This window comes from Mastigoproctus giganteus, chromosome 1, assembly GCF_048544385.1.
Source record: "Mastigoproctus giganteus isolate SK-2022 chromosome 1, ASM4854438v1, whole genome shotgun sequence".
Taxonomy (NCBI): Eukaryota; Metazoa; Arthropoda; class Arachnida; order Uropygi; family Thelyphonidae; genus Mastigoproctus; species Mastigoproctus giganteus.
This window is the reverse complement of record NC_143575.1, coordinates 10,454,140-10,977,672: the sequence shown is the minus strand read 5'-3', so window position 1 is coordinate 10,977,672 and position 523,533 is coordinate 10,454,140. Positions and strand designations below refer to the sequence as shown.

General features: G+C 38.8%; 2 protein-coding genes across 3 annotated transcripts; both read left to right on the top strand.

The window, feature by feature from the left end:
• Positions 1-14,692: 14,692 nt before the first annotated feature.
• On the top strand, positions 14,693-59,775 carry LOC150090549 (putative ATP-dependent RNA helicase DDX49). The gene is made up of 7 exons (XM_090379620.1): positions 14,693-14,816; positions 24,257-24,495; positions 34,617-34,811; positions 42,441-42,712; positions 46,943-47,097; positions 47,657-47,857; positions 59,531-59,775. The coding sequence occupies exons 1-7, from the start codon at positions 14,759-14,761 to the stop codon at positions 59,773-59,775; spliced, it is 1,365 nt and encodes a 454-aa protein (XP_090235746.1). The 5' UTR covers positions 14,693-14,758.
• Positions 59,776-73,307: 13,532 nt separating this feature from the next.
• LOC150090548 (uncharacterized) lies at positions 73,308-522,729 on the top strand. Of its 2 annotated transcripts, XM_090371399.1 has the most exons (11): positions 73,308-73,616; positions 109,077-109,225; positions 262,454-263,137; positions 352,825-355,309; positions 389,545-389,615; positions 454,837-455,325; positions 485,857-486,575; positions 503,085-503,235; positions 511,048-511,168; positions 514,074-514,346; positions 521,648-522,729. In XM_090371399.1, the coding sequence occupies exons 1-11, from the start codon at positions 73,509-73,511 to the stop codon at positions 521,963-521,965; spliced, it is 5,568 nt and encodes a 1,855-aa protein (XP_090227525.1). In that variant the 5' UTR covers positions 73,308-73,508; the 3' UTR covers positions 521,966-522,729. The 2 variants fall into 2 exon arrangements, with proteins under 2 accessions (XP_090227525.1, XP_090227533.1); XM_090371407.1 differs by lacking the exons at positions 73,308-73,616; positions 109,077-109,225 and adding an exon at positions 164,587-164,698.
• The last annotated feature ends 804 nt before the right edge of the window (positions 522,730-523,533 follow it).

Sequence of the window (523,533 nt, the reverse complement as noted above, 5' to 3'; positions counted from 1 at the left end):
ATAAGTAAATCTGAGTGGGGCCGTAAAAAAAAGGTTTTAACATTGTATTATAAAGCAGTTTTTTGCCTATAATAGCATATAGTGCAAATGTGTGGTATAATAGAGTAGTCAATGTTAAATTTAAGCAAAAGCTTTTGTCTGTACAGAGGAAGATGACCTTGGCCTTATTTAAATTCTGTAGAACAGTTTCAACAATTGCTATACAGGTTTTGGCTGGCGTGATACCCTGGACTTGTATATTGCCTACAGAGCTTTTTCTTATTATTTGAGGAAAGGCAGAACCTTAAAATTCATGGATATTACTAGTGATACATCTATAGGTGTACCACAGGCCAAAAAGATTTTTATGAACCTTTTAATTGAAAGGTGGCAGGATAGGAGGAACTCAAGTGACAGTGGAGCTGTAACGAGATTGTTTGTCCCTGAAGTGAGGTATGTGTGGAATCATAAAGTTACTAAGTGGTTTTTTCATGAAATGGGGACCTAGTTTCGGATTAGTAGCCAACCCATCGTGTTTTTGTAGTTGTTTGGAATCCTGGAATCACATTCTTTATGACTGTCCCTTATATGAAAACTATAGTGGGGAATTAAAAAAGGAGATATCTGACTTTATATGGGTAATGAATCTGAATATCTTGTGGATGTTAATACATTGGTGTGCATTTCTAAAAGTCTTTACTGATGAGAGTAGATTCAGTCTCAGCAGCGATTCTGGACGTCAGCTAATCTGGCGAGAGGTTGCACACGGTATTACCCCGCAAACATCACTGAAAGGGATCGATATGGCGGTCGAGGTGTTCTCGTCTAGGGAGACGTTATCCTGGATGGATGTACACAACTCCAGATACTGGAAGGCGGTACTGTAACCGGTGCACGCTACTCAGTGTTCAGTGTGTTGGGTGAAACGGTAAGTGATTGGAGTGATTGGAGAAACACCAGCGAATGATTGGTTTCTCCAACCACAGCGAGTTTACATTGTCGTGTGATACAGTACACTGTAAATGCCAGAGATTTAAAATAGTATGGATATTGTCTGGTGTAGTGTTCTGTACCGTTGTTCATCTGATCATTTAGCCGCTGAGCCCCTAATGGGACCCAAAGTTACCTACACTTTGCCCTGTGAAGGCAGATCAGGTACATCAGCTCATAATTTGAACTCTGGCAGGCCCTGCCACCTAATTTCCTGGGATGTCAATGGCAAGGGCCTAAAAAAAAAAAAAAATGACGACTCTGTAGGGGTTATACGCAGAAAGGTGTATAAGGCCGAAAAATTGGGAGAACAAAACAAAAGTGCTTTTAAGTTTCGACTGCGTGGGGGATACGCTGTGTGAAGTAGACAGGGTGAGGAGAGGAGACTAAAGACTGGGGGGTAGAAGTTGGAAGTAATGGGTCGATACAGAGATTGACCCCTGCATTTGACAGTGGGACAGGCCCATTTCCTACCAGAAGGATGAGTGGGGAGGCAAGGAGTGGAGGGACGGGAACCGTCCCCTCGCCTCCTCCCTGGGAAGTGGTAAAGAAAGCACCGTGCAAGAGAGCATTGGTATAGGTTGCCAAAAGGCCTTTGGTGTTGTCAGTCCAGTTGGTAAAGTCCAAATTAGTGGTTTTCGATTTCAGCAGGTTTGTCTGGATGGGATCAAGAATTGTCCTTCTTACAGTTCTGTTTTACTAATGGGCATCTTGGTTTGGTGGATATATATTTCGCCATTGTGGATCATCTTGTTCAAGTCTGCCTTTGTTGTGTCAGGAGGGTTCTTCGTCTTGTGAAGAGATCCTTTGCAAAGCAAGAGAAGGCACTGTATTCATCCTGGGTGTCTAAGAGGTGAGACGCTTGATCCTTTGGAATATATCTGATCTTGGTAATGAAGATACAGTGAAGGTCCTCATATAGCTGGCAGTCGTAGACAAGGTGATGCCAGCTCTCAAGCCCCCCCCCGCAGGTACATGTTGGGTCCTCTGATGCCGGGATTGGTGATTTTATCATTTATAGAACCGTGACCAGTAATTAAAAACGCTGTGTATAGGCCTGGCTACTGTACTGAGGTAATCATTCACCATGTGCGTCTGTTCCGAGGTGCCATTGGCCTTGAGTTCGCGTTTATGGATGATAACGCCACACCCCATCGCACTGTAGCTTTTGATATGCTTTTGGAAAGTGAGGTCATTGTTCGTATGGATTGGCCTGCCCGTTCTTTCGATCTAAATCCCATCGAACACATATGAGACGCTCTGGGAAGACGCCTAGCGGCACATCCACCAGAAAATGTTCACCAGCTGAAGATGGCACTGACAGGAATGGACGATGTTACCGCAAGAACTTATCAACAACATTGTTCTAAGTATGGACAGGGGTGCAAAGCCTGCATTGACAGTAGGGGTAGCAATATCTCCTACTGAGGACCACCTCTTCCCTTTGTTCCATCTTTGGCAGTGATGCATCTGTATCATGGCAGACAGTGCTATGTTGCCATTTTTTAATAAAGTCCCTCTTTACCGTTTTGTTTCCGTTGTTGTGTCGGTGTTGTTTCCTTCATTGTTTCTGTACCTCACAACGTTCCTTTGGTATGATTTTCATATATGCAGGCCACTCCTATGAGAAGCTACAGGTGAAAACCTGACGTTCTTAAATTTTGCACACTAGTGTATTAGATAGGTGGTCATAATGTTTTGGTTCATCGGTGTATATACCTCAATCAATATACCTTAGATATTAAACTTGATGTGGCATCATCAATATTGTTCATAAATTTAGAAAGCATTAAGGAGCCCAGCTCTGAGCTGAGAACTGAGCCCTGAGGGACTCCACTAATGAAATCAGTCCAAAAATAGCAGTGTCCATTAATAACTACTCTCTATCTTCTGCCACTCAACCATTCTTTACTGATGGCTACTGTACTGGGGGATAAGTTATTGATGTGGTGCCCACATCAATAACTTATCCCCCAGTGCCATACTGCTACAATTCGTACAGCAGCGTTTTATGAGGAACCATGTCAAAAGCTTTATTGAAAGCTATGGGCATGATGTCAAAATTATATTAGACAATTTAAAAAAATCGTTGACAAGGTGCATAATATTTAACTATTTCTTAGCATTTTTCAAAAAACTGACTTCATCGCAAGTTTGCTACCCTCCAACTCAGGACCATGCCAAGCCATTTTAGAACCTGAAGCAAGAATGAAAAATTGTCCCCTCCCCAAAAATATATAAAAAAATTAATTGAAAAAATATGACTTATTTAAAATATATTTCTGGTACGTGTTTTAATAAAAATAAAAGGATGACAAAAAAATATATAATAAAAACTGTTTAAAGTGATTTTTTTCTTCATAAACAGTATTTATTATAAATATATAACAGATTTATTTATACCTCATTCTTGTATAAGCTAAAATGGAGCAGTCTTCATGTTTACGAGTAATGCAGAAAGTAATATGAAAGAACATTTTTTGGAACTAATTAATCCAATCCTTGTATCCATCCTTCAATTGGACTCAAAACAAAAAATAAATAAACAAATAAAAATAACTCGATCACGACTAACAGGAGAATGATTAATTCTCCTGAGTTCTGATTCGTACTGTATACAGTAAATTAATTTCATATTCACCTCTAGAAGACTTCATTATATGTGAATGTTATTCTCTCAATGGTGAATATCTCTGTAATGCATACAGGAATTTGTACTCCACACTGTGAGCTCGCGTTTAGCACAGTTAGTAGAGACCTGATTGGGAGTCCCGTCGATGACGTCAGGAATTTTTATGGGCCTTTTTGACAACGTGGCTGAGTTAGTCGGTCTCAGCGAAGGTAGCATGGCTTTGTCTCCCGAAAACATGGGGATTTTCGTCTAGAAAAGAGAAAATCGACCACAGAACACGCGCAATTTATAGACAATAAATGCACTGAGCAATATGGCCTTAGTCGCTGATGCTCGTAAAAAAAAAAAAAAAAATCCCTACCTTATTCCACGCTATAAAGCGTGGAATAAGGTAGGGATTTAGGAATTCAACCCCAGGGGCTCACATCTGGTGAATATGGGCTTGGCACATCCAGCGTTCTGATGTGGATATCACAATTCTTCTCTTTCGTGGTGATTCCTTCTACTTCTCTCTCTCTCTCTCTCTCTCTCTCTCTCTCTCTCTCTCTCTCTCTCTCTCTCTCTCAGGGTAACTCAGGATTTTTTTTTTTTTTTTTTTTTTGACTGGTGCAGCATAAGCCTCAGGCTTCCTTGCACCATATAGCTAATAATAATAATAATAATAATAATAATATGGAAGTAAAGCCTAAGTAACATTTACCATGAGAGCGCACGTGGTTTTCAATTTTATTATTTTAAACGAAGACTCACAGAGTAGTAGCGAAGACTGTATTAGTGTGTGAAACGGTTATTGTTCAGCGATATCAAACACCAGATACTGTACTGTATTTTTTTTTTTTTTGTTAGATATATGTTTTTTGATATTGCTTATTGTGTTTGAAATTATCTTAGTTAAAGTTCTACTATAGTTTTTAAAAAGGCATACGCAAAATCGGAGTAGAACACGAATAATGACATTTATCGATACACATACACCTCGAAGAAGGAAGTATTTCGTAATGAATGTAGATATAACCAGGAAGTGTTCTGAAGGGAGCTCTGGGAGTTTCGCGCGGATCCCTTGTTAAAAAAAAAATTACTTTGATAAAATTTAATAGACTAGTTTGACCGAGGATGATCCTTTAGCTGAAATTTTCGAAAAAGCCCCTTGTTAACAATTGGTAGCATACTTCCGGACATAGCCTGAGTTCAGATATCATGGAAAAAAAAATCGAATTGACCAATTGGAGCTTCGTGGTGGTCACACAACGTCAATGTTATTTACGCCTACAAAGGCTTTTTGTAGTAATGATTATTAAACAGGTACTATTGTTCCTGGCAGGGGCGAGACGTCCCGAGTTTGAAGGGTGCACAGCACCTGGGCGTCATCATTCAAGGGGCGCCTGAAAATCTGAAACTTACATACATATATGAAGAAAATTTTAAAGGGGGCGCCAGATTTCATATGGCACCCGGGCCACATACCCTAGGAAGTCCCCCTGGTTCCTGGTATGCATAAATTATGCTTGTTAATAAGAATTATTTCATAATCTAATTTGTTTCAAGCAGTGAAATCCATTTTTAAAGCGTATAATCCTATGCATTAGTGTGTAATAAAAGAGTTTCTCTTACAAATTCGTTACTTTATTCATATGGAATTAAGAAGAAAAGGTTTTAATTTACAAAGACTTGGGGGAATCAAAGCTTGATTTATACAACATAGCGGTCAAAGTTGTTAAGAAGACAGGGTAAGAATAGTAATAGTAATAACTATTTGCCATATAGTGCAAGGAAGCCACAGGCTTTGACTGACTGAATTTGCAAAAAGAAAAACAAAAAAAAAAAAAAAAACGAGTAGATAATAAAATTCAAATTATAATTCCACAACTTCTTTTCATGTGGAATAAGTAATTCCACATGAAAAGTAGCTTCCTTCCGAAAAGAAGGAAGGAAATGCTCTCTTTATTCATTTAAATTACTGTAAAATGATATTACTCCTCATAAATTACTTTGATTCCTCTTTTTCTCCCCTCCCCCCATAAATATTTATCTCAAAGTTGGTCTTTCGCTTTGTAATAGAAGCTTAAGTCAGACATAGAGAGATAGCACAAAGTAATTCCACGTGTTCTCGGGGACGAAGATAACCTTTGCAATGTTATCTAAGTCTGTCTACCATAACAATTGTGAAATTCTACTTTATCTATTTTCTAAATCATTCATTAGAACAATGAAATAAATACATCAGTTTCACTTGAAAATTTGTCAAATTCCCGATAATTTTAATTCTGTGTTTCATGCTACTCATTAATAAATTTCTTCTCTGAATTATGTTTTAATGATAATAATTGTAGTGATATGTATGTTTATTATTATTTTGAAATCTTATAAGTGAATTGAAATTTAACAATCAATGTGTGTTAACTTCAATATTAAAATAGAGTTTGAAACTACACGTAATTCTATTTTGGGTTGCAATATTCTATCACACATAAAGCGTACAAGCCACAATTATACAGAGAGGATGCTGGATGCCCATTGCGTGGATGAACGAAATAACTCAGAACGGAAACAGATAATTGCCTCGTTGGGTCCACAAATAGAGCCAGCGCGGACCATTTAACACATCTGTAAGGCAATGCTATTTGTAAATGTGCCTGGTAATTAACATTCAAAACTATATTTGTTTCAAATTTCAAAGTTTCATTTTAGAAAAAGTGATGCAATCTGACATATATGCAATAATCTTGAAACAAAATATTTTTAAAATTTAAATTAAATTTTTAATTAAAATACAATTTCCGTCTGTTTGGTGAACAATAAAAATTTAAAGTTTCTTATACTTACTCCACCTCAAGGAATTTTTAGCCTATTTTTAAATACAGTCGATTTAATAACTGGAAACTGGAGGAAAAAACATTTCGAGTTATCAAAGATTTGACTTATAGGATTTTACTTAAAATAAGTTACCCTATTAGCAAAACTGCAAAAATATAATAGGCGCTACCACTCAAATTTTAGCCTGTGACCTGGACCAATACAAATTTGCAGATGTCTAAAGTCTAACGTTGTAACACACTCATATATGAACACAGTTATATACGTATATAATGTGAACAGTGCAAAAATTGTAATATATATATATATACACAAACAAACTCTCCTACCATTAATATCCAAACACCCTTCCGTTGATAGACGTCACGTCCTGCTCAAATAGCAGGTGTCACACATATCTATAAATCTACTCGTAGGCCTTCCAAAAGACAGTAGTACGATTTTAAATGTATGATGTCGCGATCGATGAAGTTAACGGACTTCCAGAGTGGCATGATAATAGGGTATCACATAACCAATCGGTCTGTATGCAACATTTCAACGGAAATGGAGATCCCACGTCGGTGATTGGTGATATGATCTGAAAATGGAAGCGGACCGTTGTTGAAACAGTCACGAAATGGAAACAGTCACGAAATTTCGTCAGCTCTGGAGGTAAACCTCCAGAGCTGACGAAATGGGACAGGAGGCTTCTGAAAACAATCAAACAATCCTCGGCTTGGAATACAGGTCTACGTTGTAGCCGGACACACACCCTCAATGAGACGATTGCGGCAAATGTCGACACCAGTACAGCGAGTAGGACGCTGTATGATATGGATTACCACGGCTGTCAAGTTTTCCACTAGTTTTCCACCAAGCTGTATCCTTCTAGCTTGGTGTAAAGCCCGCCGTTCTTAAACTATACACCAATGGTCGTCCTTGGGTATGGTAGATGCATGAAGAAAGCGATCTGCTGGACTTTCATCCTGATAATTGTATCAGCTGGATAATGACCCATGTTATATTGCTCGAGTAGGGGCCGACTGGATTAAGGATATGAGTGTCGAAAAACTAGACTGGCCGGCCCAAAACTTTAACCTCAATCCCGGGGGCTCACATCTGGTGAGTATGGGCTTGACACACCCAGGGTCCTGAGCTGGATATCATCATTCTTCTCTTTTTTGGTGATTCCCTTCTACTTTTGACTCTCTCTCTCTCTCTCTCTCTCTCTCTCTCTCTCTCTCTCTCTCTCTCTCTCTCTCTCTCTCTCAGGATAACTTAGGGAATTTTTTTTTTGGCTGGTGCAGCATAAGCCTCAGGCTTCCTTGCACCATATAGCTAATAATAATAATAATAATAATAATAATAATAATAATAATCCTCTAGTGCGTGTGAGAAGAGATTACACAGAAATATAGAGCTAAAGTGGTAGCTGCTTTGAAGGCAGAATGTCGAAAAATAGCCCACGATATTTCCAAAATATTGGTGGAGAGTGTTCCACAGAGATTACAGACGGCTCTCAAAAAGTGATTGTTTCCAGTTCCAAAAATATTATTGTTTCCGGTTATTTGTAGATATATAGATGTCCGGATATCAATCGTACGGCAGTATACACATACGTACATGTATGTACGCTTAGCAACAGCGTGTCACCTTGCGATAAAAAGCAGTTTAAATAGGACCACTGTCTTCCTCACTACAGGTGGAAATAGCCTGAGTTCTAAACCTGTGAATAACGCAGGGAATTTTTATGTAGGTTTTATTTCCCAATGTGGCTAAGTTAATCGATCTCAAGCAAGGGTTACATGGTTTTTCCTCAAAAACACTGGAGTTTCTCTTCCAGCCAGGCAAATAGACCATAGAATACAGGCAGTTTACATACGAAATGTACTGACGCCGCCTAACCTCAGTTGCTTTGGTTCTTACCACATACTTAATAGAGTACACATACAATTTCAAAGCTTAAAACATTCACTGCAGTAATTGTGTTTAGCCAAACAGTGTGATGATCCTGGACAGTTTTTCATGGTTTGGCTTAGGATCATTGTTTATTTTCGACCTATGATAGATATAAGCTGGTCTGTAACCAAGTCACAAAGGAGGATAGGCAGGCAAAGGCAGATTACGAAAAACTTTTGGATGCAAAGAGCTCTTTACTTATATAAACTCTAGAAGGAATGGGATGAATCAGATTAGTCCACTTGATATCGATGGTTCCATTGTTCATGATCCTGCTCAGGTAGCTAACAAACTAAATGAGCATTTTGCCTCTACAATCACACATGAGGAGTTTTTCAGGAAGGGGAATGCCAAAGATGTATTAAACTCTGGTAGTGAGCTAGATGATTTTGTAATAACTGAGAGCAAAGTGGAGGCGAAATTATTGAAGATAAACATAAGAAAGGCATCTGGGGAAGATGGGATCTATCCAGTTATATTAAAGGAGGCAGCAAAGGAAGTAAGAAAACACTTAGCCATAATTATGAGAGCTTCCTTGGACTCAGGGGGAGGCACCCATGAATTGGATATGCGCAAATATCACCCCGATTCACAAAGGAGGATCAAGGGCTGACACAAGTAATTACAGACCTGTTAGTTTAACTTCTGTTCCGGAGAAATTAATGGAGGAACTGGTTAAAGAAGCACTGAAGGATCATCTAGAGAACACTACGGTTATAGTTCAGACACAGCATGGGTTTGTTAAGGGGAAGTCTTGTCTAACCAATTTGATTGGATACTATGATGTGGACACAAAGGAACTGGATGCAAAGAATAATCTTGAAATTATATATTTGGATCTTAGAAAGGCTTTGGTACTGTTGCACACGAAAGACTGCTGCACAAATTGGAGCAGTGTGGCATTGGAGGCAAATTGCTGCAATGGATAAAGGAATGGTTGAGTGTGAGAAGACAGAGAGTGGAAATCAATGGACACTGCTCTTCGTGGAGTAACGTTATTATTGGAGTCCCCCAGGGTTCAATGTTGGGTCCACTGTTGTTCTCTGCATTTATTAATGATATTGATGAGGGTATATCAGGCTTAAGGTCTAAGTTTGCAGACGATTCGAAGGTTGGCAGGGTTGTTGATGACACTAATGACAGTACGCTACTGCAACAGGATCTAGAAAAGTTAAGCAGATAGGCTGAGAGGTGGCAACTAAAGTTTAACATTGACAAATGTAAAGTACTGCATACGGGAAGCAGTAACAGACTAACGTATCAACTGTGTGGCACTACGCTGACAGTGGTAAAGAACGAAAAGGACATGGGGGTAATTGTGAACTCAGATATGAAGTTTTCTGAGCAGTGCAGAGGGTTTACAAGACTAGCTCATGGTGTCTTGTCAAGGATATACTGGAATGTTTCTAGCAGGGATAAGTAGCTAATTATCCCCTGTATATGGCAATGGTCTGGCCACACCTAGAGTACTGTATACAGTTCTGGAGGCCTCATTTTAAGGAGGATGTAAAGCTGCTGGAACAAGTAGAGAGAAGGGCAACAAAATTAGTGAATGGAATAAAGGGCTACTCTTACGAAGAAAGGCTTAAATTTTGGAAATTTCAGTGGCTGGAGACTGGACATCTGCGAGGTGATCTGATTGAGGTGTATAAGGATTTGAATGGTTTGAGCATGCACAATGCTGATCGGATACTTCGTCTTGCTCAGAATAATCGCCTGAGATTGCATAAATTCAAATTTAGGAAAGAGAGTTGTACGACAGATGTACGGATGTTTGCCTTTAGTCAGCTGATTTTGGTTGATTGCTGGAACAAACTTCCATCCGTCGTTGCAGAAATTGATAGCTTAAATAGATTCAAGGCAGACCTAGATAAACATTTGGAACGAGTGGATTTGTAAAATGGGAAGGGTTTTTTTTTTGGCTGTTGCTGTATAAGCTTGCTTTCTTGCATCATATGGCTTTACTAATGCTAATGCTAATAACAGAAATACCTTCCATATTGAAGAGAGAACACAATCAAAGTTGGTGTGTGTCAATGGCTGCCTTTGTTTTTTTACTTTTTACTCTAATTTCGTTGCATTCTTTAGGATATTACAGGTCTTATATTTCTTACTTTTTTTTAATAACATCAAGTTTATATCGGCAGCTAAAATTGCTGCACAGCATCATTACTCAGTACGTTCAACTAATGCACAAAATTTCAAATGCGGCTGAAACAGGACCACTTGATCAATTTTTTGGTAAGATCTGTGTGCTGCAGGAAAAATCCGAATATTTAAACGAAAAAACATGAAACCCTCGCCCAATTGATTTAAATACGATGTGTAAAAAAAAAGCGCAAAAAATTTCTCTCCTCTTATCAGTGTTAATATTTACCACGGAACTAGAAAGTAAAAATAAATAAATAATATTAAATGAATTTAAAAATAAATTTTTTCACCGTGGTTTCTATGTAAACCACGAATATTCCATGGTCTGGTTTCCTGTTTGTTGGGCATAATCTGATGGCATATTTTTTAATCCCACTGAATAAGGCAATTGTAAGACTACATGTGAACTACAGGGTTCAAGTAGACTGCCGTCGTGGTAGCACGGTTGGTATTATCACCGTCCTCCCCACGCCGGGTGGAGAAGTCTTGAGATCGAATTTCGTCAATGAAGCGAGCAATTTTTATGAGCCTTTTTCGGTCAACGTGGCTGAGTTTGTCGATCTCAGGCGCGGGCAGCATGGTTTTTTTCCCTTCAAGCTCAAGTTTTTCATCCAGCAAACAGAAAATCGACATCAGAACATATGCAATTTACAGACAATATTCATGGAATAACAATTCCTTAGTCTCTGATGCTCCTAAAATCCTACTACAACAACAATAACGCTCAATGCGCTTAAAATCCTAAAACAACTGATGAGCGATTAACTTATCCAAATTTTAACAAATTATGATATTAGAGTCCCCCTATAAATGATAATATCTACCCATATATTTATTTTGTCTGTAAATTGCGTGTGTTCTCTGGTCGATTTGCCTGTTTTGCTGGGCGAAAAACCCTAGTTTCTGGGGGAAAACCTTGCTATCTACGCCTGAGACCGACTAACTTAGCCGCGGAGTGAAAAAAGCCCACTAAAGTTCTCCGCGTCATTAACGGAATCTCGCCGTTCCACCCGGTGTGGGGAGGAACGTGACGATAGCACTGTGCTACCCGCGCAGACATGACCAACTCAGCCGCGTTATTCTGAATTATCTGAATACATTGTCATCATGATGGGTGTACTTTGTTGGCGACGATAAAAACAGAGGCGTTCCAATAAAACCGTGATTTTTACCGACCTTTTGACAGAGATAGTCGCTCTCAGGAAAGGGTAGCATGGTTTTTTTCCAGGAAACTCGGGTGTTTCGCCCAACAAACAGAAAATCGACCACAGAACACACTCAATTTACAGACAATATACACCGGTCTTAGTCGCTGATTCGTCTAAAACTCTACTTCAACAACACCAAAAACCACAGATGAGTGGCAATTAATTTATTAGAAAATCAATAACTGTGTCTAATAATTGGCTGTCTTGTGACAACTCAGATTCATAAATACAAATAAAGTGACCAAGAGAAATAGTTTGAAATCAATAAGAGCAATAAAACTTTAACTACGTAGCGAAGAAAGTCTTTTGCCCTAGGATCTATCCTGATCAAGAGTAACTAGGCGAACACCGCCCCTTGTTGTTGTTGTTGTTGTAATAGTAGGGTTTTAGGAGCATCAGGGACTAAGACTATATTGCTCCATATGGTCTTCAAATGTATACTGTCTGTTAAATGCGTGTGTTCTGTGGTCGATTTCCTGTTTTCGGGAAGAAAAACTTGAGTTTTTGGGAGAAAAATTCTGCTACACTCGCCTGATGCAACTCAGCCAAGTTGCATAAAAGGCTCATAAAAATTCCTTTCGGCATTAACGGGCCTTGAACTCAAGTCTTTTCTAGTCGGTGTGAGATCAACGCTCTCAGAGGGATGTAGACACGTAGACATGTATAGTATGTTCTGTACAGCGGCTCCAGGAACATAAGTTCATCTCTGCCATGTTACTCTGTGATGTTACAAAACTCTGTAGAGCAGCCAGAAACGTATAGTTTTATGTTTGTGTGTATTATGTGTCGTTTAGTTGTTTCTGACCTCTTTGCCACCGGGCAGGCGATCTCCTGAAAAGCGTGCCCGGTGCCCGTCTACACCATGAGGAGGTGGACCACAACTAGATATGTCCTTAGCCAAGTGGAGATAGATCATTACAATCTTTGTCTGCCCTGAAGAGGGCAAAGTCCCGCACCCACCGAAGATAATGCTGTACCAGTGGGTGCCAGAAAATCCCACAGCTACTCAAACTTAGGGTACCGGCATAGAGAAAAAAAAATAATAATAAAATTATAATTTAAAAATATATAAAACAAATAAATAAGTTAGTAAAAAAAAAGAAAAAAAAGTAAAAGAAAATAAACTAAGATAAAAATTTATAGATAAGAGTAGAAAAAATTTAAAAAATAAAATAAAACAGTATTAAAAAAAGAAGTAAAAGAAAAAAAAATATATATCTGATAATTAAAATAAATATGATATTTAAAATAAAAACATCAGCCAGTAGTACGGCAATAATGCAGAGCGAAACGAAACGCAAAAAAATAAACAAACAGGGAAAGGAAAGTAGAGATAATAGGACAAAAAGGTAGTCGATAATCCCCTGTATAATTTAGTCAATTAAGTCATTAAACCCAATTAATAAAAACGATATAAATTTAAAATAATGCCAATTATAAATAATTTAGCGGTACCCCCCTCGAAGGTACCAGTTCCAAAAGACGTGAAATATCACCAAAAAGGGTTAAAGAAACTACCAAAAAACTAAAATATCAAAATGATAGACTGACCATCATGCCCCATATCGACAGAGGACCACGAGCCCAATAATGGTCATGGAATCGCTGCATTTCAATTGTCATACAAATCATCGCAAAGGCAGAAATATCGAAGAACCAAACCACCCCTCCATTCTCCGATAGATAAACCAATGCAGAGGATTTGCATGACGGTGGTCCTTATGCAGCGAAAAAAAATAATCTATAGAACAGACAGCACTCTTGATCAGAGCCACACCACTGACATAATGCAAGCTTAACCAGCTTATATAATAAAAAGGAAAAGAATAGATGGCGGCACAGGCGCTGCTTATTTAGCATATCAACCCACTACTACCACAAATTTATATTATGTGAGGTAAAAGTTAGGCAAAAGTAATAAAAATAAATAAATATAGATATGGCTATGTAGCTATCATTAGAGGCAGCAAATGCACATCCTCCACATGAAGCCTAATTATATCTGATAATTAAAATAAATATGATATTTAAAATAAAAATTAAAATGCAGCGATTCCATGACCATTATTGGCCTCGTGGTCCTCTGTCGATATGGGGCATGATGGTCAGTCTATCATTTTGATATTTTAGTTTTTTGGTAGTTTCTTTAACCCTTTTTGGTGATATTTCACGTCTTTTGGAACTGGTACCTTCGAGGGGGGTACCGCTAAATTATTTATAATTGGCATTATTTTAAATTTATATCGTTTTTATTAATTGGGTTTAATGACTTAATTGACTAAATTATACAGGGGATTATCGACTACCTTTTTGTCCTATTATCTCTACTTTCCTTTCCCTGTTTGTTTATTAATTTTTTTTTTTTTGCGTTTCGTTTCGCTCTGCATTATTGCCGTACTACTGGCTGATGTTTTTATTTTAAATATCATATTTATTTTAATTATCAGATATAATTAGGCTTCATGTGGAGGATGTGCATTTGCTGCCTCTAATGATAGCTACATAGCCATATCTATATTTTTTATTTTTATTACTTTTGCCTAACTTTTACCTCACATTATATATATATATATATATATATATATATATATATACAAAGGAAAAAAAGAAATTACTAATATAATAAATAAATAAATAAAATGAAGGTGAAGTAAAATTATATTAAATAAAAAAATAAATAAAATAATAAAAACAATTATAAATAATTTTTATATGGCCTGATTCTCCTAAAACATTTTACTACAACAACAGCAATGGGATTCTAATTTTTTGACCAGTGGGTGTATTTCTCAACTGTGATCACTTGAAAATCGGTTCGGATTTTTCACTACCGTGTGAGAGAATATGATCTGTATTCACCGAGTTACCTGAGAGGGAGGTGCGAATTTTGGGCTATAATTAATTAAAAGAGCACTTGAGGGCACTGTCGTATGAGAATTCTGCCGCTGCTTAGCAGACGCGTGTGGTACGTGTTTACGATTTTCAGCGTAATAGTTATCTTTCGCACATAAAACACAAACTGGATTAAATGGTTTAAGGCGCTATGTCTTTTAAAGATCTAAATTTAGACGACTGGCTTCTTCAACAATGTACTGCAATGGGTGAGTTATCTGTATATATTATGTTCATATGCAGTGCATGGAATGTACTTTCATGATTAGAACAACTGATCCACATGCCTGTTTGCTGCAGTCTGTACAAAATGTAATCATCGCTCCCCCCGCCATCCTTCCCGATCAATTTGGTAATGACTTTTGGTGCTGTCATTTCTTAGGTTTATTTGTCTTCTAGCCAGAAGGTTACAAAAACCGGTCTGTAGTATTAGTAGTGACAAGTGATGTAAAGAAGGAAGTTTATATCTCATGAGCCAAAAAAAACTACCCACCTTATCTGTGGGTAGTTTTTTTTGGCTCATGTATAAAAAAAAAAAAAAAATTCCCGAGTTACTCTGAGAGAGAGAGTCAAAAGTAGAACAGAATCATCAAGAAAGAGAAGTGTGATGATATCCAGCCCAGGACCCTGGGTGTGCCAAGCCCATACTCACCAGATGTCAGCCCCTGAGGTTATAATATTAGTAGTGGCAAATTATGCAAGAAAGCAAACTTATACAGCATCAGCAAAAAAAAAAAAAAAAACTTCCCATTTCACCTATCCATTCCTTCCAATAGTTTGTCTAGTTCTTGAATTTTTTTTTAAACAATCCATGTCCACAGCAACAGATGGAAGCTTGTTCCAGCAATCAACCTGCCTCTGGGCAAAGGCAATCTTCTGCACATTCATTCTGTAGCCATCCATCCAAAGTTTCAGTTTATGTCCCCTAATGTGTGTAGTCTGAGCAAGAGAATGAATCCCATCAGCATTGAGCTTGTTCAATCCATTCAAAGCCTTAAATGCCGCAAGCATTAGCATTAGTAGGGGCACACGATGCAAGAAAGCAAGCTTATGCAGCATTAGCCAAAAAAAATAGCTCGGATTTCACACCTCCATGCATTCCAAATACCTGTCCAGCTCAGCCTTAAATTTATTTAGGCTATCAACTTCCACAACAAAAGATGGAAGTCTGTTCCACCAATCAACCACCCACTGGCTAAAGGCAAACTTCCGCACATCTATTCTACAACTGTCTTTCCTCAATTTGAATTTATGCCCTCTCAGGTGATTACTCTGAGCAAGAGGAAGAATCCCATCAGCATTGAGCGTGCTGAAACCATTCAAGGCTTTATACACCTCAATCAGATCACCTCGCAGGTGCCTAGTCTCCAGACACTATAATTTGCAAAATTTAAGCCTTTCTTTGTAAGAGCAACCCTTTGTTCCATTCACTAATCTTGTTGCCCTTCTCTGTACTTGTTCCAACAGCTCTACATCCTTCTTAAAATGAGGCCTCCAGACCTGTATACAGTACTCAAGGTATGGCCTTATACAAGGGGATAATCACCTCCTTATCCCTGCTAGAAAAATTCCTGTATATCATTGACAAGACACAATGAGCTACTCTTCCACACCATCTGCACTGCTCAGAAAACTTCATATCTGCCTGCAAAATTACCCCAGGTCCTTTTCATTCTCTACCACTGTCAGTGTTGATATGTTATATTTCATTCTCTACCACACAGTTGATATGTTACTTTGGGGTTACTGCTTCCTATATGCAGTACTTTTACATTTGTCAATGTTAAACTTCATTTGTCAAATCTCAGCTCATATGCTCAACTTTTCTAGATCCTGTTGCAGCAGCATACTGTCATTAGTGTCATTAACAACTCTGCCAACCTTTGTATTGTGTGTAAACTTGGACATTAAGCCTGATATACCATCATCAATATCATTTATAAACACAGAAAACAACAATGGACCCAACACTGAACTCCGAGGGACTCCACCAATAACATTAGTCAAGAAGAGCAGTGTCCATCGATTACCTCTCTCTGTCTTCTCCCACTCATTCATCCTTTTATTCATAGCAGCAATTTGCCTCCAATCAGATCACCTCGCAGGTGCATAGGCTCCAGATGATATAATTCGCAGAACTTAAGCCTTTCTTGTTAAAAGTACCCTTTTGTTTCCCCATCACCAATATTGTTGCCCTTCTCTGTACCTGTTCCCACAGCTCTGTCTTTTCTAATTGGAGCCTTCAGACCTGTATGTAGTCTTATACAATAGAATAATCACCTCCTTATCCCTGCTAGCGAAATTTTGTATATCATTGACAAAACCAATGAGCTGTCCTTGCATCATGTCTGCACTGCTCAGAGAACTTTGTATCTGACTGCATAATTATGCCCAGGTCTTTTTCATTTTCCACTACCCTGAGTGTGGTACCACACAATTGGTACTACTATGTTACCCTGGAGTTACAGCTATCCAAATGCAGTACTCTGCATTTGTTAGTGTTAAACTTCAATTGTTATTTCTCACCTCATCTACCTAATTTTTTCTAAATCTTGATGCAGTAGCATACCTTCATTACTGTCGATAACCACCCAGCTAACCTTTGTATGATCTGCAAACTTATATTAATCCTGATATGCCTTCATCAATATCATTAAACAACAATGAGTCCAGTGCTGAACCTTGGAGGACTCCACATTAGGCCATGAAGAGCAGTGCCCATTGATAACCACTCTCTGCCTTCTACCACTCAACCATTATTTTATCGATAGCAGTAACTTGCCCTTAATGAAGCACTGCTCCAATTTGTATAGCAGCCTTTTATGTGCAACAGTATCAAAGGCTTTCCTAAAATCCAAGTATATGATATAATTATTTTTTACCTCCAGTTTCATTGTTACTGCATCATAGAATCCAATCTGATTAGTCAGACAAGACTTCACCCTTCACAAATCCATGTTGTGTGAAGTGACTCCATTATTTTCCCTGGAACAGTAGTTAGCTAACAGGGCTGTAGTTGTCATATTGGGCGCCTCCATAGCCAGGTGGGAAGGAGGAGCAGTGCGTAGCACATGCTTCTTGATTACACCGGGGTTCGAGCCGTCACCACCAAATATGGAGGATGCGGAAAGGTCAGGGACTGACCACCGCATATCTCTGAGCAATATGGCCTTAGTTGCTAATGCTCCTAAAAACCAAATAACAAAACAAACAAACAGTTGTCATATCATCCTTTGTTCCCCCTATGTGAATTGGGGGAACAAAGGATTTTCCCCCCATCTCCAGTCTGTGGGGGACTTCTGAGTCCAGAGATGCTCTCATAATTATGGCTAATTGTTTTCTTACCTCCTCAGCAACCTACCTTAATATAAGTGGTAGATCTCATCCACCTCACTGCCTTTTTTATGTTTTGCTCCAGTGGTTTCTCTTCCACTTTACCATCAGTTATCAAAAAATCTTTTAGCTCCCTGTTATTGTTTGATAAACTTTTGGCATCAATTCTGTTAAAGAGTTCCTCATGTGTGAATATAGATGCATTAGCATTTACATTCACACATGAGGAACGCTTTAGCTCTCTCTACATGCACACAAAATGCTCATTCAGTTTGTCAGCAAACTGAGCAGGATCATCAACTGTGAACCATTGATATTAAGTGGATTTTATATGATTCATTCCCTTCCTTCTAGTGTTCAGATAAGCAAAGAAGTCTTTGCTGTTTTTCTTTATATCTTTTGCCAAAGATTTCTCATATATTATGCCTTAGCTTGCCTAACCTCCTTTGTGACTTGATTACAGGCTACTTTATATCTACCAGAGGCTTCTGTGTCGCCTGTTAATTTATATGCATTCCATACATTTTGATTCCCTAATACAAGTCTTTCCCTGTGCTTATGTCACCAACTGACTCAACTTGCACTTACCACCCATGTTGACTGGATGCACTGCCTGTGTTGTCTGGAAAAAAAGAGTAGGGGTTCAATCAACATTTAGTTTAATCAATCCCTTTAAAGCCTTAAATTATTAATAAGAAAATCATGCCATGCTTTGCTGAAAAAAAAATTTTTTTTTTATGTTAATTGAATAGCAAATCCTTCATTTGCTCTCTATATATGTGTGTATATTTAAAGTACTAATAAGAAATTAATAAAGAAATAAGAAAGGGAGAATAAAAATAAGAGTATCAATAGTTTATAGGTAGCAGAGAGAGAAAAAAATACAAAAAAATAGATATACAAAATTAGAAAAATTAAGAAATAATATTGCTGTGTAGCTCTGAATCGTAGTGTGTGTCAGCCATCAGGATTGCAAGTAGAAATAGCAGTGACGTGTCTATTTATGATGTAAAATATATGCCAATATGCCAAAGATGTGGCATAAGTAGAAAATGAATGTTAAAATTTTTTACCTAAAAATTTAATTTAATTAAAATTTTTGGTTAAAAATAAAGAAAAATTAGTTTTTTTAGCTATATATTCCTTTCACATTATTCTTTCTCCCTTACTCTTTTTCACCACTTTTTGCTCATGTCTTTTCACTTTCTCACTTTTTTTTTATTTTGTTTATTTATTTGCTCATTTCATACATTTTTTCATTCTTTTTTTTTTTTTTCCCCCACTATACCTCATATTCAGATTTACTTCTAAATTTCCTGTATACTCTTTTTTTGTCCAGTTATATTTCAACTTTGGCATAGACTTTCTGCTAATTTTATTTCTCACTTCTCATTGACTAGGTTTGTATATTCAGTGAATAGTGTGCATTGGATAGTGTATGGCTGCATATTATTATGTGTAATGTTTTCTATACAACGTATGCACTATTTTTTGTTTTTTTATCTTTAGTGTTAAATTATTTTCATATTATTTTGTACTTAGCTGTAAGTATCATGAATTTGATCTGACCTTTTCTTATGTTTTTGTTAGATGTCACTAGTTTAAGCTATATATTTCAGTTTCTAGGTTTGTTATCTTTTGTGCCTTTTGTTTGTTTTTTTTTTTTCCCCTTGGTCTCATTTTCCTTGCCCTCATGGTGGTTGTTGTTGTTATTTGGTTTTTAGGAGCATTAGCAACTAAGGCCATATTGCTCCGGGGATATGCGGTGGTCATTCCCTGACCTTTCCGCATCCTCTGTATTTGGTGGTTGTGGGCTCAAACCCCGGTCTAATCAAGAAGCGTGTGCTACACGCTGCTGCTCCTGCCCACCTGGCTACGGAGACGCCTGCCCTCGTGGGTAGCACAGTTGGTAGAATTGCCATCCTCCACACACCAGGTGGAAAAGACCCAAGTTCGAGTCCCGTCGATACAAGAGGAATTTTTATAGGACTTTTTCACAATGTGGCTGAGTTAGTCAGTCTCAGGTGAGCGCAGTATGTTTTTTCCTCCCAGAAACTCGGGTTTTTCATCCAACAAACAGAAAATTGACTACAGAACACAATTTACAGACAGCACAAATTGCTATTGCTTTTAAAACCCAATAACAACAACATTGCCTTTGCTTTCTGCCTTTGTCACATTTGATTCATCATTTAATATCAAACTGTTGTTGCACATGCTCCTCATTTCGTGCAGCAAGTGCTCCTGTTACTGATAGGCTGGCATCTAATTGCAGCATTTGTTGAACACAAGGTTTTTAAATTTGCCTTTTTTCTCACTGAGAGGTCTAAAGGGTGTTTTAATATTAAAAATTAATTAAAAATATACGATCTTTAATATAAAACATGAATTTTTCACTGCTGTATTCAGAAAAGATTGAAAATAAAGTTGGCATCAAAAAAAATTGAGCAATTTGAGTTATTTTTTGCTGATTTTTCAAATTTCGGCCCACACAGAGGAATTTAAAATTTTCACATCTGATTACGGATCAGTAAACTTTTATTTCATTAAAACTTAATGAGTATTTTTAGTGGAAAAACAACACAATAAAATTTTCGACTATTATTTAAAAATGTAAAAGTGAAATTGATAAGCATTTCACTGTATTGGTAAAAGGTCAACCATTAATACACTAGAAGCACAATTAAAAAACTTTATTCAAATATTAAAGTTAAAATCTGGGTCTATTGGGGGTATGGGATGTCACTCTTGTTATAAAAGAGGGTGGTACTACTGTTGGGTTAACCACTACTTCATATTTATTGTATTCCCGTGTACAAGCATGTATATGTGCACCTGTAATGTTAGAGCCGTTTATACTCTTTTAACCATGCTGAGGTAAGTAACATTTGCCTAGTTTATTCAAAAATCAGTTAGCATAGTGCATTTCTGGTCCATATATTCCAGTCTATTAGAGTTAAGTAAACTGCCTATAATACACTTTGTACTTGCATATTGAGTCTGCTTAAAGAAATTTTTGTCATATCCCTTGGTCATTTGGCTTGAGTAGTAAAGTCATTAACCCATTAATGACCAGAATTTCCCCCAGAAGTTACTTTCAGAATTTTTATAGCAAGGTTATTAAGATTGCTTTAGTAAAAATATTAAGGACTAGTTGAGGTGGGTAGCATTTTTACATTTGTTTGTTATTTCGGGTGAAGGAAAACAAGGAAAAATGGTATGGCTTAGCAGCTGTAATAGAGAGAAAACAATAGTTGTCCCGGAGTCACTCACTAGGCTTTCTCTTATGTAGCATTAATATGTATTAATGCTACATTAAGAATTGGGAAGCCAAATGAGTGACCTTCAGCCACTTGTTGATTTCCTCCTCTGCTTTAGTAGTACAGTTGGTACTACTACTTAATTTTAATATATATTGTGCTATTATCTCTGATTTAATTAGGAATTGGAGTAGTGTTGGATTGGATTAGTATTCATTTTGTTAATTAACTCAACGTCAGTGGCTGGAGAAATTATTCTTACTTGTAAATAAAATTTAACTTTACAGCTTTAATAATATTGGAATTGATTCATCAGGAATGGCTGATTAAACCCAAGATACCTTCATCAGTTTCAATTACCCTTGAAATATTGAACTTTCGTAGTAATAATTTATTATTAAAGCCTTGCTTCTTCAAGAATGCACATTGCTGCAATATGCGTATAGTTTAAAGTTTACAGTGAATATTTGGTGTTGAATTTATGATGGAATCTTGCTTGACTAGTTTGATAAAAGTTTCCTGTTCACTTCTGATTATTTTATATTTGAAAGTGTATAAGTTTAGAATGTGTTTTTGAGCCTAATAATTGAGTATTGTTACTGAATGTACAATACATGCTGCTACTAAGGTGTTTGGTTCTTCTGATTGGCCTGTGTGGGCCAATTTTCTATGATGAATTGTTCTGTTTTAGGAAGATGACATAATGAACCATTTTTGATCCATAATTTCAAGATTTTAGGAGTGTATCCCACAAAGTTTTGTGGGATTGTATTTATTATTCTCTTATTGGACTTGATAGTGATTACAACTTTTTAATGGTACTATTACACTTCTAATATTTTACAAAAAAAAAAAAAAGAAGTTTTGCTGGCTTTTAATTTATTCCAAATACTATAAGCTCTGTATGGAAAAATTGTGAAAAAATAAATATAAAACTACTCCCCAACATATTTATTTTTACATATCCATCCACTTCTGATAACAAAAATTACCAAACAAATAATGTAAGTTGATTACAAACATAAATCAGAAAGTAGTCTCCAATCTTTATTTTTAAAGGGTTGATGAGATACAGAAAAGAAATTTTGTTGCTACAAAGAAATGTAGTTTCATTTTCAGAATAATCACCACAAATATTCAAATATCTATCCCAACATGGGGAGAATTTTTTAAAACCTTGTTACAGGACTGTTTCTTGACACTTTAACACCATTGTTGCACTGCTGATGTAGTCTAATTACTGTTAAAGAAATTTTTCCTTAAAGTTATCATTTAAGGTGGAAAAGCACGTGGAATTTCATGTTAAATCAGGCCATATGGGAGACCGAATAGAGTGTTCCATTCAGTTTGTTTCAACCAATATGTTGTCAGTTGCACAATATGTGGTTATGCATTGATACAAGATGTTGAATCTATCAAGAAGTTGATTATTTTCTTATGACCCTTCTCAGTGCCTATAGAGTTAGACAATTTTTCATTAATAGTATAGCCATGTTCTGGAGTGGTTGTCCAAGAATTTTCTGAAGTGTGGGTCTTTTAATGCATATAGGGACTGTAGCCCCAGTCTGGGACCACCACTGAAGTTCTGCAAAATTGACTGGAAGAATTTTTTTTTTTCCTGTTTCAGAAGATTATGTACATATCACTTCCTTAAACAGTTGACACTACTTACAAATAAGGGTGGATGAGGGAGAGAGGAATTAGCATTAGTAGAGGAATATGATGCAAGGAAGCAAGCTTATACAGCATCAGCCAAAAAAAAAAAAAAAAACCAACTTCCCATTTCACCCATCCATTCGCTCCAAAAGTTTGTCCACTTCCTTGAATTTATTAAGCTATCAACTTCCACAACACAGATGGAAGTTTGTTCCAGCTATCAACTACCCACCAGCTAAAAGCAAATTTCCACACATCTATTCAACAATTGTCGTTCCTCAATTTCAGTTTATGCCCCCTCAGTTTTGTAATCTGAGCAAATTGGAGGAAAGACTGAGTATGTGGTTGCAGAGCTTGGAAACTAGGCACCTTAGAGGAGATGAGGTATAACACTCTGAGAGGTGAAAGTAAAATGAATGGGGGGGCAACAAAACTTTCACTGTTATGAATGGTTCCAGAATTAGAATTCAAATTATAGGGCAGAGATTTAGATTGCATTGCAGGTAGGTTTTTTTTTTTTTTTTTTTTTTTTTTTAGCCAGTGAAAACTGAGGCTGGGGAAGTTTAAAAGTAAGCTGGATAGACTCCTGTGTAAGGTGGAGTCAAATAGGTAGTTGTTTTTTTTTTTTTTTATTATTTATTATCATTTTAATTAATTATTTTATTTATTATTATTATTATTTTATTTGTTTATTATTTTATTTTTTTATCTGGTGCAGCAAAAGCCTAAGATTTCCTTGTTGCACCATATGGTCATACTAACAATTCACACCTCTTATGTGTCTATGTGATTGGCCATTTATAATACATCATTGCAGAATCACATCTGAAAGAAAGTCAAATCATCTTCTAACATAGCATTTGATAAGTGTTCAGAATTACATTTCTGCACCACATCTAGTTTTTAAGTTGGAGAGTTTGCTTTTTAACTTGCAAACTGTTAAAAAAAAAAATAATAAAAATTGGTTAAGTACATTTTGTTTTTCTCCTTTCTAAATTGATAGGATGGAGGATTCAAGAAAAAAAATTTAAGTGAATACTCAAATTATAGTGACATAGAGATCCTTATGTCACTATAATTTGAGCCTCTTCTTTCTTTTTTGTTCCATGGTTCTAATTGCTAAGTGATTGTGATGAATAGGAGTGAGTGAGAGTCCTGTTTTGAATACTACAGCGTTGGTGCAGTTAATAAATTGTTGGTTGTGTATTTTAGTTTTTTTTTTTGTCAATTCTTTATTTGTGAATGTCAATAAGCTGTCCCTCAAATTTAAATCACTTTTCATAATTTCATGACCTCTGCATTAATCATATAATATGCTTAAGCCACACCTAATAATACTGTATACTACATTAACTTGTATTTACTTGACTAATAAATGTAACTTCTTTTTCATTATATAGGTCTTCAACATCCTACACCTGTACAGCATAACTGTATTCCACCAATTTTGAGAGGAAGTGACTGTATTGGATGTGCCCAAACTGGTAGTGGTAAAACATTAGCATTTGCACTCCCAATCTTACAGAAACTTGGTGAAGATCCATATGGAATATTTGCACTGGTTCTAACACCAACCAGAGAGCTAGCCTTTCAGATTGCTGAACAGTTCCAAGTTTTAGGGAAACCTATTGGGCTACAGGTAAGTTTATTTTTTTAAGGACTTGTAAAGTAACAGGAGAAATCTTATTTAACTCTAATACAAAATTTCCAAATTTGAAATGCACTTATTATTTTCAGAATACATGGTGCTACCTGAGTAGTCACCATGTATTCTGAAATTTGTAAATTATTTGTAAATAAAATAGATTTTCTGATAAGCTTTAGTGTTAATCATTTATAATGAATAAATGTGATTAGTGTTATAATGAAACACAAGTGCGTGCGGGTTCAAACAAGCATGAAAAATTCTGTACCTGCACATTGGCTGTTAAACCAGTTTGTTTTCAAAAATTTTTTTCATAGTTTTTAGTTTAGTATCCCCAGTTTTTAATTTACACAGGATGATTATAATTAAACCACATTGCTTTGAAGGTCTGTAGATGAAAAATAGCTAATTACACACAGTTGAAATTTAGAATAAATAGTATATTACAGAAAAGTTTGCAGATGTTACAAAGGATGGCAGGGTGGTTAATGATGGGCTGGTCTGACAAATGGCAGAAAAAATTTAACATTGCAAAATGCAAGGTAATACATATGGGTAGCAGTAATCCCAGATAAATGTACCAACTCTGTGGCACTACACTTAGGTTAGTGGAAAATGAAAATGATGTGGGAGGTGCTGAATAGTTGTGCAGTCAGCATTAGCATTAGCAGAGGCATTTGATGCAAGAAAGCAAGCTTATGCAGCATCAGCCAAAAAAAAAAAAAAAAAACAATCCACTTCCACTTCACCCCTCTGTTCGTTCAAAATATCTGTCCAGCTGAGCCTTAAACTTATTTAGGCTATCAACCTCCACCACAAGGGATGGAAGTCTGTTCCACCAACCAACCAACCACCCGCTGGCTAAAGGCAAATTTCCGCACGTCTATCCTACATCTGTCTTTCCTCAATTTGAATTTATGCCCTCTCAGGTGATTTTTCTGAGCTAGAGGAAGAATCCCATCAGCATTGAGCATGCTTAAACCATTCAAGGCTTTATACACCTCTATCAGATCACCTCGCTGGTGCCTAGTCTCCAGACACTGTAATTTGCAAAACTTAAGCCTTTCTTCGTAAGAGCACCCCTTTGTTCCATTCACTAATCTTGTTGCCCTTCTCTGTACTCGTTCCAGCAGCTCTACATCCTTCTTGAAATGAGGCCTCCAGACCTGTATACAGTACTCTAGGTGTGGCCTGACCATTGCCTTATACAATGGAATAATCACCTCCTTATCCCTGCTGGAAAAATTCCTGTATATCATTGACAATACTCCATGAGCTACTCTTGCAGCCCGTCTGCACTGCTCAGAGAACTTCATATCTGCCTGCACAACCACCCCCAAGTCCCTTTCATTCTCTACCACTGTCAGTGTAGTACCACACAGTTGATACGTTGCTCTGGGGTTGCTGTTTCCCATGTGTAGTACTTTACATTTGTTAATGTTAAACTTCATTTTCCACCTCTCAGCCCATCTGCTCAACCTTTCCAGATCCTGTTGCAGAAGCATAGTGTCAGTAGTGTCCTTGACAACCCTGCCAACCTTTGTATCGTCTGCAAACTTGGACATTAAGCTTGATATACCATCATCAATATCATTTATAAATACAGAAAACAATAATGGACCCAACACTGAGCCCTGAGGGACTTCACTAATAACATTAGTCCATGATGAGCAGTGTCCATTGATTACCACTCTCTGTCTTCTCCCCCTCAACCACCCCTTTATCCATAGAAGCAATTTGCCTCCAATGTCACACTGCTCCAATTTGTGTAGCAGTCTTCCATGTGCAACAGTATCAAAAGCCTTTCTAAGATCCAAGTATATAATATCAAAGTTATTCCCTGCATCCAGTTCTTTGGTGACTGCATCATAGTATCCAATCAAGTTGGTCAGGCAAGACTTCCCCTTAACAAAACCATGCTGTGTCTGAGCTATAACTGAAGTCTTGTCTAAATGATCTTGCAGTGCTTCTTTAACCAGTGCCTCCATTAATTTTCCTGGAACAGAAGTTAAGCTCACAGGTCTATAATTACTTGTGTCAGCCTTTGATCCTCCTTTGTGAATTGAGGTCACATTTGCACATTTCCAGTCTATGGGTACCTCCCCTGAGTCCAAGGAAGCTCTCATAATTATGGCTAAGGGTTTGCTTACTTCCTTTGCTGCCTCCTTTAATATAACTGGATAGATCCCATCCACCCTAGGTGCCTTTCTTGTGTTTATCTTCAACAGTTTCTCCTCCACTTTACTCCCAGTTATTTCAAGATTCTGTAGCTTACTGCTAGAGTTGAATACACCTCTGGCATTCCCCTTGCTGAATAACTCCTTATGTGTGAATGTCGATGCAAAATATTCATTTAGTTTGTTAGCTACCTGAGCAGGATCATCAACAGTTGACCCATCAATATCAAGTGGACCAATCTGATTCACCCCCTTCCTTCTAGAGTTTACATAAGTAAAGAACTCTTTGCTGTTTTTCTTTGCATCCCTTGCCAAGGATTTCTCGTAATCTGCCTTCGCCTGCCTAACCTCCTTTGTAACTTGGTTGCATATCAACTTGTATCTATCATAGGCTTCTGTGTCATGTGTGAATTTGTAAGTATCCCATGCATTTTTCTTCTCTGCCATATGCCTCATTAGTTCATCTGACATCCATTTTGGCCTAAACCTTGAACAATATTTCTTAGTTGGTATGTAAAGCCTAGTAGCTTCCAAGATAAGTTCTTTGAATGCTTCCCATTTTGAATTTGCTGTTGGTAACAACATCAGTTGGTCCCACTGTATAGAATTTAAATACTGTCTCAGTCCATCGTAGTCGCCTTTACGGAAGCAATAACCCTTCCCTTTACCCCTAATGGTAGTTACCTCTTTGAGTAAATCCCACTTGAGCACACTGTGATCACTGCCACCTAGTGGTTCATTTATCTGCAGATTCTTAATGCATGAAGAATCACTGCTGATAATCAAATCAAGAGTATTACTCCCTCTAGTTGCCTCCCGAACATGCTGATGTAGAAAACAATCATCCAATAAATCCACAAAAGCCCTGCTAATGCGTGAGTAACCAGCCCCCAAATTCCAGTCAATATCTGGGAAATTAAAATCTCCCATTATAAGACTCTCTGATTTACTGGCCCACTCTATTTCCCTGTACAGTTCCTTATTATACTCATCAGTGTCATTAGGCCTATAGCACACTGCTACTCTCAGTTTTGATCTCCCAATGCTTATGTCACACCAAACTGACTCAACACTGCACTGTCCAGCGATGTCGACTGGCTTCACTTCCTTGGTTTTGATGTGTTTCTTAACTAATAGCATAACCCCTCCCCCCTTCCTATCCTGTCTATCCTTTCTGTAGACGTTGTACTCCCCAAATTGCAGTTCTGCATCCCTTATATCTGTGTGACACCACGTCTCTGATATGAAGTTCTCTGAGCAGTCCATACAGATGCTAGTACAGTTAATGGGGTTTAGTCAATGATATAGGAACTGTGATAGCAGGGATAAGGAGGTAATTATCCCAATTGTACAATGCACTGGTTAGGGTGCATCTTGAGTACTGCATACAGGTCTGGAGGCATCATTTTAGGAAGGATGTAGGTATACTGAAATGGGTGCAGAAAAGGGCAGTGAGATTGATGAGGGGAACAAAAGGGTGGTCTTACCAACAAAGGCTTCAGTTCTGCAAACAGTCTGGAGGCTAAGGAACCTGCGAGGTGATCTGATTAAGGTGTTTCAGGCTTTGAATGAATTGAGCAAGCTCAGTGCTGATGGCATTCTTCCTTTTGCTGAGATTACACACAAGGGGGCATAAATTCAAATTGAGGAAGGATGGTTGCATTCAGCTAGTGGGTGGTTGATTGTTGGAACAAACTTCTATATGTTGTAGAAGTGGGAGTTTGAATAAATTCAAGAAAGACCTAAACAAACTATTGGAGAGGATGAGCACATGATTTAAAAAATTATTTTTTATTTTTGGGCGATGCTTTATAAATTTGTTTTCTTGCATTATTCGCTGTATAAATGTAGTGGATTCCAGTTATTTGGGACTAATGCACTTTGGCCTGATTAAGCAGCTGCCCCAGTTATACAACGTTTCATATAAATAGTTAAAAATACGGTGGACTTCTGCTTTATGATTGGTTCACTGTACAATCAAATTACGCTACAGTAGACTCTCCATAATAAAATACCGTTCACTATACAATATCTAGTAAGTGCCAGTCATTGTGATCACATTTGTAAATTGAATTTTAATCCTATTAAATGGTGATTCTATTAAGCAAAAATAGGAGGAATATTATCTACAGGCTATAAAAGTAAAGATATATTAAGCACAATCTTAGACTTTATTACCTTACCAATTAAAAAATTAAATGATACATGAAAATTGGAAGATTTTCCACAAGTTAGCAAAATAAAAATAAATTTATGCTTACATACATAGCTTAATTAATACTATAATATGTTCATACTAACTAATTAATATTTCTGTTCACTGACATTTTTTATTTTGGGTTGTAAAATTTTGCACAATAAAAAATATAAGCAGTCAATAACAAAGAGCATGGCACGCACAAACTGCAATTAACGATATGTGCAAGCGAGATAGGGAGTAACAAGTTTACAAAGCTTAAAAAATAGGAATGAAGAGAAGATTCTGAAAATTTATTTATATTTTTATATGAATTGAAGATTTCAGTGAAGGAGAAACACATTTTACCATAACGTAAAAACCCACAGAATTCCAGCTACCATTATTATCACAAATGCAATAAGATCGAGTTTACTACCCATTTATAGTAGATTCCACTAACAGAAAAGCTCAGTAAACAGGAAACTGCAAATTTTTTTTTTATTGTTTTATGGTTGTGACCTGCAGAAATCGGACTGGACCACATGGTATGGTTGGAGACAATTGTAGGGTAATCTCAAGTGCTGCAGTCTCCTGTTCCGATTAAACGACATGTTGTCCCAATTAAGTGAAAAAAACTCTGGATATTTTCTCAATTAGGTTCTGTTCTTTAAGATTTGTCCCAATTAACTGGTCGCCCAAATAACCAGAATCCACTGTATTAATTCTAAAAGGAGTAATACAAAAAAAAAGTTCTGTAAATTACTACCAGGGATAGCACTATACATTCACCATGCTGTTTAGTCTCTACAGAGTAGGCAATGGATCAATCTACTTTTTTTTTATAGTACCTATACAATTGATGATATCAGTACTTTTAAAGTTGGGTGTATGGTATTTGGAGTTTTCTACCAGGAATTTCACCAAGTTCTTACTGTTAACTGTGCAGAATCCTCTAGACATTCCTTGAAATGCCCTTTTATATCCTATAGAATTGCCAGGAATGTAATCCGTACCAGCTGCCAGTTTGTCTTATCCAAGGGAGTAGGATATGAGTTATAAATCAGTATTTGCATGCCATTAGTTAAAAACAAATCCCAGTGGTTTAAAGGTTTTCTGGAAAGTCACATTTCTAGAGGGCTACTCTGACTACTTGTATCTTTCTGTTTTTGATTGATGTTGTTTACCATACATTGTCCATTAATGTGTGAATAATGCTATTACAGTGTGAGGGAGCATGGAATGATCTGCAATTTGTATATGGGTCTGTGAAAAAGGATTTACGATACACTCAAGTTTTTTTTTTTTCAAGTATGAGCCTATTTTCTCCCTTCACCATTACATCAAAAAAGTAGGGCTTGTGCATGGTTGTTCCTGATCTCTATAGTAATCTCAACACATCTCAATGGCTATTCCAATTTCAGGAAATTGGAATAGCCATTGAGATGTGTTACCACCCCCCAAAGAATGGTGAATATATACTCTTCCACAGAGTGATAGGAACTTATGGGTGTGGATCAATATACCAATTACAGATAAAGCCATACTCCCTCACATGGCACTTCCGTAGCCAGGTGGGCAGGAGCAGCAGTGCATAGCACACACTACTTGATTAGACCGGAGTTCGAGCCCCTGACCACCAAATACGGAGGACGTGGAAAGGTCAGGGAATGACCACCACATATCCCCGGAGCAATATGGCCTTAGTTGCTAATGCTCCTAAAAACCAAACAACAACTCCCTCACACTGTTGTACTATTACTTGCATACTAATGAGCAAGATATGGTCATGCTGAAAGATATAGGTAATTAGTCAGAGCAGCCCACTGGGAGTTGTTTTTAGCTAGGAAGCACATGGATATTGATTTATTGCTGCTACCCCAATCCCTTGGATTGGACTCTAGCTGAGCTTGTGGTACAGCTCTCATTCCTTTCTAACTGGGGAGTATTCTAAGGAATTGCTAGGATTTTACACAGTTATGATATTAATATGGTGCATTTTCCTGATAGAAAATTATAAACACTGCCAAAAAAAAAAAAAAAAAAAAAAAAAGTACCATTAATGCAGAAACGTGGGGGTGATTTATTGCATACCATGTAGAGACTGTGATGTAAGCTATATTAGCAAGGCCATCCATCATCTGAAGGCCACTTAAAACACCATATTACTTCCATTGTTGAATGCAGATTTCACCCAGTCAGTGATAGTTGTGCATTATTGGCAAAATCTCTTGCCAAAATATTATCAAATTATAGTTGGTGCATGTTTCAAGACCCATTGTTTATTGGATTCGTCAGCATACACTAGTTTACCATATGACTATTCTGAACAAATTCGTAAATGAATGAATGATACCCCAAACGTGGGTGGGGTATCACCCACATTTGGGGTATCATTCATTCAGAGAGAGCGGGTGGGGGAGTGTTATTTGACCAAACCTGTTGTTCTTATTTTTTGGGTGAAGAAAGTTTGGTAACTTCCACTGTAATGACTGGAATTTTGTTTCAGGGTCACTCATTCACTTGATTTTCATACAATACAGTTGATGAAATTAGGTCCATTTCCATCCTTATTTTTAGCTCCTCACACAGTTCTGGAGGTGATGCTTTTGCTCATCACTGAACAATCTTGCCACAAATTTAGCAACATTTATGCATGCAAGGTTTTTCGGCCAAAATCACCTGACTTGATCCAAAGGAGTTTGGATTTTTTAACAGCAGTTTCTCAGATGGTTAATTGCCAATCAAAATAATTACGGTAGGATCTCAATTATCCAAGCTTCTAAAGGATCTCAATTCTCCAAGGTTTCCGTTAACTGAGCAAACTGACCAATACAAAAAAAGTAAATTATAATGAAGAATGTTAGTAGTTAAAGATTGTGCGACTAATCCGGATGTGAAAAGCTTTTGCATCTATCAGTAGTGATGGTGTCGCAACAACAAGATTAATACGACTTTTCTTAAAATTTGGACACACCCATCGTGTCCAGTGAAGAAAAACCCTTGAGTTGCAGATCATCGCAAAAAATTATGGCCAGTATTTTGGGGCAGAGAAAGCCTAATTTCTGTTGATTTTTTAGAGAAAGGTCAGACTATAAATAAGGAAAGATATTGCCAAACACTTGATAAGCTGAATGGGGCTATAAAACAAAAAAATGAAGGTTCTCATAGGACACCAAATCACATTACACTATGATAATGCCAGGCCACACACTGCCCATATGACTCAGGTGAAAACTGCAGACCTAAGGTGGAGAGTTTTGCCTTAACTTGCGTATAGCCCAGACTTGGCACCATCCATTACTTTCTCTCTTTGGACATACGAAGAGATATCTTTGTGGAAAGCACTTTGAGTGATGAGGTGCTTAAAAAAGAGCAGTGACAGGCTGGCTTCAACAACAGGGTCCATCCTTTTAGTATAGTGCATATATGAGTTTGAAAGAGCAGTGGCAATAACATATTGATAAACAAGGTGGGTACATAGAGTAAATTCGACATGCTTCTCATTGTTTGTTTAATAAAAATATAAATTTTAACTTTGCATCTATTGTTGTAGTAGTAGTGGTGGTGGCAAATGATGCAAGCATATATAGCATCAGCCAAAAAAAAAACAAAACCACACACTTCACCTATCCATACCCTCCAAGAATTTGTCAATCTTTTCCTAGAATTCATTCAGACCATCTACTTCCACAACAACAGATGGAAGGCTGTTCCAATGATCAACCATAACATGAGACTACACTCAAGGGGGGCTTTAATTCAAGTTCAGAACGGATAGCTGAAGACAATCTTCTGCACATATATCCTGCAACCATCCATTCTCAACTTGAATTTATTTCCCCTTCATAAGTCTCAGCAAAAGAAAGAATGCCATATATTTTTAATCCCTTTTTATACCATAAAAGTAGAATATCTTAAATTTTTATGGCCAAAGAGGCATTACTTGTGGACTGATCCCATATATGTTGGCTATTATATACAGGCAACCCCCGTATAACACAGTACTTCTACAACACGGTTTCACCTCTAACACAATTGATAAATTGCGGAAATCCTCGCACAACATGGTATTCTACGACATGGTTTCGCTCTAACACGATTGATAAATTGCGGCAATCCTTGCACAACACGGTGTGCAAGGATTTCGGTAAACCTTGCATCACAGGGTATTTTTCAGCTTTTGTGCGGGGGAAACCCTGCTCTTATGTTGGATGTAATTCAACGTTTCCACTCTTTTTGAATTCCCGCTGTTGGCTCACTAGCAAAAAAAAAAAAATTATTGAGAAATCCCTGTATTTTATTTTGTTGGGAAATTCCCATGTTATGTTCTGTGCTATTGAATTTGTAAAAAAATCTAGATTTCAAAGTTTTATTACTATTGGATAGCACACCAGACCATCCAAAAGATTTAAGTCATCCAAAATTTGAAGTTATGTTTCTACCGCCACAGTTGTACTGGGTTAATACAACTTCTTTCATTCAGCCATAGATCAAGGCACTATGTCCACCTTTAAAACTCATTCCATCAGAAATTTTTTACAGTGGATTTTGGAAAAAATTGATTCTGATTCTATTGAAGTAATGGAGGCAGGGAAACATTTCTCAGTTGTGGACTGTATCAGAATCATAGCTTTATCGTTCAAAATAAAACCATCAACATTAATGAGTGTTGGAAAAGTGTATGACCAGAGTCAGTTCATTCAGGAAATATGGTCGAGCCGACAGAAAACGGAATCAGTGTAATAGTAGAACTTGCTACGTCGGTAGGAGGGGAAGGTTTTGATGACTACTGAAACCCTCGTGGGTAGCACAGTTGATATAATCGCCCTCCTCCCACACACACTGGGTAGAAAAGACCTGAATTCAAATTCCATCAATGATGGGAGGAATGAATTTTTATGGGTCTTTTTTCACAATGTGGCTGAGTGAGTTGGGCTCAGGCGAGGGTAGCATGGTTTTTTCTCCCGGAAACTCTGGTTTTTTATCTAGCAAAACAGAAAATCGATCTCGGGACACACACAATTTATAGACAATATACACAGAGTAACATGGCCTTAGTCACTGATGCTCCTAAAAAAATTAAAAAAAGATATGATTACTGAAGACGTTAAAGAATTACTGGTAGAAAAAGAAGCTGGCATAGCAGATTTGGTGCAAATGGCATCTGAGGTAAAATCAGTTCAATTCAGATGATGATATCACAGATGACAATTCTAAACTTCCAAATTTTACACTAAAAAGCATAGGGGAAGGCATAAAGTTAGCCAAGCAATTAGAATCTTATTTTTTGAATGCAGATTCTTGAATGAAAGGAGCCCAAAGTTCAAAAGGGAGCTTCAAAAATGCGTAGTTCCATATTATAAAATTCACAAAGATTTATCAAGCAAAAGCAAACAAACCTAGATTACTGATTTTTTTAAAGAGAGAGAGAGCGGAAGATACATGAAATCTAGAATGGTGTATTTTTGTTAGCTTTTGGAACATAGCCCCATTTTTTGTACTTTTTTGTACCATATAATACGGTTTCGCACAAACTATATTTTACAAGAACCTAATAACTGTGTTATACGAGGGTTACCTGTATATTTTGTTATATAGCACTGTATATTTTTTTTGAATCAGTTAAAATGTTAACTGTTTATAAGATTCCAGGATGTTATATCATTGACATTTATTTTTTTAATTTAATTTATAATACATTATTGTCTATATATATATATATATATATATATATATATATATGCAATTTGTAATTTTAGGATTGCATCATTGTTGGTGGAATGGATATGATGATTCAAGGCAAAGCACTTGCATCCAGTCCACATATAGTTATTTCTACTCCTGGTAGGCTTGCTGATCACCTAGAAAGCTGTGATACGTTTACACTAAAGAAAATTAGGTTTCTTGTTCTTGATGAGGCTGATAGATTATTAGAAGGTCATTTTGATGAGCAGGTAACAGCTTTACTTGTTTTAAAATGTTACAGTAAAAACAATGATAAATATATACTCTTTATAGTGACCCTCTTTTTAAATCCCAACATGTTATAATGTCCTATGTGGTTGGTCCCAGCCAATTTCTCATTAATCTAATGCTATTAATCTAATGCTTTTATTTTCAATGCCATACATTCAGTATGGCATTGAAAATAAAAGCATTTCTCTATAATGACCATAAATTTCTACCCCTTAATCTAAATTTTTACTTTTTTATTACAATATTCACATTAAAAAATGACAGAATGCTTGAAATATATTAGAGTAATTGACAAGCTTGCAGCTTGACTGTGAAAATCATTTGTTAAGATTTCCCATGCTCTTTCCTTGCAGTGCAATAATGAAATGAACATTGGCTAGAAGTTAATTTTGTTAGTTAGTGTATAATTATTGGTATGGCTCTAAGAAAGCAAATAGCTTTGCCAATTGCAGATAAAATTAGGATTTTACAAACTATAGATAATGGTGTGCATTCTAAGACTGACATCTCAAAACAGTTCTGCATTCCTAAGAGTACTCTGTTTACTATTCTGAAAAATCAGAAAAAGATTGAAAGTTTAGAGAAATCTGCTGCACCGAGTAGGATTCAAGCACGAAAGGCAAAGTATCTGGATCTTGAAAAGGTACTTTTGGAATGGCTAATAATGATGCATGCAGAAAACATTCCCATTGATGGTAATCTTTAAAAGCTAAGGCTGAATCATTTGTGCATCAAATGGATACTGAAGAATTTAAAAGTTCAGGTGGATCATTCCAGAAATTTAGGAATTGTCATGGTCTGCCTTTCAAAAAAGTGTGTGGTGAAAGTGCAACTGTGGACATTGGCGCTACAAAGGAATGGAAGGAAAATGTTTTGCTAACATATGACCACAATGACGTCTTCAATGCTGATGAAACTGGACTCTTTTTTTTTTTTTAATTGCTACCGGATAAAACACATTTAAAGACAAGAAATTGTAGTGGCAGAAAAAAGGCCAAACAACAAATTACCGTTTTCCTAGCAGCAAACATGTTTGGCACAGAAAAGCTTGCTCTTTTAATCATTGGGAAAGCCCAGAAGCCTCAATGCTTTAAAGGCATTACTGACTATGTATCTTGCAAATCAAAAGGCATGGATGAGATCACAAATCCACGAAGAATGGATCAGAGACTTAGATCGCAGGATGAATGAGAACAGAAAAATTTTGCTGTTTGTTAATAACTGCAGCCCTCATTGTCAAGTAAAAGACTTACGTGCAATCACTGTCGAGTACTTACCCCCAAATACAATGTCATTTCTTCAGCCACTTGATCAAGGTGTAATCCAGTGTTTTAAGAAAAACTACTGAAGCATACTATTAAACAAAATTGTCCTTCTTGAAAGCAAAATTCAATGCAAAATTGACATCCTGCAGGCAGTATTTCATGTGTTTCAGCGTGGGATGAAGTTGATGAAAAAGTGATCACCAATTGCTTCAAACATGTTGGATTTACCACATTGAATGGTGCAACGTGGGAAGTTTTACATGCTTCTTTCTCTTAATTGTGAAGGAGAGTCCGATAATAAGGAAGAAATATTTGAGCATGTGCATCATCACCTAAACTTACAGGAAAACTTAAGTTTCAAAGATTACACGGAAGTGGATGCAGACATTGAATGTTTCAGGATGTGTATGGATGAAGAGGAATTCGTTGCAAACAATGGAATCTTCTGAAATTTGTAGTGATGAAGATGAGGAACCTACTATGGTTGAACAAGAAGTTTCAGTGAAAGATGCTCATCAGAACTTTTTTTAAAGCACAGCCTAACTGCAAAAATGAAATAACTGCTATTGCGCACCTTCGTAATTCTCTTTTAAAACATGCTCTACCATTGAAACAGTTTTGACATTATTTCAAAGTATGAAACAATTCTCTTGTTAAGTATGTAGCCTATATAGTGAAATTTACATTTTTTTTTTTTTTTTAATGAAAACCCCAAACACGAGAGGTATTAGAACCTATAGTACTTGGTACTGTGCTTGAGAAGACGAAAGAAGGTATTTGTTGACATTAGACTTAAACTTCTGTAGACTGTAATTTTCAGGAAAGACACATGAAGGAAGGTTCCAGAAAATGGCAGTTGAATGAAAAGTTGGTTCTGTGAGTTTGAAGTTGGACAGTAAATAGATGTTGGCTGGTGGCGGCACATGTTCGGACTGTTTTGAAAGAGAGAGCGGAAAAAATAGAAGCTAATTCACAAGAACAGTGCCCATGGGAATATCTGTAGAAGAGGCATGCAGCAGAAACAGTATGTCTATGAGACAGCGAGCGAAGAGACTTTGTTAGAGAGGAGTCATTAATTAACCTAATTGCCCTCTTCTGGATGGAATTTAGAAACCTGAGAGGTTTGGGGGCTCCTGCCCTAGATGTGGGAACAATGTTCCGTGGTAGGGCAGATTTGCGATTTGTACAGAGTGAACAGCTGTTTGGAAGAAAAGTAACGCTGAGAGCGAAAGAGAAAACCCAAGTTTTTTAGATACAGAGGAGGCAATATTTGTAATGTGCTTGTGCCAAGAGAGAGATTAGAAGTCAGGATAATCCCCAAAAGAGATATATCAACTTGCCTAGAAATCGGAGTGTCACCAAAGATAAGCATAGGAGCAGAAGAATCCTTTTTGCGAGATATAAGACAAGACTGAGTTTTAGAAGGATTGAACTCAACTAAGTTGTCTTTGCCCCACTGGAGAAATACCTGGAGATCGACATTTAAGGAATTTGTAGCAGATATTCAAAATGTTGAAGCTGATTGAGGCAAGGTTTCTTAAAATGGAAAGTGGAATGCAATGTGCTATCATAGGCAAAACTATGGATAGCATTTCCTGTCAATGTAAGAAGGTCATTAATATACAAGAGGAAAAGAGTCGGGGAAAGAACAGAACCTTGGGGCACACCAGCATTAGTGGAGAAGTTAGAAGACAGAGAGCAATCTACCATCACTCTCAGTGAGCGAGGCACCTCTGTAGCCAGGTGGGCAGGAGCAGCAGTGTGTAGCACACACTTCTTGATTAGACCGGGGTTCGAGCCCGTGACCACCAAATACGGAGGATGCGGAAAGCCCAGGGAATGACCACCACATATCCCCGCAGCAATGTGGCCTTAGTTGTTAATGCTCATAAAAACCAAAAACAACAACTCAGTGAGTGATCAGAGAGAAAACTGGATAACCAATTACAAAACACAGTTGGCAAACCATACGATGGAAGCTTGTTTAGAAGACCTTTATGCCAAACACAATCGAAAGCCTTTGAGATGTCAAGAGCAACTACTTGTGTTTCACCGAACCTTTCCATTGAATTAGCCCATAAATGGGTAACATAAGCCAGAATATCACCAGTGGATCAACACTGACGATCATTAATCAGACAGAAGATTTCTAGGTAGTTTAAGAGTTGGTGGTTAATTGATTTCTCCATTACTTTAGAAAGAGTAGAAGTAATTGCAATGGGACGATAATTGGATGGGAGGGATTTGTCTCCCTTTTTTAGGAACTGGCTGGATGTGAGCAAATTTCCAAGCAGAAGGAAAAACACCTTTGGAATAAGAAAGTGAAAAAGGAGTAAGTTCAGGAGCACAGGTTTTGAGAAGAAGTGGAGAAATACCATTGGAACCTGGAGCTTTCTTAGCATCAGGATTAGTCAAAATCCTTCTGACATCCTTTTGATGGAAGACCACAGGAGACATTGAATGGAACGTGTTGGGAATGGTGGGAGGTGTTTTACCAAGATCATTAATACATGAGTTGGAAGAAAATTGGGATGCTAGCAGGTCAGCTTTATCCTTGGCTGAAGTGACAACAGAACCATCTGGTATTGACAGCAGTGGGAGCACAGATGGGCTAAAGTTGCAGCCAATAGCTTTGGCAAGAGACCAGAATGGTCGACTGCCGTTAGGGCAAGAAGCAAGTTTTCTACTCTTAGTCTGTTCAAAATCTAGTTTGGACTGATTAATAACTGCTTTACAATTGTTGCGAGCTTTGGTGTAGGCAGAAAATGAAACTGAAGAATTGGAAATAAGCCAATTATGGTATGCAACATTCTTCTCTTGAACAGCCTTAGAATATTTATTGGAAAACCAAGGTTTAGATAAAGGACGAGATTTTAAAGTGGAGTATGGAATAAAGGATTCCATTCCTACAAAAATAATTTCACTGACGCGATCTGAGCAAACGTTGACATCAAAAGTTCTGAAACAGTAATCCAACCTAAGAAAAGAAATCTCGCAGGTCATCCCATTTTGCATTCTTGTAATCCAAACAACACGAGGTTGGAAAATCTATGAGATAAAGGTTCCATTGGAGAAGAGACTATCACCAAGTTGTGATCTGAAGTGCCTAAAGGACCTCTCACTTAGACCATGTACTTAGAAGGGTTGTTTGTGAGAAAAAGCTCAAGCGTATTGGCTGTATGATTAGGATTGTCCGGTATTCTTGTAGGTAAATGAACAATCTGTGCAAGGTCATTAGTAATTGCAAAAGCCTCAGCATCTCGACCAGCTGGGTCGGTGTGACTAGAAAACGGAAGCCAGCTGGAGTTGTGAACATTAAAATCACCAAAGAAAATTAGCTCACTGTTAGGAAAGCTTGACTGGAGAAAGTCAGGTTGCAAAGAGAGGAAGTCAAAGAGCTCCAAGTGATTACTGCAATTGGGAGAACGGTAGAGACAACAGATGAATTTGATACAATGAGGTAGCGAGATTTTAAGCCAGAGAAGATCAAAGAGAGGAGATTCCAAATTGCCAAGTCTCTGGCAGGGAATATCAGAACGGACATATGCACAAGTACCACCTTTGAGGCGAAAGGAATCATGCAGCGAATAATTTGGGCATCTGAGATGAGCAGTAGTTGAATCAACCGATAACTGAGATTCTGTCAGAAAAAAGTACATGGGGTTTGGCAGACTGCAGGTGGAAATGCACATCGTTGAGATTAGAATTGAGACCACGCGTATATTTGTGAAATGAATTAGGAAGTGCTTGTATTGAGCTCTTCCTAATTCAATGTATTGAGCATTGCAGCTCTGATTCATACTATCTAACTCTACCTTACTATAATTACAAAGGGTACTAGGAAAGTTTTGCAATATGACGCAACAATGAATCACAGGAAGCTGCTTGTTGCTGCATGTTGAGACATGTTCATACGTGCATAGTAGCCGCCGCGCCAAGTCGATGGGCTCAGTTATTCATTAGTAGTGAGAGTGTAAAGTGCTTGCGATGGCATTCGTGATCACGAAATGAGATAAGGACAGTTTTGTGGTATAATTTCGTGCGTGGTTTAACCATAGACCAGTGCTTAGAAGAAATGACTCTTGCACTAGATGATGATTGTCCACATCGTACAACGATATTCAGGTGGTATAGAGAATTCCAAAGGGGAAATTTCACTCTGGAGGGTTCTGAGAGGCCGGGAAGGCCACGAACGTCAGTTACGGAGGAAAACGTTACTGCTGTGAGGAAAATGCTTGACGAAAACAGGCGAGTGACCTACCAACAGATAGAGGATACTTTGGGCCTAAATGCACCAGCAATTCGTTCGATTCTGCAAGATCATTTGCACGTGAAGAAACTTTGTTCTCTCTGGGTGCCGCATCAACTGACTGAAGAGCAGATGACACGACGTGTGACTTGGTGCCAGGAGATGTTAAAAAAGTTTGATAAGGGACAATCTTGGTATGTGAACAACATCGTGACAGGTGACGAGACTTGGCTGTACTATTACGATCTGCCGACCAAGGCTCAAAACAAAGTTTGGGTCTTTGATGATGACGACACACCCGTAATTGTCAGAAAATCCCGATCTGTAAAGAAGAAAATGATAGCTGTATTTTTCAAGTCAAGTGGAATTGTGGAACGTGTCGTTTTGGACACGCAGAAGACAGTCACAGCTAAGTGGTATACTGAACAATGCCTGCCTAAGGTCATTGGATCTATGAAGAACCTGCGGCCAAAGTCAAGAATGGACACCTGGTACCTCCATCACGAAAATGCTCCAGCTCACCGCGCCAAAGCCTGCACCGAATATTTGACCACGACAGGACTGAAACTTCTCGAGCACCCTCCCTACAGTCCAGACCTTGCTCCCTGCGACTTTGCACTGTTCCCGCATGTGAAAATGAAGCTAAAAGGGAGGCGGTTTTCCAGTGATGAGGACCTTCTACGGGCTTGGGACAACGAGTGTGCTTTACTCCCTAGTGAAACTTGGCAGAACTGGTTTAAAGATTGGTTTCGGAGGATGGAGAGGTGTATTGAATGTAGAGGAAATTACTTTGAAAAAATTAAATAAACAAAGCTGTATTGCAAAACTTTCCTAGTACCCTTTGTACTTATAGTAATTATAGTAAGGTAGAGTATAGTATATTGTAAATAGGAGTATGCATTTGAATAAATATTGATTTGAATAGATGGCACTTCACTATTGAAAAGTGGCATTTATTCAAAGTAGCATAATACTGAGATAACTCATCATAATTGTCTAAATGGATATGAGAAAGTGCTAATAGCGAAAGACTGTTTTTTAAGTCTGGTATATTAAAAGGCCATGTCTATTATGAATGTATTTTTACTTTTCGTAGATATAATAGTTTCATTTACATGTGTTCAGTATGCACTGTAGCATGTCTTGATGATGCATGGAACACTAGGGACAAGAGGAGGAAGTATAAATCTAATCCTCCATAAATCTCCAGATAGGGGGAAAAACCTAAAAATGTCAGGTTTGGGAAATACAGGGATGGTTGCACATGTCCAATCCTTTTACTGGGAACATTGCATTGATATAATTGTTTGCATTAATATTGACAAAATGATTCAAAGAAGCAAAGCTTATATAGTATCAGCTGGTGGGTGGGGAATTTTGTTTATACTCTGTATGACCACCTAGGGCAGAGAAGTTTACAATTATTTTTTTTGACAAGAATCATTAATCACATTTAGCAGTCGCGTAGATTTGAACTACTGTGTTAGTTGTCTGATGGCACTGGGGTTTCCCCCATCTCCGCACTACTGTAAATTTGTATCTATTTTACAAGGGAACAAACTTAAACTGAAAAAAAGGATGCTGGATAAATTGGTGAAAATTTGCTTTCAGCCAGAGAATAATTGATTGTTGGAATAAATTTGGTGTTGTGGAAGTGGGTAGTTTGAATAAATTTAAGGAAGAATTGTACTTATTATTAGAGGATGGGGTGGGGGGGGGGTGTTTTGCTGATGTATAAGCTTGCCTCCTTGCATCATTTGCTGTCACCACTACTATTAATGATAATAATGACAACAACAACAGTTAAACCAAATCACAGGATGAGCTTTCTGGAACAGCCATCTTGGAATGGAAGAGCAGGCATAGAGTATTTTACATCTCACAAATTCAAGCAAAACCTTTTCCCCTGAAAGTTGTATTGTCCTCATACCCTGTAAATGATTTGATGCCTTTGTGCTACCTGTATTTTCTCATGCTCCAATTAAAATTGTTGGTTAGATTTTAGTTTAGCCTGTGTGTTCAGAAATTCGTGCTGAAAACTTTAAGTTATATTTGCTGCATTTTGTGTTTATTTATTTTATTTTATTTTCAAGTTGCAAACAATTTTTGCTGCTCTTCCTCAAAAGAGACAGACTCTCCTCTTCAGTGCAACAATTACACAAAATCTTGAGGAATTACAGAATCTAGCAATGACTAAACCCTATTTCTGGTGTGATGCAGGTGACACAGCAACTGTGGAGCAGTTGGATCAACGCTATGTCTTAACTCCAGCACAAGTAAGAGATGCATATTTGGTTCATATTATACACACGTTTCAAGACAAAAATCCAGATGCATCTGTTATTGTTTTTACAAGCACTTGCAAGTAAGTTTTTTACTTATGCATTACTGCTTAAATTTTTAAAATCAAAAATCTTATATGCTTTAAAATTTATATATGCATTAATATTAAAAGTACTTTAAGGACATCTAGAAACAGCATTAGTGTGAAGGAAACGTTCTAGACAAATAATCCCACCTATCATACATTAGTGAAAGTGAACTTTACTACCTAGCCAGAATCCCTCTTAGTTGTAAAATGCTGAAGATCTCAGTATTAATACTTGGCACTTCTCCAATTGCTGCTTTACTTAAATGAATGGCCAACTTGGCTTACATTTGGAGAGCCTGCTTGCCCTCTGTAGAATGGTGAGGACTGCAAACATCTACAATGGTAGTGGGACAATCTTATAAGGAAAAGTAAAGGCTTCTTTGTTTAGAAACAAGTATCTTCATAATTGGAAATATCTTGCATCTCTGAGATATATTTCCAGTATAACACAGTACATTCTGAATAAGTTGAAAGGGGACAAAAAATATGCATTGAGTTGAAAGGGGACAAAAATATGCATTAATGAACCATTATAATGTTGGTTGACCAAACCCTATCATACGTCACATCATAAAAAATAAAGGGAAGCCATTAGATTTAATATCGACATCGTATTGGACATGCAAGTAGTACATGGTATGTTTTTTAGTTTTTTATCTATCGGCATATATTTTACGTAGGTTGCTGAACATTTTTCGATACAGTTAGTCCCACACTTAAGCCTTTTCGGACTTATGTAAATTTTTTTTCACTAATTTTTTTTTTTTTTTTTTTATTATTGTAAAATTTAAAACAAAAAAAAAAAAAAAAAAGTAATCAATAACGACGATCACGGCACACACAAATTGCACAAGTGGGATACTGAGTAACAAGCAAAAAAATAGGAAAGAAGAGAAGATTCTTACAATTTATTCATGGTTTTTTTTTTTTTATGACTGAAGATTTCAGTGAGGGGGGACACACTTCACCATAATAACATAAAAACCAACAGAATTCCATCTATCGGTATCATCGCAAATGCAATAAGATCGAGTTTACTACCCGTTTATAACAGACTGCGCTAACAGAAAAGCCCAATGAAACGGAAAGTGTAAATTGTTTTTGTTGACCTCCAGAAATGTGCTTTAGTAAAATGTGTGTTCGCGCGTGGTGATAATAGTGAGTTTTTGCCTTAACCCTGTGAAGTTGTCCTGGAACGTATCTCTTATGCATGTCGGGGACTTCTGTATTTTTGGTTGTATTTTTGTTTACAAATTCCAGATAATTGATTTCAAATACAGTAGAATACAGATCTCAATTACAAAAAAATCGAGAGTCTACTGCATTTAAAAAAAAAAACACAAGTAAAGTATTTTTTTAAAAAACAAAAGTAAGGTCATATTTTTATAATTTTAATAAAATCTAAAAATTAAATCACTGAAATAGATTCTTACACATAAAAGTGTTGGTAATTTGCATTTTTTATATATAGCCTGAAAATAAAAAAACAGACACGAAAATAGAAACTTCCTTTTACGTGTAACAAGATATGGAAAATATAAACACACTAATTTTTCTCGAATCAGTGAGTGCGGCCCACGAAACAAATTTAACTTTCAATATGGCCCTTGTACGGGAAAATGTTGGACCCCACTGCTCTAGATAATCAATTTAAAAAAAACTTTTACAACATTTTTGATGGCAACACACAGTGTGCATGCCAAAATTAATTTGATAGAATTTTGTAATTATTTGATATTCCCATCCATTTTGTTCCTTTTATATACGTTGATGATAAATGCAATGGTATGCAACTTCTCTTGTTTTGAGCCAAAGAAATATCGATAATAGTAAGAGAGAGAAAAGATGTGCTATGCTAAGCTTAACCAAGGCCATCTGAAATGAACTCTGTCATTTATTAGCTGTTACTGTTGTTTGGTTTTTAGGAGCATTAGCAACTAAGGTCATATTGCTCCGGGATATGCGGTGGTCATTCCCTGACCTTTCCGCATCCTCCGTATTTGGTGGTGACGGGCTTGAACCCCGGTCTAATCAAGAAGCGTGTGCTACACACTGCTGCTCCTTCCCACCTGGCTACGGAGGTGCCGTCAGTTATTAGCTTTCAAAGAGAACATATCAATAGCCAGCCAGCTGCAGAATATGAAGCACATGAAGAAATAGATTAAATTTTAATATATTATTTATTAAAATTGTATTTCACTCAATCAGTTCCATCTCTATATGTAGTGAAAGGAAATCTGAGTGAAAAGAACAATGATACAATGCCAGAATCTGGCAGGGCCCTTTGAGACATGGCATTACTCACTTTGAAAAGCTCTGACCTTCAAGATAACAGTTTTGTAGTGATTTAAATGTTAGCAGCTTTGTAGTGATTTAAATGTTAATATCTTTTAACAAATTGGGCTAATTTGAGAGTTGCCCAACTTGTGTACACTTGAAGGGCAAAAGATAAGTTTGAAGAATTAGTTTTGAGTGCTGCAGCCAAAATACTATAATAATATACTTTATTTTACGGCATTCTAACAAGATGTTCATAAAGTAACTTAATGTAAAATTATTTAAATATTTTTATATAACTATATTAATTTACATGGAAGGAAACACAATAAAAAAGTTTTATTGTAGGAATTTGCAGGAAAAGGAAAAAAAGCAAATAAGGAACAGAAGTGGTGTGTGTTTTTTTTTTCTTCACATTATCTTGTTTTTGTAGTGGTGGTTAATATTAGTAGTGGCAAATAATGCAGCAAAGCAAACTTATACAGCATTAAAAAAGAGGAGTCCTTCCTTTCTAATAAAGGTAAACTCCTTTTTGGTAAGTTGTCTTTATTCAAATTCCCCACTTTCACAACACCAGATGGAAGTTTATTCCAACAATCAGTTACTTTCTGGCCAAAAGCAAGTTACCACACATCTATCCCACGACGTTCCTTTTCAATTTAAATTTGTACCTTTGTATGTGAATAAATTGTGTTGTCCCAGATAGTAAGGCTGCCATCAACATTTAGCTCATTTAAAGCCTTAAACACCCTCAATCATATCTCCTTGCAGGTGCCAAATTCCCAGATGCTGCAATCTGCAGAATCAAAGTCCCTTGTGGCAAGAGTACCCCTTTGTGTCCTTGACCAGTCTTGTTGCTCTTTTCACCCATTCCAACAGATCCTCATCCTTCCTTAAATAAGGTTTCCCGATATATATGCAGTATTCATGATGCAACCTAACCATTGCCTTATACAACAGGATGATCTCATTTTCCCTGCTGTAAAAATTCCTTTAAATCATTGATGGAACCCCATGAGCTGTCATAGCAGCTCTTCTGCATTACTCTGGGAGAACTTCGCATTGGCATTAACAATTATCCTTAGGCTTTTTCATTCTCCTGAGTGTGGTATTACCCAGTTGGTATGTTATTTTGGAATTACTGTTATCCAAATGAAGCACCTTCTGTTTATCAATATTAAGCTCAATTGTTGCTTTTCAGCCCATGTGCCTAATTTATCCAGGTATTGGCAGAGGTATACCCCGATTACTGTTGTTAATCACCCCCTGCTAACTTTTATATCATTAGCAAATATAGACATTAAATTTGATTTATCATACTTACTTTTCTTAAAGTTGTTAAAGGAGCAGATTACTCCAAAGGCCACTTTATATTCTTTTGTATATTTTATCACTTTTAATGTTTGTATTATTCTTGTGTGTGTATATAGATTTTTTTTTTTTTTTTTTTTGCTTTTTATTCTACAAGTCTTGTTTTTATTTATTAGTAAATATTTTAATAGAGCTTTTACAATTTCTGTTGTGACAAGATTTATTTTATGATATGCTTATTTTCAACTCAAGGCCCTCTTGTAATATGACCATATAGGTTCAGTAGGTAGTGGAGGATTTAATCTTATGCAGTAAGACAAGGAATCATATAGTAATCCAATAATACCATATATTTTTGCAGTCACTTATCAGGTTAAATATACAATAAATTTAATAAATTACTGCAACTGCTCCTTCTGAAGCCACAGTGGTTACTTGTCCCATATACTAGAATGACAATACCTTTATTAAGATAAGGGGATCAAACAAGTTAGCAGAGTTCAGTAGCACAAATTATATCAAACTTTACATATTTTTTTTTTTTTTTTTTTTTTTTTTTTACATGTTCAGTAGTAAACTGTATTTGTTGATTAGTTTAATTAGTAGCACTGAAATGTTATTTTTGATCACTTTCAGAAGTTGCCAGATTTTGTCAATGGCCCTCAGTTCATTGGGATTTACTAACGTTGCTCTTCATTCTATGCTGTATCAGAGAGAGAGGCTAGCGTCTTTGGCCAAGTTCAAATCAAACACAGTTAAAATTCTTGTTGCTACAGATGTGGCTAGCAGAGGTAAAAATATTTTGATATTAGTATAATATGCTTACTAATTATCTGTTTCAGTTTAAGCATGCAGTTATGATAAATGGAACTTCACCTTTTTAATTTTTTAATATATATTTTATATTGATATTGAGACAAAGTTGAAAAAAATTTGATTTATTTTATTTCTGTAACTTTATAAAACTTAATTCCCAAAATCTTTGATATGTTAGTTCTAAAATGGTTGATAGTAAGTGGTAGCATCTCATCTAATTAGGAGATGTAGAGTGAGCAGGTATACTAGGGCCACAAGCAGAGATTCCCCCAATAAAAGGAAAATGTATTATGGGTATATTGTATATAGTTAAATTTTATATTTTAAATGTATTAACACTTAACACAGTGTCTATTTTTAAGATTTAAGTGTTATGTACATTTTCTAAAACTCCTTTTCTAAGAAGAAATCCTTGGGCCCTTAATAATGAGCCTCATAGGCCTGATCTAATGATGAAATGTCACTAATATTAGGTAAAATTGTATTTATTTTTAAACTTTGAAATATAATTTTTATTTTTAAAAATATTTCCAGGTTTGGATATTCCCACAGTTGAAATGGTTCTAAATTACAATGTCTCTTCAGAACCTAAAGATTATGTTCATCGTGTAGGTAGAACGGCACGTGCAGGAAGAGGTGGTGTCTCAGTCACATTAGTCTCCCAGTATGATATTAAACTAATTCATGCTATTGAGGAGCTCATCAGTGTCAAACTTTCACTCTACAAAACACAAGGTAAATATGAAATATATGATATTGGGCAGTGTTCTGGTACTATGTTCAATAAGGCAGGCAGCAACATTAAGAATTTCATTGTGCATGTGTTTTATCTGATTCCTGTTTAATACATGTAACCATCTTTCTGCCTATGTGAAAGACTTTATTCTTACATAGATGCACACATGTGATGCATAAGAAGAATTCTGTATACATAAATTTTCTATGTGGTCATCAAATGTTTAAGCATGAAATTGTCACATGTCTTAGACCAGAAAACAACTTGTAAAATGCTGTCAGTTGTAAATTGCTTGTCAGTTGGGTGCAATCACGTAGTGCAATTATGAGCTTGCACTATGTGCTTGTCAGTTAGGTGCAATCACGTAGTGCAAGCTCATAATTGTATGTAAGTGGTCCTGAATCTTCCAGCTGTGGTGCTTTAATAAGTTGGTAGTGTGTGGCCTTGCATAGCATTAGCAAAGGTGTTTCATCAATCCCAAACCTGTTTTCATAATTTCAACGTTCAGTCCCTGCACATTCACTGGTTGGCAGTGACCGCCGGTGTGGTGGCCTCAACTGTGTAGAAATCAGATCGTGCTCCACACCTTTGATCATATTTCCATACCCATGCCTACTTTCAACTGATGATGGAGTGACATAATGTGTGTATGATGGAATTTTGTGATCATGTGAGGAAACAGATGATATATGCATACTCTCTACCTGGTAAAAATGTAGACCACAAAATGTGCTTTAATGAAATGCCCTCATAATAGTTTTGTTGTGCTGGATTAGGTTAAAAATATTTACACAAGCATTAATAGTCAAAATTTTGAAATGGAAATCTCACGATGGAAAAATGCATGTTTTTTACTGTTGGCTGTCTGACAAAAGCATGCTATTTGCACATTGTCCATTTACGTAAATCTATGCTTGGATTTTGTTCAACATTGAAATGAAAAGGATAATTCTGTAACTCACCACTTCAATACCACATACACTATACCCAAAAGTATTTGGGCACTAATACCATTTGTAAAAAAATCGTTGTTTACCAGTTAAGTAATACGTACAGTCATTATTTTTACTCTAATGACAGTCATGATCCTTCTGACAATACCATCAACCAGTTTATGGTAATAAGCAACTGATATATTTTTCTCCATTTCTTCAAATCAGTCATTAATTACCCAGTTAAAGAGAAGTACTAGGATATACCGTGGGATTCAGGTTAGGAAGCTATACTAGTGAAGCAAATTATGCGTTTTGTTTTCCTTGAATCAGCAGCCTACAAGCATTGTTTTATGGCTAAGAGCGTTGTCATGCTCACAAAGAGCATGCTGTTCCATAGGACAGAATAATTATGAAAGTTTCCTTGGGGTTTATTTATAATATTGTTTTTTGCTTCACTTGTGAATCTGAACACAAATAGCACATATGTATCAATGGATATAGAAACTTTATTATACACACTCAGTTGAAATCACACATACCAGTGTGATTATGTGTTTGACTTGAAACATACACTAATTGGCCACTTTATTAGGTACACATCCCTTTTGTGAAATGAGGCACTCCTTCAGTAACAGCATCATATATTTGTACTATGCAATATAAAGCAGTTGGGCAAATATGCATGATGCTATATATGTCCTATTTCAGGGCAAGAGTGGATAGGATGAATGATTTTGTATGTGGCACAGTAGTTGGGTCCAAATGTAATGGTATGAGTATTTAAGAAACTGTTGGGGATTTCACATATGACTGTGTCTTTGGTGTATCAAGATTGTTCCAACAACCAAAACAGAAAGTTACAGTTAAGGGTGACAGAAAGGCTGTAGTCAGTCAACAGCTGAATCAGGTGCCACTACTGGCAGCAAAAAACAAAAGAAGGTACAATTACGGTGGGCTTAGAATACCAGTGCTGGACATTAGAGGATTGGAAAATACTGCCTGGTCTGACGAATCCCAGTTGCTGCTGTTTCACACTGCTGGGAGGAACAGAACATGGCTAAAATAGCATGAATCCGTGGGCCTATCTTTTTAGGTGTATATTCAGCCTGTAATTGATTTTATGCCATGTTCCTTGCAGCATCTATTGTTGCAGAGATATTTGTGATACAGGTTTTTGGATCACTAAATTCCAGTAACTGTAGTGTGATAAATCATATTCTTAACATTTATCCCTTTGATTTCTTCATGTGGGAATATGTCTCAAGTAGATGAGTGGCCAACAGATTGGCCCAGCTCTGACAATACGTCTTCTCAGAAAGTCACTGTTAGGATCCACTCAGTGTTATCTAACTGTTCCCTAGAGAACAGTTATATCCCAGTGAGAATGAGCACCAATCTTGTTGCAAAATGATGTGTAGCTGCAGCTGCTGCATAAGGTTAGATTTTATATCACGTAGAATTTCCAGAAAGATGTATTGGCAGAAATGGGCTGGTTTGTAGTCAGTCAGCTGGTGGGTTGTGGACTCCCTTTGGTGTTGAGTGCCATAGGTTTCTGATTGCTTCGTGGCCCATGCTGTCTTCTTGATACCTTGATCCACTGTATGGGCTTCATGGCCATTTTAATCACTTGGATCATTGTGAATAACACACTACCCAGCCTTTAAGAACTAATACAAAATGTACAAAAGAATACTTAACTAATGCAAATAATATTTTCCACATTGCCAGTTTTCCTCTGCCATGAGTTTTCTGTATGTGTTTAGAGAGTGACCAGAAGGTTATTATGCCATTCTCTATTTTTTCATATATTTGGTGTGTATAATTTAAAAACACCAGTGTGAACGTTTCACATACCTACTCAATATCATCAGTATATTTCACATACCTACTCATCAGTATAATACTATATGAATAAAGACCTCTAGGCTGTTTATGCACTGAATATATGCTTTATAGTGGGGGTCCATGGCTGTGTTATTAAGTATGGATTGCCATTGTGAAGTATATTTTTTGCTGCTGGAAACCTTTCACACTGCTATGGAAAGGTTATTGTAAATAAATAGACTAAATAAATAAATATTCTGTTTATACTCTGTGATGGTTGGTGCCTCCGTAGCCAGGTGGGAAGTAGCAGCAGTGCGTAGCACACGCTTCTTGATTAGACCGGGGTTCGAGCCCGTCACCACAAAATACGAAGGATATGGAAAGGTCAGGGAATGACCACCACATATCCCGGCGCAATATGGCCTTAGTTGCTAATGCTCCTAAAAAATCAAATAACAAACAACAACTCTGTGATGGCACATAGGTAAAGAAGAGTTTGCAAGATAGAAAGTACAGGAAAATTACCATATTTTGTAGTGTGCGTGGATGGATTTAAATGCATGGATATGTGCCAGTGTATATCATGAGTAACCATGCTGGAATGCTGACCACTCAGTGACACACATGTTGTATACGGTGATGGGTGTTAATAACAATAATAGTATTTGCCATGTAATGCAGGGAAGCCAAAGGCTTTTGCTACAATGACAAAAAAAATAAATAAGAAAATACAAATTATATGCTCCCCTCTTCACACAGGTAATTATCCAGTTCACCTTTGAATATCTTCAAACTGTAAGCCTCAGATACCTGTGAAGGCAACCTGGCTAAAAGAAAACTTGCTAAAATCTAGTCTAAATCTTAACCCCTGTAATTTGAATTTATGACCTCTAGTTCTGGAATTCTTTATAACAGTGAAAATTCCTCCTTCGTTAATTTTACTAACTCCCCTCTCAGAGCCTTATAGAACCTCAATTGTGTTACCTCCGAAGTGCCTGGTTGCCATGCTCTGTAGCCCGTGTAATCAGTCTTTCCTCATACAGTCCTCCAATTGCCAATCTCACCATGCAAGTTGGCCATCTTTGGACCCTTTCAAGACGCTCAATGTCTTTTTGTCGGATGAGGTCTCCATACTTGGACACAGTATTCCTAATGTGATCTTACAATTGCTTTATACATTTTTTAATTTTTTTTATTTATTGAGTAAAGCAGCCTCTAGCCAAAAAAAAAACTGGCAAATCCGTCATACATATAGAAATAGTATAGCACGGTATGCAATTATTAACAATACAAATTTCTGCTGTAGGCTACAGCAGAAACCGAAGAAGAGACACTGTCCACAGATGAGCACAAGCATCACATCCTAGAGACTGATCATCACAACGAGCTGGACAAGTAGGCTACAACAGAAACCGATGAAGAGACATTTTCACAGTCAGTGAGCACAAGCATCACATCCTAGAGATTGATCATCGCCGGTATTCTCCAAAAGACAAAGTTCAACAAACAGCCAGCAGCCAGAGAGCCCAACAGAAGTTACTCATATTAACCAGCAAAACCAAGCTGGAAGAAAGTGTTATTCCAGGATCAAATCCAAGAAAAACAACTAAGGATTCTTGCCAATGCAGTTGGCAAGATCAGAAGTGTACACCCGTCCATTAAGAAAACAGAGTACCAACATCCTGTCCACCTCTGCAAAGAATTTTCTCTGTTCCTATATAAAAAATAACACCCTCTTCCATGTAAAGAAGAGGGTACAGTCCACCAATTCATCCATTATTCAACCTTAACTCTTCCAATTGCAAAAGTATATTCCTTCTCGCGAAAACTGAATTTGGAAAATTTTGAAAGCCAATAAAGTTTTCCCTTGTTTAATAAGTAATGGCTCAATCCCATCCACCAGACGAGTTACACTATCAACATTGTTCAGTAAATCCAAACACAAATCAGCATATTCCAAGACTATTCAGTTTAGCAAAAAATGATCCGTGACCTGTTAGTTAGAATGTACAATGTAGATTTGATACTAACCAGATTGGTTTAATATAATTCACACCATTAACATAAGGGAAAAATTTGAATGTTATTCTACCTTTTTCCGAACAATTCCATCTGTTTTGTCATTTTTGTAAAAGGAGCTCCCAAATCCTCTTCTTTTCGTTTCCAAGTCATTTAAAGTGTTAATTTCGATGTCCAGCAACTCAGATTTTATACCTCTTCTCAAATAAAAGGATAGACTTCTAAACACTAACTGCAAAGCTTCTGTGGAAACTGTTCTGCAGGCCATAACCATTTTGAGTAACATAACTCGATGTATAGAATAGAGTTTTCTGCTGTTGCTTACTTTGATTGCATGGCCAACCCAGATTGATGCACCATACGTAACAATTGGCAGAAAAATGCAATCATAAGTCAAATGAAGTGCTTTCCCCTTTAACCCCCATTCCACCCACATTATTCTTGAGATCATTGCAATAAATTTCTTCACTTTCTCTGATATATAATTAATATGCGGGTTCAAGCCACTAGCAATAAATATTCCCAAGTATTTAATCATTAATACCTGCTGTAAGGAAATACCATTCAACCTTATGAGCAGAGGTCTACTAAGAGCCAATTTACCCTTCAACATCATGATTTTAGTTTTCGATGTAGAGATTGTCAACTTATGTAAATTACACCATTTACATAATTCTGATTGCATATTGAAAGAATTATGCAATCAGACCTCATTTCAAGCTCCTTTCTGGTGTTTCCATGCACAAGTATTACCATATCATCTGCATAGGCTGTTTTGTGTGAGTGATCAAATTCTGAGCCAATCTCGAGTCACATGACACATAATTGATCCAAAATTTGATTTAACTGTTACTGTGCAATCCCTAAAGTAATCCTTAATTATAGAGAAAATATTAAAAGAACACTTAGCTGTGTGCAACATCATCAGTACACTGTCCCAACTAATGGAATCAAAGGCACCTGCAAAGTCTACAAAAATTCCCAAGGTATATTTCTAACTTGATTCCTGAACATTGTGAACTAAAGAGTGAAGTGCACCCTCAGTACCTACACCAGGAGTGAAACCATATTGTTTGTTAGAAACGCTAATATTACTGCTTTGGTAGATAGCAATCTGCATGGCTAAAAGCTTCTCATAAACTTTACCAAGACCAGGAAGCAATGCAATAGGTTTATATGAAGCAGGTGAACTGATTGGCTTGGTTGGATATTTTAAGATAATCTTGAGCAGTGCATCCTTCCAAGGAGACAGAAATACACCATCTCTTAGACAGTTATTAAAAACTTGTAACAATTCGTTCGAATAAAGATTATAGAACTTTTTGATTACCTCTCCCGCCAGTAGATCCATACCTGGACATTTCTTATTTTTGATGGACTTAACAACGGTGAGCAGTTCATCATGGGTAAAAGGTAATTTTCAATGTCGTTACCATACGACTCATTCAACGCCTGCATATGACTATGTTCTAGATTAACACATAGGTTATCAGCCATTTTATCATTGCCTATAAGGTGATCTAAGATTGCACTCGTGGAATCTTCTCAACTACACGTCTCAGTGGTGCCCTTGCCAATAGAATATATAACATCAGCAGCTGCTCTGAATTTGCCAGTACAAATTTTATAAACCAACCTCCAAGGGTCATTATTTCCTGCTGTTTTTGCCAACATTTTACAGCAGTCATATTTCTGTTACCTTCCATATCCTGACCTCTCTCAATGAGTTTCTCATTTCCTTATCCACAGCAATTCGAACATCTTCACTACTTTTAAGTACAGAGTTGTCATTAGCTTGAATTAATAAAACATGCTCATCATCATATGATCTAGCCGCTTCATCGTCTGAGGAACTCACTTTCAAGCCCACATCCTTTGAAACAAAGTTACGTCACTCTTAACTACGTCATTATAAAGTTTCAAATTTTGTCAGTTATCTGTATCTTGCCTATAATTCTGAGCGGATTCATGCATATATTGTATCCGTTCCTTAAATTTCTCATTCTGTATTCCAAGTTCCAAAACCATGGTTTCAAGAAGATCCCATCTAGACATTATCCCTCTGATTGAACTCCAATTGATACCATTCTCCTTGGCAAAAAGGAAATCTTCCAAATCTTTGTGTAATTTAAATGGTATTTCTGTAAAGCTATTAGTATTATCTCTCCGAAATCACCGTCTGTGCGAGGCAGTTTCTCTCCCTAGGAGTAGTCATGTTTTTGGAAAACAGGATTAAAATTCATGTTTTCATTCCTAATTTCTTTTGAACACGATGACAAGTTATTCGCTTCAGTGTCATTCCCTATCTCAATTTTAGCTGAAGAATTTTCATTTTTCTCAGTCAAATCCATATCACTGTGAACATTTTTCTTAACTTTACGTAATTCCTTATCCCAATCATTTTTAGGCGCGTTGATCTTGACTTTCCTCTATTTTTTTTCGTCTTAAAACAGTAGATCTACTGCATGATGAACACAGTGATCCAACTGAACTTTCTTCCCCACCGTAGCATAACCACCTTTGACGATGTGTTTTAATGGAATATTCAGATCTACGTGGTGTCAAAAATGCAATGTCCTTATCATTCCTATTATTCTCACCTACACCTTCAGAGATAGAGACCTCAGAAGATTCTTTGCTTTGACTCAGTGACAGTTTACCTTGATATAAACTTGGATCCTGAAATTCTAGCTTATGCAAAGAATTCCATTTCTTCCTTAATCTACATTTTAAATTTGCAGACTTAGTGGTCTCTGTAGCAACAGTGAGATCAGACTCCGTAGCACCACTTTCAAGATTCTTAGAACCTGCAACTTCTTTCAATTCAATGCCACAAATTTTTTCACACGTGAGATCAACCCTGTGTGTATCTGACTCCATTTGATTTTTTTTTATTATTATTATGAGAGACTAATAACTGTATAGGGGACACTACCAGCCTTCTTCCTTCGTTAACAATGGCTGTATAGGCCTTTACTGTTTAAATCTGAAATTCTTTAAAATTATATATCTTTTCCGCTAAGAAGATATTTTGTTCCAAACTTAGATGAAACTAATCAGCCAGATATACCCTTCCACCTATTTGAAGTCCCCTTCATCCATACCTTGTAGATTTTAAAAAGTAGCTCTTCAAATTTTGAAGTACCAATGCTATGCTAAAGCATAGGCAGTTGGAACTGACAGTTAGAACAGAGAATGCTCTAACTGCCAAAACAGACTTATCGTAAATCTAGCTTGAATATTACCTTTCCTTGATTAGAAATTGTCAAACCTGGTAGACCTTATCAGAATATATCCGTGTATCACAAGAGCATTTAAAGTAAGCACTTTAAAACCATATTTCTAAACACTTAACAAGAGCACATGTAATAGCAACTATCACAGCTAACCATCATTGTATAGTCAATTGCTTTATACAATGTGATAATCACCTCCTTTTCTCTAAAGGATAGATTTCTGCAGGTTCGATAAATCATTGATAGATCAATGAGGTTGATATACAGCAGTAAGTAACTTTAGTATAGGGATCAATGTCACATTGATCCCTATACTAAAGGAATCAATGTGATTACAGACCAATAATCCCCGAGTAATTACAGACCAGTTAGTTTAACTTCTGTTCCGGGTAAAATAATGGAGTCGCTGGTTAAAGATGCATTGCAGGATCATCTAGACAAGACTGCAGCAATAATTCAGACACAGCATGGGTTTGTTAAGGGAAAGTCTTGTCTGACAAATTTGATAGGATATTATGATGTGGTTACAAAGGAACTGGATGCAAAAAATAATTTTGATATCATATATTTGGATTTCAGGAAAGCTTTTGACACTGTTGCGCATGGAAGACTATTCTATTGTACAAATTGGAGCAGAATGGTATTAAGGGTAAGTTGCTACAATGGATAAAAGGATGGTTAAGTGGGAGAATACAGAGGGTGGTAATCAATGGGTGCTGCTCTTCTTGGACTAATGTTATTAGTGGAGTCCCACAGGGTTCGGTGTTAGGTCCACTGTTGTTTTGTATATTTATCAATGATATTGATGAAGGTATATCAGGTTTAATGTCGAAGTTTGCAGATGATACAAAGGTTGGCAGGGTTGTTAATGACAGTAATGGCAGTGTGCTACTGCAACAGGATCTAGATAATTTGGGCAGATGGGCTAAGAAGTGGCAACTGAAGTTTAACCTTGACAAATGCAAAGTACTGCATATGGGTAGAAGTAACCCCAGAGAAACGTACCAACTGTGTGGTACTACACTTAAGGTGGTAGAAAATGAAAAAGACCTGGGAGTAATTGTGCAGGCAGATATGAAGTTTTCTGAGCAATGCAGACAGGCTGCCAGGGCAGGTCATGGGGTTTTGCCAATGATATATAGGAATTTTGCTAGCAGGGAAAAGGAGGTGATTATCCCTCTGTATAAGGCAATGGGCAGGCCACGCCTTGAGTACTGCGTACAGTCAGTCCTCGTATAACACGTGTTTACATTACACAAATTCGATCATACACGATTTATAAATAGGGGAACGTCATCTTATATAACACGAACCGAATTCGCTTATGCACGATTCGCCTTTGTGTTTACAAGAAATGGCAGTCGAACGCGGAATCACCCCAACCGAACGCAACACGATAGGAATGAAGAAGATTCTGAAAATGTATTTATGTTTTATATCAGTGAAGGGGAAACACATTTCACCATAATAACGTAAAAACCAACACAATTCCAGCTATCGATATGATCGCAAATGCAATTAGATGGAGTTTACAACAGATTCCACTAGCAGAAACGAAACTGGAAATTGTTTTTATTGTTTTATGGTAGTAACCCCTAGAAATGTGCTTTAGTAAAATGTGAGGTGTTAATAGTGTATCTCAGCTTTACGGTGTTGTTTATTCAGTTGCTATTCGCTCGCAGCTTTGTTTATGTGTATTAAGCGTGCCTCCTCGTTTTGTAATTGCGCTTTATTCCCTAAAAATTAGTGAAATACTGTACTTAAAAGGTGTGAAAAGGAAGCGTCCTGGCGAAGACACTGCAGATTCAGAGAGAGAAAAAAAAAGCAATACCGATAAACAGAGGCGGACTGGGCCAAAAATTCTTACCTGGGAATATTTATGGTGGCCTCATACTACGGTTTATGGCCAAAATCACACCGGCCTCTGGCCCACTGGGATTTCCTGGGTAGAGCTTATGGCCAGTCCGCCTATGTCGATAGAGAAAAAAATATGAAATTGTGAAACGCTTTGAGCGAAATGAAAGACCATGTGATATTGCACGTGCTACAGACCTAAATGAGGCAACGCCGAGAATTACAAAGAATGCGGAGAAAATAAAAACAACTTTCATAGCGGGAACAACTCAAAGTATAATTAAAATCCATTAGATTAAGACAAGAATTGGAAGAGATGGAACAGCTGTCATCTGTTTGGATAGAAAATCAAACAAAAAACAAGTTTGCTTACGATAAAAGCAAAAGCAATATTTTATTACGTAATAGTCGTAATAAAATACGTAAGTATTTTATCACGACTATTTTATTTAATATAACAAATTTTTTACGAATAAAATACTTTTTAGTATTAAAAAATACTTTATTATAATATAATAAATAATATAATATTATAATATAATAAATAATAATAAATATTTATTTTTTTATTATTTATTATATTATAATGAAAAATATATTTTTATTACGTATTTTAATCGTTATAAATACGTAAGTATTTTATAACGATTAAAATTACCCGATTATTTATTGTGTTTGGTAATGTTTTGGTTCCAAATGTGTGTTCAATCTTGGGTGGTCGGCAGCTAACCCCACTTTTCCCATAGGGCCTGTTTATATTGCACGATTCTGCATTGCACGAGGGTTTCTAGGAACACAACTATCGTGCTATACGAGGACAGACTGTACAGGTCTGGAGGCCTCATTTTAGGAAGGATGTAGATTTACTTGAGCATGTACAGAGAAGGGCAACAAGATTGGTGAGGGGAATGAAGGAATCCTCTTACCAAGAGAGAGGCTTAAGTTCTGCAAATTGCAGTGGCTGGAGACTAGGCACCTGACGGTGATTGATTGAGGTATATAAGGCCTTGAATGGGTTGAGCACGCTGAATTCTGATGGGATCCTTCCACTTGTTCAGATTACGAACCTAAGGGGGCATAAATTAAGAAAAGACAGGTGTAGAATAGATGTGCGGAAATTTGCCTTTAGCCAGCGGGTGGTTAATTGCTGGAACAAACTTCCATCTGTCGTTGTGGAAGTTGGTAGGTTAAATAAATTTAAGGAGGAACTGGACAGGCATTTGGAGGGAATGGTGTGATTTTTTTTTTTTTTTTTTTTTTTTTTTTGGCTGATGCTGCATAAGCTCATACATTTGCTTTCTTGCATCACATGCCACTACTATTACTACTACTACATTTCTTAATTTTTCTTAAGTATACAGCACCCATCACAGTATCGCCACCAGTCATTTATTAGGACATTTCTTCAATAAATCTGTCAACACATTTGAGTGCATACTGACAAATGAAGAACTGGTTTTCTCAGCTTCCCCACCTCTGTATTTCTAATTGGAATATAAAGACTGCGTAGCCAAGTGGTCAGGAGCGTGAGTGCAGTAGCACACGTTCCTTGAGTGGACCAGGGTTCAAGCCTGTGACTGCTAAATGCGGTTAACATTTGTATCAATGATTTATTGTACTCCACTGACCTGGTAGTCATGCCGGAGTATAAACAAGAACATTTTTCCTTTTTTTTTTTTTAACTTCTTATTTAAAAAATTACTCTGATTATAAAATATGAAACTAGGCGTATTTTACTTTTAATCTAATATATTATTATTGATAATTTATCAAAGACTTTTTTTTTTTTTCTTTTTTTCAAAAGAAAAGGAAGTACTTAAAATTTTAACCCAAGTAAACGTTGCAATGCGGGAAGCTGAGGTACGACTTGAAGAAATGGATTTTGGAGAAAAGAGGTCAATAAACAAAAGAAAAAAGTTGATTCTTCAAGGTAAAGATCCAGATGAAGAAGAAAGAAAAGAAATGAAGAGGAAAAAATTGAGAGCAAAACAGAAGAAGCTGAAACAAAAAGCGAAGTTCGGGGAAGCCTCACGAATAGATCAAGGATAAGAATAAATAGCTCTGTACAGAAATAGTTGTATATTTGTATATAAACAGAAAAATTAAAATTACATTACATATGTAGTATGTTTAAGTTTATACTTCATATTTTAATTACAGTACGATTAAATTTTTGTTTATTTATTATTATATATATATATTTTTTATTATTTATTTATTTTTTTTTTTGCCTTGGGCTTCCTTGCACCACATGGCTTATACTAATACTCAATTTATAAAGTGAATGCCTTTATATTTCCAGATAGTTTTTCATTCACATCAAGAAATTTTCTATATGAGTAAACATTTTATTCTTTTATATTTATAACACTGATTTTGTTATTACAATAAACATCTATTGTACTACATGATTTTTTTCTTACTGTATGTTCTTCAATATTGTCATCAGCATCATTTTTTTTGCTTTACTATTAATTGTATTATGCAACTCTTAAACCAGCTATCTGCCATCTTCTAAATAGAATAGAACAAATAGATAATGAATTCCTGGATTTCTGCCAGGTAGGTTCCGTTATTAGATTATGAAAACAGTATTTCAACATAATTTATTTCTGATTTGTTTAAAAAAAAAACCCACTTTCTAGTGAAATGCTTTCTCATGCTTTCAAAATTTTTCGATATTTTTGTTTGTTCCAAAGGAGAATACAAAAAGAGAAAATGTATATAAAAATTGACATTCATAGTTGTAAATAAGACAGCTGTTGCAATTTTTCGGTGAGTTTTTTTTTTTTTTTTTTTTTTTTTCAGGTTTTAGTTAAATTTGCTACCTTTTATTTATTGCTGTGCAGTTCAAAAATCATTGTTGGCTGGTTTATCACATGTTTTTCATGGCGAATATCAGTTGTGTTCTTCCACTGTGGTTTTTTCATTTTTCAGTGTTCAAACTCTAAGGAACAAACACAAAATTGCAAATAAATAAAAGACCTTTTATGTTATAACAAAACAGTGGTTATACGTGCGTCTTAATAATGCATAAAGACGACAAATTTTAATGTGGAATTGTAGAGTTGGGAAAATTAGTTGTCAATCACCAAAAACGGTGCATCTACGGAAGCATTCCCTTAAAAGGTGAGATCTCTGTGGGTAGCAATATAAGTAACAAACTTTTCATGCCAAGAATGAAATTTAATTACTGCTGAAGTTATCAATTCCCATTCTTCCCAAATGGCCGAAGCAGGCTAAGTAGGGCTTTCTGGAGAGTACATGTGACTTAAACTTGCCTTCAGCATCCCATGCATGCACTAATAAATTAAGGTCTGTGGATCTTTGTGGCCACTCCATACAGGCCATACTCTTCCTCTGAAAGTATTATTAGCTAACTAGGAGAGCCCTATTAGGACATGCATTATCATCCACTGGAAGTAACCATGAACTAAAAATTCCAGCAGAAGGGTGAATATAAGGATCAACATTCTCATCTCAATAGCTTATAGCTATATTACGTTCTTAGCGTTTTTTCACCAACCTTTCATGGAGTAAAATTAAAATAAAATAAAACAAAACAAATCTTGATAACTATATTTACAATAACCTGTATTTACAAAATTACTATACGTATTACAATATTAAAAGTATTAAAACACAAGATTAAAATGCATTAAAATATACTAAGTTAAAAGCGATAAAATCCCGTAGCTTTCAAAGGCTCCAGCCTTCTTCTTCAGCAGTACTCTCTATTATTCAGTACACCTTTAAATATCAGCAGGGTAATGGTAGGCATCACATGTTTCCATTCTCACGTGTTCCGCTCTCTTGCATTGTGGAACCGGAAGTGGCTCGAACGGAAGTCGTACGGAACCGTTCATCCTTTTTTAGGATAATAGTCTCTAAAAGGGGGTGAATCCGTACACCCCTATCCCTATGTTTTATTTTATTTTAATTTTATTTTACTCCATGAAAGGTTGGTGAAAAAACGCTAAGAACGTAATATGAATATACCCAACCTCAGAGGCCTATTTGAGTAGCTTATAGCTGTTGGAGGTCTTCACAGTAACTGAGAAATCTGTTCAGCTTAGACAATGCTTCCACTTGCACCATTAAACCATCACACCTGAAACTATCTCTCTCTGTGATGTTGGCGAGGTGAAATCTGGTCTCCTCTCCCCTCCAAATGAAAGTATGTCAAAAAAATTGAATGAATACTATATCTTGATTTATCTCAATGAAGATCACCACGGCCCATTACTCCTGGGTTCCTGTGACCTACTGTCACTGTCAATTCATATGAGGGCTGTGTGTATGAGGGAACAAGGGGATACAGTAGATTATGAAAGTTCTAAAGAAATTTGCAGTGAAATGGCTGTGATGACTCAGGACCAGGTAGCAGCCATCATGAATGAAGGTGACATGAGGATGGCCTTGGACAGGTCTTTTAGAAATAGTTTGCATGTCTTTAAAATAGTTCCATGTCCTGCTTATGAGGTTGCAAGTCAGTGTCACCTGGCCACTTCAGCTTGGCTTTATTTTGCTTCCTATTGCTTTCCATCTCAAAGAATCTTCAAACAGTGTCTTTCTCACATTTTCACATGCAGGCTATCTTGAAACTAGTAATGAAAACAATACATAAAATAGAGGTTCTGGAAATGAAAGTTTTTTTTTTTTAATCTGGTTACACAATTTGCATGTTATAACAGGTTGTGCACAATTTTGCTTCGGAGGTTCCAGAGATTCATTTATTTCATAAATGATGAATGTGTTTTTTTATTTATTTGTATTTAAAAATGTATTCCATGCTGGTGTTTTAGTTCTGTAACTTTAGAGCACTAGTGTAAGTGTAATAATTCATTGAACTAGTTTTTGGGAAATTCGTCATCGTAACTGGCAATTTTCTATAGAAAAAACTGCTATTCAGCTTAATCTTTACCCTTAATATCATTTTGCTCCAATTTGTACAACAGTCTTCCATGAGCAACGGTGTCAAAAGATTGCCAGAAATCCAAGTATATGATGTCAAAATTATTTTTTGCATCCAGTTCCTTTGTAACCACATCATAGTATCCAATCAAATTTGTCAGACAAGACTTTCCCTTAACAAACCCATGCTGTGTCTGAATTATTGCTGCAGTCTTGTCTAGATGATCCTGCAATGCTTTAAACAGTGACTCCATTATTTTACCCAGAACAGAAGTTATAACTAGTCTGTAATTGCTCGTGTCACCCTTCCATCCCCCTTTGCGAATTGGGGATACATTTGAACATCTCCAGTCTGTGGGGACTTCCCCTGAGTCCAAGGATGCTCTTATCATTATGGCTAAGGGTTTTCTTAGTTCCTTTGCCTCCTCCTTTAATATAACTGGATAGATTCCATCCACCCCGGGTGCTTTTGTTATGTTTAACTTCAACAATTTCTCCTCCACTTTGCTCTCAATTATTACAAAATCATTAAGCACCCTGTTACAATTTGATAAATTTCTGGCATTTTCCTTCCTTAACTCCTCATGTGTGAATGTACATGCAAAATATTTATTCAGTTTGTTTGCTATCTGAGCAGGATCATCAACAGTTGAACCATCAATATCAAGTGACCCAACCTGATTTATCCCCTTCCTTTTAGAGTTTATATAAGTAAAGAAATCCTTGCTGTTTTTCTTAGCATCCTTTGCCAAAGATTTCTTGTAATTTGCCTTCGCTTGCGTAATCTCCTTTGTGACTTGATTACAGACTAGCTTATATCTACCATAGGCTTCTGTGTCACCTGATATTTTATGTATTCTTCTCTACCACGAGTCTCATTAGTTCATTTGACAACCATTTAGGCCTAACCATCGAACAATGTTTCTTAATATGTATGAAAAGTCTAGTAGCTTCCACGATTAATTCCTTGAATGGTTCCCACTTAGAATTTGCTGTTGATAACATCGTCAGTTGGTCCCAATGTACAGAATTTAAAAACTCTTTGAGACCACTGTAGTCACCTTTACAGAAGCAAAAACCCTTTCCTTTACCCCAGATGGTAATTATATCTTTAAGTAAATCCCACATCAGTATACTGTGTTCACTGCCACCTAGTGGTTCCTATATCTGCAAATTCTTAATGCACTAATGATCACTGTTGATAACCAGATAAAGAGTATTATCCTCTCGAACATGCTGCTGCAGAAAACAATCATCCAATAAATCCACAAAAGTCTTGCTAGTGTGCGAGTAAGAAGTTAAAATCCCCCATTATAAGAGATTCTGATTTGCTAGCCCACTCTATTTCTCTGTACAATTGTTCATTGTACTCATTTGAGTCAATATGCCAAAAAACACTCCTACTCTTATTTTTGCTTTCCCAGTTCTTATGTAACACCAAACTGACTCATTGCATTGCACTGTCCACCCGTGTCAACTGAATGCACTTCCTCTGATTTTATGTTTTTTTTTTTTTCTTAACATTTCCCTTCCTACCGTGTCAATCCTTTCCGTACACATTGTACTCCCAAAAATTCCAATTCTGCACTGCTTATATCGGTGTGACACCACGTCTCAGATATTCCAACAATATCCGCCTTTGATGACCAGCACTTCAAATTCATCAATTTATTAACTATACTCCTATTATTGGTGTACATGCACCTGTTCTTACTCTTCATTACTCTAACATAGCCCATGTATTTATTTGTTTCGTGATGACTGCCATCAGTCCCTGAAACCCCCAGCACTCCTCGCTCCAGGCCGCTGCTCATTCTAATAGAAGTTGTGTCTATAACACTTTGAGAAGAGACAGTAAAATGAATATAGGATAAATTTTCACTGTTATTAAAGATTCAAGAACTAGGGAACATGCATTCAAATTATGGTAGAAGTGGTTTATACAAAATTGTACGAAGTTTTCTTTCCACCAGTGAATTGTATATTTCTAGAAGTTTCCTCCAGAGGTTTATGAGGCTGACAGTTTGGGAAAATTGAAAGGTCGGCTGGACAAATGCATGTGCAAGGGGGGAGTCAAAGAGGTAGTAATTTTATTTTGTTCATTTATTTTTTTTATTTAAAGTGCATTACCCTTTAAAATTGTAATTGTCGTCCGAATAACATAAGTATACGGCAATATTTCTTAGTGTTTGTATCCGATAAGATTGACATGGCCATGTGTAGGTGATGATGTAATTGCATCCACTGTTACTTTCAGCTATATAAGCATATTGTGTTGGGATGGTGAGTTACATGCAGTTGATGCCACAAAGAAAGAGTGCTATTGTTGCTTTACGTGTTGCTGGTGGGAAGAAGGATGTTCTTCCCGTCATATTGCTTATAGAGTGTCTTGTAAAAAGTTGACAGTGAGTAGATGTCTTTCCAAATTCAAGATACTGGTTTTGCTGATGGGAAAAAAGGAACCGGATGCAAACGATCCCTACGCCAAAACAGGATCGCGTTTTAGGGAGCTTATGCCATAAAAACCATAAAGCTTCCTCTGAACTGAAAAGAGAATGGGAAGAACATACAAGAATGGTAGCAAGTGCAGTAACAGTCAGAAGATGCCTCTTAAAAAATGGAATTGTAGCCCATTGTCCTAAGATGAAAAAGGCCCAATTAATTTGGTGTAAGGAACGTGTCAAATGGACCCCGAGCAGTGGAAGGCAGTTATTTTCTCGGATGAGTAGAAATTCAACCTACAGGGTTCTGATGAGAGATAAACAATTCGCTGTAGACATGAATGCCATCCAGACTGTATGGTGTCTACAGTGAAATTCACCACCAGCCAAATGATATGGGGTGCATTTCGTATCTCGTCCGGAACAGGGCACCTGCAGTTTATAAAAGGTTATGTTGGAAAGCAAATTGCTGCCAACCATTTCAACCTGCCAAGTAACTGCTTCTTTCAGGACGACTGCTCATAGTCATTGGGCGAAAAGTGTAAGTAGGCATTTCTGTAGCTGCTTTAGCTTCATTTCTGCATTACAGGTTTGACAGTAATGTGTTTACATTTGCTACAGGTGAAAAAATGGTTGGAAGATCGGTCCATTACAACTCTTAGCTGGCCAGGAAACAGCTCTGATTTGAATCCTATAGAGGACTGTTGGTATCATGTGGAATCTGTATTTGCCAGAAAGAAACCAGAGATCCTTCGTGAGCTTCAGGAAGCCATAATTCGTGTTTGGAACAAAACTAACAGTTGATTATCTTCAGAAATTGATCTTGTCAGTGTCCTGATGGTGTGCTGCTGTCATCAGGGACAGAGGCGGTTCAACTAAATATTAGTTTACACCTGGTGAACTTTTCATTTTGTTTTCCATTTAAAATGATAAATTGAAGCAAACTGAGGGCTTCTGATAACATTTCAGCCATAATTTTCGTGTTTACCAAAACTATTGTATAAAGGTTGCAAATGCTCATTTTGAAAGATTTTGAGAGCACCTGTCAAATATTACTTAGCTTTGCCTTAACTATTAATAAATCTTTTGTTTATATTTCTATTTGTGATGCTAATCATTGTCACATACCATCGCGAAAAACGGTTAAAAATGTGAAATTCCTAGGTGATGCGCTTTCTTTGAATACCAGTGTATATATATATTTTTTTCAATTTGGAATTACCAATTAAAATCTCCAGCAGCTGCTATTAAGTGCACAAAATGTATCTGTTCAATTAGCTATTTTTAATTGTCATTTTGATATTAGTTGTTTCGAAGGCGTAGAACCGGGAATAACAGGTCTCGGCCTTGGGTTCAATGAATGGGAACGAATATTGAGATAGAATGCGTTCTAATAGACGGAAAACTGTTAGCTGTGGAAAAATTCTCTGTTGATTTAACAGATGCAAAAGCCAAAGAGCTCTTGTTTATTTCCGAAAATTATTTTAAAAATAATTAACATACCAAGCTGTGTACATTAACTGTTTAAAAATGAATATCGTTATCAAAAAAACAAATATGGAAAATTACTGTTTTCAATAATGGTGATAGTAGGGGGCTGGTTAGAGTAGTAATTGCCAAACGTACGTCATAAATTTTTGAAACTCACAATACATGCATTGGAGTGCCCCAGGAGTGTTTGAAATTTATGGGACAGGAGGGTTCAGTATGTCATCGATAACAGTAGTGTAATGCAGAATCTAACCTTTGTTAACTAGCTAAGTTGCATCAAGTTCAAGGACTTCATTAGCACTGCTGACATACTGAACCCTGTGTGTGTGTATACACTAAGTGATCACAGAATGACTGCCTACCTAATATGGTGTTGGGCCACTGCACTGATAACAGCCGATATTCGCCTAAGCATTGACTCCACCGGATATCTGAAGACGTCGGTAGGGATCTACAGTCAATCTGACTACAGTATCGGAACAGAACGGTTGCGTGTCCATGTGACTCATTTTCCATTTCAAAACATCCCATAGGCGTTCAGTTGGATTGAGGTCAGGCGAATTTTGAGGCAAAATAAGATGGATGGTATTTTGACTGCATTTCTCAAACAACTCATGCAAAGTGTGGGCCAAATGACACTGCACATTATCGTCTTAGAGATTCTGTTTCCAGGGGAAAAAAATGCAACATGACAGGGTGTACATTGTCTCCTAAGAACTACCGGTAGACAATTCTAATCCTACCCCAGAAGGCGTTAGTGTGATATCATAAAAATCCTTACGGAGAGCTTGTCTTCAGTACATGCTATTCAGAAGAGACGAGCCCGAGTTTGCATTTTGCCAAGGTTTGCACTTAAATCCCACCTGGATGAGGAGGAAATATCCAGATTAGCAAGGAGAATGGGAATACCTCAAGCGATGACATAGAGAAGCAGGCTGGAACATTATACATACATGACTGGGAGCTCGTTGTTTGATGGTTTATAGAGGATTGATACCAGTATAAGGCGTCTTCGCCTTATCCTGGCATCAGCTCCTGAAGAGAAGTAGCAAATGTGGAAAAAGCTGTGAAAGCATGTTTAGAATTGATTAGTGCACTGGAGATGTGCAAATGTGACCCCAATTCGCAAAGGAGGATCAAAGGGCAACACAAGTAATTATAGACCTATTAGTTTAACTTCTGTTCCAGGAAAATTAATGGAGGCACTGGGAAAAGAAGCACTGCAGGATTATCTAGGCATGGTTTTGTTAAGGGAAAGTCTTGCTGACCAATTTGATTGGATACTATGATGTGGTCACAAAGGAACGATGCAGGGAATAACTTTGATATCATATATTTGGATCTTAGAAAGACTTTTGATACTGTGGCACATGGAAGACTGCTGAAAAATTGGAGCAGTGCATTGGAGGCAAATTGCTGCTATGGATAAAGGGATGGTTGAGTGGGAGAAGACAGTAGTAATCAATGGTCACTGCTCATCGTGGACTAATGCTATTAGTGAAGTCCCTCAGGGTTAAGTGATGGGTCCATTGTTGTTTTCTGTGTTTATAAATGATATTGATGATGATATATCAAGCTTAATGTCCAATTTTGCAGACGATATGAAGATTGGCAGGGTTAAGGACACTAATGATAGACGCTCCTGCAACAGGATCTAGAAAAGTTGCGCAGATGGGCTGAGAGGTGGCAAATGAAGATTAACATTGACAAATGTAAAGTACTACATATGGGAAACAGTAACGTATCAACTCTGTGGTACTACACTGACAGTAGTATAGAGAAACGAAAAGGACCTGGGGCAATTGTGCAGGCAGATATGAAGTTTTCTGTGCAGTGCAGTGCAGTGCAGACGGTCTGCAAGAGTAGCTCATGGTGTCTTGTCAATGATATACAGGAATTTTTCTAGCAGGGATAAGGAGGTGATTATTCCCTTGTATAAGGCAATGGTCAGGCCACACATTGAGTACTGTATACAGGTCTGGAGGCCTCATTTTAAGAAGGATGTAGAGCTGTTGGAGCGAGTACAGAGAAGGGCAATAAGATTAGTGAATAGGAACAAAGGGTTGCTCTTAAGAAGAAAGGCTTAAGTTTTACAAATTACAGTGTCTGGAGACTAGGCACCTGCGAGGTGATCTGATTGATGTGTATAAAGGCTTGAATAGTTTGAGCATGCTCAATGCTGATGGGATTCTTTCTCTTGCTCAGAATAATCACCTGAGAGGGAATAAATTCAGATCGAGGAAAAACGGTTGTAGGATAGATGTGTGGAAGTTTGCCTTTAGCCTGCGGGTAGTTGGTTGGTGGAAAAGACTTCCATCCTTTGTTGTGCAAGTTGATAGCCTAAATAAATTTAAGGCTGGGCTGGACAGGTATTTGAAACGAACGGAGGGGTGAAATGTGAGAGGTTTTTTTTTTTTTTTTTTTGGCTGATGCTGCATAAGCTTGCTTTCTTGCATCATGTGCCTCTTCTAATGCTAATGCTAACAGGTTGCATGGTAGTCAGGTTAAGATCTATGAGTAGCCTTCTGCGGAGGTCAGGATAGATGGTGCAAGAAGAGATTAAATGTTCCCAGCCTTCTGTTATCCACAGAAACATTGATTATCTTCAGAAAGGCCCAGATCAAGTACCAGGTATTTGCACTCATCCGACCAACACACTCATTTCCAGTTCTCCAGTGTCTAACAAGCATGTTGTTGACACCACAGCATTCGCCGTCGACAATGATCGGCGGTGAAGAGAGAATGAGTGTGTGCAGCGCATTGTCATTTGGGATCTCGAATCTCGTCGATAACGAGAGTAACTTTAATGGGCTTTTTTCACTCCGTGGATGAGTTAGTCGGTCTCAGTCGTAGATAGCAAGGTTTTCCCCTCAGAAACTGGGGTTTTTCGTCCCGCAAAACAGACAAATCGCCCATAGAACACACGCAATTGACAGACATAAGATACACGGCACGGCAGATGAATTTCATTATTCGGGTGGCCTTAAAATAAAAAGTATTTTCATTTGGGATATTGCTCTTTCATTCCCCATATTGTACTGCAATGTCAACTGTCGCACAATGACCTGCCGTTGAGCCTGTGCAATGCTCTGCACCCATCACTCACCTTATATACACTCAATGATCACTGAGTACATGTATAGAGTATATTAAAATACACATTATATTACAAACTTGATTGTTATAATATAAACATATAACAATCAAGTTTATTATAACTAGTTTATATTATTACTATAAACTAGTTATAATATAAACATATGGATTAAATCGGTAATATCCTCGATTTCTTAAGATTTTCTTTGGAAATTAGCTAGAGAACGTGAGAACACACACTATCCAATCAAAACATTATGATTGCCTAACTAATATTGGTTATGTCCTCCTCTTGCCACTAGCACCCCCGCCACATGGCAGGGCATGGCCTTAAGGCCTCTTAATGTTGAATGAGGTATGTTGTACCACTGCCAGCATTGGTTCCTCTAGATCCGCGATAGTCTGGAGGGGGATCCAAACGCCAGATCTGTCGATCCACGTTATCCCAGAGATGTTCTATGAGCAGCAGCTGGGAGTCACTTTCTTGGTCAGTGAACTAGTCTCGAACAATAACGACAACCTGGCAGGGAGCATCATCCTAGTAGAATACACCCATGAAGACGGTTACCATTAAGGAGTGTATCTGGTCAGCCACAGTGGATAGGTAGTTTTTACCATTCAGAGTATGCCGCACTATGGCCATAGACGCCCATGCGCCTGAAAACTTCTCAAACAAACAAACCATCCAGAGTATGGTCTAGGGATGTGAGGACCAGTGGCTGCTTGTGACTCTGATGTAAGGGGAAGGGGGGTGCTGCTTTTTAAAATTACATTAAATTGCCTTGGTTATAAGACATGTAGACATAGATGGTAATAGAATAAGAAAGTTAAAAATACTACAAAACATTAGCTGGACACTTACCATTAACAGACTTGGGTAATCTCGAAATTTTATTTAAAAACAAAATCCATTCGGCTTTCATTTGTTGAAAATAGATTAATAACTTTTTCATTCAAGTTTAGTGCACTGTTCAAATCGGCACTGCTCACTTTGCAGTTCCTTTGACTCGTTTTATCACCTCTAAAAAATGTGTATTGGCAACCTGCCAACTAGGCATTGACTCAACCACTCGGCGCCTCTGTAGCCAGGTGGGAAGGAGCAGCAGTGCGTAGCACACGCTTCTTGATTAGACCGGGGTTCGATCCCGTCACCACCAAATACGGAGGATGCGGAAAGGTCAGGGAATGATCACCGCATATCCCGGAGCAATATGGCCTTAGTTGCTAATGCTCCTAAAAACCAAATAACTAACTGACTCAACCACTGGGACAAAAATGTGGAATTGTGTAGTGCACAGTTCCACCTATGGTTAAAATTCAAAGTTTAAAACGACTTCTGTTTTAATTCGTTTATTATTGAAATGATTATTGGAAATAGAGGATGAGTATACTATATGCGGGGCCTGTTAATAAAAATATTCATTGCATTGCATTGTTCTCCACAAAATTTCATATAACTCCGTTGACTATATTTAGATTTAAAAGCTGGAGGTGCTGCAGTTCCTCAGGGCCTACCAACGAGCCGCCCCTGATGAGGACTCCAAAAGATTCCCATCAAAACATCCCACATACCAAAACACTGCCCTCGCCTATCTGTTTCTATTAGACCAGGAGATCGTAGTGATTCCTGTCTGAGTTTGTCGCCGTACCCTGCCTCTACCAGCATATCAGAAACGTGATTCAACGGGAAAGGAAATTTTCTTTTCCAGTTGCCAATAGTCCAATGAGGCCGTTCAGATGCAAACTTTATGCGTCGTTGGCAATGGGTGGCCATAAATATGGGTACCTTGACCGGGCGCCTACTCTGAAGGCCCATACGGAGCAGGCTTCGTTTGTTTGTGGTCTTAAAAACACCGCTGGTTGTCCCCTGGTTGAAATCCATGGTCAGCGGTTCCAGCGTTTTTTGTCTATCGACGCGCACAAGGTGGATCAGCCTACGTTCATCACGACCGATGAAGCGTGTGCATCTGCCACTGGATGGCGACTGCTGTCCACTGTTCATCCACTCTTGGAACGCCTTAACTACAGCACTCTGCGAACAGCCCACAAGATTTGCAGTTACCATAATACTACCACCCTTCAACTGGTACCTGACAATCATCCCATTTTTGAAGTCTGTCAGGTGACGTCCCGTGCTCATGTTGATCAAATACTTCGCATAGCCCGCATGCCACTAATCTACACTTTCACATTTACCAGTTCTCATCGTGACATGTCTGTCATCATGCAGGGAGAAACAGCCGATTGCTATAAAACGTGAGTGATCATAACGTTTTGACTGGATATAGTGTTACATGACACGCGGAAATGGGGGAGGGGGGTAATCGAATTCAGGGATACACTTCCAAAATACTCACTAAAATTTAATTAGCGGCAATTTTTTAACTAGTGTGGAGGGGAGATTGCCTGACTACTGCTTAAATTAGAACAATTACTGTGTTTTATGATATTAAGAGGTTATTCTTTTGTATGTATATTATACAAAAGCTTGTTAAAAATTCGAGCGTAATTTTCAATTTCTGTCATAACCACCATTGATAGTCCCCTGTCCTCTTTTTTGGGGAGAAGAAGAAGGGTCACCCACGTCGCGTCCCTTTGGAAATGTACTGGTTCGAATCCCAAAAGAAACAAACAATCCTTAGAAAAAAGCAACATGAAGACGAGGTGACCAAACATAAAATTTAAGAGCAGACTCATCATAACTTCCGTTGGCTTGGCACTAATCCAAAACAACTCAACCCACTCATGAAATTCGGATAAAATGTAACATGAAGAGGGAGGTACAAAAATTCATAAAAACTGCGGATGACCTCATATAAGTTAAGGTTACCCGTGGCAGTGTTCATTCTTAAAGAATTCGTTTATTAACTCCGTAACCAATAATAAAAGCAAATATTGATTCTACTGTGGTTTGTGCCCCTCCCAAACGGTACTGTTATGAAACAAAAAAGAAAGAAAGAAAAAGGAGCTTCAAGTGGAGGGAGGGTTGAAGCAAACTTTTTTTCCCTTTCCCGGCAAGCAAATCAGATGCAGCACATTTGATCCTTATAGCCTACAGTACTTGAAGAGGCGCACGTATTCCTGGCAGGCACAAATACCATTCGCATAATTTCGGCTATCGTTGCAGTAAGGCTAATGGTATGCAAGTTTGTAACCAATACCAGATGACTTCCATATAGCGTTAGAACATTTGAGAAATTCAGGTTTTTTCTATCGCGTCTAAAACTTTATCTCGTCTCTGACCATTTATTTCTTTAATTTTGTTTGTACTTTCAAATTCGATAGCTAAAATGATTCCGAAGACCGGTTTCTTTCACTCACATAACAGGAAGTACACGTTTGAGTTCATTTATTAAATTATTGCGTACAGTCGTTTGTGAGATCCTTTGAAATACGCAAACACAGTGAAAATGGAAAACACTGTCGTTTCACAACTCTTACACTTTACGCACAATTGCTATTTAAAAAAAAAAAGAAAAGAAAGAAAGAAATTCAAATAAATAAATGAAGTCATCCATTTCATAGCTATACTTAACAAGGTTTTCTTTGCGCCTACCAGGTGGCGGTAGCGTGAAGACAGCACGCGCTCGACCAGTCATGGCAAGTTGCAGACGACAGTACCAAGTGTACTAAGAAGTTGAAAGAGGCAGCAAGTGAGGAAGGAATGCGACAGGTGGGCACGAGTCAGGTTTTTGCGTTCAGTGCCAAGTACATCGATAACCCGAGTGGAGGCTGTTTGAGGTGTTGCTGATGCCTATCATGTTTGTTCACTCTCCGTGGATAGCGGCTGACCCCTGGATCGTGTGTGTCCGTTTATCCTAACATTGCCGTTCGAAAAATATGGCAATGAAATTGGGGAGCGCTGAGATCGTTATTAAAGGAGGTCGACCCTGGGGATTCACCTTGCAAGGAGGATTAGAGACGGGAACCGCTTTGACAGTTGCTTCGGTGAGTCCCTCCATTTCTTTTTATTTAATTAGAAATTTCCTTTCGAGGGTGGCTGCACGTTATGTTTTCGTTTGCTAGACAAGAGCGGTGGAGTGAAACCAAACTGACGATTACTGTTTGCACATGTTCGAATCGGTATACTTTCCACCGGAAGTTGCGTCATACTTGGTATCCGTTAGGTGGACTGTAGTCGAAGCGGCTTTCTGTGATCTGCAACAAGGCTCAAACTTTCTCAACTTGAATATCACTATAGAAAAGTATAATTCTTAAAAAAATAAAATATTTTTTGTAATAGGGTAAGTGTTATATGTCTAAAACCAACAAAAACAACAGCATTAAAAAAAACTGACAACAAAGAGCGCAAATACCATCTGATAGGGAAAAAAATAGAAAAAAATTCGGTATTAGTACTTCTAATATAAAAAAGCACTCATTACAAACATTTTTTAAAATATATCCATGTACTTCTAGTATTTTTCACTTGACACAAAAATCCAAAAGCCTCCCCTAGGTTCCTTTTGGGCATTACCCTACCGCAGTGCAGGGGTTTATGGTATGATAGTTACACAAATGCCTATACATCTTATCACTTCTTTGCCTCTAAGAATGGAGCCCAAAAAACTTTCAAAATTTGTGTATCGTAAATAACAAATCAGCCGTTTTTAATTTTTAAGTTACACTGATTTATTAACTACTAATTGTTCTTATCTGTGATCGTTCAGCATATACTTAATTGGAAAATAAACATAGGCGATATCATTTGTTTCTAATTTTTATCTGTTCAGTTCAATTAACGTATGTTTTAGACTATAAGACACCTGTTTTCTTTTGTAAACAAAAGGCCTAATATTATCCCCATTCTTATAGCGCCAAAGGTTTCTCTGTATGCTGAACTGACTGCAAAGAAGATAATCGTTCCGTTAGTAATTGATACTTCTCAATTGCCAGTCACAGTAAACACTGAAAAGCATTTTTGTTTTCTGATAATCATATTATCAGGGCGAACGCTGTAACGATGGTGATATATGAATGATACTAATTGAATTACTATCAATTCATAAGCTTTACCAAAAAGAACATTGTAGTAGCCAGCCAAGAAGATAAGAAAACGGTGGCCCTATTCCACAGGCTAGAATCTGCACTTTAAATTAAATTTTAGAATTTTGTACAGTGGTTCACTGTGTTGGTAAAATTATGCAAGAAACAAGTATCAACCATTAAATAGAAAAAAATGTTATACTGTTATCGGAATGAAATTGGCACCCATTTGAAAAGGTCTGAAATCGAGTCTTACCAGAGGGATTTTTAACAGAGTTTTCACTCGGGTCTGATCGGTGCGAGGTTTATCTCGTGAATTATTGTGGATTTTGTTTTCATTTCCATTAACCAGCCTTAAAATGTATGCAGCTACACTTCTACACACCAGCATAGAGGGCACTGGAAACCACCATATTAGTCTGTATAATTCTCCAGGATTTAAAGAACTGCCTTCAGAAGAACATTCATAATAAGGACTGAAACTTAGTAACCAAATATGAAAAAGAGCATGGAAACAGGATAGCCGAGCAGTATTACAGCTAGCTTCTGTAAAAGTATGTCAGACTGCCTCCTTAAGTTTTATTTGTTTTTTTTGTTATACAAATATCAGAAAAATCGAATATAGTGTTTGTAATTACAATGTTCCTCCCTCCCTCAGTTCCATCTTCAAAATCATATTGTGCGTCTTATGGTCCGAGAAATACGGTAGCTATATCGATCAACCAGTATTGCTACTATAAGTTGAGAATATATGTGACTTTCTTAGTTACGTTACCAACTTTAGAAACTGCCATTTTGAAGTTCATAAAATGTTGCGTACGAGGGAGGGCAGGGCGTAATATATGGGTATCCGCTGGGTAGCAACTTTATTAGGTACACTATCTAATGGCGAATGGGTCTCCTTTAGTTCTTAGAACACTCATGGAATGGACTCAACGAGGTGCTGCATGCGTGCCACAGGGATGCTGGTCCACGATGACCCAACTTGTTCCCACTGTTATCGCAAATTGGATGGCTACAAATCTCTACTCCGAAGAGCTCGGGTTACTGGGAAGATTATCACAGTAGGCAGAATTCACACCCATGTTCCTAGAACAAGCTCTGTACAATTCCGGCCTTGTAACATGGCGCATTCTCCTGTTGAAATACCCAATTCACAGATGGGCACACTGCAGCCATGAAACATGCAGGGATACGCCTTGGAAAAAAAATTTCAAATGACCAGTGGTATCCAAATGTTGCTTCACCGGTATCAAAGGACACAATGCGTACCATGAAAACTCCCCACTCCAAAAGTACATCGCCACTATCAGCCTGCAATGTTGACACTTGGAAGGATATATCCATGGACCCATGCTGTTTTTGTCATATTAGGTACCTCCCATCAGCGTGAAACAGTAGAATTTGATATTCACCAGATTAGGACAAAGATTTTCCAATCTTCCACTGTCCAGTGTTGATGTTCCCGAGTCCAATACAAACCTGAGGGGACATGACATAAACTGAAATTAAGGAAAGACAGTTGTCGAATAGAAATGCGGAAATTTGCCTTTAGCCAATAGTGGTTGATTGCTAGAACAAACATCCATCTCTCGTTGTAGAAATTGACAGTTTAAATAAATTCAAGGCAGAACCAAACAAACATTTGGAATGAATGGATGGGTGAAATGAGAAGGTGTTTTTTTTTTTTTTTTGGATGATGCTGTATAAGCTTGCTTTCTTGCATCGTATGCCTAAGCTAATGCTAATCGTACCTTTTTGTTTTTTTGCTGACAGGCCCTCGTGGGCAGCACAGTTGGTAGGATCGCTGTCCTCCCCACACTGGGTGGAAAAGACCTGAATTCGGGTCCTGTCGGTGACACGAGGAATTTTTATGGGCCTTTTTCACGTGGCTGAGTTAGTCAGCCTCAGGCGAGGGTAGCATGGTGTTTTCTCCCGGAAACTTGGATTTTTCGTGCAGCAAATAGAAAATTGACCCCAGAACACACACACACACACACACACACACACACACACACACACACACACACACACACACACACACACAATTTACAATAAATAAACACGGGGAAATATGACCTTAGTCGCTGATGCTCCTAAAACCCCACAACAACAACAACATTTGCTGACAGGAGTGGAACTTCGTTCGGCCTTCGGTTGCGATACTATATTCGTGACAAGGTACGACGAGTTGTGCGCTCTGAAATGCCTCTTTGGTGACCACTGTTGTAATGGGTTGTTATTTGATTGAATACCCTTCCTTTTACCCCGAACAAGCCTTATGAGTCTCCATGGGCCTCTCACATCAATGAGCTGTTTCGTATTATAGGATCGCCGTTGGCTGAATGCTATTTGGTTATTGGACTCTTCTTGATACATCTGAGATGCAGTCGTACATAAACTCCAGCAGGGTCGCAGTTTCCGAGATGCTCATGGTTGGTTATTGTAGGGTTTTAGGAGCATCAGCAACTTAGACCATATTGGGCTGTATGTATATTATGTCTGTAAATTGCGTATTCTCTGGTCGATTTTCCGTTTGCTGGACAAGAAACCAGAGTTCTCCAGGAGATAAAACTTTGCAACTCCCGCCTGAGACCGACTAACTAAGCCACGTTGTGAAAAAAACAACTATAAAAAAGTTATTGACGGGATTCAACCCAGGTCTTTTCCACCTGGTGTGAGGAGGACGATGATTATACCAACTGTGCTATAGACACGAGGGCCCAAGATTCTCATACCGACACACCTGACGTCGACCATTATGCCACGTTCAAAGTAACTTAAATCTTTCGTGTTGCCCATTCTCACACTGAATTCCACATGTGAAATGCCCCTATGTACTGCCCGCCCACATTTATCACATGGTATGAGCACGTGATGCTATTAATAAATAGAACGCCTGAAGAAGCGTTCCATTTAAAGGAAAGATAGGTGTATCTAACAGATTGGCCACTCTTGTGTGTATATATATATAAATTTGGAACATGATTTGCTTCTGCTTCTGTGACTTTATTTCTATGATGCACAGTTGATACGGTTTAAACTTCGATTACGTAATCGCACTCAAAGTTTAAACTGTATTACCCGTGCGTGTTGCTTAAGATCACACGACACTCTTGGATCGCGTGCAACCTACGTGCTGATTGTCATAGTATCTTATACTGTCCTCAAATTCAATTCTTCCAAACATTTTTTAAAATTTGTCCAGATGATGGAGTAAAATTCCGTTCAGTAGGGCAGTGAGTAATATCCTTACACTTATTTACTTTTATTATGTGATATTATATCATAACACATTAATTATGATACTTTTAAAATATTTAAATACTAAGATATAAATACAGTTGCAAGAAACTAAGAATATGTTTATACAATTTTTTAGAATATATAAATGCATATAAAAATAAATGGATTCATATTTTGAATATAACTTAAATGAAAATTTAAAAAAATATAATAATAGCAAAATAATAAGGCCCTATGAATTCCAGACTGAAAGTTTCTGAACCTCAGAAACTTTCAGTCTGGAATATCCAATCACGTAACTGTAATGTATTAATCCTTTATTTTCTACCATTATTTATGTGTGCTATTGTGCATAATAGTATTACGAAAAGTTTGCATCTCTCTCTCTCTCTCTCTGTACGAGGTGAAGACGATCGTGTAAAGGGGGTGAGGGTGCACTGGATGCGAAGCATCGGGGCCCCTACTCATAAGGGGGATACCAAAACATTTAACTTTGTTATAACAAAATCACAGCACATAAAGTCAATCATCCCAGGCCCCCAAGAAGTCCATGTATGGTTCTAGAAGTTTGGTTTATGAGGTCCAAAAAAGGTCGTCTGCTTCAACTTCAAATTCAGGATCGTTGTGACCCTCAGGAATGGTTCAGCAATTCCAGATAGTTGGCGATCATACTAGTGTGTTGTGCTGTGTGTGTGTATGTAAAAGAAGATGTCCGATTAGTATACAAAATGCGTAGCACAACTTTATTTATGAATGGGTACGTGACTTCAATTCGTCAAGTCCAAGTAATGGGAGTTGTTGAGAGAGAGAGAGGAAATGATTTGCAAGAAGTGTAACAGCGAAAATAGTTAAGAGAAATTTCCGAAAATACAGCCAAGATTTGTGAAAAATACAGTTGATTTCTTTTTCTACTTTTATGTGTTATTAACTACAACGATTAAAAAAAAAAAAAAAAAAAAATATATATATATATATATATATATATTGTAATAAACATGACAGATAAAAAACAAGACAGCAGTGCAAATTGCCATATCCAGTTTATTTTTTATCTTTACGCCATTTCTCCTGGTTTTAACTCTTTGGTATTATATATACACTGGTGTGCAAAACTTAAGGACCAACACTATTTTTAAAGGTTACATCTACAAAATCAAACGAAACAGCCTGTGGCGATTTGCATAACTGTGGCTGTTCAGTAGAAAGCTGGTGCACATGCAAAAATTGGAATCGTGATGAGAGGGCTATATTCGTGACAAGCTGTACAGTACATAAACAGATAAAAGCAGCAGTTATGTGCAATTACCGAATGGTGGGCACGATTGTTACAGAGTTCGATTGGTTTCATACAGTGCTATAGACAACGAAATGGCCAGTAGACAACATCTGGATGACTTTACCCGGGGTCGAATAATTGGGAAGCTCGAGGAAGATCGAAGTGCGAGGATTGTTGCTGTAGAGTTCGGTATCGCCCATGGCATTGTCTCACGTGTGTGGTCGGCCTTCATAACGACAGGTACGGCTGTTCGAAGGACCAGTGGTGGCCGTCTACGAAAAACAACGCCCAATGATGACCGCTATATGCACCTACAGGCCAAGAGGGACCGACACCAGACAGCGGGATCCATTGCAAACCTGCTGCACAAGACGAATAATATCGCAGTTTACTGTGGCCAGGCGACTCCACAAAGGTGGACTGTTTGCCCGACGGCTAGTACGCTGTGTCCCTTTAACACCTGCCCATCGGAGACACCTTTTACAGTGCTGCATCGAACACAAGGACTGGACAGCAGCGCAATGGGGTAAGGTACTCTTTATTGACGAGGGTAGATTTCTGTACCTTGGGTCTCAGCAACGATTCTGGACGCCAGCTAATCTGGCGAGAGGTTGGCACACGGTATCACCCCGCAAACATCACTGAAAGGGATCGATATGGCGGTCGAGGTGTTCTCGTCTGGGGAGCCGTTATCTTGGATGGACGTACACAACGCCAGATACTGTAAGGCGGTACTGTAACCGGTGCACGCTACTGTACTGAGGTAATCCTTCCCCCGTGTGCATCTGTTCCGAGGTACCATTGGCCCCAAGTTCGTGTTTATGGATGATACCACCACATCTCATCGCACTACAGCTATTGATATGCTTTTGGAAAGTGAGGACATTGTTCGTATGGATTTGCTTTCCCGTTCCACCAATCTAAATCCCATCGAACACATATGGGACGATCTGCGGAGACGCCTAGCGGCACGTCCACACCCACCAGAAAATGTGCACCACTGAAGATGGCGCTGACAGAGGAATGGACGATGTTACCGCAAGAACTTATATCAACAACATTGTTCTAAGTATGGACAGGCGGTGCAAAGCCTGCATCGAAATTAGGGGTGGCCATATCTGTACTGGGGACCACCTGTTCCCTTTGTTCCATCTTTGGCAGTGATGCATCTGTATCATGGCAGCCAGTGCTATGTTGCCATTTTTGAATAAAGTCCCGCTGTACCGTTTTGTTTCTGTTGTTGTGTCGGTGTTGTTTCCTTCATCATTTCTGTACCTCACGAGGTTCCTTTGGTATGCTTTTCCCATATCCAGACAACTCCTATGAGAAGATACAGGTGAAAACCTGACTGGTCCTTAAGTTTTGCACACTAGTATATATATTTTTTTTTCTTATTTTTTTACTCTAAATTACACAGATCCTTGCGGATTTTTGCACCCAAGGACCACTGATGCATTTTCTGCTGCTTAGTGATCTGATTTGCCTTGGCACCAGAGCTTGGAATGGTACTGATCGCACCGGAATGCCATTCTGGTTCGTCACACGTAAAATTTTCCATTTCGACCCCTGCTCACTCAAAGTGACTCCAGTCCTAACTGTTCATAATTATCTTGATTTTTCAGTTGCAGGGTCAATACAATTCCTTTATATTTTGATAAAAAAAAACAAGCAACAAGAATTATGTGTTAGCGAGCAGTTAAAAAGTATACTGAAATAGAACGCCTAATAGGAATCACTATAAACCGGATAATCCACGCACTGATAACCAATAGTCAAGTGTAGATAAACAGTCTAATATGATTTATAAATAACATCAGGTAGGGAATTATCAACTAGTAAAACAATTAGTTGACGTGTCCGAGCTCAGTAACTCTGATGAAAAAGACTTGCAATACACCTTGAAACGTCAGTATAATTAAAATTGTTTTTCTTTGATTCTATACATTGCAAGGTTCTTTTAATTATAAGCATATTTTTAAATTAATATTTAACGTACAGAGAATGAAGCAAATAGTGATCTCATTTGTTTAAGATGTACATTATTGTCATGTACGCACAAGAATGCACATCTTAAACAAATGGCACAAGTGTACCGAGCTGTTGTGGGTTGAGCATTTCAATCGAAGCTTTAAATATGTGATAACGAATTGCTGAGCTCGAATTGTTTATAAAAGAGAAAGAAAAAAGAACACAAATGACAGTATAAGTATTTTAATCTCTTCTATAGATATTCAAGATAAAATATTTGATAGCGAATCTATATGGAAACTACGTAATCTAAAACAGACAACGGACGAAGTGAGGTTGTAGCCCTTGGGCGTACTTTTCCTGCTAATCTAGAGACTCACGATGGTCTGGGAACACCATCTGCATGTTATTTGCCATTCATTTCTTTCCTGTTCGTATTATGTATTTATTTACTAACTGGAGTACTCGTGCCAGGGGGCACAAGTACTGAAGTTTGAATTCAATACAAATTCAAAATGTTCTGATAAATTAATAATCCTATCCTTATGAAATGAAAGCACACAAGACGCTTTTCCACTAGCAACCATGTTTAATGCATTCTGGAATCTACAGGATACGAATAATATGGAAAAAAGAATATTTTATTAATATCGTAAATTAAACTTTTGGAGTTCCTGTACTGCATGTTAAATTATTGTGCTTTCACCACAACAAACTTTCAAAGTTATCCTCATTTGTAGTAACCATTATAGATAATTTTAATAAATGAGCGTGCTTTAAACTGTTCTAAAGTGGTATACAGCGAACACTTAATTAATATGGCGAATATTTGTTAGTGTATCCGAAAAATTCCGGAGCTTTGTTCGCGGCGAGTTCTTTGGGATTTGAACTTTGACATTCAGTAAGTTCCGTGCATCCTAATTAGATAACCAGTTCTTTAATTGCTATTAAAAATAATGAAACTGTCATCGATTTCCTTTGTTACCAACGAGGGGAAATGCCAAGAATAAATTAATATTTTTAAGAAAGATGGCAGTTTAGTCCAAACTCAGTGCTGGACTGGGTAAATGAGAAAGGGGGCAGTAAAATCAGGCCTTGAAGACTTTCCCCGGCCACCAGAGTTGTGTTTTTGATTAAGAGAAGGGACTTCTGATTGTTTCATGCTGCATTAGCATCTGCCTGATAACATACGCTGCATCCCTCGATGGGTAACCATAGCAACAGAATGCACATTGGATGGAGAAACAGCGGTGAAATCCATCAAACAGATTTGTTCACATCCAACATGGGCCACTGGGATTTAATGTACATTCAGTAATGTACATCTTATACAGTAAAACATTTAAAGGGAAAACCAGGAGTTCCTCCACCCTGATGCTCCTAAAATACTAAACTCTGCTGTTCTTTCTCTACATCGCTACACATCGCACATCCTGTTCTCTTTATCAGTATAAAGATGTTAAAAAGACAGCACGATTCTTGCAGAGAAAACGGGATTCTCCTATGCTGTTCGCATGAAAGACTTTAATTTGGTGTTTTCGCTAAAGGCTAGTCCTGTCAAAGAATTAACAGCCTGGCGCCACCTCCTAGAGATGTGCGCAGTTGAGATTCGGAGTGTCTTGCTTGTTACAGTACATTGTTTGTTTGCGAAACTTCCTGTTTCAGATAAAGGATACGCTGTTGGTCTCCCCAAGGTTGATGGAAAATGTCGGTCAGTTCTAACCTTGAAAAGCAAGTTAAGTATGCCATTTAACTTTTAGTCACTGCTCCCTCCCCTCCTCCACCTTATATAACTTTATCATACACGTAAATCTTTAAAAAAAAAAGTGGTCAAATTGCTATATTCCATTAAAGAACTGTGCAATATAAGAATACTGTGATAATTGGCGTGTTTAACATCTCTTGGATAATTGTTAATTACTAGTGTATACACGCCCAAAAAAAAGTTTTGAAGACACAAAAAATAATAGAAAACATGGTTAAGTTACAGTTAACCATGTTTCTCCACAAGTTTCTAGAAAATACTTTGAAATTATATGTCATCTTAACTGTCTTTTGCTTATGTTGCTGCCAATTAATTAGGAGCTAACCAGATATCTGGAGCACTCTGTACAAATTGTTTAAACTTGTACATGGTAATTAACCACTGAAGCTTTAAGATTTTTCTCTGCTTAAAGTGACACTTAGTTTGTGCTGACATTTTTTTTTTTTTTAAGACAAGGATAATTAATCAGTTATGGAGGAGGAGCTAATGGCTCTTGGCTATCTTTTTAAACATTTAGAATACTTCCACACTATTACCGTAACTTTCTTAAAGGATGTAGAGTTTCTTATTCTTTTAGCCTCGGCCCAGGCATGACAAATGGATGTCTATATAGGTCATGTATTCGATAGAATCCGACGATATTAGAGCGAATTCCGGCATGATGATAACAACACATAAGACCTACTTTCTTAAGATATATGAATTACTGAGATCTTCTCTACTGATCGTTTCAAAGCAAAAATGGAACGTAACCATTAAAAAAATGCAGGATAGCGATAATTCACTCGAGTTAGGCCCACCTGTCTACGGCGAGGAAAATTGAAAGTTAGCAGGGCATACAAATCTGAAGTTATCAGGACTGGAAGAAAGAGAAGGAGAATTTAAGCTACTCTCTTTAAGAAAGTTCTTTATCCGCCTTTCTCTTCTTGGGATACTTTTTTTGTAATTACAAAACCATGACCTGTAAACTGGATGATTAGTTTAATCGAAAAAAAAAAAAAAAGCTCAATTTAATCGAAATTGATCTTTTTAGGCGCGTTATCTCGTATATGAGTAAAGCGCCTCTTCACGATGTCCGTCCGTCCGCATGTAATAACTCAAATCCCACTGACTGAATTTTCTTAAAATTACATATTTGGCTCTTTTAAAAAGATTGTTCGAGCCATCTCAAATTACATTAACATCGGACCAAGAGAAATCCGGAAATTATCATTTCTTTTCCCATTACAAATCACATAGGCTGTGATTTGTATAAAATCACAGCCTAAGTGTGCCACCCAGGGGGAGGGCGCAGCACACCTTGAGAACCTCTGCTCTAGAATCATTCGATGCACTACGAGAAGCAATATTATATTAGACGTATCGCCTGACAAACAATTCGTAAGAAAGTGGAATTAATCTAATGCTGATTATGTGGGTGGGGATGCAGAAAGCGAATTCGCCGTTGGAGAATATCCCTACAAGGTCAGAGCTTGGAAGTGGTAGTTGAGAAAAGACTGCTGTTTGCCTAAATCTTGCCAACACTAACAGATTGTTTTTGTCAATTCCAGATATTATTGTAAATGGTTTACTTGCTTGGATAACACGATTGAAAGCAATACGGAACTGGTACTCTTGACTAAGAGGAATTACAAGTATATTTAATTTCTTTCTATAATGGAATACTAACTGCATCAAGTATATGTCACTGTTTATTAGAAGAGTTTGCAATAATAAATTTTAACTTTTCGATTTTTTTTTAAATCCCGAAATATGGTATACCTCGTGGATTTTGATGAGCCGAATCCATATTTGAAATCAGATACTGCCTAACAAGCGATTCCTCTCTGAATCGCAGGTTCAGAGAGGAACGCATGTTAGCTTATTGAAAATTTTAAAGAAATTTTAACAAGTACTATGATAAACAAAGTAAAATTATGGTCAATCATTATTATTATTTTGTTTTTTTGCTTTTTCTTTTATAATGATGACGGCCTCTCTGATGTCCACCAACAAGTTGCTCTTCACTTCTACTTTCCTTGGTACATCTTAATATAAACGTTCCCCATGTTCATCCCTAACTTGTCCAAGGGGGAAAAAGTCTAAATGGAAATGGAGGAAGCGCATTTTAAGACATATTGCAACCAAGATTCTCGTAGGTTTGATATAAATTCTCAATAAGATTTTATAGTTATGTGCCCTGTTGTTGTTCATAAACTTTCTTGAAGGAGTTCCAAGCTACACATTTAATGCCACATATACAGGGACCCCACTTGTCTTGATCACCTAATTTGTTTTTGCTTGATCATCTAATTCCATATGTATCAACGTTAGCTCGCACACTTATAAATCCGACTGACTGATCTGGATGGAGGTTTGCTTTACATATACTCAGTGATCACTAAATTGTGACCACCCCATCTGTAATGGATTATGCCGCATAGCTCGCAGTATAAAAAGCCGTGCAAGTCAGAGTGATAAAGTAGCAGTTATGGGACATAATGAAGATGTCACATATCACAGTTTCAAAAGAGCTGATTGTGGGAGCTCGTGCGTCGGCTGCTTCCATATCGTAAACGGCACGTCTTGTTGGTTGCTCACAGCCCACTGTGGTTAAGGTGTACAAAGAATGGTGTCGAACGGGGAATGCATAATCTTAAGGTGAGGGAAGGGTGCAGCGCGTATTCAGGCTCAACTGCAGGTCACTGTGCAACAGTTGACATCTCAATACAATATGGGGAATGCAAGAACAACACCCCAAATGTCGATGCTCCCCACACGCAGATGTATGGAGTTCTACAGCAGACGCCCCAAGAGACACCCTCTCCTCACCACTGATCGTCGACAGCGAGTGCTGTGGTGTTAACAACACGCTGGCTGGACACTGACGGACTTGGAAACGAGTATGCTGGCTGGCCAAATGAGTCCAAATACCTGGTGCAATACGCGGACAGCGCTTTCGTATGTGGCACAAGCAACACGAGTCTGTGGACCAGTCGTGCATGGTGCCCACCATTCAGGCAGGTGACGGTGGTTGTTTAATATGGGGAATGTTTTGCTGGCAAGAACTAGAATCCCTGGTACGTGTGGACCAACATTTCACTGGTGAGGTCTACCGGCAGCTCTTAGGACACCCTGCCATGTTGCATCTTTTCCAGACAGCAATGAGAGCTTCCAAGACGATAATGCCCCTTGCCATCGGGCCCACATAGTGCACGTGTGGTTCGAGGAACACAGTGAAGATATCACCGTGTTGATTGGCCTGACCTCAATCCAATTGAACATCTGTGTCCATACGCCTCACTTCCCTTTCCCTTTCGGAAAGGGAAGTGAGGAGTATGGAGACACCGTACAGATCTGGGGTCAATGGAGTTGACTCCAGATGTCTGATGTCAAGGACAGTGGAGCCAATGTCTAGGCGAACAGCGACTGTTATCCGTGCGAACGGTGGCCCAACACAATATTAGGTAGATGGTCGTAATTCAGCGAGTATACGTGTGACATGCAGGGTAGCGGTAGAAGAGTGCGGACACTGCCGGAAACTGACCACTGTAGTAGGTTCTAGAAAACTGCTGACTACAAAACATCTCAATCAGCACTCAACTAATATGAACAGATATACCAAAATCTAAGTATGTGAAAAGTATAATAATTTGGAATCAATCGTACTAACCATCCTGACTGGGAGTGGAAACATTTGCCTTCTACTGCTGACTTTCTGTTGGCAGTACAGGGAAATCATAGACTGACTGCATTACTTCCTTGAGGCAGTGGACGTTTCGCAATGTCTCATAACGAGAAACTGCTGCGTTGGAAGACTGCTTTTTACTGTCGTTTGCTTTTGGTATGGTTTTCCGTGGCCATCTTCAAATTAATAACACTGTGGACTTTGAAATGGGCTGACAATTATTGATAACCTTTAGTTTAGACTATCTATCTTTAGTTTATCTATTTTTGTCTTCCACACAAAGTGGAAAAAGCCTGGGTTCGAATTCCGTCAATGACGTTAGGAATTTTTATGGGTCTCTTTCACAACGTGGCTGAGTTAGTCAGTCTCAAGAGAAGGCAGCTGTTTGCAAAAGACTTGACATCGTTCATCTGTTACAAAAGTATACATTTTGCATAGCGCTCTCTAAGGGAATTGTTTCTGACTTCATTGCGCATTTTCAAATTTTTGTCAAGTGCTGCCCATAACCACGCATAGTAGCGTCTGCGCATTACAATCAAGCACCTTAGGAGTCAAAACAATACCAGTAGGGGAAGAAAATTGGTCACCACTGACAGACTGATGGTAAGATTGACGTGATTGACCTTCCTCTCTTAATCTTAAGTAAATATGGATTTACTTTCTCTCCCCATCCTGTATTACCTTTAATATAAATTAGCAGAGTGGAAAAGTGTTACTGTGCACGAACCTATTTTTTATTATTATTATTATTTATATATTTTTTAATTAAAATTTTTTTTTGGTTGGTGCAGCATAAGCCATAGGCTTCCTTGCACCATGTGGCCATTGCTAATATTAATACTAACTCTATAAATATTTAGAAAAATATTTCGATAGAGAGACCTACATAAACGATAAAAATCCCAATGTCCCAATATTAAGCTATTCCCTTTGTTCAAAAATTTTGAATGTTTAAAAACATTCAAAATTTTTGAACAAAGGGAATAGCTTAATATTGAAATAATAATAATATTATTATTATTATTATTATTATTATTATGATTATTGCTGCTAGCAGCCTAGCAGCAATAGGTCTCCCAGAGAACACCTACAAGGAACTCCAGAAAGTCGCAATCCTGAACACCTGTAGGATAGTCAGAGAGTTCCTCGACCGACAGTAACACCAGACATTACAACCACCCTGTGTACTTGGTAGCAGTACCCGTCACGGAGTGGAATCCCCCAATCAGGGAAAAATAATATAAGAGCAACAACAATAATAACAATAACTAGGGGGCCTGCCCCCTGCTCGCTTCTTTTGATAAAATAAAATAAAATACAGAAGCTTTTGACACTGTGTGTGTCTCTTCTTCAGCTATGAATACATAAATTATAATAAATAAATACATAAATATGGAAATCAAGAATGGTACCGCGTGGTCATACTAGATAAACAAAGCGCGTGCACGAGGTTTATCTAGCATGACCACGCTAAAACAGAAGCTTGTTTTACCACAGTAAAACAAGCTTCTGTTACGTATTTTAGTATTTGTTACGTATTACCACGTAACCTGCATCCCTCTTTCCCATTGGCTGAATAAATATCACTAGGAGGAAACTTATTTTAATGTATAGAAAAAAAAAAAAACGGCATGAAATGAAATTTAGCCTACCAACTGACTTTAGTTCGCTAGAGGGATGCGCGCATGCGCAACTAATGACTTGCAACTCGTGTTTCTATTGTCATTAGCTGACTTCTGGTTAATTTTTCACGATTGTGAAAATATTTTCACCTCTATTCAAAGCATTTAAAATGAATTTACTATAAGCTGAAAATATATTTGAAAATGGAAATAGTTTCTGTCAACGTTTTCTTATGTGTTATTAGAATTTTTTCAAGGATTTGCTTGACTTCTTAGCATTTCTAAAATTCCAGGATTTTAGTTGCATAGCTAATTGAGATTTTTTTTAGAGGGGGTATAATACCGTAGTTACGGGTGCACTGTTGCCGCTGTACGCGTTATATAGAATATTATGGTTTGGAAAGGCAGTTTTGCGTTTTGAAGCCATCGAATGATTTCGTGACGAAGGATCAGCCACAGGACATGCGCGGCAAGCATTCTTACACTTGTGTGACCTACAGCCTATCCACGAATTGTATTTCTCAGGTGACAGTACCCGGGCACAGATAGCAACACGGGCCACTGGAGGCTTCCGTACCTTTTATTGCAGGAAGGAAAGTGCAGGCTTTGGAATGTTAGCGGCTGTGTAAGTGCTTCTGGGTGTTCAGCTCGTCCTTGCACTCGACTGGAAGGAAGGGAGGGGGGAATAAAGGTTGGAGGGCGGGGAGACTTCATTTATCACATCGTCGGTAGTTACCACGCTAGTAACCCGAGTGGTGAACGATCTGCGGACGCACTACAAATGGAACTCTTTTGTTCGCTATTTGACTCGTTTGAAGGCAAAATGATCGGCTGCAGCTAAACTGGCGTCCGCTTCTTTCTGCTGCTTCATTAAGTCGAAGAAAGAGGCGACGTTCGGCGAAATAAATATATGCTTGTGGCCGAACAGAGGAAATGTGCTCGTTGATACAACTCCCTATAGACAGGAGTCCAAGCGGATAGTAATAGAAAGAGAGAGAGACAGAGAGAAGGAAAGGAAGAAAAGAAATAGAGAGAGAGGCTGAACTCCAGTATCTGGTTACCCCTTCCGGTTGCTCGTTGCGAGTAGCAGTGATTAACATGTCTATTCTACTATGGTTTAGTCTTAGGGTGTTTTATCCCCCACTGACCGCTGTTTTTATATCGGAAAACGAATTACCGAATTTAAAACAGCGACAAGGGGTGGGGGATAAACACCCTAACTAATACTAACTAAAGCAGGCTAGGCATATCAATCTTTCAGTCGAAGTACGGAGGGGTAACCTGATTCTGTAGTTTTACCGAAAGAGAAAAAAGAAAGGAGAGATAGAGAAAAGAAAGAGAAAGGAGGAAAGAGAGAGAGGGGGGAGAGAGAAGAAAACAGGGAGAAAATGAGAGAAAATAAGAAGGAAAGAAAGGAGGGAAACGGAAGACAGAGAGAGAGAGATTAAGAAAGGAAGATAAGAAAGAGAGGATAAGACAGAGACAGGATGATGGTAAGAAAGAAGAGAGAGAGAGAGAAGGAAGTAAATTAGGGTAGTACAAAATTAAAAATTATGCTGAAGTAAATTTCAGAAAGACAGTTGCAATTCTGTGGAGAAAGCAATATCAGTGTCTGGTTTTATAGATGGAAAGCTGATCTTCTGCTCTTTATTTAGAATCCATGACGATCATTTGAACTTGGCACCCCTCATCCTGTATATTAATAGCCTTGGCAAAAATATGAAATTCAGCTAAGGAGAAGAGTAATCCCCGCGTATACATGTACGAAGTGTCAAATTAAAGGCAATTTTTATAGATATGTGCAAAAATAGCGAGTCACGAGCGAATTTAAAGTTCCCAAGCTTAAAAAAGTGCACTCCAAATGAGAACATGTGAGACAGATGAAATGAGGAAATTCCTCGGCAGCTGTTTCAATGATATTGCTGTCTGATCGTAGAGTGGGTAGATATTAAATATTCAAGTTTACAAGTAAATAAATAAATAAATTTTCTGTTTATACTCCGGGACGACCAAACGGTCAGAGGAAGTACGAGTAATGATTTTAACAATAAATACAAACGTTAACCGTATTTAATAGTCACGCGAGCATGAACCCTGTTAATCCATTGAAATTTGTAAATTTTAGAGAAGTCGATAAAATTATTTAATCACCACGCGGTGAATCATTTAATGTTATTTTCGCTATAAATCCTTGGACTAATTACCCAGTGGTAATGAAAATTCATACAATCGGAAATGGATATTTATTTCGTGGAATGTTGTAATAGGATGGCACTTGCACAGATTAACAACGTATGCCTGTATTTTTATTTTATTTATTTATATATATATTTTTTGCGTATTTCTGTTACACCATTAGTAATGTCATTAGTTGTGTAAGAACCTAGTCCTATAGTTTGAACCTATAGAGGGGTCATCCATATATGACGTAACGCTTATGGAGGTGGGAAACGAGGCTGAAATTCTGACTTGAAGGCGCATATTTGTTGGTTGGGGATCCCTTGGCTCTGTGCAGTCGTAAAAAAAAGAGAGAGGGAAAAAAAACCCGTATACCTCAATACAACATCCTTCCCCCACTTCCATTTTCATGTGGAAGCGTGTCCATTCTCCCGCTTCGCTTTAGAAATGCCGTCCATCCCAACTTTCCCTCGACCTTGAGGCACATGTGACCTTCGTAGGTGTCACTCACGTGGGTTTCCTCCTGTGCCCTGATGAGAGAAGGAAATATCGTGCAGGCCGATAGGAAAACATCTTGCGTCTTCCATCTCACGTTCATTCTACTGCCTATGTAAGTGCTTCGAGAGAAGTTCTGCGTGGGAGTTTTGGAGCCTACGAACAGAGGCTTTTCATTTGGGTCTCTCCTCCCTCCCTCCCCCAGTAAACCACGTAATTGCTATGGAAACCTGTCTGTGTAGGTAAGATGAGGTTCACACCCGACAGATTGCCTGAACTAGAAAATTTTAACAACTCATTCACGTCGAAGAGGCTATTGTAACTTTGCCCACGCCAAGTTGGGTCTTCACACAGCCCAGATGTGTAGGTGGCCCCATTCTACCGTGAGAGACTAATTAGCATGCCACAGTCTGCATCGAAATAGTTGACTCTGTTAACTGAAATAAGTCATAATAAGCAATTCTCCAAAAGACATTACTGGATTGCCAATTTCGAAAATCCTGTTAAGATTAAGCATAACCTTTGTATGGCAAAACTCCATCAGCTACGATTTGTAGGCTACGGATGTCACGTGACATGCTAGTTGCACGGAAGGATTTTGTATCCTGACAGTAAAATTCGCTTCATATCTACTGGGCGGTTCGAGATGTCTTGGTCGACTGTGGGGCGTTGTCCATTACAGAGGCCTTGAGCCGCGTTACCAATCCGTTCTGGGCGGGGTTGTAGATATCGAGCGGTAAGTTGGTGTTTACTGGTTCCTGTGTCTCGTGACCAAGTGACCTTCGAAGGCAAGGGAGACATTGCACCGCGATCGAATTAATTACGTGAGTTGAGTATTTGTGTCCAACGAGCGAGAGATAACCTGTTGGGCGAGGTTAGTAGAGGTCATAAGGCTGTGAAGAAACTTTAAAGGCGGTACGGAAAAATACGTGCGTTGCGACAGTTTGGAATAAGATTTATAACCTGAGTTGGCTACTCAGCTTTGTGTGAAAATACAAATCAATAGACCATACTGTAAAAAAAGAAGAAAGAAAAACAGTTTCCTTTGCTTGATTTCAGCTTATTCTACCAGGTGGCGTAATCTGTCTTTAGTTAAAACAAAAGGATAACGCCACCGATTTTATCTAGCAGTCCAATCGAGCGTGCACATAACTTTCGAAGAGGGCGCTGCGGTTCTATTATTTTTGCATTGTGTACATTACGCAAGGCGTGCGATTGTAATGACATAAATGTCTCATTTTCCACGCCCCTGTCAGTGCAGTATGGCTCCTTTGCTACTCCTTAATCTTTACCAATCTGCTGGCTGTCAAGACAGCTGTCACAGTTGTTAAGAAAAAGCCAGTACACAGATGTACATTAAGAAACACAATGAATAGGGAGTTGTGGGGGAGGGGGGAGACGAAACTTATGTTAACGCAATGTTTTATCACCCGAATACCCTGACCTACATCTCCTTCGTGTGATAACGTAATTGCTAAACATACAGGGAGGTTGCCTTTTTAACTAATAAAGCTGCAATGTTCGCTTCGTGTAATTGGGTAATGAAGTATTGTTTTTCTGGGGGGTAATTTCTGTGAAATAGCCGTCACTGACCTCGTGGTTTCTTTTCATCTCTTGTACACGAAAGGCTAACCTTGTAGGAAGTCTCAGTTCTGGTGTATTGTAACAAGACGACTCGGATAAGAAAGGTTAATCTCTAAAAGATTATTTCCAGGTATTATTTGTAAACAGCGTTACTATGACAATACCATTTGTCATGTTGCCATGACTACATCATGTCACCTGTCAAAATACTAACGTCGCAATGGTCACTTATATTTTTTGTCATCCTCATAAATAATTACTAAATCGTATTTTACTCTAATGGGCCGAACTAAGCCGCATATTTTTCAGATAAAACAATAAGACCTTTCAAAATAAGTCACCAAAAAACAGAGATTACAAGAAACGGCACCGTATTTAGCAGTCACGGGCTTGAACCAAGTTCACTCAAAGTCTTAAAGATACCTGTTGCATTTTCCGAATTCAACAGTTACGCTATTTACCAACTATCCTTCCGTCCCCCCCCCCCCACAAACAAAGAAGTCTAACCATAGTGTAATTCATTAGGGAAGTCCCATCACTATATACCTTCCTTTTTCTTCCTCTTGAATTCTTTATACAGGCACAAGGCCTGTTCAAATCTAATCAAAAAATATTTATGAGGGCCTTATTTTAATGTAAAGTTTTTGAAAAAAATTATAAAAAAGGCTAATCTGTTTTTTAAAAAATAAAAGTCAATAAAATATTAAAAAGCAGATAAACATTTCTAGGGAAAAAAGCCAACCTAAGCTATATAGTATGTCATTAGGGGAAAATTACAGCAACGGATAAAGGGATAGTTCAGTGGTAGAAGACAGTGGATGGTTATAAATGGGCACTTTTTGGATTAATAGGGTCCCTCAGGGTTCAATGCTGAGCCCCCTTATTAATAAAATCCCATGGGATTTTATTAATGACGTGCAGGAATTGCCGGAAGGACCATGGACGACGTTATCCCAATGTATAAGGCAATTATCTCAATGTTAGGTCAAATCTTCAGTACTGCATACACGTCTGGAAGCCTCATTTTAAGAAAGACGTGGATATCTTGAAATGGGTGTAGCGAAGAGCAACCAGATTAGTCAGGCACACAAAAGTGTACTCTTACCACAAATAACTTCGGTTCTGTAAATTGGAGCGCTTGGAAAGGGCCCTTCAATCAGGTCTACCAGGAGACTTCATTAAAATGTTTAAGGATTTAAATAGATTGAATAAACTTAACGATGATGGTATTCTAACTCTTTGTAAGACAACGCATAAAAGGGAAAAAAGGTTGGCTGCAGGATAGATGTGCGAAAATTAGCTTTCAGCCAGAGAATAATTAATTACTGGAACAAACTATCATCTGGTGTTGTGGAAGTGAGTAATTTGAATAGATTTAAGGAAGAACTGGATGTATTATTAGAGTGGACAGATGAGGTGGGTTTTTTTTTTTTTTTTTTGGCTGATGCGGTATAAGTTTGCTTCCTTGCATTATTTCCAACCACTACCAACAACAATAATAATATATGCTGTAAATACCAAATATACAATAATTTCTTAATAAAATCTTCCTTTTTGTTATCAAAAGGAACTTATCACAAATTCTCTCAATATGCGATGATTCGATACAAGCAACACACAAATAATTATAAAAAATGAAAAACCTAACACTTCAGAGTAAAAAAACAACACAAAATACATACTTAAAATACTTATTTTTTTGTTGTTGTTAAAGCTGAACTCTTTTTGTTTATGTCCATGATTGTTCATGGGTTTCCTTAATTATGGGCCCTCGTTCACTTAGACGTAAGGTCGACTTTTATCAAGCTTGTTGGGATATTTCGACTTTAACGATGCGTAAGCTCAAATCGTTTTCAATAAGATTGAGATCAGGTGAATGTGGGGGCCAGAGAAGATGATGGAAATCAGTGTCATGTTCTCCGAACCCTTCTTGCATTATTCTGGCACATTGCGCTGTTGCATTGCATTTCCATAAAGTGGCCATCACCTTCGGGATAAAAGTGTAACGTTGCAGGGTACAGTAGATCTGATACAAAATTCGGGTACTGCCTGGATAACATTTGACCTTCCACCGGTATCAACGGACTCGCTTTCTCCCATCACTCTCTGTCTACCATCAGTGCGATACAAAGTGTATCGTGATTCGTCTGACCACATGACTTTCTTCCACTGTTCAATCATGAAGTTCTCGGCACCACTGCAAGCGGATTTTTCTGTTTTTCTCTGAAACAAGTGGCTTTCGAATACCCGATTTCTTCAATTCCCTGCGCATGAGTTGAAATTGGGCAGTTCTAGGCTTGGTTGAACTCAGATGTTATTTGCTGCACACTGGATATTCTGTTCTATTGTTTTTCTTCCACATTTATGCCTTTGAGATGTGGATGAACTGCTTGCTTTCCATTCAGATGGATGCTTTTAAGGGATGGTTCCGTTGTAGCCGTAACTAAATGTAAGAAGTAATTTCGATATTGTTTATTTGTAATTTAACAAAACATTTAACTTTGTCACTCATGGATAGGTTAATAAAAATTATGGATAGGTTAATATTCTATAAGATGGAACCTATTGGGATTACCAGTAAGATTATAAGATGTATCGCAGGGCGGCTGCAGTTTGCTAAGAACAACTTCATCCACCCAGGTCCATAAATTGCGTCTCTCATCCACCGGTTTGACTGTTTCGCTGGAAGGAAAACTCAAGATTAGCGGGAGAAAAATTCCTCACGTCATTGAAGGGATTCGAACCCTGGCCTTTTCCACCGGGTGTGGAAGGGACGTATTCAGGGGATGGCAGAGGGGGCATACTCCTCCCTTAACCATGCGTATAAGTGTTCCTAAGTCTGTCTAAAAAAAACACTAAAAACTGGTCGTCATGCCCCCCCCCCCCCTTACGGTGATACCTGGATACGACAGTGCGGTGTGGGGGAGGATGAAGATTATAACTACTTTCTGCCCGCGAGGCACAGCGGCCGTAGGTCAGGAGGTAGAAAGTTGTGATTAATGGTACTCTTCAGACTGAGGCTATCGTTAGAACTTCACTCATTTGGAGAGGTCTGGGTTCGAATTCCGTCGATGATTGGAGGAATTTCTAAAGGTCTTTTCAATTGGGATGTAATTAGCCGATCTCAGGTGGGAGTAGGATTTTCCCCGTGAGTTATTCCGGCTTTTTTAGCTCACACAACACGCAAATCGGAATGTGAATACACACTTGTACAGACAATATACAACGGAGCAATATGATCCAAGTCGCCGATGCTCCTAAAAATCAATGGCAAAGGTCGTGTTATTTTCTTGCAATGAAGATTTATTAAGCAATAACAACTGTTATCGCTGTTATTCCCAATTTTCTTAAGTACTAACAACAAAGGATTGGAAGGCGTGATGTCAAAATTTGGAATAAGGATAGGTGGACAAGAACCAGGGTACGTCTGATGGGAGAAACCATTGTGATATTGCCAACAGTTCATCAGATTTTAAGGGTAAAGAGAAGATTATTCATAATGGGACACACGAATGACACACGAACTGACGATTTTTTGGTTAAATATAGGGCCATGCTATGCAATTCTGCTCAGACGCGACAGAAGGAACTTATGAAGCCTTGTGAACTAACCCGAAACATAGAGAATCTGCAAGACTTGTGGGGAAAAAATTATTAGCGTGCCTAGACAGAAGAAATCTGTCTTCTATCTGGGCACGTTGAAACATGTAGTAGTAGTAGTAGTAGTGGCATGTGATGCAAGAAAGCAAGTGTATGACCTTATGGAGCATCAGCCAAAAAAAAAATCGCACCATTCCCTTCAAATGCCTGTCCAGATCCTCCTTAAATTTATTCAACCTATCAACTTCCACAACAACAGATGGAAGTTTGTTCCAGCAATTAACCACCCGCTGGCTAAAGGCAAATTTCCACACATCTATCTTCATCTGTCTTTTCTTCATTTGAATTTATGCCCCCTTAGGTTCGTAATCTGAACAAGTGTAAGGATCCCATCAGAATTCAGCGTGCTCAATCCATTCAAGGCCTTATATACCTCAATCAGATCACCGCGCAGGTGCCTAGTTTCCAGCCACTGCAATTTACAGAACTTAAGCCTCTCTTGGTAAGAGGATCCCTTCATTCCCTTCACCAATCTTGTTGCCCTTCTCTGTACACGCTCAAGCAAATCTACATCCTTCCTAAAATGAGGCCTCCAGACCTGAACGCAGTACTCAAGGCGTGGCCTGACCATTGCCTTATACAGAGGGACGATCACCTCCTTTTCCCTGCTAGCAAAATTCCTATTTATCATTGACAAAACCCCATGACCTGCCCTGGCAGCCTGTCTGCATTGCTCAGAAAATTTCATCTCTGACTGCACAATTACTCCCAGGTCTGTGATCTCCCAGATGTTGAGATCACAGGTAAAGCTAAGCACCTAAGACGACCGCAGGGTGGATACAGGGTAGAAGATCGAATTAGGCTAACGTTAGAAATAGAGTTCCCCAAGAATCGGATCTAGGATTTTGCTCTTGCTCATAATTTTTTACTTGAGTTTTTAACATTTTTTTTATTTCACTGAATTATTTAAATAACGTAACTTTTAATAAAGTTATTAAATGTACTCCCTCGTGGGTAGCACCACACTTGGTATAATAAACCGCCTCCTCACACCAGGTGTAAAAGATCTGAATTGTAATCCCCCAGTGATGCGAGGAATTTTTTATGGGCCTTTTTTACACACTTTTTTTTCTCCCGGAAACTCGGGTTTTTCTTCCAGCAAACCGACCACAATACACAACCAATTTACAGACATATTATGCATTTTTGATTCAATATTGCCTAAGTTGTTGATGCGCCTAAAAATAACCCTACAACTACTGTACTACTCAGTGCTGAAATTAAACCTGTACAGAGTACAGGTAAGACATATTGACACCACGGTATGGCGTACCAATAAAAACTTATCCGATTTTGTTTCCAGTTAAAAGTTCAGCTTAACATACAACTTTTAAAATATGCATCGATGGCTAACTTCTAACGTCTTGCCCTCCTGGGTAGCACAGTTGGTAGAATCGCCGTCCTCCTCACACCGGGTGGAAAAGACCTCAGTTCGAGTCCCGTCGATGACGTGAGGAATTTTCATGAGTCTTTTTCACAACGTGGCTGAGTTTGTCGGTCTCAGGCGATGATAGAATGGTTTTTTTTCTCCTGGAAACTCAGGTTTTTCGTCCAGCAAACAGAAAAATCGACCACAGAACGCAAGCAATTTACAGACAGTGTAAAAGGAGCAATAAGGCCTTAGTTGCTAATGCTCCTAAAATCCTCCTACGACAACATAATCAGTCTTGCATGCGTCATTGTCCAATTCATGTTATTTCAACGGTTGTGCTATTGTTATTTATGATTGCATTACTTAGACTGTAAACCTTTGGCTTTCCTTAGCTATGAAAGGATTTGTGTATGATCATGTACTGCAATGAAGATTACATTTATTCATTTATTGTTATAATTAATATATTATTTTACATTACCATAGAAAAAATTAATAGCATTCCTGATATTGCAACAATATTGTGAGACTTATGGGAAAAAAAACTGGTAACGCTGTGCGTAAGAATAAAAGAAAATAATAAAATCCTCGAGTTTCTCATGTATCACCAGAGAAAAAAAGTACATCTTCCTCTAAAGTAATACTGGGAGGAATCTAAGTCACGCGTTACCTCTGAGCAGATGTATGCTAAGAAAGTTGGCGAAAGCTATAGTACCTTCTTTAATAGCAGAAACAAAATTCTGGTGACTTAATGATCTCTTTTCGTGCAATTAGAGTTACTAAAAGCCTCACATTGGTGGTTAAGGCGGTTTCAGTTTCAATTTTGCGGATCAGAAAGTTAGTACCAGGTTTATATCCAAAAATGACATGCTATAAAGAGAAATGGGAGTTCTTTCTTTCTTTCGTTTTCTCTTCATATCAATCACTGTTATGAGGCACAAGTAGCCTGAGGTGAAATTACGAGTTGATGAAAATTATCTTAGAAGATGGAGAAGTGGTCATAGAAGGGAAACAGCTGATCAAGTTTTGGAGGTTGGTGAACCCAGCAGTCCTCTACGCGCTTCTTAATGGTATGAAAAGACGAAAATGGAGGGACGGGGAGAAATAACTCCTTAGGGCAAAACGGAAATGGCATTGACATCATTATCATTAAAAAAACTTCAGGTTCTTAGGTAATTAACGGAGTTAAGTAATCAGCTGGTAGGACACGAACGAATTTCGGAAGGAAGTGGTAAAAGTTCATAAAATCTTCAGCTATCAACCCTTCGCATAGTATATCCCTTACTTGTATCTAAGTTTTGACTTAGATTGATTTTAATTGCTGAATTGTGGTCTGCTTCAGGTAGGATCTTCGTCTGTATGAACTATTTCTGAAACTGTGTATGGACTGAAGGCTAAGAAGACAGAGTCAAGCCTATCCACTTTGGACGAATTTCTGTAGATCGTAATTTTCAGGAAATATATGTGAAGGGAGGTTGTTCCAAGAAACAGAAGTAGAAGGGATAAATGAGCGCGAAAAGAAAAGTTAGTTCTGTGAATGTGGAGTAGGACGTGTAATGGTATTCTGGAGCCCGGGTGTTAGGTTAGTTTTGGGGCCTTTTCTTTTGTTATGGCTATATAATAAGCATATAAGTAACCTTTTGGGACCAGAGAGTCTCTGTTCGGAAAGGGGTGCGTCGCATCCTGTGCACTTTTCAGGAGCCCGGGTTGCAGCTGGACAGTGAATGGATGCTGACTGTTTGCGGCACGTGTTTGGACCGGCTTAGAATAGAGCGGGGGAATTACAGATGCTAATTCAGAAGAACAGTGCATGGAAGTATTTGTAGAAGAGGCATGGAGTAAAACTGAACATCGATCAGACAGTGTGGGGAGACATTGTAAGAGACGGGTCATTAACAGCTTCCCTTGACTGGAAGCTGTTCGAATATTTTAAAGAAAGTGCTTGAACTTAGAAGCAAACTTAAGCTACGTGAAAATTCTGGAACACCAGAGGACTTATTTTTTCTGTACTCTTTCCAGAACTTCTTTTTCCTGCTGGCAGATCAGTTTTTCCAACTCTTATAATTTATAACTTGTAATTTTCCCTGCTCTTATTATCGGGGATGGGGGCTGAGAACCAACACTGACCCTAGTTCTCAGTGCTCATATGGGGGGGGGGGGGCTACACTCCAATTTCAGCACTCTCCACAATGTCCGAACCCAGGACAATTGATTTCCCCTCCTGCCAGAGAAGCTCTGTTTATGATTAGAAATGTCTGTTCTGTGGGAGCGTCATACTTATCTTTTTCCAACTCTCTAGTCAGCAGATATTAGCTGCACGAGAATTTTGTCATATATTATTGCGACACAAGAATTCTCTTCCAAAATGCATGGATTTTTAGTAACAGAGTGTATCCAGCCATGAAGAAAATTAGGGTTAAAAGCCTGTTTTCGAAACCTGATGTTTAAATAACTTCTTATGTGCATTACAACACATACCTCTCACTAATCTTATTCACTACAACTGCTGATGGTTAGTCATGCTTGGTAAGCACAGAGATAAATCCAAATGAGCAGTAGGTAAATAGGAGAAGTGGCTCGTTTCATGCTTATTAGCGCGTGCATACACACAAACCATGCAACTATCCTTGGAACATGGAATAAAAAATATATAAGAAATAAATTGTGTGAATTCATCCTAAACGACCATATTGTTCGAGGCTGTTGTCTATAAATACATGTACCCCAAGTCCTGTACAGCTTTCATAGACAACAGTCGCGAATCAAATAAGTTCCATGCTTTGCTGAGACGTTCTAATTCATAATTTTTAGCTAATGGCACGAAAATCTTAAATCCAGCCCTGCTTCCACCCAGATATAGAAATGACGTCGTATATGACTGCAGGAGAAATTGTCCCTACTTGGCGGGTTCCTCTTGAAGGCGACCTTCAAAAAATACAGCCGAAGGGAGAGGGAAAAAAAAGGAAAGGTTTTTTTGTCATAAAAAGAGTGCCACTGGCAATACCCAACTCGCTTTCGACCTTGAAAGAAATCACGCTACCTCAAGGTTATGACCTTGCACTTGGATTTTCCGACGCTCATCCAGTGACCCTGCAAATTGGTCTGTAACGTATATTTTACCTAATATGTCGTCTGCCATGTCGTCTAATTGACTGAATTCTTCTGCAGGACAGCCATTTATAGATATCTGAAACGGCAGTTTAAAATACCGCGCACTATCTCAAAACACAGCAAAACAGAAACTTGTTTTTACACTATAGAAAACGTTCTTCATAGCTTTATTAGGGTCAGGTCATTGCAGAATCACACCAATCCTTTTTAATTCAACGCACGTCTGTTGTCTTCAAAATTGTTCATATCTTCAAAAGCGGAAATAATCCTCAGTGTCGACAACCGGAACTTTCATACAGTCGAAGTGCATATAACGGACCCTTCATTGTTATATTTTACTATTAGAATAAACGCTCATGTGCATCCGGGACTTTCCAAATAGTGACTGAACAATATAGCCTAGTACCTGCTCTGACTACTGAATAGCCTACCAGGTCATTCCTTCCGCGCTCACTGAACACTTAGTCTATTCGAATTCTACCATATTCAGAAATAAGTATTTATTTAGTTAATCAGTTTTAACTCCTGTACATTGTTTGCTGTTTAGTGGGAGGGGGTGGAGAGAAGCCGAAAAAATTTTCAAATGATGCTTGAAACATTTGAGACAATTATTTTATGATGTAGACTAGCTTGTATTCAGGAGCGTGCGCTGGATAAGATGCACCCGGACTCCATCACAGAAGATAACTCCCCAAAGCGGTTGTGGTGCAACAAAAGAAAGGGTACTCCCAAAATCACCCGTGCACCCTGGCCCCAGATGCTGTTGCACGCTCTTGCTTGTACTATTTTCTAAACTTGCAATATCACAAAAAGGTTTGTTTTCGGTAATAACATATTGTGATATATAAACAGAAAGATTTCTAACCAACTTGCACAATTTGCCCTTCCACCGTTTCAAAATGGAAAGGAAAATTAAAAAAAAAAGCACAGATTTAAAAAATAAAATAAAAAATCTGTCTAGCTGTACGCAGTTCGCTCGATGCATAATCGTTTGCGTAATAAATAAAATTTTTATAGTCATGGACGACCACAAAATCTCAGAGGAGTTCGTGATGGAGAATACAAGAACATTACCGTATTTAATAGTCACATGAGCTTGAAAACCATAGTCACTCGAACGCACGTGTTTCTGTATCATCGCATTTAACTACTCGGCTACTTGGCTTCTAGCAATATGAGCGAGTAAAAAGTTTCAAAAACTCGCTTATCGGAATTAGAGCTGCGTCGGGTGAGCCTGTATCTTCCCATAGACTGGTCCACTGGTCCCCTCAGGTTTGCGAACCACAGTTTGTGTGCCATTGATCTAAAGCGACAGGCTATACTTGCCTAATTTCAAAAGATGAGCTAATTAATCAAGCAAAACCTGGGTCGCAAGTTGTCACAATTGCCTTATTTGTCTAGGTGTTAATTCGGTCCTGTATGTGTCTATGCAAATGTGTGTTAAAAATTTTCAAGTTGTATGGGCCGAAGCCTTGAAGTAACTTACAGAGGAAAAGGGAGTTATTCTCTACTTCCACTAACTACAGCTTCGAATGAAGAGGCCTCTTAGAATTCCTTCGTCCTCCAACTTGATTTTAACCTAAACCTCTTCAAAAAAACAAACCTGCAAACAATTAGCCATAATTATGAGAGCATCCTTGGACTCAGGGGAGGTCCCCACGGACTGGAGATGTGCAAATGTATCCCCAATTCACAAAGGGGGATTGAAGGATGACACGAGTAATTACAGACCTGTTTGTTTAACATCTGTTCCGGGTAAAATAATGGAGTCATTGGTTAAAGATGCATTGCAGGATCATCTAGACAAGACCGCAGCAATAATTGAGACACAGCATGGGTTTGTTAAGGGAAAGTCTTGTCTGACAAATTTGATAGGATATTATGATGTGGTTACAAAGGAACTGGATGCAAAAAATAATTTTGATGTTATATACTTGGATTTCAGGAAAGCTTTTGACACTGTCGCGTATGGAGGTAAAAAAAAAAAAAAAAAAAGGTAAAGTGCAGCTATTATCAACCCACTGCAGGATGGAAGCCTCCTCAACAATTCATGCTGAGGGAAATGGACCATAATCTGCCATGCTGGTCCAGTGCGGGTTAGCAGATCGACCGTATTCAGCAGTCAAGGGCTTGAACCCCGGTCTACTCACAGAGCGTGTGCTACTGCACTCGCGCTCCTGACCACTCGGCTACGGAGGCGTATGGAGGACTCTTGTACAAATTGGAGCAAAATGGTATTAAGGGTAACTTGCTACAATGGATAAAAGGATGGTTCAGTGCGAGAAGACAGAGGGTGGTAATTAATGGGTGCTGCTCTTCGTGGACTAATGTTATTAGTGGAGTCCCACAGGGTTCGGTGTTGGGCCACTGTTGTTTTGTATATTTATCAATAATATTGATGAAGGTATATCACACTTAATGTCGAAGTTTGCAGATGATACAAAGGTTGGCAGGGTTGTTAATGACAGTAATGGCAGTGTGCTGCTGCAACAGGATCTAGAAAATTTGGGCAGATAAGCTAAGAAGTGGCAACTGAAGTTTAACCTTGACAAATGCAAAGTACTGCATATAGGTAGAAGTAACCCCAGAGAAACGTACCAACTGTATGGTACTACATTTAAGGTGGTAGAAAATGAAAAAGACCCGGGAGTAATTGTGCAGTCAGATATGAAGGTTTCTGAGCGATGCAGACAGGCTGCCAGGGCAGGTCTTGGGGTTTTGTCAATGATATATAGGAATTTTGCTAGCAGGGAAAAGGAGGCGATTGTCTCTCTGTACTTATGCAATGGTCAGGCCACGCCTCGAGTACTACGTACAGGTCTGGAGGCCTCATTTTAGGAAGGATGTAGATTTTCTTGAGCGTGTACAGAGAAGGGCAACAAGATTGGTGAGGGGAATGAAGGGATCCTCTTACCAAGAGAGGCTTAAGTTCTGCAAATTGCAGTGGCTGGAGACTAGGCACCTGCGTGGTGATCTGATTGAGGTGTATAAGGCCTTGAATGGGTTGAGCACGCTGAATTCTGATGGGATCCTTCCACTTGTTCAGATTACGAACCTAAGGGGGCATAAATTCAAATTAAGAAAAGACAGATGTAGAACAGATGTGCGGAAATTTGCCTTTAGCCAGCGGGTGGTTAATTGCTGGAACAAATTTCCATCTGTTGTTGTGGAAGTTTATGGGTTAAATAAATTTAAGGAGGAACTGGACAGGCATTTGGAGGGAATGGTGTGATTTTTTTTTTTTTTTTTTTGGCTGATGCTGCATAAGCTCGAACACTTGTTTTCTTGCATCACATGCCACTACTACTGCGGCGCCTCCGTAGCCAGGTGGGAAGGAGCAGCAATTCGTAGCACACGCTTCTTGATTAGACCGGGGTCGAGGCCGTCACCACCAAATACGGAGGATGCGGAAAGGTCAGGGAATGACCACCGCATATTCCCGGAGCAATATGGCCTTAGTTGCTAATGTTCCTAAAAACCAAATAACAACAACAACAACTACAAGGACGAAATGGTCACCAAATTGGTTTAACTCGACCAATTCGCCGACCCAGTTCACTCCTAATAAGTGCGCATTTTCTTGGAAGTGAGAAGCTCCCCATCTTACTGGAACACGAAGATTTAGTTGGGCTGTTTTGAATTTGCGCTGAGTCAACTGAGGCCATGACACATCAGTATATTGTGTGTGCATAAATCGCGTGCATTCTGTTGTCGATTTAACTGTTTTTGGGACATTAAGAAAGCAGAAAGTTCTCTGAAAGGGATGTGTAGTTTATCGTCATGAAAGATTACACTGCTGAAAAGCACTCATACCAGATGTGATGAATTAAGATAGTTCTCTATCTTGCGGTTTTTCACATAGTTAAATTTATTCAGGGGTGAGCGCCTTCCCGCGTTACCTTCGTGAGCCTTGTTAAATCCGCTCCTGGAGTAGAATATGATCATATGTTAGAGGTTCCCAAATTACTATGGCTTGCGCCCCTTTAAAACATTTCCTACATTTCACGCGCCTCTCCCCCATCTTCCAAAAAAAGAAAAGTGCAGATATACAGATTTGACATAAGACATAAACTTCAGCTATGATTATACATACGTTTATAAATTAATACATTTAATCTCAAAGATTGAAATAAAACATGTTTCGTACCTGGATTAGTGGGATGGTTTATCCATATTTCGTTAAAAAAAAACTGCTTTGTTTTAACAGACGACACCCAAGATAACCAAGTGCGGGGGGGACACTCCACACTTTGGGAACCCTGCCTTATACGAAGGATGCATAAAGAGGCACTGCAGTTTCTTTTGATGAATTTAAGTCGTATTTCTCTGTTTTCTTATTTAGAGTGTGCTGCTTTGCTGTCTTGTGTAGTATTGCTTCAAAAAAAAAATAATAATAATAAATAAATAAATAAACAATTAAAAAGGTTTCATAGAGGGATCGCCAGAACAGTTGTTTTTATTTCTATAACACAGCAATAAAGGAATTTTTGTTTATTGAACTCTGTTTCGCAATTATTTAAGTATAACCAAAACAGCAAAAAATTAAGGTTGTTGCTATGGAAAAGAAAGAAATAATTATTATTCCTAAGGCTGTAACTGTCCAACCGTTACTGCCTACCATTGCATATTCAGAACACACACCAGTTGGTCGTTGTACTAGTTTTTACTTAGAAATTCTGTTAGGCGAGGTTAAGAAAGGGTGCCTTCATTTTTATAGGATTCTTCGAATGTATCCACCCATAGACATCTTGGGGCCATGAGCTGGTGTCTACGCGTGTCAAGGTCGCACGCCCTTCTTTTTTATTATTATTTCTTTGCCATTCAGGAAACCTTTTTCCTACCTTCGTATGTACCAGCCCCGAAGACAGAAATCTTAATTTCCATTACCCGTCAGTCATTGCGACCTACCGTGTGAATCATCGATGTATCCGTAGGTGTATGTCATCTGTGCGTGTTGACAGCTGAGATTACCACCTTTGGAAGTGCAATGTCTGCTGGAATCCAATGAGATTTTCACTTCCTGTTTGATTCAGATCGATCTGAAATCTTTTGTTTTTTGCAATCTGGTAGAAAAATGTATGGGAATGGATTTATTCACTTCATAAGTTCCAGTTCTCACATATAGAGAATTAACATGGGAATATTCATGTCAAAGTAACCTCCACGCATCGGAAGTTTATGCTACAAGAATTTTTCTTGAGAATTTTCGAAACTGCGAAAAAATACTGATTATTTCCCAAAATAGATAATCGCATTAAGAACTTTGAGCACTCATTCGAGTCAAAGAAATTCTTTATTGATAAGAAGTCAGAAAACAAAATTCTAAGTCACAAACAAAGATGGAAAAAAATTTAACATTAAAGATATGGCTGAATATTATTGACCAATTAAAGAATATGAAGAGTTCATTTACAAATATGTATTACATGGTAGATTCAAGTCTCCATCAAGGAGTGTCTTAACCGAAATACAGTCTATCAAGAGGTTTTGATAGACTGTATTTCACCCTAGGAAAAAAGATGTTAATAACCAAACTAAAGTGGTATTCAACAATTATACATAACGGTATTGCTAATTCTTATTTTTTACTATCTGTTTGTATTATGATTCTTTTATAAGCAGCTGAGCTTTCCTAAGCAGCTGAGCCTTCCGTTTATTTGTATGCTTCGTCAGTTCGCGCTGTATATATTTCGGTTGACATGCCGCAGAGTTCGGGCTCAATGATTTGCTGATGCCTTCGCGCTATATGAGCCACACTATTTATTCACTTAGTGACATTGCTGTTTCGCCGCAAACCTTAACAATCTGACGATGAATTTCTATCGCTGGAACATGCTTCTCCCACAAAACCTAAATAATTCCACGAAGTCCTTCTCGAGACCGACTTTCCAGTATGGCGCCATTTTAGCTGTGGATAACATGCGCCCCTTATATGGGTAACACACTTTGAGGTTATGTCAGAGTGACAGGCATAAATATATACAGTACATGTATATAGTGTAGGAAGACTAGAGCAAGTGGATGCAGTTAACCTACCAAAGAATCCATTCATGGCTTCAACTAAAACTATGTAGCATCATAGCAGGCATGCGGAAATATGAATTACACTTTGCCATTCATGTTTAGTCACGTATGTGAATGCTTAAAAGATTTCACTAACATCACTTGTAGTCGGTGAATGGCTTTCGTGTCAATGTCCCTCAGATAGATTCCTCAAAAGTTGCAGTGGCATTCAGAGACCATGCTAAAATGACTCACGATTCTTTTCGTGTTACGAAACTACTTAGTTCACGTGTGTTTCATTATCATGCACCTCATTGCGACATCGGCATACAAGGAGAGGCAATTGAATGTTTATTTTATTGAACCATTAAAGTAACATATACACTTCAACAGATTCAATAGAAAGGTTTGGAGAAATTCAAAGGTGCCTTTGAAATTTTTAAGGTTTGTGATTGCGTTTAACAAAAGGGTCTTCTAAAAACAACTTCCACATTATGGTCTGCCTTCTAACTTCTGAGCTAATGCTGATATTCTTCGATGTTCAGTTCTTTCTCCCACTGTTTTCCTCTTGTATATTAATGACCTTCTTGAACTGACTAGAATCCTGTTCAGTTTCACCCAAGATAGCACACTATATTCGACATCCAGTACCAATTCCTTAAATGCCGATTTCCAGGTAATTCTCCAATGTGGCAAAGAATTCCATACTGCTAAAATTCAGTTCTACCTTATAACTCGCAAAATGGATTCTTCTGCTCTTATGCTAATTTTGATTACACTCAGATTTCTATACAAGATCATATATCTCTATTAGGGATTACCTTGACTTCTAATCTCTTTTGACATAAGCACATTACAAATATTGCTTCCCATGTATCTAAAAAAAAATGAGTTTTGTTTTTTGGTCTCTCCTTACGTTTCTTCCAAACAGCTACTCACTCTGCACAAATTTGAAATCCGCCCTTACAATGGAATATTATTCCCACATCTAGGGCGGTGTCCCCATAATCTCGATCGGGCTTTTAGACTCCATTTAAAAGAGGGCAGGTAGATTAATTAATGACCCATCTCTAATGAAGTTTCTCCACTTTGTCTCATAGATTCCGTTTGGCTTCTATAATTGCCCCTCTCTTTTCCAAACCAGTCTGAACACGTGCCGCAACCAGTCATCATCCTTTTACTGTGCAACTTGCAAACTCACAGAACCAACCTTTCTTCTTCTTCATTTATTCCTTCAACTTCCGTTTTTCTGGAACAACCTTCCTTCATACGTATTTCCCGAAAATTATGATCTACAGAAATTCAAGTCTAATGTCAACAAGTATCTTCTTTCATCTTCTCAAACTTCAACCCACGCACGGTACTAAGTACTATAAGTTATAATACCTTCTGTTTGGGGTTTTCATATAAAAATTCAGATTGAGTGAAGGGAGTGACAATGAATCGCGCTACGGCATTATGACCGCTAGCTGCAGAAAGCAAAGTCAAGCTACAGAGCAACGAAAAGGATCTTGGCTTTAATGTCACCCACAGCTGTTCAAATCGTGGTTCTGTGTTTACAGTGTGTGTCACGTAATCACTGGAAATTAACTGTCACGTGATCTCAATAACGTATCTAAAGAGACCGTGAATAGTCTCACTCGTCCTCTCCAGTGACATGCGAAGCGGCAGCGTTGGATGTGATCTTTGACCCAAGTTTTATGGTGGCGCTTTAAGTCAAGGCCCATCGGCTGAAGTTGCAGAGGGAGTGAATACATAATCATGTGATGCTCCTGGTTAAGCCATCTCATTCTGTTGTCCTCGGTAATTTTCCTAGTTTGGTCCGAGATAACTTCTCGTCCCATAAAAGCCAACCCATTGAATTATGTCGTTTCGTTCTACAGTATATATTTTATTATTTATTTTAGACAAGATTAGTTACATGGGGAGGCTAATTTATCTATCATGCTTGAAAAATATAAGGAATACTGATTGAAAAAAACATTCTGGAATTAAACTTCATAAGGAATATAATAGTGAAAAATTTAGCCACATCCATTTAAAAATGATAAATTATTTCTACACAATAAAGACGTTTCTTTTATTCAGGCATCCTGTATATTTTAATAACTACAGGTAATTTTTAGTTATTTTTTCCCAATGAGTCTCGAGAGATTTTTTGTAATTTTCGTGTTCGTATTATTGAAAAGGTCGAGAATCACTGAATTAACGCATCCATGCTCAATTTTTTAATAAATTATTTAAAAAATATGTTGTCATTTAATTTCGGTGTTTATCATGATAGTTTGTGGCATTAATTTGTCTTTCTGTGTACATCTGTAAAGGGCATCTACATTTAAGGGGGAAAAAAAAAGAAGTTAACAACACACTTTAGTGTATTTTAATCTTTTCACTATTGTTGGTATTAGGGAAATGCTTCCCCCACTATCGCTCCCTCGAAGAGTGATCTTTTTTATTTCTTTACTCTCAAAACAGATCGATCCCGGGGGCAAAGCGAAGACGCACGGAGGCCTACATGTTGGAGACCGCGTGCTGAAGATCAACGATGTACAGTGTCTCTCCCTGACGGATGCTCTGCAACTGATTGATAGCGCTTTCCGGACCTTGACCGTCTTGATCTGGAGGTAAGAAAACTAAACCTGATTTTCAGTCTCACGGGACTACTTTTTATTTGTGGTGGCTTTGACAGGAAAGGGATGGACCGGTTCCAATTGCTAATGATCTGTGGAAGAGGGGAAAAAATAAAATAAAAATATTGCTTGCAACAGCTCCAGTGTCTGCTTTACATGATAATGAAGAAGGGAGGTATTGAAACATCCAATGCGATTGTTTACTTGCTTGTGAAGTATTCGTTTCTGATACAACTCATCCAGTTGATGGCGCAATCACTCGCAGAGTAGTTATTTTCAGCTGGCCAGATGCATTCTTGTTACAGTATTAAGTTGCATTCCATGTTTCATTGAACACTCAACTTCAGCCTGCAGCTCAATAGCTTAATGTATAGGTCCATAGGCCATTGTTAAGTTCGTAAGTGTTATTGAAGGCGTGGTCCAATTATTAAGTCTATAGGTGAAGAAATACATAGTTCAATAGTCAGTACATAATTCGATCCATCCAGGAAGTATATATTCTGGGAGAGAAATGGAACACGAGTCCGGTGTGTAGAAATATCCTTTCAGTAGAGAGAGTGTACATGAGGGTGCTTAAACAGTTTTCAGGGACCACTTGGGAAAAGCCTATTGTTTTGATCCCTTGGATTCCTAACATCAGAGCCCGTATATGTAAAATATTCTGCCAGCCTCTTCCTTGAAACTGTGGTACATATGCTACGATACCTAAGCAGATTTCTTCACATTACATCTTACGATCTTGAGCGCAACTCTACGTTTTAAATAATAAAATAATAATAAAGTCTTATTTTATACGCCAGTACAGATGCTCAATGGCAAGTACAGTTTATAACATAGTAGCCAATTAACAATTTGCAGTTAACTATTTATGGCAGCCAACATAACAATTTCCATTTAACAACAGGGCAAGAATTTTAAAAAATGTAGTTGTTTAATTTATTTTAGTGGTGGTGTCCGGATTTGCAGAAAAAAGAAACCAATTGATTTAGTGTTAGTTTTAATGTAGCTAAATGATGTATCTAAGGGCGCTTTTTCTAGTCCGGAAAGCGCTATCTGCCAAAAAATAAAAATAAAATAAAATAAAATAAATAAAAAACATTGATACCTTCCATCCAACAAAATAGTGGCTATCCAATTCTGCTTTGCATTTTACCAAACTATTAAGCTCGACCACTGTGGCAGGCAATTCATTCCAATGATTTACAACACGCTGCCTGAAAGTAAAATTTGTGAGATCCACCCAGCCTTTTGTTACTCCCCAAAATTTTGTATTCGCGCCCCGTGTTCTTCTCTCTTCTACCACTAAAAATATATATCTTTCTCGTTCATTTTACTGATTCTCTTCAGGGCCTTATATACCTCTGTCAGATATCCCCCAAGGTGTTTATTTGCAAAGTTTTGCAGTCCACGTTCTAAGCCGTTCTTCGTATCGACATCGATTAGCACATTCGCCAATTCGGCTGCCCTTTCTAGAAGCTCTACGCCTTCAAGTGTGGCCTTCAGATCTGAACACAATATTCTAAATGAAGTCTCACCGTAGTCTTACATGAAGGGACAATGACATCCTTTTCCCTACTTGCGAAAGTCCTATATATCATAGACAAGATACCTTCTTCGAAGCCTGTTTAGAATGCATGAAAAATTTCATGTCTGACTGAATAGAAACTCCGAAGTCTCTTTTGTTCTGAGCCACTTTTAGCTCCACACCCCATAGCTTGTAAGTAACTCCTGTATATCTGTTGTCCTACGTGCAAAAACGTACATTTAGAAGCATTAAACTTCAGTTCTCATTTTTCAGAAATTTGTGTAACCGATACCATTATCCTCCGCACACTGGGTGGAAAATATCTAAGTTCAAATCCTGTTAATGACACAAAGAATTTTTATGAGCCTTTTTTTAGCACGTGGCTAAGTTAGTTGGTCTCAGGCGAGGGTGGCATAGTTTTTCTGATCGGCTAATTACAGTTTCAACTGAAGAGGACTTTAGAAATTCCTCCAGTTATTGACGAAAATTAAACCCAGACAAAAGAATGGTAGACAGCAGTGTACCATGCCAGCTAAGCTGCCGCGATGAGCTAGACAAATGAACAAATTATTATTTGACTGCATCGCGAAGTCTATCGCTCATATTCGTGTGTACATTTGTCTGTAGAAGTGTATATTCCAGGGCCGATTTTCATATTGTGCTTGCCGAAAAACCAGGCTCACAAGGGAAAATCATTCTCATTCTGCCTGAGATCGGATAATTACATTGGCATTCAACGACGGTACGCTTTTTTGTGGGGGAGAGGGGGAGTTAAGCTGGCATACGAAATCGGTTTTATTGAAAAACATTATCTATAAATTTTTGATATCTATCTCATGGTAAATTTATTTGTGTTAACCATGTGTTCCGGTTAATTCGTCAATCATCATTAGTATTAAAACAGGTAATCTCGAATATTCATTTATGGGATAAATTTTGTTGGGAAAAAAAAAAAAAAAAAGATATATAATACAAACAAAAAAAGATAAAAAAGGGGTAGCTGCAATAAAATTACTTCGATAAAATTGCAATGAATTCGCCAACAGAATAAATAAAAAGAAGAGGAAAGTTGAGGCAACCAATCGCTTTGCAGTCAAATTTATCAGATCATACGGTAAGTGTGGAGAGTGGCTGGTGGGGGGGGGCTGTCGTAGTTCAGACTTGGACTGTTGGTTTCAGCGTGAAAAACATTAATGCCAAGTCGCACACCGACATCTGAAAGTGCATCCAAGCTGTGCTTTGAAAGAATTCTATGGAAATGGACCCTAGATGTTACAGCACGACAATGCTCAATCTATACAGTGAGAAGAGCAAAAAAAACCTGGTTTCAGGAAAACTGCAAGGACTTTGTCGAAAGTACTCCATGGATCGGCACTGTCCCTAGAAATAGAGGTAGACCTCCATCACCTTATGTGTTCATTAAAACTCGTGTTTTATCAGACACAATGATGTCTGGATACTTTTTAGCAGCGTTAGTGTAGATGAATAATATATTAAATGATAAGCTAAGAGCAAACTTAATAACAGGTGTACATCCAACTTGTGCCACTGTCGGATTTTGCTTTCAATATCTCATGGAAAGCCCCGAAATTAATTTGGCTTGATAAGCAATTAATTGGAATTAATTAAATCCAAGCCTCAACTTTTCGCTTGAAATTAAATCCATGCCTCAACTTTTCCTTTATATTATAACTCGTTTAAAATTGACACAAACCGAAGTATTTAAATAGGTGAACAAACATTAACTTTTATTGATTATTCAAATTTGTCAGTTCGAAACATTTTTTACCCTGCTTCTTTTGCTTACCATATAGTGGCGCCATCTGGTATACAGTAAAATCATAACCCTGTCTTAATGCTTGTAAATAAATACCTTTTTTTTTTTTTTTTTTTCCTGCTCCGGTACAGCCACACAAAAAGGGACAAAACGTTTACAAGATATTGCTGCATTTTATGATATTCACGGATTGGAACACGCAGTGTATGTATAAGTTGGCCATTCAGGTACGATCGTGCTTCGTCTGATCGACATTGGCCCTCATGTACACAAACTATAATAATACACATTGTATTTTTAAAAAGAATAATTTATGTTCTAAATAAAGTTTGCCTCCAGCGCCATCTACGAGAAAAAAAAAGAGTCCATGCAAGAATGGAAAATGTATTTTAATTGTATTAATTATGGGCGTCGTTTGGTCTCAGGAACATGTCAACTTTTTTTGCTGATGTTTTTTTTTTTCCTTTTAATTAAATTTTCTTTTAGACCTTTTAGTTACGACATTCGCTCCTCCTCTTCTATCTTTTCGTCTGCTGGCCTGCTTTTAATATCTACTAGCTATTTCTAATCCTGATTTACTTTTATGTCGTAACGCTGACACTCTCAATGTCTATTCGCTGTCCTTCTCCCTCCACTGCTAATTATCGGTTTCCATCGAAAGTGAAAATGCTTCCCCCCAATTTGCGAGCACCACTGTGATTAAAACACAAAGACACCAGATACCTGTTCGCCCTGCCGTTATTATCTTTTGTTGTACGTGCTCGATGTCATTTTTTATTAAGCATAAAGACATGCGCTCATTACGAGAGGTAACGTGAACTTGTTTCTTTAACACGCAGTATATTACACTGCACTTATGCCACGTAAGTTATCTATTCAGTCTCAACAAATTTCTTTTTGCAGTCTACGTAGATCACTTGACGTCGCAATAAATGATGTCTGTCACGTTTTCTCGTGGCTCGCATTTCTTCTTAAATCAGATTCATTGTTATCGTGAATGAGATAAGCTGATGGGTTCAATTCATTGAAATCTCTAATTTTCTACGAACTGTAGATAATATCCAAAAACGTATCAGAACATTACCATACGCGTTACGTACGAGAAATAATATTTTAATGGTACGTTCCAAGGATGATTACACACTTCTTCCTCAGAGTGAGCATTGCAATTTAATAATTTTAAGCAGTTGATACTTTCTACGTGTCATTTAAAAATCGAATTATTTTAAATTAAAAGGGAATATTATAAACACCTAAGACCTTTATTCAGTAGAGTTTAGTTAAAAATCTGTATATAATAATAGGGAAAAATGCAAAAAAGAAAAAAAAAATGTTCTGAGAAACCTAAACAAGATTCAGGCGTGTGATTTCGGTGGGGGTAGGAAGAAATTAAAAAATAGGGATGAGAACAGTTGCTCAATGATGTTGTCGGGTTTTAGGAGCATAAGCGACTAAGGCCATATTGCTCCAAGTATACTGTCTCTAAATTGCGTGTGTGTTCTGTGGTCGATTTTCTGTTTGCTATTCGAAAAACCCGAGTTTCCGGGAGAAAAAAAACATGCTACCAGCGTCTAATAATTCACCATATTGTGAAAAATGGCCCATAAAAATTCCTGCCGTCATAGACGGATTCGAACTCAGGTCTTTTCACCCGGTATGGGGAGGACGGCGAGCCTACCAACAGTGCTACCCACGGGGGCGTTGCTCAATGAACAACCATGTCAATAATGTGCATGATCAATGCTTATGAAGCTGTTTTCAATTGCCAAGGTGAATAGGCGCAACGTGAGGATTGGAAATTGGGAAAGTCCCACATTGTTAAGTGTAGCCTTATTCAACTATGGCTCAACTAGTTGACTGGCAGCCTGGAATCCAGACAAGCAGGCCTTAAAATGAGAATAAGAAAAATAAAAATTATTACTGTGTCGCATTGAGAAATTTTTTTTATTTTTTATTTTCAGACTTATGAGTTAAATTAAATTACTAAGGGTTAGAATTTTTGAAAAAACTATATTTATCTTATTATCATTATCATGACATTTCATTATGGGGACCCAATGATAAAAGTTTACCAGCGGTCACCATATACAAGTTACTGTCAGGTGTCCCTGTTTTATAACCGAGTAAATGGTCTATTTTCTTTGACAGATTCCATCAGCAATTATTTGGATGTGCTGGTGAAGTTATTGTAGCTACAACATTAAGTATTACAGTCCAATGTATTTTTTTTTTTTTTACCAAGATAGAGCACCACCTGGAGAGTGCAAAGCAACCCCTAGTTGGGGGTATGAATATAATGATCTTAATGCTTGGCCACTATGTTCGCTGGACATCACACCATTAAGATCAGTCTATGGGGTATACATTAAGGATACGGCTTACCAAAATCCTGTAAGAAATATCGACTTCAAGACAAGATTTATCACAGAAGTTGAGACTGCTGATGTTGAGATTTTAACATCAATCGACTCTGAAATCAATCGAATCAGGTGCACTGAGTGTTGTTTTTCTCTTTACCACGGCAACTAGCTCTATAAGGTATAAGTGTATATATAAATTTCGTCTTCTGCGGTCAGATTGCTTGTTTTGGTGGATGAAGAATCCAAATCCAAGTTTTGTTTGGTGAGGAATCATGCATTCCTTGCCTCAGCCCGACTAACTTGACCAATGAGTGAAAAAAAAAAACCATAAAAATTCCATCTATTTTGTCAGGATTCGAGCTATAGCGTTTTCCACACCGTGTGGAAGGACAGTCATCAGAGAGCGTATTTGCGTCTTCTAGCGCGCCTGCTAGTTGTCACTAGCAGGCGCGCTAGAAGACTGTTAGCTGTATGCTGATGACTTACGAAAAGGAGAATTTCTTCCTAGTGTTACAGATCGGTGGTGGTATTTGATAACATGTTGCAACAGTGGCAGATAAGCTGAACCCAGTTACGTGGATCCATCCTCCGACACAATCGCCACAAAACTGTAAACCTTTCGAAATTCGACTTTCTCACCCGCCTAACGCTGCTGTGCAGCCAAGATAAGGAAGTTCCGGTTTATGTTTGGTAACAACCCCTTTCTTGCCAGTAAGGGAATGAGATGTAAGTCCAGATTAGGCGGGACGTAGCGAAGAAAAGCTACCGATGCGAGAAGATTGTCTGATATCAGATACAATAATATGCATGAATTCTTTGGGTCCATCTTTACTGCACAATATCACGCAAAATAGCAATTTGCGCAGCGCGTGGAATATGGGAACACCGGCGAAGGAAGATGGAGGCGGATGAAGACGCTCTGACCTTCGTAAACTACTGAGGCAAGTGGGTGTTCCTGTCTGAGCGTGTCCCTCGACGCCCCTCGGACAATAAGTCAACAAACCGGACAGGGGGTCCCCCGAGAATTTATTGGATTATTGGGCTTTTCGGAGAGTATCGCTGTAACTATGGCAACTGATAGCGTGCGGATATTCGAGTTCAGCAACGATCGAGCACCTCACGATTTCGTTCCGTGGTCACGGGTGTATTCCGATAATTGATGCATGCTTTGAGTGATAACGGACATCGCTGCAGACTTCCGCATTTTATTCTTCGCAATTTCCAAAAATCAAGCGGTTGATAATGATGGCAAGATGAGTTACCAATGCGTTTTCCCATCTAAGACTCGTTTTTCTCTCTCTTTCTTTCTTTCAATTAATTTACTGATTACACTTGACAGCTTCTAAATCATGAATGCAGAAATTTATTTGACATTTACAAATAATGTAAATTATTTGTAATTTAGTGAACATGTTGTTTAACATCACAGTAACTTTCTGTCAGGAGCAAAGGAGACAATTTTATTCTTAACGTTCAACATTCAATTCTTTGTTTGTTTTTGAAGAAAGTCAAAGACGAGAAACTAGTTTTACACGTACATGTCGCGACTTTCCGCATTCATGAATTTGCACGATAATTAATAGGATCATGCGATTATTTGTATATTTTCTAAGGACTTTCCCCCACAACACCCCAAGGACCAGTACCGGGTTGCGGATAGCACTTGGGAAAACACTCATTTATACCATTTGGCTGAGGGGCATATCTCTCGTTTTAGATGGTCAAAAAATGAAACAATATTTTCAACAATTTGGAATTAATTAAGGGAAAGGACAGCTTCACTGTCCTTTCCCTTAATTTCATTTACAATTCGTAAAATATGGCTAATACCGACACTGAGAAACTGGGGTCACCTGCTGGAACATAATTATATACTCGATTACAGTTGCTACTATGACGCAAAACTTGTTTTTGACCTTTTTTAATCAAATATCTCTCTTCTGCTGAACGTTCACGATAATTGGCTCGCTCCAGCCACTTCACTGGAATTTCTACACTTGCAGCCAACTGTTAAAACACAGGGGTTGCAAAGTAATCGGTTGGGCAGTGCCCTGTTTCGAGTTTCTCTGGGCTCAGGTAGTCGACTGAAGACAAATCGCTGGAAATAAAAGTCTTCAGTGTTTATCCATCTTCGAGGACCATGTTTTGCACGTTTAATATTTACTGCAGTTAATTAACCATTTTAGCTGGAAACTCTGTGTTTTCGATCGGCAAAAACAGATATACCAAACTGACTACAGAAAACACGCCACTTACAGACATTATATACTGACTTATTGTGGCTTTGGCGTTAATTCTAAATATAGAGTTACCAGACGCCTCCAGATTTGACTATATGTCCCCGGAAAATCTGGATACAGAAAGTCCCCGATTTTTAGAATGAGTCCTCAGAAAGGTGACTGATAAGAAAATCATCACGTACTAAAAACTACTTTTTCTGGGTTTAATAATTGTGCACATCACATGAGGAACTCTTTGAAGTTGGTCAATGTGATATTCGCTTACTACTATTATGGCTGCATTAGTGTGGACGTGAGTCGCATGAGTGCGGTATGACAAATGTGGCCTCGAACCGGAGACAAACATTGCTCTCACAACGAGTCGCCCTGGTATTGCACTGCTTTCGCCGACAGGGCTAGCCGGGTGGGTAAAGTGCCTGCCTGGAAATCCAAAGGTCGCGGGTTCGTATCCCGCCTCGGGCTTGGATCAGAGTAGTTAGTTAGCTAACAAAAAAAAAAAAAAAAAAGCACTATTTTCGAAACTATGGCTATATTAGTAGAGACGTTACAACGTCTCTACTATTATAGCCATAGTTCCAGCTTTTAAATAAATGACACATTAACCTTTTTGTGATGTCATTTGTTTAAAAGTGGCGCAACACTACTGCAACTAGTTGAGAATTCATTGTATTGTCAACATTAAGACCCCTTCATTAAAGTTGTCTAAATCCTACTGGCCGAAAAAAAGCAGGAACGGACAGGATAATCCTTCCCACTCTAATAATTATATAATTTTTATAACTTAATTATTATTAAAATTAATTTCTTAATTAAAATTCACTAATATTATAACGTAACTATAATTTCATTTGTTTATTTTTCTATTATTTAATTCCCGAAAATACAGAATTGTATATGTTTATTTTCCATATCCTTTATATTGAAGCCAATTTGCCCTCGACTTTTAAGGGGAAGAAAGGGTAACCCTATCTAAACAGCACTCTAAGATTAAAATTTCACTCCCTCTTCTGAAGAACTCCACAAACTGATATTCCTCATTAGAAGATAAATTAAGAGCGTTTCAGACATCGACACTCTGCTATCCTTCTTTCAGATGATATGAAACGCTTGAGTGACAGATATTCCGGAAAATGCCAGGTCCTTCAAAACATGACTGCAAACATGTTCTAAATCAAAAGGAAAGAGGAAAACAGAGAAGATTTGATGATTCATCCGCCGCTATAAGTCACCTGCAGTGGCCTCCTTACCTAAAGAGAGGGCTAAAGCCCGACCTGAACATCAAGGGCATTGCGAAGTTAACACCTGTTTCAGTCAGGCGCCTGGACATAGACGCAGGTATTGATTACAAGTAGAACGTCGACAAGGAGCCTATTAAATATTCCTCGTGGTCGCACAGCACGCTGGCTGTGAGGACCGTGCCACCTGCGGAGAGGGTTCTGTGGCCTAGGAATGCCACAAATCTTCTCTCTAAGACTGACAACCAGCTGGCGTTCTGTAATCACCCCAGATATATGGCTACCGCTACTTTGGGACGTTACCTAAGTTTCGCTTAATTTTTGGCGACCTTCAACCTCACGGCAACAGAGACAAGAGCGATAACACACCGCGGCTTACCTGGAATGTCTCTGCTAGGGTTTGTTTCTACCATCTGCCTGTTTTCGCTAACGGTCGATGTTTAACCCGCACCGGCAGGAGGAAATGAACCTTCCTATTGTTTTGTTTGTCTTGTTTCTTAATGGAAAGCTCGGTTATCGTAGTCACGTTCCCAGGATCAGGTTCATTCGCCAGCAACTGAAGCTGGAAAAGTGTACACTACGCAGTCATTTTATTAGTGCACACTGTCTGATGTGCAGGGTTTCATCCTAACTGCATCTCCACTTTCTCGCATTATTTGCATATTTTTTTATCTATTTTTGTTTACTACGTCACGAATCCCTTACCGAACTTGCCACGAAGCATTAATTCGTCAAGATTATTTATAAATTAGATTTTCTAAATTTTTTTTCTAAATAAAATTGAACAAATATAATAATTGAACAATAATGTGGTTGAGTTAAAATGAAATGGGCTTTGGTGTTTCTATTGGTTATGTTGTTAACCAGTATGTCCAATCTCCCATATGCAGCCTCCAAACATGGTATGTAACGTTACAAAAGTTTAAGCTCATCAGTTGTCTTAGGAGAGGGTAGCATAGTTTTTCCTCCCAGGTTTTTCATCCAGCAAACAGAAAATCGACTCAAGAATACACGCAATTTACAGACAGTATAGACGAAGCAATATGGCTTTAGTCACTAATGCTCCTAATAAAAAATAAATAATAAATAAAACTACTCTATTTACATTAGGGTTCGGGTTCGAGTTCGGGACACCCCTGCATTTACTTGTGGTCAGATATTTAATCGATCTAAGTGTGATCACAGCGAAGCACATCGGGGACCATTATTAACTGTTTAAAGTAAATATTAAACATCTCAAACCTGGATTTAGCCGATGGACAAACACATTAAAGTCTTGAAGTGGTCAATAATTTTCACTAACGAGTCGTGTTTCCAGCAATTTGCCTCCACAAGTTTACCTAACTTGGCGTACTGCCTTTAAGAATTAAAGCATTACATATGGATGTTTCTTTTTAAAGAATACTAAACATATAACAAATCGTACTAAATCCTGAAATTTAAAAAAAATCATGCTCAAATATCTTTCATTAAAGTCCAATTTTCAAAGTTATTTTCTTACCAAATAAAATAAAATGTAATTATCGATACTAAAAGATGAATAATTATTGTTAATCAAAAAAGAAAACAAGCAGTTATTCATTATCGTAAAGTCGATTCCTAGTTCAGACTTTTCGGATGATATATGGTTTTTCTTTGTGGATGTAAAATTCAAGGCCAATAATCATGTACAAACATATATTCAAGAACGGTTTTAATAATGTATAATAAATTTAGTGGGTATGAGCCTGGAGCAAGTGCCCTCGTGGGTAGCTCCAGTTGGTATAATCACTATCCGCCCCATACCGGGTGGAAAACACCTGAGTTCGAATCCCGTCAGTGATGCGATGAATTTTCATGGGCCTCTTTCATAACGTGGCTGAGTTAGTCGGTCTCAGGCGAGGGTAGCGTGGTTTTTCTGCCGAAAACTCGGATTTTTCGTCCAGCAAACAGCAAATCGAACATGGAACACACGCAATTGACAGACATAATATATATGACGCAATATGTTCTAAGTTGCAGATGCACCTAAAACTCTACAACAACCAACCATCTGGAGTAAGTAAAAAAAGGTGCAGTACTGTACCTGCCTACTTGCACTAAGCAGTCAAACCTGGATGAGAATTTTCTGTGCGTGAGAGAGCTAATCAGAAGTGCATTTCTACTCTAGCTGATTGTACCATAAGAGCTTTCACCATTAAATTCTTTACCCGTTGCATCCCTTTGAGCCTCGCACCCAAAGTAGGTGTTCAAAAGAGTCGTCTAAATAAGGTTCCCCCCCACCCGAATTAACAGTTTAAAGTATAGCGTATCAAAAGAAAACCCGTTTCATGATTACTGGTGTTCATATTATTCCTAGAAGGCGATGAACGTATTTTGTACTCGTATATAGAGATTTTCAGAGTGACACTTATGTCCAGCAGTGCAATTTCCCTGCAGCAAGCAATGCTAATTTTTTCATTGACCTTGACTTCGTACATTCTTGAATTACATGTCATGTGTTTGCTCTGAAAACGCAATCAGTTAATTGCTGTGCAGTCCGACATCTTCCTTACACTTCGGATTGAGTGGGTCGTGATGTTGGAATGCATTTAGTGGGTTTTGTTTTCAGAGAGAGAGTATCAAATGCTGATGAATTTCAGCTGTTGAATCATGTAAATAAAAAAATAAAAAAATGATATGATGGTTTTTTTTTTTTTATGTAAACCCCAAACACGAGAGGTACTGGAACCTATAGTACTTAGTACCGTGCTTGGGTTGGAGGTTGAGAAGACGAAAGAAGATATTTGTTGACATTAGACTTCAACTTCTGTAGACTGTAATTTTCAGGAACTACGTATGAAGGAAGGTTGTTCCAGAAAACGGCAGTTGAATGAATAAATGATGAAGATGAAGAGTTGGTTCTGTGGGTTTGAAGTTGGACAGTAAATGGATGTTGGCTGGTGGCGGCACGTGTTTGGACTGTTTTGAAAGAGAGAGCGGGAATTATAGAAGCCAATTCAGAAGAACGGTGCCCATGGAAGTATCTGTAGAAGAGGCATGCAGCAGAAACAGTACGTCTATGAGACAGCGAGTGGAGAGACTCTTAGAGAGGAGTCATTAATTAACCTAACTGCCCTCTTCTGAACGGAATCAAGAAGCCTGAGTGAGGTTTTGGGGGCACCACACCAGATGTGGGAACAATATTCCATGGTAGGGCAGATTTGCGATTTGTACAGAGTGAACAGCTGTTTGGAAGAAAAGTAACGCTGAGAGCGAAAGAGAAAACCAAGTTTTTTAAATGCAGAGGAAGCAATATTTGTAATGTGCTTGTGCCAAGAGAGATTAGAATACAGGGTAATCCCCAAAAGAGATATATCAACTTGCCTAGAAATCGGAGTGTCACCAAAGATAAGCATAGGAGCAGAAGAATCCTTTTTCCGAAATATAAGACAAGACTGAATTTTAGAAGAATTGAAATCAACTAAGTTGTCTTTGCCCCACTGGAGAATTACCTGAAGATCGGCATTTAAGGAATTGCTAGCAGATTTTCCAGAAGTTGAAGCTGATTGAGCAGAACAAGGTTTCTTAAAATGAAAAGTGGAATGCAATGTGCTATCATTGGTAAAACTATGGATAGGATTTCCAGTCAATGGAAGAAGGTCATTAATATACAAGAGGAAAATAGTGGGGGAAAGAACTGAACCTTGGGGGACACCGGCATTAGTGAAGGTTAGAAGACAGAGAGCCGTCTTCCATCACTTTCAGTGAGCGATCAGAGAGAAAACTGGATAACCAATTACAAAAAACAGTTGGCAAACCATAAGATGGAAGCTTGTTTAGAAGACCTTTATGCCAAACACGATCGAAAGCCTTTCAGATGTCAAGAGCAACTGCTTGTGTTTCACTGAACTTTTCCATAATTAGTCCATAAATGGATAACATAAGCCAGAATATCACCAGTGGATAGACACTGACGGAATCCATACTGGCGATCGTTGATCAGACGAAAGGTTTCTAGGTAGTTTATGAGTTGGCGGTTAATTGATTTCCCCATTACTTTAGAAAGAGTAGAAGTAATTGCAATGGGACGATAATTGGATGGGAGGGATTTGTCACCCTTTTTAGGAACTGGCTGGATATGAACAAATTTCCAAGCAGAAGGAAAAACACCTTTGGAATAAAAAAGTGAAAAAAGGTGGCAAAGAACAGGAGTAAGTTCAGGAGCACAGGTTTTGAGAACAATTGGAGAAATACCATCAGGACCTGGAGCTTTCCTAGCATCAAGATTCGTCAAAATCCTTCTGACATCCTTTTGACGGAAGACCACAGGAGGCATTAAATGGAGCGTGTTGGGAATGGTGAGAGGTGTTTTACCAAGATCATTAAAACATGATTTGGAAGTAAAATGGGTTGCTAGTAGGTTAGCTTTATCCTTGACTGAAATGACAACAGAACCATCTGGTTTTGACAGGGGTGGGAGCAGGGATGGGCAAAAGTTGCGGCCAATAGCTTTGGCAAGAGAACAGAATGCTCGGCTACCATTAGGGCAAGAAGCAAGTTTTCTACTCTTGGCCTGTTCAAACTGTAGTTTGGACTGATTAATAACTGCTTTACAATTGTTGCGAGCTTTGCTATAGGCAGAAAATGAAACTGAAGAATTAGAAACAAGCCAATTACGGTATGCAACGTTCTTCTCTTGAACAGCCTTAGCACATTTATTGGAAAACCAAGGTTTAGATAAAGGACGAGATTTTAAAGTGGAGTGTGGGATAAAGGATTCCATTCCTGCAAGAATAATTTCACTGACACGATCTGAGCAAACGTTGACATCAGAAGTTTTGAAACAGTAATCCGATCAAGGAAAAGAAGAAAAGAAATCTCGCAGATCATCCCATTTTGCATTCTTGTATACCAAACAATACGAGGTTGGGAATAGCCATGAGATAAAGGCTCCACTGGAGAAGACACAATCACCAAGTTGTGATCTGAGGTGCCTAAAGGACCTCTCACTTCGACCGTGTACTTAGAAGGGTTGTTTGTGAGAAAAAGATCAAGCGTGTTGGCTGTATGGTGAAGATTGTCCGGTATTCTTGTAGGTAAATGAACAATCTGTGCAAGGCCATTAGTAATTGCAAAAGCCTCGGTATCTCGACCAGCTGGGTCGGTGTGACTAGAAAACGGAAGCCAGCTGGAGTTGTGAACATTAAAATTACCAAGGAAAATTACCTTACTGTTAGGAAAGTTGGACTGGAGAAAGTCAAGTTGCAAAGAGAGGAAGTCAAAGAGCTCCAAGTGATTAGTGGAGTTGGGAAAACGGTAGAGACAACAGATGAATTTGACACAATGAGGTAGAGAGATTTTAAGCCAGAGAAGATCGAAAAGAGGAGATTCCAAATTACCAAGTATCTGACAGGGAATATCGGAACGGACATAAATAAATAAACTTTCTGTTTATACTCCGGGACGACCAAACGGTCAATTGAGGCGAAAGGAATCATACAGTGAATAATTTGGGCAACTGAGATGAGCAGTAGTTGAATCAACTGATAACTGAGATTCTGTCAGAAAAAGTACATGAGGTTTAGCAGACTGCAAGTGGAAATGGACATCGTTGAGATTAGAATTGAGACCACGAATATTTGTGAACTGAATTAGGAAGTGTTTGGGAGGTTTAGATCTTTTCGCAGATAAGCTTACTGTATTAGTTTGACAATTCATGGTGTATTCAATGGTAAGAAAAGTAGGTGGGACATGCTGTATAAAGTAATGAAATTTTTGGATATGGTGTACACATGGTAAGAATATACCCAGATCCTTGATATAACGTGGTCTAGACAATGCCCCCCGCATACACACTACTCGGACTCCCTCCAGTCACTATCTCGCAGTGTAGAGTAGAGGTGGCAAGATTATACACCAGCTGATCCGGAAGCCTACTAGAGAGTTACCAATAGGTTCGGTCCGGTGTACTAACTAGCGGCCGGCCTGCGAACACCGTTTTAGAGCTGTACCCTCGAAATGAAGAAGATTGGATCTTGCCATGATGTTCATCATAACCTCACAAGTCTTCAATCATACTGCATGATGGAAGAGATGGGGAAGGGTTGACCGGAACTTAGCTCTGGAGACTAAACATGGGTTCCACCACTTCAAGCCTCCAGTAAGCAAAGTGGTGGTATTGCACCGGTTGATGAGAGTCATCTGTATCTAGTACTGCCTGGTAACACAGAGGGGCGGCATTCCTCCATGTGGTGTTGGCGCCACACCTCGACCCCTGCTTACGTTGGTTCACACCTGGGTGGTCATTCACCATGTGTTTGTGCATGGAGGTTATACCCAGGATTACTAACAGTCCCACCATCGTGAAGGTATAAGCAGAGGATTTGGCTGCCACAGACCGTCCGGACTTCGCCGAAATTGGGTCCACTTGACTTGAGTGTCACCCGAATATCAGTTCTATCAGCGTTTTAGACTCGCAGGTAGCAAGTACAGCTTGTCTGGCAGAATGTCTGTGAAAACTTGAAAGACCAGATGTATTCTGAAATAAAAATAACTGAGCACTGGCTGGAAAAGCCGATATTAAACTAATAGCCTAACATTAATTGCAAAATTTTAAGAGAGAAAATAATAAAGAATGAAAAAAAAAATCCCGGTAATTTAGACTAAAAGTTTCTAATCGGAAGGTGTAATGGCTGCTTCCATAAAACTTCCACCATAGCAGGATGTGAAGTATTCATGGTTCTATGCACTGTGACCTGGGACTCATGTTCAGATTACATGAACCCAATTCATACCACGAGAAACACCACCTCCTCACAAATTTACAATTGGCATAACACATTCCACAGTAAGAATTTTCTAGGTATCATCTTTCTTACCCAAAAACGCCCGTAAGACATATTTCATATTTACCATTAGAAAGACACAATATGACCCTAGCAGCCTATGTGTCGTTAAACAGAACAACAACAACAACAGCCCGTAAGACTAGAGGAACGTGTACCGTGACTCATCGCTCTAGAGGGCTGATTTCCATTGATCCACAGTCCATGTTTGATGTGCATTTGTTTTTGGTTATTAAAGATGGTGTGCAGCCTTCCTTGAAAATTAGTGGTATGCGGCTCTCTGCATGTTGTGGAAAGGGTCAGAGGTTTGCCCTGTTACAGCGCACAGCTCCAAATTCAAATTCTCTAGGAGAGATGAGATAATCAACCGCCTCAAGGTGAGCTGGCTTCTATCATTTAACATATGTCCGATTGTTACTTGGGTTCATATCACTTTTAGGCTTCCATTTCTTCATTATATTGCTAATTGTCGACTTGAGAATGTTTATTCTTGAGTAACAGCGCGCACAAACATTTCTCCACGTGACATCCAACTACCATCTGACACTATTAGCTCTTTCCGTTTTCTCCTCCTTTGACGCACAAGTTTGAAATGAATTCTAGGCTGACTGCTGATTTCCTTTATGGGCCAAACGGCATCGTAGTCATAAAATTTTCCTGGGTCCCATGACATTGGTAGGAGACTAAATTTGTCAATTGTCAATACCTGTTGAAATCAGGCAGTTAAAGAAACAATTAATAACAAATTATAGAAAAATATTTTATGTACTGTTTTCCCAGTCTATACAGCGAGGACTGTACCTGAACTAAAACGTTATATGAAAATACTTAGACTGCGTGCGCTCGACCTTAGGCACAATTCTCTAAGGCAACCACATTTTCTTCGTGCACGGGACATTTGTATATGGTATGTCTGATGGAAGCGTTGTTTTGATTCCCAAATGGCTGCCATGCCGTTGCTAGGAGATGGTTACCCGGGTATTATTTGCTTCGCAAAGTTCAGGGCTGACATTCACACCTGCAAATAATTTATTCAGAGAACTCCGCTTGCAGTGGAGTGCCGATTAACTCGCTCGTGCTCAGGGATGTCAGTGACGTCCTCTGAACTGCGTGTGTGGAGATCAAGGCAAATTCTGAAACAAACACCGCACACACGTGGAACGGAGTGGGAGGTTTTTCTCCTCAGCATCTCTCCACCCGAAGTTTCGTAACAAGAAACCCCGTAAATGGGTTGTTGAAACTGTAATCCGAGTAGGTGCGGTATCCAGTCTCTCAGAGCAGGATTTCGATCTGCTTTAGATGTCTTTTTGAAACTTGCCAGTTAAAACTCTGTACTTACATGTCGTTTTAGTGGAATAGGTTTGTTAGTTTCCCTCGCATCAGACAGCGTTGTTCCATCTTTTTTTAATATCTATTTATATCCATCTATATACAAGGTAAGACAGAATCATGCGAAAACAATTTAATTATCATATTTTTCAGAAAAAATGACCAGTTTGAATAAAAAGTTATTCATTTTAAAACCAAAATAAAGATTTAGGTTTTAAATAAGTTTACCTTAAGTTCAGGGCTCGAGATTAAAAATTTTATGAAACGGAAAGCTAGCTAGGTTAATACGTGCAGAAGGCAGTTAAAAGAGTATATTTTACGTTACAGATGCGTACCCGGAACGTTGTTCCGGTTCTTCATACACATTGGTAATGGAGTGGAAGACCCACTGAGTATTGAGAAAAATCAATTAACATTTCAAGAAAGGAAGTGCATTCTGAAATGGTAGTGGAAGCATAAAAATGTTAGTGGTTCAGTGTGTAAGGAGGTGTTTACTGGGCCAGCGACAACCTTCGACGCGCTCTATGGAAAGATGTTAACCTGCCAGGGATTAGTGTATGGATGGGGTTCTCCTCTTGTGGAATAATCGGATCTTACTGTTTCAATGATACTGTTACTGGACAGAGTTATCTTAAATTGTCAACAATTGATGCACTATTCCGGCAATAAGAAACAGTTTCCGGATACACTGGTTTGCTTTCAGCAGCATGATTCACTTCCACATTTTACTCTGATGTCTCTTTCCCGAACGATGGATAGGCCGAGCGGGAATGATTTTGAATACTTCCCACGGTCTCCGGAATTCGCCCTAATTGGTTTTTTATGGGTTAATTGAAAGTTTTTGTTATTGGGACTTTAGGAGCATAAGCGACTAAGGCCATGTTGCTCAGTGTATATTGTCTGTAATTTGCGTGTCTTCTAAGGTCTATTTTCTGTTTGTTGGACGAAAAACCCGAGTTGCCGGGAGAAAAAATCATGCTACCCTCGCTTGAGACCGGCTAACTCAGCCACGTTGTGAGAAACACCCATAAAAATTCCTCCCGTCATCGACGGGATTCGAACTCAGGTCTTTTCCACCCGGTGTGGAGAGGACGGCGATCCTACCAACTGTGCTACAGACGAAGGCGTAATTGAAAGAAAACGTACATTCATAAAAAGTACAAACATTGCAGGATTTGTGGGCAATGATACAAGAGGAATAAGGCAACAAATTATACCGCTGTATGTCGGCCTTCTTCTGTAATGCATCCTATTTCTATATACACTGCCCTACCATTAATATCCAGACGGCTGCGTATCTACTTTCGCTGAAACTTTTAATGTTTATGACAGCCTCTATTGTCTGTGGAACACTCTCCACCAGTTTTTTGTCTTCCGATATTTTCAGGCATTCGGCCTTAAAAGCGGTGACCAGTTCAGCTCTGGTTTTGTACAACTTCCTCACACGCATCCAATAATCTAATTCATTCCAGTGGTCTCTACAGAACTGAGGTCAGGGCTCTGGGATGGCCAATACAACTTTTCCAGCTCACGTTCTCAAACCAGTTCTTCACAACGTGAGCAGTATGCCTAGGGCGTTGTCCTGCTAATACAAGTATAGGCCTTCTCCGGTATGCTACCACAACATACAATGTCTACATGGACCTCAGCATTTATGGTTTGTTCAAAACAACCAATGGCCCCCTAACCAAACCATGAAAAACAGTGAGGTTTGGCTGCCTCAGGCAAACCTCACTGTCGGGACGATACTCCAGCAGGTAGCTTTCTCCAGGCGTTCGAAACACACAGGAACGACCATCAAAATAAGAGACCATGTACCGTGACTCGTCACTCTAAAGCACAGCTTTCCATTAGTCTATGATGCTGATGCAGGAACAGCGGGCTTTACACCCAATTAGACACATCTAGCATTAGTCGAGGTAATTAGCGGCTGTGGATGGCTACACGACCGTGATAACCAATATCATGCAGCATCCTGCACACTGTACTAGTGCTGACATGTGTCCTAATCATTTCACTAGGACCTGTGTCTTCCAACATTTTTCTGGATCCCAGGCCATTTTTAGTATTCAGGGAAATGAAACTGCTGATCGTGCCGCTAAACATCCTCTACCCACTCCCACGCCGGATGCTCAGGTTCCTTACATCGACTATAAGCCTTTCATTCGCAAAGCCTGTTACGACAACTGGTCACAGATCTGGAAAAGTAATACCAACAATAAACTTTACCAGATAAAGCAAGATCCAAAGCTGTGGCTCTCTAGCTTCCGACAAAACAGACGAGAGGAAGTGGTAGTGGCAAGACTGAGCACACCCATCATACACATATCTTCCTATTATTGGCAGAAACCTATCCACAGTGCTCATCTTGTCAGAATCAACTTACGGTTCGTCATTTACTGGTTGATTGTCCCTTATGTTTAACCATCCGCTCAAACACTTTTCAGCCACTCCCCAGGTTACATAGGATTTATCTTATTTCTTTGGAAATTATTTTCAAATTTACACTATTTAAAACATATTGGCCTGTACGGAAGAATATAATTTAACATCTATAACGATAAGCTGTTGGAAATAATCACTGAACAGACAGAATTTGGCTTCAGTTGCCTTTGTGTCGTTAAACCCAATAACAGAAACAACAACGGTAGCCTGTATGTGCTGCGACAATGTCGACCTGCGTTCCAAGTGAACGAATCTTTGCAGGGTTCTCCTGTCGTGTTCCGTCAGCTTCGGAGGTTTCCCGAGGAGAGTTCGTTTCGTTTCGTGACGATTTTATATCAGTCCGCTTCCATTTGCAAATCACACCACCAATCGTCGTCCTAGGGACCTTCAGTGCCGAGTGCCGTTTAAGTGTCACATAAAGACCGACTGCTTATGTGGCACCCTATTATTCCACACTGGAAGTCTCTTTTAACTTCGTTGATTGACATGCATTCACGATAGCAATATTATTTCCTCGAAAGGCTAAGAGCATATTTTTAGTTGCCAGTTGGTCACGTTCTACCCAAGTAATGCTTGGGTAGGATTTGATCAACTATCAACAGAGAGGAGGGTGTCCAGATATTAATGGTAGGATCACGTATCCATTGTAACCGAAGCCCTTTTAAAACATTCATTTTCAACAAAAAAAAAAAAAAACTGCTCTCTCGGGTACCAAAGTGGTTACATGATCACTTCGTCTCACACTTTGTTGAAAATGCCTGGGTTATGGAATTCGGTCAATAACGCAAGGAATTTTTATGGGCTTTTTTTTAAACGACATGGCCGAGTTAGTTTTACTGAGGCAAACACTGTTTGGTTCCCCCTCCCAGAAACCCCAGTTTATCGTCTAGAAAACAACAAACAGACCAAAGAATACATGCAAATAAAAACATAATATACTGGCGACTCACAGCTTTAGTTGCTTTGATACTTAACACCACGCCTGGAAAAAAAAAAAAAAAATGTTGTGAGCTTAAAAATGTCAGAAAGCGTATTAAAACTATGGTTATATTTTCGTGAAAAAAAAAAAACCCGAACTAAGCAAGCGCTTTGGTTTTTCCAGCATCTGCTGGCTGTACCCTTTTTCATGGTACAACACAATAATAAAAGGCTACTTTCCCTTTCTTATACGTATGCTGTAACGGGAAGAACGATCGTGATCTGTGCTAGCTGTACTTTTCTTTTACTACTGGTAATAATATCATGCCTCTCGGGGTACTCCTACAGTACATCATTAATCACAGATTCTATAATTTTTGATTCCACAGAAATAATATTTTACAGGTCTATAGTTTCCCATATCACCATTAGCATCTCCTCTGTCTTTGAGAGAGGTATTAACACATTTCCAGTCTTTTGATTCGCCCAAGTCTTAAGTCCACATTGCAGACAGAAGTTTAGTGACCACTTTAACTGCTTCTTTCAGTATAAACAGATACGTACCATCAGTTCCTGGTACTTTCTTCACTTTTAAACCTGATAACTGTTAGCTGAAGTAACAGGCTTCTCTCTTCGAAAAATAGATTCCTATTGAATACACATGTAGAGAACTTATTCAGCTTATCATCCACCTGCTCACCTCCTTTAACAAAACGAAAACCTTTCCTTTACCCTTATCTGCAATTTCGTTGAATACTTTCAAAACCAAAACATTATATCAGAAGAAATGAAGCAATATCTTTTTGAGGTTTCGACTAACAGCGGACCGATGACGTAAAGAATTTCACATCAGTCTATGTGAAGCAATTTTTTCTGCTATGATGGAAGGAATCAGAAGCAAAAAAATTAAGAAATCGTATGTCTCCAGAATATGTGACCCTCACAATTAAGCCCAGGTTTGAAAAATTATTTCATTCAAACAACCTTAAATTTCGCATTAAAGTAATTATAATTTTTCTTGAACTTTTTCTGATCACTGTTCCTTGCATGTATGTACAAAAATATACTAATGAATAAAAAATGGACTTATTTTATGTCCATCTATTTTTTTTTTTTTTTTTTTTTTTGTTCATCCTATTTATCCAATCGTAAGGCAGGTTTTTCTAACTAATCGCAATTAAATTGTTTAAAGAAAGAAAAACCTTGGTACAATGATAGAACAACAAAAAAAGGCAGGTATTCACCCTCTGCCTACGAAAAAGTTCTGGATCCCGACTTCTGCCTCCCAGGCATACTTATCAGACCTTTCTCTGAAGAAAAAAAAAGGCCATTCCCCCCAGAAATCCCTACTAACTCGTCCTCTACAATAGCAATCACCTATTCCAAAAAACCTCCATCCGCGCCCCACATTCAGGGGCTTCTCGCAAAATGTGCGCAGTATTGTCAACAAATTGGCCCCTCTGCAATTTCTTCTCTTGCTCGACGAATATGATTTCATCTGTATCCAGGAAACTTGGCTTAACCATGGAAGACAACTTACCCACATCGCCACTCCCCACCGATACGGAAATATCTGTAACGGCAGACACCACAGACGTGGAAGTGGCGTCTCCATCATATACAAAGACATCCACCACCTTGTGTGTGCACAACTCAGCGACTCCCCTGCATTTGAAGCCATTTATGCAATTTTTAGAGTCAAAGAAGTGAGGATTCAAGTTGTAGCTTTATTTACCTCCTGACCATAATCCCGACACAAGGGATGAGCTAACTACCTGGATTATAACCCACTTCAAGTCTGACAAGCTCACCTTTGTTTTAGGAGATTTCAACATGCCCTCCCCAAGACATGAAGTTGCTATGAAGGACGTCGTACGCTCCTTCTGATCTGTTGGCCTTAGACTAACCCATACGCAACCTACAAGACGACATCAAAACCTCGACTTCTTATTCCATAACCTCGACCATCTCACTCTCACAACGCCGATTTTTAAGTTTGCATCAGATCACCTTCCAATTGCCTTTGATTGTGAAAGCCTATGCTCTTCCCGACAACTTAAACAATATGACCATAAAGAATCCCAACTCAAGATCTTCTCATTAAAATATATGCAACCTCAAATCATCCTACAAAGACTACATGTCCCTGCTCTCACCCATCACATGTTCCAGTCTGTAGCTCTTAGCTACAGACTGGAAAAAAATTGCTGCTAGCCATCCTGATCAAATGCTTACCAATTTAGCTAACTTTTTAAAAGACATCGTCCGTGAAGGAGCTTCCAAATCCGTCCGCCTGTCTTCCAGGACCAAGAACTGGTTTACCAGCGAAGCGAAACTCGCCTTCATCATGAAAGAGAAACTATACAGGAAATGGCAAAGGACACGGGATCTAGCCGACTACCAGCTCTACAAAAAACATCGGGCACGCTTTCTACGCATTCGGAGGATGGCACAGAACGACTGGGTTGCATATAGAATGAAACTTGGGAAACGAATCTACACCAACAGTCCCCCATGACCACTGACATCTTCCTCGCGTGGGCTAACTCGCTCGAAACTAAGCCCCTGCCTGCCCCAAACCCCTTTATTCGGGTTAATCCACCAGCTAACCAAACATCACTGGATAAAATAGCCATCACAAAGGAACGCCTTACTGAGGTCATCAACAGTCTTCCCAACAAGTCTACCGCTAGCCCGGATGGATTCTCTGTTTTCATTATTAAACTATGCAGTGTATATATCATAGACCTCCTGCATTCAACTCCATCCTCTAAACAGGAATTTACCCTACCATCTGGAACACATATTATGTTTCTCCCATTCCAAAAAAAAGTCTAACCCAAAATCGCTTAACGCCTACAGACCAATTTCCGTAGGATGCACCTTCCTCAAAATCTAGGAAAAAGCCATACTCCCTGCTCTCACCCATCACATGTTCGGCCACAAACCTCCATAGTGTACTACCTGGACGATCCATGATCACCAACCTCATGGACACACTGTTCAGAATTGAAGGTACCTTAAGCAACAAAGAGCAACTGGATATTGTGTTCCTCGACATTAAGGCGGCCTCTGACAATCTGTCCCCCCCATGCGTACCTTAAGCAACAAAGAGCAACTGGATATTGTGTTACTCGACATTAAGGCGGCCTTTGACAATCTGTCCACCCATGCATTATGTGCCATACTGTGCAACTACTTCAAAATCTCTGGCCACATTCTAGTTCTCCTTAGGAAACTCCTTCAGTCCAGGACCCTATGCATCAGAAATCAGAACCATAATCACCGCATTCCCTGTTCCAGAGGGCTTCCCCCCCAAGGGGACGTTCTCTCCGCCGCCCTCTTCGCCGCATCTTTAGAACCCTTCCTAGAAAATCATGCTAATTTTACCACTTACGCAGATGATATTAAGTTCTTCATCATCACAAAATGCCTCCAGTCTATTACTGTGAACTCCAACTGACAGCTACATGAACTGGAAAATTACCTTCATGCGATTGGTCTCTTCATTAACAAAGAGAAAACTTCACAACTCTCTATCACCAAGAAGAAAAATACCAACGATGTGAACATAATTATAGCGAACTCCCCAGTTATAAAAGTCACCCAACATAAGGATTTGGGTGTCACCTGGGTCAAAGACCTCACCTTCTTGCCTCACTTTAATGCCACTCGCATGAAAACATAATCGGCTTTATGCGCAGTAAAACAGGAGGTATCCAACTTCCATAACCCGCACCTTATCATCAAATACATTCTTCGATGCATAATCCCAATTCCTTTATATGCTTCAACTATATGGTCCTCAGCACCCTCATCATACCAAGCCACGTTCCTTTCCCTGGAATACTGAATTTTGAAATGGCTAAATAGGGTTGCCGGGCTAACACCTACAACCTCAAAATCTGTTCTGGTCACCAATCTTAATACGCTTCCTTGGAGGTATCACATCATCTCTAGGAACCTTCTTACCCTCTCTCAGCTTCTATCCGGAAAACTGAGCTCACCTGATATATGGGATATCATCGCCAGACTGTCAGACAGGAAAAGATGCCAAACCAACATATCCCCATACAGATCGAAGCTGCGTAGCATGTCCTCCCTGGACAACATGTTTCCACATAACTCCTTCCAAATATTGAATAGATTAGCCATAGATGTTGAGAAGCTCTGCAAGGACAGAACCTACAGATCTTCCATTCTTGGAGACATGTATGCGCTCGTCATGCTCTAGGTGGACTCTCCGAGATGCCGCGCTATCCACGCTCTGTTGTATCTGTATGTACTTTTATATGTTGTATCTTTATGTTGATGTATCTTCACCAGAGGCTGTTTAAGACCGTTGTATCTGGGCTCTGTACACAATGCATTTGTCTGTCATTTATATTTAATCTCTGTTTGTAACTCGTGTCCTCTAGCCGCATAGCTGTAAAGGGACATTTCTTCGAAATAAATTGATATTAATAATAATAATAATAAATACTATCTAGAATCAACTGCAACTAGATAAAAGAGTCCTCTCCACAAGTGCAGTCTATGTCCGGATAGTCAGTCTTCTTCAAAGTCAGATATTCTGATTTGCTTGCTTGTGCAGCTAATAATGGAAAGAAAAATTTGTAGAGAGCAAGGTACTGGGTGTTAAACATGATTTGTGCTTCTTTCATCATCTTTTGTTCATCTTGCTTCTCTCTCTTAACTATCAGAAATGCGTACTATCTGCTGTCATGACGTCACAATTAAAAAGACTATGTGACGTGCTGGTAATCAAATACGTTGTGCGGTTGGATAATCCTCAAGCTGCTGTCCAGTTGGCAGATTAATCACACGATGGTTATTCAGAGAGGTTACTGAACCCCCAGGGCTTGAACTTGCGTTCGCAGCCCTCCAGTTCCTCCCGAAGAGAAGCACTATTATTCATTCGCCTGTCATGTTTAGTTTACGTAATAATGGCCAACTGTCAGCTGTTCATACAAGCTAATAGTGACGAAATGCCCATATTCGAAAGGAAAATGAGACCGATAAATAGCGTTAGGCGGATTTCTCTTGTTTAATGCCTTTTTGCGACATTCCAATAGAAATTCCATCCTTCACTTGAGATGGTGGGACCCGGGACGCAGTAGTTTTCTCATAAACCGTGCATTCAGTGGGGTCTTCTCTTCCACCACAGTAGACTGCTAGACTGCTTAATTTCGTCTACTAGAACGTTTTTTTTTTTTTTTATTTATGTTAGTTGTGTTTAATGTTTCCAGGTCCCACCCCAAGGTCATGTAGTGGGAGGAAGGGGTATGTCTGGCGGAAGGTGGAGCTCATCTTCGGGTATCAAGATACGGCACTTCAAACACACACGAAAGAGAGACTCCTGTGGGTGGATGTACATACTCTTTCTGTGACCTTGATGAACGTTAGGACGTCTATCAGTCTCAGAAAATTAATCCTTTACACCCACTAAAAGCAACATTGCCATAATATGCCTCACCCTTTTGTGCCGTGCATACTGGCAGTTTTTGTCCAAGAAGTAAAGGGTTTGTTGGTGAGTTTTTGTTGCTGAAGTAGACTCTTAATGTACCAAAAATTATGCATTTTATCATTTCGAAATGTGTTTTTAATCCTTTTTTAATACAGTGGGACAAACTTATGTAAATAGGCTGATGCTCCTTTAACGAAAAAAACCGCACTGACAGCATTAGGGTACTTAATCTCATTTTGAGACAAGGTTTCAAAAACAGGGCGTATGAGAATTATCTTTACAACTCTGATCTTAAATAAAATTTTAATTGGCAGGCGCAGAACAATATTGAAGGTATCATCTTATAGAAAAACTTTCGAAGTTTCACTGAGTACATTAGAGACAGCCCTAAAGTTAATTTGTGGTGTGGCCTGTTTAATGATCGTGTGATTGGACTTTTTTTTCTTCGCGAATCAACGGTCAACTCTAACATCTACCTAGACACGCTAGAATATTTTGCTTATCCACAGCTAAAAGAACTGCAATTTGGTTTCTTCTTCCAGCAAGATGGTGCCCCGCCACACTGGGGCTTGATTGTGCACGAGTCTCTCAATGAGAAATTCCCGAACCGGTGGATTGGGCATAGTGGTCCCATACCTTGGCCACCTAGATCACCAGATATCACGCCCTGTGATTTCTTTCTATAGGGGTATGTTAAAGACCGTGTGTACAAAACTCCGGTGGCTGATATTAACAATTTGAAAGAAAGAATTGCAGTTGAAATTAAAAACGTTGACGCAACCATGCTGTAGCGTACATGGCAGGAATATCGTTCGGATATTTTGCGCCTGACTAACGGTGCCCACGTTGAGTGTTTGTGACTTTCAGAAAAAAAACTTTGAAATTTCTCTCTTAGATGTTGCCTGAATGGTAATTCTAAGTCTTTCAATAAAGTTGTTATTTAAAAGTCAAATTGTGAAGATAATTCTCATACACCGTGTATTTAGAATTATATTAAATTTTTTCGCACATTTCTTCATAATTATATAGTGCAAAAAAAATTTACTATTGGAAAAATTGACAACTTTGAATATATACAGTGCAATTTTCACCCTTTGTAATTGAAAAAGATTTTTTTAAAGTTAGTAAATTTGAGTTTCAACCGACTTGGTGACAATTGTTTCGATTATTCGGGTTTTCGGTGTCGGCAAATCAGAAAATTAAGTTCTTCACGTAATCCAGGAAAACAGCATTAGGTCTCTCACATAAGGTGTGACTCCAAAGAGGCTGGTCCCCATCATGTTGAAATACGACATTTGAATGGCATTCCTTCAGCTGTGGAAAAGCTATCAAAATATCAAAATAATTGGTACCATTTGGAAATTGCTTTCTTCTCCCTATAAAAAGACAAAGAACCAATAACTTCGAAGTCCACACAACACATTAGCTTTCTCTGGTATAGTCTCTAATATCGGTTATTCATCTTTATGCATTGATCTCTAATTATTGTGCCGATCCTTGAGCCAACTTATGCTTCATTATCTTGGCAATAATGCAAATATGCAACCTAATTAATTGATATCAGATTACTGGAGTAAGTAATCTCATCACGGATGCTAATCTTAACAAAGGCTTCAAACCATTACACTTAAGCGCATTCGTATATTATAAAATCCTAGCCAGAGCATCTACTAACTTCGCTTGTAGTTATTGATAGATTGCTCCAAACACGCTTATGCAGGGTAATCACTCTAAACAAGCACTCTGCTAACCCACTCTATTAATAGTTTACCAACGTAGTGTGTATCTAACTGTAGGCACAATATTTCCAAATGGGTGGTACTTATAACTTGATGGCCACCATCCTTAAACAAGATGACGGATTGGCACGAAACATCCTATCAGGGCACCGTAACTAATTATCAGTTTTACTGCACGGGAATTGCAGATGCATCTTATATACCCTGGACTACAAGTATGCCAGAAGAACTTACAAGATAAAAATTAACAAACTTGATTACAGCAGGAAAATTAGGTAACTAATATCCATTAGAGCCTTTAAGTAAGTAATTGAGAAAGAGGAAAAGAGAGAGGCACTGATTTCTCATTACAGATCATTTCATTTTTGTCGCAAGAGATGGACCAAATATTAATATCATCAGCATTAAAATTGACACCTTGTAGAAAACCAGTAGAAGTTAATCTCAAAAGGACCTGGTTTCCGAAAGACAGTACAAGTGTGGGGTTTAAGACAGGGGATAGAATAAAACTGAAACTGAATAAATTATCCTTAACTACTTTTAAGGAGTCAAGTGGAGAGGCAAAGATAAATAGGCTAACTGAATCAAAGGCTGAAGTCAGGTCAGAAAGATTAGATCGAGCTCAGCTCGCCCATTAAAGTTTCAAACTGGATCCAGAAAGGTTAGTTAAGTTTTTGTTTATTTTTGCATTAACCCTGCTCCTGCGTGGTCGCTAATCTTGGAGAAAAAAGAAGCTACCCTTCTAGGGCTGAAATAAGTAAAATGGATTCCACAAATCAACTAGTCGAAAACATGATGACAACAGCTCATGGTAAAAAAAAAAAAAAAAAAAAAGAAAGAAAGAAAATTAATGCGTATCCAAATCCAGCACCATTGTTTATGGTATTTTACTTGATTAGGCCATTGGCAAACTGTCTCCACTCTAAATTCAGAAATTTTAGATCCGGAGACTTCTCAGTGGAAATAACCACTGCCGATCTGAAAACCTGCTTAAAATCGCTTCTAGCGCAAATTAATGCGTTGGAAGATGAAATTACAAGAATAGCGAATAAGCTAAGCAAAATAAATAATGGTCACACAAGTTGGCACATTTACCAACAAGAAATATGATCCCTACCTTCAACATTCCTAAAACGCTAAAATATCTATTAAAGCACGATATCCCAATTATCCTATTAGGACTTGTAACCTCTATACAGATTTGGAATCCCATACGGTATTATAAGTGCCAGATGTGTCATTAGCGTCAAATTGTTCAAACTGTCCAGGTGATCAGTCTTCTTACTCCAGAGTGTAAGCAATGAAAATGGAAAAAAGATCCAACGATACAGTCCAGACTGTGATATCACATATCAGGAAGCGAAGAGACCATTTAAGTAAGCTTATCAGTACCAGAAAACATACCTATGCTCAAACCATCCAGCGACAGAGATCGATAAGCTCCCACACAAATGTAACAATTATACCAAAACAACCCATATCAAATCGGGCTCGTTCATTGCTTACTGTCACACAGCAACAGCCGAAACAACTAAACCGAGAGCAGGTGGTAAATATGCGTTTCAATACCGTCCGACACAACCATCCAAGGACACCACATTAAAAGCACAAACTCAAAACCAAGGCATTTTGACCACAAACAGCATCTGCGGGGGTAGCACAGTGGTATCGTCCTCCGCACAGCGGGTCGAAAAGCCCGTTTTCCAATCCCGTCGATGACTGGAGGAACTTTTATGGGCTTTTTGCAATCCGTGGCTGAGTTAGTCAGCCTCAGGCGAAGATAGCAGGGCTTATTCCCCGGAACCCGAGGGTTTTCGTTCAGAAAAGCAGGCAAATCGACCAGAGAACACACGCAATTTGCAGACACAATATACATGGGTAGTTTCCAGGTGACCCTAATAAATAATAAAAAAATTGCCCCAACCATCCTGCGCGAATAGCACAATGATTATAAACGCCGTCCCCATACCGGATGGAAAAGGCAAGGTTTTTTTTTTTTTTTTTTTTTTATTTATAACTCCGTTGCTGAGTTAGTCGGTCTCAAGCCTACTGTATATACCAAGGTTCCCCTCTCCCGGGAAACTTAGATTTTTCGTCCAACAAAACAAGCAATACATGCGATTCACAGATATAATAATCATGAGCAGATCTTAATCTTCATATAATAATATGATCTTAATATAATATAATATAATCTTAATATAATAATATAATATAATCTTAATATAATAATATAATATGATCTTAATATAATATAATATAATCTTAATATAATAATATAATATAATCTTAATATAATAATATAATATGATCTTAATATAATAATATGATCAAAAACAAATCAGATGACCAAGTACTTGAAATATTTACTGAAGATGATATGGAAATTGGGAAATCACACTTCTCCAAGAAAAGAAAAGCAGAAAAGGGTAGACGCAGATCATCATTAGTGAAATCGATAAAGTGGTCGCTCCAGGTCTTCGGGCTAATTTTGGTAGCACATGAGACCTATTAGTACACTGGTGTGCAAAACTTAAGGACCGAGTTCAACACTTTCTAAAGATTACAACCACAAAATCTTTACTTAAGGTACTCTTTACTGATGAGAGTAGATTCAGTCTCAGCCGCGATATTGGACGTCAGCTAATCTGGCGAGAGGGTGGCACACGGTATCACCCCGCAAACATTACTGAAAGGGATCGATATGGCGGTCGAGGTGTACTCGTCTGGGGGAGCCGTTATCTTGGATGGTCTGCGCGGGTAGCACAGTGATATCGTTACTGTCCTCCCCCACACCGGGTGGAAAAGGCCCGGGTTCGAATCCCGTCGATGACGCGAGGAACTTTAATGAGCTTTTTTCACTCCGTGGCTGAGTTAGTCGGTCTCAGGCGTAGATAGCAAGGTTTTTTCCCCAGAAACTGGGGTTTTTCGTCCAGCACACAGACAAATCGACCATAGAACACACGCAATTAACAGACATAAGACACAGTACGGCAGATGAATTTAATTATTCGGGTGGCCTAAATATAATAGTTATCATGGATGGACGTACACAACTCCAGATACTGGAAGGCGGTACTATAATCGGTACACGTACTGTGCTGAGGTAATCCTTCCCATGTGCGTCTGTTCCGAGGTACCATTGGCGCCGAGTTCGTGTTTATGGATGATAACGCCACACCCCATCGCACTGTAGCTGTCGATATGCTTTTGGAAAGTGAGAACATTGTTCGTATAGATTGGCCTGCCCGTTCCACCGATCCAAATCCCATCGAACACATATGGGACACTCTGGGGAGACGCCTAGCAGCACGTCCACACCCACCAGAAAATGTTCACCAGTTGAAGATGGCGCTGACAGAGGAATGGACGATGTTACCGCAAGAACTTATCAACAACATTGTTCTAAGTATGGACAGGCGGTGCAAAGCCTGCATCGACAATAGGGGTGGCCATATCTCCTAGTGAGGACCACCTCTTCCCTTTGTTCCATTTTTGGCAGTGATGCATCTGTATCATGGCAGCCAGTGCTATGTTGCCATTTTTGAATAAAGTCCCTTTGTACCGTTTTGTTTCCGTTGTAGTGTCGGTGTTGTTTCCTTCATCATTTCTGTACTTCATGAGGTTCCTTTGGCATGTTTTTCCTATATGCAGGCCACTCCTATGAGAAGGTACAGATGAAAACCTGACTGGTCCTTAAATTTTGCAAACCAGTGTACAATATGAACCAATCTACCTCTGCAAGAAACTTATCTTATAGCGAAAATATAGTTACAGACAAACGGCACATGGTGGAGTGGCATTAGCATTAGCATTAGTAGAGGCATTTGATGCAAGAAAGCAAGCTTATTCAGCATCAGCCAAAAAAAAAAAAAAAAAACCCACTTCCACTTCACCCCTCTGTTCGTTCAAAATACCTGTCCAGCTGAGCCTTAAACTTATTTAGGCTATCACCCTCCACTACAAGGGATGGAAGTCTGTTCCACCAACCAACCACCCTCTGGCTAAAGGCAAATTTATGCCCTCTCAGGTGATTATTCTGAGCTAGAGGAAGAATCCCATCAGCATTGAGCATGCTCAAACCATTCAAGGCTTTATACACCTCTATCAGATCACCTCGCTGGTGCCTAGTCTCCAGACACTGTAATTTGCAAAACTTAAGCCTTTCTTCGTAAGAGCACCCCTTTGTTCCATTCACTAATCTTGTTGCCCTTCTTTGTACTCGTTCCAGCAGCTCTACATCCTTCTTGAAATGTGGCCTCCAGACCTGTATACAGTACTCTAGGTGTGGCCTGACCATTGCCTTATACAAGGGAATAATCACCTCCTTATCCCTGCTGGAAAAATTCCTGTATATCATTGACAATACTCCATAAGCTACTCTTGCAGCTCGTCTGCACTGCTCAGAGAACTTCATATCTGCCTGCACAATTACCCCCAGGTCCTTTTCATTCTCTACCACTGTCAGCGTAGTACCACAGAGTTGATACGTTGCTCTGGGGTTACTGTTTCCCATATGTAGTACTTTACATTTGTCAATGTTAAACTTCATTTGCCACCTCTCAGCCCATCTGCTCAACCTTTCCAGATCCTGTTGCAGCAGCATAGTGTCAGTAGTGCCCTTGACAACCCTGCCAACCTTTGTATCGTCTGCAAACTTGGACATTAAGTGGCAATCTTTGTAAACACCCATATACCTGCAAAACTGATTCTCCTGAAAACTAACCTCGAAGCAGTAGCCATTTGTAATTTTATTGGCTTCACTTTAACAATAGCCTCTATATATTTGTCTACGAACGAATAGCTCCCTCAACCCTACTGCCTGATGGGAGACTTCAATAGCCATCATCCCTTATGGGGAGAACCCCAATTTAGACAATAGAAGGGCTTATCGAGAAACTATTTGATATATGCAATTTAACAATTTTAATTGATGGAATGCACACAAGTTTCAATACATACTAGTTCAAGTACAGTTATTTGCCTATATGTTCACCAGAAACATGTCCTCTCCTAAACTTGAAGGTACATAACCCCGCTAAGTAGTAATCATGAATAATAATAAACCTGCTCTTGAGGTATCTTGAGGAGGCAGCGAGGGAAGTAAGCAAACCTTAGCCATAATTATGAGAACATCCTTAGATTCAGGGAAGTTCCCCATGGACTGGTGATGTTCAAAAATATCCCCAATTCACAAAGAGGGTTTAAAGGGTGGCGCAAATAATTATAGATCTGTTAGTTTAACTTCTGTTCCAGGGAAAATAATGGAGTCACTGGTTAAAGAAGTGATGCAGGAACTGTAAAGCTTCTGAAAGGTAAGAGAGCTCCGCAGGATGTCGATCATTACTGCTAAATTGTTAAGAAATTCCAAATTTAGAGGTCGATTTAATAATCCGGAATATTGAACTTCTGATTCAAAATGTTTGCACAAAGCAGGAATTCCTCCAACCCACAATTCCCGGCTGCAAGCTAAAAGCTGCTCATCATGGCCCGAACACACGACCAATCTTTATAGTTTCCACATCAAGTTCTTTAGCAATCATCCTTAATTTGCGCTAGTTTTTTGGAGATTGGTGATATAGTTTTTTTTTTTTTTTTTTAAATTATTTCTTGTATGCCATTATATTTTAGAACATTTTCTACACAATGAAAGACTCGACAAAGTTTCAAAATCTGCCAACATTTCATCTTCTTAAAGTTTATATATCTTAGTCAGGTGGTAGATGACTTTCATCAACCGGTGAAATACCACCACTTTGCTTATTGGAGGCTTGAAGTGGTGAAAGCCATGTTTAGCTCTAGAGCAAAGTTTCCAGCATCCCCCCCCCCCCCCATACTTCTCCTTCAACCCATGCACGGTACTAAGTACTATAGGTTTTGATACCTTTCGTGTTTGGGGTTTTCATTAAAAAAAAAAAAAAAAACCTAGACAAGACTGCAGTAATAGTTCAAACACTGCGTGGGTTTGTTAAGAGGAAGACTTTTTCTGACCAATTTGATTGGATACTACGATGTGGTCACAAAGGAACTGGATGCAAAAAATAATTTTGATATCATATACTTGGATTTCAGGAAAGCTTTTGATACTGTTGCACCTGGAAGATTGCTGTACAAACTGGAACGGTTTGGCATTAATGACAAGTTGCTGTAATGGATAAAGGGATGGTTGAGTGGGAAACGGCAGATAGTGGTAATAAATGGACGCTGCTCTACATGGACTAATGTTACTAGTGGAGTGTCCCAGGGTTGGCTGCTGGGCCCATTGTTGTTTTGTGTATTTATCAATGATATCGATGAATGTATATCAGGCTTAATGTCCAAGTTTGCTTGTTGTTGTTTGTTTGTTATTTGGTTTTTAGGAGCATTAGCAACTAAGGCCATATTGCTCCGGGATATGCGGTGGTCATTCCCTGACCTTTCCGCATCCTCCGTATTTGGTGGTGACGGGCTCGAACCCCGGTCTAATCAAGAAGCGTGTGCTACGCACTGCTCCTTCCCACCTGGCTACGGAGGCGCCTCCAAGTTTGCAGGTGATACAAAGGTTGGCAGGGTTGTTAATGATAGTAAAGACAGTATGCTATTGCAACAGGATCTAGAAAAGTTAAATAGATGGACCCAGAAGTGGAAACTGAAGTTTAATATTGACAAATGCAAAGTACAGAATATGGGTAGCAGTAACCCAAGAGAAACGTACCAACTCTGTGGTACTATACTCAGGGAGGTGGAGAATGAAAAAGACCTGGGGATAATTGTGCAGTCGGATACAAAGTTCTCTGACAGTGCAGACGGGCTGCCAGAACAGGTAATAGAGTTTTGTCAATGATATACAGGAATTTTGCTAGCAGTGAAAAAGAGGTGATTATCCTTTTGTATAAGGCAATGGTCAGGCCACGCCTTGATTACTGCGTACAGGTCTGGAGGCCTCATTTTAGGAAGGATGTAGTGTTGCTAGAACGAGAACAGAGAAGGGCAACAAGGTTGGTGAGAGGAACAAAGGGGTTCTCTTACTAGGAGAGGCTTACATTCCGTCAGTTGCAGCATCTGGAGACTAGGCACCTGCGAGGTGATCTGATTGAGGTGTACAAGGCCTTGAATGGTTTGAGCAGGCTTAATGCTGATGGGATACTTCCACTTGCTGAGATTAAGAACCTGACGGGGCATAGATTCAAATTGAGGAAAGGCAGTTGTAGAGTAGATGTGCGGAAGTTTGCCTTTAGCCAGCAGGTAGTTGATTGGTGGAACAGACTTTCATCTTTTGTTGTGTAAGTTGATACCCTAAATAAATTTAAAGCTGAACTAGCCAAACATTTGGAGCGACCGGATGAGTGAAATGGGAAGATTGTTTTTATTTTTTTTTATTTTTTGGATGGAGCTCCGTAAGGTTGCTTTCTTGCATCATATGCCTCAACTAATGCTAATGCTAATCTAGTCCTCTAGAAGAAATGCTAAGGAATTCGAACTACTTAGAATTTATCAAAAAAATCGCTCAAAGAAAAACTCCAGATTTCTTATTAAGTGGTGACAGAGCGGTCATACCCTCTCAGAAAAACTCCAGATTTCTTAAGTGGTGACAGAGCGGTCATACCCTCTCAGCTAAATCGACCGAACCAGGCTACACCAGTTACAAGCTCCACAAGGAGAACTGACGCATCAGAACATGAAAAGATCATGTTCTGATGCGTTAGAACATGAAAAGATCAACTAAAGCGGCTGTCAGACGTTCTGAACTGAGCCATAAAAAATCCAAACACCCCAAATCAAGCAATTTGCAGAAAAACGCAGTTGCAGTGAACATACAGCATTACTTTCAACCAACAATGAACAGTAATGCAACATATAGATCGGATGGTCACCTTTTGCAGATTGAAAGGATTTCCAAGGAGAGAGCTGAACCAAGAGCATGGGTGGTAAAATCAGCACCTATCATCAGCAGTAATGCGCCTCTCAAGCAACGCAAGTCCAGTCTTAGAAAAGAGACATTCTTCCCAGAAGCAGATCAGAATCGTGATGCAGTTATTGGCTCTAACCCTAACACACTAGGTATTAAAATCATGCAGCGTAGAGGAGGGAGGTCAAGGCCCTCCAGCATTTTTATATCGACTTTGCCCGGAAACAACGGTGGAACAAATTGAAACTCTTCTGAAGCAGCTCGACATACCCGGTACCTCAATCAAGGTCCACAAACTAAACTATTATATTTAGGCCGCCCGAATAATTAAATTCATCTGCCGTGCTGTGTCTTATGTCTGTTAATTACGTGTGTTCTATAGTCGATTTGTCTGTTTGCTGATCGAAAAACCCCAGTTTCTGGGGGGGGAAACCTTGCTATCTACGCCTGAGACCGACTAACTCAGCCACAAAGAAAAAAGCCCATTAAAGTTCCTCGCATCATTGATGGGATTCGAACGCGGGCCTTTTCCACCCGGTGTGGGGAGGACGGTGACGATACCACTGTGCTACCCACGCAGACAATCAAGGTCCACACCAGTCATCCATCCCAGGCCTCTTTCTGGATTCAGATCAAAGGTCCCAATATAGAAAGGTATCTGAACACAGCTATTTGGCCCGCAGGTCTCCTAGTGATGCCACCGTTCGGCGACCACAATGAGCAAACCAGCGGTGCATGCGATTTCGAGACCAGAGGTGGGCAGTGTGCCTCTCTCTGCATAGCTAGGCAGCGAACCAGACTGTCCTTCAACCTGATGAAAGAAGAGCGTCTGCGCGTGTAGCACAGTGGTATCGTCACTGTCCTCACCACACCTGGTGGGAAAGGCCCGGGTTCGAATCCCGTCGATGATGAGGAACTTTAATGGGCTTTTTTCACTCCGTGGCTGAGTTAGTCGGTCTCAAGCGTAGATAGCAAGGTTTTTTCCCCAGAAAATGGGGTATTTCGTCCAGGAAAACAGCCAAATCGACCAGAGAACACGCGCAATTTACAGTCACAAAACACATGGGTAGATGTAATCACTCCTGACAAACCAGAAATGGATCTAGAGAGTCTGCGTTTTGGCTTAAGAGATGGTCGTCTTTCATTGCTCGAGTGGCCATGTCAAGGGTATGCGTCATCTGCCCACACTCGTAGCCATGGTGCTCCAGCATTCTAACTTACCAATTTAAGGAAAAGCAACGACTACATGCTCAATTCAAGAGATTACCCTCAGAAAGATCATACTCAGCATACTCAACAACCAGAAGCAACTTCCATAAATCCAAGAAGCAGGCTATCAACTCGTTCAAGGAGAAGAGGTTAGCTTGTGGTCAGCGATCCTGGTCGGCCAATCACATCCGGCCAACAGAATCGTTAGACCTGGCCAAATGGTGCGAGCATGTAACCCGGTTCTTCAAAACAGACAGTGGAGCTGTGGACTTCCCCTGGAACAGTGCCCACTACGACATAACTAATCTCACTAAAGTTACGCTTGGCGAAGAGGAGCTATTCAAGACCATCAACGCTCTATCCGACAAGAAAACGATGGGAAATGACTCTATTCTCACCTTTTGCTTTAAGGTCGCCACCTACTTCATCAGTGATGAGATGACGAAGTTGTATAACAGAATTTACAACAGGGAGTCGTCCCAACCGCTTGGCTGAATTATAGTCATCCCTGTTCCAAAGGTGCAAAATCCGACCTCAACCCCAGGGGCTCACATCTGGTGAGTATGAGCTTGGCACACCCAGGGTCCTGAGCTGGATATCATCAATCTTCTCTTTCTTGGTGATTCCTTTCTACCCCGCTCTCTCTCTCTCGGGGTAACTCGGGAATTTTTTTGGCTGGTGCAGCATAAGCCTCAGGCTTCCTTGCACCATATGGCTAACTGCCCAATATAGGCCTATTTCAATCTCCTCCCCTTTTCTCAAATGCCTAGAGCAGTGCATGTTCAAAGTGGTTGCCAATCAGACCCTTTCCCAGATACCTCAACATACATATTATGCACTCTCACAAAGATCCTCCAATAACATGCATACAGACTCTGAATTTGAATAACCATTCAAGCCTGGGAGCAAGGCTATGTTCTTCATGCTGTTTTTCTAGGTCTGAAAGTGGCCTCCTGGAGAACTACTACGGTTTCACAAATAATGTCTCAAAGCTCCTCAGAAATCTACTGAACAAAACGTTTCTTACCTTCCAGCAAGGGAATAACTGCATCACAAAACAGGTGAAAGTCGGTATACCCCAGGGCGGATCGTTGTCGGCACTGCTATTTTCAGCGATATTTATTCCGTTAATGAATGCGTTACCTGCATTTATGGCCTACGCCGATGATATTGTATGTTACCTTTCAAGCCCTGCTAACATCTCACCAGACCAAGCAAAGGAATTATAGAATCCTGTTATCCTGAACAGATATCTGTCCTCTTTCTGTGAATACGCTGCCTATTTTGGGCTTAAACTAAACCCTGAAAATCCCAAATACATCATCTTCTTACCTAGAGCACGAGCAGACCTCAATCCAGCAACCTCACTGCAGCCCGCCGTTGCGGGGCATGTTCTCGCCGCCACTCATTCCGTAAAATTCTTAGGGGTGGTAATGGACGAAAACCTAAGGTATAAGGAACAAATCCAGCAACTGCGTTCTAGAGCATTACGGACTTTGTGGAGTATGAAACTTGATCTCTGTACAGCGCACGACAAGGAAACAGTCAGGAAATTTCTCGTCTACTACTTCAGTTCTATCATCAATTATGGTATTGAAGTGTGGTCCGCTGGTCCTATGTCCAGTCTGAAGATGCTCTGGGGTCTAGAAATCTGGATCCTAAAGTGGGCTCACCTACACAATATCAAAATCACAACTCTGCATAAATCTCAGATACACCCCAGCCCAGCACTTAGCATATCCGAGGAAACTCACAATGACACTTAATCTGTGCTCGGCTGTTCTGAACTTCATCAACATCTGGGAAGTCGTAGGCTGGAAAATCCCTGGTACAGCCCTCAGAAACCGTCCAGTGGTGCTCTGTTCTAACCTGCGGAAGCTCTCGACCGTCAAGCGGCACTTTCCGAACAGCATCATCAGATCTTATCAAAGTTGGCGGACATTGATAAGATCTGTGGTCCAGAGATTCGGCCTACAGAGGAGAAAAGCGCAAATCCATATTCACGTGCCGTCAACATTCCTGCAATTGTGAGCGGAACTAGTCGTAACTCACAGTGAAAGATTTCAGGATTGTCTCAATGTTTTGTATCATGTTATATAATAACATGATACAAACTCATGATGCAAGGCCTCTATACACATCCTCAATATTCCCACTGCACTGTAGTTCTCGATGATGACGATAGAGGGCAGAGAGCATTTGAAACTGTAAAATCGTTTGCAAACGTTTCGGTATAGAACAGCTAATGCTGTAGGCATTGTCTGATTATAGATTTCTTTTTCGCAAAAAGTGCAATTTGGGAGGGGAATCTTTCTAATATTACTGCATATTAATATTATTGTATATAGATATATAAATATTGCTAACGGATGTTACTTTACCTGTTTGTTTTTATTGGTTTTTATAACTCGAGGAAGTGGGATGAGTCTCATTTGCATTACGAAGCGCTCACTTCCGATTTTCCACCCTCACACTCCCATTGCAGAAACCTGCAATTTTCCGTGATATACTGCCCGCTGTTGGCGGTTCCATACCTGAATGCTCTATGTTACCTATCATTTAATGCAATTATATGCTCATTTGACTTGAGTAAGTGGCCTGCGTTGACGGACGCCTGCAGACAATTTCTGTATTAAACACTTCGAGGATTTCCCCTATTCATAAAATTACTACGAAATACGTCCCGCCCATCGTAATGAAAATACCGAGAAAACAAACAAGAGGTGAAGGGGTGGTAGGAGGGAATATCTGATCTGTTGCCCTTTGTTTTCCCCGTGTGACAGGATTTCGATGGCGAACCAGTTAATGATATGCAGATTAGGGTGGCATGGGAACCTAGCATCAAAAAGGAACCCTTTGAAGGCAAATGTCATGACCACATCGTTAAGGGCATTATTGTTATTGCTGGGCTCTTCCACGGAAGTAAACATGTGCATACTAATGGCCAGCTACTTTCCCACCCTATATCTTAAGTTTTCCGTTTCCAAAGAGGATAGATTAGTTAGTTTGCAAAATGCAGGGTTTTCCTTTCGTTTCACCAGCAGCTGTTTCGCAGCTATTTCCCGTCATCAATTAGTCTGATAGTTAGGTACACATTTTTTAAGTCGGAAAACATCCTATGTTTTCAGACTTAAGAAATTTCTCCATTCCTTATCACAAGACGTTCAGTTTCTTCTGCATTTTTGTAGATATTTCAACAGGCACTGTTATTATTTCCAGTAAAAGAAAATCTGTACCAATTATTCCTTCAAAAGGACGTACATAAGAATCAAGACCTCATCTCGATGGCTTACAACCTTTCGATGGAATGATCTCAAGACAAGAATCCTAAGGATATTTTCACTTCTTAGTAATGAAACAACAATATAGTGCAGGTTTCTGGTAAAAATACATGGAGATTGGTACGGCCACTGAAACATTCCTTATATCATTGAACTGAACAACACATCCAAACATGAGATTTGTTAGCCGCATGGAATCTAGTTCCCTATTCTCTCTAGATGAGAGTGTATCTCGAGTTGTCAGTGAAGAGCGCTATGGCCCATTCCTCCTAGGTCCAATCAATATTCTATGGTCACCAATTCAAACGGGCTCTTTTGTGTATATGATAAAAGGAACATGGACAGCTGGTCGTGCAGCATAATAATCCTCCTCATTTAGTCTTCTACAGACCCTATCCTCCAGTTCGGGCTAGACAACGGTCATCTTATGTGGAGCTGAAACAAATTCAGTCTTCGACAACTCTTCAAGAGACATCTTGAGTGTTTCCTAACTGGTTCCATATATGGAATACTTTTAAAGTTGCGGGTTACATTCAGCCGCCTGACCACATCGGCATAATTTTTCCTGCCTCCATTCTCCCTACTGCTCTACACCTCAAAAAATCATCCAAATGATGCCCTTGTGACATTTTCGCAGTGTTGGTCACCTTGAAATTGTTTGAGTGATAAACACGAAATACGAGGTTCTGAAAAAGCTGTTTATATATGGTCCTGATTTTCATGTTTTAACAAATTTTGAGCGAATATGAGATTAGTTTGGTGCATAAATGAGGAGTATGGGTTTGTTTCATAAATGTAAAATGTATTAGCATTTTTTTGTTCGTTCCTTAACTTTTGAGTGCCAGTGTGGTTATTTATTACGAGATTTGCAGTATTTACTATAAATATATTTTTAATTTACAAATTAATAACATTTCTGTCTTCTCGGTTAGTGGTTTCGCCATTTGTATGGGTTCTAATCCTATCAAAGATTGTAGGAATTATTAAAGACCTCTTCAGTGGGGACCTCTTCTTCGGCATACTAGACTGATGTTGAGAGACTCGCTCAAGAAGTTCAGCAGCAAAAGGCACATTAACTGATGTGAAGCGGAGGGAATGGGATGTTTTCTCTTCGATTATTTCGAGTTTTTCAGCCCGCACAACAAGCAAACTGGCCCGTGAGCACGCACTTATAGAGAGAGAGAGAGAGAGAAAAAACTGAATGCAGTAGAGCAGGGGTCGGCAACCTGCGGCTCTTTAACTTTTAGCCCACATGAAGCAAAATTTGAAATGGAGTTAAGAGGACTTAAAGATCAAGGACATGTGGCGTGCAAGACTAAAATGCCTTATAACTGAAATTGAGGATTTGGAGAGGCAAAAGTATAGAAATTTGAAAATATTTGGACTTCTCTCAGTTTTTGGTTCGACGAATTTCTGCGAGCAAATATTTTCGAGCATGAACTATATTAAAAATAAATCAAGAAACCGTCTGAACAATGCGAGTCTCTCAGCATGCTTAAAGATGAAAATTACGGCATACTAGACTGATGTTGAGAGACTCGCTCAAGAAGTTCAGCAGCAAAAGGCACATTAATTATAATATTTCAAAAAAATATTTTTTAATAGAACACCTTCCCACCACCCTGTTCCATTTCTTAAACTCCCCCAGCTTGAACTAAAGTGTGTCTCTTCGGATTCTCTCTTGTTTTTAATTACATCAAAAATGGCTCTTCACTCAAAAAGGTTGCCGATCCCTGCAGTAGAATATCATAAGAACTGAAGCACGTTGGCCAAAGTAGCCAGTGGACCAAATATTCCCAAGGACAATAAAACATCGAGTTCTGACGTTATGCGGCCGCACTGAATGTTGCTAATATTGTAAATAAATAAATAAATAAATTTTCTGTTTATACTCCGGCACGACAACCAAGTCAGTAGAGTTTACAATAAATCGTCAATACAAATATTTATCGTATTTAGTAGTCACGGGCTTGAACCCCGGTCCACTCAAGGAACGCGTGCTATGCACTGTCGCTCCTGACCACTGGGCTACGTCAGACTATAGGGTGTAAAAGAAATGTGCATCAGTTAGGTCTATAATACTAAAAATTACTATTTTAAGTATTCGCAAGTTTCTTCTAAATTCTCAAACTCTTAACATCCACTCCTAAGTACTGTGTTGTGTTGCTAAGTTTCGCCAACATTTTGTATTATTCAATTCTTCCTTCAAAACAGATGTCCTGGACATCACCTCATCTACATTTCGCAACTGCAAGTTTGCTTTTGTCTCGCCTTAGTACACTTCATCCCTCATGGTGGAAGTATTCCATACTTTGATGCTTTCTCATCAGTGTCCTATTACATTTCTGACGCACGAGGTGCTAAAAATAAAGACTGTTATTTGGGCCGTGTTACTATGCATTATTATGCACGTGGCGTTGGTTTAATAGTACTTTGGATATTTGATACCTTGTGGCATTTGTGCCAGTTGAAATTTAAAACCGGATGGACAATTATAGAGCTAACCCTAATAACACACACCATTTATTTCTCTCTCTCCTCTTCCTTTTTTAATGCCGGCCCAAAGTGAGTTTATAATCGGAAGTAATGTTTCCAAAGCTACTTGCATAATCATTTATGTAAATTGATAATCTTATATGGAGAGAGTTAATCAGCGACGCTAAATTACAGACAGTATGAAATTAAGATTACTAAAACAGTGGATACACAGAACATGGATAATCTAAAACGATGTTTCTCAAATGCTGGGCTTTGAAGAAATTTGCGGTAAAAGCTGTAGACTATTACAAATTAAATGTGTGGTTATTAATGATGAAACGAATAAGTTTTCCTACAACAGTTATCATAAAATACGAATCAAAGTTATTTTCTATTGTGTCTTAAACTTTTGGGAGCATAGTATATACTTTTTTTTACACTCGATATTATACATTGAGGCATTTTCTATTAAATGCGCTGTCACTTTGTCAAGGGGAGTGTCGTATTTTATTGGAAATAGTCCAGAAAGCGCTTTTCCCCATGTTCGGCAGTTCTTTGTTTCAAAATGTGAAAATAATCTATTGACCAGCGTCTTATATTCATGACCCGCCTGAAAGACACCAAAGGCTTCTTAACCCCTTTTGTTTTCCTTATTACAAGTTCTAAAATGAATAAGGAGGGCCTTAAATGAGTCAGACCGAGTGATATATGGTGTAAGTCAAACAATAGGTACTAGGAGACCGAGACCAATAAAGAATGAACACCCCTTTTTGTTTTGTCGTGAGCTCAGCAAGAATCGAATATTACGAGCTTTTCACCAAAACTATCACTCCATTGTGGTTAATTTGGGTCACAGCTGGTTAAACTGTTACTCCATAAAAGCGGTGTTTATTCGTCATCCCGAATATGTGTCACTGGTTGACCAAAAAACAACGTCTCAGACTGGTTGGCCAAATCAGATAACCGACTTACTTTTTCATTGTCAAATTTGAAAAGTCTGATGAGCATACATAATGCTCTGAGGCAGCTAATGACCAAATTATATATCACTTTAGCGTATTAAAATATATTTTTTTAACTTTGCAACATTATTATTATTATATATACATTTTTGCTTCTGTTTATAGAGAATATAAGCACCAGATTTCCAATGATCGCTAACGATATTAGTCAAGAAATTAACTTCAGATTTGATCTGCAAAACCACATTATTTCCTTTCAAGAAGAATGCAAAGATAAAGATTTCAAATATAGACCGTAGTAGATAAAAGGTGGGGTGTGGGTTCTGAATAGTCTTGCAGGACAGTTTAAAGAAATCGTGATGAATAAGTCAGACGAATCAATCATGCCCATGATTATTTTAAGGATTGTAAAGTATCTTCTTGCATAACACATTTGTACGAGGAGTTTTGTATAATGGAGTTTGGTTTGCAGCAGAGATATTTAAAGATTTCTGAAACTTCGAGAGGCTTGGCGTGGTCAAAAGAACGCTGCTTGTGATCCGTCCAAACAAGATCATAAAGACATATGACGCATTTGTTTCCCCTCCCTCCTCCACCACAAGTATGTTCGGACTTCTGTATAAATTCTACAATAATAGCGCTTTAAATTTAAAGTTTTTTTTTTGTTTTTTTTTTCAGATATGTAATAACTAGACAATCCTTTTAGCCATTAAAATTACACTGAACTATGCATGGTTTGTAGGGGGCGAATTCTAATATCAGGGATAAGTAATCAGCAGTAAAACAATCATATTGATCTAAATATATTTCTTGACTAAATGTCTAAGAGTATGAAAAAGGCTGTTTATGCATGGGTAATGCATAAACAACCTTTTGTCAAGAAATATTTTTAGATTAAACCATGCACACCATCAAGCATCTCTCATATTGTGGAGTTATACTTCATAACCAGGTTCTCACTATTGCAATAATAGGGTACCTGCCCACCCACCGTTAAGTAAGCCAACAAGCTTCGAAACGGTGCTGTCTGGGTGGTGGTATCCGTCGAGGATAAGTAACATTAGTCTTCTCCACTGGTGAATTACTTATTCAAAGCAGTGTAAAAACGATGAATGCATACTACCTGGATAGTAGAAATGATGGAGATGCATTACCCATGCTTAAACAGCCTTTTTCAATCATATTGATGCTTGTTATAGCCTATTAACACACCCTAACTCTGAGTAGCGATTCCATCCGAGGAGTTATGAACGCTTTCGTTTGGGGGAGGGAGGGAGGGAGGGGGGCGATTTCGCTATGGTTAGCCAAAATTAGGCATAATGAATTTTTGTAACAAATAAAGTTTCTTCATTCTGGCAGTAGGGGTGGTAGAAATAGGAGGATTTTAAAGCATGAGGAAGGAACGAGGGTGAAGAACAATAACCGGGTTTTGTGTTTTTGTTGTTAGTGGATCCTTCTCCCACAATTTTGGCTGCGCGGAATTTTCAAACTTTTTATCATATCCACATTTTTTTAACCCAGCTTATCATTTAGAAACGGATGTCATAAATGGGCCTTTTAATCAAGGTCAATTACACTAGTCGGCATCCTGTCGCGCGTGCCCTTGACGCAAGTAACTGTAAGAAGTGATACGTCGGGGTCCCTCCTCCTTATTACCCTACAGCTCGGAAAGAAGATAATTAAGTCAGAAATGCAACATCATTATACTGTTTTAAAAGTCTAAACGTCTTGGTTGCACAATCGCCTCATTGTTGCCATGACGATAACTTGCGTATATTTTCCTTAATTTGCATCTCGTGCATCGCCATTTAACACGCCATTGCTCGACGTATCTGAACAGATCATACGCCTTCTGCTTTATTTAATTTCCCCGGTTTCAGGAGTGGTGTGTGGTCCTGGTGTGGTATATTACAGGGAGGGGCTCGCCAATCCCCTTATCAGACATGAAATATTAACTTTTTTACGACCTGCAACGAAGTTTTCTGCTTCATCAATTGGGTCCCGCCATCTTTTTTATTTTAAATTAGCAGAACACTTTTCAATGATTCCCGTGGTCTAATATTTATGCGACCCCAAGGCAGCCTCTATGAACTCCATTTTGGCTCGCGACCCCAGTACACCACGGATCTAAAGAAGTTCTTCTCAACCATTTCTCAAACTCAAGATATTAAAAAAAAGGCAACAGTATATTAAATCTCAAAAATATTTGCCGAACCCCTAAGTTCCCTTTGGGAAACTTTAAGGTTCCTTAGGACATGCTTTGAAAATCAGTAGTGTGCAGAAATATACTAGCTTACTCTTAGTCAGTGAAGTGTACAAATTTTAAGCGATAAAAATTGGCCTTTTACTGATATTCCAAATTTGGGAAATGAGCAAAACAAATTGCAGGAGCTTATTCAATTACAGTATATAAAGTTAATATCTTTCATTCTATACTCTCACTATGGAGGGAATGACCTTGAACCGCCTACTGTTTTTCTCCTCTCTATATTAGAATTTTTTTAAGTGTTTATTATATGTTCACTCTTATTTTAATCCTGGCGCACTCCAGTACATGTGAATGAAAAAAGCTCTCACTAGTAGCAGCGAATTACTAAATGAGGACACATCAACTCCATGATGTGTGTATGCTCAGGATTGAAATAAGAATGAACAGACTATTACAAAATGTATATATTTCAATTACCAGCTATTTCTTTACTATGGAAAGCGACGGCAAGTTTGCAGACCACTCCATCCTCGAAACCTTCATGCAATCAGCAGTAACCTACCATAAAAAAAATAATTAAAAAAAAGCGTTGTATTTATTTCTTGTTACACAATAAAGTGTTAAACAACAATTATTATTTAATTTATTGCCACAAGCAGCAATTTAAAATATTTTCAAATGCCCCAGACTAGCGATAGCGAAACTTTTCCACTCTGCGTACCAAAAATAAGCTGAAACAAAAACATAACACTTTCATAAATATAACTATTTCGCGTGTGTTTATAGTAAAACATATATATATAAAAGTTGTATTATTATATTGAATTATTTTCAGTATGTGTGTGACGAATTCCATTACAGACCTTAGCTCATTCAGCGCAGACCAGTGCAGACCTTAGCTCATCAAGCGAAAGAGGAGTTGGCTGTCAGCGTACATTGTTAAGCCTACTGGCCTCCCACAAATGCTTGATCGGATTTAAGTCTGGGGATCGTGCTGGCCACGGCTGTAAAGTGTAAAGTGTTCATTGTCTAACGGCCCCAGGGGTTTTCCCCATCTCCGTGTTGTGAAACACAGAACACTGAAGGCCAGAGATTTTAAAAAGTGAAGGTACATGTTTATGTTGTGTAGTGTCATGTTGTGTTTTTCCTCTGACCTTTTAGCCGTTGGGCCCCCAGTGGGACCCCCCGTTGGCCACAGCAGTAGTTGGATATCTTCAGTTTCAAGATATTCCTCTACCATTATGGTCCAGCGGCGTTGTCGTGTGCATGAAAAGAAAATCTGTGCCAACCATACCTCTAAAACGTCTCATAGCGTTCGAGGATATGTTCTCAGTACCTCCGTACTCGAGTGGTCAGGAGCGGGAGCGCAGTAGCACACGCTCTTTGAGTAGACCGGGGTTCAAGCCCCTGACTGCTGAATACGGTCGATCTGCCAACCCGCACTGGACCAGTGTGGCAGATTATGGTCCATTTCCCTCAGCATGAATTGTTGAGGAGGCTTCCATCCTGCAGTGGGTTGATAATGGCTGCACTTTACCTTTTTTTACCTCTGCGCAGTTATGGTACACCTATCAAAACCATGAAGAGGGGGTGCGGCCGTCGATTATTATTCCACCTCACACTAGAACACTGCTTCCATTATTAGTGTCCCTTTCTTTGGTGTTGGAGAGATGGTACCGCATTTCGCGTTGTCTCCAGATGAAATAACGTCTAGAATCTGTTTGTAGGCTAAAATGGGACTCATCAGAGAACAAAACTGTACCCCATTTGTCAGGGATCCAAGTCACTAGTTTCTAAGAGCTTTGCGCGTTTGGGGTTAATTGGATACAAACCACTGACTTCCTTGCATCGAGTCTACTTGAATTGAGCCTTGCTAACACACTCCGGTTGGAAATGTTTTCACCTGTGGCCTCAGCAACCTCAAGAGAAAGTTCTTGACAGGATGACATTGTAGGGTTCCATCTTGCTGTTAGAGCCATATAACGGTCTGTTGACGTAGCCCTTGGGTGACCTTGGCCAGCTCTTCCTGTAATGGTTTGATACTAGTTTCCTGAAACTGCTTCCATAGTTTCGAGACGACACTGCATGACGCACTAAGCCAAGTTGCCCGGCTTCAAGTCGTCCAACGGCCCCCTATATAAAAGAATCATGTAAACGACAATGACTTGCTATCCTGAGTACCTTAGATGTGGCTATCCCACTGAGCAAGCCAAAATCTGGGAATGACGTGATGTGGTCACAACCCTGTTTTTATAGGCATGAATAATTTGCATAATGTGCTGCTCTGTAAGGTGGTAGCTCGATTTCTATTGGATAACCGTAATTTGCACGCCAGGATGACTATCATATCAACTATTCATCTTAGGCGACGCTGTTCACAATAAAATATTCATCAAAACTATTTTGTTCTGTTAATTTTGTCAAGCAATATATACTGTATACTGTAATATTTATTATTCTTCTCCCATATACTTTTTTTCAGTCTGTATCTTTCCACAAGAAACCCCACCACGGTCACGAGTCTGGCATAAAAATTCACGCGAAGTGAGCACGGACTGTATAAAGCTAACAGTACTACATTAAAATTTAATTAAACTAATTAATTTTTAACTTTAACTTTGTTTATCTTTAATTAAACTACATGTAATCTGTGAATTTGTTTTTTACATACAAATGGTAAGAAAAAAAGAAATAATAATTGTTGGATTTCTATTTGACCGATTTTAATGAAATTTTTATTGGCTCAAGAAATATTTATAAAAATTAAAAAAACGTAAAATTTCATGAAAATCCGCCCGCCAGGAGTCGAGTAAATGCGGACGGACAGATAGACAGACAGATGTATAGATGGATATGGTGAAGACAACAGAAGCACATATGTGGAAACGAGCCTAACAAGGTAACAATGTCTGAAAGTTTCAAATGAGAACTTCAATGATATCCCACCAACGTCTTGCACTGGATATGATGGGGTTCCACAATTCATTCTTAAGAGCGTTAGAGTTGATGCCCTCCTAGGTATCTTTAATGGAATAGGGCTGAGATGGCAATTGTTTATTTGGATATCCAGTCTGCATTCGACAGCATACAGATCCAGCCCCTCCTGCAACTTTGTGAGGACAGATACCAGATAAAAGGCAATATACTGGAATTCTTGAAGTCGCTACTTACGATCAGGGTCCTTTACTTCACTGTGAATAAAAAATCTTTCACAAGGAAAGTTTGTGTACGCGTTCCCCAGGGCGGAGTTCTTTCAGGACTCCTCTTTACGACTGCAGTCCACCCATTCCTGTGCCAGCAAACAGAATTTGTCAGTTATGCAGACGACTTGAAGCTCCTCTATCGGATACACGGGACCGCCCGACCTGATTCTGTTTCTGAAACCATTATCAACAGCCTTAAGAATCTGATTACATACTTGGAACAGCTTTCTCTTAAGATAAATCCAAACAAATCTGCACAAATGATGTTTTCACTCAAATCAAACCCAGCGCAACTAAACTTGGAAATCCACGGAAACCCCATCACCCCAGTCACCAAGCACAGAGATCTCGGCGTTATATTCGCCCCTAAACTCAGTTTCAAACACCATGTTTCAGACATTCACAACAAGGTCTGCAGATCAAGATGGCTCATCAAACAATACCTCCTTCATGTCACAGAGCCTGAGTACACGCTCCAATACATATACCAGTTTCTGCAGCCAGTCATCACCTACGGTTCAGAAATCTGGGCGTCGGCAACGAAAACGACGCTAAAAAACATTGCATCCGATGAGTACTGGTTTCTTCGGTGGGTCCTCTTCAAGCATAAACTGCCACCACTCACACATACTTCAGATATCACGCAACTTCAAAATTACAGAAAAGTCTCCAAACGGATATTCGCCCTCCGCTTGATTGTGTCAATTAAAATGATAGCGGGTGAAGTCAATACGCCAAATTTTTGGCAAATGTGCAATTGGAGGATCCCCCCCGAAACCCTTAAGAGCCCTCCCCTCTCTGCAGTCTGTGGTGTGGAGACTCAGGATAGGGGATAGATTCCTGCCCATGGAGATGCTCCACAACGTCCAGGAGACGGATGTGGACTACAAAAAGTTAAATTTTCTGTTTATACTCCGGCACGACAACCAAGTCAGTAGAGTTTACAATAAATCGTCAATACAAATATTTATCGTATTTAGTAGTCACGGGCTTGAACCCCGCTCCACACAAGGAGCGCGTACTACGCACTCTTGCTCCTGACCACTGGGCTACGTCAGGCCTGATCATAAAGGACAAATCGTACAGAAGACGCATCATCAGGGAACAGTTTTCGTCTTCAGCCGAGTGACTGCCATCTTCTTTTCATGTTCTTTCATTTCCTATGTTAATATCAATTTTATATGTAAAATATGTAATTATACGTTTTCCTGTATTAGTTATTTCATGTTAAACCCCTAACATTGTCGCTGTTATGGGTATTATTGCATCAGGCAATCAGGTAACCATTCACTGCCTGCAATAAAGATATTAATAATATTAATAACTCTGTTGTTGCATTATTCTGCTCACAGGTACCACTTATGGGTTTCACCACAAAATGTGATTGATAGCCCTTATAACAAATTTGTCTGCAAATTGAAAAAAAAAAAAAAAAAAAAAAACCAACCCTTTTTCTTATAATATAGACTATTTATGGGTGGCCACATGGCCGTATATTTTCCTCTGTGTAAAGCTTGTCAGGCATAGGAAAATATACGAGCCTGGCTGGCCATCCCAGCTATAGAGCTTCTGCCCATGACCGTATCCACATGAATTCTCTGCTTAAAAAAAAACCAGGAGGTGGGAGGGAGGAACTTAGTTTCTCAAGTTCATCTATTGCACACGCGCGCACCAGCGCCTCGTAGCCAGGTGGGCAGGAGCGGCAGTGCGTAGCCCATGCCTCTTGATTAGACCGGGGTTCGAGCCCGTGACCACCAAATACGGAGGATGCGGAAAGGTCAGGGAATGACCACCGCATATCCCCGGAGTATTATGGCCTTAGTTGCTAATGCTCCTAAAAACCAAATAACTAACAAACAAACAACAAAGAGATTAGAATAAATAAATAAAATAAATAAATAAATAAATCTTTATTGTGAAGTAGATTTACAGCACAATATCCCATCACGGCGACGAGCGCCAGGGGTTCACATATAGATAACATAAGTACAGATTCAAATGGCTACAAAATATAGCGAACACATACAAAAGGCTACAAAATACAGATTACAAATGCAAAAAGAAATACAAATACATCATAAAAACAAGGAGCTGAACACAAATAAAGAAAAACAAATACAAGTTGGCAGTGATTCAGGTTTCAAGAGCTTTGATAAACTTGTGTCTGTCCTTCTTTTTACTTATTATGGTGTCGATGTCGGCGTCCACACGGTTGAGGGCAGCGAGCATCTGCTTGGGCAGAAATCTTTCGGTGAGTACAAGCCTGTTGTGGTGAGCCACAAGTGCTGGTACCGACCTTAGGCTTGGCTGTGGAATCCTCCAAGAGCAAGCATTCCAAATATTTGGAGATGATATTTGGCCTGAGATGAGTTTGGCTGTGAAGACCAGCCTCTTTTCAACGATCAGGAACTTCAACCTCGGGATGTCGAGTGCTTGTGCCATCATGGTAGTTGTGGTAGCGGGAGGTAGCCGAAGCTTGTTATTCGCCCATTTCAGTAGCCAGTATTCAGCAGTGTACACCCGCTTAAGGTTTGTATGTGCAGCAGAGGCCCATATTTCTGCACCATAGAGAATGGCAGGGTAGACGGTGGAGGTGATGAACCTTTTAACAGTGGCAGGATGTCGGACGTGTAGCAGCTGGAACTAGGAACCTGGATTACTACCAATCTCCAATCCAACGTCCCTACTGTTCTCGTAGGGGATTTCAACATGCCCCTGCCAAGGTACTCAACGGCTCGGTCTTCTCTGGAAAACATGTTACATATGCTCGACCTTCATCCTCTTCAAACTCCCCTAACTCGCGGAAATCAGCAGCTCGACCTCATTTTTCACAACATACCTCATGCAGAACTTATCAAACCAACCTTCTTCTTCAAATCAGATCATAAACAGTTAGATTGTAAATTTTATATCCACTCCGACCTCTCTAATACCTCGGTTGAAGGATGTGGCCCGCTGCATACGAGAAGAGTCTTTTCAAACAAGTTCATAAAGCAAGAAATAATCCTCCATCGCCTCACTACGTATAAATGGAACTGTCTGTTAGAAAAGTCAGGGCCTGAAGCCGCTTCCATCCTGGCTGATAGCTTGTGTTGGTGCGTCTAAGGAGATTCGGATCTCACATCGGTCTAACTGGTGGTTTAACAACAATATCAAGGTAGTGTTTGTAAGAAAACAAAAGGCTTGCAGAAAACCAGAACCCCTGAAGATTAATTACATCGCTTACAAAAAAGAACGGGCCTGTTTCTTAAGGCATAAACGCCAAGAGTACAACTTTGCTATTTCTAAAAGCTTAAACAGTCTGAAAGAATCAATAACAACAAGAATACCAACTTCACCATGGATGAAACCTTATTTAGGGAATGGGCAAACAGCACCTTCGGAATCTCTCCAGATCCTAATTTAAAGTATAACTCTGCCGCACCAGGTAATACCAGTTGGCTGTTAAATTACATGAATAACATGACTCCATCCGGATCCAATCTTGATATCAGACCTGTACTAACAGAAATCACCATAACCCAAAGAAAATGTAATTCAGGCATTAAATAGTCTCCCAAATAAATCCACTTCTGGCCCCGTTATGTTCCCCCTCTTCATCATGAAAGTAAGCAGTCCATTCATCATCGAGGTCTTGCTACACATATTTAGAGAAACCCTACACACTGGAGTTATCCCTGAAATATGGAAACATTACACTGCAAAACCCGTGCCTAAAGTCAAACATCCGAAAGACAAGAAGGATTTTTGTCCCATCTCTAAGCTGCAATTTATTAAAATTGTTCGAGAAGACTCTGCTGCCAATTCTTGTTATGTATTTTTTCCAGAAAAGACCACCATATTTACCCACCGTGATTCCAAAGAGATCAACTGTGACGAATTTAATGGACACCCTATTTCGGATCCAAACGACTCTGAACCCCAAAGAACAGATTGATATAGTATTTTAGACATTAAAGCTGCTTTCGATAATGTCTCAATCAATTCCTTGATGACAATACTTGAAAGGCATTTCAGAATACAGGGAGGCCTATTAAAAGTCATCCTTTCCATTCTCAAACAAAGGCATTTGAGAGTGGAACATAGAACCTTCCAATCGAACCACGTCATCTACAGAGGAGTCCCAGGTGGCGTCCTTTCTGCACTATTTTTGCTGCCGCTTTGGGCCCCTTCCTCTCTACGCATCCTAACTGCAGACCTTGAGCAGATGATATAAAACTCTTAATTTCTCGAAACACGGTGACAAATCTGACGCAATCAACGCCCATGCCACTGCCCTAATAGAAGAATTTGACCATTATCTTGAGAATATTGGCCTATTCATAAATCCGACCAAGTCAGCACAAATGTCTTTCACCAACCTGAAGAAGAAGATGAACATAGACATTTACATCAATGGTATTAGGGTCCAAAAGGTCTCTCATGACACTGACCTAGGGCTCACTGCGATGAAGGCCTGACCTTCCAACAGCATTTCGCCAACACTAAAGTAAAAACTCTGTCAGCAATGTGGGCGATAAGACAGGAACTTACTGGAGTAAACAACCAAAAACTTGCCACTCATTACATACAATCATGTCTTGTTCCGATTCCCAGGTATGCCTCGACGATCTGGTCCTCAGCTTTCCTCACTAACATCAAAAAATTCATGGGTATCGAGTACTAGATTTTAAGGTGGTTGAACCGTGTTAATGGCCACCCTTTCACCATCTCGAGATCAATCATGTATGCTAACCTTGGTTGCACTCAGTTGCTCATTGCAGGAAATCTGCGTAATCTCTGTCAACTCCTCACCGATCGCTTTGACGCTCCAAATGTCCATAATCTTGTTGTAGGCCCTAGGCTTTCCCGCGTCCTCTGCAATAGTGCATGCATTCCCCTAGAAAGCTCTAACATCCTCCAAACGTACACCACCCTGAACATTGATCCCCACAAGTTCTGTGATGAAAAAGCATACAGATCTGAGAAGATACAGGACATGTACCACCACATACAACTGTAGAAGTTTCCTGATTATCTCCTTTAGGATGGAATCTCCCATGAACTGTACTTTGCTGAAGAATTAATTTGTTTTAAATTATTATTTGTTTGTATGTATATGTATTAGTTGTATATGCATATATTAGGATGCATATGTGTTTATATGTCTCTACCTTTTGCTGTGCCACTGTATATTTGTATGTGCTTTATTTGCTCACATTAGATGTTATTTGTTGTATTATTTTATAGAAAGTAATGTTTATGTATGCGTAATTTATGTACGACTTCTACGTTTGCTGTCTACATCATAATGTACAAATGTATATAGGCACCCCCCTAACTGAAGGCTGTTCAGGGGTGAAGCAATAAATTGAATAATAAATAAATAAACACGGGCGCACTGAATCCTGAATATGCCACTGGTTCAACTCCCTATATAAACTTTGTTTTCCACCACCACTTGTGATGGCAGGTTGACGTGCCCTCAGTTGGTAATCTTCTTCTCTTTCACAACAGATATGGACCTGTTGTAAATGTACACAGCACTTTCAACTAACAAATTGTGGCATCTTGTGCATGTAATTTCTGAACTAATAACTGCTTGGTACAGTTACCAGTTCACAAATATTTCACAGTACTGATATGTAATGAATGCTACCATCGGTTGCCCAACTCGCCTTTTATTTCCTTGGAATGATTCATCTTCGCTGCTGGGATGGGGGGGTATCACATTTCAATGGCCAGTGAGTGTGCCTTTCGTTTTCTCGCAGAGAAGTAGAGCAGTAAGTGTAAGATTTGCTATAGCTATTCGCTCTGCATACACTGACCATTGTCCATCTATGGAATAATATTCGATTATCCGAATGACGACGTCACTGACCATCCAAATAAGTCTTTTTCTTATCTTCCTGCATCCACTTACTGGCGTGGAGCGCAGCATGGCTTTGTAATTAGCTAATCCCTCGCAGCTGTGGGGGAGGTTTGTAGCCTGTCGGTTCCTTTAAAGAACCTGTTTGCGAATGTGTGCGCTCTTTAACCCGTTGTAGCCGAAGCTGTTTTTCTTCCTACCTGTCTGCTGGGCTAAAGAAACAAATCCGGCTCTTCCCAGACTATTGGCGGGAACAGCAAAATTCCTCTAGCACAGACGTGTTTATTTAAGAAAGACCACGTGAGCTTCACGCACTGAGATGCGGACCATTTAAATTCGATATATATATGTCGAGCGGAACCACGCTTGGAGGGACATACTAAACGCAGGTTCGGAGTGAAGTTCTTGAAAACGACGTGACAGTGTCGACAGGCATGCATTACACCTGTTGTGCGCAGGTGTTCCTCAAGTTCTGGGGCGGTTGATTATTCCCCCTCCACTACCACCATGTTGCTAAATGCTCTAAATAAACTCTTAAAACGTAACAGGTAAGTGAGAATCGAACATTTGACTAGCTGTAGGAGAGCTGTTATATTTACTTTGAGCCTTTGTTAAGCCTAACCATTAGCAGCGTATAATTCTAAACCTACGTCTGTTGGAAACGATTAAATTTAATTGTTGTCCTTGTGGCGCATGCGTACAGACATTTGCTCGGTTTAGCCTTTGTTTGGAAACACAATTGTTGAAGTTATTTGTTGAATAGAGTAATTTAAGTGCATTGTAGCTTCAGAATTAATTTCACAATGACCCGAATTGATTTTCAAATAAATTAAATGCTTTTATTTACATTAAGGTGGTGTTAACAGAACAGCTATGTTCGACCACGTTGTGTGTGAGGGTGGAATATAGGTCGAAGGCATCCTTTGTAGGCCTTTTCACTGCAGGAAAATCGTTACGTAGAGATAGAATTTGAACGTGTTTTTATCTCTGACCCCGTTTATAATTTCCTGCTTGCGGGTGATCCAGTTGTAGCTTATAATTTAGCACATAAAATAATCAACTCATCAGTTTATAATTAATGTCACCCTCAGTCACAGAGACTGATTTGTTTTCAGAATCCTTAGTTTGATTTTAAGAAATTCTGGCAATTGCGTTTCTAAAGGCTGCAGTACCATGTGTCAAGGGCGGTGATTTAATCAAGTGGGACGTACAGTAGTTGAAGGCAGCCAGAGGCTCACATTTTTATTGTCCGTTTCATTATCGCGGGATCCCTGAGGAAAGTTGATCTAAATATAAACAATTATTTGTATTTGCAGATCATAAGTTATAGAAAGAAGCATACAGAAATGCCTCTTTCTAGTTATGTATTTGTTGCCACTGTTTAAAGCAAATACTACATTAAAATGCGGTAATTGCTTTAAAAGAAGCTTGGGAATAAATTTATGAGATCTACTGTATCAACTCAAACGATCCCATTCTTCAGGGATGGATGGGATCGTTTGATCACCCATTGATAAAATCAGTGGGTGAAAAATTTAACACAAAGTTAGCAACAGACAAACACAAACTTTTGCCATCAAGCGTTTCACTGAGTGTTATGAGGCTTAAAAGTTCCACACTTTAATAGCAGAACTCTACATATGTTTCAAGATGTCCAGGATGAAAAAAAAAAAAAAAAGCATTTATTATTTTCTGAACTATTCACCTTGAGCAAGTACGTGTTTGTGGGACAGCATGTAGAGCTGTTGGAGTATTTTTTAAATGCATTTTAACTGACCACCAGCATTTCCTTTGATGGGGGCATGGAGTTATGCTCTTGGTTAAGAAGCTTTAGTTTGCTCTTGATTAAGAAGTAATTAGAATGAGCCGTTTCTGTTGAAGAAACCAAGTAGCAAAAGTCCTCCGGAGTGGATAATCCGCAGGCTCCAAGGATTGGACGCGTTGCAGATGATATGAACTCATTTGGTTTGTTGACAGTATCCTCCATACAGTGGATTGGGAAATACCCAATCGTTGGCCTATCGCTCGAGTACTCGTACTCGGATTGCCTTCTGCAAGACGTAGGACATTCTCCTCATTGTCTGGCGTCCTCGTCGTTCGCTCTCGATTCATGGTACCTCTCGTGAAACAACAAGTCTCACGTAACCTTCTGTGCACACGTGCGAAAATCGTATGATGAGGAGCACACCTGTGCGGGAAACGTTCCTGGTACAAGCGCAGAGCGGCGAGCTCGTTACAGTCCGCAGCTCCATAGGCGAGGTGCATGTCGGCCAGTTCAACGTTTGAATACTCGTCCATCCTACTGCCTCGGGAACCGGTTCGGAAATGCTGACTTCCAGCGGGATCGCTGTTCACGCGACATCCCGTTCAACGTCCTCTACGGCATGACGAAGGCATTTCGGACCCTGCAATGCTATGTGATTCCGATTCGTCTTTGTGCCCCCTACACCTCCTGCAAGTTTGTCGCACTGGTAGTGAATCACCCTGTATAACTACTGTAGAAAGTAAAGGAGGGGATTTTGCTTTGTTTAACAAACAAACAGCAACTTACAGCGAAGTCTTTGGCTAAGAATGCAAAAAAAAAAAAAAAAAAAAAAAAAAAAAAGGTAGGAAAGAAATAATTCTTTGCATATGAAATGAACCGTATTGGACCATCAGATATGAATAGAATAACATTTGATTATCCTGTTCAGGTTGTTTTTCATTTTGCATCTGCATTCACCTGCGAAGACACGTTTTTAGGGACAGGAACACCAGAAGAACACTGGGAACTAAATGATTTTGTAATAACTGAGAAGGAAAGTGGAAGAGAAATTGTTGAAGCTAAGAAGGAATAAGTCACCTGAGGTAACGTATTCCCTCTTAGCTTCTATCTATCCAAATATATTAAGGGAGGCAGCAAACGAGATAAGCAAATCTATAGTCAAAATATGGGAACATCCGTGGATTCGGGGGAGGACTTTACGGACTGGATATGTGCGAATATCTCCTCAATTCCCAAAGAGGAATCAAAGGGTGAAGTGGGCAATTGCAAACCAGTAAGCTTGACTTCTGTTCCAAGAAAATAATGGAGAGACTGGTCAAAGGAGTAATGCTCGACCATCTACACAGAAATTCAGTTATACCGCATTCACAGCATGTATTTGTTAAAGGACAATCTTCTCTGATCGATCTGATTGGATCCTATGATGCAGTAACAAAGGATGCAAAAAATAATTTTGACAACATATACTTAAATTTCAGGAAAGCTTTTGATACTGTTGTACATAAGACTGCTATAAAAATTGGAGAAGTGTGGCATTAAGGTGTGTGGATAAAGGGATGGTTGAATGGTTATCAATGGGCGCTGCTCTTCTTGCACTAATATTTATTAGTGGAGTCTCCCACGGTTTAGTGCTTGACCCATTGTTATTTTCAATATTTATGAATGATAACTTGCGACGGGGATCAGGCTTAATATCTAAATCTGCAGATGATACAAAGGGCGGCAGGGTTGTTAATGACAGTAACCATGGTATGCTACGTAAACGAAATCTAGAAAAATTTGGCAGAAGAGTTGAAAAGTGGCAGTGGAAGTTTAACAATGACAAATTAAAGGTACTGTATTACATATGGGTAGCAGTAACTCCAGAATAACATAAACTATGTGGACAACACTGAACGTAATAGAGAATGAGGGGAAAAAAAAAAAAACCTAGAGGTAATTGTACAGTCAGACATGAAGTTCTCTGAACAGTGCAGACGAGCTACTAGTACAGATCAAAGGGTTTTGTTATTGGCATGCAGGAATTTTGACAGCAGGAATAAGGGGGTGATTATCCCGTATATAAGGCAATGTTTAGGCTGCATTTTGAGTACTGCATGCAGGTCTGGAGCCTCATTTTAGGAAGGATGTGGATCTGTTGGAATGGTTGCGGAGAACAGCAAGAGATCAATGAGGGAAACAAATGGGTGCTCTTATCAAGGCAGCTTCATTTCTGCAAATTGCAGTGTCTGTAGGCACCTGCGAGGTGATCTTGAAGTTTAAGGCTTTGAATGAATTGAGTAAGTTAAATGCCGATGAATTCTTCCTCTTGCTTATGCAACGCATAAAGAGGGGCATAAATTTAAATTGAGGAAGGACGGTTGCAGGAGTGAGGTGCAGAAATTTGTTTTCCCAGAGGGTAATGCCGATGAATTCTTCCTCTTGCTTATGCAACGCATAAAGAGGGGCAAAAATTTAAATTGAGGAAGGACGGTTGTAGGATTGAGGTGCAGAAATTTGTTTTCCCAGAGGGTAGTTGATTGTTAGAACAAATTTCCATCTGATGTAGAGATGGGTAGTTTGAATAAATTTAAAGAGGAATTAAAGAAATTATTAGAGGGTGTGGAAAAATGATGTGGAAGTGTTTTTTATTTTTTTCGTTATTTTTAATTTTTTTAATTATCTATTATTATTATTTTATTTTTATCTTTTTTGGCCGATATTGTATAACTTTCCTTCTTTGCATCATTTGAGAAGGCCAATACTAAAACAACAGGAATCACCTCCCTTTATTTTATTAAAAACTGGGAGCCTTACTTAATAAATTCTTTTAACTAATCACAAAACTTGTGCATAGTCTTGTGGAAGTGTTTGAGGGAATCTGCAAGGCTCTAGGGAAAGAAATTTTTAACAGCGTGGCCCGCATTTGTCGGTAGAAGGAATCTATTTTGTAGATATTGTATGCATTTAAACAAACGTGGTGCAAAATCTTTTGCCAGTATCAGTGAGGATACCTCTGAGGTTCAGGGAAACTGCTAGTTAGGTGGTTAAGGATAATTTAGATCCGCGTTTATCTGATGATATGGGTCAATGTAATGCTTGCATTCACCTCAAGAATTCTTGTTTGCTGGCGCAACGGCCGACGTTGTTAAGACGTTCTGAGGATAGCAACGTTCCAAGTGAGGGGAAATATAAAGCTAGAGAAAAAAACCTAAATACCTTCAAGGGGTGTATCAGGGTAGTAAACTATAGAAGATACTTGGTCTTAACTGTGTCCAGTAATGTTAGGAGTGTTGTTAATAAAATGGGCGAATTCAAACTCCTGGGCTAAAAGAAACAGTACCACCCAGAAAATGGGGATGTTGAGTTCCACTACCGTGTGTATAATGCATTTAGGAAAGATAGAATGGATAGTGGGAATACGCTCCTTATCAAAAGCAGCCTGAGGGTGAAAAGAGTTTTTTCTGAGTCAGAAGTTATGTGGCTGTCAGCATAGAATTTGTGCGGTGTGAGTTAGTTGGAAGCAAAGGTATAATGAGAGTGAGGGTAATCTCACTCTCATTATACAAACCGGAGGATTGTATTGAGTATGACGAGAGTCTCCACAAGCAGATGGAATGAGACGCATCTGTGAATGTCTTATTATGGGTGACTTTATTCTACTCCAGATTGATTGGAATAAGTAGGAGTGAAACTTACTATGGGGAAATTTTTTTTTTTTAAATAAACTAGACGATTATTATTTGTATCAACAAGTTATGGAAGGTACTAGGGATGAGAATATTCTTGACCTCAGCATTTCTAAAATCATATGACATTGCAGAGCTTAAGGTACTGGAACGAAAGTCAGGAAGTGATCGCGCAATCGTCAGGTGTAAGACGAAGAAAAATTTTGCAGTAGTTAAAGATAAAGGCACGGGTTTTAACTTCAGAAGGGGGGACTTCTCTGAAAATATGAAGAAGAAATCTTTATTGTACAGTAAAGATACAGAAGTTGCTCTTACAAAATCTAAGAGTCATTCGAAGATCACACTCAACCACTATGCCAACTATTTTCACCATTTCTTATGTTCGAAAAGTGTTGGAATTCCACAACAATCATCGCCTTTCAGATACATCCCGAAATCTTGCAAACCAGTGAAAGAGACGGGGGCAATACAGAGTATCCTTATCATATGCTTGTTTTACCAGTTCGTAGATTTTTTTGAAATTTTCCCCTAACATGAAACAAAATTTAATGTTCGCTCTTTGTTCCATCATTTAACACAATGACAATACCTTGAACAGTACGAAAACCGTAACACGACTGTGTGCGAATGCTTACAATACAAATGACTTTGTAGAGGAAGCAGTCATGTAGGTCAACTGTCATGTGTGCTCTCGATCCTATGGTCTTACATGAGTGTATAGGTCTAAGTCCTGAAACTCAATGGTCAAATGTTATAAATTAATCAACCGATTTTTTATGTTATTATTTCGGCTGCACTTTGTTTTCATTGTCATGTTTGTACTTAGGGATTATTTCGCAAAAGAGAGCTGAGGTTACGCTGAGAGCACTGTAATTTGTAACAAACGTCAAATATAACTCTAAACGGATAGCGCTTATAATCGATGGCTACCATCTTGTTTTAAGACGACAGAGTAGTATATAGTAGGAACCAAAAGTCAAGACAACTTTAAAAAGACAATAAAGCATATTGTTTGTGTGATGGTTAAACATACGAGTATAATGAACATTAAATCCAAGTGAGTGCTATAGTGGGTCTTGCATGCAGCACTGGAGAAGCGGTTCAACATGCCTATTACAACACTGATTAACTCTATTGACTTTTTGATTCAGTAGCTGGTGATCTCTTAAGTCCGCTTTCCATTTTTGGAAAGTAGGCCTTAAGGCAACAGCAAGGTATGACTTCAATGACCTCTTGGGTATTCTTGGATTTCGTTCTTGCTAAGACTAGCCCTTACTTTCTACTGCAGTTTCGTTTTTAACCCACAAGCCTTTCGCTGCATCATATTGAGTATCTCCCAATGTTATTCTTTCTCAGACAGGCTGTCTTTTTGTTACAAAAGCCCTTTTCATCATCATCATCATCATGTGTAGATGCTTACTCATATAAGTGCAGCATGCATTAATAATGGAGCTGTGAGCGGAAGATTGTCTGCTGTGATGTGGGCAAGGGCGTTGTAGGAATGTTGAAGTATGTAGATACGCCGTTCACGTACTGATTACAAATTTCCTCATTAGCCACTATACAACTATAGTTTCACATAGTGGCACAATGTTGTGAGAGAGAACAGTTTCATACGAGATAACGATGTAATTTCCATAAGGTTAGAGAAGGTCAGCATCTGAGATAAAAGAATTAAATAGAATGAAAGTGCAAGGAAAAAGGCTATCTCATTTCTTCTTTTTTTTTTTTTTTTTTAACTCAAGCCCTTGTCAAGTGAGCTTGGTTTAGGAAGGTTTCACGTAACGAAAACGAAAGTAGAGGGTGCCTCCATTAAAGAATATCACATACAATTATAAGAGACTAATTGACAATTAACTGCTTTAGCAAGTTAATTTATTTTGATTAATATCCCCCAAACAAAGACTACATTAGATTTGTTTATAGTTGCACACAGCAAGTTGTTGTTGTTGTTATTGGATTTTAGCGACTAAGGCCATTTTACTCCGTGTATATTGTCTGTAAATTGCGTGTATTCTGAGGTCGATTTTCTGTTTGCTGGACGAAAAACGCGAGTTTCTGGGAGAAAAAAACCATACTACCCTGCATAAGACCGACTAACTCAGCCACGTTGTGAAAAAGCCCATAAAAATTCCTCACATCATCGAAGGGATTCGAACTCAGGGCTTTTCCACCCGGTGTGGGGAGGGCAGTGATCCTACCAACTGTGCTACCCATGAGGACACACACAGCAGGAGGAATCCCAGCATCAATGTATGAGATATACAACTGTGAAATTTAAAATTCACTGATGAATTTGCAGTTTTCTTTGTAAAATAATTAAAAGGTAGAAACTGATCCAAACCTTGTTCATTTGAGGTTAAGTAATGAAAATATGGAACTGAATTTACCATATGCAATTCAAACTTTCCTTAATTCATCCTAAAAAGCATGGGTTAAAGGCGCAGTGACTAAGTTTAGGCAACCACTGAAGTGTCTGTGTGTAAATAGAGACAAGATGATTTTATTCTCTTGATTCATTAGTTCAAATTATATTTTATTAAATAAGAATTATAGTTAGTTCTATGAAAATATTTTACGCCTTTAGCCTGATTATCGTGTTCTACCGACGTATAAAATAAATCCAACATGCATTGGAATTTGTGACAAATATTGGGAATAAAAATTTTAAATGATTTCTTGAGTTCCTGAAGTATAAATTAGGAATACAAATACTGTCTATTGTATTTCAGGGACTCAATAAACCATTTAAAAGTGCATAAATAATGTGGAGTCAGGTGTTTAAATAATAATAAAAAAAGGTTTCAAGTATTCATTTTACGTAATGCCTTTTACAAAGTATATTCACAAACAGTAAAACAATATCATTTGTAGGGAACAACGACCTAATACCCCTCCCCTCTACCTACTAATTTTGGGACAAGGATCAGGCCATTGATATAAATATCGAAAAGCACTGGGCCCAAAGAGAAGCCCTGAGGAACTCCAGTAGGTAAGCTTACCTCCCGTGATATTGCATCATTGAAAATAAAGATATGAGGATAATTTATAAGAATATGAAATATACCTATCAAATTATCCTCAGTGATGCAACTTTCTTTAGTCTATCGATTGGGGCTGACAACGAAATAATCACCCACAGATAAGGAAGTATTCGAAATCTAGAGACGGTAAACGATTAACACCATAGTTAAACATTTAATATATATAATGTGAAATGAATGTGGAGAAGTGCCATACGTTTCTCAGAATAATTAGTAGTTCAGTTTTCCCTCCAAAGCGGAGTTGAACTAAAGTTTATAAATTTCGTGATTGGCGAGAGGAGTAGATGGGTTTTAGATTGATATCAGATCCCAGGAACCGATTGACAATGACATGACTCCACTATACCCAACATGGTCTAGACTTTTCCAAGACTGTGGAAATAATTTGTAGTGTGGTGATGCCTCTTTCACTTACGAAGTCGTGCTCATTCAGTTTTCCCGGAAGTTCTCAGCACCCAGCAAGATGTGCACTACCAGAGCGGAAAGGTCACATATTATGCAAAATTTTCACGGAACACCATAATTTTATGTTATTTGGCAAGCTGTTTTGTCCTATTTTTTATCTCATTCCTATCTCATAAGTGCAACCTCTGTGATCCCTCTTCGTGTTATGAGAATGAAATATTTGTCTTTCGAGTTCAGCTGGTTTCCCTTGCAGAATCCGGAATTCAAGTCATTTTCATGCAGTAACACCAAAAAACGAGTCTTCGGGATAAATGTAAGCATGATAAATCTACACTTGACCACCATTTCTCTCTTTTTTTATTATTATTTTTAAGGGATTACTTCAGAGTGTCATCTCTCAGTGGTTAAATTCATTTCCTAACTTTTAAATGTATGTCCTCTCCTTCGGGGCTCGTCGGTCTCGATCGCAGGAGCGTCTTTCACCACGAGAGATATTTCACCAATAAAAGTGTTGCATTCACTTCTCCGAAATTAAGTTTTCATGTAAAAAGTTGCAAGGTTGGTTCTATCACCATCCGTCACGTCACTAGCCTTGAATGATAACGAGTATGAAAAACGCCATCTGTTGATATGTGAAGGCAATAAATTTGTCTCTTGAACTTGCTCTTTCCTTCTGACATTTAAATCCTTTCTGGAATGTGGCTGCATTTTCCTCATGACAGTGCTCTCTTCTTTAATATTTTTTATTTCTTTAGTCTTTTCTCTTCTTCTGTCTCTCTTCATCTCTAGTTTCTCTTTTCAGAAAGAGCTGCTGATGCAATCATTATCTGTCCCACTGTTAATACTGTCACTAATCCTCTAAACTTGCTAAACACTCGCATTTAGTGCGTACAAATGTTTACCGTCTCATTAAAGAAACCAAATCTTCTTTTCAACTAGCAATAAACGAAATAACTGCAAAGAAAACTCCAGCAGTCTACGTGTGCTAATCGAAAGGGAGGAGGTTCTTTTATAAACTATATGAAAAGTAATTATGAACTTAAAATGATGTGGTTAAGGATTAAGAAATAACCCCTTCGTCAAGGCCAACCAGCTACCTTTCGTACATGACCTGAGCATTTCTGCAAAAGCCGGATTTCGTTGTCTGCCCTGAAGAAATGGTGTTTGCAATGCTGGACGTGTGTCTAACTTACAGTCGTGGCATATCTAATGCATTTTCCGTGGCAGGGACAACCATAGCGTCTCGCTAGAATTTCTGCTCCACTTAACTTACGGGATTGCTAGCGAAACTTGTTCAGGGGAATTTTTATGTTCGTAAGGAGGAGGATCGGTGTCGTATGGATTCGCCTTTTCTCGCTTACCACCATCGATAATAATGCTTTGATAATTTAATTCTATACGCTCCCAATGTACCCACCCAACTCTTCCTGGATTGCCACAGTGTACATTTGTTGTGCTGATCTCGTTTGTCTCGGAAGAGAAGGTGACGGTGGGATCTGATTAAGAAACAGCATAACTGGCTCGAACACTTCCTTAAAGATGTGAGGCCTATGGCCAGTGGAACATCACAATACTTAAAAGTCGAAGCCCATAATAATTTAGCCACTGAGTATATTCACGACCAAAATCGCCATTTTTCAAACATCGTGTACAAGACTGGGATTAGAAACTTGTCTCGACGAAAGGAGTCGAAGCAATTTAGCCAGTCTCAGAAGAGGGATGCTTAGCTATTATCCCCGGAAACTCAGGATTTTCTTCTCGCAAAAGGGTCAAACTTCTTATAGGATACCCGTAATTTGTAGTTACGGTATACTGACTCCTCATGGCCTTAGGTTGCCTCTGCGCTTATTTTAAACAGCTTAGTCCTGAGTGCGTTTGTTCGTAAATATGCACACGCGTGTGTGTTCCGATATTTCCTACAAAAATCAAGTAATACTCGGCCAATTAGAGGTGTTATCTGGGGTCACCTGTTCTAAAGTGGAATTTTCGTGTGTGTGCACAATGTGGAATCGCCATGGACATTCTTGATCAATTATGACTCATTACCTCACGAAATGGCCGCCAGAACTCTGCTGGCTGAGTAGAGCATACTTCGAAACAGGACTGACAGGGCATAGAACGAGCTGACTGACCCAACACTTAAAATACTTTCAGGTAGGGTCATCGACAGTAGTGACGTCAAACAGGTTTTTCATTTCTAGGGATATCGTGGTGCTCGTTAATTCTCGGATCGACGTGTTCTTTGGGGGTGATGACGGGGAACTAGTAGCGAGCCCAGGGAGTGCAGGAGCGAATAAGAGGCGGGAACGCAGCTTGGTACAATCTCCTTCCCCCTTCCTTCAAGTGAAGAGAGATTAATCTCATTAACTTTTGTCGGTGTTTCTGAAGGCTTAATGGTATCTGGCGATTTCGTAGTTTTCTTCCTTTTACCGGATTCTTTACGAGATGTGGAAATGGTGAAAGGTCCAATTTGGAAGAACGTGGCAGGGGGAAAAAATCATTACCTCGAATTCGACACACGTAGCGGCCATTCATGTGACATAAAAGATTTGGATAACTGCCCGATTTAGCGTAAAAAATAGCTATTTCAGCCACCTGCTGGGCATTTTAATTATGGATTTTGTCCTTTGATTGATTAGACGGCAATTTTAATTAATAACTGATTTAATTATCAGATTAGATTTTGATTAACTCCTTTGATGAAAAAAAAAAACTGACCGTTTTGATTAATTACTTAGTTTCATTAAAAAACGTCCCTTGCTTTATAACCCTTTCTTAAACATCACTTATTTTCATAGGTATAGATGCATTTATTGCATCTTTAATAAGAGTAGTTCAAATATGAATGTGAATCTATTATTCATTATCAAAACCGTTCTTGAATATAAGTTTGTTCTATTGACCTGCAGTTTTGCATCTACAAAGGCAAATTATGTCACTCGAAAAGTCCCAACCAAGAATTGACCTTATAATATCCAGCATTTAAGGAGTTAATATTTAAATATGTGCTGGTTAATGTTACGGGTTAGAACTACAGTTGTAAGTTCATATGGAAGGCTAAGTCAATTTGTTTCTTTATAAAATTGCGTTTTTTTTTTTTTTTTAACATGAATCACCAATAGATTTATTCTCATAGATTTTTCTTCCCTTGTTTACTAGAAGTCCGTTCTAAGTATAGAATATATGGGGCAGTTTTCGCCTGCACAAAACAGAAAAGTGTATTTTTGATAAGACTACTGGAAACCTTATCTCACTAGCCTGATTCTTTGACTGTGTTCTCCGCCCCTCATCTTTCCCACTTTGTTCTACCGCTGGAGCGAAAAATAATTCCCCACGTGCATAATGACAATACAAAGAGGCAGGAGTTATCACAGCGTGTACTGCTGCGACAAAAAATTGAATGCTTCCTGATGTTTTCCAGCTGTCTACCACTGAATAAACCACAACGTGATTTTCTATCGCACTCAGAATGTGCCTACCCCAACTATTTTGATTTCACACCGGCGAGCTTAAAGATCCTTTGCGGTCTTAATAACTGCAACGTAATTGCAGTATTTAGTTCCAAACTCCTTTCCACAAAACGCCTTGAGGTTGAAGTAGTTCAGCAGAGGGAAAAATTGAAATTACTGGCTGTAATGGCTATCATGCTACGTGATTTAGCATCGTTTCCACATTGAAAAAATTTTTCGCATGGCTTTACTTACAGCTAATCTAATTGGGATGTCACATTATAAAAGTGTTTTGGTTTTAAGTAAAGGCGAAAGTTTTGAACCTTTTCCGTACTGTAGTGACCTCTGGTGATGAAATTGCTAACTATTAATTTACATTGTTTGGTTACAGAATACCGGTTGTCAAGTTATGCCCGAGAACGAACTTGTACAATTTTCAAGCTGCAGGCCTCGATCGAATGTCACACATTTTTCTCGCACGCCCTCAAGGCTCTGTCCATGAACCTTTAATGATAAGGAGTCAGCTACTCCCCACCAACCTAATCGTGCATCTGTACCAAAGGGTATTTCGGTTTCTTTTCTTTTTTTTTATTTCTTTTTTTACCCGGTATTTATTTTCTTCCAAAGAAATCGCCTCGGTTATCACAACTGACAGACAAACAGCACCTCGGTTTTCTCTTCATGTATTGACTAGAACCAGTTACACGCGCCTGTAGGTTATTTAGTTCTTAATCGAAAATTCGATTTTGTAACCGCTTAATCATAACCACTTGCTTTCCTCAGTAAAGAGAAACAAAATAGCAAACATGGTACTACTGTACTTCCCAGAGAGTACAGTTGAAGAGAAAGTTAAGAGAATCGTTTTTCCTCACATACAAGATTATTATAACATCCACTTTGGTAAAATAATAAATCCGCGGTAGAGAAGGAAAATAAGTTAGAGGTCGTAGAGATCATATTGTTTCCTTGGACTTGAATTTCAGTAAGTTGCAGTTTACACGAAATATATACAGAGGAAGTTGTTCTAAACTACAGAAATGGAAGGAATAAATGAAGAAAGTGAAACATGAATAGATGCTGGCTAGTTAGATCATGCGTGAGTTAAGAATGGTTTAGAAAAAAGGGATGGAATTAAGGATACTAATTCAGAAACACATCCCTGGAAAGATCTGTCGAAAAATGCAACAAAAACTCTACAGTTGTGTTTCAGGGAGGGCAGTGAGTTTGTAAGAGAGGGATCGTTGATTAACATGGCTGTTCTCTTTTGATAGAATCAAGGAGGTGTGCTGGAAGAACTTTCTGGATGTGAGGGGGATTTTGAGAGCTCCTCCAAAGTATGAAAACACTATTCAATCGTAGTTTTTTGTGATTTGTATACATCCCAAAAGACTACAAGTTGGATTAGCTTTTAGAAGAATGATGTGCATATCGGCATTTAAGGAGCTGATCGTGGATGTTCAAGTGGTTGTAATTTGTGCAGTGCAACGTTTGTGAAAGTGGAATACAGAATGCTATTATCAGCCAAACTATTTTAAGGATTTCCAGTAAAAGGAAATAAGCCCGTGATATATACAAGACAAAAAGGTGAATGAACGGAACTTTGAAGTACCAGCCGCTGTAGCCGAATGATCAAGCGAAAAGGTACAGAAATGCACGTGCTTTGAGAGACCGTGGTTCAAGTTTGCGTGACTACTAAATGTGATAATGTTCTTGTAGTCTATCTTGTGAACTTCTCTGACCTTTTGTGTTCACCCCGGAGTATAAACAGAAAATTTATTTTATTGGTTGACAGATATGAAGACTGAGAACCATTCATCCCCAACTATACAACATTGAGTGGTCAAAAAGGAAATTTGGTACTCAATTGCCGCAGGTAGAATTAATCTCTTCAATCACTGTTTTAGTTTGTTTGCCTTGCTTTTCTGAAATACATAAACTGAATGAAAAATTAAAAACCAAGATACCAAGAGGTCTGAAGAAATTGAGACCTACAAAAAAAAAAAAAAACAACTAATTTTGTATTCTATCATGGTGGACGGAAGACATGCAAACTTGAAGATTTAATGGTTGTCGTAAAACGGAGAGAATTACCTCGTCTCGGGTTTCGAGGACATCACACAACAGGAACACTAAAGGAAGCAATTGTGGTACAGGGCTACTGCTCGGAAGTTAACCACAGTTTCAAATTTAACTCTGTGTGACGTGTGTGTGTGGGGGGGGGGGAATATATATATATATATATATATATATATATATATATAACTTCTTGCAGGTAAAATGCTATCATGGAATACTAAAGGATCTGCGACACACAGTGACCGTTCATTACTGTGGAAAACATATCTTGAATAGAAAACAGTATCGCGATTCTTGACTACGCCTTATCCGGATCCTGTTTATTCATGCAAATTTTATTTCAAAACCTTGAAGCGGCCTTCTGCTTCGGACCGTAATTTGACCTCTGCACCAAATTGCTAAGCACTCGGGAATTCTGGAGTCGTGACACTCTTTTTCTTGCTATTATCCCTGGACTATTTTCTTCATTCCTTCATACAGTTTAAATCGTTAAATTAACAGATCGGATAACTGCCACAAGATGTCGCTAGATACCCATTGGGGGAAGCTACCCTCACGCCCGTTGCGAGCTGGGACATAATAGGTATATCAGCTATTACGATTCACAAATTCTACCATACCACTGGTAAATTGTTTGTTGGGATGAGCGAGAGAAACATTAAAAACCATTTGTTTCTTAATTTATCACTTCTTTGAACTCTTAACCCGATTCAGAGTTGAAGCTAATCGATTGCTGTTTTCCTGCTCCGTATGTCATCCACTTAGACACACTGATGGTATTTAAGAGGTCATTGAACACATCGAGAACTAACTCACAATGAGCTGTGCTAATCACTGAACACTTTCAGCAGCCACGAGGTGTAGGAGAATAGCATTTCCCCCCCTTCAACATCCGGTTTTCTGCCAGTAGATGCTAAGAATGGAAAATAGGAGAAATATATGAATTCAAAAACGATCGCTTCGGAAAAGCAAAATTTGAGACCTCCCAGATAAGAACTGCAATGAAATTTGAAAGTAATTCTTTTGTTGTTGTTGTTGTTGTTATTGTGGCTTTTTAAATAAGCAATTGAGAGGGTAAATTCGTTCCTGTGCTCACTACCTGAAATCAGATATCGTAAACTTTAATTTGTTTAATTTAATTTCCTGAATTGAACAAAAATACCCTAATTATACATAAATAAAACATTAAAACACAATAAAATGTAAATCAACAAAATATCGTAAAATATAAATCATTTAATATATTAAAATATGTATTGTATATTAAAAAAATAACTAGCTGAATCCTGTAAGACTTTCACGGTGAGATTTGCCTTCAATTTTAAATACGAAAAAAAGAGAAGAAAATCCAAACGCCAACACGATAATCAACCCAGATCCCAGTGGATGAAATGCAAAATGCCTTCCATACTACCATGTCTCATAAAAAAAAAAAAAAAAAAAATGCTTATAATAAATATTCTAATATTATGTGCTACTTAAATAACTCTAAATAATATTAATACTGTGTATGTTCAACATAAAATTTGCAGTAATTAAAACAATTTTTTTTTAAACGTGGCTAACTTGAATAGCCACATTTAACAGCCACTTAAAAAGTGGCTAAGCTTTAAAGATGACTTTTTAACCAACAGTTTATCCATTTTGTACTTGAATACAAAATGGATTGAGTTTTGCGATGCCAGAAGAAACTATTAACACTGGACTTCAATTTCTGTAGATTATAATTTTAAGGAAATGCACGTGAAGGAAGGTTGTTTCAAATAAAAGCAAATGGGGCTGAGGAACATGGTTCGGACTGATTTGGTCCAGTTTTTCTGGACTGTCTTGACGTGGAACCATATCAAGACAGTCCAGAAAAACAGTACCACAGCACATAGCAGAAACAACGTCTGTGTGATATATATATACAGAGAGACCATTAATTAACCTGATTGCCCTGTTTCAGACAGAGTCTAGAAGCTTGAGAGGATTTTTGGGAATACCACCCCAGATATGGAAACAGAATACAATGGTAGAGTGGATTCGTGACAAATTTGTTCTTATGATGAACAGCCTTAACACATTTATTGCAAGCCATAATACTGTATATCTGGTACATGGGTAAATATGGTATTCTAGTGATGAAGAGTTTAAGATGGAAAGAGGAACAAAGAATTTCGTCCCTACACGAACAATTTCAGCGAAATTGTTCGTCCCACTTGACACTAACAGTGTCAAGTGGGACGAACCAAATGACAGGAGGCTGCCAACAGGCATGAGAGAGAGAGAGAGAGAGAGAGAGAGAGAGAGAGAGAGAGAGAGAGAGAGAGAGAGAGAGAGAGAGAGAGAGAGAGAGAGAGAGAGAGGAACTCCCATGGGAGAAGAAACCATCATTAAGTTGCTGCCATAGGTATCCAGAAGGCAGCTGATTTTAATTGTGCTCTTTGATAGGCTGTTGGTGAGGTAAAAATTAAAAGTGGGGTTCGGAGTGCTTGGTATTCTAGTAAGTAAAGATATGTGATAGCAAGAGCCTCTGCATCCCTACAGCTGCTTGCTGGAATTTAAAATGCAAGCCAGCAGGAGTTATGAATATTAAAATCGCCAAGGATAATGCCTCCACTGTTGGTAAAGTTAAAATAGAGGAAGTAAAGCTTAAAGGGAAGAAAATTCGGAGTGATTTTTCAAGTTGGAAAAACGATAGAAACAGCAAATGAATTGAAGTAAAGAGAATTTTGAGAAAAAATGAGATCAAAGAGGAAATTCTGGGTCAGGAAGTCTCCGAAAAAGAATGTCAAATCAGCATACGCACATGCACTAACACAGCATTAGTATTGGGACAAATGGGACAGTGGTGGTCGAGGAAACCGTAGTTTGAATTCTGTCGGAAAATAAAAGTGGCGCTTAGGAGATTGGAAATGGACATCACTGAGATTAGAACTGAGACCACATATATCTGCGAAATGAATGGGGAAGTTTTTGGAAGGTTTGGATCTTTTCGCAAGTAAATTTGTTTTTCATGATTTGGTGAAGTAAGAGTTGCATGCTAGGGAGAAGAGAATATGATAGAAACTACTGAAGTTTTCAGATATGCGGCATGCATTGCCTGGGTTCGAATCCCATCGTACACTGAAGAAATTCTTCAATAGGCACTGTAGTTTGCCAATCTCCGGTGGAGGGAGTACGATACCCTCGAAAGTTTAAACTACGAAATTTTATTTTATTTATTTATTATTTGTGCGTGTTTTCCACTTGTTTTATATATCTTATAAAAAATTATCCTGAATTCTCAACTTTTCTGTACGTACGCATGCTGTTCGCTTGAACTAGAAGTTTGAAAATTTTGCCAACACCACTAAGAGATATCAAAACTTTAATTAAAAATTCCAGATTTTACTCTAGACAAAAAAAGTAATCTTTTTTTATTTATTTATTTTTTTTTTTACACTTTTTAAAAGATTACATGGAAGGATGATAAAAATCTTTTATTCCTCCAAAAATCTAGTGTTTATAAACGTATTAAAAAAATACGTGAAATATAAAGTGTTTCGCTTATACATTTCCCTTTAATATTAATTAAAAATTTAATCATTTTTTTATAAATATTCTTCTTGGTTTGGCGAATAATTAAGCAGTTTTGGTGTATACCCCCGTATATTGTTTTATAGGGAACTTCTGTGCGATGGACGTTTGATTTGGCTGACAAAATTGCAAAGCTACCTGCTTTATTAATTAATTGAGATCGTTCTGAGTAGTGATCTTTGGTGTTACCTCACGAAGTCATGTTACCAGAATTACTACAACCGACCTGGAACATTGAGTTTAAATCTAAATTTGAAGCTATAAAACACACCGCAAGTCCGAAAGTAATCGCAATACGTATCTGTACCATTTCCAGCTTTTGCTGTCTCGGTGAGAAGAAATCTGACTTCGTAATCCATCTTATGATTATTAAATGGTCTTTTTAGTTTTCGCTGATCCCAGATGGTAAACTCGTTTTTTAACAGAATCAGTTTGATGCGATGAAACTAAATGAGCACACAGAAAACAAGATTCTGATAGCAGTAAGTGAGTTTCCAGGCATCTTTTCTTTGTGACCTCCAAGTCAGGTGTACCCTTGGAAGCGACCTCTCATTCATGTTACGGACTTCCTATCGACGTGTTACACTCCGTGTGGGTGCCCCGAAGGAGTTCGTGTCTGGCCAATAATAATTTTCTGCCTTGCCCTTAGCCTCGTCTGCTGACTGCGTTCAGAGTCCCCACAGCTACGTGGAACCACGTCAAGACAGTCCAACTATGATATATGGACTGGCGGCAATAACACCAGGAAGAAAGTGTCGCTGCATCCGATTGGAGGCCGACCTGAGCTGAAAAGAGAAAGTCAAAACTTTCGCGATTTTATGCCGGAAGCTCTTTGGTGAGTCAAGTAACCCCCTCTGGTGTTGTACGACTTCCCTGACTTGAGGGCAAATTACTGCTTTTGGTGGTTGTATATTGAAGTTCTTTTACGCGTGAAGTGTATTATTATTTTAAATAAGAGCTTATAAAATGCCGCCTTGTACTGTACTGAAAAGTTTAAAAAATAGTTTTATTTGCCCAATCAAGGAGTTCATTCAATAAAATGGTCGTCAAATTATCCACTGTGCTTATTATTAATAATGAAAATATCGCAGTCAGTCAGAAAGTTTCACAATGAATTCATGCATTTAAAAGCGTGGGAAAGTGCGCATATGTGTTTTATTATTTTTACTTATCTCGTGAAGACCTATTCCATGCCATTTAAAATGAAATTCAAATTAAGGAATGTATTATGTTAGGTTAGCTAGATACGGGAATTTAAAAAAAAAAAAGAAAGAAAGAAAGAAAGAAAGAAAAGGGCACTGACGCTTGACTTTACTAGATGTATATCATGTTTCACGATGCGGACATTATACGCAAATATAATAAACCAGTTCCCCATAACATATGTAATTATCTCGCTTCACTTCTACGGGCTTAATTATGCTAAACTTCTTCCCCCAGACTGTCAACATTATCTGCATTGTGTCGATAACGTTTATGGCTGAAATGTAGGAAGTCGTTAAAATCATTAAAATGGTTAATTTGTAACATCAATGGGTCTATAAGTAAATAACGTCTTCGTTGATCTGTTCAAAGATTACAGGAAGATGGAAGAACATTGACATTATAAGCGGTGAAACATGAATTTTGTATAGAGAATGACTGGCCAGGTCAGTGACCCCCCCCCCCTTATCTTTAAGTAGCTTTCTTTGTTAGATATAGTTTTCCTTTCATATTTTAACTTTATGAAATTTTTATTTGGCGTATGATGAATTATGACTGTGATTAATCCACACCAAGCTGCTTGTGTTTTTCGGCATAATTTAACTACCAACTCATTTGCAATATGTAAGGCTTTTTCAAATTTCATTTTTTGATTTAAATTTCATACAAATCAAAATTGCAACTTTTACGTAATAATCATAAGGCACCTAGAGATAATCCCGAAGTTTCTCACTCAAGGAATCACGTACCTGAAGCCAAAAGACCAAGGTACAAGGAATCCGGAAAAATACAAACCAATCACCTGTCTCCCAACGATGTACAAGATCCTGACTAGCTGCATAGCCAGGAAGATATCAGACCACTTGGAGAGCCAGAACATAATGGCCGAACAGCAGAAAGGATGCACGTATTTGAGCAAAGGATGCAAGGAGCAATTAACCATAATGTCGCAGTTATAGAGCAAGCCTACAAGAAGCGGCGCAACCTGTACACGGCCTACATCGATTACCGCAAGACCTTCGATTCCGTGCTTCATAGCTGGCTAATAGAGGTGCTCAAGGTCTACAAGCCAATCCGACAGTGGCAAACTTCCTAGAAGTAACGATGGCGAAATAGAGTACTATCATTAAGCCCGAAAACATCACAACCAGACCGATCCCCATCAGGAGAGGAATCTTTCAAGGAGATGCCCTGAGCCCATTGTGGTTTTGTCTAGCACTCAATCCGCTATCCACCATGCTCAACAGCAGCAAGTATGGATATAACCTCAAAGTAGGAAGGAAAAACCTGTACACCCTCACCCACCTGATGTACAATGATGACATCAAGCTCTATGAGGCAACCGAGAAGCAACTACTTCGGATCACCGAAGAATTCAGCAATGATATCAGGATGGAACTTCGTCTAGACCAGTGCAAGATCCACGGATTGCATCAGGGGAAATTAGTCGGCCGAAACTACGAACTGCAAACTGGTAAAGAGATCGAAGCCATGACAGAGGGCGAGACTTACAAATACCTGGGAATTATGCAGGCTCAGCAGTTACAGCACAAGAAAATCAAGGCCTGCCTAACCGAAAAATACTACCAGAGACTCAGAAGCCTGCTGAAAACAAAGCTGAACGGAGAGAACACAGTTAAAGCCATAAACACATATGCAGTCCCGTGCTAACATACTCCTTTGGGATCACAGATTTGACAAACACCGAGCTGGAGGATATCATGAGAAAGACAAGGACAATGATGACCAACACCACCCGAAGTCAACCATGGGGAGACTAACAATAGCTCAGAAAGAAGGAGGAAGGGGCGTGATAGATCTCATCGAGAAAAGAAAACAGCGATAGCTAACCTGATAGATTACTTCAAGAAAAATGCAGCATCACTCATCAGGCCATAAGGAAGATAGACAAGCAGCATACTCCACTCAACCTAAGCGAGGAGTTCCCTCCCGCCCAGGCGGCATAAACAAAGCTAGTAAGATAGGCAAAGAAGACACTCCATGACAGACACTGCAATCACTTCCATCAATACCACATAGATAAAACTGCTTCCAATCCAGGGCTCACGAGTGGGACGTTCTTACCCGAGACTGAAGGATTCATGTTCGCCATCCAAGACCAGGTAATCAACACCAGAAACTATAGAAAATGCATCGTCAAGGAGCCCGGAGTGTCAGATGACACATGTCGACGATGCCACCTGGCCTCAGAAACGATCCAACACATCACCGCGGGTTGCAAGGTGATCACCCAGACTGAGTACACTGATAGACACGACCAGGTAGCCAGGATAACACATCAGAAGCTAGCAAGGAAATGTCAGTTTATCAAAGAAAGTGTACCGTATTACAAGTACGAACCCCAGGAAGTACTGGAAACCCCAACCCATAAGCAGTATTGGGAACGCGCCATAATGACAAGACAATCCCGCACAACAGACAGGACATAACTCTTGTCGACAAGAAGAAAAAGGCTACCTATCTGATTGGCATAGCAGTGCCCAACACTGGCAAACTTCAGAAAACCCATGAGGAAAAAATCACGAAGTACACGAACCTAAAGCAGGAGATCAAAGGATGTGGCATATGCAACAAGTAACGACCATCCCGATCACCGTGTCAACCACCGGTATGGTGCCAAAGACCCTGCATAGCAGCCTAGCAGCAATAGGTCACCCAGAGAACGGCAATGGGTCTCCAGAAAGTCGCAAACCTGACACCTGTAAGATAGTCAGAGTTACTTGACCAACAGTAACACCAGACATAACAACCACCCTGTGTACTTGGTAGCAATACCCGTCACGGGGTTCCATTCCTCAGTCAGGGAAAAATAATATAAGAGCAATAATAATAATAATAATAATAATAATCAGGCGTTTCGCGCCCTGCTTGCTAATCCCCGCACATGCTTTTCTACGTAAAATTTAGAGGTATGACGGAGTAAGTCAATCATTTTTATGTAAAAGACACCTGTCGAAATGCACTGATCGGGAAATGACCTAGGTAATTATTTACATTTGTAGTGAAGCAATTACCCCGCCCACTTGTACCGCGTGACCAGCATCCCTCTTCTCCTATTGGCTACCCCACCAGGTAGTATTCTCAAAGTTGAATAAATATCACTGTGTAATTATTTATTTACGTTTTCACAGGTCACTTTGGAAAAGGCCTTTTGCTTCAGGTTCCATAATGCCCGAGGAATATTGTTGCATCCGAAAGAGTAGGACTAAAATATTTACAAACTATAAAAATGTTTAAAATATTTACAAAATACTAAACTATTTACAAATATACGAACTATATCGGTCCCTTTCATCAGCGACATTACAATGGGACATCAAATGATGCTGGGCGTGGTCATGTATTTCACAGTGAAGCACGTGCACGAGGTTGGTGAACGTTATGGAGGCAGATGTCTTCCAATGGACCACAACAATAATCATTTACTTGCACATTTGTAGTGACATAATTGCCTCACCCTCTTCTCCCATTGGTTCGAATAAGTAACGTAATTGCCCTGCTCTCTTCTCCCATTGGCTCGAATAAATATCACTAGGAAGAAAACTTTTTTAATGTATAGAGAGATAATAATAACAACAACAACACAGTGTAACTAAGGCCATAAAAAAGACAGACAAGCGCCACACCCCACTGAATCAAACCAAGGAGACCCCTCTCACTGAGGCACTCCATGGCAGACATTACAATGATCTTTATAAAGTCCACATAGATAAAATGGCTTCCAATGCATAGCTCACGAGAGGGACACTCTTCCCCAAGACTAAAGGATTCATGATCGCCATCCAAGACCAGGTAATCAAAACCGGAACTATTCAGAAAATACACTGCTAAGGAACCCAAAGTGATAGTTGGCACCTGCCAACAATGTCATCTGGCCCCAGAAACATTCCAGCATATCATCGCAGGATACACGGTGATCACCCAGAATTAATACACTCAAAGACATGACCAGGTCGCCAGTATAATACATCAGAAGCCAGAGAGGAAATACCAGTTCATCAAAGAAAGTGAACCATATTACAAGTACGAACCACAGGCTACAGACACCAAATCACAAGTTGTTCCCGGACCGCGCCATAATAAAAGAAAAGACGATCCGCACAACAGATCGGACATAATCCTTGTCCACTAGAAGGCTACCTATCTGATCGACACACTGGGGTCGGGATCAGGAAGTATAAAGACCTAGGACAGGAAGTCAAAGAGATATGGCATAAGGAAAAAATAACGACCATCCTGATCACCGTCTCAACCACTGGCACGTTGCCAAAGGCCCTACACAAGAACGTAGCAGCAATATGCCTGCCAGAGAACTCCTACAAGGAACTACAGAAAGTCGCAATCCTGAACATCTCCAGGATAGTCAGAGTTTCTCTCCCAATAGTAATAACAGCCAGACATAACAATCGCCCTGTGCACTTGGTACGAGTACCCATCACAAAGTGGGACCCTCCCCATCGGAGAGAAATAATAATAATAAAGTGGGGCATGTTGGCCCAGTAGTTACGACACTGGACTATCAGCCTAATGACCCGAGTTCAGGTCCTGCTTTGGCAGAAGCGAACACGTCTCTATCACGCTGGGAAACTGGTATAATAATAGGCCTACCGTCCCCCAAGGTCGAAGTGACGGCTGAGGTAGACAGTGGCGCCATCTGGTGCAACTACCGCTGGACATAAGCTGAAGCAAAACAGGTCCACCGCCATAGATGGATGATGTCGAATAGAAATAATAATCATACTGCATTGCTTGTGGCGCAGGGTAAAGTTACTCGCGTTCAGGACTTAGGCAGAGGGGCAGGTTCGAAAAGTCGGAGACACAGGTCCACCTCTATCAGCATTTTAATACAATGTTGAATAGAAATAATAATCAACTGCATCGAGTGTGGCGCAGGACAAACTCATTTGCATTCAGGCCTTAGGCAGAGGGGTCGGTTCGAAAAGTAAGAGAAAAACTCCCAAGGACGACAATGGAGCAAGTGGCGCAGTCCCCCATATGGCTGCCACAAGGGAAGGGCAAAACCATCCAGCCCAACCCACTGGAAGTCCTTCCTGTGAAACTGCACTACTGACGACCCAGGATGGAAGAAAACACTAACGCATGAAGTGAAACATTGAAATGAATACGTTCATCATGCAAGCATACTACGAAATAACCAAGCTAGAGACTGATATGATAATGTACAGAACGAGGCTACATACCTAGTGGTTGGAACGACTCTCGGAGATTCACTCATCATGTCAAACACCAGTATGGTGCCAAAAGCCAATAACAGCCTAGCAGCAATAGGTCTCCCAGAGAACATCTACAAGGAACTTCAGAAAGTCGCAATGCTTAACACCTGTAGGATAGCCAGAGTGTTCCTCAACCAACAGTAACGCCAGACATAACAACCACACTGATACCAGTACCCGTATCAGTATGGACTTCCCTCCCCAACCCTCAATGAGGCAGAAATAATATGAGAGCATAAACAATAATAATTAGGTATTCTTCGATCCTCTGATGGTTGGTCTCGAGTTTGCTGTGGATGTTATCTATCTTAAGGATGGCCTTCACTTTTCTGATCAGCTTCTTTCTTGTTATCCTGTTGGTATTGAGTCAGTTGGTCTATCTTTACTCTTACCTCTTCTATGTTCTGCTGTTCTTCTATGTTCTTTTCTAGGCAGATGGTACCTTGTCTTTGTGTTTTGTGTTATGTTGTTCTTTGGTTTCTCTTCCGTTTATCCTAGTGGATGCTATAGCGGCACAGTAAATGGCTGTGCAGATGGTGTCTAGTGTTACTTCGTTGTTGTTGAGATAATCCGATATTATTCGCGTATTGAGGTTTGTGACTTGCCAAAGGATTCTGTTGTGTCTCTGCTTCGGTATGATGTGGGTCTTTGTAGGGTCCATTCTCTCGAATTCTGCTAACGCTTTCTTCCACTCTTCTTCTATTCTGGATAACACGATCTTGTCTGTTTGCACTTTGGCTGCTCTGGGTTGTAGTTCTTGCTGTTCGCCTTCCAGTTCTGGTTCAGTTATTCAGTATTCGTTATTGTTTGTAGTTGGTCGCTCACATCCTGCTTGATTTCTTTCAAGATTACAGTAGCTATCAGGTTCTTCTTGACGATGGTTCTTCTGGTCTGCTATTCGGTGACCTGAACAGTGGGGATTCATTCCAACCACTTCGTGTGTAGTATCGTTCGGTACATTGTCATGTCTGTCTCTAGTTTCATTAATTGGTAGTATGCTCGCATGCTTGATAGTATTCCAGAATTTTTTCGCGGTGGGATTCTAACCCGGGTCCATGATATTGGTGGTCCGGCATCGTAACCACTAGGCTAATCGTTCCCCCTTATTAATAAAACCACCTCATGCACTTGGTACCAGATCGTGTCATGGGGCCAAAAAAATCCCATTAAGGAGAAAGGATTTTTTTTATAATAATAATAGACTACACCGATAAGATTGCTTTTAACACATGGCTCACAAGCGGGAAGCTGTTCCCCAAGAGCTAAGGAATCATGCTCCCCATCCAAGACCAAATAAGAACACCAAGAACTACAGGAAACACATCGCCAAGGATCCTAGAGCAACAAAAAACATGTCGACGATGCCACCTGGCCTCAGAAACGATCCAACACATCACTGCAGGATGTAGGGTGATCACCCAGACGGAGTATACTCATAGATACGACCATCAGGAGACAGAGCCACTAGGAGATCAGGTCACTAGGATAATACATCAGAAGCTAGCGAGAAATTACCAGTTCATAAAAGAAAGCGAACCGTATTACAAGTACGAATCACAGTCTGTACTAGAGACCCCAACCCACAAAGTTGTTCTCGGACGGCGCCATAACAAAAGAAAAGATGATCCCGCACAACAGATCGGACATAATCCTTGTCCACAAGAAGGTAAGGGCTACCTATCTGATCGACACACCGGTCCCCAAAACTAGCAAAGCTCTAGAAAACCTACGAGGAAAAAATTTAGGATAAAAAATCAAAGAGATGTTGCATAAGGAACAAGTAACACAACCATCCCGATAACCGTATCACCCACCGGCATGGTGCCAAAGAGCCCCATACAAGAGCCTAGTAGCAATTGGCCTCCCAGAGAACACTTATATGGAACTCCAGAAAACCGCGATCCTGAACACCTGTTGGACAATCAGAGTTCATTGACTAATAATAATAGTAACCGGACACAACTAACCACCCCATGTACTTGGCACCAATGCCCATCACGGGGTGGAAAAAATCTCACAATCCCATAAGGAGGAAAAAATAATAATGCAACTTTTAATTCCGCAAGTCTGATAGAAATGTGGCACCAATTTTTATTTGTTAACCCCCCCCCCCAAAAAAAGGTTAACTTTTTTTGGAAAAAAAAAATTATCAATTGGAATATAAATTGGACAATTTCTATAAATTGGATTTTATATGTTGGATAAAATTATTATAAATTTTAATACAAAATCAAATTTTACCGTGTTCACAAGATTGTCTCAATCATTTCAGAATATTGTGGTATTCGCATATGATATTTTGGGAGTATGAATCAGAGCTATACTACTCAATATGTTCTACGTTGATAATAATATTAGTAAAATAATAAGAGGAGTTTACCTCAATATAGTGCGTAGAACACTTCCGTATGATACCTTCCAGAAATTAAAACGGAAAAAACGAAAAAATCAACAACTTACCGGTACATTAGAGTAAATTATAAATAATCAATTTAACACAATTCAAATCAATATAAAACAATTAAAAATCAAATTAACGCAATTAAAAGAATCTAACGAAAATATTCAAACGAATAACGAAAATTTCGTTTTTTCCTTTTTAATTTCTGGAGGGTATCATACGGAAGTGTTCTACGCACTATATTGAGGTAAACTCCTCTTATTATTTTACTGATATTTTGGGAGTGTATGAGAAGGATATTGAGTTACCTCTCGATTTCGATTTTTAAAAATTTGTGTTACTCTATAAAAGTGCTTGCTCACAACAAAAGATATATCTAAATTCGATTGATCAAAAAAATATTTAGTCGAAATATTCAATAAAGAAGGAAAACAGCGATGTTTGGTGGCTAACCTTCAATACTTTGCGGCTTATTTCGATAGCAATCATGATAAAAAATCCATCTATATATATTTAAGGTTACTCTTCCTTTTGCGACAACTGTGGACTATGTTAATATTCCCAATTTTAGGGCGAGCAATAGGGAAAAAAAAATATCAAAAGATGTCCTCTCCACGCAACAGATGGTGCCGAATACTTTGAAAGCAATGACTTAAAAAATTCAAAATGCACCAAGCTTGCCTACTGCACGCTGCTAATATTTCCCACTCAATTCACGTTATTAATAAGGACATGAACCATTCGTATGATACAGCAATTGAAGGTCAGCAAGGACAATTAGTAATTCCCTATTACTAATTTTTTAAAATACAATTTAATTTTTGTTACCAACATTTATTTTTAAATAATCCATCATGTAATAAATAAAATCCAACGATCACTCCATGTCATTAATAACATATTTATTATATGGTTATAATAATATTCTTAAATACAGAGGAAGATATTTGAAACGTGAAGGAACCAATACAAAAAATCAAATTTTACTGAAAACAGATATTTTAAAAAGTAAATGTGAAACTATAATTTCAGACACACTAGTTTTAAACTTGGGGATGGGAGGAAAAAATACGAACACTTAGGGCTGCTTATATGGTGGCAGCCCTAAGTGTTATGTATTCCTTCCCTCCATTCCGAAATTACGTATACTGCGCAACGAGAAGTAACTGGCCTCTCACGGGTTGTATATACTTAATCTGTTGGATAGTTTTTATACAAGTTTAAATATATAACTTTCATAATGTAGGGTAACGTACAAAAATATTTGAAGGGTTCAGTTTTTGTGGTAGAGTTTTAGGAGCATCACCAACTAAGGCCATATTGCTCCGTGTACGCTGTCTATAAATTGCGTGTGTTCTGTGGTCGATTTTCTGTTTACTGAACGAAAAACCATGCTACCCTCGAGACCGACTAACTCAGCCACGTTATGAAAAAGCACATAAAAATTCCTCACGTCATCGACTGGACTCGAACTGAGATCTGTTTCACCCGGTGTGGGGAGGAAGACGAATCTTCCAAATGTGCTACCCACGAGGGCGAAGGATTCAGAGGTACTTGCTAATAAAAAAAAAATAATAATAATAAAAAACATATCTCCATACGGAATTCAGTTGTTTTATGAAACTCAACTCTATTACCATATATTGAACTCTATCTATTACTATACTGTAGAACCTGCTCTTTAATGTATGATGAGCAAAAAAACGTAATGTGCTCATTAGGGGCTTTATCATATAGGTATAATGTACGTATTGTCTTCACCACGTCATTCCATCCGCATGTAACAATTTGGGCCGACCGGGCTAGCCGGATGGGTAAAATGCCTGCCTGGCAACCCAAAGGGCGCGGGTTCGAATCTCGCTTCGGGCTTGCATCAGAGTAACGCAAAAGCCTTGGGAGGTGCATTATAGCCACAGAAGCCGATGCGCCAACAACAAAAAAAAAAAAATTGGCTCTTAATCTACGGATTTCTATAAAATTTTAAATTTGAACATTTTAATTTAAAAGCATTAGCATTGGTATTAGTAAAGGCACATGATGCAAGAAAGCAAGCTTAATAGCATCAGCCAAAAAAAAAAAAAAAAAAAATCTTTTAATTTCACCAATCCACTCGCTCCAAATGTTTGTCTAGTTCTACCTTCAATCTATTTAAGCTGTCCAATTCTACAACGACACATGGAAGTTCGTTCAGGAATCAACCACACGCTGGCTAAAGGCAGACTTCCGCACATCTATCCTACAGCTGTCTTTCCTCAATTTGAATTTTTGCCCTCTCAGGTGATTATTCTGAGCGAGAGGAATAATCCCATCAGCATTGAACATGCTCAAACCATTCAAGGCCATATACACTTCAATCAAATCACCTTACAGGTGCCTAGTCTCCAGGCACTAATTTACACAACTTAAGCCTTTCTTCGTAAGAGCAACGCTTTGTTCCATTCACTACTCTTGTTACCCATCTCTGTACTCGTTCCAGCAGCTCTACATCCTTCTTAAAATGAAGCCTCCAGACCTGTATACAGTACTCATGGTGTGGCTGACCATTGCCTTATACAAGGGAATAATCACCTCCTTATCCCTGCTAGAAAAATTCCTGTATATCATTGACAAGACACCATGAGCTACTCTTGCACCCCGTCTACACTTCTCAGAAGACTTCATATCTGCCTGCACAATTACCCCCAGGTCCTTTTCATTCTCTACCACTGTCAGTGTAGTACCACACAGTTGATACGTTACTGCTTCCCATATGCAGTAACGTATCAACTGTGTTTACTGGGGTTACTGCTTCCGATATGCAGTACTTTACATTTGTCAATGTTAAACTTCAGTTGCCACGTCTCAGCCCATCTGCTCAACTTTTCTAGATCATGTTGCAGCAGCGTACTGTCATTAACAACCCTGCCAACCTTCCTATCGTCTGCAAACTTGGACATTAACAACCTTCCTTCATACGTATTTCCTGAAAATTACAGTCTACAGAAGTTCAAGTCTAACGTCAACAAATATCTTCTTTCGTCTTCTCAACCTCCAACCCAAGCATGATACTAAGTACTATAGATTCTAATACTTCTCGTGTTTGGGGTTTTCATAAAAAAAAAAAAAAAACGTAACTCGAGTTTTCGATATCAGCAGTGATGGGACTATGTCGAATGTCATTTTGAAACAGTTTTTTTTGTTTTTGTTGTTGTTGTTGTTGTTCTTCTTCTTCTTTCATGGTTTGTGCGTATTTAATGCTACTGTGTGTCATCTGATTATCCCGCTTGGGAACATAATAATTAATCCACTGCGCATTCCTTTGCCTTATCCAACTACTAAACGCTGCTACCTCAACTTCATGCAGGCCAGACCACTGATATTACCGAGTAACCAAATGTTATGATATCGATACATATTAAAACAAAAATAATAATAATGATAAACAGCGACAGCCAAGTTCAAAGCGATAACTGGAAGAGTTAACGGTATTGAACTCATTTAACTCTACGAGAGTATGGCGACTACTATTTAGATAATGCTGAATACTTAAAAGCAGTGGCTTCAAAAATCCCATCAACAAGCATCTACCTCCTCATTCTTCTAACGGAAACATGGACAACACATTCTTATATTGTCTTAGCAACTAATTAAAACTGCTACTTATCGAGTCGGTAGAAGTTATTTGAGATTCCTTAATTAGCAAGAGCTCAGTTCAGCAGCTACCGTTGAGAAATGCTTTGTTCCTCGTCAGCATTATCACTTAGATAACCTTCTCATCTCTCAAGTGTTGTGACCAGAAAGATAAAAGCCGGTATTGTGTGAGTTTATTTCAATAGTCATCTGTTACCTCAATGTATCGGCTGTAAGTACAATGTTGTACGCATTTTTATTCTTTTAATAGACAGATATAAGCAACAAGTCACCAGCCATGAGAGGAGCAGGGAGATAAGTACACTGCTCGACAAAATTAACAGAACACGTAGAAAATGTGGTGTAACTCATGCAACTTGTGGTGAAGCGTGACAATATTTGGTACGGTGGTGCCATAGAATAATAATGAAATGAGGAGACATCTAGAAACTTCGGACAGGTACAAGGGACATTTATAGGGGTTGTGTAAGAATTATCAAGAAGGTCACATTACAGATGTCGATACAGGATGCTCGAAAATATGGTGACATGACATCAGTACGGCGTATATCCCATACAACGGCTAAACAGACCTGATAGCGGTGAACCGTGATCGATATAAAGGTATCTATAAGATTCTGTGGCAACAAATCCCATCCTTCCACCAGTGCAGACCTTAGCTCACCAAGTGACCGAGGAGTTGGCTGTCAGCGTGCAATACGACGCCCAAGGGCGTACCACACATGTTCGATCGGATTTAAGTCTGAAGATCGTGTTGGCCAACGCAGTCGTTGGACATCTTCAGTTTCAAGATATTCCTCCACCACTTGAGCTCTATGTGCAGTGGCGTTGTGCATGAAAAAAAAATCTGGGCAAACCGCACCCCTAAAAAGTCGTACACAGGGTTCGAGGAGCTGTTCTCTGCGCAGTTACGGTACCCATATCAAAAACATGAAGAAGGGTGCTCTCGTTGATCACAATTCCGTCACACACGAGAACACCGCCTTCATCGTAAGTGTCCCTTTTTCTGATGTTGGAGGGATGGTACCGAATTCCTCGTTGTCACCAGATGAAATAACATCTAGAATCTGTTTGTAGGCTGAAACGGAACTCCTATTTTATTGTGAACAGTGTCGCCGAAGACACTGTCACAATGAAATATTCATGAAAAACATTTTTTTTTCTGTTAATTTTGTCGAGCAGCGTATTTTACGAAGTCCAGTGTTAGTATGTCGGTAGTCTAGTAGATGTGACGAACTCTAAAAGGTAATGTCTAAAATCCAGGAGAGGGAAAGGCCACCCCCGTCTTTTATGCCACCCTCAGATGAAACTGGCGGCTATGAAGCACTGAACTACGAAGTCCAGACACAGCTCCTAATCACTGCTGCCTGTTTCAATATTTGAAATTCAATCTTCGTGGAAGAACGTATTCTTGTGAAAGATTGTTTAGAGGGGGCAAAGTTCAAACTTTTTTCTTTCCCTAATGGTCTGATAACCAAAAAGAAAGTGAGACAAATGCATTGGAGTTAATGGACATTACAGTGAAAAAAAAAAAAGTATATTTGTACATAAAGCCTGCGTTCTTATATCGAAGTTGCGAAACTTTTTCAATGTCCCATGTGTGCATATGGCGATTAAAACTGATCGGCCTATTTCAAAAGGAAAAGAAATATAACTTGAGAAAGGTCACAAGTTGGTACATAGACATTACTAAAACTAAATTAAAAACGATATCACGTCTAATGATGAAAATTATAAGTTTATTTGCTACATTCCGTGAGGTTACAAACTAGTAAGGAAAATGATTCTATACAGTCGAGTCATTGCAGAAAACTGACTCGAATCAGTGATTTCAATCATTTCGAAATAAGTCACCATTCAGCAGAGTAGCACTGGCCGTTCAATGAGGAGTTTAACTAAATCATTGATGTAATGTTTGGCCTAAGTGTTAGGTAAATAACAGACAAACTACTGACTTACTTTGCACAGCTAGCAATGAGCACAGTCGAAAGAAAATGATCGAACTACAGTATTTAGTTGTTTCTGAAACAATCGAATGATTAAAGCAGCATTTCTTAGTGTATTTGCCTGTAAGCCTATTGAAAACCATCAGATAATCGTTCCATTACTTGGGTTAGAGCAGAATAATCATTCGTTAACCGTTGCAGTCGATTGCTTCGATCACCACCAGTAACATCCATATACTTTTCTCAGGCAGGTATCGGTGTTATTGGAGCCTTCCACTTGGGCCCTTGAGAATCCATTTAATTATTCCTAAGGGCGCGTTTGTGTTTTTTTTTTTTTTTTTGTAGGTGGGAGGGACAGATAATAGTGTAGGAAAATAAAATATCTTCATAAATACATTTCATATAATATTACAAATGGGAATAGTGCCTAACTTGACATTATCTTTATCCCCTCCCACCATGAATTCGCTCTTACGTATTCAGTGTACTTACTAATTGCTCACTTTATTCGAATACTTTATTTTAGATTCGAATCAAGAAACATGATTTTAGACATTCCGACCCTCACCAACCTGCTAGGCTTTCTCGGTGATCGTGTGCACCTGTTTCAAGAAAATTCTTTCACTTTGAACTGAATTTTCGATTATGCAGAATCTGCTTTGGACATCAATTTAATGTAAGTGTCAGTGTACGTGTTTGCGTGATGGTGGTGGGTGGAAAGAAACGTCAGAATGTGAGTCCTGCACAGTTACTGGAGTCAAATTACGTTTAAGACATTGTTTATGGCTGCCCATATAACATTCAGTTAACACTGATGATACTGAGCTCAAATAGAAAATATAAAAACAAATTCTATTTTTTTTTTAATCGCATTGGATGCTGTACAGGAGCTGCAGCCAAAGGAGCCGAGTCACGTTACTGAATTTCATTGGGAAATTATAAAGAATACTTATGAATTTAGCTTAAACAAGTAACTGTTGCAAAAAAAACACCCTCTTAGAAACAAAGTTGACAAAAAAAATTACAAAACAAGTGATCGTAATTATTCTATTTTAAAATATATCCATTTATCATCAATCATAATCTTTTACGATTACGCACAATGTACTACCTTTCTCACTTAAATTTTTACGATTCATGTTGTACAAACCGGTAATTTCGCACAGTCCCCATTGCTGACGTCAGAGGACTAACAAATTTCTCCCTCTCTCTAATAGAAGTATATTTAATAAAAAAAAAACATGTTTGCTGATCATTTAAATATAAAGATTTGCAAGTTCTGAATTGTCAACATGATCATGGATTTTATTTAAAAGCCTACCTAGTTCTTGCCTCATAGTTAACTATCATGCCTTTAAAGTAATTGCTGTGTGTGTAAAGAAATACTTACGGTAGTCTGCCACAGGAAAAAATTACGATTACCATGACAACGATGTCTGATAAACGATGTGGATAACTCCAAAAATCTCATCACATAAATTACATATATTTTTTGCCTTAAAGAAGGAAGTAATTAAGTAAAATCCAGAAGCCTCCGCAGCACACCCTTTTCTGCAATTCCCATGGTAGTTGGCGATAGAAGTACTGTCAGTCAGTCTACTTAACCTACTTTCGCTGCCCCTATCTACAGAAATTACCCGTACCCTCTATCTTGTGTATGTCCTGCACGCCAGTAATGGTCACTAATTTATCCATCCCGTGACCACTGCACGCACACAGTGCATGTAGGTGTATGTGTGTGAGTACGTCTCCATTACTGCAATTCATCTCTCGTTGAGTCAGTCAGTGATTAGTGTGGACGCAATCAGTTTCCAGCTGGTAGGTTTTTTTTTTTTTTTTTTTTTTTTCCGTTTAAGCGTACAGCTCCCGGTGGCATCAATTTTTCACCACATTGTTGAATTCCAGTCAAATCTCTTTTTACCACAAATCGTACCAAATGGTTTCCAATGCGGATTCTGCTTCCATTGAGCTCGTCAGCAACGATACGATAACTACTGTCCTAACATGGCGGTATCTACCGAGGAGACATTTTTTGTCGAACACTCTAAGAGTGAGCGGTGCATTTATTTCTTGCCAAACTCTAACCCAAATGAAATTATGTTTTATTTATGGGGTGAGGGGCCGCACACATTCATTTATCATTACAGAAGGCGCGGTATCACAAAGTTTGAGAAATCCTGCTCTAAAGCAATAGTTCTCAAACTTTAAGACAGTTAATGGGGTCGAAAGTTACCACAGACAGTTAGGTTCCGAATTCTGCAGGTCTTAACCAAATATTGTTAATACAGTCACGTCCAGAAGAAAATTCAAATCACAACTGAATTAAAAATCAGGGAGCATCAAAAAAGGAGGAATAGTATTCAAAAGGAAATTAGAGAGAACAGGATTTCATCCTCAAGATTTTTTGATTAACGGGCAGGAGAAATGCGACGAATTGGACAAGACTCCAAAACTTAAGACGTTAGCAAAATTTGCAGATAAATTAATTTTAAATTAAGATTAAATTTGTAAATTACGATTCCCATATAATGTAATTATGCATAAATCCAAAATGTATTTTTAAAATATTTCAAGAACATTAATGAAATTTTAAAAATTTAATATTCTGAATGTTTTAAAATAATTCATGACTCATCAAACATCCGGACACAAAGTAATCCGTCCCTTATAATCGCCTGTTAGGCTAGAAAAATTTGTGGTTTTGGTCTATGATTAACCACAGAGAATTAGAAATGTGTGTGGTTTTGAGCAACTACGTATGCAAAGATTTTTTAATATTTATTTAATTTATTTTTTATCTGTACAATTTTTTAATTTTTCTATACACAAAAATGATTAAAATGTTTCCAAACATTTCAAGACAAAATTCAGCGCAATGTTTTGTACCTTAGTAAGTTTCCCACTCGACATTTCTAAGTTATGGTATATATTCATTAGAGGCAGTGCAGTAGTGAAAATGAAAATTGAGACATATGCAGGTGTGGAAACAGCTCTAAATTTGAACTACACACTTCCTCCTGAAAAGGAAGAATATGCTTGTGGAGGGGAGGGATTCATACCACCATTCTAACCAAAATTACCAGGTGGGATGTGTGCTGCAGTGTTAGTGGACTTTAAGATTTCAGGGTCATTATATTTGATTTTGTTTTGAACAGAAAAAAATATTAAAAACGTACGACTTTAAAAAGGGTTAACTACTTTGGAATTAGCCTGAAGATACACTCATATTCAAAAGTTAAGGAAACTAAAATATCATTATTTTTTAGATAAAATATCTATATGGGTAAAACTTGAAACGTATGCCATACATAAATTTTCACATTCTCTTTCAGAAAATGTACATAAAATCTGTACAAATCCCGCGATATGCAAAATTTACACTCCTTCTACAAATAAACTCAAATGGTATTTTTAATTTTAATTTCTGCTAGGTGAAAGAACGTTTATAATACGTTTTCTTTTTGACAACTGTACAACATGATAAGGATATATTATCTGAATGATCATTGACCGCGATGGAGAGCCATTAGAATAATGGAGGTGGGACAGTGCCGAAACCACTACAATGGCAGGTCGGTCCCCACCGCGGGGAGGGAGCCAACGGTTAGTTTTTTATGGTTTTTAAAGTTATGAAACAAGGTTATGAAAAGATGACAGGAAAATGTGAAAGAACTGGAAATGTGCAAGCCGTCCACGGGAAAAACATTGAAAGACGGCCAATATCAGCAGTCAATAGAAAAAGAACTGACCATGGCCTTCGGTCGTGAAAGGATATTACTACTCATAACATGAACTACATTTATTCATGATGTCACATGTATCAGTTATAATATATCAATAAACGAATAAAAACAATAACTATTATTATTTATCCTCGTGGATAGCACAGTTGTGGGGAGGACTCATCGTCCACCCCACATCGTGTGAAAAAGACCCGAGTTCGAATCCCGTCAAGGACGCGAGGAATTTCTATGGATTTCAAAACGTGGCTGAATTAGTCAGTCTAAGGCGAGATCTTAGCCAAATATTGTTAATATTGTTATCCATGCTACCCTGCACTTTCCCTCCAGATGAAAGTGTAGGGTAGCATGGTTTTTTCGTTGGGAAAGTCGTTTTTTCGCCCAGCAAACAGCAAATCGACCAGAGAACACATGCAATTTACAGACAGTATGTATGGCGCAATATGGCCTAAAACTCTACAACAACAATAATTATTATTATTACTACTAACACTTATTGCAACAATTGAGCAATAGTCTCTCTCTCTCTCTCTCTCTCTCTCTCTCTCTCTCTCTCTCTCTCTCTCTCTCTCTCTGAGAAAAATGTCTGCATATCAACTTTAGCGCAGCTCTCATCGGGCACAGGCACAGGTCGTACTGTGTCGAGGTACGAGTGTCTCTCAGGGAACAAAAAGGGAACTCTGTTCCAGGAAACTCGCGATTTGCACTCTTCTAACGCTATCTCTCAACCTAACCCGTTTATCAAAAAATACAGAGCACCATAATTAGGACACTGAACAGTGGAGTCCAGTTCTGTTCTCTGAATCAAAATTCAGCTTTCGAACATATAGGAAAAGGAGAGTTTTGGTGGTAGGGAAACGTTGGTGTGAGAGGACATCACCATTAATGGATGCATACATGGACATAACTTTGACTGTTCAATGATATAAATATGGAATCTTAGATTACGAGAGCTGTGAATGTTGTATAGAAGTGAGGGGGTGATAATGGTCCATATTAATCCTTGTGTAAACCATGATATAAAATTTACATGATATTTAAGAATTTGATGATTATTCATTCAAGACGAACGTTCATTTCGGTTTCTCCAAGTTTTATGAGTTATTCATTATTAAACACAAAGTTTCACTGGAATCTCAACTGGTCGTTATAAACTATTTAAAAAACGTATAATTTTCTTAATCTTTAGGCATGGCGTGGGCGGGTGCGCATACATACGCGTGGTCCACATACATATGCATGGTTAAGGAACAAACGCAAAAAAAAAAAAAAGAAAAAGAAAAAAAAAAGAAGTTAATAAAGCTTACTTTTAGAGGGCATCACCAGTAGAAGCATTCCTCTCCATATCGAACAGGTGAAGAAGCATGCGTCCATTAAAAACCTCTTATTAGATTACAAGACTAAAATTTTATCGTAATCAATTAACGTGCTGTAAGAATGCAATAACCATAAACATTGGACGCAGTAATTTCAATTTGAGTTATGCAAATGATAATTCATATAAGCATAACCTAGTAATCCGCGCGACCTCTGCAATAGCAATACAGGAGTGTCAACGACTCCTTATGCAGAGAACGAGACTTAACTAGTGCCGGACGTATTAATTCCCGTCCATAAGTAAAGGCCGATGCATGCTCAGTGAGATTTCTTGGAGGGAGCCTGCGACTGTGAATGCTCATGCTTAGAGTACTCGGTCGTATCTACTGGAATGAAGTCTGGAAATCTGGCTGGCCATTCCATATTCTTCCTCTGAAGATACTGACTGGGAGATCTCTGTGAGGGCATGCATTACGGTCCTTTCAAATCAAGTGTGGACCAATCGCTCATGTCAAAGGGAACATATAAGGACCAACAATTTCATTTCGATATCTTACAGTCGAAAGGAACTCGTGGAGAGTTGTACAGTCATCACCAGGAATTCAGTCCGCATTAAACAACAACTTCCAAACGATTTTCTTTTTGCGATGTTGTCGTCACAGCACCTGGTTCCCCTTTCCCTCCAGATGAAAGTGCATCGAGTATCCGAATGAAGACTACCTCGGCTCATCGGTAAGAGCACCACGGCCGATTGCTCTTAGATTTGGGTCCAACCAATATGCTTGTAGCATAAATTGAAATGGCCTCTTTTGTGTTTGATTAAAAGGAACATAGTCAGCTGGTTGCCGTGCATGTGGACCTCTTTCATAGACATTATATCTAAAGACAAACCTTTCTGTAGATCCTGAAAACTCTGAAGCAAAATACCGCAATTAGGACCAGATAGGTAATCTCGTGGATAGACAATCTGAATACTTGGAACTGGTTCCAAGGTATCTGCTTTCCACGCTGCGCGTTGCATTCAGCCACTTCGTCCTTCACTCTGTCCTGCCTCTATATGCTCCACTAACAATATATTTTTTGACATTTTCACAATGATGGCTATTTTGAAATCAATAGTGCGAGCGATAAACGCCAAATAAAGAAAATCCGAAAACCATCTATTTTATTTTGTCTAGTTAGTCAGATTGCATGTTTTAACACGTATTATTTACGGGGTCATATATATACATATACACATATTTGCATTTAAAAATGTTTACGCGGTTTTGCGCTTATGCGTTAGCTTTTGATCACCAGTTTGTGTCTGTACAACGCACCATAAATAAAAGGTGTAATCCGTTACGAATCAATGTGTGGGTGGGTGTGTGTGTGTGTGCTCCCCTACATCTGGTATGTGAGTAAGAGAGGAGAAAATAGATTACGGTTCGCTAATTTTCTGATCTTCTCAATCATGAAAACTCTTCCTGTAGGTGCATTATTTAAATTTTCCGTTTTATAATGGCGCACTGTTGAACTCATCTGAACCATATGGTTAAGTTTCGCATTCACTTGGTATTTTTGCTTCAAGTTTGACAAGAGAATTTATTTTCGAATTCTCTTCTACCCCTGACATATATATGAGGTCAGTGTCCTGAGGTTTTCAATTTCTTTTTTCTTAATTCCTCTTCGCTTTCAAAGGTTCGGTGATCGTTGGAAGTTGGTTGAACAAGCAGCTACTGTGACGTACAGTAGGGTGCCTCTCGTAAACAGCTGCTGGTGTCAGCTGAAATAATTAGATACAAAATTTGAAAGGTAATCTTAAGGCTTTTTTTCACGGTTCGTTGCCTTATATTAACTTGCAGGAAAAAGTAAAAGCTGTGATCGTAGCCTTTTGATTTATTTAGGATGGGATTTTTACTTTTTTGTTAGGAGGTCAATATTATGCAATCAGCTAGTATGCTTGACACCAGAACAAAAAAAAAAAAAAAAAAAAAGAGAAAAGAAAAACAAGAGCGGAGAAACTGAAACAGTGGCAGCAGGATGATCCTCGCACTTTGAATCCATCCATTTAAGGAAACGAACCGCAGGGTGTGACTGATAAGGGAAATGTTCCCCTGATGTTCAGCTTCTATTGCGAGTCTCTCCTTACCATACAGCATTTCAAACACCTCTTCCTTGTTAGATGATTATCGTCTCTATCTTTTCGTAGACCCCTATACCTGACAGCGTTTTGGTACCACGCCCATGAGCCTGACACCATGTGATTTGTTGCTGCCCATCAGTTCCATCCCGATTGCCGTTTCCGTAAAAGGATTGATGAAAAGCTCGAGGTCGGCAGTTACTAATGTGGGTCTCTGCATCTCTGTGTCACGTACGGGTGGCTGCCATTCCGATGTGCATTCAAATCCGGATTCTTGTACACTGATGCCTTCTCAAGTTGCTGCAACCAAACTGGGACTGCTTAATCAACAAGTGTATGCACCCCTATTAGGGCGTCGTGGCCTAGAGTCGATATGCTAACGCCATCTCTTTCTCTCTCTCTCAGTGCGAAAATTGATCAACTTCCGCGAACAAAACCTCCACATGGAATGTGCGACTGTTCTTTGTATAGGGTGTAGACCATCCAGTGATGGTTGAAATAATTTACGAAGATTAATTAGCTGTCAGATGTTGCTAAGTTGTTAGCTGAATTATAATCTCTGGAAGTTCACAGTATGACACAGTCGTTGTAGATGACCAGGAACTGTTAACACTTCTACCAATAAGACAATGATCAGGTTAAAGTGAGTTTTTTATTCTACCACGAGACCCTGATGGTGATCACACAAAGCTTTATCACAAGAATCGAATCGGTCATTACTCCTATTCGGATATCCCTTCTGTATTCTGAAGGTTGGTTTGTGTTTTGCGAATTAAAAATCGGAGTTTTCAGTGGTAGAATTCTATTACTTCCTTCCGCAGCTTTATAACTGCATCGGATAAAAGAAAGCCTAGACTCGATCAAATTTGAACCCAGACTTTGCTGCTCGGTCGTTATACCAGTCGTTGCGTCTTAAGAATGGATATTATTCACAATATCCATTCTTATTTTTAAAAATATAAAAAAAGTGCCAGTAACGAATTGAACACCACTCCCACTTCCCAAAGCGAGTTCGTACCCATAAATCCCTCTTTTGCTGAACATCTCATTTTTTTTTTTTATCTAGAAATATCTTCGAAAGGGAATGTAACGTAGGCATGTATTTGATTAACATTAATTATTCTAAATGTTAATTCACACTACCGTAGCTTTGATCCAGAAATTTGGAACAATAACATAAAGAAGACTGGTATGACTGGATTATTATACTGTGGGTCGAACAGGTATTACAATGCGTATTCTTTGCATGATTTCGGGAGTGAACAGTCATTTGTTTGGTTATACAACTTTCTCTATGTCTGCGCTTGTTTTTCCTTTATTCCAGATGCTCATTGTTGGGTGCCGAAGCGTGCACCATCCACTGCTCCATTCACCTTGTAGAAGCACCCGACTGATGTGTGTCACACTTGATCATGCGTGAGTAATTCCGTCTTGAATTTCGCCCGACAGAATGTTCCTATTTAAAAGTAAACAGCCAAAAATAGCGATTTAATTTATGCTCGAGGAAGTGAAAACTTGTGGACTGGTATTGAGGAGGAGGAGGAGGAGGAGGAATTAGGCTTAAGCATTGCGTAGGTGCGTCACTCATCGTATTTGTTCCACGTCACCCTCGCTGGTTTCATTTTCTCTGCTGTCACTGGCGTGTAACTGGGAAAGTATGCCAATAGTGCAGCCACGGATATAAGCTTGGGGGTGGTGGGGACGGGGGACGCAATATATATATTAAAATAAAATATGGTTCGTACATTGATAGAATCGATGCTCAGTCTCACGATCTTGCAGCCGAGACGGTATGAACGCCAGTTTTGCCACCTGATAACTTCCTGTGTCCGGATGCGGGTTCATCAGTCCGATCACGCTTTAATTAACGTATTGGTTCATTAAATTACGCGGAAATCGATATGTCGACGTATCTGAGCTGCAATCGCGCTACTCGGTCTGCTAATTAGAACCGTTAGCCTCCTGTTAGAGCCTTATCGCACCGCCGTTTGTGTATGTACACAAATATCGAAACGAATGATTTGTTTGCAGCCTCCACGTGCAACCTGGCCCCGACCGCAGTGCCCTCTATAACTCACCGGAGCAATAGAACTTCACAGAAGCAACACCTGCGGCTCGTCGCTCTCCTAGCAACCAGTCAGGTGTGTCCGAGTGCCGTCAGCCAATCCGAGTCCGACGTTCAGTTCCACTTTATGAGCTCGCAGGCACGAGCAACAAGAAAGGTGAGGCCGAATTCGTGCAATGGATCTCGTGGCGGATACACTTTGCTTTCCGGTTGTGTGGTGTGTGTGTTGACATGTCGGAGGTCACCTCGCGGATTCGAAGGACCCGTGGCAAAATTGGAGGGTGCGTGACCCTTCACCTTCCACATGACATGGACAGAGAGTGTTCCTAGGCCTTCGCAATGCCCGCCATCAGTACCACGGAAGCTCCCGGTAACCGGAGAACGGTGTACCAGTTTATTAGACCCCGACGCAGCATAAAACATGAGCTGCTAGCCCAGAGACGGTAAGAGGCCCACATGTGGGTGGTCGCCATTTTTTTTCTCAAATGTTTTGTAAGTTAAAGTTATTCTGATTGCATCTTTTCTCAATTTTCCGCTAAGATCTCTTGTTACTTGGCTTTACTTACGGTAACCCAGCTCCAGAAGCTCCCACTGTTGACTTGTGCAAACCACGTGATACGTATGACCTTGTGAGTCCAGAAACGGACACTTCGTTGCTCATTCCGCTAAGAAAGAATAAAAATATCTTTCTGAAAGCTGGTTGTGTTAAAACCACACCACACTTAATATTCATGTCTTTCAACTTTAAAATAAAATACAAAAGTAGTTTATCAGGGTGACTTGGCTGCTGGTCTTTAAGTTTTGACACCTTGACTGTAACTGATCCCCCAACTTTTAACTGCCACAAAAGCAGTTAAAAATGCGTAAATTCATTTGAAATTTCATATAAAAATCGTTTCATATTATTAGTTTTATTTAAGATTTGTTACTAAAAAAAATAATAATAATTCATGTTCTTGTGTATAATGCACAGACAGGCCTATTAAATACTACGTGACGTAAACAAACCGAACAGTGGATTGTGTAGCACGTGTCTCTTTGAGGAATGATTTCTAACGATCGAAAGATTCGAATCATTGCAATTTTATCTACGGCTAAATTCTTTAGATATGATGAATGCTTTGGAAAAAGGCGTGGTTATCTGCCTCTCTGCGTTTTCTTCTTTTCTAGAATCAGGAAAAGCTCTTATATCCGCTGAAACAAAGCGCTGGCCATTGGGAACAGTCCATTGATCAAGAACTCTAGTTGGAAGCCAATTGTTCGACATAACGGGGGCATGGTTGGTTAGTGGGTTAGTCTTACTGTTAGTTCTTATGAAAGTGTCATAATAGTTAGATACCTGTATGTAACCCAGATTAAAATACACACATCATTTGTGTACTAGAAAAGAAAAAAAAAAATCCATGCTGATAATCACCAAGTGCGGAGCTATTGTCACTATATTTCATTAAGAGCAACGTACTTCACTATCTTAAATCTTCCGTATCAGTTTGTAGTACCTAGATTGATATTTGTTTTATTTGCAGTGAATTTTCTTTCTCTTTAAGAATTAATTAATATGTGGACTTTTTATTTTATATATATTTTTTTGCCCTCATGGTACACAAAGCATCATACACGTCGGTGCAGCATTGAAACAATGGCTGATTGACACCTGTATCATGTGGTGTCTTGCGTTGGCTCTTTATTTCAACTACACACTAACTGGTTCTTTCTTTTCTTTTATTTTCTTTTCTGTTGAAGGCTCCATAGAGATATAAAGGAACAACTAACTTATTCTTTCCTATTTGCTTAAAATTTTTATAAGAAAGTTTCTGAAATTTCCCAATACAACAATCGACAAAATGTGGTAACTGGTATATTACGATATTATGGACACAATCATGAGACTCCTATCTTTTAGATTTATTAAATAAATAAATAAAAATTATATACCAGTTAAAATGGTTCTATAAAGTTAAAAATGAATATTAAATTTTTATAATAAATGTTTATTTAATAAAAAATGTATGGTTTTGAAATTTTTAAGGAAAAATTTTATAAATTAGAAATATTTTTATAAACTTGGTTTCCTGTTATGTAATTTAAAACATTGAAAGTTTTATGGTCATTCTGAAGTATAAACTAAGACTAAATCGAAAACAGTAGCAAAATCTCTGGACAAAATGAGGTTAAATCGAAAGTTTTAGCCTTATTCTGAAAGAAAAAGTAAAGGCGCACTTTGCCTATTCAAAATTTCCCACTCTGGTATGCTCACAGTCAATAGGAACTGTTAACCTTTGCCACACCCACACAGATGGCGCTTTATCTACTCGTCGTGAGAACTACAGCCATTCTTCTGCTCTTTTTCTTGTGTAATCCACTCCTAGCCTGCACCGGAATATTAATTATCATTCTTCCTTCAAGAGGCAAAAGGCTGGTGTGCTATTTCGTATTATCTACCATCTGAGAAAGCTCACATTACCACTAAAAATACCAGCATACGTGTCTTTATCGTTATTTCCATGAAACAGTGATATCTGACGGGCAGCATTCTTCACCTGGAACACATATTGCTACTCCAATTTCTGTCCTTTGTAATTCTCCGCACTTACTTGACGGTATTACTCGAGGTTATCTTTGAGAAGGTCGTGGCTTTAAAATGATGGGAAACAGCCCTTCGCTTGTTTTTTTTCTTTCTTTTTTAAAGATGGTTAACAACCTCTCTCTCTCTCTCCATTGCACAATTCATGGCTCTGTAGAAGTGCCTCTAGCGTGAATTAAAATTTCTTTTCTTTTTTGTCCACAAGAATGGTAATGGCTGACTTTTTTTTGGTATTCTTCTGGCCTAGTGCTCGAGTTCAAAGCACGTAGTCTCAGAATATATGCACTTGCAATTAAAGATATTACTGCGCCTTCTTTCCTTTTACATCAGTAGGGTAGATTTCATGCGTTTTTAGGGGGGGGGAGGTTTAGAGGCGATGTAGAAATTATTTGTGATAGCGAACTTTGGAAAATGTTCTCGAACGCGAAATCCTGTTCTCTTTCTTCCTTCCCACCCCCTCGCATATGGGCCCTTGGGGAAATCAGCAGGCGCACCCATACAAACCCCAAAGAATAGCTAAAAAATAAAATACGGCTGCGTTTCGAAATGCCTGTTTGTAATTGACCCTGGCTTGAACACATACATCACAGTGCAAGGTAAGTGTCATCTTCTGACAGTAGCAACCAACTTGACCTAAGATTTTCCATAACTGGATTTTTCTCAAGTGGCATCGCTTGTGTGACTTGTGTGCATGGGGGCGGGAGGGTGAGAACAGGTGAAAAGGAAGTGGAATGAATATTTTTATCCAAAGAAAAATAAAGGCAGCATGAGAGATGAATTGGTGATGTTGACCGTCTTTCTTTTCTCAGCAAGCAACAGTTGCATGCCCATTCAAGAGAACGGATGCAGTGTAAGTTTTCGCCATTTAATGTTTTATTGACTTCTGCCAACTGTTCGCGAAGCATCTTGTCAACCAGGGCTGGGTTGATGCACGCGAAAGGGGAGTTGAGGATGACGACCACCTTGCTAAGCCTAACTTCTCCTTTCCAACCTGTTGTTAGTTGAATGATATGACCGGGACAGAGACACGAACATATGATCGATGTGGCTGCTTATTACTTCCCCAACCCCCGGGCAGTGCATGCATCTACCCAGAAGGTGGTATTTCGGTGTAGACGAAAGGCCACCGACGGCTAAAAAAAAAAAAAAAAAAAAAAAGATTAAAAAGTTAGTGCGGAACATTTGACGTCTTCAAGCATTATTTTGTAGCTTAAGTCCATCTACACCTAATTTGCACGCTTTAGTGAAAGTTTTTTTTAGGTACTTAAGAAACATATACATATATTTATAATTCACGTTGCTCGTAGTTTATTCGGTATATTTGAGGATGGGTTTCCCTCAGCATGAATTGTTGAGGAGGCTTCCATCCTGCAGTGGGTTGATAATGGCTGCACCTTACTTTTTTTTTACTTTCACAGATCCAACAAAGGTTGGCAAAATTAATTTCAATTAGGCATAAAATTAAACAAATTTTACGCCTGTGGAAATTTTCTTGGAACCAATTCGTTTATTCAGTCTTCTTCACACGGATAGCTCTCCTACCTTCGACAAGAAATGCTGGAAAAAGTTTCAATTTAGCCTTGATCTGAAGAACAGAATAAGGCTACATTGGCATTTTAGCCTTATTTCCAAAGGGGAAACTTAGGCTAAAAACATGCATAAGTCGAAAAGGGGCGGGGAAAGCGAGTTTGTTATTGAGCGTAACAAAATACAGGGTGTCCATAGAGGTATCCAAAAGTACACACATATATCTCAGCATCTATAAGGTGGATTAAAATATTTTTTTTGGTATTATAATGAGTAACTCACCAAGTTTTTATGAAAGGTAGTAAAGTTCACTATGGGCACCTTTTGTAGCTCGACAGATGTCAAAACGATACTCGAGCTCTTGCCAAGTGTTTTCCAGCATCTGAGTCGTTATTAGAGCAACTGCTTCAACGATACGCTGTTTAAAATCGTCCAAATCCCGAAATTTTTTCTGCTACACACAGTGTTTAATAAAGCCCCATGCCGATGACGCCATTTCTGTGCACTCCTAACCAGACATTTTGGTGTGTCCCTTTCATTTTCGATCACTTGGTGAGAATTCTCCGTACCACAAATGCGACAAAATGTGACGAAATAAATCTTGGAGAGATTATCTATCGACTGTGCTTTCGTTTGAGAAAATATAATGAGTGGTTCTCGCATTATAAACCGTTATTTTTGGATATCTCTAGCCCGGACACCCTGTAAGTATTATCACTTTTTTTTTTTTATCTTCTCTCTCTCTCTCTCTCTTTTTTTTTTTTTTTTACTTTTTGTGGCCTTCCAAAAATATTGTAACTACCACCGCCATTCTCAGCACAAAACGGAATTGTTCGAACCGCCCAAAGACTAGCGTGTCATTACTGCCTTTTTTCCCAAAAGCTTTTCATCAAAATACAAGTTTAATGGTGATGTGTGTCTAATCAGTACGTCATCGTCGATATAGGCGGACCCCCAGCCAAACAGAAAGGGGTGGCGTCCGGGAAGTGAGCTATTTACATATCTCGATTTGCGGCAACTTTCCTTTCTATCCCGAAACAACCATGACCTATATCGAGCCAACAACCTGCTCGTGGGATGGTCATCATACTCTCCGCACCAGGTCATTCCTCTTAGGTAGAGGAAGATAATGGCTCATCGGACGGCAGGTTAGGCCAAAATTTGTCCAATTTGGCTCCGGGGAATTGAAGATGGAGGCACGGAAGTCGTAATGCACGCGGAGGGTCGAGCTCCCTGCAAAGTGACGGGATCGGTGGTGCGTGGCAGGGAGTGATCAGCTGCTCGAACAAAGTACCCCTTTTCCCTAAGGGGTCTCTCTCTCTCTCTCTCTCTCTCTCTCTCTCTCTCTCTCTCTCTCTCTCTCTCTCTCTCTCTCTCTGTGCCTCTCCGTTTCCTATCTCTCATGTGCCTACATCCTGTTCAGACACGGTTTTTCTGTGTCTCTAGGAAGGTGAGTAGTGGGTGGATTTTGCTGTTTAATGATCGAGGGAAAGAAAAGATAGATTTTCGCTTCCTTATTGGTCGTTTATAATGATTGCTCCACAACATTAATGAAATCCTCGGCGGTTATTTTGGGTGTGATTCCAGTCTTGTGTCGCCGCTAGTGACTTCTGATATAATTAATATTAACAGCCTTTTCAAGCAGAAACGTGCGAAGTATTTATTACGACATTATACTTAAATGTGTTCAACTCCAGCTGAATGAATGCAGCGTCATTTTTTGGTTTATATAATAACCATCGAAGCAAAACAGCATTTAGATATTTCAAAATATATTTCAACATATTAAACAAGATCACTATATAATGATGCATCAAATTTACAGTCCACACATCCCCTCTTCCGTCAATAAACCCAATAAAAAAAATCGGAAAAAATAGAAAGATATGACTGCCGAATGACTGAGGAACCTTCCGGACAGATCCAATTCACCAGTAGCTTTGATCATTTTTTGGAATATTACACTGGCAGAGTGCTGGTGGCACCATCTTTAATAACCGAACCGAACCGACCTAACAGAACCAGAGGTCAAAGAAGAGGACCATTTGAAACATTGACTTATCAAATTCATGCTCTAAAGTAATGATTATTTTGTTCCTCGTTGTCGTAATACGAAAACAGTTTTATTATCTACAACTGTATTTTTTATATGAATTTTGTCTGTCGAAATCTCAACGCATCCTCAGATGTCATCTTTGTGACTATTTACAACGTACATATCGTTAAAACTGTTTTGGAATCCATTAAATAAATAAATAAATTTTCTGTTTATACTCCGGGACGACCAAACGGTCAGAGGAGTTCACAAGATAGACAGAATACAAGAAACAGCACCGTATTCAGCAGTCACGGGCTTGAACCCCGGTCACTCAAGGCACGTGTACTTATGCACCCGCGCGCCTGACCACTAGGCTACAGCGTATTCCATTCTCCTTTTACTGACTTTTTAACCAATTAAATACTCTGAAGTTTATTATACTGTTTTTTGTTATTTGTTAAAGTGGGTATTTCCTTATAGAGATTTATAAGCGATATTACTGCGGACAACATATTGAATTATTTATATAGTAGAAATCCAGATTTCCTGTTCAGTACTTTGTATGTCCTCGCTAAAGAGCTTGCTTCACATGAACGGTAATAGCAAGGAGGAAACAACTAGTCCCTCAAAGCCATAAGCTCCGGTGTCTAGGCCTTCTTCTCTTCCATGAAGTCAGTACGGAGTGGAAAGCCAAACGAATGACTGTAAGCCGCCTGTAGTTTTTTTTCTCTACTCTAACACAACCTAGAATTGCATACGACCAAAGAATTACAGGAAAAAATACAATTCTTCCACCTAGCTGGAAGAATTCATATTATTTTCGGTGGCAATTTTACGTGACCATTCTCAGTAAGTTTCAGACAGTAACTTTGCATTCTGTTTTAATTTTGTTAATTCTCAAACTCGCCAAAGCCCTTTGCCATATCGATGGCTTTAAACTTAAATTACTCCATCCTTGGTCTGGTGAATATTACCTACAAACCTTATGCAGAGTTGTGTCCTCTCCTGTATCCATGATGGTCCTTTCATCAAAAACCATATTAGGAGGGGACTAAAAGTATACCAATGATCTTAGCTACACTCACGGAACGTGGGCTACATTCACGTTAACCCCTCACACAAGTTTTTGTCCCTTATACATATGCCCTCGCGGGCAGCACAGTGAATACGGTCACCGTCCTCCCCAACACCGGGTGGAAAATGGCTAAGTTCGAATACTGGAGAACTTTTATGAAATTTTTTCACGATGTGGCTGAGTTAATCGGTCTCAGAAGAAGGTGACATGGTTTTTCCCCCTCCCGGAAACTTGGATTTTTCATCCGACAAACTGGCAGATTGTTCAAGAAATACACGCAATTTAGAGACAATATATGGACGCTTCATAGCCTAAGTTGATTTGAGACTTAACACTCAAGCGACCCTGATATGTATCCTGAATAATTGTGATATATCCCGATGAATGTACTTCCAGGAGATCAGTACATCAATGTCAGTCAGTAAAGCAATAAACCTTACGTATACATCCTTTCTTTCTTCTCGAAACTTCTCCTTAGATTTACTCGATACGAAATCGGCTTTCTGTGGATGTCAGAAACAAAACCAAACTGACCGTCATATATCTCCATCTCTTGTCTTTTAATCTATCTTATTCTCGTCCACAATTTCGGATTATTGGTTATAAGATTTTGGTTTCTGTAACTAGCACAGTTTTGCCTGTCATTTTTATTCTTATAGATTAGAACTACGCAACTTCTACTCCAGGTAACTGGAACTTTGTCCTCTGTCGCAATATTATTAAAAAACACACTAGCCCTAATTCCTGCCTCTCAGTAGAACTTTCTGTCTCACATGGTATAAATATAAATCAATAAATGCTCTCTTACAAACTTCTCCCTTCTTTGTCCCACAGATATTGTCCCACACCTTCTTTGTCCCACAGCACGTTACTGACCTTGCCCCGTGGAGGCGGATCTGTACTTCTAAAAACACCAACTAAAAAATCTTCAAAGCATTTACTAACTCTCTAATTGTGGTTCCCTGCAGTAAACTCTAAATTCAATATAAATAAAACATTGTACAAATAAAATTTTTCTACATACATCGTAAAACTTTGTCTTAAACAAGCAGGACTTCATGGTCGTGTAGTGTCCGGAAAACGAAAGAAACGATTGGCATGGGCAAGGAGCCATCGACATTGAGCAACCGAATAGTGGAAAAAAGTACTGTGGACGGATGAATCCAATTTTGAAATTTTTGGATCCAAGCGTAGGGTTTATGTGAGACGATCTACTGAAAAAAAAAAAAATGGTGTCACATCGTTTAGTGACTACAATCAAGCACGGTAGTGGTTCCATCAGATCTGCAGTTATTTCTGTTTTTCTGGAGTGGGTGACATCGCCAGAATTGAAGGAATTTTAAGAAAAGAAGGCTATAAAAACATTCTTGAACATAATATATAATAATATCTTTATTGCAATCACCGAAAATAAGTAAATTTTCCATGGATGCCTGATGCAATGCCCATAATGCAATCTCCTCTGGATTTTGACTTTGTGGAAGAAATTTTATATTACAAGACAACGAGACGAAGCACAACTTTTGAGCTGGGACTTTCTAGCAAAACTAAACAAGAGGAGAGGTATTGCAAATTATGGTGTGGCCACACCAGTCGTCTGATTTAAACCCAATAGAGCTTTTTATGGGATCATCTAGATCGTCGTCAAGACACTATTATAAAATTAATCGCCAGGATGGCGTATCTGTGTAAGGCAGTGATAAAATCTCGCGGAGGATATTTTGACGAAAAATCAGCATAGTTGTTAATATTAATCATTTCAATATTTTTTGCTGTAAATTGTTCAATGCTTAATAAAAAATCTTAAAATACTTTGTACTTTGTTTTTTTTATATACATTAAACCTTACATTGTCATAGACATTTTCAATAAATAAATAAAAAGCGAAAATTGTTGTCATACGCTGTGATTCCAAACTTTTAGGCGGAAGTGTATTTCCAAAAAATTGCATGCAGCTTATCCAGAAATTCAAGTTCAGTGTCAACAAGTTTCAGCTACCAACAACTCATCCACAGTAATACAATACTACAGGCTTCAATAACTTTCCGTGTTTGGATCATTAAAAGATATGTTGTGTTTCTCATACCAGGATCGTACTGCACTGAACTTTACTTCCAACCTTGACAGATGCCTTCGAGAAAACCAACTCTACTGAGATGTAAACGAAACAAGTACTATTTTGTTCACAGCCAAAAATGACCTCTATGATTCTTTCCCAGCCAACTTAACAAATGCGCCGCAGCTTGGTTCACTAGAACACGAAGGGGGAGGGAAAAGGGGAAGAGGGGAGTCTTAGATCTCTAGATATCTTCAATAGGTTTTTTCACTACTTTAGTTGCAAACTAACAAGTACAGATCAGTAAAAAATTTAGTGGATTAGCATCTATTAATGAACAGTTAACTTCCAATGCAGGTTAGACAAGTCATTGGAGATATGGTTTACAGGGAAGTTTCGTGAGTGAATGTCCCAAAGACGTTATTAATCACAACTTGTCGTCTGTTCATGTGAACTTACCGAAACTGTCCACTTTAGTCTATTCCTGATTCTACACTCGTTTGCATAAATACTTCTCATTGATCTGAATGGGGCACTGACTCTGTAGCGAAAAATGGGTCGATACGCAACTCCTAATAATAGCACGTGTGCTTTATATCTGATGTGGCATTTTTCACGTAAAACGAGTACGGGATCAAAACACGATAACAAACACAATCACGTGGGAAATGCAACGACTGTATTATTTCTCCACGTCATATGTAAAAACACAAGGCCGCCGTAGCCGAGTGGTCAAGTAAAAGAGTGTATAAGTACACGTGCTTTGAGTGACCGGCGTTCGAGGCCATGACTGCTAAATGCGGTGCTGTTTCTTATATTCTCTCTATCCATGTGGTCGTCCCGGAGTATAAACAGAAAATTTATTTATTTATTTAAATTCGTTTATCCTCATATTCATACAGTGCACTCTAAAGGGTGGCTAATAAGATGAGGCTGTTTAGAGATAATGGAAGGCGTCGATAGGTCTTCGGGAACGTTCTGGGTGTTAAGGGGGAGAATCGTCTTAATTACGGCACAGTGACCCTGCGACAAAAGCGTAAGTGAAGCAGGTGGAACGTACTGTAAGTCGGATGTGCCGTTGCGTCTCTGGTAGAGGGTGGGGAAGAGGGGACAGCCAAACAGGCATTCATGCTTGCGGTTACGACAGGTCAATGAAAGTGACCTTGAGCGGTTGCAGCAATCTGACCAGTTTCATTTTCCTCCTCCTGTCTGATTTCACACTCTTCACTTCCACCGGGTCATTGAGCCCGAAGTATTCTTCGCACGGTTCAGTGGCTGCTTACACTAATTCGTGTATTTATTTTCGATTGGAGTACGGCAGTCTCGGAACTTCTTTTGATTCCTAATAGGGTACTTGAACAGCAGTTTTGTTTGCATATGTAAATGTAATTTTAATTGAAGTCCTTCCTCCTTCCCCTGTTGAAAATTACTACTAGTGGGGTGTGCAACAACTGAATACGTTCACAGACTTCTTAACAATACAACAGTGCCGTTAGACTATAATGCCTGTTATGGAGTTTCAGTAGCAACAGGCAGCCATGGAAACTCATCGCTGATTAAATTTGTTGGTGGGGGGATCTACTGCGTGAAGTTGATTTCTGGCTACTGGCAGTTCTAAGCGCTAGCGGCTGCCAGGATTCAGAGCGGCTGAAATTATATAGTACACGTGTACTGCTACAAATACTACCACAAACAGTAAAAACTAAGATAAAAGAAAGAGGAACAACTGAGGTATCAACACAACGGACAACCGTTGTGTTGATAGATTTTATTTCTCGATATACTGCATTAGCAAACAACAGTTATGTATGATGAGTAAATGATTCACCGTGATGGGAGTTTGCCGTCTTACCAAAAAGATGGTCTTTTACCTAATGTAAATCTCTGGTAATGACAAAGATTTATTTGCAATGAAAATCCAGCAATGTAATTCACAATGACCAACCATAGCCTTCACACAGTCTTTAAATTTATTGGACCGCTTATCTATCACAGTGTCCAATGAAATAATGGTGCTGCTACGACATATAATCACTTCAGTTGTCAACATTCGAACATCTTTTGGGGCATGAATCAGCCACAGCTCTATCCATAATCCAGTCCACTGGTTTCAGGTCTCGCAGAAGACTGAGGAAATCGAGAATACGTCAGGAAAGCTGTGCTAGGAATATTTGAGTCTTCCCAAGTACGCATCATGCAAAAAATATACTCATACATACAATAAATGCATTTCGGATTTCAATTTTGTTTAGCGAGTCCCTCGTTGTTAGCACACTGGTAGAATCTCCATTGTCCCCACACCGGGTAGAAAAGACCTGAGTTCGAGTCCCATCAATGGCGCGAGGAATTTTCATGATTCTTTTTCACAACATTAGTCGGTCTCAGGGAGGGTAGCATGTTTTTTTTTTTTTTTTCCCTCTCCCGTAAACTCGAGATTTTCGCCCAGCAAACAACAGATCGACCACAGAACACACGCAGTTTGCAGACATATTATAAGCCACACAACCAACCATTGGTTCTCCATGAGAGGTTACTGTGTAAATTAGAAGAGGTCGGGATAACATGGAGGAGCCATCGAACGATTAGTGGCTTGTTAAAAACGGAAGACGGTGGGTGTTCGTAAATGGATATTTCTGAGGGCAGACTGGTGTAGCAAGTGAGGTGTCTGAAGAGTCAGTGATCGGACCTCTGTTGATTCTTTTCTTCCTAAAACTACACTGATGAGGAAATACAGGAGAAGCTATCAAAGTTTGCTGGCAATTTAACGTTCTGAGAATGGTTATCCATCAGAAACAGAGACCCAGAAGTAGTTTATAGACTCGGGGAGGAGGGAATTAAAGGAAGTTCAAGATGAGAAAGAACTGGGGGATTTCGATACAGAAAGACAAAGTTAAGCATGCAGTGTAAGTAGGGGCAAGAAGGGTACATGATGTTTTATTTATGATTTAGTGGCAGTTTTCATTGTTCATTAAATGTAGCAGTATACCTGATTTTCCAATTTTCTGGAAGTGTCTGGAGGATTGGCCGGCGATGAATTAGAAGACATTTTATACAGCTTAGAACACGATATTTACATTCCAAATATGATTGCTACAAACAAACAAATTAATTTCTCAAGAAATAATATTGACAGAAAGGAGTCAAGCTCAACTGCACGTGAGAGAACTTCATAACCTTTTTTAAACCGATGCGACTAGCATAGTGGTTAAGATTGCTGTCCTCCACACCATGTGGAATAGGCATAGTTTCCAATCTCATTAAGGAAGCAATTTTTATGGCGTTTTATGCACAAAGTGGCCGAGTTAGTCCGACCTGGACGAGGGCTCATTGTTTATATAAAAGGCGGTTAGAAACCTGAGGCAATTAATGCCTGAGGTTTCTAACTGCTCTGCTCTCCACAAGGATACTTCAACTCAAGCCAGAGGCCTAACTCGCAGTGGACATGAAAAGGTCAGAGTATCACAAGGAGAACGAGTTCTCTCTGGAATAATTATAACTACAATTCTGATTCATTCTTAATAGCAAAAAAGACCTTTTAATAATCTGTGCAAAACGACCTGAAATTCAGCATCCAAATCATAACCATCCAGAGCATAACCGTAGTGCATCACTCCAAGGATCAATCTTTAATCCTTTCAACTGGTAGATTACTTTGCCCAATTTGGACTGCATTTATACCCAACCATGTCCAGCAGTGGTCTACTCCCCTAAGAGAATTCCAATGGAGGTTACTTACTCCATCGCCAAATGAAACTCAGCCTATAGTATGTACACGACCCTGTTTTCACAAGAAAATATACGTGGAGATTCCTCTATCTACTCATCACTTGTACGGTGAAAATCTGGGGATCAACTGCTCCATTGAACATAACGAGTGATTAATGTTACTAATTGCTGGGCCTAAAGTTGGATCACACTGGAACACAGTTATGAACCCGCTAGCAGAACCCCTCTCTCTCTCTCTCTCTCTCTCTCTCTCTCTCTCTCTCTCTCTCTCTCTCTCTCTCTCTCTCTCTCTTATTCTAGAAATCTATAGACTTTTCGAATCATTCATATGAGGCTAACCATCACTGTAAAGATGTTATAAGGATGGATCAGTTGCCCAACATCTAAGATATATATAGTTGGTGTATTCCTTTTATCTGGAAGGCCTCTTCTCCCTGTGCTCTTCAAATACAACACTATAGTTGATTGATAGGCTCATCTTAGCAAAATTGTGACTACAGCACAGTCTTGATACCGATCTGAAAAAATTCATCGAAGTTAGACGTTACAGAAGGCAGATTTCACGTCTGCGTGGATTCTCCGAGGTCTATCCAGCCACTTCTGAGAGTGCAGATCTATTATTCAGAGAATTCATGACAATCTTGCTTTTAGAGTAATGGTCTTTATCTGATAATATTTATACACTATTTCTTTTGAATGTACAGGAAGTTCTCGATTTTACGAGTTAATTCGTTCCTAGCGCGCGCTCGCAAAGCGAAAACTCGTAAAGCGGTTATTCATTTCCCATAAGCATAAGGGTTACGTTCTCAACAATGAAATTAGTTAGCTAATTAGTTTATGTTTGAACAATGATTGATTTATCAAAAGAAATAAAAACGTAGCCTGTAAAATCAAACAAATTATAATAATAGAGAAATTATTTATGACTTACAAATGTTAAAGAATGTTTATTCTTCATCATTATCGACTAAATGCACACTCGTTGATCACTCGTTATTGGCTCGGCACTCGCTGGTTTGTTGCGCAAGGAGTCATCTTCTTCAGAAATGTTTCAAGAGGCGTTTGTTTCCAAGACAATCTTCTCTTTTAATTATTTCACGATTGCATGCATAAGCATTTTTTAACACAAATTGCAATATCACGATTCTCATGGAGTAACAAGTTTACGAAGCTTAAAAAAGAAGGAATGAAGAGAAGATTCTGAAAGTTTATTTGTGTTTTTTATACGATTAAATATTTCAGTAAAGGGAACACACATTTTACCATAATGACGTAAAAAACCACACACAATTCCGATAACACATAGTTTCTGGGGGAAAAACCTTGCGATCTACGCCTCAGACCGACTAACTCAGCCACGGAGTGAAAAATGCCCAATTAAAGTTCCTCGCGTCATCGACGGGATTCGAACCCGGGCCTTTTCCACCCGATGTGGGGGGACGGTGACGATACCACTGTGTTACCCGCGCAGACTATGGGGAATAGAATAATATCCCAAATGATGCGCCGCACACTCAGACATATGGGGTTCCAGAGCAGACGACTCAAGAGATACTCTCTCTCTCTTCACCGCCGGTCATTGTCGACGGTGAATACTTTGGTGTCAACAACATGTTGGTTGGACATTGGAAACAAGTGTACTGGTTGGATGAGTCCAAATACCCGGTGCAGGACACTGATGGACGCCTTCATGTGTGATGCAAGCAACATGAGTCCATGGAACCATCGTGCATGGTGTCCATTATCCAGGCAGGTGGCAGTGGTTGCTTAATATCGGTCATGTTTTGTTGGCAAGAACTAGGATCCCTAGTGCGTATGGACCACCGTTTCACTGGTGAGGTCTACCGGCAGCTCTTATGAGACCTTGTGCATTTTTTTTTTTTTTCTCGGACAAAAATGGGGTCTTCCAAGACGATAATGCCCCGTGTCATCGGGCTCGCACTGTGCACGAGTGGTTCGACGAACAAAGTGCAGATATTATCCATCTTGACTGGCCTTCAAATTCCCCTCACCTAATCCAATTGAACACCTGTGGGATGTTTTGGAACGGTAAGTGAGATATATGGACACGCAACCGTCAGCTTTTCCAACACTGGAAAGCTTTGCAGGCAACATGGCTGCAGATCCCTAAGGTGTCTTCAGACACCTGGCGTCAATGCCTAGGCGATTAGCGGCTGTTATACGCGAGAACCCTGGCCCAACACGGTAGTAGGTAAGTCGTTATAATTCAGTGATCACAGAGTGTACGTACTCCAATGCACCCGTGGCTAAAGGAATTTCCATTTTCATTATAGCTATTTTGTTTGACAGAAAGTTCAATGTAGAAATTCTGTGTTGTGTTGTTGTAATAAAGGTTGTTGTAATAATTACGTCACCTCTCCATTTATTTTAGTCATTCCACTTTCAACTGCACTATAGAATTCAGATTTTAGTTTTTACATGCCAGCAGCGCCATAGAAATCGCGAGCATTCTGCATGATTCCACTTCACTAACTAGAACGAAACGTATAAATTTTTCCGACCAGAGTCGAGTTCATACTATCGAGGGAAGTAAAATATAACTAGAAAATCCTTTAACTTTTACCCCGGAGCATTCTTCAGAACAGAACTAGTTGCAGTAGACTCGAATGACAGCTATTTCATTTTCCTGCTGACAATTAGCCTTCGGACCGGTGCCCGTAGGAATAATGAGATCGGGTCCTGGCTCGCACCGTCTAGACTCTAGAGTTCAGCTGCTTCTTCTCCCTTCTCTTTGCGAAGTAATTCTCTAATCGCAGCTGCACTTCCGATATGCAAATGGGGACCAGTTAAGAGACCCGCGCTGCCTTGCACAGGTGTCTGGGAACGCAATAAATCAATCGCATTAAATCAATCAGTGAAGTATCCATTATTGTTCCTGGTTTTGCAACGTGGTGATTGCATTGCGGGTATCGTTGAGTAATAATCAAATTATGTGACTTAATTTCAAATGTCGGATGGTGTACAGAGGTCGTTATACGGACGCATACTGTCATTTAGTAAGGTCTCGTTACCTGTGATTTAGGTCTAATTGCCGCATCCAGTTAGGCGTTTTAGATTTTTCATCCCGTTCTCCCGGCCAATAGTATAAAGTGCTGCCGACGATTGCCACCTGTGCGCCATAAATTGACCTTTGGTTTCGGTATCCGGTTGAGCTGGTTCTTGAGAGAAGCTGATAGACACAAACGTAAAAGCGAGGTTAATTGGATGGTTTAGTCTGTTTGTATTCGTCTTGGTCGTCCGCAAAAGTGAATTCTTATAATGGTTATGGCCTATTCTTGGCATAGAGACTGTCCTAAAAATGTAATAAGCTGTAGCTAATCACAGAGCACAGGAATTTAGTTTTGGGTCAAGGAATAATGCACTAAAATGATCTTAAAGCTTTGATCTCAGAGGCTTTAGCTCACCAAACAGATTCAGTTAATTATATCATTATGTTATATACTTCCAGGTCTCGGTAACATGTACAACACTTTCAGAACTATGTTTGTAGATTAGTTAAGAGTCATTGTCTCAGCTTGCATCAAGAGAAATTAACTTTGTTTAATTAATCCTAAGCATCTCTCTCTGTCCGCATTTCAATTCTGGAACACGCAATAGTAATTTAATTTGTTTGTCTCAGCTGCCATGACTACTGACGTACATCTTAGTTATCACGCATAACCAAAGCTAGTCCATCCTAACAACTGAAAGTGTTTCTGTCTCTTGTAACCATGGAAGCCACTATAATAAACATTTCCTCTATTATTCGTTGAAGCAACAATATCACGTGTCTTATCGTGGCAAGAAAGGCTGTACTGTACATCGTCCGTTTATTATACACGACGTGGTTTTGTTCTAAGACTACCAATTGCCCATTGGACATGGTATTCATACTTTACAAACTTCAACAGCACAATGGACATCTCACCAGCAATTTATTTCCTTTAGAGATTAATTTAGTGAATCATAGAACTGATATTTCAGGTTTCTAGTCGTAATGGAGTCACTACTTTCATGGAATGTGACTAATAACCAATTAATGAAACCTTCCGAAACTGTAGTTTTCGCACTATGATAATGCCTGGTTGTGGATGTTGACAGGGAAAGAGCAACAAACTTCGTCCAGTAGACCTGCGTTGAGAGAGATGGTGAAAGATAATTGATGCTTCAACCTGCACATCCAGTTCAACTGGTAAGGCCTCTCTCTCTCTCTCTCTCTCTCTCTCTCTCGCTCGCTCGCTTCGATCTTTCGCCAGCGCAGCGGTTGTCTCCAAGGCCGCACTGTCCCTAATTCTGGCTTTGCGTGTTTTTACGAGAGTAAATTAGTGAGAGTGGAGATGTCCACTTGCACATTCTGAGATGTTTATCTACCGGGCCACAGGAAATAAGATTTGGGCATTCCTTAATGGAGCTGCATCTTCCGAATGCTTACTTCCTAAACAGACGTCAATTGTTTCCTCCTTTCATTTCTCAGTCTCCATTCGTCACCAGGAAGCAGGTGGTTATCAAATGTAAAAAGGTTGCTCGGGGAAGAGATTCTGGGTGACGTCATCAACCGACACCGCCTGGGTCAGGCGTGGTGCTCAATACCAACTCTTGTTCACACAATCACCAACTTCTGCATTATTTCATGTAATTTTTCCCTCCTTTTCCCTTGTTTATCTGCAACTGGTCATTAGTGGTACCACTGGCGAAGGTAACCCCCATTGTTATCTTCCTTAATTGCTACGTTTACTTTGTGAACAGCCTAAGGAAACGAGCAGCAACTCTGGTCCCAGCAAAAGGCACATTGTAATAATTAGGACGAGTTGTTATCAATAGTTTGGTATTGTTTATTTTAATAGTGAAACAATTTTATGATCTAAACTTAAAAACCAGACCTAATATTTTAATCTTATAAATTAGACTTAATATCTTAATCTTAAAAACCAAATCCATTATCTCATTCTCCTAAAATCTAGGCCTGATATGCTAACCCAAAAACTAATTTATGTATAAAAAATATATAAATAAATGTTTATCTATTAAAAACTAGTCAAAACCTGAAGCCTAAACATTGGGCTTAAGCCCAATGTTTCTGTGGTAATGGCTTGAGCTTGAAACTAATCCTAGTACCAAGACACATCGGTTTCACATTGACTTACTGCGACTTACTTCAATAGTGTCTTCTTATCCCCCCGTCTCGCTATGACACGTTCCACTCTCCTGGTTAGGTCTGCCACTAACGATAGACTATGGCGGGTGTGGTCCCCATTTCACCTGCAAAATAGTGACCAGCTGAACTATCGATGTGGGACGTGATGTTCTGGCCCTTACCGAAGTTCTATTTCTTCTCATAGGTGTTCCATTGGGTTCAAATCGGCACTCTGCGTCGGCCATTCCAACTTTTGTACATTTATGTCCATGAACATTCTCGAACAGCATCCGCAGTATGAAACAGGGTATTAGCCTATTAGACAAGCATTGGTCTGTACCAAAGAACTGTCACACCATAGGGAACATTGAATTATCTAAAATGTCAAGGTGTGTGTTTATAGTTCCCCACTAACAAAGAACCCAAGCCATATGAGAAACAGCTTTTTTTTTAGGCTTCCAGGTATGGGCAGCCTGGTAGTGAGATTGTTGGCACCCACTGGTATTGCACTACCTCCGGTGGGTGCGGGGTGTTAGTGCAAACAGCACAGACAGTGAAGGAGACCCTTGACCGGGCTTCACGTGCGCAAGAATAGGCACCAGGTAACAGATACTTAGGAGGTGCCTGCTCCCTGGTGGCAGAGAGGGCTGTTTTTTTTTTTTTTTTTCTTAAAACATATTACACACACTTTAACACATATCTTACACTACAGGCCCATTAGTAGAATACTTGAACACAGAATATACTTGTGGAGATGGACGTTAGTCTGGGTGCTACCATAGACAAGTACATATATAATGAAAAAAAATAATGAATGCATGGGTAATCTAAGCAAACAGTGATAGAAAATCAAATGTAATTTTCCTAGCAGAGAAAATTTTCTCGAGATGACATTCAACAGGAAGATAAGTATAACATTAAGATGATTAGATCTGTTTTTCTGGAGATGTCTTGAATTTATCTGTAAGCAAAATTCAATTTCTAAACTATCAATTCTATTTCTAAATTTTCAATTCAGGAATTCAGAATATTAACATTCGCTATGATCATTGTTCTTTCACTTTGTCTGGAAAAGGTATGAGTTCGAATCCCGCACCGACACGAGGCACTTTTCTCTGTGTGTGTGTGTGTGTGTGTGTGTGTGTGTGTGTGTGTGTGTGTGTGTGTGTTTTCACAGTTCAATTAGTGGGGTTCCAGGGAGGACTGCATGCGTTTTTTAACGAACTCGAGTTTTTCGTCCCATAAATCAAGCAATACTGAGCCCACAAAAGTTGTAACTTTGCATATTTCAATTCTGAAAAAAATAAAAATAAATAAATAAAAATATATTCCTAAATTTTTGATCGTAGCAGGGCCCGTATGTACATTTTGAACTGTATTCCAGATTTTTGAAGCCAGCCCTGATTAGATAAGGAATGGTGCACAGTTAATTTGCACAGGTGACTAGGAAAATTTGTCTTCTGGGGTAAAGAGGCACCTCGAGCGTGATGATCTCTATAGAGACTGCTGGATACGGGGGGGAGAGACAGAAACAGAAGGTCCCGATCCCACCCAGACATCTTTCCTTGATGAGTTACTGCCTACAGATCCATTATTTCTACCAAGTTCCCGCAGGCCTAACCGCCATTAATTGTTCGGGCGACTTCCTCAAAGAGCACGCGAAGATTCGAATTGAAGATCATGACCTCTGAAAGTGAAACCGAGAGTGACCTTCCAACAAAAGCCCGACATGGTTGATGAGCGTGAAAGGATGTCTCTCCTTGGCCCCTACTTGCAAGAAACAGAGAAGCAGCGGAAAACAGTGAATGGCCTTTTGTTAGGAGAGTTTGTTGAAGTACAGCGGTCTACAACCTTAATTCAGCCCCCTGGGTAACAAAAGGCTAGACAGGACGTTAAAGCAAATCACGTGTGTACACATGCGTTTATCGGTTTCACGAAAGAGGAGTTTGTAGCTCAGCTGATCTTTGAGAGTGCAAAAATAAAAAAATAAAGGGAGAGAGAGATACAGAGGAAGGGACAGCCTTTGATGGCCACTCTGAACTGGAAGTTAGTGCCGCGTGTTCGCTGTGTAATAAATTTGATTGACTCAAAATACTAACGGACAGTAAAAGTATGTTAGTATCTTCTATGTTATTAATTTATCCATTATTATATATTTTTTTATTTATTTTTTTATTATTATTTTATTATTATTATTTATTTATTATTATTATTTTTTTTTTTTTTTTTTTTTTACGAAGTGGAGATATTTCTTTTAGGGCATTTTCCCAAATTTGAAGACATTAGAAATTTCTGAATAAGAATATATAAGCACATTCACTTTGCTTACACAGTATATTATTTTCATTCCCGATCTATGAGAGAGCACCAGGATCTCACTAATGGACAATCTCTCCAGTGCTCAAATGATCAGTGGATGTCTGAATTATAGCAAAAAGGATAAGTCCCTACCCCATCATCATCATCAGCCCTACTACAAATGATGCAATACCAGACCTACCTGTTCAACTGTCTCACACACAGAAAAAGGGCAGAAATTTCCCACCCTTGTGCCTCTTTATGGAAAGAATCCTTGTTATTGTGTCATATCATAGCTGCTAGCATGGATGCTTTCTACTCTGTGAAATACGTGCATTGGTAAAAATTTGGTAAAAATTCTAGCTTGCTATTACAACATTAAAAGATTTGTTGCAATTCCTGACACTCTTATTACAAATAGATCAATCAGTCTTTCTTATGATGATTGTCTGGATCTACATAAAATAATCGCTAAGGTAAGTTTTTATCTGGACTTCTCTTCGTGGAACTCATTTCACTTTTTATAAGTCGAAACCATTACTATCAGGCCATGTGATTATCTGACATTCAGAATTGTGTCCGATGGATTCATCACATTCGGACTAACCGGAAGCCATCTCATCGACCCATGCGTGTATCGTGTCCATAAATTGCATGTGTTCTCTCTGGTCGAGTTGCCTGTTTTGCTTGACGAAAAATCCGAGTTTCCGGGATAAAAATTCTTGCCGTCCACGTCTGAGACCGACTTACTCAGCCACGGAGTGAAAAAACTCCATAAAAGATCCTCGGGTCATTGGCAAAATTAGAACCCGGGCCTTTTCCACCCGATGTGAAGAGGGCGGTGATTATAACCACTGTGCTACTCGCGCGGACTATCGCTGAATGGATTACTCCTTGAATTAACAGCCTTAATCGGTGTGGTCTTAGAAAAAAATCCAGACAAATATGAGTTTTGGCGTTCTTCTTGAAACATGCCAACCATTATCTGGTCCATGTTATTTGAAGTCCCCTTCTCCATTCTTAGCAAACACATTGACCTGGGGGTAGTGTTCTGTTGTTGTTATTTGGTTTTCAGGAGCATTAGCAACTAAGGCCATATTGCTCCGGGATATGCGGTGATCATTCCCTGACCTTTCCGCATCCTCCGTATTTGGTGGTGACGGGCTCAAACCCCGGTCTAATCAAGAAGCGTGTGCTACGCACTGCTGCTCCTTCCCACCTGGCTACGGAGGCGCCTAGGGTAATGTTCTACCCTGAACTGCGGTTCACCTACCACCAAGATATGCCTGTTACCTACGCCGGTCGCCTTCGGAGGATTACTAAGCCGCACATATTATATACAATGTATTAATAACACAGCTACTACGGCGAAGTGCATAAACACTATTGTTGGTTGAGTTTTGGCTCTTAAAATGGACCGTCTATAAGAGCAAGCTTCTTCAGCAACGGAGAACCACAGATATGGCAAGCTTCCGTTCTATTTAGTGGGTTTCTTTATTCTTTCAGGGTATACGCCTAGTGGTTACGGTCAAATGATTACAGGCAATATCTTGTCACTCTCATTTTGCGAACTGTATTATTAGAGGGTCCCCTAAATAACCCTGAGGACATACTCAAATCATAAAGGCCTATTTGCTCGGGTTTAACAGATAGGCCGAAGCAAGCTACTATCTTCATTTGTGATAAGAGGATAGTAGTGCCCTCATGGATAGTACAATGAATATAATCACCGACAGCCCCACACTGTGTAAAAAGGTCTAAGTCGGATTTCCCCCTCCACAAAGCGACTGAGTTAGTCAGTCAGCGTCAACCGAGGGTAGCGTGCTGTTTTCCTCCTGGAAATTCGAGTTTTTCATCCAGTAAACAGCAAACCGACCACAGTTGTTGTTGTTGTTGTTGTTATTTGGTTTTTAGGAGCATTAGCAACTAAGGCCATATTGCTCCGGTATATGCGGTGGTCATTCCCTGACCTTTCCGCATCCTCCGTATTTGGTGGTGACGGGCTCGAACCCCGGTCTAATCAAAAAGCGTGTGCTGTGCACTGCTGCTCCTTCCCACCTGGCTACGGAGGCGCCTAACCGACCACAGAACACACAATTTGCAGATATATTATAAACGACGCAATATGGCCTAAGTTGCTAATACGCCATATTGGGCAATATTGGGGCCAACTTAGGCCATACTGCGTCGTTTATAATATGTCTGTAAATTGAGTGTGTTCTTTGGTCGATTTGCTGGATGAAAAACTCGAGTTTCCGGAAGGAAAAACCATGCTATCATCGCCTGAGACCGACTAACTCTATCACCTTGTGAAAAAGACCCATGAAAATTTCTCGCGTCATTGATTATACTAACTGCGCTACCCATTATACCAGTAGTGGCCAACTTTTTTTTTTTTTTTCTTGCAGAGTTCCATATATTACGTTGAAATGTGTCAAATGCCACCTGGGGACAGATCAAAACAAATCAAATTTAGGAAGATAAAAAGAAAACGGATCAGTCTACATAATTCGGTTACCATTTTTCGATAAAAAAAAAAAAATCTAAAACATTCTATATAAAACTTTCAGATCAAACTCTTAGAGAGATCAATCACCCCCCCCCCTTCCTTCTCCGCTAATTGTGGCATGAGACCTTGTAATATTTTTGCTGATTGTGTAAAGGAATTTTATGTTAAGTGCCTGAAACCTTCAGAATATAAATTTAAAACAGGTTAATCAAAAAAAAATGTTAGCCTTACAGAATTAATGTTCTGAGGAGCTCACTGTCGCCTCTACCTATCTGCACTAACACGAAAAGGCGATAAATACGAACCTAGGATTCATGTTTATCGCGTACACACACACACACACAGTTTAGAAGGTAGTACGTCATCAACAGTGTCCTTGCGGTACTGGTGATCTCCGGGTTCGAATCCCGTCGATGACGCGAGGAACTTTAATGGGTTTTTTTCACTCCGTGGCTGAGTTAGTCGGTCTCATGCGTAGAAGGCAAGGTTTTTCCCCGAAAAACTGGGGTTTTTCGTCCAGCAAAACAGGCAAATCGACCAGAGAACACACGCAAATTACAGACAAAATAAATAAATGGGTAGATGTAATCATTTACGAGTGACCCTAATATCATAATTTGGTACGTCAACAGAAACACTGTATGTCAAAAATGAGATGCTGAATAAGTTTTAGGGAGGTACAAGGAAAGAATCTATGGAGGGACAAGATTCCATTGGAAAGGAATTTTGTCCTTCCATAATGACGGCTTCTGCTGTACGGGAAGAAATGTGCCAAACAACCTTGTTACAAATAAAAAGGGCCAGCCAAGTATTTGAGAAGAGTTTGTAAACTGCATGTAAAGATTTAATGCGAAGCAACTTCTTGAAAGAGATCGATGTAAGGTTTCTGTCATTGTTGAGCTAGAGATGGAATGTTTTTTGGCCAGTTTCTAGATTAGTCCATGTTAATAGCTGATATTCTGCCGAAAGCAGACTTAATGTGAGTGGGTGACGCAGCTGCATATAAGATAGCAGATATGTTTTCGTATAGCGGAGAATGGTAATTGGGTTGCAGACATAAAGGCGCTGTCTCAATTACTCACGTCTTAAGGAGAATACAGCTTTAAGAAAGTTGATGGGAGAATGAAAGGCAAGTTTAGTATCAAAGTGTGCCCCAAGGTTTTAATAACAAAGAACTGATTTAACCGGTTGATATCCAATAATATGGGCAAGATTAAAAGCAGAGGTTTCCTTGAAGAAAGACATGTGTGTCCACATTTCTTTGTCTAAGAAAGAAATGTGGTCGCACTTATCAGGATTAGTATGAAGGCCAAAAAGGTTAAAATAATAAGTAACCACAGAAAAGAAATAAGCGAATTGTTTTCTGTGTTTCCTGAAGTGTGGTGGGAATAGCCCAAATTTTAATAGCCACATAAGCGATGAGAGGTATTTGCATAAGCTGTAGACATGGGATTAAGGCGGGAAAAGAGAATGTCAGCAAAAGTACCACCCAGCGGAATTCCAGCAGATACTTTTTTTAATTATAAAGGAAACATTAAACTGTAAAAGACGGGTTCTGTGGAGGAAGATTCCTATATTTTAAATTTCTGACAGTAAAAATGGAATTTAAACTATACATGTTTATCTTTATTTCTGATTTGAAATTAGTTGCATAATTTTTTTTACAAATCGGGATGGGAATGTGCCACGAGTGCCGCAGATTGGTCATCCCAGCACAATTCAACGAACTTTGCAGTAGTGTCTTCACTTGGACATTTTTTAGACACCAGCAAAATCAGTAAAGTTACAAGAGCCACAAATACTGAATTGGAAATGCTAAGAGAATGAATGTACAGAGGCAGTCACGGATCCAGTACTCTCACTACTAGACGATACTGAAGCTTACATGGATCCAATGGCCAAAAGCTAGCTCCAGAGACTCGCCTGTCTAGTAACTCCGCTTAAAGAAGGCTTAATCGCCTTCACCTGAAATGCTCGTTTCCTTCCATACCAGATGCGCCCCCCGGCTGTTACTGGACGTAAATCTCTACAATTTCGTGGAGCACAAACCACGCCCATCTTAGATCTAATTTTCTCTCATCCAAATCCGCCATAACTTTGAGCTGTGAGAATACCATACTGTACCTCCTATATTTTACATATAGTAGGGTATACGGTGGGCTGTTTTTTGCAATTCATAATCAGTGTACTCTCACTCACTAACAATTTTTATTTAATTTATTCAATGTATCATATTAGTTCCATAGTGTACGCATATTGTAGAACTATTCCCATCGGAATCAGTCTGTAATTTAACACCCTATTCTTGTTCAAGTTGTTGCGTTATTTATTTATATTTCTTACATTGTATATTTAAAGTATTTGTATTGATTGGCTGTGTTCTGATGTGATCCGTTTGTGAAGAATTCCAAAGATCAACCTTTGATTGATTTGAGACTAATGAACTTCCACGCTGAAAAACAACAGTAGGGGAGGGGAGGGATATTTTCGTCAGGGTAGCAAGCAATAAGAGACGATCTGTGATTTAATGAGACAATTGAATGGTACCACCTGTATACCTTTATTATAACGGTTTCAGGCATAGGTGCCAAAGCATCTTGGTCTGCCGCAACCATTCTTAAATAAGTATCAAGAAATAAAAAGAATACATAAAAAATGCCTTAAAGTAAACTTATAATGAAAAAAGTTTTACGAACATTATGAACTTCCAAGAATGGAAAAAAAATTCTGGCACTATGTATATTTCACTGATATCGCGCCATCTAGCGTCCACTGAGTGTAATCTGATTTACATATGAAAACATACCATAACATCCTCATGCGTTTATTTTATTTATATGTAAACAAATGATCTGTGTGTCTGCATAAGCTCTCCTACTATCATTCCGATTTGAATATAAAAGAGTGGCTTTATCAAAAACCGATACTTTTTAACAGGCCATGCATACACAATATATAACAGCATGTGACTCCCAATGTGCAGTAAAGCCTAAATTTATGGATTTCATCGAATAAGAAAACCAACACTATACTGCGAATTCGTTATTCAATTTACTCTGAATTTAATGAATTGCTTTTTTTGTAAATTAAGTTCATTTACAGTAATTTATTCTCCTACTTATTTAACACTACTTTTGTTGTAGTCAGTCAATAACATGACTATATTTAAAGCAACAGGAGCCACTTAAACCTTTTTATTTCCTGTTTTCTTATTTCCTGCTAGAAGACAAGTTAGTCACTGTACCTTGTGGCTATTTTCCTTGCGCTGTGACGTGCAGGAGCTGTTTAGGGAGGCACAATTCCTTACTTATTTTGCAATAGTCCAACTGACGCTGTTCATGTTTTCTTCCCCCGGTTAGATATCCCCCTACACGCACACACTTTGAACAACCATTTCCTCCCCTCTCGAGAGACACAAAAGAGAGACGAGGTCATGCTTTGTGTAAGTACACAATGAACTGTCCGTCAGGTTCAGAACGGTTTCTGGTGTCTTGTCTGCAAATGACACGGTATGCAGATCATAATAATGATTTCTGGCTCTCGCCTGTTGGACCTAGGATGGTTGTTGCGGGAAAAGTGCGTCAGACACATCCGCAATCCAAAGTACAACAGAACCCCAGTGTGCGCCGTTTTGCATGAGTTTTTCTCGCACGTGACGCGATGACAACTCTGGCGATTTTCGGGTATCATGTCACGAACTCCTATGGAGCGCAGAAATGAAAAAATAACTTTGGATATTCTATTCACAATCTGACGCGCTAAATTTAGAGCACTCTGCAGTCCTCACGTTTATTGTGGACCAAAAACGTAATTTATTAGTCCACAATAAACGAAATCTAAACCACATCTCTTCAAAGATCACGACAATGTTCTGAATGCCGCAAATTAAAGCAGAAGTTCCTCCTGCTTCATTGATTCACTCGATGGTACTTCTCCCTCCCCTCACCGCCCCCACAATTCACCTTAGTCCCGGTATCTATTACTAGAGTTATCTCGGTCTGAATAAGCGGAGACGGCATGTACAGCTTGCGTACAGAAGTCTTGTTGCCCCATCTCAGTACCATCCCCTCAAGATGCTGCAATATCAGCTGTTCTTTATATAGGCAAAGTAGATACGATGCGTCTGCTTCTCGAAAATATTCTCTCAGGGATCCCCTTTATAGGCTAGAAGATCAACATAACGGTGCTGTTTCCTGTATTCGTGAACTATGTTGTGAACTCCTGTGACCGTGTGGTCGTCCCGGGGTACAAACAGAAAATTTATTTACCAGTATTTATAATACGAGGGGTGATCATTTAATTCGCGGACTGGTGCAAGATCTTATCTTAATTGTCATCATCTGAATCTTCTGTGGACTTTTCCTTCTCGAAATACTCTCCCTTGAACTTCACGCACTTTCGCCACCGTCGTACCCTCGCATTAAATGCTTCTTGCAAGCCATTTTTCGAAAGACTGTGAAGTGCTTCCGTTGTGACACTGCGAGCATGGTTGTGTCGGACACATATATTTATAATACGTGTAAGACTTCGTCTATATTTCAAGAATTGCTCGGCTACCACAAAATCGAGCTCATTACAGCACTAATTCTCCTTCCGACAGACTGCCTTTCACCCTAAGTCCATCTACTGAAATTTTTATACCAGCTGCAGCAGGCGTCTCTAATTCCCGGGGTTACACACAGATACTGAAACCTTAACAACAAAAATGGATACCTCACCAATTGAGTCTCCCACATTTCAAACTTCCACTGCTCGGTGTTCTCTATTCCTGGGGTTTGTACTGCTTAGTTTCACCACACGGCGTCCAACATCAATCATGAACGAACCACGGGCAGCCATAGTAGTATTATTGGCACCAGACAACTAGCGACAAGCGAAAATTCGAAATAGACCTAACAGAAAATCCAACCAGCAATTATTTTCTTCAATCCCTTTGAACTTTAAACCACAGTCTAAAAAATATGGAAGAAATTCTGGTTGGGCTCAATGTTTCCGGTAAGCCCACCAAAGTGAAAACCAGACAACATATTCTTCTTCGCTCAGCATCGAAATAGCGGGTAATAATTCAGCAATACCTAAATAAGAATGTGAAACCAGCAGGTATGATTACAATGCCTTACTATATATATATATATATAAACTCTCAAACGACGAAGCATAACTTCAATGAACAATATCCCAGAAGTCAGCATGGCTATATGGAATTCCAACTGGTTACTGTGACTGCTTGTCATAATGAATCGTCAAGTTTCCATTTAGCTTCATTCTCTCAGCAGCCACCCAGCTCAGCTACAGCAGAGACATTCGTAGTTCCCTGGCACTACACCACTATACAAGAGCCTGAAGATACTGACAAGCTGTAACAAGCACCTCCCAAATGAAATACTCCACGTTGCTGACCTCTAAATCTTTGTAATAAAGCGAAGTCAACTTGTTGGGCCCCAGTGGTACAGGTGTTCCTCTTGGATAGGGATTGCTGGCTCAGGACTTGTACTCCTGCCTGCTGATACAAGATTAACACCATTTAGGACAATACGTGTACATAGTTATGGTCTGTCTCCTCGGTGGTGTGGACGGATACTGAACAGCAGCTTTCCTAGTGATCGCTGCTTCCTGTTAGATAAGTGACCAGAAATAACTAGACAACAGAACAAGGCATAAAGTAAAAGTAAAGTGCAACCATTATCAACCCACTGCAGGATGGAAGCCTCCTCAACAATTCATGCTGAGGGAAATGGACCATAATCTGCCACGCTGGTCCAGTGCTGGTTGGCAGATCGACCGTATTCAGCAGTCAGGGGCTTGAACCCCGGTCTACTCAAAGAGCGTGTGCTACTGCACTCCCGCTCCTGCCCACTCGGCTACGGAGGCCGTCATACATTACACAAACTGAGTACTATACTAATTTCTGGCCTTTTTACATAATTCTGTATCATCACAGAGTACTAAAGCAGAGTTTAACTAAGGTTTAGGAGCTGCACTACATAAGACACAAACATGTCCACAACAAATAGCTTCATACCTTAAACACGCTTCAGATCGACCCGTACCACTGGAACTCCAACTCAAACTATAAAGCAGCCGTTCTCAAAACTCTGGAGATAAATCGGCAATAGAAACTTCAAAACAGACTTTCGATCGCCGCACAACACCACTGTGATGATGTGCAGAGTCAAAATGAAAAGGACTGCTAGAAAATGTCACTTCTGAAATTCCTTGTCACATCAATATAATTTATATATCTCTGTTGGCTGGTTGTTGCACGATTACATGCGGATCAGCAAATTAGGCCATATTGCACAGTACATATTATGGATTTTGTGGTCAACTTGCTGTTTTTTCTGGAGTAAAAACCCGATTTTCGAGGAGCTAAAAAAAAAAAAAAAACCATGTTACTCTCGCCTCATACGACTAACTCAGCTACGTTATGAAAAAGACATAAAAATTGCTCATCGTCATTGACAGGATTGAAAATCAGGTCTTTCCATCCGGTGCGGGGAGGACGATGATTATACCAACTTTTGTTGTCGTTATTGTAATAGCGTTTTAGGAGCATCAGCAACTAAGATCACATTGCTCCGTGTATACTATCTATAAATTGCGTGTGTTCTGAGGTCGATTTTCTGTTTTCTGGAGGAAAATCCCCAGTTTCCGGGGAGAGAAAAGCCACGTTACCCTCGCTTGAGACCGACTAACTCAGCCACGTTGTGAAAAAGGACCGTAAAAATTTTTCCCGTCGTCGACGGGGTTTGAACTCGGGTTTTTTCCACCCAGTGTGGGGGGAGGATATATACAAGTACATATCTCCATCTATTCAGTGTTATTACCAAGTAATATACTTGTATTATGTTATTTAAGTTACCTTTTGTAAAATTATTCTGAATCTCTGTGATAGCAATCATTATTTTACTTAATGCAGTTATTAGAGAATTTATAATTATATTTCCTATGCAGAGTTTTTCAAAAACTGCATTGCAAACTGGGCGGTTCGAGGAAGAATTTCTTTATACTTTCAAGACGTAAAACATTTTTTTCATACTTTCAAGGCGTAAAATATTCAGTGGAAATCAGTGAACCACTTACCATTTCTTAATCTGGAATACAAAATCCTGGGGATCCGCGAGGATTCTTCAAGGAACACAGATAGTATTTTTTATATGAGAAAAAAGCATGTCCGCTAAATCTTATTGTCAGTTAACTCGAAAAAATATAGTTGCTAGACTGTTATGAAGAAAAAAAGGGCTGTACTATAAAATAAAATAACAAATTATCCGTTGTAAATGTATTTTATTGCATTTATTTTGTGGAATAGAAGACTTGAAACTTTGCTGTGCCGCATAGTGGCAGTGAAAACACTAAAGTTTATGCAGTCTGAAGAGCTTTCGAATACCATCTCTGGAGGTTCAGATGACTCCCTGCTCATTGTGTGAACACGCTTAGCAGGCTGGTGAAAGGTGATGGTGAGGAAGATAAGATTCTAGCTCGCTAGCACTCTGTTTTATAATGAAAATAGTTTAAATAATGGTAAATACCAACAAACTTAAGTGGTTACTTCACTGTTCAGTGGAGGAAGTCTATTAAATTGAGGTCTGTTAAAACAAGGGTGTACTGTTACAAATATCTTGCCGCTTAAAGAGTTGTACCGGCCATTTGAACACACTCTCATTTGGCTACCGACGAAGTTTGTGAAGTCAATGTGTCGTATCGATGTGTATACTGTGGTCGGTTTGCCTGTTTTTGTAGAAGGAAAACCCAAGTTTCTGGAGGAAGGGTGCAAAAACAGGCAAACCGACCACAGTACACACATCGGAAGGTTTCTTCCGTTTTTACAGGATTTGGACCCAGGACTTTTCCCCATGGTGTTGAAGGACAACAGTAGTAACCTGTCTAAAAACTTTTGACAGTTTTTAGACAGGTTACTACTGTTGTCAAAAAGTTATGGAACTCTGCACCAGCAATGTCATGGTCGAAATTAAATATACTTTAATTTCCGAGTGGGAAAATTTTCTTCGCTGCTTGCTAAAGCCATTGATCACTTTGGGACAGACTTAATTGATTAAGGTCTGTTCAGTGCTGTTTAGTCCTCGTGGGTAGCACAATTGATAGGATCTCCGTGCTGCCCACACCGGTTGGAAAAGACCTGAGTTCGAGTCCCGAATTTTTGTGGGCCTTTTTCACTACGTGGCTGAGATAGTCGGTCTCGGTGGGGGGAAGGAACATGGTTTTTTCGTCCAGCAAACAAAAAATCGACCTCAGAACGTTCCGTTTTTCTGGAAATCCATAAAAACCATTAAAATCAAGATTAGAAAAGGATTGATACTCTACTGTAACATAGTCAGAATGATAAGAGTAAATACACAGTGCTTTCTTTCACGGAGTAGCGACACCGACAACCGTGCGAACTGTAAGAAACAACAGCAGTAACTGTAAATGCTACGTAGCGGAGTTCAGTGGCCATAATGCACCTCCCAAGGATTTTGCAGTACTGTGATCCAAGCCCGAGGCGGGATTCGAACCCGCGACCTTTGGATTGCCAGGCAGGCACTTTACCCACCCGGCTAGCCCGGTCGGCTTGCACATGTGTAAACATGTGCAAGCCGACATGTGATAACAAAACCGAAAAGCAGATAACAATGACTGTCGTTATTGCTATTTATTCGTATACTTCTGATCGGACTCCATAAAAGTGTAAACATTGGTTCCTTTGGAAACAAATAAATTGTTGTTTGTTTACAATCAGCTTTTCTTTCTTTCTTTCTCAAACTGTTCCCCCTCCCCTTTCTTTTTATAAATATAAATTTTTTTACTCTTGGGTGTCGCATGCTTTGTCAATTCCCTAGAGAGACGCTAATCACAGTAAAAAATTGTGATGACAGGAGACAACATCTACTAAGCAGGATCTTGTTGAAGAGGCGATTCGGGCAGCGGGGAAGTTGGACTCACGTCGTTCGGTTCGCTGTTTATAAGGGTTACGTACAGCGGTGGTATTTCAGCGATTTTCCATCTCGCTGCTCGATCCATGGGGTGCGCTTTCTCTCTGACCTGTTTTCATTTTAATTCGACCTGTGGGCACGTTTCATCCGCCCAGTCTGTGGCTTCAATGCATCTCGGATTGTCACGTGACCACTCGCATTTCCGTGTAAAATGGGTCACCGCAGCTTTCTATCCTTGAAACCGCAACGCGACTTTCTCATTAACTCCAAATTTCTTGGTGTGGCAAAAGCTCCTTAAAGGAGGTTTAGTGTATGATCTCCTTCAGTGCTTTTTATTTTCGTGTTATAAATCCCTCCCGCTTTTCGACTTCCCACTCCACCCCTATTGAAATTCCGCTCTTCGCTTTATACGTTCATCGTTCATTTGAACGCTGTCCACAGTCCCTAACGACCCGTCGCGGGGATTTCTGCAACCTGCTTATAAGGAAGTTCAAACAATAGCCGGTGGTTATGAACTCTTTGAATCCTAAATTACTTTTTAGATGAGCTTTAATAAAGACCTGCTTTTATAGGTACCGGCTGTTAGTCGACAATGTAAATCTTAGCGTCCAAGGTATACGATAGACTTTGGGGAGTTCATTCCCCTGCCTCCTGTCGAGGGAGATGCGTTTAGTAATAGGCTCTGAGCTTGATATTTGTGTGGTGGTAGCGTATTGTGCGTCTATATTCTCGTATACATCGCCATTATTAAAAATTTGTCTTTAGAACAGGCAAACAATAGCAGATTAATATGCAAAGTAGTTGTTGGGGGGATTCAGAGATAAAGAAGAAAATTCTTTTGTACTGGGAAGCAGGAACATATTTATAAATTTGCAGACCCTAGACAAACATGAAAAAGTTCGTATTCTAACCAACTTCTAGTGAATATGATTACGCGGTATTTTTTGTGAGCATGTAGTACATCCCTTTGTACGTCACTGTACCAAATATCAGTTTAACAAATACAATCTTTTTTTTTTTTTTTTTTTTTGCAGGTGATTTTGTGAACTAAGGAATATAAAATTTTCGAAATATAGAAAAAGAACGACGAGAGGTAATAAAACACCTGTCTTTGAAAAGAATGTCCCTACAGGAAGTTCACACTGATATGTGAAAGCGTTGCGGGATAACAAATTCCTGCATATTCCACAGTTGTGAAGCGGTACAAAAAATTTTGTTGTGGCAGGGAAACGGTGTGATGATGCAGATCGTTGTGGACGACCCTCCACATCTACCCCTGAGGAAAACATCAACCCCATGCATGACCTACTGATGCAAGACAGACGAATGACTATTAGGTGTATAGTTGAGTCTGCAGCCATTTCGACTGGCAGTGTCGATTCAATCCTAACGAATTTCCTACGAATGTTGAGAGATGATCAAAAGGCATGCCGCAAACGAATGTGCATCACCAACTTGAACACGTTTCGTGAGGATCCACGAAGTTTCTGCTACAAGATTGTTATAATGGATGAAACATGGATTCATCACTTTGACACAGAGACTATAAAAAAGTCTAATGTGCCTCTAAAGGAGTTCCATGTTGCTCTGTCAGCTGGCAAGGTGATGGCATCAGTTTTTTGTAATCATCACGAAGAAGACATCATCATGTTTGAAAACCTGGAAAAGGGCACCATTATCGCTGGTGCATACCACGGGCAACCTCATAAGCAACTTTGTAAAGCCGGCAAAGAAAAGCAGCATGGAAAACTGCGAAAAGTTGTCTTGCTCCTTCACGACAATGCACCCAGTCATAATTCCCAGATTGCGATGGCGGCTATACAGACTGCAGTATTTCAGTTGGTTCGCACCCACCCTATTCTTCAGATCTTACCCCTTGACTCTAGTGACTTTTATTTGTTCCCCAAGCTGAAGGATAACATCCGTGGGAAGAGATATGCCTCCGACTCTGAGGTGGTCGCAGCTGTGGGTGCGTGGTCGGAGGACCAAGATAAAGATTTTTTTCCAATGGGATCAAGGCACTAGAGCATCGTTCAGATAAGTGCATTACAGTGGCCGGGTCTAGGTCGAAAAATAAAAACGGAGTAATAATGGCGCTGCTTTCCAGTATGTGTTAGAATACGAACTTTTCGAACCACTGTCGTATATAAACTGAGTGATCACTGAATTATAACCACCTACCCAATACCGTGCCACCGTTCGCACGGATAACAACCACTATTCGCCTAGGCATTGACTCCACTAGATGATTGAAGCCATGCTGCCTGCAAGGCTTTCCACAATATCGAAACAGATGCCAGCTGCGTGTCCATACGCCTCACTTCCCGTTTCGAAACATCCCACAGGTTTTCAATTTGATTGAGGTAAGACGATTTGGAGGCCAACCAAGACGGTTGATATCATCACTTTTCTTGGTGGATTCCACTGTTGACCTACCACTTTACTGTATTCTTTTCCACCACTTTACAATACACCCAATTAACAGACAAAAGACACACAGCACGGCATATGAATTCGGGTGGCCTAATATAATAGTTTGGTTTTACATTAATATTTTTTTGAGTTCATTTTGAGTGCATCGTTCATTTTGGATATTGTTCTTGTATTCCACATATTGTATTGCAATGTCACGTATCGCACAGTGACTTGCCGTTGAGCCCGTTCACCATCATCAACGTCCACCTTGTGTAATCCTGTAGAGTTCTATCGGCGGAGGTAGTTTGACTTGTTCAACACCATCTTTGTATACCTTAACCACAGTGGGCCGTGAGTAACCGACAAGACATGCCGCTTCCGATATGGAAGCGAGCTCCCACAATCATGCTTCTCTGAAAAAAGTTAACTGCTACTTTTCACTTTGACTTGCACGACCAGATGCAAATTACGACTGCTGTAGCGTACCAAGCTATTCGGCTTTTTCATATTTCGAGCTATGCGGCATAATCATTTACGGATGAGGTGGTCATAATTCAGTGATCATTGAGTATACGTATATAGTGAACGGTCACTTTATTAGGCCCTCCTAAACTTTTCATGAAATGGAGCGCTCCTTTAACAGCATCGCATGTTGCTGTGGGTGCCAGAAGCGTCATTACAAGTATCTCGGAAACCGTAACCTTATAGGGGTTTCGTGTGACTGTCTCGCGTGTATAGAAATTGGTCCAATATACCAAATAACAACCAGCCAACACCGATTTCGTGGTCAGAAACACCTCATGATGCCAGAGGCCAACAGACGCTGGCAAGGCTCGTGCAGGGTAACAGAAAGGCTAGAGTCAGTCAAATGAAATCAGTACAACAGTAGTAACCTAATAGGCGTTCAAGTCCTGCTTCATACTGATGGGAGGATATGAACATGCTGAAAACAGTATAAAGCCATGGACACATCCTGCTAGGTGTCAATAATTCAGACTAGTGGTGGCGCTGTAACGGCGTGGGAAGTGGTGCACTTTTCGGACCTTTGATGCAATGGAGCAATATTTGGATGCCACAAGTTATTTGGAAATTGTTTCCGACCACATACATTCATAATTGCACTGTATTCATCTGAGAATGGGTTCTACCTACAGGATAATGCTCTATGGCACAAGGCCAGAAATGTATAGAACTGGTTTATAGCTCATGACAGTGAATTCAGCCTTGTGCGGTGACCTCCCCAGTCATTGGGCCTCAGTCCAACTGAGAATCTATGGAGTAAGGTTTAACGAGCTCTTCCAGGTAGAAGAGCTCCGCAACAATCCATTTTGCAACGATTGCAGGAAGCAGGGAGTCATCATATACCAGCATCCTTGTGGTATGCATTCGACACATCGATGAGTCCTTGACGATGAATCCAAGCTGTTTTGAGACTTAATGAGGGGAAGAGGGGAATTATTCGCTATTATGTGGGTGTACCTAATAAAGTGGCCAATCAGTGCAGTTAAGAGTATATTATCAATGGCACTGTACATTAAGAATTCCTTTGACGGTCAAGTAGTCCAAAGGGAAATCTTGAAAGACCTAAGAGCTTCTGTTGCAGAAAATAGTAGCATCTATTTCATTCATCGGATTCAGTACCTTGAAATTTCTGCAACATCTTTCTTTCACGAGGGAAAAATCTCATTGAAAAAAAAATAATAATAATAAATATATATATATATATATGTCCAGTTTTAGGAATTTAAAGAGAGGGGGAGGCTCTACTAAAAATATGAACATATGTTTATTATAAAATTAATTTCTTTACTTTTAAGCGTTGTTTTTTAACATATAAATGTAGTGCTTGGGACGACGAAAGTTTTTGCAAATCCACCAGAGAGGAGGTAGTGTTAGTAATACACTGTCTCATTATTCTTGGGAGATTATCAGTTGTATGCCATCGATACAGACAGTAGCGTAGCTACCCTTTTTGGGCCTGGAGGCAAAGTACATGTTCGGGCCCCTACTTAATTAATGAAAACTGCAAAAACAGGAGACAGCCAAAGACGCGGGGCCCCTAAAGGGCCCAGGCCCGGAGGCAATTGCCTCGCCTGCCTACATGGTAGCTACGCCACTGGATACAAAGACTTCTCTGAGTGAAAAGAACGGTAAGAAACTTTCACGTCTGAATTCTATCTTTCTTTATCTTAATTCCCCACTTGTTCGCTAGATGGCGATAGTATGTAAACAGCGCGATAATGCTATCGATAGATAAGCTATCAGTTCCTAGAGGGCAATTATCATCAAATGACAACAGATGTTTCTAATTCAGTTTCATCTCCTATGATAAATGTGATATAGCAACAGTCCACATACACACACACATATCACTTCCGGTTTAACTAGTTGAACAGCATCTGACTTAGTGTAAGTGAAGAACCAGGGAACGAGACAGGAAGTCAACCAGTTATTTAAAGAAATGTATGTAGGTATGTTTTGTATGTATTTGAGGGGATCACCATCAGAGCATTTCAGTAGAAAACTTAGTAATGGGCATAATTGAATGATTAAAACAGATTATTTTAATAATCAGTGTTATTACTAATAATTTCATCGGTGGGGCGGCCAACAGGCTAGAAAGGCACGTATATTTAAATCTCACCTAAACTTTACCTGCACTAGTATTTACGTGTACTTTACCTTACATAAAAAAAAGAAACTCTAGATTATTTGCATTTATTGTATACAGAAAGTTATATGAATAAATAACTGTTTATGTTATTACTATACAGAGTCTAAACCTGAGTTCGAGTCCCATCGATTATGTGAGGAATTTTTATGGGCCTTTTTCACAACGTGGCTGTGTTAGTTGGTCTCAGGCGAGAGTAGCACGAATTTTTCTTCCGGAAACTGGATTTTTCGTCCAGCAAACAAAATGGACCACAGAACACACGCAATTTACAAACCATATACACGGAGCAATATGGCCTTAGTCGCTGATGCTCCTAAAACATTACTCTACAACAACAACTATGTATAGTTTCATGTGATATTATATTGCTAGACTAATTTAAATTTTATGAATATTTGCATCAATTTGAATTAGATAATTCTTTAACCTTATATATAAGAGTATATCGTATAAACCATCTAAATAGTCAAAAGCCTAATAATATTTTATTAATCTCTTCAAGCCATTTTTTAATAGCTTTAAGATTCAATCGTTTGATTAATCTAAAAATAAGAACTGTTATGTGAGCACTCTTAACTTACGAATAAACAAACCAATTATTATTATATATTTTTCCCAATCCTCATATTATTACTACACGGCAGCCATCTTGGGTCGATCACTTAAATCATTACGTAGATGCCATATTGGATTTACCACTCGATGCATGAAGTGGAACTCTCAAAATTCTTTGCACTTCATTCCAAGTAATGTGATAAGTTTCGCTTAGACTTTAGTTTATCCGTACTTTAAAAGAATCTTTGAACGTATCAAACGACCCCTTAAACAGGTCAATCGGGAAGGGAGGCGAATTGTTACTTGATAGATTCGTGATACACCTGTTCCCCCCAATGGTTTTGCAGAAACCAGATGTAGAGCTTGTCCCGATATTTTCTTTTCCTTTTTCTGTTCGTCTCTCTCTCTCTCTCTCTCTCTCTCTCTCAACCAGTCTGTCCTCATCTCCTTCGATCTTTTCCCTTTCTGTTTGTCTTTCTTCCAGTCTTTCTTTCTGGCTAACTGGGATGAAAGGCAGCTACTAATATGCATAATTAGAACGAAAACCCCCCAACATGCACTTGCATTCTGCTAGTTTGACCCCCCGCGAGTGTGTTAAACATTCTCCATTAGAAAACTGGGCACAATTCGTTAGCGAATCAGATAAATGTAGTTTGTCACGACACATTGACTCATGGTGGCACGCACCTCTCACTTAATTACCCACCTGGAAAGCTTCCATTGTCACATGGGTCACCACGAGTTCTGGGACGCTGGTTGCAAGGGCCGAGAGAACGCACGTGGTGTAAACACTTCCCAAGCGACTCTGTACAATCACATATCTACTGTGTTAGTGACACGGGAGAATTCTTAGTGAATGCACTTACATAGGGGGGGGGGAGTACGTATGTGTTATTAGCACACACGCATGCATATTTATCCACCGTATAAGCAGATCATCAAAAGGAAAATACATAAAAAATTACGTTTACTTTCCTTTGTACAGAACACAAAGATGATTTTAAGTCAGTGTTTCCTGACTCCAGTGACGTGATGTTTTTTTTTTTTTTTTTTTTTTTTTTAAGCCGATGATGTTGTAAGACAGCGACCACTTAAAACAAATTCATGGAATAAGTGCTAGAAAATTACTAATCACATTAAAAAAAAAAAAAAAAAACCGCTATAATCCAGAACATGGTGCACCTTCAGCCTGCCCTGGTCTTGGGGTATTTATTCCCCCCTTCCAGCTGTTTTAAAATAGGAAAACGAGTTCCCGATTTTAAAACAGAGGCAAGGGTGGGATAAACACCCTAACTAACGCTAACCATAGCAGGTTAGGCATGTGATTTTCAAAGGGGCACCGTGTTCTGTAGTTTTACCAAAAAAACTTGCAAAGCTGTAGTAGAATCTTAAGATAAAGAAGAATATTTTCTGTTAACTCAAAATACTTAATGTATTTTTATTTATATTTTTTCGGTTCTACAAAATTTTTGCACAACAAACAACTTAAGATTAAATCATTGATACGCCTCTCTTTATATTTTTATTGGTAAAATATGTTCAAGAAAATGAATGGTTTGATAAGAAGAAAGGGGAGGAAATGTTTGAACTGTTGTAATATGAAGCCGATTTGTCGTGCGATCGATTTAGACATTAAGTCCCCGAAAAAAACCAGTTCAGCTTGTTAACAAAGACATCTCAGCAACCCGGTTGCTTTCGGCTATTGATTCGGTACGGAGTGCCCGTCTGTCGGGAGATAAATCTCTACATTCTCACAAGAAATGAAATATTTAGAAAGTAGGGGAACACTTGCTGAGATAAGATTAAATGGACTTAAACATAACAGCGGAAATTGAAGTAGAATTGCTGACAATAGAAAGTGGGGAAATTGCAGCGCAGTGAAAAATGTTTTCATGAGGATCAACTGAAACTGTACATTGAAAAATGATGGAGAGAAGAAAAGATTTTTTATACTCTTTAAGAAAGTTTCTTACCTTCAGAGATGGAGTCTTAAACTTTATATATAAACTGGGTTGTTGTCAGCTTAATCATTTCATATAAATCTCTGAGGTAATACTGATAATCTCATAACAAGCGAAGTGCGTTTTGTCACACTAGGTGGCGCGACATACATGTCAAAGCTCTAGAAAAAGAATCGAACAACTTGAGCTGAATTATGGGTTTTGAAGGAGGAAGGGAGAACTTACTGCTCCCGGATTTTCGACATCATTTGATATACAGGGTTGTTAAAATTAAAGTATCCCTATGTAGAGGGCTCTGGACCGAGTTCCAAGGCTCGTACTGAAGAGAAATTTGGAAAACGGGTACAATAAAGAATGCGCTTGCCATTTATTTGAAGGGGAAAAAAATAGTTATAAAATTTGTCACTGTATGGCGCTGGGGCAATACAAATCACTTGAACAGCGCTACAATTGTTCAATGTGTCCTCCATTTTAGTCAACAACAGTTTCCATTCGAAGAACAGCATTTTCTACAGCAGAACGTAACATGTCAACTGGAATAGCCAGCACATGACGTCTAATGCTGTCCTTCAGATCTGCCAGAGTTTGACATCCTTCCCGATACACCTGGTTCTTCAAAAAAAACCCCACACAACCAGAAGTCTCATGAGGCAAGGTCCGGTGATCGAGGTGGCCAAGCTGTCTGGAAACAACGGCTGATGACCCGTTCGTCTGTAAAGTGTTGCCTTAGCAATCTTTGGGCACAATGGTGGATGTGGAGTGGCGCCCCATCTTGCATAAATATGGTATCCTGACGTTGTTGCAGCTCTGATATTGCGAAATTTGCTAACATTTCATAGTATCGCTGTCCAGTGACGGAGCAGGTGCGGGGCCCCGTCGGTGTTACCTGTTCAAAAAAATATGTCCCAGTCATGAATGTGGCCACAGCACACTGTCACTTTTGGAGAATGCAACTGGACCTCTTCGATAACTCGAGGGTTTTCTGTTGCCCAAATACAACAGTTATGTGTATCCACTTGTCCACTTAAGCAGAAGCGGGCTTCATCACTCCAAAGGATGTTCCATGGCCAAGTGATATCCACTGTCATTTGCGCCAGAAACTGAAGTGCGTATGTGAAACGAATAATGAATATCTGCATCACCATGCTTTAGCTGCTGTAGTATGTGCAACTTGTAAGGATAGTACCACAACACCTGACGCATTACAGCCTTAGAGTGGAATACGGCATGTCCACTTCACGAGAAACACTTGCGCTACCACATGGAGATTGACGATAAATCCACGACAGCCATAGCCACAACTTCAACACAAGAGGAGTCCACTCGTTTTTGACCTCTACCTGGTTGAACACCAAGATGTCCTATCGTTTCAAATTTCGCAATCATTTTGCGGACACCACAAACAGTCATAGGTCCACGTCTTCTGACGCCGGAATTCTCTGATAGCCGCAGCTGCATTGCTGCTGTTCTGTTAGTACAGCTTCACTAATAGCGCTTTTTCTTGTAACGTTGTTGGCATTGCTACTGTATTGCAGAGCAAACATCTACTGTATGATTTTGAAGAGACTGCTTTGCTTTTATACAGTACAGTAGAGCTGAGTAGTGGCGCTGTGGCAATAACTTACGATCATGCAAATAACTTACGTTATTTGCATAAGTTTTCTTTAGGAAAAGGGAAAACCCGTGAATTTTCGTATCCAATACAAACCTGGATTTCGAGAACCTGAAGGTTGTATGGTATAGTTTCCATTTGACATAAATAATAAATTTTCTGAGCACCTATTCTTTCTTGCTTCTCCACAGTTTAGATCTGTTATACGTGGTAATGGTCTTAATTGCATTCAGTGGTGTGTGTTTTATGGTTGGTTTGCTTGACTGTTTTGTGGATGAATAACCGGTGTTTCCGGGAGAAAAAGAATCAGGCAGTTCACATCTGAGGCTGACTAACCCTTCATGGTGTGAGAAAAGCCCGTATAAAAGCTCAACTCTTCAGAGTTCCACCCAGCCCATTAAAAAAAAAAACAGCCCCCATACCCAAAAGGATAATGAAAATTAATTACGCGTATCTGAACGATATGAACAAACTTCACGGGGTAGGATATATTGATCCTTCACCTCTTTCGCCCCCCCCCCCCTGCACTCATGACTGGATTTCGTTCAATCTCGTGCAGATAGTAGCGAATCCTGAACTCAGAAATTACGTTAAATCGCTATCTAATTTATATGATATTAGTGAGACTCTACAGGTGGCCCAATGAAATGTCTGGGAGTCAGACCAACTGATGTAATCTGCTTTGCTATCGGAATGAACGAAGGTTGCCAATTCATTGATATCTTTCCTTTGCATATCTGGCCAGAGGTCACCCGAAATGGAAAACAACGGAAATTATATCACAATCCTGCCACTGAATGCACAAACCATTTTTGGAAATATAGAAAATATACCCTGGTAATTATCAAAAAAAGCACAATATAGAGAAAAGTAATATGATACAGATACAAATATTCAAGTACATCGTTGTGTGGGTATTTCTTAGGAGTTCGTCGTTGTGGTTAGTGCTGCCATCTTGCGTGAACTGCTCGAACCGGAAAGAAGAAAATGTCTGTATAAAACTAGACTATAACATTAAATTCAATTATTTTAATCACTAAATCAACATAGTTATATCCCGAGGGTACAAAAAAAAAGTTGTCTGAAGTGGGGAAGGTGAGGAGGGGAAAGAGAGTCTAATGGTGTAGCAGGACCAGTGATGACGGCGTCCTTAAGAGCGATGACCCCGGATAGGGAAACTATGTTGCAATAGCCGCATAACCTTGTGCTGTGATAAAACTTCGTTTTGCTCGTGAATCTGTAATTGGGTTTTAAAAACTTGGAAATGGCTTTAGTTTATAATTTTATGACATCAAAACTAAATGAGTTTTCGTTTACGAGTTTCTTGGGAAATAATTAAAATACTATAAAAACCAGTGCAATTGTGGCGTAATTTATGAGATGGGAAGAGATAAATTATTTTTCAGTAGCCTTATTTAGGATCTGTTGTCTTTGTCCACGTAAAAAAAAAGAAAAAGGAAAGAAAAGAAAATGAAAAAAATTGATATATATATTTTTTAAATATGTTTCCGAGATTTATGTACTTAGTCATCAAAAGATGGCGCCACATATAATTTTTGAAAAACATGCTCGTCTTTTTAAGGCTAACCATTTCCAAATAAGAAAAGACTACGGCTCTTTATGGTAATTACTGATTCATCAAGAACAATAAAGTCGCATATTCTCAAGTAGAATAATGAGTTCCAAATTATTATTATTAATATAAAATTAATACATTATACTGAATAAAAAAAAAATATATATATATATATTTTTTTTTTAATTATAAACACTGACTTACCAAAATATTAGGTAACTGGACATCCGGCGGATGTACGAATATCACCTGTTGAATGTAAATGATACAGTCCATCACTTATTAATAAATGCTAATTGTCACTTGCTAATTTGACTAACTATCATTATTTTAAAACATTCTTTGTTATTGCTATTTTTAAAGTATTTCATAATAATTTTTTTAAATCCAAGTATTTACATTGGCACTTATGTTTACTTAATTATTCGCTTATCTTTCTTACTGGGTTCGAATTCTGTTGAGGTTATTCCTACCTTGGGTGCAAGATTAAAGGATTGCTTTTTATTTAGATATTTTATTTAAAAATGGTGTAAAGTTTATATTATAACTTTACATTCAATTGAGCGTGTATTTTTTAAATTGTATATTTATTTTATTGAGTTTATTTCTTTTAAAATGTACATGCATCTTTTTTTATTATATTAATTAGTTCTTTATAAATGGTCATCGCGTGTGCGCTGTAATGTGCTTTTTAAAAAATAAACAAAATACAGTACATAAAAATAAAAATCTAATAACCACAAAAATAAAAACATAAAACTCAATTGGTATTTTTCAGCTTATCTGCATAATCTATCCAGATCTAGATGGAATAGCAAACTCTGATCATTGTCATTAACCACCCTACCCATCAGCAGCAAACTTAGACGTTAAGCTTGACATGCCTTCGTCAATACCATTAATAATTATTAAAAAACAATAAAAACCCAATACAGAAGAGCCCTGAAGGATTCCACTCTTAACATTAGTCCCTAAAAGAAAGTGGATATTAATAATCACTTTCTGTTTCCTGCCATCCAACCATCACTTTATCCAAAGCAGTAACTTTCCCTTAATCTCACACTGATCCAATTTGTACAGCAGTCTGGGAGGGGAGGATTTTTTTTATGCAAAAGAAAATTTTTACTTGCCATTCTATTCCTTTCTTTATTAGCATTTGGTATGCCATATGACATTAGGTTCCTAATGGCATGAGGTCACAAGAGATGGGGATCCCAAAGAGGCAATGGGGAAGATGGAAAAAAACAATTGGAAATGCTCGAAAATCCACTCTTTGTTTTGTTTTTATGGCAAAGCAAACTAAGGTTGTGAGGCGTCAGGAATTATCTATAAATTGCGTATATGCTATGGTCGATTTGCCTGTTTCGATGGATGAAAAACCCCACTTTGTATAGATATGAACGCTATACTTAACAAAAAAAAAAAAGAAAAAACCAAAGACAGGAAAGAAAGCTAGAGTGAGTTCAAAAAACGAAAACCAGATTGGCAAAGTACTGTACACCAATTGCTGTTCATTACGAGGAACAGCTCAGAAGAAAGGCGCAGACTGCAGAACTCACCAATAGTTTGGAGAGGGTGGGGGAAGGACTAATTTAGATCTATAAGGCCCTGAACGGCATGAATAACGGAGGTATATTTTCACTGGTAGACAAGCCAAGAACAAGGGGGGCATAAATACAAAGTCTTATGGCGCAAAATAAGGCAGGATCTCCAGAAGTTTGCTTTCAGTATCGTGTTGTACATCACTTGAATAAGTTACCCCTCTCCCCAGGGTTATTCAGGTAACAAGCTTGGTACAGTTAAAGGCAGAACTAGATCGTCATGGGTGATCAGGTTTTTTTTTGTTTTTTTTTTTTTTTTTTTTAGATGCAGAAAATACTAATATTAATTAACTTGACCACGGCGTGAAAATGCCTACAAAGTTCCCTCCCACCCAGATGAGATTCGTCCTCTTGCTTTTTCCCACAAAGTGTGAAGGAACAGCAGGCGTAACCACTGTGCCAGCTTCGAGGTTCATTCGAAATTTCATATTGCTTCAACTGGTTCTCACTGTTTTCCTAGTGAATACCGCTGGTGTTGGTATATCTGCATTATGACAATATAATAGTTCTGATCCACTTCATCTTCCCGCGCAGCAATGCTCTTACACCGTGCGACTTCTGGTTTGTTTCTTTAACTGAATGAGCGAAGCCGTGGACGGAAATTTGAGTCACATATAGAGGTGATCGTGGCTTGGTGGGTGGTACTACAGGACACTAAAAAAATAATAATAATCTACAGGAAGCATTTGAGTAATGGATGAAATGATGGGGGATTCATTATAGTAAGTGAACACGACCAGGATGCGATTGTACATGTGATTACTTTCAATTATTCTGGACAGCTCTCGTAATTTCAGTAAATTTAGATTAGGGTAATGAGAATATAAAACTAATATTATGTTTCTCATTGTATCAGTCTGAGATATACCTTCATAGACTAATGATGGGTTTTGCGATAAATTTGAGCACTAATATGAGCTTAAAAAATCAAACACCTATGTATGTATCGGCGCTACAGAGTGGACAAAGCAAGGTAATATATTTTCACAGTGATATACAGTCTTTTTATTAGTACTACATGTCGTGATCATGTTATGGCATCCAATTGTTGAAACCGTAAATTTTCATCTTAGAAGCTATAATAAGACTCAGGAGGATAAAGAAATATGCTATTACACTGAAACGTGTCCCGAATACTGCTACATTATATTTGCACAGCTGCCGATTTGGAATCTAAGAGCAGGGGAAAAAAAAACAACGTTTTTTTCTTTCTCCCCCCCCCTATTGAATTACAAAAGCGAAACACCAGAGAGAGAGAGAGCAGCGCATGCTAAGATAATTGGCTTCTCACGTTTCGTTATAAAACAACTGCGCCTTTTTCAGTACGATATCAGCTGTTGATATCACGGAGAACAGTGGCTCCCCGTGAGAGCAAATCTTGTTTTACATCCAGCGACTGCACCAACATTGCTCATTAATGGAATCGGGTTTGTCTTTGTTCAGAAAAGCAAGCCATTCTTTTTGGAAATGAAAGAAACTAGCTCCAGTTTTATATGGAATAAATTCAACACTTTTTTTCTATATCGAATAAAGTCAACACTTTTTTTCTATATCGAATAAAGTCAACACTTTTTTCTATATCGACTACACTTTCTGAAAATACGCTGTTATTGTAAAACAATTATCGTGAGAAATTCCACGCGAAACAGAAAGATGGCGCCACAAGTTATCGCAAGTTATTGGGATATTAATATTAGCTAACATTTTAGTGTTAATTATAGTTAATTAGAAAAATTAAATAATTGTATAATGCTGATTTCTCCTCTACTTTTGACCTTTCATATTGTTTAATATAATTTTAGTCTAATTTCCTTCTTTATAATCCCAAAAACGACCGTATCGTGATATTTGGTACAAAGATTATATTTAAATTATGATTGTTATTAAAAGATGATTGTTATTATTATTAATAACGATAAAGCAAAATAAAACATCAATAAAAGAGTTTCATATAAAATAATTGAATAAAAGTACTAAATGAAAGTATTGATTTCAATATCCATCTCCAAGGATAGAGAAAATGTTTTTTTAAATTTCTAATTAAATTTAAATAATTATTGGTTTTCAAGGAAGTTACTACCATAAGTGGGTGAATGGCAATTATAATCAAGTATCATTAAGAATTGGAGAGCATGCATCTACGATATAAAAAAAAACAAACTTACAACAAATTTTCTATATTTAGGAACAACAAAATGGTGTGCATTCTATCGTGGTTATTCCTGTTTAGGGCGCTGAGCACCCTTGATATCTGCCTTAAACGAGTATTTCCATAAGATTATAAGGTAAAAAATGGGGGGAGACGCCTCTGTTCTAATAGGAACTGTGCCATTAATCTCGTACAGCTGTTAAATCCATCGCTTACTGATAACAAGCGTTATAAATGTGGCATCTCTTCCAATGAACCCTGCGAATGAATGATTATATCTCGTTATCTTTGTTTACAGTCTCCACCGTATGATCTTGCTAACCAAACTGTACTGGTTACACTATAACCTGTTATAATGATCTCTCGTGTTCGGGTGTAATGGTCGACTTGATATATTTCTTCCGTCTGATGCGTGATGAGCAATAACCAGATTTTCTCATACAGTAAACCGGACTGCAATCAGCAACAAGGATACACTGAGCAGATTGTCTTCAAGAATAATTAGCGCAGTCTGATTTGTTTCCGCCTTGTGAACCGTGGTTGCTTAATCAGCACACACCTTAATTACATGTTCCCCCTGCGAGGCTGCTGACTCTCTCGCCCACAGATTAAAGGGGGTGGAATATTTTAGTGGCAGTGTTGGTGCTATTTACATTGCCCGCTAACAGGTGGCTCCACTTTAACTGCGACTGCAGCCCTGTTAGATACCTGACAAGGCAACTTCATCACGGCTACATTTTGTCTTTAACTGACTGTGATAAAAGTGGTTAGCGGAACGCTTGAAAAATGCCAACCATTAGTCTTCCCCTAATCACTGTAATTGAATCCGGAAATCACCCAAGTGAAAATCTATGCCATCCAAGAAGAGAATAGCATCGGGGACGGCAAATGAAAAAGGTTTGCTAACGCTGCATGAGTTTGTCTCAATTTATAGCTAACCAGTGTTTTCATCATTTCTGCAAGCAAGATTGTTACAAAGTAGAGGAATTGTTTTCTTCCAGGTACCCCTTTTGGCCCATAAAATGATCAGTCACGAGTCAAACATCTGTTGCTTCTCATGCAACCAGTTTCTTTCCATGTTAATTAAATTTAAAGCATCATTTTACATTAGGCTTTAAACACCAGATGTCGCTGGTTGTAACGCAAAAAAAAAAAAAAAAAAAAATATATATATATATATATATATATATATATATATATATATATATATATATAAATGAATAAATAGCCAGACAGCATCTACTTTTAGTAGCACGCGCACACACATATTTCATCAAGAAACCAAAAAGAAAATGGACGGGGTTATGGTGTTGTTATATTTTATTTAAGAGAAGACAGATGCAGCTGCTGTCATTCTCTGCGTTGAAGTTTATTTTCCCCCGAGTTAAATTAATCATCTGTCGTAAGAAGGAGAGCTGGAGCAGTCTAAAATCATCAATATTTGCTCTGCGAAACACGTAAATTTCTAATAGCAACGTCTGAAATGCTTTTCCTGAGAGACTGTGCTTGGATCAGACATCGACTCATTTCTCTTGCCGACCATCTCGGTGACCATTTATTAGTAAAAACATGCACAGATTGATCTCTTCTCCTTTCTGTCTGCAGTGTCCACTGGGTGTTGAAGAATATATTCACAACGCATTGCCATAGTGACGGGTGGCGCGTGCGGAAACAGAAGCGTCAGTCATCGCTCTCTCTTTGCCTTGGCCGACGCTAAAGTAAACACTCATCCCTGAAATTACCTCCAGCACGTGCGTTCCGAGGACCCTACGAGGTGATATTCGTTTCTACTTGGACGATGGATAAACCGTGTGGATTGCGGCCCATTAAAGCTATCCTGAGTGCTCTTGTGATACTCAGCACTGTGCTGGTGTGCAGAGAGGCTTTGGTTCGCAGGCACCTCGCAGTCTTTATTGAATTCTTGTGCAAAACTCGTATTCTCTTTCTTCCGCGAATGTCTTCTTTTGGCACACAGTATGGGCAGAGAGTCCATTTTAACCCTATCGGCTAGGCCAACTCTTTGAAAATTACAAATAAAATTATAATATCTATTCTTATTATTATAAGATTATTATATTTTATATTTAAGTTGTCCATATTCTACGTATGCCCTTCACTCTTAGTTTACTGGTTCAGTGGCATTCCGTATACTGGAACGCAGAAGAACCCGATCATCAAATGCGTTACGCCAGTTCAACAGAGCAGTTGTTAGTCGCACACGCTTATGCTGGCTGTTTGCCAGGGGTCCTGGCGCGCAGAGGTAATTAGAAGATTCGTACACAGTACGGTATACGCTGGAGTGGAGGAACTGGCTTTACGTAATCGTGTGTCGCTGTTCTCAATAATATGATAACTGACGAAAATTTTCTCTCCTCTCTCTCCACCTCAGGACTCTGCTAGCACATTTTAAAAATTCACGCTCCACCACTGATCAACACACGGGCCCCAACAGTCCCTTATTCCTGTACACATTGATGTACATTACTGTATAAAAGAAATACGATTAATTGGAAATATCACTTATAATTAAATTATTAATAATAATAACAATAGATAAATGGTGGCTCAAATTCCAGGACTGTTGTCCCTCCAAGGACTTCATATGTCGAATCAGTTGCTAAGGCCAAGTTTCTCGAAGTATTTTTCGACATCCCACATATTACAAAGAAGTCCATCTGCTAGGTAAACAAACTATTAGTAGCTGTTGTCTTCTGAGTCTGCAGTGCCCAGTCAGAAAACAATGAATGCCAATTAAATATGTAGAGTTTATTCTTAAATACTTCAATATCATAGAAAGTATCTCAGTGATAGAACAGTGGATCCGCCACTTGTCACTCGTTTGAAGAGGGTCAAATCAAGTGGGCAAGGAATTCTTAAAGGCCTCTTCAATCAAGGTTGCAGTTAATCGATCTCAGGTGGAGGGAGTAAGGTTTTTCACCATGAGTTATTCCCGGTTTCTCAGCTCGCACAACATACAAATCGGTCAGTAACCACACGCTTGTACAGACATAATATGAAATGGAGCAATGATAACAACACATTATGATCTGAGCGACGTCTAAGTCACACAAAACAAATTTGAGTGGTTCTCAAACTTTTTGATGTCCAGTGACACGTGTTGTCATCTTATAGGTTCACAATGTTAAACCTATATGAAAATAATGCTAAAACGTAGTTAGTGGGAAGATGATATATCAAGGGGGAATGCAGTAAAGTAGAAATATTTAATATTCCTGTACTACTGTATTTCTTTCAGTAATTGCGCAATAATACGCGTTGTGTGCATACCAGTTCGCCCGAGCAATTTCAGTTTAATATCCATGATGTAGGTAATCGATGCGCTAAAAATTCCCGAGAAAAACATCCCAACAGTACTTGATAACATTCGTTCCTTTTGTGATGTGAGGTGTTTGGATATGCCAATTAGGCCATCGTGGGTAGCACACTTGGTAGGATCGCCGTCCTCCCCATACCGGGTGGAAAAGACTTAAATTCGAATCCCGTCGATGACGTGAGGAATTTTTACGGGCTTTTCCCACAACGTGGTTGAGTTAGTCGGTCTCAGGCGAGCGTAGCATAGTTTTTTCACCCGGAAGCTCGGGTTTTTCGTCCAGTAAAAAAAAGAAATTAAAATTATCTATGGTTCTCTTGTAATATAAGTGAAATGTCTAGTGCAACTTACATTGAATTAAGACCTCTCATTACAAACAGACTGGAACAATTTGTAATAATTTTTTTCAGCCACATACCCCTTGAAATACAGTACTTTGCATGGAATTAGTGGTATACGTACCACAATTCAGTAAACAGTGCGCAACAGCCATAAGCCCCACTAAGGGGAAGTTGATGGGAACGCGATCCTTCAGCAAAGCGTACCGATCTTTTGACAGTGGGTCATCGGTGTTTAGTCATCTGCTCAGCCCATGCTTTGTGCCGTTACATCAAGATTTGCATATTGATGCAGTCTTTTTTTGTTTTTTTTTTTTGTTTTCGCCCTAATTCCAGCTGAGAGCTAACTGCAGGATTTTGTATGGTTTCTTGACGAACTTTATGTCACCCGTTCCTTCAATTGTTGAGATTGTGGAAAACTATCACGGTTGGTATTTAGCAATATTAACGTTGTATTTTGAAATTCTTGATAATATTCTGCAGTAGCCAACGAACATCTTGAAATCACAGTCAATTTATAGGCCCAAAAATAAGAGGAAATATAGATACTGTACTTCGAAATCCATCTGCTCGTACTGCAGTTCATGTTACAACTGGGGAGGCGCCTCCGTAGCCAGGTGGGGAGGAGCAGCAGTGCGTAGCACACGCTTCTTGATTAGACCGGGGTTCGAGCCCGTGACCACAAAATACGGAGGATGCGGAAAGGTCAACGAATGACCACCGCATATCCCCAGAGCAATATGGTCTTAGTTGCTAATGCTCCTAAAAACCAAATAACAAACAAACAACTGGGGAGTGCTCTCCCCAATAGACGCAAAGTACCTGGACCCCCTGAAACGTTTTAATGGTTATAACATAGTTTTAACAAAAAGTAGAGAATCCAAAACCAAACATGCATCCGGGCACCAGGATATCATTACATGATCCTTTCTTCCAACGAGAGTACTCATTTTGTTATTTAATGCGCACTGAACGAAGCCTCGAGCTGTTGCGCCAGTGCCAGTGAAGAGGTACTGATGCCTGTATGTAAGATGCTGTATTCATCCTACTTATGGATAGGAATCAGTAGTGGTATTGTCTTCGGGAAGACATGCAAGTAGATAATATGCTGAGTTTAGAGTGCCGCATTGTTATTAACAGTGATGTCTGTCGCTATTCAAATATGTGTGTATATTGCTATTACTGGCTATTTACATAATCAGTTTTGCTGATGCACCAACAAATTTAACAACAACAACAACATAATCAGTTAACTGGTACCGGAAAATCTCGCTCCCAGAACAGCCAGAGAAAGAGCTGCTAAGGGTTAGCTTAATGGAAGTCTGCACCCTCGTGTTCAGAAGTAGTCGATTTAGTATCGCTCTACCTTTTTATAAAATTGTTGGACCTTTTAGAATGCACTACTTCATGCAAAAAGGCACCAGGTGGCGCTAGGACGTGAATTGTGTGCCGGGCTGTGTGTGTGTGGCGGTTGCCTTTCAGCTCAAGTCACGGGGGTCGCAACACATTCTACGAAATTTAGCTAACGCAAGTTCGACCGTGTTTCCCCCCATTCTTTTGTCCTCCCCCCAGTCCTTTCAAGACATGATTGATGGCATCCTGTCTCGTCATCCCATTTATTTACGCAGACATTTTAATATGAGGTTAATGCACAATCGTTCTTCCAGCATTTTCTTCGTCTTCATCGAGAGGTTTTCACGTCTGCCAGATGGAGGTGGCGAAGGCAACTTTCTTTTTTCTTTCTTTTTTTTTTTCCAAACCGGTCTCAACACAAATGTCATAATCAGAGCTTAATGGAACCTCCTCTTTTTAAAGTAAGGCTTTATAACTCGTGAATTATTACTGTGTGTGGTGTTTTGGTGCCTCGGACAAAAAATGCAACCGGTGGGTATTCTATTAGCCAAAAAAAAAAAAAAAAAAGAAAATAAAAGAAAGCTGTCCTTCAATACTTTCTACAGCCTTATGGAGTCTGGGCGATTATGGGATGCCATTTGTAGGACTGGCATTTTACAGAATGATAGTTTTGAAATGAGACAGTCGACTACAGTTCAGCCTTTTTATAGTCTTCACTGACCAGTGTGCTATATTATACGACTGTTAATTTAAATTTGCATATAAAATTAGCACATGACAAATTTTTAACTTCTAATTTACGGGCAATTAAAATACTAACAAAAATCTTGCGCTACCGTAACATTTTCCCAATAGTGTAGTTTAAATTAATAATTATGAGGGCAAATTTTTTAGCTTAAAACAAAGTCAGAAACAATATATGGACATTTTGCAAACTCTGTAGTAGCCACTCATAATAAAAGTTTTACCAGAGATGACCTCATCCAATGGCCGTATTTCAATGTAGAGAAAGCAAAAAAAAAAAAAAAAAAAAAAAAAATCATTATTTTAACGGCATCAGAGCTTGTCGGTCACATCAGTATTGTGTATTTGTTTAGAGAGAGTGTGTTCCTACGCCAAATTTTATATTGCATGAGTTGATAAACCCGAACAACTCAAGAGAAAAACCCTATTCCCTGAGATGACCTCATCTGTGTGTGTGTGTGGTGTAAGTTATATCAAAGTGAAATCCTCTAAATTTCTAAGCACTTTGCACATACCTATCCCTCAAAAACAGCAGCAAGTAGTTTCCCTATATACTATGTTACCAAAGGTATTAGAACACTATCGGGAATTAACATTACAGGAATATACTACTGCATATTCAAACACTTAATTAAGGTGGTATTAGAGATAGTGCAAGGATCACTCAGGTGAACTTTGCTATATTTCTAATAGTTGGTAATAATAGGTAATCACCAACTTCTTTCTAATCCAGTTGAATCAGATCAGTCTTTGCAACTTGTATCTCAGATAAGTTGACAGAAACGCATGAACCCATCCAAATGTAGTGAATCCTGTCTCATCATCCCATTTATTTGCGAACAAAAGGTAGAACAGAACAAGTTTAAATGTTCAAGTAATAGCAGAGATGTCGTAAAGCTCATCCTCTGGTGTTTCAGAGACTTAATCGTCGGATACCGTTTTACAAATTTATCAATGCAACATCCACACGTTCGAACATCGCAAGGTCAATTCGTAGCCAATATAGTGAAAACTGGAAGAGCGAGGAGGAATTCGGGTGTGCGAAAACGGTTGGGTAGACTAAAAAAAAAAAAAAAAACTGATGAACAGGAATTGCCGATTACTGAAGAAAGTACTGGTGTAAAGCGAACCGGACGAAGTCCTTGGAAAAAGTTACATTAGAACACTAGGTACCCACAGATGTGTCACAAGTGCGTCCATGATCCGTGTGGAGCTGCACAGTATAGGTTTTAACGGGCCATAGAACCCGTTGAACGACTAATCACATTACACAATTCTTCACATCAGACGATCAAGTGTAAGCATATACTCCCATATTCAAATTCTATATATTCTGCATATTCCTTATATCTGAGTGACACCACGTCTGATATCCCCACAATGTCTGCATTTGCTGACTTTGCTGCATTTGCTGACCATCACTTCAAATTGATGAAATTTATTTACTATACTCCTAGCATTGGTGTACATGAAAAGAGCCCATGTATTTCTTTGTTCCATGATGACCTACAGCAGACGTTCAGATCCCCAGACCTTGCTTTCCGGGCTGCTGCACGTTCCAGTAGAAGTTGTGCAAGAATCACTTTCACCTCTGCTTGCGGCTCTGGTTAATTTATTTGTCTGTGTATCGCCCCCCCCACCAAGTTAACAGTTTTCCAACCTAACTAACACTGCCTCGATAGCATCAGCAAATATTCTTGCACCCTGTTAAAAATTCTACCCCATGAGCCTTACACAATCTTTCCAGGCTGAATTGATTGACAAGGCTCTCATCATGTACTCCCTCCTCCTGGACAAAATTGCAGACACTTTTAAATTTAACCCGAACTCTTGATTTTTCGAAACATTGCCCTTATTAAATAATAAATAAAAAAATAAATATTTTTTATTTATCCTAATTTAATTAAATTTGAGATTAGACAAAGCTTTCTATATACACCAAATGTAAAAATTCATGAAAATCCATCATCCCCTGTGAGTGGATTTGTTACATGTGGACAGACATGGTGAAGATAATAAGCGCTTATGCATATATGACACCGTGCCTAAAAAATAAAAGAAAAACATAAAAATTCCTCTCATCTTTGATGGAATTCAAATCTAGAACTTTTTCTTTCACACAACGTATAAGAACGGTGATCATAACCACTGCGCTACCGCGAAGGCGGGAGTCTGTAGATGATAATAATTACAGTTTATTGGGTACACTGTTACTTTTGATTGTTCAGATTAGTAGTCTACGATAATCACAGAGGCCGCATCTTCAGTTCAGCATACTAAGTTACTAGTTAAGTTTTCCTTGATAAAATAGAGTAGATGTCATCAGTATTGATTCGTGAATTGCTATGCTGGTGATACTCTGTCGTGATATTCTCGTATTTCACAAATACAGTACATATAAGCACGTACTTACAAACCATTCAGCAACTGTTCTAAAGCGTCAGTTTCAGGGTTGAGAAGTACTTGAACTAACTGAAGGGTCTTCGCTGGGAAGTAGACTTTGTGAAACGCTTTCTACCAAATTATAACACTTTGCCAGAAATATAGCTACACTCCTCCAGCAGAACAGTTTTTGATTGTGCTAATGATTTTAGCCTCCATGGACAAGATCTCACATCTAATTCCTTCCTTCCTACTCAGGCTCAGATTGGGTTTGGCCCAACATTATTCTCTCGACTTCAAACCGTTACTCGCCGAGCTATGTAAAGGAGGAAAGGCATTACCCCATGGAAACAAGCAAGGTCTTCTTGGAAGTTTTTTGCGTATTGGCTATTCAAGTCTAGTACGCCAGTTACCATGGTAAATTAGTTCATGTTTTGTTTGTACAAATGTGTATGTATAAACGCCGGAATAACTCATGGCGGGAGATTCTATTCTTAGTCTGAGGTCGTATAACTACAGCCTCAACTGAAAGGGCCTTTAAGAACAGCGTAGGGTCTTGCCCCATAAAATCAAAAGCACGTTAGAGTTTCAAGAACATTATTGAGATACCACAACTGCGCTCCTAGGGTATAAAAAATTATCGAGGATGTCACAATATTGCTTCTTCTGCAAGGTATTAACCATAAAAACCATCGGCCTCACACCATACCATAAAGCAGGCCACAAACAACTACATCTACCGACACGGTGCTTCACAGCTAGGATGTTACAGGCATTTACAAAATGATCTGACTGGCGCCAAATCTCAGTTCTTCCATCCGAATCTAGCGAATAATTTTTCGCATCTCGAGGCCAGTTCTTCTGAGCATGATACCACGATGCATTAAAATTAATGATGAATGGATTAAGGGTGGCAGCTAGTCAGTGGAACCTGTTAATATAAGTAACCCTACGCATACAGTATGAGCGCTGACAACTGCTCATGTAGTTCCCGGAGCTATTAAGTGATTCTTTAGTAACTTTCCGTGCAATTTTCTTTTCTTTGGGACAACATAGCCAACTGGTCGAAGATCTCTTGTCAAAATATGCCCTTTCCGTGGTCAATATTCCAGATGGAGTTCCTTGGAATGTTGAGACACTTCGAAATTCATCTCACAGTAATACTGCCTTATGACATCCTCTACCTTTCTTAGTTGAGATTATCAGAATTCGTTTCCGCATATCATATCCATTGTAAATTATCTCTCTCTTTAACAACTCCATTTTTGCCGTTGAGCTACCACTGTTCTGCAGTTTGCATAAAGAGAAGTATCTTTATTTTGTGGATAGCACAGTTGGTAGAATTGCCCTCTTCCCCACACCGCGTGGAAAAGACCTGAGTTCGAGTACCGTCGATGACGTGAGGAATTTTTATGGGCCCTTTTCACAACGTGGCTGAGTTAATCGGTCTCAGGCGAGGGTAGCATGGTTTTTCCTCCCGAAAACTCGGGTTTTTCGTCCAGCAAACAGAAAATTGACCACGGAACACATGCAATTTACAGACAGTATACACGGAGCAATATGGCCTTAGTCGCTGATGCTCCTAAAACCCTATTACGTTTATTTCCCAATTTTTTTGCTCATGTAGTGAACCCTTGATCTCAGTCATCATTATCTCTAGAGACCCCGTGAGATAGGAGTTGCGAGTCCTACAAATACATGTCTACCCTTGCACGGGGGGCCCTCTATGAGCCTGGAATCCCCAGAAAAGTGCCTTGTACGCCTATGCATAAAGCCAGTCCTGAATCCCACACACGAAACCCAACACCAGAACGAATCTGGCACACTACTGTTGAAAGACTGCTGACCAGCTTTGATCAGCTTTAAGTGATATCTTATCATTAAAGAAAAACTTAACAATACTATTACATAAACGAGTTTAGAGACCTTTATTTCGGTCATTCTAAGGTAAGCCTTTTTTTTATTTTATTTTTATTGATTCTCTCGCATATTTGAATTGTGATAATTTAAAAAAATTTCTCCTGTTTAAAATTTTACCTGTGAGTTGCTGAGTTCGATATTAAACGAGATATTTGTTTATTTCAGAAGCAGCAATGCGAGTGACCACTCCGACACTGTGAAAGCACCCTCCATCCCAGTCCCGCAGAGTTTGTGGCAGCGAGCCTCCTCCATACGTCAATCGCTCAAGTCCAAACACTCTGGAAGGAAGGTCCGCTCTGATGCAAAGGACTTGAGGAAACTCCCTTTCCAGGAACCCTGTCTCGCTAATGACGCCAACAGGTGCAAAGACATGCTGGAGGACTGGAGGCTGTCGCGAGAGCAGGAGCAATACCAGATAGCCCATTCGGGCAGCTACAATCCCGAAATACTCTTAAATCACTCCCGTTCGTTTAGTGAGTACGGAGGCGTCTACATGACCCCGTCGCAGAATGTCCGCCTTCGAAATCTCTCCGGAATTTCTTCTTCTTCTTCAGTAGCTTCCACGCAAGACTTAACCATCACCGATTCTGATCATGTTGTGTTACCCCGGCACCAGAGGTCGCCAAGGAAGCTTACAAAGGATTCTGGATATGAAACTAGTGTTCAAGGAGAACCCGATTATGTGAATGCCGATTGGCTGAATGACGGTGGTGTGACGTACCCAACCCCTGTGCCCGTCTCTCCACCCTACTACACACCTCAAAGAAAACTGAGCTCGGTCACACATGAAAGGACTTCTAGCCTGTCTGGTGAAGGAAATAGAAGTGGTCATCTACATGCTGTGGACACGTAAGTCACTACACAAATCTCACTTTTACATTTTTTTAGGTAAAATTCAGTGTAATATGAAATTTTTAAAGGTGACTGCATCGCGACAAATGATTTGCCGAAATCTCCTACTACAATGCTCCGTTAGTTGGAATTATATCATGGAAAACCTCACTGTGCTCATATTCATGAGGTTATTTCATATCATGCATGTGCATGATCAACTTTAATTATAAATGAATTTCTTTCAGAACACTGAAAAATCTTACGAAGTCTGACAATAATTTTGTTGTGCGAATTTCCCAATCTAACACAATCCTGTTTCACAATCTAACAAATTGTGAAACTGGAGAAACACAATAACCCGTGCATGTTTATGCAAGGGTTATTGTGTGGGTTTGGTCAACCTGCACATGTAAGGAATGATTCAAATGCACGAAAGTTACTGTGATTAGAGAAACTGGTAAATTGATTTTGTCGAACAAAGTGTGTCCCAAGATGGCGCCGAAAACTCTTAGTGACGTGCAGAAACTAAGAAGAAAACAAAATTGTTCAGACTTTCAGAAAGGAATTCGGAAGAACTGACCTTCTGAAAAAAAGAACTGAAAAAAATTGTATTTGTAACTGGCAAGTTGGGTCTTTCAGTACCGTATTATCCAGAAACCAGTGCCCATGCGCTAAAAAAACCGAAACCAAAAAAAAACCCAGAAACCAAAGGTTCAGGGTCTCCCAAACTAAGAAAAAAAAAAAAAAAAAAAAAAAAAGAAGAAGAAGAAGAAAGCGCATATTAGAATCGAAGGATTCTGATGAGCGCTTGGGATGCTATATTCGGTTGAGAGCACAGTTAATCAAGCGTCCTAACTTCAATTCTGAACTGTTTATGGTAGCGCATTTACAAGAACGCATGTTCAAAAATTATCTTATTTTGAATCAGTCACATCAGTGGAGTATTAAAAGGACTTCCAGGAAATTATTTCCAGCAACGTTTCTACGAAAGGAAGAGACATTGGGATATGATGCGTAAGTCAAAAGTAAAAGCGGCCATTTTTTTTTTTTTTTTTTTTCACAAAATTAGTTTGGTTACTTTTTTTTTTTTTTTTTTTAATCAGACCTCGTATTCTTTTCAGTTCTAAGGATACCCTTAAGATTCATTTTTCTGTGTCTTTATTTAGTTTAAACTTACTTCTGTTCAAGCACCTGCTTGTCACACAATCAATGTTTCATCACTTCGCAGCGGCACGCGCGATGAATTCTACCCCCCTTCAGTCCAAATGGCAGCGTCAATTAGCTGTGACACTTTCGAAGTTTGATGACCAATAAAACGGATGTTCACTGTGAAGGTGAGCTTTTTTCTGGCGCCCCCCCCCCCGCCCCATCAACAATCTCCTTTCACTCGAAACACATTTCACTTTCTCCGCAAGAAGTAACTTTATTTGTCGTGAAGAAAGGACGACACGACCACATCGGAGAGCATCTTGAGAGTCTAATGGCATTTCTTTGTTTTCTTTGACACACTTCATGTCACGATGTTCCTGACGGAGAACATAAAGTGCTTTTCCTCTGTGACAAGGGCCCTCTGCCTGTACAACCGACTGCAAAAATGTCTCGGTTTTCTGCGGAAAGGCCAATTTTATACACTGACGATCAAATAACTGCTTCCTTATGACTGCTGCGCCATCTGTAAGATAAAATCCACATAACACGAACTGTCTCAAGGCTGGTTTTATTTTAATCGAATAGTTTAAATAATTAATTACCGTATTTTTCAGACCATAAGATTGTTTGTACTACCATACAGTGCATCACGATCTTGAAAAAATATTAAATTGTAATTATTCGATATGTACAAGTTTTCTGATAGATAAACCGATTCTGATTTGTAGCCATGGTTTCTGGGGAAGATTTATCAACATAAACACTACAACGAACTAATATAGAAAAAAAAATACAAAAAGTGTAAATTAACAGCAACCTGCAACAATTTGAGGAAATTCGAGCTACCTTTTCTGTCTTCTTGAGCGTTTTTTACAGGGCTCCAAATGACAGAATATGAAAAAACCATTGATGAGCCAATGAAGAGAAAGAAAATCTGAAAAAAAATTGTCATTTCTAGTGACATCGTAGATAGTTCTCTTAAAAATTTGTTGCACATTCCGAATAATAAACGAACATTTAAAATATATTGAACAGTAACGTAAAATAATAAATGTAAACAGTCACCATCTTCTGGATATAATGGAATATCGATTAAAAACATTTGTGCAAAACTTACATTAAAAAAAGATGGGGATCTTGTAAATTTCCGATAATAATATCATTAAAAAATAATCTTTTCCAACTCTGCAATCAGCTAACCTCTTATTAATACCAGTTAAAATGTTTAACGGTAAAAACAAATATGAAACAGGTAATAAAAAGGATGCATTTTGCCTTCGTTCAATAATGTCAAGAGGAAAAGACCAAATATACTTCTAATACTGGTCACACGACTGCTTGTGAAGTGCTGTATGTTAAGTCGCGCTCTTAGTTCCTGCTGTGACTTGGTTATGAAGTGCAAAATATTTGTTAATGTTCCGAACTCCGTTTACTGCGCAAATGAGAAAAAATTCAAACCAAAAATTCTTTCCTGCTGCTTCCTTTAATATCACTGGAGGAGTCCCATCACTTCGTCTTGCCTTTTCACATTCAGGAATAACAGCTTCTCCATTTTCGGGGATCGTACAATAGGTTGAAGGGGCATTTTTTCTTTCCTCTCTGAGCCAATAACACTAACAAGCCTAAAAGAATAATGCCCACATCTAAATATTGATTCAAAACATTTATTTAGCTCGTCATCTATCCCTTTCAGCCTATTATAGATAATACCAAAGCTATCCTATCGGTGTCATGGCCTGCTAGTGAAAAAGCGAATTGGCCATGGATGACCTTATACGACCGATATATGAAAAACACGTGCTTAAATACGGAAGACAACTTTTAAAAGCAAACACAACTCAGAGAAAACGATAACGGAAAACAAAAATTCAAACCAGAACCGGCATCCATGACCGACTCACCAGAAAGAGGGGGGAGAGGAGAGAAAGAGAGAGAGAGAGAGAGACCAGATGTCTATGTGTGGAGACTTGATTTCTTCTTTCGCAGGTGGCACAAACTAGAGAGGTTGCACTTAAATTTTGGAAAGATCATTTTAGACTGCAAATAAGAAGATTCTCTTTTAGCCTAATAGTTATTAACTGTTAGAACAAATTATAGGCGCATTATGGCCTTGCTGCCCATGCGTCGTAAACCCCATAAACAAATAAACAGAACAAATTATCACTTAATATTATAGAACTAGAGAGCTATAAATTTAAAGCTGACCGGGCTAGCCGGGTGGGTAAAGTGCCTGCCTGGCAATCCAAAGGTCGCGGGTTCGAATCCCGCCTCGGGCTTGGATCGAAGTACTGCAAAAACCTTGCGAGGTGCATTATGGCCACAGAAGCCGATGCGCCAACAACTACCAAAAAAAAAAATAAATAAATAAATTTAAATAAGGGTTTTGGGCAGTTACCTGGATGGAACCAGGTGACATTTTTTTTTTTTTGACTGATTTCAAATAAGCTTAGCTTCCTTGACTCTTTATTTGCCTTTATTAATACAGAGTGAAGAATGAAAACGGGTAATTTTAAAAAGTCAATAATTAAATAAAGAATTTGTATTTGCCAACTCACAATTATGTCATCTTAAAGAACATAGAATGCCGTTTATTTTTTTTAACATGATATCCACGAGGTGACCTCCGTCTCTGCGCAGGCATTCTTCTTATCTTCCACACGTGTTCTCCATAACGCGGCATAGCATCTCCAAAGGAATTCGAGCAATTTCTTCACGAAACGAATTCTTTCTTTAAGCTCTTCAGTATTATGTGGTTGATGAGAGTAAATGAAGTATTTTCCTAAATTACAATGATACACTAAGTGTATTTGAGATAAATCAAGCCGAACTGTTAAACGCTATACACAATATGAAAAAGGTCCTTTAGTAGTGGCATATGATGCAAAAAAGCAAGCTTCTACAGCATCAGCCAAAAAAAAAAAAAAAAACCTTCTCATTTCACTTATCCATTCGCTCCAAAAATTTGTTCAGTTCTTCCTTAATTTATTTAATCTATCAACTTTCCCAACGACAGATGGAAGTTTGTTCCAGCAAACAATCACTCGCTGGCTAAAGGCAAATTTCTGCACATCTATTCTGCAACCGTTTTTCCTCAATTTGAATATATGCCCTCTCAAGTGCGTAATCTGAGCAAGAAGAAGAATCCCCATCGGCAATAAGCTTGCTCAAACCATTCCGAGCCTTGTACACCCCAATTAGTTCACCTTTGCACATGCCTAGTCTCCAGAAACTGCGATTTGCAGAATTTAAGCCTTTCTTGGTAAGAGCACCCCTTTGTTCCCCTCACCAATCTCGTTGCCCTTCTCTGTAATTGTTCCAGCAGCTCTACATCCTTCCTAAAACTAGACCTGTATGCAGTACTCAAGGTGCGGCCTGGCCATTACCTTATACACTGAGTGGACAGAAATCATGGGATACCTACATAGTAAAGGGTAGGCCCACCTTTCGCCCGGATAATGGCAGTCACACGGCGAGGCATTAAATCCACTAGTTCGCAAAAGCGTTCCACAGGTATTTCCATCCCTTCTTGCTGCACCGCCGTCCATAATTCCACAGCATTCCTGGATGGAGGATTCAAAGCTCGAACGGACCTATCCTCCGGACACAGTATTCATGTCCAATGAACGGGGAGACCGTTCCATTGTGGTAAAATCTGCAGAATACTCTTCGAACCGTGGTCTAGTCACTCTGTAGGAAGGTGCATTTTCCTGCTGGAAAAGTCCGTTGCCCTGTGGGTGCATGATGATCATGAAGGGACGTAAATGGTCTCCAAGGATGGGCTTATAACCTGGACCGTTTAGAGATGAGTCTAGACGTACCAGAGGTTCCAATGTGTGCCAGTTGAACACGCCCCAAACCATTAAGACCGTCCACCTACCTGAAGAGTTCCTTGTTGAAATGACGGGTGCATAGCTTCGTGCGGGTTCGCCAAATACGCGCCCTCCCGTTCCCTCGAAATAACTGTAAACGGATTCACAGAACTAGGAGACCCATCTCCAATCATCTGTCTGGTGCCGATGTTCTTCCGCCCATTTGAGGCGTAGAGTCCTGTGTTGTGGTGTTAGCAATTGGATTCTGGTGAGTTGGCAGCTCCCATAACCTACTGTGGCTAATCATCGCCTGGTGGTCTTGGTGGAGGCGTTTCTGGCACCTCCTTCGTTGAAGTCGGCGGTGATTTGTGCCACTGCTACTCTCCAGTTGGCTGAAACAATGCGAGATAGATGTCGACGTTCATCCACCACCTTTCTCCGCCCACAGCGCTGTCCACAATGAGATGTTATTCGGGAAAGGGCGTATTCCCGATACACTCTTGATAATATCGGACGGGAATAGTGCAATTTCTGTACCACTCTGCGATAGAGTGGCCCATGCGTTGGGCACCCACTATCATCCCTCTTTCAAAGTCCATTTATCTATACTGACCTCAAATGCAAGAGCGACGCATGACACAATCAGCATGACCCCTATTGACGTCATTCTCCACCGTACAGTATTTAACAAAAAAATTCGACGGAAAAAAAAAATCGACGGGAAAAAAAAATTATAATTCAACATGTCGAAGACTAATGTGAGAATTGTAAGGCGTATAGAGCACATGTACGTGCAATGCGACCACCGAAACTACCTCCATTGAGTAAAAAACAGAGATCTAAGCTATTTCAACAGCGGAAGAAATTACAGCGTGCGATGGAGCTGAACAAAGAAGCCTGAGAAGACCCATCCACATCTCTAGAGCCTTACATCTCCCCAGAAATGATAGAAGTGAATTTGGAAGGAGTCATGGAAGTTGATACTGTAAATGAAAACGATGAAGAGTCCTCAAAGCCCAGTCGAAAACGAAAAGCGAAGAAGCCAAAACCGGCTGCCAGAAATACTCTATCAAATCGTTCAACACGTAGCGGGCGTAATACACAGCAGGAGCAGCAACAGGATTTTAAGAAACGCTGAAGCATCCACGTACAGTTTAAACGTGCATTCCTGGATAATGATTTCGGTTCAGTTTGTTCCGTGTGATCAGCCTTGGTTCAAGAACGATATGAAGGTTGTAGCAGCTCGAGATCACGCTCTTCTTCAAACAGCATTTTCAAATGAGGTTGTAAGTCAATTGTCGGCTGTAACAACTGTGGTGGCTCTCTCAAGAACAAAGTGATTCCAGTTCTAACGAAATCAAATGGTTTTAAATATCATCCGATGCCATAGCACTTGCCGACACTAGATTTGGTAACGGAGCATCTCATATCTCCAAGGCTACCATTCATGCAGATTCGTCGCCTGCGGCATTCATATGGTCAATCCAGGACCCTCGGTCAAGTGATAAATGTTCGCCTAAAAAAAGTTTCATTTAACTTACGCTATGTGTGCTCGGCACATACACAATTTTTTTTTTTTTTTTCATATTGTATTGACAATAAGCGTCATTAGAAAAGTTAGTACCTTGAAAAATTTGAGTATTTTTATTAGAGAATCACTTTCTTTCGATCTTCATGTCTCAAACATTGTGAAGGCAGCTAGCAAAAAAATTAGGTTTTCTTAAAAGACTTCGTAGAGATTTTAATCAGTTGGCACTATTTATGTTTATAAAATTTACTTAGGCCAGCCATAGAATGCGCTTCGCAGATTCAGTCTTTCCATGCAGCCTATCAAAAATTAGAAATAGAAAATACCAAAAAAAAAAGGAGCAATACAATATGTTTATTTTAAGAGTGGTGTATAATGGAAAAATCATGCAAAAGTGTAGTGTAATAGTATACTGGTGTGCAAAATTTAAGGACCAGTCAGGTTTTCACCTGTAGCTTCTTAGGAGTGGCCTGGATACGGGAAAAGCATACCAAACGAACCTCGTGAGGTACAGAAATGATGAAGGAAACAACACCGACACAACAACGGAAACAAAACGGTACAGAGGAACTTTATTCAAAAATGGCAACTTAGCACTGGCTGCCAGATGCATCACTGCCAAAGATGGAACAAAGGGAACAGGTGGTCCCCAGTACAGATATGGTCACTCCTAATGTCGATGCAAGGTTTGCACCGCCTGTCCATACTTAGAACAATGTTGTTGATAAGTTCTGGTGGTAACATCGTCCATTCCTCTGTCAGCGCCATCTTCAGCTGGTGAACATTTTTTGGTGCGTGTGGACGTGCCGCTACCGTCTCCCCAGAGCGTCCCATATGTGTTCGATGTGATTTAGATCGGTGGAACGGGCAGGCCAATCCATACGAACAATGTCCTCACTCTCCAAAAGCATATCACAGCTGAAGTGCGATGCACAACAAATATGCGAGAATAGTTCCATAAACACGAACTCTGGGCCAATGGCACCTCTAAACAGACGCACATGGGGAAGGATTACCTCAGTACAGTAGCGTGCACCGGTTACAGTTCCGTCTTCCAGTATCTGGAGTTGTGTACGTCCATCCAAGATAACGTCTCCCCAGACGAGAACACACCGACCGCCATATCGATACCTTTCAGTGATGTTTGCGGGGTGATACCGTGTGCCAACCTCTCGCCCGATTAGCTGACGTCCAGAATCGCTGCTGAGACTGAATCTACTCTCATCAGTAAAGAGTACCTTAAGTAAAGATTTTGTGGTTGTAACCTTTAGAAATAGCGTTGATCTTTAAGTTTTGCACACCAATGTAGTAGGACTATTACAAAGGATGCCGAGAACCCAATTAAGGCATTTGAATTGTGGCTCTTAAGGAGAATCATGAGAATACTTTGGACACAAAGAAAATCAAATGCAGAAATGCTGATTTAAAAAAAAAAATGGAAATAAAAGAGAACTAGTGACCATCATTTAGCAAAGGAAAACAAGGTATCACAGTCACCTTCTGAGACATGACTCTAAACAAAAGAAGCTATTGGAAGGAATGGTAGAAGGAAAGAGGAGTAAAGACCTGGATAACCAACACTGAGGAATGGACTAATCTTTCTTATGAAGATCGTGCAAGGGAAGCACAGATGCGAAGCTGGTAGAGGCTCATGGTGGTCAACCTCCTGGATGGAGACGACACACGAAGTAGTAGTAATAGAGTTTTTAGGAGCATCAGCGACTAAGACCATATTGCTCCTTGTATACTGTCTGTAAATTGAGTTCTGCAATCGATTTTCTGTTTGCTAGGCGAAATACCCGTGTTTCCAGGAAAAAGAAGCCATGCTGTCCCCGCCTGAGACCGACTAATTCGGCCACGTTGTGAAAAAAGCCCCATGAAAATTCCTTAGGACATCCACGTGACTCAAACTCTGGTCATTTCCAGGGGGGGGGCGATTCTGCTAACTGTGCTACCCATGAGAGCGATTTACTATTATTTAATAAGCTGTTAAAGTGTACTATTATTAATAGCTCCAATTTAGTCTCAAAAATAAACTTCAATGCAATGACAAGAGCATTAAGAAATTATCCACTGCTGAAATCATCCTATGAAAGGACAGATTATGGCTATTACAATTACTATAATAGAATTGATCACAAGGCAAATTTGGAGATATTCCATACTCCTGGACACTTCAATTTATTTAAAAAGATTAAAAACGGGAGACAAGCAGTAAAAAACAACGGCATAATTATCAAGTGAATACTTCCCACAGACGTCCGTTGAAACGTTGCTGGGGTCACTACGTGTAAACAGCGCACCCGCACCCACAAATAGCATCTGTAAGTTGTCATGGAATAATCATAAGTTCCTTGGTATCAAATAAATCTGTACGCTTTCCTGGTGCTTCTTAGTCGATCCAGTCATGGGGAAGACCGCCGATCTTTCCAATTTTGATACTCCAAGAACGATTCCTGCGGAATCTAAAGCGAATTATGGGTAAAAGTAGAAGGTACAGCGTGCAACAAATGACTGAAAAATTTAATTCACCTAGTGGAATCCATGCCACGACTTTTACGAGTTGTAATTCGGGCAATAAGTGGCCTTACTAGATAATGAATAAAGGTTTATAATTTTTTGGCCAGTGATTGTATAACTGAGTACTAATAACGTGATGGCATTATGAAATCTTTTGTAAATTAGGTTTTTGATCCTCATTTAAATTACCCCAAGGGCTCATATCTTGTGAGTATGGGCTTGGCACACCCAGGGTCCTAGATGGATATCATCATTCTTCTCTTTCTTGGTGATTCCTTTCTACTTCTGACTCTTGCTCTCTCTCTCTCAGGGTAACTTGGGATTTTTTTTTTTTTTTTTTTGGATGGTGCAGCATAAGCCTGGCTTCTTTGCACCATATGGCTAATAATAACAATAATAACAAAGTAGTGAAAAATGATTTAGAAACCTTAGACATCGTACCGGGTAGTGTTTTGGGTCTAACGGCAACAGGAGTTCCCCTCATCTCCGCTATCGTACCGGATAGCGAACTAAGCTGCCCTCGGGAGGGGCAGATGAGGGAAAAATCGCCTCTCATTCAAATATACAAGTTAGTAGTAAAGTGCCATAGCCGGAAAAAGACAAGAGAAATGGCTCGAGTCAGACGAAAGGGTTGTTCGAGGGGATTTTCTCCCCCCCCCCATGGAACGTAGGGCACACTAGAGGCCATTCTCCCAACCACCATTCGGCGGTTAAGTTTGGAACTGCTGATAATTCTGTCCACCGCAATGCCCGAGAGAATTTGCCGAATGTTGGACTTTACTTCCTGAACCGATTGCAAGTGATGTAGCCACAGCGGAGGCTATTCACCTGGATGTAGTCGGAAGCTTCTCTGCACACATTTGTCACGCACGCCCTCCACTGTTTTCGTAGCCGTCCATTAATCAAAGGGTGGAGCACCTGAATGACCTCACTGAGACCCTGCGAGAGGCAATGCACGAACTCTGGGTAATTCTTAGGGGCGAGAGTGGGATTAGTTATATTTTCTGAGTTCATTACTCACTGCGGAAATCGGTAAAGGATTGCAAGTAATCTGACTTTGCTCTTATACGGAATGCTCATCGAGGGATTATTTGGCATTGCACATCAGATGCAGCTGTAAATGTTTTTCGTGTAATGTCGCAGTCAATATTGCATGCGACATTGCAAGCCTCAAGAGACTAATGTTGCTTGCCGTAGGATGCCTACCATTTCATGTTTACATGGTGTGCAATAAGTCCGTGCAAACTGGAAAATGCTGGAATTTGTGATGCGTTTGTAATAACTGTTAGAAGCCAGAAGAGAAAACAACTTTTTAAAACGATGTAATGACGGAATTCGAAATCAGACCTTTTCCACCCGGTGTGGGAGAATAGCGGTTATAACCACTTCGCTACTGCAAGGACCTACAATGTCAGTAGTTTATTCTAAGCTCTTATTGAATACGACAGGGTCAAAAACAAGCAAACAATCAATACTTTTGTAACTAGACAACTAGACTTGGTAACGTGAAGAATTGATCCACTTTTCGTTGAAAACTTGAGAATGCACCTTGTGAAAATATGTTATCAAACTTTAATTACACTACCCAACATGATTTTTACCTCCAACAAATCAATGGTTGTTTCTGGTCAAGTTTTATGTACAGAATTTAAAATCAATCATAAAAATTTCCAACACGTCTCAGTTTTAAGATATAGATAGATAACTCGATTCTGTACTAAGATATCATTACTGTTTGAAATACAAATTTTAAACTTATCAAATTTGGGTTGGTTTTGTTTATTGGGCTAAAAGTTAAGCAAGTAGTAGTAGTAGTAGTAGTAGTGGCGGCATATGATGCAAGAAAGCATGTGTATGAGCTTATGCAGCATCAGCCAAAAAAAAAAAAAAAAATCACACCATTCCCTCCAAATGCCTGTCCAGTTCCTCCTTAAATTTATTCAACCTATCAACTTCCACAACGACAGATGGGAGTTTGTTCCAGCAATTAACCACCCGCTGGCTAAAGGCAAATTTCCGCACATCTATTCAACATCTGTCTTTTATTAATTTGAATTTATGCCCCCTTAGGTTCGTAATCTGAACAATTGGAAGGATCCCATCAGAATTCAGCGTGCATTCAAGGCCTTATATACCTCAATCAGATCACAGCGCAGGTGCCTAGTCTCCAGCCACTGCAATTTGCAGAACTTAGGCCTCTCTTGGTAAGAAGATCCCTTCATTCCCCTCACCAATCTTGTTGCCATTCTCTGTACACGCTGAAGTAAATCTACATCCTTCCTAAAATGAGGCCTCCAGACCTGTACGCAGTACTCAAGGCGTGGCCTGACCATTGCCTTATACAGAGGGATAATCACCTCATTTTCCCTGTTAGCAAAATTCCTATATATCATTGACAAAACCCCATGACCTGCCCTGGCAACCTGTCTGCATTGCTCAGAAAACTTCATATCTGACTGCACAATTACTCCCAGGTCTTTTTCATTTTCTACCACCTTAAGTGTAGTACCACACAGTTGGTACGTTTCTCTGGGGTGTTACTTATACCCATATGCAGTACTTTGCATTTGTCAAGGTTAAACTTCAGTTGCAGACTTCTTAGCCCATCTGCCCAAATTATCTAGATCCTGTTGCAGTAGCACACTGCCATTACTGTCATTAACAACCCTGCCAACCTTTGTATCATCTGCAAACTTCGACATTAAGCCTGATATACCTTCATCTATATCATTGATAAATATACAAAACAACAGTGGACCCAACACGGAACCCTGTGGGACTCCACTAATAACATTAGTCCATGAAGAGCAGCACCCATTGATTACCACCCTCTGTCTTCTCTCACTTAACCATCCTTTTATCCATTGGAGCAACTTACCCTTAATACCATTCTGCTCCAATTTGTACAATAGTCTTCCATGCGCAACAGTGTCAAAAGCTTTCCTGAAATCCAAATATATGATATCAAAATTATTTTTTGCATCCGGTTCCTTTATAACCCCATCATAATATCCTATCAAATTTGTCAGACAAGAATTTCCCTTAACAAACCCATGCTGTGTCTGAATTATTGCAGCTGTCTTGTCTAGATGATCCTGCAATGCATCTTTAACCAGTGACTCCATTATTTTACACGGAACAGAAGTTAAACTAACTGGTCTGTAATTACTCGGGGGAGAACTGAGGAACTAAGATTCAGATTCAGATTAAGATTCAGAAGTTATCAAATTCAAAAACTTTCTGAGACCACTGTACTCACCTTTACGGAAGCAAAAACCCTTTCCTCTACCCCTGATGGTAATTATATCTTTAAGTAAATCCCACATCAGTACACTGTGATCACTGCCACCTAGTGGTTCCTTTATCTGCAAATTCTTAATACACGAATGATCACTGCTGATAACCAGATCAAGAGTATTACTCTCTCTGGTTGCCTCTCGAACATGCTGCTGCAGAAAACAATCATCCAATAAATCCACAAAAGTCTGACTAGTGTGTGAGTGACCAATCCACAAGTTCCAGTCAATATATGGGAAGTTAAAATCCCCCATTATAAGACATTCTAATTTACTGGCCCACTCTATTTCTCTGTATAATTGTTCATTGTGCTCATTCGGCCTATAACACACTACTACTCTTATTTTTGCTTTCGCAGTGCTTATGTCACACCAAACTGACTCAACAGTGCACTGTTCATCTTTGACTAAGTACATCATTACTGTTCTTGCAATGCAGTATATTTTGATTTTGATGCACTTTTCCAGACAAGTCAGTATTTTTATTAATCATACACTATATTATAGTATATGATAAACAAAGCTACAACAATTCACCTTCTGTTCAAATTTACCAATTGCTTTTACTGTTTTAGGTTAATGCATTGTTAAAATGGAGAAGACAAAGCACAGAACTTGCGTCAATCACCCAGACAACTTCTGCTATGTTTATGAACACTTAACCCCAAAAACTCAGAGGAAGAAAATATACAATGTCACAAAAGTTGCATATTCATTGTACTTCGGCTGCAAGATCGGTGACGAAGAAAAATATTGGGCTCCACATATTGATTGTATTAATTGTACAACGAACTTAAAGCTGTGGTTATACGGCAAGCTGAGAGCATTATCTTTTGCCGTCCCTATGGTGTGGTGCGAGGCCAAGTATAATTTCGACGACTGCTATTTCTGCATGACAAAAATAAAAGGTATTTCCAAAAAGAGCAAGCTCTGCATCAAATATCCAAATATCCCATCAGCAATTAGGCCAGTGCCACACGGTAAGGAACTGCCAGTACCCGTGCCACCAAAATCTTGGAGGTATTGGAAGTATTGATGAAGGACAGAAGAAATCGTTTTACTAGATGTTGCGGAACCATGCGCTTCGCATGATTTGGACTACGGGCCAAAAAAAGAAAAGGCCCCACACTACACTGAACAAGAGAATTAAGCGACTTGATCAGAGACTTGGGCTTACCCAAAGAGAAGGCTGAATTACTCGGATCAAGACTACAACGGTGTAACTTATTCGCCAAAGGTTATTACAATATACCGTAAGCGAAATGAAGAGCTTAAGATATTTTGCAATGGAAAATAATATGTGTGTCTGCAAAGACGTCGTTGGTCTTATGCACGAACTGAACATTGATCACAATACCTCTGAATGGCGTTTGTTCATTGATGAGTCAAAGCTAAGTTTGAAAGCAGTATTGCTTCGTAATGGAAATACTTTACCATCAATTCCTCTTGTTCATGCTGTTGTCCTGAAAAAAACTTACGATAGTATGTCCCATGTTCTTGCTGCTATACTTTACAATGACTATGGTTGGAATATTTGTGGTGATCTCAAAGTGATTGGACTGCTTGTTGGGTTGCAAGGTGGTTTCACTAAATACTGTTGTTTCCTGTGTTTATGGGATAGTCGCGCAACAGCCGAACACTACGTCGTACAACACTGGGATAAGAGAGATGAATATATTCCCGGCAAAAGCAATGTAAAGTATGTTCCATTGGTTGATCCACAAAAGTTTTTCTTCCCCCTTTACACACCAAGCTTGGACTGATTAAGAATTTCACTAAGGCACTGGATAAAGAAAGCAGAGGATTCACATATTTACTAAAAATGTTTCCAAATGTATCTTATGTTGGTTTAGAATAACCAACTTTTGTTCCAGAGGTATGACGAAAAAAAAAAAAATTTGTCGCGTAGTGTTATTATTTTTTAATATAGTTGAATCTCTGGCGTACTTGGCTGCTAGTTGATTTTGTAATTTTTATTACTAAAATCGGAATACTGGCGATAACCTTCAATAAATTTGAAGTTAACTATTAACTCTACTACATTTTAAAAGTTACATTTAATAATAAAAGCGATATAACTAAAGTGATTTATAAACGTAAACTCAGTAGAGTGATAAAAACGAACTCACATACAAAATGGCTAGTTATAGCACAGAAATAAGTAAGGAACTCAGTGTTTCCGTTAAGTTGCAAGATTCCCACCGAGAGTGGGCAACATGCAATTTCTTGCCACTCAACATTTCCTAGAAAAGAGTGGCAACGTGTAAACGCACCTGTAATGTTTCCAATTCGAACTAGACGTTGCAAGTTTCCAATACTGTATCACTCTAGATGCTGTTTCGCAGTTACTTGATGAGCTCCGCCACTGTTTACTGCTGAGGTACAGCAGGCTTTCGTCCTTTGCTGCGGGAAACCAATCTCCACTCTACTACCGCATTAGCAGGAACCATGACATCAGGGCACTCGTGCCATACCAGGCGACCACCTACGATGCCGTCTCGGATAGGATTAATGCATTAAACCACAAGAAATGCTTTCGGTGCACAGCTCGGGTTGCGCGGGGTCATTCATACATCAAAAATAAGTTTCAGGTTAAAGCGATTTCCCAGCGTGTCATTCGGAGGCTAAATGGAAAGGACCGATCTTTATAGTGCCCACCGACAGCTCAATACTTGACCGGTTATGGATTCGAATGTGAACGATGCTATAAAGAAATTTTACATGTTTGAACACAATGTCTGTAAAAGTAAATCACGCAGAATAGTGCACAAACCTGGTCTATGACACTAAAAAAAATATCGAAAAATATTTTATCTCCTTCCCCCCCCCCCAAATATTTATCTAATATTCTTTATATCTACATAAGCTCTGCCTCTACAAGGCTAGGTAGTGACATATATTAGTTCATTAGTCTTTAGACTAAAAGCAAATTTTCTTCTATAGAGTCTACGCCTTAAATTTCTTTAATTTTAGCCTATATCCTCATGTTTACGTCATCCTAAAAGGAGAAACTAAGCCTACATCATTAAATTGGGTCAACCCTTTTAAGGCCTTAAACACTTCAAGTAGATCTCAACAGATACCCAGTTCTTTAATAAAAAAAACTTCCATAATTTTAAGGAAGCAGAACCTGTCGCAGGTTCACTTTTAGATTACTGTTTGTGTATGAGAGATATTTGCAAATTTCCAATCTTGTAGAGGAGTTACCGTCGTGGGTAGCACAGTTGGTAGAAATGCCCCCCCCCCCTCCCCCATAAGGTAGAAAAGACCTGAGTTCGACTCTCGTCAATGACGTGAGAAATTTTTATGGGCCCTTTTCAAAACCTTGCTGAGTTAATCAGTCTCAGACAAGGTTAGCATAGCCTTTTCTCCCGGAAACTTGGGTTTTTCGTCGGGAAAACAGAAATTCGACCACAGAACACATGCAATTTTACGGAAATATTATATATGGAGCAATATGGCCTTAGTCGCTGATGCTCCTAAAACCCTTTTACAACAACAACAACAACATCTAGAGGAGTTAATGGTCACCTTAGCTGATTCTTTCGGTATAGCAGATAGACACTATCAGTTCCTTGTACTTTCTTCATTTTTGAGCCTGACAGTTCCTCTCCAGAGCTTTTTGATTATAATAAATCCATTTAATGGTAAATAACTCTTAAGTGAACAATCTTCTTCCCGGCAGGATACTTAAGAAATGCTGTTACTGATGCGTCTGGAACTGCAAGCAATTCTCAGAACGCGTTTATAGGAGCATATCATGAAGGAGTTGATTTACAAGATGCTGTCATATCCGCGAGACTGATGATGCTTTATTTTATATGGAAACAAGAATACCATGTAACTACTATCATATTTAATTCTTCCCTGACCCCAGCCAGCTAGCTATGTGCAGAGTCACTCCTCTGCTGGTGCATTTCAGAGATATCGTATCCGAAGCCCAAAAAGTGTGAAGTTTCCTTGTGATTACGATGTTTATTGATTTCTACCCTTGCCAGTGCATTAATGTTTTTTCCTTTTCCTTTTCTCGACTCTTCTAAACATGTATTGATAGACTGTGAAGAAAAGAAAAAATGTATTACACTTAAACATTTCCAAAAGTTTCTTCGAAACTAGCAACATGATTTAAGTTTTAAAATCGATCTGTTTTAGCAACGAAAAATGCAAGTTTCGAATGAGAGAGAGAGAGAATGTGTATCGGGAATGTGGCCTTCATTCTTGCCTGAAAGATGGACCCGTTTGAATTGTCTCTTCACATCCAAACCTCCCTGAGTTATGAGGTCAGGTCGAATTCCATGCACTCACCACGTACGCTACCACAACTAAAGAATGTAACTTCGAAGAAAGCGGCTGACGTACTAGATGAGGTGCCAGCTCCCTCAGATCCGTTTTCTTAATGGTGCATCGTCGAAGCCGTTTTTCTTGGAATAAGCAGGCCGACTGTTCCGAGATGTGGTCATAATTTATTGAAGGCTGTTTCTTCTGCATCATGGCCTAAATAAACAAAGAGTTCTCAGTCGCACGGACCAAAGCCCTCGTGAGAATAACTGCTTTGATTTGCAGTACACGAAAACTGCCCTCTTTGCTCATCCACTATTACAACAATAATTTCGTAATAAGCACTTGCTGCGCTGTTTGAACGGTAAAATATTCACGCACTATCGGATCTGATGTGGCGTTCACTTCTCGCTGTCATCTCGGTAATCCAATCGCGAGAAACCTCCCGCACGTTTCTTCATGCTTTTGTGCACGTGTTCAATAAAGCTGCGCTCATTTCATTTTTAGTTGTACATTAAAATGGAGGCAGCAGCAGCATCACACTGTCAAGTCACCCTCTACTTCGAAGATTTCCACTTACGTCACTATTGTTAAAGCGATCAAATGAATTATACTTTTCACTGTCAGCTTTTCTCTATCCCTATACTTTTTTAGACAAAGGCAATTTAAATAAAAACCCCAATCGATGCTTAAGTAAGACATTTGTAAGAGGATTAAATTGCCAGAGATTTAAATTGAAAAGGACTGATGTAGCATTACAACTATAACAGATATCTTTGCCAGGGAATTTAGCATTTATTTTCCTAAAATAACTTCTTAATCGCTACTGGGGTGAAGTAAACGATCGGCTAGCGAACACTTCGAGTAGATTTATAAACTTAAACTAATACTCGTATAACTCAGTTCCCTTGCATCTCGATGTTTCACGTAATTGTAGGAATTAGTAATGATGTGAAGTTCTTTTTATTGTACGCTTTAAATAATAGCATAATTTTATTATAAAAGTGTGTATTTTGCAAACTGCGCTTTTTCTCCTTTTTTAATGTCGAAAGCACTAATCTTTAAAGCGGAATTGAAGGAAACAGCAGCAGAGAAACAAGTTTACGCAAAAAAATAAATAAATAAAATAATAATAATAAATAAATAATAAAACATAAAATCGATTTTATGCGTAGTGAACACTAAAAAAAATAAACTTCGTGTTTCGATTATTTGGATTGGATTCAGAGGCCGAGATTGCATTGAATAAAACTCTGAAAGCGATGGAACTGTTTCAATATTTGCTTTTAATTTGGGAGCAACGATAATTTAAACATTGGTATTTTCAGAACTCTGTACACGTAAGAGGATTGTTGACTAAATATTTGTATTAATCTAAAAAGAGGAACTGCAAAAAAAAAAAAAAAAACTGGTCGCGAAAACCTTTTGGAAACCCACACTTTCCGTAAAAATTTCAATATCCTTAAAAAGAGTAACATCAGTTTATAATTTTTTTTCTACTTGATGACACCAAATAAACTTACCATGTGAATAAAGTAGTATACAAAGTATATGATACTAACATTAAAAAAAAATTAATACTAGAAAAAGTTCAGGAACATCTAGAATTAGCATTAGTAGTGGCCTATGATGCATGAAAGCAAGCTTATACATCATCAGACACAAAAATAAAAACCGTTCCCATTTCACCTATCCATCCGTTTCAAAACTTTGTCCAGTTCTTCCTTGAATTTATTTAAGCTATCCACTTCCACAACGATAGATGGAAATTTGTTCCAGCAGGCAACCACCCACTGGCTAAAGGCAAATTTCCGCACATCTATTCCGCAACTGTCTTTGCTCAATTTGAATTTATGTCCCCTCAAATGCGTAATCTGAGCAAGAGGAAGAATCCCATCAGCATTAAGCTTACTCAAACCATTCAAAGCTTTATACACCTCAATCAGCTCACCTCGCAGGTGCCTAGTCCTTAGACACTGCAATTTGAAGAACTTAAGCCTTTCTTGGTAAAAGCGCTTCCCCCCTTTATTCCCCTCACCAATCTCGTTGCCCTTCCTCTGTACTCGTTCCAGTAGCTCTACATCCTTCTTAAAAGGAGGCCTCAAGACCTGCGTGAGGTGTTCAAGGTGTGGTCTGACCACTGTCTAATGCAAAGGGATAATCACAATCACCTGCTAGCAAAGTTGCTGTATATCATTGACAAGATACCATATGTACAGTACTATCATTTCAGCAATATCTAGATTCTGTAGAATCACATGATTCTGAACATGTAATAAATCAGTTTCCATAGATTTCTTACACGTCAACAAATCAATTGTGAAGTTGGAATAAATACTTACATACCATATGGTAGAATAATATTTCTACGGATTCCATTAGTGTCTATGTGATATAGCGCAGGAACCACATTATGCCTTGCTTATTTCTTTTAAGGCTAAAAAAATGTAATAATTAAACCTGTGGTGGGATAAATTTTTGAACGGAAAAACCTATGCGAAAAATGATATTAGTATTAGTATTAGGATTAGTAATGTCCGCATGGTGCAAGAAAGCCTATGGCTTATGCTGCACCAGCCAAAAAAAAAACGAATAAAACAATGATAAAAATAAATAATAATAATTAATAAAAGAAAAGGAAATTAAACCTATCATCCCATGCGCTTCCCTAACCCGAAGGTACTATTCAGATGACCTTTGAATTTTCCCAAACTGTCAGCCTCTACCACCCATGCAGGCAACTTATTCCAGTAATTTATAACTCGCTGGCTAAAATAAAACTTCCTGCAGTACAATCTAAACATTTCTCCATCGTAACTTGAATTTATGTCCCCTAGTTCTAGCTCCATTTATAATCTTGAAAATTTCGTCCTCATTCATTTTACTGATGCCTCTCAGAGCCTTAAATACCTCAATCAAATCTCCTCTAAGGTGTCTAATATTTCTACTATTTCTAGTATTTCTAATATTTCTAATTTCTAGAAATTTCTAATATTTCTAGTTTCCCAACTCTGCAACCCACATATTCGAAGTCTTTCTTCATAAGGACGCCCTTTTGCCGATCTCACCAGGCGAGTTACCCTTCTTTGCACCCTTTCAAGAAGCTCGATGTCTTTCTTTAGGTGCGGTCTCCATACTTGAACACAGTATTCCAAGTGTGGTCTAACATAAGCCTTATATAATGGGATTATCACTTCCCTATCTCTACTTGCAAAAGTTCGATAGATCATCGATAGGACAGCATGGGCCTTCCTTGCAATCTGTTTACAATGCTCAGAGAATTTCATGTCTGACCGTATGGTAACACCCAAGTCCCTTTCCTCCAGTACTGGGTTTAGTTTAACTCCACCAAGTGAATAAGTTATTTTGGGATTACTGTTTCCCAAGTGTAATACCTTACATTTTGTTGGATTAAAGCATAGCTGCCATTTTTCTGACCATTCCTGAAGTCTATCTAGGTCTCTCTGAAGAAGCTCAGCTTGACAGTGATCATTAACTACTCTACCAATTTTAACATCATCTGCAAATTTAGACATCACGCCCTCTATTACTTCATCGATGTCGTTTATGAAAATTAAAAACAACAGTGGTCCTAATACTGATCCTTGGGGAACCCCACTTCTTACATCAACCCAATCTCAGGAATATCCATTTATCACAACCCTCTGCCTCCTGCCCTGAAGCCATCCTGATATCCATCTAAGGATTTTCCCAGTGATTCCAACCTGTTCCAGCTTATAAAGCAACCGCTCATGTGAGACTGGGTCAAAAGCCTTGCTGAAATCTAAATAAACAATGTCGAAATTATTCCCTAAATCCAGCTCGTGAGTGACCCTTTCAAAATAGCGAACCAGATTTGTTAAACATGATTTTCCCTTTACAAAACCATGCTGAGTATCCTTGAGAATTTCAATTCGATCCAAATGATCCTGAATTCCACCCTTGATCATTGCCTCCATGATTTTCCCTACCACTGAAGTCGGACTGACAGGTCGATAATTTCCCACTTCACTCTTAGAACCACCCTTATGTATGGGAGATACACTGGCAGTTTTCCAATCCAAGGGAATCTGCCCAGAGTCTAGTGATGCTCGCATAATTAGCCTCAATGGTTCAATGCACTCATATGTTATAGAGTTACCCTGAAATGTAACCATATGTTATAGAGTAACCCTGAAATCTGAGAATTATAAAGAAATTCTTAAAGAAATTTATTAATTAAAGAAAAAAAATCGTGAAAATATATTTACAATACTTGGAGATGAAAAAAATATTCTTAAATAAATAGCCACAAAACAAATTTCATGCTGTGGATTTAAATTTTAAACAAAAGGAGCTCATAACGAGAAATGCGACACTGCTTGGCAGTTGTGGATTTTTTATTTATTTTTATTTATTTATTATTATTTTTTTTATACTGGCAAGCTTCCTGTGAAAACGTTGCAGCGAACGTACTTTTGATGAAGTATTTTTAATTAACGAACAACTAGTACTACTTTCCGTAAAATGAAACTGAAATCATTAAAGTAATGAAATTTGTCTTTGTTGTTTAGACATTTTATCAAGGAAATATATTCACCATTTAAATAATATATTTATTATTTAATGTTTCATCTAGTTCATATTAAATGTAATACTTGTTAGTGATTTAACTGGTGATTGATTGAGCCACAGCAAAATGTGGATCTACCAAATTTTTTTTTTTCTTTCTTTCTTTTTTTTTTTTTTAATTCACATCGATGGCCAGATTTTATTTTTTTAAAAAAAGTTTAAGAATAACCATAAGGATAGCAAGTCAAATGAAAACAAGAATTATCTTTTTTTTATCAATAAGTGGAACGATTTTTTCAAAAAATCTTCATCACAAATTAGGCACTTTATCCCATCTGTACACCAGATTTTTACACCCCGCTTATACGTTTTTTGTTTGCTTTGCCACCGGTCTGTTGTGTACACACAACAAACTATTGGCAAAGCAAACAAAATATTCTAGCACCCTGAAAACCATTTGTGCGTCCCATGAGCACGAGTTTGCCACGCACCTCTGGTTTAGGGAAATCATAGTAATCACTTCATCAAGGAAGCATCGATAACGTAGCATGCCTCTACAGACCATTTCTGACATGATCTGATTAATCAGCAAAGCGACCATGGATGTCCCTGTCTGGGGTATAAAAAAGATTAAACTGAAAACTCGTCTTAAGTATGTTTAACCAGGTAACCATGACACAATAACACACTGAAAAGATGAAACGTAAATGCCAATATGCAACATGAAATTTATTAACTAAAATTACAGATCAAAGAAATTAAAATAATAATAAAAACATATAAAATTTAAAAAACCCGATACGAAGAAAAACACAGAAAATTGGAATTAACTTGGTAAACTAAGTTAGAATGGGGTGACTACATCGAAGAACGAAAAGTGTGGAAGGGGAAGAGACAGAAGAACACAATAAAAATGGAAACGAACTCTGTGCTCTCCGTATTACTCAGTTCACTAAAATTGTAAATTCCACGTGATGTAATCAAACGATGATGTACAAAATTTAAGGCACTACCAAGAGATACATCCAGACTGTCATTTTCCAATGCGTCCTCTACAGAGTAGAAATTTGGGGTTCTGCGACCAAAACCACACTAAAGCCACTATATGCAGCCGAGTTTTGGTTACTGAAATGGGCCACATGGAAGTCTAAGTTACCTCCACAGCGATGGCCACGACTCTAGGGCTGGAACGATTGACAGTGAAGATGGAAGAGAGACGCCTAACGTTCAATGTAAAAATGCTCACTCGAAAGATATCCGTCCCCAACATCTGGGATGTGAACCGATGGAAAATTCCCCCTCCTGCACTGAGAGCAATGCCTCAGCTGTGCTCGACCCATGGAAGACTACACATGTCTGAGAGATTTCTGCCTACAGAAATGTTAACAAGGATACAGTCACTTGACGTGGATCTGAACAAGTTCGCTTGTGACAAGCAGTACAGGAGACGGATCCTATTGCAAGCACGTGATCTGCTCCCTGCCCAGTAGTGTACAGTGGAAAACTCTGTCGGTGCCACTCTACCTGTGAACCTCGTATCCTCTTATCGAGATGTAGGGAGAACTGGCTCACGTGGTAGCTGATCATGGATTTTTATTTCATTCATTTATTATTGTTATTTTGTTATTAGCATTATATTTGTGTTACTCATAATCACTATTTTGTAAATTTATACCCATGTGGGACCCGTGGCAGCATGCCGTGATAGATATATTGTATGGTATCTTTACGTACAATAAAGATTAATTATTATTAACATTGTTGTACCACATAAAAGAACTATTGCAAATAAACAATGCTGATGAAGACGCAGTAAATAACGTTGATGAGGCACTAACTGTTACCTGCATACAAGCACAGAAAACAAATTCGGATTACCTTATGAAAATATAATAAATAAAAATAAAACAAAAAATACCAGAATAGTTAGGAAATTCCCACAAGACCAACGTAACCTTCGCGTCGATGTGTGGTTCATCTAAACTGTATTTTATTTTTTATTTACCTTTTATTTAGACTGGAATATTTTATTTTTATTTATTATTTCTTCAGGAATTTTTTTCTTGCCAGACTTTCGGAACGCCCTATTATTTAGAGAATTAGTTTGCTCGTTTACGACGGGCGTTTAAAAAGTTCGTGGCCTGAGTCTGAAAGGGTAGTGACACAATGCTAAAAATTTTGGGGAATGTATAACTATTCGAAGGTCACTTCAAATAGTAACCCACCAAGTTTCATGGAGTTTCAATAATGTCTCTTTTTTTTAATTACAGGTGCTGAAGTCAGCAAAGAAGGGACTAACGTCAAAGGCAACTCATGAGAATATGGTTACATCATTGAGGAGGATGCCCCTTCCTATTCCATGGTTAAGAAGTGGGTAGCAGAATTTAAACGAGGGAGGGAGAGCCTGGAAGATGACCCACGCTGTGGAAGACCTGCAGCGTCTATCATTCCAGAAGTTGACAGGGTGCATGATCTGGTGATGAGTGATCGACGAGTTACAGTTCTATACACTGCCAGCGTCATGGGTGTCGATGTGTGTACCACGTAATAACAGAGGTTCTCGCTATGAAAAAAAGTGTCGCCACGACGGGTCCCAAAGTTGTTGACCGCAGATCAAGCAGATATAGCAGATTTCCTTGCAAGTTTTGTGACCATGTATGAGACGTGAGTCCATCACTTTCAGCCAGAGACAATGGAGTGGTCCAAATTGTGCAAAAACAGTCTTCTCCCTCACCAAAAGAAGCCAAGCCATTCTTCTGCTGGCAAGGTGATGGAATCGGTTTTTAGGATACTGATGAAATGTTGCTAGTGGATTACCTTCGGTAAGGCTAGAGTGTCACAGGGACATATTACGCAGACCTTGTGAGACGTCTGCGTGAAAACATCAAAGACAAACGCCGAAAAAATTCAGCAAAGTCTTGTTCCACCAGGACAACGCGCCTGCTTACAAGTCTGTCATGCCACGGCTGCACTGCATGAGTATGGCTTTGAAATCTTGGGCGATCTCCCATATTCTTTCACCTATTCCCTAATTTGAAAAATACCTGGCTGTCATTCATTTTCCCACCGACAGTGACGTCATTGCTGCAGTGGATGCATTTCTGAAGGCCTAAGAGGAAAAAAAACTTTCTTCACAACTTGGAATCAACGCATTGCAGCATCGGTGACAAACGTGTATTGACTCCAAAGGGACTATGTTGAAAAGTAACACGTTACCAGACTTCTCAAATAAACCCGTCATACTGAGGCTACGAACTTTTCAAACACTCCGCGTACTTTATGGGCAAGACTAAGTATCATCTCATTTCTATCAAGATACTAGGTCTGACAATAAAGGAAACTTTCGTATAATACTTAAACAATTTCGTTGTATTGTAGAAATTTAGCAAAAAACAATTACGAACGCGTGGGTTATTTAAAATTTGCGCCGAGGATGCTAAGGCCGAAAGATCAGTAATCGTATCTCTAAATTGTTAGAGACACGGTATATTTTCTTCAATGCAATAACGCAGTCTGTTTGTAAAAGGGAGGGGGGAGGTACTTATTTTTCTTTATTTTAACATTCGTGGTACATGGATGTCAATTAATCCAAGAAGAATGTCGAATGTGGGTATCAATGGAAAAAGAGTGGACGCTCAGAGCTCATTTATGGGAATGAGCTGATAAGTATGATATGGAAAAAAAAAAAGTGGTTAACAATCCAGGGTAACATTTTCAGCCTTTTTTCTTATGTCTATAGGGAAGAATTTAATCTGTGATTGCATTCTCATGTAGGGTCCCCCCCCCCCGTCCTAAGAGCTTTACATCGCACCAGTCATTAAATTTCCTCTCAGGCACTTAGTGTCTTTCGTTAGTTCTTCTTCCTTAAACCTTAACGTGCAACTTAATTGCCCTGCACTATCTTCGTCTTACGCCACACCGCCTGCCTAAAAGGCTTATTTTTAGTATTACGAATCTCTTTTTGCCTTCTGACTCGGTTTCTTATACAATCTCACTCCTGAAAAAGTTCCTGCCATTCTAAGACGTAAAAACAAACGGGTGCGAAATATAATTAACACGACTGTTGTTTGTCATAAAAATCTGCACACACGAACTCATTCGGATCTCTAGAAGCTTTTTTATCAATAAACCTTTTCAAAAAATCGGGTATTCACAAATGGTGCCGACTGTCTTTCACCATTTCAGTTACGCTCCCCTGTGGTGGAAAGTTGACAAAAGTCTTGTGTAAAGAGACAGACGAAATCTAACTCCACAATAAATCGCTTTATTTGGTATTTCAACGTCTCCTTGTTAAAGAGAGGATATAGAAACCTGAAAATATAACCTCTGACACAGACCTCTCTATACAAGCATACTGGATGTTATCTAATGTCGCTCTATGCAAGAGATATCTGATATGTAAGCGTGCAAATTCAAGCACTTTACGTTTCACTGGACTGCAAAAGTTCATCTTGCATCACAATGCGCTCATTAACACAACTGTAAAGCAAAGGACGAAATCAAAGGTCAGTCACGTGATTTAGTTTTGAACTTGGCCGCCAGGATGCTAGCTTTGTGCTTGTTTCCGGCTTTTCTTTCTTTTCTTACCGTCGCTTTGTTGGCAAACTCTGAGAAAACTAATCTTTCAAGTATGGACCTACATCAATGAAGACAGACTATATGCATATTTATGAAGTGGGCCACACGCACGGCTCGTAAGTTTCACTTCAAAATCGGGCGCTCGCAACTTCGGAAACAGGTTTATCTTATTTTTGGGTATTGCGCTCGCTCTGTCGAAGGAAAGTCCATTAGGGCGAATAAAGTAAAAGCGCCTTTTTGTGAATACATTGGCGCGGAGTCAGCAAGTATTAAGTCATTCTCTTACAACAACAGAACACAGAGGGTCCCCTCTTGTTTGATTAAGTGAACAAAGAGCCAAGAAACACCTGGCGCTGCATTAAACAGTGCCGGTCTCAAAAGAAATAGGTGAACAGGCGCTTGTTAGCGTGTAAATTATTACTTATACACTACATGGCTTAACGATGACTTTCACATATGCTCTGTCAAAGTCATGAAACGTAATATTTATATTTAGAAACTCTCTCTCGTTTGTGCAGTGTCTTGTCTGGGCAAGATGTTTCAGTAGCGTAAGTTCTCGATCATGTGATTTAGCATCCCACTAGCCAATGCTGTACATCATCCAAGGGACCATGACATTTACCTAACTGTATTTTGTTCAGAGGAAGAAGACCTTATTTCCGACTCTCTTCAGAATACTCTAATAATAAATGATATCTGATAAAAGGTCGGGCGGATAAAGATAAAAGGAAACGCGGTTACCACGGCAACCGGAACATCGGAATTGCTCTGTGTGCTACTTTTGGTCAACAGTGCCGACAGAAAATGAGTGTATCCTGGGAGATTTATTAAGAAATTAGCTATTATCCAACGTAAACGAAACCCCCTAGAGTTTCATAAACGCAGATAAGGCTTCACGCGTTTCATTAGCACGAGATATTTGGCAATTTGTTTCATTATTACTTTAATGATAAATTTACTAAACTTTGCTCCAGTGGAGTTCTTGAATTCCCCGAGTGCACTGCATGCGTGGGCAGAAAACAGAATCATGGGAGGGGATGAAAATCGCTTCTTTGCATTATTTATTTGAGACGTGATGAGTCCAGAAGATAAACACCATCGCATATGATAGTTTTCTTGACGGTCGCTATATGCATTTTTACTATAAAGATTGATTTAAACACGGTGTTCTTGGGTATCTTTATGCCCTAAACTCTAAATTCCGGATGTTCATGAAAAGTAGGGAAAAAAAAGTAAACAATGATAACATGGGAGGGGTAGCTGGGAAAACAGCAACGAATGAGGGACACTGGTGATGGTGTTTTAATTAATTGGCAACGCCGGTGACTTAATCCGCAATAAATTAACAGCCCAGGTGCTTCGGAACCAGCTCTGTGCTAACAACCATGATGGGAGGGGTCTCTCCTTTGCTCATCTAGTTATGACAATGTAATCTTCGTTTGCTCATTCTGCTCTGCTCTCGCTAATTCTCGTGTCTCCCAGCATTCCATGATTGCCATCTCTCTATCTCTCTCTCTCTCTCTCTCTCTCTGTGCCTGCCTGCCCGCTTTGTAATCATTTTACTTTTCCAGTTTATTGCTGGTAATTAATTACGAAGATTAGCGTGGAAGTATTTTAATTAAACGATAGTTCCCAGCTGCTCTGTGGCATGTGACCACGGTACGCTGTACACATCCCCCCCCCATTCCAATGACGATAAATAGTATAGTGGGTCTGTTATAAATCAAGTGTTACATTCAGACTGTAAGAAATGACCACTAAACTGGACTGAAGAACCAATCACATAAAAGTATGTATAAATGTTTTATTTTACCAAAGGGCGTAACAGTCAACCTTCTTTTAGAGCAGTGCTTCTAATTATTCTATTCTATGCGACGATAAAAACCTATAACCGGATTACTGCTGTTGTACCTGAGATCTCCTGTTGGCATCATTCTTTTTTCCTCGTCAAGTGAGCAATGCTAAGTCGGTTCCCATGCGATGCCAGGGTGACGGCAGAGAACTCGTGACCTTCCAAGGTCATTTGTCAGGTAGGGAGAAGTTGGCTTCTTCGAATAGCAGTTAGTAGGGTTGTTCCCCTTGTCCAAGTCAGGCTGACTTACATTCGGTAATTTTGCTTCCAACCACACTACGCATTTCCCCAGATTAGCGCCATTCAGATTCAACTGATAAAACTCTGTAGGTCACCTTGCCGCACCACATTTTCCTATTCGTGTGCAAATACATACTGATTTATTAGAATTTTCAGAGGGATCGAGTTTTAAATTCGGAATTTTAATTGTTAATTGCCTTTTTTGTTACGGAGTGCCATCTATTTTTAACTTGGAAAAACAACAAAAAAAGGAGTATTTTTTAAGAAAAACGCATTAAGTAAGAATTTCATTAATATTCATTAAACTGTCAGCCTCCTTTGTCATCAGCTGAGAGTAATTACTGAATATGATCCTAACGAATGCCCCGAATAGACTGTCATTTGATCGTTAGCGTGATTTATAAACATCATCGTGACGTCATTTGCATCTGACCAACTGTCTGGCACGTAACCACCTTCAAGAATTGACGTGGATTGCGGTATCTAATATCATAAAACTGTTCAACCTACTCTTTTAGATAACTACTTGAATATATTGTTTTTCCAACTTAACTTTTCTAGGCCAAAAATTTATGAAAACTGAAAACAAAAAATAGTACTCCCATACACTGGGGTAATATACTATCCATTTTGTGAGTTAAACTTTTTTAAATTTCTTAATTATTACAGGTAAAAGTAATTACAGGTTAAAGAGTATAGCCATATCTGTCGATTGCCTCTTTTTAAAACTTCAAATCTATAACAGATATGTACTATATAAGCCTATCAGTTTGAAATCCTCATAACCAAGCATTAAGGACGAGTTAACCCAAGAGGTCTGAGTGCCAGGGCGCCAGTTAGTGATCTCGGCACAGTCATTTAGATAGCGTATTATAGTACTGTATTTAAAGTTTTAAAGAATCTATTAATAAATTATTCTAATAATTAATTAATACAAATTAAATGTGCTACAGATTCATCTTTGATGAAGCAAACACGTTAGTTGTGAAATTCTTGATTCCAGATAGCGCCAAATAAATTAAAAAATGGCTGCCCTACTAAATAATTTAAACTTACCAAGAAACTGAAAACATGACACAGTAAAAAAAAAATAAAAAAAACAGCCTATTTATAAATAAACAACGGAGAAATATACAGGAATTCAAAAATAAATATCTCACATCAAGAGAAAAAAAAAGTACAGTAAACCCCCGCTATTCGCGGTATCTGTATTCGCGGTTTCGCGTATTCGCGATCGCTGATTTAATATAAAATGAAACTTTAAAAAATGTGAATTTTAAAGCGCCGTGAATATTTTCCGCCATAAAAAAAACATGGGCGTGGCTAAAATTATCTTTCCCGGTCAAAACAGCTTTCAGTGGGTGGGGGGAGAGGGGTGACAAAATCGCGATCGTAGATGTTTCTCACTAATACTTGTTCAGTATGTGTTATGCGCTTGTCATGGAAGGTTTGGTCGTTTGCTTTTAATTTACATGCTTATAAATTGAATAAATTTATCAATTTATAAATTGATATGCTTACAAAAGTGATAAATCTACCGTTTTGCAGTGTAAAACAGACTTTTTCGAGTGTGTACGGAAGAAAGTGTCTTTATTGTGGACAAGTTCTTTTTTACCCATACAAAAATATGGCTACGAATAACAAGGGAAATGTAAAAATATCAAAGGAGGCAATGACATTAGCGAATAAAATTGAGTTATTAGATAAAATTTCTAACGGTGAAAGTGTCTCCTCAGTGGCAAAACATTATAAAATCAATGAGTCAAAAGGTACGATCAATCAAAATATCTGAATAAAAAATCCGCCCTAGTGTCCGTGAAAATGCGCTAATTGCTTCAAAAGTTTGCTCAGTGACTCGTGATGTTAAATTAGGAAAAATGGAAAAAGCTTTAAATCTGTGAATAGAAGACCGAACTCAAAATAAAATTCTGTTAAGTTCACTCATCATTCGCGAAAAGGCAAAACTCCTTTATCAACACTTTAGTGAAACTGGTGATAGCACTGGCGGGATAAGTTTTTTTGCTAGCAAAGGCACTGGTTTGAAAGATTTGTTTGAAATTTCTAATAAATATTACATTTAATATTAAATTGTTTCTTATTTTCATTTCGATGCCATATGCTTGCATTTCACTATGTACTGTCTATGTACATAGTCATATTATGAAGGCACATAATACATACATAGACAAAATTTTAGACTAGTTTTTCTTATATATTTCATACATTGGAACAGAACCCCTTTATCACTATGGGAACCATAACTCAGTATTCGGGTTTTCGGTATTCGCGAAATGTCTCAGGAACGTAACCCCCGCGAATAGCGGGGGTTTACTGTATTTTATTTCAATAGTTACGATATAAGACAACCACTAAAAACAGTTTTTACTGCATTGTATGTAGGGGGTAAGAATAAGTGGATGACAGTGTCTCCGTTCTCAAATAAAAACTGCTTCATTCATCACCAGTGAGCGGTACTAAGTAGATGTAGTTTTGAATGTTGTTTTCACCAGAGCGTAGTGGCAGGAACACCCAGGCTCCCCTAAACATTTTGGTCAAGGTCAGAGATCCTGTCAAACGTATTTACATAAAGAAAGCACAGACTTACTAATGGATCAACAAATACCCTTATCGTATAAGGATAATTTCGTGCGTCGACACCTGAAATTTTAAAACGATAATAATAATAAAAGTATTCGACATATAGTGCCAGGAACCCACAGGCTGTTGCTGCTCTGACAAAAAAAAAAAAAAATATATACCCAACCAAATAGATAAGAAAACACAAATTTGCTTCCCTCATGACACAGGTAAGTATCCACTTGACCTTCTATGCACAGTATATAACTTGTATTATAAAATCATCAGTTAAAAATGTAGGACAATTTGAAAGAAAGAACAACTACACCAGCTTATCATGGTACACCATCGGTAAAGTTGGAATGGCACTTAATACCTTAACTAAAATAAACAAACAAAGAGGGTTACAGTTTGACCGTAAATAAGAATCAAAACATACGGTACGCGGAAATGATACAGTAGTAGGATAGAAAAAAACCATTCTTGTAGGGAGTGAGACAACAGGAGAAAAAAAAAAAAAAAACGTAAATGAAGACAAAAAAATTGTGTGTGCGAGCACGCATAACGGAAGTTAAGTGAAACTACTTTAGGCGAACATTTATCACTTCACCGAGGATCCCGTATTGACTGTATAAATGCTGCAGGCAACGAATCTGCATAAATGGGAGCCTCGGAGATATGAGACATTCCTTTACCAAATCTAATTTCGGCAAGTGCTGTGGCATCGGATGACACTTAAAACCATTTGACTTCGATAGAGCCGAAATCACTTTGTTCATGAGAGAGCTGTTACAGGCCGACATTTGACTTACATCGTCATTTGGTAATGCTGTTTAAAGAAGAGCGTAAACTAAAGCTTCTACACTCTTCACATCGTTCTTGAACCAAAGCCGATCATACACGGAACAGACTGAACTGAAATCATTATACAGGAATGTACGTTTAAACTGCGCGTGGATGCTTCGGTGTTTCTAAAATCCTGTTGTTGCTCCTGCTGTGTATTACGCTCGCCAAGTGTTGAACGATTTGATGGCGTACTTCTGGCAGCCGGTTTTGGCTTCTTCGCTTTTCGCTTACAACTGGGCTTCGAGGACTCTTCATCGGTTTCATTTGCAGTATCAACGTCCATGACTCCTTCTTCTAAATTCACTTCTAACATTTCTGGGGAGATGTAAGGCTCTGATGTGGATGGATCTTCTCCGGCTTCTTTGTTCAACTCCATGGAATATAATTTCTTCCGCTGTCGAAATAGCTTAGATCTCTCCTTTGTACTCAATGGAGGTGGTTACGGTGGCCGGGTTGTATGTATGCGAGCTCTGTACGCCTTAAAACGCTCACTATTAGTCTTCGACATGTTGAATTATAAATTTTTTCGGTCGAAATTTTTTATTAAATGCGGTGGATCAGTAGGGGTTCTGATTGGGTAATGCGTCGCTCGTGCCTGGTACGGAGTGGTACAATGGTGGGGAGAAGGACGAATCATTTCGCGTCGCATTTTCTTGGCGATATTTGTCAATCCACGATGCATTGCCCGTGTACATGCTCTATACTCCTTACAACACTCACTACAGTGGACCCCCGCTGTACGATTGGTTCCCTGTACGATCAAATCACTTTACGATGGACACTCCAAAACAAAATATCGTTTACTATAAGATGTGTAGTAAGCGCTGGTCATTGTGATCACGTTTACGAATTGAATTTTAATTCTATTAACGGCGATTCTAATAAGCGAAAATAGGAGGAATATTATTCACAGGCTATAAAAGTAAAGATATAAAGAAGCACATATTTACACTTTATTAACTTACCAATTAACAAAATTAAATCATAAGCGAAAAACGGGAGGATATTTTCCCCAAGTTAACAAAAGAAAAAAAAAAAAAAAAAGAAAAAGAAAGAAAGGCAAAAAAACAACTACACATGGTATGCCTAGGTGGTCACCCTCCCAATTACCCACCAGGCCTAACGCTGTTTAATTGCGGTGTATGAGAACTGGAATATTGAGCCTATTTCGATAGTTGGAGGTTCTGAGTACCTGTAATGCGTTTACTTATGGCAACGGTAGCATTTTCGTTGCGTTTTTTGTCAATCCACGAACGCAAGTTACTCCCATCTGAAAACTGCCTGGAGCGCGCCTAAGGAAGTTTCACTTCAAAAATGTGGATTCAGGAGACTAGCGGATGACGGTCGAGCACTTGCTTTTTGAACTAAGTGAGTGTTGTAAAATGGGTCGGCATTGTATTGATTTATGAGTCTTAACGTGTCAGAGAAGGAACTGAGGTATAAAAATTTAACCACCAAAAAGGAATAAAATATGTACACCGACGTGTTGGATTGCGTAGTGTCCACTCATGAATGTCATTAAAAGGTCTCTGCAATGCGGCGTTGTCTTGGGAAGTTACAATAGCTGTATAAATCTTAAGGTCACCGGTAAATAGTTGATATTCAAGCTGTAAGTCACTAAACAGTAAGCTGGTGTCGTTCATCTAGCAAAAAGAAATAACACTGAGGGATAGGATAAAATATACCAGAGAAAACGAAACTAACAGAGATGTATTTTCATCTCCAAACAGGAGGGTTTTTTTTTTTTTTTTGGCTTTTGGGTTTTATTGGCGCATTAGCAACAAAGGCTATAATGCGCACCAAACAGGAGGGCTTCTAATCCAACAAATACTGTACATGTATTAGAACTCATGAACCCTTTCAAATTCAGAATCAGTTAATTTATGAAGAACATGCATAAGAATGTACAGTGTACGGTAACATTTAAAAATATAGGTCCTACAATAAATTTTCTGCTTGCATATAAAATGAATACTGATGGAGGGCAAATAAAAATATCTTAATCCATTATGAATTAAAACTTGCTCGCAATTTCCGTAATCAGCGTTTTCGAGAATGCAACCCACCTTTTATAATTTGGCAAAGCTTCTTGGCCAAAGTCAATTAAAAACTGAAAGATGGGATCCACCGCCGGAATTTAAAAAAAAAAAAAAAAAAAATTATGATGTCAAATATTCCAAACGAAGGGTATTTTCATATTACATTAAAAACAAACAAAACAAAAACAAAAAAAAAAAGAGAAAAGCACAGTCACTCTTTACAACTGTTGAGGCCGCCGTAGCCTAGTGGTCAGGCACGCGGGTGCATAAGTACACGTGTCTTGAGTGACCGGGGTTCCGGCCCGTGACTACTGAATACGGTGCTGTTTCTTGTATTCTGTCTATCTTGTGAACTCCTGACCGTTTGGTCGTCCCGGAGTATAAACAGAAAATTTATTTATTTTTAGTATTTAAATGACTATTTGGTTTCAGCGATTCACTGAAAAGAGCTTCCGTACATAAAATGATAAACCCATTTCCGGTTTATCATTGCAAAAAATGCTTGATCTGATGTCAGTAGAAATAAATATTGATATATGATCAGATATTTCATCAGGGGACGACACCTGAGCATGTATCAGGAACTGCGTTTCTATATTTGTCCATAGTAGAAGAAAAAAAGCGAAAGGCCAAAAAGAAATGAAATTTTTGACATTTCACTTTTTTTCTACTACTATGGACAAATATAGAAACGCAATTCCTGATACATGGTCAGGTGAAGTCCCATGATGAAATACCTGATCATGTATCAATATTTATTTCTGCTGACATCAGATCAAGCATTTTTTTGCATTACCTATATTAGACTTTTCACTAAAATTGTTTCTCCCCATATCTGATGACAGCTATACCATTTTCATTGTATTTTATTTTCATTTTTAATTATCATTTTCATTTTTATTTGCATTTTATTAATATTTTGTTGTACTAATTTTACTTTGCAGTTCCACTCCATCATCCCCTTCACTGTTCTTACTTTGCTCACTGTGTTGGTGTACATATTCTCAATTCTCTCTATAAGATGTTCCTCTATCCCCAGGTTTCTTAAAACCTCCCACACTTTCTCTCTTCAAGGCATCAAACGCTTTCATTATGTACAAAAATGCCATCCACAATTCTTTATTGTGTTCATAGCATTTTTCCATCAGTTGCCTGATGCAGAAAATTAGATCTACCAGGCCTAAAGTCATACTGTTCCTGAGCCATCCTACTTTCAATTGTTCCTCTTATCTTCCGCTCTAACACTCTCTCGTACAGCTTACTCACATGTGATGTCAGTGTGATGCCTCTATAATTGGAACAATTCTTCCTGCTCCTCTTCTTGAACAACGGGATGATCAAACCTTCTTTCCAATCCATCAGCACCTGTCTCTCATCCCAGATCTTGCGGAACAGTCTGTATGTCCACGCTATCCCTGCCTCGCCTATAGCCTTCAGCATCTCTCCATTTATCTCATGTACACAGCAGATTTACGTCTTGATGTATTTCCATGCCTATAGTACATCATTCCACGTCATGTCTATCTGGTCTCTCTCCATACTTCTCTTTCATCCTCTCTTTTATGATCACCGTGCCTTTCTCCCCTTTTCTGGATGTCCTGGACGTTCAACAGATTTTCAAAATACTTCTTCCATGTTTCCCTTATCTCTTCATCCTTGGTATTAGGTTCTCATTCTCATCAATCAAGTATTTGCTCTGCTCACCATCTCTTCTCCTATTCCTCACCATACCATACAGCATCTTTTTATTACCGTCGGTATCGTGTCGTAAAGTTTAACTCCATTCTTCTAATCACAGTCTTCTCTCCTCGTTAACTATCCTAATGGCCTCCCTCTTCACGATTTCATATCTCTTTTATTCTCATCATTTCTGTTCTGGAAGTAGGTCCTGAATGCGTTATTCTTATTTTTCACACGTTTCTCGCGTCCTCTCATTCCACCATGGGGTTTCATTCCATCTCCTTCTATTACTTGTCCTTCCGCATACCTGCACTGTCAGTCCTACTATGTAGTCTTTGAAAGCTTTCCATGCTGATTCAACGCTGTTCACCACCTTAGGTACAATCTTCCTGAATCTTCAATGAACCTCGCTCCCTTTGCCTCTTCTTTCAACTTCCACACCCGTAGTTTCCTCCCTCTTGTTATTTTGACCCTCTTCAATTTTGGGAATCTTAAAACCCCAACAAGTAACCTGTGATCGCAACCCAGGGAGACATTAGGAATGACCTTGACATCCACTAGTCTACTGTGTCGCTCCTTATCCACGAGTACATAGTCAAGGAGGGATTCCTGTTGACTGTTCCAACTGTATCTTGTCACTTTGTGACTCTTTCTCTTCTTGAACCAGGTGTTTCCTATGACTAAGCTGTTCCGTAAGCAGAAATCCAACAGCCTGTCACCATCATCATTCCTAGGTTCCCAACCATGCAGACCCATAACGTATTTTAGTCCTTGTCTCTCCACTCCGACTTCTGCATTCAGGTCACCCTTGATGACTATATCTCCACCTGTGATGTTCTCTTCGAGCCTGTCCTCAAACTCCTGCTACTCCATTTCTTCGCAACCAGTTTGCGGTGCGTAACACTGATGACTACACCCTTCCTTGCCAATTCACCCCCAGACCATTATAGGTAATAGCCTCCTCGTAACTCTCTACACCCATTTCCTTTCTATTTTGATTCACTCAATCCAAGTATGTTTATTTTTCTGTCCTTTAATATGTCCACACGCTCCTCAATTTTTCCTGACAATGTCATAATATTGAGTGTGGCTAGTTTAATATACTTAATAATATTAGTTTATTAATATACTTATATTTATTAGTTTATTATTATTATTTATTAAGTATAAAAATATATTTTAACCGCCCTTAGCAAATTTAATGGCGATCCAAGTTTGGGTCGGGACCCACAGGTTGAGAATCCGGCCTGGATCTATCTTCGAATGACCTTAGACGATCGAAGGTCCTTCAATACTAAAATAGATCTCATTCCAATCAATTGAGCTAATCGAGCTTAATACATACAAATCGATAAATGTCTATAGTCTGTTTTACAGGAAATAAGTTCCAAAGACGTGATATCGACACATATAAATGATATGTTGAATTACAATTCTTTTTTTTTCCATCGATTATTTAAAAATGCTTTTAAGCACATTTCAAACTAACCAAAAACCTCATTTTTAAATAACAGCTGATGATTGTATTTGGATAGATAGTGCTCGTATAATTATTTTGAAGGAATATAAAGCGATAGTCTAATTTCATGAAACTGAGTAGTTACTGGTGGACGTTCAGCAGTTGTCCAAATTTTGGCTCGCCTACAGCTTGGAAATCACGCAAACCATTTTTATTCGGCCCAACTACAGTTTTATTAATTTCACTACCAATAGGGGCCCCAACGGCTAAATGGCCAGAAGAACAACGGTACACAACACTACACATATACATAGCCGACTTTTAAACCTCTGGTCTGTCAAGACCAGAGGTTTAAAAGTCGGTCTGGTCTAGGGGCCGCTTTACTCAATAAATGAAAAATGTCTCACACTCGCAATGAAAATTACGCGGAGATGGGGGGAACCCCTGGTGCCGCGAAACCCTAAACACACTTTACACTTTACCAATCTTAAATTTTTTTAGGTTCTGCAGCTGTCTGATAATTGTTTGTACAAACTAAATCGTCAGTGATTTAGTTTCTACAAACTACAAAGTTTTCTGGTGCTACTTTATGTATAAATAGGCTGGCGAAAACCGCGTTTTAAAGGGGAAGGAAGAAATCCAATACAGTATCTATTTCATCCATTGAAGAACTTGAGCTCTCATAACCAAGGTCATGCAGTCTGAGTGGAGTACCGCGCGCGCGTGGTTCCACGAACGACCTTGTTTTTACATTTCAGTTAGGTGAGTCGTTGGCTCACCTGCAAAGGATAGAGTGTGTGTGTCACTCACACAGCTTCTCAAGATACAACGCTATCACCGAACGGTTGCCATAACAACCCATAACGATTACGGCGAGAACCCCTCTCTCTCTGTCTCACTCACACACACACACACACACACACACACACACACACACACACACACACACACACACACACAACAAAATACAGTAGTGTGCACATTGCGTTACATTACTGGCGGGTTAGATTATTAAAAATTTCACTTATATTTATATAGGACTAGAGATATACATATGTAGCTTTGTGTAGTGGAAAAATATGGAATCAGAATTGGGTCTAAACTCCACTTTCCCCCGACCAACGAACAATCACCGAAAATTTTGGTTCCAATTCTCACTTTTCTTTCTCCATTAAAGCCCGAAACACACTTTCATTCATACAGACAAAGGAAGGGTACGCAGTTATTTGGCAACACTACGAAAATTTCGGCAGTTCGGTGTTCTAAAGAGGAAGGAAGAAATCCAATGCAATCCTAAGTGTAATTCACCAAGTGCTGTGAACGTCTAAGTTCCTTGGCGTGCATTTCCATGTATTTGACAGGTAAAAAAGACTTTTTTTACCTGTTCTAGACTTTTTCATTTGAAATGAAAGGAATTACCGTTGTATTATTCTTGTAGTGAACAATGCTGCAGGAGACGCCCTCAAATGATAAAGGTGGAGTCATCTATGACGGTTGATGTGAGAAATTTGGAAAAGTGGCCAATGCGCACCGAATTCAAACGGGCAGTCCTGTCAGTTTGTCACCATCTTTTGAGTCTTCATTTAACCAATATTATTGAATTTCTCAGACTTAATGCTGAATTCGTAATGTGAGTGGTCAACTAAAAATATCTGCCAAAAAATGGACCACCTCGATTACTGACAAATACAAAAGAAGACAGAAAATTGAGCAGAATCCTCCATGTGAATTTTCACGTTATACATAACAAAATCAAGGCACAGCATCACGGTTAATTTTATTAGCTATATAATTCCTTTTTCCATAATAAGTTAACTAGTAATCGAAATTATATACGTGTGTACTCATCTCCGCATGGGGCGTCTAAGAGTAATGAAAAAAATATTAATTTATGTTTCAATTACTTTTTGTTTATACTATTATTGCTGACTTATTTAGTATATGTGACAGTTCTTCTTTCATTCACAACAGTTACCTTTCTTAACAGCTGATTTTGAAAAAAAATATACTTTTCCCTTACCCTATATAGATTTCCGTGGGAGGAACTATGGAATCTGAATGAATAAAGCTTCAGAGGGTGCTAAGAGAACATAAGGAAAAATTTAGTGTCACTCCAACTTTTCCTTTTCGAGTACACCATTATTCGAAGCATACTTCAGTTTATAGAAACTCAATTTTATTAAAAAAGAGAGAGAGAGAGAGAGAGAGAAAAAAAAAAAAAGAGAGAGAAAAAAAAAAAGGCGAATTCTGTTGACCCGATTTTAATGAAATTCGTGACAAAACTTTGACACGAATTTCATTAAAAAATGGGTTCAACAAATCTTTCTATAACATCCTAGTATAAAATTTCATTAATATCTGTCCACTGGGAGTCCAGTTATTACATGTAGAAGTACGGACGGACATGGTGAAAACAATACGAACGTTATACATTTGCGAATGTGTTCAAATAGGGTTTGTCTTTCGCTAAGCGTGTCCAATAGATTATTATACGTGGGTTCACTTTGATTCCTTTGAGCACATTTAGGCCGAGTGAACTTACTTTTCGCACTTCTCCTGGTCCCAGATTAAGTAAAAGTTCGTTGTCCTCCACTGCAGCTACCGGAAAATGGAAAGAGACAATCCAATTTTAATACTCGGTTGTGCTGCTACAAAACAAACTGCAGTTTTCTGTCTGTTTTCACGAGTTCGAATCGATTTTTTATATTTTATTTATGTATTTTTTCCTGGAGGTATTTTGTGCGTGTAAAGAGAGAGAAACAGCCCAGAGAATCCAGTAGTATTATTTTACGTGTAGCTAGTTGCACTGTGAGTTGCATGATATGCTGGCAATTCGTTTTATCCGTTCCTTGATCTTATATTTTTGCAGCCGTTTCTCGGTCGTGTACCTTTTCGTAGAAATGCAAACGGCTTAATGGTTTTTTCTCTTTCTAATACGAATAGTTTATTCCAGTGGATGTTGTTTTATTATAACATGCATCGTAAGTTATTTCGAATGAATACTAAAATCTTATAATGAGAAAAAATACGAGAAAAAAATAATAAGAAAAAATACGAAATCACTAAGGATTTCGTATTTTTTCTCATAGTCATTATCCAACAGAAATATCTTCAAGAGCGTTAATTCTCAAATCACGATCTCTTAGAATCATGCCTCTCTTCGATGTTATTTTAAATTAGTGCACGATACAAGTCGGGTATATGCGGATAGCGAACAGGTATAAAAATGTTCAGGAAACACCAACGACAGAGAGAGGAGTGGCACTGACGGGTACCAAAGAGATATGATTGTCAGTTGCCATGTCAGTAATTTGCCAATGCGAGCTAAGCAGACAGTATGAGCCTCCCGGAATAAACAGTTGCGGATTTGGAATGTCTTAGTAGTGGCGATTGACGCAAGCGTCAGCCAAACAAACAAAAAATATATATATTTTGTATATTCCCTCTATCTAGCAATTTATTTAATCCTCCCTTAAATTTACTCAAACTACCCACTTACTTTATTCAAACAACACCAAGTGGAAGTTTGTTGCAACAATCACTCTCTGGATGAAAGCAAATTTTTGCTTTCTGCAACTATCCTACCTCAATTTGAGTTTATGTCCCCTTGTGTGCGTTTTCCAAGGATGCCATTCAGCATTTAGTTGATTCAATCCATTTAAAGCCTTGAACACTTCAATCAGGGCTCACTGCAGGTGCCTAGTTTCAAAACGCTGCAATTTTCAGAAGTGAAGACTTTCGTGGTAAGAGTACTCTTTTGTGATCTTGAATAACCTTGTTGCTCTTCTCTGTACCAATTCCAAGAGATCCACATCCTTCTTAAAATGAGTAAGGCTTCCAGACTTATACACAATACTCGGGATGCAGTCTAACAATCATCTTATACAACGGGACAATCACCTCTCTTTCTCTCTCTTTCTCTCTCTCTTCCATTTTATAAAGAACTGGAAGAGAATAAGTGATACCAATAGTTAAACCACGATCTGGTAGGACAAGAAAACTGAATTTGGGGAGAATACGTTTGAAGTATATTTAAACATTTTAAATCAATTTTAAGCTTACAGCTCAGAATACGACAGAACGTGTTGCGGAAGGCGCGAAATTAAAGTAGGTGGGCAAGCGTAAACCTAGTTAAAAAAAATGGCGTTTGAGATTTTTTAAACAGTTTTTTCACTAAAAGAGTAAATAACTATAATACTGGTGTACCTGGTCTGCCTCCACGAGAGAGTGTGGACAACGTTGGGTCCCATTAGGGGCCCAGCGGCTAAATGACCAGAGGAACAACGGTACACGACACTACACATGTACAAAATCCATACACTTTTAAACCTCTGGCATTGACAGTGTTCTGTTTCGCACCCACAATGTATAGCACGCGGAGATGGGGGAAACCCCTGGTGCCGTTTGACACTAAACACACTACACTCTACACTCTAACCCAAAAGAGTTGTACTGCCAAGAAAATTGCCAATTTTGACTCTGTTCGAGCAATTCAGTAAGAATATTTTCATCGAATCGTAACTCCTCATAATTTATTTTAGACAAGAGTAGGCCAATTATGTTTACATGGGCCAATCACGTAAAAAATATTCAGGGAATAATTGTTCCGTATTCCATATACTGGATAAAGACACCTTTCTAAGGTTTTCGTATTGGGTAAAGATGCCCCCATCAATTTAAATGAACATTAACAATGTAAAATGTTAGACAAAATTTATTAAAATATTTTACAGTAATATTATGACGATTGAAAATATGTTAAAATATTACAATATATATGTTTCTTGATTTCTTTTGTTTTTTCCCCTTCTGTTTTCTCTCTCTCTCTCTCTCTCTCTCTCTTCTACACTCAATAAAACATTCCCTAAAGACTGCAATTTTCAATGGAGCCCACTTTAGAAAATAGTATCCAGTCACATTTTAAGCATGTTTTTTCGAAACAGTTTATATTTCATTCTTTGCACATACCGATATCATCCGATGTATCTTGTTTGATCTAAATCCTGTGAAGGTATCTAAATGTTTTCTTTTTTTTTTTTTTATGGTTTTCTTTTTCTTAGCATCAATATTCTGTTCCTTTTTCTTTTCATTGCAGTTTGCTGATGTCCAGATACATCCTGTGGAACTTGTTGCTCCCCTTCTTTTCTTGTTTGATGTTAGGTAAAGGTGAAATTTCGTTAAACGTTTGTGGTGCATTTATGATGTTTAGAATTCGTGGGTTATTTTACTGCTAAGGTCAATAGCCCCAGTTATGTTTCTTCTTGAAATTCAGGTGGAATGAATTGATTCTAGATGCATTAATATTTCGTTCAATGGAGTTAATTTCGGTAACGTCTGCCTTCATTTAGGCTTATCGCAAATGCAACAACTTCTGGGATGCAATCTGAATGAAACCTATATGAAATATTCCCCTAGTTTGGAAAGCAGATGTAGCATTACGTATAGCAGCAGCAGCTCTGCCCCGAGTCTCTCCCAATCCTCCGAATTGTAGCTATCAATTTTTCTTCCTTTGTTATCCACAAACCACCTGGCCTGATTCAAGAATTCCCCTCAGAATCCTACAAATGCTTGATCCAGAAGCTATAAGTATTTTGTAGTGCTAAATGGTAGAAAAAGGATTATATCATTTCAAGCCACAGTATAGAGCATCTCCTACTCATTTGTGTGGGATGTATGGTCATCAAGATTTAAAATTAACTTTTCCAAGTATTTTATGGGAAATAAAGCAGCATACACAAATCCAAATTAATTTTAAATAAATTTCAATTTGTCTATGCTGATTTTTATTCAGGTAAATTAGAGCCCACGGAGGAATCCTTTCTTCGAATTCTTATTTTTTGTTGACATCTTTAAAAATGCATACAGTAGGCAAAAAAATCCTCCTGCATTACAGCAAGCAGTAACTGTTTCCCCTCTTTAAAAATTCCGAGGAGAATTCCTTTTTTAAAAATTCTTTTCCTGATGTTACTCAATAAACGTTTTGTCCCTTCAGTCGTAAAGAATTGTCCTATTTTATTAATCACTTGCAAACCAACTCTTACATATTAAAAAAAATTGCTGGTTTATCCAGTAGGTCATTTTCAGTAATTCTTAAAATCAGCACAAAATAGTTCACATTTGATCGATTTTTGCTTTGAGCGCGTTTTGTACTCAGACCCTCGGGTATGCTAATGGTCAATTCAGGATGTCTTAAAAGAAAGGATCTGGACTAGCCACATACAACTTTCTTTTTAATTAAACTAAAATTGCAAACTGAATTAAACTTATGTTTAATTAATAAATATATAATAAATATTAATAAATTAATATACATCTTTATTACATTAAATGTAATATAGATTAATTTTTACATTTTCTGATTATTTTTAATAAGAAAATATTATAAAATTTTAATTAATTCTGTTATTATTGTTATTGCTTGAAGGGATATGAGGTTAGAAATTTTACTGTTAAGATGAATTGTTAAGTCTGTGTGTTTTAGTTGATTTTACAGATATTAGTCTGGTCATATTAGAAATATTTTCAGAGAGGATTAAACTTAAATTCGTTAAGTTTTTGTTATATGTATCAGTAAGTTTCGCTATGTCTAGCCTGGTTTGTGTAATGGCACTACGTAATAATTTTATTCGAGTCATGTTAATGATACAAGCCGAAAAGGTATTCTTAATGGAATATTTTAAATTTAAACTAGCTGTAATGAGTTGTTGTTCGCGGCATGTGACAAGAAATTTGTCTACATTTTAATTTTAACGCCCCTAACAGAAATGCGCCCAGGGCGAGGGCCCCGTTCGACTATGCCTTGACATGGGGGCTCCTTTTGTTGCATACTGCCAGTCTTAATGACTTTTTCAAGGATCACTCACCCAAGACCGAAAATAAAGGCGGGTACTCTGTTTCTGTAACGATATGAAATGCGATACACGTAAAGGTTAGGCAGCTGTTCAAAATGTTCATCACCTGCAGGAACACATTTTTTCTGAATAGCTCGAATGTCCACCATACAATGCCGCACATGTCACCAGCAATTTTACATAACTGTACGCGATTCGTTGTATTTGCAGTGCCAAATCTGTGGGAAAAGGTACAACGAATCGCCTACAGTTGTGAAAAATTACTGTTGACAAGTGCAGCATTGTATTTCGAGCTGTTCAGAAAAGATGTTTGTATGCACCCTATCATTAAGGTATCCCTGCGTGATAAAGTCCAACAGGTATAAGGTATAGAGATCTTGGAAGATATGAGTGGCCCCTTCCCTGACGACATATCCACCATAATTAAATTCAGTATTAATTTTTTCATTTTTATTTAATTCATTTGAAGTTAGGCACTTCGCCTTTTAACAACAGAATGTGCTGGGGAGGAGGATATAGCAAATGCATGATAAATTAGTGCGCCATCTTGTTGTGTTAGGGCACAAACTTTGCCCGCTAAAAGTACCGCCGAAACCGAGACCCAGTTATCTCACCAGAAGAGAGTCTAATTGATGATTAACATTACCATTTTTGTTCGAACGGAGATTCGTCTGACCGTACAATTACATTAAAATAATCGTCTTCACCATCTTCTTCTAAGAGCAGCGCTCACAAAATTGTACACGTTGATCTGACTCATCATCATAATCCCGAATTTTCTGCCACAGCTCCAATTTATATCCTTTAAAATTATAAGAACACTTAACTGACTCAAGCGCAGCTCTCCTGAACACTTCCATCTTAAATTTCAGGTAACTCTTCGTCATCATCTCTGACAAGTTGGACATTTTCAGCATCTTCTTCCTGACGTCCTCTTCCTTCCACATATGTCCTTAGTGAGTTTTTAACAGTTCAGGGCTCTTGAAATTCATTACGTAGACAAGTTATTATCAGATGTGCCAGCACTTTTATATCATATTGATGTTCGTGTACGCTGAACATTCTCATATTTCCAGACCCCCTCTAATGCGCCAATAAAACCCAATATAAATATAACCAACTTCCAGACCCACTTTAAAATGTTTTTCTCTCTATGTTCGATCAGTCACCGGTTTATTTGGAACACACAGGAATGCATACAATTAATCCCAGTATTTAGGATATGGGAATTTAAAGTGTTTAATTTTGCATCATCTTGTATATCACGCAATATAATATATATAGTATAATAATTATATACATTACTATTTCTTATTATTATTACTATTATTTATTACTATTATTAGTATAATAATTATATATAGTATTATTAAAATTTTTAATTCGACCTTCTGTTGTTGTTTTTTTGATTTTTAAAGTTCTCTAATGTCATATTTTGAAAAAGTTGTGTTACTTGTGTCTGAACATCTTAAATTATTCTTTCTCGTACGAGTGTGTTACATCCTAACAACAGAAATCGTAGTTATAAAAAAATAATAATAAATAAAATAAACAGCACACTGCAGTAATTAAATTCTGAACATGAATTTGTAGGCCATTCACTTAACCTTATCCCCCCATTACAGCCAACAACCCTCGCCCCTATTTATTTTTGTACCTTACACAAAACACCAGCTATCTGATGAGAAGCTATTGTTTCTTACTGCAATATCCATCCACACCCTGTACAGACGCAGCTTGGTAACACCAAGCGTACGATACAAGATGGTAAAAGAACGTTAATAGAATACAGCATAGCAAGGTGGTCTGTGCGACACTGCACTTACGGCAGTCTGTCAACGTCTTTTGTAAATGGGGCGTTCACCTTGTAGGCTTAAAGGATGTTCACTCTTAAGCTCTACTGCGGTTTTTTTCTTTTTGTCTCCTTAGAAGAACAGGATAGGTCGAGACAGAGAATAAAGAGTGCAAAAAATCCCAAGGTCGTGGGCAGGGTCGCTCGCTAGTTCAGTAGTATGTTTCTGTTTATGAACATCATTTACAGGGCAGCTGCCGAATGCCCAGAACGTACTGTTATGTGTAGTCGCTTATTGTTTCGTGGAAAGGCAAAGCTGGATATGCTTCGATAGCTAACTCCAATTTCGAAATCCAGATGGCAGTATAAGCGAATTCTTCGGTCACATTTTTAGTTTAAATGTTTAAAACGTTTTGCTGACCTTTTTTTAGTCCCAGAATCACTCCAGGAGCGGAAGATACCGACATCCTTCCCACAAAGATAACTTGCGATTGCAGCACCATCTGACACACCACCTCTGCAGAGAACACGACAATGCCGAACAGCTCTTTACAGTAAAGCACAGTTTAGTTCCTAGCCTTTGACTTGTAATCTTTCCTGTCCGTTCTTTTAATTTTGGAAACAAGTGTGTATTGCTTGTCTATTCTGTCTGCCAACTCTGTCTTTCTTCTAACCTCTGAGTACGTTCAATACTTCAGTACTGAAAAAACAAAATTTTCAACAAATGAGTAACAGGAATTTTTATTTAGGATATTCCACTGAGATTCGACTTTAAAATAAAGTAGGAAGAGAAATAAAAGAGTAGCTCAACTTAGCCTATCTCACGAAAACCGACCTCTCTTCAGGTTGGAAAAACGTAGCGACTAATTAATCCTGGATAAAATCCAACTCCCAACAGTTTGCTGAGACTACTCGCATAATAAAAATTGACTTTGAACATCCAAGCAGCAGTCTCAGGGAATTCTCTTAATAAACGTCTCTTTAATAGAATCACTTATTTTTCTAACTGGTATCTACATGTGCCTGTGAAACAGAATGATGCTATAAAAATATTATCCCATGGGACTTGTGCGTCAAGCCAACTAAAAGAGATTACGGTCCAATTATGCAAATTACTTAATTATAGAAAATTTCTACGCCAAATTTTTTAACATCTCATTGCAACTAGTTTTGGACATCTTCCTGAAAAATATAACGGCTACACAAGTTCTGGAAGATAATAAAAATGGAAAGTAAAGAAGTGCAAATCAAAAGCTTGTGTTAGGCAACAGGTTATCTAATTAAACCCGAGACCCTTCTGGTTTGTAAAGGGTATAACAACGCAATAGCGCGAGACCACAGCGGCCATCTGCTTCATCTGTGCATAAGGGACCTGTGGATTCTATAACCTTACATGGTTCGAACTAACTCGAGGTATACAGCAACAAAATTAGATAGAACTAAATAAGATACAGATGTAGCCCCAAAATTAAGAAATAAAAGATACTTGTTAGATCTCTCGGCAAACTTGCAACAGCGTGTCGAAAAGCTCGCTTACATTTCAGGACTACTCTAGGTAGAGATGTCACGCATGAAGAAAAATAAAAATTACTGGTGTCTGTCGCTGATACTGACAGTTGTCACTCTTCACGAAATATTCTGTTGTTGTTGTTGTGTTGCTCCACATATATACAAATTATGTATATAAACGAATTCAAACTTACACAATACTCCAGGTCTCTACTGGAATACTAAATAAAAAAAAAACATTTGGTTAGAAAAAAAGTTTTTAAATATAGAATATGATGTTACCTCATAGTTGAGGTCATATTCTATATTTAAATATAGAATATGGCCTTTAATAATAATCTTCTCAGAACACTTTCTACAAATTTTTGTATGTGGAGACTGGAATCTTGCCTCACTCATATCAAAAATCTTGGGCTGATTCTCTGCTATAACTAGGACGTCTTACTTTCAATTATTGTCCCAATACATCCCAAAGGTTTTTCACTTAACGAAGAGCTAATGACTTTGTGATAACCGAAAGGAAAGTGGAAAAGAAATTGTTGAAGATGGACATAAAAAAGGCACCTGGGATGGATGGAATCTATTCAGTTATACTAAGGGAGGCAGCAAAGGAGATAAGCAAACCCTTAGCCATAATCATGAGAGCATCCTTGGATTTAGGGGAGGTCTCTATGGACTGGAGACGTGCGAATGTATCCCCAGTTCATGAAGGGGGGTCAAAGGGCGAGGTGAGTAATTACAAGCCTGTTAGCTTAACGTCTGTTCCAGGGAAAATAATGGAATCACTGGTTAAAGAAGTAATGCAGGATCATATAGACAGGGATGCAATTATACTCCAATCACAGCATGGATATGTTAAGGGGCAGTCTTATCTAACCAATCTGATAGGTTACTGTAATGCAGTGACCAAAGAACTGGATGCAAAAAATAATTTTCACATCATATATAGTACTTGGATTTCAGGAAGGCTTTTGATACTGTTGCACATAAAAGACTGCTGTACACGCTGGAGAAATGTGGCATTAGGGACAAGTTACTGCTATGGATAAAGGGATGGTTAAGTGGAAGAAGACAGAGAGTGATAATCAATGGACACTGTTCTTCACGAACTAATGTTATTAGTGGAGTTCCCCAGGGTTCAGTGCTGGACCCATTGTTGTTTTTAATATTTATCAATGATAGTAAAAAAGGCCTACGTGCTCTGGATTCATCACGAAAATTTATTTTGTTTCACAGAGCAAACTGGAATTATAATTAATAAGCTTTCGGCTGGGAGGCAGCCTTCTTCAGATTGAATACATGAATGGCAGTTGGAATAAAGATGTGCACTGCCAGGATGGTGCGTGAGGCGCGTGGTTAATTGTTTGTTGATGTTTGTGGCTGTGACATATGGTGGTGACGTGGCCAGCGTTTGTCTGTGGATAGAATTACTGCCTCTGTGATGGGGTTGACTTGGCAACCACTGTTCCTGTTCAGAGAGGCATCCGAGCATTTTATATTTAACGATTCCAACCAGGTGCGCTTTAGGTAATGGTGGGACCTGTCCACAACCACGACATCGCGGTGTGGGTCGATGTCGTGGCGGGTTGTCCAGACATGCTCGGCGATAGCTGAGTGTTCTACATCTGCCAAACGAATCGCCCTTTTATGTTCTGAGAGACGTTTCTCGAGTCGACGTCCAGTCTCTCCAAAGTAGCAGCTGGTGCAGTCACGGCAAGAGATGCGATAGACCAAACCGCTCTGTAGAAGAGTGGGGACGGGTGTCTTTACGCAGGCAAGAAACTGCGTTTCTTGCCTGGGAGTTGGATGCATTTTATCCCATATGATTTCAGGATTCTACCGATCTGTTGTGACAGGTTGGGGTAGTATGGGATAAATGCCCTCGTGGATGACCCGTCACTGTTGGCGTTGCTGTTGGTCGCGTTGTCGCGTGCCTGTAGATCACACCTGTCAAGGACGTCGATGGGATAGCCACACTTCGTAAGGTCTACTTTGACTCTGGTGATCTCTTTGCGTCTCTCATCTGCGGAGCTGGAGTGTGTCCAGGCGCGAGTTAGCAAGGTTCAGGCAGTGGAGAGGAGGTTGCCCCGCGTGTGTGCTGACCTGGCAGTGCACATCTCTATTCCAACTGCCATTCATGTATTCAATCTGAAGAAGGCTGCCTCCCAGCCGAAAGTTTATTAATTATAATTCCAGTTTGCTCTGTGAAACAAAATAAATTTTCGTAATTTATCAATGATATTGATGAATGTATATTAGACTTGTCTAAGTATGCAGATGATACAAAGGTTGAGTCAACGTTTGGTTTATGGAAGTATCCTATTGACCTAGTCCCAAATGTATTAATGGCACGAAAAACTATTTCTGTGGCGAAGAGTAGACCTTTCAGACCTGTTTGATCGGATTTTTCAAATGGAAATACATTTACGACGGCGTATATAAATTTAATTGTCTGTGTATTAAGCCTATATATATGCTTATAATTATAATTATAATATGCTTATAATTCGACGAACTAGTCGCCACGTGAGGCATGCGCAGAAGCTTGTTACACACCGAACATTTCTATAATTTTGACTCACTGTACATGCAAAACTTTTCGCATGATTTCATATAGATAAGGTTTAACCTGATATCTCTGTTTACTTAATTCATTTATTGAATTTCGTTTTAATAGTCCCTTTAAAATGAGTCCAAAATGCAGCCCTGAGGGAAGTAAAGGCATCAAATGTGAATGGAGCTTGAACAAAATTATGGCTTGACTGTATCCAAAATTACCTTGGATTAGGGAAAAGGGGCAGAATATCCACAGAAACATAATGGAGGGTGTAAAAAAAGAAAATCTGGCTTGGATAATGTTGAGAAGACCAATGCGGTTCATTTACTCGAGTCGCTTAGTGAAGATTTTGACTACTGAAGAATTACTTGAAAGCCAACGAATGCAAAACAAGGTGGAAGAAATGCTAACGACGCAGCCCGGAAATTAAAACTATCAAAGACATGTCAGTAACATTTATCCATTTAGAAGCTGCAGTGGCCATTATGAGAAAGATAAAAACACGCAAAGTAGCAGCAGAACAGGGACATTAAAAAAACAAAAAAAGCATATGGTTGTTACCAATGAGAAAAGTAGGCAGATGTCGATGGACTTATATTTTAAACGATCTTAACAATCTTAAACAGAAGCTTCATTATCTGTGATAGACTAAGATTAAGGATAAAATGTTCGCTTTTTAATGTACAATTTTCCTTTTTTTCTTTTTTCCGTGGTGATAGGCCTAATGAGGATGGTTCTACGTTAAAAAAAAAAAAAACCAACGATTCAGGAAAAGTTTCAGTCCTCTCTTATTATTACGCTATTATACAGCTAAATTGTTGTTATTACGTCGTTTATGCAAAACAGATATGTCTACTTCTTTCGTTGTTAACTGCATTACGCTCTGTGGCAGTCCTAGGATTTAATGAAGTGGAAATCAATAAGCTTTAATAATTATGTAGCAGTAAAAAATCCACATTACTTTGATCTCGGGTGGGGGGATATAGTCCCCTTAACTTCTACCTGAGACTGCCAGTGATTACACTAGGCTTCTATAGGTTAATAAAAATCTATATATAAAAGCAAGTGGCAATTACCCGCAATATGAACCGTTTACGTCAATAAAATGATCCATAATGGGTGTAAATTCTCAGATGTGATACTGCAAATTTGCCTATATCGCTGTTGTCAGACTCTGTTGTAGCTGGACACCCTCATCAAGACCCGGAATCGAGTATTTTAACACTCGACACTAGTCATAACGTAACCCTCTCCAAAATAAATGTTGGCAAACTACATAACAGTTTCCAGTGAAACAAAATATTCTGAAGTGAGAGATAATTTTAAGACTTAAAGCTGAAGAAAAATAATTTTTATGTTTTTACTATAGAAATTTGAAGGCCTAACCCCATATGCTTAAAATGACAAATCGTAACAAACCTTTCGTCTCTCCCAAAAGAGAAAAAATATCAATAATTTTGCTATATTTTATAAAAACTGTATAATATGCATATTGTAAGATGTAAAATCTTACAAATATATTATTTCATAGAAAAGTGAGATTTATTAAAAGTAAAACTTATAATATGGCAATATGGGGGAGCGAACCTTACAAGTCAAGAATATTACTAAGGTCACTCGCAAGGGATTAAATTAGACAACGTCTATACAAGGGGAGCGGTAAGTGAAAAGCTATTAGCAACCTAGGTACACTCGACTCCCAGCTCACACAGCAACCAAACAATAGAAACGAGTAGCAACTGCTATTAGTAGAAGGTGTTAACTCTGGAAAACAATGGCGCGGTGGACCATGTGCTGTCGGGACATTTCTTTAATCGGTGACATCTGGAGAAGAGACAGGTAGAAAATACGGAACAAATGCTGGGAATTAGATTTAAGATTGGCGTCTGGCTGTCGGTGATGGCAAGCTTTATAGATCGTGGGAAATTAGTCTGCTAAAAAATAACTATAAGCGGCTGACTTCAAAGGTGCAGACAGCCTGAGAAATTTTACAAACTTCTTAAAATAAGAAGTTAGATCGAGCAATGAGGAATCAGCTTGAGAAAATAAAACGGGCAAATAAGAAGAGAGTGAAAGTGGATAAAATGAGAAAGATTGGTTAAGACTGAGAACTTCGGCGGACCTGACATATGGAGGCAGTACAGAAATTGAGATGAACAAAAAGAGAGAACCGGAGTGAAAAAGGGTGAGTCTGTGAGGTTTCTTTTTTGAGAAGGTGTTTTTAAAATGGTGGAGAGACAAAAATAAAAGAAAAAGTAAAAGAATGGAGTGATAGAAATCAGCGAAGGCGTAAGTGCTTAGGAAAGGAGGAAGTCCCTTTTGATGAAGGCATCGAGTTCTGATGTCCCAGACAGTAGGAAGCAGATCCTGTATCGAAGCTAACAGGTGGTGAGGGCAAAGTGCTAGCCCGCTTAGACGGAACGAAGCCAAAAAATTAGTAACTCAATGAGAAGGAAGGAAGCAGCGAATGGATGGTAGCCCGAATAAGGTGAAGAAAGAACGCCAGACCCATGCAGCCAAGAGTTCCTGATAATTATCTGTAGCAGATTCAGGTGAAGCAGATGAAGGAGATCCTCAGAGAGCCAAAAATGGAAGGTTGAAACCGCCCCGGAATGCAAAGGCACCTGGAAAAGGATAGAAGTAGGTGAGATAGATGTTAAGTACTGTAAGTTAACAAGAACTGCTAGCGAAACAGTATAGAGTTTAATTAATAAAAAAAAGGGGGTAGCACTAGAAGTAAATTGATAGATAAATTATCTCTGAAGTAAATTATATATATACTAACAGAGTTATTATGTAAAAAAAGTTATTGTAAAATGCAAGAAAAACGAAGGATGAGTAATAGATTAAATTGTTGTTCAAATGATTATAATGTGTTAGAAGGGTAGTAAGGTTTATATGAGAAGTTTTGATTATGTTTTAAGGACAGATAATTGAATTATATAAGAAACTTTGAATGTTTAAGGATAGATAATTGAATATAGTGTTTGTATTAATGAAAAATTGTTGGTTCATCTGAAAGACTAATAACAAATAGAGACTTTAGGAAAGTTTTGATTGGTCTTCAGTGTATTGTAACAGAATGGTGAGAACACAGAGTATAATGATAAAAGTAGAATATTGATTGTTAATATAAGAATAATTTACGCAAGGTATCCTTGATTTAACCTTGTATGCATATTACATGGGTTTTTAATTCAATTGTATATTATGTTGTATATATATATGTAAATAAACTTTGTTGTTTATTAATTTGTGAGTTTGTTATTCCTGAACACTCAGCCTTTCCGAAGGGAATTATACATAATAGAGAAGTTCCCTTGAATCTGGAATTCTCCTGTGAGACAAAGTCAGATGTGTACGTGGGGGAGTAAGTAATAGAGGTCTATAGTTATAAGGGAACAGAACAAATAAGGAATATTTAATAAAGCATAATTATTATTATACATATTCAAAATAAAATTTAAAGAATAGTAAAGACATATGTATATAAACTAAGGACCTTCACTCCACCCCTCACAATATGCCTCAGGCTGCAAGAGAATTAGACTACGTACAAGTTAGTGCAACTGCATCATATTAGTGCACAGCTAAACTCTGAATTAGCAAATTTATGCAAAGGCGGCATCATTTAAGTTGTATTTCATATTGTCAATACCTTCACAACGAGTTGCCATGATATTGCACTACTTCGAATAAGTAACGTTTCACCAAAAGGAGAAGACTGTTGTTACTTATTTTCAGCGGATACCACCACCCAGACAGCACCGTTTCAGGGCTATTTGGCCCTTCTTCGGTTAATGGCTAGGTACCCTAGGTGCCGTCTGGGTGGTGGTATCCGCTGAAAATAAGTAACAACAGTCTTCTCCTTTTGGTGAAACATTACTTATTCGAAGTAGTGCAATATCATGGCAACTCGTTGTGAAGGTATTCGCAATATGAGATACAACTTAAATGATGCCGCCTTGCATAAATTTGCAAATACTGTATATTATTTATTTTCGACGTACTCGCATATTGTATATAATCAGTGACAAAATTAACGAATATTTAAGCAAAAACAGAGAAATAACAAAAAGAAATTCTTATAATACTGTAATTTACTTAATGCCTGTTTAATTTATTGCTTATTATAAGTGTATTTGTCCTGCAATTTGACTTTTGAAGGTTTTTTTTCCCTATCAGGTGTTTCGGGATATATTCCGAATTACGTACAAGTAAAAACAAAATTGTATTTTCAAATTAATTACACTTTAAATAAACTAAGTATTTGCAGTTAACCTATTTCTTTCACTTCACCAGGCGTTATTCATCAAACTAGATTCTCTCAGTCATTGCATTATAATGTGGAGAATAATAGGATGAATTCTGATAATAAAATGCACCGATGATGTATCAATCAATAAAAGGTTAAAAGCTGGATTTTCGCTGTCCTGCTTAAAATAACGATGGATACAAGATTTCATATATAAATTGGAACTTTCTTTCTCAAATTGGTATAGTGCCACCCTATCCTACACTAAAATGGTATTATATCAGTACCGAATATAAACTAGTCTCCAACAGAGGTTACCGAGAGAACTTTTTTCTCATCCTCCTTCTCAGATCTAGAAATGATCCCCTCCGAGTCTTTCAAATTCCGAATGATTAGCACCGCCCAGCCTTGAGTGTGTTTACTTGTCCTCCCCACCCTGCAGTCAGTGAGTCATATGTCGTTCTGTAGCCAAAGTAAATTGCTTTGACGGCAATTGGCCTCTTTACAGAACTGTATTTTGGTCCGTAGAGCTGTAAACTGCGGGGAGAACCCCTTCATATGAGGGGTAGTTCCGGATCTTCCAGTGATGTACGCATCAAAGAAGCATTTGAACGTTAACTGTTAACTCAGTGGTTTTCAACCTTTTTTTAATAACGGCACCCCTAAGTAATTTATTTTATTTTGCGGCACCCCTACTCAATTTTATAATTACATTTCATAATACAAATTATATATACTAATATAATCATTTTATTCTTTATATAGGGGTACTAATAAACATCAATTATAGATGACCACAAAATTAAAAAGATACTGTACACCTTTTTATAATGAAATAAACATATAAATTAAAAAATAATGATAAGTTTAAGTAAATTAAACCCAAATTACGTGGCACCCCGGTTGAAAACCACTGTTTAACTGTTCTATCGAAAGTAGTATCGTGGACGCAAAGAAGAAAATACGTACGTACCGGTGAATAGAAGTGGAAACACTGGTTATAGTTTCTCATAAAAATGTCAAAAATACTTTTAAAAAAGTTGAAACTTGGAAAAATCGCGTGAAATCCGCTTGCTACAAGGTCAGGATTATAATAAAGAATATTCAGGAAAAACTTAGAACAAAGTTCACAAGATATACAGTTCAAATCAACTCATAATAACGTTCAAAGGGCAAATAATGCTAATTATGCCATAATTAAGTTCAGAGGGTAAACAATTTGGATCACAATGTCGCTGTGCTACTTAAAATGAAACAACTGGACTCGGAAACAACTTATGATCCGTGCAGCAGCCAACAAAAGAGCATGCCCCTCTTACTCGATTCTATTATAAAACTTAGTCTTTGCATTCGTGATGGAATAGCAAGCAGTGGAACAACGTCACCCCTCCGGTCACAATTTTATTACACAATGTGCCATTCGGGTAGAATATCGTATGGGTTTCGCTTCATTGCGCTCCTTTCCCCATCGGGCTTAGTATAGGTTCATCCATGCAGGAATCCACATAAGGCAAGAGTATTTAATGCTACAAATTGTATCCGAACTCTTGCTTGCGGATTTGCCCACAGCTACACTTGGTGGCGCTGCTCACTAATACGAATTTCGTTTTACAAGTAAGTTCGTACAATTTGATTATCTCAGCTGAGTGATTTCTCTTGGAAGACGGAAGAAGGGGTTATAACGACTCGGTAATATTCGCGAATCATTATGAGATCATTAACACTTGCCGCTAGAGAAATTAACATTAACGTCTAAGAAAAACGCATTTAAACCGTAATGAGTGACCAAAAACAGCGCCAAGTAAACAAAAAGTGACAACGTTCTTAGATTTTTTCTAATGGGAAATCGAACTAAACTTCAAATATTTTTTTACTTGAGACATTAGTCGCCAGACAGCGTGTTTAAAAACTTTCAGTATGACTAAATCTCGAAATAATATACAATTAAAAACAAACTATTTTAACACGAATTGTTTCTCATAGGTAATGTTAGCTTCTTTCAAGAGAAATTTTACGGAAATAAATTTTGGCCTTTCTGCTGCCATTTTACTTTATGTAAACAAATTAACGAGTGAGATCTAAAGATTCCCCATGGGAGCCTTTAGCTCTCTTTACAGTATTTAAACGTAACCTCCCAGTTACAGGCGAGGCCTGTTTAGATGTCCAATTAAATGCATTCACTTTCAGCTGAGCCTTACAAGAATGCGTTAGTTTACCATACAATTATGGAAGCTCATTGCAGCGGTGGGACCATCACTGGTACTGACGATAGAAATCTAATAAGCAAAACAAATGTTCGTAATCAACTAATTACCGCACGCGTGTCTGGAGACAGATGATACAAGTGACTATCACGCATTGATTTCCAAGATGGTTGAACAGAAATGGAAAATGTGTACGCGTTGTTGAGATGTGATTTTAGCTGACAATGGCATTTAGAAGCTGGCCTGTCTTTGTTATTTCCATTTAAGAAATTATAACATAGACTGTTCGTTCTTGTTAAAACACAGGGGGTTTGCATCTTGTCGGCTGTATTTTCTTTCATTCATTCTTTTTTTTTTTTTTTTTTGTGAGGTGTTGATGCACCAAAAATTAATAGAGATATATCAGGCAAGCAAGGGCCGCGCTGTTCTCCAATTTCGGGATATTGGGATGAGTTCCTATCGCAAGCGAGAGAACATTGACTCTTCTTCGTTACCCCAGAAATATAGTAGGTGACGGCTAAGTTTGTTATCTTTGGCAGTGATATCCGCGAAGTACAGGCTTTGTTAAATCTTTCTCTCTATTATCTCTCCAAGCGATGCTGCCCGCTAATATTTCCAAGTCTTTGGAAAAGGCAGTCATTCTCTTTAGACTAGATCGAAAATCTAATAAACGAACAAGAGAAGATATTTTGGATGTAACGATTTTTCTTTTCTTTCGCGTGCTATTCTTTACTCGCTTTGCAGATTAAGATGTATGGGACTACACAAATATAACCTATCGATTATGAAAAGCCAAGCCGAATAATGGTTATTAGGGAGCACCAGTTCTATAGAGGACTAAGCAGCATGAATATGCAAAGTGTTCGAAACAATTTTCATCGTGAAATCTTGTTCGTTCCTAAAAGTATCTACAGTATAAGCGACTGTAACCCCCCTCCCCACACACACTCCAGTTTTGTACGTTAAATAAAAAATAAAATAAAAAAAGGGCAGAAACAGCAGCAAAAGACATGCAAGAACGTCAAAATAATGAAAATTTTACTCTTTTTTTTTATTATTTTTTTTATTATTATTTACCTGAGATTTGTTTTTAAAACTGGATGTGCCCAGTATGGTAAGAGGACTGACGCTCTGCAAAAGTAAGGGCCTTTTGTGTTATATTGTTTTCCACGTTTATGTTGGATTTGGGGACTCCTACTTTATGTTATAACTACTTTAACAATTTAACAAACATGGGGATAGTTATTCCATAATCTCCTTCTGTGTCGTGGTCCGGGTATACTTCGAACTTGCTGTGCTCTCTTCCCCATCCCCTTTAGAAGATATTGACACCTGTGAGAGGTATACAATTTATATAGTACTGTACAGTCACTGGATGGCATCACAAACTTAAGGAAAAGATGACGTCACCTTCGGTTCCCACCCTGCACTGAGAAGTCCTCCTCAATTTACTCTGACAGGGCGCTTTAAGTGTATACTGTAGTAGTATTTTCAAAATCAATTCTTGTAAGTTTCCAATTGTAATATTATTTTTGGTAATACGCTTCTAAGTTTACAATTCTATTTGAACATTTGCACGCTACTTTGTGCACGTAACCATATGTTGTGCAATTGATTTATATATTTCTTTATGTATTCTTTATTTAATTTTTTTTTGTCTGTCTTCATGTTGTCCAGCAGCGATGATTACAATAGCTCAAGGCTTTGTGAACCCGAAGTTTCAGTTTACACAGACTACGTGCCACTCCATAATCGTTTTATTTTCTCTCTTGACAAGCTATTAGATTACTCGAGAGCGAGGAGTTCAATATGTATATATTTTTTTATACTTTACTATGTTTATTTCGCCTAATTTTAGATTTAATAGCATTTACAATTTACCCTTCACCATACATATGTGATGTACGATCACATTTCATGGCTTTTGCTTTATCCTTTCTGCAATAACTAGGATAGGGCAGAAAGCATTTCGTCATGAGAATAATTTTGCTTTTTTGTTACCTTAGTTCCGTTCCTTTGTCTGTTATACAGTATTAATGTAATAAATTTCGTCCAGAACGGAGGAGTAAATCGTAGAACGATAAATTAAGAAATCAGTGAAGAGACTGGCTATAATAATAAAAAAAGTGAAAGATAAGAATATTCGACAATAAACCAAACAGCATAAAAATGAAATTTGGTTTATTGTTGACACAGCAGAAGTAATACACTGCTTGACAAAATTAATAGAACAAAGTGTTTCTCATGAATATTTGATATAATAGGAATCCTGGCATGCAAATTCCGAATGTCCAATAGAAATCGACCTACCACCTTACAGAGCCGCATATTATGCAAATTAATGACGCCTATAAAAACACGGGTTGCTACCACATCATTTCATTTCCGTTTTTTGGCTTGCTCAGTGGGATAGCTACATCTCCAGTACTCAGGATGGCAAGTCATCGTCGTTTAGATGATTCTTTCAGATGGTTGGCCGTTGGACGACTTGAAGCTGGTCAGTCGCAGGCGGTGGTGGCACGTTGGCTTAATATGTACGACAGTATCGTCTCGGCACTATGGAAGTAGTTTCAGGAAACAGAAATAATTACAAGGAGAGCTGACCAAAGTCGCCCCCCCCCCGGGCTACGTCAACCAGAACAGACTGCTATCTGACTCTAACAGCAAGACGGAACCCTACGATGTCCTGTCATCAACTGTCCCTTGAGGTTGCTGCTGCTGCAACAGGTGAAAACATTTCCAACAGGTCTGTGTTAAGAAGGCTCAATTCAAATAGAATCTACTCAAGGAAGCCAATGGTTTGTGTCCCATTAATCCCCAAACCACCGCAGAGCTCGTCGAAGCTGGTGCCATGAACATACAGTTCTGTATGTTCAAAACAGAATCTAGACGTTATTTCATTTGGAGAGAACGAAGTGCAGTGTACCATCCCTCCAACAGCAGAGAAAGGGATACTTACGGTGAAAGCGGTGTTCTCGTGTGAGACGGAATAAGGATCAAAAGGATCAACGGCAGCACCCCTTCATGTTTTTGATAGGGGTACCGTATCTGTGCAGAGGTACCGAGAACAGATCCTCGAACTCTATGTACGACTTTTTAGGGGTGCGATTGGCCCAGATTTTCTTTTCATGCACGACAACGCCGTTCCTCCACCAATTGATCTCTATGATCAATTGGTGGAGGAACAGCTGGAAACTGAAGAAATCCAACGACTGCCCTGGCCAGCACGATCACCAGACTTAAATCAGATCGAACATATGTGGAATGCCCTTGGGTGTCGCACTGCACGCCACCAGCCAATTCCTCGATCACTTGGTAAACATAATCGTAGCTCCTTGAGCTACAACAGTGACCATATCCAAGAAGCAGCTTGAAGTACTGCTGGGACTATACTTGGACTCTAAGATATAAATACATTTCTGATCAGAAACTACTTCCTTTTTTTTTTTTTTTTTTTTTTTTTACTATCATTTATTCATATGATTTTGTAAATACACGGTGGGGTTGGATAGTAAACCGGGCCCGCCGAATAAAATAAATAAATTAAAACACGTCTAACTTCTCTAACAATGTAATAGTTATGGTGACCTTGGGAGCGTGTTCTGATATAGGCTGTTAGTTTTACAAACAAATTTCCTTTACTTTTTTGATTTACTCTGGTAGATAGAACCCAGGTGACAAAAGTAACAACTTACCTGAAATCTTATGTAAAGCAAGAATATCACCTTCACTCCACACTTTCCCTAGCAAATTCCAAGACCCTCTCAGCCTTATGGACTTTAAAACCAGGGCTAACAGGTATCTGCAATTCTGAGCTGCTCGAGATGGTGAATAGTTTACCTGATATCCTTTTCAGGTAAACCCTTCACCATCTCGAAAGCTATCCTTTACTCCAGCCGCATTAGATACCTCGAAAATAACTTTTAATTTCGAGGGATCTTAATACTTTACCCCCGTTATTCACTACTCATATCGATACTCCTGATATCAAGACAATTGTAACCCTAGGGGACTTATTAACTCGCAGCAGGAACAAACCCTAAACTCCACAATTCTCTTTCCAATCTTGAGGGGCTGAGTACATTTCCAGCAAACACAGAGGATATATTCAAAACGCTTCAAGTTTACCGAACGAAATACTGTGAAGATATGAGCTATAGGAACTAAACCCTGCAAAATACAAACTGGTGACGCTAATCTTCTGCAGCCTCCTATCCGTTCCATTCACAGTAACCATAATCGAGAAAGTCAGGTTTGCCAAGGAAGATTTATGATCTTGACTCGTAAGAATAAAGTACGAAAAGAAGAAATAAGAATTACATGGTCAGTAAGCAACTGCAACCTAAAAATTATTTAATCATTAAGGACAATCTAAACACTGGCTTTTATTAGAAGATTCATTTATATTTTAACCTCAACTCTAAATAGGTAACTGTTTTAAAATATTGTAAATAAGTAATCTTGTAAATTTAGATAAATAAATAGTTCTCAATCTCGAACTAATTTTAACTATTTTGTATATTAAATTAATTGTTGAAAATTTTAATATTGCTCCAAGAATCGTTAGTGGCACTGCAAATCTGTGTATAAGACTAAATGCAATACGTGTGCATATTTCTCGGAGACAACCTGCTAGTCCATGGCCCTCCACAGTTGAAAATTTCGATTTAATAAACAGAGTGATCAAGCGCGAAGGTATAGAAATACACACGTTTGAGTAACAGTGGTATAAACCCACGTGACTACTAAATACAGTGATGTTATTATACCATCGCTCTATCTGGTGATATCCTCTGATCTAACTTGATCATCCCAGAGTATAAACAGAACATTTGTTGTTATTATTCTTTATTTTAATAATAAGGGATACCAGAACAGCAATATTGAAACTACGTCATATGAACTATAGTCATTGGCTACTTAACGGTGACCCCACTGTAACGAAAATGATCAGGCGATACATATCAAAGTTCGCCAACCTTTTCGATTGCAATTTAACAATGTATTAGTCAGAATGTCAGATTTTTGTTGCTCACAAAAACTGATAAATCTACAGAGATTATTAGCTGTCAATAACCGTTACATGTGTATACACCACTCTACAAAAAGTAGTAGTGCTTCCATTAAGCTGTCTGTGATAGCAGCAACTGCGGACGTCGGGTTTTCTTGAAAGAAAGTAGAATTTGCTGAGCTTATTCAAGCGTATTTAACGATCACATAACTCACTTCCAGGGCATTTGTGTTTATCGTTAAGTGTGGAAATCCTGTTGGCTGTTAAGGCAAAACTGTGTAATTGAGCGCTACAAAAAGTACCTCCCTTTAAATGCAATGCTGCTTGGGCTCGTGCTTAGTTCTTTCACTAGTGGCTCATTTTAAGAAAGCAAACACATCTTTGATGCTAAGCAGTCTGACTTATGTAGGTATGCTGAGCATGTCGGTAACTGTTTGAACAGTTCATTTCTCTCATTTTCAGTGGCGATCACATTGGGAAATTTATTCCAGCAGCCACCTGGGACCACTTCCTGAGTATACATTTAAATGACCACAAACAACACGTTAAGGGGATCAGTCAAAGCTAATGAAACTTTGATGAACATCTATTTCCATACGAATTTAAATAAGACTTAAAGCCTAAATAGGCTTAGTTCGTTTTTTAATGCCAACCCTTTTTTTTTTTTTTTTTGGCAAAAACTTCGCAAGGGTTGTAATTTTTTCTAAGATGCCTACTGGCAGTTTCGCTATAAATTACTACACCTTCTGCTTATCAACGTCGTTAGCCTCTGTCCCTTTCCTCAGCAGTGCCTATTAAAAGATCTTTTTTAGTGAGCTCCGTTTTCTTCTCCATCACAGAAGAATTATTTATTATACCTGTTTACTCTGCAAAATACTTTATGAGATTTTCCCCTCCGGACTTCGATCTCTCTGTGCGTGTGTAAACAGCCTTCAGCGTTTGACTCGTACGGTGCGGCGTGACAGAACGTTCTCATTAAAAACTTTTCACTATTTTTCCATCACTATCATGTCATTAGGCTTCTCGTAGGTGCTCACGGAGTTTTATTTATTCTGCTTCTCTCCCTCCCCCACTTTCTATCGGTTCATTTCACCTCTTTGTAAACAGCTAGCTACGGCTGTAGTATGCGGGCTCTTCGATTCCGAGCATAAAAGCAGACACGTTTTTCAATGGAAAAAGTAGGGGAAAAAAAACCCCCTCCTTCTCATTAGAAAATATCCAGTATTATAATAAATCCACTCATTAAAATTCCCATAATACAACATAAAGGCAAAAAGTCTGAAAATGAGTTGCTGCAGATGTCAACGGGTGACTGAAATGTGCTACTCGTTGATGCTTTCTGATGAGGATTAACTCGACGAAACAGTATAGAAATTCATATCTTATCTTGGTAGTAATTCACTGATAGTTTTAATTTTGAATGACAATCCGATGACTGAAATACCAGTGATTCTTTCTGATGATAAATGTGTGGAATTTCGTATCAAACTTCATTGTTTGTTATGTTAATTTTGGTTTTCTTTCAGAATGACAATTGATTTTCTTTAAGAAACGCAGTCCAATTTCCGACAACACCCCAAAACTAATCAATTAGCAATATCTTAGATGTAGAAGAGGATTAGGCACTTCCTAGGGCGCATACACAATTCACAACACAATTTCCCAGGCCAAACCTAGGTAGGGAGTTTGATGACGTTGTGAGAACACACATAATTCCTCCGGAAATACCAAGACGGTAGTTACTCTCCCCGAAGTCACCCCGCCCTTGGTGATTTCTTCACACGTGTTAAGGTCCGTCGAAGGTCACTGAGCGGAACATTTAGCGACAGATGACGGCTAGGAAGGCGGATGTAGCTATTCTTAGGTGCACAGGTGATCTACCTGTATAGTGACGTTTTCGTATTTATGTAAAGAGTAGGGGAAACAGATCCGGCATTAAGATGATCCGACCTCAGACACAGAAGGGAGGGCTGACAGGTTCCGGCTTTAAGAAAGGGAACGAGGGGGTGGGGAAAACTATTTTTACTTACTTCTCAGTGGGGTGTATTAGCGACATTTCTTTTGTGTCTGTTAATTTCTCCACAGACGTAACACGTTTGGACAGGTCCCACCATGTAAGTTAAAAGTGACTTACACTCAGGTGGGTCGTAACCTCAACGGGAAGTGATTTAATTTCAATACGTGGAAGTTAACATTTGATGTAATTACTGTTGAAGTTTTCGAAATCGTTCTGGTTCTGATATTTCCGATGAGGTTGACAGAGATGAAGACCTTGAGGCTCCCTCCCTGATACTTTGGTCGCATATTTCTCTGGTTTTGATAAGAGAAAGCTTGCATTCGATGTTATGATGGGCGTTATACCTTTTGTTCATTTCTATACTTCTTTGTCTCGGTCGGTACATGCGGTCGTGGTAAGGGTTTAGTTTATTGCGCACTGTAAAAAGTTCATAAAGAATTTCGTTGGGGTGGGAGAGAGAAAATCCAGGAATAATATTGGTGATGTTACATGGATACATGAAATATCGCATGACACAAAAAATCCGGGAACATTTTAAATGCGTTACCTATTGATGTCACTATTTCATAAGAAAAGACATAAACTGCATTGTGTATTGAAGCTGAAAAAATTATGCGGGGGGGAGGATAAGGACAGATTGCAACAAAATCAGACACGTGAACATGGCCGTAACCAAAAGGCACGTGAGCACATTTTTACGAGTAGTGCAGCGGGACGCTCCCAATGACTCACCCCGATGTTGGAGGTGTGACTCGATGTTTACGACGAGATCAACACTCCCTAATGAAAGGGGTTAATGTGCTGTGCTTCCTAACTAGTCAGTTGCAGCGATAACAGTCGTGTATACAGTACCTTCAGAGGCAGCAGGGCTACATATTCGTATATCGCAGCTGTGTCCAATAATTCGTTCGTCCTCTAAATTCGATCAAGGTAAGTTGCATTACGTTTAGACGTATTAGGGATGCTCATCTCCTCTCCTTCTCACGGATACTTTCATCGCCATATGAAACGTTTAGTAAATTCAATCATTTGACGGCAAATCCGCCTAATCACTAGATATAATTAGAGCTTAACAATGAATTTATGGACCCCAATACATTGCTATTAAATATTTAAATTAAAAAACGTCCACTTTGTACAACCCCATAATTATCCTGTTAATATTATCGTTAACCGTGATATGTAGAGTAACTGTAATATCTAAAGAGATAAAAACGAAGCAATGGATGAAATGCAAACAAGCATCCCATTGTTAAGAGGGAGTGATCGGTGGTCAAGCCCACATGACTACTAAATATGGTGCTGTTTCTTGTATTGTGAAGTCCTCTGACTGTGTGGTCGTCCCGGAATATAAACAGAATTTTTTTTTTTTTTAATTCCTCCTTCCTTTCTTTCTATTTTGTCATCTGCTATTTATGTGCATGTCTACAATAAATTAGCTTCAATATGGGGAAATTTCGCTGAGACTTAATATACAAGATATTAAAAAAAAAAAAAAAGAGTAAAAAAAAATTGTTAAAATTTGAAACTTTAAAAGTGACTTCAGTTTTATTTCATCACAGAAACAAATGTCATCGAGGAAAGCCCACGTGGATGAGCACGGCGGATGGAAAAGACACGAGTTCGAGTCCCGTCGATGACGTGTGGAATTTTTTATGGGCTTTTTCACAACGTGGCTGAGTTAGTCAGTCTTAGGCGAAGGCATGATTTTTTCCTCCCGAAAACTCGAGTTTTCCGTCTAACAAACAGAAAATCGACCACAGAACACATGCAATTTACTGACAGTAAATGCTGAGCAATATGGCTTTAGTCGCTGATGCTCATAAAGCCCTACTACTACAACATCAGGGGAATCGCACCATAACCCGCAATGTGGCAGCAAAAATTCCGTATATTACAGCGCATAAATCGACTTTTTTTTTTTGCTTGAAAATTCGTGCTTTATCATATTTTCTCCATATATAAGTCGATCCCAATTTTTCGTCACCTTGCGCGTCTGGCGTATTGGTATATTACAGTAAAACCTAGATTGAAAACCATTCTCTACTTTTTAAATAAATTATTTCTGCTCTCTCTCTGGCACTTTTCTACAGTGCACAGTAAATTGTAAAGGAAGCGGTAAGTACACAGTCAGTGCCTATAAACAATACCTCAATATGGAAACTTGTTTGTATACGAAACTGACAATCTTGAAAGTTTACTTTTAGTAAATGCATTGTTGTTTAAAACCTGATTACTTTCAAAATAAATAGAATGCTACAATTAAGTTCCTAGCAGGGGTTTTTATTCACTACCATGTGAAAGAGCCAAACTTAAAATTTTAGACGCTTTTTTAGTTCTCGATAGTTCGACATATACGTACACCCGAATATACGGTATATAATAGGTCATTATCTGATCAGATATTATAAGGTAATATCTCTTTAGGTACCTCTAAATGTAAGATCTAAGTTTCACACTCGGAGTATAAGTCGATCCATGAGTAAAAGTCAACTTATGCGCCGGAATATACGGTGCGTTTGCTGTGTTATTATGCTTCATATGCTGTATACTGCCCGGGTACTTGATTAGGTTCATGGAAGTTTGGGCTATATGCAACAACCTATGCAAAAAAATCGAAGAGGTCAATGTGCAAAAAAGCACTATAAAACCATTTGATCTGATTACTTTCCAAACAATTCATGAGCAATGGGGAGGGGACAGGATCTCATAGACTTCCAAGGAGATATGATTTTCGGTGCTCGTTTTTCAGGTGCTGCAGGAAAAAGGACGGTTGCATCGATCGAATGTTCAAAGACTGTCATTGGAGTTCTTATGGAAAACGCTCGGAAAACGCCTGTGAGCAGGTGCAATTGCGGCATAAAATGTGGGACAACGGAGCAAAGTGCTCGACGTCTGGAGCATATTATCAAGTGTAATCGTCGCCACATGACGGAACAATTACGAGCTGCATTTAATGCAGGGATATCACAAGACATCAATACCCACACCACGCGTAGAACCCTACAAAGAATGCATTACAAAAGTAGAAAACGTTGCGTTGGTGCTAGGAACATAAACGCCGCCGTAGCCGAGCGGTCAAGCGCGGGTACATAAGTAAAAACTTGAGTGACCCGGGTTTAAAGCCCGTGACTGCTAAATACGGTGCTGTTTCTTGTATTCTCTCTATCCCGGAGTATAAACAGAAAATTTATTTATTTATAAAGGATGGATGAAGGACGACTGCAGACAAGGTATGTGGTCCGATGACTCCATTTACGCTTTTCAGCTCCGACGGAAGGGTGCACATATGGAGGAAATCACGTGAGGCTCTGGGACCATCCTGTTGCATATCAACAGAAGGCTTCCGGAGGAGGAGTAATGATGTGCGGAACGTTACATCGCCTATCTTTGGTCCTCTGATTCCACTCGAGGGAACCATGAATGCTAAACCATATCTGACCATCGTTCCGGGTCAGGTGCATCCGGCAATGTTGCACATTTACACTTATGGACAGGGGTACTTTCCTGATGACAGTGCAGTTATACACCAGAACAACTTTGTGAGAGTGGTTTAAGGAAGACTTCAGGAATCTGCTCTGATCAGGACAGCCTTCTGTCCACGTTACTCCAATAACTAAGAGCAGTTTTTTTTTTACATTGATGGTCCAATTTTCTTCATATCACTTTTCAATCCCTTGTTGATTCCGTGCCACTTCAGGTGGGAACAGTGATTCGTCCAACCTGATCATGGGCTTAATAATGTGGCCAAGTAGTGCAGAATTGTGTACTGAAATGTTAGGACTGCAGTATCACTGATTCCATCCACTTTGCAACGTAGCGAAATGGATAGCAACACCATTTTTTTTCGTATCCTGTGGAAAAGGCTTGGTGTCGAACTCGAGGGATATACAGGATGGGCTACGAGTTGGTTTACCGAGAAGACATGCAATTCACGGAAAAGTAAATTACTGACAACAGTTGATATAATTCACTTAAAGGGGCCGCCGTAGCCGAGTAGTGGTCAGCGCGTGGGTGCATAAGTACACGTGCCTTGAGTGACCGGAGTTCAAGCCCACGACTGCTGAATACGGTGCTGTTTTTTGTATTCTGTCTACCTTGTGAACTCCTCTGACCGTTTTGTCGTCCCGGAGTATAAACAGATTTTTTTTTTATTTTTTTATTTTAAATATAATAAATAAAAACATAAGTTTCACTGACATATGACACATTTCCTATTGTGACAGGAGGAACTCTTTGGTCCTCCATAGCCAAAATACAATACAGCCACCCAGGAACAGGATAAATTCATTAGACCGGATGTTCCAGTCCAACGCTATAGGAATGCTCCTCACCCTGGACATAGACTGTGACCAATTTTGCACAGAAAAGGCCTACCGGACCGAGATCATTCATCGTATATACACCCTCCTGCCAAACAACTACCAAGGTTGACATTGGGTTCCTAATATTCATTTATGCAATGTTGTTAATTTCTATGTCTGTTGAACTTAGATAATTTCTTCAATGTAAAGTCTCCTTGTGAATTAGAAAAAAAAAAAAAAAAACACTGGCTTGCAGGCCGTTCCTGAGGTAAGGTTTACACCTAAATCTGATTTAAATAAATAAATAAAATTCTTATGGTTTTATTATTTATTTATTTTGAAACAGCTCAGTTAGTATATCTATGCATAGAGTGGTATAGTATTATTATTATTTTTTTATATTGAGCAAAGCAGGAAAACAACGTATACCGATGTTCTCTAGTTGGCTAGGCATATCCAAGCCTAAGACATATTGAATTTACCTTTTGAAATTTCCTGATTGTATTCATTGTCAAAAACTCTCCGGACATAGTGTGTGTGTGTGCGCGCGTTTTTTTTTTTTTTTTTTTTTTAAGACTGTTGTAGACCATTGAAATAACTTAGTCCCAAGGTGACTAAGGTTGCAACTTTTGGTATAGAGACTGAACTCGATGATCACTTTTTGGCAACTGAAAAAGTATGAGTATTTTGGCAGATGCAAAGAAAAGTTCGCGTTCCTTGCATCGCTTAATAAATAATAAAATTATGCAACATTGTTGTTGATTTACGTTACTAAGGTGTATATGTTCCCAGGCATTGCATCCGGATAGGTTGAAGCCTGCACATACTCGTACGCCTCGTCTTACATATACGGTGGGGAGGGGGAATAAATCGTGTGTACTTTGGAACCAGCGCTATTCTCTCTTCTAAGTAGCTGATATGGGGACTATCCGAAATAGTTCTTGGTGAGCTGTTATCAGTGCATCGCTCGTGCAGTTTCATTTCTGTATCTGACAGCGTCCATGCGGTGAACGCAGATGTCACGCGACTTATTCATAAGACCGCAGTCCCGCTGCAACAACACGGAGTCAATTCTCACGATTGTTCTATCCTCACTGACACCATTTCCTAAATACGAACGGCACAGGGATGGGGGAGGGTGATGCGATGCCGATTTCACCACTGCGTGCACACATGACTGACGTCAATCCACCGAAATATCCCTGCAAGTTTGTTTTTTTTCCGCCGCGTCCCCTCCAAATTGCTGCTTGCGCACCTTTCCTCACGAATGGAACAGTTCCGGTTGTACACTGGCTGAAAGTTACCGCTGCCATGGAGTAACGCGAACGGTAGTTGGTTGGAGTGCCATGCTGTGATTGCATAGTAGGAATTTTGAAAGTCGTAGTAAGTTAGTAGGCCGGTAAGTGCCTGAATGGCACCTGGATACCACAAACGATTTTATCACGTCGAATAACGAGTAGCAACGGTAAGTTAAACGAGTTTAAATTTATACTTGACGAATCGCGCAACACTTAAAAGAAAGCAACGTGATATTACACAAATAATACTTGTGAAGGGAAAGCGCATCCTTTTCATTTCATATTATTAAATATTTGAGTACGATTTATTAGTTGGATTTTGTGCGCGAATTAAACAGTGAATTAACTATCATAACGTTATATAAACAACAACAACGGTGATACTTCTGAAATGTTAAACGTGCGTTTGACAGTTGGATTTCACGTGTGCAATTAACAATACAATATTGTTACAGCGCATGAGCAATGTACATTTCTATTTAGAAATGAACATGGAACGCGTAATTAGATTTCATTATAGTTGGCGCATGGGCATTTCTGTTCATCCGCTGCTCGTTTGGCGAAAAATTAGTGCTGGGAGTTCTCCAGCTAATTAATGGTGCTCGTTCTCTTTAGTAGCTGCTAATGGACCAGCACAGATAGTCAATAATCCGCAATAATATCCGCGTGATATTAAATAATTTCCCTAGTTGCGCAATATTCTCTCCGCACAGATGTGTCCGCAATAGTTAACCTTGACCCGAAACGGTGTTTTATTACAGAGTATTAAACTTCATTAGGGCAGTAAACACCATCGAAAGGGTAGTTATGAAATTTTGTTTGTAATAACGTTTCTGATATTTTAAGTCTTAATCGGAGGAATGCAATGCATACAGTGGTATCTCATAATACAATTTTATCTTCAGCAAAGAACTTCCTCCCAGCTATCGGTATTAAGCCACATGGCCGCAACTAAGCAGAGGAGAAGATAGCAGTAGACAAGGAAGCCGGCTGTGGATGAGTAATTGTAGTGGAATGCGAAGTAATGTGCCGTTTGATGTAGCAGCTGTGAAAAGTGCGAAATTCTTGTCCTAAACGAGGAGAAAGAGTTTCGCTTTAGTTTTGATTGCTTTGTTTACAATGCTGCAGAGGCGAGTCACTCGCATTAGTTTTCACCTCCCCATTTCATCCCTCCTCGATTTGCGTGAAACCACAGAGGCGATTAAAATTCAGAAGTCTGAGACATGGTTTCTCAAACTGTGGCCCCTCTCCCGGTGGGTTGTGGGCAACGTAGGAGGGATCTGTGAAGTTTTTTGTTTATTTCCAGTGAATCAGTTTTAATTTATAAAGTTGTAAGGTTCTATCATATTTGATATATAGATTAAATTTAATTATTAAAAGTGAGTGGTATACCAAATGAAATCGGCAGTTTTATTTATAGGAATAGCACAAATTTATTTATCATTTTAGGAGATCGTGGGGTCGAAAGTGTGATAACCCCTGGCCGAAGCACAAAATCTACTTTCATTCTAATGGGCAGTAAAACAAAGTTATGGCTACTATTATTTCCAATTAATTGAATTCATTGTTCAGAAGTGGACAGGGAGCAATCTTCCTCGTAACATACATTCCACCGTTGCCACAGCAACCCTTAGTTTTTTCTCTGTTCTCTTAAAACGAAACTGAAAAATAAATTTACTTAAGATCGTCGACGAATATTTATTTGGGGGAGCTACAACTTGCAAAGGGTCGCAAAAATGAAATTATGATTGCACCGGATAAACCAGTCTTGCCGAGAAAGGGGTAGACGAAATGACAAAGCAACAATATAACATTTCGTGACGTGTCATCGAGGCCGTTTCGAGAACTGATCGAACCGTGCCCTTATGATGCGATTGGTGGTATTGTAGTGTGATTTATCAAACTATATCTCTAATAGGATTGATGAGGTCGCTCGTAATCCGGCCATTGCTTGGTATTTCCTGTTCTTTGTGAGCTTTCGTCGGAAGGGTAGAGACAGGTGCGAGAGTGCTTTAAGCTTGCTACCTACAGGTCACGTTCAGGTGAGAAAATGCTGCGACACTTTATTCAGCTGAAGGTGTGTTGCATCCTGAACATAGGTTATAATCGTGACATTGAAAATAAGCTTCTTGCATCCTTATCTTAGCATGCACTGTATATCGATGCTGGTTAAGGTTTATTTCTACTCGTGATCGTAGGGTTTGTAATCACTTGCAGTGAGACGTGCATTATCGATAACGACGATTATCCGAACAAATGAGGACCGAAGATTGCCTCATCCGCATACGTTATCTATGTATATCTTTTTGCATAAGTTAATAGAGGGTGTCTGCACAGAAATGAAACAACTTTGAAGCCTTTTAACTTTTTTAGATATAAGTGTTTATATATTATATTTATTTTATATAATGAATTTCACACTAAATTATGATGACCCACAAGAGAAAGCTAAATGTGATTGCGCTGAATTAAACTTATCAAAAACACGTAATGCATACTAAGACATGCTTCAGTCGGTTGTGGCACCACAATTAGAGGACTGAGAACCTACCCTCATATTCAAGCAGGATGGGTAGAGATGGACCATTCCTTGGGCAATCGAGATCGCCTGACCTTGCCCCGCTCGATTTTTTTTTTTTTTTTGTTCTGTTATCTGAAAGGTAGTGCACTCCACAAAAGTACAGGATGTTGTATTTTAACTTGCAGCTAACGAGAAGTTAGCGGCGAGTAAAAATACAACAAAACCCAAATGAAAATACGTTCCCTTTCCTCCCACCCCACCTCTCTTTCAAGACCAGCGACATGGGCTTTTGAAATGCAAGTAACTGAATTTACAGTTTCTGATATGACAATGTTTGACGTTTCGAATTCGTTTTGCATGAAACTTTTTTGTTGACGACGAGAAATTTTTCTCCTCTGAGAACTTTTCTTACAATGATGCATTCAACATTAGGAATAAGAGTGGCCACTTTAATAGGTACACCTATCCGTTTCATGAAATGGAGCGTTCTTTCAGCAACAGCATCACGTGTTGGTATCTTATGATAGAAAGAAGGTGAGCAATTCGGAGCGAGAATCGGGAAAACAAAAGATTTAAACGAATTTAAATGTGACATGGTAGTCGGCGCCAGACGCCACTATGATTATCGCGGAAATTGCAACCCTTCTGGAGTTTTCACGTTGTATGTTGAGATTTGTTGAGTATTCAATAACATCCCCGCCCTGCGCAAACGTAGGAAACCACCGGTGGCGCCTGAACCCAAATACTATGCCACTACTAACATCCCCGCCCTGAGGTGGGATCTTCGCTGCTAACTCCCACCTGGAGGTGGCATCTTCACTGCTGACCCCCCAGTAGGGGTCAGCAGTCATTCCTGGACATATGTCCAGCGCTCTACTCTATCACTATAACTAACAACTTCTACTTCTATGAGGATGCCTCTAACTGTCCTCTCCATCTTTCTATCACTATTTCCCCTTCCCCATCTTCTCCCTACCTAGGCCCCTCCGTAGCCAGGTGGGAAGGAGCAGCAGTGCGTAGCACACGCTTCTTGATTAGACCGGGGTTCGAGCCCGTCACCACCAAATACGGAGGATGCGGAAAGGTCAGGGAATGACCACCGCATTTCCCAGAGCAATATGGCCTTAGTTGCTAATGCTCCTAAAAACCAACCAACCAAACCAATCTTCTCCCTACCATACATCCGCTCTCCTTTTCTGTCCCCACAGGCTTTCCCAGATCCTTTGTTCTGGGGACGCCCAGCGGAGTTAATAGATGAATCTGGCGTGCCTCTGCACAGCCAGAGACGAAAGATTGGGAGGACAATCAAACTCGTGTTTGTCGCCCTCTGGTTGCTAAATCGCCTGATGCTGGCCAATTAGCACAACAAAACATCACACCTTCACATATTCCAACACTACACACAAACGGCCGGCTATGGCACTTCCACACCACAAGACGACAAAGCAGCGAATGGGGAGAACCCTAGAATCCGCAAAAAAAAAAAAAAAAAAAAAAAAAAAACCACTAATAATAATACTGTAATTCAATAATATCCAGCTGACACCGATCCTGTGGTCGGAGAAACAGCTCATGATGCGAGAGGTCAATTGAAGCTAATAAGACTTGTGCAAGGTAACAGAAAGGCTACAGTCGGTCAAATAACAACCAGTACAACATCAGCAACCAAAGTGCATTTCACAACTTACAACTCGTAATACCTTGTCACTGATGAGCTGGAGCGAAATAGCCCTGGAGGCGGACGCTGCCCGGGCCAATAGCGTTTTTAACGTCTTACCCCTGCAAAAAAAAAAGCCAAAATTGTTGGGAGCTGCCAGAGCTCCCAAATATAATCAGTTTTCCCCTTAGGATGGGGTATCGCAGCCGACGGTAGAATCATGGTTTGACTACTGCAGGATCATGGTTTCAGGATCATGGCAGAATCAGGATCATGGTTTGACTACTGCAGGATCATGGCAGAATCAGGATCATGGTTTGACTACTGCAGGCAAAGAACAAGAAGGTGCAGTTACAGTGGACTCAGAACCACTAATGCTGGCCAGTGAGGATTGGCAAAACATTGCCCGCTTCTCGTCACGCTAATGGGAGGACCAGAATATGGCGAGAACGTCATGAATCCATGGACCCATCCGTCAAGGTGTTTAGTGCGGTGTAGGGAGTGATTTTGTGTGCCACAGGTTGTCTGGAAATTGTTTCCAACTAGTCACATCCTTCATGGCTGCACTGTATCCATCTGCAAATGGGTTCATCAAATAGAATAATACGCCATGTAATATGGCCAGAATTGTACAAAATTGATTTCAGGATCATGAGAGCAAATTCAGCCTATTCCAACAGCCTCTCCAGTTACCAGATCTCAATTCAACTGAGCACTTATGGAGTGAGGTTTAAAGAGCTCTTCGGAGTAGAACAGCCCCGCAACCATCCATTTAGCAACAATTGTTGGAAGCACTCAGTCATCAAGGACCGGCATGCATACAATATCTCATTGAGTCGATGCCACGACTCCAAGCTGTACATAGGGCTAAAGGGGAGGGGACATATAGGGAGGTGTACCTAATAATGTGGCCACTCGATGTATATTCTTGTCCGAATCTTTAAAATACATTTTAAGTGAAGAGTTAAGAGGTCCCATTATACTGCATTGTAGTCTGCTATGCTAATGGTTGAGTGAAGTGTATCGCATCATGTCATCCACTATGTTGCAAAACATGTCAACCAAATTTAAATATGTAATGCAATCTCTCAGTGACAAATCTGAAGAAACGAGTTAATGATACCAGTCTGGAGGCCGATAGAGCAAGGAAATATACCATAGTACTCTCAGTGTAAATACACAATCTTGTGTTGAAATGTAAATACACAGAGTTCTATGGTAAATTACAAGTTCGTAGTATATTATGCCTTGTGCATTTATTTTTATTAGAGTAAGGAAATAAAAAAAATTAGAATATTCAAAACATGATATATCAAAAATCGATTATGAGAACTTGTCAATTTTCCAATTCGGATAATCGACATCCCGCTGCATTACAGCTACCATTGGGACGTGGGAGGACAACGTGTAAGGGGAGCATGTTCTTGCTTTTGGACTGGGAACTTGATAAAGTGTGGTGTTTATCTGCTGAATGGAAAATTTTCATGTTCGGCTTCTTCGCTCAGCACCGAGTTTACAGTTCTCGGTGCGTTAAGTTTTACGACTGAGATGACAAACCCTTGCTCATCTCGGTCAAAATCTGAGCGCAAAATAGTGCAGGTCAACTAGACAATAGGTCTAGTTCGGATCCTGTCAGTAGTGTTTTCTCTATTAGTGGGTCGCCTTTTTTTTTTTAGGAAGATATATCTTCGTTATTGGGTGTCGATCTGTACAAGGTGATTAAAACATCTTATATATCTGACATGATTTTCGTGCGATTTGAGACATTCTCCGTATTTAGCATGTCAGCTTTAACCACCAGGAAGCAGACGGAGTTAGACTCCTTCAGCTTACCTGCTGTCTGCGGTTGAACCCTTCAATTGATGGATGATCTCAAGATATCTTGGGACCCCATCAGCCAGTACAGGGTTACGGACAGCTGCGTGGAACTCCATAAATCGCTATCTATGCATCCTACAACCGGGATACAGGTATGCGGTTAAAATGTCCACATTGGAAGCACGGTCACCACCTGTGGCATGCCTCATCGAGGTAAGGCGTGTTCTAGCCATCTGGAGGAGCCCTACAAATAGATCTCGAGGGTGGGGTGGGGGATATGAACGTTAAGGAGGGATCGGCGAAGCGTGAACGCTCTTACATTGACCCATACCGTATAGCTAACCCAGTCGTGCATGCGAAACGGTGCGTCGTCGTCCGTGGAAAAGGTCAGAAACCTTTGTTTTCTTTTATTTCTGCTTTATTTTTAAACCACTGTTGCGTAATATTATACATGCAGCATCTCGTGCTTAGTCCTAAAAGGATTCTTGTATCGCCATGCCCTTATGTCTCGTGCAAGTAGAGTAAGAATAAATTTTATTTACACTTTTTGTCATTCATTTCCCAACTTACCGTTTTTAATTAAAATATAAAATTAATTTTTTTCCAGCAGCCATTTTGTTTGTGAGGTTTGAGAATTAATTTACGGTGGAGTAATACGGTGTGCTAAATACACACCGTATTACTCCACCTCTTCCTACTGTATGCGTGGGTAGAAGAGGAGTAATTACAAGTTCCAATAGCTCATTAGTCGAAAACACTATGAGAAAAAAAAAAAAAAAAAAAGTCGTGAACTATATAATAGCTTATTGCATTTGACGCCAAGAAATTCGTTTTGTATGAACGAAAGAAAGACAATTATTATAAATAAATTAACCGCACGCACGCTGAAGCTTCAAAAGTTGGAATGTTTGTGTGGAATTGAGAAAGCGTGGACAGTTTCCTTCGTATAACCTGAGATGCTTGTGGGGGTGTCGTGTATCCGTCCTGAATGTAGCGACTCACTAACACTTGAAGTATCAGTTTTGGCACCGTGCAGTGTCGCCTTGTTTTTGTGGGTCGCGAATATGACGTCACCGTATTCTCATTTTACACCTATGACGTGCAGCGTCGCAATTTTGACAACATTTACTATAAGGTCTTTGTGTTTAGTTTGATCCCTGAATATTTAGTCGGTTGATACCCGTACTGCCGCATACCTCGTTTCAAATGGTGCAATTCGCCTTGCGTGAACTGATTACCACGGATGGTTAATTGCTGCTGCAACACAAGCGTTGTTGCCTTACGTTGTTACCCGATCGAGCTCTCATTTCGTTTCATCTGTGAAACTGTTAGGCAAATAGCTGGATGTTAACAGCACCGAGTCCGTGGAAAGGACGTAATATACCGAGGTAATTTGAACTTACGTGGCTGGAGTGGCGATTCTGGACACCAGTCGAGCTTGGCAACCCCGTATTTACTCTCAATTGAGTGACTTTCTGCGGAATTCAGTGCCTAGTAATCCCTTGCTGTATCCAAAGCCTCTCTTCATTTTAAATCGCCACTTAGAGCACAGTGATTTACCGTTAGGGGCGTTCCTTGCGGGGAGTGTGCATCCTCGAAGGCGTGCTATCGTGGTTTTGCATTTGCCAGAAGATAATAAAGTTCATTAATTAAAGCTAGGGGTGATTAACGCTCAAGTGGCTCGCTCACCTCCTTCGGGTCAGGTGAAGCCACGCAGCAAAATGCTTGTCCAGGGGTGGCGCTGGTTACGAGTGAAAGTGATAAAATGTCATGGAAAATACTTGAATAGCTTTACTTGTAGCGCGGATATGTCGCTGCGCATGCACACTGACACGCTTTTCGATTTAAGCAAAGTAGTTAACGACATGTTTGGAGACCTCAACGAATTATGGGATAGCCATGCAGTACAATAACGTGGGATTTTGTCTCGTAAACTTCGTGTTTTGATAACTTTGGCGCTTTTATGGCAGTTCCCCGGATGTTCAGAACAATTACTCTCCCTAAGAATACGGTTTTCTTCAATAAAACTAGTTACTACTAGGAAAACAGTTTTGTCGTAATTTAAGGATGAAATTGGAGACGCCAACATTAAATGCAAATTTCGAAATAAATTACATAAACTCACTTTTACGATTGACCGCACATTAAAAGTTGAAGAAAACTTTAATAATTCGAATTCATTTAAATTTCCAGACTCGATTTAAGGTAGTTTTTTCTTGATTCACTTTCTCCGCAATAGCCCTTTAACAAAGCAAAAGTATAGTTCAGTTCTAAACATATCATACCAACAATAGCCACTAGGTGGGGCTAATGCAGTAATTACCGCAAAGCAGTTTTCAGTATGCATGCATTTACTTGGAAGTATGAAAATTAAGCATTTTTTACCTTCATGAATGTTTTATCACTCAACACAAAGGATCTTAATTATGACGCTAAAGAAATCACTGAAATCCTAATCAAAACACAATTAACTGGTAGTGGATTTAATCAGCCATACGACTTCCAAACATACCGAGATTAACGATGTTGCTTGCAGTCGTGTAGAATTAAAAGATGCAAATATTAATAAGCGATTTCTTTGCTTAGTAGAGTTTGCTTGAAGTGGTATGTAAACAACAATTGTACAAAAGCAGTATAAGAACAAATTAATGAAAACTATTTTTAGTGCAAAAAAATTACTTGTTTCCGAAGACAATATGAAGTATAAGATTAAACGTGGGGAAGGAGGTTGCAATTTCACGATTCAAAGACTGGAAGCTATGGTAACCGACACTCAATATGCTGTTGTCATGGGAACCAAAAAATGTCAGATTCATCTTTTCTAGAATGCTTTTAAGTTTCGTACGAAATCAACTTTTGAAATATGATTTCGTTTAATAAACTTGAGTGTGGGTATGCTTCAACCACCAGGCAGTTTCTTGTTTCCATTAAATTACACTGAATTACAGAGAAATACAGGGAATTTAGTTATTGACTTTGACATTTACTTCAAAACAATCTTCTAATGCTTGCTCTGATACACAAATTGCTTCTGTTTATCCAGTTGTTTGAAAAGCAGTTGAAAAATTCTGTTTGTTTCAAAGTAAACAAGTTTGGAAGAGAAATTTCTTCCATTACAATGACTGATGTGGTGCGACTTGGCTTTAGCTAGCAATACCTGCGATGTCACTTGGTTTTAAGTGACTACGAGCTAACGTTGCACGATTTTCTATAGTCGTAGTTTAATGCCACCCAAAGTTGTATAACAATATTACCATTATACGATTGATAACAAGCCTTAGATCGGAAAATTCGGTACCTCTTCGAAGTAGCTCTTGCCATTGATGGGATTCGAACTACGACAAAACAACCAATGAATTAAGATGCTGTGGACTGAAGGCACTTGATGCATTCTTATTTTTTCTGACAATGGTCAGTGGATGGACATATTTTAGAATGATTTGTTGAATAGGATTTTCCTGTCCAACACGTCATTTTAAAAATAAATTATGGTAATAAATGGCCTCCATTAAACACCCTACTTGATGTATTTAATGATGTACCTCTTATTCTTCCAGAGGCAAGACTAACATGGAGGTCTCTCCCAACAATTACAAAATTCGCCAAATCTCAGTGAAGGTACAGGGTTTCCCCAAACTGACCTTAGAAATGCCTCGTGGATTGGGCTGCCTAATCATTAATCCAAAGAACTCGCTCTTCAAAATGTCGTTTTGTTATCACTACGGGTTGCTTTTGCTTCCAGACAGCGAAATTATCCGCAAGCATTAAGGTTAAATTCCGCACATCAGACAGGGATTTTTGAAGTGAAATTTCTTTAGGTGCGCCCCAGGCAGTTTTCACATAAGAGTTACTTGCTTCCGTGGATTGACGAAAATGCGACACGAAATGAAATACGTAGCAGCGACGCATGACGCAATCAGTTTTCCTACAGCACGACCACAGTGTAACTCGCACCGTGTGTTTAAGTTTAAATCGCTATATCCGAGCTTCTAGCTGTCCGATTTTAAAAATTTAAAAACCAAAATATTTCTTTCGTCATTCTGTACCTATTTCATAAAAATTTTCGACGGAAAAAAATCATAATTGAACATTTGTTCTGGTAAACGTTTCAAAAGATTCTAAAGAACTTTCACTTAACTTCTGCTATTCGTGCTCGGTACACACATTTTTTTTTAAATAGCAGTTTTGATGTTTGTTGATTGTTCCATGTTGACATTCGCTTCCGTGGACGGAGGACAAGTTACAACGTTGTCTATACATGTTGTGACGCCTGCTTTATACTCTGGTTTGCAAAATTTAAGGATCAGTCAGATTTTTACCTGTAGCTTCTCATAGGAGTGGCCTGGATATGGGAAAAGCATACACAAAGGAACCTCGTAAGGTACAGAAATGATGAAGGAAACAACATCGACACAACGATGGAAACAAAAACAGAGGGACTTTATTCAAAAATGGCAACACAATACTGGCTGCCATGATACAGATGCATCACTGCCAAAGATGGAACAAAGGGAAGAGGTGGTCCTCAGTAGAAGATATGGCCACCCCTATTTCGATGCAGGCTTTGCACCGCCTGTCCATACTTAGAACGATGTTGTTAAGTTCTTGCGGTAACATCGTCCATTCCTCTGTCAGCGCCATCTTCAGCTGGTGACCATTTTCTGGTGGGTGTGGATGTGCCGCTAGGCGTCTCCCGAGAGCGTCCCATATGTGTTCGATGGGATTTAGATCGGTAGAACGGGCAAGCCAATCCATACGAACAATGTCCTCACTTTCCAAAAGCATATTAACAGCTGCAGTGCGATGGGGTGTGGCGTTATCATCCATAAACACGAATTCGGGGCCAATGGCACCTCGGATCAGATGCACATGGGGAAGGATTACCTCAGTACAGTAGCGTGCACTGGTTACGGTACTGCTTTCCAGTATCTGCAGTTGTGTACGTTCATCCAAGATAACGTCTTCCCAGACGAGAACACCTCGACCGCCATATCGATCCCTTTCAGTGATGTTTGCGGGGTGATACTGTGTGCCAACCTCTCGCCAGATTAGCTGACGTCCAGAATCGCTGCTGAGACTGAATCTACTCTCATCAGTAAAGAGTACCTTTCCCCATTGCGCTGCTGTTCAGTGCTTCTGTTGGATGCACCACTGTGAACGATGTCTCCGATGAGCAGGTGTTAAAGGGACACGGCGTACTGGCCGTCGGGCAAACAGTCCACTTTGTGGAGTTGCCTCGCCACACTAAACCGCGATATTCTGCGTCCTGTGTAGCTGGTTTGCAATGGATCCTGCTGTCTGGTGTCGGTCCGTCTTGGCCTGTAGGAGTATATAGCGGTCATCATTGGGCGTTGTTTTTCGTGGGCAGCTGTACCTGTCGTTCTGAAGGCCGACCACGCACACAGACGATGCTATGGGCGATACCGAACTCTGCAGCCACACTTCTCGCACTTCGACCTTCCCAATTATTCGACCCCGGGTAAAGTCATCCAGAAGTTGTCTACTGGCCATTTCGTTGTCTGTAGCACTGTATGAAACCAATCGAACGTCTCTAACAATCGTGCTCGCCATTCGGTAATTTGCACATAACTGCTAAACTGCTGCTTTTATCTGTTTATGTGAGCCCTCTCATCACAATTCAAATTTTTGCATGTGAACCAGCTTTCTACTGAACGGCCACAATTATGCAAATCGCCACAGGCTGTTTCGTTTGATTTTGTGGTTGTAACCTTTAGAAATAGTGTTAGTTCTTAAGTTTTGCACACCAGTGTACTTCATTACACTTTTTAACTAACGGATAGTTGAACTCGAGCTGTAAAAATCATTCATTTCTCGACTTAATCCCGATCAAACTCATTTCCTCAACGTGGAGCTTGGGTAGTTTTAATGGCAGGATAGCCATATGATGCATGAAAAAATAAATATATATTGAAATACTTCATATTGCAAAGATTTGTTAAAACTTCATATGACAAAGATTTCTTCGTTGTTGCTGCCGATAAGGCCAGAAAACTAACTGCTGTGTATACAAACTACCACTGTTCTGGTGTGCGAGTGCTCTTCTTTGATTTGCATTTAACTCGATTATTTAACCTAACTGCATTTTCAGTATTGATCTGTCACTTAATGGGATTGCTGAGACATCGTGTTTTAACGTCAGTGTCATTTATTAAAATTTAAAGCGGAAGTTTGTGCATTGTGTTGTAGGGAAAATTGAGATGCTTTCACTGTTTGCCCACCAGAACTTTCAAGTTCTGATCTTAATCTTTAGACTAGACGGCCATGTATCATCTTCCCTCCGATGGGAAACTTGTTATAACTAGGAAAACTGGGCGCATTTCCTCCAAAACTAATTCCCTGCTTGTCGTCATTTTAGTGTCTACCGTCAACCAATAACAAATCGGATTAGAGTCAGCAGAAAGAGTAGAAAATGATGACGGGCATTAACGTGTGCGATACACAGCTGGCTTTATGGAATGTGGGGACTGGAAGGGGGCGGGCCAGTGGAGTAAAATATCCGGGGAAGATAGGAAGAAAAATTACTGTATAGGAAGTTTTGCTGGAACAAAAAAACCATACATCAAGATGGTAGATGAATAAGTCAACAAATTATATTTATACTCTCTTTTTTGCGAGCGTGCTCATGCACATGAGTACGCATCGGAGGAGCTTCTGCGTCTGGTCGATGTGACACAGCCAAACATGCAAGGGGAGGAACACTACTTTCGTTTTAAAATCGCTTCCCCTCCACCCCTTAGATTTAGGAATGATAAGGTATTCTTCCTGCATAGCTTCATTCCGAAAGGAGAAGTATCCACCAAGTTCCATGATCTTGATTTAAAATGTAAACTTAAAAAGAAATAATTTAACAACGTATTCTAAAGAATACATACCGACCGGCGTAAGTTCATTACATCTGCAGTTACGTCTCGAATTGGCATCTAAAGAAGGAAGAAAAGGTTCTGAGTAAATAGTTCTTAACTATCAAAAATTGTTTGCAATACGTTATTCCCAATTAGCTTAAAGTGGATTTAGGTGAGCTAGTGCAAAAGTAGTACAACGAAGATTTTTCTATAATTTATTCCAAAAAAATCAATTTTCAACCTATTACAGTTCTATTCCAGTTCTTTAAAATATATTTTTAAATTATATATATATATATATATATATATATATATATTTAATTAATAATATTTTTTATATAAAGAAACCGCTGACTTCCCAATGGCAACAACGTCCGTGGCATGGGCAACCCTCAAATTATACAAGATAAAACCTGTAATTCAACTATGATGGCCTCGTCTTTGCAGGAGTCATACAGAGGAAGTTCTTCTTGATGGACTTCGAACAAGGCATTATCATGTTATGCACTTTTATTCCTAGGCTTGATGACCCTCCTATGTGTAAGCACTGTGACACACTATTTTAATCACTGAACGTGTTTTTGAGTGTCAGTTTTATTAATGTACTACGTAAGACAATTTTTTTGGCTAAAGTCTCACACTACGGAAAGAGGCTTTAGCATAAAAAATTATTTTAGTCTATACTATTGTACACCATCTGGGATCTCTCATATTGTGCAGTTATACTTCATAACTGGATTGTCACTTATTGCAACACCAGGGTGCCCACCGAAGGGGGCCAATAAGCCTTGAAACTGTGCTGTCTGGATGGTAGTGGTATCCGCCGAGAATAAGTAACATTAGTCTTCTCCATTAGTAAAGCGTTACTTATTTGAGGTAGAACAATATCAGGGGAATTCGTTGTGAAGGTTTTCACAACATGAAATATAACCAAAACGATGCCTTTTCACCTACTTCGGTGGTTCATTATGTACTAATATGATGCAATTGCCCTAGCTTGTCCGTTTTATGCATGACATTTATGTTTTGGCGCTTTTAACCATCTGAGCCTTAACCCTCAGATTTTATCTGACACAGACAACATGCCTGAAATTTTTACAAGCTGCAAACCTATATAAATAAATAGAATTTTTAATACTTACCACATACTCTTACTCTCTACTTGTTTTATTGATATTTTCTGCTTTTTTTATTTTATATACATTCCAGTTCGGTAACTATTTGTAGGTCACCTATAATGTATTTTATTTTTGAGCTTGGCGCATCATGGCCTAAACTGTCAATACGCCATGAAAATCAATCCGGCAATGGATGAATATGGTGGTTAAAGCGAGCATCTTGAAAACTGAATACTGTATTATATTATTAAATAATATATATTATATTTAAAATATAATACTAAATATAATATATTTAATATAACTATATGTGTACATATACACTGGTGTGCAAAACCTAAGGACCAACACTATTTCTAAAGGTTACAATCACAAAATCTTTACTTAAGGTACTCTTTACTGATGAGAGTAGATTCAGTCTCAGCAGCGATTCTGGACGTCAGCTAATCTGGCGAGAGGTTGGCACACGGTATCAACCCGCAAACGTCACCGAAAGGGATCGATATGGCGGTCGAGGTGTTCTCGTCTGGGGAGGCGTTATCTTGGATGGACGTACACAACTCCAGATAATGGAAGGCGGTAGTGTAAGCGGTGCACGCTACTTTACTGAGGTAATCTTTCCCCATGTGCGTCTGTTCCGAGGTGTCATTGGCCCAGAGTTCGTGTTTATGGATGATAACGTTACACCATCGCACTGCAGCTGTGATATGCTTTTGGAAAGTGAGAACATTGTTCGTATGGATTGGCCTGCCCGTTCTACCGATCTAAATCCCATCGAACACATATGGGACGCTCTGGGGAGACGCCTAGCGACACGTCCACACCCACCAGAAAATGTTCACCAGCTGAAGATGGCGCTGACAGAGGAATGGACGATGCTACAGCAAAAACCTATCAACAACATTGTTCTAAGTATGGACAGGCGGTGCAAAGCCTGCATCGACATTAGGGGTGGCAATATCTCTTACTGAGAACCACCTCGTCCGTTTGTTCCATCTTTGATAGTGATGCATCTGTATCATGGCAGCCAGTGCTGTGTTGCCATTTTTGAATAAAGTCCCTCTGTACCGTTTTGTTTCTGTTTTTGTGTCGGTGTCTCTGTACCTCACGTGGTTCCTTTGGTATGCTTTTCCCATATCCAGGCCACTCCTGTGAGAAGCAACAGGTGAAAACCTGACTGGTCCTTAAATTTTGCATACCAGTGTATTGAAACGAAAGTAGCTGAGCCAACATTACATGGTCATCAGGGCAGAAAACTAAAAGTCACTAATTTCTTGATCTTTCCGGAAGACGGGATTCAATATGGAATCCAGGAACGTCGCCAATTATTTAGTTATATTATGTGGGAGTTTAATTTACTTTTTACACAAAAAATTCACTTGTTAACAACTCACATGGTTTAATTAGTGTTGTTCACATATAAATAATTCACTGAATATATTTATAACACTTTTTTTTTTTTTAAGACTTAAAAAAAAAAAAAAAAAAAACTTTGCTTCCTTGCATTAATTATACAAAAGCGCATGGATCAACTGCTAGCGCAAAATCAACCAAAATTTTGTGATGCCATGTAAAGTTACCTACTAGAGGTTATTTGTTTTAGGATCCGGGAAAATTGAAAACTAGGAAATAATCGATTTATTTATTTCAGTTTATGTAATATTGAGTAATAATATGTATTAACAAGGTGATTATATAACCTTTAGTTAATGGCAAGTATTGGAGCGCTAACCAAGCACATTACTGCTGGTTAGCGCTCCAATTGTATTTTTATCCCTTTTGACACACTAATTCGTTCTTTGATCGTCTACTCGTTTTCTATAAGCCAATAAATCAGTTTAAAATTGATATCATTGTCTCTAAGGGTATCAGTGGAATATAAATATTGTAAATAAATAAAATTTAAGCATTACAGACTAGTTTAGGGCTAAAGCCTCAGGTTACGTAGGGAGTTAACTGATGTATAAGATGGTGCATTTGCATCATTTCTGTACGTAGCCAGCTACTTAAGTTGTTACGAATTGGCATCATTTAAATATATCTCATATTGTAAACACCTTCAGTGCAATATCATGGCAACTCCTTGTGAACGTATTCACAATGAGATATACTTAATGATGCCAATTTACAACTACTTATGTAGTTGGCTACGTACAGAAATGATGCAATTGCACTAACTTATACGTCAATAAAATTAAGCATTACTTTATTTCAATTATTCTTTTTATTATTATTATTTTTTTTTTTTTACAAAAATATAATTTAGTTTGAGCCTGTTACGTATGTTCCGGCAATAAATTTACCACAAGTATTTTATATTAGGTTCGTGCTGTGCGGACAACGCTCACTTGTTACAATGATAAATTGGTGACTTAACTCCAATTACAGGGGAATGCATTGTCTTATTTACAGAATAAACGCAGGCTGCCTTCATACATTTGTATGACATGCAGCTATGCACCATGACTGACGGATGTTTCTGTCCCTAATAACGTATTCTGGACGCAAGGTTTCGTCTTTTCTGGGGGGCAAACAAAAGGAGCATTGGACTGTGTTGAAAAGTGGCTTTCGTGGCTGAGAATTGGTCTCCAGTTGTTGGTGACTAATTCCTATACAACCTGGTTCGCTCCGAGTGCTTTTTCATCTTTGCCCTGGTTCATTCTCTGGAGGGTAACGAATTGGATTAGTATTGTTTCTCTCACACCATGTCAAAAAGGCCTGTGTTTGATTCCTGTCATTGGCCGAAATGAAGAGATTTTTTTCACATCACACTGTAATTGTTCCTCGGAGAGGATTCCATGAATTTGTCTTCAGGACACTCCTGTTTTCTCATCTCACAAAACATGGAACCGACCACAAAAATGCGCAATTCGTACACTGAAATTAAGCTTTGCCATGTAGAACAAAGGTTAAGTTTCAGAGACTAGCTGCAGAACTTTGAAACTGGGAAAAAGTCAGCTGCCGGAGACGACACTTCGTCAGTTGTGCAGGAACATGATGTTCTAACTCAACACAAAATGCCTGTCTCACAGCTGTGCATGATGTATTGCCTTGACATACAAATCTGACCAAAGTAAATCACTTGGAGGCAAATTTATAGTTTTCTTAGGTATAAATACTTGATTTTTATCCCTGTTGTTTGAATTTAATTACCCGCTTTGCTGGGGTGAAACGCAATTAATTTCATGGACAGGTGAGCGGGTATGTTGTGCGGTATCCCCTATGCACAGATTAGCAGACATGGCGAACACCCTGCTATCGATTATTCTGTGGCCGTTTTCTCTGCTGCTCTCAGCGTGTCAGCATCCCTAATCGCATTAGCCGTGTGTTCATACCGCATAACACTGCCATGCAAATCGTTGTCTTGCTATGGTTGGATGGCGATGCATTCTTTGCAAGTAAATATTTTTGCGTTCCTTGAAATAAATGTGTAATTTTTTTTTCTTGATGCCGATTTGTGTTCTGTTTGTTTTTCCCCTACATCAGTAATGGTAAATTTAACTTCTTATTTACCATGTGTGGGAGAAATATAAATTGTCATGACTGACAGCCCTTCGTGACAGAGGCATTTCAGTTGAAGATTGGAATTGGAATAATGGTCCCATTCGTGTCATTTGATTTTTTATTTATTTCTTTTATTTTATTTGTCGCGAGTGACGAGGCTACCCGTCAAGATCCGCGTTAGCACGAATGGCTTATCAACACCAAAAATAGCCGCCCATGTCTCGATACGCTTCCATCTATCACCTAATCTTTAGGTTGAGATATATAGTTATCATCAAAGACAAATGCTCGGATTCAGCCCAGGTACGGCGCCATCTGTTGACAGGAAATGAAACTGAACAATCTGGCTTCGGAGTATGTGGCCAGTCATAATCTGAATACGAAATTTTCAGTGCGCACCATCGAAGGGATGGGATAATACTCTTGAAGGGGCATGGCATACAACTGAATCTTAATTCTTAATCTGTTAACTTCGTGTTTTATTTACGGCAGAAGTTTTCAAAGTTACGCAGTCTCACATAACTTCCTTTTAGGCAATTTCGTTTAGAAAATCTCGCTTCATACAATATTCACGTGCAGTTCTAACAACCCCACAATAAACTTCACTCTTTTTTGCTTGTTTCGTTTTCAGAATTGGACGTCTCCCGCTGGAGAGGGCTTTCTGGAAAACTGCTTCGTCGTTACTCTTGTTTAGTGGTGCTTCGGTGGGCCCTTGCCACTACGTCGTTGATGGCTGTCGTCATTACGGGGACGTGGCTTGAATGTTTACCTCTCCTTTGTCGTCTGCTGGCACTGTGCGACCGTAAAACTTGGTTCAGACACTCGGGAAGAGAGAACGCTGTTTGTCGATCTACCCCGCGAAGCGTGCTTCGCGTCACGGGGTTATAACTCAGCAACTTTATGACACAGCCTTCTTGTGTGTGGGTCCAAAGCAATGTAGCGGATTGCACGGAGCAAGGCCCAGCAAACTCGGCCAAGAGTGGATTAAACGCCAGCCTGTGGGACATCTTTATGGATGTACACATGGTATGGATGCTTCTTGCATATTTGGCTATTAAGATATCTTGACATCACGTTTAATTTCCTGCATTATATATTGCGGTTCCAAAACTATAGGAAGCATCTTACTCTTTTTTTTTTAACAATCTATTTGCTGCAGGTTTCTTTTAATGCTTTAGTTAACGAATAGCCTGCTAGATGGCGGCACGCGATTTGGTCTCCATTTGTCCTGAAATAATTAAATCATATATATCTGTCAAAATAGAACTTTTTTTTTATTATAATAACAGCTGCATTATTTCTTTTTTTAAAGAAAGCACTGCTGAGTTACTATTAGCGTACTTTCTTGTCTCACAGTGTCAATAGAAATTTATTAGTTTATTTCCGGACCTTTGTACCACTTCGGTGTGGTGTCATTTTCCTGCACGTGTTCCTGTGGGACTTCAGTTAGCGAGTGGATAATGGCAAATCCATTATCATTTCTGGCGTTGAATTCACATGTTGTAGCTGCTTGAAATAGCTCAATATCCTGCTGCCACCGACAGGCCTTATCGGCAACTGGAAAACTGGTTTCTGTAATTTGATTGAAGGAAGTTTTAGCAGCCGATTATGATTCCTGAGGGAGTCTTTGTGCTATTGATTGTACACTCGTCGTAAGCTTTTATTTTTTCTAACTAAACTCGGGCGTTCCCTTATGCGAAGTGTCCTTCGACGACCTTCTAAAGTTTTCCCTTCGGAGCATATCATTGGAAAGAACGCTTTAATTTAATAGATAGCCCTCTGGTGGCCATTTAGAAAAGTTCCTTTTTGTCATTACCACGTACTTTCCCTAAATCTTTTCCTAAACAGTCATGTTTGCAGCTATTCTATCTCCTAACTGGGAACAAAAACATATTCTCTGAGATGGCAGACAAGTTATTTGATTTCCGTCATTCGGTTCACTTGTACATCGCTAAGTCACAGATATTTTTTTGCTTCCCCCCCACCCCCATCAAAATTTGAATACTTTTTTTTTACTAATCGAAAATGCTTGTTAGAATTCTCATTTGTTTAGCGTACACATTCGAGGCAACATTGGGAAACATGACTAAAGGTAAGTCAGTAGTTTGTTTCATGGAACTGTTTGATGCATTTGTAGCTACACAACGGATATTTTTAGAAGAAACCGTTGCATGTTCAGCGCGCAAGCTATAGAGGCGTTGACAGCAAGGTTTCTTGTACATCGCTGTATGAGTCAACCTCTCCCCTCCCCTACATGTTCACGTGATCAAACTCATGTGGTTTAGTCACTGATGAGAAAGTCTGGGGCCTTCCAGATGAAAATAGCAATATTTATAACGGCTTCAATCATAGCCGGCTCGTCTGTCTTTAACTTTTTCTTCAGACCTGCTTAAAAAAAAATACTCTTAATTCATAGTTATATCTTCTGAAATATAGTTACTTCGAAGCTCATGCTAAGAAATGATACTGAGACAGCAACATTTCTAACACGATATAAAAAATCTGCCCCTGTCAGCTGGTACGATGATATAAAAGACCTTTCTGCGCCTTGAGAGAGATGCTTTAACTGCCCCTGTCTACAAGAGAGGGGGTCTGGTGTCGGGAGATCTCCAGGCTCTTATCGCGAGTACTTAATCGTTGGAATGTGATTGAACATCCAGCCAGGGGTGATGCTACGTTTTATGACGGTGGCGTTCTTATCTACACTATCCCTACTCAAGTCGTCTGTAGTGGCTGGAAATGGCTTTGGGAATTTTATGCCTTGCTCCACGTCGATGACATGTGTTTGTGCGTGTCTGGGGGGGAGGATGGGTGGTATCGTTAGCTTGCAGAGACAAGCAACAAAACTAACACCTTACCCACAGTCCGGGATGTATTTGGGCCATTACATGTATGTCACTTATTCCATATTGCACTGGGAAAGCCCTCTGGTACATTTAACATCCAGATACGCAAGTATTTCTATATAAAATTGCAATGGCATTTGAAACTGCACATTTTTAAAGACAGATTCATTTCTTTTCATTTAATTATTACACGAAAACTAGGACTCTTTTCTTCAGTTAATTGCTGTAACCGCATACACGACGGTAGAGAGATTTTGAAAGGTTCCGATTCATCTTTTCGAAAACTTCGGGTTTCGGTTGATTACTTCCTGTAAGGAGAAACGCAAAAACATCGAAGGGATTTTAAATCGTTGCTAGTGAGCCCATTGCCTTGACGCAGATGCTTCGTCCACTAAAAGCTGCTAACAACGCACAGTTTGGAAATTTCCTTTCAGCGACGAGAAGCTTTTAAGGTGAAATATGGAATAATTATCGCCCAAGCTGGAGGGACAGCTGTGGATGGGGATTATCACAAAATGAGGGACGAAGTTGCCAATGAAAGAAAGTTTGAGTGGACTGTTATCAACCAGTAGAGCTTTTAATGGGATCTCGCTACTCGCGCGGCGACAAGAATGCTGCAGGCTACGCAGTGAGAAGATATTTTCGTGACATGAAAGTGTATTGCGATTCTGCACTGAATTTCTCTTCCTGCGTGAGCGTCCTAATAGCTGTCGATTGTATTTACAAAACTGCCTTCATAATTCGAGTTTCACGACTGCTTGCGTCGTTGCCATTGCGGATAAATTCAGGGGGAAAAAAAAATAACGATAAAATAAAATAGAAACGAAGCTATTCGCATTTAGTAGTGAATAGCTTGGTTTCACTTATACTTTTTTTTTTTTTGCCACACTTTCCAAAAAAAAATAAAATAAAATAAAATAAATAATAAATAAAATAATAATAACAAAACACTATTCAGCTGTAGTTATCCATTGTTGAAACTGAAATGTTATTGCATAAAAAAAATTGTGCTTATGTTATCATTAAAGCACTAAGTTGGGGTGGGGATATGTAAAACGAAGCTAACGGCTGAAATAATTTTTTAGGATTACATATTTTTATGTGTTGCTAATGGAGAACAAATTAAGAATTTTCTCTCTTTTTTTTTTTTTTTTTTTTCTTTTTCTTTTTTGCAGGTACCAACGAGATATCCGATACCTGTACCGCAGCTACAGTTGCATAAACGATCCGGGAGACTACATCCGGAACAACATCGACGACCGTCCTCCTGACCTTTATCCCCGTAACTCGTCCCGTTTCAGTAGCTCCGAGTCCCTGTGCCACCAACGCCATGTGAGCCGGTATTCCAGCAACGATTCCTTAACTAGTTGGTCCAGTGGGACGGGCATCTCTCTGCAAGCGACCAAGTCCACTCCATCCCTTAGCTTAACTCCAGAAGAACAGCCACCACCCCCTCCTCCTCCTTACAGTATCGCGTGGTCCTCGGTCAGTCCTTCTTTTTCCACTCCAAATATCGATAGTGTCGAAATGGTGACTAGACGTTTCAAGAAGAAGTCCGTGTATGAAGCTCTGGCATCCACGAGTGGATTGGACTTTGCTCCTGTGATCCAGCGTCCTCCTTACTGGGAACAGAGGGAAGTGTTCAAAGAGGAATCTTGCTCCCATCCTTTGGCTTCGACGAAAAACAGCAACTCCACTAACAATGGCATGGAGAAACAAAATGGCCACCCAAAGTATCTACAACCTCGTCCCGGTGAAGGGGAGGGACAGTCGAGGTACATCTCCGAAAGCAGTGTCTCCCTCAAGGTGAATGGTGTTTTTAAAGAGGTGGACAGTCCTAAAAACATCCAGTTCCACAGAAGTCCGTTTGCTAGAGAGCGACCACTACCTTTGTCCCCTCCTCCTGAAGACCTCAACTACAGTACTAGCTCAAGCCACGAAAAATATCCCTCTTGGCCTGCCACATGTGTTGCCACAACAACAACGCAAGTGGCTACAGCCAATCAGAGGTCGCACTCTTGGACTGGCCATACAGACTATCCAAAAGAAAGGGTTCCCTATTCTCGCCCTAGCAAATCCTTCCACATTTCTCCACACCAACTTCATCCTGTTCAGGAGAGGATATGTGAAGGTGGAAGCAGGAGAAACTCAAAGAGCGATTCGGATTCTCTTCCCGCGTCCCTCAACTCTCTCCTGAAAGACCACGAAGGACCTCTTGTTGTGGGCAGTTTGGACAGTTTTGATATAGACTCATTATACAGGACAACGTACAGTGCCAAGAGCCGTTGCTATGGTGACAAGGACTACAACATCCACTCTCCTCCTGAGAGGGATTTGTCTGTGTATCAAGGCAAAGAGCTGCCAGACCCTGATCCTTATGTGAACAACTACAATGAGGTACTGAGGTATTGTAGTCAGACTTTGCCACTGTTCGAGCACTGGACTAAACCATCCTTGGAGAGCAACACTCCATTGCTCGACCGTCTTAGAATGGAGAGTGAATCCCTTCCACCTCCATCGTGGCATTTGAAGGGAGACTTGGAAACCCCAAGTGAAGCTGGAACGGAGAGCAACTCCAGCAGCCAGGAGACACTCAAGTGGCATGGATCGTGTAGCGATCTAAGCAGCCTCAGTATTCAGGTGTCTAATCGGTCATCACTGTTTGACAGTGGACACTCTACTTTAACTGAAAGTGGGCGCCTGACACCACAGTCCTCATGCAGTGTGAGCACAGTGTCTCCTGAAGGGTGCAACTTGGTTTCTAGGAACGGGTTACAACCTGAAAGTGTGGCTCATAGTGCACGTGTAGAACCTCCTCAGAGGCACGACTCTGAAAGCGTCCTCTACTATAAAGGGGTTTCCAGGCAGGGAAGAAAGACCAAACACTTTGCAACATCTTCAGAAGGTGAAAGATCACCACGACTTCGAGATGAACACGGAAACTACGGCAACCAAGCTTTTTCGGCATCATTTCCTGGATTTTCTAAAACCTGTCCAGACCAGTCTGCGTCGTCGTATAGTGAACAGCCTTCACGACTTCAGAGAAGTCCTCGAAACACAGCAGAACTTGTATCCAGCTGTAGTAATATTTCTAAACTAAAAGTTTCAGGTGACGACTTTTCTAGTGTTTTCCAGGAATGCTCCGTCAGTAAAGTACAGACATCTGTCAGCAAGGCACCGTGTGAAAAGAAAGAACAAGGGCCACAGCCAACCTTCAATACCCCCCAAAGGACAGCGGAATCTGTTCACAAAATGGTGTACTTCGACCCTGCAAAGCGACATCGCATTTCAGATCCAAATTTGAAAGCTATCCAAAAGAGGGCGGTAATGTCGTTCTATCAACGGTGCACTGGAGTTTCCGCTATGGATCTCGATAGCAGCTCATGTGACAGTCCATCACAAAACCATCCTGAAGTGCCACCGATTAGAAATTCTGCTGTAAACCGGAATCACTATTCACGTGAGGGATCTTCACCGAACAGCGTCGGGTCTAACCAAGTTCCATCCCATCCACGTCCAAATGCCACTGCAGTTCCTCAATACCCACAGAAGAACGTTGCAACACAAAACATTCTGGGCAAAGTGATGCCTAAAGCCAGAAAAGGTCCAGCACCATGGGTAACTGTAGGGAAAGAAAGTAGTATGACATCAACGGACACGGTAAGCCTTTTAAAACTTATCATAATTCGAATTTTGGCTTTGGGAGGGACTGGATTTATTCAATCTAACAACATATTTATTGGCCGTTGGAGGGGGATGAACAGGTTTCGGTACTGCATTCATTTCCTTTACAACATCCACGATATCAGGTGTTATCCGACATCTGCTTTAGAGGTAATAAATCCTACTTAAGTATCAGCACCTAGATATTTTTCTTTACCCAAATAACACCGACATAATTTATTGTAGCCATAAATTTCCCTAGAAGTGTCCCAATTAGCTCGCGGTTCTCCAAACAGTGGATCTCATACAACTTTAAAAATGCAACTATAAAAAATGGATTCAGCTTTCCCACCCTATTTGGAGAGGGAAGGAGTATAATTGAGGATGGGGTTTTTTTTGTTCTCAAGTTTGGAGAAAATAACAATGACTATGCTTGTTTGCTGATGAACAAAGGAGATGCATACGTCATTTCGTATGCATCTCCTTTAGGCAAAGGAAGTGCATACTTTAATACACTTAAATTCAAGTGAACGTCATTTAACTTTTATTTATACATGAAACGAAAAATTCCCTTTTGTATTATATGTACAGAATTATAAAATAATCCACAACAATGCGATGTAAGAAATTAATAGGACGTGCACACTTTTGTACTAAAATACATCGTATTTGCATCAAACAGGTCACACGAGTGCAAGTTTCCCATATGCAGTTACAAGTTAGTGTATCCAATTTTGAACAACATTCAAAGAAATCGTAATTACATCTCTGCTTATGTGAAACAACAATTAATAGGAAAGTAACCTTGTCTTTTAATTTAAAGAATTAACGCTGGGTTTTTTGTTGTTTTTTGCAATGTTTTCAGTTTTCAGGTATTTAAAACAATTTCTCAAAATGAAGCAAATATATGCAGAGAAACGAAACAAGACATTTTTGCTTGCATTTTTAAAGACTGTCGCTACAGTTAATTGCAAATTGAAAAGTTTCAGTTGTCGAAGTCTGACAAGTGGGGGAGGGGGCCTCACTGAAGCCGTCAGAAATAGGAAGTTTGGTCCGAGCAGACACCCTATGAAGTAGCTGTGTTGCCACCCGGTCCCTGTCATTTTTCAGGTTTCCACGGTCGTATCTGTTCGCCAAAAGTGTCCGCTAAATGGAGCAGCCAACGATGTCTTCAACAGACATCGAATGGCTGCATCCCCACCCCACCCCCTTTCTCCATTCTGCCAGACTAAAGAGGGTTAGTAAGCGTGTGGCTGACAGCTACAATATTAGATCGGACCGTGGAGTGACGCGTCGATTACGATGCACAGAACCGTTGAGAGTCGGGATGGAGATCAGGGGGAGGGAGCCCTAAGGATGGAGGGACGAAAGACAACAGTTGCTTGTGGCACGTTGTGGTTGACTACGGCGGATGCTCTTTTAATCTCCCACATTATTTCATCTCTTCGTCTTCTGTTTTCCATTAGCTTCCACAGATTTAATTGGACCTCTGGCAGAAACTAAAATTTTATTCGACTTAAATTTTTTGTAACTTTAATAACACGTTTGTCTTAAATAATTCTTTTGTAAGGAGATTCCTTCCTCCCCAAATTCTGGAAATTACTTCAGTTCTGCTGATGACAGTCCAACTCCCAACATGTTCCATAGAAATACGATTTCTATTTAAATTCTTGCTGCCTTTTCGATAAATGTATTCTTTATTTTGCAAGCTGTGCGTATATGCTAATTTTCTGTAGCTTCTGTACATCGGTTGCCATGGAGAAGCGGAGGCTGTCCTTGTCCACTAGTTGAGCCACGAGTACTGTTCATTTCTGCTCTGGTAGGTGGCTTTCCTGCAGCGCATCAGACTTCGAATCTGCTTAAGTCTCATTACGGACATTGGATTCCCGGTGTCGTGTGCTTTGGAGTCGCGCGCAAATGCGAACCTCAAAAGATTAAAGGGATTAACTTTCCTAAATGAGATACGGAGCGGCGTAACGAGTCCTTAATACAAATATTACTTGGTAGTCAGAGAGGATGGTTCTGCTTATACAAACTTAGGGATTTTCTTAATCCTATCTACTGGCCCATTCGTTACAGAAGCCCATGAAAGTTTTCGAGACATTCTAAACAGTCTCTGCTAATGAGATGTGACTAATGCCATTTCTGTACGTTGCTAGCAATCGGAGAAGAGGAATTGTATGCTTTATGCCACATTAGCAGCCATTGGAAAGAGAAGAGGGAATTTGGAAGTGTCGAAGGAAATTCTGAACGTATATAATTTAAGTTTTATCGTTTGAATAGTTGGGTTACTATTTATCTAGAGAAATGAGAAATAAAGAGTTGGACGTCGAACTCTTACTTCAAGAATCGGTGAAAGTCTAGTGCGGCAAGCATGGGAAATCTTGATTGGGTGGGAATATCTTCCGTCGTAGGAATCGTAATTCCCCCTTAAGTTTTAAACCGAACGTTGCTAATTTAGTAATATTCCAAGAAGTTTTCCGTTTAATTTCATTCGATCTTGGAATAAATTTATTCCGATTTGTTTCGTATTAAGTATTGCAAATTATATCTTATGATACTGGATCAAAAAAATTAAGTTATACGTAAAATACAAGTATAACTTATGATATCTGAAAGTCCCATTTATTCGAAGGGCCTTTCTGCTAGCAGCACTTGCATAAATTGCTGGGTCGTTTCTGTTGTCTATCTGAAATCGCCAACTAATGTATTAACACTGGAAAATGGAGGAGCAATCTTCATTAACTTAATTATTGCTATTTGCAGGTGACAGCTCCGTACTGACTGTGTCTTTTCATCTTATTACTTTCCTTCAATTGCGTCTACAAACTTCGAAAAAGTACGAAATTCTTTTCATTAGTTTTTTTCTTCTCCTTGTCGACATAGTCTTAGGAGATTAAAACTCCTTTTTTGATTTAGTTTCCAAAGTTTTTTTTTTTTTTTTTTTTTTCTTTCCTGCTAATTACGATCCACGAACGTCATTTTGAGTTTTTATATCTGTAGCGATAAAGTACGCTAGTGCATTTGTTTCCGTAGAATCGACTTTCCATCATTTGGCAAATACTGATCTCTAATTAGAGGTTCCAGATATTTTTTTTTTCTTACATTTAATTCTTTCCCCCTCCCCACAAGGTTTTTTAATAGCCAACTTGTTGCACATTAAGGCTTTGTCTTTCTTTAGCTAATGAATATTCAGACTGTTCCATCAGTTGAGCTGACGCCAAGAATAAAAACAATTTTAAAATGCGTAATGTCAGCAAAAATTTCCTTTGTATGTGGCAGTCTTGGAGAAATGACTTGTATTTGCTTTGTAAAATTTCTAATGGACACAGACCTCTCATTTGACGTTGGTGTATGCATGCGCGAATGGGTTCGATGTACACGGAAAGATTTACTTTATTATTTGTGGAGAAACCAGGCTTCGGCAAATAGCTAATTAAATTCCTGCGTGAGATATGCGATTAAGAAAATTGCTAAAAAAAAGGGGGGGGGAAAGCCCATTCACAAAGCATTTGTTTTTATTTAACAAAGGAATGGCTTTCATGGCTTATATTCACTTTCACGAGCATTTTCATAGTTGATACGTAGTGAGTATTACGTATGCTTGTTAAACTAATCAGATTAGTCCATTAACGCATTAATCCAAACATATTTCACCACTTAACGCTTAGGTAAAAGGCTCTCAAAGTTCACCTTCCTTCCTCAGTCATCTCCTGAAGATATTACGAAACATGTAACTTAAATCTCCAAATGGAGTCTTTATTTATTTTACTATGCAGTGTATTATGATTAGTTCATCCCCTGTTAAATATAAGCGCTAATTCTTGCCTATTGCCGGAAAATACAGATGATGCACCTTAGTAATAAAAGCCATATGAGCACCATTGCATCCAATTACCACCAGTTGTTTCATGTCGTTTTGTTTGATAAGCCCATGTACTCGCTTAGAAATGTTTAATCACTTTTAATAAAGGAACAACAAAAAAAATTAAATTAAAAAACCAATGATGCGCAAACAGGCTTCCTGGAGAAGTACCTCGTTGTGAATAGGACTTAGCTAAAATGGCCAATACTTGGCTGGCACTGCTACTAAGTGGAACATTAGGGATATTAATAATGGTTGAGGTAAATGACTGGCGTAGAAGAGACACGACAGTTTTAATGTAAAAATCCATATTGAGGAGGCAGTGTGCGGTCGTTTTGCAATTAATGTCAACTACAAGGGGGAGAAAATTCAATAATGGAGCTTTTCTTTCAACATTGGCTGCTCTATTTAACTACTGGACGTTATTCAGCGACCTCTGCAGGAATTTTTTTAATCATCGCTTGCGTAGTATTTTGTGACGTTAATTAAAAACTACAGTGTTTTATATCCAATACGAATCCTTGCCCCTTATCTTTAGTAGATCGGAAGAAAATACACTGAGCGGCCATATTATTAGGATCTCGAAGCTAACTAGAACGATCCAGGAGCGCTCTTGTAAGCGTTTAAGAAATTAGACTTCAAGAAGGGTATGATTGGGTGTCTTTCAGTAGTATCTTTTTCAAAAGCAAAGGTAAGTATAAATTTCCTATCGCTTAACAAAATGTAAACAAGAGCTATTAATGCTGTTTCGACAAGATGGCGAAAATTGTGAGATAGTTTACAATTAAGTCAGTTTGACCGAGAGAATTATGCAAGAAATTTAATTCCTCTTTCCGATGAAAGAATTTAATTGTGCACTCACGTTAAGATGACCACAAGCGTCGGATCTTGCATCTTACTATCATTCAGATAGCCAGGGAGGGGCGATGTTCCCCATCGTACATCAGAAACTTTCCCAGTTCTTTTATCCATTATTATCACCAATACTATATGATTTCGATCAGTTGGGTCTGCGGTATTGAACTCATCTGTCATTTTAATGGAAATTGATAGGGAAATTGATAGGGAAATCTCTATGGAAATTGATAGGGAAAATTGGGTAGATATTGTCTGGACAGACCTCTATAAGCCATTTGACTTAGCTGAACACGATTTATTAAACTATAACTTACTAGTGTACCCATGTCGAATATTTCGCTAAAACTGTTTCAGAGAAGAATTAAAGATTAATATCGAAGTAATTACAAAAATCTTCGTTGCTAGCTAAGGTGTCAGTGAAGTGGGGTAATAAACTATATTTAAAAAAATATATGTATATTTAAAATGCAATGTAATAATTTTTTACACGTATGACGACCATATCGTCCTTTTAAAAAATTACAATAATTCTAGTGTATCTGGGACGACTATTTCACCAAAATTGTAACGGTACTGTAAAAAAAATAAAAAATAAAAAAATTGAATATCGTCGGAAAATTTTGCTGCATTTTTTTTTTAATTTTTAAAGCTTGTTTAATCTTTGAGTTATTCAAGTTAAAAGAGCGTTCCGGACAGAGGAACATAAGTAAATTATTATGATCTTATGGTGAGCTATTATCAGATTGGCTAATGAACTATATCAAGCGCAGGTATTATAAAAGAAGTACCCATCTTGAAAACACTTTAAGAAAGATCACCTACCTTTGCAAGGGTAGGTGATCTTTATACCAAAGGGTTCATCTTTGGGACTCTTCTATTTAACATCTATATCAAAGATTTAGTTTCGATCACATTTTCTGATAAAGTAAAACTTTTTAGTGACAAATGGGCCTGGAGTACTGGGGTCCATAGTTTAACAGATATTTATTTAAAGTATACCCAGTAAAATAAAATAAAATAAAATATTTCCAGAAGCTTTCGGAACTCGTGTCCCTTTCTCAACTGACAGAATTTTTTAAATACATTACAAGCAAACTGTGGCACGTTACTCATTCGTCATTGTTGTAGCACGGACGTGTGCTGCCTTGCGCCAGTGATCATCCATCAATAAAACGGTTGTCTCCAGGATTGGATGTATACGCATGCCTTTCTGGCGATTTAATGCCTTAGGGTTGTTCATTATGTTTAGTGACTCTAGCCATAGGCGGTGGCGAAAGTGTCGCGCGTGGTCCACTATCTCAAAGTCGCGCTTGGGGTCAAGATCGTGGTTGGTAGCCCAAAAATGTTCTGCAAGCGCGGACTGGTCAGTTTCGGCAAGCCGGATTGCTCTGTCGTGTTCCGTGAGGCGATCCTGGAGACGTCTCGATGTCTCACCTACGTAGCAACTGTTACAGGCCCTACAGGTGATACGGTACACTACATTGCTGCGTAAGACAGGTGTGACAGGGGTCTTCACACTGGAGACAAGTGAACGTAGGTTCCTACCTGGTAATTGTACACATTTTATGTTGTAACTTCTCAGGATCTTCGAGATACGTCCTGACACTCCTGGATAATACGGAATGTAGGCGGATGATATGCCGACTTGCTTCGGAGGTCTTGGGTTGGAAGTAAGTTCTTGTGCCTGTAACAAGCATCTGTTTAGTACATGGGATGGATAACCGCATCTGGTTAAGTCCGCCTTCACACGGGAGATCTCGTTACGTCTAATTGTGTCGGTGCTGGAATGGCTCCAGGCCCTGGAGAACAGGGTGCGGGCAGTGCTACTGAGATGGCTTGGAGCGTGGCCGGACCCGTAGTTGGTGAATTGACCGCACCACATGGGTTTGCGGTATACTGAGGTCTCTAGATGTGGGCCTACGCGATGCACTAGCACGTCCAGAAACGGGAGCGAACCGTCCACCTCTGATTCTACGGTAAACTTGATGAAATTGGATAGAGAGTTGAGGTATTCTAGTAGTACCGTTTCAGAACCACGTGGTATTATGGTAAAAATATCGTCGACATATCTACACCACGTTGTAATAGGTGTAGACTTTGAGATAGTGGACCACGCGCGACACTTTCGCCACCGCCTATGGCTAGAGTCACTAAACATAATGAACAACCCTAAGGCATTAAATCGCCAGAAAGGCATGCGTATACATCCAATCCTGGAGACAACCGTTTTATTGATGGATGATCACTGGCGCAAGGCAGCACACGTCCGTGCTACAACAATGACGAATGAGTAACGTGCCACAGTTTGCTTGTAATGTATTTAAAAAATTCTGTCAGTTGAGAAAGGGACACGAGTTCCGAAAGCTTCTGGAAATATTTTATTTTATTTTATTTTACTGGGTATACTTTAAATAAATATCTGTTAAACTATGGACCCCAGTACTCCAGGCCCATTTGTCACTATTCGATCACTTTATGGCCATAATACCTACAACGATTGTGCACAGTTGCAAAAGTGCTTCCTCTCAATAGCTCGCTACAGGCAACATTTACGCTTCGCCCACAGATGCAAAAGCAATCGAATTATACCTAAAGGGTTCCGATACAAAGCCCCGTTCCACAACTCTCATATGGATCGTGCCTGCTTTAACTTCAGCCTGCGCACGTTAAATTTATGGATATCCCATCTCCACCGTGAAATCAGGAACGCTGACTACAACAAGTCCAGACTGTTACAACACATACAAGGTAAGGTCTCGCCTATTGTATTTACAAACCTTATACATACCATCTGCCATCGGGCTAGTCAGACCTCGGATACCTACCGTTTACGCCAACAGCGCAAGTTCATAAACTTGAGCATAGAAACTAACTCCTTAAAGACGAACACTCGTTCAGACGACACGACTTCTTTCGTCTTGAATCTAAGTAACAAACAACTGTCCAATGAGCAGCTGAGTGTTTTATCAAACGGTATGAAATTCGCCGTTATACCATCGAAACCTCCCATCACACAGCTCGCTATGGGCATAGAAGCCAGTATTACCAACCTTCCCGAAGAAACTGCCAACGAGATCCGATTCAAGACTGCCGCAGTCCTCCGCAACACTCGAAAAACGTGCTCAAACCTCAACCACCGCCAACGTGCCGCCCTGTCATCTATAAGAAAAGACAACTCCATCGTTGTACTTCCTGCTGATAAAGGGCGCCGGACTGTTGTGCTGGACCGATCAGCCTACCGAGAGAAAGCCTTGGCCCTATTACTCGATCCTAACGTATATGAACCTCTACCTGATCCTCCCGTTAAAGTCTTGAAACGTCTGGAAGCAAATGTTAATAAACTTGTCCACGCATGGCTTAAAGATAAGAAGATCCCGACCGCGACTCACCATCTTCTGCGTGCTACTGGCTGCCAACTACCACAATTCTACGGATTACCAAAGATCCATAAACCGGGTATTCCTCTCAGACCTATAGTGTCTTGCTGCAGTGCCCCAACGTATGAACTGTCCAAACACATCGCGAGCCTCCTCTCGCCTCTTATAGGTAATACATCTCACACCGTTAAAAACAGCAGTGAATTCATTAACACCATTAAGGACATTTCAATCCCTGATAACTCTGTCATGGCATCATTTGACGTGGTTTCTTTATTCACCTCGATTCCCGTCCAACAGGCCGTGCACTGCGCCAGAAGGCTCCTTGAGAGCGACTTAAGCCTCCAATCCAGGACGTCACTATCCACTGATGACATCTGTACCGCCCTCAACCTATGCCTCTCTAGCAGCATCTTCACCTTTGAAGACTCACTCTACAAACAAGTACATGGCACTGCTATGGGTGCCCCTGTCAGTTCCGTAGTAGCTAACATCGCCATGGAAGATCTGGAGAAGCAGATACACCAGAACCCACCTACACCTATTACAACGTGGTGTAGATATGTCGACGATATTTTTACCATAATACCACGTGGTTCTGAAACGGTACTACTAGAATACCTCAACTCTCTATCCAATTTCATCAAGTTTACCGTAGAATCAGAGGTGGACGGTTCGCTCCCGTTTCTGGACGTGCTAGTGCATCGCGTAGGCCCACATCTAGAGACCTCAGTATACCGCAAACCCATGTGGTGCGGTCAATTCACCAACTACGGGTCCGGCCACGCTCCAAGCCATCTCAGTAGCACTGCCCGCACCCTGTTCTCCAGGGCCTGGAGCCATTCCAGCACCGACACAATTAGACGTAACGAGATCTCCCGTGTGAAGGCGGACTTAACCAGATGCGGTTATCCATCCCATGTACTAAACAGATGCTTGTTACAGGCACAAGAACTTACTTCCAACCCAAGACCTCCGAAGCAAGTCGGCATATCATCCGCCTACATTCCGTATTATCCAGGAGTGTCAGGACGTATCTCGAAGATCCTGAGAAGTTACAACATAAAATGTGTACAATTACCAGGTAGGAACCTACGTTCACTTGTCTCCAGTGTGAAGACCCCTGTCACACCTGTCTTACGCAGCAATGTAGTGTACCGTATCACCTGTAGGGCCTGTAACAGTTGCTACGTAGGTGAGACATCGAGACGTCTCCAGGATCGCCTCACGGAACACGACAGAGCAATCCGGCTTGCCGAAACTGACCAGTCCGCGCTTGCAGAACATTTTTGGGCTACCAACCACGATCTTGACCCCAAGCGCGACTTTGAGATAGTGGACCACGCGCGACACTTTCGCCACCGCCTATGGCTAGAGTCACTAAACATAATGAACAACCCTAAGGCATTAAATCGCCAGAAAGGCATGCGTATACATCCAATCCTGGAGACAACCGTTTTATTGATGGATGATCACTGGCGCAAGGCAGCACACGTCCGTGCTACAACAATGACGAATGAGTAACGTGCCACAGTTTGCTTGTAATGTATTTAAAAATTCTGTCAGTTGAGAAAGGGACACGAGTTCCGAAAGCTTCTGGAAATATTTTATTTTATTTTATTTTACTGGGTATACTTTAAATAAATATCTGTTAAAACTTTTTAGTCTGTGCTGATGACAAAATTACTCGTATTTACACCCTATGGCAGTGGTTTTCGACCTTTTTTTTTAATAACGGCATCCTAAATATTTTATTTTGTGGCACCCCTACTTAATTTTCTGCTTGTTAGATCCGATTCTCTCTCTCTCTCTCTCTCTCTGTGTATATATATGTATATATATGTGTATATATATATATATATATATATATATATATATATATAAAAAATATTAAAAAACTGTTATATGCTAGTTATTACAATAATATAACTATAAACAAAATTATAATTCATAATACAAATTGTATATATATATAGTGCCATACTTTTCAGGATTCTCTAAGTATGTTTTGTAACTGGGCTTTTAACAATTATTTTACTATCAATATTAGTAAATATAAGGCGGTCGAAAATTACAACTATCTTACTGACATTCACACTATATCACTAGAGAACACACTTTGGTGTTACTTTTGAATCAAATTGTTCATTTGCCACTTACGCTAATAAAATAAAGTAAGTTATTTTAAGGCTGAATTAATTAAACGATTCTCATTTTCTCACATTCCACTCCAAATCGAAATTGTCCAAAGATCTATTTTTTGTCTTGCTGCTTGTCCGGTGTGAATATCTATTTCCCCAAATGCAATAAATAAATTGTAGATCCGTATGGTGAAATACACATACTAGCCAAAAAATTAGAAACCTTTATTCAGTATCTATCAGGGTCGGCTTTTGCCCGAATTACAGTCCGCACACGTCCTAGCATGGATTCCACTAAGCGTTTTTGGGAATCTAGCTCCAGATTTGACCACCCTTCATCAAGATACTTATCAGCTGTTGTATTGTGATCAGTAGAGAACTGTAAAGCCAACTGCCCTTTCCAAGATGTTGGGAATGTTCCTTGAATCATTCAGATACAATTTTTGCAATGTGGATAGTTGTATTGTCGTCTTGAAAGAATTTATCGCAATCAGGGTAAAAATGAAGCACTGATATGAAAGATTCATTTCAGGTAACACGACCTGCTAACTGTATGAGCGGATCCTGTCCGTTTCAACAGAACATATCCCATATCATGATACACTTCATCTTGAGTGGTGAACACGAGACAGTCTGGAAGCATAGCTTCACGAAGTTCACGCTACACTTTTACCCAACCGTTGGGCAAAAAAAAGGTGTAACGACTCGTCAGACCATATGAGCTTTTTGCACTGTTCAGCCTAGTCTTTGTTTTGGCGGCACCATTCCAGTCGAATCTTTCGATTTTTTACAGAAAGAAGTGGCGTTTGTATAGGCACAATACTACAAAATTCCAAATTCTTCAACTCCTGACGCATAGTTCCGTTGGAAACGGGTCTTTCTTTGCCTAAACTGAATTTTTCAGTAATTTGCTGCACACTGGATATGCTGTTCTGATTCAGAATTCGCTTTTAACTCCTGCGGTCCAGTTCTTGGAGTATCTGCATTAACCTGCATTTCTCCCTTTTAGAACTGTATTCTCCTCTTACATTCCACTCACTGTATACTTTTGAGATGGTTACTTTCGACACACAAGTGATTGGCGCCTGCTAAAGCTGCTCCAACAATAACACTTCTGTAAAAAAAACGGTAGAAAAGTGAAGTGCTAATAAATAAACAGAAACGTAAGACTTTTCTCTGAGAAATTACTAAACATAAAAATAATGCTAATTAGGTTTTTCGGTATTGGAAGATGAAAAACAAATCTTATCTCTTTCCTCCCCCCCCCCAATGATGCCGCTACGTTCAGTTATTTCACTTTGCTCCTTTTCGACGGCTAGTTGTTCCGACGACTTAAAGTGCAAACCACGTACAGTACTTGTGATGCACTGTATCTCGATCCCGCGATGTGGAGCGCTTTACCTGCACACTTCTACAAAACCTGGCCTGCTTCGAGAGATGGTGGTGCTCTTCATTCAGCATAAGACAAATATTTCAAGTGCTGCGCACGCTGAAATAATTTGCTAACTGCTCAATAATGCTTTGAATACAACGCAAGTTTTCTAAGAAAGCAACTTATTCCGAGTTATTAATATAAGTACCTGTTACGTCGAAGAATGGGTCCCGACGTCCTCATTTACGATCCTTTTGGAGCGGGGAATTAATTTCCGATGGAATATTAATCAGTGAGTCCGTCCCGCGATGCCTTTTAAAGTCCCTGGTCGCGAATGTAAAAACAGAATTGATTGGTAGCGCAGTCATTACGAAGCATTGTTTTCAGTTGACTTTAATGACGAAAGGTGCCATGGAGGAGGAAAAAAAATTCTCGTAAATTGCTGTATGGAGTCGCATTTAGACAAATGGGAAATGAAAGGAAGGAAAGCACAAAAAAATTTCTTTCCAAAGATTCAACTAATTTAGCGGTCCCTTTTGAAGTTTCTATTTATCCTCTCATCGCTGTTTGGATGGGAGTTATTAATGCTCGTGGAGGAGGTAGGTGTTATTCAGATGAGCAAGAACAGTGCATTACAAAGAGTTGTCTCTATAGAAACGGAATAAATGGTGGTGATTATGTGTTGGGACTTCTCCCTGAAAGGATAATACAGAGAGGGGAGACAAAGTCGCCGCTACAGTCAGTTATCGGGGTTGGTAGATGGGCTACGCAGATAGGTTTGGGCACGTGCAGCTGCCAATGGAGATGTTAGCTTTGACTGCATCGCATCAGATTCCAAAATGATATACTGCTAGAGGGACGGGAAAAGACTCCAGATCCCTTGGAGGGGCGACAGTTAAGATCCGGAGGAAGGGGAGGGGTAACCTGCTCAACAAATGAGTGCCTTATCTGTGTAGTGATTCGCTGCAGGGGGAAGTTGAGGCTGAGTTTTTGACGACCCACTTTAACGATCGTACTATGCATTAATGAGACTTTCTTTCGTGCTTAATCGCACCGATCTGTGAGTGAGCTGCGCCGGTCGATTTTTCCGCAGCAATTCTAGCCATGGAATGGTCGATATACTTCGTCGCGGGTGATCTCCCTTCTCCGTGAGGGGGAGGGGGTGAGTTGTGGATCGAAAAAACACCGGGATTGGATAAATGATGTAAACTCTCCCTTATATGCATTTCTGGGGTCGTAATAAACACTCAACCCTCCTTGGGTTTTGCTGACACCCCCTCCCCTTTACAGGATTCCTCATAGAGGTGCCAACATTAATTTTCCTTTATGATGTGGAGTTGGCCGTTATCTGTTGAATGCTTGGATTCCCCTGCTGTGATTCAACTGAGCAGAAAGGCTTGATCGAGCAAGAAATTGTCCTTCCACCCGTCTTTTCGAACTTTTAGCCAGTCACCTACTTCGTAAACATGCACTTTTCGCTGCTTCAGTAACCATTACAAGAAACTAAAATATCATCTGTGCTGGTCTTTTTCCCGAGGTTCTTAATACCTTTGGGGTTTTCGTTTCCAATTAGAGGAATGAAGACGCTTAGTTTCTTAAGTCTTCTGGGTATGGCGTACTATTCCCTTAGGTTGCTGTTCTTTAATTAAAAAAAAAAAAAAAAACCGATGAAGCATGTGCTTCGGTTGCCCTATAGGAACTTAACCACCACACACACACACACACACACACACATTTCGTGTGTATACTGGTAGTAAACAAGCATCGTTCACTGAGGTTGCCAAACAGTGCTTAAATTACGGTGCCTTTCTGGTTTAAGTGACCGATTCTCTCAGTGGGTAGCCCTTACCTGTGTGGCGTGGAAGGTTAACATTTTGTCTGGCTTTCTGTATGATCTTAGTGATACAGTATTAATGTTTACTGTGTTCGCATGGGGTCTACCGAATTCAAGCAGAGGTAAACAACTCGTAAAAGATTCTCACGTTCATATTTTTTTAAATATCAAAATCAAATGTAAACAGCAATAATTAATGCCTAATAATATGTAGTAGTTGAGGAAGGGCTCCTCTGAGGTTGGGATAAAATATAGAGCTCGTTTGCAATTAAAAATAAAATTTTAAATAATCTAAAGTAAACCACTGAAAATAACAGCTAAAATGTAAATACACTGAACTAAAACACTAGCTTTCGACAGACTTTCTCAACCATGGTGACATTTGGTGGCTTCTTAAATGTATCCAGTCCCACGTGTCTTGGGTCTATTTAAGAAGCCATTAAGCTTAAGAAAGACTTTATCGAAAGCTACAGTTTTTTTTTTTTTTTTTTTTGTTTTGGTTCAATGAATTTTAACTGTAGAATTTTACGTGGTATATTTTAAGGTTTTAATTGTACATAGACTTTATTTTTATGTCTTCTTCAAGAGGAGTGTTTCCATTTACAATGGGTTTCCTCAGCCTACAAGTTATTTTCTGGTAGGAATTTTTTTTTCCGATACAAAGTGCGGTTCAAGGAGCCTTGGTCTGTTAAACCTTGGGCTGTCATGTACTCCATCCATCCATATCCTCCAGGGTCTTCTCCTTCTTCCTGGAGGTACATGTATCCATTTTTTTATGTAAAATATATAAATAGTGATTCATGACATTTAAACATTTTTAAAATACAGATATCGTAGTATGTTTAGTAGGTTTCATAGAATTTAACGGGTAAGATATAAGTAGCTTAGCGGGAAGACCGGCAAATTATAGTAACAATATAATTTAAATAAAATGTGGTGAGAATGTAAGCAGATTTAAACAAGCCAAGTGTTCTAATCCATGCGATACCACAAAATATGGTAATATCCTTGAATCACAGTCAGTGGGTGCTCTTATAAACTCCTCTGACTCACTAGTCCAGAAGTATAAATAAAGTTTATATTATAAATGTTTATTTGCTTGTCCCTGACATCGTAATAAGTTTGTAAATGCACGAATCATTTACGTTTAGTTCAGGTCCATGCATTAGATAATTCGGTTGTTTGGGAACGACTAGACAAAATGAAAACGAACTGATTGTCCATGTACTTTGGAAAAAGGAAAAAAAGTGAGGAGGGGAAAATGGCAGTTGCTAATAAAGAATCAATCTAAGATAAAATAATTGGTTGTGAAAACTTCTCTTTTCTGAAATTGCATATTATTATTGAAAATGAAAAAAAGTCTCAAATAATAAATTTCCATTTTGACGTTTTGGTCATTTATTTGATAAATGTCTAGATACGAATCACGTTGTTAACGACACTGTCTTGTGTGGGGGATGAGCAGAAGGAAAAAAGTACAACTTTTCATCGTGCCGCCATTCTGCATTGTTCAGATGCTGCGGAATATCACATCTACATTACTCAATGTGATGCGAAATCTAAAGGGATGCTGGAAACTGTGGGAGACTTTCTAACCGGCCGTACTTTGTTTTCCCAGTCAATCGCTACAAAGAAGATAAATTGACTTACCGCAAGAACAGTGTGTGTGTACGCGAACGTTCTCATACCGATAAAAGGAGTGAACAGCAATGTAGCAAGAGACGCTTGTATCTACTTGTAAAAGCTGCACACAGAGAGTAATGCGATACCACATGCTTTCTCGTTAACGGGGAGCGAGTGGCCCCCATGTCTATGTGACACATTCAGTTGGTCTACTGGGATTAGCCACAGGAACACCAAAATGATCATTGGTAGATCTGAGCTCGCAACGCAGTGGTGTTAGATATTATTCTGTATCATTAAACTGAAGTTATCGAGGTCTAATTGCCTTAGAAGAGGATTTATTTCTCTCGAGGATCATCTCGTAAAAGTGAAATAAGAAACCAAGAAGTAAAACTTGCCGTTTTTAGCGATTGTTTTTCATTAAGTCGCTAATCATTACTTTAGTAGGCCACCACGATTCACCCAAGTTTCAGGTATCCACCACATATGAGTTTTGGATCACCGTTAAAGATTAATCACTTTTGATCTTATCTTGTTAAAGCAAAAAAAAAAAAAAAAAGTTCAGTCAGTTCATTTGCTTCACCTTCATCGACCAACTTTGAAGAACACTAGTTTTATAGTTACCAATGACTGATCTTACGATATGTTATTTCGCTAAGGATACAGTTTCAGCTTTTGACTAACTAGAATTTTTAGTGGCCTGGATGAAAATCAACTCACTTCAGTTCTTGGAGCAACATTTGAGGCGAACGTAGGCTTAGCATTTTGCAGTCAGAAATTTCCATTTATTAAAGGTAAATTGAATAGAAACATCTCAGAACATAAACTGTTTTTCGCTCTTTGATTGATTGGTTTTAAGTAACCTCCATATTGATATAATAATACAACTGCATGGCATGTAAGAAAGGAGGAGAAATAATCTGATTTGGTTTTTGTGATTTAGAAATACTACAGTGAAAGGAAATTTCAGAATAGCTTAAGAAGTATGTGGCTGATTTCCATTAGGTTATGGATGTCGCGTGTGTTCAGCAGAAAACCACACCCATCGCCGAAGAATTTTTGTCAATTGTAGAGTATTTGTTGAATCCTATGGAAATGAGCCTTTTCTTCCGTGTCATGTGAAAAAGGCCCGGGTTCATGGAAAAAATAAAGCAAGACCAAGTTAATCTGCCTCGAGCAAGAATTTTGTTTCCTCTCTCTCCTCCCACTGCAAAATTGGGGATTTTATCCCACAAATAGGCATCTCAATCATTAATAAACAATTTACAATCATGATAAACTAATGCCTCATGGCCTTCGTTGTCCTGCCTACTCGGAGCTTAATCTAAACAGTCCTGAATTGAAGCGCAGCCATCAAGAAATGAACAGATCTCTGCAAAGTCAAAGGAATAAAGGAAATATTCACGAATATTTTAGATATTTTTGTCTATTTATAGAAGGGAAAGTAGATGAATCCAGCTTTTAAAGCAGATACGTGAAGCGATTGTTTTTTCAGCGACGTCTGCTACAAATGGCTTGCTTTTACGTATTCATGCGAGTTTCGTTGGTCTAGCTGGATCTCGATGTCAGCAGTGGATTATCTGCATTTTAATAAACTAAAATAATGAAGTGGGGAAAATCGACTCGCTTCATTCGTCGTGCGTGCAAAAAGAATCGCAAGTACATCCACACTGCATTGCTAAATTATTGGGAAATACTGTTGTGCAATTGTCTCTGATCACTGTATTGCCATCTGGTCCTGTGCCAAAATAAGAGCTAACTGGCAGAGAGTGTTCCTACCACTAGTTTCGTGCCCTTAATGGGGTTTGTCCTCCCCGAGTGTCAGTTTTCTTGCAGATAGTCCCTGCAGGCAGTCCAAACTGCGTGCCTTTTCCAAAACGCACTCCGTGTCTGAATGGCGTGCTGCCTTCTCCGCGAATATTGACTTAGTGGCTCGCGCACCTCTTCACACCTGCTGTTTGGAAAGTCGATTTGTCCTGACTCCGCCTTCCGCTTAATCCTTATCTCGGTTGCCTCCGTAGTTTCTGTCTCCTGTTTCTCCTCGTCACTCTGTCCCCCCAAATTCATCCCCACCCTCTTCTCTTTCGGCCGTGCCCATCGCTACGCGTCCGTGGCATCCGCGCGCGCATCATCCGGAGCCACATGGAGACAAGGAGCGAAACGAGTGTCTCTGCCGCCGTTGCCGCTTTTCCCTGTGCGCTCTGGCGCTCTGGATACGGAGGAGTGTGCGCTCCGACCTAGGCAGCGATAACTTGCCGATGTCCACACCTGGACTCGTTTATTTGTGTGGTGTCTGGAGACGATGCTGACCCTTCCCCTGTACGTGGTTGCCTTCACCGTGGGACTCTGTCTCTATTGGTTCCTCTATAACGGTCCCGGAAGGAGGGTCCTGACCTTCACATTGCAGGTAAACAGCATGGTTCCGAGTCGCCGTTTATTTGCGTGGCCCGCCCTTAATTACTATTCTACACTGCGATAAAAACTTCTGCTTTTTTATTTATTTATTTTTTTTTTTTGCATAGAACTTGCTTGCGTATGACTTGTACCTCCACATTATGTGATATTTATGTTCATGTGTTGACTTTTTTCCCTTTAATAGTTTTTTTCCCCTTCCTATGCGTAAGTGAAGACTAGAATTAAGAAAATCGATTCAGTGCTCTTCTACAAACTTGCAATTAACACGTATTTTAAACTGGCAGGTTAACCAACAACTTTTGTTCGGTATTAAACTCGCTCTTCATCATACACCATCCGTAGCTTCGAACTACTAATTTCTACCATGATCTACTTCCAAAAGGGAACTATTGTTTTTCTGCTTAATTATCTCTATACCCCCGTTATTCGGGGACCACTTCCAATATTAATTCGGCACCGCAAATGCTGCCGACTTGGCAATCTTTTCGCACTAATTAGTCTATTCATTAGCTTGTTAGATGATTAAAATGGCAGGGCTTTCTTTGTAATTAGTGTTAAGGAATATATTGTAATTATCCTTCGCCTTAATTTGTTATAGATTTAATGTCGTCTTATCATAAATCACGCACCGGTAGTTTCTTCAGTATTTTCTAAGGGTGTATTATTGGCAATTACTGTAGCATATCTTATACAAATGTTTATCCCATGAATTACTTTTTTTGTTTATTAGAGTATGCTGATTTAACAACCTTGTTAATCCAAAAACGTTCCATTCAACTGATATTCTTAATCGAAAAGACTGATTTGGCAAATTTCGGTTCAGCATAACATTGGATCATTAGAGGATGAGTTGTAAATACCAATTACGCTTTACTAGAATCAAAAATACTTATTCAGAATGCACGGAACTGATTGCTTTCAATGAAGTAAGTTACATGCACTGCATGACAATTCTATTAGCAACGCCTTAAAATCTGATTGTATGAACCAATACAAGCTGTGGCTGGAGGAAATGCGATACAAAAGACGTAAACAGCATAAGTTCAAGAGTGGCCTTGAATTAACTTTATCTTTTTTTGGTATTCACTGTACTCATCCACTGCAGTCCTGTGCTAAATGAAAAATGTTAACAGAATAACTGGAAGCTAAACACTATGCTGAGATAACTTGCTACTTATGCATATATGGGTTTCTTTTAATACCAATAAGGACTTCTGTCTACGTTCCACTTCGATACTTAAGTCACTACTTTCTTTCAACCCTCTATAGCGGTACGCTTCTTACATACTTTTCAGCGTGCTTGTTGATTCTTCCACTTGTTTCGTCACCTCTCGTACTGGTTTTCACTTCAAACGCTTTTCTAATACGTGCATTTATCACAACGACTTAGTGAAAGATTAGAAAGACGAGATTTAAAAACACAGTGCATGTGATTTGAAATGTAGCTCTGTGATTACGAAAGCAAAATCATTCAATTTAATTTGGCAACCCCCTGTTGCTTCTTTGACTTGCACTAGTGTGCATGTTGCAGTAAGACACACAAAGCAATCGTTCCCCCTTTAAAAACCGCTTCACTGCACCACACATTCGTTGTCATTGTGACGAGATGCTAATTTTAGAACACATTTACGACCTGATACACGGAGGTAGTACCAATAAAACCGGTTCCATAAGAATAGTAAAAAATCAGTTGCTGAGAGAATGTTATAACGAGTACAGACTAGTGCATTCTTATACATCGGATGGTAATAGTGGTTCAATCACATAACTGTTATTTTTTATTTATTTACTTTTTTTTTTTAACACTTTGCTACAATATCTAATCGTTTACCTTGCCACCCAATTCTCTCATTATACATATGTCTTATTTCTTACTGTCTATGAAACAGAAATACGAAAATCTTACGAGACAATCAAAGTACACTCACAAGAGTTCGGGAGGGGGAGGTTTATGAATTTGTTTTGAATGGTATAAGATGTATGGTATATACGTTATTTGTATAATAAAAAATAAAATTTCTTATATATATGAGCGACAACTCAGTTGAGTACATAAATGATTATGACAGATTGATAATACTTTAAGTTGCAGAAATTTTATATACTAATCCAAGGTCATTATGATTAAGGCCAATACAGTACTAATTTTCTCCATTTTGTTGAAGCTGGGTGATTTTAATGGATTGCCATTCCTTGATTATAAAGCTTCACAGAATGTTTTTGGAAGAGTATTTTTATAGGAAAAATTATAAACGAACTACGTGTATTAATATATCCTTCATACTAAGTTTGAAGGCTTCGACAGTGGAAACATATCTCGGTCTCACATGCTGTTAATACAATCCCTAGTTCCTTTATAATATGAATGGGACAGGCGAGCAATTGATACTATTCAAGAAAACAGTTTCAGAATTTTGCGTAAATAGAATTTTTTTTTTTTGCCTGTGCTTAATGAAAAACTTTATGAACCATGCAGAATAGCACATTTGAAACCCATCCATGACAATATGGTGGTTTCGCGACATCTCACTAGTGTGGAGAGGGCTAGGTTCGAGCCCTGTCGTACATTGAAGGAATTTCTAAAGCCCTCTCCAATCCAAGCTGTAGTTAGACGATCTCAAGGTGGACTAGTATAGTATTCCCCATGAGTTTTTACCGGTTTTTAAACCTGAGCAACATGCAAATCAGCCCGTGAATACGCACGCACATAATACGTACTGAATAGCGCAACAGGGTTTAAGTCGCTGGTGCCTCATAATCTGTGTGGAATCTTTTAAAATAGTTACAGATAATTGTTTGCTCTAACGTTTGTCACTTATAAAAGGGAAAAAAATTAACAGAATATTTTGTATTTAATTTTATTACATTAGTAATTAACAATAACATTTTAGTTGTGTGTGTGTGTGTGTGTACGTACACACAACTAAAATGTTATTGTTACACACACACGTATAGTAATTTTTATTACTATATATATATTTCCTCTCCCCCATTTCCATTCCCTTTAAAAATGGCGAGTGATTAAAAAAAATTAAGCTCAGGTTTAAATTTGTTTTGTTGTACTATACTTCGGTGTAACTATTTTTAGCATATCTAGTCTTAGGTTTATGGCAATACTATCTTTTAAATAACCCTACAAAAAAAAAAAAAATAAAATAAAATAAATCTTGGATCCATTATTATGATCCCGAAACTGAACAAATGTCAAAGCAATAGACGTATGCAGAATCAACCCCTCTCCCGTCAAAAAAAAAAAAAAAAAACCAAAAAAAAAAAAAAAAACACGCAAAGGTGGAATCAAGTGCTGGCGAGATGATGCTGTCAAAATTTCGGAACATGGTGTAATACTAACCGATTACCTTCAAAGGACTGTACTGTGACGGCGAAGAATTATTCCAACTTCCTCATAAAGCTACGTGCTGCTTATATATAAAAAGACGGGGAAAGCTGTCAAAAGGTGTGCGCCAGCTCCACGGTAATGCCCCTGCGCATTCCTCGCATTCTACAATATGGTGTGCCCGCTAATGTGGTTGTGAAATATTGCCGCATCATGCTTATTCCCCCACCTTGAACCCTCTGATTTTTTTTACCTTTCCTGCCCTGAAGCCATTTCTTTGCGTAAAACCCTTTGCTGCTGATGATGATGTGATTTCTGCTGCTGAGTCGTGATTTCAAGGACAGTCAGAGGACTTTACAAAACTGGCCTGCGGATGTGTGAGAAGTGACAAAAATGTGTTATTTTTCTGGTGACCATGTTGAAAAAGTGTAATACATGATATTTATTTCAACCTTCCGTCATAGCTACTTCTGAGTGAATAAAAATCTTTTTTAACCCCTTCGTATTTTGACGCAAATATTCTTCTTCACCTTAAAAACCAAGAATTTATTCATCTTCATCGGAGGAAAAAAAAAAAAAAGTTATGAAAATCGTTGAAAGTTGTATTTAGGTTTACTTTTCGAGATTTCCTCAAATATATAAGATATTCTCTGTTTACAGAAAGACCAAATTACAGTATAGTACTCAATAGACAACAGGACTCAGAATCAGTCTCCCATGTACACATAATAGCATCAACAAGAGCGAGTCACGTCATCCCCTATGCCTCAGGTTTGTTTCGTGACCTGCGTACATAAGGGTGTACTGTATACTTCCTGTTTTTTTTTTATAGTTTGCTATGCAACTTTTAAAAGAAACAGAAGAAATATCGAATTGAAAAGTGGACAGCGGTCCTCAATGCATGCACATTTTCTTGTAATATAACACTAGATGCAAAAGAGGACTAGTGGACATAAGTATTTTTTGTCAAGCGGTTTCTGTGAGAACTAAAAAGGTGGGGTGAGGGGTCGACGTTCGGCGAATATATAATTTAAGCACAAATTTAAAGCAAAAAATAGTAGTCTACCTACACGACGTAATATATTGCAATAAACTTTTTTTGTTAAAGTTATGGATAATTATAATCATTTAATATGTATGTAGATTACGAGTTTTCACTAAATCAACTATCGGGTTAAAATATATATAAAAGCATTTATTTCAGATTATATTTCTTTCCCCAAGAGAACTCCAGAAGAGTTAACTTGTTTCTGAATTTTAACATGAGGATCCATAGCAGCTCAAAACACAATTGCGGCAATTAATATACATTAAGTTACAAAACCTCCTTGTTAAACTAAACAATTTGGCTGCTATCGAAATCACTCCTCAATTTCCCGCTATCTTTTTATTTATCAGGTCCAATTTACAGATTTTCTGTTTTAAAACTATTTAGGTGGAGATGGGCTTTTGCCTGGGAACCACCCTGACACAGTATACACACACACACACACACACACACACACACACACACACACACATGCCCTCACGGCTAGCGCAGTAGTTCCAAGACATTTTGAACCCAGATTATTTCCCCTACATGGTGTATTAAAAAACACTGATTCTAATATCATCATGATGAAAGGGACTTTTAGTGGCTTATTTCACAATGTAGTATTAGGCGATGGTTGCGTAGTGGGTTTTTTTTTTTTTTTTTTTTTCTCCCCTGCCGTTAACTTGAACTTTCAAAGCAGGCACCACAGAATACCTTTACAGACACTACATGACATCTTGTCTTAGATGCCACAGCACAAATTCTAAACAATCCAACTATATACAGCTGTCGAAGCAATCTTGAGGATTAAGACTAATTTTGGTGTATAGGACTTGAATCAAAGCGCCGTAAGAGCATTCTTACTGGCAATTCTTGATATATTTAGTTTACTGGAAAGTCTCCGAGTCGACTTATAGAATGTGTTCCCATAGATTTACTATTATAAACTTTGGTCTGTTAATCCATTTTTGTTAACCAAATCCTCACCCATTCTCGCCGTATGAGTTTCATACTTTCCATACAGTTTCGCGATTTGTATATTTTTGTCAGTAGATCATTTTCCCCATTATTTTAATAAAAATTTAAAAGTTATTGGAACAAATCAGTTTAAAAGTATTTACGAAAACGATTTGCTAAAATTAAATGCCCGGTAACTCGTGATCCACCTTGTAAGGATGTATAGCATCAGCGAGTTAGCTGATTGATTGGTAAAAGGTAATTACAGGTTTATTTCTGTTCAGAAGTTTCTAGAAGGCAGAACTAAGTTTTTTGTGAACTTTTTTTTTATATATATATTTTTTATTAATCTAGTTCTGGAATTAAACTCTAGACACATTAAACATATGACTTATACTATATTGGAAACTGTGGCCACTGAAATACTTAACCTGATCTTAGCATTTCTGACCCTTGAATTAATTAAAAAAAAAACATTGTTTTACTGTAGCAAGAGCGATTTTTTATTAATTTTATTTTTTTTGTCATGAGACTGTTTTTCAGACTTTCTTCAGGGACACATTAGGAGTGTTTTCTCCTAAATCTGAAAAATAGGTCGCAGTGTCCACTTTGTGAGGTATGATGTACCCAAATAATCTTAAACATCCTATTGACCTTCAACTTGCCTGTAATTTAGAAAAAAAAAATATATATATATATCTTAAATCGACCTTGAAGACAAATGTCAGGAAGAAACCGGATGGAGCAATTAATAATGTTGTAATTAATTATAAGGTAAAGAGCTTTTATTTCTGGTTTGACAGAGTCAGAGACTGAGGATGCTGCACTCTTAAATATTTGATTAGCCAAAAAAAGTATGCCGGAGGGTATGGCTTGTTTTTACCCGAGCGGGATATCAGAAAATGCTTTTAGTGCGTGTCGTACAATCTTTCACATTTAATTATATTCTTATCGTGGTGACGTCCTATTGGAAGAGTCTTAATGCGGAAAGCATTAACTGGGATGGGTTGAAGCATGCACCTAGCGGAGTGATGGTGATGTAAAGTGAGCTTGCAGCTCCCGACCACTCTATCACATCCCTCGGCAGCTGCTCACTAATGAAGCGATATGAACAGTAATGCATTTCACCCTCGTGATACTATCGAAACACACCGGGAATCTAATATTAACCGCGAAAACCGTTCTAGTATACCGAGAGTGAGTTATCTTTCAAAGGTTGGTTCCATTTAAATGGGGGGGGAGAAAAGAGGAATTTAATGAGTGCGTTATCGGTGGACACAATCTTCCCAATAAAAGGATACATAAAACTGTTCTGAGCAAAAAATCTTGGAGATTACATCATTGTTAATGACGGTGAATCAAAACCTCAGAAGAATCTACAACTGTCGGTAGCAAAAGGAGCCATAACTGATGCCAAAACTGAAGAAAGTGGTTCAGATTCGATTTCCACTACAGTGAGAATATTAGGAGGAACTAACATAAAAAAAAGTTAATCAACGAACGGGCAAGCACCAATTCTCTTCCTTCCGGCGAACAGAGTGGGACATTTAAGATAAGCATTGCCTCTTGTAGCCGTTGGGAAATCTTTTGTCTACACAATGGTTAGTTTCTTCCAGCTTCTTAACTCTATGTTCAATACGTCAGTGTTCGAAGATAAAGTAGATTTCTAATCTCCGCTAGTGTGATAGGTACCTCCTACCCAATGAACGAACAATAGAGTAGGTGATGACGTGTTTCGGCCGAAGAGGATGTGCTAATCACATTCATAGAACAGAGATTGTATCAACCTGGAAATTAGGTGTTGGATGGATGGGGACTCCAAGATTTTCAGCAAGTTTTGCGAAGCAGCATTTTATTGTGGGTGCGGTTAGTTATTAAATATTTCTCCGAATTTGATCTCTTAAATCAATGTCCAAACATCAGTCACGTGTGGAAATTTTACAAGCTTACAGTGTTATTCTGTACAAACCAAAATTTTAAAATTTCAATAAAGTGGTGAGGCCTTCAAGTACTTTTGAGGTTGCTCACCTGGCTTAATTCTTTTATTTTACTACAGTGCCCGACCAGAATATTATAAATCGAACCTGCGTCTTGTAGAAGCTTAAGTGACTTAACTACAGCTTAAATTCCAAGGGTTATGGATTTAAGCTAGTGATCGAAAGACAGGTATAATTTTAAGCTCTTGCTGTAGCAGTAATTCTTCTAGTTCTTTTATTGATGATAGCGAATCACGTTCTAATGTGTCTTACATACTATCAGCAGGGTTTCAGATCTGGAGGCCAGGGAGTGACTGAATCCACCATCATATTTCCCGAACCACTCAGGAATAGATCTACTGCACATAATCGCAGTGGGCACTAGTGAGGTCATCGCGTACGCGGATGATCTCTTGATATTAGTATATGGTGATTCCAGGATACAAATAGAAAAAATGAATGCTCGACAGCTGTTCAAAGATTAGATAAGTGGATTAAACTCCATTAATTGGTGATTTATATTAAGAAAACCAGAGCGGTTTTAATTAAAAGCGCTTTGAATGCAGGAAGACACACACACAGTCCGAATTCTGGGACAACCAGTGGCGTTTGTATCCCTGGGTCAAATACTTGGGTGTTATAGTAGATCAAAGGCTTACCTTTTCACTCCACGAGAAATACATAAAAGATAAAGTGATAATCGTGTACTCGAAGGTGAAGAAGCTTGTCAGAGTACACTGGGGTATTAAGATAAAAGCTTTAGACATGCTCTATAAGTGCTTATTTCTTGCGTGTAAGAATTCAGCATTCTTTTGTTTGGGCTGAAAACATACAGCCCAAAGACACGCTTTGCTGGGGGCGACGCGGGCCTGCAGAACCGTGTCCAGTGATACCATGCGAGTGACAGCTGGGCGTGAGCTTATTGACCTAGTAATAATGAGGGAAACGTTGGACACTCAACGAAGAATAGGTCTGTAGAGATATAAGGTGTTAGATCTTGTCCAGTAATTTCAAAAGATTTTCAAAGTGAGGTTATGGCAAGAGCGCTGGACCGGTTCTGATGCGGGTCGGGTCACCTTCAGTTATGTGTCTGATGTAACTATTATGTTGAAAAATAAGGATGGGCGGACATTGGGGTTGTATCCCTGTGTAATTGTTGGGCATGAGGTCAAAGAAAGGCTTCATTAACTAGGGTTGGTAAATGATTCATATTGTATATGTCTTGAGAGTACTTAGCATGTCTTGATAGATATGTGAGATTTACGCTTATCTCCGAACGGAGATTATGCGATGTTTGTAAAGTGGGGAGCCATGTGAGGTCTTTAGCTCCAAAGAAAAATACATCAGGTTCACGGCTTTCGTTAATGAGTCCTTTAGGAGTCAAGTTTTGATGACTTGATGTGTAAATGTTGTACGAGTTATGGACTAATTTATTTGTAAATATGCAAATAGTTGATTTCATATTTAGAGTTTTGTTTTATTATAAAGGTTTAACTAACTTGTTGCTTGTTTGTTTGCTATTTGCTTTTTAGGAGCATTAGCAACTAAGGCCATATTGCTCCAGGGATATGCGGTGGCCATTCTCTGACCTTTCCGCATCCTCCATATTTGGTGGGCACGGGCTCGAACCCCGGTCTAATCAAGAAGCGTGTGCTACACACTGCTGCTCCTGCCCACCTGGCAGGAGCAGCAGTGTTGCGTTGAATTGGTTTGGAGTTGTTGCCATAATTGCCCTGTGTTCTAATTTAATGAAGCAAAGTATAGACAGTGGGAGTTCCGCCTCCTCGGGGCAGGGCGGTAACTCGTGCCATATGCAACGACTTATCAGGCAGTGGTGCGAGGATAAGAACTTACACGCGGTAGGAAAAAAGTTGAGAAATGATGCATGTTTGGACAAATAGTCCAGGAAACGCTTAGCCTTGAGCATGTGCCAAGATGAAGTCACAGTAGGTTATCGGACAAATTTCTTAAATATTCTTATCCTTCAGCACATATCCGTAGAACCAATCAATATCATGAGAACATTTCTCAGGCAATTATTCCACCCCTGTTGCTTTATGCAATAGAACTACATAGTGGGGATACTAAATCATGCAGCTGCCTCCACGCTCTAGCTGTTCCTTCTATACAAAAGAGTGTGTAAAGCTAGGTTCATCACATCACAATATTTCCAATCCTGTACAGCCCAAGTCGATGGACTCATATAGTTTTTTTTTTTTTTTTCGAATTTTTGGTTAAAACGTCCGATTTAAAGAAGGGTAACGGTTGCTGAACTCGCCATAGGTTGAAAGTATCTGCAGTTATTCAACCAATAATGGCGAGATACTATAGGTAATCCAACACAAAGATCTGCTATATCTTTTTTCTTTATGAATTCTGTATACTGAAGCAATGGACAGTTCTGTTAAAGGAACCTATCGTTGGTATATATATTTTTAACTAATTCTGTTACTAAAATATCTATTAGAACTCTCGGCTTCTTAGAGAATGGTAGACTTTTCTTCTTTTAATAATTTCTTTATCCAGAATAGCTTTTGTGCCACTTTTCTCTTATTTTCAAGACTGTTAATATAGCATCACCTCTGTCTTCATCCGTTTATATGTTATTTGAAAGGGTGAAACGCATTTTAAAACCTATTTTATATGACCGAGCAATTTTAATAAATGTGCTTAAAATATTTTAAAAATAAAAATTTTTATAAGTACATTATAATTGTAGATTTTATCCATCAACCAACGATGGCTGTAAGCATTCAATGTGTTCTCACTCTCCGCCCCCGAAATGCCTTTGCGTGTCACTGGTTTTCAATTGCTGCCACAGAGCAATAAACATTAATAGATGTTAAACTTGATCTCTTAACTTAATAGTAGTGAGTTTGGATTCTGGAAAATAAGAAAAACACTGAATTAAAGCTTATATGAAATTGAAGTAAAACAGTATTCCGTCCCTTTTGAAACCAATTTCATTTAGCTCTAAAATGGTGCATATACAAAGGGCGTTCAAAAAGTTTTACAACTCTGATATACATATGGTTAGTCACAAATATTTAAATATATGAAGAACACAGCAACATTTCTCTATATAATATATGTATGAATGACTGTATAGTTTAGCCGAACAGTTGACAGTGAATAAGTCTACAAATTGTACTTTTACTTTAGTATTCAATTCAGATCTTATTTTCAAGACTGTTAATATAGCATCACCTCTGTGTGCAGTGCAAAATTTATTCATGCAGGTGTTTCCAGTATTCTACTTTGGACCTTTTGAGAGGGTGGTGTGTACTACTCGACGATAAAATCTTGTTATTATCTTATCTGTTTTGTATTAACAAATCTTATTGTTATTATTGTTAAGCTTATGCGTTTTACTCCTAGCAGTAAAATCCGACACTTTGCAATCCGGAATTCTTTATAACCCAGCTCATAAAAAGCAATTAAAAAAAAAAAAAAAAAAAATGAACATTTTAAAATCCAGAAATATTAAGAAAGCAATCAAGTGCTCGTATAAACGATCGCATTTGCCTTTACGAATCCATGAAAAAAAAAAAAAAAGAGTGGCATCTCTCTCTCTCTCTCTCTCTCTCTCTCTCTCTCTCTCTCTTCTCCCTCTCTCCCCATAAGGTACTATTTTGTGCTTTAAATCTTGCTGGCAAAAAAAAAAAGTTTCAACTGCGGCCGTAGACAATAAAATTGCCTCAATTCTCACAATAGAACAAACCTAAATTTGCAAAGAATTGCCCTGGCATTGAACTATTTTCAAACAGACCGCTTCGCCAAAACGTTAGTCTGCCTTTGATTAAAAGATGGGACAGGTATGGTATTACAGCGTTCCATCTGGTCCTGTAATGCTATGACAGAGTTGCAGGACCATCATCAAATAGTAGATTATCTGCAGTGGCAACACACAGAAAGAACAGTTGCAAAGAAGTTCTTCCATGCGGTATATGAAATCAGACTTTTCAAAGTTGTAATACACACTTATCTGTTTTGTCTGAGTATTATCATTAGAGACCACCTGATATCAGATGGGACCGGTTAGTCTTGAAACGCTGTCACAGCATCCTTATCTTTTAAACAAATAGTCAAAGTTTTGGCAATGCTTCTGTCTGAAAGTAGTGCAATACCACAGAAACTCCTTACAAAAGCAAGTTTGTTCTGCTATGAGAATTAAGCCCATTACATTATCTATGCCATTTAAATACCTTCACTTCACCTGCGCCGCAAAAGCAGATATGAGATCAAGACAGGCCTGTAAGCATCCTATCTGTCCGAGGCAATATAGCTTTAGATATGACATAACCTTGAATTTCTCTCTTTTAATGCTATCGCTTATTCAGTAGTCGTAACTTAACGCACTTGCAAATTATAGCTACGTGGCTGGTCATTATAGTGCTTGCATGAGCTGGTGAGTTTAACGTCACTTTAGAACAGCTGAGAGCGAAGTGTGGATACAGCTGGGAAAATCTATGCTTTAAGTCTGTGGTTAATTTCTTCCATGAACAGCGACTTATTGGCCGCACAAATAATGTATTTAATTCCATACAACCAAGGGTTTCTTGCTGCCATTATAGACACACGGCTGGTCGATGCACGACTAAAGAAGGGTGAAAACCAAAAGACGACTCATGTTCACTCACTTGGTTTTCACTTCTTACAAACGCTGAGTCTTGCGAGTGACTTTCACTCTGCTGTAGTTATAATAGCAGCAAAAGTGAACCTTGTTTATTAATAAATGAGAGAAATTGGCTAAATTTTTCCATAGTACATCATAAAAATGTTATGTAAACTGGTAGACTGCCACATTATAATAATTATTAATCAAGAAGAATAATTAATTTTTTTCTTATTCACTTATTACGAAAGTATTTTTATTTTATTTTATTTATTTTTTTCTTTGAAGCACACCATTGATATTCTGACAACGTAATTTGTTCATATTTTATAAATTGAAGTGTTATTTACATTTTAAGTACTAGTACCATCTCTTAGTCAATATGAATGTTTTATAAATTAGTTCAGCTTTTAGTGTTTAATATTCACTAAAATGTGCTTGTCTAAAACTGCTCCACGATTAGGTACACCTCTCTAAAATTCGGCTCTTCTCAATCCCAGGGGCTGCCGGATTTTAAAGTTTACTGTATCAATTAGCTCCTTCAAAGCGTGCTTTCCCACAAGACACCGGTGCTATCAGGCAAAGACGCTTAATACTTCGGGTAACGATGCGTTCTGGCAAAGTAAACATCGCTAATTTGCTCATCGCCTACTAACAACGGATTATTCTTATCAATGTCAAGCCTAACTATTTTAAGCTGAAGTTTAACAGACATACATTACTTTATTTAGCAAAATGTGTTGTGTCAAGGCTAGCAAGTGAACAGCTGCAGTCCTATGCATTTATCCAACAAGGGGAAAAGATAAAGAGAAAAACTTTATCCTCCTGCCTTGGAGTCTGGGAAAAGCTCTTATTTAAACATCGGGAAAAGACTTATGATGGTCAGAGGGTAAGGGCAAACAGCCCAACTTGTTAGTCTTCGAAAAATAAAGACCCCCGAGACGACATTTAATAGGTGTAATCCGTAGGCTTTCAGGGTATTAGTGAGCTTGCTACATTAGAAAGCTTGTTCGTTCGCTCGTGCAAGGCAGGCAGACAACAGAGGGAGAAAAAGAGATTACAGAGCTCCACGAAGAAGTAAATTAACTTAATCTAGAAGAAAGATGTCTTCTTACGTTTGATTCCCCTTCCCGTATTCGGATTTTCAGATTCTATTTCGTTTTTATGCTCGGGCACTGTTTCTTGGACGTGAGGCTTGTTTCTTGGACTTCGAGAGGCATTGAGAGACGTAATGCAAGGCAATTAATACACAGAGCGAGTGGCGATTTACTGAACGTTAGACTATAAAATAGCTTATAATAATCCAAAAGTTGTTAATTGTTATATACATTTATATGAAGCTTGGTCTTTCTCACATAGAAGAATCGCTATTATATTTAAACGAAATAGTTTCATATACGGATTCACTCAGAACTTCAGCTGGCAGTTTTACATCCTGTGCAAGATCGAATATTTCGCCTTTCCCCTTCCATAATTCTTATTTTGAGGTGGCAGAGAACTATTTACACAATAGGTTTTTTGCTATTTGAGTTTGAGCTGTCAGTAATCCTTGAGGGTACAACTGAAAATCGCTTAACTATTTTCAATTGTGCCCTAAAGAAATTTGAAGAATATTACCAACGTGAGGAACAAATAGTAAAACTAATATATTCGCGGTTGCAGACATGCAAAGGAGCAAGATTTTATCTGGGATGGATTGAGAGAAACAAAAATTGCAAAATACTGCAACATTAAATTCAAAGAGGGCAAAAACCGCGAAAAAAGACGGAATAAATATTTCCGATTACGTATCGATATTTCTTAGAGTACAAGAAACACTCTGACACACTGAAGTAGACTTCCTAACTTCTTACGCACTTCAATTGGCCTTCCCTGATCACGCCCTCGGTTTTCGCTGCTAAAGGAGTCTGTTATTGCAGGTCTTCGAAATAACTAAGATTTGATCCAGTATTCAGCTACGCACTGGCCAAAAAGAATTGGCTGCAGCAGATAGCAGATCCCCCCGGCTGTCTATAAAGAGAGTTTATTACCGTCCATTGAAGAGCACACTGGAGGCAATTCTCTCCATCTGTCTCTCAACAGAAGCACTCTGGAGTATATAAGGATGCGACAGGAGCATCTCAACTCTAACATATCGCCGAATCCTCCCCTTCGCAATCTGAATATTCATACCTTCACTTCGGATAGAATAATATCAAAAATAAATTTAAAAAAAATGCACATCTTTGTTCCGCTACGAACTTACGGACGTTATTAAATTATTCATGGAGACACGGAAATCGTTTATCCCAGTAAGCGGGATGAAGAAGTAGTAACGTGTAAAATCCACGCGGATGGGATACCAGACGAAATGGATCTTCCAGTATCTGGCAGTGTTGATATTAAGGGAAGAATTATCACGTACTGGCTGCATGTGAGCAACACAAGCGACAGTAGCCTTTTTTTTTTTTTTTTTTTGTTCCCGAATTTGCAATATTTTAAAAATATATTGTGTCGCGCGTCTTAATAGATTATCCTCCCTGAATCCGACTGCTTACAGGAAACTTTTTAAAACTTATATTAGAATAACAAGGAAAAGATCTGTCGAGGAAAACAGCGAAGTTATATTCAAAACGTTGCAAAGAGTGAGATGTCTGCGATAGTGGATGAAAGTAAATGTTATTCCATCACTCCCAAGATCCAAAATTTAGACATAACCAATTTTTTGACAACACCGATAAAATGTCAGGTAGTCTAAGAACAACAACAAATGAAACCAATACTGGTAATCTACAGGAAGGCTGTTCTGAGCATTTCAGTAACGTAGACTGGGCGATTTTCAGTAGGGTTGAATGCGGGAAAAGATGTTGTGGTAGGTGGGACTTAGCTGGAATTATTTCTGAGCTAAGCCTGTATTGGGCATTAGTTGTTTCACTGTCTCAGTTTACATCTGAAAAAGCAATATTCACAATTTTTATTTGCGTTTTGAAGTGGTGCTTTTGAGAACGATCATTTCTCGCTAAGCAGTCAACTTTAGTGTCGCAATTTCTACTTGTTATCGATCGATTGTGATCATGTTTCATCTAAAATATGTAATTTTAAACTATTATTAGATGTTTATAGCAAGGGAATAAAGGTTTAAATTTATAGAGATTCTTTAGGGCACAGGGTTTTCTGATTTTAGATAGCCATAGCGCTCATTGTGATGAAATTACAGATAAAAATGGTATAACAATTCTGTTTGCAAGCACTTCAACCGATGGATCATTCATGGCTACAAATCATAATGATAAGAAAATTACAAAATGCCAGCAGAATACTTTTTAGGGAAGTACGCCGTAATTGTAGAGCACACTGCAGATATGCAAATATCCCGATGGCTACGTAAAGATTAGAAAAATACTGCATAAATAGTCGTCGCACAGTCTGGATTTAAGGTCAGATGAGTCTCTATTTCAGCCTAATTCCATTTCTTACTATTTTTTTTTTCTCTCGGTTTCAGAATCATCCTACGGGTAGTGGGTGATAATGAATTCTGATTAGAATGCATCGTCAGTTGACTGCTTAACCAGTCACCATCGCATTCTAATCAAAATTCATTAGCATCCACTACTATTGATGCTCCTTTCCCATAACCTCGGTTACAATTTTACCAGTCAGATTCTACATATTCTACATCGAAAAAACAATTTAGCACATAGCTTGAAATTAATAGAAAACTTTTTTAAAAAAAATTGGGGGGGGGGGGGTAATTCCTCTCCAATCAAAACAGGAAAAAATAAAGAAATGAAAGAAAGACACAATAGATTTAAATGAAGTGGAGATTCAAAGACCGAATGACAATAACGTAGACTTATTTGAAGAAATTCACAGAAGCAACAACTGAATGCTGGAAGAATTTTTTACTACTGAAAAGGGCAATTGAATTAAAAGTGGAAAATGGCTCCACAAAACTTGTATACTTTACGGAAGGGTATGCAACTCATGCGAAAGAGAGAATATCAGGAATGAAAATACAAATGACTGATGCGGAATCTCTTCTCTCACAGAGAGAGGTAGAGGGATCAGATATTTTAATTTTTGATTATTAGTGTATAATTTTTACAATCGAATAAATGTTATTGTTTACAGTGTATTAAAATAATGAATAAATACAGTTTCTTAATAAAAATTAAATTTCTTTAAAAGGGGCAGCAATTCTTTCACATTTACTATAAAGTCTCTCCAGATGAATAATCTTAAAGAACACCCGATTCTGACATTATACTCTTTAACCAGTCCATGTTCTCTACGAAAATGATTTGTAAAAGGAGGAGGAAAATCATCCTAAGGAGTGCGTGGACCTTCTTCAGTGATACGCTTACTGCAGATTCCTAGTTAAACATGTTGAATGCACCTCTTTTCTACAACTTCATGGAAAAGATGTTATCACGTGATGATATTCCCCCTTTACGGTGATATTTGGATGAAAAATTTCCTGGAAAATGAATGTCGTCATGGACCTATCAAATGGCCGCTAAGATCATTGACCTCCCTGATTATAATCAGGGAGGACAATGAAGCAATATAGCCTAAGGTTCTAATGCTCTGTAAAACCAATAATAATAGCTGAGGTTGTCATAAGATTTAAATCCTACAGAGCCCCCAAGTGTCCACTGTTTTAAGCATTAATCATACTAATTTTGGGTTATAACATTTTAATGAATATTTTACCATTACTAACTATAATCATTTTATGTACTCAAGCGAGCTGATTTACACATTAAAAATAATGTTTTGTGACCCACTCTGTATTTGAGAAAAATAACTCCATAAGAGAGAGCTAAAATCTGTTTTGTTTCCTCTTTCAGTCCGGGCAGCTTCAACATCGCGACCAGTGTAGAAATCAATCATCGGAAACTGCCTCCACTCTATCCTCAAGGTAAGTTTTCAGAATTAAAAGTCCATTACTGAACTTTTAATTGTCCAGTAATGAGAGCCGAGTGTATTTATTATAATTAAATAAATATCGTTCCCGATGGTTAGGTAAACAACATTCATTAGGGTAATGGGTGGGTGTTTTCCTTTGTGTTAACACCCACGTGGGTTGACCTATTTTAAACCTCCTGAGAACAGATACGTGTGGACTTCTAAAACATGTTTAATAATGTGGAGGGAAAATTCCACGCGTGATATTCACATAACTAAAATATCTGCGTTGCAGGAAGTACTGGGGAGATGCTATTTCAAGGCTTCCCAGAATACTGTAAACAGAATCTCATTAACTTAAGAACTCTGAAACTGAACTAAAAAAAAATGGCTATTTTAACGTTTGTGTATATTGCTTTCGTGTACAGATATTAATACACACAAAATCAGTACATTAAAACGTACACCAGCGGAAAATACACCTGATCTGTATATTATCGACACTGTAATAAAAGCAATGGAAAATATACAGATCAGGTGGACAATAAATACACTGTGTTGAACTATAACCACATCAATACTTCTTAATGCCACGCTTTTACCCATTTTCAAACAAACTATCTATAGAACACTCAATTTATAGACACAAACTGAATTCACTGCTTAAGTTACGGTGGCGCTATCAATCTTGTCTTTCTTTTCGCATTCGATGCTGGATTGACACTAAATGCATTCATTCATTTGCATCAACAACCCCATTGACAGCAGCGATATAGTTCCCCTGGCAACGAAATGTTAGGAACCGTAAATAAATAAACAACACCGCGAAACAGCGATGTGTTGACTTAAGGACATCTGAACTATCTTGGCAAACGCACTCACCGCTACCAAGCTGACGGACATCCAGGACAAGATTAAGCTTCCGATTCATTACTTGCTTGGGGGGAGGGAGCACACACCGAATGTCGTCTGCAGATCACCTCATAACGAATTACTAAGACCTGGGGCTATAAGAACAAGCAGGAACTTGAGAATATGGAGGAAAATGTGACTGTTAAAACTTCAGAGGCGCTGCTGCTTTATTACTTTTTTTTTGTTTGTTTGTTTGCTTGTTTGTGAGCAGAACATCTTTTACAGTATCTCCTTTGAGTTTTCAGTTTCCTTTGAGTGGAGTCTTTGTGTATTGCAGAGATTTAATTAACACCCCATCAAGTCACTTGCCTTCTCATTTAGTGATTATCACTAAATGAGAAAACTTGCGCTGACTTGCAAAGGGTTTCCTGTCGACATGATATTGTCTTTCGATTCGTCTATGGTTATTCCTTGTATCATGGAAAAGCTAATAATAGTTAAGGTTACAGAAACGAAGAAATATATGTCAAGAATAACGCTTAATGGTCCTCACTAGAGCCGCGTAAGTTGATCTCTGATGTTGAGACAAGTTTGAAATCGAAAAATGTTCAAGAAAAGCAGAACAAATGGTATCAGGTGAAAGAATTAACATTACAAGTGTTTCGGTGTTTTCGAGATTAATTCTTCGATAACAAATTTGAAGAACTTAAATTTCGAAGATTTTGTTGGTTTAATTTAATTTTATATTTTAGTCAATATGGAGTGAACAGCTTCACTCTGGTATGCAGTTAATGCTGAGGAAAGAGTTGTTCAGTAGTATAGGCGTAATATACAGGATTAAAATTATAGAGGATGGGATAATTTGTACATTTTAAAGAATTCATTATAATTGTAACAAAAGGTTAAGTAGTTACGAAGTCAAAATTTAAGTAGAATTAAGTTCCCGAGATAGTACGGTCCGTGTACACGAGCCCAATTAGTTGTTTTTCCTTGACGCTCTCCAGTACGGCCAACCAGTCAAAGCCCAGTCTATTAGATGTTAAATGGAAGGGGAGGAAAGTATTATTATTAACTGAATTATCTTTTACGATTTTGCTGCCACATTTTTGCTGATTAACTACGATTAATTTGTATAACTGTACCGTGTCCGTTGGGAATACCAGTTATAAACTTCTTAGGGGTGTCAGTGTTGGGTCTCAAGGAGCCAACAACAGGATCTTTCCCCTGGCGAGGGAGTGCGATGATGTTGGAGACTTTAAAAAGGATGTTGGTCCCCTTCACGATAAGTTGTCATGGTGTACAATCTAGAGAAGCAAAAAAGATGCCTGTAAGGATCTCATACTGCATCCAAAAGGAGCTTCTTAGCCGGGCTAACGAAGAGATGACGGAAACAGAGGATCACTGGTGAGAGGAATCTGTGCTTATGTTTATTTATTATTTTTACTATAGTATTTTTTACCATCCAAACTCAATTTCCATTTTCTAAAATTCAAACCAGCCAAAACTCCGAAATCCACTTAGAATAGGATATGTTTATATGAACTTTTTCCATTGTTCTTAGGTCCTAAATCGATTCTGAAAGTGCCGCCCTCATGTTGTGAAACAGCTTGCATATTAACTTGACATATTTATATTATGACAACTGGCTAAAGCTTGTTATATAATGGAAAAAATCTAAATTATAACACGTACATTGTGCAATCAGAATAGTTAACGTATGTAACAGCATGTAGGTCCACCTTTGGTGGCGATGATAGTAGCAAACCTGTTGCACGGATTCAAAATAAACGTAATAAAGTGTCCCTGTTGATCTTATTTCATTCCTGTTCGAAAATTTCCTTTTTATCAGTCAGATTCGTTAATATCTAGATAGCCATTCCAGACGAGTCGTTCAAGATGATGCCATAGTAGCCGATGGGATTCATGTCCGGTAACTAGTAATAGAGGCATGTGATGCAAAAAAAGCAAGGCGTATAAGCTTATGTATCATCAGCCAAAAATTAAAAAAAAATTCATACAACCATTCCCTCAATGTTTGTTCAGTTCCCCCTTAAATTTATTTAAGCTATCAACTTCCATAACGACAGATGGAAGTTTGTTCCAGCAATTAACCACCCGCTGGCTAAAGGAAATTTTCGCACATCTATTCTACAACTGTCTTTCCTCAATTTGAATTTATGCCCCCTTAGATTCGTAATCTGAGCAAGTGGAAGAATCCCATTAGAATTCAGCGTGCTCAACCCATTCAAGGCCTTAATCAGATCACCTCGCAGGTGCCTAGCCTCCAGCCGGTGTAATTTGCAGAACTTAAGCCTCTCTTCGTAATAGTATCCCTTCATTCCCCTAGCCAATCTTGTTGCTCTTCTCTGTTTACGCTCAAGCAAATCTACGTCCTTCCTAAAATGAGGCCTCCAGACCTGTACGCAGTAATCAAAGCGTGGCCTGACCATTGCCTTATACAAAGGGATAATCACCTCCTTTTCCCTGCTAGCAAAATTCCTGTATATCATTGACAAAACCCCATGGTCTGCTCTTGCAGCCTGTCTGCATTGCTCAGAAAACTTCATATCTGACTGCACAATTACCCCCAGGTCTTTTTCATTTTCTACCACTCTAAGTGCAGTACTAAACAGTTAGTACGTTCCTCTGGGGTTACTTCTACCCATGTGCAGTACTTTGACAAATGCAATGTTAAACTCCAGTTTCCACTTCTCAGCCTATCTGTCGCCTTGGAATAATCCATTGCTGTTCGGTACGTCAGCATAATGGGACAGCTCACTCCAGAATAACGAGACAACCCGTGCCTTATCAGAAAACAGTCTCCACATCCGAACACCAACACTGCCTGTCTAGAGTACAGGATATATTTGGGATCATTGCTTCGTGCGGCTTCCTCCACACCATGTTTTTTTTTTTTTTATTATGAGAACCCCAAACACGAGAGGTATTAAACCTATAGTACTTAGTACCGTGCTTGGGTTGGAGGTTGAGAAGACGAAAGAAGATATTTGTTGATATTGGACTTGAACTTCTGTAGATTGTAATTTGCAGGAAATACGTATGAAGGAAGGTTGTTCCAGAAAACGGCAGTTGAATGAATAAATGAGGAAGATGAAAAGTTGGTTCTGTGGGTTTGAAGTTGGACAGTAAATGGATGTTGGCTGGTGGCGGCACGTGTTCGGACTGTTTTGAAAGAGAGAGCTGGAATTATAGAAGCCAATTCAGAAGAACAGTGCCCATGGAAGTATCTGTAGAAGAGGCGTGCAGCAGAAACAGTGCGTCTATGAGACAGCGAGTGGAGAGACTCTGTTAGAGATGAATCATTAATTAACCGAACTGCCCTCTTCTGAATGGAATCAAGAAGCCTGAGAGAGGTTTTGGGGGCACCACCCCAGATGTGGGAACAATATTCCATGGCAGGGCGGATTTGCGATTTATACAGAGTGAGCAGCTGTTTGGGAGAAAAGTAACGCCGAGAGCGAAAGAGAAAACCAAGTTTTTTAGATGCAGAGGAAGCAATATTTGTAATGTGCTTGTGCCAAGAGAGATTAGAAGTCAGGGTAATCCCCAAAAGAGATATATCATTTTGCCTAGAAATTGGAGTGTCACTAAAGATAAGCATAGGAGCAGAAGAATCCTTTTTGCGAGATATAAGACAAGATTGAGTTTTAGAAGGGTTGAAATCAACTAAGTTGTCTTTGCCCCACTGGAGAATTACCTGAAGATTGGCATTTAAGGAATTGGCAGCAGATTTTCGAGAACTTAAAGCTGATTGAGCTGGACAAGGTTTCTCAAAATGGAAAGTTGAATGCAATGTGCTATCATCGGCAAAACTATGGATAGGATTTCCAGTCAATGGAAGAAGGTCATTGATATACAAGAGGAAAAGAGTGGGGGAAAGAACTGAACCTTGGGGGACACCGGCATTAGTGGAGAAGTTAGAAGACAGAGAGCCATCTACCATCACCCTCAGTGAGCGATCAGAGAGAAAACTGGATAACCAATTACTAAAAACAGTTGGCAAACCATAAGATGGAAGCTTGTTTAGAAGACCTTTATGCCAAACACGATCAAAAGCCTTTGAGATGTCAAGAGCAACTACTTGTGTTTCACCGAACCTTTCCATTGAATTAGTCCATAAATGGGTAACATAAGCCAGAATATCACCAGTGGATCGACACTGACGGAATCCATACTGGCGATCGTTGATCAGACGGAAAGTTTCTAGGTAGTTTAAGAGTTGGCGGTTAATTGATTTCTCCATTACTTTAGAAAGAGTAGAAGTAATTGCAATGGGACGATAATTGGATGGGAGGGATTTGTCACCCTTTTTAGGAACTGGCTGGATATGAGCAAATTTCCAAGCAGAAGGAAAAACACCTTTGGAATAAGAAAGTGAAAAAAGGCGGCAAAGAATAGGAGTAAGTTCAGGAGCACAGGTTTTGAGAACAAGTGGAGAAATACCATCAGGACCTGGAGCTTTCTTAGCATCAAGATTCATCAAAATCCTTCTGATATCCTTTTGACGGAAGACCACAGGAGGCATTGAATGGAGCGTGTTAGGAATGGTGGGAGGTGTTTTACCAAGATCATTAATACATGAGCTGGAAGAAAAATGGGATGCTAGCAGGTCAGCTTTATCCTTGGCTGAAGTGACAACAGAACCATCTGGTTTGGACAGAGGTGGGAGCAGAGATGGGCAAAAGTTGCGGCCAATAGCTTTGGCAAGAGACCAGAATGCTCGGCTACCATTAGGGCAAGAAGCAAGTTTTCTACTCTTAGCCTGTTCAAACTCTAGTTTGGACTGATTAATAACTGCTTTACAATTGTTGCGAGCTTTGGTGTAGGCAGAAAATGAAACTGAAGAATTAGAAACAAGCCAATTACGATATGCAACGTTCTTCTCTTGGACAGCCTTAGCATATTTATTGGAAAACCAAGGTTTAGATAAAGGACGAGATTTTAAAGTGGAGTGTGGGATAAAGGATTCCATTCCTGCAAGAATAATTTCACTGACACGATCTGAGCAAACGTTGACATCAGAAGTTTTGAAACAGTAATCAGACCAAGGAAAAGAAGAAAAGAAGTCTCGCAGGTCATCCCATTTTGCATTCTTGTAATGCCAAACAATACGAGGTTGGGAATAGCCATGAGATAAAGGTTCCATTGGAGAAGAGGCAATCACCAAGTTGTGATCTGAAGTGCCTAAAGGACCTCTCACTTCAACCTTGTACTTAGAAGGGTTGTTTGTGAGAAAAAGATCAAGCGTATTGGCTGTATGATTAGGATTGTCCGGTATTCTTGTAGGTAAATGAACAATCTGTGCTAGGTCATTAGTAATTGCAAAAGCCTCAGCATCTCGACCTGCTGGGTCGGTGTGACTAGAAAACGGAAGCCAGCTGGAGTTGTGAACGTTAAAATCACCAAGGAAAATTACCTCACTGTTAGGAAAGTTGGACTGGAGAAAGTCAAGTTGCAAAGAGAGGAAGTCAAAGAGCTCCAAGTGATTAGTGGAGTAGGAACGGTAGAGACAACAGATGAATTTTACACAATGAGGTAGAGAGATTTTAAGCCAGAGGAGATCAAAGAGAGGAGATTCCAAATTGCCAAGTCTCTGACAGGGAATATCAGAACGGACATATGCACAAGTACCACCTTTGAGGCGAAAGGAATCATACAGCAAATAATTTGGACATCTGAGATGAGCAGTAGTTGAATCAACTGATAACAGATTCAGTCAGAAAAAGTACATGGGGTTTGGAAGACTGCAAGTGGAAATGGACATCGTTGAGATTAGAATTGAGACCACGTATATTTGTGAAATGAATTAGGAAGTCCTTGGGAGGTTTAGATCTTTTCGCAGATAAGCTTGCTCTATTATTTTGACAATTCATGGTGTATTCAATAGTAAGAAAAAGTGGGTGGGACATGCTGTATGAAGTAATGAAATTTTTGGATATGGCGTACATGTGGTAAGAATATACCCAGATCCTTGACATAGCGTGGCCTCGACAATGCTCCCCGCATACACACTACTCGGACTCCCTCCAGTCACTATCTGGCAGAGTAGAGGTAGCAAGATTGTACACTAGCTGATCCGGAAGCTTCCTAGAGAGTTACCAATAGGTTCAGTCCGGTGTACTAACTAGCGGCCGGCCTGCGAACACCGTTTTAGAGCTGTACCCTCGAAATGTAAGGAATATTGGATCTCGCCACGACATTCATCATAACCTCAAAAATCATCAATCATACTGCATGATGGAAGAGATAGGGAAGGGTTGGCCGGAACTTAGCTCTAGAGACTAAACATGGGTTCCACCACTTCAAGCCTCCAATAAGCAAAGTGGTGGTATTTCACCGGTTGATGAGAGTCATCTACCACCTAGTACTGCCTGGTAACATAGAGGGGCGGCGTTCCTCCATGTGGTGTGGGCGCCACACCTCGACCCCCTGCTTACGTTGGTTCACACCTGGGTGGTCACCCACCATGTACTTGTGCATGAAGGTTATACCCAGGATTACTAACAGTCCCACCATCGTGAAGGTGCAAGCAGAGGATTTGGCTGTCATAGACCGTCCGGACTTCGCCGAAATTGGGTCCACTTTGACTTGAGTGTCACCCGAATATCAGTTCCATCAGCGTTTTAGACTCACAGGTAGCAAGAACAGCTTGTCTGGCATATCTGAGAGAATGTCTGTGACAGCCTCAAGGACAGCCTCCATCCATGCTTAAGAAAAAAAAGTTGATTCATCAGATCGCATTACGTCTTTACAGTGCTCCACTGTTCTCGACACAGCTGCAAAGGATTTGCCTGTTTCGCTCACACATGAGAGGCTTTCAAATTGCCGCCATACATCTGTGTATATCACTGTTCTGAGCCCATTCTGGGCTGGAAATAGGTTCCCGGTTTCGAGGTTTTTGATGATTATCAACAATATTGCTTTCTGGTTTTTGCATACATAACGTGGTAGGACAGACGTCTGTGGGGGTGCAGTTGTAAGCATCTTCTTGCACTGGCTGGATCTTTTCGTTGCTAGATTTGGTCCACAGATTTACTGTTTGAAAACACTAAACACCATCTGCCTCGATTCATAAGTGAGCTCCACTACTACGCATAACGATACTTTTGTAGCACAAGCACCTATGAGAGTATTTAACGAAGTGCACAACTGTCAGGCTAAAACATCTGTTGCATTTACAAGACCAAATACACGAAGATAAACGGTCCCTCAAAAGCCTTCTACAGATTACAGATAGCTAAAGTTGCCGCTGCATTACTAAAATACAATTAAAGCGAACCGAGCGCCTATAGTCATTCCTCTTACGACGTAACTTATTTTTCTCACGATGCTACATTAATGACTACACCAAGAACAGTGCAGATCTTTATTGGTATGTCGTACCAACTGACCCAGCAAATCACGATTCTTTCATTTGATTATGACGGGATGCGTATGGATATAAGAACGCTAGATTCTAATAAATTGGAAACAGTGTATCAGTTGATTTCAATGTGTTGTATTTTAAACTGATCACTCTGTACAAATGGGATTGGCATAAAAAGGAAGCGCATTAGAAATCGTCATTTCCTAGCCATCATAGGGGAAGGAGCTGTGTCTATTCAATAACAGCGTGCAGAAGTGGCACTGAAATAGAGAACGATAATAGAAACGTGGTAAAACATGAAGGTGCAAAAAATCATACAGTTTTCCTAGGCCAAAGGCAGTATACTCAGAGAAATTCACCTTTAACGTGTATGATAAACATGCCCTGAACAGAAAACAAAGAAGATAATTTTCATTTGAAAACATAACAATATTAGCCACCGTATCACTTCTACAAAGCCTGAAAATTTTAAAGACTGCCGTAAGATTCCACCTGTCACGAGGATACGATGTTGCAAAATAATTCTCTGTTACTCATGCCATCTAGTTTTGAAATTTCTGAATTAGTCTGTTTACATTAAAAAAAAATGCAATTGATCAAATTCTGGATACATAATGAAATGCTAGAAATTCTGGTTATCGTCTAGAACCTTGAAAAGCAGTAAAAAAAAAAAAAAAAACTGTCATATTCACTTGCAAGATTGAATAATGATCAAAACAAAGTATTATTCGCATCATCAACACCTGAAATATGCAGAAGCAATCACTAACGCTTAACAATAAACTCCAGCTGCTGAGAACGGAGCAGTGGGGAAATAGTACCCAATACAAGAATACAGCGCATGCGTGCCGTGGTTTCTTTCGTCTAAGGGGAAAAGGAATAAAACGAAGAGTAGGTTAACTTGAAACGCCAAAACATCTAATAAAATTTATTACCTTCTTCGACACCAAAAGAAATATGCCATTTCGACGTATTGGCGTCTCATTAGGGAGCGTGTACAATAGGTCTACATACCAGGGGGGGCCAAAAAAAACAGAAATTCTAAAACGTTTTCAATATTGAAAAAGTATCCTTCTTGATTGTATTTTGCTGGGTTTTTTAAATTTTTTTTACAGTTCTGTGCAGCTTCCAACATCTTTCTTGAAAAGTCATCGCTTTGTGACGGCGACAACCGTCACAAGTGAAAAATGACGAGTGCGGTGGGTACTTGAGGGAAAAGAGAAGTTAGTTTTAATCTCGACATCAGAGAATTTTTTTTCTGCGTGTGAATACAGGCAGAGGAAGATTGTTGATGGTACACGTTGCATTTTGGTAGTCACTAAAGAACTTGGGTTGACCGCATCTCCACTTCCTTTCCTATTACGAAGTTTCATACACCCACACAAAAAATTTGGTGGGTCGAACTATTGGGCTGATTTGGTGCGTTCATTGGTCGTTAGTCTTCTTCATCGCTGACAGTTGTGACGTTTGTGCCTCATACTGGCTTGTGCTGTTTTAATGATAAAAAGGTTACGTTTGTGGTTGGTCAGGTAACACTGAATACATGAGAAAAGAACAGAAGAAGTGGGTAAGGCAGCATAAACAGAAAGAGGAAACCCACGACAAGAGAAGGAGAATAAAAAGAAAACACGCTGCGTAAATAGGAAATAAAAATAAAAAAAAACCTGGTCGGAACACGCATTGTCCTCAAATGAACGCTTACATTTTTAAATGCGAGTACTGTATTAGCAATAGCAGATAGTAATTTTTACTATCTTAATCTTGAATATCGTTGTTAGGAGACTGATAAACATTCGAAGACAATAGCAGCAGATATCAGAATACTTCTTCTTCATTCGAAGTACGCAGAGCTGCACGCCTCCAAAAGGAAAGCTTTTCATCAGTAAGTTAGAAACGGGCTGTGTGCTAAGGCCGAAATGGAACCGCTGGAGTATAAATGCGCCTTCGTTGAGGGTAAACCACGCCCATAACTTGTGTTCAATCACCGCTAACTGTCTCTCCATCCGTCTGTGCACATATTGAACGGAGTAATGACAATAAACGTCTGGAGTATTTCACAATAACACCACTGTGGGGAATGTTAGATGTCTCTCAACAGAGAGCAGCACCGCATCTGTCAACTGCACTGGCATGGTACGACATTGGAGGAAACCCAAACGTGACCTTGTGTGGCCAGCCTACACTCACGTGCGCCTGTGAGACCTGTCAATAGATAGTCGACTGTAGATATATTGAAATGGCGGAACCCGAGCTCGACTGCTGATATTGAAGTCATTCCTCGCGTGACTGACAGAATCCGAGTTAGGCGAGAGTAAGCCACCCGAAGGGGGACGTTGTTTCCTCTCGAGACTTGGAAGGCCGAGATTACAGACCACGTAAAATAGAACAAAGTGAGCGAACGGAAAAATGCGGCAGAATGGATTCTTTTTTGCGCCTTTGTAAGGCATAGTAATAACATGTCTCGGCCTTTCTCGACACACTCAATACACAGAGTAGGAGTTCGTAATAATCGGAGTAAATAGAATCTGAAGATGTGAGAGCTGTAACGGGGTGTTCGTTATAAAAGATGAAAGCAGTTTTTAGTAGAAACTGTTCATAATATCCAAATTATTGACTCCTGTACTTTTAGGCGCTTTAATTACAGTAGTCCATGTTTGTTTACGGCCAATTAAAAAATAATAATAAGTTATAAGTTAGACAAATAGAAATTCTATTGTTTTCCACCAGTTATTAGGCTGATTTTGCGTTTATTGAAGTGTACTACAGACATTCAGAATAAATATAATCTTCTATTTAAACAAAAGAATGCAGGTTTTAAAGATAAGGGAGAGTACTTCAATTTCGTATATCGTTGAAACCTAAATTGTAGCCAGTTGCTAAGACACCAGTTATAAATTCAAAATGTAATTTCCCCATATTGTGGTTGCTAAGAAACTAACGAAATCTGCATGGATGCTGCTCTTCCTTTCTCGCTTCCTTTTCTGTAGTTGCTAGGATACTGGTGAAATGTAGAACTGACCAACAAAATCTGCACATTAAATATTTATTCCTGTTAACTACAATTTTCTCACATGAGTGTAGTTGTGACGACTGGTCTTAAGGCGGTGACAAATAGTAATACAGTAGTTAGAAAGTGCTACAGTCATTGTCCCCACAATTTATGCATGCGCGACTTAATTGAGTGTGGTAAACTGATCATCACTCACTCCGGGTAGGTAATGGATACGCCTTAAAATGAGTAATTAACTCTCATTATAGGCCAGTGGCCTGAAAACAATGCAGTCACTGCCTTTTCGAGGGTGTTTAATTTGTACAGCATCACAACAGTAGGGGGAATCAATAAGGGGAACACTTTTCTTTCCAATAGTTGACTTTCGACAGGAGGAGTTTAAACAAAATAAATAAATAAATAAAAGTTTGCCATTACTGAACAGAACATGAGCACTTAAACGCCTCCCTGTTTGTTTGCATTCTTTCCCTTACAGTTTTTTTGGCCTCTTTCTCGGATATCTTTAAAATTCTTTAGAGCTCATTTCACAAATGTCTTTAAAAAAATAAATTAAAGAAAATAGTTTTGGACTTTGCGTAGATCGAGAAGGAGTAAAATTTTAAATGAATTATTTAAAGTTTGCAGAGGGTTTTTTTTTTTTTTTTCATGATGCGCTGCGAAGGGAAGGATGTGTTATGTGTGGTAGCAGCATTGTAAATAAATGTAGAAGACGCTTGTGTCTGTAAGAGTGGGTTTTTATACCGCACGTGCAAGATTACAGAAGCCATCGTTGACTTAAAGAATTGCCTTCATTCGTTACAAATGGCACCCAAGAGTTTCTGTTTTCTTAAAGTTTCCCCGTTCCATCTTAAGATTCTCAATGAGTGTCAGGCAGAAAAAAATTATTACTGGGACTGAGATAGAACATTCCTTCATTTAGTTCGTCTGACGAACCAAAGATGGACGAAATATGCACCGTAAGTAGCTCGGAAAGAGACCAAACGCGGGCGATACAGAAAATAAAAAGCTGCTCATAAAAGGGATGGGTTCTGTCGAAAGTGTTTCGGAATTAAAAATCAATATCAGCTCTGAGCGATACAACTTTTTACCCTGGAGCAGCTTTTCCGCATCAGACGTCCCTCGACCTTTTACGAAAGTGCAGAGTGCAGCCTTGTGGTGTGGCCATCGCTTCCACTTAGTTATGGAATACTTTCAGGTGCACTTTGTCATTTTGCGCAAACTGGCTGCTTTAGTAAAAAAAAAAAAAAAAAACTCTGACTGCCATCTTGGCTCCATTATGTTCATAATGGAGTCAAATGTCGAAATATTCAAAAGCAAAAAAAGTCTCCGAAACTTTGATTTTTCAAAACAAGCAATTTCCTGTTTCAACGACGTAACTTCCGGTTAATTGATCCCGCTATTTTGACCCGAAATTGAATCCATTTTTCAATCTGCTGTATCCGCATTTTCCTTTTTCTTTTGGCAATATTGTCGCTGCTTGATATCTCAACATTTCGAAAAGAGCTCTGACAATTCTTTTCGTCATTCGCGCTGATCGAGTTGCCGACGCAGAAGCATCTCTGCCAATTCTTCGCGCACGGGCGCAGCTCGTAGTCACATATCGTTTTTGGATATAGGAGACAACACTCAAGAGCGCTTTGTTGGAAATCATATTATGCTAATAGAGATGGCGGCGAAAGCTAATAAAGCAGCCCATCTCTTGGTGCTCGCATTCCACAAATTAAATTACAAGCTTGGCTGACATCACTTCGTCCTTTGCCACTTTCCGGGAAAAATTGGGGGAAAAATATATTTATTTATATATATATATATATATATATATATATATATATATATAAAACGTTCATTTTTTCAGGTTATTCCATTGGATAGAAAACATCATCAGATCTTTTCTCCCAAAATTCAGACGACCAGTGTGCCTTTTTGCAATAGAATTTCCAATGTCAGCACTTCTAGCTGTCCAAAGAGGCATTTTTTTCCCCCCTTATAAAAATTCTATAACTGCTTACGGAGCAGATATAAATCTCATAATGTAGATAAACTCTTTCTGTTCTTCCTATATAGGTTTTCGGATGGGAAACGAAGGGGGGGGGGGAGAAAAAGGCATTGGACTTCTATATTGATGTCCTCATTGTAACCGGATACTCTAACGATAGAAATCGTTGCATCCGTTTCTTCATTTGGCGTTTATTGTGTGCCTTATCAAAAAGGGTAGCCTATCTACTGGTTCGATAATGAAAGTTCTTTCTTATTGCATCTATGGATATGTCAACAAACTCTGCCGACAACGATTTAAGCTGTAATTTTAAACAGTCATTTCAAGCCCAGTTGTTTATTGATATTTGTGCGAACACCAGCAGTTGTGATGACGTCACAACTCGTGTCCCAGAGAACGTAGGCAACAATGGCCTTAGCGCGCGCACTGCTTTATTGTTTGACTATCTGCAGACGGCTACTGGAAACTACCAGCAATTGAGCCAAATGCAATTTATTAGCGGATGTAATAAACATCAGAGCCAGTATTATCCGCTGCTTTTCACGATAGCGTCTGCGTGCTTGATGACTCCCTCACGATCCCCCCCCCCGAAGGGCGTGTGTACATATACAAGAATCCGCTGCCTTCGATGATGTGTGTGTGCGCAGAGATAAAGGAGTAGCACCTAAATATTTCCCTCATCGTGAAACCCAGCCACCAAGGGGATTTTCGTGACGAGTGCAAAAGATAGGCGTGTTATTTCGATGGATTTTCTTTTACTGTCAACGATTTGAACATTTAATTGATCATATTTGGGACGTTCATCCGTGCAATATTGTGGGAGCTCCTTTATGTTGCTGCTCCGATAAGTAAAGACATTTCTAAAACTGGAAGTGTGAAAGATTTGCTTACGGGAAGTGCATGCATGGGCAGATAAGATGTACATTAATGGACAAAGAGGCGGCATGGGTTTTGCTGCTGGTAGTATTTTGTTGTCAGGCGTTGGGAAGTTAAGCATGCTGTTTCCGCAATAGGTTTTTGTGCCGCTTAACTTCTGCTTTTTTCCCCCTCCTCACTTCAACGTGCATGTAATTCTACTATCGGCTAGGCAAGCTTGAACGTTTAAACACCAAAACATAAATTGTACTAAAAATATTAGCCAGTTAAAAGAACATTGTGACAAGCACTATTTAAGAGAAATAATATTTTAATTAGATTGATGTTTGAAAGATGATAATTTTCTCCGAGGATGCAATCTTCCTTGAAACATCAGTATAGTTAAGATACAGTGGACTGTGATTACATGAAGTGAATGGAGGCCGAGACTGCATCAGTTAACAGAACCTTTTCACCTTTTATTGAGTTTGGAGTATTTCACAGTATTCATTCTGTAGGATAAATGCAATAATTATGTAAAAAAGTAATCTTAACTGCAGCGTGTGTAAGTATTAAATTAATGAATATTTTGTTCACTTTTTCTTTTGCCATTAATTTTAATGAAACACTTAATCGAAGCAGTTAGAACTTTGTTTTCTAAGTTTGCTCTTTTTCGTTTGGGCTGTCGACTCGGTTAATGGGAACTTGTAAAACTGAGGTCCTACTATTGTTTCTCTTACGTATTATATACTGATGTTCTTTTGGAGGGTGGTTGGAAATATGGCACTGTATGGACGTTCGGTAATGTTCATTCCTTAGTGGTAATGTGCTCGACGATTTTCCATTTTAATCTGACAAAACGGCACGCGCTAATCATAAAAGGACAAGAAACAGAGCGCACATCGAAGTTTAGATTAAAAAAAAAAAACAAATCCGAAATGCTCTCGGGTGGCTTGACCTACTTCACCAACGTCATCCATATTGCGCAGAAATATGAGCGTATTACATAACCCAAGAATCAGGCTTATATGAGGAAGCTATCATATCAGCTTGATTTCGAAGAAATCGATTAACTTTCCAACACGGGTTAAGTCATAATCCTTCGACCAGCTTGCATGGCAGTTTGTCTTTAAACCTCAATGGGAAGAGCTATACAAATAGGCGAATCTTTAACCAATTTTAAACATGTGAATAAAACAAGTAGCATAATCAACTTTGTGTTGCACCTTGGAATTTTCAACCTTCGTACTGTGACGTTGCTATTAGGAAATAGAGAAAACTGGTTAGACCCACGGTTTACTATTATCTTCACGTCTTGTCTTCTTGTAGACATAAGAAATAATTCATCCCACTTTCAGAAACATGTAAATACCTTTTAGCGATTTTTCCCTTCTCTCTTTCAAACAGAAATGTACCTGGCAGACCGATCGAACATTTCCGTTCATAAATGTTCTCAAAACAATTTTTAGAGAACTTGGTAGTTTAGCATATCCATGGGTACTTTTGTCTGTTCAGAATTAACCTCTCCTGTTTCAGCAGAAACAGGAATTGACCAACACCGTATTTAAAATATTTTCGTTTACTGTGGTTACTGGGCATAAATAAAAAGTTTACTTTGAACTTTCGTTAATCTGTGGATGAACTTCGATTTTGATGCAAGTTCGGACTAACAAAATGCAAACCTCTGAGACGTTTAGATGATGGTCCAGTTTACTACAATATGCGTTGACTGCCCTCTGCATTCGTGAGACTTTAATTTATCCTGGAAGAATTACCTTTATCAGTAGCAGAAACCTTGAAGGCTCATACTTCGTCTTTGTTCTCCTGCAATCACACTGTACACAGAAGTCTCCTGTGAATGGCCTATCCACAATGTATGGCATGTGAACGCAGACGGAGTGAAGTAAATATTTGCACACACTGATAATGGAGAGTATTGTGCCTTACACAGGTGCTATTTACAGAATGACTTAAGAAAAGAACATACTTTGTTCTGTCAACTTGAGCTGGAAAACGGGTTTTGTTCTGAGAATAACTATTCCACTCGAATCTGTAACACTGATTGCGGTTTAAAAGTCCTAAGTTTCGCGGGATTAACGTTGTGTCCCTTGGGGGAAAGTGTTAGGTTCCATAAATAGCCGTATACCTGGTTCATGATGGGCAAATTATCTCAATTTTTCTGCCAATGATCGAAACTACGAATAACGAGGTCTTCCAGTATTTGCAAACAAGTGATTAAAAATTGGAAGTGTTAAATAATCCAGAAAATACTGCCCATATCCAATAAAAAGGAAGCGAGGGGAAATCACCATCATCGGAAGGAGCGGTTTCCGCATCAAAGATGAATTAGTCTGAACAGGTCGTTGTATATAAAGATCCTTGTGGCAACTCGAACTATCGAAATACAAGGCAATTCAAGTAGTAGAAATGTTTGTGTACACAATACATCATTCCAGAAGCTATTTGAGACAGAAAGGTAAACACAACACGCACGCGGTGGAATCAATAATAGATTAATGGTAATGTAAATACACAGCAGCAAATAGCGGAACTGCCCATTAAACAGTCTTTTGTTCATCTAAGCATTAGTTGCATTTGACCAGGAATTTTTTTTTTAAATCTAATTTAACGTTTTCCTGTTAACCATAGAAAAATAGTCATGTACTTTTTCTTGAGAGCATCACCTAGACCGCGCATTGCATATCTTAGCACTGTCTTACGTCGTGTGTCCCTAAGAGTTTCATGATAAACTGAATGCTAATTTCACAAGGAGTCCTGAAAAATTCTCTTTTAAAAAGAGATAAATACTTAATTATCTTTATAATGGTAAAAATCGCACATATTTGAAAGTTCTGTATTTTACAGGAACCACGCGAAGCTTCCTAGTTAATTGTATAACAAATGGCCTTTCGCATTGTACGCAGTGAGCGAGTTGTTTTCATTGGCCTCTATATTTTCCAGACCTTAATTTTTGTAATACGAGATTGAATTAGGGAGATGTCATGTTCGGATTGAAAAGGATAAGCGTTGGGATGATGCTAGAGAACAGATGCTGAAGGCAGTATACTCACCTCGTTTACAACGGCCCTATCTCTGCGGACACCGTACAATTAGCATGCTATTGTAATGGATGCTCCATTTTATACGTTCTAATTAAAGCTGGCTTTGCTGTTAGTGCGAACGAGATATGGCGTCGGGAGGAATGGGGGAGTTGAACGGTGTATGGATGCTGACGCAAGTACCACCGACCGGTAATTACCGAGTCTAAAATCAATAGAAACCGCAAGTCTCTCTGTCGGTGGCGTATTTTCGAACGCATCAAGTCGGAGGCGTAGACAGGACCCGTTGTTTGCATGTACCTTAGTGTTTGGGTTTGTGCCAGGTCGACACAAAGAATCTACTCCTCCCCCCTCTAGTCGCAGGCACAATTCTACATCGGTCCGCTAATTAATGACTTGTTAAAGTTCGCTAACGGGCCCCCAAGTTCGCAACTACAAATTAATCCTCTGCGCGCTCTCTCTCGAGGACTGTGCCGGAGAAGGTATTAAAATTAATTCTCGGCACCCAATCAAGTCGAGGCCAGTTTTGTGCTTCCGCCGAGTGTATGCACGTGCCGTGCCTAAATGCATCAAGAGTTGTGCGAGCGGATAAATAGGCCCGCCTAGTACTAACTAATGACCTGGATTTGACTTCCTTTGATTCTGCTAATAACACAACGCCAACTGACATCCGGGAATTCGGATTTCGTATTCATCTCCCATCATCGGTATAAACAGCTATATCGGTTTATTTCTGCGGGCAGCTGGGAAGCGAACCAGCAGAGAATGATTGCATTCGCACCTTTCTATAGTGACTTTCCATCGGGATGCTGCAGTCGGTTGACCTCACTTTAATTTATCGAAACAAGCTCCGCGCGCGCGCCGTCTTTAGTGGGGCGTAATTCATTTGAATATAAAAGTTTTTATCTTGAAGTCAGAGAACGACAATCAATGCTGATTTTCAGCAATAGACCCAAATCATTGTTGCGTACTGCAGGCGATTATCGGTCTCCTAGCAACTGTGGGTGTTGTTGTCATCCCGTTCCAATATCTGTTTTGTTTTGGCTTTTCCTTTGCCAAAGTACAAAGGCAGGATGATTTTGTATAAAAGATTTCACAAACAGGTACGTGCTTTGAAAGAAAGTTATTTGCTGCACTTGCGTAGAAGCGATGCAATTAAATACTACGTTTCTATTTGTCATAACATACAAAGCCTTTCGCTCTCTCTTCCTGTCAACGCGTTTCGGACTGTCAAATAGCTTTCTTGTCGTATCGTCCAAAACTAAAGCACTGACAAGTAATTTTCCACTTTCTCTCAAGAAACCTTGACAATGCTTCGGGGTAAACACGAACTCTTGAAAACAAAAGACTTCAGTGTTAGAGTGACGTTTGTAAAGCTGGAAGGGAAAATCTCCATTAGCAGCAGAGAATTGCTTTGTGTTTTGGGGCTCGACGTTAGTTTGCTGGCTCTGTTACATGCGAATAGCCTCATTACTGCAGATAGCCGCTCTCGTCTAGCATTTTAATTCTTCGCAGTCAGTCAGACGGACGTGCTTTCGCCTGCTAATAAGCTTAACTCCGTAGGATTACGAGAGAGAAGCAAAAAATATATGGATATTAACCCTCCTGCACGTTAAGAGACTATTACTTGTTTATTCCTTTGCTTTTCATAATGACTAAGCTTTCTTTCATTGGTGCTCCCCTCCTTAGCCACTTAAGTGTCAACGTATCTTACTTTTGTTTTTTTTTGGTAATCTGTATTAGTGTTGGAACAATTGAAGTTTTTGAGACTTCAAGGTGATGTAGCTATGGACAGTGCTCTGGAAAAGCTTTGTCCCGAACTAGATTAACAGACTTCTACAGAACCTTGGTTGGATCCACACTATATAAATAAATGTTCCGTTTACACTCTGGCGCGAACACATTATTATCCGTTTATTTAAACACTGCGTTTTGCCCCCGCATGGCCTGAAAGCAAGGAGGACTTACGTAATACAAGTTACAATGCAGGTAAATAGTATTTGCAATTTACTATTCAATAGCATTAAATTAAATAGTATTACAATATTAAATATTATTACAATTTATAATTCTGGTAAAATGTATTTATAGGACCAAGGCAACAGGTAGGATTCACGGATTAATAGATCACTATCACAAATATAACATGTAAACTTAATTACAATCATAAATTCGGCTAGGAAATACATAGTTTTACGGAATATGTATATGGCATTTTCACTAACACTTCTGGAAGATCAGGAGTATTCTAAATTTTTTTATGAAAAGCAATCAAGTTAAACCTCACAATTAAGTTAAACCTACATTAGAGATGGGTGCCGTGTTATATATCAATGAACTGAGTGCGTGATTCCTGTAGCTGCTGTTATCACAACATTTGAAGAGATCTATGTCGAGAGCATTACAGAGACTTATTATTTTTGATGGGAACATGTTCTTGAGACACACTAAATTGTTGACAGAAGGCCGCAGTGAAGATCCCACGCGACTGCGTGCCCGTCTCTCCAAGTTTGGGTAGCTGATGACGTTTGAAATCGATGGGGGCGTTTATCTTTCCTGCGATAAGTTTTGCCAGAAGCTGAATATTTGCGGTTGCGACCTGAATTTTCCATGGAATTAGGCCGAGATTTGTATGGAGGGACCGACCTGGAGATCGTGAATGGTCATCCAGCTAGCCAGCTGACCCACCTCGGGATCCAATATTTGAACCCATAGAATCTGTTGAGCTGTGCTTGAGGAGCTGAGGACCAAATAATTGGAGCATAGAGCGGGATCGAAAAGAGGTATATTTTGATGTACTGTGTCATTAGGGTGGGGTCCCTTACACCCACTAGCTCCTGCCTAATCGCCCATATAGCTGCGTGTGTCTTGGTCTTCATAGTTTCGAAGCGCCGCCCAAAAGGGAGCCTTTCATCCTAAATGAGGTCAAAATCCGTGTGGGAGGAGACCTTCTTGACTAGGATGCCACCTATTCAGATATCAATGTTGTTTTTCTTTCTTATTTTGGTCACTACTAGTTAAGCTCAAGATCTATTGACGTAAGTAATTTTGAAACATCTATATTTGATGATTTGCCCTTTCCTGTAAGTATGGAATTTGCTCAGCATCTTTTGAGGTTATGAAGAATTTCATAACGTCTGCGTAAGAAGCGAAGTTTGCAGATATTTCCAAGAAAGGTTCTAGCAAATAGGGTCGTCAATAGGATCCCTCCCTGGGATACACCTCTAGTAGCTGTGTATGAGGCCCGAAGATTTTTATGGGTGATTAAGAGGTGCCTAGTTCCAAACTACCTTGATGCCATCCAGTAGTTTCCCAGCTATGTGAAAATATCCTCTGAGAATATGTAGTAGAGAAGAGAAAGTCTAATTGCAATTTACTGTTGAGTGCATGGTGAATTCGTGGTAGTGGTTGATCGGTCCCTCACAATTGTGTGCAAGTAGGTAAGTTCCGAGGAGTTTGCAATTAATCATTTTAACAAGTAAAACATTAACTATCTTAATAGTCACGTGAGTTCGAACCGATGTCAACTCAAACGTTCCTGCATTGACCACTCAGCTATGTCAAATGTGTATGCGCATTATTATTGGAAATGCACGCCATCTTTAATGTCTGTTTTTGAGAGAGAGATTTAGAATACCGGTGCAAACATTATTCCTGGAAACAAACTGCAGTATTAAAGCAGTTAGTCCCAGAAACTTTCTTTTAATAAAATTACAATTTTTACAATAAGTTGTTCAACGCGTTCTATTTTCTACATCGGTATGCTAAGCATCTTTTTTAGCATTTATATTTTAATAAAAAATATTTTTATAATACTACTAAGGAGCTCGCCCCCTGCTTGCTTTGTTCGCCAACCCCCGCGCACGCTTTTTTACGTAACATGTAGAGGTATAACGGAGTAAATCAAATCTTTTCTACGTAAAAGACACGCTTGTCTAAACGCACTGATCGATATCTAATCTAATACATAAAAGAAAATAGAAAGTACAGTATAATAAAAAACTATAAAAAGTAAAATTGTGTGAATGAAAGTTATTAATTGCGTGTTCTATCTTAGCCTCTTCACCGGACAGACTGATGGCTATGCAGGCCCTCAGGGGCCTCATAATTATCCAAGCTGACACTGTGCTGTAGCTTTTCCTAGCTGGTATGGTGTGGGATGCTGACACTGGCCATTAGGGTAATCCATAGGCCAGTGTGGGACAGAGCTGCAAAAATCTGGCTCCACCATAGGAATCTCTTTCCCTATGTTCTTTTATTCCTGCAACCTGGGGTTGCTGAGTCTCCTTCCCCATCCTGTGTGGCCTTTACCCCCTTTTTGCCTGGTGACTCACCCCCACCACCCAATTTCAACCCCCACCCTCTGGACCAGGATGGGCGTCCTGTACCAGGAGCTTCCTTACAGTCCCCTGCTTTTAAATCAGGCGAGTGCCTCAACACTGTCCCCTCTGTTCTCTACCCCTTTTATGCCACCCTCTCCCCATCCTATCTCCCCATTATTTCCTTTCCAATAAAAATAATTTTTTTGGCTCTCCTTGGATGCCTAGGCTACCCCAGGGTTCACTCCGCCAGAGCTTTCTTCTCTCCTAATGTGTCCTGGCCCGCCTCCCCGTAGCGGTGATGGAAACTGAGGTTGTCAGTGGCTCTCCACAGCCCCCCAGGCCAAGTGACCAGAGAAACAACAGAACCAATCCACACTAATACTTCACAAAAAACACACACACCCTGGCCTTCTGCAAAGTATTGTATTCTACACAGAGTAAAAATGCGGAGTTGGGGGAGACCCCCAGTGCTGCCAGACCAAAAAAAAAAAAAAAAAAAAAAACTGTCACTGTGATCGATATCTAAACAGGAAATGACCTACGTAATTATTTACCTGTGCATTTGTAGTGCGCAGCATTTTCAAGGTTTAATAAATATCATTATGTACTTATTTACCTGGGTTCACATAGCTCACTTAGGAAAAGGCCTTTTGCTTCGGGTTCCCACAATGCATGAGGAATATTTCTGCATCCGAAAGAGCAGGACTAAAATATTTAACTAAAGTATTTACAAACTATACAAATATTTAAAATATTTACAAATTACTAAACTATTTACAACATGCAATATTCATTAATATACAAAAAAACGTTACAATGGAACATCAAATGTTAGACAGCGAAGCACGTGCACGAGGTTGGGGAACATTATGAAGTTGTCAATAATTAATTGCATTTGTAGTGACGTAATTGCCTCGCCCTCTTTTCCCATTGGTTCGAATAAATATCACTAGGAGGAAAACATTTTTAATGCATAGAGCGATATTAAAAAATACCCTGAACTTCATGATTGTGATTGCTTTTGACTGTAAGCGTTTGTTTGGCATTGTTTTAATTTCATTAAATTATTGAAAGACACAAATTAGCAAAATGGTCGGGTATCCGTTCCCTTTATGTTAGATATTTATCTAAAATAAAGGGAGAGGATGCCGACCATTTCACATCAGTACTGGCTGGTTTTGGACTCTGCACGCGCAGAATTTTCATCCAAGCTAAACTGGTGCATGGGGACCCCCCCCCCCTTCCCCGAATAAGTTCATCAGCGCACGTTTGTACCAATGTTAAAATCATTTCACTTCAACGATCATTTTTAACTATAAGTATTGTTTAGAGGTCATTAAGTTATTTGCATGTTAAATTGTTTTTGAGAATCATGAAGCAAGCACAATTATTTTTATAGATACAAGAACACTTTGTGTATGCCAGTTTGCAATCTTAAGCAGATTACGAGAGTCGTCTCGTTCTATAATCGATATCCTATTTCACGTCTTTTTTAAACTTATCAAAAAAACATCATGAACAGTTTTTCCTCGATTATGGTTGGTAGCACCGTTAAAATATTTAGAAGTTTAGCTTAAATCGAAAGAATTTAAAGTACTAAAATATGCATAGCCCTGTAAGAGGTGCGATTCACCTGTACCTCACTTTATTAAATGCCCTTAAAGTGCAACAGAAATTACTCGAAGCCAGTTACTCCTGGAAGAATTTCAGAAAAGGGGTCATTGACCTGAGGTACTCGTACTCCTGTCCCTCTGGGGTGTTTGAAAGTAGCCAGGTAAATATTTCGTGTCCCGGAGGCAAGCATTCGCCTAGTCCGGGCGTCACCTGTGATATAATTCATAAACTTTACCCTCAAGCTTAATTGGAATGCCAACCAAACTTTGGTGCTGGGTTCACCGCTTGCACGAGGCCTTGGAAGGTCTTGTTTGTCACAGAGTTTAAAAATAAAATAGTGTGCAACTATGTTACCTTTGATATTTCTTTCCTAAAGGGAATCGGAAGGGTTAGACGAAGTGCTCCTGATGTCCCGCCCTCGGAAAACTCTCCGAGCATTTGTGATCAGCATCGCTAAGAAAAGCCTTTTTCTTAGCAATGCTGATCTAATCGCTAATAAAAAGGCAAAAAAAAAAAAAAAACAAGTAGATAAGAAAATATAAATTGTGCTTCTCCCCCCCCCCCCCTCACACAGGTAACTATCCAGTTGACGTTTTAATTTATTCAAACTGCCAGCCTCAAATACCTGCGAGGGCAACTTGTGCCAGCAATCAACGACTCGCTGGCTAAAAGAAAACTTCCAACAATCTAATCTAAATATCAACCCCTGTAATTTAAATTTATGGTCCCTAGTTCTGGAATTCTTTATAACAGTGAAAATTCCACCTTCACTCATTTTACTAATCCCTCAGTGCCTTATAGACCTCAATCAGGTCACCTCTGAGGTGTCAGGTTACTAAGCTCTGTAGCCCACATAATCGGAGTCTTTCCTCGTACCGTCGTCCTTTTGCTGATCTCACCAGAGATAAGATATAGTTTCCTTGTTTATACAATCACTTTCCATCCGTTTGAAGAGAACTTAAGGTTTTCAAAAGGTTGGCATGAGAACTGAACCACTGCCCACTCAAAGAGCATGTGCTACTGCACTCTTTTACCTGACTACTCGGCCTAATCCGAAGGTTTGCTTTCTGAGGATTAACTCAAAAGACGCTAAACCCAGTTATCCGACAAACTGTACAGCATTGTATAACACAGTACAGAAACATTACTGGAATTTAAATAGATTGACCAACTTTTTTCTTTTTTTTTTTAACAATTACAACACGCCAACTGTTGTACAGTATAACGAAATTCCAATTTATGTGGACAGCATTTAGCGTATATTAACGTAACTGCACTTGTACTGTTCGCATATTAAGGTTGTGTACAAATATCATATAAGCAATATATTTGGACTCTATTAGGCCAGTACGTTTTGGTATTCTCTGACTGAATTGAAATTCTACAAACTACTTATAATTAATTCATAGTGTGGGAATGAAATTTTATTTGTTAAGAATGCTCCCGTGAAATTGGTGCTCTTTTAATGTTTATCACTGAAGTTTACTGAATGGATAACGTGGCTCTCGTGAGGAACTTTACTTTGTACAGCTGTTCACCACAGAGGTCCAAACTAGCTTACCAGCATTTCCAGTATTGATTAGACTCACGCAGCGTTTCACAACTGGGTCTAGACTAGTTCCAGGGGGGGGGGGTCTGCGAAACGGTGATCAACCATATATATATATATATATATATATACACACACACACACACAGGGTGTCTCAAAAATATTGGTACAAACGTTTAGGGTAGGTAGGTAACATCTAAAGGAATGTGAATCGCATAGGGACCCATAACCGGAAACGTCACGGGAAAGTAGTAGCAGAGGCACAAGAAGCAGAAATGACACAAGGCAGTAATTAGTGGCAAACATTTATTTGACATAATATTAACAATGGAGTACGAGATGGATGCATCTCATGACGTTACAACAGATGCTCGAAGGTTCCACCATGAGACGCGATGCATGCGTGACACCGACGCAGCATGGATTGGCGGACACGGTCGAACACACCTGGAGTTTCTTTTGACAGTAGCAGCAGCGCAGCGAGTCTCGCCACGAGATTCATTTCCGTCTCCACAGGCAATTCATACACGATAGATTTGAGGGCCCCCCACAAAAAGAAATCAAGGATCGATAAATCAGGTGAGCGTGGGGGCCAGGCAACGGGTCCACCACGGCCAATCCATCGACGCCCAAAACGCCTGTTCAAATGGTCACGAACACTCCTTCCATAATGGGCAGGCGCCCCGTCATGTTGAAACCATATGTTGCGTCTCACATTTGCTGGAACATCGTCAAGTAACCCTGGTAGAACTTGTTCAAGAAAGATCTGATATTTAGCGGAGTTCATGCAGGATGGTAACAGGTATGGGCCGACTAAGCAGCCACCGACCATACCTGCCCACACATTTATTGCGAAGCGATGTTGTGGCATGGGGGCGCACACCTTGTGGGTTGTCGTGAGCCCACACATGAGCATTGTGCTGATTGAATAAGCCTTCCCGAGTGAAATAAGCCTCATCCGTGACCAAAACATAGGCTGGAAAATTCAAGTCTTGAACACTTTCTTGGAGAAACCACTGCGCAAAAGCCACACGTGCAGGGATGATCTTGGGGGAAGCAGTAACTGAACCCTTTGGAGATGAAAGGGGCGTAAGGAATCGTCGTACCAGACACGCTGTACACTGCGACGTACACTCCTAAGGCGGAGGCAACGGCACGTGTGCTAGTAGTAGGATTATTCTGGACGGCATTCAACACACTTTCTTCATGGTGGGAGTTCGCGTCTCACGTGGTTTGCCCGCACTACTCCTGTTACCTCTAAATGACCCATAATCGCGCAAATTTTGATGCGCAAGCGCAAACAGACGGTGGTCCGGTACATGTGTTGCAATTTGCAGAACTTAAGCCTTTCTTGCCTTTCTTGGTAAGACCACCCCTTCTTTCCCCTCACCAGTCTTGTTGCCCTTCTCTGTACTCGTTCTAGCAACTCTACATCCTTCATAAAATGTGGCTTCCAGACCTGTACGCAGTACTCAAGGTGTTGCCTGACCATTGCCTTATACAGGATGATAATCACCTCCTTATCCCTGCTAGCAAAATTCCTGTATATCATTGACAAAACCCCATGACCTACTCAGGCAGCCTGACTGCACTGCTCAAAAACTCCATATCTGACTGCACAATTACCCCTAGGTCCCTTTCATTCTCCACTACACTGAGTGTAACACCACCCAGTAATGAACACCTATGTAATGAACTACTGTACTGTATAAGTGCAAAAACTCATAATTTGGATAGAGAACCAAATCCAGCAGCGTATGCCTCTTAGTCCGGCTATAATCCAGGCCAAAGCATTGTCTTTGTGTGATCGTAAAGAAAGTCATGGTTGTGAAGTGAATTGTTAAGTGCTAGCAAACATTGGTTTTTACGTATTTAAAAAAAAAAAAGCAAATTTGCACAGTATTAAAGCGGCAGACGAACCTGCTTAATGCTGATGAGGAGGTTGGTAGTAATTTCTCAGCACAATTGGCTAAATTCATTGGAGGATTATTTTGCTTAATAGGAATTCAATGTGGACGAAATGGGGTTGTACTGGAAGAACAGATCTCAGACTCGGCGTATATGTCGACTTCTATTTTTTTTTTTTTTTTTTTTTTGCATTAAATTCGTGCTCAATCACATCTATTCGCCATATAAGTTGGCCCCACTCCCCTTTCTTTTTTAGTTATCTCTCGTAATAGTGGTATATTACATATACATATCCCATAATAGTCTCTCTCTCGTAGTGGTGCATTAAGCGGATCTTTTATTCAGGACATTGCGAGACTGCCCTTCCAGTAATTCTCACATTATTTTGTGTCTAGTGCGAAAAAAACTGCTTCAGGGGAAAAAAAAAAAAGTCACTCAAGGCATTGTTGATTATGGACATCTCCAGGGCATTCAGTTCAACAGATCATGGATTAATTGGATAATTTAACCTATTATCTTAGACAAACTTTTCTCGAATGTAACTGAGAAGAAAAGGAGCCTAACTTTTAAAAAAAATATTGGACGGGTTTCATCACTTTTGGTGCATGACGTCACATATCCTTACTTGGTGCTTAATTCCCAGAGATTTCAACTTGGAAGTAATAGCTGAGGCTGTCGGCGGATTTCTAGTGCCTCATTCAGAAGAAATTAGCAATGCAGGTCTTCTGCAGTTGGAAGAGCAGAAAGCTGCTGTTGATATCCAAAGAATGGACAAAGAAAGTGATGGAAGAAGCTTTCCAACATTTTGAAGCTATAGTGGCTCTTTCTGATCCAACCTCATACTGCTCCGCAGTCATTCGAGAAATACCTAATCTCGCTGCCTGCTACAGAAAAATCTACAGGTAGAGGAGCCAGCTGTCCAAAGATGTATCTTAGAAAGGCTTCATCACTTTTCATTAACCATTTAAACACCTGAAAAAAAGAAGCCAATGTGCAGAAAAATTACCTTTTTTTTTTCGATATTTATTTGTACAGTACCGTAGTGTATTTTTTTTTACTGCACAGTAATATTTCAGTGCACTGTACTGTAGTGAGATTTGTTTTTTAATGTTTTATTTTTGATGACAACCATAAATATATATACATTGATTTATGTATTTAACATGTTTATGATTTGGATTGATAAATACTGCACTTAATAAAATACAGTATTCTGTGTTATTTATGCGCAATAACTCAGATAATGTATAAGGCATCTGCCTGATAGGTAAGAACCTAACCACGAGGTTGTTCTTATGAGAAACTAGGTTTTATTACTTAATGTGTAATGGAAGAACGCTGAATATTGGATAACCGAAGACTGCCTGTACAGGATTATTTAAAATTATCTTTATTTAAAATTTCTCTAAACCAAAAAAGATGCACTGAAAAAAAAGAGTTTAAATATCTCTTTGTTATTTATTTATTATTATAATTTTTTAAGTTAATAAAGTTCAGCTCTAATTTAGAGTACTCCTGTGTGAGGGCGCTGGGTATCCAGTTTCGACTTGATAATGGCGGTCTGCTGTCAATCCAACTGTCATGACAACTACTCTAAATCTAACTATGTACGTAACAAACTTTCAAGTTTTTCTTTAACAAATTTTGACCTGGCCTTATTTAATAACGTCATGTTTTTATGCATTTCGGAATGCTTAATTAACAGCTAGCACTAACCTGTTTTAAGTAACTTAACTTGTTAATAATATCTGTTTTTCTGAAAAATGGAGGTCATACTAATTTTATCGAAACATTTAAAGGGCTACATTTGTTCCTAAATGTGATTAGGCAACTAATCGAAATTTATAGGAAACGAAAACTTCAATCGTGAAATGCAAACAGAAAAAGTAACTTTCTGGCAGTTAATCTTAACCGTGTATACTTTCGACACACAAACTGTGACCACTAAAATATGGAGTGGTGTAAAGAAAAAATCACCTTTACTTTCTGACAACTGCTCTGACTCATCCTACGTAAAAATATCTTCAAATTTTAATAATCCAGATGGCATTGTAAACATCAAAATTAGCAAGAATTAATAACTGTTTGGAGAAGTTAGAAGGGAGAAGGCAGTATTTAAAAATAAATAAATAAGTCAAATCGCATGTGTTTTGCATATTTGGGAGAGCAAAAGGGAAATGAATTTACAAAATGGGACAAAGAAGATATTCCAGATTAGGAAGTACACCTTTAAACCGGAGGAATCGTAGTGGGAATAATTGGGGCAAATGAATTGAGTGTTTTCGTTCAGGAGACCAGTAATTGAGATTTTCATTATTTAAAAAAAAAAGTGTGGATTAGACAAAAGTTTCTCGCCTTTTTTTTTTCTTTTTTTTATAACGCGACCTGCCTAATAATCCATTGTAGAAGTTGTAGTTGCACACAATTCATTCATCGTTTTGACTTCTCAATTTTTCATACACAAAATATAATTAACAAAAAAAAATATACATTTTATAATATATATTGTAAATACACATCGTTAAAAATATTACTAATATGATACTTTATAAAAAAAAAAATTTCGCCACCCCATTTTTCTGTAACCATCGGTGATAATAACGCGGGTTTAGAAGTAGTAAAAAAAAAAAAAAAAACTATTTATTAGGGTCATCCGGAAAGTTGTTTCATCTACCTATGTGTATTGTGTCTGTAAATTGCTTGTGTTCTCTGGTCGATTTGCCTGCTTTACTGGACGAAAAGCCCCAGTTTTTTTCCCGGGGAGGGGAACCTTGCTATCTACGCCTGGGACCAACTAACTCAGCCACGGAGTGAAAAAAGCCCATAAATGTTCTTTGCGTCATCGACGGGATTCAAACCTGGACCTTTTCCACCCGGTGTGGGGAGCACGGTGACGATACCACTGTGCTACATGCGCAGACCAGGTTTAGGAAGTATGGATGGAAACAGACATCACAGAGATTAAAAATGAGACTAATTATACTGTAAAATGAATTTAGTTTCTGGAAAGATTAGTTCTTTTCACAGATAAGCATGCTCCGTTAGTTTGACTGTTCACGATACATTTAACAGAAAAATGTTTAGATCTGTAATATACCTGGCCGGGCATATATAAATCCTTAACACTGTGCGGCTTCAACCATTCTTCTGCCATATACCACTTTTGAGTCATTAACTCGCTCTAGCACAATTGACTTGGAGGGATTTAAAAACATCCAAGCAGCGAGATTATTCATTGGCTCAGGGGTTCTCAAGTTTTGTGATACCGCGACACTCCAAAATAAGTGAATTTGTGCAACTCTTCCCATGATTTCATTTGGGTTAATTTTGTTTGCTGCAATTTATTTAAACTGGAGAAAATTGGGTTTCTTGTAACATCCTTCGTTTGATCAAGGGATGGCTAAAAGATACAGTGGTCATAAATGTCCGTTCTTCAGAGTGAACCAGTGCCGCAAGAGGAATGCCTCAGGGATCAGTATTGGGGCCACTTCAGTTTATCATCTTCCTTAATTACAGTGATGAGTGCAGTAGTTGCCAAAGTTTACTAATGATTTAAAGGTAGGAATGATTGTTAACGAATAGAACCACGCCATTCTGCTTCAAAATCACTTAGATCGGCTGCACAAATCTGAAAAACGGCAACCAGAGTGTACTACTTCTAAATGTATGGTTTTGAATTTAGAGAACTATAATTCAGGAGTCAAAAGATGGATTACGATTCACTCAGCCACGAAATTTTCCATGCAATGTAAAAAAAAAAGCGACTAGGAAAGCACATAGGTGTCCTATGATATTTACTACCTTCTACTACTTGTACTACCTTCGTAAAAAAAAAAAAGTATGCCATCGTTCCTTATATAAGACGATGGTGACACCACCTTTAGAATAGTGTGTTCAGGTCTGGAGGCCATACTTGAAAGATACAGAGCTTCTAGAAAGGGTTCAAAGAAGGGAAACCAGATCAAATAATCCGCATGAGGAGAACTGTGACCAGTATCAAAATGCTGGTTGGCAAGATCAACTCTCCCGACTTTTGAGATACACGTCAGTGGCATGTTCCACTAGCTTCCCTAAGAGCCACCCCTCTTCTTCAGCTACAGCGGAACAGGCTGAAGATCAGTGACAGATTTCTACCCGGCCAAGTACTTCCTACAATACAAGCCCTGCTAATGATCGGAGTAGACTTCCAGAAATTCGCTTCAGATCGCAATTACAAGCGTTCGTTGGCTGAAGTTGTTCCGCTTTTGTTTGGCCCCTGATGTCGACTCATCCGATATCTCTATCTGCTATGAGGCGCAGAACGGCACGTCGCAGGTACACCGACGGATTGTTTCATAAGAAAATGCGAAAACGTATACCGAACAACTTAATGCACGCCTCTGAAATATTCTGACTTTTAAAGATATATGTGCTTTGTACATATGAACGTGTACTGTCTGCCTCACAACTATGTATATACTCATATCTATAGCATGGTTTAATGCCACGTTTTTAAGTTAATTTCCTGTTATGTTATCTTTTTGTTATACTGTACATGTTTTTATATTACCCCATAACTGTAAAGCTCCTGGCTGTGGCGGGCAAATTACTGTATCTTTACTGTTCAATAAAGATTTCTTATCAGTGACGAGCGCTAATTGACATCAATGTGATTGAACGGCTTAGAAGATGCGTGCGGACTGCAAAGTTGGCAACCGGACATCTTGCCACGGTCGGGACTTCATCAAGGTATATAAGGCCCTGAAGAGGATTAGTAAAATGAAAGAGGATGATATTTCCAATGGTAGAAGAAACAAGAACTAATGGTTATAAATATATAATTTTGGGGAGTAACAGAAGGTCGCATTTCATGAAGTTTACCTTCCGGCAGCGCATTTTAGATCACGAATAAATTACTTGTCATGGTGCTTCAGGCAGAGAATTGCGTAAAATTCAAAGTTCAATTGGACCACCACTTTTTGGCGACGAGGAGGGGTTGAGCGAAAAAAAAATTCTTTCTTGGCAGCTGGAGAAATAAAATCCGCTTCACTGCATGTTTTGTTAACTTTATAATATAAAATAAAACAGCCAAAAATAATCAAATTTAAAACGCGAGGCAATTTTTCGCGACCTACCGTTTGAAAACCCCTACACTAGCTGTTTCACAAACCTAAAGTGTTGCCTATTTGAGGTGTTCTGGTGAACTATAAAGGAATGAATTTTCTGTTTATAGGTTGAAACGGCCATAAACACCGATGAACCAAAACATTATGGCCAGAGAGTCGTTATGCAAATCGAAGCAACTGCAGGTGAACTACGGCGCGTGCGCGGGTCGGGACACGGTATAAAAAATACCTGATACTGAGCTCCGTTAATCAGTGTTACTCTTGTTCTTCAGATGGGAAAGGCAGAAGACTTAAGCGAGTTTGACAGAGGCCAAATTGTAATGGCCAGACGATTGGGTCAGAGCATATCCGAAACGGCACGGCTGGTGGGATGCTCTCGGTCAGTCGTGGTTAGCATCTATCGAAAGTGGTCCGAGGAGGGGAAAACCCACGAACCGCCGGCCGAGGTGTTGAACGACCACGGCTCATTGATGCTCGAGGTGTGCGAAGGATCTCCCGGATGGCACTTGGCAACAGAAGGGCGATGCGGCGCAACTCGCCGGTAATTGGAATGCTGGTGACGGGAGTATTGTCACAACACACAGTACTTCAAACCCTGCTGAAAATGGGGATGCGTAGCCGCAGGCCGCTCCGAGTGCCCATGCTAACCACGGTTCACCGGCGACAGCGCCTACAATGACACGCGAGCATCGAAACTGGACCTTGAGTGATTGGAAGAAGATCGTCTGGTCCGATGAATCAGGTTTCCTGTTGCACCATGTGGACGGCCGGGTACGTGTGCGTCGTTTACCTGGGGAAGTGATGGCGCCTGGATGCACCGTGGGACGAAAACAAGCCGGTGGTGGCGGTGTCATGCTTTGGGCGATGTTCTGCTGGGATACCCTGGGTCGAGTCATTCATGTGCTGGGCACTCTGACGTCTACCGCCTACCTAAACATCATTGCTGACCAGGTACACCCTTTCATGGCAACGGTCTTCCCTTCTGGCGGTGCCGTCTTGCAGCAGGATAACGCGCCATGCCACATCGCCCGGATTGTTCGAGACTGGTTCGCGGAATATGAGGAAGACTTCCCAGGTATTTCCCTGGCCTCCAAATTCTCCAGACATCAATCCCATCGAGCATCTGTAGTTTGAGTTGGAACAGCAACTCTTATCTGTGGCATCGCAACAGATAGGAGATCCTTTAACTCCTGTAAGCGGACCTTACAGGAGTTAAAGGATCTGCTGGTTACGTGCTGGTACCAGATACCACAAGACACATTTAGAAATCATGTAGCGTACTTGCCTCACCGGGTACGAGCTGTTTTTGCTGCACGTGGAGGACCAACATCATATTAGGTAGGGGGTCATAATGTTTTGGCTCATCGGTGTAAGGAGTTTACAAGATATATCGTATAAGAACGTTATCGTATTTTGTGGTCATGTGCATTTGAACCGCGATCAACTAAAACTATGTGCTGCTGTACTGCCGTTTTTTCACTTCAGGCCTCCATTTAGCAAGATGCAACGAGTGTCATCTGCAGTCTAATATTATCTACTATAGTTTCACCGTTTTCTCCAGCGCACCCATTGAAGCTCTCGAGTTAGTTATGCAACTCCACCTTTCGATTATGAATTTACGGGAGCGTGGTTTTTAAGATGAACATCCTCACGCCTTCTAAAACACTGGCTCTCACTCCTGAAAAATCATTGGTCTACTGTTACAATGATTTAGCCATTTCAGGATATTCCCCCGTGGAGAATATCTATCCTATAATCTTTCAGAGACTCCCCCGCCTTCTCTAGGCGCTTTCACAAATGCTTAAGGCACCTACAGTTCGTTTGTCTGTCCCCTTGTAACAACTAGACTTCAAATGGATGGATTTTCAGGAAATTTCATATTTGCATATTTTAGAAAGATATGTAAGAGATATTCGAAATTTAATTAAAATCATACTTTGAGAAATCAGGCATTTTCCCCCCATATATATCTCGAGTAATCTACATACAAATTAGCAGTGCTTTTTCTGAGTGTGCTACCTATCACTTGAACATTAATCATCTGGTGAAGTTTTGATAAATACTCGAGTACAGTCTCTACTCTCCTTACAGAGGGAGTGACCTATCTGTCTTATTTTTTGCTGCCGCCTTTAGAACCTTTTCTAGGTAATAATGCTAATTTTACCACTTAGGCTGACGATATAAAGGTCTCGAACATCCCTAGGTGAAATGAAGCTATCGTGGATGTTGATGGCAAGGCCAACGAAAAGTTGCAGAATATCAACGACATCTTGCCGACACTGGATACGACTAAATTTAGAAAACGCTGCGCATATGACGACTTTCTTTCAAGAAGAATACACAACATTCAAGTGAAGTTAGACGGAAATTCTATTTGTAGGTATCCTCACACCTCGTTCTTGGCCTGTTGTTGGGAATGAAGCGATCAACTTCCAACCCCAATTGTGCACGACAGGAGAAAAACCACGCTTGAACCACGTTCCACTCAAGCGCGAGAAAGCGTCTGCACCTCATACTTGACCACTCAGCTACATCGGACCACCGAAGTTCCTTACACTGAATTAGTCGGTTCTCCAAGGGCTAAATGGAGTCACTGGAAACCCCTTTACTGTTAACAAATCCGTCACGTATGCAATTCTAGAGACTACTCTTTGGTCTCAGATCTATTCATCTGTAATATTTATACAACTACTGGTAACCTATATTATTGATTCTCCATCTCCGGAAAAGGCACCAGTAGGGAACAAGACCAGAACACACAGTGACAATGAACCCACTCTCTGTAATACAATAAAAAAACATAAAATCACTAAATAAGTCTCCATGAGTACAATTGCCATATACAATAAGTTAAGAATAGATCCGGAGGCGTATTGCCAAAATAAGAAAGAAAAAAAGATAGAGGGTTAAACAGATGCAGAAACCCATGTGAGTCTATAACTCTAAGTGAAAACGCTGACAATGAAGTTTGGCTGTTGCTCCGCATCCAGTGTCCTCGTTCGCAAAACTAACATAAGACCATCCCGTTCAGCGTTCTATTGAAGTGACACCTGAGGGAAAATGCGAAATCACAAAAAAAAAGATGAAAGGCAAGTTTTACCGTGTGCTTACTACCCTGTTCGCCTAAGGCGGCCCAGGAGCTATAAAATACAGATTAAAATACATTACAGAAAATTTTAACCCGACTGAAGCGCAACCAACGTGTAAACCAGCTTATTTTTCATCTCTCTTAGGCGTAATTTATTTTCAGTAGTAAAACAGTAGTCATTTGTAGTTTTAGTTGCCTGTGCCTAACCAGGCCTTAGTTCTGCCAAATCTAACTTAGGTAGAACTAAGGATGGAAGTTCTAACAATTGGCTTCACCGGACTGAATTAGTTAGCCTTAGGTGCGGAGAGGAGGGGGGGGGGGGGAGTTAGGCGTAGTTATTACCTTTATTGTGAAATATGCGTTATCAATTTACTTAAGCTCTTAATCACAACTTCCTCCGGAGTGATAAAAATTTATGCTGGATTAAAGAGGTATTTTAACTGCATTTAAATTTGTTGAACTCATATTTATTGAACGACTGAGGTCAAAGCGTAGGCACTCTGATCATAAGTGACACCGGCAAGCCTTCCAATACCTTACTGTGTACACAGCACACCAATCTGCTAGCACACGTGACGCGTTTCAGGAAATCTGATCGACCGTAAAATTGCTTAACTTTGAGGATTCAATTCGTTCAGCCAACGAACTGATGGGCTGCGCATTGCACACAGTAACATACGGGTATTTATGTAGCAGTGTGTTGACGTTCCATTACTAGCCCAAATGGACTCTGTGTGTTTGCCGCTGCCAAACAGAGGTCAGAGCGCAGTATAATGGAGACAAAGGAAGAAAGTGTCGCGAAGTGAAGCCAAAGACAATGCCTAAAACAAAATGTCTTCCCAGGAGAACTGAAAGAGCGAAAGAAGCAACGAGCAACAGAGAGAGGAGAAGCCGGGTTGAAGGGGGGGGGGAAATAGAATAGCATTATCCGACCTTCCAGATATCTACACTTCTGCAAATTTTATGACTGTGCCTGAGGCACGCTTGGAATGTGCGGGCGTGATTCGGTGCAGTCTGCAGTCCTTACATTATGGATGGCCAGAGACCGAGGCCGGAAGGTGAGCTTTGGTCGAGAGTGGTCCCCAGAGAAATCAAGCCTCGAGAAGAAAGACGTCTTGTCCGCGGGGTAAAAGGCAAATTCCCCTAACGTCACTATTCATTTGAAACCGCGTACGAAATGCTACAAAGTTTTCTTCTTTTTTGCGCTTCCCTGAGGTGTGTGGAACGCTAGATATCTCTACCGGGGAGGAGAGAAAGAGACGATGAAATTCCTTAACGGCACGTGATGTACGATCAGCGTTGCGATTCCTGAAAGGCAAAAGGTTTTCATGCTAGAAGCATCTTAATCAGAAATGTCGAACGTTCAATTCTTGATCCAGTGTGAATTCGCCACTGATGGATTGGCAGAGGCAACTACTGTGACATCTCTAAAATGAAACTATCTCCATCAGGTTTAATGGTGTTCCGGCTACCATACACTATTATAGCTCAGGATGGTGTTGTCACCTCTTTCGCATGTCAATCTCACTTGACAACACGAGAATAAAGGTCTCGAGACTTGATGGAACTTTAAAAAGACAGCGAATAAAACACCATATTTTACTTTACTTTACCTCTTCCCCTGCTCTCAGATCACGCAGCGGTGCACTGAAAAATATACGTCATCCGAAAAGGGTCTTCAGTTGAGGTTGATGGGGGGCGAAGCAGCCCGCACGTTCCATGTTCCTAGCTAATAAATAAAATGGTGTGTGGAACTCAACATTTGACACTTGTGCAGCTAATAAGTGATGAATAAATATACGTAAAGATCCCTCTCACCGATGGTGGGGTTAGGGACCAGGTGAACCTCTTCGTGAATGGTAAATGCTGAAATAATGGGAAAAGGAAGAGCGTCACGTTCCTGACGATTTGGAAGATACAGAAACGCAATTCTTAAACAATAGAAATGCGAAGAATTGGCAATTCAAGTTATTATAAAATCACGGTGTTTAACTTACCAGTAATCCAAATAGTACATCACGTCTTTCTATTTGTATACTGTTTATTGTTCAGTACATACATACATACATAATAGGAATAACTTAAATTTCAATGCATTAAAAGTAGGATACATAACGAGAAGCATACTAAGGATAAACAGCACAAATATAACAGTGCAGCATATATTACATGATAGCGGTTGGGACACCTAAAAATTGTGAGTTTATCAGAAACTTATTTGTAAAACATGAACACATCTAAACGAAGGAATGACTGATAAGTCTCTGTAGGGATGGGTAGAGAGAGGAGGGGAATACGAACAGTACTACACCGACGAGATTGAGAAGTTAGGTACAAGAAAATCAACTTCAGAGATTAAGGAAAGTTAATCTACTCGAGAATAAATCAGGTTATAAATAAATAGTATTGTGTTATACAATAAACCCCCGTTACCGCGCTTTCGAAAGGACAGGTTCCAAAGAACGCTATAAGCGGTAACACCCCACTTCACTTAAAAAACAAAAAAAAAAAAATACTGCTAAAAGTGGAGCGCTATATATACTGGGAACTGTAGCAGAACACACGTTCTAATTGTATCCTCATCCTATTTGATATTAACGAATGGTTTATTCGTGAACACAGTGCTTACTTGCAATTGAGGAGGTACCATTTTCACTCTTTCAGCCATCTTCTCTTCTAATGCCATAACTTATTTCCTAGCAGACCAACTTTTCATTAATATTTGTACTCTAACATGACCAGTGATAAAAATTTAATTCACTAACGCCCGAGCGTCTCACTGTAGCCAAACAAAATAGCACTTTTCAAAACTATAAGGTTGGATAGCTTAATGACTGAAACTACCCAGAGGCCCCACGCTCACTCTACAAAAAGAGAGCGTAACTTTGTACTGTATTTTTAATTCTTAAAAAAAAAAAAAAAAATACTATTAAAATGTTTTGAATCGTAAGGAGCTCCCGCCACACATACGTGCACCGGCCTGCGAGATTTTCAAAGCCATCTCTGGCTACAGGCAAGTCAATTTAACGGTATGGGCAAGTAATTTTACAAAATCGTGGAATAGCGGAACTGTGACAGATGGATTTTGCAAAATGCTTACATTTCGTAGAACAAAATGGTGTAGGGCTTTGTGTATAATATTTTCATTATATATTGCTTAGTGATATAAAGAAAAGCTGAAATATAAAATTGAAATTATTATATTAAAATTTAAAATAGTATGCCTTTTCGGATAGGGAATATACTCAGTGATCACTGAACTGTGACCACCCCATCTGTAATGGATTATGCTGCATCGTTTGCAAATAGGTGGTAGTGGGTGCTTAATTTGGGCATGTTTTACTGACAAGAACTAGGACTCCTGGTGCGTACTGACCAATGTTTCACTGGTGAGGTCTACCAGAAGCTCATAGGAGACCATGTGCATTCTTCCATTAGGGCCGTGCGAAGATACTTGGGGTTCGGATGCAAAAGGGGTTAAGAGGCCTTATTTATGTTGAGACTTTGATGGCTCCCTGGATTGATGTCCCCCTATATCGGGACCCTGGTGGGACGCATCCATTTCCACGGCCCTGCCTGCCATGTTGCATTTTATCCTGGACAGAAATGAGTCTTCCAAGACGATAATGCACCGCGTCATCGAGCCTGCACTGTGCACGAGTGGTTTGAGGAACACAGTGGCAATATCACCCAAAAATTTCCTTAAAAGGAAATGTATTGATATTTTTATTATCCTGTGAAGGTAAGAACTGTCGTAACTGCCAGTCATAACCTGTAACCAAAATTTCATGACAGTTGAGGAAGAACGACAGTTCTTGAGCCCACTGAAGTGAAGTGTAGCAGACTGCTCTCCATAACGTAATAGCCTTTGTTGCTGTACATTCCCCCCCCCCCCAACCTTTTTTTCTGCCGGTATCACGTTTTTGCTATCAGAAAGAAAAACTGATATTGTATTTTAAGAAATTAAGAATTATTTGAAATAAAACGAATATATAAGTAGAAAAAAAACAAATATTATTCGTGGCTTTCATCTTTTGTACAAATCAGATCTGAACTATCAAAAAACAAAAAATATTTTTTATGGTTACTTGCTTTCTGTCATCTTGAATCTTAACATCATTACAGTTTACACTGCAATAACCAATGACAGCCATTTCCTGTAATGTCAACTCCTGATGTAATTTTCCAGCTAATCCTAGGATATTTGTTTCCTTTCTTGGATTCTGTAATGGGCTCAGCTTAAGCTATCCAACCTTGGCTCCGTGTTTTACAAACTTCTGTTCTTTCCCACGAGGTTATTTTTAGTCATTTAAAATGTTTGTGTATTCCGAACTTCATTACCTCCGTTTATTACAATAGCGATCAGATGGAGGCGGGGCAATAAGGAAGTTTGAATGCACTTTTCGTTTGTTTTTACTTTTAACATAAAGAGCCTATTTAAGCAGAGCCGTTTTTAAAAGAAATGATCATTTTCGTAGATGTACATAAGATGTTAGGGATGACGAAAGGACGCAGGGTTTATTGATCTCTCCTTTAGTATCCTTGCCCTTGTTGCTCCTCCGCTACATTGTCTTGCGAGTAGGCCTCTCATGTTTCTGTATTCCGTTTAAATATACAGTTCCCTGGCAAAAGTATTGATAAAGTGGAATGTTTCATCGCGCCTCCTCCACTTTTTTTTTGAAAGATGAGATGTCCAGTAAGAGACTTTGAGAATAGGTTACGTTAGAATAAGATCATTGTACAGAAATAGGTATGTCCATATGGACCATATTGGTACTGTTGTATTACCAAAAGCCTAATTAATCAATATTTGTTATATTGCTAATTAATTACAAATACAGTAAAAGCCCAGCTATATCATCCATACTTACGGAAAGTGCATGCAACACGTATTTTAAAAAAAATAATAAAAAAAAAATGCACCGCCTACATTCATACCGACAGAATGGAGACTGCAATTTAAGTAACCGAACATTTAGAAAAATGCAATGATATTTACGAGGTATATATTAAATAATTAACTAAAAAAACCCAGTTTTATACTGTATTTACACTGCATCAAATGCCTCGCATTTGACTACCATAAGCATTGAAGTCTATCCTTCGTCCAACTGCAGCCGTTAAAATAATCGGTTACTTGAGTAAGTATATAATTATTATCCGTAACCCATCCATCCGTTATGTATGCAGAAAAAGATCAGAAAACTTGTGAAAAACGTAGATGATTTGTTTTAGCTTTAAAACAAAGTCTGGATATTTTTACTGTATGAGTTGTGGATTATTTCAACTCTTGCAAACGAGTTTGTTGTACGTCTTGGCTGTCCTTCCGCACCGCAAAGAAAAGTTAGAATCCCGTCAAGACGGAAGGAATTTTTGTGCACTTTTTCTACTATAACTCCCTGATCCATTAATTACAATAAAACCTGAGTGCTGCAACAAGGATCAGGAGGTTATAGTAACCTCCACGGCGAACTAACTACGCAGAATATCTATATAAGCTAACCGAACTATAGAGGGATGACACGACCTTAAAGAATTTATGAAAGAGCATATGCGATGCAATAAAAATAAAAACAAATTACCAACTTGGGAGACCAAGACAACGAATATGAGTGGTGTTTGGAAGGGGTTGTCCGCAATTTGTCAACAGTTTGCAAGAGTTTCAGGATACAGTCGGAGAAGAAACTACTAAAGTTGTCGATTTTGCATAGAGATTTCCAGCATCATATTGATGGTGCTGGAAATCTCAATTCACACTGTTGAAGAGCTGAAGGCCCAGAAGGTTGTGGAGGAGAACCAAGATGAAGCGGAACTTTTACAGCACTTTACGACAAAGGAAACGACTGGAGCATTCAAGAATCTTGCAAAAGGAAAAGTCAGGCTTCGAGAGAATGGACACCGATGCCACCAGGTTTGCCAAAATGACCTGTATTGTTACTGGCTAACGAAAATAGCCTGTATTGTTACAGAAAATCTATGTTGAAAGGGAGGAGAAAAAAAGTAAAAAAACAAAAAACCGTCAAAACTTTCCACATCCCCCCTTCAGTTTCTCAAAGCTGTTAAATCACACACGTCTAGTTGTAGTAGTAATTAATTAGTCACCATACTAACACCATCAACGCCTATTTACATGATTTTATGCGATCGCTAATTTATATATAGGTTGGGTTCTAGGTCCCCCCCCCCCTGCAAATCAGGGACTGTCTGTATATCGGTCACATGACAAGTTCACTTGTCCTTAACCTTGTCGTATGACCGACAGTTTTAGCATAACCAAACTGCCAGTGAATGACTTCAATTACTCGTATCGAACTCGTAAACTTACCGGTCGGTAACAGTTTTATGCATGGAACTCATAATAGGTATCGTGAAAATATCGTAATGTGAACCCAATAAGTTGTTTTTTGTAATTCGTTCCAAGTCCTTGTAAGTTAAATTTCGCCATATTACTAATATCTCTAAAAGGTCATATTTATAATGGAAATTGCACTACACTTTCATCGTTATCATATGTTCCTGTTATGAGAATCAATTTTGAACGCCTTTGTCATAATTTTCTAAAGCACGTTTCTGGAGATCACGACCGAAAAACCATAGAAACAATTTGTACTTTCCGGTTTATTGGGCTCTTCTGTTAGTGCATCTAATTTTAAAGGGGTAGTAAACTCGATCTTATTGCATTTGCGATAATACCGATAACTGATTGTGTGGGTTTTTACGCTACGGTATTATGGTGATATGAGGTCCCCCTTCACTGAAACAAATTTTCAGAAACTTCTCTTCATTCCTATTTACGTATTACAATGATGAAGGGAAAGCGACAAACGAAAACTGCAAGTGATGGTTGTGTCAGGAAACGAAACAAAATTGATTTAGAAATGAAGATGAAAATGATTAAGAAGTATGAAGCAGGACAAAGTTTGTCATCTATTGCAAGGGAATTAGATCTCGCTGCTTCAACAGTGAATACCATTTAAAGGACAGTGCGCATATAAAAGAACATGTCAAAGGATCAATGCGCTTAAGATAAATTGTGATCACAAAACAGCGTTCAGGTGCTATATCGAAGATGGAACAGTTGTTAATAACATGGATGGAAAATCAGATTCAGAAGCGAGTGCCCCTGAGTCTAATGACCATTCAAGCAAAAGCAACAAGTATTTATATAGATATTAAGGATAAGTACGGCGACCCCCAACCCAAGTTCGTGGCAAACAACGGGTGGTTTAATAGGTTCAAGCATCGCGCTGGTTTCCCCAACGTTAAAGTATGCGGTGAAGTCGCCAGTGCCGATTCTGCAGCTGCAGAGAAATTTTGTGATGTGTTGGAAAAAATTATTGATGAAGGCAGATATTCAACGCAGCAAAATTTTAACGTTGACGAGACTGCTCTGTATTGGAAAAAAATGCCGGATCGAACATACATTGCCAAAGAGGAAAATACAATGCCAGGTTTCAAGGCGTCAAAAGATAGGGCCACGCTCTTGATTGGGGCTAATGCAGCGGGAGATCACAGATTAATACCACTGCTTGTGTACCATTCTGGAAATCCTCGTGCATTTAAGGGCATCAATAAAGCCAGGCCAAGCCACCCTACCCGTGCATTTCAGATCGAACCAGAGAGCACTGATAACAATATCTCTTTGAGGATTGGTCTAAATGCTGCTTCATTACCGAGGTTGAAAAATATTGTAAAGACGACGTTCCTTTCAAGATTTTGCTTCTATTAGATAATTCTCCTGGATATACTATACATCTAGATGATTTCAATTTGAATGTGAGAGTCATATTTCTACCGCCAACCACGACTTCACTCATCCAACCTATACATCAGGGTGTTTTTTCGAATTTAAAAGCATACTATTTACGCACAACATTTGCTCAGACATTGTCTGCAGTAGACGGTGAGAAAAATCTTACGTTAAAAGAAGTTTTGAAATCTTAAATTTACCACGCCATCTTAAACATTAATAAGGCCTAGGCAGAAATTACTAAAAGTTGTTTAAATGGCGAATGGAAGAAAATATGCCCACGGCACGCAAAAGGCTTCGAAGGATTTGAAAAAGACGAATCATATGAAGAGGTTACAGATAAGATTGTAAAGGTTGCAGAGCTATTTCAGTTGGAGGTTGATGCCAAAGACTTGGAGGAGTTTATAGAGGAAGAAGAGAAGGAATTATCTAGCAAAGAACTTATTGACTTGCAGGCAGCGATAGTGAAAGAAGAAAATGCTGCCGAAGCTCAAGATGAACCAAGTGAAGAGCTGAGACGCTTCATAATCAGCGAGATAGCAATGATATTTCGTGAAATTGCATCGGCAATGGCGAGGTTTGAGAAGATGGATCCTGATAGCGAACGATTCTTACAAGTTAACAGAGGGGTGAATGATATGCTTGCTTGCCACGAAGAAATCTACGATGAAAAGAAAAGCCACCATCCAGTCATCCATTAATATGTTCTTTCGTAAGGTTGAGCGACCGACCCCTTCTAAATCTCCACAGCCTTCAACCTCCGCAGCGGCGTACTTATCAGCTGAAGATGTCGATTCTGGCAACGATGCTCGAGAGGTAAAACTTACTAACATTATGACTGTCTCCTCTTTTTTTTTTTTTTTTTTGTAATTTTATAATTTTGAATTTTTTTTAAATTGGACGATTTTGTAATTTTTCCTGCGCATGAGATAACAAATTTGAATAAATACAATAAATAATGCTATTTACATGTTCGTCGAACATTTCTGTTTTTTGATTCAATCAATTCTGCGAGCACAGTTGCGAGTGCTGCACAAGCATGGGGGAAATTCCGACTTACGTAGCGTTCAGCGGAACGCGACCCTTACGTAAGTCGGGGAGTTCCTGTACGCACAATACTCTTACTAGTTGAAGAACCCGATTGTGCAAGTAGTTGCAGTAATGAAATTTATTAACAAAAAATTTTATATAGACTTCTAGTAATTACTCTATTTTACTATATGATACAGTTCTGAACTTTTTCCAAGCAAAAGATATGAAAGTTAAACATTCAAATGTATTAAACTTCATCTCCAATTTAAAAAAAAAAAAAAAAAACACTAGATGTCTGAAGGCGTCAGGAGAGATCTGCAGCCATGCTACCTATAGAGCTTTCCACAGTATCGGAATAGAAAACGGTTGCGAATCTGTACGCCTCAGTACTTCCCTTTTCAAAACATTCCACAGGTTCGATTGGTTTGAGGTCAGGCGAATTTGGAAGCCAATTAAGATTGGTGATATCTTCATTGTGTTCCTCGAACCATTCATGCAAAGTGCTGGCTCAATGACACGGCTCATTATCCCCTTGGAATATTCCGTTTCTGTGCGGAAAATATGTAACAGGGCAGGATGCACATGGTCTCATAAGAGCTGCCTGTATGTATTGTTTCTTTTTGGGTGGTTCCCAGACATACGGTTAACTCTACCTTGTATCTCTGTGCTGGATACAGAAACTTTGTATAGTAGGCCTGAATGTGTAGTGTAGTGAATGTTTTGTGTAGTAAGTTAGGTACATAGTTTCAGGCCACACTGCCACTAGGGAACAGCAAACATCAGAGCAGTTATTGCCTGCTACCTGGGGTCCATACGAACCTTCTTGCGAGAAAAACATGCCCCATATTAATCAACCATCGCCGCCTGCCTGGATAGTGGGTACAATGTATGATGGGTCTATAGGCTCGGGTTGCTTGCGCCACACACGAAGACGTCCGTCGGCTTGTTCGCACCAGCACACTCGTTCTCAATCCTCCAATGTCCAACCAGCGTGTTGACACCACAACAATCGCCGTCAACGATGATCAGCGCTGAGAAGACTATCTCTTGGGTCATCTGCTGTGGAAACCCCATACGTCTGAGTGTGCGGCGCATCGTCATTTGGGTTAATGTTCTTGCATTCCCCATATTGTATTATGTCACCTGACGCATAGTAGCCTGCCATTGAGCTCGTACAACGCGCTGCGCCTTTCGCTCACCACGAACATCCACCTTGCGTAATTCTTTACAGTCTGTCGGCAGGAGTTAGTTTGACCCGTTCGACCACCATTCTTTGTAAACCTTAGCCACAGTGGGGCATGAGCAACCCATATGGAAGCACCCCACGCACGAGCTTTCATAATTATACCCTTTTGAAACTCCGTGATATCTTTACTACGTCCCAAAACTGCTACTTTATCACTTAAACTTGCATGACCAGATGCATGTTGGCACTGCTCTAGCGTATGAAGCTGTTCGGGTTTTTATACAGCGAACTAAGCAGCACAGTCCATTGCGAATGGGATGTTCATAATTCACCGATCACATATTACCATGATTAGAAATTTTTTTTTAAATTTTAAATGCGATAAGATGACTTTTATCAATCGGTGAAATACCACCACTTTGCTTATTGGAGGCTTGAAGTGGTGAAACCCATGTTTAGTCTCTAGAGCAAAATTTCCGGCATCCCCCCCCCCCAATACTTCTTCAACCCATGCACGGTACTAAGTACTATAGGTTTTGATACCTTTCGTGTTTGGGGTTTTCATAAAAAAAAAAAAATCTTGCCGTCTAACTGCAAATACGTGTGAATTGGCATTTTCTTCTCAAACAATCCAAACTAACCTCCATTCTGTGAAAATAAAATTACGAGGAAGGTCTCAAAAGCTCGTGGCCTGAGTATGAAAGAATAAGTAGTACAGTGTTAAAAATTTTTGCACTTAATGTATAATACTACAAATAATCCACAAACAATGCAGTTTCAATATCGTCTTTTCTTAATTATAGGCCCTGAAATAAGCGAAGATGTGTGAATGAGTAAAGATGGGCAAAATCAGTCACTGTGCAGCCATTCAATGTTTCGGGAGTGGGGGGGGGGGTACCAACGCCAAAGGCAATTCATGAGAATATGGTTACAAGATTGGGGAAGGATGCCCCCTTTCTATTCCATCGTCGTTAAGAGGTGGGCAGAAGAATTTAAACGAGTAAAGGAGAGCCTGTAAGATGAACCATGCTGTTGAAAACCGGCAACATCCATCACTCCTGAAGTTGTGGTTAGTGTGCGTGATCTGGTGATGAGTGATTAAAGTGACAGTTCGGTACGTTGCCGACATCTCATTGAACGTGTGTACCACATAATAACAGTTTCTCGCTATGAAAAATGTGTTAGCACGATGAATCCCAAAGTTGTTGACAGTAGATCAAAAACTCGCAAGGTTGTTAAGTCAAGTGAACATTTACACCGTTTTCATGCAAATCCAGCAAAGTTTGTAACTACGGATGAGAAGTGGGTCTGCCACTTTCAGCCAGAGACGAAAACAATGAAAATATAGCTCTTCTCTCCTTCCTAAGAAAGCCAAATCACTTGGCTTTCTTTGGAATGAATTTTTTTCGGGATGGTGATGGAGTGTTGCGAGTGGATTAGCTTCAGAAAGGCCATTCAGTCACAGGGGCATATTAGGCAGAACTTGTCAGGCGTTTGCGGGAAAACATCAATAACAAACGCCGGTGGAAGTCAGCAAAGGAGTCGTCTGAGCCGGCGCGTTGTCCTGCTGGAACAAAAGTCTGTCATGCCATGGCTGCACTATTTGAGTGCGGCTTCACCTCATCTAGCGCCATCGGACTTTCATCTATTTCCTAATTTGAAAAAATACCTTATGGTATCCATTTTTTTCTCCCCGGTAGTGACGTTATTGCTGCAGTGGATGCATTCCTTGAGGTCCAAGAGAGAACTTCCTTCACAACTGTAATCAACGCATTGCAGCATCGACAGAAAAAGTGTATTGACTCATCACAGATTTTTATAGTGCTTTATATTGCTATAGAGATGCACGTGCTGTTGCAACGACAGAGATGATAAATAAAAAAAAAAAAAAAATCTGGTGCGGATAGTTAACGAACGATGCTGCTTCATTCAAATTGAATAGTCACTAATTAAAGTACTCGAAAATATTTGAGCATTCTGAAGCGCTGATTAAAAATCCACTTTTGTGTAAATATCTCTCCTCTCCTCTCCTCTCGTTGGGACCACCTAAAAGGTTTCCTGAACTTAGTAAATGACGTGTAATTTACGGCATCATCCAACCCTTAATTAGCAAAGAATTTATTGATTTAGAAATTGTTTGAAACCGTTTTTTTTTTTTTTTCGAAATTTTTGTCGCTTTAATTTTCTGCTAATACATGTATTGGCATAAATAAGTGAATGTGAAAGGTGCTGAAAATCTGCAGTTTCATCTACGGCGATCTTGAATTAACTACTGATAATTCGGCACTCAAAAGCTACATTGGTATTATTATATTTATTTCCAAATTGGAAATAAACATAATAACAATCGTCCCCATATTTCTGTCTTTTCCCCCATCTCTACCTAATACGCAAGTATATACCCCACATAACTTAAAATTTAATAATGACTAAATTTAATTGCGTTCACACTAAACTCATTTGGCCTTTCTACGCAATTTTCTTAACCCCCACTGAGCGAAAATTTCATTTTTTATATATATATATATATATATATATATATATATATATATATATATAATTATTCTTTTGTATTATGATGGTTCAATTCGCATTTTATTTTTAATATTCTATTATAGTAGTTTTATTTAATTTCTTTCTAGCTTTATTTAATTTCTTTCTAGCTTTTTCTGTTGTCCCAGTAGCTGTTTTAGCAATGCATGGGTACGAACAGAGTACCTATTATTATTCTTTTGTATTATCATTCTATTGTGGTTTAATTCGTCTTTGTAATGTATTAACTATAATATCTATAGGTAAAAAACACCGGCACGGATAATGTTTAATTAGCCATCATGGCGTAAAACAGACATTAATGATGAACAAAGACGAATTAAACCACAATAGAATGATAATACAAAAGAATATATATACACTTTTTTTTTTTTTTTTTTTTTTCTAAGGTCCTAGCCACTGAAATCTCAGGAAATTAGGTGGCAGGACCTGCCAGAGTAAATATTTCAATACTAGTGTACATGGTCTGCCTCCACGAGGCATAGTGTGGACAACGTTGGGCCCCAGCAGGGGTCTAGCGGCTAAATGGCCAGAGGAACAACGATACACAACACTACACTCATACAATATCCATACACTTTTAAATCTCTGGCCTTTACAGTGAACTGTTACACCCACAATTAAAGCAACGCGGAGATGGGGGAAACCCCTGGTGCCGTTAGACACGAACACACTATACACTATATACCAACGTAGGTTTAGAGTGCTGAATTATCTTCAAACAACACGGTTTACGTACGCATCATGCCGCTCAAGCAATACCTAACTACTAATTTGACTGTACGCAATTAGAACTGATTAAAGTAAATTAATTTGTTTAAGGAAATTTGCCTATGAATATAAGATGTATCCTTTGTGAGGTATCAACTTAATATTGAGGTGGGAAAAACTTTCAAATTCGTATATAGAACGTAGAAATTAGAATGGTTTAAAATTGATTTCACCGGTAATATTAGGGCACCAATAAGATACATTCTTATAGATGAGACCTGCGCTTTATTTTAAAAACGAACTCCCCACACCGTGGCTGAGTCAGTCGATCTCAAGAGAGGATCGGAACGTTTTTAAGTCCATCAAAACAGGCAACCCGACCAGAGAACTTGCACAACTTATCGACATGATACGCATGAAAGGATCTGTTTGTTCTCGAGTAAAATAAGTATTTATTTCTTTTACAAGTCCGAGTACGGACTTCCTACTCTGAAATCTTCCATCAGGAAGAGGGAAGTGCAGGGCCGTGTAAACGTACTTGGGGACCCGGATTCAAAAGGGACCTCGTTTATTTATGTGGTGACTTTGACTCCCTCCAGTGGGGTCCCCTAGATCGGGGACCCTGATGTGGCACATCCAATTGCGCGGCCCTGGGGAAGTGTCACAAAGGTGAATCCTAAGCATCGCCCCTTGCAATTACAATATATACTATTGTAGACCAAGGCGCCTCCGTAGCCAGGTGGGCAGGAGCAGCAGTGCGTAGCACACGCTTCTTGATTAGACTGGGGTTCGAGCCCGTGACCACCAAATACAGAGGATGCGGAAAGGTCGGGGAAGATTTCAGGGAATGACCATCGCATATCCCCGGAGAAATATGGCCTTAGTTGCTAATGCTCCTAAAAATACCAAATAACAACTGTAGACCATGCAGGGTAACAGGCGGATTTTTATGTAGACTACAGAATACTGTTAAGTGTCAGCAAATAAGCTAAGAACAATAGATTTAGAAAGTCCACACACAACTGTGTACACTTCTGCCTAAGGCGTAATCTTCATCCAGATCCAGAAGTAAAATTTAGGATAGGCAATCACAGTAAAACCAACGGTAAAGTTCTTAGGAATAGTTTTAAATAAAAGTTATTGTTTTCTCTTATGAAGAAAATCAAGCAGGTAATCCGGACAGCTTTCCGGAAAAAAAACTGAATATCCTTATTCTTGTCAACAAACAGGATGGATGAGCAGATCGTTGTGTGCCCTTATTAGAATATATAGAGCATTAGTGAGATCTAAACTTGGTTACGGTGCCCAAGTATATGATTCAACAAAAAAAGTGTTCTTTGATGGCTGCATCCGATGAGCCACAGCGCCATTTAACATTTCCAGTACGCAGTTTGTACTCTGAATCCAATGAATCACCAGTAGTTATTAGACGAGAGCAACCACTATTACAATAAGTTTATAAGTTAAGATCCATGCTGGACTATGCAATGTGGTCAGCTTTGTTAATGTCACGGTGGGAAATAAATACCAAGTTCGCTCAAAGGCGAATCGATCTTTAACATGAAAAAAAAAAAACCTACTTAAAGTAACACTTTCACCCACTCTCCACCTTGGAATACGCGGAGGCCAATTCGTGACTTGTGCCTTAAAAATCGGGGAAAACTTCATACCTCAACTTGGTTTCCAGCAGCTGCATGCTGCAACTCATCGTGCCTATTTCTCAACCCACACTCCTGTATACAAGCTGGTTCAAAGTCAGAAACAATGGCAAGGGTAGCAGTAGTTTTCCGGATGTTACCTTGTCACAGTGGCTCCCACAGGAATGTAGCAGGTACAGCAAAATTACATATATTAACAATAGCCTCGGACTATTTGAAATCAAAGAAATACAAAAATTCCATATAAGATTCCATATAGTATAGCAGCTGGAAAACAAGAGAAACATCCACCTGCGTTGGATCCCAGGACAGCTGGACTTAGGGGTAATGAGTTTGGCCCTTACGGCTGTCACAGTAGGTATAATAACCGTTCTCCTCGCACTAGGTGGAAAATGTTGTCTAGGTTCGAATGACGCCAGAAACTTTAATGGGCTTTTTTCACAAAGTGGCTGAGTTAGTCTGTCTCAGGAGAGGGTTGCATGGTTTTTACCCTCCCGGAAACGGATATTTTCTGTTTATCAGACAGGCAAATTGACCATAGAATACATGCAATAAACAGACACAGTACTCCAACGCCTAATAGCTGAGTTGCTTTGGCGATTAATAAACAAGCGCACACACACACACCCACAATGAATGGGCCAACGCAGCGGCAGATTCACCAGCATACCCTGTTACTACTGGCTTTTTAATTCCATGTACAACCTACAGGCCAGTAATATATACAGTATACCAAAGACGCGAAGAGGAAGTTCTAGCCAGGCTACGTAAAGAACACTCATATATTACGCACTCTTATATACAGTACTTCGAGCAGAGAACCGACACAAAAACTGAGTGCACTCAAGCTGTCAAAGATATTCTGTTAGGATGCCAAAGTTTTGAAACACACCTTCAGAAACCTCTATACAGCAAATGAAACTATGCCCTTAATTGAGTTATTAGGCGACAGGCGGTATGTGTTGCTTTCTTGAGAAATTTTGATAGAATTTTATCAGAATATAAGACATTAAAACTCACAGAACTATTATTCTATTCAAATACAGTTCCGATACCACAGCACCTCAGTATCAAGTGACCTTCAGTTTTTACAAATAGAATTTTTTGAAATCTCGGATAATGGTGCAGTATGGCCTGAGCTGGTGATATGCCATAGTACTCCAAACTGACCAATAAATTTTCTCTGTTGTGAGAACTGGATTATCCTACACTCATTCTTTGAGAATGGTAGCACCGGAGGTAACTACCATTGAATATTTCACACCCAGTATTCCCGAAATACCTTCAATCGAAGGTCTCTAAGTACCAAATATTAATTAGATAGGTTATAAGATAATTTGCAAACTGAGATGATTTAAACTTTTCGATGCTAAATATAAGAGAGCTGTCCCAGAGGCCACTAATAAATGGGATCTGCGATCTATTTTAAAAACAATTTTTAATGAAAGTTGGAAGGGGTAGATGAACTCACTAACCCACCCTCTTTAGCAACGCCCATAAATATAAGAATTAAATATCTTAATTGATCCCCACGGCAATACGATTATAATGGTTCTGATGCGCTCGTCGCTCCTCTGGAAAAGTTCTGATTCCGAGAGGAATTTCTTAATGAAAAGCCTTTTTCATTCGTGATTACAGTTAGTTGGGCTCAGGCGGAGATATGGACATATTAATACATGGATCTGTTTTGAAAGTTTTTGCTGCAAATGGTTATGCATTACGAGTATATAAGACGCCTTTGCCATCTCTCGCGGCCAAATTTCTCATCTTACTGGCCTCTGAGTTGGATTACGCTTAATTATACCTGAATAGGTCATAATGTCACAAATTCGCATTAAACCAATATTATTAATAAACGACTTTCTGAAAGGGAACAATTTTTACTTATTCAAAGTCTTTAATAAAGGTCACGCGAATAGGCAATAGTGGTCCCAATAGTGTTGGAAACATGTCGATGCTTCAATTTTGGAGGAACTAATATGGCTAAAAAAATAATTCAGTTTATCAGCCTGAATTTCGTTAGCTTCTCGCTAAATGAACAGTAACTATACAGTATCTTAATGTTTGTTGCCATATGCTAAGCAACCAAGAAAATTTGCTGCCTGCAAGTATCAGTAAATTGGTAACTTGATTACGATTTCTACGTTAAATTGTATCCTCACATGTCGTTGATTTCGGGTGGTAAATAAATTGACTGCTTGTTTGGAGCTGTTGCAAGGAGATGTTGTGTTTATTATTATAATTATTACTGCTCGAACTATTTCTTGACTTAAAATCTAGCTGTGGTCGTTTATTACTTGAATAAAACTTGGGGGAAATTACTTGCCGTAGCTAAACATTTACATAGAGTGTGTGGTGGGAGAATGAAGGCCCGTGTTATCCATCACTCGGAAAGGGAGGCTTTCCATATCTGCTGCGTGGTGGAGAAAAATTAGTTTCGTTAGAGCTGGTACGTGCTTCAAGAGTGATGTTTTCGTCTGCTGCTGCACTGTTGTCGGCGGTGTTTTTCAATATACGGAAAGCAAGGAGATTACTCTCGCACCAATGGACACGAAATTTGGAAAGCGTAAACCATGTAGGCCACTCAGGTGACGAAGGCTGTGATGCTTCTCCCCGGTTAAAGTAAAAATAAATGAAGTTTTTCATTTTAATATATTGCCAGAAACTACTGGAGAGGAACAAATTCACATTTTTAGAGGGGATGCTTTAAAAAATTAATAAAAAAAGCGATTTCTGAAACGCGTAGCCTAGTTTTTTTTTTAAATTACTGCCATGGGTTTTCCTGACAGATTAATATTCTTTCTGTTAGTTTGATTTAAATTGCCGTAAACTTTTAAGAAGTAATGTTTATATTCCGCAAAACTTGCAGCTAAACTGCAGATTAAATTCCTCAAATGATCACTTTGGAAATAAATAGCTATAATAACGCATGACCGAAAAGAAAAAGTGGCATATAGTCGTAATGATGGTAGCGCTTATGTTACTTTTGCCCAGTAGTGAGTGCACGAGAATGAATACGGAGGCATGTCTCAGGAAATTATGCAATCAGCCCGACCTTTTTACAGCTCTTTAATTTACGAGGTCTTGGCAAAGTAACCGGAATAACTTTGGGGGGGGGGGGGGGGTCACTAACCTTTAGTAACTTTTTTTTTTTTTTTTTTTAATACTTGTTCTTTTGACTTTATACTCACATTCCAACATTTCTGCCTTTTCTGGAAGTACTGAAGGAAAAATTTCAATATTTCTGTCGCGTTGTTCTGAATGTGAAGACATCCAATTTTCTGGGAGCATTAAAAAGTTGCACTTGATAGTATCAAAAAAATACAAATGGATGTTCCAACGCTGTTTATTTTTGCTTACAAAAAATTGCCTTACAGGGCTGTGTGGGAACGCCTCACTGCCATAAACGGATATACACTATCCAACCAAAATATATACTGCCATATGCATCTATAACTAGGGCAAGATATATTCTGAAGCCGAGCTGCACTTGACTACAATCACCTCAGATACCATTCTTTATGCAATAAATATTTCTTTTGATGGTAGTGATTGTTTGCGTGTCCTTAAAACCTTCACATCCGAGCGGGTTCAGTTATATGAAAATGTTTTTAATGTTGTCGGTTATGGTGCTGCAAGGGCTCTCAAATTTGCTGTCGTTTCCTCACATGCCCAAATATGGCGAATAAGGTTTCCCCAGTTTTGAAATGGCGGCTTTAATATTGTTAATTCGATTTCAAATAACTATTGATGATATGTTTCCTTAGATAGCACTCTTCCTGCGCGGTAGCATAGTGGTTATAATCACCGTTCTCCCCCACACTGGGTGGAAAAGGTCCTAGTTCGAATCCCGTCAACGACACTAACTTTTATAGGCTTTTTCTTTTTTTCTTCCACTCCGTGGTTTTTTTTCAGCAAAACAGGACAAGTCGACCATAAAACAAACACGCAATTTATGGACATAATATACATGGGCAGATAAGTTGGTTTTCTAGTGGATCTACATGATAGTTATAGTTTTATATAATACTATTTTTCACGTGCAGTAATGAAACTTTTGAACTTCCCCCCCCCCCTCCACCCTTTGATAATGTGGAGCATTTTATATTATAGAATCGATGCATACAATAAGGACATCCACTTTTCCTAAGTTAAACTGCGTTTTACGCATGCTAATTTGCAAAATTAAGGAACCGCAGACAAAATTACAGATTTATAGACCAATTATACTAAGGTCAGATAAATTTATTTTATATTTTTAATATTCATGGATCAAAATCATGTATGGTCAGAAGAAAGCTCATAAGTCATAACAGCTCATAAGTCATTTAGTTAAGTTTGTAAATGAAAACACCGTAGCTGCTGCAGAAAAAAGAGCCAATAAGCAGAAAAGAGCGATGTGTGATCATTTTATACTGGGAACTTTCTAAAAAAAAATAGGAAGAAATTCATTAGCACTGGATTCACGGTGATAATGAATCATTGCTTGTTTAAATAATTAAGAGAATGCAGAAAGTTGGATACAATCCTAACAGAAAATTCTTGCGAAACTGTATTTCAATGCTGCATTTTCAGCAGTATCAAGCAGCCGCACAGTTGGTATAATTACCGTCCTTCCCACACCGTGTGGAAAGACTCATTAGTTCGAATCCGGTCAATGACGCGAGGAATTTTTATGGGTCTTTTCCACAATGTGGTTGAGTTAGTCGGACTCAGGAGAAGACTGCATGGTTCCTTCTCCCGTAAACTCTGGTTTTTCTTTGTTCAGCAAACGGCAAAATGAAGCCTAAGTTGCCGATGCGCCTAAAATCCTACAGCATCAAGCCTCAGCCTCCTTGCAATAAAGCTGGACGTAGAAGGAACTGCACTGACTATTCTGGAGTATAAGAACACAATAGCTTTATCTATTCCTTTATATTCTTTATAATTTAATGAAAATGAACAACTTTCTACAGCAAGAAGACATGCTACAATTGATTCAACAATGTTTTAAAACAACCACATATTTCCTCAAAATTACAATCTACAGAAATTCAAATCTAATGTCAAGAAGTTTCATCTTCTCAGCCTTCACCCCATGCATGGTATTAAGTACTATTAGGTTCTAATACCTCTTGTACTTGGGGTTCCCATAATAATAAACCAACTCTGTGACAATTTGTTGTAAAATAAAATTATGGGCAGTGTACAAATTAACACACTGTGACGGAAACAGATGAATCTGAATATGAAGCAGAGATTGAATCAAATACACGACCAGAAATTTTGAAGCCAAAAATAATCTTTAAAATTTTATTGAACAACCTTATTCAGCAGTCAACCATGTGATGTTTATACACACGCAAAAAAAAAAAAAAAAAAAAAGTGCTTTAATCTAAACAGATGAAAGTTACTGATTTATGTCAATGAATTCACTGTGAAAATAAAATTCTTAAGGTTTCTAAGTATATCTTATGATTTCCTGCCTTAAACGACTTTTTTGATTGACCGACCAACTAACGGGCCCGGTCACGTCAGATAAAGAGGGCTTCTACTGTAATAATGTCCTGATATGTTGTAATTCTATAATGTCTTGATAGAAAACTAATTTTATTTTCCTCTAAATGTAAACTCCTCTGATCTACTGAATATCTGCTAATAAACTGAAACTTATTTTTAAGTCGAAAAAGTAGATCAGGTTATTTTACCTTTCGACTTTTGCTACCTTGAGGTCTGATTGGCCCTGAAATTTTCCACCAGCGACTTAATTCTGGAACGCTCTGGAAGACCCAAGACTCATAACTAGTTGGAATTTCTTTTCCCGAAGTCGATTCTTATAAATAAGAACAAATTTCTTTTCTTTTCAAATTTTTCTCGTGGATGAGATTATGCAAAGACAAATTTACTCCATGGAATACTTGGTAGTTGGAACTGAATAAGATCTTCCCGCACAAAATCGCACAGCCGAGTTGGCTAACTAACTGCAAATCCAATTACCTAAGAAAATAAGTTGGAGGCGTCTCGTGACCATCTCTTTTCATTTATGGGAAATGTACCAGTGGCATGACCCCCCCCCCCTTACTAGCTGTCGGGTCCGCTCCTTTACGAAAGATATACAGCTATCTGAAACTGTGATAATTTTTTCCCAGAAAAGGCTCTTCTGTTATTTAATTCCCTCCAATGCCTGAATGTCGACATTGCAAAATGTGCAATAAAGGTGCATCACTATTACACTTGTATAGAGCCTTAATAAGATCTCGACTAGATTACAAGCAAATGTTTCAAAAAACTACTTCCTAATTGGTCACTTGGCTTCGGCAGAGTAGCTGTCATACCAAAAACCTCTTTGGGATACAGCGTTACTTAACCGACTTTCACTGCCATATCTGGGGGGAAAAAAGATCCTTAGTAAGAAGCAGTTTTCAACAGCTGCGTGTTGCATTTAAAGCAGAATCGCTATACTGTATACGCAAAAATAGCTCCATCTGTATGTTTGACGAGCAGCTATCTCGTCAAACATACAGCTATCAAGGTAGGAGCGGCCTGACTTTTCAATACCATCGTAACAACTTCTAACAGAATAGGATCTATATAGCCCCGAACAGTTAGCAATGCAAAATGTTTTGCTAACTGTTCAGGCTATATAGATCCTATTTGTGTGGAATATTTTGTGTATTGCTAACCGCAGTTAGCAATACACAAAATATTCCACACAAATAGGAATTAAAGAAAATAAAAAGCTGACCATACAACTAAAACAGCAACAGGTCTCAAATTTTTATGATATGCTCATAAATATGCGAGCTAAAAGTACAATTTCCAGGACAGCAGGAAGAGACATGAAATGATCAAACTCAATAAACTAAACCAGGACTAATGCAGTGCAAATGCAGTGAGAAAGATCGGGCGGAAGGGAGGAAGTAACTCTTGCCAGATTAGATACAGGACGTACTTTACCCATACTTTCGTACATAGAACCGCCTCAGTGCAATTGGTGCCACATGTAATTATTTGTTACTGGACTCTTTATAAATGAAAGGACAACAGCTTTTAAGTTCATGACTAGTGGCGTAACTAGGGTTGATGGTGCCCAGTGCAAAAAAAAAAAAACGGCACCCCTTGAAAAATTCCATCAACCCTAGTTACGCCACTATTCGTGACCAAAGCCCAAGTCCTTTACTAGTTGAAATTAAATGACAAAGGATACATCATTCACAGAAACTAATGAATACAATCTGGATTTTTCTTTCCCACAAAATCACCAAGCAAGAAACAACTACAGTCGCGATAGAGCAGACTTGAAAGAGCAACCCACAAGAGGTGCATTATAGCTACAACAGCAGCAGATGCACCAATAACCAACAAAACTTACTACATTTGCATCAACTTGTGTAATATCTGTCTATCGGAATAGTGGCAGACGATCATTTCTCGCTTTTATCCACTTTTTTCGTATTTGAATCAATCCGAATCGTCTGTTGTTTATATTTAACGTTTTCAATTCATGAAACCATATCGCAGACACCCGTGCTCTACACAGAGGTGGATTGGTAGTTACAAAGTTAAGGACTGGAAAATGTTTTGAGATGAGAGATATCTATATCCCTCACCAATCGTGGGGGAAGGGTTAGTGCAGTGGTTTTCAACCGGGGTGCCGCAACAACATTCCAGGGGTGCCACGTAATTTGGGTTTAAGTTACTTAAACTTATTATTATTTTTAATTGATATGCTTATTTCATTATAAAACGGTATACAGTATCCTTTTGATTTTCTGGTGATCTGTAATTGATGTTTACTAGTACCTCTATATAAAGAATAAAATTATTATATACTGCGTGTGTGTGTATATATAATTTGTACTTCGAAATGTAATTTTTATAATTATATTATTGTAATAACTATCATATAACATATTTTATATTTATATATATATATATATATATATGCTTAAATCTGTATTCAGTCGTTACGATTGAACATAAATTTATACATATTCTAGAGAATTTGCACCAATTCTTTGTGGTGCTTGCTTAATGAAATGGCATTTAGTGAATGCAATGGGGGGGGGGGGGAGATTCGTTCCTTCAAGAACAGTGATTGAAAGTTTGTCCTCATTTTTTCAGCTTATTTATATAGCTTTTTTATAATGTAATAACGGGAGCTTTGGGATTTTCAGTCCCTTAAATGTGTAAATCTACCTGTGAGCACGCGCTTGTGCAGCATAATATACTTTGAACCACCTGAACCAGGCCACTGACAAAAACCGTAATAAATATGTGACTTTTTATCAGCATTTTTTCACAAATTAAAAAAAAAAAAAACATAAAACATGACGTTAAAAATTTATGCACTTCTATATATTATCTTGCTGATTGGGGCTCACTGGAAGGGGGACCCATAGGGAAATTTCTAGGTGGGTTCCCCTTTCTCCATTAACTTGTATCATTTCGTGAATACCCGTAGAGCATTTATTCGGTTGTACTAAAAATTTTATGTTATATAGTTTTTTCTAACACTTTATCAAAACACTGCCATTTTATTTAAATGAGAAACAAAACATGCATCCTTTACTGTTACCACAAAAAGCAAAATCCAAACGATAATGGGCACGATGTTAGTATGGGGTTATATTAAAAATGCAGGTGGTTTTAAAAAAAAATGTCAGTAACTGCCTCAACGATGTGCAAAATTCAATTTTCTCAGTATATCCCGGCGCAATGGGTGGGGAATGCTACAATCATGTGATGAAAACTTAGGATACATATCGGAATACTGATGGTCTTAATAGATTTCTTTTTTCTTTTTCTGTTTATACTCCAGGACTACTACATTAGGTCAGGGGAGCTCATAAAGGTGAAGTGAATACATGAACATTGTTGTATTTAGTAGTAATGCGGGTTCAAACACTTTGTACCCTCGCGATTCACCACTCGGCTACAGAAACCTATGAAGACCATTGGTGTTATTGCCTTAAATCGTGCTTTAATTTTCTTTACACACATATATATATATAAGAAAATGTTTAAAGTTTCATATGATGAAGAGTTATTCTGTTGATGAAATGATTTCAATGAAAAAAAGGTTAATAAATCAGGTATGACAGATGCACCTAAAAGCGCAAAGCAGCATTAAAGGATTCAAGAGTATATATAAGTTTGTATTAATATAATATTGAATAAAGTATGCATAAATGGATGTGAAAGATACACAAAGTGCCAGTAACTAGAAGGGTGTAGAAAAAGAAGTGTAGTACATTTGTGAAAGGTGAAAGAATGTTAATATCCTAAAGGTTAAGATGAATCAACAGAATTATGGGCTGAATTACCAAGCCAATAGAAAGTGGGAGAACTGTAAAGTAAAATTAGTACATCAAAATACTAATACAATAAAAAAATGCAAATAAAATGATAGTGTTATAGCTGTCATCAGATATGGGGGAAACATTTAGAAAATTGTCGAATATAAGTAAGGTAAATATGCTTGATTTGATGTCAGCCGAAATAAATAAATATTGATACATGATCAGGTATTTCTTCAGGGGACTACACCTGACCATGTATCAGGAACCTTCGTTTCTATATTTGTGCATAATAGTAGAAGAAAAGTGATAGGCCAAAAAGCAACGAAAATGAAATTAGCACATTCTAATATAGTATGGACAAGGTGGTTCCAACACAGTGTTAATTTATTTAGGTAAAAATAAGGATCACGTTAGAATAAATATGGTTAATATAAATATGTAGAATTTAGTGTAGGATTTAATTATGTATAGACAGGATTTAATTAAATTTGGAACAAGCACATGGTTAATTAATTAATTAAAATTATTAATATATAAAATATTAACTAACTTTCGTTCAAAAATTGACGTTTCGTTGCCACAGAAAAACTAAAATTTCAATGTTGCATCAACTCATGCGCGATTGTCGTATGCGCAAGTTCTTTTGTAAATGGTAAAGCTATAATACTGATGCACAGTCAAGCAATTCAAGTGCCACTTCGCCAGTATTGCCTGATGACACACAAAAACTGGTGTGGTTACTCAATTGTACAACCTGGTATTCAGTAGCAATAGACATTAGTGACAAAATGTCTAGGGTTCTTAGAAGGCTTATAAATGAAATTTTTGCCACAGACCATTCTACTTCTAGTTATGCACTGCCCGTATTTCTCGATAGCTACTATTTGTAGCACAACACCAAGGCAATTCTCAGCTCAACAAGATTAATCTCCTTATTATTCATTCCCATGGAAACCCACTATCCGGCATATGAGTAAAGCTGTGCCATCATTGTTATATCGATCTTGGCAGCGGGATTAAATGTTACTAGCTCTATTTTATTTATTTATTTTTAATTTGCTATTGCACATTTCAGTTTCTTGCTTTTTATGGTTTATACACAAAATAAATAAAAATCTTCGATTTATTTATAATCCTACCTTACAGAATATTGAGAAATAGCTTTTAATTTAAATGTAGTAGGCGCGTAAAATTCATGGTTTTCCTTTAACCTTTTTAACATATGCCAGAAATGCCCCGTTTTATTTTAATCATCATATTTCATGTAAGCTACGCCCCTTGCGGAATTCCGAGCTTTGTTAGCCATTAAAAAAAGGAAAAAAGAAAAAAAAAAGTAGTTTATTTCATTAAATCTCCGTGGGGGTAGACGTTTTCCAGATGGCGGGTAAGTTGGCAGCATAGTTTCTTTGGCGGCTTTTGTTGGGCATCATGGTTTAAGTTCTCGGTACTAACATCTTTCTTTAAACTTTCATTGTAGTTTTTTCTTTTACGCATCTTACTTTTCCTGTTGTTTTAAAGATTCTGCTGAAGAGATAATAATAAAAAAAAAAAAAAAAAGGGGGCATTAAGGATGTTACCGAGTATCGGGTGGTCGCGTAATACGAGGAACGAAAAAACTGAGCAAGTGCCGCGATAAGATCAAGTAGTTGGCGGATTTCTGATTAGGTTTGTTAGAGTACTCTGCCGCGTGGTCCCTTTGGGTGTATCGATCAGGGAAAGCTTCACACCCCCTGCCCAAAAATTAGTGTTGGTGCTCGACGGCCACCGGCTGAATCTTTCTTCAGCCTCGGGTGAACAAGAACGCAGTTGTCTGCCTTTTTTTTTTTTTTTTTTTTTATTTATTTATTTATTTCCGGAATACAAAAACTCTGCTGCACGCTCTGTCTGACCTTTTGTGAGCGGAAAATGCACTGCAATACAGTGGAGGCAATAAGCTGAATTTTTAAAAAGCTATACCCATTCTGTGATAAATTATGTTCGTATTGTGATTTACAAAGGTGATATCACATTCGACTTTTTTTTTTCCTTAAAAAGCTGCTTAACTTTTTCCAAATTGACCGAACATTATAATAGACATAATAATGTTCACTTAGCTTGGGAAAGTCTTCACTTGGAAAAGATAATTTTGATTTTAGCTTTTGGGTGTGTGGAAGGAAAGGGCATATCGGCGCTTTTTTTTTTTTTTTTTTTGATTTGGTAGTTGTTGGCGCATCGGCTTCTGTGGCCATATTGCACCTCCCAAGGTTTTTTTTTTTTTTTTGCAGTACTTTGATCCAAGCCCGAGGCGGGAATCGAACCCGCGACCTTTGGGTTGCCGGGCAGGTACTTTACCCACTCGGCTAGCCCGGTCGGCCATATCGGCGCTCTCAACTGATAGTATTCTATACTCCATATTTTCTAGAGGTTCAAATGCTCTCTATATTTGAACTATCTGTTGCGGCGTATTCTGTAGTGCGATTTTCATGTTAATATGACTACATGAATTATATGAATACGCACATTCTGCCGGAATTCTTAAAGGCCATTTCAGTCGAGGCTGTAGTGAGACAATCTCAGGGCCGCCGCGTGCCAAGCGAACCTTGAGTATGAAACTTCCTTTCCTAGTTTATAAGGAAACCTAGTCTCAACTAAATTTCTTAACTGAAGAAAGTTAACTTCATTTAATCACTAAACGAAATGTCTCCTTTCTTCCGGTTTTCTGTTTTTATCCGAACTTCATTTTAGGAAGGAGTGTGCCACTAACACTAACTGGCAAGCTCTTTCCTCCCTAGCGAAACCGGAAACCCAGGTAGATAAGTTTTTCATCCCAGGGACAAAAGGAGCAAATGGACTTCACGAAACTCGCCAGGGGACACAAGCCACTGGTAAGTTTTGTGAGCTTTCTCTGTGGCCCTGGCAGTTTTGTTCACTTCAACCGGTCGTCCACAATATCCTATCCTGTATTTTGTCATATTGATATCATCCATCCCTCAGAGCCCTGATGAATTATGAAGGCAGTGTGAAGGTGCAGACTGGGCACCTTCTTAAATGGCAACAAATTCTATGTGATTCCACTGATTCAGCATTGGCTCATGTAATTATCAAATGCTGACCATGTGATCTCCAAAAAGAGAACGATTCTACACCCAAAACCATGCTAAAACAATGAAAGCAATCAAGTGAAAGGAGGAAGAAACAGGGCTTGGCACATCTTTCGAACAAATCCCACCACAACAAACTTTATAAATTAAAGCCCAAAAAAAACAAAGTAGTAAACGTCCTGGATACCACGGTAAAAATATCAATGAAAATTCATTTCACAAATACCTACGTAATTTTAGATGTAAGTGGCATGCTGTAACACCTATGGCAAAACAAATGCTCTGCATCAGGCGTCACCAATAATTTGTACATAAATAAATTCAGTTTTGCACTTTTGTAAATTTCCTTAAGTTGAAGTGTGATATATATAAATAAAATAAAAAATCAATCATACGTTATGCTGAATATATCTTTCTTCGTAACCTGTAGTAAAAGGAAAAAAAATACGCTATCATAATATTTACATGATGTTTTATTAATTTTATGCTAAAAAAGGATTCGGATCACGATGAGTTTTATATTTTTTTTCGCTTTTCGCAAAGGACTCTTTCGTTGTGAAGAACACAATATGAGATACAGAGCAAATGATGCCTCCCACATTACCATCGTAGTTTCTTAAGAGTTATCTATGATATCTACACCGATATTATATAGATATTTTTTTCATACGGACTGGAAGATCCCTGCTCTATGTGGCGCCTCCGTGGGCAGGAGCAGCAGTGCGTAGCACACGCTTCTTGATTAGACCGGGATTCGAGCCCGTGACCACCAAATACGGAGGATGCGGAAAGGTCAGGGAATGACCACCGCATATCCCAGGAGCAATATGGCCTTAGTTGCTAATGCTCCTAAAAACCAAATAACAATCAATCAACCTTGCTCTATGTGAGCGTGATCCCCACTCTATGTGAATCTTCCAAAATTTTCTGCTATTATTTCATACATGCTCAACTTTAAAATATTAAAGACAATGGAAAACGTCTACTTAACTTTGGTTGCAAGAGTTGTAGTAGACAACTAATATTTAATACACATGGACTAACAAGCTACAATATGCGAGGGTGAGTCAGGTGAAAACGAGATTTCGATTGTATAAATTTAAATTACATAAAATTTTTAAAATTAGACAATCACGTTTAATCTAAATTAAACGTGATAATTACATTACATTTAATTTCGCAGATTAACATGACGAAGTTGGTTCAGGAAACTAAAAACTATTTCAGTAACAGGTTTTGGGCATCTTGTATATTACCGTTTCATTGATCCCATCATTCTTCTAAGCCCATCCTGTTGGGGCTAGCTATTATGTGCCTCTTACAGCTTGATGTTGATTAATGAGATGGTGTGGAAGGTGGGGGCGGGAAAGATTTCGCCAAGGACTCTCACAAACCGAACCCATTATTGGGGGGGGGGTGTAGCGGGCGCCATGAAACCAGCCTTTGAACACGCGATATATAGACGTCGCATTACCTGGGTTGTCTGGATACTAATCCAGATGCCTCATCTCCACACATCTGCATCGCCAGATTACCGCATTTATTGAGCACTTGCTTCAAGTCTCAATTCAGAAAGCGATGTGGATGACTAACTATATTGCAATGTTTGTTGCCAATATCACCTGATCAGTTTATTGCTGTTAACTTGTAGTTTTAATAATCAGGTGCTAACCTAGTGTACCTAATGACCCCCCCCCCCACACACACACATACACAAAAAATAATAATAATAATAAATAAATAAAAATACGAGAGTCCTGAGATTTCTAGGGGTATACTGCGTTTGTTTGGACGGTAAGGCGTCCAACCGTAACTAATGCCTTAAGCGAAACGAAACCGAAAGATCAATTACCATGTAACTAAACCAAACTGGTTTTTCCGGGGAGATTGTTTAAGATAGCAGTCTAGTCCCTTTTAGCAGGCTATTATTATATTAAGCTTGTGGTTGTTTGGGTTCATCTTTCTCCTACCTGTCCATGCGTCCGTCCCTGTTTAATCGAAACTACTTCATATGCGAAACTAACAGTTTTTTATTCAACTAAGTACAGTAGGGCCTTGCTGTTAGATAATCCTAAACTGCAAATGACGAGATGGACTCATAGGGCTAGGTGGCTTGCAAGATATTTTAGTACTATACAGTACTAATATTTTATATACATTCATTATGCCAGATCTACACTGAATAGATATATAGAAGCTATTTGATTGTAGTTTTTGGTATAAATTAACTCAAAGCAAGTTAGACACTACGCTCGCTCGGCAGCAGGATAGTCACGCGCATCACTCTCCAAATTCTATTCAACGGCCCAAGGCGAAACCCTTCATATAAGAATAAAAGTTCATTATATAAAGAAATTTAATGCCGTTTCCATCATATACGCTGGATATCCCCTTCATTATATAAAGAAATTTAATGCCGTTTCCATCATATACGCTGGATATCCCCTTGAACCGGTGCCATAATTTGCCAACTGAGGAAGTGAGTTTTCTATTAGCGAAAATGATCGTCTGCAGATTTTGATTTTAAACGCGAAACGAAAAGCACTGACAGCAAATAACATTGGTTTGTTTCGGTAGTTTACACGTTCCCCATCAGTGACGTTGATTAAAAGGTCTGCAATTTCAGGTCTGCAGCGTAAAATCTAACGTTATTTATAACGGCAAATAAGATTGAGTCAAAATATTTGATTGACAGGTGGATTTACCAGCCAATAAAATTACCCAGAGAAATTGATCGACTTCCAGGCCAATGAACACACAGTTACGGCAAAGTTTCCAGTAGGTGCATATAGCCAGCAATATCCAAGCAAGGTTAGAGTCGGTGAATGATCAAGCGGCTGATGGGAAATTTATTTTTTTAATTAAATTAAAAAAAACTCAGAAAGATACAGAATAATTGTATCTAATGAAATGTTGAAATCCAGACATGCTTCCAGCTATTGCGACAAAACATACAGAACTTATAACGCCTTGCAATGTGTATCTTATTATAGCTATAGACTAAACTTAGGAAAGGTCTGAGCGTTTCCTTAGTTTAGTCTAGAAGTCTACGTCTACAGTATGATGCACCGTCGCAATGCTTGTATTGTGATGCTTAAATAGAAAACTTTGTGCACTTAGGTGATAAATTATTCGGTTCATATAAACTGAAAAAAGACAGCTTACTAATGAAAATATTCAATGCGACCTTTACAAGACATCTAGTAGGAAACTTAACGGGTTTGTTTTACTTTTTCAGTTCATGGCAACACAAGTGTGGGCGCAAGGCTCAGCTGCAAAAAGTCTACAATTCAGAAACTGCCGTAGTGAAAGTAATATCAGCAGATGGAGTGACTCTCGTGGAAGCCGTAGAGAGGAGTTCCTCTCACCGGACTAATGAAAAACCGCAGGTTCCCCCTAAGAGAATCGGCAAACAAGTAACATCTGCCCCAACACACCTTCCTCCAGCCACCGATTCGCCATCGTCGCCCGTGTCACCAGACACAGAAGATGATGAAGAGTTAAAAAGGATTGCAGAAGCTTCGAAAAGGCAATTTACATATCCTCGAGTGGCTCATTTGTCGCCAGTATCCGTCACCAGCAGCTCCACATGTTCCAGTCCTGATCTGCCTTTACCCCCGCCACCCTCTACGACTGAAGTAGAGGTGCTGCAATCCGATGATCCTCTTCCTCCACCACCTCCAGATATTCATGAAATGGGTAGGATTACCAGTGAACAGTCTCATCAGTAAGTATAATTTTTACGAGTAGGATTTTCCGAGTAAGATTCCGTGTAAGTGCACTGCACATTTTTATGTACCATGCACTTACACGGAATCGTTTGCATTAGCGTGTAAAAAGTTATGTATCTTGAGTTTCATGCCCATCTTGAACTTGCATATGAAGTTTGATGTGATTATACAGAGTGGCCAAAAAATAACTTTACAACTTATAACGGCCGCCATTTTAGTTTGGTTCGAACGTTACAGTGCATATTTGATCGTCGAGCAGTGTAGACACGGCAAATTTGTTATAGAACGTTTAAGATTCAACAACGCGGTCTTCTTATTAAAACGTACTGCGAAAATCAATCGTCAGTAACGGTGACCCTCAGAAAATTGCATCCAATTCTTGTCAGAAACAATACGCCTTCCAGACCCACAATTATTCGTTTAGTGGCTAATTTCGAGGAAAGCGGTGCTGTCGCAGATAGACCAAGGTCGGGCCACGTTAGAAATGCATGAAAGTGTAGCTGAATAACCGTTCCCAACAAATTGAAATTTCGCGGTCGTCTCTGCAGAATATTCTCAAAAAAGATTTGCATATGTATCCATATAAGATACAGTTGATTCAAGAACTTCAGCCTCGGGACCATGAACGCTGTCGCAACTACAGTAATTCAATCTTACTCGTCTCTAATGAAGACCCGAATTTTTATGAGAAAATCATAACGAGCGACGAAACCCATTTCGACCTCAGCGGTTATGTTAACAAACAAAATAGCCACTATTGGAGCACTGAAAATCCATCAGCGACCATTACATCCTCGCAGGGTGACAGTGCTGTGTGGAATTTGGTCAGGAGGTGTTATTTGACCTTATTTCTTCGAAGACGCTGCGGTAACGCTGTAACTGTGAACGGCGACCACTACCGTGCCACGATCGAGAACTTTGTCACAGCAATTGGATGAACTGAGTTTGGAAAACATGTGGTTTCAGCAAGATGGGGGCTACATGTCACACAGCACGAACCACAATCGAAATTTTGAAGAGAATGTTTCCACACAGATTAATCTTCAGAAGCAGTGACATCGACTGGCCGTCAGGATCGCCAGATTTAACTGCTGCAGACTTTTTTCTGTGGGGTTATCTTAAAGGATGTGTCTAAGCCAACATCGATTGAACAACTAAAGAACAATATTCGAGTAGCAATAGTTGAAATATCGCCTGAAATTTGTGTAAATGTTATGAGAAATGCTCTTGAAAAAGCTCGCATTTGTGTGGCAGCAAGAGGCGGCCATTTGGCCGACATTATATTCCACAAATAATTGCAAAGGTCCAAATAAAGCATTTCCGTTAAAATATTAATTGTTTTGTCTTTATTATAGGAATTATTTGAAATGAAAGTTGTAAAGTTAATTTTTGGCCACCCTGTACAATCGTACATTAGCGCCGTTTTTGGTTGAAATTAATGGTTGTTGGAACAAGTCTATTATTTTAACGAGATGATATATTGCACTTTATTTATTCAAAATTCGCGCATATTAGATTTACCCAATTACAATGTGTATTCGAAGAGATGCATATTAGATTTACCCAATTACAATGTGTATTCGAAGAGATGCATACAATACCGGAGAAAATAATAGCAATGCTCACGTTTCAACGCTTAAAAAAAAAAAAAAAAAATACGTTTAAATTTTTTTTATTAATATTATTCAAAATTGTGGACACTAAGAAAAAGCCATAATTAATATTTTGTGAGACATCCAAGAGAATATAACAGATTTAGGTCTCAGCATGGATGCACCAGGTTTTTTAATGTTTCTTGTGATATTTTATGATAATCATAACTCCAGTTATTACCTCCGGAGTTTCGCATGCAAATCCGGTGAATTATCAGGATTTATTAGATACTTCAATATTTTTGGATCACAAAAATTAACTCTTTTCGGGTGACAAGGGTCAAAGCCATTTTGAAAATTGAAGTCTTCGTTTTTCTGCTGCGCTCTTAAAGAAAGAACGTTTGTGTATTATGTCATTCGCAGGTCTGTCAGAGACCTTCATTCTTCCCTAAGAGTATTCCAAGACCATTACACAGGACCCTATATGGGTACTTGCAAGTGGCAAGAGGAGGCTCACTCCCAGTAATGCTGTTTCCTTCCAGATTAGCATCACTCAGACCCAGTGCCCACAGCCTGGGTTCTAGGTTAACACCATATGAGTGTTTGTCGTGCGCTGCGACTCGTGGAAATTCGGAAAGATGGATCCTGGTAGATGAGGGGGAACCGGCTTCAACGCACCACTTTAGCCCAGGTTCACTCTGCTAATAAGCTAGAGTGAAAGGATCAGCCATGATCCGAGAACCCGGACTCAGGGACACCATCCTGGTCCAGGTCAGTGTTGTCCAGGGTGGTCCAGCTTTGGCATCCCTGGTGTCCACTTCCGAGCGTATTATTGTTTAGTGGGCGTTTCCCTGGACTCAGTGATGGGTGGAGAGCCTGGACACTGAACCAAAACAAAACACCTATGAATATCGATAGTGAAAATTCTGGAACCCGAACAAGGTCACTATCAGAAACCCGAGTCCAACCTTAAGTCAATTATTAGCGCAGGAAAGGACAAAAGCATGTCAGGATTAAAGCAAGAATGAGCAGTTATCTGCATCAGAGCATAACAAGCACCCAGACAGTTTGTATTTATTATTATTTATTTATTTTTTTTTTTTTTTTAAATAAACTCACAAAAGAGGTGTTTTACAGTTTCCGCAGGAATGCTATGCAAAGTATGTAGCAAGCAGGCACGTTGTCTTATCCCCAGTCTTTCGAATTGCTAATGCATTTATGTTTAGATTATAAGCGTTGGGAAAACAAAGCACTTAACAGAAATTTACTGCTTTTTCGTACACTTCACAAAACAAGACTGCCGTGTGTAGGCATCACTACCAAATTATTTAAACTGTTCAGTCTAATAACTTCATTTCCTTTGTAATTTGCTACGAAAATAGAAAGCAAATAACTGTTGAATTAAAGGGTGCCTCCGCAGCCGAGTGGTCAGGAGCGGGAGTGCAGTAGCAACCGCTCTTTGATTAGACCGGGGTTCAAGCCCCTGACTGCTGAATACGGTCGATCTGCCAACCCGCACTGGACCAGCGTGGCAGATTATGGTCCATTTCCCTCAGCATGAATTGTTGAGGAGGCTTCCATCCTGCAGTGGGTTGATAATGGCTGCACTTTACCTTTTTTTTTTTTTTAAACTAAAGTAAACAAGTTAATTAATATACGCATAGTGGCATAGTATTTTGGGTCAGGCGCCACAGGTGGTTTCCCACATCTGCGCCGTATATAATCTGTGATTGAATGCAGAACAACTGCAAAGGCCAGAAAGAAATGTAATGTCTGGTTTATGAAGTACTGTGTTTTGTTCTGTTGTTGTCTCTGGCTGCTTGGCCGCAGGGCTCCTAGTGGGATCCTACGTTGCCCGCCACCACCATTGGGAGGTGAGCGAGGCTGCCGGTTATACTCTGGCTGGTCTCTGCCAGGGTCGCCTGAGCTTCCTAACAAAGACCAAATAAAAAAAAAAAAAAAAAAAAAACACTTTGTTGAAGAGAGCACATTAGGAATTAGAGTAGGAGTAGAGTGGGTCAGAATGTAGGGTAAGAAACAGAGATGGACCAAGGTGAAGGGCCCACCCGGTGATTTAAGGCGAAGAGGGTATAGGGAATTAAAGTCATAGGGGTAAGTGCCCCCGCATGAGCGTGATTGGCCTTGCGCTCTGAAGGGATATCCCGCACACAGCAGAGTGCCAGCAGCATAGATCCAGCACCCACAAGAGGGTATCAGCATAATCCTATCCCAGAGTGGGGTTTGCATGACAGCTTGGTTGCTATAATTTCCTGCACGCTAGGAATTAGAGTAAGATGTGGATAATGCATTTATTCTACCCCTTATGAGGTTTGCAATGGTGGTGGAATGTTCCTATCAGGCCTGTCATGGGTGTGATAAACCCGTCTGGTGTTAACAACTGCCTGTGAAAATCATGTGAAGGCCGCATAAGATATTTCATCGTTTATGAGGATGCGCTCCTGTTGGCAGGGGTTGGATTGCATCTCGGTGAAGAATCGTAGGCGGTAATCATCATATGAGGGGCACTCGTACATGACGTGGACCCAGGACTCCTCGTTTCCACAGTGGCAGTAAGGATTGTTTTTGATAGCGAGTGCTGTTAACCTTTGCTGGAATGGACCATGCCCAGTAAGAGAAAGGTTGCCTGCAGTCCAGGTGAATACCAGGGAGGAGGCTTGGGATAGGTATGGGCGATTGTGGAACTTCTTAGTTACTTCTCCTTTATTTGTTGCATTCCGAGACTCCTGCCATACACGCTGCAGGTGGCTGGTGACACGCCTTTTTTTCTTGCTTATGGTCATTTGTGAGGTCCAGATGCAGATCCAGTAGTTGGGTGGGAATATCTTTCTTGTGGCGCTGGTAGAAGGCGCCTCCGTAGCCAGGTGGGAAGGAGCAGCAGTGCGTAGCACACGCTTCTTGATTAGACCGGGGTTCGAGCCCGTCACCACCAAATACGGAGGATGCGGAAAGGTCACGAAATGACCACCGCATATCCCGGAGCAATATGGCCTTAGTTGCTAATGCTCCTAAAAACCAAAATAACAACAAAAACAGCGCTGGTAGAGGCCTCGTTTCAGTACTTCCAGGTAAGTGTAAGTGTGTTTAGGGTTAAGCGGCACCAGGGGTTTCCCCCATCTCCGCGTAGTTTACATTGTGGTGTGTTACAGTACGCTGTAAATGCCAGAGATTTAAAATTGTGTGGGTCTTGGATCGTTTAGTGTCATGTACCGTTGTTCTTCTGGTCGTTTAGCCCCTAAACCCCAGTTGGGGCCCAACGTTGCCCCACTTACGCCCCGTGGAGGCAGACCAGGAACCCAGTAGCTTATATGCACTCTGGAAGATCCTGCCACCTAATTTCCTGAGATTTCGGTGGCTAGAACCTTAAAAAAAAAACGGGGACACTTAAGTTTAGAAAAGCCAGGAGAGGTTAATATAGTTCAGTTTTCAGTTTAGAAATCGTTAATTTTGATTAGTTATGTGGGGTTTACGCTGGCGTATTAGTCAGAGTAGGGGGAAGAGACTGAAGACTGGAGGAAAGTATGGAGTCGATAGGGAAGGCAACCCCAGGTGGTCAGTAAGGCATGCCCATGCCTCACCAGGCGAAATATATGGGGTGGTAGGGGAGAGTGGAAACAGGAAGACCATCTCCTCCTCTCCCCTGCCAGGGATAGGAAAAAAGGTACCAGGCAAGGGAGCTGGTAGAGATCGCCATTTGGCTACATGGCAGTGAGGCTGCATCAGTCGTAGTGTAGTCATAAGATCATGTCCGGTAGTAGAGTCACTCGTGGGATAGTGTCCCGTCCAAGTTGAATGTCTTTGTTTTTGGATCTCTATCTTCATTCAGTATATTTGTCAGTTTCACTTAGGTCTCATATTTGTTGAAACATAGGCAGAGTTTCTTGGTAGACAGCTAGTAGCTTCCACATAATTTTCATTCCGGGGTGTGTCCTAAAGGATGTTTTGATTTGTTATCTGGCTGGTCGTCTTTCACTCCTAGTGTATTGCATATAGCGTTTTCCTTCTTGAGAAAAGTTCTTGAGCGAAGTTGGTCAGGGCTTTGTATTCCTCCTCTGAATCCAGTAGGTGAAACTCTTGCCCTCTGGGGAGGTATCTTATACTCGTGATTAGAATGCACCTAAGATACTCGTATTGCGAACAGTCGTACATGAGGTGTTCCCAGGTTTCGATCTCTCCACATGTACAGCATGGGTCCTCTACAAGGGCGAAGTCCATTAACTTTGCGTTAAAGGGGCCGTATCCAGTTCGCAAGTATGTTGTTTGCAACCCCGGAAAGAACCAAGTAGGCGATTTTGGATAGATTTTTTCAAGTTGCGGTAAGAACTTGTGGGTGATTGCTCCTTTGGTTGTTTCTGCCCACCTGTCCTGCCACACCTGCAGCAGGTGAGACTGAAGCCAGATCTTTTCTGCCTTATTGTTGTTTGTTGGGTCTATTGTAAATTCCAAGAAAGTGGTGGTTATTCCCTTAGATAAATAGTAGAGGAGTCCTATTCTTGCGATTTCAAAATCAAGTGGAAGTACTGCTGCTATCACCTGAAGCGCTGGGTTACTCACCGTTCGGCAGGTGCGGGTGGTAGTGAGGAGGATGGTGTGTTGAATTGCATCCAGGGTTCTCTTATTTACGACCAAGGCAGTTTTTGTCATACCAGATTGCTGAAGCGTATGTAATTATTGGGAGGAAGGTTGTGTTGTAGGCTAGGGTACGCTTTTTGAGACCCCAGTCTCGCTGTACCCTATCTACCATGGCAGAGTAGTTTCTGATCTTTTGTCTTAGGAATTTGAGATGTGGTTGGAAGGATAAGTTATTGTCTAGTATGACACCCAGGTGTTTTAGTTGACTAGCAAACTTGATAGTTGTCCCATCAATCTTAATCTGGGGTGGTCGTCTCAGTTGCAGGGTTCCTTTGAGCAGCGCCGCCAATGTCTTTGTCGGTGAAATTGTTAAGAAATTCTTCCTGGCCCGCTGTTGGAGTATCTGCAGGGCCTGATTAGCTAGGATTTCCAATTGGGCTCTGGAGTTTGCTTGCACTGTCAAAATCAGGTCATCTGCGAAGGCCTGCGCCTAGGTCCATTCTCAAGAACTCATCAAATACCAAGTTCCAGAGGAGTGGGCCCAATACAGACCCCTGTGGACATCCTCTGTGTACTGTTCTTGCGATCTTTTTGTATGGAGTATTTTATCTCAATTTTTCTTTGTGAGAGATAGGTTTCTATGACTTTATAGAGGTTGATGGGTATTTTAGCTTTCCTGAGTCTGCCCAAGACGCTCGGCCGCCAGAGTGAGTCGAACGCCCCGGCAAAATCAATCGACATTACGATAGGAAATATTTGTTGTCACATTCTTTGACCTTGTTAGTTAGGTTTCTGAGGGCTTCTGTTGTGGAGGATCCCGGTTTAAATCCCAACTGATTCCCAGCTAGGAGGCCAGCTGCTTCGTAGTGTTGGAGGATTCGTTTGTGCAGTAGCCTTTCAAATAATTTGCTAACTACTGAAAGTACGATGGGCCTTGTAGGATTTCGGGCACTCTGATTTCTTAGTCGGACTCTTGACGATAAGTTTGATGTTGGCCGTTTTCCATTTTGTTGGGAATTTCCCTACCTCTAGGCATCTGTTGAACAGGGTCAATAGAAGTTGTGGTGTATATTCTATTACTTTTTTAAGTATTTCGGGTTCTATCATGTCTAGGCCGGGACATTTTCTCTGGGCGGCAGCAGTACTGAGCTCCTCCATGGTGAAGGGGGGCTCCATTATTTGTGTATTGTAGTTCAGGTTTTCTTGACAGAGATGATTTTGTTCCTGTAGAGTTGGGACCGCCGGTTCCTTGAATATGGCATTCAAGATGTTGTCCACTGATTGTTCCCAAGTTGTTGTCATTTGACCTTGTGGGGTTCGTGTGGTAGTCACTACCTCCCCCCTATGGAGTTTGTTGGTGATAACCCTGTAGACTGTTCCCCAAGGGTCATCATTTACAGTTGTTGTCACTAAGCGTTCCCAAGTTCGTTCCTTACTTTTCTGGATGCCGTCCGTGTATCGGTTTCTGGCTTCCCTATAATGTTGCCTGAGGGCTTCCACTTCGGCTTCTGGCCACGTCCTGCGGGCTCGTTGAAACTCCTTTGTTCTTTTGGTTACTACTCTGCGAGGGCACTGATTTCCGGAGTCCACCAGGGGTTGCTCCAGGTTTCGGGTTCTTCTTTTTGATAGCTTCGTTGCTTGTATCTGTGATTATTTTAGTTGTCTTATCTTGCAGTACGTCCGGGTCGGCTTGCGGATCTAAACTTCCTGGATTGTGTTCCACCGCTTCATTCAGTAGGTTTCTGAAGAGCTCCCAGTTGGCACTGTGATAGCGTATCCGTTTGTCATCTGCTTGGCTAGTGGTGTTCTTGTTAGGACTCCTGTTATCTTGTAGGTTATGACCCAGTGGTCCGAAGTGGTCCACGAATCTTCGACCCTCCAATCAGTTACGAACCCAGCAAGATTTCTTGTTTCCAGAGAGATGTCGATCGTGGTCTCCCACAGGGTATTACAATAGGTTGGCAGATGATGTGGCTGGTTTAAAACAGCAAATTGGGAGCCCATGAGGAAGTCCTCCAGAAGTTGGCCGTTTCTGGTACCTCTTCTGTCTGGTGTAGTACTATGCCATGCTGGCGAACGACAGTTGACATCCGCGCCGATGATAATTTTTTGGTTAGGCAGTGTATCCAAAAGTCGTCGTAAGTAGTTTATTGCGAAGGTTATTTCTTCTCCTGGTCGGCAGTATAGCGCCACCACGTAGAAGGCGCCCAGGGCTGTGATAAGGTGTGCGCATGCGGCCCAGGTCGTGCAGAACAGCATGATTCTGGTGGCCGTGATGTTCTGATTTCTGATCAATATGGCCGCCCACGGGGTATCCTCATCTGTCTGAATAATTTTTAAGTGCAGTGGATAGCCCCTGACCAGCTTTTTATGTACATATGGCTCCTGGAGTAGTATAATTTCTGCATTTTCCTCCTCTGCTTTTACTCTGACCTGGTCGGCCACTGCTCTGGCCCATTGTTGCATTTGTCTGGAAGATCTTTATCATTGTGGAATTAAAGTTTTTAATTCGTGTCCCCATAGTTAAATCTTCCTTGGTAGACACTCTTGGCTTTCAGATAGATCGGGCATTTCGGGTCTCTGATGGAGTGATTATGGTTTAATTTCTGCGACTTAGTTTGCGCATACAGGGTCTTGGTTCTTGTTTGGGCAAGCGTTGTAGTCATGCCCCTTTTCAGAGCAGTGACGACGTCCTGTGCGCAAGTGTGGAATGTGTGGCTGACCTTGCAGCATTTGTAACACTTGGGAACAGCCACATGCTCCCTGAAGCGACAGGATCCCAGTCTATGTAGATTCTTGATTGATTTTTTATTACTTGCCAGGCTTCCGGCACTACTTCTACTATCCAGTTATTGCTAAAACCAACCCTTGATTTGATGGCGTATTTAGGAGTTATTAATTGTTGCGATTTCCCTTCCGGATATATCCCCTGGAAATTTTTGATATATTTCCTCTGTCAGTTCTGATGCGGTAATATCTTTGTTTACATCATAAATAACTATAGATGGGTCCCTACTTTTGGGTGGCTCTGCGCTCAGTCCAAGGATTGAAATCTTTGGGTTTTCCATTAATTCCCATGCTTCTTCTTTGGTCTCCAGGTAGAGGGGCATGAATCCTGCGATGACTTGGAGCACAGGGGTACTGATTGTGCAGCCCGCCCTGGTAACAGACAGAAGCAGAAATCGCTGAATTGAATGGAGTTTACGCCTGTTCCGCTCAAGTGTTGCTCTAGTGCACCATATGGAGGCCCCATAGCAGACAATCGGTACAAATACCGCTTTGTAGATTAGAGAGAGGGCCTTGTGCTTCAGACCTCAGTCAGCCCGGCTTATTCTTCTCATCATGGCTGCGTATTTTCTTATTTTAATGGAATGCCAAGTTACTTTAGGTGAGGATGAAAGGTGAGGTTTGCATCTATGAGGAGGCCTAGGTATTTAACTTCAGTATATAATCTGATTGGTATGTTGTTAATCTTCATGACTGGGGGTCTGCAGATTTGAACGTCCCCTTACAACAGGATGAACTTCGATTTTTCACTCGAGATAGATAGTTGGTGCAGTGAGGCCCAATTCTGCAACTGTCCGACAGCTCGATTTGCTTTCACTTCCAGTCCATCTCTTGTGTCAGAGTATATTACAAGAGCAAGGTCATCAGCGAAGGCCAGGAGTAAGATCCCGCCGAAATCCATCTCCAGAAACTCCAGGACAATTGACCACAGGAATGGTCCCAGAATAGAGCCCTGGAGGCAACCCTGGGTAACACATCTGGAGACTCTTTGATAATTGGTTACAATTTGGACGAATCTGTTGTTGAGGTAGGATTTTTTACTCTCATATAGATTGTAAAAAAAACTCCAGCCAGCCGTAGCCTCGTAATAATGCTGGGCCACCACAGCTGGTTGAAGGCACCTGGTTGAAATCCACCATAATGGCTAGGGTATACTTGTGCTGCATTTCACTGGGTTCAGAGATGAGCTTATGGACGGCATCCTCTAAGCTGAGATCCGCCTTGAAGCCAAACTGCAATGCTGAGGCAAGTTTTTTTTTTTTTTTTTTTCCTTTTTTTTCTTCCATTGTAACAGTCAGTAAGGCGGAAGAGGAGTCGTTCTTGAAGTTTAGCGAGAACAGAGGGCAGTGCTATTGGCCTGCATGAGGTAGGAAGATGAGTCGGCTTTTCAGGGTTTTTAAGTATTAATTTGAGCGTAGCTTCTCTCCAGGTAGCAGGGAAGGAGCCGTCAGCCAAGCATCTATTGAAAAGACTGAGTAGGGTGGTAGGATAAAGTTCTGCGAATTTCTTAATCACGTCAACTTCAAAGAGGTCAGAGCCAGGGGTCTTCCCTTCTTTTGTCTTTGCTAGGGCTAGGTTCATCTTTGCAAAGGTAAATGGTTCTTCTGTGTTGTCTGGTGCATAGGCTTCATTGCTGGCTACTACTGTATTTGTGTTTGCTCTGAACTTAACTGTGTTTTCCGGAGGGAAGAGGGCATCAAGAATATTATTTAGAGAGTCAGTCAAAGAGGTGGTGAAGGTTCCATCGGGTTTCTGCAAGGAGTCCAAGATTTCTCTCCTGGGCAGCTTATTGATTACAATGCGGAAGATTATTCCCCACGGGTTGCTGTTTCCAGTGGAAGTTACCAGGGTCCTCCATGATCTCTCTTGCTTCTGCGAATTTCAAGTGTGTAACGGTTTCTCAGCAGTCGATAAGCTTCCTGCGCAGCGTCCAGTTCCTGGGGATTAATATACACAGTGTGTCACATTTCAGATGCGTTAGCAATAGTAATAATTCATGCTTTATAACAACAAAAAGTCAAAAACCAAGACGTATGAGTGCGAGCCAATAACATTTTGTTTCTGGGCATCCGTCATATTGTCCATTCACTCCAACTGCCTCACAGGAGAAACATATCCAGTTTACAGCTACAATATACGATATATACAAGTAAATAACCTGTGGCATATGTAAAAACAAGTTCGTTAATGCACACAACGCGTTACCTTAACTAACTCGTTTCGTATTTTAGGCGTGTTAGCAAATATAATAATTCATGATTTTATAATATACAAACAGTTCTCGCTTTGCGAGTTTTTGCTTTACGAGTTCCCGGGTTTACGAGTTTTTTTTTTTTTTTCCAAGTATCAAGTATCAACAAAATCGAAAATATGAACATTAATTCAAAAAATGAATGTTAAACATTCATAAATACAACATTCCAAACCATGTGCGTAGCTATACAATACAGTGTACTCCGCTTTACGATAGCCGGGTACTTTTAGAGAAACCATCGTATCGTTAAAATATCGTAATGTGAACCCAATAACGCATTGTTTTTTGGAATTCGTTTCAAGATCTCACAAGTTGAAATTTTCGCTGCATAAAAAGTTATCTCTCTAAAATGTCATTTTTAAGGTCACGAGCGTATAAAAGGTCATGAGCGTGGTTTGTAAATTGTATTATTTACCGATTCAAATCACTAAAATGCACTACACTTTCATGGTTATCATATGTTCCGTTATAAGAATCAATTTTAAACGCCTTTGTGATATTTTTCAAAAGCACATTTCTGGAGGTCACGACCATAAAACCGGTTTCCGGTTTATTGGGTTTTTCTGTTACTGCAAGCAATTATGAACGGGTAGTAAACTCTATCTTCTTGCATTTGAGAAAATACCGATTGCTGGAATTGTGTGGTTTTTTTCTGTTATTATTGTGAAATGTGTTTCCCCTACTGAAATCTTCAATCGTATAAAAAAAATAAATTTTCGGAATCTTCTCTTCATTCCTTTTTTTTTTTTTAAGCTTCGTAAACTTGTTACTCCACGCGAATCGTGTTAGTTGCAATTTGTGTGTGCCGTTAAAAAATGCTTATGCATGCAATCGTGAAATTTATAATTAAAAGAGAAGATTATCTTGGAAATAAACGCCTCTTGAAACATTTCTAAAGAAGACTACTCCTTGTGCAACAAACCAACGAGTGCCGAGCCAATAATGAGTGATCAACGAGTGTGCGTTTAGTGGATGATGATGAAAAATAAACATTCTTTAACATTTGTAAATCGTAAATAATTTCTCTTTTATTATAATTTGCCTGATTTTACAGACTACGTTTTCATTTCTTTCGATAAATCAATCATTGTTTAAACATAAACTAATTAACTAACTAATTTCATCGTTGAGAATGTAATCCCTATTTTTAACCTCATGTCAATGGGATAAAAATTCCCGCTTTACGAGCGCGCGCTAGGAACGACTTAACTTGTAAAGGCGAGAACTACCTGTGTGTGTGTGTGTGTGTGTGTGTGTGTATATATATATATATATATATATTTAAAAAAAAAAAAAATACGAAAGCAACGACTTATGTCAGCGCACGAAAAAAAAAAAAACCCCATATCAGTGCTTCAGCTACTATATACGGCAGGGGTGGGCAACAGCCGGCCCGCGACGATGTTGAATCCGGACCCCTCGGTAAATGCATAAATATAGAAAATCCATACCTGACTACACTCGCCGTAAACGTTCGGCTTAATTCGGTTCAATCGGGAATCGCGGCCAGTACAACAGTAACCAAGTGATTCTACGCAGCGTCAAAGAGTTATTTCTTAATTATTATTGTAGCATCGATCGAACGAAGTTCCTTTGGGTTTGAATTCTTATTGGAAAAAATAATATTGGTGCGAGATATTTTATGTTTTATGCCTTTTCTAATTATTACAATTTTTAATTTAATATAATTTATAGCCCATAAAATGAGCCAATTAAAAAAAAAAAAAGAAAAATTATGCCGAATGCCGCATTTTCAATGATAATTGGACATTCAGATATTTTTTTAAAAAATACATTAATAATTTGGTAATTCAAGTAATATAAGGTTCTGATTTTTTTTTTTATTAAATCGTTCAATCTATTCCGGCCCGCATCATGATGCGAAAATTTCATTCTGCCCGCTGACGAAAAAAGTTGCCCACCCCTGATATACGGTATATATAATAGCCCTTAATAATAATAAATAAAATAATAAAAATAAATAAATAAGATAATTGAAAGATTTCTATTAGTCGTATTTTAATGAAATTTGGGAAGGCTAGACATATCTTCTATTAAGAGACACATGGCTTAGTTACCCATCTATGGACAAATTCAATGAAAAAGTTTGGTGAAACTCATGCAGTTGCTCTTAACATTTCAAAGGCTTTTGATGGTGTTTGCCATAAAGGTCTTCTAAATAAGCTTCCACCTTATGGTTTGCCAACTCCAACTGTTTTTTGTAATTGGGTATCCAGTTTTCTCTACGACCGCTCACTGCAGGTGATGGTAGGCAGCTTTCTGTCTTCTGACCTCCATTAAATGCAGGTTTCCCAAGGTTCAGTTTTTTCTCCCAACTTTTCCTCTTTTATATTAATGACCTTCCATTGACCAGAAATCCTATCCATAGCTAATTGACCAGAAATCCTATCCATTTGCTAATGATAGCACATTTCATTCCACCTTCTAGTTTTGAGAAACCTTGCCCTGCACAAACAGCTTCAACTTCTCGAATATGCACTATCAGTTCCTTAAATGCTGATCTCTAGGTAATTCTCCAGTGGAGAAAACATAACTTACTTGATTTCAATCCTTCTAAAACTCAGTGCTCTGTTATATCTCACAACAAAGATTCTTCTGCTCCTATGCTTACCTTTGATGACATTCATATTTCTAGACAAGATCACATATCTGTATTAGGGATTACCCTGACTTCTACTCTCTCTTGGCATAAGCACATCACATATATTTCTTCCTCTGCATCTAAAAAATTGGGTTTTCTCTTTCACTTTTGGTGTTTTCTTCCAAACAACTGTTGCCTCTACAAAATAGCAAATCTGCCCTACAGTCGAATATATGTTCCCATATCTGGAGTGGTGTCCCCAAAACCTCTCACATTTCTAGATTTCATTCAAATGAGGACAGTTAGGTTGATTAATGACCGATCTCTAAGTCTCTCTACTGTGTCTCATAAATGTTCTGTTTCAGCCGCATGCCTTTTCTATAGATGCTTCCATGGGCACTGTTCTTCTGAATTGGCTTTATAATTCCCGCTCTCTCGTCCAAACCAATCCGAACACGTGCTGCAACCAGTCTTCTTTTACTGTCCGACATCAAACTCTCATAGCCAACTTTTCTTCTTCCTCATTTATTCCTTCAACTTCCCTTTTGTGGAACAACCTCTCGGCATGCGTATTTCCTGAAAATTACAATCTACAGAAATTCAAGTCTAATGTCAGCAAGTATCTTCTTTCACCTTCTCAACTTTTAACTCAGGCACGGTACTGAGTACTGTAGGTTCTAATACCTCTCGTGCTTGGGGTTTTCATATATATATATAAAATTTTATGAAAATCTATTCATTAAGAGTAGAGTTATTACATGCAGACGGATATGCCGAAGACAGTTGGTGCTTTACGCATACATGCTAACGTGCCTAAAAACAGTAAGACAGTCTGAATTCCCCAAGCACGTCACTTAGGCTCTATAAAAAGGCTTACAAACCGTATCAAATGCATAGTTGATTTGTCGTTTCCCATGCTTTTGAAAGCTGTCCTTATATCATCACTTCGCATAATGAAGTGATGATATAAAGACAGCTTTTCTATATCCCACGTTCATTTTCAGGGCCGTGCAAAGATACTTGGACTCGGATGCAAAAGGGGTTAAGGAGCCTCGTTTATTTATGTTGAGACTTTTGCGGCTCCCTAGATTGGTGGCCCTGGTGCGGCGCTTCCATTGCACCACTCCCCCATTTGCATGGCCCTGTTCGTTATTTACAGTATCAAAAACTTTGCTTTCCAAAAATTGAAAAGGAACCGAGAAAAATACGACTTGTCAATTTACCGATCTAACAAGCACCAATTTTTCAAAATTTCCTATTTACTGCTTCTTAGTGTCAGTGGAAAATCTATATGCTAATTCAAATATATAAGATTAAAATGGCAAAAAAAAAAAAAGGAAAGGCCCAAAAGTGCTCCCCACCCCCAATGCGAAAACAGGCATTCATTGAATTTTTCCAGAACATTAATGTACTTAATTATCACAGTCAATTTCAGCGCTCATCACTATTATTATTGCAAATTTCTATATATGCCTGCAGTATTACTATTATTTATATAACATGTAGTTCTAAACTGCTGTTATTTGAAAGTACAGTAGTAGTGTAGTTTAAAAAAAAAATTCCTAAAACTATCTATGGTAAATCATAATTCATTTCAATAAGATTCATGAATTATGTTTCTTAGGAATTTAATACTCTTACTTGTGAGCTAAACTGGTGATCCCGTGAATATTTACTGTAGCTGCACATTAGAGCGAGTAGTGACTATTGATCTAGTCTGCAGTGGCCCAGTCTGTCAGCCTTGGATAACCTTGTGTCACGTGGCAATCCAAGGCTTGACAGACTACGCTCTTCTCAAAAGAGAACCTTTTCCTATAGATTTTTGTGCCTTCAGGAGCATTTGAGAATCCTGTAGTATCTGCAACCTAAATTCATTATTCTCTCTCTCTCTCCCAAGAAAAATATCCATACTGCACTTAACATATCGCATGGAATACTTAAAATACATTGAGGACGAATCAAAGGAAAACAATTGGTTTCTATAATGTTATTTCTTTACAGTGAAAATCGCTTATGCTCTTTCTCAACATCTTTCTTAGTACACGCCTTTTTAGTGATTTACCTTTTTGAAAGCTGCGAAAACTCAAAAACTTTGGCTGATTGTTTGTCGGAGCTTTTTCATCGTACCTCACTCCTCGAATTTAGTATAAAAATTGGTATTGTTGTGGATTACTTCCACATGCAATAGAGGGTACTGTCTCGCGAGTCGTAGACGATTATATAGAGAGAATCTTTAATGCCCTTCACGGCCAAAAAGCCAGGGGTTTACATTTTTACAGCCTCCCGAGAATATATTGTGTTATAAACGGACGACAATCTTTGACAGCAGTCCGCACAGTTTGCTTCTGATGACTGGTTTCAGACTATTCATCAGAATTACAATACCGCTCACTATTTACTCTAATACCCCTTGCGAAAGAAAATCTCTCAAATAGAGATCCAAGGTGTCACATAGTTACACGAAAGAAAGAACGCGTACTGTCATTTTGAAACAAGTTTGCTATTATGTGGTGCGATTAAAAAGTTCATGGACTGACTTTATATCCGAAATTATGGCGTCGTTGCAACTTGTCGCAACATTTTCTGTGCCTCATCTAGACATGTAACATATAAACCTGCTGGTCTGAATTAGCGCGAGGTGAATAGGTATTTTGCCATTGAGTGATTAAAATGAGTGATTTTACTAAGCATCAAATTTGGTTTCAAATTAGGAGAAATGCAACAGAAACGCTAAAAACGGCTTTTAGAGATGCTACATGTCGTTCGAGGACTTTTCAATAGTTGACAAAGTTTAAAAAAGGGCCACTTGTCAATCGAAGATAATCCTCTCTCTCTGGCTGCACTTCAACTTCAAAAACCAATGATTCAATCGTTCGTGATCTAATCAGGAGTGATTGACATTTAGCTATCCGCGAAGGTGCTGATGCCTATCAGGAATACTTAGAGAAGTATTAGAATCGGTATAATAGTGCCAAAGAGACTACTTCGAAACAGGTCCATTAGAATTGCCGGCAAGCCTCAGTTTAGTCCCCCAAACGTTTTGATTAACCTTCCTCGTTCGCGTGTCTCCGGATCTCGCTCCTTTCTCACGTCTTACAGGTTAGTCTACCACCATCACGGTCCGCACAGTATGGCTTAGCAGAAAAATTGCTCCCTTAGATAAGAGTGGATCCACAGGAATAATTATTTCCCCCATAAAAAAAGATTTGCCTTTGGAACAACTTAGCAAAAACGTCAGTTCAGACCATGGATTCGTACTAGAATCCTGGGTATGGGCGTCTACTGGATCCCATAAATTGAGAGCTGGGTCTTGAACACGACAGAAGGAAAAAGAAAGGGGGGGTGGGGAACGTTCTGGTTCTAATGTGTGTTACAGCAAAACAATTCCTCCTTATACATCCTTAGGTGGTGATCACATTTCTCCAAAAACAAAACTGCTTCACTGTAGCTGACACATTCATTGAAAATCAAGTGCTTACTAATAAATAGCTTCACTTGGTGAAATTGAATTACAAAAAGTAGAGGAAGCAAAGGACTCGGGAATTAAGATATAGTCGGACAAAGTTTTCTGAGCAGTGTAGACAGGTGGAAAGGAAAGGAACGCTCACTGTGTCCTATTGAACATTTGTTTGCAGAGATAGGGAGGTCATAATCCCACTATATTAAATCATTTGTAAGACCCACATTTGGCAAACTGTTTAAGTATGGAGCTCGCACCTAAAAAAAAAAATAAATAAATAATAATAATAATAATAATAATAAATAAATAAGAGACATGAAGCCAAAGACGAGGACAGGCAACGTCTCTGGTAAGATTGGCAAAAGTACGCCTGTATGAGAAAAGGCTTCGAATATGTAGGCTACAGAACTTGCTAACTGGGCAAATTTTCACTATTATAAATAATTCCAGAACTTGGAAACATATAAATTCAAATTATGGGGAAAAGGTTTAGAGTGAACTGCAGGAAGCGATTAATTACTAGGACAAGGTCGCCATAGACGAGTGGTCAGTTCGAGGGAGCCTAAGTATACGTGCTTTAAGTGACCGAGATTCAAGCCCACGTGCTACTAAATACGGTGCAGTTTCTTTTATACCGTGTGGTCACTCAGGAGTGTCAACAGTAAACTTAAGTTGATTCCATGAGTAGTTGAGTCTGACACCTTGAAGAAATTCATAGGTAATCTGGATAAGTAGCTACGTGAGGAGAGAGTCAAACAGGTAATTAACTGATTTTATTTATTATTATACTTCCCCCTCCCCCCTTGGTATAGCAAAAGCCTCGGGCTTCCTTGCACCATATAGCATAGCTGATACTAATTACCAGCTTTTCCCTGTTGGCTTAGTGGACCTGCTTTTAAGATTCCCAAGAAACCATCGGTTTCCGATTCCTTTCGCAGGCCGGATTTCTGTAGTGTCTCGAGGACGCGCGGCGTCCGTACCCAACAAAATAACATTAGTGCAGGTTCCCCAGTGAAACATTTTAGGGTCTCAAAAAATACGTTCGCCAAGGACTAAACTACCTAAATTTGGCACCATTTATGAGATGTTTAATTTCCAGAACATTTTCTTCTGGATTGTTACATAAGGTCTGAGAAAAGAAGGAGGAAAAAATATATCAAGACCTTAAAATCCAAGATCTGGTAGGAAATCTAATTAAAATTGGCTGATCTCAACTCATTTGAACCTGTATCCATAATTCTATAATTTAGTTGATAAAGCTATACCATCACATCCAGTCTGATTTTTATTTATTTTGTTTTCTTTAACTAAGATTAACGAATGGACAGAATTAGAAAGCACACAGCACTCTTCTTATTTGAAGAAATGTACAGTATACACCTTCATCATCAGCCATTTTCAATCCACTACAGCACGAAGGCCTCTCCAGTATACACCTTGGTGACGCACAACTCTTCTGTATATTAATTAATACAATTATTTTGCATGAAGCAATGGGACTATGCTTAAGATTCACTATTGAACGGTCAGTGCTTTTGCACCATGTTTTGTTCGTAGTGAACTATTGAAGTCGATAATTGGCATTGCTTTAATTGTATCTGATATTGTGAATAAACTTTCACAACGAGTTGCCGAGGTATTGCACTGCTTTGAATAAGCAATGTTTCACCAGTGGAGAAGACTAACGTTATTCTCGACGGATACCACCACCCAGACGGCACCGTTTCGAAGCTTGTTGGCTTACACATCGGTGGGTGGGCAGGTACCGGTACCCTGTTGTTGCAATAGTGACAACCCAGCTATGAAGTGTAAGTCCACAATATAAGAGATGCCTGATGGTGTGTAATAGTATAAACTAAGGCAATTATTTTGCATGAAGCAATGGGACTACGCTTAAGATTCACTATTGAACGGTATGATGAGATACAATTAAAACGATGCCAATTATCGACTTCAACAGTTCACTACAAACAAAACGTGGCGCAAAAGTACTGACCGTTCAATAATAATTAATTAATACAATATACCAACATTCTATCAGAGAAAATACTCAAATATCTTGTTGATGAGGCTAATATATTTTCTCTAACGAAACATTGGTATTGTATTATTAAATTGTTTCTGTATAGCCGCGGTATACAATTATATTTTTTGCCTATGTGAAGATCCTTCAAGAGTCACATTGTATTTGAACAATACAAATAATGCAGACAGAATTTAAAATCAACGAACAGTTCTGAAGTTACACTGGTGTTCAAATAAAGTGCATCACCCCTTAAAATTGTAATAGTCGTCCGAATAACGCAAGCATATGGCAATCTTTCTTACAGATAAGATTGACACGCGTAGGAGATAACGTAATATTGCATCAGCTGTTACTTTCAGCTATATAAGCACGCTCTGCAAGAGTTGCAGTCATTCCTTGCTTGCGTCAGGATGGCGAGTTACGTGCAGTTGACGCCATGAAGAAAGAGTGCTATTGCTGCTTTACATGAGGAAGGCAGGCACATTTTAGCCGCAGTAGCTCTTGCGCCAATAATTCTTAAATCAAATCAAATCAAACATGAGGATGTTCTTCCCATCATATTGCTTATAGAGTGTCTTGTAATCAGCCGACAGTGAGTAGATTTCTTTTAAACTCAAAAATACTGGTTCTGCTGATAGGAAAAAAGGAACAGTACGCAAACGAGTCTCTACGCCAAAACAGGACTGCATTTTGAAGCACTTGTGCCTTAAAAACCGTAAAGCTTTTTCGTCTGAGCTGAAAATAGAATGGGAAGAACATACAGGAGTAGCAGAAGTGTTCGCTATTTCGAAAGGGTCACTCACGAGCTGGATTTAGGGAATAATTTCGACATTGTTTATTTAGATTTCAGCAAAGCTTATGACTCAGTCCCACATGAGCGGTTGCTTTATAAGCTGGAACAGGTTGGAATCACTGGGAAAATCCTTAGATGGATTGAAGGATGGCTTCAGGGCAGGAGGCAGAGGGTTGTGATAAATGGCTATTCCTCAGATTGGGTTGATGTAAGAAGTGGGGTTCCCCAAGGATCAGTATTAGGACCACTGTTGTTTTTAATTTTCATAAACGACATTGATGAAGGGAGAGAGGGCGTGATGTCTAAATTTGCAGATGATGTTAAAATTGGTAGAGTAGTTAATGATCACTGTCAAGCTGAGCTTCTTCAGAGAGACCTAGATAGACTTCAGGAATGGTCAGAAAAATGGCAGCTGTGTTTTAATCCAACAAAGTGTAAGGTATTACACCTGGGAAACAGTAATCCCAAAAAAACTTATTCACTTGGTGGAGTTCAACTAAACCCAGTACTGGAGGAAAGGGACTTGGGTGTTACGATACGGTCAGACATGAAATTCTCCGAGCATTGTAAACAGGTTGCAAGGAAGGCCCATGGTGTCCTATCGATGATCTATCGAACTTTTGCAAGTAGAGATAGGGACGTGATAATCCCATTATATAAGGCTTATGTTAGACCACACTTGGAATACTGTGTTCAAGTATGGAGACCGCACCTAAAGAAAGACATCGAGCTTCTTGAAAGGGTGCAAAGAAGGGTAACTCGCCTGGTGTGATCGGCAAAAGGGCGTCCTTATGAAGAAAGACTTCGAATATGTGGGTTGCAGAGTTTGGAAACTAGACACCTTAGAGGAGATTTGATTGAGGTGTTTAAGGCTCTGAGAGGCATCAGTAAAATGAATGAGGACAAAATTTTCAAGATTATAAATGTTGCTAGAACTAGGGGACATAAATTCAAGTTACGGGGGGAAATGTTTAGATTGGACTGCAGGAAGTTTTATTTTAGCCAGCGAGTTATAAATTACTGGAATAAGTTGCCTTCATGGGTGGTAGAGGCCGACAGTTTAGGGAAATTCAAAGGTCATCTGGATAGTACTTTCGGGTAAGGGAAGCACATAGATGATAGGTTTAATTTCCTTTTATTTATATTTTATTTTATTTTTTATTTATTAATTATTATTATTTAGTTATTTATTTTATTTATTTATTTTTTTTTTGTTTTTATCATTGTTTTGTTCGGATTTTTTTTTTTTTTGGCTGGTGCAGCATAAGCCATAGGCTTTCTTGCACCATGCGGCCGTTACTAATACTAAGTGCAGCAACAGTCAGAAGACGCCTCTTCAAAAATGGACTTGTCGTCCTAAGAAGCCCCTCCTCACACAAAAAATTAAAAGGGCCCAATTAATTTGATGTAAGGAGCATGTCAAATGGGCCACCAAGCAGTGAAAGTCAGTTATTTTCTCGGACGAGAAAAAATTCAACCTGCATGGCTCTGATGGGAGACAAACGATTCACCGTAGACACGGTGAAGAATACCATCCAGACTGTATGGTGTCTACAGTGAAATTCCCTACCAGCCAAATGATATGCTGACTGGGCTAGCCGGGTGGGTAAAGTGCCTGTCTGGCAACCCAAAGGTCGCGGGTTCGATTCCTGCCTCAGGCTTGGATCAAAGTACTGCAAAAACCTTGGGAGGTGATTATGGCCACAGAAGCCTATGCGCCAACAACTACCAAAAAAAAATAAATAAATAAAAAATAATAATAATATGGGGTGCATTCCAGTATCACCTGCAGTTTATAAAACGTTCCGTAAATGTCAATGGATACCTGGCTATATTGGAAGGCAAATTGCTGCCAACCATTAGAGCACATTTCAACCTGCCAAGTAACTGCATCTTTCAGGAAGACTCTGCTAATTGTCATCGGGCGAAAAGTGTAAGCAGGCACTTCTGTAGTTACTTTAACTTCATTTCTGCATTAGAGGTGCAACAGTAATGTGTTTACATTTGTTACAGGCGAAAAAATGGTTGGAAGAACGATCCATTACAACTGTTAGTTGGCCAGGAAACAGCTTGGACCTGAATCCTATAAAGAACTATTGGCATCGTGTGGAATCTGCAGTTGCCAGAAAGAAACCAATGACCCTTTGGTGAATTTCAGGAAGCCATAATTCGAGATATTCAAGAATTTATGGAGACGCAGGAAATCTGATAACTTGTACAAATTCATTCTCTACGTAACATCCAATTTGCAATAACTGTTACGTCGAATCGACCTAGATTAAAATTCAATTTGCAATTTAACGCATTTTAGTAACATTTGCTTTAATGAAATTGCATATTTATGACTTAAGCAAATTGCCAAAACTGAATTTTGTTATATTCTATAGAGCATTTTTAGTACAAAATTTAAAAAGTTCATTCCTATATGTTTGTGTGCTTTTTTTTTTTTTTAATATATAAACTCATTTGGAGTTGGGGGATACATACATCTCCCACATGCCCATGTTTAAAAATCGTTAAAGTGAATTGTTAATGTGGAGGCTTTTCTGAACATTTCATTACTTTCCTTTTTTGTATTGTTACAAGCTACCTTTGGGAATTGGAAAATATCCTCCATATCCCCTTGTTCAAAAAATGAATGTGTGGGCAGGAGTATCGTGATGGAGGAGGTGGGATAAGTTCCACCTGGCCCAAACATTATAAGGAAGGGGTATGCCGCCAGAAGAGGGAGATTGTTTGCCCTAGGAACCCTCGAAGCGCCTGTGCACAGGCACTTCGAGGTGCTTATTCGATAAACACTCATTACAACATTTGATGAATAACTTTATTTTACATCGTTATATTTTTTCCGAACTTTTGATACTTTTAATTAGTTTTGCATTTGGCATATTATTTCAAGTATTGCAGTCCACCAAATTTTTGGATTATCGGACAGCTTTAAAAATGCCAGTGTTCTCGATATGCGAATGTTCTGCGGTAGATTATTTCACAGTTCTAATTTAATGCTATATCACTGAGTTTTTCTTGGGCTTTACTTCTACACTTTTCTAATTTAGTAAAGACTGAATTTTTTTACAGTTTGCTCAACTTCCTCAGTTTTCACCCCACACTTGTGTGGAATCAAACAGTTAAAATTTGTGTGGAATCAAACAGTTAGAAGCGCCAATTGTGTCAAAGGAGGACACAATTGGCGCTTCAGGTTCATGAAACGGAATGGACTAAGCATACGTACACGCACCAGACTTGCCCAAAAGATGCCTGAAAGCTATGAGCAGAAGGTCCTTGAATTTCATTGTTTTGTCATTCAATGTCGGAAGACATCAGTTTGAGTTGGGACAGATTGCAAATATGGACAAAGTCCCCCTTCAATTTGATGTCCCAAGTAACAGAACTGTTGATAAGAAGGGGGGTGAAAACTGTAACTGTGAAGACAAAGCCATTATACAGTTGTTCTAGCTTGTTGTACCGATGGAACCAAGCTGCCTCCTATGTTGATTTTCAAATGCAAAACAATGCCAAAAGAAGACATTCCTCAAGGAGTGATTGTCCACGTTCATGACCTGGGTTGGATGGGATGAGGATCTGGTTTGAGAAAGTTTGGAGCAGGAGACCAGGTGGGCTCTTACGCAAACCTGCCCTATTGGTGCTTGATCAGTTTTGGGCACACGTAACAAAAAACACAAAAGATTGCTGCAGAGCAAAAAACAAAACTTGCCATCATACCTGGAGGCTTGACATCCCAGCTCCAACCAGTTGATGTCAGCATTAACAAACCCTTCAAAGCTGCCATGAGAGATGAATGAAACCAATCGATGAAGTCTTCTGGGGACAATTTGACACCAGCAGGAAGAGTGAAGAAACCAACTATAGGAGAAGTTTGTACCTTGGTGAAAAGATCCTGGGATAATATGAAGATTGAGATTGTTGTCAAGTCATTTAAGAAGTGTGGCATTTCAAATGCCATAGATGGAACTGAAGACGAGGCAATATATGAAGATAGTGATTTGTCATCAGACACAGATGAGGACAAGCTAATGGATGGGAGTTTTGACAGTGATAAGGAGTTGTATGAATTTTATGATGAATAAAACTTGAGTTATTATTATTATTATTATTATTATTAGCCATATGGTACAAGGAAGCCTGAGGCTTATGCTGCACCAGCCAAAAAAAAAAAAAAAATTCCCGAGTTACCCGTGTGTGTGTGTGTGTGTGTGTGTGTGTGTGTGTGTGTGTGTGTGTGTGTGTGTGTGTGAGAGAGAGAGAGAGAGAGAGAGAGAGAGAGAGAGAGAGAGAGAGAGAGAGAGAGGCATCACCAAGAAAGAGAAGAATGATGATATCCAGCTCAGGACCCTGGGTTTGCCAAGCCCATACTCACCAGATGTGAGCCCCCGCGGTGTTCAATAACTTTATGTAATACATTTTTTTTCAAATTTCGGGCCACAAAATTAAGGTGCGCCTTATACATGGGGAAATATGGTATGTACATTTATGTTACAAAGGGGAGATGTGTTCCCGTGGTGAAATCTGACTCGCCAACTTAAGTTATGCTTCATTTAAGTACTTATTAAGAAAATTAAACAAATCAATGTATTTATTGGAGAGCACATGTATTTTGTATATGGTATAAACAAATTTACTGTATGCGAAAATTTGTTTATTATTTACATGCTATATATTAGTCATACCAAATTTTTTTCATATTTTAATAAGACCAGGAAAGTGAGCACAATTTTTCTCCTTCTGATATAGGATCTTACATCAGCACAAAAAAAATCATGGAATCCTTGACCGATTCTGCCCCGTCATTCCATGTTTGAGTCATCATTAATGACAATGGTCATCCCTTTCTTGAATAAACTGAAGGCTTCAGATATCCACTGTTAACTGTTTTACTTGCAATGCTGGCTGCTTCCTCCTGCATTCTTACCTGTTGTTGTTCCAAACTCAAATTAGATGCTTGTGGTCAGCTCAGCAACATGCAATTCCAGTTCTGCCATCACATATCCAGTTCATGGAAGCAAATCTCGTTTGCCAATTCCACGATCTGTCCCCTTAAGTAGGCACCTGTATGTTGTGAGGGGACCTCTCAGTGATGCTGCTAGTCTTTCAGATCAGCATCACTGGATCCCAGTGATGCTGATTTGAACTGAACCTGAACACACAGTCAAGGAATCAGGCTTGTTTGCCACGTACCCATTGATACTTGGAAAGGGAAAATCCTGGTCAAGGGGCCCAGCTTCGACAAGTTGGGAGTCCTGAGATGGCTTGCCCAGGTTCAATGGATAGTGGGTTTGCCTGCAAGGGTCAACCATCTTGATGCCATGGCCTTGCCCTTGTGATCTGAGGAACAGGATTCATGCTGGTGGAGATGAGGGTACAGTGTCTGGGTAGCCCTATTAAGGGTTATGTAGAGCAAGCTGTGTAATCTCTACAGTAATTTTTATGAGCTAAGCTGCTATTTACATTGCACACAGATTTTTAAGAAAAAAAAATGAGATGAGAGTATGCCATATATCACATGATATACCATAGTTGTCCCATGGATAACATGGAATGTGCCACATACATATTCCATATTGTGTTGGAAAACAAAAGTTCTTGTTTATACTCTGGCACGACCACTAGGTCAGAGGTAAAAAAAAAGGTAAACTGCAGCCATTATCAATCTACTGCAGGATCGAAGCCTCCTCAACGATTCATGTTGAAGGAAATGGACGATAATCTGCCACGCTAGCTCAGTGCGGATTGGCAGATTGACCATATTTAGCAGTCAGGGGCTTGAACCCGGTCTACTTAAGGAGTGCATGCTACTGCACTCCTACCCCTGACCACTCTGCTATGGAGGTCAGAGGAGTTAACGTTAATTATTGTACTTGAACCACATTCAACTCAAAGAACATGTACTATAACAATCTTACTCCCGACGACCTAGCTACATTAAGCCTGAAATGTTCTTGTTTATACTCTGGCACAACCACTAAGTCAGAGGAGTTTTAGATTAATTATTCTGACAATGAATAAAATGATTAACCATATTTAGTAGTCAACCATGATCCACTCAAAAGCATGTGTGTGTGTGTGTGTGTGTGTGCGCTTCTGCACCCTCATACCTGACCACTTGGCTGCGTCAAGCCTATGTTCCATAATAGAAAAAAAAATATACAAAATCATGTTAAAATTTTGCATATTTTTTTCTATACTACTCTATTATTCTATTAAGATATTCTGTACTACTTCTATTACTGATATATAACATATGTTATATCATTCTCCATTTAGCATTGAAGAACAATTTTTTGTAATATATATATGTGTGTTCTTCAGTGCTAAATTAATCACAAAACAAGTTTGTGATGTGTAAAGTGGAGCATTTGGTTATGGTAATGTAGATTATTGATCTACTGCATTTTAAGATTGTGTGTGTGTGTGCGTGCGTGCGTGCGTCAGCACATCTGATATAGGATTAGCACAATGTTTGATTGTTTCCTGTGGCATCAGGCTACCTCAGTGACTTGACCCTGAGCAGACTTATGCACTGAAATGTTCAGTTTTATATCTCTTGTATATTCTATATTTCTAATTACAGTTTGTCATATATCTTTCCCTAAAATTAGTGAGGTACTTCTGTGATTATTACAACTTAATAATCAGCAATAGGAAATTGTGTGTGTGTGAGAGAGAGAGAGAGAGATTTTAGCACTTACAAAAGAACAAAATAAAAATAAAGGTGATATGTACAATGTATGTTTTTAATTGATATCACTAGTTCATTGTTAATAGTGAATTTTTTTTATTCATAATAATCTGCAATTAACACTTAACAAATTTGCCAAGAAATGTTTTATGTGAACAATTTTTTTCTATATATATACAGGGTTGTTAAAATTAAAGATTGTATACCTATGTAGAGGGCTCTGGAGCGAGTTCTAAGGCTCGTACTGAAGAGAAATTTGGACAACAGGTACAATAAAGAATGAATGCACTTGCCATTTATTGGAAAAAAAAAATTAGTTACAAAATTTGTCACTATATGGTGCTGTGGCAATATAAATCATTTGTACAGCACTACAATTGTTTAGTGTCCTCCATTTTAGTCAACAACAGTTTCCATTTGAAGAACAGCATTTTATACAGCAGAACATAACATGTCAACTGGAATAGTAGTAGTGGCATGTGATGCAAGAAAGCAAGTGTATGAGCTTATGCTGCATCAACCAAAAAAAAAAAAAAAAAAATTTACAAAACAAATCCCTCTAAATGTTTGTCCAGTTCCTCCTTAAATTTATTTAACCTATCAATTTCCACAACGACAGATGGAAGTTTGTTCCAGCAATTAACCACCCGTTGGCTAAAGGCAAATTTCCGCACATCTATTCTACATCTGTCTTTCCTCAATTTGAATTTATGCCCCCTTAGGTTCGTAATCTGAACAAGTGGAAGAATCCCATCAGAATTCAGCATGCTCAACACAGATAGCCAGCACATGATGTCTAATGCTGTCCTTAAGATTTGCCAGAGTTTGACATCCTTCCCAATACACCTGGTTCTTCAAAAAACCCCACAACCAGAAGTTGCATGGGGTGAAGTCTGGTGATCAGGGTGGCCAAGATGTCTGGAAACAATGGCTGATGACCCGTTCGTCTGAAAGTGTTGCCTTGGCAATCTTTGGACACAACAGTAGATGTGGGGTGCCGCACCATCTTGCATGACTTTGGTATCCTGAAGGCACCCATGTTGTTGCAGCTTTGGTATTGCAAAATTTGCCAACATTTCATAATATCACTGTCCAGTGATGGAAAAGGTGCAGAGTCCAGTTGGAGTTACCTGTTCAAAAAAAAAAAATGGCTTTTGCTGTAAATCCACACCACACTGTCACTTCTGGAGAATGCAACAGGACCTCTTGGATAACTTGAGGATTTTCTATTGTCCAAATGTGACAGTCGTGCATATTCACTTGTCCATTTAAGCAGAAGTGAGCTTCATCACTCCAAAGGATGTTCCATGGCCAAGTGATACCTATTGTCATTCGCGCCAGAAACTGAAGTGCGTATGTGAAACGAATATCTGCATCACTATGCTTTAGCTGCTGTATCATGTGCATCTCGTAAGGATAGTACCGCAACACCTGATGTATTACTAGCCTTACAGTGGAATACGGCATGTCCACTTCACGAGAAACAGTTGGCACACTTGCGCTACCATATGGAGATTGATCTGATAAATCCACAACAGCCATAGCCACAACTTCAACACAAGAGGAGTCCATTCGTTTTCGACTCTATCTGGTTGAACACCAAGATGTCCTGTCACTTCAAATTTTGCAATTATTTTGCAGAAAGCACAGTCATAGGTCCACGCCTTATGGACTTCTGGCGCCGGAATTCTCTGATAGTCGTAGCTATATTGTTGCCGTTCTGATAGTACAGCTTCACTAATAGTGCCTTTTCCTGCAATGTCATTAGCATTGCTGCTGTAGTGCAAGCAAACATCTACTGTATAATTTTGAAGGAACTGCTTTGCTTTTATAAAGTACAGTAGAGCTGAGTAGTGGCACTGTGGCAATAATTTATGATTATGCAAATAATGTAAGTTATTTGCATAATCATAACTAAGATAGTTAGACGCCATACAGTGACACAGCGCCATATAGTGACAAATTTTGTAACTGATATTTTTTTTCCAATAAATAGCAAGCGCATTTATTGTACCTGTCGTCCAAATTTCTCTTCAGTACAAGCCTTAGAACTTGCTCCAGAGTCCTCTACATAAGGATACTTTAATCTTAACAACCCTGTATATTTTTTTTTTTTTTTTACAACTTTGTAATCTACAAGATCTACAAACAGTAGAAGTTCTTACAGTAGTAGTACATTTTGAATGCACAGAATGCAATTTTATTGAAACAAAGTATTGTGCCAATACAGTGCACCCATGTAGCTAATATAAATGGAAAGCTAAAGGAGTGATGCTTTTAAATGATATTTAGTGGACTTAGGTAAGTTCTAACCCTTTTGCAAGTTAGTTTTTAGGCATTTTGCAAACAACCTGGAGCAAATTTTCAAGGAATTTGGAAATTTGTGAAATACCAACCATGTACATAAATGCTTTTAAATACTTTTTTTTTTTCTTATTTCACTTTATTCTCAAAAATTAGTGTGGTTGTCAAAATCAATTGAAAAAAATAAATATTGCTAAGCATTGAAAATAAAATAAACCTCACTGTTACTTATATACTTTTTCTTTTGCAATAATATCCTCTGCTTTTATATATGTATTACTTGATTCAGTTTCATAAACTTCTGGATCTGAATTCGAAAGAATTTCTTCAATTTCAGCTTGCGTAAGCCTACATTGCCTTGAATCTTATTGAAAGGATACACCCTCCTATGCCAAATTTTTGAAACCATCTTAAATGTGAAAGCAACTACTATTACTTGTAAACACAGTTTACAGATGGCAGTATGTCTCTGTAGAGTTTAAAAAGAATCTGTATGTCTAATTTGTTCATACTGTGTTGAAAGAACCTCAAAAATATGTATACTGTAAACTCCCATTTATAACACTATCCTGTTTTTAGTGCTTTTTTTTGTTTAGTCCAGTGATCGGTCCTGTGAAGTAGGGATCTTTCTTACAGTGCTCTTTTTGTTTAGTCCTGTGAAGTGGGGATCTTTCTTATAGTGTTCTTTGGAACTGGTCTCTTCAAAAGCACTATCACAGGCATTTACTGTATATGTTTATACTACTTTTGTTGCTCATGTGAAAAAAACATGTGTACAATACATACTTGCAAAAGAGTTTAAAAAAATGTATGTCCATAAAGTATCCCTCCATCCCCAAGAACACCCCTACTGAAAGAAGGGATAAAAAGAATATACCTGTAAATCCTTCTTTGGGACAAACCTATATCTGAAATTAGCACTAAAATTATGAAATTGCATTTTGTTTTTTCTTGAAATTCGTTTTTTTTTTTTTTTTTTTTTTCATTTTGAAATTGCATTGCAGTTTGTGAAATAATTATAAATTTTCATGTTCCTGGTAAACTTGCTCACTCAAACATTTCATATGCTTCCAAACAAGACATCTTCATCTGCCATTCACTTTGTTAAATATAACAAATGCCTCTGATTTCGGTCTTTTATACAATCTGCTTTTTGTTGAATAATTAAATTATTTTCTCATATTTACTGCCTTAATGTCATCTCTAACATGTAATTTTCATGTACTGTATTGTTTTATTTCTTTTTGTAATCTCATGTATGGAACTTAAATTATATTTCTTTAAAAAAGAGGAAAAAATAAAAAATATTTTACCAATACTTAATCCCACACTTCATATTTTCTATTAAAGATCTCATGATTAGCAGTTTTTGAAAGCTAAATTTCCTTGAGCAAGATTTTAAATATGCTTCTTTTGTTTCAGATTTAGCTCAGATTCATGCATGTCTCATATGCAACAAAAAACAGAAAACCCACCCTCAGATGGCAACTCTCATATCACTACTCTAATATCCAAGGACACTTCAGCACTACTTCATTCTCCCATGGAATTAGCTCCTCAGGTTCTTTCACATGACAGTGAGTGCGTTAGCAGCCAGATGAAGTCTGCAGAGACAGAAGTTATATATGAAAACATTAATAGTGCCAATAGTCATTGTCATGTTTATAGAGACTCTTCTTCCCATAGTAGTTCCAGATCATCATTAGCAAGTTGTGTGGAACAACACATATCACTTGCACCTAGTCATGATACAGTTCCCTTTCAAAGACAGTCTTCTAGTGATGCTACCAGTACAGCTCTCTCAGAATCTGGAAGTAAAGCTAACTCTAATATTTTGGTAACATCACAGAGTGGTAAGGAACCAATTCAGGAGAATATTTATGCCAATTTAGACTTTCACAGGAACTGCTCTGCACTCAACAAAGAGGTTTCATCATTGCCAAAGGAAAACAAGCAGCTCAACGGCTGTGTTATAAATGGGGTCCAGTCATCTGTCAATGTTGCCACCACTGCCACACAAACAACTGATACTCCATATCTTTCTCGAAAACGAGCGAAGAGCAAAGAAGAAATAGAATGTGAGCGGCTTGCCAAAGACTTTGTGAAAGAGTATGGAAACTGCACATTGAAAAATTTGCTTTGTAAGTATGTTTACACTGGATTTCTAACGTGTATGGTACTTCAAGTTAATTTCCTTTACTATAAATTTTTGTATTTTCCCATTATTATTTTTGATTGTTATGACATGACATAAAATTGAGAGAGAGACCAAACAAGGAGAAGGTAGAAAAAAGGATTATGGAGAGAGTGGTAATCAAATTTGAAAATGGAGAGAATCGTGCATAATCACTGAATATTACAGCTGAAAAGTAAAAGAAAACTAAATTTTTTCACTCTATATATCTCATCATATAAAGCTGAACTTAATAACAAACCCAGTGTTTCCCAGAGATAACTGCTATAGATTTATGCATCTGCTAAATTAAAGTGTAAATTAAATCTTCTAAATTAAAGTCATTTCGAGCAATAATAATTAATGTTTACAAATTATTTTTTGGAGGGGGGGGTGAGATTTGTTTTGCATGGCTGCTTTATCCCAAATACAGTTTAATACATCCTTCAACTTCCTTCCTAAAATACAGGTCTGGAAGCCTCATTTTAAGGAAGTTGATCTGTTGGAGCATGTGCAGAGAAGAGCAATAAGATTAGTGAGGGGAACAAAAGGATACTCTTATTACAAAAGGCTTCAGTTCTGCAAATTGTAGTATCTGAAAACTAGGCACCTTCAAGATGTGATAGAGGTGCTTAAGGCTTTGAATGGATTGAGTAAGCTCAAAAAAATGATGCTCATAGCATCATTTGGCCCTAGGTACTTGGCACCTAGGGCTTTGTGATAGTGTCTTTGCCAGTAAATTTGCACTCTCTCTTGAATAAATAAGTCTTCTTATTTTTAGTGTTATACTTGCAATCAATTAAACAATCCTCAGTAAATAAATCACTTTACTTGATCAGGAGGGAAAGTAACCTTTCTTTTTTCCTTTTATTTGCATATTATTACTAACCCACTACTGCTTGGTCACAAAGGTGACACCACTCCTGCCTCCATGACAAGGCCAGTAACCTGGAGGGGAAAAGATCTCCCTTTCAGGGCAAAATGGAGCAAACAGTTACCAAAACACAGAAAACCACTGGGTGCACAGATAAAACCCTGACAAGGCAACAACAACAAGATGTCCGCCAAAAATAAGTAACATTAGTTTTCCATTGGTGAAGCATTGCTTATTACAGGTTGTGCAATATCAGGGCAACTCGTTGTGAAGGCATTCACAATATGAAATATAAAAAAACAATGCCATTTCACCTATTTTGGTGATTGCGAACTACACTGTTGCTATGCCCTAACTTGTTTGATTACTGAATTTTCCGTAGTCTGAGGCTTTCAGCCCTAAAATCTTTTTAAAATTTCTATATTTAAAAAACATTAAGTGGGAACATGTCATTATAATAATACACTGGGTAAAAAGCTTTTTTACCCAGGAAACTTATGTGGGAAAATAATACATTACAATATATAGAGTTGAAATTGGGAATTGAGAAACCAAACCTAGTATGGGGGAAAACTCATTATGCAGGAATTTCTTATCTGGGTTCTACTGTATTTTGCATCTACACAATTCACACATGAAGAACTGTTTAGGGAAGACAAAAGCAGAAGTTTATCAAACTTTAACAGGGAGCTAAATGATTTTATGATAACTGAAAGGAAAGTGAATTCAATGAGTAATTACAGACCTGTTAGCTTAACTACTGTTCCAGGGAAAATAATGGAGTCACTGGTTAAAGAAGTAATGCAGGACCATCTGGACAAGAATGCAATTATACTGCAGTCACAACATGGATTTGTTAAGGGGAGAAGCCTTGTTTAACCAATCTGATAAATTACTATGATGCAGTGCCCAAGTAACTGGATGCAAAAATAATTTTAATATCATATACAGTACTTGGATTTCAGGAAAGCTTTTAATACTGTTCCATATAAAAGACTGTTGTACAAACTGGTTCAATATGGTATTAAGGGCAAGTTAGTGCTATGAATGAAAAGAGATGGTTGAGTGGGAGAAGACAGAGAACAGTTATTAATGAACATTGTTCTTCATGGACTAATGTTATTAGTGATGTACCCCAGGGCTCTGTGCTGGGCCTGTTGTTTTCAATATTTATTAGCGATATTGATGAAGGTATATAGGGCTTAATAGCTAAGTTTGTTGATGATACAAAAGCTGGAAAGGTGATTAATGACAGTAATCAAGGTAAAAATACTGCAACAAGACTAGAGGTGCCTCCGTAGCCAGGTGCGTAGGAGCAGCAGTGCATAGCACACACTTCTTGATTATACCGGGGTTCGAGCCCCGTGACCACCAAATACAGAGGATGCCAAAAGGTCAGAGAACGACCACCACATATCCCCTGAGCAATATGGCCTTAGTTGCTAATGCTCCTAAAAACCAAATAACAAACAAACAAAACAAGATCTAGAAAAATTAGGCAGATGGCTGAGAAATGGGAATTGAAGTTTAACATTGCTAAATGCTAGGTACTGTGTATGGGTAGCAGTAATTCTAGGGTAACTGTGTGGTACTACACTTAACATAGTGGAAAATCAAAAAGACCTGGGGGTAATTGTGCAGTCAGACATTAAATTCTCTGAGAAATGCAGACAGACTGTGAGGACAGTTCATGGAGTTTTGTCACTGATATAGATTAACTGGTCTAGCAACAATAATTAGGTTGTTATCCCATTGTAAAAGTTTTTAGGCTATAGCAAAAGTGCAAATTTTGGCTCTTCTCCCTACCGCTAAAAGAATCACCCATTTGTATGGGATCAACTCAGATCGCAAATAAACGGTGAGTCATACGTTATATCTAGATGAGTCGCCGAACATTGCAAATCGGAACTTGCTATAATTTCAAAATACAGAGTCGGTCCTCGAGCATTTTTGATTAACTAGTTAAACGGCAACAAGATTGGTGATGGGAACAACGGGGTGCTCTTCCTAGAAAGGCTAAAGTGCTGCAAATTGCAGCGCCTGGAGAGTAGGCACCTGCTAGGTGATCTGATTGAGGTGTATAAGGCCTTGAATGGCTTTAGCAAGCTGAATACTGATGGGATTCTTCCCCTGTGCAGATTAAGAACCTGAGGGGGCACAGATTCAAATTGAGGAAAGAGTTGTAGAATAGATGTGCGGAAATTTGCTCTTGGCCAGCGGGTAGTTGATTGGCGGAACAGACTTCCATCTTTTGTTGTGGAAGTTGATAGCCTAAATAAATTTAAGGCTGAGCTGGACTGGCATTTGGAACAAATGGAGGGGTGAAATGGGGTTTCTTTTTTTTTTTTTTTTTTGGCTGATGCTGCATAAGCTTCCTTTCTTGCATCGCATGCCTCTACTGGTTTTAATGCTAACTGGTTTTTCATACAGGTATACTTAAACTATTATTGCCTTGGGTGCAGATATTATATGTGATGTATATATTTTATGTAACCAATCATATTTGCAAATAAAGTATTATTATTATTCTTACCTTTTTTATCCCTCCAAAAAAGAACTCCATTTGTTCGGTTTCAATCCAGTGCGACTTCCTGTAGTCAATTGTCCAAATAAAATTCAATCAGTAAGATTACAAGTTTTTCGCCGTAATAACACAGAACAGTTCATGTAGTTTAAGTTCATAAACTGGAATATTCTTTTCCAAATACTGCCTACATTATATTATAATAGCAGAGAGAGAGGTATATTTGCTATGAATTCGTTTCGCTACGCCGATTTTCTTTAAAAACCACTATGAAATTCTATTTTTCTAATGCTGTACTTATTTACAAATATTCCTTTCTAATTTCAGGTATTTACGAATGTAATTTTGTTTCAAATCACTTTTAAAACTACTAAACTACTTCAAACTAAGTACTGTATAAAGTATTTGATGTCTTCTAAGTATAACTTTCATCGTCTGTCTCTAAGGTTAAAAAAAAAAAAAAAAAAACCTTCGTCTCATACGTTACGTCATAGCTTCCACATTGATGAGCGAAAGTATATTCACTATTATATGTATAGGTTAATCACTTAAATATTTATATAAGCAAGCAGATTTTTCTTTCATATATTCAAGGAGACAAAAAAAGCTAAAAACTATTGCATATTATTATAAGAATGACAGATTGTTAATCGAACAAGGGGAAAAAGTTTTAGACTTTAGCGATAAATCCCCCCATGATAGTCGAGTGCCAGGAGGTGGAGGCGAAGTTTCATACTGACGAAAATGAGGAAGTTGCGTACAAGATATTTTTTTTATAAATTACTTAAACGACATATAAAGAAGATAGCGAATTTGAACACATAATCACAAAGAAAGAAAATATTTAGAGTAAATCCATTGGGCGTGATTAAGTGGCGGAAAGGGTTGGTTGTGCATTTTAGAAAAGGCAGAAAAATGCCGGCTCTTCAACAGAAGACAATTTGATCTTTGCATTAAACGCAATCCAGACATCTCTCTCTCTCATAGAGAGACAGAGGTGGGAAAAAACTTGTTTGTTAATTACATTTGTTGTGCATAATTGCATACAAGATATTTTAACAGAGAAAAGCTTTGGTGGATGTTTTTTGGCGTATGGGCGACTTACACTATTGTGTGCGTGTTCGTGGGCCGATTTGCATGTTGTTGTTTTGAACCCCCCCCCCCATTCCCAATAACTCTGGGGAGAAAACCTACTCCGTCCGCTTGCGATCGGCGAAAGGAACAGGGTTCCTTCCCGAAGAGGCCCTTAGAAATTCCTCTAGTCTATAGCAGGATTCAAACCCAGACCTCTCCAAATGAGTGACAAATGGCAAACTACAATACTGTCACGGAGGATGTACAGGCCGTTATAAATAATTTTGATTACACTAATCAACGGATGATATGTATTTCACCAATTGTCTGGAGAATGACTGTAAAACTACAAGCTGAGTCGTAACTTTGGTGAGAACTTTTCCTGGGCGTGTCAAATCCATGGGCGAAAAAAGTAGGATATAAAAGATTTGTTAGTATTCGTTTTTTAAACTTTGAAATACTGAAAAATGAGTGAGCATTTTGAAGTATTTCATTATTTGTAATAATAATAAATATCAGTTTATTGGTAAACTAGTGCAAAAAAAAAAAAAAAATACAGGACTACTCTTAGCAGAACAAGAGAAGACGTACCACGTATGGGACATTGTCAGAGGGGGTTTACAATAAGATAAATATTTATAATACAGACGATACTGAGCGAGAGTAATTGTGCAGTTCAGATATGAAATTTTCTGAGCAATGCAGACAGGCTTGCAAGAGCAGGTCATGGGGTTTTGTCAATGATATACAGCAATTTTGCTAACAAGGAAAAGGAGGTGATTATCACTTTGTATAAGGCAATGGTCAGGCCACGCCTTGAGTACTGCGTACAGATCTGGAGGCCTCATTTTAGGAAGGATGTAGATTTGCTTGAGCGTGTACAGAGGTGGGCAACAAGTTTGGTGAGGGAATGAAGGAATCCTCTTACCAAGAGAGGCTTAAGTTCTGCAAATTGCAGCAGCTGGAGACTAGACACCTGCGAGGTGATCTCATTGAGGTGTATAAGGCCTTGAATGGGTTGATCATGCTGAATTCTGATGGGATTCTTCCACTTGCTCAGATTACGAACCTAAGGGGGTATAAATTCAAATTGAGGAAAGATGGTTGTAGAATAGGTGTGTGGAAATTTGCCTTTATTCAGTGGGTGGTTAATTGCTGGAACAAACTTCTACCTGTCATTGTGGAAGTTGATAGCTTAAATAAATTCAAGGAGGAACTGGACAAACTTTTAGAAGGAATGGTTACGTGAAATTTTTTTTTTTTTTTTGGCTGATGCTACATAAGCTCATACGCTTTCTTTCTTGCATCACGTGTCTCTATTACTATATTAAAATATTAAAAAAAATAAATAAAAAATCTAACAACTAGATACAAACAATAAAATACATCACAAGAGCATAATTTTAAAATATTACAAGATAATCTGCAGACCTCTCACTCAGAGCACCCGTTAAACCACAGACATTTCACCAAAGAGAATATCAATAGTAATTTTAGAGCGATATTCCATTTTCTTGTAAAAACAGAAAAATATCAGTGTCTTATTTATTTACCTAGTTAACTGTTGGATAAGGGAAAAATGAGTCGAGAGATTTTATTATATTTTGCAAAGGAAACCACTAATTTCGATCTGGTGTTTTTTGGAGGAGTTCTGGTGCCAATTTTATCCCATATAGATGGAAAAGAGTGCATTTTAACTAGAAGAGTGCATTTTAACTAAAATCTTAAAGGGATTCAATTACTACAAATCTGGAGATAGGGATTCCTTCAAAGTTTCCTTTACCTAGACCAGGCAAAGGAAAACCAGCTTTAAACGTTGGCCTATTTAAAGACATAGAACTTAGTGGAAAGAAGACTAAATTAGTTTTAGCTGAGACTGACCAAATTACAGGACCATATAAAATAACAGAAAACAAATGAATAGTAATATATCTTACTAAGGCAAAAGTGTCTGTGATTAATTTTTTCCATAAATTTCAAGCACATTTAAGAGATTTAGCATTCGAAATTTTAAGATGTGCTTTGAATGAAAGTTTGAGTCGGGGAAAAAAAAAAAAATCAAGATCTTTGTGGACTGCAACTTTTTGAACAGTTGAATTGCCAATTAGTGGAAGAGTGCCTTCTAACTGAAAGTTGAGTAGATTTTTGAACAAGGACTTAAGACAAAAGGGAAAGAAAGTTATAAGTTATTTGAAAGGGGGCATTAATATGGATATTATTTCTCTCAGCTTCTTCAGCAGAAGAAATACACTAGTTTGAAACCATCCACTTATGAAATTATGGAAGGCTTTTGCTCTAAAAGGGCAGGGATTAGCAAGGAGAATAATAGAGCAAATCAAGTAACTTCCTGAGTGATACCAGCCAAAATAGTTCTAACACGGTCTTCTTCCCAGTGCAGAGAATAACTTTTACTGTTAAAAATTATGTTTTGAAGAAAGGCTAACATATAAAAAGTGATGAAGTAGTATTCCTCAAGAAATAAGAGCTTTAGAGTTTTCATCATCAAAGGCTGAAGAGACCATCGAAGATTCGAGTTGAGCTGAGGATTAAAGTTAACAACCTGAGTGGCTATAAAGGTGGTAAAAATATAATATCTGTAATAGTCCCTCCACCCCTTTTATACCAAAGTGCACCTGGTTGGAATTAACAGACAGGATTTAGGACGTTGGAATGAGAAGGATTTTTTTGTAATAGACAAGAGAAGAAACAGATGTCTCCAATCTTTAAGTTAATTTTATTTACATGAAAGATGGCATATCCTCTCCAACTCATTTATGAGAGTTTATGGGGCACCAAGTTTTATTTCACCCCAGGCGTAGGATTAGCAGTATATTTACGGCTTTGGCGTTAGTCTGTCTGTATGTATGCTTCCAAATCCAGATGGATTGTGTAGATCTGTTGAAATTGGTGCTCTGCAACTTAAGACATGCCTCCGTAGCCGAGTGGTCAGGAGTGGGAGTGCAGTAGCACACACTCTTTGAGTAGACCGGGGGTTCAAGCCCCTGACTGCTCAATACGGTCGATCTGCCAACCCGCACTGGACGACCAGCATGACAGATTATGTCCATTTCCCTCGGCATGAATTGTTGAGGAGGCATCCATCCTGCAGTGGGTTGATAATGGCTGCACTTTACCTTTTAACTTAAAAGTAGCGTTAATAAAAATATCTTGCCCGAAGAGAGAAATATTCTCTATCTTTCCCACTAAAGGACAAGAATTTATTCTTTTGTATTGTCAAGTAATGAGTTGTTCCCATTACTCACACCCAGTATTTATTCTAAAAGTTGTCTTCTGTGTTGACCGGAACTCTAATATCTCCCATAAATCTTTTTTATTGAGATAAAATTTCGCTCTGAAAAATGCAGATATTTCAGTTACCAAGTTGAAACTGAGTGATGATTTAACAGCTCAACCATTTTATTTTTGTAAATTTACGTTGCTGGTGCAGAATCTTCTTGCAAAGGCATTTTTTAAAAAATTTTTTATTTTTATTTCAATGATGGCAGTATGTGGCTTGCACTTATGTGCAAAATACCCATGCATTTCTGTAATGCACAACTGACATAACATTTTCATTACTTGCACAATATTGGTAACCATCATGCAGTGCTAAAGGTTTCCTTTTTGTAGTTTCCATAATTTCCACTTCATCCATAACTCAAAGATGAAACTATAAATCATTCCTCCCGACCCCTTGTAGGATGCAAAACAGACCCCAGGAACAGGAAACCAAATGATTTTGTAATAATTTATAGTTTCATCTTTGAGTTATGGATGAAGTGGAAATTACGGAAACTACAAAAAGAAAACGTTTAGCACTGCATGATGGTTAACAATATTGGGCAAATAATGAAACTGTTATGTCAGTTCCACATTACAGAAATGCATGGGTGTTTTGCACATAAGTGTAAGCCAGATACCAATGGCATTGAAATAAAAAAAAAATAATAAAAGTGTGCAATAATAGCAAGTATGGGCTTGGATATCATCATTCTTCTCTTTCTTGGTGATTCCTTTCTACTTCTCTCTCTCTCAGAGTAACTCGGGGAATTTTTTTTTTTTTTTTTTGTATGTATAAGGCTCAGGCGGCTTCCTTGCACCATATGGCTAATAATAAAAATAATAACTGAGAGGAAAGTGTAGAAGGAAAATTTTTTTAAGTTAAAAGATAAGAAAGGTGGATGGGATCTATCCAATTATATTAACGATGCAGCAAAGGAACTAGGCTTTACATACCAACTAAGAAATATTGTTCAAGGTTTAGGCCTAAATGGATGCCAGATGAACTAATGAGACATATGGCAGAGAAGAAAAATGCATGGGATACATATAAATTAATGGGTGACATGGAAGCCTATGATAGATATAAGCTGGTCTGTAACCAAGTCACAAAGGAGATTAGGCAGGCAAAGGCAGATTATGAGAAATCTTTCGCAAGGATGCAAAGAAAAATGACAGAGTTGTTTACCTATGTAAACTCTAGAAGGAAAGGGATGAATCAGATTGGTCCACTGGATACTGATGGTTCAACTGTTGATGATCCTGCTCAGGTGGCTAACAAACTAAATGAGTATTTTGCATCTACACAAGAAATTATTCAGGGAGGGGAATGCCAGAGGTGAGTTAAACTCTGGCAGTGATCTAGATGATTTTGTAATAACTGAGAGGAAAGTGGAGGAGAAATTGTTGAAGATAAACATAAAAAAGGCACCTGTGGTGGATGGGATCTATCCAGTTATATTAAAGGAGGCAGCAAAGGAAGTAAGCAAACCCTTAGCCATAATTATGAGAGCTTCTTTAGACTCAGGGAAGTACCCATGGACTGGAGAAGTGCAAATGTGACCCCAATTCACAAAGGAGGATAAAAGGGCGACACAAGTAATTATAGACCTGTTAGTTTAACGTCTGTTCCAGGAAAATTAATGGAGGCCCTGGTTAAAGAAGCACTGCAAGATCATCTAGATAAGACTTCAGTTATAGCTCGGACACAGCATGGTTTTGTTAAGGGAAAGTCTTGCCTGACCAATTTCATTGGATACTATGTGGTCACAAAGGAACTGGATGCAGGGAATAACTTTGATATCATATATTTGGATCTTAGAAAAGCTTTTGATACTGTTCCACATGGAAGACTGCTGAACAAATTGGAGCAGTGTGGCATTGGAGGCAAATTGCTGCTATGAATAAAAGGATGGTTGAGTGAGAGAAGACAGTGGTAATCAATGGACACTGCTCATTGTGGACTGTTATTAGTGGAGTCCCTCAGGGTTCAGTGTTGGGTCCATTGTTGTTTTCTGTATTTATAAATGATATTGATGATGGTATATCAAGCTTAATGTCCAAGTTTGCAGACGATACAAAGGTTGGCAGGGTTGTTAAGGACACTAATGACAGTATGCTGCTGCAACAGGATCTAGAAAGGTTGAGCAGATGGGCTTGAGAGGTGACAAATGAAGTTTAACATTGACAAATGTAAAGTACTACATATGGGAAGCAGTAACCCCAGAGTAATGTATCAACTGTGTGGTACTACACTGACAGTGGTAGAGAACGAAAAGGACCTGGGGGTAATTGTGCAGGCAGATATGAAGTTTTCTGAGTAGTGGAGATTGTCTGCAAGAGTAGCTCGTGGTGTCTTGTCAATGATATACAGGAATTTTCCTAGCAGGGATAAGGAGGTGATTATTCCCTTGTATAAGGCAATGGTTAGGCCACATCTTGAGTACTGCATACAGTTCTGGATTCCTTATTTTAGGAAGGATGTAGAGCTTATGGAATGGGTACAGAGAAGGGTGAGGTCGGTGAAGGGAACAAAGGGATTCCCTTACCAAGGAAGGCTTCAGTCCTGCAAATTGCAGCATCTGGAGACCAGGTACCTGTGAGGTAATCTGATTGAGGTTTATAAGGCCTTTAATGGATTGAGTAAGCTAATGTGAATGGCATTCTTCCTCTTTCTGAGACTATACATGTGAAGGGGCATAAATGCAAGTTGAGGAAGGATGGTTGCAGGACAGGTGTGGAAGTTTTCCTTCAGTCAGTGGGGTTGTTGAATGTTGGAGCAAACTTCCATTTGTTGTTATAGAAATGGGTAGTTTAAATAAATTCACGGAAGCACTAGACAAATTCCTATAAAGTATGGATGGTGCAAGTGTAAATTTTTTTTTTTTTTTTTTTTTTGGGCTAATGTTATGTAAGTTTGTTTTCTTGCATCAGTTGCCACCACTACTATGACAACATCAAAAATAGATAAAGCATACATTGTTGTTGGAGTTGCTCTAACTCTGGCCTCTATTAAAATTCAACCAAATTTCTCATGTCCACGTACTGATCTTAATCATGTAACTGCTCAACTACCACATCCACTTTGTATTCTACATCTGAATGTCTACCTTTCATCATGAGAATTCCCTTACATGGATGCAGGATCAAATAATTTAATCTATCCTTGATAGCCACCAGTTTACTCTAGGATACAATTAGCTCATTCAGATGTAGGTTAACAAATCTTGTGTTACCTATAGGTACTTCTGCTCTAGACCTCAATGTGCTCTCCCAGTGTGGAATAGTCATTGCTGAGTTATCCACACAACAGTGATCACTTCCCTGTTATCTGTCCAAACAATTACTGTTGATTAACAGTAATTGTTTGAACAGGTTGAATGTGGCGAGTACAATGTGTAAAGGAATAGGGAAAGAAAAATGCTCTTGATTAAGAAGCACATGAAATCTAAGACAATACAACCAGTTGTGGGTGAGCAGTGTACTGTTGAGTTAGTGTGGTGTGACATAAGCACTGGGAAAACGAAATTTGAGTAAGAGTATGATTACAGGCCAATTGACTGTGATAAGTATAACAAACAACTATACATGCAAATAGTAGGACAATAAATCGGAACATTTTACAATGACGGATTTTAACTATCTGGTTATTGACAAGAACCATGTGGGTTGGTCACTCTTATAGTAGCAGGGCATTTCTGGATTTCTTGGATATTTTCTACATCAGTATATTACAGAGGCAACAAGAGAAAGCAATAGTTTCGATCTGATTATCAGCAGTGACTTTCGTGAATTTGGAATCTCCAAGAAAAGGAACCACGAGGTGGAACAGTGATCATAGTATATCGATGTTGGATTTATTTAAAGATATAACTACTGCAAAGCATAAAGGGAAGGGATTTTGCTTTTGAAAAGGTGCCTACAATGGTTTTAGTTTTTTTTAAATTCTAATGATTGGGATCAAGTGATATTGTCAACAAATGCAAATTCTAAATAAGAAGTAATCATAGAAACTACTAAGCTTTTTATACCAACTGAGGGATGCTGTTCTCAAGGTTTAGACCTAAATGGATGCCAGATAATGGCAGAGAAGAAAAATGCATGGGATGATTATAAAATGTTTTTGTTTATACTCCAGCACAACCACCAGGTCAGAGGTGCTTACAACAAATCATGACTAAAATCATTACTCATTTTTAGTAGTCACAATTTACTCAGAGCATGTGCTACTGCACTATCACTCTATTATCAGGGAACAGAGAAACCCTTCAGTAAGAATAAACTACTCTACAATCAAGTTACGGAGTAGGTAGATTACAAGAATTCTCTGTCCAAGATTGTGAATAAATGAAGCAATGAATTCTTTGCTTATGTTGGCATTAGCAGGAAAGGGATGGTCCATGAGATGTGGATGGGTAACTATCAGTGATCCTGTTCAGGCTGCTAACAAACTGAATAAAGATTTTGCAACTACAATCACACAAGAAGAAATATTTTTAGAAATGGGGATAGCAGAAGTACGCTTAATTCTAACTGGAAGCTAAATGATTGATAACTGAGAGGAAAGTGGAAGAAATTAAAAGTAATTAAGTTACCCAAGCTGAACCAATTTATTCAACTATATTAAAAGAAGCAGCAGCAGAAGTAAGCAAAACTTTAGCCATAATTATGAGAGCATCCATAGATTTAGGGAATGTCCCTATAGATTGGAGATGTGAAATGTCTCACCCCTATTCATAAAGTGGGATCAGAGGAATAGTTAAAAAAATAATAATAATTAAAAGAAGTAATACAGGGTCAACCTGACAGAGATACAGTTATACAGCATGGATATATTATGGGGAGATCTTTTTACCAGTCTTATCAGCTACCATGACTAGTTGCCAAGGAACTGGATGCAAAAATTAATTTTTACATCATATATGTAGATGAAAGGCTGCTGTACAAACTGAAGCATTGTCATTAGTATTAGTGGTGGTAAATGATGTGAAGAAGCAAGCTTATATATCATCAGAAACAAAACTACATACCACATTTGTTCATTCCCTTGAATAACTTGTATAATTTTGTTCAAACTATACACCTACACAACACCATATAGAAATTTTATTGTGGAACAAACACTCTGGCTGAAAGCATTTTCACACATCTATCCTACAACCATCATAATTTAAATTTATTTTATGTCCCTTGTGTGTTGTATGAACAAGAGTAAGGATTCCATAAACGTTTAATTTGCTCAGTCCATTTAAGGTCTTAAACACTGAAATCAAACCTTGCAGGTGCCTAGTTTTACCATTGCAGTTTGCAGAACTTGATGTCTTTTGTGCTAAGGGTACCCTCTTCTGTCCTTGATGAATCTTTTGTTGCTTTTTCTGCCTCCATTCCAACAGATCCACTTTCTTCCTACAATGAGGTTTCCAGTCCTGTATGCAGAACTCAAGATGCAGCCTAATACATTCGTCCCATTGCCTCATACAATGGGACAAATGTGCAAAGTGTGTTAGTCGTCTAACGGCACCAGAGGTTTCCCCCATCTCCACGTTGTATACTCTATTTGTGTAGCAGAGAACTCTGTGAAGGCCAGAGATTTAAAAAGTGTGTGAGGAGTGGACATTTGTGTACAGCTGTTCTTCTGACCGTTTTAGCCATTAGTAACCCGGGGCCAAGTGCGGTAACCCACCATTACCGCACTTGGCCCCGGGGAGGCAGGTCAGGTACCCAGTAGATTTTTTGTACTCTGGCGGGCTCTGCCACCTAGCTTCCGAAGATTTCAGTACTAGAATATAAAAGGCCGAGAGAGGTTTATGTACGCATGGTTTAAATTTGGACATTATTTTATAAATTGTGTGAGGTGTACACTGAGAGTTGGACATAAACTCCTTTTCCCTACCGGCAAAATTCATTAATCAAAATTCCTGTACAGGTAGTTCTCGACTTTACGAGTTAATTCGTTCCTAGCGCGCGCTCATAAAGTAAACTCCTAAAGCGAGAATTTATTTTCCGTGGACATAAGGTTAAAAATAGAGGTTATGTTCTCAACAATGAAATTAGTTAGCTAATTAGTTTGTTTAAACAATGATTGATTTATCGAAAGAAATGAAAACTTAGCCTGTAAAATCAAGTAAATTATATAATAATAGAGAAATTATTTACGACTTACAAATGTTACAGAATGTTTATTCTTCATCATTATTGGCTCGGCACTCTATTTGTTGCACAAGGAGTCATTTTCTTCAGAAATTTTTCGAGAGGCATTTGTTTCCAAGATAATCTATTTTCTTTATAAATTTCACGATATAATGCATAAGCATTTTTTAACGGCACACATAAATTGCAACTAACATGATTCACGTGGAGTTACCAGTTTACGAAGCTTAAAAAAAAGGAATGAAGAGAAGATTCTTAAAATTTGTTTTTTTATACAATTGAAGATTTTAGTAAAGGGATTTTAGTTCACCATAATAACCCACACAATTCCAGCTATCGATATTTTTGCAAATGCAAGATATAGTTTACTACCCGTTTATAATTGCTTGCAGTAACAGAAAAGCCCAATAAACCGGTAAGTGCAAATTGTTTTTGTTTTATGGTCGTAACCGCCAGAAATGTGCTTTAGAAAAATATCACCAAAGTGTTTAAAATTGATTCTTATAACGGAACATATGATAACGATGAAAGTGTAGTGCATTTTATTGATTTGAATTGATAACTAATACAATTTACAAACCACGCTCATGACCTTTTATATGGCCTTAAAATGACATTTTAGAGAGATAAACAGCTTAGTTATACAGTGAAAATTTCAACTTCCAAGATCTTGAAACAAATTACCAAAAAACAATGTGTTATTGGGTTCACATTACACTATTTTAAATACGATGGTGTCTCTGGAACTGATTAATAGTGTAAAGTGGGGTACACTATATTGTATAACTACGTACATGGTTTGGAATGCAGTATTTGTGAATGTTTAACATTCACTTTTTTGGAATGAAATGTTCATATTTTCAATTTTGTTGATACTTGATACATGGGAAACTAAACCTGGGAACTTGTAAAGCAAGAACTGCCTGTATATCACTGACAGAACCTACAAGTTTGCCTAACAGCCTATCTACATGGCTCAGAAGAGTTCATGGACTGTACAGTTACTCTCACATCTTTTTCTTTCTCCACTACCACTTCTCACCAGTTTAGCTAATTTTTTTTGGTTAGGGCATCAACAAGATCTGATTTCTATCAATGACCACCCTAAAGGGATGGTTGACAGGCAGGTAACAGAATAATTATTGATGACCACTGTTTTTCATGGACTAATGTAATTGGAGTCCCTCAGAGTTCAATGCTGAGCCTCTCGCTGTTTTCAGTACTGATTAATGATATTGAAGAAGGCATAAATAAGGCACCTAAACCAGGTGCCTTATTTATGCCTATTCATTATCAAGGTTCATGTTGAAATCTGATGATAAAAAAGCTGGCAAGATGATTGACAGGAATCAGAGTATGCTACTGCAAAAAACTTAAAAAACTAGGCAGACAAGCAGATTAAGTGGCAACAGGCTTAATATGGATAAACTTCATTTGGGTAGTAGAAATCCCAGAATAACATACCAAATGGGTGGCTTACCATACCAAATGGGTAACCATGCAACGAATGTGGATGTGTTGGTTGGTATGAGTAAGTTTTTAAAGAAGACCAATAATATTGGTTGGATACAAAAGGGCTCTATTACCAAAAAAGGTCTGAGTTCAGCACAGTGTAACTTCTTGAAACTAGGCTCCTGTGAGAGATCTGAAGTGTTTGTCTTTAAATGGATTGAGTAAACTGTTTATGGCATCATTTCTCTTTCCCAGATGATTCTCATAAGGGGGCATAAATTGAAATTAAAAAAAGGATGGTTGTACAACAGACATGTAAAGATTTGCTTTCAGCCAGAGAGTAACTGGTTGTTGGAACAAAGTGCCATCTGGTGTTATAGAAGTGGATAATTTGAACAAATTTAAAGAAGGATTAGACAAATTTATTAGAGATGAACAAATGATGCAATAACATTGTAAAAAAAAATTTTTTTTTTTTTGCTCATGCTGTAATAAGCTTGCATCATTTTCCCGTACTAATACTAATTATGACAATCACTACCCTAAAAATAGATGCACCCAAACATCATGTCATCAGTTCACAGATATCGTTTTAAAATGATATCTTTAATTTTGTTAATTCCATAAGCTGAATAACCACCACACCTGAAGTTTGAGAAAAAATTGCTGAATGACTTGATCTATAGACAACCAAGGTAAGTACATCTATTTTTTGTCAGTTGTTAGTTGACAGCTTTAGCATAATATTAATTTAAAAAGTATTTTTAATTTTCTGCATATCTAACAGAATATTACATTTCATTTACAATTAGAATGGTCCATTAACATTTTTATCTGAAGTGCTATTCCACCTGCTTAGCTATCCATCATTTGAACTTATCAAAAGCATGCATACAAAGGCTCTTTATATTTTGATAATTCCTCATTTGAAGTATGCTGAGCTTTCCATTGTGCTTTTCACTAGAAAAGCTTGGTTGCTTTTTCCTTCTGAAATTAATTTTTATTATAAATAAGAGTAATTGAAATTAGGAAAGATATGTAATAATTGTTTTAAAGGGACATATATTGAGAAACATGTTTTGAAACAAATTACTGAATTTTAATTCTTAAATTATTTATTACAGTGCCTGCTCCCAACTGTAAGACACTATCTCATTACATGGAAGGACTGTTGGATTTAAAATTGGAAACAACTGGAAACTCTGTATATTCTCTATCTTCTAGGCCCCTTCCTTCCCAGACAAACTCTCAGTCAAATTTAAATTATGGATATAGGTTAGTTGCCGCAATTGATTTATGTTCCATATAATCAATAAGAATTCTGAAAAATTGCTTTTTGCATCTATATATACTGTATTAGGAAATTAATTGCTTATATTGTAATTTTATTTCATTTCTTTATTTGTATTTGTTTTAAAGTAAAACTACTTTTTCAGTCTTGGTTTCAGGAGTATTTATTTATTTATTATTTTTTCCCCCCAATGAAAATTACAGACATGAAAGGAATTAGAACTAATATTACTTAGTACCAGGCATGGGTTGAAGGCTGAGAAAACCAAAGATACCTTCTGATATCAGACTAGAATTTCTGCAGATTGTAGTTTTCTGAAAATAATATGAAGAAAGAAAACAGGGGCAGAAAGGATAAACGAGGAGGAGAAGTTTTTTTTCTGTGAGTTTAGAGTTGGATAGTGAATGGACATTGACTATGGCATGTGCTTTACTGGTTTGGAAGAGGGTGAGGGAATTAACAGCTGCCAATTCAGAAGAACAGTGCCCATGGATGTATCTATAGAAAAGGTATACAGCAGAAACTGAACATCTGTGAAACAGAGTGGAGAGACTTTAAGAGATGGGCCATTAATTAACCTAACTGCTCTCTTTTGAACAGTCTAGAAACAAGAGAGGTTTTGGGAGGCACCACCCCAGACATAGGAGCAATATTCCACGGTAGGGAATATTGCTCCTATGTCTGGGGTCTTAACACATGCCACAACTAATCAGCAACTTTTTTACCTTCCAATTTCAAACTCACAGAACCAACTTTTCTTCTTCCTCATTTATTCTTTCCACTTCTGTTTTCTGGAACAACCTCCCTTCACATGTTTTTCCTGAAAATTACAATCTACAAAAGTTCATGCTTAATGTCAACAAGTATCTTCTTTTGTCTTCTCAACTTTCAACCCATGCACGGTACTAAGTCCCGTGCATGGGTTGAAAGTTGGGTTCAAAATCCTAATATATTTTGTGTTTGGAGCTTTTTATTTTAAAAAAAAGCTAGACTGGAGAAAGTAGTTTCAAAGAAGAAAGAAAGTCAGAGTTTGAAGTAATTAGTGGAAATGGGAGAAAAAAAAATTGAGGCAACAGATAAACTGACAAAATGGGGAAGAGATTTTTAAGCCAGAGGGAATCAAAAAGAGGAGATCTGTGACTTAGGAATCTGCGACTAGGAATATGAGAACAAACATATACACAAGTATGAAACAAAAGGAATCATATAGCGAATACTTTGAGCAATCTAGATTAGTGGTTGAGGAAAATAATTTTAAATTAAATACAGTGAAACTTCTTTTAATAGATACCTTGTGGATATTCAGGCTTGTATCCCAGCCTGAATTATTAGATAATGCATGTTAAATGACCTCTCCAAAATGGACACTGTCTAATAACGATGTGGACACTTTTTAATAGGTGTCCTATTTGTATTTTCATCCTCCCTGAACTAGAAACTTTTAAGGGTAATTGACACACATTCTCTTATTTTCATAGGTCAATGGGATTTGCAATGAAGGTGAAACTTGACTTGTATTGCCATGATGAATTCTCATAGAATAGATGGCACAAATGTTTTTAATAGGATCATGGTAAGGGATATTTACAAACCAAACTTATTTGGACAGTCTAATGAAGTTCCACTAGTGCACATCTCTTGAGTAAGACAATAAAATTGAAAAAATTAGAGACACTGTTGCCAGAATAAAAAAAAATTAAAAAACCCACAAAAACAGTACTGTCACAAGATGTACCTTACAAATGAAAAGGAAAAATAAATTGTTTTGCCAATGACTTCAGCTATTCTTGCCATACCTTAGTTCCTCTTCTCACGTAAAGCACTTTTTTTTTTTCTCAAACAATGGTCCATGGATTCCTGGGTGTCTAGAGATGCTTCAGGGAGGCCACAGATATGTCAGAAATTTGTTATCAGTATTTAAAAACTAAAAAAAAAATCTTAGATATTAAATGTGAGGTCTGCAAAAACATTTTCAAACTAAAAAGGGGTCTGTGAACAGTTTTTCGAACTGGAAAGGGTCCTTATGCTACTAAAGTTTGAGAACTGCTTGTCTAAGATTGATTTCATCAAAAATACATCTTCAGTTACAAAGGAAGACAGTTTTTATGGTCCATCACTACAGCTAGCAACCACAATAGCTTAAAAATGCATATCTTTGTCAAGTTCTTCCAATATATATATATAAACATTACGTACCCATTCTTGTTACACATAAGTGTTATGGAGTGTTACACCTTGAGTGCTGATATTTCGAGGCGCCTCCGTAGCCAGGTGGGCAGGAGCAGCAGTGCTTAGCACACGCTTCTTGATTAGACCGGGGATCGAGCCCGTGACCACCAAATACGGAGGATGCGGAAAGGTCAGGGAATGACCACCACATATCCCGGAGCAATATGGCCTTAGTTGCTAATGCTCCCAAAAACCAAAATAACAAACAATAACAAGCTGATATTTCGCATCAAAATGGAGGGGAAATTATTTTTTCTCTACCATTCTTTAACCTAGAGAAACTGGAACAAAACCCAGACTATACAACACTTAGGTACCATCACTGGGGCAAGGAGGAGACACACTCAGAGCCATTTAAGGAAGTTATACATGGTCCTAGTTTCATACCAATTCTCATAATTAATTATGGTTGGACACTGTTTACAAATATGTTGTTTTGTAATTTAACAACTGCACTTATCAACTGGAATGACATTCTGGACCAGTCCAAGCACTGATATTGAGCATAACTATGGGCAGGGTTACAAGATGGTTTAGGTTGAAGTAGGCAGTTTGATTTTGGGAAGTTTTTTCCTGATTAAAAGAAATAACTGGACAAAGGTATATTAGTTTTTTGTTCAATTGCACTTCTTTACAGAAATTCACAAAGGCTTTTTGTTTTGTTTTTTATGATCTTTCTTTCCTTTTCTCTTGGGTTGGGGTCATGTTGATTGCCATAGCCAGCCTTATTGTTACAACACACTACGGCTTATTCATCTGTTTTAACTTGTTCCTAAATCTATGTACTATGCCCCCAGATTACTCTCATAAATTGACAGACCTCTGGAATGAAAACACCCTTCACTGATCACTAATTGTCTGTCCACTGCACAGTTGTTACTTGCACCCTCCCTTCCCTCACTATTATCAACAGTGCCAATACTTTCTAGGTAAGTATATGTCAAATTCAAAAGCATCACCATATCAACCTTTCAAGGTTCTCAGTTTCTAAGACAGATCCATTAAATTTTACCCAAACTCAAATTTTTTATTTATTTATTAATTTTATTTTTTTGTCATTCACTTAGTACAGCAAAATTAATTATTCACTTATCAAGATAACTCTCCTTTCTTCAGAATAATTCCAGCATTCTGGGACTTTTTATATTTCCAATTTGAAGAAATCTTTTAGTGGATGTGACACCACTTCACAAATGCATTTTTCTTTTCTTAATTTGACCTGAAACTTTTGCCCTCTAAGTACTCTTTCAGTAGAAAAAACAGAGGGAAGTTACAGGATGGGGAATCGGGAATATAAAGAGAATGTGGAAGAATGCCTTACCTTGATTCAGTCAGTGTCTTCACAATCAGGATAGCCAAAGGATGGGATATCCTTAAAACTGGTTTCAGAGGTTTTTTTATGAAATAGAGTAACCAGTATTCATTGTATGGCTCTGACTCTAGAAAATCATCATGTATAAACCTTCAGCCTGAAGACCATTGTTTTGGCATCAAAGTGCTGACTATTGAATGCAGTACCAGGTTTTTGCAGATAATGGAACCAACACTGGAGTTATCTGACTGAGCTTTATATGCTCAGTTAGATCTTAACTGACAATGACCAAGTGTCAGTCATTTTTAGTTATTTAAAAGCATTAAACTTTTTTACTCTTATTTAAAATACACCTTTTTTTTATGCATCTTTATCATTATACATTGTTGGCACAGTGACTTAATTCATTAACTTATTTTCTACATAACCTGGTTTTGGTGCTTTGCCTTAGTTGTTAATGTGCCAATAAAATCCAAAACAACAAGCCAACATTGATGTTAAAGTTCCAATGCTAATTCACTCTATTGTTCTTTACCTATATCACATGATCACTTTACTGTAACAGAATTGACTGTAGCTGCTGAGCTTCCTTTGTGCACTTAATTTTCCATGAATTTGACCCTTCCCAAATGATTTGTGCTATTTGGATACTAAGACTAACAGGCCAGATTCCCTGTACTCTATACTCAGTCTCTGCATCTCAAGCACTTTCACACCTTCTTTGGATAGGGAAACATAATACAGGAACTCACCAACTTATGTCATACACAACTTTACGCAAGCTTTTGCCAGCTGGTGTAAACAAAAAAAATATGGAAACATATTTTGCATCTGTAAGGATAAATGGAGGTATTGTGAAAATATCGTAATGTGAACCCAATAACGTTTTTTTTTTTTTTTGTAATTTGTTCGAGGTCCTTGGAAGTTAAATTTTGCTATATTACTAAGCTATTTATCTCTCTAAAAGGTCATATTTATAATGGAAATTGCACTACCCTTTCATTGTTATCATATGTTCCCGTCATAAGAATCAGTTTTGAACGCCTTTATGATATTTTTCTAAAGCACGTTTCTGAAGGTTATGATCAAAAAACAATAAAAACAAATTGCACTTTCCGATTTATTGCGCTTTTCTGTTAGTGCATCTAATTACAAAAAGGTAGTAAACTTGATCTTATTGCATTTGCAATAATACCAATAATTGCAATTGTGTGAGTTTTTACGCTATTATGGTGAAATGTGTTCCCCTTCACTGAAATCTTCAATCATATAAAAAACAAATTTTCAGAAACTTCTCATCGTTTCTATTTATGTATTACAATGATGAAGGGAAAGTGACCAATGGAAAGTGCAAGTGCTGGCAGTTCCAGGAAACAAAACAAAATTGATTTAGAAATGAAAATGATTAATTAAGAAGTACGAAGCAGGACAAAGTTTGTCATCTATTGCAAGGGAATTAGGTCTCGCTGCTTCAACAGTGAATACTATCTTAAGGGACAGTGCACGTATAAAAGAACATGTCAAAGGATCAACGCACTTAAGATCAACAGTGATCACAAAACAGCATTCAGGTGCTATATCGAAGATGGAAAAGCTATTAATAATATGGATGGAAAATCAGATTCAGAAGCGAGTTCCCCAAAGTCTAATGACCATTCAAGCAAAAGCAATAAGCATTTATGAAGATATTAAGGATAAGTATTGCGAACTCCAACCCAACTCTGTGGCAAGCAACGGGTGGTTTAATAGGTTCAAGTATCGCACTGGTTTCCACAATGTTAAAGGATGCGGTGAAGTCGCCAGTGCCGATTCTGCAGCTGCAGAAAAATTTTGTGATGTGTTGGAAAAAATTATTGATGAAGGCAGCTATTCAACGCAACAAATTTTTAATGTTGACGAGACTGCTCTGTATTGTAAAAAAAAAAAATGCCGGATCGAACATACATTACCAAAAAGGAAAATACAATGCCAGGTTTCAAGGGGGCAAAAGATAGGACCACACTCTTGCTTGAGGCTAATGCAGCAGGAGATTACAGATTAAAACCACTGTTGTGTACCATTCTGGAAATGCTCGTGCATTTAAGGGCATCAATAAAGCCACCCTACCTGTGCATTTTTGATCGAACCAGAGAGCATGGATAACAATATCTCTCTTTGAGGATTGGTTTTTCTCCCGCCAAACACCACTTTATTCATCCAACCTTGAGCTGACAAAGCTCAAGCTCAAGATGAACCAAATGAGGAGCAGAGATGCTTCGTCGCCAGAGAGATGGCAATGGCATTTTGTGAAATTGCATCGGCAATGGCTAGGTTTGAGAAGATGAATCCTGACAGCGAATGATTATTAAAAGTTAAGAAGGGCGAATGATATGCTTGCTTGCTACAAAGAAATCTAACGTGAAAAGAAAAAAGCCACTGTCCATTAATATGTTCTGTCGTAAGGTTGAGCGGCCGACCCCCCCCTCTAAATCTCCACACCCTTCAACCTCCGCAGCCGTGTACTTATCAGCTGAAGAAGTGTATTCTGGCAACAATGCTCGAGAGGTAAAACTTACTAACATTATTCCTGTCTCCTCTCTTTTTTTTTGTAATTTTATAATTTTTTTTAATTGCACGCTTTTGTAATTTTTCCTGCACATTAGATAAAAAATTGAGTAAATACAATTAATAGTTCTATTTATGTGTTTGTCGAACATTTCTTTTTTGATTCAATCAATTCAGCGAGCACAGTTGCGAGTGCTGCATAAGCATAGGGGAAATTCTGACTTACGTAGCGTCCATGGAACACAAGCTTTACGTAAGTCGGGGAGTTCTTGTATAGTGGATCCCACTTTACAATTGGTTCACTGTACAATCAAATAACTTTATGATGGACTCTCCGTTCACTATGCAATATGTGGTAAGTGCCGGTAATTGTGATCACGTTTGGAAATTGAATTTTAATTCTATTAAATGGTGATTCTGATAAGCGAAAACAGGAGAAATATTATCCTTAGTATATAAAAGTATATATATAAAAACACAAATTTACACTTTATTACCTTGTCAATTAACAAAATTAAATGATACATGAAAATCAGAAGAATATTTTCCACAGGTTAGCAAAATAAAAATTAATTTATGCTTACATGTATAGCTTAATTACTGTTGTAATATGTACATATGATAACAATGAAATATACGATACATTGTTATCATATGAACATATAACGATGAAAGTGTAGTGCACTTTAATGATTTGAACTGGTTTTCTGAAATTTGATTCTGTAAAGCGGCTGATTCTACTAACCAGTGACCATGTTAAAAGGTCACTGGTTAGTGACCCTTTACGATGGGCTGCTTGGCTTAAGATTTTCTCGGCCGGACCATGTGGTCCTTCCTCTCAGCCAATAGCAGCCTTTATAAATGTGTTGGCCACGCGATTTTTTTTTTTCTTTTTTTGTTGTGCTTTAATCAATATGTACAAATTTTCATTATAAAAGTCGCCTTTTAAAGAGATAAATAGTTTAATTATATAGCAAAAATTTCAACTTCTGAGGTCTTGGAATGAATTACCAATTAATGTGTTATTGGGTTCACATTACAATATTTTCATGATACAATGATGTCTCTGGAATGGATTAATATCGTAAAGCGGGCGGGGGTACACTGTAATAATGTTTTTCCACTAAACTAGAAACATGTGCTGATGTCCTCTTATTTCATATTGACATGGGTTACTGTGACATCCAAATTATTGCTCTTTGATAGAGCCTACAACATAATAATAACATACAGTTTTAACAAATTGTATCAATCATATGAATAAAATAGTCCAGGTTAAATTTGTACTTCCCTCCTACTGGCCACAAAACATTAATAGTTTTATGTAGCAGAGGGGGGGATTTTTTTTAAACACTTTCCTGTTTAAGTATTAATTATTTGTATTATTTTGAATAATTTCCATTAAATTAGGAAGATTTCTGCTCCCCCCCCCCCCCATTTCCTTCAACACATGCATGGTACTAAGTACTACAGGTTTTGATACCTTTTATGTTTGGGGTTTTCATTGAAACACACACACAATATAAAAGAAAAATGAGTGTTGTCTACCAAAATATTGATTAAATATGAAAAATAGCACCCTTAAAAGGAGGTCCTACTAATAGTGCTCTTTAGGACTAATCTCTCTCTGAAAGCATAACAGAAGTTTACTGTAAATGTGCCATAAATCCTTAATTCAAAAATATGCTTATATGAAATTCTCTTTTTACAGGGAAGACCTCAACACATCAGTAACATCTGCTTACCTTGCATCTGACCCAAAAGTTAAAATTTTATCTAGATTTTCTCACAGCTTAGATAAACAAAACGACTCCGAATTAAACAAGAAAAAGGTAAGAATTTTATGATAAAATCTTGTTTACTGAATTTTTTTATTAAAATAATATTTAATACAAATACTAGATGGTGTGACATGTAAGGATAGATTATTTTGTCAGCAAGTGTATTTGTAACCCATCTTTAAATGCTTGGTGTAGATCTACATATTTCACTGAAATTTCCCTCATTCCTGTCAATACTAGTCTTTACAAAGAAATAAATATATCCACATGTTTCCCCCCCCTTTTCCTATCCTAGTGGGGGTGGTAGGTTAATTTTTTTTTTTTTTACATACTATCATTTAAAAGCTTATACATATTTATGAATATTTTTCACAGACGTTGGTAATACAAAGTCTGTAAAAAGTACATTATCATATTGATATGACCATGCCTATGGGTGCCACTGATATTTTTCTAATATCTTATTGTGGAGGAGGGCAGCTATCCACATGCCTGTGGGTAATCAGGGTCATAAATCACTCCCGATTGAATGTTTTTGTTTGAAATTATCATTAAAAAATAAATAAAATAACAATCACAAAAGTGTTCTTTTTTTGTATCATCCATGTTTGTCCAAACAGCAACAGATTTATTTCTATTGAGTTTCCTTCTATGGCATTTATTTTCTCTTAAAGTAAACTTCAGTACTTCTAATGCATAAATATTAAATGTAGGAGAAATATGTGGACAAACTTGTATTATAATATACAATATAATTCAAAGCAGAACTGGATGGTCACTTTTTTGGTGATGGAAAGGAAGTATGAATGATTAGAAATTTTTTTATTTCTGTTGAAAGATGCAGAAAAAATCCTGGTACTAGACCTCTAATCCCTCATCAGGCCTGAGGCCATCTAGACTCTTATCTTCTTTTTTGTTGAGGTATTACCTATGGTCTTTCATCTCTGAATAACACCCCTCATACTGGATTTTGGGAGGTTCAGATGAATAGCAGTTATGTGCACAGAAAGGTTACTGATGTGGCTTCCAGCCACTATATCCCATGTTGAAAATCTGTTTGTCCTTGGCTCATACTTCTAATTGCTATATATATATCAGTTCAAAATAGTAAGAGGAAAGAGAATAGAGAATTATATTTTTTGGCTGTACAGCTTGCAGAACATGCAGCAATATAATGTTTCGTGAAGGAAAGGCATTGTTACCATGCATGGTCCGTAATAAAACTTGCATTGCTATCAAAATTATTATGACTTCAGAAGTTTTTCTAAACTAAAACTCATAAAAAAAAGAACTTCGTGCAGTCCTGTTTCAAGAGCAGCTTAGCAACTTGACTGTTTTATCAAAATGATGTTTCCAGCAAATCAGACTATAGTAAAATTATAACCAATTTCATGTTAAGTAATGCTTATAAGATTTTATTAGTTCAGAATATCATCTATGCCAATTTCTATACTTAACTGTTTTAAGAAACTGTTATTTAATAAATCTTTGGAATTGAAGTAATTTGTTAGAATGAAATCTTTATTATCCGTACTGGGAAGTATGGATAATAGAGATTAACGACTGGGAAGACTATACTGGATAATCAAAAAGAATAGTTAAGAGAATCTTTTGATTTTAAATTGTACGGGGGGAAAAAAAAAATTAGAACTATTTACAGTAGTGTGTGTTTTTAAATTTAAAGTGTAAATCCAGAACATGTAAAAATTAGCTTAAAATCTTAAACTTAAAACACACTAAACTATTGTATGCAGATTTACTATAATAAATTTACCAACTTACTGTGCTACACTATAAGCTTGATAAGCAATAGAAAAAGTGCTTCTTATACAGAAATAATCAGTCATTAAAGGTTGCCTTTTCTTTCAATTATTTATTTCAAATGAAGTCACATATTTTACAGATGTAGAGTATGTTAATGAAGTCAGTATTGTTCTAGAAATGTCTGTACTGTCTGTCGCCTCCAGAGAATGAGTAAATATAGCTTTCCCCCCCTTTTAAATCAATAATTCATTTACGTCAGGAGTTCCTTCCCTTGATGTGAGTACCTGTGCATGTTGAGGAGGCCTCACACTGATGTCTTTGGTCCTTCAGACTAGCATCACTGGGATTCAACACCTAAAGCCTGGCTTCCAGGGTAACAAAAGAATCTGGAGTGTTTCTTCCATGAGTGGCAGTGCACACCACTGCCACCTATGGAAATTTGGAAAGGGGAATTCCTGTGATGGAGGGGCCCGCCCACCTTCAACACACCACCTTGCCCCTTGCTTTGACAAGAAACAGTAGATCCTGGGATAACTCGACCAAGATCATTTGGCGAGTGGGTTCATGTGCGAGGATCAACTGTGCTGAAGCTATGCTCCTACTCTCATGATCCAAGGGACAGGATTCAGGCTAGTGGATATATGGGTATGGTGCTTGGGTAGCCCTGGTGTCCCATTCCCTAGTGCATTTATTGTTTGCCAGGTAGTGGGAGTCCCTTTAGGCTCCATTTGGGCAAATAAAAATCCACATGAATCCTTATGTAACTACTACTTCTGGGACCCCAATGAGATCCCTACCAGAATGTCGATGACAATGCAGATAGCATCAACCGAACAAAGAGACCAGAACTAAAGAGTTCTGGTCTCTTTGTTCGGTTGATGGTCTTGGTTAAGACCATCAACCAAACAATATCTTGGTTAAGGTCTCCTAGGGCCAATCATACATTAGGTCAAACTCTCAGAGCACAGTTATAGGACATTTAAAGTTGAAGTTATTTTCTCACTATTCTCCATTTTGATTTACCTCAGCATCATGCCACTTAAACTTGGTACACAGTATTTCTTGTTTCTAAATACCAAAAGATTAATTTTTAAGAAAATTTTGATATTTTAATTAAAGACAATTTTATTAGATAATTTCCCTACATAATTTGCATTTCATTAAATGATTTATTCTCTTTTTAACCATACAGCAAGAACTAATGGCAAGTATTGGAAAGAAACTGGAAATCTTAAGGTCTGAACAAGTAGCTGTTAGAGAAGAAATGGCACAAAATGAACAACTTGGGTGTGAAATTGCCTGCAAAGTAGAGAAACTTGCCAAATCTAATGAACTAGCAAAATATCGACAACATGTTGAAGAACTGGAAAAAATCATTAACCTTCTACTTTTGCTCTCTGGAAGATTAGCAAGGGCCCAAAATGCTCTTTATAATCTACCAATGGATGCTACTGAAGAAGAAAAGGTATCATTATTATTATATATATATTTTATTATTTTTTTTTTTTTCTGTTTGAGTATTAAACCTCACAACTACACTGAACAGCTCATTTTAGCATAAAATCTTCCAGTTTTGAAAATAAGGTTAGTCTTGCATTAGCATGTTTAATTTTAGTTACATTAGATAAATTTTAGCTCCAAAAAAAAAAAAAATAATAAATAAATAAAACGTTTAAGAATCATTGATAATGCAAAGGTTAGTATAAATTAACATTTTATCATACAAACATTTAAAAATTAAAAAAATATATATTTTTCAATTTTTGCCAACACTTAATAAAAAATTGTAAAATACATGGATAAACAAGGTTGTTTATTTTTCTGCTAACTTAACTTTTTAAGTCAGTAGAAAAGGCTGCAGAGTTATATTTTAATGCAAGTTTGAATACAGATGCCATGCATACAACTTTCAAATTACTAAGTTTTCTCTATGGCTATTGATATTTAATGTAATTGTTAGTTGTTTCCTAGCATGGAATTATAATGATGTGCCAGAATGAAATAAACCTTCATTTGGCTGTTAATGGCATGTACTGAAGAATGGGTTTTGGGGTGGGGGATACACTTGTGAAAGGAAGATAGAGCATAGGATAGAGCATGAAAGGAAATTAAGATATTAAATATGACTGGAGATTGGAGAAAACTGTGGCCTGGTATTTCTCTGTACAAATCGCAAATCTGCCCTACCATGGAATATTGTCCCCACATCTGGGGTGGTGCCCCCAAAACCTCTTTCAGGCTTCTCGATTCCATTCAGAAGAGGGCAGTTAGGTTAATTAATGATTCTTCTCTAATGGAGTCTCTCTGCCGCATGCCTCTTCTACAGAAATTTCCATGGGCACTGTTCTTCTGAATTGGCTTCTATAATTCCCACTCTCTCTTCCAAAATAGTCTGAACACGTGCCACCACCAGCCAACATCCATTTACTGTCCAACTTCAAACTCACAGAACCAACTTTTCACCTTCCTCGTTTATTCATTCAACTGCCGTTTCTGGAACAACCTTCCTTCATACGTATTTCCTGAAAATTACAGTCAGAAGTTTAAGTCCAATGTCAACAAATATCTTCTTTCGTCTTCCCAACCTCCAACCCAAGCACGGTACTAAGTACTTTAGGTTCTAATACCTCTCGTGTTTGGGGGTCTACATTTTGACTGGAATTTGTGGGTTGGTCACTCACACACTAGCAAGGCTTTTGTGGATTTATTGGATGATTGTTTTCTACATCAGCATGTTAAGGAGGCAACTAGAGGGAGTAATACTCTTGATTTGATTATCAGTAGTGATTCTTCATGCATTAAGAATCTGCAGATAGAGGAACCACTAGGTGGCAGCGATCAGTGTGCTGAAGTGGGATTTACTCAAAGAGGTAACTACCATTAGGGGTAAAGGGAAGGGGTTATTGCTTTCGTAAAGGCAACTATGATGGTCTGAGACAGTATTTAAATTCTATAAAGTGGGACCAACTGATGTTACAAACAGCAAATTCAAAATGGGAAGCATTCAAAGAACTTATCTTGGAAGCTACTAGGCTTTACATACCAACTAAGAAATATTGTTCAAGGTTTAGGCCTAAATGGATATCAGATGAACTAATGAGACATATGGCAGAGAAGAAAAATGCTTGGGATACATATAAATTAACACGTGACACAGAAGCCTATGATAGATATAAGCTGATCTGTAATCAAGTTACAAAGGAGACTAAGCAGGCGAAGGCAGATTACGAGAAATCTTTGGCAAAGGATGCAAAGAAAAACAGTAAAGAATTCCTTTCTTATGAAACTCTTGAAGGAAGGGGATGAATCAGATTATGAAACTCTAGAAGGAAAGGGATGAATCAGATTGGTCCACTTGATATCGATGATTCAACTGTTCATGATTCTGCTCAGGTAGCTAACAAACTAAATCAATATTTTGCATCGACATTCACACATGAGGCGTTATTCAATGAGGGGAATGCCAGAGGTGTATGCAACTCTGGCAGTAAGCTAGATAATCTTGTAATAACTGAGAGTAAAGTGGAGGAGAAATTGTTGAAGATAAACACAAGAAAGGCACTTTGAGTGGATGGAATCTATCCAGTTATATTAAAGGAGGCAGCAAAGGAAGTAAGCAAACCCTTAGCCATAATTATGAGAGCTTCCTTGGATTCAGGGGAGGTACCCATAGACTAGAGATGTGCAAATGTGACCCCAAATCACAAAGGAAGATCAAAGGCTGACACAAGTAATTATAGACCTGTGAGTTTAACTTCTGTTCCAGGAAAATTAATGGAGGCACTGGTTAAGGAAGCACTGCAGGATCATCTGGACAAGACTTCAGTTATAGCTCGGACACAGCATGGTTTTGTTAAGGGGAAGTCTTGCATGACCAATTTGATTGGATACTATGATGCAGTCACAAAAGAACTGGATGCAGGGAATAACTTTGATATTATATACTTGGATCTTAGAAAGGCTTTTGATACTGTTGCACATGGAAGACTGCTGCACAAATTGGAGCAGTGTGGCATTGGAGGCAAATTGCTGCTATGGATAAAGGGGTGGTTGAGGGGGAGAAGACAGAGAGTGGTAATCAATGGACACTGCTCATCGTGGACTAATGTTATTAGTGGAGTCCCTCAGGGTTCAGTGTTAGGTCCATTATTGTTTTCTGTATTTATAAATAATATTGATGATGGTATATCAAGCTTAATATCCAAGTTTGCAGATGATACAAAAGTTGGCAGGGTTGTTAAGGACACTACTGACACTATGCTGCTGCAACAGGATCTGGAAAGATTGAGCAGAGGGGCTGAGAGATAGCAAATGAAGTTTAACATTGACAAATGTAAAGTACTACATATGGGAAACGGCAACCCCAGAGCAACCTATCAACTCTGTGGTACTACACTGACAGTGGTAGAGAATGAAAGGGACCTGGGGGTGGTTGTGCAGGCAGATATGAAGTTCTCTGAGCAGTGCAGACTGGCTGCCAGAGTAGCTCATGGTGTATTGTCAATGATATATAGGAATTTTTCTAGCAGGGATAAGGAGGTGATTATTCTCTTGTATAAGGCAATGGTCAGGCCACACCTTGAGTACTGTATACAGGTCTGGAGGCCTCATTTCAAGAAGGATGTAGAGCTACTGGAACGAGTACAGAGAAGGGCAACAAGGTTAGTGAACGGAACAAAGGGTTGGTCTTACGAAGAAAGGCTTAAGTTTTGCAAATTACAGTGTCTGGGGACTAGGCACCAGTGAGGTGATCTGATAGAGGTGTATAAAGCCTTGAATGGTTTGAGCATGCCGAATGCTGATGGGATTCTGCCTCTTGCTCAGAATAATCACCTGAGAGGGCATAAATTCAAATTGAGGAAAGACAGATGTAGGATAGATGTCCGGAAATTTGTCTTAACCAGCGGGTAGTTGGTTGCTGGAACAGACTTCCATCCCTTGTTGTGGAAGTTGATAGCCTAAATAAATTTAAGGCTCAGCTGGACAGGTATTTCGAATGAACGGAGGAGTGAAGTGGAAGTTTTTTTTTTTTTTTTCTGGCTGATGCTGTATAAGCTTGCTTTATTGCATCATATGCCTCTACTAATGCTAATACATAAAAAAAAAAAAAAAAAAAAAAAAAAAAATTAATTACCTAGGGCTGGAAGAGCCAGCACATAATATACAAAGAAGCATAGGGATAAACTACAAAAAAAAAAGCCTAATGTTGGGGAGGCTTGTGTGGTTGATTTACTTGAATCACAATGATGATTTGATTAACAGAGAACGCCTTGAATTTGGAAAAAAAAAAAAAAAAAAAAAAAAAAGAAGAAAAAAATGCAAAACACTGAAGAAATGCTAACCTGTGTGTTTAGAAATTAATATCCAAGGGTATGTCAGAAGTCATTTAAAACATGCAACAGCTAACTATGCTGAGAAAAATGAGAACATACAAATTAGCAGCAGAGTTAAATGGAGTCATAAAAAAGCATAATATGAATGTTATCAGGTTTTGTATAAATATAAAATGAGTATGTAGATATCAGTAGATTCATATTTTAAATTAACTCAACCACCTACAATTGAAGCTTCATTATCTCTGAAAAACTAAGATAATAATAACAAATGTTCATTTTGTTTTATTCTACAATTTTCTTTCTTTCATAGTTATTAGTAATTTTTACTTATCCCAACCTTTTGGATATAAAGAAGACCTTTGACCACCCATTGCCATGACATACTTCAAGACTTGCATTCTCTGAGACTCCAAGTCTATTGTCATGATTAATTCAAAGTTTTTTTCCAAGACAGACTATTCCAAGTTTGTTAAAAAAAACTATATTCTCATAGGGAACAGTTCAAAACAGCACAACACTGCCTCTTCCAAACACTGTCCAAATATACATGCCAACATATCCCCATCTCCTTGTCACTTGCCAAATGTATTCAAGAGAATTTCTATTAACAAAATTGACCAGTAGATTATACATAATGGCTTCTCTCTTTTATCAGAAAATTAGCATTAGCAGAGGCATATGATACAAGAAAGCAAGCTTATTCAGCATCAGCCAAAAAAAAAAAAAAAAAGCTCCCATTTTATCCCTCCCTTCATTCCAAATACCTGTCCAGCTCAGCCTTAAATTTATTTAGGCTATCAACTTCCACAACAAAAGATGAAAGTCTGTTCCGCCAATCAACTACCCGCTGGCTAAAGGCAAACTTCGCACATCTATCCTGTCTTTCCTCAATTTAAATTTATGCCTTCTCAGGTGATTATTCTGAGCAAGAGGAAGAATCCCATCAGCATTGAGCATGCTGAAACCATTCAAGGCTTTATACACCTCAATCAGATCACCTCACAGGTGCCAAGTCTCCAGACACTGTAATCTGCAAAACTTAAGCCTTTCTTCATAAGAGCAACCCTTCGTTCCATTCACTAATCTTGTTGCCCTTCTCTGTACTCATTCCAACAGCTCTACACCCTTCTTAAAGGATGCAGAGCTGTCGGAAAGAGTCATTACTGCCATCACTTATGCAAAAAATGCATCTTGAACCCAAACTCTGGCTTGAAAAAATTTATTATCACTTTTCAAGAATATTCAATTACTAGAACTTCACAACTTTTTAAAACACACAATGCACATAAGCATGTTCTGTGCGAAAAGACTAGGCAGCCTTAGCCATCTCTACATTGACACGGAGTGGTGCTGATCAATACACCTTATTCCACGTGTACTAAATATGTCATGTCCTATTTATATTATTGGATGTCATCTATAACTATCTTTGAAAAACATCTTGTACTGGCCCAGTCCCACTTAGTATAGTCTCTTGAGATAGTTCTAGGGGTTTTAAGAATATTTCCAGTCCAAAGCCTTTATGCAGAGACAAATGAATCTCGACTGCATTTTAGAAGAAAAATTCAACTGCTCAGTTATGGAAGCCAAAATCCAAACCATTTCTTTCTATCCCATTTCTCGCACCTTTTTGATCCACAATAGATAATTACCTATAGAAACAAGCCTAACGAAATCAAACTCACATGAATCAGATTACACAGAATGACAAGTTGCAACATTCAAGTTGATAACATATTCCAAAATATAGAAAACGGAAGGCATGCAATTTTGTGATAATCACTTCCTGACAAACCTGAATATCTAACAGTTATACACTGGACATTCATGTTTCATCACAAGACATCCAACTGATGTTTTCTTCTCTTCTAACATATGCTGATGGCTCAAAAGTGGATAAGTCTGTAGATGCTGCACTGATTCTCTCCACCATCTAAATGCAGTGTTTACACTGCTAAACAGCATAGGTTCATAATTGATGCTGCCAACTCTGACCAATTATAACTTTATAAATTATAACTGTAAAGTATAGATCAAAATCATTTCACTTATGTTTATAAAGTTATAATTGGTCAGAGTTGGCGGCATCAATTATGGATAGATTTCCTGACCACGGAGGCCTTTTTAATCAGCATAGGTTGGCATTAAACAATATCAGCAGTCAGTCTATAGCCCATAATAAATATCACCTCTTTAAGTTACCTTAGTGGGTAACTGCTGTAGAATATAAATTTCCTCATTCTACCTTGAAACTAATAAGATTTCAATTGGCTTATTTCAAAGAAAATAAACATGGTTCACATTTACCTGTGCATACCTAGCAGCAAAGCAACCAGTTCAACACAGACATGACTCTCTTTCAGAACCCTGTAATACAGCAAATAATAAATAAACACTAATCTGGTAGACTAGAGGCACAATATGACCATAGCAGTTCTTGCACCATTAAGCATCAGCAACAAGTGGTAAACCCAAGTAAATAATAAACCACAAGAATTAGGACTCTAGCTCCTGGTGATTGACACAAAGAATATCCTTGCTTGGACACACCCAGCTAACACATTTCAAAAAAGTAGGAAGTGACAAAGGGAACAGACAGAAAAATCAACCTACCTCTTCGCTTTGCATTCTGTATTCCAAGTAATTCTCACTAACATTATATCACCTAAGTGTTATTCTCACATAGGTGATATGTTACAGATTCAATTCATGCTTTTATGGATTTGAAGACTACATTTTTGAATCTGTAAATTATATCACCTAAGTGAGAATGATGCTGACTTTGACTTTTTAAAAAGAATCCAATTGTACAAGTCATTTTAGTACTTATTACATAATCCACTCTCTCTGATCATGGCAGGGCATAACTTACAGCCAAATTTTGCTCCCCATTGGCGCTTATGTGGCACTAAATTTTAGCAGCAAAATTTAACACCACATAAAGGGTATGTATGATGCTGAATTTTTAACGATCCAAGTAACTTTTGATTGTCCAGATTAAAAATTCTTCAAACCAATTAATAACATTAAAGATTTTAATACTTTAATGTGACTACTGGTTATACAAATGTATTTCATGTGACGGATAGTTATTTTTTTATTTTTTATAAATATTTAAAATAATTTAATATGAAATGTTAAAAATCTAGGTTACTCAGCCCCAGAGTCATGCAGTAATACGTAATATGACAAAAATCTTCATGATTTTAAAAGAGAATCCACTAGTTTTTGAATTTATCAAAATTTAGTTTTTAAAGTGTAATATATTTAATTGCTGACATTTTCAATAATGTCTTTATATGGAAACCAAATTAATGAAACTGTGTGTAGAGTCCATGATAAAAGGAACTCAAGTGGGGTTTAGTCCTAGATTATAAGCCGTATATTTTCAGATATACTGAAAGTTATTTACTTATTTTTATTTTGTCAGTTTTGTCTATTGGAGAAGCGGAATAAACTGAGTGACCAACATGCAGAAGCCTGTCAACTAAAAGAAAACACTGATCGGCGTAGTCATCAGGTATCTACATTTTTGCAGCAGTATTTCACACAAGAAGAATATAGTAATTATGAAAATTTTATAAAAACAAAGTCAAGATTACTGATGGATGCTAGAGAAATAGAAGAAAAGATAATCTTAGGAGAGGAACAATTAGCTGCTCTATATAACAGCATGGAAGCACATCCAAAAAATTGTCCGCCAGCTGAGATTGCAGCAAACTCTCGTACTAAAATAGACAGGACTTGAAAGCATAATATGGGGAGGACGAATGATTTTTGAGGTTGTTTCTAATGTCTCATACTGCTTGGCCCTAGATGTCTGCAGGTTTTCAGACCTAGCTGCCAAACTGTAGTGATGACAATTGTTCTCATTGTTATTACCACTAGAGTATATATATATATGATACTAACAGCAGTCAATGATCACTGACCAAGTGTGCCAAGTTCTGGTCACTTGTTTCATTCATCAAACCCATCATATAGTTGTCTTCCTCTTAAAGTTTCATATTATCAGTTATTTATCAATGTATTTGTCTCATATATACACACACCCAAACATATAATTTAATTTTTTAATAAAACACCACAATGTAATGCAGTAAATACAACAGTCTGCATTTTTTTAATCCAAACTGTTGGTCTGATAATGGGAACTTAACAATAGCATTTAATTGTGATGTCTGAGTGATAACTGAAGTGGACTGAAACAGCTGCTTTTGTTTATAAGAGGACCTATGTATAATATTTGTTGCTTACAAGATACAGCAAATGTAAAATTTCAGAAGCATGTTGTGTAAAAGTATTTTTGGAGAGAATTGTTTTCTCCCAGCAGAAAGCCACTGGCAATGATGTTTTTGTACATTAATAGAATGTACCAAGCTGAAACTGGTTATTTCTTGTTGTAACTTGTAGCAAATCATGTTAAATATATGTTGCGCTGTAAATATGCACTCTGCTTGCCTTAATCTGTCAAAGCTGATAGCGAATAAAGAGAAGATAGTATAATGTTAATGGAGTATGTTGATTTATTTGAACACGACATCACATAAACATTTTTTCTTATTTTCAGTTATATAAAAACATGAATCATTTTGCAATAGAAATGGCACTTCCAAAAACTTTATTATAAGAATTGTATTGGTCTCAAAATATAAATAAATGAATAGAGTAAGATATACATACAGGACGTTCTCAAGCATTTGTAATCTGATTGTTCAAAGACTGGGCACACATTTTATACCATAGAATCAACATATTAATTTACAAGAGGTATATGTAAGCTTATATAAAAATTAAATGAATAAAGCAAATTCTTGAACTTATTATTGAAATATAGAAATTAGTTGATCTTGTCATTTATATCACATTGTCCCTTGTAAGTACAATTGTAGGACCACTGAAGTGACAATGAGATTTGCAACCTGACAATGTTGGTTAAATATAGGACCATGCTGAAAAAATGTGAGTTAGATCAGAATGTGTATGCTCGTAATTCTGACCAGATACAACAGGAGGGGATTATATGCTAAAAGTCTTGTGGATTAACTGAAGACTTGAGGGACTTTCCAAGGATCTAGAGAGGAATTTTTATCACATGATACACATTTGTACATAGGAGGAATCTATTTTGTACAGTATGCATTTAAACAAAGGCAGTACAGGGGTTTTGCCAGTATCATGAAGGATATCTTGAGGGTTCAGATAAATTGCTAGTTAGGGGGAGAATGGTAATATAGACACATTTATCTGATGATATTGGTCAAAGTAATGCTTTTACACACACACACACACACACACACACACACACACACACAC

Coding starts and splice junctions, on each gene's coding strand:
- LOC150090549 (XM_090379620.1), top strand. CDS start 14,759: ATGTCTTTTAAAGATCTAAATTTAGACGACTGGCTTCTTCAACAATGT. Junction 42,713..46,942: donor GTTTTTACAAGCACTTGCAA/GTAAGTTTTTTA, acceptor GATCACTTTCAG/AAGTTGCCAGATTTTGTCAA. Junction 47,098..47,656: donor TACAGATGTGGCTAGCAGAG/GTAAAAATATTT, acceptor AAATATTTCCAG/GTTTGGATATTCCCACAGTT.
- LOC150090548 (XM_090371399.1), top strand. CDS start 73,509: ATGGCAATGAAATTGGGGAGCGCTGAGATCGTTATTAAAGGAGGTCGA. Junction 109,226..262,453: donor TTGACCGTCTTGATCTGGAG/GTAAGAAAACTA, acceptor TGTTTATTTCAG/AAGCAGCAATGCGAGTGACC. Junction 514,347..521,647: donor ATGCTACTGAAGAAGAAAAG/GTATCATTATTA, acceptor TTATTTTGTCAG/TTTTGTCTATTGGAGAAGCG.